Source organism: Emydura macquarii, unplaced genomic scaffold (assembly GCF_026122565.2).
Source record: "Emydura macquarii macquarii isolate MOO-44397 ecotype Brisbane River unplaced genomic scaffold, CSIRO-AGI_Emac_v2 contig_2768, whole genome shotgun sequence".
In the NCBI taxonomy this organism is placed as follows: Eukaryota; Metazoa; Chordata; order Testudines; family Chelidae; genus Emydura; species Emydura macquarii.
This window is the reverse complement of record NW_027132905.1, coordinates 39,859,845-40,436,560: the sequence shown is the minus strand read 5'-3', so window position 1 is coordinate 40,436,560 and position 576,716 is coordinate 39,859,845. Positions and strand designations below refer to the sequence as shown.

The window sequence follows — 576,716 nt, the reverse complement described above, 5'->3', positions numbered from 1 at the left end:
GGTGTGTCACTGTGTCTGTAATTTGTTTGTGGCATGGTATGTGTGTTTGTGTGTGGCATCAGGTTATATGTTTCTGGAAAACTGTATTGGTGTGTTCGGGAGATGTAGCTTTGTGTATAGATGGGTATGTGGCTTTTGTTTGTGTGTCAGGTTCTGTGTACGTTTTGGTATGTTTTGTAGAGTTGTGTGTGTTTTGACATTTCTGAGTGCGTCTGCCTGTACCATTGTTTGTGGATGGCTATGTGTATTTGTTGATATGTGTGTCAGACAATGTGTGTGCGTGTGTAGGTATGTTTGTGGAGTTGTGTGTGTACTGAAGTGTATTTGCTGTTTTAACTCTTCGATGGACATCCTCCAGTTCTGATATTGACTCAGTTTGTTCCCAGGTCCATGGGTCTTGCTCACTGTGGGTTTCATGAACAGAGATGATAAACTGCTGGCAGCTAAAAGCTCAGCACAAGGTCCAGGTTCATTCCTGGTGTAATCCTAATCTCTCTAAATCTCATGTAGAAACTCTGCTTTGGAGAAACCACTTATGACTGCATGCGTGGAAGTGAGAACAGGGGCTTTGGTGGGGTGGAGGTGGCCTACGCAGTGAGCTCCACTCACCGCAGGATGCAACCTCAGACTTGCTCCAGAGTCTGGAACTAGCTCTGTCCCGCAGTGGTTGGCCTACAGAACTTAAAGTCCAGTACCACTGCAGCCAATGGTGGTTCTCCTCACTCCCAATGTAGAGTGGTGTTGGATGTTAGCTCTGGAGCTGCATTCCTACTCAGACCAAGGCAACCTGCATGGCCACAGAACCACAACAGCTCCTGCAAACAATTGCCCATTGACCTCTTTGAGTTTTGTGAGCCCCAAAGCAGTGCTTTTCAGCTGGGATTTCCCAAGGAGCCTATGGGAGTTAGGTACCCAGCTCCCATTCAATAGGATCTGGGCCCATTATTTCTCCCCTGAGGCTTTCAGAAACGCCAGTCTTAAGCATTTCTTCCTTGGCTTGGAGATGGAAAATGGTTTATGCTTTGGCAGCCCTTTGACAGTGTTTGAGAGTCTCTGACTATTTGGAGGTTGCATAGATGTAACCATTGTGGGTTAGAATACCCCCACTCCCAGCACCTCCTGGGAGGTGACTGTAGGACTCATGCATTCGCACACCCAATCCATCCCACATTTTTGTTCTGTGTGCACTGGGAAGCAGCAGCCTTCTCCCCTGGCTGGGAAGCTCTGCTCAGAGATTCACATCTTCCTGACCTGTAGGCAGTGAGCTGAATTCAGAGTGACCCTTGAGAAGCACTTGTACAACGTAGCTCTCCCCAGCATGGCTATCCAGGCGCTGTACCAGTCAGGGATGCCTGCAGCTTGCCCAGTCTGCCAGGTACCGAGCTAGTGCACTTTATGATGTATGTGACAATCAGGTAAACACCTGATGGGCTACACGCCATAGCAACACTTTTGATTGGCTGGGTTAGAATTGCTGACAGCACTGAAGTCCAATCCACAGGGCAGAGGGTGGGACCTTTCCCATCAAGGGACAACAGCTCTAGAATTAACTCCCCTCCCCCCCGTCACATCTTTTGCATCCTTCAGGGCAAAGCTCAGGAAGAGCTGAGTCTCCCTTTAATTGGGGCTATGTTTTGTTCTGTAGGTTGCGTGTGCATGGTGGGGCGTGTAGGATAATGAAAGGCATATTGTTTCTTTTGCTCAGCTCCTGTTTGGGTTAGATACCATGGCACACTGCCTTGTATTTATAATTGTACTATGTACATTTCATTAAGGAACTGAGGCCCATGGGTGCCAATCAATGAAAAACCATCACTGCTGATAATAACATTAATTAAGCTTGCCCTGGGCTCACAATAACCCTGACAGATTTGTAGAACCTCTGAAGGAACCAGAAAGTCTCCTCACTCAGCAGGTTTATTCCAGCTCTGCTCATCCTATTTGGTCCTCTCCAGCCACTCCCTCTGCCTTACAGGAACTGATGAAAATCGCTTCCACATCTGTTCTGGTTCCCATTTCCACTTTCCTGAGCACCCTGCAACAAGCTCCCAGTTACTTGGAACTATAGTGAGTATACCCTAGTCATTGTAGTATGTAAGCATCTCACAATCACCATTGGGTTTTATCCTCACAACACCGTGAGATAGGGAAGTATTATCCCCACTTTATTGGTGGGGAATTGAGACACAGAGCAGGAGAAGTGATTCGCCCAAGTTCACAGAAGGTATCTGTGGCAGAAACAGGAACAGACCCCATATCTCCAGAATCACAGTCCACTGCCCTATCTGCTACACCAGTGTTTCTCAACCTTTTTGATACCAGAGATCGGCTTGCTGCCTTCCAAAACTGTGTCAGCGAGATCTCAGGGACCAGCGCCAGTCTACAGACCGGCCATTGAGAAACTCTGTGCTAGACCATCCTTCTTATCCTGCATCCCTTTTCATCTATAATTAGGCCTTTGCACCACAGCCACATCATGGTCTACGCACATCCATGCTATCCTATGTAAGCAAACTGCATAGGAAGGACTGTCTGAGCTTCCACTCCTGGATTTTCTTCTGAATTTGTGGGAGTAGAGGTACTTGCTTCCTTACAGAACTGGAATGCTACTTTACCTCCTAAACCCATGCAGGGCCTGAGATGTGCCATTTCTCCCACACACTTTGCAACTTTGACCCACAATTTTCTTCAATATGTTGCCCTCAATTCTGCATAGCAGAGGGGTGCTTGTTGCCCCTTGTCAATATTATGAGCTGCTCTTTTGCTAACCCATGTTCTCCTGCACCCTCCATCTCCAGAAATATCTAAACCACAGTTTAGGGAAGCCCTCAACTGTCCATCACTTTGTTCATTTGCAAAGACAGATGTGAAATAAGTTTTAGTCTCTCTGCTATTCTCATCTCATCTGTCTCTAATACCATCAGACCAAGAAGCATTGAGCTGTTCCTTCAGAATTTGTTCATTATTTGTTGCATGAGCTCTGTCTTCTTATTTAGGGTTATTTACATTGCAGTTTAGCACATTCCTCCATTTCATAACTAGCACAAACCTCAGAAAGTCCCAAATGTTTACACTTGAGAAACTTTTGGCTCATTATTCATCTAAACAATGAGTAAGTCGGTAGATGTGTGATCACAAAGGGGCAAAGACCAAGGAAGGAGAGGAATTGCTTATGAGGATACATGAAGATGTAACTGGGAGCAAACATAGCAATAGGGAAACAGGTTGAACATTGGGGAAAGTGGTGTAAAAGTGATCTCCAGGACAGTGGAAAAATTTCCCAAGAGACATGGTGGAAGCCCTACACTTGGACAACTAGGCACAAATTGCCAAAGGATAGAAAACCCATGTCCATGCATATGAGCTGAGGATTCTGAATGCAGTTTCTGGGACCAGGAAAAAGCACATACACAAAGCAAGTTAAGGTGTATGCCCAACCTGCCCGTTACACAGGCATATTCCCCAGTTTTGCACACAAGTCCAGCCATTCTTTCTTGCTTTTATTGTTTAGAATATATTTCATAGGAATCTTTCTCTTCAGTCAATAGGGTCCTTCATAATCTAAGCCTGGTAGAGGGATTTTGCTGGGGGAAAGGGATGTGTGATAGAGCAGCTGGCTGCAGCATATTCTTTGCATGGAGAGAGAGAGATGCGGTCAGTGGCTGATCAGAGCTGCATTTGGAAGGGTATTTGCCGTGCAGGGTCCCTTCTAAGCTGACAGCAGCAAAGCCTTGCCTCCTGCTTGCTCTCCTCCGGGGGGCCCATCAAATCCTGACATCTGCTGTTCCAGTGCACAGCTGTGCGGGGGACCAGGCGAGAACCATCCCGCTCGCCCAGCTGCCCTTCCATTCACTGTCACTCGGCAAGTAGCTATTTCACAGTCTTTATGGGAGACAATGGGACCTTTCAGGGATGAAATCAGATCCTTGACTCTGATAGGGAGGCAGCTGTGGGACACATGAAGACTTTTCCTTGCTGACTCTTCCTTGTCTCACAAGGCTCAGATTCAAAGGGTTGCACTGAAACATCCTCAGCCCGCCCCTCCTTCCCTCTCACAAGAGTCAGCGCTGCAGTGGATGTTCTAGAAAAGAAGGGAATATTTGGTCCCCTGATGGACAGAAAGATAATGGGTGTGGATAGCAATAGATTAGATTAGATATTTTGAAGGAAGAATCAAATGGAAGAGATTTGCAAAAACACAAATTACACCAAGCTAATACCTTCCATTTTTACTGCTCTTCTAATCCCAAAGGAAGGCAAAGTGCTTTACAATCTATATATATAGATAGAGGACTTCTCTCATCACTGAAATGCAGCCACCTCTGGCGTGGAAGGCAGCAGCTGCTTAACAGCACTCAATAACACTGCAGCAGTTTGGCACAAGGTCCCTAACAGCCTGCTAGGATATTGAGTTCATTACTGTCTGAGAGGGAAGAGTGCCACCTACTGAATCACAACCATTTTCCGTAGCAGCCTCAGTTTCCCTCTGAGACTCAGATTTCCCACCCAAGTACCAATCAAGCACAAACCTGCTTAGCTTTCTAACTATCCAAACAACAGGACAGTTGCAGTGCTGATGAGGAAATATGCAGGTACAGCACAGAAAGCACCGGTGGCTGCAGGCCTTGTCTCTGAGCATAGAGCAGAGGAAGGGAGGCACCTCTGTGTCAGTCAGGGCTGTGAGTCAGTCAAGAGGCTTTTCTTTTCAATATCCCCAAGAATCCATAGAATAGTCTTCAGAATGGAAAAAACATACATGCTGGTGCACATAATTCTACAGCTGGAATCATGCTTTAACTAGAGAGAGGCCAAGCTGGGGGACAAAGTCTGAATTCCCTCCATCTCTATCATGGGGCCAAACCAATCCCAAATGTCCCTGACCGATGTGGGAGTTTGGACTCTAGAGGACTCTTTTCCTTTCCAAGCCTTTAACCTGTTCTCCATTCTTCCCAAGCATGGGAGAGTATGGCATGTACGCAGTGTCATACTACAGATACTTTCTGTGAACATTCTCTCCCATCTGCTGACCTGTGGTGTGTTACAACCCTCCTGACTCCCAGGAATCTCTTCACCTTACCCAAACTCCCTCTGCCCTACATGCTACACTCTTTCCTTCCTTTCTCTTCTCTTCCTTCCCTCAGCATGCTGCTTCTTCCTTTTGTCCCTCCATTCAGCTAATCTGTGCCTAACTAAACCCCACTCAAAACAAAAGAGATAACCAGCAAAACTGAGGGTTTACATTCATGGCACTAACATGATCTTTGCAAACCATCCCATTGTCCATTCTACTTGTATGTTATATCCACTCCCTTTGTCTGTTGTGTCTATCTAAACTGTAAGTTCTTCAAGGCAGGGATTGTCTCTTACTCTGTGTTTGTACAGGGCCTAGTACAATGGGGCCCCAATCTTGGTTGGGGTCATTATGTGCTGCCATAAACAAACAAACAATTATAATAATACTAATATTAATATTGTAAGTAGCAGGAAGCTCAGATCCAGGAGCTGGGGAGAAGGCATCTTGCAAGCTGCAAATGGGATTTCTGAAGTTTATGTGGGTACAGAGGTAGGCAGGGGGACAAGCAGAGACTCCTCCCCAAACTACCCCGTGCAAAGATAACAGCCACCCCAAAAAATCATGACAGTAATTCATCCATAGAAACAGCACCAGTCCTTTTTCCTCATAATGATTCCATATACAAAAAGCAAAATATGCAGTTTCAGAGGGAAAAGACCTTTGCTTTAGACTAAGGAAAATAATTACACGAAAGAACAAACACAAAGTTTCCAGGAAAGAATATGGTGTGTGCATCTCATCTCTCTGCACAACTCTTAGACCATAACACACTGCTAAGCTCTGCCCAGAATTTTAAAGATGAGGACATGAAGAAAACAAAAGGCATGATAACTCCACAGCTACATACAACACATCTCTGAGCCTGGTGTTCCACCTTTAATTTTGGCTTTATTCTGCTATATTTTTAAGAGGACAGAAAGTCTTCAGTTAATGCCAGTGGCACCTTTATGAGTTGCTTGGTAAGTAGCATGCATCTCACAGTAGAGTGATGAACAAATAATAAGAATTTCAAACATGCAACATATGACAGATGCTTTCCTTATATGACACTTTTAAAGGTCTTGGATGCACTTCAGAGCAGCCGTTGATATGTTCTTCTTGTTTAGAATATTATCCTGCCCGTAACTAATAGGTTGTATTTCAAAGTTTATCCAGTGTAATGACAATCCTGAGCTGCATTTACTCATACTGGCTTCCTGTCTTTTACTACATCAAGTTCTGGCTCCTCACCCTCATCTTCAAGGCCTCACATCTCTGCTTTCTCCCAATCCTGCCTCCTAACTACTCTCTTTGGCCCGATATTGAGTTACTCTTCTCATGTGAACACTTCCACTGGCATCAACATAACTGCTCACTTGAGTAAACACAGCTCATGCTTGTAAGTACATGCAGGGCTTGTTTTTTGTTTTTCCCCAAGTCTCCATTTCATATCTCCCTTTTGTGCTTTTATGCTTAGGAGAGATTCCTACTTCTGCTTGTCTTTAAATCCCTCCTGAAAACCCACCTCTTTTATATTGTGTCACCCACCCTAGTAAAATATGTGTCATTGTTTACTGGTCGTGGCTACTTCACATAAAAGGATAAGTCTACAACTGCTACTGGGTGGGGGAGTTATTTCTTTAGCTCATGAGGGAGGTTCATGCCTTTAGCACTGCAGCTCCATGTTTGAAACTCCACTGATGACCCGAGCGAGGGACGCTTATGCAGGATCCCATCACTGATTTCCATCATGCCTATGTTGCCATCTCATCCTTACATACCTGATCTGTTATCCCACATATCATATTTCCACTGCAGAACTAGATACAAGATGGAAGGGGCATATCTCTGGAGGGCTTGCAAAGTGCCATGAAGACATCTATGAGACCCCATAAATATTCATCAGTGCTTAACAATTAATAATAATAATAATAATAATTAAGGGATTTATAATAATACATTCACATGAATATTTTGACATCCTCTCTTCTTCTCCTTAAGAACTTGATTAGCAATTCAACGTCTGGAAATTATTTATTTATTTATTTATTGATTGATGAGCAAAGGGCATCACAGACAGTTATTAAGTAGGTGAACCCTGTCCATACCTGGAGATAAGAAAGAACTCTGAGCACAAGATATTACTATCTAGGGAGAATGTAATTACGAGCAGGTTAAACTTTAATCCTTGAGTTTCCCCTTAATCCCAAAGGGTCAAGGACCCGATACAGGAAGGCATTTAAGCACGTGCTTAAGTTCCTCTTGGTTCAGGATAGCATTTAAATACATGCTTAATGTTCAGCACACACAAACACCACATGCTTAAAGTTAATCACATGCTTAAATGTTGTACTAAAGGAGGGATGCTATACTGAATTGCAGCCTATGTCCTGTGTGTAACAAGCTTTCAGTTTCTCTTTATTCTGTCACACTGAGCATTGCTCTGTTCTAACGCCGCCTTCCTCTGAACCCTTTGTGCTCCTTGCCTATGTTCACCGGCCTCCCAGTTAACGCCTCCCTTGCTGAGGCACACAAAGCTGGTGGTGTTCACACTGTGGCAACAGTGCTTGAATCCTGACTACTGACTCTGTTGCCTAGCACCATTGCTGGAAAACTAGCCCAGTGTTTTCTGGGGCAGACGCATCTGAACAGCGTGGTGCATCTTGGGCTCAGGGGGAGGTTCAGGCAACAAAAATCCAAGGCCATTTGGTGGACCCAGGCAAATGTGGGCTCCATTTAGCATATTCATCTTACGTATAACTCAAAAGGCCCCATCCAAAATCATTGACACCAATGGAAAGATTCCCATGGATTTCAATGGACTTTGGATCAGGGCTAAAGCACATCAAGATCCCTCAGACATGAGAGCTGTTGTATAAAGCCAACTTCCAGTCCTAGCAGATTGTTTAAAAGTGCATTTGGATACAGAAGAAACAGCTCAGATTGTGTCTGATAAGAGACAACACATATCTAAGAAAGAAGCTTTCTGGAAATCCAAAGCTAATGTGTGAGTGTGTAATAAATTGGGACCCTCAGGGAGGCAGGGTTCAACCAATAGGATTCTCTTTTATTATGATTGTTAAATAAATCATTGTCTGAAGGCAATGTTGCTGAGGAGCTCAGCGAATGAAGTTGCAGCTCATTTCTTTCATCCGGGCTCTGAACTGACGAGTGGACTGGGCTCTGTCCATCCAGTTCCTTCACTTACAAAGGCCCCACTCCCAATGCTCTCATTTTGCAGGAATCCGTTGGTGCATCTCCCGTCGCTAGCAGATTTGGCTGACATCTTCAAACATCTCCAGCAACGTGCTGGGGAGATGTTGCTGAAGTCTGAATGTTGTCAGCAGGCCTTCTCACCCTCCCCTTCCCCCAGATACCTCCCTAGCAATTGTCTGGATACTGGGAGGGGGCAACATTTATCTTTAGATAAGGAAACATCATTTAGCAATCCCCTATCTTTCAGTTTTATTGGGTGTGGGGTTTTCCTCTTGCCTTGGTTTCCAGACGGAGTCAGCTGTTTAGGCTGCATCTCTCTGTTTGAGTTCAATGCTGGGTGCCTAGAGTGCATACCATAGTGTTGCTGTACTCCCTGCACAGGGATTTTCATTCCATTGTTAGTGCATCATTGACGGGACGTGGCGATTCCAGGTCACATATGCTACTTGTCTGGCCCTCCTTGTCATAGGTGCAGAAAATGTAACTGGGGGGTAGGCTGGGGATGATGTATGGAGGCTGCTGGTGATTGGATTTTACAGCCACCCTGCTGCATGTGTCTCTCTCTTGCAATTCATCCCACTCTTTGTCATGCCAAGCCCAGATGTGTGCACTCTTTGCCCTTGTCTCTTCTTTGTAACCCTGCATGCTTTTGAGTAAGGAAGTGGATGCACAAGGGGCTTGAGATTTACTGCCATTCCCTATAGACTGTGCTAAGGGCTTCACTCAGCTTGCAGTGATCCCAGCTTCTAGCTGCACTGGTGGTGAACGATGACATACCTATGTCCATTGCAAAGGACTCACCACATGTTATGCATGTACCAACCAATGATGCTAACAGGAGTGTTCTGCCTATGGGAAATCCCTGCACCTTGAGATGAGAGTAGACCATCAACTGGGCAAGAATTTAGCAACTAAAATGAAATATGTCTTCTTTCTTTCTTTCTATTGCACTAATACCCACATTGTAACAGCAGTTAGGCCCAATGCTCTTGCTTCTTTTATGCTAAGCTCCATGTGTTACATTTAGAATGCTACATGCTGTAGTAAAACCTCTAAGAAGAAAAAAAATTCTACATACTCCATGGCTTCCCTATAGTGGCTGGGCACAGCAGGAAGGCCTTCAGAAACTCACTTCACTGTAAATAACTGACTTCGTATTTTACGCCTTTGTCTTCAGTTCCTGGTTTGGAACTAGCCCATAATGGTAATTTATCTTTGCTCTTCTTGTATGCTATTTCTTAAGCATCAGTGAGAGGGAAGCTGATGGAAATATGGTTGCTTGACTCGTAAGTGGAAGAAGAATTTGAGAGAGAGATGTAGGCAACTGGCAGGACCCAAGTCCTGCTGTGACATATACTCCAGGCAAACTGATTGTGGCAGATCCTCAGCTGATGTAAATGGTTACAGCTCCCTTGACTTGGAACTGGCCTCATTTATTCACAGATGTTGAGGCCAGAAAAGATCATCTTGTTTCCTGCAAAATATAGGCCATTTACACCCAGCTGAAGAACTGGCCCATTGACTTGAGTCAGGCTGCAAAAGATGTACATCTGGGTGAGATTTGGCCAGGGGAAGACTCTGTAGAGATGAGAAAGACCAAACCAAAGTCTTTTTCTAAGGATTCCAGTGGAGGGGAAGTTTCTGAGACTGAGATTCTTTCAACTCTGTAGCATGGAAACCAATTTCTTTATTTAAGGAAACTTGTTCTATTGCATTCTGAGTCATTTTCCATGGGAGAGAAAATTAGTTTCTTTAATCAAGTTCTAAAACTTTTTTCTAAACTCCAAACTTCCCAGGTTCAATCACCCCCATCCCTCTAAAATATTGTTTTTTGGGGCGCCAATGATCAGAGAAAAGAGATACTTCCAGGGAGCAGGTGATCACCCTTTACTTCCAGTTTGTCCCTTTCATGCCTGACTGCTGTGCTAATTAAACAAGACATTGGACAGGTTTAATACCTCATATTATTCCCCCCCGCCCTCAGCTTTTTGAAAAGTTTCCAAGAATATCAGGCAAGGAAATGAAATCTGCATCCCAAGGAAAAGATCCATTTCCAAACCATTAATCTTTTCTTATGACATGTTTTGGAATACCAATGTATCCAGAGGGGGGGTTGTTCAGCAGTATGTTGTGTTCATGTAACTGATCAGATTGGGGTTTTATTATAGTGGTACATATGTTAACAATAATTCAAACTTTTATTCACTCTATTTCACCACCACAGCTGCTCTTGGTTTTCCTTATGGCCCCACCCGGTGACACTTGGAACGCAAACAGATACATGTATATATTACAGAGAGCTGATGTATTTTAAATTGTTATCTGAGAATTGGGCTTCCTTTTTCATGCCACAGTACTGTAACAAATTTGCAATCACGTAGGAACTGCCAGATTGTCACAATGCTGCACATCATAGCTGCTCAGAACAGCAAGGCTAGAATGCAGATCTAGGCCTCTGCCACTTCCCAGAAGGACAATCTCTGTTAACTCTTAGCAGTATAGCATCTATGAGACAGAGTTAACTATTCACATTCCATCCAGCAGAAGATCTGCCCCACAAGCACAATAAAAATGGGCCTTTAAAAAACCTTTATTACCAAATGAATGAGGAAACACAGCACAAAAATATCAAGTCCAACAGTAAGCAAGGGTGGTTGAAAAAATTCAAAATTTTTCAATGCAACTAATTGAGTTGAAAATTTCCATTTCAGTTCTGTTTTCTGGTTTCTACATCCTCTCTCTTTTACCATGGTAATGGGAGCGGGGACAAGAGAGCAGGACAAACTGAAACACAATGAAAAATTTCTATTTGTTGCAATAAACGAGGACAGGGCTGTCATACTGAATGATCTGGATCATTTGGTAAACTGGCCTCAATCAAACAAAATGCATGTTAGTACAGACAAATGCAAAGTTATACATCTAGAAACAAGGAATGAAGGCCACACCTACAAAATTAGAGATTGTATCCTGGAAAGCAATGACTCTGAAAAGGATTTAGGGGTCACATTGGACAAACAACATAATAATGAACATAATGATGCTTGGTTCTGCCATAAGTGCAGAGGATTGGACTAGATGACCTGGCAAATTCCCTTCCAGTCTTATGATTCTATGAGCTCCCTGTGCGACGCTGTGGCAAAGAGGGCTAATGTGATCCTTGGATGGATAAACAGGAATGGTGAGCAGGAATAGGGAGATGATTTTACCTCTGTAGATGGCTTTGCTGAGATGATAGTGGAATACTGTACACATTTTAAAAAGGATGTCGAAAATTGGAGAGGGTGCAGAAAAGAGCCAGAAGAATGATTCAAGTGCCTCCATCTGTTCAGCTTAGCTAAAAGAAGATTGCAAGGTGATTTGATTATAGTGAATAACTTCCTGGGGAGAAACATTGCGTACTAAAGGGTTCTTTGATCTAGCAGAAAGAGGCAGAACAAGAACCAATGGCTGGAAGTTGAAGCCAAACAACTTCAAATTAGAAATAAAGCGCACATTTTTAACAGTGAGGGTGACTAATCCCAGGAACGAACTCCAAGGGAAGTGGAGGAGTCTCTAGCTCAGGATGTGTTCAGATCAAGACTGGGTACCTTTTTGGAAGATATGCTTTAATCAAACATAAGTTATTGGACTCAGTACTGGGGTAAATGGGTGAAATTTAATGTCCAGTGATATACAAAAGATCATACTAGATGATCTAATGGTCCCTTCTGGGCTTTGTTTCCTTCAAGAGGCCATATTTTATTTGAAAACAGTTTCAATTATGTTTTTTAACCAGTTCTGTTCAATACAGAGAGTTAGAATTACCCAAACAGGATCTACAAATGAAACCCAAGAAGGAGAATGTTGACAGTCACAACAGAACTACAATGACCGAGTTAGATTAGTAAGGGCTTCAATAGATATAATATAGAAAGCATAAGCCCTCCTCCTTCATAACATGAGCCAGTCTATAAGTAATGGGAGTAGAAAAGAACTTTCCCTGCAGACAAGTATTCCTATAATTTCCAATTGCAGGATTCTTCTTGTCCCTTCTTTGGAAGCAGCTGGTGCTGGCCACAGTTGGAGACAGGAGAGTGGACTAGACCCTGATCTGATCTGAATGGCAATCCTTCCATTACTAGATTGGAATAATACCCTCTGGGTGAAATTCAGCCCTGGAGTAAGTGGGTGAACTCCCATTGACTTCATTGGGATTGCTGCTGCTAATGCCACAGCTGGATCTGAATCCTTACCTCTAGGTGTGAGGGATGCACATGCCTTGTTTATGTGGTCCTGCATTTTTCAGCCATTCATAAGTTATGTGCTCAACCCTAGCTCTGGACAATAGCTGCCTTCCCCTCCAATCTATGCTTAAACAAGTGGGACACTGAAGTTCTGGTGATGGCCTTTTACAGAATCCTCTATCTGCTTTATTTGAGAACCTACAGCTCAGATTCCATTGCTGGCTGAGGACTTGGCTATGGCAAACCCCTTGGGATTTAACATTTGGCTGTTCTTTCACCCTCACTTGTGTGTACAGGCTCAAGTTCAAACTTCCTCCCAGTGCCATTTCCTCAACTGGCAACCGGGCTTTCCAAAGAGACATCAAAGGCAGAGCGCTTTTTCCCCTGCTCAACTGGAGGGAGAGTCTCAAAGGGCACTTGCTCTTTGGTTTAGAAAGAAAAAACAAAGTCCGTTTAAACATTGCTAAATGTCTCCTGTTGGCTCACATCCTTTCTGCATCCCCCCACCAATCCCATCATCTCCTCCTTGCTGGACACACTTCTTAGAATGACTGCAATTCTTTTGCTTTGCATCCACCTATTACCACCCCATCCATAATGTTAATGGCTCAGACGCTGGAATTCGGAAACCAGATGAGATGTCAGTTGTTGGGTTGTCTTTAGTGTTGTTCATGAGATAATGAGGCTGTGCTGAGCAACGTGTGTGTGATGGAGGGAGTGCTCGTGTAGAGTGAGCTTTTGTGCATGGGGCAGAGAATGTGGTGTCAGTCCCACAAGTCCCTGTGCAAGGCACAGCAGAGAACATGTACTCCAGCAAAAGTGCAAGTGGAGAGGCTAGGCATGCGTGGCAGTAATGTTAGACTTAGTACTGCATATTTAGTCTCAAACTCCACTGTCCTCCACTGCCATGTGCCTCATTCACAAGAGCATAGGGTGAAACAGGAGTGGAGTATGGATGGAGACGGGGGAGGGAGGGTCTCTACAGAGGAACAGCATTCAACAATCCTCAATGTGTAAATGAGGTACTCAGTGACTTGCTCCATGCTTTGACCTCACTCCTGCCTCCTGGTGGCCCTGCAGCAAGACAGGATCAGACTCAACCCGCTGGAGTTGAGTTAAGCTGGTCATATCTTGCAAAAATCCCTTTGTTTTTGCTTCTCTTGCACTGCTGAGCAAACGAGTGTCACTGGCCCTCTTATGCTAAGTGCACAGAGACAGGCAGCCATTCCTGCTTTCCATGTCCCATGTTCTCAAAGGTGTTCCAAATTGCTTGGCTGGCTGTGGTGGTGTCTCCATCTGCTTTGGCACCTGGTCTCTTGGGATGAAGAAAGTCCTTGGCCCTTTGCTCAGTTGGTTCCCTGTTTCCTATGGCAGAAGGTCCACTCCTTTGGGCTAACACCAGTGATAAGAAATGGCACATTATTGACACTTCCATCTTGCAACATCTCCTATGTCCCTTGTGCCAGTTTATGGTTGTCCCTGCAGGTGAAGGTATGGAGAGTCAGGGGGCTGCAGGAGGAAAACTCCTTCCCTAACCACACGGGACTGAGCATTTAAACAAAGACAAGTGAAAAAGCTACAGAAATGAAGTAGAATTTTCTGGGGCCTGTTTTTTCTTGACTGTTGTTTTGACTTGTGGGTGTGGTGGTCTCCTCTGGCAGACCCTGTCTGTGAGCTCACCAAGGGTGTTTATAGCACATACCATAGCACAGACTGCAGTCTCTGGGCAGCCCTTTCTATTTTCATTTCTGCAGTCACTTTTAAGCAGCAGTAATACCACTTGATGTCATATCTCCTTGGTCCACACTCCCACTTATTGGACTTGGCTCTCCTCTCTCATTGATTTCCATGAGGTTACTCCTGATTTGCCCAAGCATTAGCAAGATGAAATCCAGGCCTGTTCTTTGTGGTTATGGGTGTATTGCAGATCTTAGGGGGCACATAGGAAAACCATAAGCTTGGATGGCTGAAAATGTGGCTCTGGAGACTGGGTGCAATATTCATGCATCTGCCTTTTCTGGGCATGGATATCATTTCACTAGCATGCAGGATAAGCTATCAACATGACCTCATCATTGTGATTGGTCACACATTTTTGGGGGAGGGTTTTATATCTCATACTCTGAAGTCTCATCTCCTCTTCTCCCCTGGGAGGTGTCCTCTGTGACAGGCACAATGAGAACAGGAGGGGGCAAAAGAGAGGAAGCAAACACCTGGCCATCTTTTAAAGGCCCATTCACACTGACTTTGCAATGCTGCAACTGACACTCCAGCTGAGCTATGCACTCTTGCTGACTGCCTCTGCTAATAGCATTCATATTGTGTGTACTGACTGGCTGAAGTGAGTGGAATCAGGGATGCTCAGAATCTTAGACAACGCTTTGCACAACAAGACCTATTAAAGCACTTGACAAACATTAAACAATTTGTTAAGCTTTTTAGGGGAGAGTTTCTGAACCGAGCCCAACTGTTGCTGAAATCAGTGGATAGACTCTTGTTGACTTCAACAGCAGCTGGACAAGGATCATTATTTTCATTTTACAGAGAGAAAACTGATGCATAGAAAGTGAAGTGACAAGCCCAGGTTCACCAAGCAAGTCAGCAGCAGAGCCAGGAATAGAACCAATGTCTCTTAACACACATCCTCTGCTTTGGCCACAGAATCATCCAGTATTTCCCATCCATTCATTTCTCTGTACTTTAGAGATATATGATAAAAGCTTTGTGTTCCCCTCTCATATTTTGGAGCAAAGGGGACAAACCGACAAACAGTATTCCTTACACTTTCAGTCCTGGGCTGGGCTTGAAGGTGCTTCACTCCAGGAGACTCCTTAGAACCATTTCCACATCAGTTATTTTCCCCTCCATGTCCTACTGCATGGCTGGGATGTTATTTTCCATTTATGTTTCTTGACATACTCCTCACAGAACTGTATTGATATAAAACTTGGAAGGGGAAATGGGGCTTATTTTTAATTGCTTTCGAGGGACCCCAGTCAGATCTCCAAAGTGATGTCAGCACTGTGTTGTTGAAACGTTTATTCAGTGGTGTTTATATTACACAGAAGTAAATCATGCTCTTGCATTTGTACTGGATCTATATCCTGAGTGCTCACAAATATAAGGGAGGCTTGGGCCGAAGGCTGCATTCCCAGAATCATCGAGATTAGATTGTGCAATGGTCTTTTTTTTCCCCTAGTTGCCTGACACAGATCTCTTGTAATATTTTTCCTAGCTACAGAATGCATAGCTTTTCTAAACAGCTCTCTCCCCAGGCTGACAGAATGGGGCACTGGTTCTCTGATTTTAGTTCATGGCTTTAAAATGCTTCAGTCTCCCGTTCTTAATTGTGATCCCCTCACAGTGACTGAATCTGGGGCATATCAGCTGAAATATCTCAAAAATACATCTACCCACCTTCCTTTCATTGGTTTGTCATTCTTTTTCCTCATCACATTCAAGAATAAGATTATATTATTATTAATGCTTTGTATTACAGGAGCATATAGAGGCCCCAGCAGAGATCAGGGCCCTATTCTGTTAGGAGCTATACAAACACAGATTAAGAAATAGTACCTGTCCTGAAAAGTTTACAGCCTAAACAGACAAAGGGTGAGCGAAAGGGAGCATTATTAGCCCCGATTTACAGGTGGGAACTGAGGCACTTGGAGACAAAGTGACAACTTACCCAACATCACACGGAGTCTGTGACAGAGCAGGGACTTGAGCCCATTACTTCTGATTCTCAAGCCATGCACTCATCCACAAGCTCTTGTTAATGAAGATTTGCCACACTGATTGCTTATTGCAATATTGTTGTACTGTGCTGAAGGTGTGCATGGCACTTCACAGGGGAGGAGTGTGGCAGAGGCTTGCCCTGGACTTCTATGAAGTTACTAATCTCAGTTATACTTAGTACAATTATGGGGACCAGTATCCTGTATATAGCTGTGACCATTAATAGCTCATGCTTCAAACATGGGTGAAAAAACTACCTGACTCATTGTGGAATGGGAGGAAATCCCTTCCTGACCCTGGTGGTTATTACTATTTATTATTGAATACTTGTACTGCTGTAGTGCCCAGGAGCCCCCAGACAGGATCAGGACCCCACTGTGCAAGGTGCTGTACAAACACATACTCCCTGCCCCAGAATGCTGATTTACAGTCAAAAAAGCATGGGGATAAGTTGGCCCTCTCAAGCAGGACATTTGATGACTCCCTCTCTGATTTGCATAATGGTCTAGTGATTAGAAATTGTATTTATTTATTTGTTGTTTGTTAGAGGACTCGGTGTGGGGGAGGGGGTGGGGCAGCTGCCAGAATCACAGCCGAAGTGCCTGGTATCCTGTTTATTCATGGAGTAGGCAGCCTGCACGAGGAGTGACAGGGTAACTCAGGGAGTTACCATGGCTCATCACACCTTGTCCCGCGGCTGAAAAGAAGCACGAGGTTGCCGCCTTTGGCAGTAGTTTTTGTGAGGGTGGGTCACTGTTCACTAGGAACTGGACTGAGGCACTACCCTTCCTCCCTCCTTTCTTTCACACAGGCTGTCCCTAGTTACATTGAGGCAGCTTCACTGGCTTCAGCTAATGTGAAATTTACCCCTGGGTGTCCAAACAAAGGTTTGTACCTACCTAGCCTCCCTGCACTTTCTGTTCAGCCCTTTGTCAGTCTTCATCCCACACAAGTGATGGGCAGGAATCAGTGTGGAATAAGAAGGTGATGTCACTACAAAAACAAGGATAGACAGGATGGCCCAGTGATTAGAGGGGGGGGCTCACCTGTGACTTAGAAAACTTAGGGTCTGTTCCCAACTCTGCTACAGCCTCTGTGTGTGTCCTTGGGCAAATCACTTAGTCCCTCCGTGTCTCGATTCCCCCATCTGTACAATGGGGATAACATGGAGGTGGTGAAAACAAATGCATTTATATTTAAAGAAAAAATAGAGAGAGAGGTTGTGAGGGCTCAGATATTGCGGTGAGAGGGACTGTATACACACCTATGGAAGACGGATAGCAGACTGGGTGTAGAGCTTGACGAGGAGAAACAGAGATCAAGAGCTCCTCCTCAAATGTAAGCCATTGGCAGCAAGAAAAAAGGGGAAACTGAGACACTGCTGGGACAGTTGCACAGGATTTTGAATAAATATTCTCTTCCTTCTCATCTGCTTTTCTATCAAAGAACCACTTTAAAGCTCCTCCAAGTAGCTGGGGTTTGCTGCCTCCTCGACTAAAGCCAAAACGTGCCATTTACAGAGGGATGGGAATGCAAAAATAACAAGCACCAACATGAATATAAATGAACATTTCCACTCAGAACCCACTCTGCTGCTAAGAGTGGGGCTAGCCTCCATTTCACTTGACTTCATGTCGTCTGAGATTTTCTTTTAAATAGTTCTAATTTCAGGGACAATTTTAGTTGGGGGATTTGTTTAGCTTGCAGTGGCTCCCTTTGTCAGTGGAGCTGCCTTGTAAGTAATTAAGCTGTTGCTCAGCCTCAGTGTAATTGCTGCTGTCTGCTGACAAGACACTTCTGCCAACCAGATGTTTTTTATCTTGAAGAGCCTATCTGGTGTAACTATTTTTAATTAGTAAATAAAGAAGGAAAGGAAATACAGTTACATTTTTCCCTAGCAGCATCTCAGACCATCATTCATATATTCGCTGCCAAACTAGGTCCTAGATTATTGGTGCTACAGCTAAGCACAGTGATTGAAATTCACCCTTTCATGAAAGATCTCTGTACCACTTAAAGTCCCTTCTGTAATGGGGTGAATCTCACCATTTGTGAATATGGGATTTCTTGTAGATTCCCTGGATGGCATCTGTTCCTGGTTAGGAAGCAAAACCGACATACCTGGTGGATTAAACGGTTTGGTAGAAAGAGATTTGTCAGTGGTGGCAGTTATTTTTGGAAACTATAAACATCCAATATAATTAGAGCTGGTTAAATGTCAAATGGTTCAGAGGTTCAGTAGCCGATAAACACCCAGAGACCTGGATGTTTCTTAAACCTTCTTTGAACATCTTTCTTCTGGACATCTTATGACTTTCGGCTTCTCAAGTGAGATTTTCTGTACATCTTGCTTGCAGCTTGAGCTAGAAATGTAGAGGAATTATCCTCTTCCATGATATCTTAGTATTTCTGGTTCTGGTTCCAGACAGTTCCAATATCTTAGTATTTCTGCTTCTGGTCCCTGACAGTTCCAAGAAGTGCAGACTTCATACAAAATGTTAACTGAAACATTTTAAACCTTAAAGGAACAACCATCAGTTTGACATTTAGTGAGTGTCAAAATAGGAGGTAAAACTATGTCCCACCAAGGATGTATGTTATTTTACATACACATTTTCCTATTTTAAAAAAAATATTTTATCACCCCTATTGCTTTATGAAAGACTCACATAAACAAGAGGGGAAATTGATGAACTATACAGGGGGAATGATGAAGCCTGTTGTACTTGAAGTGCCATTAGATGCACAGACATACTGAAAAAAAGTACAAAGAACTTTTCTATCTACCTATCTGAGATCTTTCTATAGAGCCCATCACCATTGCATCTATGGATTTTTCCCACTAAGCTCTCACTTTTAGCCTCTGTGGTGTTACTTGGTACAACAACAGATAAAAAATAACTTAGGCACAGGATGATCATGTCCCTTCAAAAAAGATTTGGCTTTGATTCATCTCAGGGTTTGGCCAAGGTTGTAAGTCAGGTCTTATTTTATCCAAACTGCTTGACTGTCTCCCACCTCTAAGCATAGTCTCAGTACACACTGTGTATATCTGTCTGCCTTCCACCTTTCTCTCCCACCATGCACTCAAGTGCCATGCAAAAGCACCCATATTTTTGCTCCACAACATTTATCTGCAAATCCTGCTATTTCCATGAGATTTTGTCCATTAGATCCAGGTCAGAAATGGTGTCTTCTCCACCATTAAATATGATTACTTAAAAAAAATAGCACAATGACTGACCCCAAACAAAATGGTGGGTTTTTGTGACATGGCCCCTACTATTTCCTTTCCTCAACTTTGCTTCAAAGGCCACTGAAGTCAATGCAATGAATCATATTGACTTCACTGGGCTTTGGATCTGGCCCCAAAGGCACAGCACAGTTCTTTTCAAAGGCATCAGAGTTACAGTCTTTTCATCTATTCTTTCCTGTGTGCTCCATCAAACAAAGACCAAATGGATGAGCCGCTGTGGAGTGTGAAGCTGACATTGAACACTCCATCGAGCCTTGCCACCAACACTCTCACAAGACATTGCGCAGAGCGGAAGAATGTCAGGTACGCCTTGGTAACAACAAGAACAAAAATAGCACTTAGTGCTTCCATGGTGCTTTGTATCTCCAAAGTGCTGCACAAACATTATCTCTTAAAGCAGAAAAAATGGAGCTGAAATGCTCACCTGACGTTGAACATAGCACAGGCAGGGACTCCTAGTCAGTCAGGAGAGTAGGGGAAAAGCTTTCTGACTGTAGCTGGGGTGCTAGCACAGTGTTACAGTTTGGGGGTAATACTATATGTCGCTTGCTAAACACTGCAGGCTGGTTTCAGCATCAGTCCACCATCAGCGAATTAAGGACACTTCATTTACCATATCTAAAGGATGACAGGCCCATTTTTATGTTAATTCCAACATCAGGGATAGTTGCCATGGACATCATGCTAGTGAGTAATAGTCCAAGATTAGCAGAGCAAAGCTGAATACAATGTAGGGCATGTTTTAGCTGCCCCTTCTATTTCTCTCTGGGCTTCATAATGTCTTGTGCGACATCCCAGGTTAGATTTTCATGTACACCAGGTCCAAGGAGTTTGAACTTTAATATGCTCTGTTCATTAGTTATTACCAAACACACTAGATCTAGGAAATGGATGTGCTGCTTCATTCAATACCACCAGCATTTTAAAAATGGAGATTTGTAAAGAACCAAACACTCACTTTGTGTGGGAGTAGGTTACAAGATGGCAAAAGAGAGTGGTGAAATTCGACATGTCAATGGCCCATGGACTCAGGCTAGTGGGTGTGCAAACTTCACAGGGTTCAGGGGCCTGGTTTGAAAAAGCATCTAAAAGTTCAGGTACTTCCATGAACAACTTGGATCACAGTTTGGGTTGGAAATCTCATCAGAGCATTTTTCTTGTAGTATTTAAGCGCTTCGGCTTCTTGTCCTAAGCATGCCCAGGAGGTACACGCAAATGAAAACCAGCCAAACATCAAAACTTTTTCAAAGATCAAAACAGGTTCAGTTAGGCTTTAGTTTGAGTTTTGAAAGAAGATTCAGGTTGGTTATTTTATCTAAACTTCCTTGATATGGGGAATGATTTGAGAAAATTCTGACTTCTTGTAATTCAAAGCTGAGTGGAAGGTTTCCTCCTGATCTGGAGTTCTGAATTGCCATCGCATTGTTGCCCATGTTTGACTAGATCCTATGGCTGCAGCTGTTCCACAATAAAAGCTGCTGATGCTGAGCATGGGGTAGACATCAGAACTGAGAAATTCCCAGACTGACAGAAAGATTCATTTAAAAGGTTTAGATGGGTCAAGGGAACTTGGGAAGCCTGTCTCTTAAAGGGACTAACTCCGAGAGCTGTAGAAGAGAACAATGACACAATGGGAACAATGAGAAGAGCTTAGCCTACATTTTCAAAAGCAACTAGTGATTTTTGGTGCCCAGTTACAGACAGCATTCACCCTCTGAAATATCAGGCACCGTAAAGTGTTTCAAGTTGGGAATCCAAAAATGGAGGCACCCAAAATCACTAGTCACTTCCAAAAATGTAGACCCTTATTCTGGAGTTTGAAAGACGTATGAAAGGGAGAAATTATTTTACCAGATCTAAACACTGTTTGGAAACCATGAGTTCTAGATTAAGAACCAAACTTGGAACAGTTGAAGTTTGATAATCATTTGGCTCTGGCAGAAAGAATTCTGGGAACAACATCAAGTTTTCCTTTATTCTCTCACACAGCCTAGAAGGAGGGCAAAAGTCAGTTCAAACTAAAATCTTCCTCTTTGCAGAGTGCAGACTCCCCTTTTGTTAGCAAGAAACTTTTTAATTTTAAATGTTCCTGGGAAAACAATGGTTTAAATGAAGTGGGGAGCAGGGGGAATGTTCCATGGAAGGCAAAAAAAGGTTTAGTGAAACCCATAACTTGCAAAAAAGGCTCTAGAATTTGCATTAAATCCAAACCTCCAGTGAGATCGCCTGTTCCTCTTTTGTGGTAAAGAACAGCAACGGACTGAATAAAAGTTGCAGAGAGATCTTAAAAAATAAACAACAATCCAGGACATTTAAAAACCTTAGAAACAATGGTTGGTAAGTAAATAGGTTGCTAATGAAAACCAGAGCACGTATCGTCAGAGTTGTGCATGGGAACAATCCGAGGATGTTTTAAACATGATGGAACTTGTCCTCCCTCCTGAGAATGAAAGGTTAAAGATGTCGGCTACAGAGCAAGCAATGGCAGCAAAAGCGTTTTTCCATGTTTGAGCTCGTACAACATCAGGACAAGCAAGAGGAAGCAAGCCCCAGGCTGAGTGTATGGCAGATATTTTCTCAGCCTCTCCAAGTGCACCGGAAATGCTGGAAGGAGCTGGGGTTGGGCTGTGTGAGAAGGAATTATGGCAAGAGTCAGTGCTACTGTAGATTGTTGGGTTTGTTGTTTTTTTTTTTTTAATGCATCCACACACAAAAAAGAAATTAATATCTATGGCAGCTGAAGATGTGGATGTGAGGTTTTCATCCTGAAATAGTGAGGAAAAGGCTTACAGGAGATCTTTTTTGTCTTGTCTCTTTAAACTGTAAGCTTTTTGGGACATGGACCATCTCTTATTATGTATCTATTCATTGCCTAGGACAATGGGGCCCTGATCTTATTTAGAGTTGTTAGGTGCTGCTGTGATACAAATAATTAACAATAATTACCAACTCTTTCCAACAATGTTTATGCTGGGGCTTTGCTTTTCAGCTCTTATTCTCAGAGTGGGGAGTGATGCCAGTGGCGCTTTGAGGGATATTTAACCTGCCTGTTCTGTCTGTATGTATTTCCTGCATTATATTCGCCAAATGAAAATGGATCGAGCATTTGATTAGTGGCCGCACAGCTCCTTAAATCATCCTGAAGACAATAATCCTGTGAAGTGAGTAAATAAGAACTGATTTGACTCGAGCATTCCCATTTCTCTTCTGATGGCAGGCTGCTTATACTGCCCCAATCTACAGGTAGGGAAAGACTTCTGATTTATTTACAATTGCAGTATCATCTGAAGCTGCAGTTTCTAACCACAGGAGGATATCACCCCTATTGGTACTTCTGCCCTTTGTAATGATGACTATAGGCTGCTCTCCGCTGCTGGTTAGCCTAGACCTACACACCCAGGCTCTCGCTGAAATCAGTGTGTCTCCTGGTATGACTAAAAACTGCTTGTGTGAGGGCAGGCAGGATTGGTCCCTAATGAGCCTCACTTCTTGGCCTGCTTCTGTTCAAATCATAATGTGTACATCTACACTGCAATAAAAACCCAAGGCACCAAGTCACAGAGCCCAGGTCAATTGACTCGGGCTTTCAGGGCTAAAAATTGCAGTGTAACATTTGGGCTTGTACTGAAGCCCAGACTAAGACCCACCCTCTTCATGGCATTTCAGAGCCTGGGCTCCAGCCTGAGCCTGAATGTCTACACTGCAGTTTTTAGCCCTGCAGCTGTAGCCACGTGACCTGAGTTGGTTGACCCAGGCCAGCCACATCTGTGCCCACGGATCTTTTACTACAGTGTAGATAAACACAATGAGGCTCCAAACCCTAATCTCATGGGACATGGTGGCACAGCCCAACTGCCAATTGTGTGCACACAACCTTCGTGCACATGTGCTTTAGTGCACTAGCACCTGCCTACTGAGGTAAAATAACTGATGGCGGTTAAAGGTGGCAGCCAGAGAGCAAATACAAAGAGGATGGGAGTTCATGCAGAAACTCTAACCTATCCCGAATTAGACTGAAACTGCCTGGGCACTAGATGTAGAACACTCAGAAAACTGGCTCTAGAAGGAAACTGCAAACTTTACAGTTTAAAGCTCCATTTGGATCTGGCAATGGGCAAGTCCTGAGAGGGTGCCTGTTGCATGTTGGTTTAATAAAATATGTGGCTTTCCTAGAAGCAGGGCAAGACTATCTTTCAGATCAGACTCTCTATTGCTTGCACAGAACAGGCTTCCTCATAGTTAGAAAGATATGGGCTTCTAGCCAACACCCCTTCAGAAACCAAATGGTTAAATAAAAGGTGAAAATATTTCACAAAACTCAAAAACATTTTGCCAAATCCAAAACTTGTTTTAAAAAAAAGTTCTGGAGGTTTCACAAAAGCCAAAGTGCTCCCCAATGATGTAATGAAATGAACCATACACAAATCCCATGAGCTAACCTGGAGGACACTTGGCTGTTCAGGAAGAACTGTGACAGCACCAAGAGTCTTCTGTGGAAAAAGCATTTTGAAAGTATTATTGTGATATAACCACATGCTTCAGGGCAAAAGCCAGTTATCAGTGGGGCTTGGGAAGGAACTCTTCCCTGTAGTGGCATGGTATTGCCCAATTAATAATTGTGTGCAAGTGTGTGTGTGTGCTGTGTAGCAGCTAGTCACCACTGCAAGAAGCAGGATACCTGGCTAGAACGATCAATTGCTTCAGCAGGTTCCTATCTATATGGGGCTTGATCCCATATGTAATGCAGACAAAACTCATTGACATCAATGGGAATTATGCCTTCATTATGAGTCCAGTGCCCTGTTAACAGGTCTTGACGATACTGAGAAATCAACCCATGGAGAACTGTAAAAAGAAATAGTACGGCTGGGCTGCCTATGGGATCAGAACATCCAGGTCTCAATTGGGTATCCAGATCCCTTAAATAGCTTTGAAAAAATCTGCCTAACCCTTTAAGAAAAAAGCATGGTAATTTTCCAGGAGGCTGTGTAAATTCCTCAGCTCATGAGGATGATGGTCTAACATGGAGGAGTCTCAGTAAAGTCTGTACCGCATACTTGCACAAGCTTTGCCCAGTTAAAAAGGGAATTTCTGGTATAGTGTGAAGACAAAGGCCACCTAGCTGTTGGGAAAATACCATGAGCTTCAATCCCACCACAAAGCTGTATAGTCATCAAAGGTACCAAGGAGGACACTGTGGGTACTGTGATATTGTTCATGGATGACAGCAGAAAGTCTGCCATCCTAACATCAGTATTTTCTATATCTGGAACTGGTTTTATTCTGAGGGGTGAATGACTAGTGACCAGCTATTTGATGAAATCCGATAAAGAATCTATCTGTCTCTTGGCCAGATTCAGTTTCAGCAGATGTCTCTCCAACTGTAGCTAGTTGTAATTCTTTGGCCTGTTATGCAGCACATTAGATTAGATGATCATAGAGGTGCCTTCTGGCTTTAAGATCCATAAATGTAAACACAGAGGAATTTTAAGGAGCATCTGAGTGGATTTCCTGCAGCAGAAAACTGGACTGGTGAGTTGTTTACCTAACGTATAGAGGTGAAACTATGTCTGCACATAATGTCAGCTAATGGTGCTGTAAATACCAAAGGCTTTGATTCTATGCAGACATGTATAGAGTATGATATATGTCCTCCCCATAAGAAGGTGAACATACACTAAAGAATCTGGTCTAAACATATGAACTGAATTTGCTGACTAAGATACAAAGCAAACTCATCCAAAGCAATTGCACAATGACCTACAAAAAGCATGTAGTCTGTCTAATAACATTTGATGAGCTATCAAAAGCAGCCAATAGTTGCGAAAGCACAGAGATGAAAATTGCACTGAGAGCGGGCGAGATCATTAGAAACACTGAGGAAAGCAAGGTCTGTGCTACAAGAAAGAAGGGCTGAATCCATTATAAAACTGATGATAGTTTGTGGTCCCGAGAATGAATGCCAGCCAGCTTCTTCTTTTTTAGAGAGTACTTATAGCAAAGTAAAGAAGAATGGAAATTGAGAAATAATTTGCAACAATGACCTCTGGTAAATTCAGTCTCTTTTACAAGGGAGTTATCAAGGCAGATTTTAAGCTCCCTGGCAGTTTATCAGAAGTCTAAGGAAGATTAACTGAGTGAGTGAAAAACCACGCCAAGAAACTGAACACAGCTTTTCACAATTGAGGAAGGCCAAGGGGGGATTGAATCTTAAAAACATTTGGCAAGAAGTGTTAAGATAATTTCATTTTAGCTCCCAACAAAGGGCTCATTGAATCAAGAAGATTCAAAATTCCTTTCAGAAAGACACAGGTATTTCTTAAGCTTCTTGCTACATTTAGAGAGAGTGTTAAAACAGTACTGGTACCCAATGATAGTGCCAAGTAGAGTAGTACTACCTAGGAAGACTACCACATGTACTAGTACTACCAATGGGTACAAAAGTGCTAGGTAGCACAAAGTAGAGGGATGGTCTTGTAGAAGAGGCTTTGAACTAGAACTCAGAAGACCTGACTTCCATTCCCAGTTCTACCACAGACATCCTTTGTGACGTTGGACAAGACACTTAATGGATTTTCCAAAGTGCTAGTTATAAGATTAGACAGAAACCATGTAATGACTTGAAGAAACAGCTCAGACGAGTAGAGTGACCCATGTGTGCTTTAGCATCTCCCAGACAACAACCAACACATGGGCAACAATGTACACTTCCACTGGAGGCTGCTAGACAATCAAAATGCAGAACTACTGTCAGATGGTTCCTCAGTGAAGTGGCTCTTCTGACAACTAAGAGATTGTGATGGGGGGATATTCTCACAGCTCACTACTCCACCCTCCATTCTGCTGGGCTATGGGGTACAGGGTGTGTGTGCAGAGCAGTGCCCATCTCTAGCTGAGGAGGATGGCCTTGAAGATGGTAAGTGCTAAAGAAGACAACTGAGCACTGCCTGAGCCAGGCAGCAGCTAGGGAACAGCAGAAGGGGAAGTTGCCCTGGTAATTTATTCTTATATCTGTTTTGATTGATTTTTATGAGACAAATGAGGCGATGCCTCTTATTCCCCATCCCCAGAAAAAGGGTGATGGGAGTGGAGCAGCAGCACTTCCTGGCAGCCTCAGGTTTCTCAATAGCACAATCACAGAGCAAACTAATAGCTGGAGTGGAAGAGGGGGATTAGAGCAATGGAGAAAAGGGAGGTTTGGTAATGGAGTTTGAAAACAGATGAGCAATTGACGAGGTCTCACCTGCATTTAAGACCGCTCAACTGTGCACTTCAAATATGGTCACATTTTCTATACAAATGACACCCATTCTTCACCTATCTCAACTCTGGACAGTCTCTCTGTCATCCAAGGCATATCAAAGGAACAGCTAAGAATCTCAAAATGATATTACCAGACATACTCAGTGTTCTTCCTAATCTATATTCCACCTGCTTCATTTGTTGTCCCAGCCTTCTGATCAGGGCACAAAGTTGCAACAATATCACACCCTGGCAATAAAGATTTCCATATGTGGGAAAGGGAACACAATGGTTGATTACTCCACAAAGTCATATCACTAAGAGTTGCTAGAGCAGCTTCCACTTTGGAGCAGAAGGCCATCAATCACCTGCAACTGTATAAATGTCATGTCACAAATTTTGCTACAGGTTACCAACCTGCCCATTGTGAAGCTTTGGCACCTTCCTCTGAAGCATCTAGTATTAGTCAAAAAGAGGCTACTCGATTGAGGGACCTTGGGTCTGATCCAGACTGGCAATTCCTATGTCCTAATTCAGAGCAGTCATCCATTATTGCCCCTCCACTGAACTTCAGCACCACCCTCTGTTTGGTAGAAAGTACCTGGGTAGTTGTACAGATCCAACCTCAATCCCAAACTCCACCATTTTAGACCAAGCAGGCCAGTGTGTATGTTCCTTTTTGTAAAGGCAACAGCTCAGAATAAGACCAGATATTATTAGATTTTAGTTAAATCCTTAAGTATGTGCATTCAACAAGTTTCTCTTTGCAAAATAACTAGTTAACTACATTACCATAAGCCATGCCACCTTGCAGTGTACTTGATCCTGCCAGATCTCATAAGCTAAGCAGGCTTGGTGTGGGTCACTTCTTGGATGGAAGGCCACCAAAGAACACCCATGTGCTGCAGAAAAGGGTGTTAGTGATTAGGTAAGTGGTTTTCATTCTTTAACCAATGTCTCACCATGTTAGCCGGAAATGAGGTGTTACTGTTTGCATGCAACATAGAACAGAGCTCATGACCACGTGAGGTCAGTAAAGAGCCCGTGCATTAACAGTGGGATATAAATTCCTGTGTCCTGGTCAAACTCCAAACTGGACAACTACATTTTATCTCCCTACATTCCCCCTGTACATTCAATGGGATAGGGGACTCTTCACTTCCTCTGCTAAACATTTGAATGCAGTTCAAAAGCTGCTGCCTCTCATCCTGTTGATGGCTGATCCCTGTGCAGCTCTTGCATCCTTCCCAAGGGGGGTTGTGAGCCTTTCAGAAAATGCTTCAGATTAAAACTGCGATAGCCGTGCTAAATATCACTGCTCTATCCCCAGGGATACCTGTCAGTAGTCCACCAAGCTCAGTGCTAGAAATGAGTCTCAAATCAAAACCCTGCATCCCAACATGCGCCCAAGCTCTGGAGACATTCAGATCTGAACTTGGTGCCTCGGGCCCATCTCTCTGGATATGAATTTTTCTCTGGGGTGAGGGTGGGTGTAACCCAAATTTCAGAGAAACTTTATCCTGCTTTTGAAAGAAGAGGGGGGCTGGGGAAGTGAAGCTAAAACCTCTTTGACTCTTTTTGGCTCATTTCAAACTGCAGGAATTCCCCAGTCATGAAAATGTTCTGCTTCAGCTAAGGAAACAATGTCGATTTTTTTTAACTCCAGATGTTAACAATGTGGCGCTGAAAGCAATTTGGGGGAGGAGGGGAAGAAGGCACGGGAGGTGACCCCACCCTAAGCAGGAAGCGCACAGAGAGCCTGCACCCTCTCTGTGTTGGGCTACAGCCAAATGCTGAATGTCTCTCTCACACACTCACACTCCTTTCCCCTCGGGCAGTCATTAGTGCTTTCCCAGTTTAACCCCATCAATCCTTCATGTCCTTTCTCATTTGCGCTCTTAGATAATGTGTGAGGGAGGTGGAATTAAAGTCATGGGGGAAGAAGAAATGCTTTTCTGGCCAGAATGAGTGTACCCCTCTCCCACCCTCTTCAAATGTAAAGGGCCCTGCCTCTTGCTTTGGGTAATTCTTCTGGGCAAATCAGAGGCAGATGGACTAGCACAGAGAGGGTTAAAATAAATACATTCCTATAGGGGAGCAATGTGCGGATTTGGTGAAGATAAATGTCTAAGTTATTTACAGATCTGGTTAATGAGGATTCTTTGCAGCAGTCACACATAGCAGGAACGCACAGGCCCCTGCAGCCCTGAGGGGCAGGATGAGCTGCCAATGCTGACTGCAGAGAGTCCTTGGGGCTGGGTTTTTGTCTGGACTCTCCCTGAAAGGAGACGAGGCTCCATCAATCTGGTATTTGTTCTTTGCTGCCTTGTCAAACTCCCACTCCCTTCGCGTGGGTGTTCTGGGAAGAAAGGAAGGGGACAGAGAAAGACATGAAAGGGCTGCAGCCCAAGAGGACTTGCTCTGTATCCCGGGACTAGGAAACCTCCCTGTGTGGAAGGACAGCAGTAGCCATGGCTGAAAGCCTTCACTGTCAGTGCCTGGAAAGTGGACTGCTCCAGATGGGGGTGAGGGAGGAGAAGGATAGAAGAGGGAGAGTAAGGTTTAGGCTACTTGCCAGGATCATCATCCAGGCTAGAGCATGGCTTGATTGTGGTTGTGGTTGATGTGGGTATGATATGGAGTGGCCAGTCGCTGTGGGTGACACCAAGCTCTGTTATAACCAGGGTAAGAAACACATTGTAGCCTCAGCTTCGTCCTGAATGGGAGAAGAGTCTGAGAGAGGGGTATGCCAGGCCAGCTCAGCCTCACTTGCCTCTTTATACAATGCCTACTGTATCACCTAAGCACCATATCTTACCTGGGGAGCAAGGCACCCAGGCTGAGGTGGGCATGGGTGTCCGCAACAGAGAATCATTTTAAAGAGGGGAGTGTAGATCAGCTTGTACTTGTGATGGACACAGGAAATGCTCCTGGACTTTCTGAGAGGAAAGGAACTCTTTCTTCTTGCGGAAACCCAGCCTGGAGCCAAGCACCTAGAATTAGCTCTCTCCTGATCAATTTCTCGGCAGGAGTCCCTGTAAGAACCCTCCTTGAGCCTACCAGCCCAACTGAAACTCCCCTTTCTTTCCAGGTTTATGAAGACCACATCCCCTTAGCCTTTAGTATAGAAGTGTCTTTCAAAGCCTTTTAGGTTTGAGACTTTAATACTTTCAAAGTGTTGTTAAAATGCTTAAAAAGATCTTAAAACTGTTACTTTTTATGATTTTGAGTTATGCACACCTGGACCCGTGGAATGGCAAGCAGGGATGATTATGGCCTCACATCACTGGCTGCTCCACAGATGAGAGCAGGCGCCTGTGGATTTTGCAATTACTCAGCAGTCCTGAGATCTTTTCCGTGAATGAATGACAGACACAGGAAAAGCTGGGGTCATGAAGCCACAGCATACTGGCAGTTCCTGTTTCCTTTTCTCTGGAAGTTTAAAAGAGGCTTTTGAAATCAAGGTGAGGAGCAGGCAGTGCAGGATGAGCTGTAGCAGAAGGAGGGCTGAGGAGTGGAGACGGCACCCCCACGGAGTGGCACTGCTTAAAATCTAAAACACCAAGCTGGGCCTTAGCTACAGGGCCAGACACTGAATCTCCGGGAGGAAAAGAGTGCTTGGACCCAGCTTTTAGGCTCAGAAGCATTTCTCTTAAATCAAGATAATCCTGTCATGGATCCCAAATCCCTCATGTCTGTGTGTGGTCCCTCTGATTAGTAATAGACTTTTCCTTGGTTGTGTAATTATTTGGGGTGATACCTGTGCTCTAAGGTTTGTCACACAGAGTACCCTGGGAAGGGGATTATCATGCCCTAGAGGAACCACAATGAAATTAAATGAACCCCACTCTGCCCTGCCCTAACCTGCCCATAAAGTGAGCGAGTTTGAGGTTTCAGACTAAAATAATGAGATTTGTAGGATCATTTTGGCTAAGACACAAACCCAGCCCCTCCATCTGCTACAGAGACCTTCCACCTCTGAACCTTCTCACACAGCCTGTTTACTGCTAATGTCTGATCACCCAGGAGCTGCTTTTATGGGGTTTCAGCTCTTAGCTCCCGATTGACCACTCAGTCCCCCAACTGTTGTGGGAATGAGACTTGATCTGGCAACTAACTCCCTCTCTGCCAGGGACCCAGTCATGGTCTGAGCTAAGGGCATTGCATAGATTTTTGTGCTGACGTCCCATAACGGGGGTTTCTCGTGCTTCTGCTCTCTGCAAGCTACACAAGACCTACTCACACCTGCCTTTGAAAAGCCATGTTCTTTTGGCAGTAAAAAACAGGGTTACTTACCAGTAACTGTTGTTCTTCGAGATGGGTTGCTTATATCCATTCCAATATAGGTGAGTGCGCGCCCCGTGCACTGATTTCCGGAACTTTTTTCCCCTTAGCAAGCCCTGTAGGGTCAGCTCAGGCATCCCCTGGAGTACCGCGCTCATGCCGCAGTACATAGGTGCCGCCGACCCCGCGGGCCCTCAGTCCTTTCTTTCTGCCAACTCTGACAGCGGGGACGGAGGGTGGGTGTGGAATGGATATGAGCAACACATCTCGAAGAACAACAGTTACTGGTAAGTAACCCTGTTTTCGAGTGATTGCTCATATCCATTCCAACATAGGTGATTAAATAGCCATACCTTGGAGGTAGGAGTCAGCGTTGAGCTGCTCTCATCAGCATGACCCTGCCGAAGCCCGCATCCTCTCTCACCTGCTGTACGATGGCGTAGTGGGACATGAAGGGGTGGACCGAGGACCAGGTTGCTACTCTGCAGATGTCCTGTAGGGGCACTCTCTCCAGGAAGGCCACTGATGAGACCTGGACTCTGGTTGAGTGCGCTGTCACAGCTCCTGGTAGTGGCACCTTCGCCCGCTCGTAGCATGACCTGATGCAGGTGGTAATCCAGGTGGAGATGTGCTGGGTGGAGACAGGTGAGTCTTTCATCCGGTCTGCCACTGCCACGAACAGTTGTGTCGACTTCCGGAATGGCCTGGTCCGCTCGATGTAGTAGGCCAGGGCTTGTCTGACATCCAGCGAGTGCCATCTCCGCCCCTCCTCCAAACCGTGCGGTTTAGGAAAGAACATGGGGAGGAAGATATCCTGGTTATAATGGAACTGGGACACCACCTTGGGCAGGAAGGCCGGGTGGGGTCTCAGTCGCACCTTGTCTTTATAAAAGACAGTATAGGGGGGCGCCGAGGTCAAGGCCTTTATCTTGGAGACCCTTCTAGTCGATGTAATGGCCACTAGGAAGGATACCTTCCACGAGAGGACGAGCAGCAGGAATGTAGCCATGGGCTCGAAGAGGGGTCCTGTCAGCATGGCGAGGACCAGGTTCAGGTCCCAGGGAGGCACCAGGTCACGGACCTGTGGGTACAGCCTCTCCACCCCTTTAAGGAATCTAACGGACATGGGGTGTGAGAATAATGACCTCCCTTCCATCGGCTGGTGGAAGGCCAAGATGGCCACCAGGTGCACCTTTAGGGAGGTCAGTGCTAGACCCTGGAGCTTCAACTGGAGCAGGTACTCCAAGATTGCCTGTATGGGCGAGCAGCTCAGTGGGATTCCCGGGGACTCCGCCCAACAGGTAAACCGCTTCCACTTGGCTCGATACACCACCTGAGTGGAAGGTTTTCTGCTACCCAGCAGAACCTGTTGGATCTGCACCAAGCAGGATCTCTCTCCCTCCATCAGCGAGAGAGTCTCTATGCTGTCAGGTGGAGGGAGTCCAGGTCCGGGTGCAGCAGGCGACCCTGGTTCTGGGAGAGCAGGTCATGGCGCCTCAGGAGTGGCAGTGGCGGAGCGATGGACAGGTCCAGCAGCATGCTGAACCAGTGCTATCTCGGCCAAGCTGGGGTGATCAATATGATGCCCACTTTGTCTCTCTTGATCTTCAAGAGGACTTTGGGCAGTAGCGGAATGCGGGGAAACGCGTACATGAGGGTCCCCGTCCAGTCTAGAAGGAACGCGTCAGAAATAGAGCCCGGTTCGTGACCCCGGAGTGAGCAGAACCTCGGGCACTTCCTGTTCCAGGACGACGTGAACAGGTCCAGTTGGGGAACACTCCACGTGCGGAAGATGAAAGCTATCACCTCCGGGTGTAGTGACCAGTCATGCCAGGATAGAAACGACCTGCTGAGGCGGTCTGCCTCGTCGTTCCTGACCCCCGGAATGTGAGAGGCAGATATGTGGAAATCGTGCCTCACTGCAAAGTCCCAAAGCTGAATGGCCTCCTGGCAAAGAGCCGAGGATCGCGCTCCCCCATGCCTGTTCATATAGAACATGGCCGCCGTGTTGTCCGTGAGGACCTGCACCATTCTGCTGCTCAGAAATCTGAGGAAGACCCTGCAGGCCAAGTGGACTGTTCTGAGCTCCCGGATGTTGATGTGCAGGCACCTCTCGTCTGACGACCAGAGCCCCTGGGTGCTCAGGTCATTGCTGATGTGGGCCCCCCATCCCACATCTGAGGCGTCTGTAATCAAAGTTATGGAGGGTATCAAGTCTCCGTAGGGAACACCCTCAGTACCTCCCCCGGGTCCCTCCACCAATCCAAAGAAGTCAGTACCTGCATGGGGACTGTGACTACTCTGTTCAGCGAGTGCCTGGCTGGCGCATATACGGAGGCCAACCACACCTGGAGAGGCCTGAGTTTGAGGCGAGCCAGCTTCACCACATACATACAGGTTGCCATGTGTCCCAATAGCTGAAGGCAATGCCTGGCTGTCGTCGTGAGGGACCTGTGAAGGTTGTCGATTATGGCAGTCATCGCCTCGAAGTGAGGCTGTGGGAGGAAGGCTCTGGCCTGGGTGGCATCGAGGGTGGCTCCGATGAAGTCTATGCGCTGCACTGGGGTGAGAGTAGACTTCTGCTCATTGATGAGCAGCCCCAGTCTGGTGCATGTTGCGCAAGTGAGTTCCAGGCTGTTCCTCACATGGGCCCTGGACTTGTCCTGGATCAGCCAGTAGTCCAGGCAGGGGAAGATCTGGACCCCTCTGCGATGCAGGTGGGCCGCCACCACTGCCATACACTTTGTGAAGACCCTGGGGGCGGACGAGAGGCCGAAGGGGAGGGCCGAGAACTGGTAGTGGCAGCCAGCTACCAGAAACCGGAGGAACCTTCTGTGATAGAAATATGAAAATAAGTGTCCTTCAAGTCAAGGGCAGCGTACCAGTCCCCTGGATCTAGGGCGGGAATGATGGAGGCTAGGGAAACCATGCGGAACCTGAGGCGTCTGATAAATTTGTTCAGACGGTGGAGATCTGGTATGGGCCTCAGGCCCCCCTTGGACTTGGGAATGAGGAAGTAGCGTGAATAAAACCCCTTTCCCCTTTCCTGTGGAGGAACCTGTTCCACAGCCCTGTGCAGGAGGAGGGAGTTGACCTCCTCTATGAGGAGCTGCTCGTGAGATGAGTCCCTGGAGAGGGACGGGGCAGGGGGAGAGTCTGGGGGGAAGGCCGCAAGTTGGAGGGCATAGCCCTTGTGGAGTACACCGAGGACCCAACGGTCGGAAGTTATGTTTCGCTACTCAGTGTAACACGGCCGGAGTCTGTGGGCAAAGGATTGGGTGAGATCCAGGGGAACAGAAGAAATGCCACCCTTGTGCACACCGTCAAAACTGCTTTTTATTGTTCTGCCCTTTGGCTGGGCCGTATTGAGGGCCCGTTGAAGACCCCGAGCGGTCGCAGCAGTTAGGCACCTGGTATCTATCCCGGCCCCTCCTGGGTTGAGCGGGTCTGGGAGGCGGCCTCGGGGGAGGCTGAGGCTGTCGCTGGGTCTGTGGCCGAGACTGACGCCTCGAGGCCTGAGGGGTACAGAGCCCTAGAGATCTCAGTGTGGCCCTCGAATCCTTGGGGGCGTGGAGCTTGTCATGGTCCTGTCCGAAAAGAGTCCAGTGCCATCAAATGGGAAATCCTGGATGGCCTGCTGGACCTCTTGGGACAGTCCCGAGGACTGTAACCAGGAGCATCTTCTCATTACAATGGCCAAAGCCATGGCCCTGCTGGTGTTGTCCGCCGCGTCGCTGGCTGTTTGTAAGGCAGCCCCTGCCACAGTAGCACCCTCCTGGATCACTGTGGCAAAGTCCGCAGCCTGGTCCTGGGGCAACACCTGTGCAAACTGCTGCAGTGAGGACCAGGATTGAGATTATATCGGCCAAGGAGCGCCTGGTGATTCGCGATCCTCAGCTGCATTGCCGCAGTTGAATAGACCTTGCGGCCAAAAAGGTCTAATTTTTTACGGTCTTTATTCTTGGGGGTGTTGCCTTGGGCCCCCTGTCTATATCTCTGGTTGGCGGCCTCAACCACGAGCGTTCCCAGGGCTGGGTGGTTGAACAAATATTCAAACCCCTCCACGGGGATGTAATATTTTTTCTCGGCGCCTTTAGAGGTAGGGGCAACCGAGGCGGGGGTTTGCCAGAGGGCCTTAGCCAACTTCAAGACCCTCTCGTGCACAGGCAGGGCAACCCTCAATGGCCCTGCCGCCCCCGACACCCCGAAGAGGGGGTCCTCCTCCTCCGACAGCTCTTTGAGCTCCAAATTTAAATTGCTCGCCACCCTCTTGAGCAGTTCTTGGTGAGCTCAAAAATCGGGCAGCGGTGCCCTATGGTCCCTGGCGGTCACATCATCCAGGGACGAAGAGGAGGATTGCAGGAGGGGCCCCGTGGAGGGACCCTCCTCAGGGTCCGACTCCTGCTCGGAGGGAGGGCCCTTGTCCGGCTGGCTCGGAGGGGGTAGTGGTGGTTGGGCCACTGACGAGTGTACGGACACTGTGCCCTGGCCCATCTGGGCCCCTCAAGGACCCCAGTACGGCCACTGCCATGGGCCTTGTGGCCATGCCAGTGCCGGTATCGGTGCCGACTGGGACGCCTCTTGATGGTGGGCTCAGGACCCAAAGCCACTGGATCTCCGTTTGCGTCCCTTGGCTGGTGAACGGCCCTGAGAAGACGACGATGAGGATCGTCAGTGTCGATGCTTACGGTGCCAGCGGGGGATGAACTACTGTATGAGCTGGTCGACGACCGCCTCCTCCGCCTCGACCATTTGTGGCGGCGCTTCCCACCTCGGGACTGGGAGCGGTGCTGACGGTGCTGCTGCGGTGCCGACTCCGAAGAGCGCAACTGACTGCACAGTGCCATAGCTACCAGTGCTGAGGACTGCGGAGCCATCGTTGCCGATGCTGAGGGCTGCGGTGCCGGGAACCTCGTCGGGCTGCGTGCCGGAGATCTGGACCGGTGACGAGGTCGATGGGCGTCCTCGGGTGCCGGGGTCAGTGCTAGACTCGCCACCGGAGTGCGAGAGCTGGAGCTATGACCCGTGCGCAAGGCGGGACTGTAACGGCATCGCCTGGCATGTGGACCTCTTGACCACCCTCGGTGCCGCGGTGTTGAGGACCTCGACGACTCGGTGTTGGAGGTGGGGGGGAGCTCACACTCTCGACCCTCTGCGACTGTCTGGGGGAGACCTGGACTCCTGTCTCCACCACCCACCAGGGCCACCCAGCGCAGGTTTACCCCGAGACACCGGTCCCTGCACCCTCAGCTGAGGGGGGGGGACGGAGGTGTGGGCATGCCCATGAGGGCACATACCGCAGCAAACACCTCCAGAGTCGACAGCCCTTGCAGGGGCGCTCCCCCACCCCCAGGAGTCGGGGGAGGCTCCTTGCGAGGAAATACTGGTGCCAGAGTAATCTCCACGGCACGTGGCTGGGGCATCTCCTGACTCTCCCCAGGCCGGATGGGTTGTGCGGGGGAGTCCTGGCGCGTGACGTCCTTCCCCTTCTGGCGCTTCGGTAACGGGCCCAGGTGGGTCAATGTCGGTGCCGATGGGGCGCTCCACACCGAGGAGACGCTCAGTGCTGCAGGGGAACACGCTGGTTCCAAGTCTGGCCGAAGCGCAGATTCCATAAGGATGGCCTTCAAGCGCACGTCTCTTTCTTTTTGTGTGCAGGGCTTGAAGGCCTTACAGATTTTACATTTATCTTTTCTGTGCTGCCCTCCAAGGCAGCGGAGACAGCGATCGTGAGGATCACTCACAGGGAAAGCCTTCCCGCACGCGATGCAGGCTTTGAAGCCGGTTGAGCCAGGCATGGCCCAACCTGAAGCCCCTGAGGGCTACTATCTAACTACTCTAACTATTTAACTTCTTAACACTACTAAACTGCTATACTTAACAATAATGGTCTACTTAACAACAAACAGTCTATGCACAAAGGGGATGCTACTTGCTGAAGCAAGAGGCAGACGTTCCAGTAACCGTCACAGGTGGAAAGAAGGAACTGAGGGCCCGCGGGGCCGGTGGCGCCCTACGTACAGCATGAGCGCAGTACTCCAGGGGGCACCTGAGCCGACCCTACAGGGCTTGCTAAGGGGAAAAAAGTTCTGGAAATCAGTGCACGGGGTGCGCACTCACCTATATTGGAATGGATATGAGCAATCACTCAAAGATAGAACAGAGTATGTCCGCATTGCAACGTAAGCCGAGGATTAATAGAACTCAAGTGAGCAGATCCTGGGTTTGTTAACCTAGGGCTTGAGCATCTATGCTCATTTGTAATCCCTGGTTGGGAGCAGTTGAACCTGGAGCCCAGTCTGGGGCTCCAAGTCTACACTGCATTGTGTGGGCACAAGTCCAACCACCCATATCCCAGACTTCCTAACACCTTCCCAAAGTGTAGCCACTCTCGCTCTTTGTTCATGGTGCAGTGTGGGAAAACTTGACTCTTCCAGAGGACAAAGGAAGTCAGCCAATGGGACTGTGGGATACTTCTGGTGGAGACCTAGACGATGTGGAGTCCTAGATGACTGTGGAGTTGCATCTGCACTGCAAAGCTATAGAGCTAGAACCCTGGGTTCCAGCTTGACTCAGGCTTGGATTCTCCACCTCTGTGGAGCCCTTGAACCCTGGGTTAGCACGATTTGTGTGGGGATGGAAGGGGGTTAGGCTTGAGCCTGAGTTTGACCCTGGGTTTACACTGCAGAGTAGACACACACTCAGTCTCCTACACAAAAGGAGCTCACTTTTAAAAAATAATATTTGGAGATAAGTAGCTGTCCTGAACATCCCTCTGCTCCTGTCCTTGCGGGCAGGAGGACAATTCATTTGGAACTGTGTCTGTTTCACACCCTCTTTCCCACACAGACAGTAACAGTGAACCTTTGTACCACTTCCTGCAGCCCCCTCTAGCCTGCAAATCACTTTACAAACTATGGCACCCATCTTCCTCCCCCTGAAGTCATAGGCTCAAACTGCCACTGACTTTAATGAGAGCTGCATAAGGTCAAATGTACCCTGAGATCTCTGGGGGAGAGGCAGCTGCCAGGCAGACCAACATCACAGAAGTTTTGGGGTGGGGTTGGAGGGGATGGGAGGCGTGATTTTTGCCAAGGACATATGGACAAACCCCTTGCTCTCACAAAAGCAGCCCCAGGGGATCTTTAATGTCTGCACAGAGAGCTAAGACATGGGGCCAGAATCTTCAAAAGGGACCAGTGATTTTTGATGGCCAAACAGAGACACCTTTAAGGGGCCTAATTTCCACAGGGATGGTGCTAAGACAGCACTGTCTGTCAACAGCCCCTTTCAGGTGTCTCAGGTTGGACATCTCAAGAACTGAGACACCAAAACCATTACTCCATTTTGAAAATCTTTTCCTTGTTTTTAAGATGTTATTTTTAAGGCCCTGACCTGGTAAACTGCAAGTACCTGAAATAGCTGAGCTAAACCCTGTTGGGATTTTATTCTGTGGCTCTTCAGTTCTATGCTTAGACCATACTTAATCTCCTTCAGACACTGACTTGCTCTGTAGTACACACCCCCTTTAACCTGTGCTTACTCATTAGCATGGTTATTCCCCACAACCCTGCAGACATCTCAATCACAGGGCCCCAGAATTCTGCCTAAACAACACACTTTCCCTTCCACATGTGTAAGAGCATCTCCTTCACTCACTCACCTGTGAAATATGGTTTTGTAAACAGCGGCTATGGGAGAGAAGCAGCAACAGTGAATTGCAAGGATTGAGAATATCTGCAGTCTGCTCTCCTAGTATGTGCAGACTTCTAGGAATCAGCAATGTGCAATAATATAAACGTGCGGCTTAATGCAAGGGGAAGTACAGAGGATTCGATGCAGGGGAGCACTTGAACAAAGATTGGGTATTGACTGAAATACTTGCTACTCCAGAAAGCAGAAATATTCAGACAATCCCTATATGAGGAATGACATCATAAAGCATTAACTGTTTCTCTGGCACCTAAACAGCACACTATAATGCTTCACAGAGCTGCATTTCTCCAAATCTCAGCTGGGTTTGATAAGTCATGGAACAGGGCCCCATAGCATTTGCAGTGATAACTGTCATTCTATAAGATCCTCCATCCAAGAATCTCACCGTACTTTGCAAACATTAATAAACTCTCCCAAAAACCTGGGTGAGGTAAGTAGCATCAGTGTCATTCAACTCAGCTGACAGCAAGTAAGGTTTGTAAACTGAGGCACAAGGAGGTTAAATAACCTGCTCAAAGTCCTACAGCAGCAGAGCCAGGGTTAGAACTTGAGTCTCCTGATCTCAATGCTGGACTTACTCCCTCCCCACTGCAATGCCTGCTGCTCACACTGTCCGAAATTGACACTCATCCAAACAAGGCACAGAAAATAACATGTGACCTAGGCATCCAATCAAATCAATTTTCATGTCACATCTGGAATAATCCCAAAGAACTGCTTACAAATGAATCACAGATTAAGAATCTTTCCTAGAAACGATTCAGCAAGTTTCCAGTAAATCTGAGCTGTTTGCAAGTGATTTGCAGACAGGTGAAATGTAATGAATAAATAGTTAGCTGACAATTATTCACTCTGCCTTAGTTACCACAAACAGAAGGTATATGGTAGGTTTACAAAGGCAATGTTCCTAACAATGTCTATTGTTGTTATTATTGATATTTGCATTAGAGGAACATCAGTGGTTCAGTTAGGCCCAGTTATGTTATGTGCTGTGTAAACGTAAGACACATGGGAAAGCCTCCTTTCGAAAGATGTAAAGCCCTTTCACTAGAGTTATTCAGAACTAAGCTAGACAAACCACTGGAGAACGAACTGCAGAGAACAACTGTGAACTGGCAGGGGTGATGGACAAGATGACTTAATGGTCTTTTCCATGCCTATGATTATGATTCCATAACTCCAACTTGGAGAAAAGTAGACAGTTCCATCTGTAGACTCTTTTGTAGAGATGTTGACTCTGTTCCACCAGGGCTATGTTGTTCCTTTTGGATTTCTTGCTCTGGGGAGAATGTTCTCCATACGTGTAATGGAATGAAAAATCCAACAGGCCCATGTGTGTGTGTTGAGAGTTTGGTTTGGGGTTAAATTTGGGATGATAACATTTTTAAAAGGCTCTTAAGTGTGAATGAAGTAACAATGAAAGGAAGAACTTGCTTGGTCCTGCAAAGACAAGGGCTGGAGGGTGTAAAGAGAAAGGATGGCTTTTTAAATGGAATTTATGGCTCCTATGAAGCCACAACTAAGGGTTTTTTTTCTCGTATTTTTCTTAGTATTAAAAAATATTCCTTTCCAAAGTAGAGTTAGTTTCCAAAGATTTTTCAGAACTTTCAGCTGCAGGTGTCCTTTGTAATATATTTTTAAAGTGTTTTTAATATTAAAAATAATAAAAACTCTAATGGTGCTCTCTTGGCTATGGGAATCAGAACAGTTATGAAAGCGCAATAAAGCAGACCCTTTTCTCTGTGCTGCCAACAACTCCAGGAACATGTTTGCTAGAACTTTGACCTTTTACATACAAAACATTAAAACAACTGTAACCTGATACTATTAACTGGTATTAGATTCAAAGTTTGGGAAGCCAAATGGCTTTTTTTTTTATTATATATTTCTTGGTAATTACACACTAATGGGAACACTCTGAAGTTCTGAAAGAATATATTTCAGACTGGCTCACTGTTACCTCATTTTTCAGAACAGTTTCGCTAGCAAATGCCCTTGCCCTTAACTCTCTGCAGACAATGAAATGTAATAAGGGATGTAACATAGACACAACAATTCTTGCGGTGTGCACCCAGAGGAAATCTTTTCAATTTGTCCATAGCTCTTCTTCGGAGTAAATGTATTAGCAGGGCAGTGTTTGAGATGCTATGGGGAAGACTGCATTGTGCTTCTCAGGAATATCAGTAACGCAGACATAACATTCCCCTCCCCTCACTTTAGTATTAAGAAAAGGATGCTGGACTCAATCTTGACGTAGGGGAATCCTCAAGTGGCACAGAGCTATAACTAGCACTATCTGCTTTCCCCTCCCTGGTGTAGGCTTGTTGGGGGCAGAGTGAAAAGGCCAGGGGAATGGCCAGGGGCAGGAGAAAAGGGACGGAGTACACAGAACTTTTATCCAATCCTTAATCAGCACAGCAATCTCCTCTCCACCTGGCATAACTAAAGGCAGCCCTAGAACTGGGGGAGGTAGAAAGGTGGCTTAGAGCCCACTGTTTGAGGAGCTCAGATGATGGGTCTCCAGAGCTTTCCATCTCTGATTCACCTGTTTAAAAAAAGGCAAATACAGCCAAGACTGACTGGCTACCGATGAACGTTCAGTGGCTCATTGACTGTGACTTGGTGCACTGAGCCTACTTGAGAGATGTTCACGTAACAGTTGGCACTGACAGGGACTCTGACTAGCAATCTCAGCAGTGAAGGTAAGGACTGAACGAGCTCTGGAGACTTTCCCTTGGGGCACATCGGTAAAACAACCTGGGGGAAGCTTGCCCTGCGACTGCCCATAATGAACCTATCTGATGGATAACTGCAGATCAGCAATCTCAAGGACTGTCACTCCAGCTCTAAAGTGACAAACCTGATGCACAGCCCAGCACTAGTGAGCAACCCCACAATAACAGTCACATGCATGCAGGGCTGTGTTTGTGGAGAGGCCTAAGTATTTATATTTCATTTGTTTCCTGTGTTATCAGCTGATTTCTGATCATGTACTCAGCTATTGTTGGTCAACTTGGTTGGTATTTTGCTGAAGATCTGAACATGCACCCAAAGTTGGGTGCATTTGAAAAAAATGGAGAGAAGTAAACCAAGACAATCATTAAAAGAACACTCTGAGCACAATAATGGAAACAGAGCCCAGTCTTTCAGCACCCAAGGGAACATCTGATTGCCTTACTGACTTACACAGATCCTGTCCCTATAGCACCTAAGGGCACCACTATAGAAAATGGTGGGTAAAACTGTTTTGATAAACACTTTGGTTCCCATTCTGCTCTGAGCTACAACAGTGTCACAGCACACAGTGTACCAGAGCTGTTAATGAGGTCAGAATTTAGCCCATTCACACTATTCTCATAAGGATTTCATCTATCTGTCTGTCTCATCTATCCCACTTGATTGCACTCATCACTCTTATTGCCCTCAGTCAGAGCAGATTCCTGAATACATTTCAGGCCGGTGTGTCTGAATCATGCCTACCTGCAGCAGGGTCCCCAGTAATTGCATGGCTTTGGTTTCCTTACTTTTATATATAATTTCCATTTCGTAAGAGCAATGAGTTGGCCAAAGCAACATGTGGTTACTGCCCCTCTGGGGACGCAAAACTCTCTTTAGCCTTCTCATGCCACCCAAGCTCTGCTATAATCACCCAGAAATACACAGCCTCAGAGAAGGGCTTTTTGTTTGCATTCATGATTATGTTGAGCTATAGGAAATCTTTATGTATGTAACCCCCTCCTCTAGCAGTGTTGGAAAGGATTTCTTAGAACTATGAGCCAAATTCTGCTCAGTTACACCAGTTAATGGAGTTACCTTGGATTTAAATGAGAAGAGAACCTGGGACTGAGTACCTAGGAAACGCCACTAGCCTACATGTCAGATCCAGAATTTGTTCTACCAACCAGCATCAAAGAGTTAATTTAGAAAGTCCAGCTCTTGGACCAAAGGAAGAGAGAACCCTGCCATCTGTGTTTCCTAGCGAGCATGTGTTTCATAGCAGGAATTCAAGTAATATCGAGCACTGTATATCACTCCTGTTGCGGCTGCCTGTATTGCAATGTCACGCATTAAGTGGCAGGCTGTTTTCTTAACTTCTCTCAAATGTACAAGACAATGATTAGGCAAATGTTTCCGTAACAAATAGTTTGTAAAATTTCCTGCAGATGTGGTTCAGACATCGTTTGCAGAGAGGCAAATCTAAAATGCTCAAGAGTGACACAGGAAGATTTAGGTCCCAAAATATCTGCCTGGGGAGCAGTGTGCCTGCTGGGATTCTGGATGTTCATTTTTTAGGATGCCATGTGATTACAATGCAGGGAAACTCTAAGAGCCCTATCTGTGTGGCTGCCCTCTTGCTTTGACTTGCAAGGGAGCGTGCATTGCACGCAAAGTAAATCCTGCTTTTTCTGCTCATTTTGTTGATCTAATTCTTTTTAAGTGTAAATTTAATGCTGATGCAAAGGGCTGAATAGACAGTCCTTGAGAAAGAACTCCTCTGCTTAGATTCTACAACATTTAGAGCAGGGAATGTACAGACCTGATCTACAGCCCTCACTTTACTCACAAGAATAATCTCATTGAAGACAATGGAACAACTCATAAAGACTGCAGGATCAAGTCCAGTACATATCAAAAACCCTTTATAAATATGGGGGGATGTACTCAATTCTTAAACTTTATAGTACTTATTCACTTCCCCAGTTCTGAATGCCAGTTAACTCTTCACTGCTCTGTGTAGGCGAGATGCAAATCTTCCAGTAGAGACTGAGCTGGTCATGTAAACTGGCATATATTCTTTAACAACCTGAAGCACATATGTACCAAACAAATGTAATTGCTTGTAACTCCAGGCGATGCAGCAGTGCTCAGAGAGGACCTTTTGCCATTCTACTGTCTCCCAGAACAAAACAGGGAGAATATGTGATGTTTTACCAGTGCAAGTGGATTTGGAATTACACTGTTGTCCATACCTTTGGAAGGTAGTTAGACTTGCTTAGATCTTTGAATAAATCCCTTAATAACCCTTATGCCCAAGCTCCTACCAAAGAAGGTATAGGTAGGAGCCATGCACATTACCAAGGGCAACCAAATTGTAGAAGGCCAAGGAGGAGTTGGCACCATAATACTTTACACTTTTCCACTCAAGCATCTCAAAGAGCTTCACAAACATGAATGAATTAAACCTTACAACTCCCCACAAGAGGTAAGTATTCTTATGCCTATTTTATTGGTGAGCAAGCTAGATATGAGAGAGAGACAGAGACAGAGAGAGAGAGAGAGTTCTAGGTCACACAGCTTGTCTGTGGCAGAACTAGCAATAAATTTCAGGTGCTGTCATAGATTTGGATAAGCATCAGATTTCTGTGAGGGGAACCAAACACTGAATCCTATGTGCCCTTGCTTGCTGGGACTGGGCAGAGTTTAAGCCCTGATACTGGCTTTGGGCATTTAGACATGCCTTCCAGGCACAGACCTTGTGTCTGACACCTCTCTTGGCAGTGGGGACCTACAGCCTAATGGCCTACACTCTGAAGCTAATGTCATCTCTCACCCAAGCCTCCCAATCAGCTCCCGTAAGTTCTCCAGAATCCCGTATAGCCTTCTGGTTTAGTTTCCCACCTCAGGGGTAAATGACAGTGAAAGCCAACAAATGCATGGAGAGATTTTGCACAGACTTCTATACACCACTATTCTTTACTTAGGTAGATCAAGAAATATATAGCCCTATACAAATATAAACAGTCGTATAAGCATTTATCTGTCTCAGATTCCTCACCACGCTGGAAAGTGCTTTGGGAAGAGGCCTTTGGGAAGTCCAGGATCCTTCCCCTACAGCTAATGGCTTCTCTTCAGAATCACGCAGCCTTCTTTGGTCCGCTTTCTTTAACCTAACCTGGCCCCAAAATTAAACAGGACCCCCTGCCTGTCTCTTCCTGTCTCATGCCCAAAGCTTCCTGTCTGTCTCTGTGAGTCTCTCAAGTTTATATGTCCCACTACCAACATCTGGTTCTTTTGTTCGGCTTCTGGGAATTTTTCACTTCCTCTCCCTGCAGAGAAGTTGGAGGACCTAGTTTCTCCACTCAGACCTCTGTAGCATACCCGTTGTCCCAAGTGCGACCATTAAAGATCTAATGACCCACAAATACATCAGGTCTGGGAGACATGTACTTTAGTCCTGTCAGCAAATGGTGGATTCCATATTACACAGAGGCATTCCATTATACAACAAATGTATAATAACAACTTCATCTCATAATCAGAATCTGTAAGTTGTACATAACTAGAGTCCCCAAATTGTTACAGGTGTTTTGATTCTCAGTTCTGCTATCAAATACACCCCACTCCTTCCTGGCTTCAGACACAGTCAGGGACTTGCAGGGGAGGGGAGGCAAAAAGACATAATTTAGGTTCACACTATAATAAAGGGACTTAAGGTCAGGGGATTCACAGAAGTACCTGGTGGCAGCATTAACCTGAGAATGACCAAAGAGACAAATTCTTCCATTGCAGTCATCCAGCGATAGGTCTCCTGGGTCCATTTAATTTGCCATGTAATTAACAATCATATAACCCATCGTGGCCATGACCAGAGCCCACGTGAAGTCTGACCAGAGCATCTCTCACTTACGTTCTTGGCCAATGACATGACTATTTATAGTATTCATAACAAAACATGTACCTTACCATGGCAACCACAGCACCCGTGTGCTACCACAGAGACAAAAAGCTTTGCCTTATAGAAAAACATTAACTGATGTCAACTTGTGCTTCTGGAACAATTTGTTTTCCAGTTTCCAAGCACATTTTCTTCCTGATTGATCATTATGGTGCATTATTTATTCATTTTCTCTACATTGCACATTTGTCTCTTGTTTTTATTTTCCTTATAATAAGAAAAAAATAGGATTAGAGAAGCAGGGAGATAGCCTCCTAAATCAGATCTAGAAATGGTGCATAAGGTTGGATCAACTGGCTCCCCAAATGGAAACTATCTGTATGAGGAAGTTTACTGGGCAAGAGAGTTCCATTTTTACCAACTTTGGACCAGAACCTCAGCTGGTGTAAATAGGGCTAGCTCTACTGAAATCCACAGAGCTATTATTGAGCTCTTTGCATTCATCATTAGTTATTTTTCCACTTTGCACTTCCTTTTGTTGTTTGTTTCCATGTCCTAGAATTTAAAAGTCAAACTTGAGATAATGTTTCTTGCTATTTAGTTACCATCCAGCTCCATATTATTATGTCACTTTATTGGTCAAGTTACTGATTGAGATCTAAGATTTTGCTCTTTCTTTCCCTAACAGAATTAAAATATTAGGTCAAAAGAAGTCAAACTCATAGCATTTCTTAGCCCCATAATACCCCTAGATAAACCATGGAATGAACAATAGTCCTGCTGAAAAATGTTGAATTACTTTCATGGCTAGCACACAAGCCACAGACACCTGATTATTCTGAAATGCAGTTCCACTGCATATTAGTTAACAAGCAATATTGTACAATGAACATCAGAAATCACAATGAAGAGATAAATGCTGCCACATTCCAAAGAGGTAATGGGGGATAGTGTGGGAATTATTATCTCTGATTAAGTATTATTTAGATGTGTATTTAAAAATGGTGGTGTATTTAACACCCAGAAAACATTTAATCACACCCATACCCACCCACTCACCTTTCCATCTTCTTGAAGATGCTACCAGTTTCCTTCAATAAGATTTACTTTGCAAGCTGAATGAGTAATTTGTACAGACCAAAGTTATACAGGGACAGATTCTTCCCTCATTTATATCCTCTACAGTGAAATAAATAGCATTCCACAGGTCACTGCGGAATTTGACCCACTGTTAACATTCCTAGCACAGACTAAGCTTGAAAGGTTCTAGGGAGAAAACTAAACAAAAGAATCACACCACTATGTTTCCTGGCAAATGCAGTGTCTAAATATTCTGCAGAAACTCCTCATTGATGATGGAGTTGAGCCACAAGGAGATCTGGCAGGCCATGCTCTACGGCCAACTTTAACCTCTGTTAAGGCACTATCTGTCCTTTTTTAATAACTACCTGTTGGTGCACCCTTTCCTCCATCCCTCACCCCTATGTCAGGTTGCTGTGATTCAAACTCTGACCTGGGGTGAGGAATTTGGGTGAATAAAGACCTCTGCTAGTATAATGTGGTGATTGTGCACAAGCCCATGCTAGGAGAGTGGTAACAGCCTAACACTATTTTACAGAACACAGGCATGTTAAGGACTAGCTATCTAGGTTTTATTTCAAAGCTCCCCTATGCTTGGTGACCCATTGACTAATAATAATAATGTTTACTTTGAGACAGCACTGCCCATTCCAAATCACTTTACTACCTCTGGGTTAGATCAACATCAACTCATACTCTCCATTGTCTCAACGACATCAGTGGCCTTGCACAGGGTCTAAGTCAGTGTGGGTCTGTCTCCATCTGCAAACACAGAGATGGATCTAGATTTGGATCCAAAGTTTCCCACAGTTTGTTGATGTTTGGGTATGATGGTTTGGGTGTGATGTTTTGGTTCAGGCCCATCACTAAGAAAATGAAGATAACAATATTTACCTACCCAAAAGTTGGCATCTTGTTGCTTCATTAGCTAATGTCTGTAAAGTGCTTTGATGCTTAAAGATAAGAATGAAATATCATTGCTGAGCATCAATGTTGTAACATACTAGTTTCTGGACTGTAAGGAACAATCATGTGATCTGTACTTTGGTTCCAAGATACCCACAGAAATCATGCATTAACCCTCTAGGAAAAATACATCAGATCAGTAATTCTTAGCAAAATATTTCCTACTAACCATTCCATTTCTTCAATAATCTCTTGACAGTTCAACGCATTCTAATGGGGTTAAAGAGGCAACTCCTATGCCTGTCCTCCCACACTATCCTTATGGTTGCACACACCTAACAACTCACATGTTAAAAGTACCCGAGGAGTTAGGCACCCAAATTTAATGGGAGTCAGGAAATGAGCTCCTTTGGGCCTCTGAAAATCCCAGCCTACGTCATTACGTAATAAGCATAATCCACCTAGAATGTAATATCTTTGGAACAGAGACCATCTCTTTCTTTTAAGTCTGTGCAGGATTTGGAATAACGGGGACCTAGCCTCTAGGCGCTAATGCAATACTATAAATAACAATAATAATAATTGCACATAAAGCACAAAAGAAAATTGATTTTCACTAGATATAAGGGACTGAGAGAAAACTAGGAATAGTTAAATTTTGCTCTGTAAATCTACTCAAAATCTATAGATTTATGTGAAAAATAAACAACAACAGCACAGAGAGGAAGCTGTCATTTCCTGGCTTGGGTTCCACTCCCGTCTGCTCAGAGATTGTGCTGAAAGGCTTTTTGGGTCCTAAATTCATCTTGTTCAAAAGGGAAAACTGATGTTGACCCTATGTGATGACGACTTGTAGAAAATGTCTTGACTGTAGGGCTGAGAATTTGGCTCTATGCCTTACTTAATCTTTAACACCTCATCTTAATCCTTAACCCTTTATCGCTCTCCTCCTTTCCAGACTAAATAATTTGTGATCTCCAATTGTATAGCTATTGCCTGAATCAGCACAGGGTTAGCCCAAGATTAAGCCAGTGTAATTCCATTGACTGCGATGGACAAACATCATGCCATAAATCTAGGTTCACCCTGAGGTGAATCAGGCCTCTTGCTTTTAGAATTCTTCCTATTTATAGTTTGTCCCACATGACAGAGCATGACTATGTGTTATGTATTCCTGGTCTCCCCAGCGAGACTTATGAAGTAGGATGGGAAACCACAGTTGATGTGTCTGATAATGGAAAATGAACAGGAATGGCCATTAACTACAGGAAGCATTTATATTTGGGAAAAAAGAAAATCACATATCATATATGATAAAAGTAGAAAATTTTAAATCAGCCTCCCGTCAAAAGAAACCGATGTTGTCACATGCTGACCTTTACAAAGACAAGGGAACTGGATGTGCTCCTGCTGCTCAGAGCCTTTGGAAGTCAATACACATGGACTTTCATTGCAGGCTTTATAGGAGATTATTTCTGCCATTTCATTACAGCAGTTTCTGCAGTTACTAATTCAGTGGTATGGAAGTTTTAGAGCTGATGCAAAATGGCTGATTGTGGATTTGCTTAGAAAATAGACATTATATGCTACAGAACATGTTAAGTCTGATGGGATATTTCATGGAACTTAGTAAGGGTGTGGGAAATACTCCTAACAAATGCTCACCTTGCTAGCTGGGGTGTGGTTGGGGCAGTGGTTCATGCATGCCTCCTGGTTCTCCCTGCTTCTCCTCCCGCATTATGAGTGTATGGGGGAGGTGTAAGATACTGCTCCTTCTTCTTACATCCCTTTCTCCCCATCCCGGACTTACTAGAGATGTGGGAAATAGCAAAACTACTCACAATTCAAGGGCATCTTTATCAACATTTGCGTTAGGACCCTCTTCTCTTTTTCTGAATCCATATCTACTGCCAATAAAGGAAACACAGCCCAATGAAACACGGTGGAGGTGTAATTGTAATTTCTCAAGGCAGTATTTCAAAATAGTAGGCAGAATAGTTAGTTCCTGACTTTACTCAAGACTATAGACTGTTGTATCTCCCACAGCAGATTTCTGTAAGTGCAGAGCGACTAGCTTTGTTGGAAATGAACACCCATCCAGTATCTGGGATGGATTAGGCTGGACAGCATCCAGTTCAGTGCCAGATCTCTTTGCCATTTTGCTGGTTAACAGAGCACTCTTTGTGCTGAGAACTTAAAGTCAAGCCAACTTTTGCACTATTATTGAGGAAAAATGGAGACCAAAAAAAAAAAAAAATAGTGCTAGGAGAGGGAATGGTGAAGGGTAACACTTAAATAGCATGAAAGCATTTTTGGACATCTGTTTCATTTTTATGTGACCATTTTAATATTTTTCACTACTTGAACCATCCAAATATGATCACACTTCTCCCTCCTAGGTTTATAAGCTGAAATAATAATAAAAATGTCTGAACAAATGCAAGTTGTGTGTGTATGTAAAATATATAAGCCAGATCCTCGGCTGATGTAAATCAGTGTAGCTACACTAACTTTGTATAATAGTAGCTTATTAATGTGTACTAGGACCAAATCCTGGTTCCACTGAAATCAATACAAGTTTTGCCATTGACTTCAACAGAGCTATGCCAATTTACATCAGCTGAGAATCTGGCCCAATATACATGAAATTGTGGGCACATAGAATCATGAGGCTAGTTTCTCTACTAGAAAAATTTGGAATGTACATTTCCTTGGGAGACAACAAAAGAAAGCAAATTGCAGTAGTGATTGTGGGCATGGAAACTGCACCCTCTCTCCAAAACTTCCCAAAAGCCATTAAAAAGGAGCTAATTTTTAGTGAATATATCTTTAAATTAATTTTAGTAATATAAAAACACTCTTCATACTGAATATGCAGTACATATGGGTAGCAAACGGAACACTTTAAATAATCATTTATATTACTGCTTAGATGCCCCAGTTGATTATTGGAGCCTCATTCTGCTGGGCATTGTACAAACACAAAGAAAATGACAGTCACTGTCCCAAAAAGGCAAACTAAATAAACAACAAGGACAAAGGAAGAATTATCCCCATTTATAGAAGAAAGAAGATGAAGAGTGGCTGCAATATAAATATTAAATAATAATAATACTAATGAGACATGAGGTCAACTTTTAAAGTGCCTCCAAAATGTGTTCTCAGTTCCTGTTGGCAGACTTGTCTGTGTATTCAAAACCTCACTTTTGTCTGCACAAAACTGGTTGACATTTGTAATGAGAAATGTACGGCCTGGAAAGCAATGGTTTTACCTTATATATTGAATTAATTCAAACATCTGGGAGAACTTTAATATTGACTTCAATCGGATCCAGATTTGGCCCCAATATACATTAATAAGGTAAAAGACACTGGTACACAGTACAGTTCACAACCTTTGTGGCAGGAGGATTTACCTAACCTACCCGACAAAATAATACATTTGCCTTTTCTTTCAGAAAGAAAAATGCTGCTACTACAACCTGCAATTTATGAGCCAGCACCACCCACAAGTGCTTTACAGGAATCAATTCCCATCTCACCAGTTGTGGTCTGCTATTTTGCCAGCATTCTGGGGGCAGGAGGACCTTTAATCCTCTAAAAGCGCTGTAAAATAGGAAGGTCATTTATCTTAAAAACTTGCTGTATATCATTTGTAGTAGAGCCCTTCCATTCCCATCACTGCCTGCCAAAATGGCAGAGCTAAACAAAAGGAAAAGAGAAAAAGAATGCATATCTGTACATAAATAGATTGTATCTATTTGGATGCAAGTAGCATCGACAGAATAAGTGTTTGCATGATCGTGCCCTAAGACATCATTAGCCTGTCATCTAGGCACAGATTCTCAAAGGTATTTAGGCACCTATCTCCCCCTCAAGTCAAATGACAGTTTAGTACCTAAAGACCTTTGCAGATGTGGGCCCCAGCCTCTGCACCAAAGTCATTTAAAAACTGCCATTCTAATGTATCTTTACTAGTAGCATTCAACTTGTCAGAGCCCCCAGTGTTTTCTACTCCTGTTTCACACAAACATACGGTAATATTCCATCCTGCTTTTCAGCTGGTTTAAGGATCAGGAGAACTTGCTGTTTGTAAACACTTTGCATTTATTTTAAATTTCAAAGTAAAAAGTCTTCTTCTGATGTTAAAACCTGCAAAAATACCACACAAAAATAAATGCCCAAGCACAATAAAATCTTGTTTATGATCTCTGGCTTCTGCTGGTGCCACAAACAATGTCAAATTCACAATAATATGGCAGCCAGCAGGAGATTCAGAAATGCCACTTTTAATTAAAACCTTTATGTTCAGGTACTGTTGTCAATTGGTAAGTGCTTCTCGCCATGTGATCTCTCAGGATATTGCTCTGAATGAAGTGAGGGCAGCTTTTCAAGGAAACAAAACCAAAACTTGTTGCTAGAATTGTCTGTATTTTCACAATTTTCCAAAAATTAATGACCCGGGGGACCATATGCCTCCAAAAATTGCATAGAGCAAGGGCCATGGAAGATCCTTCTCTGGCCTACCTCACATGTTCTGTGTTGATGTTTATTAATGTATGACAGCATGCACAGCTTTCATAGCAAGGAACATCCCCAGGGAAACTGTACAAAATTTCACCACAGAGGATTTATCTTTACATTTGGATAATTTATCAGAGAGCAAAGCCATTCTACCGACATAGCTGTACGTATTCATTCTCTGTAATGATAACAGGCAATCCAACAAGTCTTAGTGGGAAAAGAAAAAGATGTGCAGTTTATAATCTCAAGGACTCCTGCTCCCCTTGCTTCACTGTAATTGGGATTGCAGTACAGTAGAGGGTGGGGGTAATTGTTTATCTGGGCTAGAATATTTGGAAATAAGACTTTTAAACTGATTACTTGAGAAAAACAGAGTCCTGATCTTCTAAAAGGCTTATACTGTATTGCTCACACTTTCACAGGGAACATGATCTCAAAGCCTGTAGATTTTTAAAGTTAGCTAACCCTGAATGAACCTATTGTTAAATTTGCTTTAGTGCACTGAAAGCATAAGATCGATTCCTAGTAGCGAGAGATGTCGTTAAATCAATAGCACATGTAGCTCATTATTCTGATGACTGACAAGAACTGAGAGTGGCCAGTTAACAAGGTTCACTGACATGGAGACCTAGCACACCAGGAATTTCTGCGCTAGAAAAGCATACTTCAAGGGAGGGGTGGAGATAAAAAACTGCTAAGTCTAGAGAAGCAGAAAGACTTATGATTGCAATGTTCGATTTATCTTCTGGTTGGGCCATGGCAGTAGATCATGTGTTTGATAAGGGATACTGCACGATTGCTTTTTGGTTAATGGTAAAGAACTTGTCAGCCAGTTAGCTGTGTGTGTATATGTATTTATATATAACAAAACAACAAAGGAGATGGTATGTAAATATTCTAGCTTTCTATGCTAGGCTAAGATAGTCATGAGAAAGTCAGGTTTAATGATTTAAGAGGTTTTTCTCACGAATTCAAAAAGAAGACCTGTAAGAGCACTCAGCAGCAGATTACCACAAAGGTAAAGTATAAAATCGTGAGTAAAAGGACTGAGTCAGGACTCCTGGCTTCCATTCCCAAGCCACCTCTAAGCCACTGTGTGGCTGTGGTCCTGTTACTGTTCCATGCCTCAGTTTCTCCATTTTTAAAATGGGAATAACAACACTTCCCTACTTTACCAGGATGTTTAGACACTTAGTTAATTAATGCTGTAAGATTCATAGATTTTAAAGGCCAGAAAGGACCATAACGATCACATAGTCTATCCCTCTGCATAAATACAGGTGAGAAAATTTCACCCACTGATTCCTGCATCACTCCCAGTGACTTCTGGCTGAGTTAGTGCCTTTCTCTTAGAATGACATCCAATCCTGATTTAGAGACTTGATGGATATGACTTCAAGAAATGTGTTGACTGAGATTCTTGGATGAAAAGTGCAAGAAACGTGTGAACTACTGTTACTAATACTAATTAGTAATACTACTCCAGCAAAATGATAGCAGTTATAACAAAGGAAGGAATAGAAAATAAGGTTGGTCTCATACAGTAAAAGGGAGTGAAGGAATTGAGTCATGCAGCTCTGAGGTGTTCTAAAGGAAAGGCTACAGAAAGCTATAGTGACCCCTTGCAGCATATATTTATTGTCTCCTCTGTGTTCCCAAGGTGATCATAGAAATGTCTATCCAACAGAGACTCCTCAGGTTGAGCACTGCCTACCTTGTTTTGAGTGCTTCAGAAGGCTCCTTTTGAAGGGTAATTGAAGTTTTACCATTGACTTCAATGGAAACGATTAAATATAATCTGGACTCAACGCTGTGCGCAGACTCTGAACCTATTCCTATGGATTAATTTTGTCTACCGAGTTTCAAATGTCATCAATCTCCACTGTGCACAGGAGGGCATTAAACTTAACAGTGAAAATCTATACATGATCCCTGGCTTATTCGTGAAGAGAAACAATGAAAGTCTTTTGGTCAGGAAATGTATGGATCTTCAAGTGTTTGAGAGACAAGGTGGATGAAGACCAGCTTCTGTTGGTGAAAGAGAAACGTTTGAGCTTATACAGAGTTCTTCTTTTGATCTGGGCACTCTATGCAGATAAGTAAACAGTTTCTCCTTTCAGTGCTCTCTCAACTCTGCAGTCAGTCAATGCACTCAATACAATGCTAAAAATCAGGTAAAATTTTAATCTCAATACATTTTTTTTAAAAACTAAGATGATTGAAAATGGGGAATTCTGAATCAACAAGTAGACATATCAAAGAAAATTTCCCATTTTCAGTTTTAACATATTTTCCTCCTGCTCTACTTTTTCCCTAACGTTTTCATTTTAGACGTTGGCATTTGGTGGTAAACCCTCGCCACTGATAAACCCTTGCCAGACAATAAATTTTTTTTTTCCAGGAGATGCTCCTGTTTACATTTTTTTAAACTCTCTTCTTTTTCTCTGATCCCCCTTTTCACTCAGAATTAAGTTATTTTCTCCTTGCATGGTTAACTTTCATGTGTCCTATGATTGCATCTTGAACCTTCCATCTAGTATGGCATTGTATATTGCATTTCCAACAGCAGCTGCCACTAAATGCAAATATGTTACAACTAGATCTACTCAACATTTCACCACCACCACCGCGTTCAGCTTCATTTCTGGATTATTCAACAAAGACTTTTTGGGAATAATTAACCCAGTTTTTATCCTCCTCAGCTGATGACAGGAACCAGTTTCAGGAGAGAAGATAGCAACGTGGTTGCCATCTTGTAGTGAGCAAGTGTTTTTAATGTGTATTTAATGAACAAGACTTTATGCACATAATATATTAGTAAACGTTGTTACAGAGGTGTTCATAGTAGCCATAAATGTAAACTTGCTATGTACATTTTCATCCATTAGCTGCCCAGCTGGTTCAACAGTTTTTATAGCATCATCATTATCTGATCAAACTGTTACACAAACTCCAGTTCATTTGAATGGAATTCTGTTAAAATACACGCAATTTATATATTGATGAAAAATATATTTGATTAAAATCTTTTACCTACTTCTCATAATACAATCAGAAATATCTATTTGTCTTCTAAAATGTTACCACACAGGACCCAGTGTGAAATGGATCTCTGATGGTCAACTTCTTTGCTTTGATTGGTCCACAACATTCAAACTTAAACCCCAGTCTGTCATTAAGAACTGCATGGGTGCGATTGAGGCTCAAGGGCTCAATCCAACTCACACTGTACTCAATGGTAAAACTACCACTGACTTTAGCGGATGCTGGATAAGGCCCCTGATTCTACACATTTTTGTTCCTTCTTTACTTGCTGGTGGCTTTCAGAGTTTCCTTTCTAATGTTCTTGATTTTGGTTTTCTCTGGCAAAACCCTCAAGAGTTTGAAAGCAGGTGGGAGAGTCTGGCCCAAGAATGGGGGCATGGTCACTTCATGGACCATAATCACATACTGGCCTGAAAAAGATAAGGGAAGGTTGGGAATTAAACATTTTAAATGAAGGGGGAAAAAACCACAGGGAACAGTGATAGAATTGTCTTTGTGTCTAAATTTTTCCATCATCACATTAATTCTCATGTATGAAAATTAGTGTACAATGTCCATGACAAATAGAAAGCAAAAATGAATACTTTTGTTTGTTTTCTATACTTTTAAGAGCATAAATATATATAAAAAAAGATTTCACCATTTACTGGCAAGTATGACTATCTGTGCTGAATTTCACGATACTGTAGATTAGTATATACAATAACATCCCAAAACAATATACAGTTAAAATAGCAAAAAAATGCCACTACCAAAACAAATGTAATTTAGGTGATGATTTATGATCCATATATAATTTATGATCATATTATGATATACAGTAATACTTTATATTTTTACAGAATCTCAAAGAGTGTACCAGACTAGGACTCTGGTCCTGTAAGCATTTGTGCACGTTATCTTTATACATATGAATAGTGCCATTGGATTCAATGAGACTACTCACATGTGTAAAATTAAGCACATGTGTAAAGCTGGAACAGGATCTGCATACATCTAGCTCCACTGAAAAGCAGACACCTCTGGGCAGAGTGTGCCAGTAACCTGGAGAACCTACCCACAGCACAAAGTGCAGTAATGAGAGAACTGGGATAGGAAGAGGGGAAATTTTGACCCAGGACAAGGTCTTTAGGATCTCTAATGTCTACAATGAGTAAACAAGACCCATGGCTGAAAGTTTCTTTAAAAAGAATAACACAAAGTAACTGCATGGAAGTCAATTTATCCACCTCCAAAGAATGAAAGGTTGAGTTGACCCTGTAATCAACAAGTATGATGTCTTTTGTGTATTATGAAAAGCAATACCTGGAAATCCATGAAAGTCAAACTAGATGTTATGTACTGAAAATAATTTAAAATGAGTATCGCTTTCTTTTACAGACTGTGGGACTAGAATGGTGACGCATTTGGGAAAGAAATGTTTGTCAGCTACTATGTATTTTGTTTGTCAGCTGGGAAGGAAAGGGACTCTCCATATACAGACTAATCAGGGTATGACCTTACAGTCCTTTCACATGCAAATCTCCCACTGATTTCAACGGAGATCCACACATGGAGCAAAACAATACAGAATTTTCAGGGCCAGTTACAGCAGCTGCTTCTGTGATGTAGACACTTATCTTCAGGCATTATGGCCACCAACTCATTTCACACAGGCCACTACCAACCTGGGCTGGATTCCAAATGACAATTTGGAGGTCGCACGCTCCATATCCTGTTACTAAGTCTCTGGGCCATGAAGTTGTGATAAGTAAAGATTTTTAAAGCACTGTATTTGTACAAGCAAACACATCCAGGATATCCAGGTTATATTCTAAAGAATGTCATATTCTGATTGACACTAAAGGCCCTCTCCTCTTTTCCCATCTGCAATGTGTATCTTCACTTCTCTCTTTTCTTCACTGTATGTGAAAGAGGCACTAGATAGCAGGAACCAAGTAAAGTGTATTTGTCCTGTGTCTTGTGGAAAATCTAGCTGGTCTATTTCTGCTCTGTTACATTCCTATGACCAACTAGAGGTTTGATTTTAAACATTTCTGTGCTACTTATAGTATGTGCCTGGAACTACTAGACCAACAAAGCTGGCAGTTGTTGCTAGTGGTGACCATGTATTCCAGTGAGGTAGACAGCAGTGCTGCCTGATTATCTAACTTTTTAACTTTAATTGCAATATTTTGGAACTCTAAATAAAAACGATAGTCTTATATTAAATCATTTCTCTAAAACATTAAGAAGGGGATCCATGACTCCATGGGTCCTTAAGAAGTCCAATAATTATTTTTGGATGTTGTAATCGAATATGGCATAGAGTCACTTAGTTAGAAATTAATTTCTTTACCCAGTTACCATGAGGTTTGCCTATAACTAGGAGTATCTGGGGGGTTGGTACAGCCATCCTTATCATTTTGTTTACTTCAAGTCCAAAATGTAGACTAACAACATTAGAGGGCCTAGGATAAACTGTTAATAGCTCTCTCTCTACCTCATCCTGCTGCTGCCTATACAACTACCAGATTCTCAGACACGAAAGTCAGACGAGGCTGTACAAGCCATTAAGGACTGTCAGTGTTTGCATGTTACAGTAATAGAATTATCCAGGATTAGTTAATATAATTAAAATGCATCAAAGGAGGCTTGCCTTTGATACTTTACTGTGCAAAAAATACACTTTAGAATGAAACCATGGATGCACGCAAGAAGCATACTGACGATAGGAGAAAGGAAGAAAAAATGCTTGACAGAGTTTGGAACATAATAATATTGAAGACCTACAGTTATAATTGCAATCATCTATTAATGATTAAAAATATTATTCTGAACTAACATTTGGGCTGAGTTTGGTAAGTTCTAGAGCTCATTGAAAGTGAAGGCCTGGCACGTACCTTGCAGAGATTCTGACCCAGGCCTTCACCCTTCACCCTGCCTGTGGTGGCTCCCTTCTCCTTGGATTTACCTTGGAGACGCCAGCATTTGCAAGACGTTGCTGCCCACTTTCTCAAAAGTACCAAGAAGTCTGATCCACATCACCGCTCATCCTCAGACAACTCCCCTGGATCCCCATTCACAGGCTCACTGAGAGCAATTCCGGGCCTCAGGGCAGAACAGTCAATGGCCCCCTAGAAAAGGATGGCTGAGGTCCAAGTGGGCTTCACCAGAACTTTTTACTTATTTATTATGTGCTATGCAGGTTCCCAGGCAGTGGAGGAGGTGGTATCTGTTACTCAGCTTCCCGGGTCCCTTGGACTCCCCAGAGAGATGACTGATGAACCCGGGTAGCTGAGTAGCAGATACCACCTCCTCGGCCTGCCCGGGAACCTGCATGGTGCATAATAAATAAGCTTGGCTCAGGGGAGGGGTGGAGAGCGCGAGGGGTGGGGGCCTCGGTGGAAAGCAGAGGTATGGAGGAAAGGAAGATACGTATCTATCCTCCCATCCACTCGGGCCCTTTTAAATTGCCAGGCTCCTGGGCAATTGCTCCTCCTTCTTCCCTCCCCCTACCCCTCCCCCCCCCATTGGTGGGCCTGCCTATTCATTTTAGGATACAATTCAATACTGCTTTTCTTTTCAGCATTCTCCATAGATTTTGCTCCTGCTTGCCTTAAAGACTCCACCTCTTTCTCTTTTGCCTCCGTAGTCCATCAGGTCATCTAGCACAACACCTCTTTGAGCCTTAAGACAACCACTCTTCTTTTAGTGAGACAGCCTAACTCTGGAGCTACTGCCATCTAGAACAACCTTCCCATATAACACTGCCTTATAGACACAATAGGCCTGAGTCTCATTTAGGGCCTTGAAGTGGGCTGAAATGTAATGCCACAGCAGTTTTAAGGGGCCTCAGTGTAAATGAGAATCAGGCCCAATCTATTTTCAAATCTTAACTGAAAACTTCTCTTTTATCACTTGCCTATATCTCTGAATTTCTCCCCCCTTCTGCTAGTATTTAACTTTGCATTATTTAACTTTTTTTTTTTTTTTTTTTTTTTTTTTACACATTTTGGGAGACACTTTGCATTAAAAACGCCATACAAAATGAAGTGCTGTGCTGTATAATTGGGATTAATAACAGTGATAAAATTGGTGTATGCTTTTAAAGCAGTCACCAAGGTACTGTGTAAACAGAGGGTAACTCCAGCTGCCATTTAAACAGTTGTTTTGGCTTAGATAAGGAACAAATAAAAGACTTTCAGGAAAGAAAGTTATTTGCCCCTTTTATTGCCTGCAAAATGCCTGGAGAGTTTCAAAGCAACAGGAACCATTATAAAAGTGAGTGGGAAATAAAATAAAAACGTTTTGTTGCCTTAGAAACAGTCCTATTCTCCTTACTTTTCCTTTGTGACATATTAGCCTTCTGTATGTTTTGGCACCAGAAAACTTATTAAAACTAGGTGTGTGTGTGTGTGTGTGTGTGTGTGTGTGTGTGTGTGTGGGGGGGGGGGGGGGGAGAGCTGGGGGAGAGCAGGGGGGTGGTTTGTTCCTTTTGCAGAGACTGGGAATTTTCTCTGCATATTGAAACTTATATCTATAGGAATGGGTTACACTGTAAAAAAGGAGCAAGAAAACAGAACTAAGCTTCTTAAATATTCAATTTAATTCTGTGTATTCTGTGTACAGCAATTAATCCTGAAAATTTCCTACCATGGGAGAGTGTAAAGACTCCAGTGGTGTTTTCTGGCTGCAGATGCAACAAGCTCCTATTGATATCCATGGAAATGGTGTGCTTGTCCATATCAAAAGCCAGAATATGACTCCAAATGTATTCTTGCAAAATAGAACAAAGCCTATTGGGACTGTGGACAATGAATTTTTCTCTGTCCAGGCAAATCTTTCTCTAGGGTATGAGAGCTGTAAAATAAGTTTAAATTGGTTTTTGGACCAGTAAGCAGACAAAACTTTATATGTATAACATATCCAAATAGACTGTGTACACAAAGTAATAGCATAATGCAATTTATTTAAACTGGTGAGAAAATGGCCAGACACTGTGAAAGAAATGGAATTTTGACTGAGATTAGATAACTGATTTTATAAATGCATGTTAATTTATTACTGCATTGTTCACAATGCAGTTTATGTAGTATTCTGTTTAAACAACACCAGGATTAAAATTGCTTGGTGCTTTATTAAACTGAATGTATTAACATGAAGGTTGTCTGAAAGCACAGCCAACAGACCTGGCATGGAAAGAAAATTGCAATAATAATGATTTTATATTTAGATAGTGACTTTTATAGTGAAGGATCTCAAAGCACTTTACAAACTATATAAAGGCCATACAAATCACAGCTGATATAAAGCCACTTTTGGTGTGAAGTACAGAACTGCACAATAATTTAGGACTAGAAGTGAAGGACACTGCATGAAATTGAAATTACAGGGGGAATTTAGGTAGGCAGGATGTTATTACTGAAGTTGGAATGTGGCCAGGACACCTGGGTTAACACCCTACTCTTGGAAGAAGTGCTGTGAGACTTTTACTAATCTAGACTAAAGCAACATTTAAAAACAAAAATGGGGCAACTGAGCACCTCAGCTATAGTTTTATTTGTCTCTTTTAGTGCTGCATCTTAGCTTGGAAAGAATTATATAGTCACAACACAGAAAGCTGGGAGAGATACCTTTTCAACCCAATCCCCAGAAAGAAGTATAAAATACAGCACAGCATCATGCAGCAACAGAACACAGCATTTAAAGTGTATTCTTCTAACACTCAGAACTACAGTGTGATCCTGCATCAAGTGCACACAGATTTCACATTACCTGGAACGAAACGTTCTTTGACACAAAATGTCAGGATGATTGTAGAAGGGGAGAGGCAGACCAGCTGAAAGTCTCTGGGTAAAGGGAAAATATAGGGGTGGTATCATGATAGGAGTCTTCTACTGACCACCAAATCAGGACAAGGAGGTGCTTGAGGCATTTTTGGAACAAACAATAAATATCCAACAGGGAGAAATTGGTTTAGAATATGAAGGTGGAAAACAATTTGGGTGAAAATGATCATGAAATGATAGTTTTCATGATTATAAGGAAAGGAAGGAGTGAGAGCAACAGAATAAGGACAATAGACCAAAAAAAAAAAAAAACCTAACAAACTTATAGAATGGGTAGCTAAGGTCCTATGGGAAGAAAATCTAAGGGATGAAGGAGTTCAGGAGAGCTGGCAAATTCTCAAAGAAACAATATTGAAGGCACAACTGCAAACTATCCCAATGTAAAGGAAAGATAGGAAGAATAGGAGCTCCTAGGGGATAACAAGGTTAAAAGAAATAGTCAGCATGAATATTTTAAGCCAGATCCAAATATACTGCTCCCTGCTGCCATGTCATGGAACTCAGAATCAGAGCCCAACATGCAGAGATATGGTTTCAAGGCAAAATACAAAAAGAAACAAACACACCAACATACCCTCTCCCTTGCCTTTTAATTCAGTGTGAAGTTCAGCTGTAAGGGTGAAGGCCCAACAGTCAAGCTTGACCCACCATATATTCAGGAGCACGAGCTCCTGATATTTTAGTTGCTTATGATGCTGGATCTGATTCCTTTGTAATGCATTTTTCTTATCCTTTCCCTTATAGAATAATTCACATTTAACACCAAAATGCGAGGCACTTAGGCATTTACGTTAATAAAGAGGGTTAAACTGTACCTAGCCCTGCACAGTCACACTGGGGAGCTGGAGAGCTCAGGAGACTTACTCCATATGCCAGTGTAGGCTCATAGGTGTCATGCTGAACACTGTCACAAGCGCTCCCTGACAGACAGAGTGGCTGGCTAGAGTGCCAGCAGCACTCCAGGGACCTCAAGAGGTGTGGCCAACTAGGCTGCACATGGTCAGGCCATACTTTAAGAGCCTGCTACTTGCTGTGGAGGAAGAATTCATCTTTGCTAGTTTCTTGAGAACCCATAAGAGCCGCTGCTAAATAAACTCCATCTTTCAGTGTCAGGGGAGACAGAATGACTTGAACCTGCGCTGACTGCTACAGCTCTACCCTCTTCTTCAACATTCTCATTGAAGGAAAAAACAGGATGTGGCCCTTTAACATGAATGTAGGGAAGGAAAGAAACTTGGGTATTCTTTTAATTTTGACAGTATATCTTATAAAGTACACAAATATTAAATATTCCCCTAAATGCAACAGCTCCACATTCAAATAATCTGCACCACAGCTTGTTTCTAAAATATATATTTTTTAAATTCACTGAGGATGTGATAGCCTTTGAAACATTGTACACATAACAAGTACTAACATTTTACATGTTGAAGGATTGCCCTAATGCATTAGAAAAGATCTCTCATGCACGGAACAATCTTTAAATATTTAAAATTATACCTGAAAGCATGTTTTGTGTCCTCTCAGGATCAAGTATAAAGCTGTGATCCCACAAAGATGTGCTTAACTTTATGCCCCCATTGACTACAATAGGGCTAGTCACAGTGCATAAAGTTAAGTATGTTCATAAGCTTTTATAGGATCATGGCTTAAGATTGCACCAGCATTGCCAGTTGTTTTTTGTTTATTTAAACACATTTGTGCCTTTAGCTAACATTCCTGCTAGAGCCACATTGTTTGAAATTCAGCTCTCATTAATTGAAACTAAGAGGCATAACAAAATTTCTGGGGAATTATTAGCGTGTGTTGGGGCCAGCCTCCTCCTTCTCATACACTGGTATTAGAATTGCATGCTATTTCCATGTGCATAACTATCAGGACAATGTTATTTTCAAAAATTGTCCTCTTTTTCTTGGTGTGGTATTAATTGTGAATGCATAACAGTGGGCACTGGACCACTAGAATACATTTTTCCATGGTTAAGGAAACCCTTAGATCCAATGTGATTTCTTCAAGATATTCCTTCCAATTTGCAAATTTCATTATTTCCCTTTTATTGCTTACATACACACATATTATATTCCTTTTACTCTCTCCTTTTTCAGCAAAAAAATTCTGCCCATAAAAGGTCTCAAATATGTTCTCAGTGCAGAGTCGGAGGAACAAAGCTGTGTACTTAGATGTACTCCAAGCACCAAGGCTGAGGGGAAAGGAATCCTCTACTCCAAGCCACATAACAATGTATCCACCATCCCTTCCTGTCCCCATCACTGTTCCAGAGTTCAGGAAGTCCCAGGAGATCACTGATCCAGAGTTTCCAAAAGGGACGCTATTCCCCTTTGCTAGGTTCTGCCATTCGGGCCCCACAGGATTGTACCAGTTCCAGTACTGTCATGTCCTCTGTGATCATGGGCAAAGAAGAGCAGGTTTAGCCCTATAAAATCATTAAAGTAAGAACTGTTTCTCCACAGACTTCCCCACAAACCTCAGTTCAAATGTACTGAAATCTAACAGCTATGTGATGGGGTGTTCACCCCACACTTGCCCGGAAAGAGTTAATATGGATTGAGAAGGGGGCTAATTAAACCTGCAGGTCATAGCTGAGGACAGTCAAGTGGCTACCATGAAGGAGCCCAGCTGATGAGGAATGAACTGGACTGGATTTATAATGGCAGAAAATCGGCAGTAGGGGAAGTGATGGGAAATGGGTTGCAGTGACTCCCAGGGAGAAGGGTTTGGGGCTACACAGAGAATTAGTCTGCAGTTGCTCCCTGGGGAATGGAGGCAAGCGCAAGATGGTAAGGAAAGGGCTCTGGGAAAGGCACCAAGATCCAGAAGGGAACAAACCTGATTGGAATCTAGAGTACAGGACAGGCCCGGATGCCTCTGCCAGCCACTGAGGGAGTGGCACTATGAAACAGTGAATTGGAAGACTGGCTAGGATTGCTGAAGGAAGACCTGGGAACCCTGGAAGAAGAAAACAGGGATAGTGACCTGGCCGAAGGGCCAAGTCACGAAGAGGAGGCTGCAGTATGAAGAGCAAGAGAGGGGCTGCAAACTTGGGAGAGATGGCATGCAACTGCTTGAGTGCGTGTCAACTGCACAAAGCTAATCCCCAGAACAGCCAGGAGGAGGTGTAATTCCAGCGGTGAGTGGTGCACCCCATCACAAGCCAAGATGCAATGTCAGAATTTGCAGACTATATGCAGAATCTTATGGTAGGTATTATTAAACCAATAGTTAAAATTTTGTCATGGGTATTTTTAGTAAAAGTCAGTCAGGGACAGGTCACAGGCAATAAACAAAAATTCACAGAAGCCCATGACCTGTCCTTGACTTTTACTAAAAATACCGGCCGGGGGGGAGGAGGGGAAACGCACTAACAGTCTGGGATACTGGCTGCTGTTCCAGCCCTGCTGCAACTCATGTGGCGGGGGCAAACCCGTGGCTGCTTCAGCCCCATCCCACTGCTGGGCAGCTGCTCAGTGGCATACCGAGGGATGGGGGAGCACGCTGACCCGACCCTTCCGCCCCCACACTGGGCACAAGGAGGGAGCCGCGGGGATTCCGGCCGCATAGGGGCCAGGTAGGCCCCACCACCGAGTGGGCCAGGAGCATCTTCCTGGCCCGTCGCTCCCGCTCACCATGAGAGAGGCTGGGTCAACACGGCCACCGGGGATGTCAGCGTGGGACAGCTCCGAGGAGGGCCTGGCCAGCGTCCCCTCAGGCCAGTGCATGGTAGTGTGGCCCCCTTGGTACACCACTGCCACTGCAACTACCACCCCCACAGTGGGGGGAGTGGAGGAGAGCAGGAAACAGACCCGCAGACACCCCCTACCCCGCTGCCACCGACGGGACCCAAGTTACACCATTGCAGCTGCTCTAGCCCTGCCACTCTGGCATGGGCTGAAGCCAAAGAAGTCACAGAGTTTCATTAAATCCATGACATCTGTGACCAAACTGTATTGTTACCAAAAGTTGTCTAATGTTTTAATTCTGTGACCTATTTAGGTAAAGATATCCCTATGGCATCACTCTACCCAGCACCCATATCTCTCGTGGCTTGGTTCTCAAGAATTTAATTCTGTGGAGCACTGGAAATGATATTGTGGGCCACAGTTTAAGAAGACGCACATTTTTAACAGTGAAGGTCGTTCACCAACTATTGGACAAGTTACCTAAGGTTGTGGTTGATTTTCCATCACTTGAAGTCTTTAAACCCAGCTTAAATAGAAGTTACAAGCTTGGTGAAATTCTCTGGCCTTTGATAGGCAGATGGTCAGATTTGATGATCATAATGGTCCCTTAAATAGAAGCTACAAGCTTGGTGAAATTCTCTGGCCTTTGATAGGCAGATGGTGAGATTTGATGATCATAATGGTCCCTTTTGGGCTTAAAAACCTATGAATTCATCAATCTATGAAAGTTTTTTTGTATACAAATCTTCCCCTCCTTTATTTCCCCTGCCATCTGTTCTAAAAAATACAATGACATTTAAATCAGGGGAAAAGGAATACAATATCAAATTTCTTGATCTGGAATTTGATTTCTCTAAAGGAACTAGCACTGCAAAGTAATACAGTAAAAAATGCCTTGCTACTTTTAAAAACCCACCTAAACATGGTGTAGGAAAATGCAGCAGGCAGTGCAGTCTGTAGTATCATGCTCCATTAGCTCCATCCATTTGAATGGAATTCTATATAGGATTTATATATGTTGGTGCAGGTTTTCTTGAAAACAATGTCAAGAAAGGTCATTTCTATGTTGTGGAGTTGTTTCTTGACAACAGCGAGGCACAAAGCCCTGGAATAAATACGTATACCCTGGATGTATAAAAAGTATGCATTTGCTATCTTAGCAATTTTTGTCTTTCAGATCTCTTTACATTTTACTGTTTATCCATTCTTGGAATGAAATTATTATTTTCACAATGCATCAGTTCAGAACATTCCATGGTAGACAGATCACTCTATAAGGATTAAGCCAGCTGCCTGGCACACCTTTCCTTATTCAAATAAGATTTTCTACCAGAGAAAAACAAGTTGGTTTTTTCTTTTCGCCATGTGATGTAATTGGTTTGATACTCAGACCTGTGCGTTGTCATGCTAAAATCTTTAAACAGCACAAGAAGCCTATTCTTGAGGTACTGTCAAATGATCCCTGAATAGACCGCACTAGGGGCTTTGTGGGGAAGGGCGCTCACAGTTGCTTTCAGCTGCAGCTTTCTGAAGAGTAATTCAAATCAGCTCTGGGAAAGTGTTCTGCACAAGTCTTAAAATAAAAGATACAGTATTTTTGTAATAAACCCCAAATCCAAGAAGATTGCTAATTATCAGTAGAGGACTGATCAAAACTTTCTTATAAACTAGAGCCTAAGACACTTGATTTTATTTTTACTTTAAAATATATCAATCGTTTATTTTAAGTTGTCTAATTAAAATTTTCTTTAGATTTTTACTAAAGAAAATCTGAAGCAATGAATTTTTATTTAAGCCCTGCTTCCTGAACATCTTACCAAGAGATCCTCTTTATTAGAAGTACTAGATCAACTTCTCCTCTCTACTACGTCAGTGTAATTGCAGAGTAGTTCCACTGCAGTCAACCGAGCAGAAAATTTGACCCATAGCAGCATTTAAACTACAAACAAGGGTGAGTATGATCAATGGGGGAATTTGGCTTAAAAATCAACTGCACAGCCTGGCCCAAAAGGTGTTGTTTCAATTACAGAATATCAGACACTTTCATTCATTCCATGTAACAAAGCAGTGGCATACCTTGGGTCTTTGGTGCCCAAGGGCCAAAACTGGTATTTGTGCCTCCCCCACCCAATCGGTGGCAGCAGCAGCTGCAGGGGGGTCTGTTTCCCACTTTTCCTCACCCCTCCACTGGGGGGGGCAGCCAGTGCGGCAGCAGTGGCGTACCGAGAGGGCTATCCCCACCGTGCACCAGCCTGCAGGGGCAGGAAGTGCCAGCTGGCTCCTTGGAGGAGGAGCCGCCCCCCGCTGACATTCCTGGCAGCTGTTCCACTCCCCGCTGGAGGGGCCAGGTCGGGAGTGACAGTGGTTAGGCAGATGCCCCCTGGCTGCCCAGCAGTGGGGACCTACCTGGCCCCTGAGTGGCTGGGATCCTCGCGGCTCTCTTCTTGCACCCAGCATGAGGGGCAGAGGAGTTGGACGCGGAGGGCTGGGTCAGTGCGGCCACCGGGGATGTGAGCAGGGGGAGGCAGTTCCTCTGGGGAGGGCCCAGCCGGCGCCCCCCCCCCAGGCTGGCATCCGGGAACATGGCCCCCTCCGACCCCCCCCTCAGTACACCACTGCAACAAAATCTTTTGTTTCTCTAGCTATGTCTTCACTACAGCATTAAGTTATCTACAGTAAAATTAACTCTTCTTGAGTTAGCCTAGCTTGAGTGACAGCGGCCACACTGTGAAATAACTTTTGAGCTGAAGAGCGTGACTGGATTACTGCTCAGTGATTGTGTCTGTAGCTGATGAGTTGCATGGTAGCCTATGCCTCTTGACAGGCCAGCCAATTCAAGACAAAAAAGCACCATACTTGAGGTAAGAGGTTTTGTTTGTTGAAAGGCCTTGAATTAGGGACAACACTTGAGTTATGACTTGAGTTAACTTTGCAGTAAAGAGAAATCCTCTATATTTGAAGGAACACTTTCTCCCATAGAAGCAGCATCAACAATACAACACCATGTACTATTTTTTAAATGGAGTGCTTGTATTAAAGTAGGGAATAAGTGGTATATGGAAATAAAATCATACAATTCACTTTAGGCACCTGGCAGTTTTGCCATGTGGGTTTCTAATTAATATATATAATGGTCAAACTTTAGATCTTCACTAATAAAAATGTATGGGAATCTAATTAACAGCCTATATTTGAGTTAATAGTGATAGTCTTTGTCATCTCTAGCTTCAATGACTGCAATGTACCCTTGAAGACCATTCAGAAACTTCTGTTAGTGCAGAATGCATCAACTGGCCTGCTTAGAGTAGCTAACTGCTGTAAGAATGGCATATGTGGACACCCTGGGCATTGTCCTACTTCCTCACTGGATACAATGCCCAGGGGAGAGCGAAGGGAACCTGGCTACGTAAGAGCCTGGATGAAATCCTAGTTTGACCTGTGTCAATGGCAAGGATTCCATCTATCCCTATGCAAACTTTTGTGGCAGCTTAGATTAGATCTTGCTGACAACCCCTGAGGTTGAAAGGTAGGGTATCCTCAATGGAGAGTCTTTGGCTGTGGAACTCACTCCACCTGGTGGTGCACCAGAGAGACCAAGTTATTTTGGTCTTGTGCATGGCTCATCTTTTTAACCAAACCTTTCTTTGACCAGATAAAACTATAAAGGCACTTTCTTCTTCTATTTGTTTTTCCTGCTTTTTGGGGTGGGAGTGGGCAGGTGGCTCATAAGGAGAGGGTTAGTTCTGCTGTAAACTGTGTGCAGTTATACATGAATATTTTCCTTCCATATGTGATGTTCCAGATGCCATAAAGATGGGCATGATATTTATTACTAAATTAAAGAAATAAGACAGTCTCAGTAGTTTTAGGGATATACCAGCAATGCTCAGGAGTCTACTTTAGAGCACTCAAGCTTTTATGCACAATATTTTTGTGGCCAGTCACATAGATTTCAGTGGAGCTATTCTTACAAGTAAAGTTAAGCACATGAAATAGTGTTTGCAGGATCAGTCTCAAAGAGCCCAGTCCTGGTGAGTGCCAAGTGCTCTGAACTCCTTTTGATATCAGACCAGGTCAGTGTGGGTCCCAAACTCAAACAGTGAGTTTCTCCAGACCAGCCTCCTGTACTGAAAGCAATTCCATTTGCTACTGATTTTTGAGCTTTAAAAACATCAGTGCAAAGAACAGGATAGCTGCACACAGACAAAAAAGGACTGTAATCAGGCCATAATGGTACAGACACAAATATTTTCAAACTATGAAGAAGTAAAGCTGAATGGAATTTATGAATGAATTATTGCAGCTCCCCAAGAAATCACTTCAAAACCACCATTAATAATATACCTTTCTTTACAAAGAATTATTCTCAGTTTATAAAGACAGGCCTTGTAACCTCCTTCATCTGTAATAGAGCCTGCAACAATTACAATAAGCTATTAAAGTATCTACAAATTAGGCTTCTTATGTGATTCTCTCTCTCTTTTCGATGGACATTTTTTGGGATCATAAATAACAGTAAAATTATCATAAAAGCTAATACTACTGTACTTAAAGAAAATTATGTAAAGGTTTATGAATTTTGCAGCCATTAATAGACATAAGTTAATGGGCCATACACTCTCCAGAATATGATACCTGATATTTTTCCACCAATGAAACTTCCATAGATGCAAAAACCTTCAGAGGTCACCAACTTTAAAAAATGAAAAGAAAAGTTATAGCTCTATAGTAATGAGTATAAAAATGAAATAGACACATGAAAGCAAATATTGCAAATGACAATGATCCATTGAGTAGACCAGTCAAATTAGGGTATGCAATCTGTCGTTTTAACAGAGTCAATAAAGTCAGAATTCGAATATGCAAGATCAATCAGATAAGTTTTGAAACAGCTATTCTTTTTGTGTATATTTTTTGTGCACAGAGGGACCATTATGATCATCAAGTCTGACATGGTGTAATTGAGCTAGAGGATAATTTAGACAGATATCCAATCCAGGTTTAAAGATTCCAGGTGATGGAGAATTACCACATCCCTTGGCAATCTGTTCCAATGGTTAATTACCTTCACTGTTAAAAATGCACATCTTTGATAACAGAACAGTAGTTAATAAAAATTGGTCTTCTATTTCATCACTGTTGAGTTCCTGTGCTCAACACAGGACTGCAAAAATATCTTCCTCTTTCAGCAGAAGAGTGAGAGTTCCATGATAACAGCAATATTTTTGGTAAACAATCACAAGAATAGCTTTTATAAATGGATACGATATCAAATACTTGATTTTTAAAATGAAAAATGTAACAATCTTTGGTGTATGAAAAAACTCTCTCTCACCCCTTCTAGTCCAGTAGGACATTTGATCAATCTCTTCCTTCAAATCAGGAGGTCATAATATGCTGCCTCCCCCATCCAGCCTTACCAACACACCTTGGACATGAAGGACCAACTCCATGGTGGGTGTAAATAGGCATAGCTCCATTGATTAAACTCAGCTACATTGATTTACATCAGCTGAGGATCTGGCCCCAAGAGGAGGACCTGAGATCATGAGATAGCAGAATACATTGCTTCTTCTACTTAGGCATGGTTGAAAGAGCAAGAATCTATTTAGTGCAGGTTTCTTGGTCTATTGCCATACCTCCACAAAAGTAAAGTAAGTTCCTACTGTGAGAGCTCTCTTCCATATGTGATTCTGTTTATCTTTTGGTGTCACTGAGAGTGTGAGGTTAAAAGGCTTCCATGAATTTGCTTATAACCAGATCCAAGATAAATCATAATTGTTATGGAGGACACCAAACAAACAGTGATTTAACAACAAGAGAATTATGATTCACTTCAGAGGAACCTAAAACTATTATCATTTTGTGATAGACAAGCTGTTGAAGAAATCCTATGTTTTGAAACAAAGGCCTACGAAATTAGGACTAGACTGTCACTTAATGGTCTTGAAAATGTAATAAAAACAATTGGTCATGATCATCATCATGATTTAGTTATTTTGATCCTGATATTACACTGCTACTCAGTTTCCAAAAGACTTCACTTGAGGGGTATGATAATGCAGACAGCTAGAAATCCTTACCTGGCAACACCCTAGAGTCCTTCATGGAATGCTGATCCTGTTTTGACTTGTACCTGCAGAACACAGGAAAAAAGCATAGCTATCACAACACTTCTACTGATAATGATACTCATAGAAATTAGAACTGGAGAACTACCATTACAAGATAAGACAGTACAGAACTGTCTTCTACAATATATTTTTTATTGCTTTATCCAATTTCTAACCTTTCTGTAGCATATCTCCTAGCAGCATGTAAAACAGACAGCCAGGTAACTCATCTTGAGTATCTTCACATATAATGTGATCAGAAAATCCATCAATCAAACTTACATTTCTGAATCATTTTTCAAGAAGACACTTCAAGACTTGGGAAAAATAAGAACATTAAAAGAAAGCAAAAGCCCTAGATTTAATACAATTAGCCTTGCATACTCTTTCTGGCCTGAGTATCATGGCAGTGTTGGATAGAGGAAATCAGAAGCAAAGGTGGGCTTTACAGGTCCAATCCTGCTCTCTTTGAAACAATTACCAAAACTTCCATTAACTTCAGTAATGAAGGATCAAACCCCATATGCTCATGTGCATGCTGATTTTCAGAATGCTTTTACCACTTTACAGCTATCTCATAGCAGAGCTAATACCAGATACACGTGAACCTTTCAGTTTGTATTTGTTGATACATTTAAGTTTTACTTTGTGCATTTTGCAGGTTAGCTTTAAAAATGGAGGATGAAGGCGTCTGAGCCTGATTCTCTACTCTCCCCCGAGGGTATAAATGGATACAACCATTTACACCCATGCAAAGTACCCAAATTGCATAGGTGTAAATGACTGCACAAGGTTCAAGGCAATGGAGAATCAGACCCACAGAGCCAGACACTCAATTTGTGCAAACAGGTGTAGCTCCATTGAAATCAATGGAGCTACATTGATTTACACCATCTAATGAGCTGGCTCATGTGTGCAAATGTATGTGGATCTTTATACCCCAATTCAGTACTGCAATTATGCACATGCTTAATTTTAAGCATACAGCCCCAGATTGAGGAAAGTATCCCTATTCAGGAAAGCACACAAGATAATGTTTAATGTTAAGCGGGTGTGTAAATCCTTGTAAGCTGGTGGCACCGTCCGTCCGGGGCATCACGACCCTTCCTCAGGCCCAGGCTCTGAGGAAGGCCATAGCATCTCCCTTTAGGGGGAATAAGCAGTGCCCATTCACAAGTCTTTAGTCGCAGCCGGGCAGGCTGACAAGCAGTCTGATGCCCCTGCTTAGCCCTCAGGCAGGGCAGGGAAGGCAGGCAAAGCAGTCTGATGCCCCCGGCCCGCAAGCTGGGCAGGGCTGGTTGGGTAGTCAGCAGCCCCTGGCCTTCCCACAGGTGGGGCTTGTACACTAGTCTGTGGCCCCCAGCCTTGCAGGCAGGCAGGGCCAGTAGAGCTCGGAATCGTCTGTCTGCAAATGCAGAGAATAGCACTCCCTCCCGGGGTGGTTAGGAAAGAAGGGAAGGGGGACGCAGACCCACCCGCTTCCACTGCGTCCCAGCCCAGGGCCCAAGCAGTGGCAAAGCAGTTTGCCACTGAATCAGCAGGGCTCCAGCCACAACACGCTGATGGGGTTTAGCCCCTGACTCAGCCACTTGCTAGCCGGCTGTCCCTGGGCCACTTCCTCCCCCGGTCCCTCGGTAGCTGTATGCCTCAGTTTCCCTCTGGGTCGCTGGGGCATACTGCGAGCGGCAGGCCCACAAGTCCCTCCCCATCGACCGGTGGCAGGTCCAGGAACTCCTCTGCATCATCAGCAGAGGGCAGCTCCTCCAGGTCCCAGGGGTTCCTCCAGTCCACAGGGTTCCCTCAGCTCCCGGGGTCCCCCAGCATCAGGCAGCTCCTCCAGGTCAGGGCTGGCCTCAGGGGGTATTTCCCACCCAGGAGTCTCCGGTGATTCGTTCCAGCTACTAGGGCCTGGCAGCTCCACCCAATCACTAGGGCTTGGCAGCCCTGTCCAATCGCTAGGGCCCGGCAATCTGGGCAGGTTTTGGATGCTCCGCTCGGTGGGCCAGGAGCTACAAACAGCATCGGGGTCGGGCCTAGGCTGCACCTCCAGGAAGACATGTCTGACTCCAGCAGCAGCTTCCTCCCTACTGAGCTTCTAGGCCGTCCTTTTATACTTCCCCTTCCTGCTTTGGCTCCGCCCCTCTGTTGCCAGGCAGTTTGGCCTGTAGGGCCCCGTTTTCCCCAGCAGGGGCGTCACGACCCTTCCTTGGGCCCAGGCTCTGAGGAAGGCCATAGCGCCTTTCTACAATCCTGTATTGAAGTCAATGAGACTATTCATGTACTTAAGTAAAGCATATAATTTCGTGCTTTATTAAATCAGAGCCCTAACAGGCAGTCTGTACATGGACATGCTACATGTTGAAAAGAGAACAAATTGGAGTAACATGATGAAAAGACTTAGAACTAGCAACTAATTTAGACCCTGATTCAGCAAAACACTTAAGCACATTTAAGTCACACTTAAGTCAATGGGACTTTTCCTTGCTGAATAGAGATGAACTTAAATATGTGCTTAAGTTAAAGAATCAGGGCCTTAGTTACTGACTTTCCTACCAACTGCAAAAGTTGGAGAGCAGTAACTAGAAGATTTGTAGCAAAGCACTGCAATAGTGAAGAAGACAAAAGTTTCATTAACTAACCTAAAAAGTACAGCTCTCCTCCAGGCTAAATTATGTAACCAGAAGTAGCACATTTAAATATGTGATTAATGTCAACTTCCAAACAAAGCTCTGAATCCACACCAGCTCAAGAATCCTCTAAAAACAAGCTGTCACCAAAAGCAAGATCCTCCAGAGAGACCTAAGATCTCTGCTTTGGAAATCTATCAATAGTTTATCAGTGTTAAATGTCAGAATATATGAAAGAAAGCGTGAATAAGGGGTCAGATTAACAATACAAAAATACCCCCATTTCTTTCTATTAGTCTGGACAATTTGTCTTTCTGCTTTTGGGGAACTCTTCAAATAACATATATTTTGGCAATGCTTATTCCTATAGCTAAAAGGAAATCTTTTATTTTTTTTGTCCATATTGCTCTTACATCATTTATATAGCAACAAAAATGCAAAGTAAAGTAAGACAATTCTTCAAAATATCAGCCTGACTAACAGGTCCTGCATGGATCACAAGTGTAATATATGACCCTGCAGCTACAAAACTATCTACCTTAAAATGCTAAATAGGTTATTCACATTCTAGGGAGTATACTATATTACTGTCTTTGTGCATAGGGAGTTATAAGCATTAAAATCCATCAACAATTATGGTTAACTCTGAAAAACTGTTTTTAGGTTATAGTTATGTTTATTTAATATTTTCTATATTTCTCGCTACTGTTTTTTCCAACACTAGTGACATTTGCATAAAAAGATCTTTGCTTCTTCAGAGTTTATGTGCTGCTAGTTCCCCACCAGAAGTCATTAAGGCCCTAGTTCAGCATTGCACTTAAGAATATGCATAACTTAAAGCATTTGAGTAATGCCATTCCTATTCAGCAAAGTACTTAAGTATGTGCTTAAGTCCCATTAAAGTCCATTAATCCCTTTGCAGTGAAGTAATATTAAATTCAGCAGGATGCTGGATTTGAAGGATCAAATGTATGTTCTGGCATGGCAAATCCTGTTGTTTATCATAATACAGTATCAAGCTACATACTGTAGCCTTGGGACTGATCTAGCATTATATAAGATAGTATTGGTGCCTTTAAAAAATTTCAACTCCAGATGCCACTGCTTCAGTGATTTCAGATGGTGAACTAGCTGTCATAAACAAGTTAAATTTGAAATTGTTCGTTATGTAGTAAGGTTATTCTACTGAAAATGATAACTAAAAAAATCTAGACATTGTACCTTTAAGATACTTAGCTATTCAAACTTTGTATGTACAATTTTCATGATAAAAAATTAAAGACAAAAGATGAAAACTGCTTTATTTTAAATGGAAAAAAGGCCCCAGATATATCCCAAGAGTCAAGTTAAAGATTCAGAAGTCAGGGCTAGGAGGGGAAAGGAAGATAAATAATTTAGCACTAAGAATAACTAAAGCCTGTCAGTCTGCCAACTTTAAGAGAAATAAAAGGGTTTACAAGAATCCTAAGAGTTTTTACAGAACCCCTAGGGCTTTGAAAAAATAAACCCTGTACAAGAAAAGAGTTCAAAAGTATTGTGCATAAGTAGATTTTAAAGGCACTGATTAAAATATGAAAACAATGATATGTATGGATTCCATTAGCTCAAAATTAGGCTGTTCCTTTGGTGTTTTATTTTCCCTGCTGTAATTGTATACTGCAGCATCAACATGATTGTCTCTTTAATAGATGCATCTGCTTGTGAGGGGCCAAGGAGAATGTGCTTATTTGGCCAAAATGCACTAGCCTATCATTTCAAGTGACATGTTAAAGCCTTTCTGGCATTACAATGTACTGGCATTCAGTAATACACACATCCTCACTCCGTTCAGGCAACCCATACTTTCATGTTCTAAAAGCAAAGAAACATCAATTACAGCTGCCTTTGAGTTGAATGAATAATTTTTATGTACTGCAGTGTCAATTTGCATGGTTTAATATACCACAACTATGGAAATAAAAACTTTAAGATGCCTCCTCCACTAGCTCTTCTGTTTGGGCAGCTCAGTGTGATTTTCTTCCACTTGAGAATGTTTTTTGACTCAGGCTAGTATGGCAATATCAATAAATATTGAGGTCCTTTGAACTGCATTAAAATACGAGTTAAATAAGAAAACCTACAGATACATGAAGATTTTTTTTTTAATTCTGCCATCTCAGGGCTGTATTTTTTTTCAAATCAAGATGCAACCTTGTACTTTGTTGCTCAGACAATGTTAAATGTAAAGACAGAGTTTCAGAGGAAAGTCAAGTTCATGTTTAAGCCATAAAACTCTTTTGAATTGAATTGATTATAGTGATCATTCTATCACTTTAATGTCATCTCAGCTGGCATGTATTAAAAAGACATGCATGTGACATAATACTGGAGCAGAGTGAAAGAGCCTGTTAGCAATAGAAACCTATTTCTTTAATTAGAACTGGATTATCATTCCCTCTTTGTTTGTTAGAACTTTAAAACTGTAGTAATGCATTGCATACAGCACGGTAAAAGTATTAGAAAGAGCCATCAAGTTTAGTTAAAAACAACTTCATAATTAATCATTCAGGCATGGGAGAACTGTACACATGAACAATGGACATAGGAGAGAATGGACAAATCTCTTGCAGCCCTCACTCATTCACTCACTGTTGAGGTTGAGAAGAGCTTCTCTAAGGGGAATGCTTTTTCTCTTTGTGGACTCTCCCATAAGCAAAAGCTTGGATAGAAGGGATGGGGTTATTTCTGCTTCAGGTCCAGTCCTATGTCTTGAGTTAGGTGATACAGAACTCTTTTTTCACTAAACTTGCACTCATTTTTAAATGAGTTCACTTTGGCCACACACACACACTCATTTGGTGTTAATTTTCCTACTGCAAGCAACTCAGTGGTACTAGCCCAAATGTTTGCTTAAAGTGAATGTCTGAGTCACATCTGGCAGGTATTTGCTGACCCTGAATTTTAAATTCAGCTATGCAAGAATTGGTGCTGAGAGTGCTTCTGCCTGAGAGAGCAGAAGCTAAGTTACATGATTTATCTGGCCATTCATAACTACCCATCACAATTCAAGCAGACAAGTGTTAACAATCAATCTACAGAAATTTAAATAATTTCAGAAAAATTTTATGAATGTTTCAACTAGCAAATACATGTAAGAATCACAATCTGCTCCCAGATTTTCCATGAACAGACAAAGAGGCAGAGTTTGTCTGATGCATTACTCATTGCAAACTGTGTCCCATCTAGCAGGATTCCCTGTTGGTGTGCAGAAACATAAAGGCAAAAGATTAAACCTGTGAAACCTCTTATAGGCAGGATGACGTCTTTGGAAAACACCAATAACAGAATCAATAGAATCTTTTCCCAAAGATGAGAACTAGTTGTACAGATAACCGGCCTAATTCTCATCTCACTTACACAGAGATAAACCAGGTGAAACTCCATGGATGTCAGTGGAGTCACTCCTCACAAATGCAAGTTTTCTTGGGAAACTTCTGAGGCCCATTCCTTTTGGAAACTGGACTCATTCGCTTCCATCACTTCTCCTGCAGAGAAGCAACCATATCACTAAATTCTGCAGAACTGCAGAGTGTATCAGCATAGTCCTATTCTATTAGTGTCATCAATTCACATTCTGAGAATCAAAAAAGGCTTTGATATGTGGATTTGAACATGTACAGAGCTGGGCAGTTATTTTAAGTTAATCTTCTATTCCTTTGCCTAAATTATCCCAAGATGACAATGTGATTCTGAATAGCTTTGTTTTTATTTCTTTTGAAATAGACACAGTTTGAATATTCTGGGTTAAATTTTGGTAAGCATTCTGCATGTACACATACAAATCACATCAACAAATGATAAGGTGGATTTTATGCATCTATCTCCCAAAATTGTTGTGAAAGTGTACTTCTTTGATGTCCAGCTGGAACTACTATTGGAAACTTGTCTAGCATCAGGGATTTCCCATTAAAGCCAGGTTGGTTTTCTCACCATTTGTTACTCCATGGTAATCCAACTAATGCTAAGACTGCTAAATTTGCTGTTCTTCTTAGAATATTTCAATTTCAGTGTAGAATCAACTTCAAATGAAATCATCAGCAGGTTTAAGTCCATCTTAAATACTTGTCCTCCAGTGCTTTAATATTACGGCCAATTGCCAAAATGTACATTATTTCTGCATTTGCATTTGCACAGTTATGTCATTGTATTTGCTATGTAATTTAATGGCAATATTTATATCTGAATAATAATTAAAAAACAGTAAAAGAGAGTGATAAGAAATCACCAACAGAAATTATAGTTAAATCTTCCTGCTGAATGGAGAGCTAGCTCTGTGACTTAAGAATATGTGTGGAAGGGAAGCAATTGTCTTTGCTGCTGTTACTAGGAAAAAAACATTTCAAAGTGTTGTGTAGTAGTTACTATGCATACACAATTATTTTTACTTGTTAATGACATATATATGCACTTCACTAAAAATGTATCCCTAAAATCTATTGGCAGCTTTTGACCCAGAAACTACTAACTGCTTTTTTTTTGTTTGTTTGTTTGGAAACCTCTGTGGGACTGCCTGGTTCAGTTTGAATTTATTTAGGACAAGCCTTCTTGGAGCCTAATAAGTGCTACAGATCAGGTTCTCAGTTTGTGACCATAGGCAGGTGTTTTTCTGATGCTTTTCAAACACACACTCGGTTCCCAAAGGGCTCTTCATCATTTCAACCTATCCTTTCGGTGTTTTAATTTCAAGCATGATCTTAATTATCACTGCTATGCAAAAAAAACCCAAAAAACTCTGCTGACTAGACAGGGCTGACTTTGGCCTGCTAAGGTGCTTTATCAGGAGAGATGTAAAACAGAATAATTTGAATACTGGCAGATTGTCAATACTTAACCATTTTCCAAATACTGTCTCCTGCTGAAAATGTCATGCAGCAAATACTGCAAAAGCTGCTATTAATTCATAAAGCAGTTATCCACTATGATATGGGAGCAAATTGAAAGGTGATAAAGATTCACTGTTAACTTTTGTTGGAACTGAATCTGAATGACAAACAAACAAGCAAGCTGACCACACATCTTGACTTATGCAGATAAGACTGCACAAATTGGTGCAGGCTATTGAGCTACATCACTACCCCAACACGTATCTTCATGCCTCCAGCTTCCACCCTGGACACATTACATGATCCATTGTCTACAGCCAAGCCTTAAGATACAATCGGATTTGCTCCGATCCCTCAGACAGAGACAAACACCTACAGGATCTCTATAAAACATTCTTAAAACTACAATACCCACCTGGAGAAGTGAAGAAACAAATTGACAGAGCCAGACGGGTACCCAGAAGTCACCTACTACAGGACAGACCCAACAAAGGAAACGACAGAACACCACTGGTCATCACCTACAGTCCCCAGTTAAAATCTCTCCAACACGTCATTAAAGATCTACAACCTATCCTAGCAGATGATCTTTCTCTCGCTCAGGCAGTGGGCAGCAGACCCATCCTGGTTTACAGACAGCCCCCCAACCTGAAGCAAATACTCACCAGCAACCATACACCCTACAAAAAATCCAATCCAGGAACCTATCCCTGCAACAAACCCCATTGCCAACTCTGCCCACACATCGACTCTAGTGACAGCATCACTGGTCCTAACCACATCAATCACACCATAAGGGGCTCATTCACCTGCACATCCACTAATGTTATATATGCCATCATGTGCCAGCAATGCCCCTCTGCCATGTACATTGGCCAAACTGGACTATCACTTCGCAAAAGGATAAATGGACACAAATCAGACATAAAAAATAATAACATCCATAAACCAGTCGGAGAACACTTCAATCTCCCAGGGCACTCTGTCACTGACCTGAAAGCTGCTGAACTTCTCCAAAAACACTTCAGAGAGACTTCAGAACAGACTTCAGAGAGAAACTGCTGAGTTAGAAGTTATCTGCAAACTTGACACATTCAAACTGGGTTTAAACAGGGATTTGGAATGGCTATCTCATTACAAGAAGTAATTTGCTCTGATGACCCATTCTCACTTCCTACTCAATGGTTGTCATTAAGCCTCAAGTACCCGGCTTCCCCATTGTTATCTATGCTCTTGGATATGTAAATGTTGCCTTCTATATATTTTCTCTGTTTCCTATTTTGCTGTATCATTTCTACCAACTGCATCTGAGGAAGTGAGCTGAGGCTCACGAAAGCTTATGCCTACTGAAATTAAAATTGTTAGTCTTTAAAGTGCTACAGAACTCAAGTTGTTTTTGCTGTATACAGACTAACATGACTACCGCTCTGAAATCACTACCCTTGTGGAACCTTTTGAAGGATGGAAACAATTTTACTCTCTTAGACAATTCATAATTTTAACATTAATTTTCCCTGGGTTTTTCATTGTAGATAACATATACTTTCAACTTCAGGAATGTAGAGAGTCAATATATTGCCAATTTCTTAGCTGAATCCACCATTTTTATTTGTATCTCTTAAAAAAATCCAGATTGAATGATTATTTATAACCATAGTTTGCTGCCTTCCTAGATTACTTAAATTCTTTGCTACAGTATGTAACCTTTAGGATGTACTTAAACTGCTGGCTACAAATAAACTCTAACAGTATCTCATCATCTATTAATAAAAATAACTTAATTGGACTGCTATTAGATATTTAATTGCTTTCACAAGGTTTGTACAGTACTTGCCTATAATGCTTTGAATAATATTGCCTTAACTCGTATGAGTAAACTATCAATTCCCTTACGACAACAGACAAAAATCTGCATTCCACTTTTAAATTTTCCCGTGGTGCAAATTAAATCTTTCAGGGGGCAGGTTTTTATTTTATTATGACCTCTCTCTCTCTGGCACTCCAAGTCATCACAGATGATGGCTACTGAAACATTTAGGATACATTTTCAACTTTGTGTGCAGGGAACAAGAGTTGTGCAAACAATTCCCTGCACACTGGTTTGAAAATGTAACCCTTAGACCTGTATAAATGCAGATTTGATTGGCTCGGACTATTCTCATAGTAGCTACGTTCCTGCTTTAACTAGACTCAATAGGCCAGATCCTCCGCTATTATCAATCAGCATGACTCCACTGACTTCAATAGGGCTATGCTGATTTACCTCAGCTGAAGATCTGGTCCAACTTGTGTATAGCTGCTTGCAAAGTGGAACCTTGGTGAATTCTCCATCACTGACCGTTTTTAAATCAAGATTGGATGTTTTTCAAAAAGATCTGCTCTAGGAATTATTTTGGAGAAGTTCTATGGCCTGCATTATACAAGAGATCAGACTAGACCAGTGTTTCTCAACCTTTTAAGTAGCAAGTACCTCCCTAACTTCTGAAAATTTTAATAAGTACCCCAACACTCAATTTTCCACTTTGAGAAATACAATCTTTTCCCCCTTTACTGCTGGATGACTGTATTTCTCGTAAAGCAGGAGAGTTCTGAGTTCTGCAATGCTGTGTGGTTGTGGCAGATCACAAAACCCCCTGCTGCTTCTCCCCTCCTTCCTCCTCCCCTTCCTCCATGTAGGGGCAAAGATCAATGCCAGCCAATCACTATGGCCTGATGGCACGGTCACGTGATGTTCCTCTTACACAGGTGGGAACTTGTGAGGTATGAGCAGACACTAGCAGCCCACCAGAGTGTATAGCAGCGCTTCCCATGGCCAATCCAAGGTGGGTGCAGGCCTGGGGCAAATCACACTGTGTGGGCCCATCTTAAGATTTTTATACTGGTAAAATCTGGGGCTGTCATAGTTGTTAATTTCACTGCTCAACCAGAGCAGTGAAATTGACAAGTAAGCCTACCGGTAAAGCCCAGGATATCCACCTGGCTTTCTGGGCATTGGGCTTTGAGCGAGGAGGGGAGCTGCCACCTGGGCAAGTTGCAGTCGGCTGCCGTCTGGCTGCCAGCCTGGGAGGTGCGTGACTGCCACCTACTCCAAGCTGGGGCGGAGGAGGCTTCCGCGCAGGCTAGGACCCAGGTATGTGGGCAGGCAGCTGCTGCCCGTCTTCAAACTGGGGCATGGGAAGCTGTCTCTCGGCTCAGAGCCAGGGCACGGGTGGCAGCCACCCAGCTGCGAGTCTAACTTGCAAGGCGCAGGAGGCTGCCACTGGGCTCCCACCTGGGAGCTGGGACCAGGTGGGACCAGGCAGCTGCTGCCCGGCTTCCCAAAAAGCCAGTGGCTGCTGCCCAAGCCTCCAGCTGCCGCCCAGTGTCCCAAAAAGCTGGCAGCTGCCACTTAGCTTCCCAGGACTGGGACAGCTGCCATCTACCTCCCAGCTGGGAGCTGGGACTGGGCGGGAAGCAGGCAGCTGCAACCTGGCTTCCCCAGAAGTCGGCGGCTGCCGCTCACCTCCCTTCACTGGATTTTTTGCTGCATACCCCCTGCATGTGTCTCGCGTACCCCTGGGAGTACGCGTACCACAGGTTGAGAAACTATGGACTAGAGGATCACAACAGTCCCTTCTGGCCTTAGAATCTGTGACTCTGTATGAACTGCAAATTAATTGATTGGTTAATTGATTATTGGTTGCGAAAAGGAATAAGCAGATATACAATACATTCAGATTCCAGAGGTTGGTTTTAATCTATAAAGTTGGGGACAGACAGCACTGAATTAGGAAACTGCAAGTGGATCCCCATGAATGCCATTTCATTCAGATAAAGTGGAAATTCAGGGCCAGCAAGTTTAGGGTTAATTCAAGACATGAGTCTTAATTTGTATGTTTTATTATTTAATTTCAGTGTATATGCCCAGAGCTGCATGCAGGTGCATTTACAAATAAACAAACAAAATCTAATATAAAGAATTCTAGGAAATGATTACGGTTTTACAGGTGCAACCTAATGAAATGACACAATATGCTTTAGAAACAGGAAAAATCTAGACTAATTCAGACTAGTTTGTTTAGTAATGTAGTTTGACACAGTCATTACAGGTGATCATGCAAAGGTCAGAGAAATCAGAGACGATGGATGATCTTGCATTAAAGGCACTGGTATAGGACACAGCAGATTTGGTTTAAATTCTTTGCTCTGCCATAGATTCCCTGTGTGACCTTGGGCAAGTCATTTATTCTCTCTCTGTGCCTCTGTTACCCATTTGTAAAATGTGGGTAATAATACCCTTTATCCCACCTTCAGCCTGTATTGTCTACTTAGACTGTCATCTCTACAGTGCAGGGAGTGGATCTTATTATGTGTATGTACAGGGCTTTGCACAGTTGTGCCCCAATCCTGGTTGCTACTGTAATACAAATAATAAGCACATAGAATGTAGAATCATTCCTGAGGATGTAGGAGATTGGACTCCTACATTTGATCAGACAGGATGATAGCCGATTTGAATTTGACAAGGAAAAGAGAAGGTGAATTACATGAAGAGTCTTGTATTTCTTAACATTTAACATTATAATCCAATAACCAAATTAGCTCGTTACATTCCCAGTTGAATATACTCTGCCCTCCCCACAATGCAGTCTGTACATTTTCAGTTCAAAATTATTCATTTTCCTTAGGAGAGCTTGGATCTCCATTAGCATGGATGGCATTTGAGAAGAAGTGGTCCCTTCAAGTTAGAGAAGATGTCACTGGGAAAATTAACTGCCTGAATCATACTTGACTTATGGATTAATATGGCACTATGTAACTCATTTTTAGACTCTCTAAAAGAGACATACCAGGAACTGAATTGCCTTCACTTCAGACTTTGGGCTAGATTCTCACCTCATTTATGGAGTGCCCCTGCAATGATGTCAATTTGGATCAAAATCTGACTTCACTTTGATGGCACAGGTAGGAGCACTATTCCTGTCCTGCTAAAGCACATCCCAAATACAGTCCCTGTAAGTGATTAATTTAGGTTTCTGTATCTAACCAAATGAAGTTATATCTGTCAATAGTATCCAACACAGGTCACACACACCCTTAGCCCATGTAGTATTCAGTATGTATTATATGAGCGTCATCTACATTTATGGCAATTCCTGACACTTTTCCACCCTGGTATAATGCTATAGATATCTGAGCCTCTTCTGCACCTCCTAGCTAGAATGTAATTACTGGTGGTTATGCATGCATTTGTTCCCAATTCTAAAGCTCTTGCCATCATATTCAAAATGCCCAGACTTGTCACCACCTGATTGCTGGGCAATATGTAAAGAATATGTAATATAAAACTTTCTTTCCACATTCAGCAAGCTCTATTGCTGCCCTGGGGAAGAATAAAAATGTGTGTGGATGACGAATATAACATGGTACATATTATGACACAACCACTTGATTCCCGTCAGTGGCAGTTATGGGCTAACCGGCTAAGTCAAAGGTACAAGATTGCAGAAAGATTTTAGAGCTACAGAGATAGCTGCACTTCAATGCTTGTAAGCTTTGAGATCCTAAATGGGTGAAAGGTACTAGCTATCAGAGTTGGGGGCCAAGTGAAACCAGAGTGGGGAAAGTAGGCCAGAGATCTTAGCAAGGGGGTATACTGTAACTATTAGAAATATAGCCCCTCTCTTTCAAAAGGCTATTTTGTGGGAGAAAATCAGGGTGGAATTTCCAAAAGACCTAAATCTGCTCTCAGCAAATCATTGATAAAAATGCCATTGATGTCAGTCGGAGCAGAGTTAAGCTAATGCTGAGCACTTTTGAAAATCCTGCTTTAAAAGATAAGCTAGAAGTACAAATAAAGTAACAAACAAAAGAAGACAGAACAACTGTAACACTGAACAATGCATCTACCGGCCTTCATTCTCCTTCACATAATCCTTTGGCAGGGAAAATCAGGACTTCTGACAGCATGTGAACACATTGCTACTAATGCCCAGAGTTGCAGCACTGCCAGCTCGAAAAGGTCAGGGGGAGAATCCTCCACTGTTGTGGTCCCTAAAAGGTGACCTGTTAGTGTCTGTAAAACTTCAGTCAGATTCCAAAAGTGGAAAGAGATTGTTCAAAAATGTAACCAACACTGTCTGATTTACATTTTAAACAATTGCCACTTTCTGAAGATCTTGAGGTACCTGAGAGAAGTGTTCAGACATAATAAGTGGAGTTAGGCATCCGTCTCCCATTGGGCACCTAACTCCCCTTAAAGCTGTTGAAAATCGCTCTCTAGCTAATAACTTCTTGTTTTTTTTGCCACAGAGAATTACATCACAGTAACCACAAACTTAATTGAAACAACCCTTGCTATCCAAATATTTACAACTTACTGTTTTATTCCCAACAATGTTCCCTTATGGATTAACTTTCTTGCACCTAATCTTCCCTGCTCTAACCACTAGACAAACTGCTGTACAGAAACAATGATTTGTTGGGGGAGGAGGGGAAATTAGATGCCTTGATGTATGCAATAATTCCAGAAGCTAGCATAGGATGATACTAATGCTATCTAATAATATCAGATCACAGATGTCTGGAACAGGCCATTCATTTTTAGGTGCTCTTTATCTGCAGCTGTGTGAATGTATAATGAATTCTTGCTACTGGCTCTCTGTTATAAGCCAATGACTATGCAGTCTACAACAGCGGTTCCTACAATTTTCTTTTTGGCAGAACCTGCTTAGAAGCTATGACCAAATTGCCAGGAGTAGAATACCCTTCAAAACAGTCTTCTTTGCTATACAGCCTGAGACACTACCACTGAAGAATCCTACCATGGTTCTGGGAATGTAACAGACAAGGGGAAAAGAATCCAGAAACCAATTCTCAAGAGAGGGCATCCATTCGATCTTTCTTAATAAATAATAATTCTTTGCATTTACCCAACACTTTCATTCAAGGATTCAAAGCATTTTACAGACATAGAAACTAAAACCATTGTAGAGTAGAAAAGCATGGTACTGTATGTTTTTTACGTGGAGTCCAGTAGAGGGTCAGGCCCAGTTCCTCAAAGGTGTTTAGGCACCTGTCACAGGGTTCTCTTCTCATCACAGGTGGTGCCTCCTACTGGCCACATCTGAGGCTACATCTGGGATCTGCCAGCCTGACACTCTTTTCTTGTGGTTCCTCGGTCCATCGTCTTGCTCTTTTGGTCTGTGGCCTCTCTCTTGCCTCCCCAGGAACCGCTGTACCTCATCCTCATGGCTTAGTCGTCCAGTCAAGTCACAAGAGTCCTCCCCTACCAGGGTATTATCACAGTCCTCCATGCCATCCCAGGCAGTCCCACTGCCTTCATCGAGCCACTCCCTCAGTGGCTAGAGCAAATGGACTCAGACAGTCTTCAAGTTCACTGCCCAGATTGCACCACTCATTCAGTGGCTGGTAGGGGAACCCAAGTCTGCCTTCTACCCTGGATTCCAGTCCAGGGGCCCTATCTCCAGCAGCTAACATCAGTAATAGCACAAACCTTCTGCCACTCCCCTGAACTACTTCATAACTTACCTATCCCAGGCTTGCATTCTACACCCTTCTAGCTAAACTCTTATCTCCTGGATTTACTAAAAACCCTTCCTCTTGGGTCCAAATCCCTTTCTCTCCCTCGTCCTCGGAAGAGTGACTGCAGCGCTCCTCCCTGCAGCCTCCTTTCTGCTATCAGCTCCCTGATTTTATAGAAGCCCCACCTGTTCCTGCAGAACTGAGCTTCCCTTAATCAGGGTTCTCCTCTCAGCCTAACTATTCCCCACCCCCCGCACCTCCCTGCTTGATAACTGGCCCATCTGGCCTATGTTAATCCCTTCAGGACAAGTGTGTGGAGCACATCTCATCACAGCACCCAACTTTCATTGATTTTAATGGGAGTTAGGTGCCTAACTACTTTTGAGGATCTGGACCTCAGTGACTGCTCAAGGTCACAGAGTCACTGGCAGACCCAGCAGTAGAACCCAGGAATACCAACTGCCAGGACTGGCTCTAACTATCAGACAGTCCTGACAATATCCTATTGCAATCCACTTCTGCTTGTCAGATACTTTGGTGATGAAGGTGGCATAAATAAAAAGAGATAGATGGATTCCCCAGAGGCAGTGATGCCACATACTGACTTTAACCACTTGTTATTGTCTCCAAGGCTAGAAATGTTAATGTTTAGTTATCACTGAGACAGGCACTATACAAAAACCTTAGTCAGACAAGACACACCTGTTCCTTTTTGATACAGACCCTACCATAGCGATCTACATCTCTGTAACTCCATGGCTAAATTGCCACTTGATGCTACCATTGATATACACGTGGAAATTTCCAGTAGTGAAAATGCTTTGTCTTGTCTCTTGAGTGGAGTGAGCCACCATGACAACACAACACTAGTGAGCCATGCTCTGCATTGGTTACCTGATCACTTCTGGATGCAATTCAAGATATTGGTTACAATATATTAAACCTTCAGTCTTGGGTTCTGTTATCTGAGAGTTTGCCTTCATCATGGCTCTGATCTGCTAAGCTGCTCTTGCTATTTGTTCCTTGGACTGCACTCTCCTGGATAGATGGCAGGGTGTTTTTGGTGGATGACCCAGTCCTCTGAAATCTGCTCCATATGGTAGTGTGTCAGAGCCAGAGTTTGGCAAGCCTTAAGGCACAGGGTGAGTCCTATCTGTTTGTTCAAGCTTTTAATTGACAATTAGATCATTTTAATAGCATGGCGTAGGGGGTTGTTATTGGGATTTACATTGTCGAGGCAGTGGTTGTTTCCACTGGTAAGAAGTATCCAGGTGGTGAGGCTAGAGGGGGCCATTACACATCTTATACAAGCACTGACTTTAAAAAAGTTATTGTCCAGCTGCAACACACAGTATCCCAGGGTTTCTATGAGAACCTTTGAATGATGCATCATACCTCTTCAGTCTTCTTTTTCCCTTTGAGCAACCAATTCCTTATTGCAGACATTTACTCATTCAGAAATGGCAGGATACACAGCAGAAGGTTACTGAGGTGTGGAGGGTGGAAAGAGGCTTATAAGGAGTTAACTGTGGTTCCCTCCCTCCCTCCTTCTTCCTCAGCCTTAGGAACCCCTCCATATGCTGTGTTCCATTTATTATTTCTGCATTGCATCAGAAGGGAAATATTCACACTGAGCCACAGGGATTAAAGACTGAAGCTCCAGAGAAGTCAGATCACATCCGTCATATCCAGCTGTTTCCAATTCCAACCCTTCACACCTGCTTTTATTTATTATTCCTTGCTTAGACAAGACAGGGCTCATTTTTCAATCTTTAAACCTTTTCTTAAGAGGAAGAAGAAGAAAAAGCAAAGAAAAAGAAATCAACCTATTTATTACTTTCTCTTTTGTCTCTCTGAGAAAGCCCACCAAGAAGAGATTAAAACAAACTACTGACATGGCAGGGCTCTGACCTAATGGGAAGCCACACAAATATTGAGGCTGGACAGCTCCCTAAAGCATGTCTCCAGCAAGGCGGGGACTTCATGACAGAGTAGAAACTGTATCAATTGCAAGGATTTACTGTTAGTGTGGATTCCTGGTGCAAGTTTTCTTATGTACATTTTCATTGGTTTGTCAAGTTTTCGCTTCAGATGTGCAAATAACCACAATGGATTTGGGAAGAGAGATCTCACTCTAGTTGAGATATTTCCTGGTACCTACAGGGCTGTCCACTTCTACTTATCCTCAGCTATCATTCCATGGTGCATGCTTGTATCTTGTTCACAATCCACTCCAACCACTCCCCTTCTCTCAGTCTGGAGCTCTGCCTCTCCTCAGGACTTGGACTGCCTCGCTGACCAAATAACTGTGCTAATTTATCAAACAATTATTGTTGACTGAAAACTTAGAATGGTGTTTTCAACAGCACCTAGGGGTATTAGACACCCAATTCACACTGAAAGTCAACAGGAGACATGGGGAGTGTCTATCTCGCTAAGTTGCTTTTGAAAATCTTACCCCCAATTAATGTTATCCTCCTTCATAAGCCGGATGGCATATGAGTAGAGCTTCTGTTTTGCAGCATTTATTTTTAGCAATTTTTGAGTTCTGTGTAGATGTCCAAAAAAAAAAAAAGATCTCAGAACTCTTTGATATGGTAATGAGATTTTAGTTACTTCCCAAAATTCTTATGTAAATAGGATGTACTTTAATTTTTATATTTTTTTATATATAAACCCAGAAGCTCAATAACAAGGATACAAAGCTTAAATTAACATTTAGTCATTATATATATATATATATATATGTATGTATATATATATGTATATATATAATTATATATAGCATTTGGAGCATCTGTTCCCTAGGGCATTTTAACGCAGTAATGTTTCAAACAGCACTACATTAAAGCACACTAGAGAATCTTTAGTGCATACCAGTAGGATCTACCTGGACCAATTAATGTGTAACACATTAGTGAGCTTTAGAAATCACACCCCAGTAGTCCATATTATGCTCCATGTAAACAAGCCCTTACGTAAAAGCCAGGGAGCAGGGACCTCACCTATATAAACAAAATGCACTATAAAAGGGGTAAAGCCAACATGAACTGAGTAACCATTTCTGGTGTTTTTCTGTTATTTATTGAATAAACTCCTGTTTTTATTTATTTATTTGTATCAGCGTGTTATCAGTGTTTATCAGTAAAAACATAAAATCAGAAGCCCTATATCTGTTCTATAACTGGACGGGCAGTGGTGGTCCAGGACTTACAGGTACACACAGAATTCAGAAATTTCCATTGTTTACTTCTCAAGACAAAACAAAAACACACTTAGTTTAATGTGAAAAGTTCCAGAGGGGTAGCCGTGTTAGTTTGTATACTTATGCCTGCAGAAATGTGTTAGTCTTTAAGGTGCTACAGGACTCTCGTTTGTTTGTGTTTTGTTTTTTTTTAGTTTAATGTGCTTTTCTCCCCTATTACTGTAAGATTTTCTTTCCACTCCCCCATCACAGAAGCAGGAGCTCCAGCCCTTGGAACTTGTGGGTCTGCTACAGGCTAGGTAATTTGTTTTGCCTTCTGGCCCCATGCTGTGCTGATAGTGCCTTCCCTACAGGGTGCCATTCCTGGAACTTGCCTTAAAAACTGTTTTAATTCCTGAGCAGATACCTGCTGGCTTGGAGGCTGTCCAGCACTGTCCATGACCTTCCATGGTACCACCTTTCTGCCCCCCTGGTGATGTATGAACATGGGCCCTATAAAAGGACACTCTATTCTACACGATCCTGGGAAGGGAGGGACAGGACAACTCATTCTCCTTTTTGAGCGGGTAAAAGTAGATCCATGCAGAGGTAAGAGGCAGGGTGTGGATATTAGACTCCATGTGATCTAGCCACTTTGTGGATGCTTTCCTCATGCGTCCATCGGATTGCTTTTCCCAGTTATACAAGTGCATGTTCAGGATAGACCATGATTCATGCAAAAAGACTGGTAGATAAAAATTGCTCTCTATCCACGTCAGTCTTTTTAATGGGCTGGCTCCTTCCTCTCTGTAAAAGAAGACTTTTTAAGAATGAAAATGATAACAGGTGAGATAGAAGATATAGCCTGTCTGTTTTTAAATCCTACTATAAATTGTTCATTCTAGAATTTCATCACACTGACATTTCCCTCTAGAAACAGCTTTTAATTAATTATGGTTGGTCTTACTCTTTATTTGCAAATAACTTCACGTGAGCCACAAATAACTTCAAATGTGAGCCACCTATGTACTCTGCCTTTTCTCTCATCATTGCAGCCACAGATCTGGACTTTGGGTGTGTCTACACCGCAGAGTGAAGTCGACTTGCTTAAAGTTGACTTTCACCCACCAATTTTTAGAAGTCGCTGGATCGTGTCCACACCACGCTCTTTGCGCTGGGCTTGTGCGTCCACACTTGCCACAACTGTTTTGGCAGTCAAAGCAGTGCACTGTGGGTAGCTATCTCACGGTGCAACTAGCTGCAGTGGCTGTTGGGATGAGATTCATCGTCCCATGATGCAACACTCCTTCCCCCTCCCTTCTTCCCCCAAACAAACAGGAAACTGATTTTCGCACCATTTGTTTATGCTGTGCGCTTGCCATTGCTGCGGAGACATGGAGCCAGCTCAACTCTGCACTATTATTGTGAGTGTCACAAATACATCTGGGCTTATCATGAAGTATTTTCAAAGAAGAGCGAGAACCCGAAGCACAGGCAACTGCTATACCACCGAGGCTGCCCTGCCACAAGCCACTGAGCAGAACAATTCCCAATTGCTGCAGGCCGTAACGCATCATCTGCAGTCCGTGGAGCACCGGTTCTGGTCCCGGGAAACAAGCACAGACTGGTGGGACCACACTGTTATGCAGCTGTGGGATGATGACCAGTGGCTGCAAAACTTTCGTATGTGAAAGGCCACTTTCCTTGAACTTTGCTCAGAGCTGGCCCCGTCCCTGAAGCATGTGAATACTCGCTTGAGACAAGCTGACGGTGGAGAAATGAGTGGCCATCGCTCTGTGGAAACTGGCAACCCAACTGTTACCGCTCGGTTGGGAATCACTTTGGAGTCGGAAAATCTACAGTGGGAGCTGCCATGATTCAAGTGTGCAAGGCCATTAACAGACTTCTGCTATGAAGGATAGTGACTTTGGGAAATGTGCAGGATATAGTGGATGGGTTTGCCGCAATGGGGTTCCCAAACTATGGGGGGGCCACTGATGGCACACACATCCCTATCTTAGCACCTGCCCACCTCTCGACCGAGTACATAAACCGCAAGGGGTACTTTTCCATGGTCCTGCAGGCCCTTGTGGATCACAGGGGTCGTTTTACAGATATCTATGTGGAGTGGTCTGGAAAGGTACATGACGCGCGCGTATTTTGGAACTCGGGGCTGTTCTCTAACATGCAGGTGGGCACTTTCTTCCCAGACCAAAAAATTCACATAGGGGGTGTAGAAATGCAAATAGTGATCCTGGGGGATCCTGCTTACCCCTTGCTCCCTTGGCTAATGAAGCCGTACACCGGGCACCTTGACAGCGACAAGGAGCGTTTTAATAACAGGCTAAGCAGTTGCAGAATGTTTATTGAATGTGTGTTTGGGCGTTTAAAGGCCAGATGGAGAATTCTCCTCCCTAGGCTGGACATGAGTGAAAAAGAACATCCCCTCAGTGATATCTGCGTGCTGTGTTCTTCATAATGTGTGTGAAGCGAAAGGGGAAAGGTTCCCCCAGGGTTGGGCTGTGGAGGCAGAAAGACTGGCCGCCAATTTTGAGCAGCCAGATGCCAGCAATACGCTGAGAGCTAACCCCGTAGCGCTTTGCATTAGAGAAGCATTGAAAACCAGGTTCTGCAATGAGATGCAGTAATGATTTGTGTTCCTGTATGTTATGTGCCTTTGCTTAAAATCCCCTCTACCATAGACGTCCGTATCCTCCAAATCCCTCCCAAGCAAGATATGATTTAATAAAGAAACGTGTTGAAACAATGCAAACTTTTATTTATGAATATTCAAGTTGGTGGGGGTAGGGGGCTAGTGTTCATTCACAGTCTCAAATGGTAGTGTGGTTGCTTGCAGGCCAGCTGTTAGCAGGGCCACCGCTGCTTTCTGCTCGCCTCCATCAGGGTGGAGTGCACCACATACTACAGCCTGGCCATTCTCCTCCAAGACTGCTTGGGGGTGGGAATGGGGGAGGGTAGCAAAGCCATAGGTTGAGGAGCGTTATGGAGGGGCTGCAGCGGGACTCTAGCCGGCTGCTGCTCCTCCTGAAGTTTCACAAGCCGCCGGAGCATGTCTGCTTGGTCCTGCATGATTCGCAGCATCTCATGCGTGGTACTGTGATCATGCTCCTGCATCGCTCTTCGACTCTCCCTGTCCATGTCCATGTTCTGGGACAAGGTCATCTGCCACGCTTGGAGCTCTGTCTCTGCGGCCCCGGAGGCATTCATGAGCTCGCCAAACATGTCGTCCCTTCTTTTATTTTTCCTCTTCCTAATCTGCGATAGTCTTTCCGCAGCAGTTCGAGCAGGCTGGGTCAAGGCCGAGGTGTCTACAGAACTAAAAGAAATGCACAACGTTGCCATTGTTAGCATATCCAGGGAAATGAAAGAAATGCAATAATGTATAAAAAACTCCCCTTGCTTACACAAGGGTAAGACAGACCCTCATTCTATTCCGCATATCCCAGAAGGGTCGGCTTGCTGTGCCGTTGCAGAGATGGTAAGCCAGGGGCACTTTACTCTGCTTTAGAGAGGATTAAAAAAGCTCATTCCAAATATCCTGTATGAGAGGGGTCTTGGGCATCACGGTTTAATTAAGATGACCATTTTATCACGAGGGGGCCACAGGGGATCTGGGGACAGTGGGGGGGGGAGGGGGGGTGTTAATAGTGTCCTCTGAAACCATAGCCAAAAAGTTAAAGTGACTTTATTGGGACAATACAATGGGGAATAAACATGCACCGTCTTCCCTAGGTGACCATGAGCAATATCAGTCTCCTGAGGATAACGCATGAGGAAAGGGAAGATTTGCTTGGTCCTTATGCCGCTATGCTGTGTTCTGCCATGATTTCGGCTCCCTTGATTGCAGCATGGCGTGGCAAAATATCCTATCGGGGAGGCAGGAACAAGGCCCAGAAACCTCTTGCAAAGGATAACAGATTACCTACATGAAAGTTTCCTTGAAATATCAACTGATGATTCTTGGAGTATATCTCTGCACATAAATAATCTGTTCTGGCAGTAACCACCCAAGACAGTATGCTAAACCTCTGAAATCCCCTTTCCTTCCCCCCGCCCCTTAAAAAAGAACATAACTGCTAATTTAAAAAAAAAACAACTCACCAGATGTGCCTTCCCCGGGATCATTAGTGCTGTCCTGCGTGCTGCTGGACTGCTCTGGGGTCAGGAATAGGTCCTGACTCTCTGGGAGAAGGGACACCCTGCTCTCCTGCGCCCTGCTCTCCTCATCCTCATCCATGGAGTCCTCATCATTGTCCCTGGAGTGGGATGGAATGGAGGTATCGATGCTGCATGGAGGCACCAGGGTGTGGTTCCTGCCGAGAATGGCATGCAGCTCCTCAGAGAAGCGGCATTTTTTGGGTGAGGAGCCAGAACGGCTGTTAGCTTCCTTGGCCTTTTGATATGCCTGCCGCAGCTCCTTGATCTTCACGCGGCACTGCTGCACGTCCCTGTTATGCCTCTTCTCCAACATGCCCTGGGATATCTTCCCGTAAATGTCCAAATTTCTTTTGCTGGCTCTGAGCTGAGTCATAACGGACTCCTCGCCCCTCAGCCCGATGAGATCTAAGACCTCTGGTCGACTCCATGCTGGAGCACGTTTGGGCCTTGCAGTAGCAAGGAGGAGTTCAGCTACAAGCTCCCTCCACGCTGGCCAGACAGGAAATGAAAATTGAAATTTTCCCAGGGCATGAGGAGAGGGGCCATTTCAGGTGAGCGTGACCACGTAACAACAGAGCGCGAATGTCCAGAGCGGTCACAATGGGGCATTGTGGGATACCTCCTGGAGGCCATGAACGTTGAATTATGTTTCGCTCTGTCTACACGGACGCAAAATCGAACCAATAAAATCGAATTAGGCGCTACACCACTTGCAGAGGTGGTTTTATTACATTGACTTTTGCTGCATGTTAAGTTGACGGGACTGCCATGCCAGTGTAGACGCAGGCTTTCAGAGATCGACGTAAGTGACATTATGTTGACCTCCGTCACCAGTGTGGACCAGGCCTTAGTTCATCACTGGACTTAGCTTGTCATGCTCATTAATCCATTACCAATCAGTTACTAAATCATTCTAAGTGTGAAGATTTCTGCTTTAGGGGAGAATAAAAAGCAGTGTAGCAATCTAATACACCTTGACCCTTTATTTATATTGCTTTAGTCTAAGTATTGTCTACCATATATCCTCAGGAAAAAAATCCCCAGACATATGTAGAAATCTCAAACTTTTTGTGGTTTTTCAGAAGAACAAGAACACAACAGATTGTCATCTGTAAAGAACAATTAGTGTTGTTTCATAAGTCAATAGATAGCACCCAATAGAAGGATCAGACATGTTTCATGTGATTTTTTTAAATTGTTAAGTGGGATAGAATGGAATGATTTGCAATGCACTTACACAAAAGATCCATCCCTTTTTCAGTTTAGGAATGCAACCTCATGGCTATAGTGTAACACTGTGGCCTCATCTACACTGATGGTGGTGTGTAGGGTATGTGTAGCTACACACTTCAGTGAAAAGCAGGCTCTGTTCACACAGAAGTGTGTACCTACTTGTGGCAGTGAAAGGTTCTGGCAGGGTGGAGGCAGTTCCCCACTGCCTCCCCTCTGCTATAGCCATTCCTTACTGCTGGAGACTCTCCCTCTGGTTGGGGAAGACTCTGGCAATGGGAAGACAGTGGGACATGACACTGCTATTTTTAGCAGTGTAGGCATATGGGCCCTGCTTGGGTGTGTAGAGAGAGCTGTGTAAGGCACATAACCACAGGGTTCAGGTGTTTTTTTATTCACCTATGCAGTGCCTCACCATCTACACTGCTATTTATATCCATGCCAGGGGTGTGTGTAGTGTACAAACTCTATATGCCACCATAAGTGTAGACATAGCTTGAGAGAGAGAGGTTGCCTCGGTTGTATACCTGGTCCTGCCAGTGACTTTCTGTGAGCCTGATCCAGAGTTGCTGAGCCACTGTAACTCTCATTGATGTCAATGGGAGTAGTGGGTGCTCAGCACCTCTCAAGATCAGGGCCCCATATGTCTTTTGGCAAGTAACTTCATCTCTTTGTGCCTCATTTTCCCTGTCTGCAAAACAGATACGAGAACTGACTACCTCAAAGGGGCAACGTGAAACTATGAAACTCAGTCAATGGTCATGAAAGATTGAGATTCTTACATGACAGATGTACCTATAGAAATGCAATGTACTAGCATTAGTAATAATAATAACAACAACAACAATAAAATAGGTTAAGGGCTGCTGTATGCATTTGATTCAAGAGGTGACTATTCCACTAAGGTTAATGGGACTGAACCCTGAGAAGAAAATACACCACACTGAGTTTAGAGCTGAAACTGTGCCCATGTAGTCTGGATGTGTGCACTAAGACACCCCTATATCAGCTGTACTATCCATATATTGAGATGGCTACCCTGTCTCTGTAAAAGAGTGACATACATTAACTAGATATACTATGAAGCAATTGCCCATGATACAATGTTAAAAAATAGATTGTATGGTTTGCAGTAGCATCAAGTGTCTATTCAAGTGTAAAAAAAATTAATTGACTCCATCTGTATTGGCCTAATGACTGATTAAATGACTAATCACGGAAGTCTTAATTAAAACCATTTTTCTGTACAGAAGAGGATGGGGGGGAGGTAGGTGCTCATTAATGTGTTACAATGTGTGTCAGATTCCGTTTGTGTCATTTACTAACAGCCGTCAAATGAGTAATTATGCACAAGGTCATTTTGTGTAAACTTTTTGCATACATCATCAGACTGATTGGATTAGGAGCTGGTGCTCCACTGGATTCTGCATGTGGCTGCATTTTTCCATCACAAAACAGGTAATTAAGGTTGCTGAGAATAAGCAATAAAAGAGGTTGACATTTCCTCCGCCTCCCGTATGCCCCCAACTCCACTCCCCCCTCCAAGCTAGCCAAAGATTCCTGCAGGACTTTCATGTATTGTTAGATAAAGCCCCTGGCCATGTTTACTAAATCAGGCCTGTCCTCAGCAGCTGACACAATTTAACATTATTCAGGAACTGACAGTGATCTCTGTCACATTATGAAATTCTATAATATATAAAGAATTTCTCTGCATGAATCAAATAACCAGGCTACCAAAAAAAAAAACAAAAAAAAAAACCAGAGTCCTTTTTAAGTAAAGGAAAATGGCAGTATAAAATTCAGAGATGATTTTACTGATTAGTCACTTGACTGCCCTGGTGCTTAGTGACCTTTGCTATGGAAAAATAACAAACTCCCTTTGCCTTGACAGCTGAGTCCAATCTATTTAAAACAATATATTAAAATAAGTAGTAGAATAAAAAAGGTACGTCCTGAGCATTAAATAAGCCAACTTTCCACTTGCATGTAACTCATGCCTATGATCTATGCTTTTTAATGAGAAGTGTTGCATATAAAATGCTACAGCTGTGGCAGTGCAAGGGAGGAGCCCAATGTAGAAACTGTAATATAGAAATACATTGTTTACTCTTAAAATGTGTGTGTATGTATAAATATGTATAAAGTAAGACAATTTGTTGACATTTTCAGGTAGTGATGTTACTGCTGCAGCAATGCAAGTACCCAATCCTGCAAACATTATTTATTCCCCTGAGTAGTCCTACTGAACTTGAGTGAGGACTACTCAGGGAAGCTAAAGTTGCAGGATGAGATTCTAATTCAAGACTCTAGAATAAAACTGGATTAAGACTTCTTCATAAATTACCACTTTAAAACAATCTGGTCTTCTGACCAATGATGGTGACGGAGAGAAATCTGCAGTGACATTCACTGTAGGCACATCCTCCTGTGAAAGTGTGGCATGTTGTTTTAAAGTATACCCAATTGATTCAAAACTATTGCTCAGAATATGGATAAAGAAATTACAGGTACCAAAAAAAAAAAAAAAGAAAAGAATCTTAGTCATGACTATGTAATTTCTGATTATACTTTTGGCTTGATTAAATGCTCTCCTGTCTAAACTTTTCAAAGTCATGTAGGTTAGATGAAATGTATATATAAAGCATTACAGTTTCTGAGTCATTTCAGAAATTTAGCTATAATTTAGCTCTAATCAAATCTCAAGCAAAAACAAATGTCAATTAGTTTTAATTAATTAGATTGTAAACTTTAGTCCAATTTGACCCAACATACCAAGTAACTGAAGAAAAATAAAATCAGTGACCACGTGCCCCTGCCAATGCTGAACACTGTTGTCACCTAAGAAAGAAAAGTTCATTTTAATAATAAATCAAGGGCTGGAATTTATTATAGGATATGTTGAGGGTTGAATTCAGCCCCAGTATAAGCAGGTATAACTCAGGGGATTAATTTGGCCTTCAATGCCCGAAACAATAACCAAACCCAAAGATGAACTATTCCCTAATCTTGCTAATAAATATGAAATTCCTTTTCATTAGGAGAAGAAAAACACTTGCATTTTTAAAAATACAAAATTCCCGTGAACTCCAAAAATAAGTAACCTATTAGTCAGAGAAGATCTTTCAAAACCTGAAGTGAAATTTTATTTTTAAAAAATGGAACAATTCAGCACAATCTGCTCTTCCCTTCTAATGCAAATGAAAAACTATTGCACAACTACTTAAATTACAGGGTGGTGTGTCATTCTTAATCTTCATAGAAATGTAGGAGTTCCTGTTTCAATCACTTCTATTGTTTGAAATATACCAGATGATAATGGAGGGGCTGCCACTGTGGGCAGAGATTGATTCTTATGTGAAGCTAATAAATGAGTTAATGTATGACTTGCTGGAGGTTAAGAAGAATTACTAGACAGTGGAGAAGATCAATGTATGAGACAGCTGCAAGTAGATTAGGTGACCTAATTCAGTGGTTCAACCTTTCTGAGTGAAAGCCCCACTGGTTAACACTAGGTAAAACATGCAGCCCCCACCCCTCACCAGCCATAAAAACATATAACCCCTATAAACAGCCGCCACTGCACATCCAGTATGGCCCAGCCTCTTTCCATTCCTCATAGACTGAGGGTAATGGAGGTGGGCCCTAGCTCCAGGCCCCCACCGGCTGAGGCTGCTCCTCTCTGCCAGGTGCCTGGCCAGTGCAGGGCTGAGGGGGAAGCTGCTGCTCCTCCACTCTGGCTGGTGCAGAGCTTGAGGCTGCTGTGCCCAGCGCAGAGCTCAAGGGGCTAAATGACCTCAATATTATTGAAGTCTCATGGACCCCTGTAATCTTTGGCACCCAGGTTGGGAACCATTGACCTAACTGTCTGAAATTCCAGCATAGTATCTTCTCCTAGATGCACTGATTATATAGGTTACTCGTTAGCTTTAATGGTTCAAAAAGAATTAAACCAAGTTAAAAGCACTAAGGGCCAAATTCATTCCTGGTGTAACTCCATTGAGCTCTTGATCATGGTAAGATTAGAACCTGTAGCATCCAATTTCTGATACTCTGCAGTAACTACAACTTCACTAACTTCTTCAGTTCTTGAACCAAAGTGATGAAACATGGTTAAATCTCTATCATAAATTTGACTGTGTATAGAGGAATTAGACCCAAAGGACAAGAATTAAGAGCAGAAAGAAAAATCTATACTAATATGTTGTTATAATGAGCAAATACTTAGCAATGAAGAGAACCTCTTAGCTGTGAAGTGACTGTGCACGTCCCACAATGAAAACAATTAAGAAGCGTGGTTCTGATTTAATCTGCTTGAGAACCTATTATCAACATGGTCATAGCTTGCATGGTTCCCATGTCCAGTGTGGACAAATGCACAAGCAGAAACTATGTCTTACTAACCCAGTTCTAACAAGACTAGTGTCTGTTTTTTTAACATGGTTGGGATCCAGAGAGGGACTTTCCCTCCCACTCTGGCTCCTCTCAAAGGCACAGCACAAGAGAGCGTTAAGCATAGATGCAAATGGTGTCACAACCATATTTAAAAACAACATTAGACATGATTATATCACACAGTGTGGACATGGGCAAAGAATTTCAGAATATATCACAAACCAATTAAGCATGTTTGCCGACAAGATGTCATAAAAATCTTTTAATTGCACTTCACACTTAATATGGCATAGATTTGATATTCCCAATTGTTTTATTTGGGGCTAAATAATACTCTCAGTTACATACATGCGCTGCCACTGAACTCAAAGGAAAACAATCTGCTTTCAAGCTTAGTTAAACCATGATAAATGCAACTGTGACTTTTAAATTTATGAAAAAACAACATGATAGTGTTTTTTTCACTGAAATTTTTAAAAAACAGGGAACTACAGAATTGCCTCTATTAACTGTATTTCCTGCAACACCCAGGTGTACACATATTTATGTGAAAAAAATGTTGAGTGTTGTTTTACAGATCTCAGCCTTTAAGTATATCTCAAGTTGAAACACAGCATAAAGCTTATATTGATTTATACTCCTCAACAAGTGCAATAGGACACTGCTTGGATTTTATAAGCACAGACACGGTCACAGTTAAAAGCATATTTCTCAAGCTCTCCTTCCAAGCTTGTACTTCATGCCTTATCCACAAATTCTCACAGTGACCTTATTTTTCATATTAAATGGCACATTCTAATTAACAGAACTGCAAGACCTGCATTAGTAGCTTTTTGAGGATCGCTGCCATATGCTAATCACGGTTTCACAAAATAAAATCCAAAGGTTCAATTCCAGATAAATGACAGGAACTATTTTCTATGTTTTATTTTCCATTTCTTTTGGAATAAATGTTAGGTTAATATGTAGAGAACACCTGGGGGCTGATTTTATGTAATTTGTCATCTCTTTTAGGTAGGGTCCTTCTTTCTGTTCTGCCTTTGTGCAGTACCCAGCATAATGGGGTCTTGGTCCAGTAGTTGGACTCCTAGATGTTATCACAGTAGAAATAAATAAAAGTAATAATAATTTTCAGAGATGCTGAACATCCACAGCTCCCATTGACTTCAGTTGCAATTGTAAGTGCTCAGCACTTTTGAAAATCAGGTTCATAATGTAAGAAAAGAAGAGAACTGGAAAAAGCATATTTAAAACTATTACCTGGTACTTCAATTTCCTTCTTTTGATCTTTAAATATTGATTTATTTACATTTGTTCTTACACCCATTTATTTATTGTCTTCTCATTCATCTCTCTAAATGTTTCTTTGGTGCCTTATTTTTCTGATGCATTTTCCTAGGGAAGGATGTTTCTAAGCTAAATTTGATTATTAGCAAGATACATACGTAGATTTCCCTCTTCTAGATAAGTAGGTGATAGGTCTTCTCATGTCTTTTATCTTCCAACATTGTCTAATTCTTCCATGCAGTTTTTGTCTAGGGTTGATATATTTTTCATTCAGCTACATTCCCATATACCCTTGATTTCTTTTTTCTGTCTGTTGTGTATTATCTCCATCATCGACATTTTCAGGCCCAAATTTTGATTCCTCTATCAACTCATGTAGCTCATTTATATTACCAGGAACCAGGACAATAGTTTATGCAAAACTGAAGTGTTTTGGCAGTCCCTCTGTTTATCATGATGTCTTTTTCTTTCCAAACCTCTCTCTGGAAGATATTCTGTAGCTAGACCATAAAAAGCTTGGGAGAGCTTTGGTCTCCAAATCTTTCTGCTTGTGTACGCATACAGTGTGATATACATATAAAAATACACAACACTGAATGTACAATAGTCTGAACCCTAATGTCCAACATCAGCCATCATCTGAGGTAGGTTTGTCATTATTACACTTTGGGCGTAAGGCTTTCTTTCAATTCAGTCTCTATAAAGATTTGGAAGCTTTTAAAAATAGTTTTTTGGGTACTCTCTAGGTATACAGGGTCTTCTTTTCTACCAGCTTAGAAGGAAAGGGAATCTCTCAGTGAATCTTCTTCTAGTACTGTCTCTTCCTCCTTGGAATACTAGTTTGATTAACCATGGAATGGAATGATGAAGAAAATGAGATAAGACATTACTAGTCTGTAATCTATCAGTCCAGATGTGCAAATCAGATAGGTATAAAGGAAAAGTTCCCACCTGAACATTGGATTTCTGAGATTCAGACACTTGTATTTTGAAAGCAGAGGTGGATGATATATGTCACTTTATGCCCAAAGATTTTGAAACTCTTTAAGCTTATCAATATACTGTACTCATGCAATGATATATTTTGTACTAGGACACAGAAATTGCCATACTGGCTCAGACCAGGTGTCCATCTAGTTTAAGGTCCTTTCTTTTATAGTGGCCAATACCAGATAATTCAGAGAAAGGTGAAGGTGGAGAGTGGACAGTTATAGAAAATAACCTGCCCACAGGATAATTTTCTTTTTAATGAGTGCCAGTGAATGAGTTGGCATATTTCCTGAATGTTCATTTTACATTTTTTTAAATCCTATCTAATGTAACTGAATGCTCTCAGCATCTGAATAAGGGTCTAATTCTTTTCTGAATCCTGATAAGGAAATGGCCGTATTTACATCCAGAGGCAACAGAATTCCACAGGTTAATTATAAATTATGTACAACAAGAACAACAAAAATCCTTTTATCATTTTCAAATTATTTGCCTTTAAATGTTATTGAATATTGCTTTGTTATTATGACAAAGGCTAAACAGGATTCCCTGCTTTATCTTCTCTGTACCACTCATTATTTTGCTTACCTCCATAATGTCCCCTCTTATTCCTAGCCTCTCTAAACAAAACAATCCCCCAGTCTTTTCAATATGTCTTCATATGGAAGTCTCTCCCAGCCTCTGATAGCTTTTGTTGCCCATGCTGCATTGCTTTGTGCACTCCAAGATTGTCCTCTTCAACCAGTTTGACAGGTCATGAAGAAGCATTTTGTTCAATATCTAGAGGCCTTTGCAAATCATAAAGAGGCTAATCCTGCAACTCTTAGTGATACTGAATTCAATGGAGCTGTTCATATGATTAAGAGTTACTAGCATGAGCGGAAAAAGCAAGACTGGGTTCTATGAATTACTTATTTTATGCTTTGCTATTACTCAGTAATAGAAAAAGGTAGGAGGATTCTGCGCAATGGCAGATTTTCCTAATGTCAAGATTTTAAAGAACTACATGTATATCAATAATAAACCCGTAAAGAGATAGTAAATGACTAGCAACTAACAGGAAGTTTATAGCTAATGTCACCTCCATCACAACCAAAACAGTAGAAAAAGGTGCACATGATATCTTAGTGTTGCAGATGACAACTTTACCATCTGCTCCAGAGGATGTCTCCTTAATCAGTTTGTTGGTAAGAAGAGATGCAAATTAGATATCTCCTATTCTTCTATTTGTTTTGTACAGAGAGCATAATTTCTGCATGAATGTCCAACTGTGTGCTCACCCTCTTTATGTCACAGCAACCTCATTTATCAGTCATTCTTCTCCATATGAAAAGATCTATAATGAGGAGTCTGTCATTGCCCAGCTCCTCTGAGTCAGGAGTTTTCATTTTCTCCTAATATTTGCTGTTTCTGTTGCAGTTTAATTTGCTGTTGTTGCATACCAAAGCATCTACACAGTCATATCCATGAACAGAATATGGAAAAGGCTTATTGTTTGCCTTCATGGCTGCAAGATTAGATGGCACTAAGAAACCAGATTCTTGATCTGTTACATTTTCAGAGGAACTCAGAGGAAAGTTTGATTCGCTATACTGAAATTATTGTGTCATTATTTCTGTGTAAGAAGTCATGGTATTTAAATATTGTTTTTACAGTTGGTCAGCTGGGTAAGAACATCTGTAATGTGAGGCTGCTGAAGGAAAAATAAAGTCCAGAGCATACTGCATTTTTTCTTTTAAATGAATATCTCCAAAAGACAATAAATTATCCATAAAATTGCTTTTGCTTGCACATGTGACAAAGGTAATATCCTGGTACTTCTTTCAAAAAAGCGATTTATAGAGGCTTAATGGTATGCAAAAGCCAGAAATAATAACTAAATTTCTTTCTTATTACACATCTAAGCAACAAGGAACATACCTATGGCTTTGTATTCTGAAGAAGACATTATTTCATGGAAGCAATTTCTACTAGAGTCTCTAGATTTCAACAAATATCTGAAGCAATTTACACATAGCAATGTACACTGAGCCAAAAGCTGATATGATGCCAGAATTCAATTGTACTGGTATGGATCACCTTGATCTAAGAAGGATGCAGGTCTCATGTGTTCTTTGTTAAGAGCCAGAATTTCAGTTATAGAAATTCTATCACATTTTCAACTTTTAACAATCTCTACATTACCTATTGATAATGCATAGTATACTATAGAGAATGGCTATACTCTCAGCACCAAGAGCGTAAGAGCGTTTCCTCTTTAATGTACCGATAAAGGTTACATTTATGTCTGAAAAACATAGGCTGAGATCTCCACTTTACATCTAAACAAAAACACACAAAAGATTAAAGTAGCTAAACTCTCCAAAGCTCTTCATAGCTTGTCTAGAGAATGTCTTCCAGAGTCAGAATGGGAAAGAAAAATACAATTATAATAAACAGAAGGCTGCCAGCTATGAGTGGCACAAACAGAAATAGGATCCCACAATGCCTGCCTGAGCAAACACATATTAAGACTGACACTTTCACCCTTTTGTCTTTTATGATTTTTCTGACATTCCTGGGCTTTCAGCCCTAAAATTCAAAACAGTTCCAAGCTCGTCAGAGGGGAAGAAGACCAATGGGGCAGAACACAGACTGGGGCATTCTGAGAAGAGATAATTCATTTTTCCTATTGGTTTGTCTGTGTGACAGTTACTTGGCAGAAAAATTGGTATTTCTCGGGGGGAGCGGGGAAGGTTTGTTTTTTTTCTGATTAAAGGCCTGTTTTACAATCATTAAATCTCAGCTCCGATGAGAGAAAAAAGTGCTTTTTGGGACTAAATATTGGGTCTTCTATAACAAGTGCCCACCCCCATGTGAGAGGTTATTGGCTGGACAAGCAGAAATGAGACACAGTGCCCTGAAGCTGGGGAGGCAAGGGTGTATTGGTTAGGCTAGGGGGACAAGGATGGCTGACTGGCTAGTGTGTCTGCCCATCAGGCAGGCACAAGATAAATTTATATTTAAACTCTGCTTGGGCTTTTCAAGGACCTGTTGGATCTTTAGCTGCCCTGTCCTCCCTCCACTTAGTTGTCACATAGGAGCTGTTTTTCAGGATGCTATGGGTCTGATTAATCACCTGTTTTGGGATTAGAAAGGAATTTTTTCTGTTAAACCAAACTTGCCTAAATTCAGTGGGTTTTTTCAACTTTCCTGCAGCCTCATGGAGGCCCAGTTGGATTGAAAGGAATAGGTCTTGAAAGTTTAATATTAGGAAAGGTAAGACAGTTAAACTCGTCACAACTTGTGGCTGGTATCCAGTGTGGATAAAGGCTAACAAGGCCATCTCCTGGACCTAGAGCTAACAGAGACCTGGGATTTCGGTGGTGGACCTTCAGCCTGTAGGAGAAGGGGAAATCTGAAGTCTTCGTGGACTGAGGTCATCCATTGGTAGCCTTAGTGGTGAGGTTTCAGAAATAAGTTGAGGCCTAGGGGTAGGTTGAGGAGGATCTTCACCAAGTTATACATGGTGGGACCCTGTAATCACAATACACTGGACCCCATTAAATGCCTGGTATGCAGGCGTAGGGGTGGGCAAACAGTGCCCCTATCCAGGGTTAATTTATTAAATTTCGGTCTGATGCTTAAAATTCATCCCTTGTATCTGTTGTTCATTTGCTGCTGTGTCCTCCTGATCAACAGCTTTTTCTCTAAACCATCTACAGAGTCAGCACAACGGGGCATTGAAATTGTAGGTAGCTTGAATGTTGTTATGGATGTTTCTATCACATAAAATTGGAAAAACTATTTCAAAAGTTACTTTTGGATACTGTATATATATTAAAACTGTGCAGTGATGAAACCAGTGCAGTGGGGTAACCACATGACTGGGAGTCAATGAGATTGCTTCATTTCCTCACCTTTTCCTCTAATACACTGATGTAGCTTTGTTGATTTTTCCTTATGGCAACACAGTTATTTTTGTTATGACAGTGATCAGCTAACATCAGGATTACATGTACTGTGTGATTCCCTAGCCAGTGAATCTACCATTTGCCCATCCCTTGCTACAGAAAATTTGCTCCAGAATCTAGATTTTCAGTTAAAATAAAATCTTTCTAGCCCTCATGGTTATAAAGATAACCTTGAAATTGTGAAAAAAGTGTAAATGAATGCACTGATTTCTGTCTGAACCAATAGCTCTGACGGAGAAAGGTATGAAGTGCCCCTTTTCTTACAAAGCTGACAAATTAAACATCAATTTTTGTAACTATTTCATTGCTGATCAAAGCAAGTAAGGCAGAAGAATGACAATCAAGTTAGGAAGATCTGCATAAGCAGAATCTCAGTTTGGAGTTTTATTTTGACATGACGAGAACATAGAGCTTGAAAGAGTACCTTTCCCCAATTCACCTCATGAGCCATGAGAAAAATATTATCTCTGCATGATCACCGCTGTCCAAATCAGCCCTGCAAAACTTTACTTGACATATAGTCCAAGGAGACTTTTTTTTTTTAATACAGATTTGTTTCCCATCCTAAATCATTTGCCCCCATTTCTAATCATCACCATGATAAAAAGTGGACAACATAGATTTTATGTCTGGACTGGTAAATATAAGAGCAATTTTAGAAGCATGGTCTAATCCTTCTTTATTTATGACATTTCAAGGAGAAAAGCTTAAAAGACTTGATTCTAAAAACAGATCTGAAGTTAAAACAAACATATACACGCACTTCCTGTGCAGATTCCTCTGTTATACGTGTGATTCAGTTAATGGTCAGATCCAAATCACTCTTATACAAGTGTATATGTCCAAAGTAAATTATAAAGACACTAGAAATGTATTGATGTAAAGTGTGAAAGGCAATATTATATGATAATTATGGCAGTGAGAAAACAGGGCCATTTCACAACATAGAGGTACCTGTTAGCATTTGCTTGCTGCAGGAAGGTAGCACTTCTTTAAGAGGAAAGCATCTTCCAGCTGAGCAGAAGGAATATTGATTCACACATACCTGCTGTCTACAATTTTCTCCTGTGAGACTGTCATCTTCTCAGCTTTCTCAGCAGATATCCTTACACTTGGCTTTTTGCCTCCTTTCTACAGCAGAAAAAGGAAAATATATTTCTGCACTGCTCAAGGGAACTGCCAAAAATGGAGTTGTAATTTATGATGTGCTAATGTTTTCCTCTGCGTTCATAACTGTAATTAACTACTAATGCAAAATCATCATCACTTGGATTTGGTGGCTTTTGATTTGCATATATGCTCCAAATTTTGACATACTTTCATATCACATATTTATTCCTGTAAGCAAAATTTGGCCCTCACTCCTATAAAATCAACATCCCTTACATTTCTCTTAGCCAAATGCTAGCAAGGGATATGACAGTTTATATAGCTCTGTATTTTTAAGAATCTAAGACAATTTGGATCATCTAGTCTGACCTCTTATCTCTTCCTGCATTTTGTAGGATGCTGCCTACTTCATTCCCACTAATGTTTTGTCTCACTGATATGACTGTTTGCAGCAATGGAGCCTCATTCACCTCCTTTGGTGTAGTCCTGGCCACAACAGTCCTAACTATTAAGAATCTTTCCCAGAACTTTTCTTTCTTTAGCTTCAAGTCATCATGTCCTACCATCTTTTAAAGGTATCTTATAAATCATAGCAGCCAAATGCTATCTCTGTGTGCAACCCCACAGATGTCATTTCACTTTTTTAAATTAAGGTCTTTCTTTCAGTTTCTCCATTAAAGTCATTATGGCTGATCAAATAATTTTGCCCTGGGTATTTGATTGGGCTGATAGTTTTAAATTATCAGTAGACTAGGAGGAATTATTTTCAAATTATTTTTGGAAGTCTTAAGAAAATTAACCATTGTTTCAAATATTTTTCCACATTCACACTGTGCTGTGTTACATAGCCTATTTGTACTGCAGTAGGTAACACTGAAATTGGCAAGGGTGAAAAGTTGATCAGTTTCACGTCTTTTTTTTTTAAATTTCTGATACATTGTTTTGGTCCCATTGTGCACTGATATATTGCAAAGCCTGGGAAATTATGATCAGGAGCATTACCCGAGTCAGATATTTGTTCTGTTTTAATTCTAGTACTTGTGACAGGAGAGATGTTATCTTGTATTTTTTATTGTCACAAGCATTATAGTGAGCAAATGAACATTACTATTATTTAAGTCCATTTTACAGCCAATTACATTTCAGGAACTGTCAGCATTAAATCTTTGTATGGCTCAAATGTAATCTAAAGATAGCTTTTTAATCAGTCAAATTTATTATTTTGATAGTTACCTATTCATACAAAATACTGTTTGCATTGAAAAAATGCTATATTTGATCTGTTTTCTACTCTAGTTTTCTACATGGAAGAGTGATCTTCCAGGTTCATGTCTGGTTATTCATTATTAATTATTATTATTATTATTTCTATCACGGCAGTGCCTAGAGGTCCTGGCTGAGATCAATGTCCCATTGTAAAAGGTAGCTCTTGCCCTGAAGAGCGTACAACCTAAATGGGCAAGACAGACAAAGGGAGAGAGAAAGAGATTTACCACTGTCCCTGGCAGAGATGAAACTGAATCCAGATTTCCTGAGACTCAGTTAAGCATTTTATTCACAAGACTATCCTCCTCAACCATAGTCCACAATTTTACATCATTAATATCCTGTCAATGCTATGGATTCTTTATTTTGGCTCTACAGCTGCTGCCTGAGCCAAGATCGCACATGAACACCTACAAAGACAAGTGTCTTTGCCCAGGCTTTAAACATGCAAAGCTGTATGTATTTTTAATTTTGTAGTAACCTGCATGAATTTCACACCAACAATGAGATCATGTGCAATTTCCTTTTTCCAAAAGAACAAGTAGGCAATAGTTACAGTAGGATTTTACAGAAAGTTATATGGGCTTTTGAGGGGATTTGCAAGTCATTTTTTTAAAATGAGAGCAAACAGTGGGTCACCATAATGGTCTCATGTTATCTCTTGTTCAGCATGTAGGCGATTATGTTCGCCATCTGGAAGATGTCATTGGAAATAATGTGCAGAATCAATCTCTCCCTGTATTTTGGAATAAATCATTACTAATTGCTTGTTTGTTTATACCAGAAAAATGTTGTGGGGCATCAGATTTCTGCAGGTCTCAGAATAACTCCTGGTTGCCCTCTTCTTGTGCAACTGATTAACAGGGGCTCCTGGAAGGACAAAGTTGCCGGGAAGTGAAACCCTAGCTAACAATGAACATTAATTACTCATGCCATACCAAATTTGACTTGCTCGTGGCCAGTTTTTTTTTTTTTTTTATGTGAGGGCAAAGCAATTATTTTTTCCCCATCAATATCACAATGGAAGTGCAGATCTGGTGTTTGGGCTTGTATAATTACCCAATGGTTTTGCAAGGATGAATTAGCAGTATTGATTTATGGAAGGAATTCAGACAGCTGATAGATAAAGTGCCCAGTTTGCTTGGGACAAATTAAAAATGTTTTATAATGAAGTCTTCTTACTTTGTTAAGTTCATCCAAAAGCATGAATGGTTGATAATTAGCTGGAGGAGGTGCAAGCATGATGTTTCTGAAAACAACACAGCCACGCTCCACTCTCTGACTGGCTGAAGGATGGGGACTGTCATCTTCAAATCCTGAAAAGTGACAAAGGAAACACAATTAAGAAACCAGCAACAAAATGCTGAGAATATTAACTGATAGTTGCTAACACTTCCCTATGTGCCTGATTCTGCCACTCTTACTCATGTTGAGCAATACTTTACTTCACAAGTAATGTCATCATTACTTAAAATAAGTAAGAGAGATAGAATTAAGTCCTGTTATATTTTTTGAAAAGTAATATACTGTAGATATTGTAGGAATTAAATGTACTGTGAAATATGCAACTGTTTGCCTTTCATGTAAGTGCCAAGAAAAGTATCAGACTTTGGTTTATTGGTATCTATACATTTAATACCATATTGAGGTCTAGTAATTCACTCAGCAGATGTGTCTTTATATTTGAGGGGAGGGGGAAATCCTCTTTGTGACCATCTGTAACTTATAGAGATCAAGAGAGAAGATGTTTTACATTGCTGATTTATGGCACTGCCTACCTCATTTGGAATTGGCTGAAATAGATATAGTAGGGCCAGTCTATTGGAAAGTGATTTGTTTGCTTAACCTAGTAGTTATACTCAGAAACAGCAAGTGTTTTCTGCATAATAAAAACAAGCCAAACATTTGCAAAAAGCTAATCTGGAATTGTATTTATACTCCCTTTATGAAGAGCGACAGCAGCAAATAAATAAATATATCCAAGGATGTTAAAACACTTTCCAAACCTTAATTAAGCCCCACAACACCCCTGAAAAACAGATAAATATTATTAGACCCCACTTACAGACATAAACTGACATACAGAGGAGTTACGTGACTAGAGTAAGGTCATGCAACTACTCCGCGGTATAGCTGGATATAGAAATCAAGGGTCAAACTCTCCATCCTACATGAGCTCTGCTCGGGTATAGCGAAGAAGAGGCTGTCAAGGAACTGGTTGTCCCCCTAACTTAACCACATGGTCCCCACATATCTTAGAGTAGCATGGGAGCAGCTGTAATTTATACAACTGGCATAAGGACCCTCTGGCCCCATGCCAGTGGAGGACGGAGTAGTGGAGGTCTGTTCCGTTATGCCGTGCCCCACCTTTATAATACCATCTTCTTCCCATTACACTGGTGACTGAGGAAGGACAGCTGAAGGATGGTGGAGCCATTTCCACCAGCAGAGAGTTCCCTATGTGGGGGGTTGTCTCTGCTGGCCATCTTGACTGATGCAGTGCAAAGTGGATTTAGCAGACCAGAGAATCCAGCCTCCTGTTCCCTAGTCTCCTGATCTAACTATTAGATAACGCTGACTTTCAGACAAATATACACCTTACACATTCCAACACTAACTGCATGACTACAATGTGCAAACTATAGCGAAGGGGTGCACCTTCCTCAGTATACACAGTATGTGAAGAATTCAATCTATTTAATTGTAGCTTCTGGAAAAGTATTTCTGTGAGGAATTTGGTGGTGCTATAGATTTGTCTCTACTAAGGCTGCTATAGGAAAAAACATCCACCACTTGGCAGAAAAGAAACACCGGGCTAGAAATAGGACGAAAGGGAAAGACAAGTGGTCATATGCAAACCATACATGTTACAGTATATTTACCCAAGAAGATCACAGTAGTTACACAGTACAGATTCAATTTTGCAAGGCACTGAGGGCCCTCAGCTCCAAGTGATTTCAACAGTACCTCCAGGAGTTGCTGAGCACCTTGCAGCATGGAGCTCTACATGAAAACTATGTCTGCCCCTAACAATTATTCTCTCTTCGAGTGATTGCTCATATCCATTCCATTATAGGTGTGTGTGCGCCCCATGCACAGATTCCCAGAACTCTTTTCCCTTAGCAGCCCCACAGGGTCGACTCAGGCGCTCCCTGGAGTGCCACACTCATGGCGTGGTATATAGGGCGCTGCCGACCCCGCGGGCCCTCAGTTCCTTCTTTCCGCCTGTGACGGTTGCTGGAACGTGTGCCTCTTGCATATCGCAAGTAGCCTCCCTTAGCATTTTAGTGCTTTTCTTTGTTTAGTTGATTGTGATATTTTACAACTCCTTAGTAGATAGTAAACAAGTGCCCTTCGGGGCTACATTAGAGCCATGTCTGGCTCCACTGGCTTCAAAGCCTGCACCATGTGTGCTAAAGTTTTCTCCATGAGTGATCCTCACGACTGCTGCCTCCGATGCCTCGGAGAGCAGCACAGACGAGAGAAATGTAAAATCTGCAAAGCCTTCAAGCCACACACCCAAAAAGAGCGGGATGCCCAGCTGAAGGCTATCCTGATGGAGTCCGCACTCCGGCCGGACTCTGAGCAATCGAGATCACCGGTGGCACTGAGCATCTCCTCGGTGCGGAGCACCCCAACGGCACTGACACCGGCACCGAAGCCAGTGGTGCCGAAGAAGAAGAAGCGGCCCGAGGCCGCACATATGGACTCCTCCCTGCGACTGGTACAGCAGAGAGCAACACAGGAGATGCCCCAGCCACATGCCGTGGAGGTTACTGCGGCATCGGCATCTCCTCGCAGGGAGCCTCCCCCGACTCCTCGGGGTGGGGGAGCGCCTCTGCAAGAGCCGTCGACACCAGAGGCTTTTGCAGCTGCACACGCCCTCATGGGCCTGCCCACGCCTCCATCCCCCACTTGGCCAAGGGTTCCGGGACCAGCGTCTCGGGGTGAACCTGCGATGGGTTGCCCCGGTGGGTGGAGGAGACAGGAGTCGAGAACTCCCCCCAGACGGTCAAGGAGGGTCGAGAGTGCAGGCTCCCCTCCTAGCTCAGACTCTGAGTTGTTGAGCTCCTCGACACCGCGGCACCGAGGGTGGTCGAGAGGCAAACGTGCCAGGCGGCGCCGATCCAGTTCTGCCTCGCGCAGGGATCATAGCTCCGGTTCCGATGCCTGATCCCCAACTCCGGTGCATAGCCTGGAATGGTCACCGTCTCCGACGCGGGCGAAGGTCGCTGCACCGCCTGCCTCGGCACCGCTTGCCTCGGCACCGCCTGCCCCGGCACCGCCACTTCCGGCACCGCCTGCCTCGGTACCGCGGAGTAGGCTACACTCTCGCTCCATCTCGAAGAGACATAGGTGGCACCACTCCCACTCCCGAGGTGGGAAACGTCACCGGAAAAGATCAAGGCGCAGGGGGAGTTCTACATCCCACTCCTCCAGCAGCTCGTCCCCCTGACGACATCAGAGACGTTGGCACCGGCGCTCCTCATTGTCATCTAGGGGCCGTTCAGCAACCTGGGGCCGCAAACGACAGTCTAGCGGCTCAGGATCCCAAATATGCCAGCCTCTGCAAGCACCGATGCAGGCAATGGCGTGGCCCCAAGGCTCCTGGCAGTGGCCGTACTGGGGGCCGTGGGGTACCCAGATGGGCCAGGGCACTGCGTCCATTCACTCTTTGATGGCCCAGCCAGCACTCCCGCCTCCGGCCCAACCGGACCAGGGTCACCCCTCTGATGAGGGTTCAGACCCCAAGGAGGGTCCCTCCACGGGGCCCCTCCCGCAGTCTTCCTCCTCCTCCCCAGATGAGGCGGCAACTAAGGACCGTAAGGCCCCCCTCTTTGATTTCAGGGCCTACCAGGACCTGCTAAAGCGGGTGGCGGACAACCTCAACATGGACCTCAAAGAGATGTCCGAGGAGGAAGACCCTCTCTTTGGGTCATCTGGCTTCGCGGGGCCATTGCGTGTTGCCCTCCCGGTGCACGAGAGGGTTATGAAACTCACTAAGGCCCTCTGGTAGACCCCCTCTTCCGTGGCTCCTACCTCCAAGGCCGTGCAGAGGAAATACTATGTCCCCAAGGAGGAGTTTGACTTCTTGTATACCCACCCTGCCTCGGGTACACTGGTTGTTGATGCTGTCAACCAGCGCGACTGACAGGGTGGCCAGGGCAGCACCCCAAAAGATAAGGACAGCAAGAGGCTGGACCTTTTTGGCCGTAAGGTTTACGCCACTGCGGCTATGTGTCGCCAACCACCAGGCACTCCTGGGGAGGTACAACCTCAACTTGTGGTCCTCACTACAAAGGTTCCAGTCGGGGCTGCCATCAGATCAGGCCGCAGACTTTGCCACTGTGACCCAGGAAGGGACGGCAGTGGCAAACGCAGCATTACAATCAGCCAGCGATGCAGCGGATGCCGCCAGCAGAGTGATGGCTTTGGCCATCGTCATGCGCCGCTGCTCCTGGCTGCAATCTTCAGGATTATCCCAGGAGGTTCAGCAAGCAATACAGGACCTCCCGTTTGAAGGGGAAGGACTCTTCTCTCAAAAGACAGATGAGAAGCTCCATGCCCTAAAAGATTCCCGGGCCACCCTTAGGTCCCTAGGGCTCTACACCCCACAGGCCATGAGATGTCAATCTCGACCTCAGGCCCAGAGGCAACCACCGCCGCCTCCCAAGCCAGGCCCCAGACCCGCTCAACCCAGGAGGGGTCGGGATCGCTTCAGGGCGCCCAATCGCCGTGACCGTCAGGGGTCCTCAGCAGGGCCCCAGCAAGGCCCAAGCAAGGGCAACAATGGGAATAAACGGTTTTGACGGTGCGCACGAGGGTGGCACTTCTTCATTGCCCCTGGATCTCTCTCGGCCCTTTACCCACAGGCTTCGGCCCTATTATGCCGAAATGGAAACTATCACCTTGGACCGTTGGGTCTTCAGCGTAGTCCTCAGGGGCTATGCCCTTCAGCTTACGGCCTTCCCCCCAGACTCTCCCCCTATTCAGTCCCTCTTCAGGGACCCCGCTCACGAGCAATTGCTCGTACAGGAGGTCAACTCTCTCCTCTCACTCAGAGCGGTCGAAGAAGTTCCTCCACAGGAACGGGGGAGGAGATTTTATTCACGATACTTCCTAATCCCCAAGGCCAAGGGGGGTCTGAGGCCCATATTAGACCTCTGTCGTCTGAACAGATTCATCAGACGCATCAGGTTTCACATGGTTTCCCTAGCCTCCATCATTCTCACCCTAGATCCAGGAGACTGGTATGCTGCCCTCGACCTCAAAGATGCGCATTTCCATATCTCTATCTTCCCCGGTCAAAGAAGGTTCCTCAGGTTCGTGGTAGCGGGCTCCCACTATCAATTCTCGGCCCTCCCATTTGGCCTTTCGTCAGCCCCCAGGGTCTTTACGAAGTGTAGGGCCGTGGTAGCAGCCTATCTCCGCCGCAAAGGAGTCCAGATCTTCCCATACCTGGACGACTGGCTGATCCGGGGCAGGTCCAGGGCTCATGTGAGGAACAGCCTAACACTCACCTGCGCGACATGCACCAGACTGGGGCTGCTCATCAACGAGCAGAAGTCCACGCTCACCCCGGTGCAGCACATAGATTTCATAGGGGCCACCCTAGATGCCACCCAGGCCAGAGCCTTTCTCCCACAGCCTCGGTTCGAGATCATGGCCGCCATAATTACCGAATTGCACAGGTCCCCCACGATGACAGCCAGGCACTGCCTGCAGCTGTTGGGACACATGACGGCATGCACATATGTAGTAAGGCTGACTCGCCTCAAACTCAGGCCTCTTCAAGGGTGGTTGGCCTCAGTGTATGTACCAGCCAGACATTCGTTGAACAGGGTGGTCACAGTTCCCACCCAGGTACTGTCCTCCCTAGACTGGTGGAGGAACCCGAGGGAGGTTCTGAAGGGTGTTCCCTTCAGAGACTTGGCTCCTTCAGTGACTCTCATAACAGATGCCTCAGATGTGGGATGGGGGGGTCCACATCAGCCAAGACTTGAGCACCCGGGGGCTCTGGTCACTGGACGAAAGAGCCCTCCATATCAATGTCAAGGAGCTGAGGGCAGTCCGCCTGGCCTGCAAGGTCTTCCTCAGGTTCCTGAAGGGCAAGATGATTCATGTCCTCACGGACAATACAGCGGCCATGTTCTATATGAACAGGCAGGGGGGAGCATGCTCCTTGGCTTTATTCCAGGAGGCTACGCAACTGTGGGAATTTGCTGTGAGGCACGACTTCCATGTCTCTGCCTCTCACCTCCCCGGGGTCAGGAATGATGTGGCGGACCGCCTCAGCAGGTCGTTCTTACCCTGCCACAATTGGTCACTGCACCAGGAGGTGGTAGATTCAATCTTCCAGAAGTGGGGAACTGGACTTGCTTTGACCTCGGAGCCCCCCTACACGGTCTTCTACAAAGATAAGGTCCAACTGAGACCCCACCCGGCTTTCCTGCCTAAGGTGGTGTCTTAGTTTCATTGTAACCAGGATATCTTCCTCCCCGTGTTTTTTCCTAAACTGCACGGTTCGGAGGAGGAGCGGAGATGGCACTCCCTGGATGTCAGATGAGCCCTGGCCTACTACATCGAGCGGACCAGGCCATTCCGGAAGTCAATACAACTGTTCGTGGCAGTGGCGGACTGGATGAAGGGCTCACCTGTCTCTACCCAGCGCATCTCTACCTGGATCACCGCCTGTATCAGGACCTGTTACGAGCGGGCGAAGGTGCTGCTTCCAGGAGCTGTGACAGCACACTCAACCAGAGCCCAGGCCTCATCTGCAGCCTTCCTGGGAAGAGTGCCCCTGCAGGACATCTGCAGAGCAGCGACCTGGTCATCGGTCCACACCTTCACGTCCCACTACGCCATCGTACAACAGGCGAGAGAGGACGCGGGCTTCGGCAGAGCCGTGCTGGTGAGGGCGGCTCAACACTGACTCCTACCCACCTCCAAGGTATGACTATTTAATCACCTATAATGGAATGGATATGAGCAATCACTCGGAGAGAGAAAACAGGATTACTTACCAGTAACTGTTGTTCTTCGAGATGTGTTGCTCATATCCATTCCACACCCACCCTCCGTTCCCGCTGTCGGAGTCGGCAGAAAGAAGGGACTGAGGGCCCGCAGGGTTGGCAGCGCCCTATATACTGCGCCATGAGCGCGGCACTCCAGGGGGCGCCTGAGCCGACCCTGCGGGGCTGCTAAGGGAAAAAAGTTCCAGGAATCTGTGCACGGGGCGCGCGCACACCTATAATGGAATGGATATGAGCAACACATCTCGAAGAACAAGAGTTACTGGTAAGTAACCCTGTTTTTCCGTTAGTTTTTTACCTTACTTTGTTAATGGCTGTAAATGATAGGTAGTTAACTGTTTAATGTTTTCACAATAGGTGATGCCTGGTTACCTAGTTTAGCATCTCTCTTAAGCTGTATGTAAAATAATGATCAACTTAGTCTGTATGGCTGCCTTCTAGAATGGCAACCTTCACAGTAACTGACTAGGAAAGGAATAACATAGTTGGTCAGAGCATCAACATGCAGAAAAATAAAAAAGAAAAAGTCCAGAAATTAAATGCTTCACTTTTGCGCTAAAATAAAAAAGTCAACAAAGCGTATGTGTTGAATTCACTATACTGGCATGGCAATGGTTACCATTCATAAGCTGACCTGAGACATGGAAAAATAGGAATTAAATTATCTCTGATCGTATTTTATCCAAGGTAGCACTACAAAAGTTAACATTTCCATGGATAACATATCTATGTCATATGTTAATTTTTAATGTGTGCAAGAATTCCTGATGCATTTCCTATGTATTCTAAATATTTTTACACACACGCACACACTTGTATAGTTCCCCTCTCCCCCCACAAGTAACTTCTAAACAATTTACATTTTAAAAAAAATCAAAGATATTTGATGAAAGCTTCTCCTTTTCTACCTTTATTCAACAGATTAGGTCCGATTCTAATCTTGCACTAGTGCAATTCTGCAGTTTAACTGCATCAAAGTCAATGAAGTTAAACTGATGGAAAATTTATGTGAGAGAAGCAGACACATTGGCCTAAATGTCCAAAGCTGAGTGATTAAAGTTAAGTTCCTAAATTTATATTTGGGCACCTAAATAAAAGTGTTCTGATTTCTAAAGGATTTGAGCATTCACAAGATCCAATTCATTGCAATGGGATTTCAAATTGGAAAATAAGGACACATATTTAGGTACGTAAATATGGATTTAAAAGTCTAATTGTAGGCACTCAGGTGTGGAAATTATGGTCACTGTCTTTTAAAGCATATAACCATGAAGTATAGAGCAGTTCTCCTCCTCAAACAAAAAAGAGCTGAACTGTACTGTAGTCATTTATACTTCCGTGAAGGCAAGAAAAGCAATAGCTAGAAAAGAGAACAGGGCAGGAGTGTCCCACCCCTGTTCTGACTATTGCCACTGTCCCCTGAAACCAGCAGACAGATTGCTCTGGGAGTCTTCAGTGGGTAGAATCCTGGAGGGGCATGGTGTCTAGGAGTGTGGGGGGGGGGGGAGGGGGGGGGGTGCCCTCACATCTTACTTCTCATCCTGGAAGGAATAATTTGCATGAGTAGGGGTATTCTGTGTGTAGGGTGGAGTAGAATAAGGTTGCATTTATCTTCTTTCCTGAACAAAGCTGAAAAATCAGAATTTGGCTCAACTTTTCTGGGAGAAGGGAAAAAGAGCAATTATTTTGTAGCTATAATCCTTTATCCTAGGAAGAAAATGTTAAAACAAGGTGCCTTTTAATTGCAAGTGATGTAGTTATCTCTGTGGTGCCTTAATTTTATCATTATATGACAGTATAAAAAGTTAAGGCTTTACTTCTGCAAGGACATTCTTTAACTAACATCTTTCTCTCCATTAGCTTTTGCTGTAGTAGCAGTATTTATATTCTGGGCAATGAATGGGAACCATATTGCTTACAGCATAATTTCAATTTCTTAATGCACTAATAGTTTCAATAAGGACTCTGTATCCACCAAATTTGACTGTCTTTTTTTATTGACAATGTGGTGCAATATATTTTTCAATAAAGTATCTAACGCTGAAAAAAGCACCCTTAATACTGCGTTTTAATGCAAGAACTGCTATAATATTTACTAGGGACAGGGAAACAAGCTTAAAAAAAATAACTGGTCTAGACCAAACTCACCCCTTTTATAGTGAAGGATCATGTGGGTGGAAGGGGTGCCAGTGATCTTTCAGGAAGGAAGTGGAGAAGGCCCAAATGTGTATAAACCTCCAAACTTCCGCATGCGTGTTTGAATCAAGCCTCATGAAGTTTACCAATAACTAATATTTATCCTTCATTATGCATTTCATGTTTCTGTATGTAAGTCATGCATTAAGGGCTGAGGAGGCACAGCCTTGCGCTGTGGGCAAGAACTAGGAGCCAGCAACTCCTAAATTCTAATCCTGGCTGAGACAAGGACTCGCTGAGTGACCTTGGGCAAGTCATTTCAACCTCTGTGCCTCAATTCCCCCATCTCTAAATCAGGGTAATAGTACTGATTTGCCTCACCAGGGATGTGAGGATTATTTAATTAATGTTGGCACAGAGAGAAAGTGCTTTTAAAAGAACTAAGTACAATATCTGTTAGAGCTTTAAAAAAAAAAAAAAAAGGCCTATTAAGTCATCGAACCCTAGTAAATAACTATGCCTTACCTAGGTGCTATGTGACTTCAACTGCTTCCTCATCTATAACTAAGTCCTCCCACTTCCCCTTCCTCCTTAGGCCCTTCTTACATCACTCTCAAGATGTGGCATTCCTCTCCTTGACTTGTTCCAGAGTCCCCTCAACCGCTGCAGAACCTCTAACATTTAGAGCAGTGGTTCTCAGCGTTTCCAGACGACTGTGCCCCTTTCAGGAGGTTGATTTGTCGTGCGTAACCCCAAGTTTCACCTCACTTAAAAACTACTTACTTACAAAATCAGATATAAAAAAATACAAGTGTCATAGCAAACTATTACTGAAAATTTGCTTACTTTTTAATATTTTTACCATATAATTATAAAATAAATCACAACCCTCAGGTTGAGAAACACTGATATAGTATATAGAGCAGTATAAACAAGTCACTGTCTGTATGAAATTTTAGTTTGTACTGACTTAGCTACTGCTTTTCATGCAGCCTGTTGTAAAACTAGGCAAATATCTAGATGAGTGGATGTACCCTGTGGAAGACCTCTGTGTACCCCTAGGGGTATGCATACCGCTGGTTAAGAACCACTGATTTAGACAACTTGTGTATTAAAATGGAGTCCATGCCCTAAAAATGTTTGAGAAGCTGTGATTGAAACAATATCGGAAAAATTGACTGGTCAAAGAAAGGTTCTTCAAGCTTATGATTTCAAACTGCCTGGCAGGATTCTACATGTTGGTCACCTCAGAAACCTTGTGGCTTTGTTTATTTATAGGCACCTCTATTCATATTTCTGTAATACCAGATTGCTGACAACACTACACAAAACAAGTATCAACAAGAGAGGAGATACTGCCATGAAGGATGCATTAGAAACACCACAGACAGACAGACTTCCTATTAAGATCTGCAAGTCCTAGTTTCACATCCTTAAGCAAAGCAAAGTGGAGCCAAAGCATCCAAACCATCGAGTTACTCCTTACATCCTCCCTTCTTGTCTATTTTAATTATGACAATTATGACTTGATCAGCAAGATAAAGGTCATCCTGTCACCTTAGGGGGGTGAGTGCCAGCAGAATGACTGGGTTCATAATGACCACAGAAGATAGTAGTACAGTTTGACCTCTCTGGGAGTGAGATGTCAATTAATTATCTTTTTACAACCAACTCAATTATAGCATACTAATCACCTGTGTAGGACATCAAGCTATAAGGTGTGGGGGAGAGAAGGGAGAGGAATCATGAGCAATAAGCAACCCTCACTTAGGACGACAAGGCAGTTATCGTAAAACTGCAGATGTGACACCTAATAATAGGGTATAAATAGTTATTAGCTGTTTATAGCAAAATCTAAATGTCGTAATAATTTCTTCATTTAAGTGAACTTTTATTTTTAAATAAAATGTTATTGGTCCTAGTGGTAATAGAAATGTCTCATTTAAAGGTGACCAGACACACTGCATTAGTCTTTAATGCCAGACTCAATTAACCAAGAAACTTCATTCATTAAAGAAGGGATTGGCCGGGGTGGGAGGGAAAGGGAGAGAAAAGTTGCACACAAGACAAATTGAGTAACAAGGAAGGATTTAGAAAAATTATAAAGTAATAAAGCTTTATAACAACTCTAGTTACAGAGAGGATCACCTCAATGTCACATTAGTCTCATGGAAAAAGATTCTCTACTGTATACTACAGGTTAGTCAGTACACCTGCTGTAATAATTTTCCCGTAAGTCAGAACATACATTAATGTGGATCACTCCTCTAAACACATGTACTCCGTGATTTACAACGTAAGGCCATCTGAAAAGTGGTATATGCAATTGTAAAAATTACATTTATGAGCCCCTTATCAACCACTGTTACTCAAGTTATGTCTGCAAAGTATGGGTATGCATGTACAAATAGGTAAATGCATGTGCAAAATACACAAGTAATACCACAAAAGTGCATATTTGTACATGTAAGTGTGGTTTGTGTGTACACATATTCTGTGCACAAGAAACAAAAGAAGTAGAACAAATTCAGTGCTGCCTCTCTTTACATTATACATGAAATAGAATGGTAAAATGATGTGAGTTTAACAGAATTCTTTTCACAAGAATATCTGTTAAATGAATCTCAGCGTCTTGTTTCATTTACTTCAACACAGATGTTGGAAAGAGAAAGGAAACATTCTGAAGTTTTCTAGTCCATCTTCCTACTTAGTGCAGGATTGTTCCTTACAATACAGTTTTTAGCCTAATGTATACAGGAGGTAAACACAATATTTATTTTTATGCCAGGCTTCAATATTTTCCATCATTACAAAGCAAACAACATGGTGTGAAATTTTCAAGAGTATGTAAATGACTTAGGAGCACTAGTCCCACTGAAAGCCACTGGTACCCTGTGCTTCTGAATCATTGCAGTGCTTTTGCAAATCCCACCCTTGGAGTACAGATGAATTTCTGGAAGCAGAAGTTGGGATATACTGATGTGTCAAAGACACTAATATCAGGTCCAGTCCTGCAGGGCACTGAATTCCTCCTAAAAGATGCCAAGTGCCTTCAACGCCTATCCATTTGAGGATGCTCAGCACCATGCAGGAAATGCTCAGTACTTTGCAAGAATCAGGCTCACAGGGGAGATCTTTGGCTCAAAGCAGTTAAAACAGGAATCTGTAGCATTGCAAAAGACAGAAGGCAATGTTGATCTTTTTTTCTATTCTTTAACACAGAGTACATTGTTTCTAAACAGAAGCTTCGTCATTGCACAGCACTCTTTAAAGGTATTCTGAAAGAAAGAGCACTGTTTGTTCCACCTGCACTCTCAAGTGCATCCTGCTAAAACCTGTATTATATTCTATATAGATTCTTATATCACAATAATCACCATAGTGTCTGAGCGCCTTGCAGTAATGCACTAAGCAACGTGACTAACATCTGTCACATATTTGTCAGAATATTCTATTACTTTAGAGATATTTTGCTTTTAAAGAGTTGTTTTTTAAAAACAAAACTGTACATTCTGTACTGTACCTAACCCAGAGTTACCAGCACTCTCTCTTTCCAAGATTATTTTGCACTTATGTTTTTCTACTATCATAACAGAAAGCTGCTGGTTTGCACTTGTCTTACAGAGAGAGTTCTGATATGGCAGAGATGCAAATGGAACATTCAACAAGAAAACATTTCTGTTGGTAAACCTCTTAATTCAGGTATACAGTCAGGCTCAACCTCTGAATCAGAGGTACTGCTTTGGGACCGTATCAAGAAAGTACAATGCTATGAACAAATATAGGCATCAGTTTTCTGACACCCCCACACTGCTTTCAGAAAACTAGGCAAATTGGATTTTATGGCACTTAACAGTACACAGTTCCATTTTACTACGGCAAATGGAACAAACTGTTGCTATGAGATACAAAGTTTAAAAATCATTTTTAGATCATGTTTCAGAATACCAAAACCTAAAGGGAACAACTGATTAACATTGTCTTCTCCGTGGAGACCTGATCTGTATGGTTGAGTACCCTGAATATCCATTGCAGTGAAGGGAAGTTAAGAATGATCAGCACCTTGTATGTGTGGCTCAGCACCTTTCAGGCAAGGCCAGGTAAGAAAAAGAGACCCTGTCCAGATTGATAGAGACAATACAAGCACTGAGGCAAAACACATATATCCATATCACTCACACATGGACATCATTTTCTCTAGGGTATGTTCTCTGCCAGTCATAGAGTAGGGGGAAAGATATTATGTTCTATTTAATTTCTTTCCCCCCTAAAATTCACTATCTTTGCCAGCAGCTTTCAACACAGGAATTTAGCTCTGACCCTGAACTCCACCATACAGCATGTTCCGTGAATATGCAAAGCACTAGAAAACTGTGGAACAATAAAACTGAACTTTTGCAGCATTCTAGTAGTAGGGAGGGCACTCTGTTCCTTACCGGTGTATGCTAAACATTTGGCACTAATCAATTTTTTAACAAAAGTGAAATATAAATAGTGACTATACTAGCTTTGGCCCTCATATCACAGTTTCAAAAACTTCTCCATCCCTTTTAGCCATATTTCAAAGGCCTTCTGCTAACAAATCAGTTGCTACGTATGGAATAGTATAATGGTGCCAGTAATACCTATTTTATGCCTTTGGGTTTAGATTAAGCTAGTGTTTCCATTACACACCTCAATTTCAGGGTCAGATAACTTGATTATTCCAATTGCACTGAATGGAAAACATGCCAGTGGAAATCCAAGGAGACAACATTGTAAGTGTTAAAGACAATGGCAAAACTGTGCCAGTGGAAGCCTCTGGAGACCATATTAGAAACTGAAAGCAATGGCCAAGGAGTAATTTAGTATTTTGCACACTGATCTGTAATATATGTTAAATACAAACATTCTGTTGAAGCCAGTGTTAAACAATGTCTGTAGCTATGCCTGGTTGCTAACATGTGGAATGCGAATATCATTTGGGTCAAACAATGGAAAATACATGTACAGTACACACATTCAAATAAGTTTAAACTATTAATTTTTTTAAACTTACTGTATATATTGCCAATGTTCTGAAATGGCAAGATCCCAAATACAATTCAACTATAGATTTCTTCTGGGACAGATAATTGTTTGATACCTAGTGACCAAGTTTGTTAGTGTAAGAGTTGAGAAATGACAAGTCTGTTTCTAGTTTAGTTTCCAGACAACAGTTTACATCAATCTAGTATGATGCCACCAGAATAAAATTTGCACCTGGCACAAAAGATCTTTAGTGGCTAATCACTGTCTGTTTTTTTCATTTGAAATGGCTCCATCTGGTATAAATTGCACAAGACTGGTATAGTTAGCTAGGACCATGCCTACTTTGCTAATAATGCTTTAACTGGTTTCACTTTGTTCATCATAAATCCTGTCTGGGAAGCTGTTGATATAGCCAAACTGGAATTCTATTAATTAAAATACATCTCTCTCTCTCTCTCTCTCTCACACACACACACATACACCTCTCTCTCTCTCACACACACACACACTCTAATTAGTGTGAATTTATCTCTTGGTACCGCTTAAAAAATACAGTTGATGTTAGAAAGCAGTGTTCAAATTGCCTATAATAAAAATGAGCCATACGGAACTAAGCTGCCAGATTTTCCATAAGGAAAACACACTGCATATTTCCAATAGCAAAACCCAAAATTCTCTAATGTAAAACACAGGCAACAGATTTAACAAATAGTTTGCTTTCGTTGCTGGCTCAAAAATATGAAATAATGAAGACAGAGATTTCAATCAACCGTTAAGTTATAAAATTATGTTCCATTTGAATTCTCCAAAACCAATATCAATTAACAAACAAAAAACCCCATGATATGTCAAAGCAAGGTTGTAATTTAATTTGACAAAAGCTAAGAAATTAAGAGCTAAAGCTGCTGCTCCATCCTTAATTCGTGGTTTTGAGTCCGAATTGTCTTGCAACAGAGCAAGGAGCATACTGAACACACTGTATGTGTTGTAATACCTATGAACAAAGGTTAGAGGGGAAAAATCTACCACTGACACAACTACAATCTCAGTAGAAATAAACAGGACAAGAAGGGCCTGATCCTGAGAGGCTGAGTCAGTGAGAGTTGCAGGTGTTCAGTACTGATCAGGATGAGGTCCAAAGACTGAATAGCTGTCATGACTGCACTGGAACTCTCTTAGCCAGAAGGATGTACATCAGGAACGATTTACAGTATTTTAAGGAGTTGGAACTTAGGTCTTATACATGAGAAAGTGGTACCAATTTATCTAAAATTTATCTAACCATTTAGTTAAATTAGTGTAACCCCCATGTGTGGACAAACTTACTCTGATTTAAGAGTGACGTGCATCAATTTAATTTAAAATGATGAGGAATCAACTTTAGCTACATGGATATAAGCTACTCTTAAATAGAAATAAACATCCACACATCAGAACTGCACCAATTTGATACAACTTTCTGAGAGGACAAGGCTTTGGTGCGCTGTGACAACTCTCTGAAATGTCACAACAGGAATTGAAAAAGGAGAGTCAAACAAAATCTTCCAGTGACCAAAGTGACCACTGACTGGAACAGGGGCCACACACACTTATGCACGACCTAGCATAGGAGCTTGTGTCCAATGGATTTGTGAACATTTATTTAGGGCCGAGAATGTTCTATTCCACTTCACTGCCACCAAATTTTGTTTTTCATAAAGTGCTTGAAAAATGGCAGCTTTCACCTCCAAACATGTGAAATAAATTTTTTTAAAAACAAGGCCACCAGCCCCAAATATGCCAGAGGTGGAGCTTTAGAAACCCTCGGTCTTCTGAAATTTCAGCAACTGCATCCAGCAGAACAGCTGCAGTGGGGCAAAGGCAGCCAGACTTCCCTCCCTTACCTCACCCCAAACCCACTGGAACCAGGCACTCTATCGCCACTCCCATACACCCACTCTCTAACATGCCCACCAGTACCAAGTCTTTTGATGGTGCAGCTTAGACACTCACAGATTCCTGTGGAAGCCTCAATAGCCAGAGCTAAGTAGCAGAGCAGTAGCAACACTTTTTGAACACAGTGTCCCCAGTCCAAGCTGGCTCTCACCGCACATCCCCACCTGGAACCTTGAACTCTTTGCTCCCTGCTGCTCATTGTACCTTTACTTAGATTGCGAGCTCCTCAGGTAGAGACCAAGCCCTGTTTAAATGGTGCTGAGAGAATAAAAAAATCACAAAGGAAATTTTGAATTTAAAAATTTTGATATTTTGCTAAAATTAAAAGAAAGAAGAAATCTTTTTTCAATGACAACAGGACCCAAAGACCTTATTTTTTATCAAAAAACAGTGCACCTGCTCCACAGTCAGCTGCCATCTCCCCCAGACATTGACTCCAATGCATCGGGAACCCATCTCATCTTTTTGAAAGGTGAATTTCACACACAGTAAAGCACTTTGTGAAAACAAGGATTTCATTGTGCAAGAGGTCAACAATCTATTAAAAAAATTAAAATCACTTATGAGAGATTATTACATTATTTTACAAAATATATTTCCCAGACTTAAATCTCAGAACACTATGATTTCAGGACAAAATGCTTATTAACCCCCCAGAATATGAATTCTTAATACAAATTCTGTCACAATCACACCTGAACTTGAGGTAGAAGATGCTGATACAATTAATAAAAAATAATACTTAGTTCTTATAGGGTCTGATCCAAGTTCTCAAAGTATTTTAAAGAGGAGTGTAATTATCATTATTCCCATTTTAGACCTGGGAAAACTGAAGCACAGGGAAGTGAAGTGATTTTCCCCATTTCACATAGAAGATCAGCAGCAGATCCAAGACTAAAACCCAGATCTCCTGACTTATTCACTAGACTGTGCTGCTGTGCAAGACATGATTTCATTTTCCAGAAACTATCAACTAGAAATTCCAGTACATTTGTAATAGGAATGAACCAATACATATATTTTTTTTAAATTACATAATTATTTCGAGCCCCTAGAAACTGTCAAACTGATCAGTGCTTTAAAGCCAAAATCCTCAAAACTGTCTGTCTTGCTGATGAGAAAGACAATTCTGGAATACAATTCCAGTTTGTTATTTTTTGTTTTTTAAATATAATATAAGGTTATCTTTAACTATGTTATTTTTTTTAATGTTCTCAAATCCAATTTGCAAGGAATTGTTTGAAACATATATGCTGCAGCCAGTCAGACAATAACAGTTCTGCAATTATCAGCACCTGCATTCCGATTCAATGGGTTTAAATTACTAAGGGGCTATGGCAGATACCCTACTGGCAACAATTAGCATAAAAATGTTCTACAGTTTAAAGCTGTGGGTGGGAATTACAAAAGCTTAACAGACTAAATATAAAAATCTTTTTGAATATAAAATCAATGTGCTTTGTTACTAAAATCTGGGTACTGTAATTTAACCAAAATAGGGTTTAGAGTATTTGGCAATCTTCCATATGTATGAGATAGACTTTTCTTCGAAGCAAAATGCAGGGCAGCCAATCTGAAAATTAAAAAAACAAAAAACAACTAAACAAAACCTAAACAACTAAAGGGTTTCATATCAACAAAATATTCCAACATGCTATTGTATAATGAATATGAAGGGAGGACTCTAGACAGAGACCTAATCACATCAACAAGTATCAACAATCTTTTCATTGACCATTCAAAGAGAGGGGTATTGTGGTCACAGCACTGAAAGCTAGAAATTTCTGGATTCAATTGAATTCTAATACTAAACTAACTTCTTCTGGGGCTTTCACCAAGTCACAATAGGACAAATTTTCAAAAGTGGCCTCTAATTCTGCATGCCTACATTTAAACACTCAAGGCCTAGTTTTTAAAAGTGTTGGACACCTACAGCTCTCAGTGACTTGAACTGGAATTATGTACAGAAGGATAGATACAAATGGGGAAGTTAAATTCTGATTATTAAAATGACTGAAGCAGAAAGAATCTTCAATTTCTGAAAACAGCCATAATAAGACAGACACGCCAGATGGCCATTATCAGGGACAGAGCATTTCACACGAGGCCCTGCCTCTTGGTCCAGTTCAGAATTATGGCAATGTTGTCATTTGGTTTGACAGGACATAGATTACTAGATGGTCCTGCAGGAACCTTGGTCCTAGATTAGTGAGGACTTTGTTTATCAATAAAAAAATCTTGATTCCTTTCAAAATGAGTAATTTCAACTGTCATTAACTAATATGCTCCTTCATGTGTCCCCCATGGTGTTTGTCACACACTGGTATACATCATCCTTCATCTCACCCATATTATAACATCAATTTCAAGATCTTGAGTTGTAGTCCTAATCCTTCTTGCTATGGAAGGCTGGATGGACTCCCATCAGAGATTCACTGATCATTCACTGGCCTAAGCAGTCACTGTTGGAGTAACCTGAAGAGCTTCATACCTGACTCCCCCACCTATAGTGCTACATGCCTGCTATCTCAGGGAACAAGAGACCAGGACAAGGAAGTGAGCCCAAGTCCATCACTATAAGACATGGTGCAGGGCATTATCAGAAGGCTAACTCAAACTTCTCCAAGATATATCAGGAAATTATGTATCATTATAAATTCTTACTCACTACATAGACATTATACATTGTTTTCAGGACAGAAATATTAGAAAAAGTGGGTATCTTAGGTATAAAAGTACCAGGATAAGTGAAAGTGGAGAAGAAATTTGTATTGGGAGATTCTAATTCCAAATTGATGCCTCATTAAACGGAGTTAATGGGGATGTGCTTGAGAAGCACCAAGACCCCTTTTATCACAATTAGTGCCACATCTCCAGCACTCCCTGTTAATCTAATAGAATCAGCATGTTCAAGACTAGCCCAGGGTTTTTAATTGCAAAATCGGCAAACACATTAATCATCACTTTATAGTCCTGTTGTGGTGGTGGAGAAATGAGATTACAGAAGTGTATCGGAGGTCACAGACAGAAGAACTCTCACAAGCTTATTTAGACTTTTAGTCAAACACGGAGAAAAGAAATATAGACACATCACATGTTACTGTAAGATGCTCCCTCCTCTTCCTGCTCCTCCTCCTTCCTTAATCCTTTTAGACACATGTGGGCCCAGGTCACTGATTTCTATATGCTTTCCAGATATAAACCTGTACAAGCAGGATTTCCCTTCCTCTTTAGACAGATGGTTTGCCTGCCACAAAGATTTCCCAACATTATAGTGTACTTATTTTTAACAAATGTTAAGATTCAGTAAACCACAGATGGAGAGTGACCTCATAACCTTAAAAATCTTAAGAGGGGAGTGGAATAAAGAATGAATGCAGAAAAGTGTTAACCCTCTGAATTCAAGAACTGCCATTTACCATTTGGGAACTAGCAATGATTTCTGGTTAACAGGCCAAATCTTGGTTACATTTAAGTCAATGAGCATTTTGATAATGTCTTAAATGGAACCAGAGTTGGCCCAAAATCAGCATAGCCTGACACCTGGTCACAAAGGGTTAGCATGCTTTGAACCTTGTGCACTCACATGGTCATGCAGCATTCTTCCATTCAACCACTGCATCTGCTGACTGATCAGACATTTTTCATAGACCCAAAGGCCATAGGCCAGATATGTTCTGCCTAACACAGATAGGTGTAAACCATGCCTGAGGATCTGGGTGCTAGAAAGGAGATTCATCTTGAAGCAGGACAAATAGTATTTCTATTCTCTACCCGATACATTTTTTATACTGGAGGAAGTGGGGGGCTGAATTGAACACCACCTATGTAAGGTGAATGACTAATCCTTAATTTTCAATGCCACTCAGCAATAGAGCAAGTAGTATATATTAAAATATATATTACAATAACATAATCCTTTTTGTGCTATGTTCTCTTGGCTGTGGGTCTGACTAACAAAAGAATGATGACATAGTATCTATACTGGTATAGAACAAAATTATCTCACTTGAAAAAATATAGTTGCATTTTATATTTGCCAACCCACAAACACAGGCTGCCTCTGAAACACTTTGGTAGCTACAATTTTGGGGTCTAATCCTATAAAGTCTGACTCAGCTGTTTGCTTGAAGAAAATTTACTCTGAAATCTCACTTGCTAAAGTAAGGTTTAGAGCATCTTGGCTTTGTTTTGTTCACCTTTCCCAGTCAGCAGGCAGGATTTTGTCAATTGAGTTTGTCATCTTTGGAATGCATTCCTTTTGGCCACCTGCTATAATATGAATCAGGGCGGCATCAGAGTGACACTCATTTATTTCATTTAGTGCCTTGCTTATGGGTCAGCTCTTTCAGGATACCAATTCTTCATGAAGAGTAGTGGTGGTAGTTTCTATTTTATTTATGCCTCCTATCATGAATAGCACATGTAATTTATGTGTTTTAATGTTTTACAATGAACACATCTATCTGCTAGGGAGATAGATACTGCAGCAAATAATAAAGTAAATAAAATCCAATATTAAAAGCATTCTGATATGTACATAACACAGCAGTAACATTTTTAAAAGAGGCAATAGGGCCTAGAAGAAATAACACTGGTCTGGGACTCAGGATACCTAGTTTCTATTCCTGGCTCTATTATTGGCCTGCTGGTGACATAGACAAGTCACTTCACCTCTCAGTGCCTCAGTTTCCCCATATGTATAATGAGACTGATACTTACCTCACTTGTAAAGTGTATTATTATTATAAAACAATTTTTATTCACTTTTATTCATAATTTCTTTTAGGCATGTACATATTTTCCTCTTACAGATTCTACTTTTTAATTTGCAAACATTATTTTACCAGTGCACTGAATGGACTCAAAATTAACATGTTGATTTTTCTTTATGCATTCCTCCAACAAAGCTTCTGATGCCAAAACTTCTTTACATTCACTTAAAACTCTGGGAATAAGAACATTGGTCTGGGAATAGCATTTATAATACTTTGTTCCAGCTGCTGCGCAGGCAGTTGAGAGAGCATTCAACATGTCTTTTGCAAGTCCCATCAAAATAAGCCTTTTATCATTATTTCTGAGTAGTAGATTTAAAAAAAAAAAAAAAAAGCATAGAAACTTGGAATGCAGAAGACTTTCCCCACCTATTATAAAATTAAGATAGGTCACTTTTGGGGCTTATAAACCTTGACAGTGTCATTTTAAGCAACATTAAAAGAAATTACAGTGGAAAAGGCAAATGCTGTATTGCTATTACCAGTGTTACTGCAAAATCTCATGAGATTAACAATGAAATATCACAATACCCATGCATTGCTCAAATGAATATAGCAGAGATATCTTGAGATAGTACAGTAAAAACCTCATGAGATACTGTGCAATGGCTGCGTAATTACACTCTACTCCTTGCACCTACAATTCAATCAACGGTGGTAAATGTATATCTTACTATTGATAGAACCCATTTACACCAGAACTGAATTTGGCCCTTAGGCCGCCTGGTTTTCAGGCGTAGGATAGTGAAAAACAACTGGGAAGATCAAGGATTCTTGGGAAGGTGCCACACGCAAAAATAATATTCATAACTATGTGGATTTCAATAGTTCCTCATCACCACAACCCTAATAAAGTTCTTTAAACAACTTTCAAGAAGTAAGGAGTATACAGAGGGTAAGATTATTGTAGACATCATGTATATTAGGTGTCTCATCTATTGCTATAGTAGGTTTTAGGTTTCCATATCTGCATCTTTTATTTACAAGAGGGAAGAGTCGAAAGCATAAAGTTTCCAACTGACATAGTGAGAAGAAAAATCTCTGGAGAAGAGAGAGATAGCAACAATCTCTAAATCCAGTAAAGTTAAAAGAATCTGTGACCTTTCCTGAAGTATAGAATCCCAAAAGACAGAACCTTTAGAAAGCCATAGTAACTATATACAAACTCTGTATAGAGCAACATCTAGTTTGCTTTACACATGCAGGGTGAAATCCTAACCCTACTGAAGTTAATGGGAGTTTTACTTTTGACTTCAATGTTTCCAAGATTTCACCCAGAAATTTTATTTCGCTGGATGTGCTGTGAGAGTAAGACAGGTGGGATTTGGTCCACAGCAGTCGGAAGAGAAAGGATGATAAAAAGAAAGTGCAGATATAGAAAAAACAAGATTTTTTGCTCAAAATGTATCAGATTCTACAGTGATAGAACCATACAAGAACCTAGACAGATAGAAGTATGATCAAAATGGCAATGGACACAGGTTGGCCAAAAATGGTGGTGATTGTTGGTTGAACAATATAGTTCAAGTTAAAACAAAGCTATAAATAAAAGCAACAAATGGGAGAGAAGTTAAAAATATGTTTGTAGGATGCAGAATTCTGAGCTTCTTCAGAGGAAGAGACACCTAAATATCAGCTTTCAAATAATCCAACTTCTTAAAAATTCTTTATTCATCATGACCCAGGGGAAATAGAGTATGGAGCTGAAAACCTTTGCAGCAGAATGTTTGTCTGTAGTGGAAATGAATAACAAGTCTTCAGAGAAACATTTGATGATCCTCAGGCAACCTACATTGATGATGTCAAGAGTTTTAGCAGTGGGGACTTCAATGGAGGAGTGGGATTGATGGAGAAGTGGGCTTTGATATTAGTTCTGAGGATCTGGCAGCAGGCATTAAAGAAAGTAGATTAAGAGCCAGATCATGCTAATGTAGAAGTCAAAGGTAAAACTCCTATTGACTTCAAATCTGAGTAGGATCAGACTCTCAGTGGTAATTTTAAAGTAGCGGATTCAGATCATTCTATTTTAAAGTAAAAAATCTTCAAGGCAGAAAAAGAAGGCTCCAATCATTCTTTTTATACCAGTGTTTAATCTAGCGTCTGTCTGGTCAGATGTCTAGACAGAGGACTCCCTACTGTGATTAGAGATGAGACACTGAAACAATGTCTATTTAAAACAAAACAAAACAAAACAAAACACAAACACTTCTCTGCTATTTTTTCTCATAATGGTCAAGGAATGAAAAAAGTATAGTCTCCTAATCGGGTTAGCAAAATTATAACTTGTTAAAAATCAGTCTTTAACATCAGTGAGAGAATGTGTTTATTTTGCTACATGTTTTTCAATGAAAACACTACAGAATGCATGTGACCTCATATATTTTCTTTTAAGATGTACTCTTTCTTGGAGATACTAATGGTGAGTCAGTTGTTATGGTAACTACATTTTTTTTTATTGAATCTCATGCAGAAAGTGTCTATGTGTCATCAGATACTTGTGTTGCAGTAAATTACGCATCCAGTTCTGTCAAAACATTCTCAGAATATATTTCTTTAGTAAATGTTTAGTCCACCCTTTTCTGGTTTACTTTATCAGTTTAGGAATTACTGTAGGGTAAAGGGAACTCCGTAAAGGGAACACATCAACACCCTCCCCCTAACCTGAACACACTGACATATCAAAAACTTCTACTAGTCAAACACAGTATTGAAAATTAGGTCAAGATGAAAGTATATTATGCTCCCCAGTTATTTCCTTAGTAGACAAACATATTCTTTACTGAATTACCATTGGTGAAACTTTTCTGGAACTATAAAGACTGCTACAAAAATGTATTTTAAATATAAAAAATATCTATATCATATTTTACAGATTTGATAGCAACATTTACTCTTTTCGGACTCAATTCCTCAAAGTTAAGCACATGCTCAAGTATTCTGGATCTTAGATACGGTGTGCTGCAAGGAAAAGTAACTTCTTGTTGTTGTTGTATTTGGATTTTGCTGATAAAGTAATATGGACTGGAAAGAATTCCAATTGTTTGAATTCCCACCTAAATCATTTGTTGGTTTTGTATTCTGCATGTGAGGTAACTTTTATTTTAGCAGCATTTGGACTCTCTTCTGTCTCCCTATTTTAAAAGATGGAGTATAAGCGATGGCTCAGTAGTTGATTTCTATGCTTTCTGTTTCCTATTTAAGCTCAATATATTACCACTTGGAGTGACATTCTGGTTAAATGAGAAGAGAATCCAAGAGTGTTATTAAAAAAATAACCACTCTCTTTTCTGTGACTCAACAGAGTGAAGATAGGATTGCACATTTAATGGACTTAGTATTTTACTTTAACAAACTTTAACAACAGGCATGAGTTAGAGGACAGAATAATTAAAACTGAACACTAGTGGCACAAAAACAATGAGAGAGAGAGAACTTGAACTTTTTAAAGCACCAATCTTCTAAACAATCAACCAATGATATGTTTGAATTGGCCTGAATATAAAAGCTCTATGCATTTCTAGTCCTGCTTTCAATTGAAAGCTTGTTGCTCAGTCTTATAAATTCCCCAAAATGTAAGACATGTAACACGATAAATAGAGTTATTCGCTCCAGAAACATGAGAAATATTTTAGCTGATGCAGCAGAAAATGTGATGCTCTAAATCAGAGGGATTAAGAGAAGCTGGACAACCAGCAAAATCAAGTTCTGTTATCAAGAAATCTCTTTTATATTGCACTTTGAAGTCTTGTAAAAACATCAAGAACACAAGAACTCCCTTAGCATGCATGCATCACTTCCATTAATGTTACATAAACTGAAATAAACAAACTAGTATTGCTGCTCTGATTCCATTTGGTAATTTATCTAATGCTATTTTAAACAGTCTTTATTAACTTTTCAAAAAGAGCCTTGGAAAATTATTCATATTTCAACATAAAACTGTTGTTGCGATGACTGATGTTATAAGAAAACAAAACTAAAAACCAAAAAGACTCATTTTTAAAAAACTAATTTACTTCTCTAACATCAGGAAACAGCTAGGAATGAATTGGTAAATCTGAGATATGTATAACTATAGTTACTAAGGAGACTCTCCAAAGGAATTACATCTAATCTATCTTCGCTAAGATTGGATCTCATTACCTTTTTGAAATATGGAAACATCCATATTGGAAATAAAAGGCTACATATGTATTACCAGTATACAACAGAACCTTTCAGAATTCTATTTCACTGACAGTTCATCAATAGTGGATAGAACTGCATGAATTTTCATTATTACATCCATACCCCAGACTGCGGTGCATGAAAGCCTCAAGGACCTTCATAATTTACTCATCAACAGAAGTTATTCCTGAGGCATTTTGAGAGCCAGCCAGCATTTCTCTCAAAACCAGAGATGAAACCTGCTGAAAAGAATGAGAGCATAATCAATGAAACAATGGCCAGGAAAAAGAATCTCCAGGGCTGAAAGTTGCAAACCTAATAATCAAATGAATCTTTAGGAGGCATTAATTCAAAATACAAAAGATGTGCTGTGACGCCATTTCTTACTACATCCTCAATGCCTGTCCATACAATAATGTTGTCTATTATACCTTATTTATTTTGGGTGAAATTCATTGATGCGCTGGGCCCTCTGCACTAGTTACGTCCCATATAGGGCTGCACAGGGAAATGCCTGCACACAAAGCAAAGAGTCTCCACATCATCCCCATATCATCATCATCCTCACACAGACTAGCACAAAAGCCACAATGTCACAGGCTAAAGAAGAGGCTATTGGTTTGTGTTTTGATGCATCCAGTGGCTCTCAAAATCCATGCAACTAGCATGGAGGAGCTGCAGCTGCTACTCCAGTCCACCGTAGCTATGGGAAAGGGTGGGTTTCACCTCCTCATCCCCTCCACGCTCCACCTGCATAAAGCCGGAATGATCAGTGTCTACGCTGGTGTAGTAACTCCCCTTTAAAGGGGACATGATAAAAAGTGCACAAAATGATGAAGATAGGGTGAATAGATTCTCTCTCATTCTATCTCATAAGACAAGAACAAAAAGACATTCAATGAAACTGAAGGGGGGCAAATTCAAAACTGATAAAAGGAAATACTGTTTCACAAAATGTGTAATTAGTCTGTGGACCTAACTGTCACAATGTATCACGGAGGCCAAGACCATAGCAGGATTTTAGAAAAGGAATCAGACATTTAGGGTATGTCTGTACTGCAAGTAAAACCCCTCAGTGGGCCCATAGCAGCGGACTCAGGCTCGTGAGGGTCAGGCTAAGGGCCTGTTCAATTCCAGTGTAGGCATTCCGCCTTGGGCTGGAGCCCGAGCTCTCGAACCCTTGTGCCTCATGGGGTCCTGGAGCCCAAACATCTACACTGAATTTAAAACAGCCCCTTAGACCAAGCCTTGCAAGCCCAAGTCATCTGTGAAGGGCCAGCCTCAGGTATTTAATTGCAGTGTAGACATACACTTACATGACTAACAAAAGTACAAAAAAACCCAAAATCAAACAACAACAACATAATCCACCAAGACTTTTGGAAGAGTTAAACCCCCTCATATTTCAGGGCATAAAGCAGCCACTCTAGGAGGCAGGAGGCAACATCCTTAGAGTCAGGTTATCCCTAGAACAGCTGATGCAGGCCACTTTTGGAGACTGGAGGCAGGATTGGACCACTGGTCTGCCCCAATCTGGCAACTCCTATATTCCATTATAATGAGTGGAACTCTATGCTAGCAGTGCTAATTAGAAATAGCTACTGTCAGGGCAGGACCTGGGATTATTATTATTATTACACACCTCCTGGGCACCCATCTTTTCAGTATGTGAATCCTCCCTTAGGTGAATTTCACTGTATGTTTCCCAGTCCATCCCCCTCTACCCCCTCTTTTTTTAATAAACAAAAGGTTGGTCATTGGAGCATTTTGGCACCAAATTTATTATTAATTAATAAATCAACAAATGCCGATTACTTATCTCTTTCATGCTTTTTTCTCTTTCTCTTTCCCCCTTGTCTTCAGTCCATTTTTATGTTCCTTTTATTCTGTTAATTTTGGTCTCTCTTCCCTGGATTCTCTCTCATATTTATTTTTCTATATTGTACAATAATTGTTCCATGTCCTAACACCACACTCCTCTTCAGTCTCACGCATTGTCCTGCCCTCCATTCTTTTCTCTTCTTCCCCATCTCCTCAATTTCTTCGCTCCTCTTCCTACTTTCTCCCCATTTTCTCACCCCATGACTGAATCTCTTCCCCTAATACCTCTCTCTTCTTTCCCTTCTGTCACATTAAACAACCCACTCACAAGTCAGTGAAATTACACCAAGGCCAAATGATCCCATTGTTTGTTTCTCCCTCTGCATACTCAGAAGATGGCACTGCATCGGGTCACATCCAGTAGGTGTTCTTCACAATCAGAAAAGTTAAAAATTCATTTTTCTTTTAAATGAAAGCCAAGATTCTGCAAATCCTGATAAGATCACCCAACACATGTTGGTACATTTATGTATGCTCAAGCCAGTTTCTCCCCAATTGTGATCCTCCACTTATGGTTAAAGAGGAATAGAAAAGTGAACTGTTAATTATGGGTAGGCAGCAGGCAGAAGGATTATACATTCATTAGACATAGTGAATGAAAAGGTTAGCTAAGCGAAAAGTCAAAAGTTTCTGTCCCCCACTAACATCTCTCTGCACTGTTCCAGATGGCATAAAGCCTGTCAGCATAGGAGAGTTCTGGGTAAGAAGAAGTTATTAGAGAGTAGCACCAAGAGTGTGCCATGCTCTGGAGATCCTCACTGGTATAAGAGCCATAAGAAGGGACCATTACAAACTGGCACACTTAAAGCAGCCCTTGGGCTGTTCCAACTTGAGCTGTGGCCCAAAAGAAGTCCCAGTCCCAGTCATCTTGAGGGGGTTGGGGTGCAAAGGTTGCTTACAGTCACATTTGTCTCCCCCACCTCAGGCATGATAAGCTCTGCTTCAGTGAAGCTGACCATTTAGCCCTCTCTCTATAAAAAGAAATTGGCAATCAGCTGAACTATATGCAAGACTTCCATCCATTCTAGCTGAAAAGAAAAGTCCTGTGTGTTCTGTTGGGAATGACTAAGAAGTTAAAAAATACAAGACTGTTACTATTCACACTTACAAAGATGACCAGGAATCAGTCATCCACCTGGTCCTCCTTTTTTTAGTAGCCAACAGTCTGGATTATGGTTGTATCAGTAAAGGTATTAGTTACAAATACTGTAGTGGGGATTTCAACTCCAGACTCTCTTTGCTTCAATGTACCATGAAAGGGAAAAAAATATTTTTATCTCTGACCTGAAAATTTACTAATCAAATGCCCTGGCTTGAGCCAGCAAAAGTGGGGCACATTTGTTTAATAACTCTAATCTTGTGGTGGTAACTTAACATTGGTCCATGTGTTAAATAAGGGTTCTTCTTCATTATCAATATTTGCTTTGTTCAGTTAAAACGCAAATGAAAAATGACAAAACAAAATTGCATGAACTGGTGATTTTGGAAAATTATGAGTGTCACACAAGCTGGGACTATCAAAATAAACCTCTTTGCATACTAAGATAGATGGTGTTTATTTTGTTTTTTCAACTACTCTTAACTACCACCAGCTTTGTTACTCCATTTACCATATTAAGATGCAAATCATGTATTTACAATGTATCAAGTTATATGGGAGGATTTAATATTACTGTTCACAATAAACTGCCGTGATTAAACTTTGATTCAACTCCCAAGCTTCAGCATTTGGCTTCCATGAATAATTCCAAGAATAATAGGGTGGTAAAGCAATACCAGCATGTTTATAAAGAAAGTGTTAGTTCAATCGTTACTCCCTGTCCTGTAGGAAAATGGAATAACAATCTAAGTAGTAAATATATATACAGGATGAACAGGCAACTACGACTCACTGTGCTATAATTCCTTCCAGAGGTAATGAGATGGACGAGAGGAAGGATGGTCCACTGGTTAGGGCATTAGCACAGAACTTAGGAGTGCAAGTCCCTGATCCACCACAGACTTCCTGTGTGGCTCTGTACAAATCAGGTAGCCTCTCTGTGCCTCAATCCCCAGTCTGTACAATGGAGATAATGGCACTGCCTACCTCACAGGGATATTGTGAGGATAAATATAGTAAAGACTGAAGCGATCAGACACCATGAGAAGGGGTTCCACATAAGTACCTTAAATAGAAGCCCTAAACCCCAAAAACCATACTGATGTCACCAGCAGACTTATTCAAATTATTGTCCTGTAATTCCAAATTTTCCTATTTTAATTTTATATATTTCATAGACCCAATATTTTAAAACAATGTCAACAAGCAACTTTCCCTCTCCCTTTCCTATGCATTTCCATCCCTCTCAAATTCTGCTGAAATGGCTCCCCTTGAAGTGCCTCCCTTGTGATGGTATGTGATGTGCCATCCACAAGAATGAGACCCTTTTCTTCCAATTGAGTGAATTGCATGACTCATACATGCATTCACATATGGAAAGACACAGCAGCGAATTGTATGTGATGCTTTTTACATGGGATAACTCATATTTTATTAACATGAGAGTTTGAGGTATGAAATGGTCAGGAAAGAACGGTTGCCAACTCTGGTGATTTTATCATGAGTTTTGAGGTATTTTATATTTTTCTTAAAGCCTTGATTATGTGAAAATCTCAGTTTTCACTTTCTAAAAAAGAGAACATTTGAGTCCTCTTAGTTACAACGTAAAGCTCGAAGATGTGCACCTGAATGCATCAAACCCAGAAGGCAAATAAAAAGATCCCAAATTTATTATTTTTGAAATCTCATCACTTTTGAGCACATGGGATTGAGAATACTGGACTGTGGTTCCATACCGTCAAAATACGCTCACAGGTTAAAGTTTATTGGCCAGTTCCCCAAGATTCATACACCAGACATTGCAAGCAACAAGGACAAAACTGAGAGGGGAAAAGAATAAAGATATATTTCTGCTTAAAAGGTGTTTATCTTAAACTGATTTCAGTTAATTAAAAAAAAAAATTCTTAAAGGTGCTAGAGGGTTTAGGATCCAACACCTCCATTCTTGTTGAAACTAGCACTTTCACTTTAATTCAAGACACTGCACCTGCTGCATCTGAAGTGGCAGCCTCTCGCAGAATGAAAATTGTTACTGGAGATGGAATGAACCAGCACCAATACCTCTGAATGTTGGTGGTGGGAGGGAGGGTCCAAATTCTGGATTCACATTTACATGTCACGATTTAGGCCCATCTTTCATTGTACCATAGTGAATGAACTTAGACTGTCTAAGTGACTCTTGAAGCTCCTTTGATCTAATGAATTGTAAACCAGTGTGTTTTGACTGATCAAAATAACTGAAGAAAGTAGTTTTGGAGGGAAGGTTGTTTTTTATAAAACAAATTAAATATTTCTGTGAAATTTATTCCATTTATTATAAGAAAGTCAATGGAAATCACTTCTGCTGTTAAAAATGCTTTGAGAGACACCTATTTGAATTACAAAAACAATTTCCTGTTTTTTTAATTGTTTTACTGCTGTGTAAAGATACCTTTTGTTTCTCAGTTAAATAAAAAGCTGAGCGGTTGACTAATCCATTATCTCTACTCACCATCCTTGTTGCTAGGGGCATCTCCTGTTCCATGCAGGGTGTCTGATCTGGATTCTGGCTCTATATCTCCCTTAGGGATTGGTAAATCAGCAAGTGCAAATCCAGATTTGCCAGATATAGGGACAACAGCTTTCAGTTCCTGGCTTCCAGACACAGCAACCATCAAAGGATAGCTAATACACTCAAATCCACTGTGAAAGAAAATAGAGTTGACATTTTATTTTGTTTGTGCTGATAGGTTTTAAGGTCTTAATAAAATAATCCAGATATAATATGGAAATCACCAGAAGGCCCATAAAATATGCAGTGTATGAAAGTTACAGCTGTGTATATATATTGTGATATATACAACATAACATACAGTGTTGAGATACTGGCTCTCCCATAATGTTAGTCTTTCTAATTTTGTCAACAAACAGTGTAGCCCTAAACCTTTGTACACTGAGTTTATTTGGGTTACTTATCTCATGTTTGTCAGGTCCTGGTGAACTGGTGCACAAAGTCACAATGATGACCTGTCCTGATAATCATCACAGAATGATTACAATTGAGCAGCTTGAAAGATAATTTTGACTATGGATTCCATTTCATGTGATAGAGTGCTGCCTCGATTAAGGATTTTTAAGTGTTTAGCTAGATAAAAAAATATTGAGTAATATTTTTGCTGATGGTCAGCCATTATCCTTGAAGAAGAAAAAGAGGAAAACGTTATTCTAAAAAATATGTTGAACAATATTTTGGCTGGGATTTTCAAGGGAGTAAGGGGTTCAACCCGCTTTAAATTTCAATTCTGACCAGTTAGAACAGTAGAATTATACTAGTTATGATAAGGTGTGAATTTAAACCAATCTAGTTATACTGGTATAATGTCACCTGTTTAAATGCACACCTTAGTTTAAACAGGTATAACTTTTCCACGTAGACAAGCTCTTAGGCTCCTAAATGCCATGTTTATTTTTGAAAATGGGGTTTAGGCTTTTAAGTCACTTACTCAATATCTTTTTCCTACTTAACTAGTAATATTTGTAGAATTTAATGGCTGGGAAAAAATGGCTTCTTTCAAAATACTATACCAAGAAGTACTTATAAATTAATTCAGATATAAAAGGGAAAAAAGACTACAGAAGAGTCTACTAATGGATTCCCACTCCCAATGTCAATGCAGATTGCTGTAACATAAGAGGGAATATAGTCAGAGTTTATTAAAAGAGTGTTAGCCTTATCTCCCAGGGCATGATCCAAAGACCACTGTAATTAATGGGATTCATTCTACAGATTTCAATGAGATTCCCAGTACCCTCTGGAAGTCATGGGCTTGGGAGGAAGAGGAGAAACTCACAGAAGGTAAATAGTGATGGCACAAGAAAATCCAAGAATCTGGCCTGAACTAGATGATAGATCAAGCACTGCAGTGGAAAGTCAGCACCGACATACAGGAAAAACACCAACGACTAAGCACTCTGCAAGAAATTTAGTCACTCTCTCAGCATATGTGCAATGTGCCCAGCCATTTGACGGCGTTATCATCAGCCAAGTGCATTTGAAATAAGTCAGTTTAGTCCCTGAAGCTTTTGTATTATTCAATGAAATAGATTCTTCCACACACTACGTACAAAGGGGTTTTGACTGGCTTCCTCTCAATTTCTTCAATTAACTTGAATAAGCTGGTAGAAGAACTTGCTGGAATTTGATGGTTTCTGACTCCAGCCCAGATCTCCAAAAGTCGACCATTCTCATCTTCCCATCAAAAGAGAAACAGGAAAAAGAAACAATTAAAATGTAATAATTGTGTAGTAAAATATTTATTGCAACTGCACCATATTATTTTACATGTTTATGCAATGTTTCAGAATAAACCACCTGGTAAAAGTACTCTCACCATATTTGTTGGCGAGGGTGGTAGTAGAACCTAATGTTCTGGCCAACAGAGCAGTGGTCAGTGATCTTTTAAAAAGAAAAATATATGATGAAGGAAGAGGATAATAGGTTGAAAAATTAAGACTTAAGTGTAAGAAAATCTCTAGGAAATCAGAATCTATTTGAGAGAATGATCCAGTGTTATTTTCTTGCTCATCTTTCATTGTAGCTATTTCAGTCATAATCTATTATCCTCTTCGATTTATACACCATTAACATTTCTTACTCGTTCACTTTAATTGTTAATCCTTAATATTGTTTAGTTGCACTCAAAACGGTGTGCCCTTTGATCTCTCAACTGTTGAGTTTGTTCTCTCAATATTGATGTTTCATTTTGTGATGTGTTTATAATAATTGCAATAAGGTTTTCTCCTAACAGAAAAAAATATATAGTCTGATAAAAACTAGGGCCAAATTCTCTGCTGGCTTAATTCCATAGAAGTTGAAGCAAAATGCAAGTCCGGGGCCAAGGAGGCAAAAATTATACTTCCTGTAGTTCAGCATCCAAATGAAGCAGATTGAGAGAGGTAATGATCAGAGGAACCCAAGCAGTTGCTGAATCCCTTGCAAAATTTCAAAGAAAAGTTAGCAAACATGCACAGTTCTGCAGAGGCCTTAGGTACTCAAAGTTTCCAACCCTGTGTAGCTGAAGCTTGCCAAGTGTCTTCTTTTATTATGCCTTGCCAACAACAGAGCTAACACAGTCATTTATATTTCAATTAGGAGAACACAACCTGAAAGCCAGCTTGTCTTCTCAGGAGGCTAGAACAGAGAATTTGTGCTCACCATTTCTAGTAAAGGCAAATATGGGGAACAAACATTTCAGTTTCCTTGAACATTTTCTACTCAAATTGTGAGGAAAAGAACAAAGACATACTTTAACCTTTCCAGAGGATGCATTTTAAATAACCTTCTCCGATTTGTATTTTTTTAAAAGATACAACGAAGCTGTCATATTTTCTGAAACACTCATCTAGGTACATTCATTTAGCTCACAATGCTGTGGATAGCCTTGACTTCCACAGAAATGATTTTAAACAGAAGGTTACAAAGACCAAGTGAGTTTTAACTGTCAACAGGAAGCTTTTCTTTTCTGAATACAGAATTTAAATGAATGCATTGATTGTGAAAGGGCATAGATTGAAAACACTGGAAAATGACGTCTTTTCTCTCTGTAAATAACAAGTAGTACAAACTTTATCCCTTCCAATTTATCCTAACACTGACCTGAAGAGAACCCTTCTAGGGTTGAGAGGAGAGTTTTGTCTCTATTCAATCAATTATCTTTCTGCTCAGATGGCCAACAAAGAGACCAGTTAGTGTTCACTAAACATGGGACTGAGACCATCAACTCATGTACACAGGCCACCAACAAGCTGTCAGATGGTATAATTTTTGGTCATTCATGACCTGGACTTAACTGTGAGAAACTGTATCCCATCATCAATCTCCTTAACATGGTAGTCCCATATTGTAAATGCTTCTAACTATAAGGATTTCCACTTTGAGATTTTGAAATAAGACTAGCAAATTATGTGCACATATAATATTAAGTATGGAATTCAGAAAGGAAGTAACATTCATAAATTTTTAGGGACTTCCTAGATTTTTTGATCAATCTATCAAACACTTCGTTTCTTGAAATGCTACCAACATGATAACATTCCTTATGTCACAGATTACTTATATATAATTGTTTTCTGAAAGTACGATGTGTGTAGATCTGTACTTTTGGGTCATGTGCAATGACTTCTGTTGCATGACATCAGAAGTGCAGCACACCCCAAAAGATTCTATAAATAATTTCCTTTGAGGTGGCAACCCCATACCTGAGTGTTATAATTATAATTATATAAAAAAGTGCAAAATTATAGGCATCATAAAATATCTTGAGCAAAAATTATCATAATTGTAAAGGGAAAATTTAATTTAATGCCAGATTTTGGTATTTTCATTCTCTATTTATAATTGTGAAACATTTTTATATGGCAAAAAATATCTGTAAACATGTTCTTACATTCAGAAACTTCTCCTTCTTCATTCTGTAGCTGGACATGAAGGGTAATAGTAGACCCTTGGATTACATCAATAACTTCTGGGCCCAAAATTACTATCTTCTTTGCTTGAGCTGCAACATTAAATATATTTGAGTTCTTCTCTTATTAACAAACTTAAAGTGTTCCCCCATCCTCTAAAGAGAACAAGGTTACTTACCAGTAACTGATGTTATTCGAGATGTGTTGCTCATGTCCATTCCACTGTAGGTGAGTGCATGCCACCGTGCATGGTTCCCGGAACTTTTTTCCCCTTAGCAGATCATGTAGGGCTGGCTCTGTTGCCCCCTGGAGTCCCGCGTGCATGCCTCGGTATATGAGGCACTGCTGGCCCTACGCCCCCTCAGTCCCTTCTTTCTGCCAACTCCGGCAGCGGGGACGGAGGGAGGGTTGTGGAATGGACATGAGCAACACATCTTGAAGAACATCAGTTACTGGTAAGTAACCTTGTTTTCTTCTTTGAGTGATTGCTCATGTCCATTCCACTATAGGTGATTAATAAGCCATACCTCTGGTGGTGGGCCGGAGTTACCGGTGAGCTGCCCTTAATACAGCTCTGCCAAATCCAGCATCCTCTCTCGTCTGCCGGACGATGGCGTAGTGGGCCGCAAAGGTATGAACCGACGACCAGGTGGCAGCTTTGCAGATGTCCTACAGGGGCACTCTCTCCAGGAAGGCTGTAGACGAGGCTTGAGCTCTGGTTGAGTGCACTGTGATGGTTCCCGGAAGCGGCACCCTTGCCTGCTCGTAGCAGAGCTTGATGCAAGATATGATCCATGAGGCGATGCGCTGGATGGAGACCGGTGATCCTTTCATCCGGTCTGCCACTCCGACGAAGAGCTGCATCGATTTCCGGAACAGCTTTGTCCTAGCGATGTAGTAGGCCAGGGCTCGTCTCACATCCAGCAAATGCCATCTCCTCTCCTCCTCCGAACCATGCAGTTTGGGAAAGAACATGGGGAGAAAAATATCTTGGTTACAGTGAAATTGGGAAACCACTTTGGGCAGGAAGGCTGGATGTCTCAACTGCACCCTATCCTTATAGAATACAGTATAAGGGGGCTCCGAGATCAAGGTCCTAATCTCGGAGAACCTCCTAGCTGAGGTAATGGCCACCAGGAAGGCTACCTTCCAAAAAAGCACGAGCAGGGGGCATGAAGCCATGGGTTCAAAGGGGGACCCCATGAGTCTTGAGAGGACCAGGTTGAGATCCCAGGGAGGCACCGGGTCGCGGACCTGCAGATAAAGCCTCTCCACCCCCTTGAGGAATCTGACTGACATGGGATGGGAGAACAGGGATCTCCCCTCTAGCGGCTGGTGGAAGGCCGAAATGGCTGCCAGGTGAACCCTCAGGGAGGCCAGCGCCAGACCCTGGAGCTTTAGCTGGAGCAGGTACTCCAGGATCGCCTGAATAGGAGAGAGGCTCGGAGGAATACCCTGGGACTCCGCCCAACAGGTAAACCGCCTCCACTTAGCCCGATACACGACCTGCCCAGCAGGACTTGTTGGACCTGCACCGAGGAGGCTCTCTCTCCCTCCGTCAGCTACAGAGCCTCCAGGCCGTGAGGTGCAGGGAGTCCAGGCCCGGGTGCAACAGGCGACCAGGGTCCTGGGAGAGAAGGTCGTGCTGTCTCGGGAGCTCCACGGGCGGGGCGATTGAAAGGTCCAGCAATGCTGTCTCAGCCAGGCCAGGGCGATGAGTATGACATCCACCCTGTCCCTCTTGATTTTCAACAGGACTTTGGGCAGGAGCGGAATGGGTGGAAACACGTACATGAGGGCTCCCGTCCAGTCAATGAGGAATGCGTTGGATATTGATCCGGCCTCGCGACCCTGGAGCGAGCAGAACCTCGGGCACTTTGTGTTCCAGGCCGATGCGAATAGGTCCAGTTGGGGAACACCCCAGTTCTGGAAGATCAAAGTCACGACCTCCGGGTGCAACAACCAGTCGTGGTGGGGTAGAAACAACTTGCTGAGGCGATCCGCCTCATCGTTCCTCACTCCCGGGAGGTGAGAGGTAATCAGATGGAAGTCATGCCTCACAGCGAAGTCCACAGGCAGGTGGATTCCTGGCAGAGGGCGGAGGAGCGCACTCCCCCCTGTCTGTTTATATAAAACATGGCTGCGATGTTGTCCATCAGCACCTATACCACCCTGCCTGTCAGGAATCGAAGGAACACCTTGCATGCTAGGCGAATGGCCCTGAGCTCCTTCACATTGATGTGCAGGTGCCTCTCCTCCCCCGCCCAGAGCCCCTGAGTGCCTAGGCTGGCACTGATGTGGGCTCCCCATCCCACATCCGAGGCATTGGAGATCAGGGTGACCGACAGGACCAGTTCCCTGAACGGGATGCCCTTCATCACTGCTCTGGGTGTCCGCCACCAGTTTAGGGGGGCTAGGACTGGCGGGGGAACTGTGACCACCCACTCCAAGGGGTGTCTGCTCGGCACATATGCCGAGGCCTACCACACCTAAAGCGGCCTGAGCCTCAGGCGAGCTAGCCTCACTATGTACGTGCAGGACGCCATGTGGCGCAACAGCCTTAGGCAGTGCCTGGCTGTTGTTGTGGGGCACCGGTGCAGTTGGGAGATGATAGAGGCCATTGCCCTGAACCGTGGTTGAGGAAGGAAGGCTCCGGCCTGGGAAGCATCCAGGGTGGTCCCAATGAATTCTATGTGCTACACCAGGGTTAGTGTGGACTTCTGCTCATTTATGAGCAGTCCCAGCCTGCTGCACATACAGTAAGTGAGGGTCACGCTCTCCTGCACATGAGACCTGGACCTGACCCTGATCAGCCAATCGTCCACATAAGGGAAGATTTGCCACCTCTTCATCTCAGGTGGGCAGCCGCTACTGCCATGCATTTGGTGAACACCCTGGGGGCCCACGAGAGGACAAAGGGTAGGGTCGTAAATTGGTAATGGGAACCAGCCATGGTGAAACAGAAGAAATGCCTGTGGCTGGGGAGGATAGACACATGGAAGTATGCGTCCTTCAGGTCGAGGGCGGCATAACAATCTCCTGGATCCAGGGAAGGGATAATGGAGGCTAGGGAGACCATGCGAAACCTGAGTCGTTTGATGTATTTGTTTAGATCATGCCGGTCTAATATGGGTCTTAGACCCCCCTTCGCCTTGGGGATAAGGAAGTAACTTGAATAAAACCCTTGCCCCCTTCTGCCTTGAGGGACCATTTCCACCGCTCCTAGGTTGAGGGGGGTGTCCACTTCCTGCAAGAGGAGTTGCTTGTGAGAGGGGTCCCTGAAGAGGTATGGGAGAGGGTTGTGGGGGAGGGGGGGTAGATGTAAATTGTAGGGCGTACCCCCAAAGGACTACCCCGAGGACCCAACAGTCCGATGTGATTCTTGCCCATTCTGCGTAGAAAGGCCTTAATCTGTCTAGGAAGGGGCGGGGCTGATCCAGGGAGGCGGTAGGGGCGCCGCCCTCGGGCGCACCATCAAAATTGCCCCTTTCGCTTGCCCAATCCCTTGGGGGGCCCCTGCTGGGAGGCTGAGGATGAGCTAGGGGGCTGATTTCACCTTCTAAACCCCCTATTTCTGTTCCTACCCCTGCAGGGCTGGAAGGGCCTAGGTGGGGGCCTTGGTTGCTGCTGCGCCTGGGGCCATGACTGCTGCCTGGAAGCCTGGAGCGTGTACAGGCCCAGGGAGCGAAGCGTGGCCCTGGAATCTTTAAGATCGTGCAGCTTCGCATCAGTCCAATCCAAAAACAGGCCCGACCCATCAAAGGAGAGATCCTGAATGGACTGCTGCACCTCCTGCGACAGCCCCGAGGACTGCAGCCACGAGCATTGTCTCATGGCAATGGCAGAGGCCATTGCCCTACTTGCCGAGTCCGCAGCATCACTGGACGTCTGTAGTGCTGCCCTAGCCACTGTGATTCCTTCGTCCAGGACAGTGGTGAAGTCTGCGTTCTGGTCTTGGGGCAGGGCCTCAGCGAACTGTCTGAGGGAGTCCCACAAGATAAAATTGTACCTGCCCAGTAGGGCCTGATGGTTGGCAATCCTGAACTGCAGGGCTGCCGTTGAATAAACCTTCCTCCCAAACAAGTCCAGCTTCTTATTGTCCTTGTATCTGGGAGTGGATCCTGGATGACCTTGTCTGTCCCGCTGGTTGGCCACATCTACTACTAGGGTTCCCGGGGCTAGGTGGGTGAACAGAAACTTGAACCCTCGACCAGGACATAATACTTCTTCTCGGCCCCCTTCAATGTAGGGGCGACCGAGACAGGGGTTTGCCACAGGGCTTTGGCAATTTTAAGGACCCTGTCATGGACGGGTAGAGCCACCCTTGCTGGGACCTCTGCCCCCAGCACGTTAAAGAGGGTTTCCTCATCCTCCACTAACTCTTTGACCTCCAGCTGCAAGTTAGAGGCCACCCTCTTAAGCAGCTCCTGGTGCGCCATGAAACCTCTCAGTAGCGCCATGTGGTCTCTGGAGGCTGCCTCCAGGAAGAGGAGGACTGCCAAGGTGTGACCTGTGGCTGTTCCCTCCCCGATGACTGGGTGCACCCGTGGAGGGTCCCTCCCCTGGGTCCGATTCCTCATCCGAGGAATGGTCTTTATGGGCTTTGTCCAGTGTGGGGGCACAGACTGAACCCCCAACGATGGGACGGACTGTGGCCCCGGTCCCATCTGGACGCCCCATGCGCCCCAATAAAGCTATTGCTGCGGCCATTGACCCTATGGCCAACCAGGGGCTGGCTGCGGCACCGGCTGAGGTGTCTCGTGGGGGTGTCGGCTGGCCTTACGAGTGTCCCAATGGCTGCCCCCCTTTCGGGACCCTGAGCCACTGGAGCGGTGATACCGAGCCCACCTCCGGCCCTTGGTGCCGCTCCGTGCTAGGGACCATCCTCTCGATGCCTCCAACATGGAGGACGATGAGGACTGCCTCCGTCTCCATGATTGGTGCCGGCGAGCAGAGGCGCGCTCTGAAGAGCTTGATGTCATCGAACGCCATCTCAGCACCGACGACTTTCGGTGCCGTTTGCCCTTCAGAGAACGGGAGCAGTGCCACTGGGAGCTTTGCAGTGCCGAACCAGACTCCGGTGACCGGGTTCTGCGTTCCCTTGAGGGCGACCGGGTTCTGCACCGCATCTGTGTGGGCGAACTCCTCAGTGCCGGGCTCCCCGACAGCGACCGGGTTCTGCGTCGCCTCATTGCGGGCAACCTCCTTGGTACTGGGGATTGAGAACTGGAACTGTCCCCATGCTGCGTGGCGGGCCTCGAGCGGTGCCGCCTTCTCTGCGCTGCCTCCAGTGTTGGGGACCGACTTCGGTGCTGAGGGGGGCACTGGCTCGAAGAGGTATACTCGGAACGACTGTTAGGGGAACATCCTTGCTCTACCCCCGATGGCCATCTGGCGGGAGACCTTTCCACCCCTGCCAGGGGTCTCCACTGCCCTACGGGGGACCCCAACGCGGGTTTGCCCTGGGACACCATCCTCTTCTCCCTCGACAGGGGGAAGGGGTGGAAGTGGCGTAGGCAAGGCCAGCAGGGCTCTTGCCACCTGAAAAGCCTCCGGTGTCGACGGCGTCGCAGGGGCACTCCCCTACTCCCAGGAGTCAAGGGAGGCTTCCTGCTCGGAGATGCTGGCACTGGAGAGGACTCGACTGGCCGTGGCCGATGCATCTCTGCACTCGACCATGCCCTTACTGGTGGCGCAGGGGAATGTCTGTGCTCCGTGTGCTGCCGCTTCTTCTTCCCCGGCGCCAGGGATGCCTCTTGGCGCCAAGTCGATGTCGGTGCCGGGGATGCGCTCTGTACCGAGGACACTCTCGGCGCCGAGGTGGATCGGGGCGGCTTGGAGGCCGGGTGGAGCGCTGCCTCCATTAGCATGGCTTTCAACCGAATTTCTCGGTCCTTTTGGGTCCTTGGTTTAAAAGCTCTGCAGATCTTACATTTTTCTCTTCTGTGCTCTTCCCCCAAGTACTTAAGGCAGTGGTCATGGGGGTCGCTGAGTGGGAAAGCCTTCCCGCAGGAGGCACATGGCTTAAAGCCAGGTGACCCAAGATGGCCCGGCCACCCTAAGCCCTTCAGGGGCTTCTAATCTATCTAAACTAACATTACTTAACAACTACTTAACTAACTAAGGTATTAAAAGTAACAAAGTTCAAACAATGGGGAATGATACTTGCAAAGAGCAAGGCTAGTTCCAGCAACCGTCATGGGACGAAAGAAGGAGCTGAGGGGGCATAGGGCCGGCAGTGCCTCATATACCGTGGCATGCGTGTGGGACTCCAAGGGGCAACAGAGACGGCCCTATGGGATCTGCTAAGGGGAAAAAAGTCCCAGGAACCATGCACGGTGGCGTGCACTCACCTATAGCGGAATGGACATGAGCAATCACTCAAAGAAGAACCATTGCTCTAGAAGAATCCTTTATGATTTTATCTCCCAAACTGATCGCTAAATTGCTGGTAGTAGACCTCAGGCATCAATAGCTTTATGAGTTACTTATACTTTCATTCTAGATCTCCTTCTCGTTGGTGGTTGGTAAGAGATGAGCCACTACTTAAGCAATTCCCTTTAGTGGACATAGGCCAAACAAGGTGTGCAGAAACAGGGGTGGTGTCCTAGGCCCGAGTCTAACTCCTATTGAAGTCAATGGGAGTCTCTCTTCATTTGTTTCAACAGGAAGTGGATCAGGTCCTTAGTGATTGGGGAGGGATGACTGGATTCCCAACAGCCACATCTTCAGATCCCGGGAGGGGGGTAATTTAGTCCTTCAAGCTTCAGAAAGAGATGCACCAAGTTCCATTAAATTTACTGTGTGTGATCATTTCAGATGAGAACTTTGAAATAATATCTTATCCTTGTGTCCTAAGTAAAAAATTCCCTTCCCCACCTTCACTGACGTATGCTTTGTACCATTGACTGCCTCCTTCCACCACAGAAATGGATGCATTTTAATAATGTCATCTGTATATCGTTTGTGAAGAACTTTGGGATTATGTTTAAGGTACAATTAGAAAGCAGATATATGATTTTTGCACTAGTGAACAAATATGTGTCAGTGGATCAGATTATCAATCTGAAAACTGGAATAACAATTGTCTAGGCTCTGTTTTGTTTATAATGCATGTTATGAGACTGTATTGTAAAGAACAACCCTCCACTAGGAGGGGAATAGGCTAGTTGACCTTTGTTGCTCTTTTCCAGCTCTGATTTTTAGGAGTGGATTAACCTTGGCAGTTTCAGATTCTTGGAAAAGTGAACAATATTAATGCGCATTTCACAGAATCAAGGAATTAAACCAATCCTTTTCCATTTTACATACATTCAGGATTACCCTGGCTGGAGGTATTAAAATGTATAACTACGTGAAAAGGCCATGTACACTATTTTTTCCTATCGAACCACACAATTAAAACTCTCATCCAAGCTTTTATCATCTTCGGTCTTGATTAATGCAACATCCTTCTCTCTGGCCCTGACAAATGCAACCTTGCCCTGCTCAGATATGTTCAGAATGGAGCTGCAAAGATCATTTTCCCATCCTGTTGCTTTGATCGTGTCACCCCTCTCTTCACATCATAACACTGGCACTCTCTTCTCTATCACATCAAATATAAGTTACTCTTCACTTTCAGTGTCCTTCATGGCCTATCCCCACTCTGCCTATCATCTCTCATTCACTACTAAGATGTCAACTCCTGCTTCTGATTGGCATAATGCCAGTCTCCATCATTCACTTGTTACATTTTCTAACAAGCACCTTTATGCTTTGTCCCATGTTGCTCCTCATGCTTGGGAGGCCCCGCATAAATATCTGCAAAACTAATTAATTATCCTCCTTCAGAATTCTCCTTAAAACTCTCCTTTTCCATGATGCCTACAAAAAACTTGACAACATTAGGCTGCTGGTGTGCTGAGACTACTGCTTATCATGCTGACCAATACTGTCTCATATTTTCCTTATACTTCTCCTTCTGGCTGGCTGTTACCCATGAGTTGTTTCTTATCTCATACATAGACTGTAAAGTCTTTGGGGCAGGGACAGTCTTTTTGTTCTGTATTTGTACAGCACCTAGGACAATGGGGTCCTGCTCCATGACTAGGGCTCATAAGCAGTATGGTAATACAAACAATAATAATAAATAAAAAACATAATAATAATTCTACAAATTACAGTAGCCCACTTATCCTCTTCCACAACCCATTTCAGATTTCTTTCATGCTGCCCCCCGGACCTGGAACACCCTCCCTGAAAAGCTCCATTAAACCTCTGAATTCTCCTCTTCAAATTCTTTCTCAAAATCCATTATTTGTATGATATCTACAACTAATAACAGAAGGCTTGAGGAGCAATCAAATATAGATGATATATATCTCTGAAAATGCTGAGAAGTCAAAGGCTGGATGAGTGATCAAAGGGCGTTCCAAGGTGGTGTAACTATGCTTCACACAAAAGATGATATCCTTTACCCTAGATCTTCTCCCCTTTCCGTTGCAAAATGAGCCATGGAGATAATGCTGAAATAATAATAATTTCTAGAGGCCTGACAGCATGAGCCATGTGCATCTCCTGTGCCATATCCAGTCCTCAGCTAGAAGAGGAGACTGGCCTGACTTATAGCCTCTGAAGGGAAAAATAGAGAAATTCTAGGGGTCTTCTCTTCCCAAACAACTCTTCTAATTTCATCTTCCATTTAGCTCTAACGTTCTAATAAGTTTTCAGAAAATATATCCTCTTACATACTGCAACAACCATTTTCAGTTTCGAAACCATGATACATTATGTCCTAAAAGCTATCAGAATTTATTGGAAATATGTACATGATCTTCTAGTATATTTTTATCTAGGGTGGTTTGTGAAACAGTACATAAAGAAGCTAAGAAATATGCTGAATAATGAACTGTGGAAGAAATTATTTTCAAGTTGTGACCTCTGCTTTTTGAGCAGGACAATTTAATACCTGTTTTTTTAAAGCTCCTATATTATTATTTTTGTGAATAAGATAATGGCCTTTAACTCCAAAAACAGATGTGTGATTTGCTTGAAAATGAAAACAGCAGATTATTCTTCAAAAAAAAATTCCAAAGTAACATTTTATACTTCATTGTGGTTCTACATTTAATTTGAATTAATAGCTCCCTCCACACACAAATATGCCACTTAAGCAGCTACCGCTTTTACTCTTATGAACTACATGTTCCAGGCAAACTGAGTGCACAGATGATGCTAACACTATAGCCAGATCATATTAATCAATAGAGAGACAACCAAAGCATTATGTTGAATTCTTGTTAATAACTGGATAGCATAATGAATGAACGTACCAGCAGGGTAGCCATTGATCCACAGTCCATCATAGATGACACCAGAACAATGATTTTTAGTCCCCTGTCCATTGAACACATCATTTCTCCACTGTCCCTTCAAACAGAAATACACATTGATTTCAAATTTGTAACACAGGCTACTTTATACGGAAGGGATTATTCCAGAGGGTTCTCAATAGCAGAGTGGGTGGCCCTCAAGATTCTTTTTAAATACCCTTCCAATAGTTGTATGAACACGTTGAATGGGGGACCACACAACAGTCAAGGATTATGTGGCACTCCACAGTACACTCTCTAAAGAAAAAGGAAAATCAAGTATTTCTTGCAGAAGGTTTGTTACATGGGGCACTATTATCAGAGGGGGCTTCTGTGAAGAAATTACATTGCGCTTAAATGCAGACAACGAGTTACCACTTGGCACATGCAGAATAATGCACCATTTCTATTATACAGATTGTGAAGAGTGACATACTGGGCCAAATTCAATCCCAAATGTTTCAATCACTTACACCACTGCTGAATTTGGCCAAAGATACATAATAATACCCACACAAAGAACATGGTGTATAAGAAACATTAAATGTGCAAAGTCAAGCACTCAAAAGTTAGGGAATGCCAGAATTAAAGTTGCTGTGCAATCTTAATTGGGTCCCTGGTGTGCATGCCTTATGATACAATCTTTAATTATGGGACCAGATATTATTTTTCCACAAGACCTCTGCCTGATTCAGCGACTGGAATTTTGAGATCCACAGCACAAAGCAGCAATATTAGGTTGTATCTTCTGTGTGAACCAGCACTAGAGGGGTATGAGAGACACCCTTTTCTAGTGGGTTTCTCAGCTATTTGCTGACAATAGAGGAATGGTGAGACAGTCTGGCAGAGGCAGGGGAGCAGTAACTCACACTTGCAACACAACAGACAAAAACAACCAAAAGTTCAAGTGTGGGAAGTGAAGTGATGTTTCTATAATATTTGCCAATAGCTATATGTAGTGTTAAAAAAGGGAAAGTATGTGTTTCAGGCTCTCTCTTGCTCTAGGACACTGATTCCTTAAGCTCCGCAGGGTGTTAGGAGCTGGAGAAAAAACACGTTTTAAAGTCTCGAGTGATCTCACTTCTGCTATGCTGTTTCACTGCAAATTAAAATTTATTTATGGTAGGTTGTTCAATTTCTGGCTCTGCTGTGTGATAAATGGAGGTTGCACAAAACAAAGTGCTACTATAACTCTAAATTTGTCTAAACCACCTTCAAATTCCAGATGGATTTAGAGGTTAGAATTCTTCCACTATCATAGCAACTAGTATCCAAATTAGAGAGCAAGAGTGAGCATGGGCAGTTAAAAACAGTTCTGTGGAAATGTGTCTCTGCAGCAACTCACTTTATTCTAGTTTTTCCATCATTATTTTAAAGCATTCCATGGAAATAATTTGAAAACTAATTGCTTCGGAGTATAATTGTTAGGAAGTATGGAGTGAAAGTTTCATGATGGACAGGGTGGAAGGCTCTTCTGTTGTCCCACCCTACTAGCAGGTGTTGAAACCCTTTAGGGCAATGCCAGTTTATTTTTGTTGACTTGTTGTGGCAGGTGCAGCTCGTTAACTCCATTCAGGACAGAGAGGTACGGTTTTTAGGTTTTAGGACAGAGAAATTTCAATGGGAAAACTAGAGGGACAGTCATTCTTGGAGAGAAAGCTTAAGTTTATATATTTGTTAATATTGGCTGAGTTATCAACAACTACATATGTCAGAACGTATGTTTGGACTAAATACAGTCTATGTATGTAAACTGTATGAATATCCTGTATAGAGCAAGATATATAGGCTTACTGTATACAAATGTAATTATCAGAGCTGTAGTTCTGGGCCAGATTCTGATTCCTTACTCACACTGAGTAAAAATTTATTTCACAAGTAAAATTTATTTTATGCAGTAAAGTACTATAGAGTTAGAATGTGACCCTTTGCTCTTACAGAACCAGTGCCTCTCTTTCTACAGTTAAAAGAAACAACTCAAAGAAAAGATATAGCATGCATTTAAAAATTGCTAAATATACCAAAAACCAAAAAATATATGTCTTTAGCATGACAACATTTAAAATGGTGCTCACACTTCTAAACACTCACTAATACGTATTATGAAAGATATCATGCAGAAGTTAATTCAATCCCAGCAGCGATACTGGGGAAAGCCAGTAATTTCAGCACTGCTGTTACTTTCAGGAGAGTTAAAGACCATGCTTAACAGAAAAGCAAGGGAACAAGTGGTCACTCAGTAATGACACAGGCCTGCGGGGATTTGGCAAAGATTTAGATTTAGTATTTAGCTTTCAGAGGGGAAAATTATTATTATTGCAATATAAATGTATAGAAGAACAAATCACTTTAATTGTAAAAAAGTGAGGGGGAGGGGATGAGACTGGAGGGAAGAGATAATACTATGCTTCTTCTGAAAAAATCCCATCATCTCAATCTGGGTTGGAACTACACTGCTGGTAGCGATGGTGGTAACTAGTGTACATACACTACCAACAGGCATTGCCATTTTCGCAATGGTGTCATCTACAGTTGCTCTGAGGAAGGTTGGATGACACAGTCATTAAAACATTATTCAGCAGCCACTCCACTCCACTCCACCTGCAGAGCTGAACTGGTGATAGCAATGGTGGGAAATCTGAAGTTTAAGAGGTTTCACAATAACTGGAAATCTAATTGGTATATTGTGATGTCCTGAAATAATAGGAGACTTATCTTACTTTACTACATGCAAGTGTGCCATCATGATGGGGTGTTCGTTCCACAGATGCTGGGAAAGGGTTACTATGAGAGCCCAAATAGCCTGCCTGCTCACATCTGGAGGGAGGGCCAGGCCAAATTAGAGACAGAGCCCAGCTGGGGGAGAACAGGCTTGTTTCCATGGAGAGCTGGGTGAGGCCAGTTGAGGAGAGGAAGTAGAGAGTTTCTTTCCTCTGTTAGTAAGTAACCTGAAAGAAGGCTAAGAAAGGTAGCAAAGCAGACACGCTACTCCAGGGGTAAGCAGGAAGCCTGGCAGGCCCATAACCTGTCTCAACCCTAAAGTGAGAGAAGGGTGTGTCAGCCCCTGCAGAGTGGAGCTGTTGAAGGCACAGGAGCTTGAGATAAGGCATGGGAGCAAACTGTAGTGAATGAGGCACATTTATGAGGAAGTAGTGGGCAGCTGAGCTCAGTTTGGTCAAAGTTTTCATTTTGCTCACACATTTCTTTTGGACTCTGGCAGAGGACTTTGTGGCCTAGAAAGGGGCATGACTTTGCAAAATGGTCTGGCTGGAGGGCTTGGACCCTCTTATGGCTGAAATAGACTAAAGGACAGTAGTGGGACACTGAGGCAAAACTTGATGCAGTTCAACAGCCATCCAGGAGGGGGGTGTTGGAGCAGCAACTTTGCCACAGCCATAGAGTTCTACTGTGTATGCCTCTTTTTCCAGCAGCTAGCAACATGCAAGATTTTAACACTTAAAAAAGACATTGAAAGTAGCAGGTTATGCTATCATTCTAATGATCCATCATCCTCATTCATAAAGGTGCCTGTCCATCTTCTACCAATTGCTCTCTGTTTGGTTCACTCCTTCTGCTATGTAATTAAGCCACCTCTTTCTTTGATTTGCCTTCAGCCTCTCCTTGGCACACTTCCTTGTATCATCCTCTCTTCCAGATGGCATAAGGATGGGGGATAAGTGTTGCTAAAAGTTGCTTAGCAATGCAACACATGCAAGGTTTGGAAATGCTGACGTTCATAGAGGCGCCATCCACACATCACGTGTTGATAAGGACAGCCAAGATCGTGAACAGCCGGAGCCACAGAGGGGCCCTCAGGAAAACAGCCACCAGTCAGCCAGCCAGCAAGAGAAGGGAGTAAGAAGTGGAGGAAAAGAAACAGCCACAAGTTTCCAGACATGTTGTTTGGTTTTTTTGTTTTTAGTAAAACTCACCATTCATTGCTCTCAATAGATAGCTGTTTTTTTTAAAACACACACACAATAAGGCACATATAGTAGGTACCATTTTTGGTACCATTCCATCAGCCTATCGAAACCAAAAAATAAACAGAATAGTTCCCAATTAAGAGTAAATGATCATCAGGGAGAGTATTTGTCAGTTAACTATCAACTGAAGAAGGGTCCTTATCCTACTCAGTCAGTAACCAGAATTACACTCTGATATTTTTATAATACTATCAAAGATTTTTTTTAAACTCCAAGTTGAATGTGTTCATGTAAAATCTATTTTAAATTAAAGTAACAAATATGTTTGATAAGTAGATAAGAATGTTTAGCACCTCTACAGAGTAACATTTTCACATCACTATGTTATAACATTAATTAATCCTCACAACATGCTTGTGAGAGAGGTATTACCCCCATTTTACAAATGGGGAAACTGAGACACAGAGAGGTTAAGAGATCTGCCCTACAGCACCACAACTCAGAAATAGCTAGCTCCTGTTCAACAAAACTTAATCAATAGTAGAATTACAAAAAACACTAATGCAATATACTAGGGGCAGTTGAATGTTATGCAACTTCCTCACTGATAGCACATTTTAATTAATGTACAGATTTTCTGTTTTGATTTAGGAATTTTTTTATTTTTATACTAATTCTTTTCTTCAGTGGTGGTGGCGGAAAGGTATCTGCTTATGAATAAGGAAAAGGTGTTTTCAATGAATCTCAAGAAACAAGTATTTAACTTTTTTTATTTCAGGAAGCAATTTCCAGTTAATTGATGGTGTTTCCATTTCTAAATGAGTAGCTATTATACTATTATTATGATTAATTTTGGTTACCTTAGTCTCATCTTGTATGCTACTGACAGTGTATTATTTCCATATGCTCTAATTTGATTGATAAAAGCCCAAACATCTCCATTATCAAGCTTCAATCCATTGATCAGACTTACTTTCATTTGTATTGGAGTTTTCTTATTTAGTAGGCTAATATTACTTCTGTCCTTCAAACAATGACTGAAGGATGCACTGCTTTAAAGGATGTCTTTTATTAGAAACCAGATACCCAATTGGTGTAAATCAGTGTAGCTACATTGAAGTATGTGGAGCTACAGCAATTTATACCAACTGAATATCTGGCCCTTTATGTTTAGATACTTCATGACTTACAGTACCTATCTTCCTCTTCTTGCAAGCTCTGTTTGGCAGAATGTCATAATTTATCCACAATTCCAAGACCTACACTCTTAGTGCTAATTGATTAATGGCAAAAAGTTTACAACTTTTTATTTTTCCCAGGTTTCAAATAACTGCACAACATCTTGGAAAATTCTTTAAGTTATCTTAGTCTAACTGCAATAGCCACAAGAGATGCATGACGCAAACACCATCACTCTGTATAAAAACAAAGGTGAAAAGGGTGACTGTAACAACTACAGGGGTATCTCGCTACTAAGTGTAGCAGGAAAAGCTTTCACAAAAGTCATGTTAGTGCGCTTACAACAGCTGGTGAATCGTGTCTACCTGGCATCCGCTGGCTCCCTTGACACCTTCCGGGAGCAGTGGGCACTGACCGGGGCTCTCTGCTTGGTGTCCCCTTCTGGTTCTCTTTGATTGACCCTGTGACCCTCACGCCCCTTCCTGGATTTTTCATTAGTTGTCCCCAGTAATTAGTTGTATTCCGGGCTCAGTGGCTCCTCCCCTTAGGCTGGGGTAAGGGCCCACTCCCTGGTTTACAAATAGGATCACAATGAAGATTCAGGGCTGGAAGATCAACTATAGACATATTTTCTCCATGTCTACTTCAATAAAAGTGCAGAGAGCAAAACCGACAATTTACATTGCCTTTGTGGACCTATCAAAAGCATTTGACACAGTCAGGAGAGCAGATCTATTTGCAATACTACAAGATAGGATGTCCATCAACCTTGTTAAGTCTTATACGTTCATTTCATGACAACATGAGAGCAAATGCCCAGTTTGACGGGTGAACTTCGGACAGCTTTATGACAAAAAGTGGAGTGACGCAAGAATGTGTTCTTCCCCTACACTCTTTGGAATCTTCTTCTCAGTACTCCTGAACTATGCATTTAAGGATATTAAAGATGGAGTGTATCTCCACAAAAGATCAGATGAGAAACTTTCAATCTCTCATGACTTAAGGCAAAGACTAAAGCAAAAAAGGTGCTAATCAAGGAACTTTTATTCACTGATGATGCTGCCCTTATAGCCCACGATGAAGACCTACTACAAAAAGTCATGGACCGCCTTCCAAGTGCTTGTCAGGCATTTGCTTTCACCATCAGCATTAAGAAAATGGTTGCATTAGGACAGGGGGTTCCACAAGATCCTTTAATCACCTTAAATGCAAACCAGCTAGAAGTAGTCCAAAAGTTCAGCTATTTAGGTTCTACAGTGACTACCAACCTCTCACTAGAACTAAATGTTCACATTGGAAAGGTTGCCACCACCTTTAGTAGACTAACTAAAAGAGCATGGAACAACTCAAAGCTTACCATCAAGACCAAAATGCTAGTGTACCAAGCTTGTGCCATCAGCACACTCATGGATGGTGGGGAAAAATGGACAACTTACGCTCATCAGGAGAAAAGGTTACAACAGTTTCCACTTACGTTGCTTACACTGTATACTTAACATCAAATGGCAAGATAAAGTCACCAACACAGAGGTTCTTCAAAGGGCATGACAACCCTGCTCAAGCAAAGATAACTGCGCTGATTGGGCCCTCTGAGCAGGTTGGAAGATGGACACATACCTAAGGACATGCTAGATAGGGAACTATCAGAGGGAACAAGAACAACAAGTTCCAAGCTTCGCTATAAAGACACATGCAAGCGAGATATGAAGGAACCTGGAATTGATCCTGACCAATGGGAAACCTTGGGAAGTAATTATAACAAGTGGCACCATTGTCTCCATCAGGGCATCAAAGTCCATGACAGGAGCTGGCTCCTACAACTTGAAGAGAAAAGAGCTTTTAGGAAGCAAGCAGCTCCCAACCAATACACATATATTTGCAATAACTGCCAAAGATTACGCAACTCTTGGATTGGACTATTTAGTCACACGAGACATTACAAACCATCTACATCATAGACTGCAATTTCCACTATATCCCGCAAACGGAAGGATGCCAATCATTAGTTTAACTTAGATGATAAAACTATTATGTCCATTTACCAAACAAGACATCAAGGCTTCAAGTTCATTTCACCCTTCCATGAAATAAAGCAAAATACATGATATTCCTTGTATTTAAAATCAATAAGCATGGGGTGCGCGGTAGAGGAATGTACTTCATTGACCTCTTCTCTACAAAAATACATGGGGTACATACATATTCCCCAACCAGCTATCAACATAGAAAACATTTTAGTGTACAAAACTCAATACTCTTTCCTGGCGTATTATCTTGAAAACATCTGCCATAAACCTATATCTTGAGTTTCCTTCTCAGTTGGCTGTTCTAGGGGTTTTTCCCTTCATGAACACCTGTCTCACACCCTGGCCCCTGTCTGGCTTCAAAAACTCCACTGTTTATCTTCCTGAGTTGGAACTAATGAGACCTACCTGGCTAGTCTGGCTGCTGGGTTAAGTAAGCAAAATAGCTCTGCTTCTCCCTATAAAATATCCTGTCACAATGCAAAATATTTACTGTAAGAGCTCATCCTAATGTGTTGTATGTTATATACAAATGTGAGTGAACTGAAGGAAGAGGGTGAGGAAAGAGCTTTGCTTTCATTACTAGTCTGTATTTTGACACGAATACTACTGGTTACACCCTCCTACTGTCTTCTTCTTGTGAATACTGCATCATACACATGCCTTTGATTGTAACATAGGTCATGGTGCATTAGATAGAAGTATTAGAGAGACCACATGGTTATATATTTGGAAAGTGTCTAGCACCTTGTTGGCAGCACCGGAATGCAAATAATAAATAATAATAAAGAATTATATTCATGAGTGGAACAATAGCCAGAGATACCAATAGCAATTTAAAATCTTTTTGATTTACTTGAAAAATAGATTGCTACTTTACCACTGCTGTCATTATCAATCTAGGTTGTTCTAATTGCACTCATCACTATGTTTCCTTAGTGTCAAACTGGGGATGAATTTTTACTGTGTCTATACATTCTCTGTTTTCCATTGGTATGTGGTATAAATCAGAACTACAGAAATCTGGTAATTTAAATATCAACCAATTACACTTAAAGAATCTGCATAATTACTGAGACTATTACTCTTCAAAACAGATAATGAAACTCAAATGGATCTTAAAGAAAAATTGCAGGTGAAAAAGCCCATAAGGCTAGCCACCTGTTTAGTGTAGTTAACAGGTGTATCAAACAGCAGGCCTTCCTCTGGGAAAGAAGACAAACTAAACTCAGCCAAAACACACAAAGAAGCAGCAATAGGGACAGAATGGAACACAGCATCTGCTTACTGGGACCTCTGCAACCACCAGAGAAGTAATCACAGATAGAAAACAGTTTTCATGTGGAAAAATAAATGTTTTAGTTCATTAATCCATGCAAACTTCATTTATATTTCATTATATTGTCTCCCAATCACATCCACTCATTCACATGTTCAAACTGAATTCATAACTTTATAGGTCAACGATGAGATTTTTTTATATCTAGAAGGTCTCAAAGCTCTAGTCCCATTATAGATTCCTCAATACTCCAGTTTAGTTCCCATGCTCTCACCTGTTGGCAACATTTCTCCCCCAGCGTGAAATTAGTTTTTATGGTTATGCAGATGATAACCTGAGTTATTTTGCCATTAACAGCTTCCTCCGTTAGCATAGTTTCAACTACTGCTTGTTCACCTGACGTTTAATCAAACTGATGGTGGAAATAAATATTTTTGAAAAATCCAAATATACTATCAGTGGATTGACCCAACCTACTTACTAATTTGTTTCCTTTCAAGGATTGACCTAAAAGGAAATCCAGCTGTCATGTTATTACAGATAAAAAACTCAGAGCACAGACACACCAAATGTAACATCAGTGCCATTATTCAATCTGTTCTTTGACATCTCAGAAATACTGCCATGTAGAAGTCCCTCCTTTTGCATACTAAAGGTTGAAATATTTGTCTATGCCCTTATTTCCCTAAATTGGTTATTTTATGACTGTGTTGATTTGGCTTCTTAGGTCCATTCTCCACTCAGCTTCTTCAAAATATTGTCCCAAAAAGGACCATAACATTTCAAAAGCAACCTAGAAAGCTGTGCCCACCACCTTGCACATGCTTTTTCATAAGTAAAGCTCTTGGGTGCAAATTAGTTAAAACCCTAGCTAACTTGTAACAAATAAAGCTTGTGTACAGAAGTGTTTTGAGTGCATAAAGACTAAACCAGGAAAATGTACATGCAAAAGCTTTCATGGGCAAAACAGAGGGTTGAGGTTCCCTGTGCTTGATACAGACAAGATTTGTTCTAGCATCATGACTGGTTTTGAATCTTTTTATTGCCTGTACACAATCTCTGATTAGGTTTTATAAATTGTATTGTTTACTTTTTACAATTCACATCTTGTTGAACTTAATCCACTCTTGTATTCTTAAGTGTGTATTCAGCATAGCAAGTGCTGAGCTGTTATTGGATCATGATAGTATCTTCAAACTGTTGGGGCACAGCCTGTCTTTAGCCATCTCAACAGTTTGAGAGTAAATTTGACCTCAAATTCTTCATTCCTTGCTTCCATCAGCAACGCAAAATAATTATCTTCAGATATTTTTGTATAAGCTTTCCTAAATTATGTTAACCATATTGTTGGCTGTTTTCTTCCTGGAAGGCATTGAAATACATTGTATAAGACGTGCTGAATACATAAATATGATGACTAATTAATCTAAGAATATTCAACCCCCATAATTTTTAATATAAATAACTACAACACAAACTCATTTTGCATTAATAACTGCATAACATATTAAACAGTGGAAAAATATTTGCTGTAGATTTTTTATACACCTTCAACAGAATCTGTCCTATGATAATTTTTTTAAGCAATTTAGATGAGATTTTCTTCACATGATGACTTTAATGTTCATTTCCAGTTTGCCTAGGCCAAAAAGGTTAGCTGTAATGTGGAATGAACAGGGTGGTGGGGTTAAAGCAAAGTAGAGGGGGGAAAATGAGAGAAACCTCAGGGTTTAACAAATGGCACTGTAAGATAGGCAAACAGAGGTTTCTAGCTGGACAGTTTCTATTAACTCTGCCAGTAGGTAAGGCATGCACCTGAGAGATAACAGCTCCCTGTTCAGATCCCTTCTCCCCTCAGGAGGGAGGGATGTGAACTGTGGGTCTCTCATATCCTGGGCACGTATTCTATTCCCAAACTAAATGTTATAAGGGAGCTGCTTCCCCTCATCCTCCATCTTTATCAGTTCGTGCACACAACTTAGATGACTGAGTGCCTATCTTCCCCCAGCTTCTGGATCACTAGCACAGCTAGGGGCCTTCATGAATCTTGGATTTAGGCATCTACTGTATCTCCATGAGGGGACGAGCTTAGCACACACCCCTATGGTCAGCAGGGTGGTCACCCACCCACTAGCTAGATTAGGTGGCTTACCACTTAGCATGCTGGCTTTGATGACTGCACTGTAAGGTGCACATCTCCACATTCATTGTATAGCAAATGTAGGTCCCTAATTTAGGCTTTGTGGATTGCAGTGTTGTTCCTGTGATTTTTCTAGGCACCTAAAAGTTAGGCATCATGATAGTCAGTTTTGCAATACCTAAATGCCAGAGGCAGATAGGCAGACAGGAACATGTTTATTTTGCGCTCTTGCACAGGAATGAGGCTTTAGGAACAGTGTGTGGAAAGAGATTCAACTTACACCCCTAGAAAGATTTGACCATCTGATTGAGCTGTAAGGTCTAGATCACAAGGATGACTTGGACAAGCTTGTGTACATAGTCTAGAAGACTGCTCAGCTCATTTCTAATGACAAGACATTATGTTATATATTAACAGTGGAAGAAGTTAAACCCTGACAGTAAACTTAACTAAGTTCCTTAGCTTTTATTGTTTTATACCACAATATTTATAAATGCTTTAAAGTAGTATGTGTTGGATGAATACTAATAGCAGTGTTGGGGTTTTTCTTTGTTTTCTGCACATATCATAAACTTGCCTAAGAGTAAATAAAAATGCTGACTAAATCAGAAAATTGCTAATATTTTATTAAAATTGTTAATATTTTAATAGGATTGTTAGATATTTTACCTATCGGAGTATCTTTGTTTTTGAGTACATATCTATTGTAAATTTAAGTACAATATTAAACATTCACAACCATGCAGGGGCAGTCCAGGATCTAATGCAAGCACATCCAAGTTTGGGGAGTTAAATAGATCATTCTGTAAACAAATGTTAGAGAGCCACCTAGTGGTGCAAAACAGTATATAACTACCTTCAGGTCATCAAAAGTGCCAAGCCACTTAAGTACTCCCTTCTTATAGCTGGGCAGCAGTGTTTCATCAGAACATGGACAGACCACATGCACCATTGCCAGTATGTTTCTGGTCCTGGGTACGTTTTTCATTAATAGTTTCCCTATCTAATTCAAACTCATGTGTGCTATCTCAGGAATGGCAAGTGGTACTTGTCCTATTGATTATATTCCAAAAATGATGTATATTCATAGAAATGATACAATTTTTTTTTTTTTTTAAACGCATACATGGAAATGGGGGTAGGAAGAAGCATTTTTGTGTGTCATTACTATTCACCTCAGAAACACACTTATTACTATGGTCTGAGTCAACAGTTCCCAACCTGGGAGACGGGACCCCTGGGGGGGCACCAAAGAGTATAGGGGGTCCATGAGGCTTCAGTAATATTTGAGGTCATTTAGCCCCCACCCCCCCCAAACTCCATGCCAGCCCGAGCAGAGGAGAAGACCCCGCTCAAGGAAGCAGCAGCCCTGAGCTCCACTCCGGCCAGAGAGGAGAAGCAGCGTCCCCAGCCCTGCACCAGCCAGGTGCCCAACCGGAGGGGTCCTGAAGCAGTTCGGCCAACCCGCCAGAGTCCATCTCCCTTACCCTCAGTCAATGAGGGACTGGAAGAGGTGAGGCCACACAGGGAGTGTGGTAGTGGCTGTGCCAGGTAAGGCTTCGCTTCTTACTCATGTAAGAGTAATTTATTATTATTTATGTAATATTATTATCATCATCATTATATGTGTTTATAGGGGTTATATGTGTTTATGGCCACTAAGGGGGCAGGGCGGCATGTGTTTCACCTAGTGTTGACTAGTGGGCTTTCACTCAAAAAGGTTAGGAACCACTGATCCAAGATTAGATCTCTAAAATCAGTTTCAAAAGAAGGTAGTTTGATGTTAAGGATTCAAAATCTGAAAATTCCTGAATTTAAGAAATTTTATTCCACTCTTTAGTGGAATAAAAGATACACTCCCACTATAAACACGGAAAAAGACTGGGATTAGGCTTCCATCTCTGGAGAGCAACTTCACCATAAAAGGGAGATGCAGAAACCACAAAATAAACATACTGTAGAGTACTGCCATTGCATTGTGATCTTTATAGCATGACAATGAACTTTTGCAATGCAATATCTTCAAGTACGCATGCAACATCACAATGAAAACATGTTCTTGGAACATCAGGACATTATACTGCAATTACTCTGCAGCTCTCTTCTTCCCCATTAGGCACAATCTTCTCCCAACTCTAAGTATGTGCTTAAATGCTTTGCTGAATCAGGACCTAGGAGAGGAGAAATGCTGGTGACTTCTCTCCAATTTTCCAGTACTCCCACACACACAGTTTCACATGTATCAGGCAGTGTTGGTGTGTGGTGGGGGGTGCTCCATTCATTCTGCCTGATATCAGGCAGCCCATGTGCAGCTACAATTAAACCATAAGCTCCTCCAGAATCTCATGCAGAGACAGAGTCAATATGACTCTAGAGCTATAGGTTGAGTATCAGTGGGATAGCGCATCCCCACTGTCTCTAAAACAGACATATGAAATCCCTTGCTTTACTAAAAAAAAGTCATATTTCCCTTCCTAAGACAAAGTCAGCTGAGTATCCACATCCTGATTTGCCCTGTTGCCTGAGTTGAATTTTTCTAAAATCTTACTATAATGGTACATCTGAGACATTTGATTAAATGTTTATTTCTATTTAGTCTTAATTCTTGTAGCTGTTTTCTCACATTAGCTTTCACTGTCTGAAAAGCTGAATTTTATAACTATACCAAATGTAAATTCATACAGGACTACACTTACAAGACTATAGACAGAGGCTATGTCTACACTATAAGCACTACAGCTGTGCCACTGCGGCACTGTAATGCAGACACTTGCTACAAAACCAGAAGGGTTTTTGCCAATCAAAATCTAGTAAATCCACACCCCCAAAAAACGGTTGCTCAGTTAAGAAGAATTTTTCTGTCGACCTAGCTGTGCCTACACTGGGGTTTAGGTCGGCTTAATTATGTCTCTATGTTAATTTTTCACATCCAACTGATATAGCTAAGTCAACCTAAGTTTTAGGTGTAGACCTGGCCTAAGTCTATAATTTTGTAACACACATACATGAGACAGTGAATACATCAAAACCTGCCACCATATTAAAAGTATAAGTATTTCTTCCCTGTGCTAGTCTTCCCTTCTCCCTGAAAAATGTTACCATTACCCTAAAAATACTTATAGAAGTTATAGGTAGAGCTATTTGAAGTTTAAAAAACTGAGAAAGAGAAATCTGTGGCAAAAACACCTTCTTCTAGGCTGGAAAGAGGAAAAATTAGTCATCCCCTAAAATTAACCCCACTAACAACGTGGAGAATGTGAGCATAGCAGACATGTTCATCGACAGATAGAAATTGTTCCTGCTGATTATTTAATTCCCTACATTAATACATGACTGGCATTTATGTACTTCCTGAACAATAAGATACAATGTGACCACAACAACACAGCCTGTTGTATCTGCACTTCCATTTTTGTCAAGCTTCTTCACAAAAGGTCATATGCTCAGTGGGACACTTTCTATTGACTGCAATGGGAGTTAGATCAGGCCCAAAGTCAATTGGGGGGGGGGGGGAGGGACGACTCAGAAGATGAAAACAGAGTTTGCTTTTTGACACTTGCTTTAGATACTTTAGACACTTTGCTTTTTGGGTTTAGACACTAAACATTATATAACTGAGCTGTAAAAAGAAGAGTGTTAGAAAGGGCCACAAACCAGTCCAAGCCGGAAAATTAGCCACATACTACTATATTATCTCCATTATACCCTAAGAAATGATACAGTAGAAGAGAATGTTACAGTAGGAGAGAAAAAATCATTTGACATTGTTTTTAAATATTTTTTATTTTAAATTAACAAAAACACTTTGAAGTCTAAGACACTGCTGGATCACAACCCTGTCTCTTCAGACACTGGCAGTGTAAACACAGTTTCAGAAAAGTGATTTTTTAAAAAACAAATTAAGCTCCTCCACCCCTCCACCCAACCCCCAGCCCCACCACACACAAAACGTCCCTGGTTCAGATTCTCAACAGGTCAAATTTAAAACTGGAGATTCTTTTTTACACCCCCTCCTCCCCCCAACATTCTATAATTGCAGTAAGAAGACTCTATGCCTGATTTACTGTATAATAATTCACAACTATATGATGTGATGGCACTTGGTCTTCAGCTTCCTGCCTGACAATGCACCTATTTGTGAGTTATAAAATAATTCACACCCTGCCATATCTTATTGCTCCATTTACAATGGAAAAAACCAGACCTTTTTTTGTTGGAATATTGACTTCATAAGCAACTGAACCTCTCTTATTATACAAAGAAGTGACCTGGTCATTGTCTAATCTTTTTTAATCAGCATTTGTTACCAGACTGTAATTTATATTATGGACAAATCCATCAGATTCTAGTAGAATGTCATGTATATACTGGTGGCAGAGACAGAAGAGAAGGGGCCTAGTATAAACTGCATCTGTTTACACCAGGGCCTGATTCTGTTCTCACCTACATTGGTAAAATAAGGAGTAATTCCACTAAAATCAGTGAGTCATACTAGTATAAAAGTGAGTGGGGAACTGGGCCCCATAGCTAAATTTGGTGCTAGATTTCATTCTTTATCCATCCTCTACCAAACTAATTTCTCCTTCTCTGGTTTAGCAGAAAGTGAAACATTTGACATGCAATTTACCAGGCCTTTGCAATTCATGCTACTCTGCATAGGGATAGATTTCACAGCATTGAAACCATTTGACCTTACCAATGTCATTTTTCAAATGAATCAAAGATGCTATGGAGTTCCTTAGTATGTTTTTTAAATCCCTGCAATGTGCCTACAGATGATTGGAGTATAAATACATAGGACCTGATTCTCCACTATCTTGCATAACCATTTACACAGCTACAAAGTCAGGGAAAAATATTACCAGGTGTATTTGAGTACAGTAGAATGACTTGGCAGCATTCAACACACACTTTGCGTGCCAGACAGTAGAGAAATAGGCCCATTCTACAGCAACACTGTAATAACACTGTTTGTGGGTGGCATCTTACAGTTGCTTAAGTGTCGCTACACTTTATTTTAACTTTTTTAATCTATTTTCTGTGAATATTCATATGCATGATTGCAGAGACAAAAATGTCACAATGTGTTTATATGAATTTTCACAACAAAAGTGAATTATTCATTTACTCATCCTGTTTATAAAGTTTTCAGGCATCTAATCACGCAGCAGAAGTAATATTGTCTTAAAGGACCAGCTATACAGAGCTAGAAAATACCTCTGTGTTACCTATTTTCTGTATTACTGCATCTGAAGAAGAGAGCTAAGTCTCTCAAAAGCTTATGTCTACAAATATTAAATTTGTTAGTCTTTAAAGTGCCACAGAACTCTCATTGTCAGAGCAAACAGTGATTTACAAATGGCGAATATGCCAAATAATGTCATAGGGAATAATTACCAAACTTATGGCCAAAGTATATTTACATAAAAACGGTAGAATAGTGTCAAATAACCTAAAAATTATATTCCACTAATGTAGAATTCATAAGAACACCAATACTGGGTCAGACCAATGTTCCATCTAGCCCAGTATCCTGGGCACCAATGCCAGGTGCTTCAAAAGGAATGAAACCATTCCCAGCCTCTGGCAAACAGCAATCCCTGCCTGGTCAGAAACAGGGGCTAAATTTGTCAAATGAACTGATTGCTGTGAATAGTATGCTCAGCTCTAGTCAGGGAGTTTCTCGACTATTTACCTGAACCACCTCCTTTGTACTTCCGTAATTATAGCACTACTGATTCTCATATGTTCTTTTTATATACCTCATATACAGTTCCATCAGCACAGTGCAGTACCCCATGACCTTGTCGCTGGTCCAGGACCCAGTCTCCTTCATACTTATCACCATTCCTGAAACAACCAACCAGGAGAAAATTCTTAATGGTTAACATGCTTTGTGACTTGGTAGATAACATATATTTGCTATCATGGAAAACCAGTCCTTGGGAACCTGCAGGATATGCAATTAAGAGTGAACAGCAGCAGCAGCAAAGCATGGTCACTGAGAAGTCAACATGATAGTAATCACAATCTTCAAGAGGCACTTCCTCTTGGAAGCAGGCAACCATCTGGAAATGCTTAATTCAGCCAGTTCACCACACTGGCCTTCAAACCTTTTCACCTGGGAGACAGATAATGGATGATACATAGTATGAGCTAATTCTATATGGGACCCTTCCCTTTATTGAGTCTGATCATGTAAGGTGCCATCTGAGACGTGCTCAAAAACATGGAGCTATTTGTGAGTCAGAGGCACAGCTCACTTTGGATAAGCCAACAGATAGAGTAGATCAACATGACAGGCTGTGGAAATGGCCTGTTAGCAGACTCTTACCATTCCTATTCACAGAAGCCCTCTGTAGTTCCCAACTGTGTAAGAATGATTGATCAGTTTCTACCATGCTGTCAAGCCCTTTCTGGTATTGTTATTCTTCTTTCATTGTATGCTTACTTATACATTGGTATGTGATCTGTGTGGGCTACTATCCATGCACAGCCAATATAAGGAGGCATGCTATGTTTCATATTAAACCAGAGTTTAGAGCTCAGCAAGAGAAAACACAGTGCAAATTATAAGCACAGGGCTTCATCCAAAACCCACTAGAGTCCAGGATAAGATTTCCACCTTGATTTCAGATATATCCAAAGCATACATTAATTTTGCTGAACTATCTTTTGACTCTACAGTCAATGGCACATGGAGTCTCTGCAACTAAAACTTCAGAGCTCAGAATTCCAGTCAAATAAAACCTTAACCTATCATTTGCTCTCCACACAGAAAGTCATTGATAGTCATGCTCAAGCATGGTTTTCGGTGAGGCTGACCTTTATTGTAAATATACTGCATTTAGATCATCGCATTAAAAAAAAAAAAAAAAAAAAAAAAAAAAAAAGCTTTTGAAAATAATCTAAAAACAAAAATGTTAATGAGTGGCAGATCCAGAGCTAATCATAGTTATTGACAGAGCTGTGTGTTACTGGCATAGCTGTACCACAGTGAAGTAATGATGATTCACAAGAAATTACAATAGCAGTGCTTACACTGTGATTATCAGCATTTCCTGTGTAAATTCATCTTTTTTAGGAGTTCATTACATCCCATCTTAGGCTACAGACTGAAATTCCACACATAAAAATCTTATCTTTAAGATACAGTAGTACTAATTAGTTCAAAAAAAGCTTTTTGACATTCTTACAATTTAAATATAGCTTTTGTATTTCACTCTGAAAACCTAAAACCCTTTATACACTGGCAAGGAAATAGATGTCATTTATTTCACTTATGAAAGTAGATTATGTCTTTTTAAAGAACTCTTTCAGAAAGAGTGTCAGTAGTGCATGTGGACTTGGTACATATATCCAACAGCTGAATACCACATACTATGGACCAAATTCAAACAAAATTTTGTCCCTCTTCCATGATGAGGAAGTCTACACAATGCTCAAAAGAGATGAAAAAAATCAACTTCCAAACCTTGTACAGGTTTTTCATGGTTTGGAACCTGCATGGATTTTTTTTTCTTAATTGGATCCAGAGAATCTCTATGTACAATATTCACTAACAAGACAGAGGGTAATGGCTCCAAAGGGATCAGACAAATGGCAGTGTACTTGAGATAATTTTGAAAGTTTAAAAATTTCCACAGAAGTTTTTCTTGTTTAGATTTAATAAAACAATCACAATACACATGGCATTAGGAATCTGTGGTTTAACACAAATGTAATAAAATTCAGAACTGAGGGTAAACATAATTGGAGAAGATATAATTACTTGTTCTAAAGATCCAAATCAAAGGATAATCTTTTATACATGCAAAATGGGAACTGCTAGATCTAGGCATAACAGGGTGAGTTTCACCTTAACTCACTTTCCCAATTTTTGCATGTTTAATCCAGCTCCTAAATGATATATTAACAAAAGCAACAGATTAATACAGCAAGATTAAAAAAAACGTACTTGAAAGTCATTTCTCCTCCTCCATGTTTCTTATTATTGTGAAAGGATCCTTGATAAGTTTGTCCATCCTTGTCAACCAGGAATCCATGTCCTAAATAATAATAAATAGAATATCTATAACAGAAACACCAAAAATCTCTAGAGGCAGGAAATACCCTTACATATCCCTGCAATAAAATCCATTCACTATATTAAAAAACCCACATTAATTTTTAAACTGCACAGAAAATATCTACTTCAAACTCAAGGCATAGCCAATAAAGGAGGTTTAGCCAAAAAAAAAAAAAAAAAATCAAACAGTTTGTCAGGGTAATAATCAAATCTTTCCAAACTTTGGTGGACTAGAAATCAGGTTGGATGTTGTTGTTTATTTCAGTGACAGTCACAATGTGCTAGGTGCTGTAAGAATTAAAGCCCAGTCTTACAGACAGAGATACACACACTTAACTTTATGCATTGCGAATACTCCCATTAAAATCATCAGAGCAACTCACAGTGTCTAAAGTCAAGTTTTTAAGTGATCCTGCCCCCAAAATTTGAACATTCTATGGATTCAGTCCTGCAAACAATTACACAGGTGAATAGCTTGACTTCAAGAAAAATAATTGCATGCATAAATGGGACTACTCACACATGTAGTTATTCATCTGCATGATCAGGCCTTTAGTTATCTCACAAATAGCACCACACACTTTGCAGGAAAGTCTATTTGGTTCTAGCTGAATAAATATAAGAATGAGCTTACTTCAAATATCCAGAGATTTGAGTTACAGTGAACATTTGGGAGAATGAGTGTAACAGACTCCAGCCAATTAAAGGGTAAATACAGTCAGTTCCAAATTCAGATCTAGTATAAGCAGGTGCAATTTAACTCAAATTAAGTCAATGGATTTGTACTTAATCTGAATCTGGCCACCAAAATGCAAGAGTCCTTGGTTTCATCAGTTGTAAATGAACTTTTTAAACTATGCTTGAGACACTCCTGGAGGTAGGTGAAGGGAAACAGACAGTGAAGGAAACAGACCCCAATTAGTAAATAAGGCCTATTTCAGCAAGGTACTTAAGCATGTTCCTAAAGTTAAGCACACATTTCACTGTATTCAACAGAACCACTTACATGCTTAAAGTTAGGCCTGTGCCTTGCTGAATCTATTATTATGTGTTTATATAAGGCCTGGCACAACAAGGCTCCATTCTTGGTTGGTTCCTAGACACTGCTGTAATAAACATGATTAATAATAAATAATAATAATTAGGACCTCAGTTACTTTAGAATGAATTTTAATCAAAGCTTCCTCTCAGACTGTAATGTACCTGCTCTCATTCCATAGGAGAACTCCCCATCATATTTCCCACCATCTTTGTATTGCATGACTCCATGTCCATGGAGCTCTCCAGACAGGAACTGACCTGAATAAGTGTTTCCTTGAAGCAAATATATGAAAGCAAAGTGGAAAAAAGAAATAATAGCTGTGTCAAATGTGATTTAAAATCTTTTTAAGTCTAATGCGTGCTAATAAAGAAAGATTCCTACTGTACCTTACTTACAGAGCAATGGTAGAAGGTATTTGAAAAGTCATAAAGTGAATAATTAATAACAGCTTTTTATTATCAGTATAGTCTAATGAAGAAAAAACCTGTTCATTAGGTCTTTATCTTAAAACTAATGAATTATAATCCATATTCCTTCAGGTCTTTAAAACTGAGGCATCTTAAAAAATGGCAGTGACTTGTTAAAAAAAATTAATAATATGTTCTTTTATGGTTAAAAAATGTATAAAAAAGTACTTTAATTTCATAGTAAAAGTAACAGCTTTTTGATGGCATGTAGTCATTCAAATCTCCTCTATGAAGCCTGGGAAATCAGTACTGTACAATGAATTTCCCTGTTCCTATACCATCTCAGACGGAGATATAACTGTATTTTTCTGCCAAGTATTTACCCAATTTATTCACAGAAGAAAAAGATTACATGGGCTCCACCCTATATATCCCCTACATTCCAGCCATCAGAAACTGCCGACCACAAAGGCTGGGGGTGGCAGGGAAGTGACTTACTCTCAGGCCAAAAAGGGAGCAGAGGTGAGGACTTATAATTTCTTCCCAGAATATCCCCTGCCGCAACATGATGCCCAACATTTAGGGCTGAATTTAAATAATTTTTCATGACCTGCTCTTTACCCAAGAGTTTCTCTCCATTCAAGAAAGGAAAAAAGGAGAGATGTGCTAGTTGAGGTACAGGTTCATTGACACATCCATGTGTGAGAACATGCACAAGATCTGCTCACTAATCACACCTTTATTTTCTTACAAGATCAGAGCCAAAGGAGTTTTATGCAGGTGTAGGGACCTGCCTGTGTGGAAGTCCTTCCAGGATTGTGATCCTTCCTGTCAAAGGTAAGAGACGTGCTTCTGGTTTACACCATTATCCGTCACCCACTATTAAATGCACACTGCTTGGACTCAATCAGAAGTCAACACAATTCAGTTTGAAACAGCCAACACATGAAAACTTGAAAAATAGGATTTACAATGGAAACCTGGAAAAACTCTTCTTGAAAGCAAAGCAAGGTGGCAACTTACAATAGAGATATATAGAAAAAAGTACATTTGAGACCTATCCATGTACAAAGATTAAATTACATTAAAAGAACATGGTATGTTCCAGGGAAAAGAGCTAACCTGTAGATGCCCAGTATCGCAATCCATTTCCCATCATTTCTCCATCTACAAACTCGCCTTCATAATAACTTCCATCCTTAAATAACAGCTTACCATGACCTAGGAAACAATGTTAGTTCAAATGCTTTCGGAGTGACAAAAAAAAAAATTATTATAGTCTCAGAGACATTACATCTAATGGTTTGAGCAGCACAGTGACAATCATGGCTTCTGAATTCTGTCTTCAGCAATTTGTGTGACTCAATGTGCAGCCCTGAGCAAGCTACTTCCCCATTGTCTTGATTTACCCATCTGCAAAAAGGACCACATTACATGGGTGTTGTGAGACTTATTTAATGCTTTTAAAGGATATTAATCTACTTCAGGCATTCCTAACTCTTATCAAAATAATGTCAAGGCACCTAGCCCCTGGATGAAGGGGACTGCAGCACTGCAGAGTATTGTATGTGTAGGGTGAAAAATCTAGGCCCCAGTGAAGTTAATGGGAAGTTTGCCGTTGACTTCACTAGGGCCAGGATTTGACCTCTAGGGCTTGTAAATTTTGGAAGACAAAGACTTTGTTTTCATGCTAGTCTGTAAGCACCTAATATAAGGTTGCAAATATACTAGATTCTCGTTATTTGCACAAAGACAAAAGAAAGAAAATTACTGGATTTTGTTTATTCATAAAATATAAATACAAGTTTTAGAGAGCATTCAAGTGACTCTTGTTTCCAGAGGATGAGAGGACACTGAGTTGAATTCTTAAACAATAATATTCTTAGTTCCTTATTGCTCACATATTTCTCGCAAGTTAAACACTGGATGAGTGTGTATGATGCACCCAGTTCAGAAAGAAGTGAAGATGCTTTCAGTGGTGCTGGAGCATGAGCAGGCATATAGGACACAGTGAGGAAGAAGAGAGGATAAACACCCATTCCAAGGATATAATGGACTACCAGAAGAGATCTATGGAGAGTGGGGTGATGTGGCAGTTTCTCTGTTACTGACTTGTGGCCTTTGGCTAAAATGCTCTATCCATCTAAAAGGATTTATAGATTTCTAAATTCTATATACCCCCAAAAATATCAAAAACAACAAGAGTCCTGTAGCACCTTAAAGACTAACAAATTTATGTGGGCTTTGCTCTGGATACAACTAACCTATTCAGGGGGAAAAAAAAAAAAAAAAAAAAAAAAGCCTTTTCTCTTGTCACAATTCTGGCTAAGCAAAGCCCTTTGTGGTAGATGTTCCATGTAGAGGTTCTCTCTTTTCCAGGGCTGACTCCCTGCCAGATTTATGATAACCAAGACCTGTGTAGTTGTGGACACATAACTTATTTTTTGCACTTAAGAACTAAAGACTGTGGTGCCTGAGAGTCACAGACATATGTCATGCATAGCTGGAAAATCTTAACAGTTGATTTGATTAAATATGTATTTTATTTTCTATAAGCTGGGGACCTTCCTATTTTTCCTTTTTTAAAACTCCTTTGTAATGGACAAAAACCTTCAAAATACTCCTAGAGGCTGATTAATGGCTCCTGTAAGTAATAAAAATAAATGAACAAACAATAGAGTTCCCCCCACTTTTCATCCCCCTGTCATATCAGTAAAGTGCTGTAAAGAGCTCAGTGAAGTTGTAAAAGATGGTCACATTCTTCTGGGTGAGGCACAGGCCTCCCACCAAGGAATGGGGCAGGATGAGATGTTTAGCCATACTTCATGTATCATAGCATCAGTCCTAACACAATATGAATCATAATTAGGCTCTGAAGGTAAAACGATTGGAAATCAAGATGACTAACTCCCAAATTTGGAAAAATGGAAGTGTTCATATTTTATTTGATGCATAGCTGTGTTCATCTGATTGGGTTTCTGTCTTTTGCGTGTGTGATGAGAGAAGGGAATTTCTCTGAACTCCTGAAAACAAGACATTTCCTCCTAGTGGGCTGTTAAACATGTAGGTGACTACAACTGTACCCTACCCCAAAATGTCATTGTTGTTTTTCCATTAGTTTCTGTACTTTTTTGCCATCCATGACACAGATTATGGTAATGTGGATCATTGCCACTGCTTCAGTCGCTTATCAGAATCATACATAATCTTACTTTAGCTTTAGTGTATAACAATGTTTCTATCGAAGTTTCACAAATTAAAAAAAGTTAGAGAAGTGGATTAAAAATTCCCTTAACTGTTAATAGAAAAAACTATTACCCTTACCATGTTTTCTTCCTTGTTTCCATTCTCCTTCGTATTGAAAAAAAGAATTAGGATAAACATACAGTCCATATCCTGAAAAACAACACAGATATTAGGTAACAAGATGAGATTTCTGGAACTATTTAGCTGCACTAAAAAAGTCTTATTTAAATGCTGAAAGAACTGATCATAGAAGTCAGTCATTTTCTGGAGATTTTTATACACATCTGCATAGAGGGTTTTTTTTATTCTGCACTATTAAACAATATTTACTCCAAAATAAAATAGGAATTTGTTTACTATTTACATACACATCTTATAAACATGAGCACCGAGATATTACATTGTTGAGCTCATTATAAATACTTTAGAGCATATCACCTAATCCATTTATGTCTAAAATATTATCTGGTATGCCATAACTTGTATAAATGGAGAATAAGCACACATAAAATGAAGCAATCTCTGCAAGGGTAAGACTTTTTGTTTGTTTGTTTAAAATAGCTTAAATACCAGAACAAAGATAAACTGCCTCTTAATTTTAGCAAGAAACAAGTTTTCCTATTTGTATTGTATCTTAAATCTGTACTTTCAAAGTTGTCACCTAGAAAAGCAGACCTAAGGGGATAGAACTGACCTTAGCACAGAAAATATGTTACTTTAAAAGTTTATTTTATTATCGTTTCTAGTTATCCCTTTCCTCGGTGGTTTAGTTCTCGTTTATCAACGAAGCTGTGCCCTTCTAGAAATCCAGTTTAAATGACAGAGGGCCAGGTGCTGAGCTCAGTTACAGCCCCTCTCCAACAGTCAACAGACCCCCTCTGGCTTTCCCCCATGGCCCAAACAGACACCCCGTGCCCAACTGCACCCCCCCTCCGGTGGCCAGAGCTTTCCCTCCACCCAGTGCTCAGACAGACAGCCAGCAACCTCACTAGTCAGAGCTCTCCTGCTCCCCCACACACCAACACCTCCTCCTAACCTGGCGCCCAGACAGACAACTTCCTCCCCCGCGCAGTGCCCAGACACACAGACCCTGCCCCGCAGACGAGGACCTTCTTCAGGGCGCGGACAGAACCCTCACCTTCCCGCCGCTGAGCCTTCATCTCCCCTAAGTAACAGCCAGGCCTGGAGTCCGCCATCTGCCCCGGCAGTAGCGACGCTAGACCTTCGCAACCCTATGCCTGCAGTCCATTGGCTCCCTGGTAGCTAGGGGGCGGGGCGGGGCGGGATTTTCCTTCCTCCCCCGCCCCCCACGAGTAATGGGTGGGTCGCTGCACGTATACCTCCCCCGCCTTCCTCGTCCATGCTGCCTGCTGGCGATACTTTCCACGCATGGATGAGAGGGGACATTTTCACTGCCCATTACTCTCCCCCCCCTCCGATTTGGGGGGAAGCACATTCCATTTCCCAGCTGAAAGGAGAAGTACTATAGCCTGCCTGGCTTTAGAACTATTACTGCTATTTGGTGTAAATAATACAGAACAGGTGGGCCTGGAAGCCCCAGTCAGGATCCAAGCCCAAAATAATGAAAAAATGGTCCCTGCCCCCAAAGACTTTACAATCTAAGGCCCAGATCCTGCAAGCTTGTGAACAGGTGGTATCTGTGCCTGGGCGAGGGGGTCTCTTAAACTTCAATGGCCTCCGTGCCGGCACAGGAGTCAGTGGCAGCATCAGGGTTTTGTCAAGCTCAGATACTGCAGTGATGAGATCCATAGAAGTACAAAGAAAGAACCATTATTCTTTAATATTTACATTAGCAGTATTAACTCCCAGCATTCAAAAATCATTAGTCAGAGCAGCAAAAAGTTTGGCTTAAAACTCATGAAAGGTTAAAAATAATATATTTTGGTTCTTTTTATTTGCCTTCTGGTTTTGGTGCCTTTAGGGATTAGATCTTCAAGTTTTTGTTTGTTTTGTTTTGAGGACTGGAAACCTATTTTTTTTTAATGCAAACTAAGATTGTCCTGTAGTTACATGACTCCCTCAACAAATCAGAACTCTAAAGCCTTGTCTACACTAGCACTTATGCAGGCAAAACTTTTGTTGCTCAGGGGTGTGAAAAAAAACACCCAGCTGAGTGACATAAGTTTTGCTGGCATAAGCACTAGTGTGGATAGCACTATGTTGGCAGGAGACACTCTTCCACTGACATAGCTACCACTGCTCATTTAGGTGCTTTTAGTATGTTGGCAGGAGAGAACTCTCCCACCGACATAACATGGCTACATAAGTGCTTATGCTGGCAAAACTTATATCACTTGGGTGGGGGGTGCTTTTTCACATTGCTGAGCGACAAAACTTTTGCTGGCATAAGTGCTAGTGTAGACAAGGCCTAAGCAAAATACCAAATATCACAAGACTTATGATAAAACTGCATCTCCTGTACTAATAGGATTGTTTAAACCAGTGAGGTTTGACTATTTTTAATGTAAATGTTAATACTAGGATCTTCATATTCTGATTCCTTCATTTGGTTTCAAACATGAAAAATGTTTTGTTTTTCCACAAGCTCTATGTGAAAGCATAATGCAAACCCTCACCCTGAATAGTGGCTGTTGTGGTTAGAAAAAGGAAATTTAAATCAGGCTTTCTCAAATCCATTTCTGGCTCTGCCATTAATTTATTATGTGGCCTAGGAGAAATCACGTTTACCTTTCCCCATCTGTATAATTATGATTTATTTGTTTTACAGTAGTAAACAGAGCCTCCAACAAGCCCCTTTGTGCTTTGGATAATGGATCTAATAATGCTTAGCTACTTCACACATGTATTGTGAGGATATAAACCTTGTAAAATGTTTTAAAATTCTTTGAAGAAAAGTGCTATACATGTTTAAAGATATAGTGGTGAACGTGATATAACTGTCTGGCAGAGCCATCCCTAGGGTACGGCGAATCAAGGCAACCACCCTGGGCCCCGCACTTTGGGAGGGCCCCACGCTTCAACATCATAAAAGTTGACAAGCCCGCCCTAAGAAAGAGCTGAAGTATGTCCAAAAACGTTACCAAACCAGCCCAATTTTTTTCACCACAACAAAGATGGCGGATCTTGCATATCCAGCCCCAGTCGGTTTTATAGTGGTTTTATTTCAAGCTCAGAAATGTAGCATACATTGTATTGCAATATTTCTGTTCAAAAGACAAATTCAGATAGACATTTTCATAAAAACTGTTAAAACTTCATAGCATAGTACCACTCTAAGAAGTGATTATATACACATTTTCATTTTCTTACTCAGGAGTTCTGCTCTCTGTATATATTGAGTCAGATCTACTCACTTTAGTGACAAAAAGTGAGTAATTTTGTCTCCTATGAGCCTTGAAAAGATAAAGCAGCTATGGGAGAGGAAGCTGAATTCTATTTAGGCTACTGCGTTACCCACAGAATTGTTAATTGCAGCCCTGCCCCTAAAACTTGTTCCATGCAGGTGGACCCTTACATTGCACAGAGCCAGCAGCAGGATCTAGGTCTAAAGTGCAACAGCAGTTCCAAATGTTTCCTCTGTTACAAATGTGAGGGAAAATTTTTGTCCTGCAGAATCCTTATTACTGATGATAACACATACAAAGAAATAATCAGTTTGATCTTTGGATCCTTGGTTGAGTTTACCAGTCTTGCAGTTCAAAAAAAACAACATCTTTTTATATTTATAAACTGTACAAATGTGATCTCAAATCGACAGGTGACAAACAGGGAAACCCTCCAAATGCCATATTTCAAGTCACATAAAAACTGCACTTTTAGGTAGCAAAACAGTATAGTGTTTGGAAGAATGGCACGTTGAAATAACTTGGTACCTATATTTACTTTACCCAGCATCTCAGATGCATGAAGGGCATGTCTCAGATCACAAAACTGATAGCATAGCATGTATGATTTAATCACCATCTTTTAACCTGAATGTTGCTCATCTACAAGCTATCCCCAGGAAACAGGGGCTGGGACTGACCCCGCTGGACTCAACCCACTTTTTGCTAATTCCATCTCATTCTAGTTCAGTGCCTCCTCCTCCTCCCAGCCGACAGCCACAGACACCCCACCCCGTAGGGCCTTCAAGCTCTCTAAACCTAACCCCAGAGCCCAATGCGTAAGTCCCCAAAACTAGAGGCTGTAACCCCAGTACCAACCACCCTGCAATCCCACCTACCAGTATCAGCCCCCATTACCCCAGCACTACTTCTGCAATCCCTGTACTACCAGCCTCCAACAGTAACCTTACTAGGCCTCTCCCGTCCCTGCTACCACCTCCATTCCTTTACTTGCCTCAGCCACGCCCACGCCCACGCCCACTCCCCCCCTCTCCTCCCGCTGTCCCGGAAGCGGAAGTAGTTGTCTCTGACCCGTCCTCCGCCATATTGAATGCTGCTGTGGTGGTGGGTGGGGGAGGGGAAGCGGAAGGAGATACCTGGCCCCGGCTGCAGCGGCGGCTCCGGCACCCGTGAGTAGCGCATTTCCCCCTTCCCCGGCCCGGATAGGTGGGAGCGGGGGTCGAGCAGGGTGGGGCCTAGTTCGGAGGCGCGGGCACTGGGCAATAGCTGGATGCGGCCTGGGTCCCGTAAGCCGGCTGCGGGGCCGGGGGATGCGGGGCTCGGTGAGGTGTCCCCCGGGGCGGGGATCCTCGCACAGAGCGCTGGGAGTCATAGCCGGGAGGGGTCGCGTTGGGCGACGTGGTTACCGGTAGTTAGACGGGCCGCGGGACAGAGCGGGGAGAGCGCTGGGCATACGGGCTGCTCTGGTCACAGCTCGGGGCCTCCTCCTCGAGCTCTGCTTCAAATGAGCATTCACGTCGGTTACATGCTATCGTTATGGACACCCCTCTCCCCTACTTTTCTTGTGTTGCCTCTTTTAAGCAACGTCAAGATTTAACTGGTCCTGAACACCCGTGGAAGTGTGTTTCCTTGAGGAAAGTGAGGGTGCAGGGCTGTCATAGAGCTGCTGCTGCCGCCGATTGGCTGAGGATGTGTTTCTGAAGGGCCAGGTGCAGGCAGTTGGTGCGTGAGGTAGGAGAGTAGGAACAAAATCTGTTGTAAAAGGAAAGCTCACACTTTGTGGAAAGCAGATGCAAGCTGTAATGCTTTAAGAAACTTGGGACCTGCTAGGCTGCCTTGTGCCTTTGGTTGTCCACTGGCCCTACGAGTAGAACCAGGCTACTGCTCATGAGCGTACCCATGAACGTACACTCTTCTACTAGCACAGGGAACTACATCCTTCTCCTTAGTTCTCATTATTTGCTTGTTTTGTTTTCTTTAGAGTCAGAACAATTCCTTAATGTTCAGAGAGTTCTCGGTTCTATTTATACTATACATGCTCTTGGAAGAGATGGATGAAACTTCTTCATTACAAATAAAATCAAAATAATGTTTCAGAATTCAGGGACAGTGCTTGCCTACTAAACTAGAAAGTGTAACTTATTATAGCTTGTGTTTGTAAAGTAAATATATTTTTCAGGCAGAACATTAATTTTATAGAGCCATATTTCATGTTGGTATTTCACTCTCTTTAAACCCCAAACTCTATTAAATTGCTCATTAGGCTAATTTCAGGCTGCCCCCTGGCAACTGATTTATGTATGGGGCTGGATTTTGATAACATCTCATTGTAAGGAACAGAGGAAGCTTATGTGTTGTCAAAACTGAGCCATATTTCCAATTCTCAGATATGAGATCAGAATTAGGTCTTAACCCTTTTCAAAGCAAATTTCACAAGACACACCCTTCTTGAGATATGGTAGTTTAAGGAGTAATTGTCTGTACATTTTGAAATGTAGCAGCTTGTATCTTTAATGATTGAACATTGTAGCACTTAAAAGGAATATTATGTTACCTATTACAAACCTATGCTATTTAAAATGCATCGAGAGAGGTTCATAAATAGCATAAAACAGGACAATATACTTACTTAGTTTTAAAACTATTAATGTGCTAAAAAAACCTCAGTGACATGGATAGGCATTCAGAGCTGTCCCTGGAATAATAAAAACATTTTTATCAAATGTTCCTCCAAGTACCTTTCTTTATGGAAATGTGGATAATTATTATCTAATCAGATGTGAAGTTTTTAACACCCGTATTGCAAAACAGAATGCAAAATAGGGCCCCAATTCTGCAAGCACTAGAATGTCTTTAACTTCATGCATGAGCGGTCCCATTGACTTCAAAGGACTACTACTAGTGTGTGTAACTGCATATGCAGGATTGGGATTTTAGATCCTGTTGCAGATCTGATTTTCCAATTCCCCATTTATGATTGTGTAGAATGCTTAATGAGAGCATTAAAGATACATAAATGAATATTGGTATCATTCATAGAAAGGAAACATTTTTTTGTTGGTGTAACATTTCAATCTTTGTAGCCGTTCTGGTTCTGCATTAGATTAGCTAGGTTTGAAAAAGTATCAAAACGGATAATAATAAGATAGTGGTCATGGAGGAAGTTCTTACAAATAGAAACATGTTGGATCTTTGAGTTACTGTAATACTTCCCCATCCTATGGAATTAACTGAAGAGAAACATTTATTTCCTGTCTTTGGCCCTTGATATCAAAAAGACACTTTTGTATTGTCAAATTCTAGGCGTCTTTCTTTGGAATATCTAGGATCAAGGTGGGACTAAAGTTCTGGATTTTCACTATTAATCTTCTAGCATCTGATATTGTGATAGGGACTACTTCCCATTATTGTTGTTCCCATGTAAAAGAGGATTAATACATAGCTTCCAGATTTTTACCATCCACTCAGAGAAACTTAGAGCTGTAACATTCCATAAATCTCCAGATTGTCATCAGTATTGAGAGCTTCCTTCCATGTATTTGTCACTATAATGCAGCATTTAATATAATTTAATCTTCTCTGGTTTACTGATACTTCACACATCTGTATTGCTTTAAGATCGTCAGATGAGAAACACTTTCTAAATGTTAATTACTGTAGAGCTGAAATTGCATCCATTGTCACATAGAGCAGCACAGTCCTGCCCACTGATGGGAATCCAGGAAGTAATGTGAGCTATTACCTTTGGTGATGTGGCATATCTGCAGGTGCTCAGATTCCATATTATTTTGTTTGTATTTTAAAGCAAACTGCAGAGCTTGTTTGTTTTTAACTCTAGGGAAAGGGAGAATCCTAAATCGGTAACAGAAGTATGTGCTTAAAAAGTATTGCATTTATTAACAATATTTTTCACCTGAGTTCTGGGTCCCATTTCTTACCATGTGAGAGAGAGTAAGGCAATATAGGCTCTTAAAGGTAAGCATTGTTGCACTGTTGCTGAGATGTTCATGTTGGCAAAGATATGACTGAAACATCAAATGCTTCAAATACTAAAGGAAAATGTTTCAGTTTAGGTGCTTATGATTCCAACTCTTGGATGGAACCCAGTGTGCAGAAGCCAGATTTGAATTAATCTAAATATGTAGTCACTTACTAATTTGGTGGGGAGGTCTTAAATAGGTTTCTTAAATTTTGGTTCTGCAGTTTACCTTTAAAGACTGAGGGTGGAGAAAGGGTAACATCATAGTACATCATCTCAGTGTTTTCAGATCATTACTCTGACTTCTGGCATATCAAGGTGAGACTATCCCTTAGAACTCTTGCCTCTGTTACTGTTGGTAATTTTTCCTAACAATGTGTTGGATCCTCTTCCTCTCTTTGCAAAATATATTTAACCCTTGCCTTTCTTAACACTTCCCCCTGAAATAGAATGAATGAATGAATGTCTTCTTAAAAATGTTTCATATAAGATACTTTTTTGTTTCAAACAAGATATCAAATCAACATGGTATGAAATCACACACCTGAATGCTAGTGCATGTACAGTACCTTTAAGCTTCACTATATTAAGTTCTCATTTTTAATATGATCTCTGTATAAATGTCTTGTTTCCACAGCAACAATGTCAGAAGGGGACAGTATTGGAGAGTCTGTTCATGGCAAACCTTCAGTGGTCTATAGATTTTTCACAAGACTTGGACAGGTTGGTTTTATGTGAGAGATCATGTTGGGAACTAGTGTCACTGGATTTATACAATTTTTTTTTAACGCATGACCTTCAGTTTCAGTATAAAGGAATCATTAAGTTACTGAGTATTGTAAAAAGCATTCCTTTTCCCTTAAAATGTCTGAGTTTGCTTTTTAGAAATAGATGGTCTCATAACCATGACAAATATATAATTTAATTAGTGTCTATCATTATTTGAATGTATAACAGTATGTATGAATATTTATTATTGCGTTAATGTCTTCAGCATGATAGTTGCTCTTAAATGAAGACAGTCCCAGAAAACTTAGTGTAACCATAATTAATTCAAGCAATTACTGTTTGCTGTTAAAAGTTAAAACTTGTTTTACTAAACCACAAGTATTTATGTAGATTAGACATGCTACAAATGTAGGCACAAATTTTAAAGTGACTTGTGATTTTGGATGTACCACCTGAGACACCTTAAAGAGGCCTGATTTTTTTCTTTTTCTGTTTTTTATTAGTGGTGGTCAGCACTTCTGAAAATTTGCTCCCTTTAAGATGTTCAAAGTTTAGGTATACACAATTGCTAGTGAGTTTCAGAAAACTTAGAACATAAGCTTTCCAATAGTCATAAAAAATCTTTTTTGTTCTCCTGGTAGCTTAGGCTCAAAATCCGGTTTTGAAAACAGAAAATGTAATATAACATTAATGGAAACTTATTTATGAAACTGAAAAAAAAAATCAGTCTGTCTAGTTACAACTTTAAACTGGTAGCCAGTATACTGGTACTTAAAAACCAGAAATTGAGTGACTAGAAATGAAATGGAAATGGAAATTTGTTAACAAAGCTTGACCAAACTGAATAAAATGTAATCAAGTAACCAGTCTAAATAGTTCTAAGTGAACTTGAGTTCTAAACATTTTTAAAATCTTTTAAACTATGATGTTTAACCAAAAAAAGTCCTTTAAAACTTGTGGGCTCTCTGATGCTCAGTGAAATTATTCTATAATAAACAATGTTTGTATATAAAACATTTTATATTTCATTCTAGATCTACCAATCCTGGCTAGACAAATCTACTCCGTATACAGCAGTGCGATGGGTTGTAACTCTGGGTCTGAGTTTTATCTACATGATTAGAGTTTATCTACTACAGGTAGGAAAACTAAATTTATTGCATTTGTCATATTGGTTAGAATAAGGCTGTAACTTCCAAAGGAATTTTTTTTTATTAGAGTTAGTTAAATGGATTATTCAAACATGCTAAGAAATATTTGACCCATATAATGCAAATAAGACTACTATAAGTTTACATTCATAGACATGGAACGAAATAATAACTTCAAGATGGAAAAAGTTTGGCAGAATAAACAGATTCCTAAACCAGCTACCTCTTTCAGCATCATGAAGGAGTGGTAGTCAAATACAGGTGTCACTTTTTTCGGCTACTCATTTTTTCCACAGGAAAAATAACCACACACTTTGGTATGCCATGTATGAAGTGAAAGTGCATTTTTTTCCCTCCAAGTAGTGGCAATAGTAATTTGAGCTGCTACATCATATTAATAAACTTCAGGCTGAAACTTAATCTTGAAAGGGATGGTTAAAGCTGGCTCTTTAGTTTTGTGGCAGGAGAAGGTGGGAAGCTCCACTGTCATGTTTTATATAATAAACTTCTTAAAACTCTGTTGTTCATGCTTTAGCTTCCTATTTAAAGCTCATTCCGGTGCCAACAATCCTCTCCTAGCACCAGACCTATACAAAATGTCTGCATTACCACTATCTTATCACCACTGCCAAGCTGCAGATTGCATCTCCACTAACCTATTCTTTGTTTCATGTCAACTCAAAATTCAATTAAGCGCTAGAACCAGTATTTCCAAAGCTGCCTATGTAAGGGTGCAATTCTTTTCATTACTCAGTAATGTTCAAAGAGTAGCATTCTCTGATTATTTCAGCAATGTCCCTATTTGAGTGCTTGACCCGTCTAAGAATTAAAACCTCAGCCTACAAATAATAGCAAAAACAATTGCAGGAGGCTGTTAAAATGAGTAACCGCATCATAACTGCATGAGCACTTGAATTTTTATGTGACTTGTCATTGGGTACTTTCCTTCCTGAAGGAACTTTCAGATGATCCAGTCTTGGTTTTCATATGTAAAATTTGACTGGTATTAGCTGTATATCCCATATGTATTAGTATTCCTCTCTTAGAGCCCAACTTGGAAGATATTTGAAACTGAATGTCCCAAACTCTTGAGTTTTATAGGAGTTTGGAAGCTCTAAGTATCTTGTAGAAGATGATCTGCACTAGTGCCCTCAACTCACATAGAGGTCAACAGGAGCTGATAGTGCTGAGCGCTCTGCAAGGTTATACTGTGTAAAGAATCATTCAAAGGCTTACATGTTCATGTGCCAATCTAAAGTATAAAATCCAATTTATTCTGGTATTGCTGTCTTTAGAAAAGTTGGAGTAGAATGAACCAAGAGTTGTGGCAATGTTATCTATATGTTAAAGAGGGTTTTTCCCCCCTCAAAGGAGGACAGGTTATTCAACCCTGACTTCCTCAGTCAAACAAGATGACACTCTGATATCCATGCATTGTGATATAATCCTTAAATATATTTAACAGAGTTGCATACAGTGTAGTTGTAGCCGTGTCAGTCCCAGGATGTTAGTGAGACAAGGTGGGTGAGGTAATATCTTTTATTGGACCAACTTTTGTTGGTGAGAAAGATAAGCTTTTGAGCCACAGAGTTCTTCTTTAGCTCTATGTGGCTCACCACTCTCCCAACAGAAGTTGGTCCAATAAAAGATATTACCACACTCACCTTGTCTCTTTAACAGCGTTGTCATACAAACTGACGACTATTTCTAGAAATAACTGTATGTGTTGTCAGAGAATTGTTAAACTATTGTTCTCGATGTAGTTCACATGCAGCAAGTAGCTGTTTTACTAGCACACTTTGCATGAACTCTCAAATAGAAGTCTCGGACAATTATATTTGATCTTATAACTTATAATCTTATATTTTAAGGGACTTTATTTTACTATATATCTTATATTCTTCTCAAATTCTTCTGGAGATGGTCTATATTGCAATTGTCCTATCCAGTTTAAGTCGCTGAAACAGATCCCTGCTATATTGTAACTTCCTTAATTCTTTATTTTAATTATGTCTTTCTCAATATTCCTCTCCTTAGACAAAATGCATTTATGCTTGCATCTTATCAAAAACTAGATTTTGCTTAAAGGGACACAGTTGGCTTAAAAAAATCATTTTAAAAATGGCAGATGTCCTTCTCCATTACTAAATACGTTAGATTCTTAAAACTGCCAGGACTACAGAAATCTTACTATCATTATTGAGGTTGTTTACTTTTTGTGCTTCTCTGAGCTTGGACAAATAAACTAAATGTGGTGTTTTGCTTACTAGTTCCTAGTTAATGCTTTTGTGTTTTTAGTCTTTATCATTGCTGGGGAAAGTCTCACTGCAACATACATCCCAAGCATCTTGTTTCAATTAAATAACATCATAAAACCTTTACTGTTGTTTTGCTTTATAAAATACTTAATTTACAAAATCTAAACTAAATTTGAAGCCTAACTAAACTTTCAGATTTTTCCAGCTCTGTTTATGTGTCCTTTTAATTAATTGTCATTATTTACACAGCTATAAGTGAAAGCAGCTAGATACACTGCATGGTAAATTTTTAGCTTACCCTTTTCGGGTAAGTAACACTGGATAAAAAGGGCAATTGAGTTATAGGAACCAACCAATTGCCAAACTGGATCAGATCAGCATGGGTGGTTTTTACCTATTCACACAGCCTAAATACTTGGGTTTTATGCAAGTGGAGTGGCTTTCACCCATTATATGTCAACTGTTCTAAAACCGAGTGCAGAAAACTTTTCACTTGCAAATAAGAAACCAAAAACAGGTTAAACGATTTGTGCTAGTCTTGATAAACAAATATTTGAAGCTGTTTATTGGGAAGTTTCCTGTCTGACTTTTTTTTCTTGTTTTCTTTTCTAGGGTTGGTACATTGTGACGTACGCTTTGGGAATCTACCACCTAAATCTCTTCATAGCTTTCTTGTCGCCAAAGGTAGATCCCTCTCTAATGGAAGACTCAGGTATAGTGGACATGACTCCCATTGCTATAATTTTGAACATAAACTATTTTCCAAATCACTTTACCAGTTTCATCTGTCTTCACATGAATGTATTAAATAATGTCTTCAGAGAAGAGTAGAAAATTCTCAACAGCGAGAACAGAGTCTGAGTTTAAAAGTTGTGCTGTTGTAATTATTTAAAAATTAACAGTGCAGGAAGGGTCTTTAATCTAAGGATCTCAAAGCATTTTACAGACATTAATCAATTGAGCCTTTGATAGATTATCCTTTTATTGAAGGTTCAGAAATAAAGGCACAGATGTCTTGACTGTACAGTCAATATTGATTTGAATTCAACTGGAAGCACACACACGCTTTTACATCTGTCAATATATTATTATTTTGTACTGGTCGTGCTAGGCTACCACATGACACATTCAAACAAACTAAAAGGTGTTAATATCACAGTTCAGGGAAGGGCTGGGGTGGTGTAATCAAGTTATACCATTTTTTTTCTGCTCATTTTGATGCAATTCAAAAGTTGTTTATCTAAGGTCTCAAAGCCAGTCTGTCAGATGAGACTAGAATCTGAGTCCTGACAACCTTCCACTTTAACTACATAACCACAAAAGCTTCTGTATCACTTTAATTATTTGTTACTGTCCAAAACCATAGGGTGTAAATTGAATGTTATATGAATACATTATAGATGAGAATAGTAGATTTTTCTCCTATAGTTTAATCCTTGATATTGCTTATAAATGGTGGCATATATAGATGTGTTAACCACTGTGTTCCCAAACAAATGCACAGTGGGGCTTTAACATGCCATCAGATTTTACCTTTCAGATAGTCTGTCTATGGTACCTGGTTTCAGATATTTTAAAATCATTTGCTCAGAGAGGAAAATATTTTTGAAGACTGAAACTAGGTTCCGTATTGCACTAATGCTCTGGACTTTTCTGGAGATCTAAGCTCAAATGTGGCATCACTCTCAAAACAAATATTTGATCAAGCATTAGAAACTTGTCCTTTTTTGATCAATTTTACCCAAATAGGAAACTTGAGCTCTTGCAAGGAGCTATTCTAATCTAGAGATAGGCTTTCTATATAATAATGACAGTAGGAAAGAACAGAATCTTTACTAGACTGATAGATTAAGGAATGATCTACCTTAAAAGATATATGGGGTTTTTTTTGCTTTTTTTTATCCAGATGATGGTCCTTCATTACCCACAAAACAAAATGAGGAATTTCGACCCTTCATTAGAAGGCTGCCAGAGTTTAAATTCTGGTGAGAAGATACATATGCCTGTTCTCTTAAAATTAAAAAGCATTTACATGAATGTGTCAAATAAGACGCTAACAGTGTGTGGAAGGGATTAATTATGTAATTTATTTTTAAGGCATTCTGCTACTAAAGGCATCCTTGTTGCAATGGTATGTACATTCTTTGAGGCTTTCAACGTTCCGGTATTCTGGCCCATCCTTGTGATGTACTTCATTATGCTATTCTGTATCACTATGAAGAGACAAATCAAGGTAACGTTGAGATTGGATTGAATCTTTTTGAATATAAAATATCACTGCTTAAGAGTGCCTTTTTATGTTGTCAGCCAAATGAGCACTAGTGGATATTTATCTGTATATATAGTCTGGCCAATATTTTAAACTTAAGTATCTAACCTTAGGCAATCTTCACCACAAGCTGTAATTGGAAATATAAATGCTCAATACTTCTGCAAATCAAATCAGTTTAGACACCTAGATTTCAAATTGTTAGCCCTTATCTTCATCCTTCAATGGATTCAGATTTATCAGGATAATATCATCTGGAGTAGTAATCTCTGTTTATATTGGATAACATACAGCATTCACCCATGGCATGTCTGCAATATAATGTGCAAAGCAGACTGTTGGGGGTCTCATATTGGTGACTGATGGTGTGAAAAACTTGGCATTTTTAAAAAAAGACAAACACAGCAAAGTAATTCAGGTTGACTTTGATACATTTCCTATAGTTTGTTGGCTTGAAAATGGAAATTAAAAATAAAGACTTTGCAAATGTCACATTCAAAATTTTGAAATAGTATATTTTAATTCAAGACTGCAAAGTGAAGACTAAGGGATTTAAGTTAATACGTTTCTGTTACTTAGTCCTTTCAAGATTAACCATTTTGTCTATACTATACTGTGTATAATTTTTTGTGAAATATACACCCAAGTTAGAGGTACAAACTCTCAAACAACCCCATTTAAAGTGTTCAGCATAGTAAATACTAATAAATAATACAGAAAAGGGTGCCATTTAAATCCTTTGTGTAGCTTGTGACTGAAAATGGCATCTTATGTTGTTGAAGCTATACAAATATTTTACACCTTATCAGTTGTAAATTAGTGAGTATACTAAAGAGCTTTGTGTATTGTGGCTTAAACTGCATATTATGGTGTTTTGATAGAAATATTAGATCTGTCAAACAGTTCTGTTTAGCAACTAAACTAATGTCTTTTTGTTTACAGCATATGGTAAAGTACAGGTATATACCCTTCACACATGGCAAGAGGAAATACAAAGGGAAGGAAGACATGGGAAAGACCTTCGCTAGCTAGAAGTTGAACTGAGCCTGTTGACTCACTCTATGTATAACTAAAAGAACGGTTTTGAGCCATTGTAACAATGCCTTTTTTCTTCATATAAAGTAATTGAGGGTGGTGACAAAGCAGTTGAATTTTCATTTTAAGAGGTTCTTTCTATATTTGTCTGAAATATCAGTTTCTTGAAGAAACTGGCATTCTAACCAAATTACATTGGGTTAATCTTTGATAACAAGTTGGAGAATCTTTGGTATCCCATTGATTTGGGATAATGTGTTGCTTTCAAGGTCCACTGCAGTCATTGTGGCATGCGGGAGGCTAATGGCTACAATTAGGTTTTTTACATAGTGTTCCTGCCCAGCATGACCCTGAAGTGCTGTGCACATATATAGAGGAAAATAATAAGGTGGCACACGTGATGCTGTTTTCTGCTTCATAATTGTGTGCTAAGTTCATACACAGGTCTGATAGGCCTTAATATATGCAGAATTTCAGCCCATTTGGAACATGCATGATATCAGTGGGGTAAAACCAAGTTAGTAAAGAGTAGGTAGGGTTTTTTAAAAAGAAATCCTAAATTCTGTTTTTTTACAGAAAGGAAATAAAAGATTTGAGGAGTTCAAAAGGAAACTCATTCATGCAGGTTCTAATGCCAGTTTCACCATTGTATCTCATGGCAGATGCAGAAATTGGGCTCTTTCATAATGACTCAAAACTTTGTTCTTAAACTATCATGATTTCTTTTGAGGGCCTGGATTTATAAATATATATATTTTAATTGTTATTAGTTGGAGAATATTTTGACTCATTTCTTTGATACTTAAGGTTTTTTTGATTAACTTAAGTTTGCTTCATGCAGCCCCTTGAGAGCACACCCAAACTGGCCATAGCAGACAAACTTTGTGGGTTTTAACACAGCTTTTCATTTTCTATGAAAAAATAGAAATAAATGACTTGCATGTAAACTTTTTGATGTGATACAGCTACAAACAATTTTATTAAGTGACTTTTTAATTCCAAACTTTATTAAAAGACAGTTGTCCCCCTTTCTTGTTTTAGTAGTCTTTATGTAAAATATATTGGGCTAATAATACTTATAGATCTACATCATTTTAAATGGTGGAACACCTATATTTTCCTCTTTTATTAAAGTAACACATTTACTTAGTTCTTAAGAGATCATTCAGTTGAATTATATTTCAGGTGCTAAAACAAAACAAGTCCTTTGAATGGACTACATCGTATAGCGACAGCTTCAATGGATGCTTGCTATGGAAAATGTACAAAGGAACCCTTGTTTGTTTGTGCAGAATGAGAAGCCAATATGAAGCCCCATACAACATTAATTAGATTCTGGCTGCCATAATATTGAAAAAGTCCCATGTTTTTTAACTAATATTGTGGAAACGAGTTTTTTATAAGTAAACTTTGTTCAACCTAAAGTTTCATGCAAATGTGATGAAAAGTACTATATAACCTTTAAGCCCTTATCAAAATACCAGTTATTAACAATGTCACGAAGAAAAACTAAAAGCATTGACTTTAAGAAGCTGCCTTACAACTTGCAGGCATAGTTTCTGTAGTTTCATTTCATTGTGCCTGCAAATTAGGGAGATATATAAAAATAGTAATTGTATTCATTTACCTACAGAATTATTGGAGGCACAAAATGAGCAGCTGGTTGACTCCCTTTCTAAATCAAGCCCTAAAGGTGAATTAGAAACTTGTCTATTTAAACTGTAAAAAAAAAAATATATATATATATATATATATATATATATATATATATATTATACTTGTAATTACAGATTTGAAATGTAGTTCCTTTGCTCAGCTGCTGTGTTTCCTCAGTGGCAGCTCATGCTCAATACCTTCTCCTCTGCTGTTGTAGGTAGCAGTAGCTTGCCCCTATGCATTGAGATTTTAACCATGTTCAAACAATAAGTATTCCACGTCCAGGCAGGGACAAGTCTGGAACATGGTTTCTTAAAAAAACAATAAAAAACCCACATCCTGTGTACAATGGTTGAGTGAACCATGCTAATCGGTTTAGGCAGGCATTTTGTAAAACCACATTTTAATGTTTTCTTAGTGTTAAATTCTATGCCTTCGTCAATTATGACTGAAGAAACCTAGATCTTGGCATCTGCACTAGAGTTATTCCTGTACCTGTCAACTGCCTTCTTTCTTGGCAGCATTATCCAAGTTCTACCATCAGCAGTAACTTGCTGCATGTTTCTGTGTGCAATTAAATGTGTTGACAATGATCTCTAAAGCTGTAGATGGCTTGAGTCCTGGCTCAGGCCACCTTTCTCCCTTTGCTGCATTGAGAGTTAAATTCAGGTGGGGTTTTCCTATAAAGCCTTTAATATGAAAGGTGAGAGGGTAGGGATGGGTATTCAGTGGATTTCACTTCCCTCACTTATCCAGCAGTTAAGTGTCTTGTTCTTCTGCATATATCAGTACCTATCTTTTCTTTCAGGCTTTCTGTGTATGTGAAGGGAAGGAACCTAAGTGTAGGCGAGTTTTTAGCAGGAGACTGTTCATGGTTCTTGCTACATGTTGCTTTTATGGCCAAGGCCTCTGCAGTAGTTATTTTAACAGAAGTGCTCTTAACTTAGTATGGATTCAAGATATAGTAAGATGTTTTCCAAGGCTTTTTTTAAGCTTTAGAACCTTCCGTGAAAAGATTTTAAATAGTTTGTTGTTCATGTCAAAGACAATGAATTCTGGATTTTTTCCCCCTTCAGATACCATGTACTTAGCATGGGGATAGCAATTTGGGTTGTAGCTGTAATACAAGAGCAGAAAGATTAATCACACATTTTTCCTTCCAAACACTAAGATTTTTGGATAACTGAATCACTAATGGTAATGGTATTTGGAAAGAAATGTTAAGCAGTGGTGCTCTTGTAAACATCCCTCTTCATTTGCACTCTAAAATGTGTAATCAGCAGAGTAGATCGTGCCTATTGCCAAAATGGAGGGGTTCCTGTTAGGAGTGTGATGTTTACTAAACTTGCATTTTGGACAGTGGGAGATACCACTGTAGTCTGTATATATAATGAATTAATATAAATTCTTAATTGTTACAGGAAGTGTCCATTGCTGAACGTGTTCTTAGAACTGTACATGCAGTGAGCTATTTTAAAATGTAGTGTATACAAAAGCAATCTGTATGCTACTGTATAACAAACTGTTTAACCAATCATTTAAATTGCTAGACTACTTTACATGTGACAATGAGGATCTGACAGTATTTTCCTGTAGCAGTGAGAAACACATTTGGTACATAAATTACCTGATTTTCAGCACTTTTTACTATGTGTTCCATTTACATCAGCAGTTACATATGCAAGGTGTACTCATGTTCTATGGGAATGAATTTACATTGAATCTGAGAAGGTTGTTTGGATTTAAGTCTTCCCACAGTGTTTGTAATTAACTGCAAGGGCAAAAAGCTAGAGAATGAGGATACTAAGACTTCTCATTGTTCAAAGTGAAATGCAGACAAACAGCATAAATAAGGCTACAGGACTTGCTCTAAGCAATTTTTCATAAGTGTTTAACATGACATGGTCAAGGTCTAAAAGTACAAGAGCAGGCAGAAAAGGTAGTGGACTAAAGTACTTCAAATTTATTTAGCAGGAATGAGAAGTGTCACGTGTGTATAGGTAGTGAAAACAGTTATAATAACTGAAGATTTAAGAACAAAATAAAGTCTTGTTCATGGACAAAGCCAAATTGTATTATAGCTTTGTTGGTTGATAAGGATGGATAAGTTTAGGATCTTGTCAGAAGAAACAGTGGCGGCTTGCTATAGCTATCGATAATGCCGCAGATAGATCAGTTTCTGAGGATGAAATCTCTCTCTGCATAATGGACACTCTGCCTACAAAAGAGAGAGATTGTTAGCAAATGTTAATGAACCACGTTAAAAAAACCAACAACTTAAACATGAGCACAACTGTTTAGATTCTTCCAGATAAATGAGCAGCCCTACCTAATTCTAAACACTAATCTTTCCTTCAGTCTAATTTCTAGTGCAAGGTTAACTGTATAAACCACTATCCCCTCTATTCAAATTAACTGCACCTAATTTAAATGACAATGTTTTACTAGCACTACCTTACTGAGCTTTATAATGCGTGGTTAATGAACAAGCTGTACACTACAGTGGCCCCTCAAGGTGAATCTTTACTAGGTGTGCAGACAATGAAACCCTCTTCAGATACTCACTGCCTCTAGGAAGAACACATGGTGGAGAACTTACTTGATTCAGGTAGTAAATGTTGCATTAAGTGAGAATCTTGAAAAACTGACTAGCATTGAATGCCCTCTGAGAAGTTAAACCAAGTCAAGTCATTGGTAAAGGTGGAAGATGTACACAATTCTTGGGGGGAGGGGGAGAGATAAACGAAGATTCTCTGGTATGTGGAAGGGAAGACCACCTAGATAAGGAATATATTAGGGGAGAGGCCAGTAGTTTACACTTTGCATGTTCTATAACAGCCCTAAATGATCAAGAAGTTTCACTCCGAGTGCTAGTTCCTTTCCCCCTTCACCAGTCAGCTGAGGTTACATGCATGTGTACTAGCACCTTCTGAGGCAGATTGCTCCTACACTGTTAAAACAGATTACTGGCCCTTTAAGATTAATTTTTGTGCCTTCTACAGAGCTGCACCCCAGAATCAATCTCTTCAGTGGGTGAAACAGGCCACCTTTGGGAATTCCATCAAAAGTACCGGTAGTTCAAAGGGGCTGCTATTGCAACACTACGGCTGATTTCAATGTGGAATACTACTCACTAAGATGTCAAGGGACTGATGCTAATCTATATTTTATAGAAAGCCTTGAAGACTTTCACTATTGTATCTTTCCCTGTAGATTTAAGAGGCTCACAACCTAGCCTCTAATTCTACACCTGCCATAAGGTATTTGGATATCTAGATCTTGGCATTTACAGTGGATTGAAGGTGCAAAATTTGAAGCCCTCTGAACAAGTTTTGGTGTTTGGTTTTCAGTCTTCATTTTGGACTCTAGCTGGATGATACTGAAATTGCCAGTAGGCTGTTAAGTGTGTACTTAAGTTGCAGGAAAAGAGTAGGTATATAGGAATATACACAGTCAGAGAAAGGCCTAATAAGGTTTGACAAGGCAACAAAACAGTCTTGTGTTCATGAAAAGGAGTGCATGAACAAACTGATTCATGATACCATGATTTCATACTGGACAAGTTGAGGGCTAAACTCTTATCTGCAGTTGGCTGGTACAACTCCTTTGGTATCTGAATGGCACTTCTTCTTAGTAGGGCTGAATTTGACCTTTTGAGTCAGAAGTGTTAGAATTTAGAGGCACTTCTTACATCATTCTTAACTCCAGATTATCCAAGGAAGATGAGTTCAGTCAAATACCTTGGCCTGAAAGGCACACTTTCATATGTGATCAGCTTAGTTGCAGCACTGCATTTTCCAATAGGTCTTATGCTCTGGCAGCATATTACTTTGTGGGTAGAGGGAGAAAACCCTATCTTATTAGAAAGGGTACAGTTAATTGGTTAGGAAACATCAGATGATTTGCTAGAGAGCTGTTTTCTCTTCTAGCCAGACAGCTGGGTTAATTGCTCTTCTAAAGGGCCCCCTCAGTGTGATATATAAACAAAGTTCCCTCCTCAGGATCTCACTTTTCTGAATGGTCACAAGCTCTCCTCTCATTTCAGTGAAAATGTGTAGTAAACTCTGATACCTATGTGGTATGGTTACATCATGCATTTATCTCTTGTAAACTCACTTCAGCACAAATACTCATGTCCTGAATCTCTTAAAAAGACAAGGAACCTTTAAACCATATGGCTTGGGTTTAAATCCATCAAAATCCATCAATGGTGGACAAAACCAAGGATAATATACAATCTGTTACCCATAAAAAGCCACTAAACAACTTTTCCAGTTTGGAATAGGGTTAAAGACAGACTAAGGCTAGCATGTAATAGTTAATTTATAAACTATTCTTCCAGCCTGGGAAAGATAGGCTTTAACTGACAAGCAGGGGGGTTAGACCCTTCTCCATGCAAATTAATAGCTGACACACTATATGAAGATAACAGTAAGGGCTGATCTACACCTAAAACATTGCTCAGCACTGAAATTTCACTGGTTGACTTAACTCCCTCCATGGACTCAGAAGAATTCTTCCATCAAGGTAGCTAGTGCCTCTCGAGGGTGCAACAATAGAAAAATCCCTTCTGTTGCTGTAGTAAGCATCTATGCTACAAGCATTACAGTGGCATAGCTGCAACTGTACCCTAACATCTGAGATAAGCTGCCCTCTGGATAAATACATATCCTGGCCCAATAAAAATACACATTGTTTAAGCTATTATGGACTTAGATGTATTAACTTTGTCAGCTTGCAAGCCCTTACAAACTTCATTCTCCTTTACAAATGTTTTGGTAAGACATTTTTAATTTGTAAATACCAACTAGGATTCATTTACCAGAAGCTTTGCTTTTCAGGAAGAAGCTTATTACCATCCCATGAAAGAAGCCACAGCATGGAAAATTAAGCTATAGCAAAATGCAACGACTTTTTAATGCCATTAGAAGCATGATAAAGGGAACAAAACTTTATGGCCCACATCATGCCTGGACTTTTCTAGGGCACAGGCTGACACTTGTACTTATATAATATGGTGGTTTAATGTGGACAAATGCTCACTAGGCTCTAGGAGAATATTCAGTTTATTTTCTTGGTTCACTTAAATCAGGGTTGGAACTCGAGTCTCCAGATGTAATGCACTAATCCCATACTTTATGGAAGTTCACAACTTCCATGAAGTTGAATAGCATTTCTGAGATTGGCTCACCAGAGTGGGGCTGTAAACAACACAGTTGGGTCCTGTTTCCCTCATTATTGTAATGCAAAGAAACATTTGTTTACTGCTCTTGTCAGCAGGTCACATTAGCAACCACAGGTCCATCCAAAACATGGATGGGGCTTTTGAGTCTCCTAATGAGCAGGGGAAGGCTATTTTACTAGTGAGCCTGGAAATTATTATAGAATAATCATGCCATAGTTCTTCCATATTTTCAAACAAACTCTCTCCCACTTACTTTGGTGTTACACCATTCTGTGATGCATTCCCAACAGAACAGGTGGCCACAGGGAGTGGCTGTTGCATGCCTGCGTTCTTCCAAGCACAGTGTGCATCGGGAACTGCGTATAACGGGTTTTTCCTCGGTCTGATTTCTGATTGAATATTTTAGTTACATTTTAGTCAGTTTAACAGCCTGAATAAATACAAAACCCTTACTGATATAATGTATGGAAACAGATCCATTTATGCTCAAGAGTTATATATAGTCCCCTCATTCAGAACATTTCAGAAATGTCAGTGATACTTCAGTCTGTCAGTATGAGGTCTGGCTGAGGAACACAGCCTGAGATGTCTAAGACAACCTGGACCACAATTTATGCTTGCTTCTAGTGAAAGGTACAAGGTACAGCAGAATGCGAGTACTATTGTCAATGCAACATTCTTATCTGAATGTGAAGTTTCGATAATTGCTATTTCCCAGTCTATTTTTAAGTTATCTGCTAAAAGAGAACATTTGAAGTTTGAGAAAAGTGACAGAACTGCAATTTTAGAAACACCCCCCCTTTTTTTTTGTGTGTTAAATGTTACAGCAGCCCCCAATATAGTCCAAACACTGCACAGGTAAGTGAGTGCAGAAAAAGACACATGACACAGGATGCTAATGGTTGCCCTACATGAGTCCACGGCCTGACACTAAGGGTCACATAGACAGTCCAGTGAGGTGGAAGGATTGATACATGACAGGCAGCAGTACAACTTTCTGCATTGCAAGTATACCTCAACCCTGCCCTGAAAAGCCCACCTCTGATGGGAGGAGAGAGTAGTTCAGTCATCATAGTCCATTTAATCCCCAGTTTCAGCAGAGATTTTCAACAAAGTGGACAATTAAAGCCAATTGTGATGCTGGGGGTATCTGTGGGTACATCAACGCTGTATTTTAAAATCTGCAACAGCAACTCTGAGACTGCCTCTACAACCTCAGGCTCACACTGCAGCACTAAGAACAGCTGTGTAGACATTCACGGATGGACTAGAATTCGGCCTCTGGAGCAAAAGGGGCGGGGCTTCATCCATACTGCTGTTCTTTGTCCTGTAGCTCAGGACTCAGACTCTCTGCTATGGGTTTTAAAATGCAGTGTAGACCTGCTCTCATACGTTTTGCCAGTAGGGGGAGGACAGAGACCAACAACTTATTTTATTAACATTAAGTTACAATGTTGCAAACTTCTTGGGACAGAGGCAGTCTGTCCTATATGTTTGCACAGGACACGAAGTCCTGGTGATGACTGGGGCTCTAGGTCCTTTCACATACACATAAGAGTTTATAAAATGACAAGGAAAAAACTTTACTTGATATCCAACAAGGAAGTCTGGTGAATATTAAAGGTTGAAACTACAGGTAAAAGGAGTAATAAAATGGTTAAATATTTCTAACATGCAGTAAAGTAATAAAGATATAGTAGCCAGATGTATTCAATTACACTATTCCTTAGCACTAGAAGATGTATACCGGTTCTCTACATAGTGTCCAAAGAAGTCAGAGGACCCACCCTACCCTATATCACCTACCCTATATTATTTAAGCTACATTGGTGCTTAGCTGAGATTGGAGCTCCATCACAGAATTTCCCATTAGTTATAGATAAGAAATTCCCACACAATTATTCTTGCTTCCACCCCCTTCCCAGCAAGTTAGGAACATCATACTTTGGATATGAGAGGTTGCGGTGCAGTTTCCACTCCTGCCTTGCCCTCTGCCTTTGGTGGAAGCTGTATATCTGAACAGCAACTGTTAGTACAAGATGGAGCAGTGAAACTATCCCAAGAAGCTTGTAACTTGATCGAATGCTCTGGTCATCTCCAGGCAATCCTGGAACACGAAGCTGCAAAATTCAGACAGGAAAAGAAAAGCAGAATTACCATCCAAATGGTCATGTTTTCATTAATGAGCCTCACCGTTGGTCTGCTAGTGCCTCAGTTTTGACCACCCCTTCCCATAACCTTCCTAAATGCAACACAGTTTTACATTAAACAGAACCACTAGCTTGAAAAAGGCAGTTACAAATGAGAACTTAATGAAGACTGTACATATTCAGATTTTCCATGCAATACAGTCATACCAATTAATTACCAATGCTTCCACACATACTAGTAGTGAATACATGTGCCCCAAATATATTTTTGGCTAGTCACTTGTTTTCTAGAATTACACTAGGACCTGAACTGATCTCTAATGAATCTGGATTTGTTAGCAGTGACCAGTTTAAAAAAAAAAAAAAAAAAAAAAAAAAAAAAAAGGGTGGGGTGGGGTGGGGGGAGACATGACCTTCTCTCATGAATTATTGAAAAACTCTAAAACTATTAGGCACTGCCTAATTTACTGATCACCACAGGCCAAATTTTACATCCCTTTTACATGCAATACTGTTGCTGAAGCCAAAATACTATGTTACATTAAGAAAAGTGTCTTCAACCAGCAAATTCTTCAACGTACATAAGATATTCCAGTGATCCTTTTAGAGATGTGATAGAAGATGCCATTTATATAAAATATTGCCAAATGCAGCCTACGAAACAGGGAGATGCATTGCTTGAGGACATACACAGTTTGTAAAAGGGTTTTCTTCTGCTGTTCTGTCAGTCTGCCAACCTGTTTCCGCACCCAACTTCGTACCAAAGTCCTGCCACATAAACCAGGTATTTGATTGCTCTGCAAGGTTCTAGATCCATCAGTTACTGTCTGCATCTCATGTTCCAGATGGACTAATCCTTTGTCCAACAAGTAAGGCACAACAGTATGAAAAGAGATCAAAATGGCTCGTCGAAGCAGAGAAGGAATTCGCCTCTTGGAAGAATCAACTTGGACAATATTAACATATTCTTCACCAAGAGTTTGATAACCTGAAAGATAACATGCATAAGAGTGTAAGATGGGTAAAGGCGGCATTATTATTTCCATTGTTGACATGCCCTGTTAAAACAGATGCCATGTTCAGGAGTCCCAAAAGTGGTTAAATTTCAGTGCCAAATGATGTGATCATTATTTTTAAACTGTATATCTTTTATGGGTCAAAATCTTCAGTTACTCAAGCTTACTACCATTATGCATACTTTCTTCATGGCACAGGTCCTGTTTTCAGGAAGCACTCTTCCAGTAGTGCTGGTGGGAGCAAGATGGTAAATGACAGATTGTTGCACATGGATATTAAATAAATGCCATATCTTAAACAAACCAAATGTTGACTATTTTATTTAGATTTAACAATAAGACAATAACAAGGACCTCCACTAATTACATTTACAATAACAATGACAGTAACCGAGCAGCATTAAATATTCATAAGCAGCTAATTTATTTGTTGGCTGAGTTAATCAAAGGAACATTAGAGTCCCTCTTCTCCATACCAGAACCAGACCCTCAACCTTCTCCCTCCCCCCCCCCCATTTAGTAAATGACTAAACTTTATGAACACTACCTGACAAAGTGGTGAGGCTGAAGTACACTACATCAGAAAGAAGTTCAATTTCTTTCTTCCATTCCAACCATTTCTTAGTACCTAAAAGGCCAGATTAATAACAGTGTTTTAAATGCAAACAAGATTTCTTTTAGAAACACCTCCCAGCAGCGATTCCCGCCCAAACTTTGCATCCCTGTGCATCAAAAAGACTACTCCATTTTCATTATCCAAACTAGGAGAAATGGCAAAAGGTGAGGAGGGCTGTGTTGCCAAATCTCATTATTTTATCATGAGTCTTGCAATATTTGGAATCCTATTTACAGTCTCAGCTTTGCTGTATGACAATCATAGCATTACTGAGAATTTCAGCTCTCTTTTTAAAATAAATTAAGTTTCAAGACCCAACCGTCACAGAGAGATGCTAGAAGATGTGAACCCTAAAGGCTCGAAAAATGAGAATGCAAATTAAAAAAGGCCAAATTTATCACTTTAAAGAACTGCAGGCTCTTTTAGCCAATCACATTATTTTGGGGGAGCCTGGCTCATGGATTTTGAACTTCTTGGGGCTGGCAACACTGAAAGGTAGTAGATGAGGAAGGAATTTGTTTTGTTTTCAGGTTTAATATATGAATGACTGGGCAATAACACAATACAGTGTTTTCCTCTTAAATGAGCAAAATTCCACTTTCCAGTTTTTTGTTTTTAATTTGTAAAGCAAGAGTAAAGAGCTCATCAGCCTCTCACAGTGACCTCTAGGGCAAGGGGGAGCCAGGGACTAGCCAGGGTTTCTAGGCATAAAACTTCAAAGGGTGACAATAAACTTGCCTGGGGTAGGGGAAAAAAACAGCATATATAGCTCAGGAACTGCATTATGCACAGGGAGTAGGCCCCCTCCCCTCAAACCACGCAAGCCCCCCCACTCCTTGCCCCCTCCCCCCAGCCCACGCGAGCCCTCCCTTCTCTGCCCCCTCCCCCCAGCCCACGCGAGCTCCCCCTCCCCGCCTCTTTCCCCCAGTCTTTGAGATCCACACGGGATCCTAGCCCCTCACCCGCCAGCCCGTGCAGCGCTGCCCCAGCCCCGCTCCGCAGTCCGCTCCGGTACAGCTCATCCTTCTGCCCGGATCGCACCAGGTGCGCCGGCCCGGCCGGAGCCAGCGGCATCGCCGCCACCTGGCGGGGAGGAAAATGTTCTGTCTCGTGCACCGTACCCTGTGCGTAGCGTCACGAAGACAATTTGGGCCACTAGCACCTACGTAATATCGCTTAAGTTCTCCCAGGAGCCAGACGCAGGATTTGTGCGTCATCACAGCTCCTCCGAGGTGGGCGGGGCGAGAGCCACTTAAAGGGGCAGAGCAGGTATTACTCAGTGCCACAACAACCAATACCTGCGCTCAGTACCCATAATCCCTTGCGGTGCCCCTTGGCAGCTCCATGGCAGTGCCCTGGGGCATGTTGTCATGGCGATGTCCCCGGCATTGCCCACCATGCCCATCCTCTGGGCCCTGGCGCAGAGGCACTGCGGCAGCTGCACGGTGCACACTGTTCAGGATGGGCCTATGGTAAGAAGGCAGCAAGGCCTAATGGGTGAAGCGCTGGACGGGGACTTGGGAGACCTAGCGTCTATTCCTGGCTCTGCCACTGGCCTGCTGGGTGACCTTGGACAAGTCCCTTCCCCTCCCCATGCCTCAGATTCCCCTTTGGTAAAATGGGGATGATGGTATTGACCTCCTTTGTCAAACACTCAGCAACTGATTGATGGAAAGTGCTATAGAAGAGCTAGAAATTATTATTATATTAACATGTGATGTCTGGATCATTCCTGCAGGAGGCAGTTTTGCCATGGTAGTGGCCCAGAGATGCCAACTTTAAGTGTCTATAAATCATGAGTTAGCCTCCCTCCCCCTAAAAAAAGCATGAGATTTGTTTAAATAATACACTTTGGGTTCTTTTTCCATGTCCTCCAGTTTCTGAGCCTCTGGGAGGTGCTTGATTCAGGTTTTCAGGCTTTTCTCAGCAACCATGAGTAAGGCTATGAATTTGACATGGAAATTTTTAGTAAATTTCATGGCAGAGGTGTGGGAAAAATAATAAATTACAGAAGGGGAGGGAGAGAAAGTATGCCCACCTTGTACTCACCCTATAGTGGCAACTTTTGCCCTGGTTCCCCATTCTGGGTGTTGCACTGTTTGGTGCGTGGTTGCAGCCCCACTCAAATCTGGTGTCTGCTACAGTGTCTCAATCTACAGAGGGGTGGATGAGCCAAACCTAAGTGGGGCTGCAACCAGGTGCCAGGTTTTAACAGTTGGAGATGGGAGACAGGACCAGCCCTGAGGGATAGGAGCTGCTGACGTAGAGCAAGTGTGAGGTGGGCTCATCATAGACTTTATTCAAATGTATAGAGAGCCCTGTGTGGATACAAAAATGTGGATCTGCTTCTGATCCACATCCGCAAGACTCAATTTACATCTAACTGGCCATCCACAGTCTCTCTTTTATGGCATATGCATCCATATGCACCCGCAGCTCTGGGCCTCCCAATCAACTGTTTGGAGGCCAGCTCTTCTGCAGATGCTGTTGCTGATCAGCTGTTTGGGGTCCAGCACTCCAGCCAGCTGCCAAACAGCTGATTGGCAGGGCCCCATGGAACAGCTGATGAGCAGCTGGTAGGGGGAGCCCCGACGAACAGCTGATCAGTGGCCCATGGAGGGGGGCACTGAACAGCTGATCGGTGTCCTGTAGGGGGTGAGAGGGGCTAACCAGCTGATTGGCGGCCCGTGGATAGTGGGGGGCACCAAACAGCTGATTGCAGCAGCCCACCCCAGAGGCCACTGCCAAAAAGCTGATGGGTGGCCAGCCCCTGGGGCCCCCACTGAACAGCTGATCAGTGGCTAGCCCCCACCTCCGGATCTCAAAGGCAGGGAAGCAGCCTCAAAGGTTATAAACTGCAGACAGCTGCTTCCCTGCCTTTGAGATCCATATCGGATCCACTATCCACAAAAAATGGTCCACAGATATCCGCAGATAAAAAACGGGTATCTGCGGATTTGCAGGGCTCTACAAATATATGATTACTGTGAACACTGACCTTGGAGCCTTAACTGTGTGAACAAACTTTCCTGTGCCCAAGCCTCACTCATTGTGTATTTAACTTTATATTTCTCTCTGTTTTGTGATGAAGAATTTTGCATGAATTTCAATAAGTCACTTCAAGCCTTCCTTGATGATGTGTATTTTAAGTCTCACTCATTCCGACTATTGAGGCTTGATAGCTCTGCACGCACCCTGGACAATGCTGCACATCTTCAGAATAGCAGTCAGGGCAATGCTGGCTATTAGCTCCCCATTTCACCAGGACTTGATTTATTGACAAATTTAAGGAAGGAAAAAAAAAAACAATTAAAAAACTGGGAGCTAGTTGTCTGAGGCTGGTTACTTCTTCTGGTAGGCAAAGGATCCATCAGGAAAGCTCATTTCAGGACTTATTCACATGGATTGTTCTTCCACCGCTGTCTACTGCTGCTCCACCCAATATTACTGTATTAAATGTTCAAGAAGCTAGAAGAAATGTACAAAGATCCTGATCTCTGAAGTGCTGGTGTACTATGCTTCAGAAGCTGGTTCTGTGTTTCCACTTTAAAGACTAATTCCAGTGTGGCCTAAAGTGATCCAGCCTTTACAGAATATAATGTTTCTCTCTGACCAGGCTTCAGGAGTGTTTGTCTTCACTAAACGTGCATCTGCCACAGTGCAGTGCTTGAACCATTTCTCTGTGTGGATGATTAATTGGTGAAAGACAGAAATATGAGTGAATATCAACGTTACAATATTAAAATCACCAGCTTTGCTGATATATTACCCTCCAAATCACACATAATTCCTGGTTTACTTACTGTGGGGACTTGAATAACTGTGTTCTGCTAGACAGAGTCCAGTAAATCATGGTCACTATGATTTATTGCACTGTGCAGAGAAAATGTTACAACAAAAAGCCAGCCAACTTCATGTTACACATTTAGAGGCTGATGGCAGTGTGGACAGTGTGATGTTTCTACAATGTGCACCTTACAATCAAAGTCCTTTTTCGCAAAGAAAACAAAATAGCAATATTTATTCTCTGAAAAACTCATACACTACAATTATACATCTTGAAACCTGATATAGCCCTATTATTTACTAAACTGAGTTTGTGCTTTTCTTCTGAACACATTTTAAAATTTATTAAAATGAGATTATTAACTATATAGAAATTCCACTTTAAGATTCTATATTTATTCCTTCTCAGTGGTTCCACGTCCATTATGAATGCATAATTTGCCAGTTGCAATTCAGGTTGTAGTGAAACCTACTATAATACTTGCTTATTGAAATTCAAGGGTTTTTTGGGACATTGCAAATAACAGCTCCAGCACACACAAGCAGGACTCAAATTTCCTACCAACCCCTCACCCTGATCAAATACAACACTGTAATATCAAAACAAGACAACAATTTGGCACTAAGATATAGTACCACTTATTGGTGGAGGCACCATCCATGCTAATCACTACACTACACCATGGCTACAGTACACAACAGTGGTGGAGACATGTAGGGTATATGTAGCTTCATGCCACAGTGAAAACCAAGTTGCGACCATGCTGTGGTGTGTAACTACATGTCAGTGAAAGGCTCTGGCATTGAGAAGGCAACAGGGAAAGGCTCTGGCAGCTGCCCACTGCCCATTGTTCTCCACCCCCCGCCAGAGTCTTTCCACACTGCTGGAACCTTTCCCTGAAGCAGAGAAAGACTCCAGCAGTGAGGAGATAGTGGGACTCTACACTGCTAAAAAACAGAAGGGTAGATATGGGAGGCACTGCTTGTGTGGAGGATTCTGCTAAGCATTGCCTCACTGTCCACGCTGCTGTTTATACCCATGCTAGGGGGACATGCAGTGTAAATACTGTACATTCTGCTATACGGAGTGTGCAGTGTAGATGTACTCTTAGAGTGAAGGTAGTCTGGGAAAAAATCATTTACTTAAAATAATAATAATAATTAACATCTTATCTTTACATAGCATCTTTCATCCTGAAGAATCTCAAAGCACTTTACAAACTGAGGCCTTGTCTACACTTCAAACACTATAGCTGTGCTGCTGTAGTGCATCAGCGTAGACACTACCTGCACCGACAGGAGGGGTTCTCCCATTGACACAGGCAATCCACCTCTCTGAGAGGCAGTAGTTACCCTGATGGAAGAATTCTTCCATTGATCTAGCACTGTCTGTGTGCGGACTTAGGTCAGCTTAACTACGTTGCTCAGGGGTGTGGATTTTTCTCACCTTTGAGCGATGTAGCTGGATCAACCTAATTTTCTAGTGTAGACCAGCACTCAGGCTCCTTCCAGCAAATACATATGGATTTGACTTTACATTGAATAGTCCCATTGAACTCAATGGAAGTACTTGTGTGTAAAGTTAAGTGCTTGTGTGTTTACAGGACTGAGACTTTAACAAACAAACACAAAAGGTGCACACTGATCACATTTTTCACTGATGAAATGCAGATGCCTTTGGCATAGAAGGTAGTAGCTATTTAACAGCTGACTGTTACAGTATCTAACTGGCCTAAACTGCTGTGTAGTAGATCTCACTGAATTTATATGGGGAATTTTAGGAAGCAGAATGTAATTACCGAGATTGGAATTCTGCTAAGACACTGGAGCTAACTCCCTAACTCTTACAGAAAGTGCCATATTCACATTTTCAGATGAATGTTTCAAAAGGTGCATCTGAAAATCTCTTATGATGGCTATTTTGTTACTGACTTGTTGGAAGGTGGGTTCCAAAGCTGCAGTCTGTGCACCCCTGGTTGGTCATGTTGTCCTGGCTTGTTCTGCTTCTCTCCAACTGCTAAATCTCATTGAAAGATGGCTAAAAGTATTTTAAATAGAAGGTTGAGTGGGGCAGTGCCTCTTGTAAAATACCTAGCGCTATGGAACCTCAGTTCTGATGAGGGCTTCAGTGTGCTACCCCAGACAAATTATAAGTAATAGTACTTTTCTAATATTCCTTTTCCATGTCAGTAATTGATGTAGTTGCAACAGGGATTTTATGTGATTATGTGTGGGAGGGTATGTGGCTCACTCAGGGATAGATGTGTGGGGAAAAAGCCAGGAAACAATCTCACCATGAAGGTAAGGTGCACATTAAGACAAAGTTTGAGAACCCCTTCTCTGGAAGAACAGTAGGTGGGGCAGTTGCCTTAAATAATGTTGGTCAGTATTTTGCAAATAACAGTGTTGGCTTCCTCTCTTCACTCGCTCGCCTCCTGTGCCAGAATAGATCCTTACTGAAGGCAAGAACCACTAAGAACTTATTATCTCAGCCTTTGCATTCTTGGAACATCACTGCAGTATTGCTAACCCCAAACATTAACAAAAAATTGTGCACCCCAAAAATCCTGAGTGGTTTAAAAACTATGATATTTTTAAAATAATACATTTGGAATTCTTTTTATTTATGTTCTGGCTTCTGAATTTTTAGGCTGCACTCACGTCACATTTTCACATTTTTTTCTGCAACCACAAAGATTAGAAACTTAGTTTTTAAAAAATGAAAGCTGAGATTCCCAGACAATTTCTTGATACCAACAGCCATTTTAAAAAGAAAACCACCAAATATTGCGAGACTCATAATAAAACCATGAGACTTGGCAACACTGACACCATAATAATAATTGCTAATATTTTAAACACTTGACAAACAATGCTCCAAATTCATCCCTGGTGTAATTCTAGTGTGATGAATTTGGCCCATCATAACATCTCAGAGGTGTTTGGTATGTGCATTGTCAATACTTTCCTCCAGCAACCAAATGGTTAATTATGCCTTGACTCAGTTACACATGGGTCAATTAGAATACTGGGAGTCTAATGGGCCAAGAGACAGACACACAAGGATAGGTTGTTGGAACTAACATCCTAGTCTTCAGTTGGGAATGACTGAAGCTGGAGAATATGCTATAATGAAAAGCTGCTAGAGAAAGGGTCTGGAGGTTAGTTGGAGTGCTGTGCTTCACTCTCCTAGTTCCTTTTTGGGCCTTAAAAAGTATGTGCCATTTATTAAAGAAATCTGAGTGAATGCTTAGTGATGTTTGTAAAAGTAGGTGGGTATCATTCACTCTCAGTTTTACAGGTGGGGAGGCTGAAGTGCTATAGTAATACAAATACTTAATGAAACGATTTCCCCAAAGAATCAGTGGGAAAGCTGGAATTATGGTCTACTAATTCCTGGCTCCCAGTCATTTGATCAGACCTCTCAGAGATACATCATTCCCAGATTCTATAAAACTGAGAACTACAGGCTGCTGAAGGGCATCTTTTCAGCGCTTACTCAGAAATTTACTTTGCTTGTGAATTGGAACTGAGCTCACATAATATTAAGTGTTGTTGGTGGGTTTTCGCTTTTCATCAGTGAACTTAATTCTTTTTAAATATAGTACTAAAAAGAATAGAGGGACAGAAAGAAAATTATGTAATAGCTGCATGAAGGCTGACATTTCTTACATTCTATTATGTATTCATTAATTCAGTTCATAAGGGACCATAGTCTATCACAGCTGTCTGTAAAGTGGCTAGCACTTAGCTGGTGTTATATAAAAATAATTATTTTACATTTTATCTTATTATAGTGCCTAAAAGTCCCAATCAGGATTATGCAGAGTGCTTCAGGTTTCATGTGTGTGTATGTTTGGTGTGTTCTCTGCATCAATGGTTCCACTTTAAGGATGAACTCTATTCATGTTTGTTTCACTAATTGTGAAAATGTATGTTAACTGTACCTAAGGCCCCTTAGTGCTCAGAGCCACTAAGGATCTGATCCTGCAAAGACTTACATGGGTGCTTAACTTTATGTGACTGATCCTGTCAAGTTCAGTGGATTTAATCAAGTTAAATTAATTTGTAAGCCTTTGAAGAATCAGGGCCCTTCCTAACCTGGTTGGTACTTTACCAGATATAAAGACTCCATTCATAGTAATGTGAATCACCCATGTCTGAAGGGCAATTCCAGCACTTCTTTTTTTAATGTGAGTTTATAACTCAGAATAGCTCCTTCATTAGGTCCAGATAGCTGCCATGTGTGCTCTTAAGAAACAATGATCTCTGGATCAGTTACAAATTTGAACATCAGCTTGTGCCTTCTGTAAGGTCGCTGTGGTGCACTTACTGTAGGAGTGAGCCTGAGCTAATTTTTTTATTTCATATCAGAGTCTTATAAAGTCCTGTTTTTTACCTGGTTAAAATCAGGTGACAGTTAGCAAGTTAAACTGAGTTTCAGTTTTGGGTTTGAGGATCCTGTTTCACAGTCTTCCATAATCAATATTGTCTTGTAGATTACACTGGCAGTTAACAGGGAGAAAAAGGAACAGAGCAGCAGATCTTAAAAAGCAAGTGAAGACTGTTATCTGGGAATTTGTGGGTCACTTAGAAGTGGGCTTGTGAAAGCACATAGAAAAATATACTGTATGCAACTTTTCCTGCACTGGATGTTGCAAGAGGCTAATGCAGGGCTGTAGCTCTTTTGCCATCTCTGATTTTTATTGGACCTATTCTTCTTTGTTGATTTCCAGCACTGTGGACCGTTAGACAGATGCTAGGTTCCACCCTAGAAGAGGTTGTATTTGTGTGGGTGAAGTCCCTTGTGTCTATAATGATACCTAAATGTTATAGTGCTTTTCATCAGTAGATCTCAAAGTGCTTTACAATGGAGGTCAAAATTATTATCCCCACTTTACAGATGGGGAAAACTGAGGCACAGAGAGGCAAAGTAACTTGCCCAAGGTCACCCAGCAGACCATTGGCAGAGCCAGGAATAGCACCTATGACTATTGAATTCCAGCCCAGTGGTCAAATAGGCTAGATCTTGCTGCTGTTGCAGGACTGGGCTATAGTTTATAGTTGTAAAGCATTTGGAATTCTTGCTGTATAAATGTAAGACAATGATATTATAAAAGAATGTGAAGATCTGACTAATGACAGTTTTATTTTAATATAACAAACCCCTGTGCACTGAAAGGAAAACAGGATTAATCCATATCTGTATCACAGGGGGCTTGTTTACTCTCAGCAGTTAACATTTGTACAGAACTCTGAAGAGATGAAGATGGGTTGCTAGGTGTCTGGTTTTTGACAGGGTAGTCTGGTTGAAAGGGGGATCTGACTGTGTCCGGTCAGATCTACTGACTGGACACCCAAAGTCCAGTTGCTGTGTGTGGGGAAGGCACCGAGTCATTGCCGGTGCTAGCCCCGACTCAGCTGGAGTCTCCTTCTACCTGTGTAAGGTGGCTCGTGGCTACAGCCTGTAGCTCCCAGCCAGGGCCCAAGCATAATTTTTTCGGGCCCAGTACAAACTTGTAACACGGCCCCGTCCTACACACGTACCACAATCCCTCATCCCGTAAATACAATCTCATGAGCCATGAAAAATGTTTGAATTCTGAAATTACTGTTACATATTCTGCATTTCTGAAAAATGCTCCCCCCTTGCTATTTTTGTTTAACATAACACCCAGCCTGAGATTCCTACAGGTTAGCTGACTATTTTATAACTTTTGGGTCATTATAAAGGTATTATATCCTGTCAGTGTCTTGATGGTTTTATTCTAATGGACCAACTGGACTGCAAATATTTTATAATTAGGCCAATTAACTTTAAAGATTTATTTTTCTGGCCTTTTTCATTGCAAAATCATGAATTAGCCCCCCAGAGTTAATTTCTCTTGCAAGTTCACACTCAATAGACAAGATAGCTAGGTGGCATAACTATTCTTGCCTCATTGTAGAATGCCTGCAGTTTTTGATGAGTGCTAGCTTGCTGAAACTTCTTTCAACTTCTGCCACAGTCACTGCCAGTGTGCAAAAAATCCGTAGGGCTATGCACACTTCACTGACAATTAGTTGCAGATGTTTTTTGTAAATCTTGTTTGATAAGATAAGTGGGGGTAGTTCATATTCTTTTCCAAAGTAGACTTGAAGATTTTTTTCAGGTGCAACATTTCACAAGGAAAATTCTCAGAAACATCTGTAGGAAACTTGTGAAGTAGACATTTAGATGCTTCTTCCAGTTCCCCAGGCTCTAGTGTCACATATTTTAGGACTGAACGGAATGTCAAACAAATGTTATTGGTTGCTTTGAATCTGTGCTCTAATTCACAGATGACATTGTCCGAAGTTGGACAGTAGATACATAGATACAGGTAAATAAGTTTCTATAAATATCTTCAGACATGATCTACAATTTAGCCTCAATTTTTTTTCATGGTAATGGGGGTTGCAGCCTGGGCTGGGCCCCTGAGGGCTTCCAGGCCCCAATAAAGTTTACCCTTTTTCCCCTCCATATGGGGGCCCTGCTCCCAGCCCCAGCTCTGCAGGCGACTCCCTCCCAATCAGCAGGGGCAGTAGGAGAGGGGAAGAACAGCGATCTATGGGGGAAGGGAGGAAGAGAAGCAAATGGGGGCAGGGCCTTGGGGAAAGAGGCAGGACCCGGGCAGGGCGGGGGAAGTTCCAGCACTCCTGCTGGAGTGTCGGTTTTTAAATATTACAAAGTTGGCAACCCTAGATGAAGTGCTGTGTGAGGGCAAAGTACTGTTATTTTGTTAAAAATAAAGGATGACAATATTCTAGAGCTGCCTAGGGGGCAGCATTAACTTGTAATGTACTTTCCTATATTACCTTTAAAAATGAACAATTGCTATAATAAATAGCCCATCATTTGAAATGCACACAACTTCTGAGTGCTTCCTACACAAAAGCATATTGGGAAATATAACCAGGTGTAGCTTTTATTTTGCATCAACAGTTTAAATATGGGCAGGTTTGGGGTTTATTTTTAACAGCAATTTTTCCATTCCCTCATCTGTTCCTCTCTTAAGATCTCATCTTCTCGTGTGCATAAGAGAATAAGAATGTGAATATTTTACAGCTTTTAACACATAAAGAAGGTGCAATTGTTATGGCGGAATCTGGAGATTTCTTCCTAGAAATCATAGATCTGAGCCGTACATAGGAACTGAGATCTCTTTAACTTAGAGCCAGATTGTGAACCCCTTATCCCATTGGTGAGCAGTTATTTACATGAGTAGCCCCTTAACTTCAGTGGGGGCTACTCATGCAAGTAACTCCACCCTATTGGGAGTAGGGGGTTAATGACCCGACCCTTAGTTCATAAACCCAGTAAAAATTTACTAACGAACTTGTGGACACTCAGGTTGAAATATTAAGTGCTCAAGTTTCAGAGAATACTTAAGTTAAGGCAAATGTGCATGCAGGAATAGTTGTTTGTAGGACAGGGCCACTATTTAAGATGTGATGTGGGGAGGTAACTGAATGATCCTCTTGAAGCCCTCTAGATACCCAGTTAATAAAAGAACATATTCTTGTGGGCTGCCTCCTGATCTCACCTGCCTGTTTATCTCTGCCTCATTGTGTCGCGGGCTGTCCTTGCTATCACAGTAGCCCCGACTCTCTCAGCTCTTGTGAGCAGGCTAGCGAAGGAATGGAAAAGCAGAGTTTCTGTCTGCCTCCCTGAGGGCAAATGACAGGCTGCAGGGGTCAGTTAAAACTCCAGCTTGTTTTCCTCTCTGCTTATTTATTTCTCATCACTGCTCTTTTCTTCTCTAGGAGAACTGTGGGAGTGCAACTGTGCAGCTGCCTGTCTTTTGTAAAGCTGGCCTTTGCAACAGAAAGGTCTGTCCGTGTCAACTTACATACTAGTTTGTAGGTATGGTTTCATAGCCCTGATCGGCAGGGATTTACAGTTATGCACAACAACCTCATGCCTAGGGGTGCCTAAACAGTGGCAGATTACTGCATGGACCAATGGGGCCTGTGCCCAGGGGCCCCAGCCAATATGGGGGCCCCGCACGAGCTCCAGACCTCTGGCCCCATGGCCCTGCTCCTATTTCTTTTCTTCTTAAGGCCCTGCCGCCTGGCCAGGCTGGAAGCCAGAGTCCTGGGTTGAGCATTTTCTCCTCGCCTGGAGCTGGCTGATCTGGTCACCCCAGCCTCTCTTCCTCCTCCCCATTGCAGAGCTGGTCCGGCCAACCCCTCTCTCTCCCCCATCGCCCTCCCGTGCAGAAAACATTAAGGTCAGCAGTAGGCAGGAGGGGTGCTGAAGATGCTGTGCCTATGGGCACATAAGGTGTAAATCCGGCTCTGATGGTGGGGCAAATAGTTTGGAATGTGATGTCTGATCTGACTGACTTATCAATTGTATTTATCTCGCCCTCCTTTGGAAAAGTAATCACTTTGAAACAGCAAAGTCACTGTAATACAGTGGGTGAGCAAGTAAGTCTCTTTTGGTGGCAATGTGAATGAATGGCACAAGTTAGTTCTGATTCTAAAGTTATACAGGATGTGGTTTTGGTGTTCTGTCTGCAGCTCACTGACATCCATTCACATCAATCCATATTTGCAAAGGTTGTTGTCTTTCTTCTGATTCATATTTTGTATGCTGTGCAAGCTGATATTGGAGCAAATTCGGCTCTCGGGTGCCCCATGTATCCCTATTGAACTTACTGAGTTTGTATGGGTGCAGCTGAGAGCAGAATTTGGACCAATGTGTGTTTGCAGCGCTGACAGAGTCTGGGGATGTACACAATAGGAAAATATAATTGGCCAAATTCCGATCATCTCTGTGAGTGGGCTCATGCCCCCCAAAAAAACAGAGTGAAGGGTGACTGCGAGGCATAAATCTTGCACTCTGAACCCTACATAGGAAATTGGCTGGATGTGGTCTGGGGATATTGCCTGCATGTTTCAGGATCAGATGCCCGTGACTTGCCTATCTAATGTGTCTCATAAATTCCTTCCCCAGGCAGGATTACACTGTGCGCTGGAAGATGTAGAATGGAGAGGTTTGGCTGATCTGAATATGGGCCAATGTTAGTGCTGCTTATGTGTGTCTAGTCAAGCATATATCTAGCATACTGTGTTGGGAATTGCAGTGAGAAGAAGGCTGAAGTTGGAGTGAGATACATATACTGTCTTTACAAAAGATATTGAAGCATGTTGCTTTTTCTTAGTTGTTCACAGAGCAGTTTCCCCTATTGCACTAGAAGAAATAATGTAGTATAGCACATGAGACTTAGTGCATTGCAAACATCACCTGCTAATCTGCTCAAAAGCAGCATAGCAATTCTGAATATTAGATAATTTAAATTGCCACAGCAGATCATAGACGTGGCCCATCATATATCTCCTCTCCAGCAGTGAAGACTGTCTGATGCTGCAGTGGAAGGAGTAAACCCTTGAATGCACCTGGCTAATTGTTCTGTACTATATGTCATGGGGGGAACAGTTCCTTACTGTCCTGTGAGGTGATCATTTTATGCCCTGAAATATACGAGTGATTTTTAACCCCTCCCTTTGCACTTACCCTGTAACTGCAAATATTGACCAGAAAACTATTCAGACCCTCTTAAAATTCTGCCACAGTATAGGACTCAAATAGTATAGGACTCAAGACTCAGAAAAGACTGAAAATCTTTGCAGATCTGATCGCTGTTAAAATCTAGCATCCTGTTCCCACTGTTGCCTACAACAGACATGATAAGGGATTTACTCCACTGCCAACTGTACAAGGAAGTCCGAACTGTAAAACAAATGCAGTATACGCTAATGATTAACTTGGTCTCCTATGTGTTGCCTGAGTGTGCGTTATTAAATATGGTTTTATCTCCATGGGCTTGTTAGTGTGGAAGAGGCTTGGCGTGCAACATTCAAACATGGCAATAAACAGATGTTTCAGTTTCCAACCTGAAGAACAGGTTCCCTGATATAAAAGGGGCTTAACGTCTGTCCAAGACAGTTACCACCCTCTGCTTCCCTTTGCCTCCTCCCACTCTGAACTTGTTACCCTGGAGCTGAACTGTTTGAACAAGGACTGTAAGAGTTGCTTTGTGATCAGTGAGCTGAGAGCCCTTACCATGTAAAACGCAGGGGAGGAGCCTTTAGCTTCAGATTGTGCTGAACATTTTTTTTTTTTTTTGTAATACATATAAGACTCCGGATACACAATGCAAAGAGGCTGGAACCGAAGTGACTCTGCACAGTCCAGAGACAAGAGATAAAGGTGTGTTCTTTATTTATTTCTCTCTCCTGTGCCCTCTTCCCAAAGCCTAGATTCTTTTCTTTGTACTTCTAATGCTTCTTCAGCCCTCTGGTGTGAGAGGTTATTCAAAACTTTTTAACAAGCTGCAGCAGGAATATCGATAGCTTTATGGCTGCAAGAGAACTCACTAGTTCTGTTGGCCTCTGCTGTTACCTAAGGGAAGTAGCATGGAAAAGCATCCAGTTTGGATGTAACTGTATTTTTCTATATGATTTTTCTGGCTAGGAAAATGTGTTAAGCTTTGGAGTGTGGTCAGCCCTAGACTTCAAACTTTTCTAACCACACAGGAAGAAAGGAGACTGCACTTGTGCATAGACCAAAATAATATCAGCAGGTGTGTGTTTTTTTTTAGAAAATTGGACAGCTTTTTCCAACAAGGAGATTTGGTGCACTCATTTCTCCAAAATGACAGTTCGGAGCACTGAGCTCATGCAAAGATTGTGAGTCCAATGGGAGGTGGACTTGGACAAGAAAAGTTGATTATTAAGATATGTAGTATAAGTAGCAGTTAGATAAAAGCAAGCAAACAAACCAATCTGCCTCTGTGACTGAGCAGTAAGTGAAATTTAACTTGTAAATAAGTGCCAGCATCATTTCTTGTCCTTTGCCTTTGAACAGCCTCTCTTATAACATGGTGAAGGAATTCCCAGTTACATTTCAATGCCAAGAATGCAGATAGGATGTTGGAGACATGACAAAGGCAGGAATGAGCAAACTCCAATGTACTGTGTGTATTGGAGATGGCCTCAAGCTGCAAAGTTTGGATGGGGATCTTGAGCATGTCCGAAGTTGTATAGCGTTCAGCTCTGGAGTCTTGCTTTGACCCATTGTAGAGAGGGGGAGCTGTGCAGATCTGGATTTGGATTCACTGCAAAGGCGGGGGATGTTAAACTCCCAGGTATTTGTTTGGGGTCATCTCGAGTATTTAGCTTAAAGTTAGGGTTAATTCCATGTAATTGTTAGACAAACTTTGACCACTTTCTCTTCATTTAACAGAGAGAGTCTCTGCTGAGATAGGTGGTGGGGGGAGTGTTGGCTGGGTACAATTCCTGTTTTTATTATTGTTGTTTGTGTATGGGAGTGAGGAATGGTTGGGGACTGTTTGATCAGATAAAGGGCAAGAATTTTATCCATTATGAGAGGAGGTCAGTGGCTGCAAACGAAGTATGCTGATTATCTAAACACAAGACAGGCTGAACAGAATGACAATTCACATTCCCGCCAGAGCTGCATTCTAGTAGTGACCTCAATACCAGTGTGCGGAGAGCAGAACATCTGCCTGTGCATAAATGTCTCCTCTCTCCTAACTCGCTTCACAGATCTTTGCTAGAGTGTGTGTGTGTGTGCTCGTACTTGCTTGATTGTGCTACCAGGGCCTACCAGTTACCGTGGGCCTGTGCAATGCAGTGCAGGAGAGAAGGATCAGATTCTATGAGAATTTGAGACTTTAGCCCAACTACGTGTGGGCTTTTGTGCTTTATTTAATGAACCAGTAGGTTCACCAGACCCTCTTACCCTGCTGTCAAACACACGTTTGCACGATCGTGAAACAGAGAGTCTGTCATAGCTGAAGCTGAAATCATTAAGTGGCTGCCCCCTGCTCACAGATTGTGTGAGAGAAGGATCAGCTGCTGTCATGTATTGAAATTCTTTGGCTTATTTATGCAGGAGGTCAGCTTAAATGATCAGAACAGCCCCTTATGGCCCAATCTGTCCTGTTCACTAGAAAAGGATTTTAAGTGAGTTTTGTGCTAGTGAGAGGTGTTACATTGGTGGCCCCGGAGGGTAATGTGCAGTGGCAGTAGAAGCTTGCCTCTATGTTGCTGTCAATGTGCCTCACTCGTGCCCTGCAGGAACTACTGATCTGATCCATTCAGTCCTTGGTATCTCTGCTGATCCTGATAATAAGAGTTTGTGGTAAAGGGGGCTGTTATGATGCAGACACCTGCTAGTAGGAACTGGATTGAGACCCATCAAACTAATTTCACACAGGCCACCAAGCAGCCTTCAGTCATTCCTAGTTTTGGGTCACCTGTGTGATGAGTTTGAAACCAAGACTGAAGCTATCTGATCTGCTACTAAGCTCCTGAGCCATTAAATCTGCCCCTACCACTTGGAAAGACTTCTGCCTTCCTCTGAAGCATTGTTCTGGCTCCCTTGTACCAAAAGTCTGGTCTGGTCATTCCAGACTCACAGACTGCGTGAGAGGGCAGCTGAGTGAGCACTGCTGCTGAGAGCCCTTTCCACAACCCAGGCTTGTTGATAGCAGTCACAAATCAGCAAAAGCCAGTGGCAAACAACTTCCCTCTCCCTGCCCCCCCACTGCTGCTTTCTTTTTCTCCAGACATGTATCTTTTCCTGGACTTCCTGAAACTGATCCGCCTCTGATCTGTTGTAAAGACTTCTCAACATTTTCCCCAGACTTGCCCTTCTCAGGTTTGTCAGGTCAGACCTAACATGGTGTGTGTGAATTTCTATCTCAAGCAAACCAGTGAAAACACTGTCTGCCAGCTGCTTCCGCTGTATCCCTTTCAAATTGTTTTAAAGCTACCTAGTACTTTTCAAAGAGTTTATTTTTCTGAGTGCAGAACAACAGGACAGATGAAAGGCTGGAGAGCTTTTATAAAAGGGCCTTTTCTTCTTGCTAAGGATACATGAAATACTGAAGAATACATGAGATACTGTATGTACATTCCTTTGTCAGGTTCTGCTTTATCTCTTTCAGAAGGCCACAGAGGCGCTCCTCTGCCAGCTTAGCAAGAGATAATTAAAGTTGCCTTGATTAAGGTATTCACTTGATTTAAATTGAAATTTGCAAAGCACTCGACTTCTAAGTACAATCCAAGGGAACCATCCTGTCTGCAAATGCCATTGGAATCTGGTTATGGATGCAAATAAGATAGTTAATAAACCAGATTGGAGCAAATGGTTGAAGTAGTATTATCTGGGTGGGTTAAGTAGGAAGTGGATTAACAGCCCTTCCATAAAGATATTCTTCTTGAGTTTTCTGAGATTGCGAGACGCTTACTACAGTTTGTTGGGTGCCTAACAAGGAGTGTGATATGTCCGACTAATGAATATAGAGATAGGGTGAATAGGAAAACTCTACCAAAAGACTCTTGGATTGGTATTAAATCACTTCCAGACTGGCACCATCAGCAGTTCAGTTCTCTATTTTATTGTGTTGTCCAAAAATGACACATAGGACATTCAGAGTGAGCCCAATTGATTTGCAACCTCTTTGCTGCTGAGAGAGATGGCAGAGTATTCAGCTGTGGAGGTGCAAGGGAGATTATGTCATGTGATATAATTAATAACTGGTGTGGGCCAGAGTCTCTTCTCAGCTACACCGGTGTAAATCTGGAGCTAATTCAGTGGAGTTATTCTTGATTGTACACAGGGTGGCAGAGGGCAGAGTCTAGGCCTGCCTACTTAATCTAGTTGATGACAAAGGCCAGATTGTACACACCTTTACACTTGCACTGCTCTCTTGAATGACGTGGGGCTGCCTGGTGTCAGAGTGTCTCACTGGGATCTGTACAGCTTTCCTGTCATAAACTAGGAACCTTGTTCTCTATTGTCCTGCACCCAGTATCAGGCCACGGGTGGGCGTAAAAGGTTTCCATTCTGATTTGGAAACATTCCACCTCCACTTTGTAGTGGGGTGAATCAGGATCTGGAGACTCAGTCCTTAGGATTGCAGGGCATGGTGGTGTCGACAGCAGTGTATATGGGCAACCCTGGAGCGTCAACCTCAGATTTGAGGCCGTGTGAGAAGACAGATGTACTTGGGCTCCAGGCAGCCACCAGTAAGTGATGATGTGCTTATCACCAGGGCTCCTTAGAGGGTTTGGTAGGAGGTACTGCGGTCTTGATTGGGGGAGGGGAAGTGCTGGCTCCCCAAGCTCTTTCAAGAGAGTGTGTGGGAAGGTGTTTGTGGCAAACTCCACCAGGAGGTTGTGGATACGTGAGGGGAGGGAGAGGCTAGCTGAGTGTGCTACCCAAAAGCTACAGTCTAGCTCCCCTATATGACAGGTGGTCTGCTCCTTTAAGGCCCAGGAGGCTGGCACCAGCCAGCTCTGTTCAATTAGCTTCACCTGGGCAGGGTGTGAGTCTCGAAGAAAGCCCAGTGGGGGAGGGGTGTGGATTGACTGTTCCTTCCTGAGGGCTGGTTGAGGATGAGACCTAGGGGAGAGTAGGTCATCTCCCAACAGCCACACCTGCTTTGTCCTCAAGTCTTTCAGTGGGTAGAGGGTCACTTTTGGGAAAGGTCTGGGGAAGGAGCCTAGAGTCAGGGCCCAAGCATAATTTTTTCGGGCCCAGTACAAACTTGTAACACAGGCCCCCTCCCACACACATACCACAGTCACTCAACCCATACATACAATCTCATGAGCCATAAAATGTTTTTCCTCGTGGTAGTGGGGGTTGCAGCCTGGGCTAAGTCCCACCAGGGCGTCTGGATCCTGGTAAAGTGTACCCTTTCTCCCCCATGTGGGGGCTCTGCCTAGGGCTAGAGGCCAGGGTTTGCTGGTACTATTGTGGACTCCTGAGGTTAATGGGGAATGAAGGGGATTTTTCACAAACCCTCGTAAGAGGGAACAGGGAGAGAACCCCTGCTGAAGAAAACCAAGGATGTGGAGAGTTGATGTTTCCTACCAATGTGGGTGAGTGGTGGGGTGAAGGCCTGGTAAAGTGCTGCTGTCCCATCAAGGAGAAAGAACAAGCTTGGAGAGAACCCAGGAGAGACATGAAACTTCTATTAAGTTCAGGGAAGGGAGATATTGGTGCTCGTTGCTTTGTTCTGAAGGAAGACTGTGGCGTGAAGAAGAGTCGAGTGTGACAAAAGGTGGCAGAGCCCAAGGTATCTTGAGTTACAGTATGGGACTTCAGATTATGCCTTTGAGAGTCATAATAATAAATTATCTGGTGACAAGGGGTCCTTAGCCCAAGAGAGGGTTTGTAGTAAAGTTTATGAGTGACCCTCAGAGGGGATGAAACTGAGGCTGGGCATCTGTGGGGTGCCTTCCTGCAGTGAGGAGCCCCCCTGAGGAGGGCCTGGTGTGTAATTTCTCACCCAACCGTTTTGTAGCATACCCTGCCTTCTCAGGGTCTGTATTCTGGTCTGTAAACTCTTTCGGATAGGTGCTCTCTCCCTAGTGTATAGAGAATGTTGTGAGAATAGTAAAATATGCTTAAGGCTGGTCTGTGAGTGCGACTGTGTCTGTCATGAGGGAAAACTCAGTAAATCTGTGTGTTTCTTGGGTGTAAAATGTGATATTTTCTTAATCTCAAAGCCTCTTTCTTTGTACAGTTTAAACCGCAGTTCCCTGTGTCTAATGGGGGGAACACTGGGACAGAATGGGTGGCTGTGTGCAATTGTAGTAGAGGACTGGAATCAGAGGGAACATATTTCCTTTTTCTTTATAGCTTTAAGAGTTCCATTATGTATTCAACCCAAATATAATTGATTTTTTTTAATAGCGAAAGGTGCCTGGGTTACTGTAGCTGGAGGGCAACAGTTATTTACACAGTTATGTCGGCTCTGTTTTTCTGTTTGCTTTATTATGCAGTCAGAAATGCATATTTATCAAGACAACCCCTGCCTCACCTGGTGATAGCAATGAGGCTACTGCCTGCAGGTGATAGCAGGAAGAACTGTGCTGACATGTCTGTCATGCAGTCGGCATGCAGGCAAAAACTCCATTGACTTTACTGGAGTGCAGGAGATTGTGCAATATTACACAAGGGAAAAGTTATGCTCTTGCTTGTTTAAGATTTTTCTTTGTGTCTAAGTACATGTGTGTGTTTTATTTATAAATAAAAATCCTATCCTTTCTTTATTTCTTTCAAAATACCTCATCTGGGGCCTACAAATCAAGGGTGGATATCTACTTACAGACTTAAAATATTTGTGTGTGTGAACTGCTACCGTAAACAGGTTGGGCTGTGAATTATGGGAAGGGTCTAGATTCATTCCATCCTAAACATCTGTTTCTATTTTCTTGTGTGATGAAAATGGAAATATTAATTGCATGTGATTGATGCCAAAGCTTCACAGCACTCTGTAGCCTGTCTCAGTCATTGCTGCCTTTATCCATCTCCATCATCATCACTGCCCTCCTCTGTCTTGGAAGGCAGAGCATCTAAAGGATTCATAGGATATGCCTGTACATGTAAGAAGTTTTGCATCTGCTGTAGGATGCATTGCCATTTTTTTAATAAATTAATAGCTTATTCCTGACTAGTTATGGAGCAGAAGGAATCTCATTCTGTTATTTTAGATACAAGAAATATTACTGCTATTTAGAACTGTATCTCTTCAAAGCACTTTACTAATCAAACCTAATCCTCACAATAAGCAGTGTGAGGCAGGTCAGTATTATTATTCCCATTTGTCAGATATGGAAATTGAGTCACAGAGACTGTGACTTGCCCAAGGCAATAGATGGAGTCACTATCAGAGCCATGATTAGAACTTGGAAGTGCCTGGTTACCAGGTTTGTGTTTGGGCCAGTAGACACATCCTTCTAATAATCCTAAAGCCTTGACAGCATCTACCTATGGCATGAACCATTTGGTTTCTTACCTGCTAACATGTGCATTTCATATTCCCTTAGCCATAAATGGTGCCTAGGTTGGTAGCTGAAGCAAGTTAGGTGTGGTCTAGTGTATGGACCACAAGACTCAGGAGACTGATTTCTAAACCAGCTCCACTTGTAACTTACCAAGTGGCCTTGTACAAGCTACTATGCCTCTCCGAGACTTGGTTACCCTGCTAGTAAAATGGGGGGCAATAATTCTTTACGCCTTCTCTGTAAAGTGCCCTCAGATCTGTGGAGAAAAAAGCAATGTAACTGCAAAACTGGTTTATTATTAATTGGCTCCTTAGTGTGGGAAGAACCTGTAATATTTGCTCTAAACAGATTGTACCAGATGTCTCTCTGGCTTACTTCATGAAATCATTTTGATGGGTGTTTATAAATCTGTAAGTAATGTTTACTGATTTATATTACTTTTATGTATTTTCCTGGAATATGGAATAGCATTCCGATTGTATTTACTGTCATCTTTTTGATTTACTAAGATTTTGCTTGAGCTTGTTATCCATCATGGTAAAAGGCGAATAAATAAATATCAAAACTATTTGCCATAAATACAGCTTCTGTAGAATGCAATGGCAGAGAGGACTTTATGAAAGAAACAGCTTTAAAACTGCCTGTTGCAGCATTTGCCTCCCCCAAGTGCTCAAAAATCATGAGTCAGATTCCCTGGAAATTTAGACTGCCTTAAAGGTGACATCCCCTTTTGCCACATAATCTCTGCAAGCCAAAAAAGGGGAAATGAATCCTTTTAAAAAAGAACAAACCACCCTGTACCAAGTAGAATTTGGCGTTAGAAGTGCCGGAGACTCCATGAAATCCATTATGGACTCTGCTGTTGCTACTGAGTTTATGTGGCAGGCACTCAGAAACTACACTGATGGCAGCAGAATAAAATCCTAAAACAGATTTTAAAATTATTTTTTAAATTGTGTTTTTTATCTGAGGTCACACTTTCAAGCTTTTCTCTGCAACCAGGAGGGTTAGAAACTTCTTAAAATGAAAGCTGAGATTCTCACCTAGTAATTTGTCTCCAGAAACTGGGTCTTTAAATAAAAACACCACATGCCATAAGACTTGTAATAAAATCATGAGAGTTGCAACACTGCCTTAGCTGAAAAATCCATGAAGTGACATTGCAAACTAGGGAACAATGGAAGGTATTAACCCTGCTCACTGTGTCAAACAAAAGATTTGGAAGGATCATCTGAGCTGATGCTAGAGAATCCCTTTTAAAAACCTTGTCTAAACACAGGAGCTGCACCAATTTAAGAACTGATCTGCACACAAACACGCACTGACATAATTAACGCAGTGCAATTCCGCCATGGACATAATTATGTTAGTTTAAACTTGGTTTCTAGCTTGTGTTTGTAAATTTATTGATACAAACCAAACAGCTATTAGTAAGGTGTAAATCATTATGAGAGTCAACAAAATGGTTTGATATAATTAAATCAGTTTTTAAAATGCATCTTTAGTTAGATTATGTCTACACTACAATTTACTTCACTCAGGGGTATGAATAATCCACACGCCTGAGTGACTGTAGATTATACCAACCTAAGCACCGGTGTAGGCAGCCCTATGTTGGCGAGAGAAGCTCTATGTTGGCAGGACATAGCTTCTGCCTCTTGCGAAGGCAGGAGTTATTAAGCCGACAGGAGAACTCTCTCCCATTGGCTTAGAGCATCTTCACCAGAAGTGCTACAGTGGCACAGCTGCATCAGTGCAGCTGCACCGCTGTAAATGTAGTGGAGACATAATCTTAAACTGATGCAGGTTTGTGTGTGTGTGGACCAGGTCTAAGATACATGCAAGACCTAGTGTATGTTGGGGATCTGGGACATTTCTTTCAGTGTGAAATTCCTCCCCAGGTCCGGGGACCAGCACATGGCCTAGGTGCTAATTAATTCTCACTTATGGTTTGAAGTGGGGCAGAGGAGTCTTCTGCTAGCTCTCTGCACAGACTTGGTGAATTTCACACTTAGTGCAGAATGTCTTGTTTTTAAAGATTGCATCATTGTGGAAAGTGGCTATATAAAGAATCATGTTGTGACTGAAGACATTGTCTCTTACCAAATGTCTCTCTATTTTTATCATTGATTCACTACATGGGTTTTTTAAATATTTAATTTAAATTCCAATTATATCCCTATCACTCAGTCAAAAATATCTTGTTTTAAAAGAAAATGATGGAAGTCTGGAAGCTTATTGTTATGGGATAATGCTGTAATTGTGTGCCATAGATAGATGGAGGACTGTTTGTTCCTTCTTCTATACTCAAGCCAGACATAATAATAAAACAAAAGCTATTTGGGGAGGGAAAAACTTCTCTCCTCTATTTAAAAAACTGGATTATCTGATTTGAAATCATTTGGATTCCAGTGATGAAAAATAATCAGGATACAATGCACTGATTTAAAATTCCTTTAATTCACCGTTTAGATAATTCCAGGCAAACATAATCTTGTCTGACATTGTTATTGTAAAGCATTATAATTCGGATCGGGCAAGGCTTGTATGTGTGTTTTTTTTCTTTTTTGTAATGAACTCCTTTGCCATTTGATAAATTGAGAAAGGACTATATTATTTTGGAATGAGTGAAGAGTATGTCCTGAAGAGCAAATGTGCTATTTAAACAACTGACAAATATTTTTAGGAGAACTGTATTTGCCAAAAAGAAAGGGGGGCGGCAGCAGAGTAGAATTAAAAATTAAAAGTACCTTCACTGGAAGAATGGACGATTACTGAATCTATAGAATCAAACAAATTAGCGATAGGAAAGATTCACACTGGGCTAAGCTCATCCATCTTGTCCTCAGCGTCACCTACACCTGGGTCTGACTCCTTTGGTGATCTAGCCAATGCAGAATTGTCCCCATAGTGTAAGGGCAATGAATTTCTCTTTAATTCCATCCCATTATCCCTAACTATGAGCTGAGCTTTGCTCAAATTGAAACTATTGGGATCAGACCCTCCTGTATATCGCTTGTAGGACTATAAACAGTCCCTTGGGGCCTGGGTCCCGTAATAGGGTACGGGACAAGGCACAGAAGGCTTAAGGCAGTAATAGTTACCATCCAATGGTAGTTCAGAGGCCTTTGTGATGCATATGCAGTGCCTCGGTCCACTTCTTGATGGACAGCTGTCCCCAGTACTAACCAAATGCAGTGCACAGTGGCCCCCTTGTTGTTGATCTCAGCCTAAAGGCCAAGGTTTGCAGCCAATCAGTGGGATGTTCTAGTATTTGTCAGGTTACCACTGGGAACGTAGGCTCTAGCTGTGCAGAGAATTTCCAAATCTTTTGTTCACTGTGTAACCAATTTTGCCTTTGGGGTGGGAGGCATTTGCCCCTAGCACACTTAGCACTCAGTAAACTCTTTGGCTGTCATGCTTTCAGTCTGGAGCTGTGTAGATGACAGAGGATGGATAACTGGAATGCTGCAGGCTCTGACACAAACAGTTACTCAAGCTAAGACAAATCTCTCTGTCTCTCTCATCCTCCCTTTCTGTTGTTTTCCTATACCCTGCTATTTGGCAGATTGTGTGTGTGCTGTCAATGGTAATTTCAGAGGAGACACCCAAATGACTAGGCAGGCAGGACTAACATTCCGATAGGGTCTGGAATGTGGGTTTACACTGTGCAGCAAGATGCTCATGAGCTCACTAAAGGACAGTGACAGCTGGGGTCAAGGCCCACATGTATTTGTGTTTTCAAAGGTGAACTGCACAGCAGCTGTGCAAAATGTTCACTGATGTGAGGCAATGGAGCTTAGGGGGTAGATCACTGGACTAGGACTTGGGAGACCTAGATTCTATTACCAGCTCTGCCACTGGCTGGCAAGAGACTTCACCTCTCTGTGCCTCAGTTTTCCCATCTGTGAAATGGTAGTTATGATACTGTGCTCCTGTGTAAAGCATTATGCGATCTACTGATGAAAAGTGCTATAGTAGAGCTAGGTATTTATTTATGTATTTATTATACAGTCTCAAACCAAGGGAAACTGGCCAACTGTCGCTAACACAAAATTCAGACCCAGTTGGTCAAACCCTATGGTCAAACCTGGGCCTGGTTTCTAGGCCCAGAACTTTGGTTTGGCACTGTAAAACTCCCCAGACTTGTGGTTTCCCATTGACATGAAACCCAGATGCTGTGGCTGAGTTGAGTGAGCTTTTTGCTCCATCTGAATTTGAAATTCAAAATACAACTCATGGTATATGCCTCATGCACAATTCCAGTGTGGATCTGAACTTCCCCGGAGTGTGAGGCTTCCTGGATTGGGGCTAGCGCTAGTGATGGACTACATTGACTCTGATCCTTGTCCTGGGCTCAAGGAGCTACCTCTTTGTGTGCCCAAGTGAGGGATGGGAACAGCAACAGCCTCTGCATTTCCTCCATGTACTAGGGAGCACATATTGCCACAAAAGGGGTTGAGGCAAGGTAAGCATGGCCCTGCCCCCCTCTGCAGCTGCCTGTGGAGCCAACTGGGTGCACTGGGACAGCATTTTGCACCAACCAAAGGACTATCCTGAATCTCAATCTCTGCCTGAGCTTCCCAGGCGTGTGCTGCTCTGCACCACACCTGACGGGAGGCCTGTGGCTTAAATCCTGTTCTGCCATTGGATTGAACTGGTTCCTGAGGCTTCATCTGGCTTCCCCTCAGACTCCCATGGGACACTGAGTGCCCTGGGGATTAGCATGGAAACAAGGTGGGGAAAGGAAATTGTCATGCTTGTTTACGGTCCAGTAGAGAAGTCGAGGGCTCTGGAGAGTGGGCTCCCTTTGCTTCAGGCCTATGTTACTGAGGGGCATTGTGAGGAAACCTGCACTGCCACTGCTCACGGTGACCCTGTTTGATATTGAGAGCTTGGCTCCCATGGTGGTCAGTCCAGGACCAGTCACCCTCCAATATTGGAAAGGAACACTGTTTATTACACCTGTGATTCCAGACTTCCCAGCATCTTCTTTTACCATAGCACAACTAGCTGAGGGAAGGTGGTGCCCAGATCCAGTATTGTGAGGTTTCTTTTCTTGTACTCATGTTTCATTATATCAAAATTAAATTTAGGATTTTTAAGAAACAAACAAACACTTTCTCAGATTCCCATTTTTTGAAACCTGTAGCTGACAGAATTGTAACAAACAAACAGCACTCTTGTGTGATATTCCTCTGCTTTCAGTGGAACAGAATCACAAATAAATGTCAGTATTATTGCGGTAACAATTCCTTTGTTCTTTACAATCCCCCCCAGTGATACATAAGTGCTGCGTTTTCATATTATCTACATTCACAACAGTCCCTGTTTTCTATAAATATATTATAAAAACTTGGCCATTAGCGCCAGAATGTTTAATCAAAGCTTCTTTTGATCCTTCAGTTGAAAGGAGAATTTAAGCAGGGAGGAATACAGTAGATTTGTTACAACTTCTACAAATGGGAACTATCGCCTCACTTTGCCTTTGATGAATTTGGCTGTTTATATTCCCTTGTGAGTTTCCTGGGCCTGATTCAAAGACCACTGAGGTCAAAACTCCAGTGACTTCAGTTGGCTTTGGATCAGGTCCCTTCACATAATACAAGAACCCGGGGTCACCCAATGAAATTAATAGGCAGCAGGTTTAAAACAAACATAAGAAAGTACTTTTTCACTCAATGCACAGTTAACCTGCGGAACTTGTTGCTAGGGGATGTTTTGAAGGCCAAAATCATAAATGGGTTAAAAAAAGAAATTACGTAAGTTCATGGAGGATGGGTCCATTAATAGCTATTAGCCAAGATAGTCAGGGATTCAACTCCTATGTTGCTGGAGTCCCTAAACCTCAGACTGCCAGAAGCTGAGACTGGATAATGGGATGGGTCACTTGATAATTGCCCTGTTCTGTTTATTCCCTCTGAAGCATCCCAGCACTGGGATGTTGGAAGACAGGTTACTGGGCTATATGGAACATTGGTCTGACCTGGTATGGCTGTTCTTGTGTTCTTAAACTTGTGGGAAAGGGGGGTGTGTGTATGTGTGCACATGCACATCTGTTTTTACTATAGTTTTGGAGAATGGGTCATAATAAGATTTTGTTTTTTTAGTTCTGCACCCTCTCGTATTAATGTTGATAATTTTTAATAATTCACTTTGCCTTTGACTTTTGCGCAAGATATGTCTGTCTCATTGCATCTGGTTAGATTCCCAGAAGCTTCTAGGCATGGATTGCCAGAGCAATACAGATGTAGAATAATAATAGCTCTATCATTAATACTGGGGACACAGTCTCACTTCAGCCTTTCACCAGTAAGTCAGCAATTCAAACCAGCTCATATTGATAGCAGACAGGTGTCCAGATTGCAAACCCCATCACCAGACGGGCAGCAATTGGCACTCTCAGTAGAGCGGTCAAAGACTGAACAGGTCATAGAAACTAAACTTGCTTGTTCAGTTGAGAAGTGGCTCTACTCTGTCAGGATGTGGTCATGTTGGTGGGGCAAACTGGGGAGTCCTCGTCAGAGCAAATGGGAGGGATGGAATCTCCAGAGACTGTCAGTGTAGCGCATTTTCTGGCTACTAAAGTGACACGTTTTCAAAAATGCCAACAAAAAGCTCCTTCTTAATGCTCAGAGGTGTTTTCTGACACAAGGACTAAAGTGGTAAACAGCTGATCAAATTTTCTGATTGCTGATGTTGTGGATTTCAGATAATGGCTTTCCTCACAGATGTGTGGCTAACCCTTTACTTAGTGCTTTGTCTTGGCTGAGCCAATTGACTCATTTCTGGGTTTCCCATGTTGTGGTTTGTGGCTAAGCAAGCAGACATCTATTCTTTAGCTTTCAATGAGTGCAATAGACACTCCATAGATTTCTCACATTAATAAAACATTGTTAATCTATCCCTGGTAATGAACCACTTCTAAGAAGAGGGATTCCAGTTATTGTCCCTTAATCTTTCCCCAGACCTTTGTGTGGCTTTTGAGGATGTGCAATGAGTTCACAATTCCAACACACAAAACTCATTTGAGGCAGAACTAAATGGGTTGCTGGGGAAAACTGGACCCTCTGATTGCTAGGTGGAATTGCTCACTGATAGAGTAAAAGATGTCAGTTTGATCAGCACCTCAGGGGAGCACACAATGGTAGGTGGGAGAGATAACAAGGGAACGATAGAGACCAGGAAGCAAATGTTTCATGTGCATTTTGATGCTGTTACTCAGAATTATCTTCCCAGAAATTGCCTTGTCAGATCTTTTAACACACAATTTTTGTGCCTGATTCAAAAATCTCCTATTCTGTTGTGTAATCAAATGATGGGAACCTCTATAAAGTAACAACAGTGCACTCAGGAAGTTGAATGTGTAAAAGGGATGGACAGAAGAGAGTGAAATGTGAGGTTGCATCTTGCTAAGTGATATGAAATGGGTAGGAGACTGGTGCTGTTGCTTCCACTAGTGGAGAAAGGCTTGCTTCATGGTCATGGAAGTTTATCACTTCAGAATATCTAAGTGGTGGACTGAATAATATCATGATTGGGTTTTGCTCCCTGGGAAGAGCACTCTTCTTTGTTCCCTACAGTTTCTGTATCCATTGTCCTGCTCCTCCTCTTAGACAGGCCCCCACATCCTCTCTCTGGAGAGCGGATCCGCTGTTCTGATGTGTCAGACTTGTCTCCTGGTGCTGTTTATTGTGTCTTTAGAGACCAAAAGCACCCTCCTCCCCACTCTGGCTTGGAGAAGGGCTCCTCTCCCCTTGTGGCTGTAATTAGACACCCGCGGCTGGCCTGTGCCAGCTGACTTGGGCTCATGGGGCTTGAGCTAAGAGGCTGTTAAACTGCGGTGTAGGCATTCAGGCTCGGGCCGGAGCCTGGGCTGTGAGACCCTCCCACCTTGCAACTCGAGCCCAGTGAGCCTGAATCAGCTGGCATGGGCCAGCCATGGATTTTTAATTGCAGTACAGAAATACCCTTAGAGAGCAAACTCTTGATCCTAGTGGGATTCTTTATGGCAGGGAGTGGGGATGGCCCAGCTATGAAAATCCTAATTAAACATGTTATCTGTGTCTTCCCCTCTTAAGAGCGAGTCGTTCCCTGGACTCATGGAGAAGAGCTCTCAGATGGTGAGAGGGTTGGCAAGGCAGAATGCAGGAAGCGCTCAAAGGGCTCAGATAGTTTCTTCGGGCGATAAACTATGAAACTATCAGATCTTCTAGTCTGACCTCTGCACATCATAGGCCACTAAATTTCACCCAGGTACCCCCTGTGTTGAGCCCAGTGACATTAGATAGACCCAAGGCCTTTCAGTCCTCAGGAGGCTGAATGGTTGTGTGCTACAGGCAAAGAATAGGAGAGCCTGAGGTGCCACCATTGCCTGGGGCGCCTGCAGTGGCAGGAAATTGAGTGGGTCAGACATGCCCAGGTAATCATAGCAGGAGAGCCATAACCCATGCTACAGAGGAAAGGAGAGACCCCCTGCAAGGTCTGTGCCAATGTGATTTCAGGCCAGGAAAACTCCCTCTCTGTCCCAAATGTGACTCTCAGTATAACCCTGAGCAAGCTATAATAAGGATTTACAACCTGCTGCCTCCAGCTTGCGTGGCATCTGGGGGTGAGCCATCCACCTGCAGTGGCGACAGCGTTTAAACATGAAGAGCATGAGTGAGCTGAGAAACGGGGTAACAGCCAACCTCCAGCTACTCTAACAAAACAGCAGGGCTTTTAACATAGTATTCTGGGTGAATTTACCTATTGTATGTAACCCACATGAGAGTCACACCTACAGCTCTCACAATGCTTTTGACAGCAACGCCTCCATCCTAACAGAGCTCTCTGGGCACCGCCAAGCAAGGAGCTGCTGTGCTGACAGAAATAGCCTATGGCAGTGGAAAAAGACAGGCAAGGGAGGGAGAGTGCACACACACACTCACACAATGACTCCATCTGCAACTTCTCTCTGCACTGTTTGTCCTGAAGGTACCTATGGGACATGCTGCCTGCATTGCAAACCATGAGGGCTGCGCATTCAGCTGATTCATTCGTGCTCTTCGCAGTAACAGTGGAAATGTAAATCAGCTGTCAGTTTGTGAGACAGCAATATTTGGCCTTAACTACACTGTAAAGAGATTATAGCTGAGATGTTCAAAGGCTGTAAGGGAGCCAGGCATAGAGCACCATTAAATTCCAGTGTGATTTGGACCCTGGATTCACTTGAACCCTTCTGAATAATCTCAGCCCACACATTCAAGCCACAAGACAGCCCAGGGAGTCAAGAGGAGCAGGTCTGGGACACCCCTCCCTACCCCCTCAAGGTTTAACAGACTCATCTTCACACCATCTGCTGTCTTCCATTTAAGTCTCTTCAGGTGGCATTGTAGCAGTCAGTATTTCAGGATGGACCCAACCCTCTTTTCATGCCCTCTTCTGCTGGACTTATTGCAGGAAGGTCACAGGAAGGTATTTTTATCTCACTAACATCTCCAGTTTTGAAGTGTCTTGTGATTCACCTTTACTTTGACTTTCCTGCAAGCCTTATGCAGTTTTTACACATTAAAGCAATGCTTTGCATATCTATAGCTCCTCTTCATTTGGGATCTGGAAGCTCTCTATGAACTCTCATTAAGCCTCACAGCAATGCCCATTGTGAAGTATTATTGTACCCATTTTATAGGTGGGCAAACACATGCATAGATTTACCCAAGGATATTTAGTAAATTAATGGAGCTGTAGTGCAGTTAATGACAGTAGTCCTGCCATTAGTCTTGCATCCCAGTCCTATGATTTTTAACTCCTAGACTGTTCTCCTTGTAGCTGTTCTGAAGGCTAGGGGTCATATACTCTTACACTAAAATTATGTGCTGCTATAAACTATATTGATAGATCTCTACCTCTGAGATCCTCCTATGGAAAATGCAAATCACAGATGTGCAAGCCATATTCACTCTCCCACTCTCAGATGACAGATTATTGTCTGAAACTGGCTCCTGCAAATTACCTGTTGACTCTGACTGTGCATTCCAGCTATGTCCCATTACCAGCCCTGTTTCATGCCTTCCCCCAGGAAATAAAGCCATTCTCTTCCCTTGCACATGAAAACTGAGGTGAATCAAACACTGTGGTTTCCTGTCTCTTAACTCACTCAGTGAATCACTTTCTAAGGCTATGTCTGCACTACCACATATGTTGGCAATATTTATGTTATTCAGGGATGTGAATATTCCACTCCCCCTGAGTGACATAAGTTACACCACCATAAGTGCTAGAGTGCACAGCGCCATGTTGGTGGGAGAGCTTCTCCAGCTGACATAGCTTATGTTGCTTGCAGGGGTGGGATTTTTTTATGTCGATGGGAGAGCTCTTTCAATCATAGCTAGCGGAAGTGTGTTTCCTGGAGCTGAAAATCACACCTTCAGCTCAAAGTGTAGACATATCTGAAATTTCTTGTTTCAGATCTTTACTTGCACCCAGGGTGATCTTTGCAAGCTCTTTGGGGCTGGCCCTGTTTTTATGTTTGTACAGTGCATAGTGCATGGGAGTCTCCAGGTGCGACTGTAATACAAATAATAAGTATCCTAAATAACCAGTTGAACTGCTCAGAGCATGGATGTGGTCAAGAACCTCCGAGAACTCTTGGTACTTGCTTTGTTTTAACCGCCTGTTATTTTTCAATCTCAGGTTCTAATTCAACACTTTAACTTAATACTAGCCATCTTTCCACTGCCCACTATTGTTGGACATCGCTTGGGCCACCACTTTGTGTGTTTGATACTCACCACAGGTTATAGGTATTCAAAGCTGGTCTTGTCAATCTGTAGGCCATATGTGACCCATCATGTCTAAAGTTTTATCTCTTCTCAATTCTCCATACGTAGGCCAGATAAGCACTGATCAAAGTGCTTCAGGTATACAAGTATCCATTCCATTCAGACTATCAGACTGTCTGTGCTGGGAAGTGCAGTCATTATCAGTGTTGTTAAACCTCTGATTGCTCTTTAGATCTATTCATGTGTATCAAAGAGGTCTTTAATTTGATTTAATTGAGTTTTCAAATTGCCTAGATCTGACTGTACATATATTTCTGCTGTAGAATTTGTCTCCCTAGTATACGGCCAAATGATACAACTAATGGATAATTACAATTATTATGTGCCAGAAGATTACTGGAACAGCACAGGCAAAAAAGGTCTTGTCTTATATTCAGGTTGGGTGGTGATTATTATTATTATTATTTTTGCATCAATTAAGGAGATGTAAAATAGACAAAATTTTTAAAAAGTGATAGCACTTAGCAAAATGTTTATTATTTTCTCTCTGTTCCTCATTCCCCTTACATATTGGGTCTGATCCTAGCCAGTGCTGAGCAGCTTCAGAGGCATGCTGAGTGCTCTTAACCTCTGTTGACTTCAGTGAGAGTAAAGGATTCTTCCAGGAATGCTGGAATAAGCTGTTGCTCTATATCCAAGAGACTAATGGCTACTGTAATGGGCTGGTGGATGGCATCGGAATGGCTCAACTGCATGTCATGTGCCTCCTTCTGCTAATGGAGTTTCTCCTTTAGATGAAGTAGTAGGTGGACAGAGGCTGCTAAACAGATTTCAGTAATATTGAAGAGTGTGAATATTATCCAAATATGGTGCCCTGAATACAAATGGCATCAGAACCTAGTGCCTGCTCACCCTATCCTAATGTAACTGCTAATCCTTTGTGGAGTGTAAACCTCAGTTTTCATGCAGAGGTCACCTCCTGAAGAGCCATCCCATGCCTCTGAGTGATGGCTGGAATAAGAACTTGTTAGGGAGTGCCTCCAATCCTAAACCTTCTGGGAAAAAAGAATTGCTGGGTCTTCTCAGGACTGAACCTGAACCAATGGCCTCTCTATGCTCTGATTCCTGAGTTCGCACAAGGAATTGCTTAATTCCTATTCACCCATACAGGCTGGATAACAATGTTGATTGATTTTCTTTCCTTTGTTCTGGGGGCTCCTTTGTGACTTTTGTTATAGGATCATTTTGCTCTCTAGGCTTCAGTGTTAGCTAGTGAACAGCAGCATTTATTTAAAAAAAAAAAAAAAAAAAAAAAAGAAAGGGAAAAGGAAAGAGAAAGAAAGAAATCAAATAAGAGAGGGTTAAAATGACCCTCCCAAAACACATCAGGGCAAAGGGGAAACTTATTGGGTTGCTTCTCTCTCCTCTCCTTCCATCTTTCCTGGGTTTGTGTGTTCAGGGACCTATCTTCTGATATGTCTATAAAGCACATGACACATTTTAGGGTACTATACGCTTTTAGGGCCAGATTTGTGTCTTTCAAGTATGTCTGGAGCATGTAGCTGCAGTTCTGCAGGAGGAGCTGAGCTAGGACATAATCCCTTGAACCACAATTCCCTCTTCCTCTCCCTGGCGTGCAGCCTGCACTGTCACTGAAGGGCATCGATTGGCATTGGTGGAATCTAGATTTAGATTGGTAGAATCAATATCTGAATTTTTTTCTCGGATATAGTCACAGATGGGCTCTCATATCTGACATCAAACTATTAGAATCCTTAGAAGAGTAAAAGCGTTTCCCATGGAATCTTGCAAATTTCATATTGTACTATTCAGAATGAAGCCTGAAACTTCCAAGTGCCTCATGAGAGAAACTGTCAGCCAGCATCTTGTTTGTTGCCAACCAATTCCCTGTGCGTTCTATGCACAATCTTCTAATACACTTCTGATTCCCCCCACCTCCCCATTACTGAGAAATGCTGGTGCTTTGGCAATTGTGCAGTGTGTTGCTTTGCCATGTCAATTTCAGGCTTAAGGTGTCTGTGAGCTGGTTATCAGCAAATAGAGGCCTAAACACTAGGAGGCCTGCTGGTAGCTCTTGGTAAGTAAGAAAACAGATCACATGATGCAAATGTAGCTGGCTTCTGCATATTCGCTTCCCTGGGTTCATCTTCCAAAAACTGCTGTAATGTTAAATTTAGATTTGTAAAGCAGATGCTAAAATACATGTTATATAAGCTTATTGGTATAATTGGACTCTTCAAGCCTGGACTGAATAATCTTTAGGCTTAATAACCCATGTTTAATTATTTGAGGAAAGAATGTGTAATTACATCATTCACCAAAAATGCAGGGCTACTCCTGCATTGCATACATGCCCTTTCAGCTCTAGTTGTAAGAAAGACCTGCCTAGATTTAGAAGGTTTTCTCCAGAGGTACACTGGATCAACCGTGTTTAGATTTTAATCGAAAGACCTGGCTGTTAGAGCAATGCTCCAATAAGGTCCTTTGACATTGTTTGCTTATTTTATTTTTTAACCAAATCATGTTGCCACCTGGTTCAGTGTGATGCCAGTTTATTATGTGCATGCTCTGTCCACATGGAAATGGAATGCTACATCATGCCCAAAGGTGTGGGTTTACCCACTTGTCCCATAGTTCTAAAACAGCCTGCTTCCCTTTTGGAGTTGCCGTGGATGTGAAACAACTTGCCTGGACTAGTAAATAGCTCCATTGGAATTGCCCAACACATGATTTTGCATTTTTTAAAGTGAACGAGCAAGTCATGGGGAATAGCAGCTGATGTTAAAAACAAACCCCAAATTTCACTTGCTAATGCTTCTAAGTATCTCGTTGGTATCATTTTTTGATCTCCCTTCCTTTTGATCTGCTTTTTGATCAGATTCAAATTAACCTGGTGTCTTGTTTTGTGAATTTTGCATGTGCCATGTACCATAGCTATTGTATTATTTACTCTGAGAAGGAAATCAAAGCTGATCTGTGTGCCATTAGACACTATGCTGTAGTAAACACCAAAACATGTCCTTTTTCAAGTGAGATTTAAAATTCTTTATTTGCAGTGTTCAAAACAATGGCAAAGGTGATTAGTAATGGGATACACAGCCTTTCATCTCCTGGGTTTATGTATCCTTCCATGAGGATTCCATTCCTGTTGTCTTCCCCGGAAATGTTGGGTGTGACGCGATGGTAGGATATAGCCCTGAGCCTGGGTCACTACTACAAATCCTGGTACTGTGGGTCTCACCAAACCTCTGCAGGTTGTTAATCTCTGCAGGTTGCTTGGTGGCTTGTGTCAATGACCTTGTGGTCTCATGAGAGTTGCTAGTGTGCAAGAGCCCTTGTCATTAAAAACTATCGGTGACTATGATTCAGGCAAGCATTCCTATGCAAGAAAGTCATTTAAACATGTGCTTAACTCCCATGAAAGCCAGTGGGCCTTAAGCACATACTTAAAGTTAAGCACAAGTTTAATGATTTCCTGATCTGGGGGACCACACTTTGTGTTGTTTGTGTTCTGGATCAGAAAGCTCTGAGAATGGGCCCAGAGACTTAACATTTCTCTTCATTTTAGTTGCAGCTCCATCAATCCATGCTAGTAGAGGATGGTGTGGGGGAACACTCTAATTGTGACAATCCTGTTCGTTCCTACTCTGACTGTCATGAGCCCTCAAGTACCCGGCTTTCGTCCACCTCCCCCATTGTTCTCTATGCACTTGTATATCTATGTTTCCTATTTACTGTATCATTCTACCTCTGCATCTGACGAAGTGAGCTGAGTCTCATAAAAGCTTATGCCTACAAAAATTAAATGTGTTAGTCTTTAAAGTGCCACAGAACTCTTGTTGTTTTTGCTGTTCGTTCTAGGGATTCAAACTATTAATTAAACACTCGTGTCTTGCAGTAGTACTCACAGGCCAACCAAAGATGGTCCCATTGTTCGAGGCACTGTACAAATGCAATAAATAGCAGTCCCTGTCCCAAACATTGTATATCTAAAATACAGGACATGAGGAGGCTGAGACAGACAAGCAGGCTGCCATCGGGGAAGATGGGGTAACTAAAATATTAGGGTGTGTACAATTCTTAGCCTGTCAGGATGAAGAGATGAACTGAAGACTTCACTTCCCAGCTGATGTCAATTTGTCACCTTTGCCAACAGGTGTTTTTTTACATAGTTAGTTACCAGGCATTTGTGCAAATACTTATTGATTTAGTAAAACAGAAAGTTGGTCACTATTTAAAAAAAACACTTCCTTTTAGGCAGTGTGGGATAGAGGATAGGGCACCAGGCTGGAACTTGGAAGATTGGGTTCTATTTCTGGATATGCTACTGACCTGCTGGGTGACTTGCTCTGTGCCTCAGTTTCCCCTTATATAAAATGGGGACAATGGATACTGACATCCTTGCTTTGCACTCTACTGATGAAAAGCACTAAATCAGAAATAGACGACGGTAGTGTATCTTGCATGGTATGTCAAAGGCACTGCATTGTAGGGAACATGTTTCATGTGTATGTAACTTTAGCTTCATGTCAGTGAAGTTTGCGTAGCCTAGCACTGGGAGAATGTGAATGGCTCCAGACTAATGACAGTGAATTTTCTTTAAGGTAAATCCCCAGGAATCTAACTGTGAACACCTTCTTCTGGCAAAACTCTTTAGGCAAATTTGCTGTGACTACAGGTGGGAAAGTTCAAACCAGAACTGAGCTGAGCTACTACCTTCTGCAATAGCACTGGCGTCTTGTGTCCATACGGCGATTAAAAATACTGTGTGGGTGTAAAGTACTCAGTTTATCCCTGGAGCAGACACAGCAGGAACAGCTCAGCACAAGCTTCACCTCACACCATCCTATTCATGTGTCTCAACTCTGACCATGAGGGACCGTTTCTTGGGGCATTGTTCAAAGTCCATTCAGTCACCGTTTCTGCTGAGGTTCCCAATGAGGTGGGCAATTGTGGTGGTGGTTTTGTGATATGGACACCAGTGGCCAGACCATCAGCTAGTGTAAATGGGCACTACCCCATTGACTCCACTGACACTTCAGCTGTTTACACTAGCAAAGGGTCTGGCCCCTGGATCTTAACCACCAAAGAAATTCACCATTTGCATTCTGTTAAACTGTCTGCACAGATTAATTGTCCATCCTTCCATTGGGATCCAATGGCTCAGTCATGGCTGCCTGGGGAAGATGGGGACAAAGCTGTGCTCTGTGTTCAGAGATGGCCATTCAGCTTTGCTACAACTCCAGCAGGTTTACTGAGGCTGACAAAGCCCGGGAGAGAACCTGGGCCTGGCCTCAAGAACGTGGGCCCAATTCATGACTGTGGGACTGGAATGTGAAACATGCAGCTTTTGCATGAAACCAGGAGACACTTTGGGGATTTTGACTGAGCTATGCTTTGAGGCTTTGGATATTTTGTTCTGAATTGAAGGCAAATTTCAGGGAATGAGAACCACACCTGTTTTAAGCCAAGAAAACGTACTAGCGAACCCCTTAGGAGGGGCATCCACGGGGCCAGATCCTCCGCTGGTGTAAAGCATTGTAGCACAATTGGCAAGAAGACAACTGACACCAGCGGAGGATCTGGCCCACTGAACTTTACCTTTGTCTGAAGGAGACACTGCTTGGTGTGTAATTAGTCACGGTGATTGTACTTCCTGGAAGGGAAGTGGAACCGGGAGGCCACTTGAACAGATTCTAAAGCAAACAGCTAGGAGTGTTTGGCAAAGCAATTGCCACCTAATTCAGCTCTCTGAAGAGTGGATGGACAGATCCTGAGTCACTTTTAAGCATTTCCTTCTCTCCCTGGGATTCATCCAGGAAGCCACAGTTCCTTTCGTTAAACATGCAGTGTACACATGAGTGTACAACCTTCAGTGTGGAACAGGCATGAAGGATAAGTTACTTACATGATTGAAGACACCAGCTAAACTCTCCTGCTCAGAGGCCAGGCCTGTTTTTCAGCTCAGGTCCTCATTGTGCAGATGCATAGAGCAATGTGCCAGCATTGCTGCAGCAGAGCAATTAAACGCTCTTCTGGCTTCTGCAACTCAGGCTTTCATGTTTTTCTCTCTGACTCCTACACATCTTGGCTGACCTATGGAGGCACCTTTTGACCAATCTCTCAGTTCTTCCCCAAAGATCTAAGAAAGCTCTGAGGCCTCTCTCTTTTCTCACCCATATCGTTTAAGTCAGGAGCCACCTCCACTGGCTGTAAATGAGAGCTCATGCATCTTTCTTGTTATGGGCCAGCAACTTCTCCTGTGTCCCAGGTTTTATCTATCCTCACTGGATAATTGCCCACACAGTCCACTGTGGCAGGCTCAGCAAGTCTCTGAAGATGTCCACCGGGCAGGGTGTAAAAATTAGACAAGAAGTAATAAGGTGCCACTTCCCAAAACATGAGAGAGGCATGAGGTGTAAGAGCAACATAAAGAAAGATTCTGACACAGGATCGTATCCTCAGGCCTTTGTTGAGGCACACTCCCAGTGCAAACTCACTGACTTCAGTGGGAGATTGCCTGGCTAAGGGCTTAAGGGTTTGGCCTATAGTAAATATTGCTAACATAACCTAAGAGCAGCTTCGTTTCACTGTACAGTATTCACATACCTTAGCGATGTCTCAGTTCTGGATAAGGTGATGGTACTAAGAGTTCTCAGCAACTGTTAGCTTTTGCAGGAACTTTGTTGTCCCTGTGTAAGCATGGCATCCTTTACTCATTTTGGGTCTTTGTCACAGCAAGGGTCTGATACTGACAGGGTGATTAGTCAGCGTGAGATAAGCATCACATGTACTGTAATTCCTAGATCTACGCTGAAAGTGGGGTGACAGCCTCAAATGTGGAGTCTGACTTTTTAAAAACCAGATGCACGATTGCTTGCCTACTGTCTGTACTCCGTTACAGGAACTGCAACATACAAATAGCCAGTTGTGCTCACAGATGTCGTCTGTCCATTTGCACTCTCAATTATTTTCCTGTGTGTAACAGCTAACGTACAGTTCCGTAAGAAGGTTTCTGATCTTTTGTACATTATATTATTACTATTTGTATTTCTGTAGCACTTAGGAGCTCCAGTTGTGGACCAGGACCCTGCTGTTCAAACAGAAAACAAAAAGGCTGTCCCTGCTCCAAAGATCTTACAATTTAACTATAGGACAAAAGATAGCAGGTGGATACAGAGGGGGGAGCACAAAGAAATAAGGCACTGGAGTGCGTTTATTACATGGGGCTATGTATTTTGATGATCCATTTGCAGAATGCATGGTAGCTTGAACCAAAAGTGGCTTCAGATTTTCCTTCCTCTACTAGAAAGTGTGTGTCTGCCTGTGTGACAGACAGATCAGGCACTGCTTTCTCCCATGACTCCCACACTGAAAGGCAGACACAATGCTGTTCTTTCTTTGACTAGCTCTTCCCCAGCTGCTTAGGATTCTGGAGCGCTCTAGAAATGCTGTTGCGGAGGACTGGTTGTGGGAGGTGGAGCAGTGGCTGTGCGTCAAAGTCTCTTGTGCTCTTATGTTTGCTCTAAGACATTGTTAGGGATGGTGTTTGGAGACAAGCCGAAGCTTGCAGAGATTTCCTTTCCCTGGGTATATGCAAAGCAAAGGGCAATATATCGTAACATTTAAAAAAAGAGATGGAAACTTGACATGCATGAAGGAGAGTCCGGGCGTCTATTAAGTGAGGTGACCGATGCTGGTGTTCTGGATCCTTTAGTGGAGGAGTGGTGATCATGGCTGGATGGATAATCCTAGAGACTGAAGTCTTCCAACCACTAAACAGATGCGGCCTAGGCAGTGGCAGTGCAAGTTTCCCACACTAGCTTGTTAAACTGTCTTGGCACTGAGCAGGATGAGATTGACTCGAGGGATGGGGGTGGAATTCGGTCTCCATAACCCATTCAGTTTTCCACCTCTCTGGTGGAAATGCCAACAAGGAGGCCTGTCAGTGGCCTCTGAAGCTGGGTGTTGCCATGTGGAAGCTGACATCTGTGGATGGGAACGAAAACCACGCACCCATTTAAAGTATATATATATATTTTTTTTTGGTATTATAGTAGTGTTTAGAAGCAGCTGTTGGGGATCAGTACCCTATTATGCAAACACCCACCAGAAAGATGGCCCATACCCCAAAGAGTGTACAGACTGCTCTGGGTCACTGCCCAGCTGGGTAGCCTACAGCTTAATACCAATTCCTTCAGAGATATGCTCTGACACAGTATCTCTGGGGCGGATACTGTCCTGATCCCACTTCCCCTTGCCCCATATGGTATTTAGTGGAAGCACTGAGAAAGGAACGGCTGCAGCCTTCTCCATGTGAGAGCATCTAGACAGATGATAAATATTTAAAAGTTTTTAACTAGCTGCACTGGAACTGAACCCAGTAGTTCTGATGTTGCCAGCGCTGTCCCAACAGGGGACCCTCACGCCCCAGTGAGAGTTGACTTTGGGTGGGAGGCGGATGATGCAAATGAATCTGGCCAACAAGGAGTCCCGCCTCCTCTCTGCTGGCTCCACAGAAGGGGAATGACTGATGGGGTGTTGGGGAGAGTTTGCAGTATAAGGACACTGCTGGGCTGGGAAAGGTGTGGGCATGGCTAAAACATGCCTTGTGGTGGAGAAGGATCAGGAGTGATTGTATTGAACATAAAGGATATGGAACACTTCTCTTCAGCAAGGCTTCTGGATGCAGACAGACTCTGTGACTCTTTCAGCTTCTCTCGCTTGTGGGCTGACTGCAGTCTGTGCTACCTAATGTCACCGCACAGGGTCTCTGCAAGTCCTGGCCTGGGATCAGCGGGGTGGGTGGGGTGGGTGGGAGGAGACTGCAGGGATTGTAGGGGGTGGCAATGATAGTCTTGGCACCTCGTAGAGCCACATTGTGCTTGCACACACCCATGCCAGCATATTGGGATCTCTCCTCCATCCTGAGAGAAGCAACCCCACAACCAAAGGATGCCCTGGCTCCTGGTGAGATCCCATCCCATCTGGGTATAAAAATGCTATGGTTTCAGTGGCATTAACATTTTCCACTTCTTAAATATTGCTAAGCCCTGATGTTCCATATGTGAAGGAACTGTGCATTCAGCCCATTGTCTGGGGATTAGCTTGCTGGCTGATGCGTTCCTTCCTCCAAGGTACTGGGACATGATAGAGGGGGGAGAAAAGGCTTGCAGCTTTGGAATACGGAGAGGAAACTGTTCCTGTTGCAGTTGGATGAGGAAGGCCCCTCTCACTTTGAATTGGCACATGCTGGAAAAGGGACAAGTTTGAACTAGATTTTTGTTTTGCTACAATCAAAATACCTTAATGTTCCCGCCTCCCCTCTTGGAAATTCTGTACTGATGCCTCATTGCCATCTCTGTCCTAAAGTTCACTTCAAATTAGATCTCTGTTTTTACAGCAAAACCTGTCAGGACAAGGTTCCAGGGCTTAACTTGTAATTAAAAGCTGGAAGAGACTCCCATGGAGTCCAACAGTTAGTGTTTAAACAAGAATCACAGTTTTCTTCCGCAGCCTTTTCTGATCATTGCGTCAGAGCCGACTTTCTAATCCTTTTAAGAGGAAGGAGGCCAGGGGAAATGTGTGTGGAGCGGAAAGCCACATCTCCTGCAGCCCATGGGAGAAGGACGGCTGGTTAGAAGGGAGGGGGCAATGCAGGTATGGAGATGAGGTGACAGCAGGTGAGAGAGAAGGAAAATGAAGATATGAAAGTTAAGGCGGGGATGGTGAACAAACAAACATCCTAACAAAAGCTGCTTCTAGCTATTTGTGTCCATTAGGGACATGATGTATTCTCGGATTTCTCCTGAAACATGATTTGCATTTGAAATGTATGTAATAAACTGTAACCACAGCAAAATGCATCTGATATTTGCTTGAGAACCTGTAGCTGGCAGAACTGATCTCTCCCAGTTTGCACTCTGACACTCTTAAATGATATGAATTGAATGACATACCAGAGTGCAATGGGGTCTACTCTCCCACCTGTGCAGGATGCGAGTTACTTTGGCCTTCCACTAGCATAACGGATCACAATCTGCTCAATGTGTGTAAGCAGGAGCAGAGTTTGGCCCACTGTGGATAATCCAGCATGGGGCTATTGTAAGCTTTGCTCTTCATGACAGAATAGTTAAGGTTATTTCGATTATTTGAAAAAAAAATCTTGTCTTCCGTAGGTGTGTAATGTGCAGTACATACTGGGAAGAGACGCCAAATTCCAACTCCTGTCACTCTCTGAACACCTGGAATGCAAAGGCCAAGGGATTCACTACATCAAGGCAGAAGATAGTGGTAATTCCTCGTTTTAGCAGCAACACCTGAACGTCTATCCTCCAACACGTATTGCAGCAATCAACAGGACTGAGACAGGACAGACTTCTGGACCTGGACAGGCTAGCTTAGAATTCGAGAGAGGAGACTCTACATGGATTCCATAGGAACCTGGGAATATTTTCTAAATGGAAGGGGAAAGCTCCTTACCTCCTGAAGATTATTTTTATCATTGGAACTGAATCCTTTGTGCCAATATGACATTTTCCATTTTCCAGCCTGACAATTGAAATAACGCTGCGTGGGTTGGTGTGGATGTTCTGAAGAGGCACTTTGAGAGGCTACAATGGCTCTGGCATCTCCAAATGTCATGCTAGGGGCCCTAGGGCAACTAGAAGAACCACCACTTGATGATAACCATCACCATTTCTTGTCTGCAAACATCATCGCAGTAGGTAAGTGAAAGCTAATTAGCCCCTGGTTTTGTTGTTTTGGGGCATTTAAAACTTCTTTTCTTGTATTTTTTCTTTTGGAAGCTATGGTCTTACATGGGCATCTAGTTTTTTTGATTACAGGCTGCACTAGGGCATCGTACTATGGCTGGCTTACAAACCATTGGGGCAGACTCTGTGATCTGCCCCACTCCCTTTGCAACACTGAGACAGTGCAGAGGGAATGTGTTGGGATCTGAAGCCACAGTGGCCAGCATGTGATCTGCTCCTGCAGTCCCCAGCTGGTATGTGGTCCCTAGGAGACCATGAACCATTGGTACAGCCCAGGACTCAGCAGAGAAGCTTGCCTTTTAAGTTTCACTGAATACTAAATGTTCCGAAAGGCTTTTGTGACCAGTCTTAGTGGCATATAAAATGCAATAGAACAATCAGTCAATATCTGTCTGTCTTGCTCACACATTCCTCACTCACATGCTCACTCACACACTTTGGACAAGCTTCTTGCCCTTTTCCACACCTCCTCCTATTGTAAAGGTCGGTAAATTAAAATGTGCACTTTCCAGCATCTTTCACCTGGGCAGTTCAGAGCACTTAACGAATAAAACCTCTGATCCCTGCCTGAGGTAGGGAAGAGGGACAGAGGGATCATGTCATGCAGCAGCTGTTTGATAGATATCTGTTCTATGGTTTAGAATACATCACTATCATCTCTAAGATTGCAGCAATGCTGTGCAACTGTTCAGCGCAGGAACTGAAAAAGGATGCAGAATCCAGTTAAAGCTACAGAGACTTTGGTGAGGCAGAATGTAACTATCTGTACTGGAATTTGCCCAGAAGCCTGGGGTTAGCTCCTGACTCTTACAAAGAGATACACAAGATCTTTAGTGACCATGAGTTGAAAGGCCTTTGTTTGACAAGATGACACCCTAGCAACACAATAATGCTGGGCCAATTCTGATTTGGAGAGAAGAATGTCCACTTACAGAGTCACTAACGCCACTTCCCATGGCATCTCTTCATTCATCTGAGGTGCCCTGTCCAGCTACTGACTCAATCCAGCCCAGTTTACCTTGGGAGAGCTAGGAGAAGCACTGTCTCTAGTGGCATGGGTACACTGTAACTGGTTTACTTAGCCAAGAAAGTTCAAATTGCCTGAATCTTTGTGTCAGCACAGTGCACAGCAACCTCATGCTAACTAATACATGGAGAGGTTGAGTCGCTTGCCCAAAGTTGCACATTGTGTCTGTGTTTCAGACAGTGTTAATACCCAATTTTTGTTTGTCTTGCAGTGTGTTTTGCTAGACCCTGGTCTATAACTCCTCCTAAATGCCTATGTCACTGGCTATCGTTTAAGGGGGTTGAAATTGGATCTATGTTTATATATATTTCTTTGCATAAAAGAGCTGCTTGCTTTGTCAGTGTTCTTAAATGCATCCCATAGAATGCATAATTGTGGGGTAATTGTGTTCTGAATCTGTGATACATAGTACCATAAGATTATTGTGATTGTAGAGATAGATTAATGTAGCAGTAAATGCAGCTTTCAAATGCTTCCCAAGCCATGCTATGCCTAATAATCTCTTTATGCAGGCAATCACATTTAGGCCTCAATAGACTGTCTTAATGTTTTTAAGATGCACTTGAATAAATGGGAACCTAAACTGTGGTCACCAGGGCTTTAATGAAGTGTTAACCAACAAGACAAACTGGGCACCCCCTCTTGTTGGAGTCTTATAATGAGAATCCATGTGTGATATCATTTCTTAATGAACCAAAATCGGCAAGCCAAGCATTAAAAAGTGGCATGTGCCTAAATTCACAGAGAGGTTAGGAAGGCAGAATAAAAGTACCCTACGTACTTACCAGTCTTCAAACAGCACTGGACTGTGTGGGGCAGGGAGGCCCTGAAACCAGCTGTGATCCACCATATCCAGTTCATGAATGGCTTAAGAGGGATGTACTTTTGGAACAAAAATTGGTCTTTATGGGAAATGAGGTCACTTATATTTACAACAGGCCCCAGATAGGGCAGTTTGGCCTCTGATTTGCTAAATGATTCAGCATAAACCCAAAAGGTCTGATTTTCAAAGGGAGGACAGTGGGCATTCCTGGAGAAATGCACATGTGCCCTTGTATCCACAGAATGCATGAGTGTTCCCAATGTGCCTTCAAAACCTTGTGTGCTCTCATGCTCCCAGAAAAATATATGATGCATTGAGTGTACTTGCAGGAAGGTGTGTGCGTGTGCATGCGCCTATTATTGCAGACACAAGAATGCAAATGCCATCTGATGTGGCCACAAAACCAATGCATTTACACATGCAAATAAGCACTTTCCAATACAAAATCTGGCAACTGTACACATAGGCATCTAAATATCTGGTTTGCTCATTCAAATGCAGGTTGTAGCAAGCAATGGGAACATGTCTTTCATCCTTCCCTTCCCCGTCCCCTACTGTGATAATTTGTCCTGAAGTGTAAACCTGACTAATAATGGCTAACAATCTTCCGAGGGAAAAGCTAAACAGTCTCTGTTAAGTTTCACCATCTGAATCTCTCACGTTGTATGTTAACAGTGGTGCCCCTGACAAATGAGTTAATTAATTGGAATATTCTCACTGGATAGGGGGCAACTTGGTGGCTTGTTCCCTTTGCTAATTAGGGTGAAATCAGTTCATATTATATGTAAAAGTGAAGCTGGCAGGAGAGTTAATTACAGGTAGGGAGTTGATTTCTCCCCACATGAGAGACAAGAAATTTAAGGCCAAATCATAACAGTCCTTTGAGGCAACCATTAGAAGTTCAGTGGAATGTGCATCTTTCTTGTGCAGGGCAAGTAACAGGAAATTGACGAAACATGAGTACTCTTGAAATCGTTACAGGGATGAGACCTGCTGATCAAGTCAATGGGCCAGAATCTTAGATGGCCTAGCTCCATTCCATGTTGGGATCGGGGCTTGAGATAGTGTACGAACAGAAAATGATGGAATGGTCCAAACAGCATGTGTTGAATTCTACTAGACACCTAAATCATTGAGTTGTCCTACAAAAAATACTCATTAGAAACCACTGGGCATCCCCTTAAAATGGCTAAATTTAAAATTGTCAGTAAATGTAGGAGGAGCTAATGCAATTTGTTGTGTGTGTGCATGGTATGGGATTCTCCCAATGTGTATGAAGTTTTGAGAAAAAAATATGGTGTTTCGTGCAGGCAGTATGGTGATGCCGGAATGAATTATGTTAGAGATCTCGGAGACTTGTCAATTATAAATAAAATGGGGAAACAACTTCTACTTTGGGCAAACTTGATGCAGCTGAAAGGGATAAGATGGGAAACACTGAGAACTTTGAATGCTACCAAATGGTATGTTGTTTTAACAGATCTGACTGGCCTTGGAAAGCATAACTTTGCAACTGAATAATTAGCAGGAGTTCAATCTTTTTTAAAGACATGGATGATTAGTGTAATTGTTTATTTGCTCTTTCTCTTCTTTAGTGGACTGTAGCATAGAAGCCAGTCTTAGAAAAAAAATCTAAATATGTGAATGATCAGCAAGACCGTATCTTGTGGGTTAGTGTCCATACCATTGCATCACATTTAACTGTGGAAAATATAAAATTGTTAAAACACACTAGCAAACAGCCTGCAAAGCTGGTGAGTGAACATAATAGGTGAACTGGGGACCTGATGCAGTGAGTTAGTACACTGATTGCTCTTTAGCTCCAGAGACCATAGCAATGTGTAGTTCCACTTCATCAGCAAGGCTAAGTAACTGGCTTTGCAAATTCTTTCCATCCTTTAGTTCGCATTTCAGTGTTTTTTGTCCATGTCCTGGGGTTTCTGCTTTTGTGGGTCTTGTGCACTCTGATCAGTTGAGTCCCTCATGAGAGAAGAAATGAGGCCAATTCTAGTAATTGTTACAAGAGGAGCATTAACCTTCAATTTACCACGGGCCAAATCCTAGCTCACTTATTTACTGAATGCTGAACTCCCACTGACTCAGGGGACTCCATAGAAATTGGCTTTGCTTTGAGCAATTGAAAAGCCTGGGAATGTAGTTTACCATTGAAAAGAGACAAGCAAAAGGGGACATGACAAAATAATGAATGGAATAGACAAGATAGATCAAAAGCTTCTGTTTTCCCTGTCATACCACAAAAGCAAGGTGACAGTGAATGAAATTGAGACATTGGCCTCCAGAGGAGCCAGTCTGAAATAGTTTATACAGGGCAAAATGCAAAGAATGGGGCAGGCAAAGCCCTAAATACTGGTGGTCTTTCTTCTATAAGACATACCAAGCCAGCAACAAACAGCTTCTGCTCACCTCACTGGTAATTCAGAAGACAAAACACAGTTTCCTTAAAAACTATCCAGCCCTTTACCTAGCACCCAGACAACCAAGTCAAATATGATGGGGATTACTGAAAATCTTTATCCATAATATGTAAAAAATTTCTACCAATCCCAAAGGATCGGACACATTACCAAAGAGGTCAATGAATCTGCTCCCTCAAACTCTGCTCAACAGCTGATGTTCTAAGTTGTGTCTGTGGTATCGGAAGCTTGTTGGGGTAGGGACCACGTCTTCCTCCATACATGAGGACAGCATTCAAGAAGCAGCAACAGTGAACAATCATCATTCTTAGGGTAAATACAGCAGCTCTCAACTCAAATGTTGGAATACCTCCGCATCAAGGGGCCTGAATATCAGCAGGTGTAGACCAGGGTTTCTTCATTGACTTATGGGAAGATTTTCCAAAACACCTAAGGAATTCAGGAGCGCAAATCCCAATCATCTCCAGTCAATGCTCCTAAATAATGTAGCAGCTTTTGAAAGTCTTCCCTAAGTCCCTGATTTACACCAGCCAACAATCTGACTCAGGATGTTTTGCTTTTAAAAATTACTCATTAGGTTTCACTTGCTCTTCATACTGTCCTCACTTCTGGATTATGAGGGGATGATTATCGAAACTCTCACAGGTTTCCACCATGCAGTGTTCCTGCTGGAACTTACTCTTTAAAAATTAGAGAAGAAAATTATTTAAGTGAATACTGATGGCTGAAAGATGCCTTTTGATAGCCATGGAAATTGCATTACCACAAGCCATAAAAAGGGACCTTTCATAAGTGATGGCAGCTATGCGGGTTCTTGTCTTTAGTTAGGCTAAGTATTCCCCCCAGTACAGCTGGACACCATCTAAACATGCTTATATCTGATCACCATCTAAATATGCTTCTTGGTTTCACAGGGAGCAGCAATTTATAAAATATTCGGCATCATTTAATAATCTGTTGTATAATTTGTTCCGTGTAATGCAAGATAATCATCTGGCCACATAAAAGAACCCCAGATTGTTCCAGCAGTGCTTTTTACTTTTTTCAAAATAAATGATAATACAGACTCTTAATTGTATGAAGAGTGAGAGGAAATGGACTGTTTCAAAACTTCCTGCAGAAGCAATTAGAGTTTTAAGTTATCATGTGAAGACATGCACGCTTTCAGCAGTGTTTGTCGTCCTGGTCTGTCCTTAGGCCTATTGTTCCCATTTCTAGAAGGTAAGATATGATTATAATTTGCGGTGCACAATAAGATTCAGGCCCCAATCCTGCAAGTTGTTCCATGTGGGCAGATCCCTGCATCAGTGCAGAGTCCCAATGGCTTAAACAGAGGAAGTACTTGCAGGATCCCAGCCTAAGTGTAGTCCCTTATGAAAAAATCCTGTCGAATTCAATGAAGAATGGTAACTCTTCTGTGGGATATATTAGACTGTCTCGCAGCAATACAGCTATAGATACAAATAGTGATATTATTCTCTATTCAACTCTCTTTGCACTGGATTACTTCCTATAGAAAGGATATTTATTAAATTTTGTAGAACCCATTAAATGTCTGCTCTAGCTGTATCTGTTTTATCCAGTTTATCCAGTTCAGCAAAGCTCTTAAGCATGTGTTCCAATTAAGCATGTGCTTAATGCTTGACTGAAGAGGGATGGACTGAAGCATGTGCTTAAATACGCTAATGAACTTTAATTCCATAGGACATTTCCATAAGGTTTGTCAGTTTATTGTTTGATGCGTTCTGTGTTCAGAATACTGAGTGTATTATCCAAAGTCCATAGAAGTCAACTGGACTTCCTTAAATGCAGACCTTGCAGGGTTAGGGATACTTGGTGAAATTTACTCCCATGTAGGGGGGGTCAACACAAAGGTAAGGCAACGCTTAAGCCCTAACAATGGCATTGAAGTGGATTTAAATGGTGCACAGGCCCCGAGCTGACCCTCTGATCTCTCTGGACTCTTACATCTTAAGCCACTATGATTTTATAGTATCAGTGAAAAAAGAGAAATATTCAAACTCTAAATATGTTACTCCTTTTTTAAAGAAAGAAAAAGAGAGAAAGCAAGAGGACAGAAGAAAAGAAATGCAAAGTATTGTGTTGGTGCATGAATGAGTGACACATATTAAGATATGATGAGAGATAGCAAATGTAGACTGTATGCATCTATAGATTGGGAAAAGCTGGGAAATGTATATAAAAGTATTAATTAAAAGTAAATCTTACTAATGAAGCCATTGCACTAAAAGTTTTTTTGTTTGTTTGTTTTTGTTTTTTGGCCATCAGCATTTGTAGTAATAACCATTTCTTATTCACGCTGAAATCCAGAGTGATTGATAGATATCCTATACTGAGGTGTGGTTCCCAAGGGGAGCTTATATTTAGCTCCATTAGCATTTACATGGACACCTCACTTCAGAATTCTGACAGTAGATGTGTGTACATACACACACTCTCTCTCTCTCGACTGGATGTCTTAAAAATCTGGCACTATTTTATAAATAAGATTATGTAGCAGTTGTAGAATGTGTTGCATGTTGAGAGCACTGCGCAGACATTTAGGACTTGATCCTTCAAACACTTAAGGAAAGGTACCTGCATGCTTATGTGAGCAGTCCCATTAACTTCAATGGTACTCTTTTCATGAGGAAAGGTATTCACGCACTTAAGATTTTGCAAGATTGAGGCTTGACTAGCTATTCAGTCCCTTACAGCATTGTTGTGAGGTTGCTGGGTAAATAGTAGTATCTCCATTTTATAGATGGTGAGCCTGAGGCATGAAAGGGGGAGGTGGCTTGCCCAAAGCTAAAGAATAAGTTGGTGGTAGAGCCAGGAGTAGATAGCAGGATCTCTTGACTCCCAGTTTTGTGATGATTCCTGGGCACAGCAGGGAGCTAAGGGTTGTAAAAATTATATGCGTGGCCCTCCAGCCGAAAAGGTTGGAAACTACTGATCTACCTAATATGCTCCATCATTTCCCTCTGCTGAATGGAATGTCCTTTCCACGCCAGCTGGAGTGGATGTAATTGTCTCTCCCTAGTGGCTGCAGCGAACAAAAGTGACCCCATATACTATCATGGTAGAGTTAAGATTATTATTTATATATTCCAGAGGTCTAGCATCACTTCCCAAATGTAAATATCTGTCATATTATTAGTTCTAGATTTTCAAAATTTAGGTTTATATTACAAGCATAAAGTGCTGTCTGTTGCACTTATTGAGTATGTCCTTAATGGAATCCAGTAAGTTGTACTAACCTTTTAAAAAATCGAATGCTTATTTCTTGATCTGAGAACACACGGTATTCTGGGTCTGTACAGAAAATCCTGTTCCCCCTGAGATCTATAACAGTTTTTAGCTTCTGAAATAAAATGGTTTTGGAGCAGAGCTGCACAGCTGCTGACAGAACTGATTATTATTATTTATTCATTTTAGGATTTCTGTCCATTTTTATATTCTATTCACCCTAAGTTTTGTGATGTTTCAGACCTCTCTCTCTCTCGTTTGCAAACCACACTGACAATGATAGTTTTCTTTTTCTCTCTTGTAAATTAGGTTTGCAAGGGATTTGAAAAAGAGATAATGGAATCACAGAAATTTAGAGATGAAAAAGATGCATTAGATCATCTAGTCCGTTCCCCTGCTCTCAGCAGCACAGGATTAAGAAGAGCAATTCTGCTTGCCGCTACATTATATAAACTATCTTGCAGGAGGATATTTTTATTTTTAGGATAGATTATATTTTTGGAGCCTCTCAAACAATAAGTACTCTTTATATGTAGAAACATTACAGATGGCTGTACTTAAGTGTGTTTTTATTGGGGGTGTGTGTGTGTGTGTGTGTGTGGATAAAGCGTGTAAAGGGATGCCATGAAAAATAACTGGTAGGAGCCAACAATATGTTTATAGTCTCTGTGCAGCTCTTGCAACATTCCAGGGAAAGTGGGCCTGATCCCAAACAAAAGCTGGCCTTCTGCAAAGGAATCCTTCTGCAGCCCTGCTTATGAGCTTACTTGCACCCACTAGAGTGTTTTGTTTTTATTCCTAAATTGCTTTTGTGGCTCAGACTGATCATTGTGTAGCAGTCACCATCCTATTGCACCCTTTGCTCATTTCAGCCTTTGCATTACAATAAGTGCAAAGCAAAGCAATCCTCATTGCACTGATGATGTTGCTGTTGGACCATTGCCTCTGCTAATGACCAAAGAACGAAGGCAAAAAACTCTCTCAGAATGCAACAGGCCACTTGTTCCATCTGGCATATGGTGAGGGGGGATGACTTCTAGAACCCTGTGTTGATTGATCAGTTCATACTCTGAAATATGAGGTTCCATCTGGCTCAGGTAGGTGAGCATATGCACAAGAAATGGGTTGAAGGAAAAGAGGTACAAGATGAGGTCCCTAGCTGATGTAAATCAGCGTAGCTCCATTGATGCTAGCCAGAATATCACCAGATGCTCCTGCATCTTGATTCATCGCTCTCAGTGGGGCTTGAAACCTCTGTGTTATCTGTGATTTCCCCCTCTCCTCCCACTTTTGTCAATTAAAAACAGTAACTGCTTCTCAGAGCTGTTGTGTCCTAAGGGAGGGAAAATGCCCCTTTTCTGTGTGGGTCATGACTAACTGGTTGATCAAACGTATTACTAAGATCCTGGATATGTGGCTGCTATTGATCAGTTTGCTTGCTAATGGCTAGGTGTCCTCAACACAGCAGCATTATTAGCAAAGTCAACATCAAGACGGATGTGGCAAGTTCAATAATCCTCTATTTCTGAAATACGCTGTGACATGTCCAGGCCTACTTTGCCATTTAGATATGATGAAAGATTGCTATGCACAGACATGCAAATCCCCATTCACTTTGAGTAACCATGCTCCAGGCTTTGGGGGGAGGTTCTGGTAAGACAGCCTTGGCTATGAGAAGATAGCGCACTGCTTGTCCATATGGGTCATACCAGTGGTATAGCAGGGTTTTGCATCCAGGGCTACGTGAAGCACGACTGCATGAATGAAAGGCTGTTTGAATTGACATCAGCTTTCTGAATGCAATGTTAATTGAAGCTGGATCATCGTGAACTCCCTCTGTGTCAGGAGTGAGATTTGAAACTAATGCTAGGATGTACTAGTGACGTGTGTAGTGGGGAGGGTACTTGCTTAGGCTTTCTTATGTAAGAAAATATAAAATGACACATCTCTTTATTGTTAACGTTTTTCTAGGGTGTTTCAATGTAGTTTCAACCAGTTTATTGTGATGCTAATGTGTAGTCATTGGACACCGTAGAATCCATAAGGCCAAATCTTGAAGTCTTTATTCAGTCATTACTCAGAAAAAAATCACTGGCTTAAATAAGAATTTTATCTTAACAGAGACTGACTGAAAATGGAGTAAAGACCTTAGTCTAGTGGATAAAGTGTTAGTCAGCAAGCCCTAGGTTCTGTTCCCAGTTCTGTCTGCTGCGTGACCCTAGGCAAGTCACTTTGCCTTTCTCTCCCAATCCTTTGTCTTGTCTATTTAGATTGTTAACAGGTACTGTCTCTCAATGTGAGTTAGCACAGTGCATAGCGCCCCAATCCTGGTAGGGGCCTCTACCCATGACTGAAATATAAATAATTATAAAAATAAAGATAGCAGGACTTGACCCAAAGAATGTAGAGAGGTTCCCCTCTTGGGTGGAGTTGTCAAGGACTGAATCAATTTTTATCAGCCACTTGTGAACCAACCTGCAGGCTCTCGTTAGTGAACCCCAACAGGAACTGAGCCCTGTGGGGGTTGCATAGCTAGGAGTATGATCAGATTTGAGTAAGTGCTATGGGGAGTCTGTTGGAAAAACGCTCCCCTCACACAAAGATATTTTGTTACATAGATCCATTGGTGTATTCCCAAGAAAAACAGCCATATGTCTTTTGCAATGAAGACTGTGGAATAAGTGAAGAGTCTGTTTCAAAAGGCAAAGGTTGATTTACCCAAATCATTATGTATCCTAGGTAACGTGCAGTTTGGTTTAGAACTACCTAATCTAATTCTATGCATGAGATGAGGTGCTAAGAATGGAAAAAAGATGCAATTAATTTTTGTCAAGATTAAGAATAAAAATCAGAGAGAGGCACAGAGGTGATTTAAAATAAGTGTGAATCAGTCCTGACCTACCAGAGGCAGTGTGGTCTTGTGAACTGAATCTCCGACTGGGAGCCAGGAACGCCCAAATTCTAACCCCACCATCTTGGGTGAGTCACTTCCCCTCTCTGTGCTTCAGTTCCCCTCTCTGTAAAATGGGGATGATAATACTTGACCTTCATCACACCCAGATAGTGTTTGTGGAGCGCTCTGCAGATGGAAAGGGTTGCTTAGAGGGAAAGGCAAATATCATGCCAGGAGGATTCTTTAGCATATGTTAGTCAAATTATAGACTTGGGAAGATCTTCCCCATGCATAGTGGGCCAAGCCTGAGGTCAGGTTTGGTTCAGGCAAAGTCTTAATCACTCAATGGGCTGAGCAAAACCTGAGGAAGAAGGTCAGGATTTGGGTCTAAACAAATACAACAGTTAACTAGGGTCAGCATGCAGGGGAAGGGGTGCAGATACAAGTTCATAGTCACTCATAAGCATTGAAGAACACATTAGAAATTAGGAACAAGTGATGGCATGTTTCATTCCCTAGCTTACCCATTGTCAAAGCTTCCATCAGATATCAAAGCTGGTTCTCCACCTGCCCCCCACTTTCCAAGCAAAGCAAATGTTATAATACCCAGCTGTTGCTTAGCTCTTTTGGCCCATAGACTTCAAAGCACTTTACAAAGGCGATGTCTTTATCTTCATTTTATGGATAATGAAACTGAGGCTCAGAGGGAAGTGACTTATCCAAGGCTAGAGTTGTAAGAATTCTCAGGTGTTCAGAGTCCCACAAATCAATGCATTACAGTCTCAGTTCCTGACCTGGAATAACCAGGGGGCCCTGCAAATTGCAAATAATAGTGCAATTGAATTAGTTTTCTTGCAGTTCGTAGTGTAGGAAAATCTTTCCTCTGAAATTCTTTTTAAATACCTTTCCCTGATGTGGGATACAAAATATATGAGACCCCTAACAGGAGTAAGTTCTGGCTGCAAAATCATCTGAGACGTCACACTTTACATTGTTTTATCTCCGACTGTGAAAATGGCCTATTAAATGGTGCCAAAGTGTTTATAAATTGGGCCTCTTATTTAAAGTGGTATGTAATTTTTATTGAGTAATATGTGTAACCATCCTGCCCTAGGGGGCAGAGGGAGGAGAATGAAGGGGCAAGGTTATAACCCCTTCGGGGTCACTTACTTTGCATTGCAAGTGGCAGTACTTGCTATAAAGTCAACGCTAGAGGGCAAGGGTGTTCTTTGTAATTTCCATGCTCAGTAAAACAGAGGGCAGAGAGTTACAATCCATGTATTGGAGGAGGTACCAGGAAGATGTCGGGTTTATATTTCATTCTTGGCTTTTGTCAGAGTTGGCTGAATCTCTAAAGGGTGTGATGTTCAGCCCAGAGAATTCAGATGGAATTGCATGGCCCAGAAATGGCATGAGAGTAGATTTTTAGACTCTTTGGGGATTTCATCTTCCAGTTCCAGATGAAAATGGCAAATTCAGAGAAATTTTAACCACAAAATGTTTACAGAAATTCTTCAGGCTTGGTTCTTTCTTTATTAGCACTAGTTCTCCCTCCCTTGATTTATTTGTTTTAATTTTATTATGGATAAAATTGGATGTAATGGGGAGAAAATCTCTGGGACCTAAACATGTGCTTAAGTGCGTGGCTGAATCGAGACCTAAGTGGTGCCCAATTCCTATGGCTGAGTCTACAGATGGTGATGCACAAAGAGAGAAACAGTTACTTTGCAGTTTGTGGAGGGGAAATATTAAAAGTAGAAGCACAAGTCCTCAGCATAGATTGTTGAAATTGATGTTGGCCCTATATTCACAGCTCACTACTCTAAGCAAATTTCTCATTTGTGACTCTTTGCAGACTCGTTTGCATTTGGCTTGCCATGGTTTAGTGATAAAACCATATGTGCCCCACACAATTTTAATGTCTTTTCTGATGCAACCAGATCAGCCATTGCTTCCTAAAATCGAGTTTTGATATGTCTGCTTGCCCTAGTAGCTCTGCTGATGGCCCTTGCAAGATTCATTCCTTTTAACTGCTTTTGCTAATCAAGCATTTTTTTTGGCTTCTAGATGTATTTAAGTTTATGTCAGAAGGAAATGCTACAGTGCAATACAGGCAGCTGACTCGTGATGGGAAGGATGGTCTTCTGGTTCAAGCAAAGAAACTTGGTTCCCTGCCTGGGCTGTGTCACTGACTCTCATATCCTTTCAGTGCTACTTGCCTCAAGTTCTCCATCTGTAATGTGAGAGTTGAGGCTTAACTTTTAAGAAATTATCAAGATCACTTGGAGATCATGGAAGGGAAGATACTATGGAAATGCAAGTATCTCTTAGTTATTTAGAGCTGGTGAAAAAATTCAAAATTTGAACATTTTAATCCTAAAAATAGAAAATTTAATGAAAACTTCTTGCAAGAAAATGACCCATTTTTCTACCAGCTCTAAAAGTCATGAGCCTGGATCCAAGTGTTTGTGCACATGTGTGAAACAGACACGCACACATGCATATTAACTGTAATAAATAATTATTAAATTTTAATACTTTTGCTTAATTGCAACTAATTTCTTCAGCTAAAGCCTCCATACTAGTTTTCAAGGTGATTTAACCATATGGAAAGTTTGAGGTGGTACTAACAAGCCTTTTTTTAACTAGAGGGATGGTAGTTTTCTCCCCAGTCATGGGGAAAATCTGTCTAGAGCACAGACATGACTGATAAAAAGAAGGAGGCTACTTGCATACCTTACCATGGTGAAAAGTTCCAGAGGGGTAGCCGTGTTAGTCTGTATACAGCAAAAACAACAAGAGTTCTGTAGCACTTTAAAGACTAACAAATTTACCTTACCATGTTTCCCACATTAGTTCCATCTCTCCTGTATAGATTAGACTTTGTTCAATCAGCAGTTGTTATAAAATAGAATGAAATCTGTCTGAGAATTTATGCTGGAGAATCAATTTTTTCTGTGAAGTTAAAAAACAAAACAAAACAAAAAAAACAATCCAGCAATGCTACACACATAAATATAGCCATATGGCACTGTTATGGGAGAAATCTGTGTCTTAGTCAAATTTTGGGTGCTGTCATTTTAAATCCTTATGTTGCCCTGGCTACTTTTGGGTTTGAAAAGCAAATCAAGACATGGTGGGTGGATGGGATTGCTCTCCTTTCTATTGTCCAGGATTTACCTGTTCTGCGGCGAAGGAGAGTTGTCAACCCCTTATATCTGCACAGAACTCACTGAAAGACACAAGATGCTACCCTAAAGCTACATGAGTACCTTGGCACCACAAGGGGCTCACTTGAAAAGTTTCAGGCTTGGAAAGAGCCCTAGCCATTAACACTGTCTCCTCAGGTGACGTCTGCCCCTTTTTATGCTACAGAGGCAACCTGCTTCATGCCGCTTCATGTTTTGGAAGAGAAGAGATGCATAGGTTGAAGGATGCATCATGCTTTAAAATTTCCCCTTGACACTCGGGGTATTTCATTCACTCTGTGCTTTAATATCAGTAATGGGCTCATTAGTAGATATTTTTATAGCTCGCTGCCACACATACATATGCGTTTGACAGTGTCAGGCATTCATAGTGAAGGGACGGCTGAAAAATGCTCCTGAAAATGAAAAATTTGCCACAGTTATAACACACAGTGGGGAATATAAAGTTTTTCTCTGGTTATACAGGAGACACACATTATATGCGCAGGGCAATTTCAGGGCTCCCGTAGGCATTGTCAGCAGAGTGGTGTGAAGTTGATCACTTTCACTTCACAGGGATTTGTGCCCCTCTGAATTTTGTGTTTGAACAAAAACCTAAAGCTCGGTTGAAACTATGGAGTTTAAATGGGACTCAACTTCCTTGAAACTGGGCCCTGGTTTGTTTTGTTTGCTAGATTGTCAGCTGCTGTAAATCCATGTAGCACTATTGAAGTGCTGGTTCAATTTTTGCTGGTTGAGGATCTGACCTGGTATGCTTAAACCAGTGCACGTGGAATCAGAAGCATGCTCCTAGAGTTTCTTTTGCTATATTGATATTTTTGCAGGATTGTTAGAATTTGGCTAACACCTGAAACTCTTTTCTTGTATTCCTGCAGTGTCCAGCAGGATTGTTCATGATAGGTTTCCATGCCTGGTATTTTAAATGGACCCCTGAGGCTCTGAATCAATACCAGCATATAGCCCCGGTGCTGTTAAAGTTAACGTATTGCCATTGCATGGTGCAATAAAAAGCAATGGAAGAAGCTTTCTCTGGCCTCTTGGAGGGAGGGTATATAAACAGGGAATACAGCTCTTCCTTATGTTCTCTTTCCACAAGTCTATTTTTAAAATCAATGCTTCACTTGCAGTAAAGTTCCAGGTGGTAGATCCCATAATCACTGCTCTGCCTCAATAGGGGCAGTGATCTCTGCCAGGGCATGTCCAAGGACTTCCTCAGAGGTCACCTGTCTGGGGGATGTTTGGACATCAGACTTTCCCTGGGCTGATCTATTTCTCTCTTGCTTTCCCCTTTGTTCAGGCCAGGCACACACAGATGGTCTGAGAGGGGACTTGCACTATCTCCACTGAGTGAGCAGCAGAGTCAGGAATAGCGAAGAGGAGTCCTGATTCCCAGCTCCTTGTCTATCTGTAACAGAGAGCTGCTCTAGCAGTTATATGGATGTGGGTGGGGTGCATCCTTCCAAGCGAAATTATTCACACATGACATAGACTGGGCCATGACAAAGGACCATTCACAAAGCCCTCTGGGACTGAGATAAAGAAAGCAACACTCCTGTAGAGACATAATTTAGTCAGACTTTGATTCTCTAGTGAAGGAAAATCCCATATTTAACTGAGTAAAGGCCTTTTTAATTCCCATGGTGTCCTGGGTTCTTTGCTGAAGTCACTGCAATGCCTGTGCTAAATGTCTAATTAATTCTCTGCACAATACAGTGATTTGTAGCTGCATTTTAATTCCCTTTCTTTCTGGTGTCTGTATGCCTTCCCTAAAACCCTCATGATGATGGTGAGATTTCTTACTGCTGTGTGGTGACACCTACTGGGTCGGATTGGGTATCCAGGCTCCCCCTTCTGGAGCTCTGACCCAGTGGGCCACTTTCTACTTTGGGAGATGCTTCTGTTTTTTAGACCCAGTGTAACCTTATGTCCCATCCACTTAGGGGATAGATAGAAAAATAAGCCCTCACTGGGTTCCAACTACTTTGTGGGAGAGCAGAAGGTGTAATTGACTTCTGCCCTGACATCCTTAATCACTGAGCTAAATTAAACACATTTGCTGCAGGCTTAAAATATAGCGATTTATTTATAGACCTTCCTATGGCACTCATCAACATAGCGTCCCAGAACTACAGAAACCTGAATGGATTTCTTCTCCCAGCACTTCGGTGGGAGAAGTGGTGTCATCCTCAATTATTATAGATGATGAAACTGAGGCACAGATCTCATGACTTGCCCAAGGTTACGTAGGGAGTCTCTGACAGAATCGGGAATGAAACCGAGATCACCAGACCCCAGTACCCAAAGAGCATCCTTTCCTTTCTCCTTCTTCTGGATGTCTGCTGCATACAGTAATTGTGTTTCTCACCTGCATTGGGAAGCAGAGTGTTAAAAAATCTGCTTGAAAAGCACTGTTAAATGTAGATTCATGTGTCATGGGCCTTAAAGTGCTGACAAGGTAAAATTACATCAACCTTTCAGCTGAAATCCACCTGTCGTATTGCTACCTATTCCCACAGAATTCAAGCTAGGCCTTGGCTTCTCCTAACAGAATGATGATTATTATTCCTAGCTATTATTCTATCTGCTTGTTCTAGCATTTAAATTATCACCTGTAGTAATGTTTACAGTTCACGTTTGATAAACAGATGTAGCAATCCCTTTAAAACGCACAATTTCTTGTTACTCGCTGAATATTGGGGCTGTAAATGCCATTTTCAAATAGCAGGGAGTTTTTTTTTCTTCTTTTGCTCTGAAGGTTACAGATTATTTATGTTTTTGTTGTACTGAGATTCTGAAGGTTGCTGGCATTTGAAAAGCATTTCGCAAAATATGAGTATCCGCATGCCATTTAAAATGAAGGTGCAGTGTAACTATAACCCAGATGCAGACGCTATCTGATCTCTCCCCTCCGAGCTGGTCTTGTGGAGGGGATAAGCCACTAGAATATGTGTATGGGGTTTTGCTGCTGAGAGTAAAAGCAAAAGCCATTTTAAAGACCTTGTTTAACAGACTGTCTAATCCTGATGAGTCCTGCTCACTTCCAGATTGTGATGGAGTTGCCAACACCACAGCAGTTAGGTGCACTGCCTCCAGAGGTGCATGGCTAGTGGTCGGAGCATAACGGGGTCAGGAATGCCTCAGTTTTAATCCTGGCTCTGGCACTGATCTCTTGGGTGAGTCATTTCACCTTTTCATGGTTGTGTTCTGAGGATCAGACCCTAAAGCTAGCTTGTGCCCCTCCTCAAGCCTCAAATTCAAGCTTTTGCTTGAAGCTGCCTGAAGACAGCAGTGGTGGAGGTCTCTAGCATAAGGAAATCCTGAACTGGGCCAGCACCATGCCAGTCCTCCTCCCCCCTCCCCTGTATAGGGAGAGTTCCAGGATGGGGAAGGGGCATGCCAAGGCAGAAGGGGGCAAAGCCAGAGTGTGAGGTATTCTGGTGAGGCTGGCTGGCAGAGTGCCTGCTTGGGTGCTGCACTGAGGGTCATTGTGACCCCCAGCGTTCCTCAGCATCCGAGCAGCAGGAGGGTGGAGCCACTGTTTGCTCCCTCCTCATGGGTGCTGACCGCTGCTTAGGCAGATGTGGGAATCTACCCCTCAGAGTTACACAGGTATGTCGGGGGGGAAATGCAATCTACAACCACGCAGAAATAGACCCCATGGCTGCATGTGGTGGCTGGCCTTTCCCACAGGCCACATACTACAGCAGAACTCTGTGATCTGCACTGGCTGCCAGTCGATTCCAGGTGGGCTTTAACCCACAAAGGCCCTCCATGGTTTGGTTTGAATCCCATCTGCCGGAGAGATGTTTTTCTCTCTCATGGCACTACAGTAGTTGTGATTCACTGAGTCCTAAGGGATCTGGGGCTCTGGAATTCGCTTTCCATCTTGTTTTGCCAGAACCTGCTTCTGGTGGCCTGCAATACGTGTCACAAGAGCCACCAGTTATCTCAGGTAATTCCTAGAGAAGAGGACTGGTGTGTATGGGGAGTAAGAAGTTATAGGGGAGATGATGTTGGAGGCCATAATGAGTCTCTAGGCTGTGCAGTTAGGTTCTGTACTGAGGCTTGTGCTGTGGAGAGGTGTAGGCCAGGACTGGGAATGTTTTCTGGAGCTGCTGTTTGTGAGGTACGTTTATTACAAATTTTTAATCACTGAGCTTTTAAAACTGTAATGCGCTTGGTGCTTGTGACAGTGGGATAAAAGTTCAGGCAAATTACCACGGCATCAGTCAGTACCTGTATGTGCAGTTACCTGGTTTGTGTTCACCAAGGTTTTGCTCCTTTGCAAGTGTTGTAGCTGTCCACAACAGTTCATGAGAAATAACTCACCTATCCATGATTTCTGTAATTGTTAGTTGTAAGAACAATGAGAACAAAATTAACAAACGTTCTGCTTTTCAGGTGGTCATTCATTACTGTAAGACAGTTTGAATGGGACACTGGACGGGGCTGGTTCTGTTCTTGATCTACCACTGCCTGCTGTGGGACCATGGACAAAAATCCTTTCTGCTCCTTGTGCCTCTGTTTCTCATCTCATCTCATGTCTATTTAGATTGTAAGCTGTATGTTTGTAGCGCTCCTGTCACAGCAGGGCCCAGATCTTTCTTGGGGCCTCTAGCTGTTTCTATAACAAAAAAACATGATTAGTTAGCAAAGTAGGTTAGTATTGTGTTCCCAGTTCATGCGTCTATCCATACTTGTCTTCTTAAAGGATCAAAAATGGAGAGAGGATGGTAGAGTAATAATAGATATTTAGTCATTTGCAGTGTTTATATATCAAATACTCTTAAGCAGTTATCTGGAAAGGGATTTTTTGTTCATATAATACATTGAAATGCTAGTGATCTCTGAAGAACATGGGATCAGATTCTTACAACACTTGCTGTGCTGAGTTAATGTAATTGAGCAATACATTAATATCTGAATACAAGCTGTAATTTATTTGGCATACTATGAAATCTGCAGTATATTTAGGAATTAACTGTGATATTAATCAGGCTCTGACAGGCTTTTGTGCAAGTTGGGAGGAAAATGCACCTCCCATTAAGCTTCCTTGCAGCTGTTAAAGTGTTGAAATTAGTGACAGGTGAGCCTCCTGAGTGCAGAGATATCAGCCTGAGGCAGTCATGAGTGCTCCATCCATTGGCCAGAAAACCTGGGAGCATTGGTTCCTCCTCCTGCGCCCACTTCAGATTCCCTTGTCCGGGTACACTCCTGTCCCTAGCTAAGGAGAGGGAGCTGGGGCTCTCTGCATGCTGGGGAGACAGGGTGTGGTATTGTAATGATAGGAGTCACTAGATGGCACTGCTAGTCTTACAAGTTCTGTTTAGCAAGCAAGCAGTATATAGTCTTTGAAGAAATGCTGTACTGTTGTTAGTTTTGTGATGGAGACACTTTATGAGGTTCTGTTGCAAACAGCGAGGGAGACTGCTCTCTGCCTTAATGTCTCTCGCAAGTGTCAGTTCTTGGGCGAGAGTTGCTTCCTAGGAACCAGGCCTTGGTGTTATGGGCTTTGCTTTGATCTCTGAAAGGGGGGAGTGCCTGCTTGCTATTTGTATTCAAAGATAGGTGTATACAATATAAATAAACAAGTTGCACTAAAAAAAATCCAGACTTCTGTCTCGCTGATTTCTTTTTCCCCCAATGAAAACCAACCTTCAAGGCCCCGCTTCTGCTATTGCTCAGCAGAGGGGCAACATTGTTGTAGCTTAGTATTTGCATTGTGGTAGCACTGAGACATTTTTTTTATGCTAAGCACTGTGTTCACTTAAAACAGTCCCTCCTCCAAAGAGCTTCAGCCTAAGTATACAGGGAGAGAGAGCAGGAGGCTACAAACAAGCAGATACCGGGATGCAAGACAGAGATGCAGAGGAGCAATCTAACAAGCTGCAGTCCTAGTACACAGCTGCCTAGCCATTGTTGACTATTCTGGACACATAACAGCATGGCTGAGTTTTAAAGAGCAATTTGAAAGAGGATAATATAATGGCTTTGCAGATGTTCACAGATAGTTCCTCCCCTGGCTAAGCTGTATATTGGTGGTCTGTATTGCAGGTTCATTGTGGCAGATATATGTCTCTGCCCATCAATGGTGCTATACAAGGAATAAGTAATGCTAACATGGCTCTCTTGTTGCTATCTGCCTCTCAGGCTTGTAGCCTTGCTGGAGCAGCACTCCTGAATTGCAGGCAGAGCAGATAATGAAGATTTAATGAAGTATGTTGTCTTTGTTTCTTCCCAGTGTTACATCTGAGAACAGGACGTTTTTCAGAGTAGTTGCTTGTGAGAGGGGGAGGGGAAAGCATCCTAAAATTAGACTGTTGTGAATTTCACATTTACTGTTAGCTTAGTGATTTCATGCCATCTTTTATTTTGTTTTTACATCTGGACTTTGAAAGAGTAGGTAATAAAGCTCATGCTACTTTAGTGTCATTTGCACTGGGAGAAATATTTCCAGAGCTATTGTATCTGACAGTTCTCATGGGTTACTGCACATATCAACTTTTCTCTGGTCATTTAAATATATTGTCCATTGTCAGGACAGAGTAAAGGATACAGCAGGAAGGCACATTTCTCTATGTCTGATTCTTAGGAACTGATGAAATAATAAGGAAAAATGTTCAGACAAACTTAAAATAAGTGCAATATGTTTTGTAAGAAAAGGAGAATGAATAAGCCAATTTCTGATTGGCTGAAGCACTGGTGAAATAGTTTCTCTCTGAGCCAATCAGAAATTTTCTAATAAACGTGACCTGTGTGACTTCTGCTTCATTGTCCCTGTTAACATAAGGTTGCTGGAATAAAATCTGGCCAGGACATTCACTTGTTTGGTTGTCTGTCAGCCACATCCCTGGCTTAGCCTCCGCATTTGTCTAAGAGAGAAAATACCATTACCCATGATAAAGTTTTACTCCACTGATATTATTGCTAAGGAGTTGTTAACATCTGATCATTAAATGTGAATAAATCAATCACATCGTCTAGCAAAAAAAAATCCAATACTAGTAAGTACTGTAAATAAAAGTCGACTCTCTCTCCCTTATGGACATTTTGTTACACATGAGTTATTTGTATCTGCTGATAGTTCTGGTGAATTTAGTCCTTTAAAAGTCACTGAATTCAGATACAACCAAGCTATTCTTAGCAAATCTGCCTTGCAACATGGACTCTTGTCTGGCTTCTAATTTGCATTTAAAGTTTGGTAAATGGCTTTTAAAGATGCAAGCCATCCCTCTCTGTGGGTCGTGATAATGGGAACACTGCCAAGATCTAGATCCACTCACCTGCCAAAATATAAATATCATTTATCTGTGTTCATATCAAATCTTGTTTATCAGGCAGGTCTAAAGGTAAACAATTAATTGTGGGTTTAACAAAAGGATTTTCCTTTTTCTGGTTTTCCTCCAGAGCAGATCACAGTGATTTGCAGTTACAATTAACTGACTAATGAACTGGTCCATATGTGTGTGCATGTGCGTGATTGCCCTTTGCTGGGTGGAATCGGAATTTCTAAACTGTGTCCTAAACCCTATACAGCAAATAGATAAAGAAGATTCTAGTTTAAATCAAGTGGTATGAAACTATGATGTTAGAGAAGAAAGATCTGAGTTGTATCTATGCTGTCACCGTGAAACAACAATTGCTTTAATATGGATCCTTCATTTGGAAGAGGCTCTGCATGGAATAACAGCTGCGAATGGTGCATAAAATTGAGGTGAAGGGAATTTTTTGGTTATGTTTGACTGTCGCTTTAATTTACTCCTGGTTCTGCGTGCGGCAGAGTCCCAGTGTCAGTCTGGTACAATACCTGTGTGCCCAGCATGGTTGCAGTGTCAAGGACTGGTCTGTTCTATTTTAGAAATCCTCCATCCAGTGATCAGAGTGAGTGTTGGGATCACATGCCTGCAGTGATCAAGAGACTACATCAAGCCCAAATTTTCCTAAACAACTGGATACAAACATCGGGTCTCACTGGTGCCGCTCAGGCTCAAAAGGAGTGTGACACTTGAGTAAACCCGCTCATGTGGCATGCAGAGGGGACGTGCTGCAGGATGGAGGTTCTGGCTTCAGCCGAGGGATGCAGGGTTTAGTTCCAGCTGCCCCAGTTCTTTGGGATGGATTTAGCAGTAGTCTGTTGGCTATACAGCACATGGATTTGTAACAGTCCCACTAGGTCTGGCGTGAAGTGTATTTGGTGTAGGTGGATGATAGGAAGGGGGTGTGTGTCTTTCTATTTGCAAGCCATTGTTTGTATTGTGTCTGCTCTTTGGTGCTCAGGGATTTAAAAACCAGAAGCACCAAGTTCACCCTGTTGATTGAATGAGTACTCTCTTCTTGGAAGGAGAGAAGAATGGTGAATCCCAACATTATGCTGCTCTGCAAGGGCTAAGGTAGGACGGTAGTGTGCTGGGGACTTCAGGGTTATGAGATGCTGAAATGTTTTGTTACATAAACTCCAAATAGCCCTTCTGGTCTGGAGCATCACCTCGAATAGATTAGCACCAACAAGAATAGCAAAGTGGGATAGGGAGAAGGCAGACCGCTGCAGGAGAACAATGGCAAGCTGGGGCTTTGGCGTAGCTGCTGGCCCTGAGAGGTATTGCTGCTGTTCCATGTGATGAAGGGGTTTCTGCTGGTAAATCAGATGATTGTTGTTTTCTCTGTACTTCGGCTTCTGGGAGGGTGCCTGATCCAGGTCCGCTGAGATAAGGGCTGGCAGAGCAGCACCAGTGCCTGGCATCAGCCAGAGGAGACGTTTAGCTGGGCGGTTGGAGGGCTCATACAAAAAATACCAGGAACTAGCTCATTGCCTGTTGGCTTATAATAGCCAAAGTGAAGCTCGCCATTCTGCAAACCTGCACTTATTATTGATATCCCTAATTAATTTAATTGCTTGTTATACAGCCCTTCTCTGGAGTGGCAGATGCAGCTCCAGTCCCTCATGCAGCTGCTACTGGGGTGCCTCAGCACAGATTTTTCTTTCTTGGCCACAACAAATAAACTCTGAACCAGTTCTGTTTACTTTTTTTTTTTAATGTTAATAATCTTCCTCAAAATTCTGATTTAGAGTTAGGGATCCACTTCTTTGGAAAGAAAGACAAGGCTGCGGCCGTTGCAGCTTGTGCCCCTTGAGGATCCTTTGGCAGTTCTTGCAAGAACTAGGGGTGTTCCTCTTCAGTCTCTTGACCAAATTCCAGCTGAGCATTGCATCCTGCCTCCCTAAATTTCCCCTGCCCTTACAATTCCTCCCCCACTTCCAGTTCCAAAGCTCCCATTGGGATGTGCAGGGTCAGGCCCTAATTTGTCTATTACCATCTGCAAAAATTAAAAGAATCTTGGGAGCCTTCTCTGCCTGTGATGTGGGTGAATGAATGAATGAAGTGGTTTCCCATTTAGCTATGTATACTTAAAGGCAGAGACTAATATAGTACACGGGGGGGAGCAACACTCAATGTAGCCCGATTTTCAAAAGCGCTCAACAACCTGCAGCTGTTTTTGGGCTAGATGTCTCTGAATATCTCACCAAACACAACAAATCCTCAAAGCTTAGGACCTAGCTACCCGAGACATCTCTCTTCCCCAATGGGAACAGTAGAGGCACTCAGGCTAAAGTCTTGTAGATATTAATGAGACAGTCTGCTGGCAGGGCAATTTCTGGGAGGACCACGTGATTGTGGAATTCATGCTGTCTCCTTTGGTACAGCCTAGCCTGCATCTGAAGACCTTAGGGCATGTTGCAAACAAGTCGTCTTTTTTTTTCTCCCCAGACTTGTGAAAATGAGGGAGGTGGAGAAAAAATGTGACTGTAATCTATAAGTAATTGATGGACAAAGAAGGGATTTGAGTATCTAAGTTGTTTTCTGGTGGTCAGTTATCTGAAATTTCACTGCTGCACTTAAAATGTATTGAAGCTATTTCAAAGACATCTACAATGTATGGAACAGGTGCTTGTTTTAGTTAGTTTTGCTGTAAATCTGAATTCATAAAAGGAGTCTTGTGGTAACACGTGCTACTTGGGTAACTGCTGGCATAGATCTGTATGCATTATTATAGCTCCAGCCTGCAATAGTAGACATCTCCTGGAAGTCATTCTGTGTGATTTGAATGAATGATGTTGGGACAAGAAACATTTTTTCATGTAGATGCCATTTCAAGAGAGAATATATTTTTATATTGTTGTGTTTAATCCAGCAGGCGGTCCCCAGAGCGAAATGGTCATTCCAAACAATCTGTTTCTCTTGACCCATTTTCCTTGTGCAGCTCTCCATAAAAATGTGCAGCTGAAAAGGGTTACCCAGGGATGGGGATTTAAAAAAAAAAAAAGTTCAGTCCCTGCACTGAGAGACAGACCTCTAGTAAATGTAGAGTATTCCCATGAAAACACTGGATTTAGAAGGCTCCCACTGTCCTGGATGACTGCACTGAACTGAGCAAGGGGAAATGCCAGTGATGGTGTCTTCTGAGACATTTTGTGAAGTGTATCTGCGTTGTAGAAGCCTATAAGTAAGGGAGTGCGGTCTGGTAGTTCAGACAGGTGTGTAAGAGTGAGATTAATGGAGCAAAATCCTACTTTCAGTTATGCCGGTGTAAATCTGGAGTAATGCCATTGAAATTTTTCTACTCTGTTAGCTTCATTTGGAAAATGTTTTAACACCTTTGGATGAAAGGGGCTATGAAAATGCGAAGTATAGCATCTGTCTGTCTGTCTGTCTGGTCTGTCTATCCTGTATCACGTCCTTGCCTTTTTTTTTTTTTTTTAATTACTAATCATATCTGACTATCCAGAATCAAGTGTTAAGAAATTGCTTTTTCTAAAGGTAGTGAGTTCGTTTCTTGGGGAATACTTTATAATGTAACACTTTTGGCTGTTACTATAAAACGTTTAAACAATTAATTTTTAGCTGGTGATGAGCATGAAGAACAAACCACTAAGTCAATGGCATTTATGCTCCTAAGCCACTTAGGCAGTATTGAAAAAAGGCCAGGCTAAGTAGATTTGTTATGGCAATTCTGCCGGTGTCGTATTGTCCTAAAAAGCAATGGAGGGGGATGGACTGGACATCTTAGTGGAAGAAGTGCTACTTAAATAACTGCCATTTAAAAAAAAGGAAAGAAAAGAAAGGGGGACGAGAGGGAGATTCTCTATTGTCTTATAAGAATTGATTCTTAGGCACTACAGATCATATCACCAAGAAATAGGCATCAGTCTGTGAAGGGTTAATCATTCTAGCAAAAAGTAATTTAGATAAAACCCTGCCCCCTTCCTCTACTCTAGTGTTGTCTACAGCAAAGGAACATGTACCATCAAGAGAGGGGAGAAAAGGGAAACTGACAGTGATTCCTCAGTGGCTGAGCTAATAAATGGGATGAAATTTAAACTACCTTCTCATACAAACCGAGAGAGAGAGAGAGAGACACACACACACACACACACACATTACAGCAAAAGAGGGAGAGAATGCTGGGAGTATTTATATTCTAATCTAGGCAACTGGAAAAAAAAGTCTTATCTCTAGAAGACAATGGATTTAGGAAGCCTACCGCAGAAACACAGTAGGTGGATTTATTCTTTCTACGGTATATTTTTGAATTTTTAGCCAGAGGGTAGATTGTACTTCTGCTTGCAAAATATGGCACAATTGTTCTCTTTAGCCTTACTCAGGTTAATAGTAGAGGGATTTTTACCTCCTTTTTATTTCTATTCTGCACAGATTCTCATCTAGTTGAAAGAAAACCTGTTACTTTTGGGGATGTAAAGGTTTTTTGTTTTTGTTTTTAATTTTATCAGTACAGTAGTTGCTTCAGAAGCTCCTCTTTCTCTAACTAGACATGTTTTTATTAATTATAGCAATGGTATACAGATTAAAAGAAAAGTCTCTGCTAAATAAATGAAACTCCTTTCCAGCGCTCAGAAACCAAATATATGCAGCTGCAACAAAACCTTGGTGGCAAAGTGATGTAGTGAGCTAAAATTTTCTGTCAAATTTCAGCTGCTCCAGAGGAGTTTCAGCAGCTGTAGAGACAGCATCTAAGCATGTCTTGCAAACTTTACCCACGGAGGAAGCGAAGGTTTGATTCTAAGTAGAAACCAAGTAAGGTGATGGCTTTCAGAAAGAGTCTTGTACTGCATTCCCAAGGGGTTATGAATTGGTTCACATTTTGTTTGATAACTGCATTATCATGATCATTGCCACTCGGTAAACACAAAGCTGTCTGCATTCCAAGTGTGGCAGTCGCTCAGCTGTGACTGCATTCTTTCTGTGGTTATGCACTAGTTTTGCTCGGGTAGATGATGCTGATAGCTTTTAACTATGCAGCCACTCTTATCTTTAGTTATAGTGCATACTTCACTTAACCATTAAATAGACATCTTCAGTGAGATTTCTTCTCCAGTACCGTGCGTGCGTGTGCGCCAGCTGCATGTTATATGACACAGGGCATTATCCAGGAGACAGCATTTTTCACATCTGTGCATTTGTTTAAGATAAGTCACTCAAATCTTTGGTGCTGGTTGTAAAATGTCAGGCATGCTGTGTGATAAGCCATCTTGGGTAGATAATTAGTGAAGTAAATGACTGACAGGTAAATTGCAGCCACCAGATGGAATACATCTGACTGGTAACAGCACCTGTAGGCATTAAGGCACATTGTAATGCCAGCTCTTAACAAAATGCAAAGTAGGGAAATTAGAGTACCCAAGACTGTTTGAAATGTACACTGACTCACACAGGACATAGTGATATCTTACAGTTCTCTCCATAGACAAAAAGACATATGTGATCTTAATGATATCCTCGCAATGAAGCACTTCTCATATCTTACTTCTCCCTTCAGGCTTCTGATTTTAGTGATTTTTTGCTCCATTTTTCTGATGTGTTTTGGACCCGGTGATACTGAGATGTCTAATCTCTCTCAATAAAAATACTGATAGGCTTCCCCTGGCCCTTTTTAAATAGGGATCACTCCTAACTTGTAGACACCAGCTCAGTTTAGATACTTAGGCAGAGATTAGGGGAGGAAATAGCTTCTGCTGTATGGGTGCCATGTTGCAGCCAGTGGATACCACAGTAAATGTGGGGCTAGATCTCCCGCGGGTTTGTCCTCAATGGGACTATGCCAGTTTAGTCCAGTTAATAATCTATCTCATGGTCATTAGTCTCTGGGTTAAATTCTGATATCATGTATGTTGGTGTAAATCCGGAGTAACTCAATGGATTCCACTGAGTGAGTGAGCTGCTGTTATTTTACACAGTAAAAGTTATTAAACTGTACTTGATAGCATCGAGGTATGAGGGACCTGGATTTCCCACATAAATCAGAACCAATGAGTTAATGATAGAATCATAGGAATTAGAGATGGAGAGAGCTCCAATATTAGGTTAGCTACTCCAGCTCTGACAAGATTTCCCCTGGCTCTCTATTCTCCAGTACTTAGTTTGAAGTGTAATATGCACAGTAATATTCTTGTAATGTTCTGAATTTCTTACTATCATTGCATTCCTCTCCAGACGGGGAACACTGATATTAGAGCTGGGAAAATAGTTTTCAGTGAATAGTTTATTTGAGTTGACCTGAAACTCCCCTTTCCATCACCCCCCCCCCCTCCGTTTTTTGGTTCAGCCATCAAACTGCAAAATCAATTATTTGGCCAGCTGTAGCTGCTATAGAAAAGGGTGGCTTCAAATGAGCCTCACCCTCTTACCCTCTGATTGCCTCAGACCTTAAAATGGGTAAAAGCAGATATATTAAAAGAAAAAGCCAAACCCTTCTGGCATGCCTTGGAGGGCTCCTGGAACCCCCAGTTTGAAACTGGCAGGGTTGGACTCAGTTCTTTGTCCTTTGGTTGTAAGGTAGATGGGTACCATGCTGCTCACTAAGTGCCAGTGCTTTCTCATTTTTTTTCATGAGGTCCCATCTACTCAGTGTGGATATTACAGATCCCCAAACACTTTATAGAAGAGCAGGAGAGTGCACTTATAGCTTGGAAAAATCTCGTCCTTTTCACATGTGACTCTAAATCCAGAGGCTATCCTCCAGCCTACTGGTGCATGTATTTCAGTTACATTGCATACTAGGGGTCTGAGTCTGCTCTTGGTCACACCAGTATAATCCAGAGTAACTCCATTGAAATCCATGGTATTTACATCAGTGTAACTGCGGGAAGAATCAAGATTGCAGACCTCTGTAATTGAAGAGCTGATTGTGCTACCTTTGTGTTGAATAGGCAGGCCCTCTTTCCACGAGCAATCCCATTGCAGAGGAAGGTATACCTCAGGGTGAGTAAGGGGACAGAATCAGGCACAGGAAGACCTACTGGAATTCAGATTATTACTTTGAGTCCTGGCTGAAAAATTCAGAGTAAAAACTCTCCTGAAGTCTACGGTGGTGGGATTCAGCAGTGCAGTCTGACTGGGTTCCTTAAGGAGATGGGCATGAGTCGTGAAGTGGGGATCCAGCTCCTAACTCCAAGGTGTTGTTTGGGCCTGGTGTGGTTTGAGGGGAAGGCTGGCTTTGTAGCTAAAATGCTGGGCTGGGACTTCGGGTATGTCTACACTGCAGTTAAAAACCCGTGACTGGCCTAGCTGACTCGAGCTGGTGGGGCTCGGGTTAAGGGGCTGTTTAACTGTGGTATAGATGTTTGGGTTGTGGCTGGAGCCCGGGTTCTAGCACCCTGCGAGGTGGGAGGGTCCCAGAGCTTGGGCTGCAGCCTGAGCCTGAATGTCTACACTGCAACTAAGCAGCCCATTAGCCTGAGCCCAAGTCACCTGGTATGGGCCAGCCGCGGGGGTCTAACTGCAGTGTCGATATACCCTTAGAAGATCTAGATTTAATTCTTTGTCACTCTGTGTGAACTCTGGAAGATCAGTCTCCTGGGGCCTCAGGTCCCTCTTTGTGAAATGGGGATAAGAATCCTTCCTTTCTGTCATCCTTTGGTTGTCTTGTCTGCTTAGATTGTAGGATATTTGGGGCAGGGACATTTACTATATGTCTGTACGGTGCCCAACACACTGGGACCCTGATCTCAGGTGGAGCCTTCTGGTGCTACTGTAATACAAAAATAAAATGGTTTGAGTCCATCTCTCAGTATTGCCAGCCCCAAATATTAAAAAATCACGAGTCGGGCCTGGGCTGAATTCAGGGCTGTGCTAGGTGCTGTTCAGGTTTTTAGTGATTGTCCCTGCTCCAAAGAGCCTACAATCTAAACAGATGATCAGATTATAAATATATAAATTACTTGATAAAATATTTTGAGATATTTTTCTTAATCTTCTGGTTTTTAGCCTTTTGAGTATGCTGGGGACACATTTTATACTGTTATCCATGAGAGCTAGGAACCTACTTTCTCTCCCCAGTGAAAGCTGAGATTCTCATGTATTCACAGGACTCCAGCAGCTGGAGCTTAAGCAAAAGAGCAGTGATCAAAAGACTCATGATAAAATTGCAAGAGCTGGCAACACTGATCTATATTCCTTCCTTCTTTCAGGAAACAGGACTGTTGTGGGTAAATCTGTTTCCTTTTGCCCCTTGCCACTAACAAGTCCCTGAAACGGAAGCTCGGTAACTGCCATGCTGTTGAATAAACGCTTTGTCTCACAGAGCATCTGCCAAGTAATCAATGGTTCCCTCTTCTGCCCTCTGCTTGTCACTCTTCGACCATCTCTCCTGCTCAGCAGAATGGCAGCATCCCCAGAACACCATGCAGGGAAAGGTTCTCTGGGGGACAATGGGATGCTATGAAAGGGCTATTAAATTCATTTTTTCTTTCTTTGCTTGCTCTGCAGATTCTTCAGGATCGATCATGTACTGTAATTAAATTGTTCTGAGAGTCACTTCTGCTGCTCTGTACCCAGAGCTGGTTTATGATTTTTGTCTCCCTTTTGATCCTGAGAAACCTGCTGTCTGTGATGTTTGGAGAAACATTTCTTGGGATGGATAGTGTGTACTAGCTCAAGGTATATAGGTAGGCAGGAAGGCCAAGTTAGATAGTGCTCCTGGCTGTCCATCAGACAGTACCTATACTGAGACCAAGAAGACACTTCTTTTCCTTTCCTCAGCTCTGGTTAGGTCACAGCTGGTGTTCTGCATACAGAACTAAGCGCTGCGCTATAGGAGAGACAGAGAGAAACTCAAGGAGCTCAGAGACCTGGATAAAGATGAGAGAGGATTCAAAAGGAAGGTGCTATGAGAAAAGGGGGCTAGGGAGGATAGTATTATGGCTAGAACACAGGGTTGAGCATCTCCCTTTCCACCACTGCTTCTGGCTAGAAGCGTGACCTAGTGTAATGCACTTAATCTCTCTGTGTCTCAGTTTCCCCCTTCTGCAATTTCATTTTGGTATAGTATTCTCGTCAGCATCTGAACTGTCCTGTAGTGTAGCTGTGTGCTAATAACCAGCTGCCATATTTTACCTGAGAGGTGGCTGAATTTCAGTGGCAGGTGAAGTGATTCTTGCATACAAGGTAAATATTTATTTTTAACTGTGCTTTGTGATCTTTCGATATGATAGATGCGATATAAAAAGTAAAATCTAACCACCCTACAAATATCTCAATATGCTTTTGTCACCTTAACACGCACTAGCACAGAAGCTGCAGTGAGTGGTGCTAACTGATTTTAAAATGTTGACTTGACTCACGTCAAAGGTAACAGAATGTTACCTTGAGCATGATGAAAAGGTGAAATATGAAAACATATTTTCAGTTTGAAGAAACAAGTATGTTTTAAGTGTGTTTTTTTGGTAAAATATAAGAACAGATCCATTCCTGATGCAACAGTGACTGCAGTGGAGCTACACCAAATATGTATTTGGCCCATAATATTTAACAGTATTTTTTAAATTATCCTGTCATTAGTTTGAAATGTTTTGGCTTCTCAGGGTGCTGATCTAATAACTTGCAGTGTGTTTTTATTTCCTGACCAGAATCCATGGTGCCCCAGTGTTCCTACCTATTTTAACACCCGTGCAGCAAACCTAGCATTTGTTTCTAGCGACAGTAGATTCTGCAATATCAAATAATTTCTGCTCCACTTTGTCTTTGCAGTGGAGAAGCAAATGTGATGTCTCCTGCCCTCAGCACCTGACCGATTGATGCTTATGTTTTCTGAAGGAGGCTGCAGACAATGTAATACGCTCAGAGGTTTAGTGCATGACTTGAAAACATTGCCATGCACAGGGCTAGCCTCTCAGCGCCTTGCAAGCCAGATGACTACAATAAGGAGCTTTCTGTCCTTGTGTTAGAGATGCAGAAATAGGGTTATAAAGAAGTTTCTCTCTGCATTGATTGTCATGCTCAGTAACTGGCCACTTACAATAATAGTTGTAATTAGATTTTAATTTTTAATGTTTCAAACAGATTAAGAGCTATGGCTCAGTTTATATATTTTCAGTTACCATTTGTGCAATAATGGTAACTGTGAGCTGTTTGTTGTTAAAATCAGCAATATGCCACCCCAAGGAATGGAATACACTGAAAAATAAACAGACTTCGGCAATCACCTCAAAGAAAGTAGCTTAGGTTGGCACAGTTTGAGGCGTGTAAGAATTATAATTCATGCAATGTATTGTATCCCTGAAGAGCAGCGCCCGCCTTCACAATGAAATAATTAGAGGCATCTTTCCAGCCCCTCTGATGCGTGGAGGTTCTATAGACATGCCATTGTGAGACTTGTCTGATTCACCTGCTCTTGTCCATGGCCAGATTGTATGGCCTGATTCAAAGCTCATTGAAGTCAATAGGAATCTTTCTTTTGACATCAAGGTGTTCTGGGTCAGGCCTTTAAAGTCAATCTCTGATGTTTCACATGAGGCTGGCAAAGGAATGCCGTAGTTGTCTGTAGTAGGGATTCCTTAGCTGGATGTATGTACAAGCCAAAGGTCAATTCTTTATCTTCCAATCTCCCTTCAAGAAATGGTGGTCACTGCTCCTCTTGAATAGAGAACTGGAGCACAAAGGATTCAGGAGAATTGGGAAGAGCAGTTGGTCTGCGCTGATGTCTTGATTTCATGAGAATGCTGAAATAATGGCACTTATCAGGCCAGATTCTGCCCTTCCTTACACTACTGTAAACAAGGAGTGACTCCATGAAAGCCAATGGAGCTGGTGTAAAAGAGAAGAAACTCCACTGATTCCATGGGCACCATACTGGTGTAAGTGAGAAGAATCAGCACAACTGAGTCTATTTTTACAGTGCCCAAGGGTGGATTAAGGAAGGATCTTTGAATCCTTGGGATCTAGGGAGCTATAATAGGGGAGGGTATAGATGGAGGAGGTGGGTTGCAGCACAGCTCTAACCACTATCTGCTGATGGGCAGGACCCAGAGAGGAGATGAGATGCCTTCCTCCTCTCACCCATTTGTGCATGTCATGCAGTGATCTGGGTGAAAGTGGGTCAGGCAGTGGCTGGGAGTCATACATGCAGCCCACTTGTGGCAAAAGAATCTTTTACTATGAACCGAAAAGGCTGGGATTTAGGGAAGTTGAAAGGGCAGTGTTTTTTGCGGGGAGAGCCAAAGCTTTGGTACATCTTAATCCACCTCGGGTGATACTGCAGCCAGTCTGTGGCCACTTGCTGCACAACATGGTTACTGGTTGAGTATACAGGGGGATAGAGCTGTCAGTGTACTGCTCCAGAGGCACAAGCCCCAACCTGAGCTATAGAAGAATCTCCATTAGCTATGCATACAGTATAGAGCCCAAGACATACAGCTGAGCATGTAGAGGGCAATGGAGACAAAGTCTTTCTTGTAAGAGTCCTCGTGGGAAAGGCCCTAGGGGATCATGAGTCTTTGCCTGCATCCTTAAATGTGGTCCAATGAATAGGGTCCAGGACTGGGAGTCAGGAAACCTAGCTTTTATTTCTAGCTCTGCCATTGGCCTTTCATGTGACCTTGCATTGATTTTAACCAAATTGGTTTCTAAATCATTTTAACAAAATCAGTGCAACTTCCTTGTTAAGCTAAATCAGTGCTGGTCATGCTTTTATTGAAAACGATATCAGATATGATTCAAGAATGTCCTTAAAATTGGGTTGCACCAATATATTATTAGGAAAGTTTTCTTGTACTTCTCTGTCTGTATCCATCTGTTGTCTTTTGTCTTACACTTGGATTATAACCTCTTTGGAGGCTGAACCATCTTTTTGGTCTCTTTGTACAGCATCTAGCAGTGGCGTACTGAGGGGTGGTTTGGGAGGCACTAGCCTGTGGAGGGGGGAGGGAGGGAGGGAGATGTGCCGGGCTGGCCTTTCACAATGCGCAGGGGATGGGCGGGCGGGGGAGGGGGGCACACAGAAAGCTCTGAAGGACGGTAGCCAGCCCTCGGAGCCTCCTGCGCCCCCTGCCCCCTGCTCATCGTGAAGGGCTGGCCACCCTCCCCCCCCTTGCTGAGGCCAGGGAGTGAGGCGCCCCGCCTGAGCCGGTGCAGGGCTGTGGGGCTGGAGCGAGAGAGGAGGGTGCTGCACGGCGGGTAAGTGTGGGGGGCGGATGGCTGCTGCAATGAGTTGCAGAAAGTCCCCCAAGCAGGAGGAGGTAAGCGGCGTGTCCCCTCCAAAGGTACAGACCCCCCCCTCCCAGGAGTAGCTGGGGGAGCCGGGGACCCTTCCTGCCCTGCGCAGGGGGATGCTTGAGGCCTGGGGGAGTGGGGGAGGAATGCAAATGCATGCTTGGCCCCCCGGGCACTGGAGACCCACGGTACACCACTGGCATCTAGCACGATGAGATGCGGTCTATGACTAGGGTTCCCAGGCACAGTGGTAATACTACTACTACTACTAATAATAATTAATAACAAATCTAGGTTACCAGAACTGCTAGATAAACAACCAACTTCCCAAAAATCAGAAACTCTTTCTGCCCTCCACAACTGGTTTTATTAAAAACAGGTGAGAAATTGACGTACTTAATTCTGTGTCCCTGATTCCTCAAATCTGCCTTTCCAGGATTAAGGAAGATTTAATTCCTTTTTTTATGCCTCAATTTATTATAATATATATGGGGGAGGGACGGGGACAGGGACGACAGAGAGCTCTGTAGCTCATTGGTCGCTCCCATGGATTTAAAATAAAATTCTCCAGGCATATTTATGATTTTTATCCTATTGTACACATTTCTTTATGGTTTGAGACTGATGGGAATCAAAGGCTCTGAATATTCAGAGATGTCTGCATTGGCTGCTAGGAATCTGTAAAAATATACAGGTCATGGGAAGTCTTTTATGTTCTGTTCTTGCAAAGCAGAATCTGACTAGCCTTTGAAAGTGATGGTTCAATCAGTGTTCAGAAATCTCAGTGTGAACCCCATGCGCGTGCACAAAGCAATCAATCCTGGGCTAACTTTATGGCAAAGAAATTCATAGCTGAGATGACTTAAGAAATGACTTGTCACAGAGGGGCCAGAGCCAGGGCTGCTGTTTCAGTATCTGATGGGGGTTGCATCCCTAACAAGAGGAGGTCATCACTAGAAGAAGCTTGAGGTTGGGTGGAGGGGACTTCCTCCTTTTTGTCTTCGTTTCACTGCTTCCTCCTCCTTTTGTTCCTCGTATCAGAATTATTCTTAGGCCTGTTTTATACTAGGCAAGCCACGATCTCACTGGTTGGTCACTAGTAAATTGAGAGCATGTGGGGATCAGTTTCTGTCCTCACGCTGTCTGAGTCTTGCAGTATAATGAAAACACATTTCACATTTTCCCTAATGCTTTTCAAATGCTGGCAAATATTAGCACCGTTCATTGGAGGGTCTTAAAGCACATTGAAAATACCTGTTAAGTCTCACATGACCTTCACCAAGAAGTGAGTAGGTGTAAGCTGTGTGGGGCAGGGGATGTCTCCTTGTTCTGTTTGTACACCCAACACACTAGGTTACTGGCTCATGATTGGGTCTGCTAAGCGCTACAAATACTTAATAGTAATCATTACGGTAGCCTGGTGATTGGTGACTTTCCAAAAACCTGACTAGATTTTGCATTGGGCATTGGGAGACAGGTTAAATCACTTGCCCAAAGTCCATACTGTGAATCACCAGCTGAGCTGCGTAAAGGAACTCCTGAGTCCCTTGCCTGGTACGCCCGTTCTGACAGTCAGTAAGGTAAACCAAAGCAAGAATAACCAGAGGTCATTAGCTATATTGTCCTGACCTCTTTTTAATGGTCTGTTAGTGAGCAAATAGCTATTATCCAACAGCTATTAACTGTTAGCACCCATATCCTCTCTGGCCATTGGGACAGGCATTATTCACAGTCTCAGCCCAGATGCATTGTTTCTTGGAGAGCACACTAAACAGAAGAATGAAACACATGGTGTCTCTCACTCACCTACTGCCCTGGGGAAGTTCTGGTAGCAAAAATATGTGACCTGCCCGCCTCCAAGCTCCTGTGTTCCAAGCTACCTACAGCTCAAGGTCATCCCTTTAATCAGGAACTAGCCATTTTTTCTCTTTGGATTATTTACAACTGCTTAGGTGTTGAGTTTGATGTGATATTAGATCTGCTGAAAATAGTCAGGAAGTGATTAGGCCATCAGGGTAACCAAGTGAAAAATAGAGACACCAAGTAGCTGTCATGAATGGCGTTCACCAGAAGTGGAGGAGTGGATTTGCACTCAGAAGCTTGGGGGCTGGGAGGGGTGGCAGGATTTATTATAGGGCGATGCTTAAATGATTTGCTTGGATCATTCAAGTGAGCCCTTTGGAGAATGGACAGAGACACACACCCACACATATACCAACCTTAAAAATACCTCCAGCTCCTTTCCTTTCACCTATTTCTTTCACTGAAAAAAGTAAGTAATGTAGGGCTTGTGAAAGCTGCCAGATTGAGAGCCGTGAAGATGAGCTGCGATGCAATTTAGGCCACATTGGCAGTGTGAACTTCTCCAAAATTTCCTGACAACGTGCCTCAACTCTACTGACGTGGAGCTGTCTGTGTAGGGGAAAAGATTTGGGCTAGCAAAAATAAACTTTCAGTCCACAGCCTCTCTGCTGGAACTGTGAGCCTGGGTGTCAGTTGGTGCCAGCTAGTCTCAATTAATTTCCTATCAATTTACAGGCTGCCCTGCAGCCACCAAATGGAAACAGCTTTCCATCACTACTAGTTTGAGACCCATTTAGAACCAGTGAAGGTTTGATTTCACTCAACCCTGGCCCTTCTACACAGTCATGTGGCCGGCAGTCTGGAAAGCACCTTGTGTTTGTAATATTCTAGCATTTGGATTTTTAGCTGTGTAGTCCCTGACCAGTATAAATGGAGATGTAAAGAGAGCAGTGGCTAAACCATAGAAGAGCCTGTTCTGAAAAGTCTTAAAATAAATAACCTGTTCTGATTCCGACTTGCTAGCAAAATATACTGTCCATGAAGAAAAATAGTTGAAAACCATTTCCAACTCTACTTATCTGCTAAGAACTGAGATGAGGAGAACAGGAGGCTTTTTCTCTGCAACAGCTGCAGTACTACATTTACTCGTAGTATTTTAAAAATTAATATTAATGTGAAGCCAGGGTGGATTGATTTAAATCATGATTTGAATCTCCAAGAGAAAATCATTGATTTAAATCAAGTTTCCTACTAATTCTTCTCCGCATATTTCTTAAACAATGGTGCAAATCTGATCACTAAAACATGTTAATTTACAACTCAATACAGCATTTTACAACATCTAGGAGCGTGTACTTTGTGTAATTTTTTTAGATAACTTGATTTTTATTAATTTAGGAAATAGTACATAATATTAATTACCTGTGTCAAGCTGCAGATGCAGCAGCAGTACATTAGGAATGGTAAGAACTAGATCACACACACAGACAAAATAGCACTTATATTTTATTTCACATTTGTAGTTGCAGCAGTCTCCTGAGTTGCCGGCTGATGACGGTCCTTAAACTCTTCTTTTTTTTTCTTTTTTTTTTAAATTTTCAAATGTTATTAACTCTTACAGACAAGTCATCACAACACTAAATGTACGCTGTCCTTAAAACTTCTCCAGCTAGCTCTCATCTTCCCCTCTCCCACTGTCATTTTTATTCATAAATTGAAACAGAAATACAAGTTTTCCTGCTTTTTCAACTCCCAGTCAATGTCTTAGCTTTGAGTGAATAATACCAAACGATGAAAATATTCTCTCTGTGCCTGCAGAGGAAGCTACTACTGTGAAAAGTTGGCTTAGCAACTGAAGGAACTCTGTTTCATGGTTCCTGGCTAATGATTTCACCAGTTCAGGGGCGTGACTTTGTTCAAAACATCATCAGTAAACAAGTACTTAACACTTTTCCTTTTTTACCCAGGGAAGGAATTTCTTCAAAATATTCCCAGATAGGGTCTCTCTTACGCCCAGAAGCCATGTCAGTTTTTCTGTGGCAAAAGTGTGGGGGAATATAGGAAGCTATGTGTGTACTGAATAATATCTTCTCTTTTTCTTTCCAGTCCACTCCACTGTGCCTTTCTACTCTGCCTCCATCCTTTGTGTCTCTGTGGCTATGTTCACACTGCAGCGCTAATTCGAATGAGCTTAAATCGACTTTCAGCAGCCTATTTAAAGAAATAGAAGCGGACTGTTCTCACTATGCTATTTGAGCTGGTCTCTTGCATTCACACATTCCAGCCTTAATTCGAATTAGAAAGCAATGCAATCTGGGTAGCTATCCCACAGTGCAACTACCGACGGAGGCTGTGGCATTGTCCCAGGATGCATCGCTGCTTCCCCCACTCTTTCCCCCTCCTAAACAAACAGGAAAAGGATTTTTGAGCCGGGTTTTTTGCTCCCTGATTTCGCCATTGCTTTTTGCAGTTTAGCATGGGCTATTTGAGAAAAAGAGCAAGAAGGTGAAGCAGCCGCGGCTGCCCTGCTTCAGAACAATTTCCAATTGATGCAGGCAATGAATGAGTGATGCATTAGTGATTTCTGTCCCTGTATGTTGCTAGCCTTTTCTCATGCACCCCCCTCTGTATTTTGCTTGCCTTTTCTCATCCCCCCCAGCACCCACCCCCCCATATGTTGCTTGCCTTTTCTCATGCACACCCCCCCGTATGTTGCTTGCCTTTTCTCATGCACCCCTCCTCCCCCCGGTTTGTTGCTTGCCAGATCTATGCCTGGCAAATCCCTCATGAATAAGATTTTCTTTAATAAAGAAACATTTTGAAAAGATGCAAAATTTTATTTTTGAACAGTTATGTTTTGGGTGAAGGGGTGGGGGGAAGGGTTCCTTCACTCTCTCCAGGAGTAGGGTAGGGTGTTTAGTTTCTTCCTTTTCCTAATCTGAGACAGTCTGTTTGCGGCACTGACTAATGGTTGGGCCACTGGCGAGGTGTCTTCAGAATGAAAAATAATAACAAGATAGCCACAGCCAAACTGGTGAAGAACAATATACATATGTAAGATTTTGAACTAATGGTGCTTGGATACAATTTAGACACAGTTTTTAAAGTTAGGAAGAACGTATCTATTGATCAATTTCAGCAATGATGGTGTGACACAATGTTGCCTCTAGTTTGTGTATTGAAGAGTAAGAAGAGACACATGTTTCAGTTGTCATAATTATGATTTTATACAATGTAGCAAGTGACTTTCTAATGCAGACCATATGGAGGGCTGGGGGGTAATCGGCTGGCATCACAAACACACAGAGACAGGATCGGGTTTTTTTGTGGTGTGTGTGTGGGGGTAGATTTCTCTGCCTGCAGTCCAAAGAAAAACGGAGATCTATTGGGAACTGATTGGGGTGGGGGAAGGCGGGGGGAGGAGGAGGTTGATTTCTCAGCTTGCATTCCAAACACACACAGATAGGAAAAACGGGGGTTGTGGGGGAGTTGGATTTGTCTTCTTGCATTCAACACACACACAGACAGGATTGGGATGGGGGTGTGGGGGAGTTGCTTTCTCTGTTTGCATTCAACACACACACAGACAGGATCGGGGTGGGGTGGGCGTGTGGGGGTTGCTTTCTCTGGTTGCATTCCACAGATAGAAAAACGGGGGTTGTGGGGGTGTTGGATTTCTCTGCTTGCATTCAACACACACACAGAGACTGGAACTGAAGAAAGAGAACTCACCAGATGTCCCTTCCCCAGCATGCCTTTCCCCTCCCAAACAAACAGGAAAATCAAACCTTCCCAGGGCTTGAGGGGAGGGGACTTTACCTGCTATTGTGACCACAGAGCACCAAGATTGATTGGCCAGAGAGGTGAAAATGGAGCATAATGGGATACATTCTGGAGGTTAATTAATTCAAATTAAGCTCCATTACGTTCACACAAACACTAATTCGAATTTACAAAGTCAATTTAGGCGGTATGCCACTTGCAAAGATGGTCTTATTAAATCAATTTTAATGGCACCTTAAGTCGACTTATCAGTGGTGACAGTGTGAACATCGGAATACTTAAATCGATATGGGGACTTTAAATCAACATAAGTCCACAGTGTGAACCAGCTCTGTCTTTGAGACAGTGTCTTAACTAACTCCTCTGCCTTGCTTGGCCCAGCTCCACCACCACATAAGCACAGAACAACAACAATCCTATGGAGCCTCTGTCTCTCTTTGCACATGTGACTTTAGTTAGCTGAGAAACTGAAACAGAAACTGAAAGCCCAGAACTTTCAAGAAGCAAGAGCTGGTAGTTAGGCTGGACAGACTAGGGCTATTAATTCATTTTTATGAGATTGTAAGTGTAGGTTTAGCATGTTTGTGATGAGATTTAATTGTAACTGTTATTTTTTAAACAAGAGAGTTTAGTTTTTGATGATTTTTTAAAAAATCAAAAAAATCCGATTTTTTTTATTTAAAAAAAAAAAAAAAAGATTGATTTTTATCCACCCTGATGTGAAGTCCCTGAAGAAGTAGCTCACTCAGGTGGGGACTGCTTGCATTCTCTCTGATAAATAGCCTACTATTGGTCCACGCATGAATCAAAGGTGGGACCAGGCGTATATGCTGAATCCAAGGAATATATATGATCCACTGGGCAGGCTTGAGGCCTGATAAATTACAGATTTTCAGACGTGCCCAGCATTGGCCTAACTCTGCCTCCATTGAAGTTTGAGAACTTTATCACTGACTTCAGTGGTTGTAGTTAGACCAGTGCTGTGTGCTTTCGAAAAATCTCACCATATGTATATGTACAGTGTGAGTCTGGAAGTGAACTACTTCAATGGAGCTGGCTTCACAGAAAATGATGTACTACAGATGTATGCTCAGCCATAGTGACATTTGCCGTGAATTTATCAGCTTATGTGAGCTACGTGTGATCAGACGGGGCCAGGACTTCAAATGAAGCACTTAGTTTTTCTGTCACTCAGTCAAGTGCTGTCATAATGAGAATAGCATTGTCAGATCCCATGTTTGTGTGTCAGTGGCTTTCAGACAGTGTTTGCTTTGTATACAACCCAAATGATTATTTTTATAATTGCTGTTGCTGTAAACTCCACCTAAGATATGAAAACCCAGTTGGGTTCTGTAGTGTGTAGGAACTGGGCTGAAATGCTTATTTAGATGATACCTGAATGCAGCAAGGAGATAGACTCAGTATGGTGCCCCACAAACCGTATTGCTCCCCCTCAACTGTTACGTTCACTGGGTAGATTTCTGGCACCTTTGATACTGCAATTGCTGCCAACAAGGGCTGAGTGGCAAATATTGTTAAAAACAGAACTCAGTCATACAGTCAGGCTGAGAGTGTGTTGTTAGATTACAAGCTTCTGGAGGTCATGCAGTGTTAGTTAGCAAGTGACTCCCCAAAAGAAAAGGACAAAACGAGCTGGGTAATAGAACTCTATGCGCACTGATCAGCAGTGACAATCATAATGATAAGTAGCCATGATGATGACAGATACCAAAGCAGTACTTATCATTAGCTATCTTTCCTATACACCTTTTATGGTGGCTTTAATAAATGGATCATCCAACTTTAATAAGAATTTAAGTCTATTAATAACACATACCATCGCTGCTAACAGCTGCAATGGGCAATGCAAAGGGGTTTTCATGAAGAGCATTAGAGTCAGTAAACATAGCCTTAAGTCTCATTTTAATCAAACATACACTTCCCTTTTATCTGCCGGGGGAAAAAAAACGTCAAAGAGAAAACATTGCTGTAAGTTAATTGCCCTTGGCAGCAGGAAATTAGTTCAAAGGTGCTCAGTTTGGATCAAGGGGATAGGGGGGATCAGGAAAAGATTATGTAAATGTAATTGGCCCTTTGATGGTTGTAAATTTATGTGGTTTTTATACGACCAATTAAATGCTTTAGGAAAAGAGGGTTTGTTTCTTCATGCTATTTGCTGGTCTAATTCATTCCATCAGAACTGCCCAGTGTCCAGTGCACAATGGACATGAGTGGAGGTTGTGGGACTGTATGGTGTGCAGGAGGGATTGGTGATGGGGGGGACACACTTGTCGCTGGTTCAATTCTGGAGCAGGTTTGGCGTGGACAAAAGGGTTGCTGTCTGGCGTTTGTTTCAAGGCCTGTATTTAATAAATTTGTGGGTACAGTGCGTGTTGTGGATGCCAGCAATGCCATTGACATTGACAGCTGGGATGTCATGGACTGAAAGGCCCTGGATATTGAATCACTCTCTCTGTTGGGATTATTTCTCTGGGCACATTGGTGAGGAAGCCCACGCTGTATCTGTTTGACTTCAAAGATGCCAATGTGGCATGTTTCAGAAGCACAATGGGCTCATTTCTCTGCCTCTGTGACTTCATTGCCTTTAATGGAGTTCTGCTTGCAGTGAAGTTGGCCCACTGTGCTTCTGAAACCCCATTGCCTTTGATGGAGTATTGTCAGCAGAGAATTTGGCCCTTAATTATTAAAAGTTTTTGTGAGGAGGGGGAAGGGAAAGGAAAGTGAAGTGGCCAGGTTTTTATTGTTGGGTTTTGTATGGACAGTGGCAATTTATCAACAATCATCTTCAAAAATTCAGAACATTATTTGATGCATTGTTTCTGTCAGTAATGGGCTATGCAACAAAATCAATACCCTCTTACATTTACAGTTTAAAATGTTTATGGTAGGCAAATTTCCTTCATCTCAGCCCTTTAAATTTAGTGTATCTCTGCCATGTCAATGGTATACGCAGAGCAGGTTGTCAGCTGTATTCACTTGAGATGACCCGTCATTTGGGGCGCTGGAGATCCTGATTTCTAGTGTGAGTACATTCCTCTTTGCTAGTTAGCTACTGATAAAGTCACTAGAAAAATGTCCTTTGGTTCAAGAAGTGAAATTGATCACAACAGGATCTGGAATCCAGCATCTGTTGCTGAGGCATAATGTGTCTGTGATGTTTATGGAAAAAACCAGAAATAGCCACAGTTTATTCCGAGCTTTGTACCCAACACTGGCTCATACACTTCTGAACATAAAATGTTCTCTTCTATCAGGTGTGTCTCAAGTTTGATGTGTCAATAATAGAGACAGAGATAAGTCAAACCCGTTAGGTATTGGGTTTTTTTTTGTTTGTTTCCCATTTTGATCAGCCATATCTTCACCTTAAGCGCACTCCCTCCTCCACACACACTTTTTTTTTGCATGTGCAAAAGCAGGGTTTTGCTTGCAGAGTGCATTTTAGGAGGCTGCTTTTGAAAATGTGGCTTCATGTGTGTGAGATCAGTAATCTGTTAGTGTAGACTGACATGAACTTGTGAAACATTGCTGAAGGAAGAACATGGGTTACATGGTTCATCATGTGCTATCTCACCTCCACAGAGAGGACTATCCTGGAAGCTTCAAGGGAAGGGGAACCCCTGTACTATGATGAACCTGGTAAATTATGCAGTGGCGTTCCTTGGGGAAAGCTGGGAATTCTTTCCTGGCTCTTGTGGTGATTAGTTTATTTCCTGAAACATACAAAGTTGTTACTCTTCTCTTGACATGTTAAACCACAAATGTTATATTGGTAACAAAATTATTCTGCTAAAATCCAGCCACAGCATTTGACTCTGACCTGCTGCAACAATTAATATTTGTTGGATGTCTGTGACTTACTCACAAGGCTTGGTATGAAGTCAGCTGTTCACATCAATGCTGGCATCTTGTTTTTAATGTACTGAGTTCCTTTCCTTCATAATGATGTGTTGTTTAGATATAATTTTCCAACATTTCAAAGGCTCTAGGTCATAGTCACCCCTTCACTGTGTCATCACTGAAGTCATAACACTATTGAAGTCAGTGGAATGATACCAGGAATGTATTTGGCCTATTGCATTTAAAAATAAAATAAACACTTAGCTGGGATTTTGCTGCATGCCATATATTTGATTTCAGAATTTTCAAGTGAAAGCCTGTTGTTCATCATAGATTTTGGTTCATGTTTGGGAATATTTATATCAGTCTTTAACACCTTTTATGTTTTCCATAAGACTTTTTTTGACTCTCCATGAAAGTTGAGAAATTTAAAAAAAGAAAGTTTTAAACCTTCAGAAGAATCCTCCTGAACTACAGAAGAACAAATAGTTCCAGACCTAGACCATAATATTCCCACACTGTATATTTAGGTAGGTATAACAGCATGAGCAAGATAACTCATTTTGACAATTCAATCTGCAACATTTCTTATGTGCAATACTGAAAGGAGATGTTTTTAATATTTCACCCAGAAGTTACAGCTAAAAAACAGTTGGGATGAAAACGAAAGTTGGTTAAAATAGAATTAATCTAAAATCTCAAGAAACAATTTCTTGAGTATTTTCACTTATAGCTACTGTGAATTTGGAAGGTGGTGGTGGTGGAAATTGATGAAAGGAGTGGTTTTATGTTCTACCTGTGTAGTGGTGATTAAAGTCCATATGCCTATTTCAACACAATTTTCCTCTGCTTTGCTCTTTCCTAAATAGTGCAGGAGGAAGTGTGCAGTGCACATTAGGTATCTCTAATTTGTTTTTGTTTTTTGCCCAGCATTTGTATCAAGCCTATTTTAAACCTTGCATTGATGTACATCACTCAAGCAGCACACTTAGTATCTCATTATATTGTAATGAAAAGCTCCATATTTATGAATAATTTTACACAGATAAGTGTGGTTTGTATTTTCCATCATTAATAAAATTTCATCAGGAAAAAAGAGACAAATGATTGCCTGTGACTGTGGCATTGCGATATCTTGTGGGACACTTTTTGTGTTTTGCTTGCATGAAAACATAAAAGAAACATTTTGTTAATTAAAAAAAAAGCCTGGTCATGGTGCATTTCTAAAGAATGTGGGATCACTTGTACATGCCTTACGGCTTCCATGGGAGCTTCACTGGCAAATACTGTTCTGTATTCTGTTGGCTCAGTGAGCAATAGTGTATTGAGTTGTCATCAAGCGCATAATGTTAATTTCTTGTAATTTCAGGGATGTGACATCTGTCACTCTTTTCTAACAGAGTAGAAGGGAGAACTCGAAAGATGTGATATCAATTGTGTTGCCCATCCACTAAGCAGTTGCTTTTTCTGCTTTTGCTATATCTTACAAGTACATTTTGCTTTCAAGTTCTCCTGACATGAGTTTGACTCATCACTAAAAGTAACATGACACTGGGAATCTAGCAAAGTTTTTTGGCATGATGATTTACAAGCTGGTTAGTGTTAGCTCTTGGCATTTCATGGTCTTGCTACTGACTTCAGGTTGCACATTGGGACTAGAACTTCCTATATAAGTGGACAGGGTAGCATTTTGTGAGTGCCATCATAATACAGGTAATAACAACAGATCAATATAAAATCCCATGGTATGTGAAATGTATGCAGGTAGAATCTGAGAGCTGAGGAAGTGAACAGAGCACCTGGAAATCTGTTATGAGCATAGATTAGTCTGGAAAACTTGGACTGGAAAGCCTACAGAAACTGGCTTTCTTAGGAGATGTTTAGTGCTTCCTGCTTCCAGGCATACCGCTGGAGATACCTGTGGAGCAGCTTTTTTGGCATTATTTGAGCCTTTAGAATTCTTGACTTGTCCAATATCTGGAAGTGGAGGCAGGAATGAAATAATAAAATGTCAGGAAAAGTTAATTATTCTTTGCATTAGCTTAAAAACCCCAACTAGTCTGTACATTTGCAGAGTACTAGACAGCCCCTGCCATATATCCTCTAAATAAACAAGAAAAACGGATGGGATGGGAGAAAGGAAGAATTATTATCCTTGTTTTATAGATGGGGAACTGAGGCCCGGAGAGAGTAAGTGGCTCACCCAATGTCACACAAGGAGTCTGTGTCAGAGAAGGGAATAGACTCTGGATCCCCTGAGTTGCAGCTCAGGCACTTACTCACAACATCATCCCTCATTTCTAAGCAAACCTTTACTAATTTTTATAAAAAGTTTGAGATCTTGTTCTGGTTCTAAAACTAAGTGAAGGTTTAGAGAGGTTTCCATCTTTGCTGAATGGTGTGCCCGGCCCCATTTTCTACAGTCTAAATCAGAACAAGAGGAGGATCAGAACTGAAATCTCCACATCAGAACACCCTTGGACTTTGGAGATATTTGGATCTAGAGTTGAAGTTTTTTAAGTATCGTGCGCTAAATATACCTGGACAGAAGCTGCAAAGAATTATCCACAGGAAAGTCATAGGTATCATCTGCTGCACTTCAGTAAGAACAAAAAAGTGGCACAGAAGATGACCTCCAGCAGTTTCCAGATGTCTCCATTCTGCACTTCCTCCGTATAATGAGCTCTCCAGTTCTGTTAGAAAGTTTACTCCATATAAATAGGCTTATACGAAGAACTAAACGTTTGGATTCACTTGCTTTTTTCCCATTTTAAAAAATTAAAATACTGCAAAGAATTAGCCTAAATCATGCTAATCAGCAACTTGTATTTATATGGGGTTTTTTCACCATAAAGGATCTCAGAGTTCTTCACAGACCTCATGCACAGAAATCACGACTCCCAGAACTAACCTATGTCCATATCTGTGATGGTGGATGATAGATGTTTAATACCTCAGAACAATTTAGGAAAGGAAGTGAGGAGCACCATACCTAAATGAAACTGCAGAGGGGATCATAATACCAGTTAGACAGAAGATAATAATATAACTTCCAGGAGGACCAAAGCCAAAATCCCCAATCCAGCACAGCATTGAAGCATGTGCTTAACTTTAAGTGTGAGAGTGGTCCCACTGAAATCTCGTGAAACTTTAAAACTTGTATTTGTCAATCCAAATTAAACAGACTCATAAATTCAGATGTGACTATGAATAGCCATGCAGTGTTTTAATGGTAATATTCCCTAACTGAGTTTGCTTAGATGCAAAATAAAACTAAAAGTTACTATAAATTAGACTGGATTTATTTATTGGGCTAAATAATTCAGGGAGGTTTTTGGTGACGGCATGTACTTTCACTGAAATTCTATCACCTAGGAAGGCTGTATGTGACATTTCGCACTCTTCTATATACATAATTTACACTGCCTCCTAAATATGCAAATATGCAATAGCACTGTTATGCCCATGTAGCCCCAAAACCGCCATTTTCATTATGTATTAATATTTTACTCTTCTTTTCGGAGATCCTGCATATTTTTCCATAAATAACACTGAATTTAATTTTCAACTGAGATTTCTGTTGTCAGTGTTCTGTAGAGGGTTTCTAAAGGGAATTGTGAGCAATAGTTGCATAATGACACACCTTACAACTTGTAAATAAACATTTGAGGCTATTCCTATTGCTTTGTTACAAGCTGGAGATCAGTTATAAATTAATGTCAGATTGTGCTAATCACTTAATAAAAAGTACATGCCCCAAAATAACAGTTCACTGAGAATTTTTTTTAAGCTAGAAATGTATATTTTTAAAGACTTTGAGAGCTTAGCTCCCGGATCCCATATTAAAAGATATATTCCAGTAATGAGAGAGTGAGACTTTGGCATCATTTGGATATGTATCAAGACAGCAAATTGATTGAAATTGAATTGAGATTGTATAAGTGTTCTGGAGAGCTCTTAAGCTGTTAGCATATTTAACAGCAAGGGATCAAATATCTAGACTTTAAAATATTAGTGTGTTTATTAATTGGCTTGATTTCACTCTAGGACAGTGGTTCCCAACCTTTTCTCTGCTGAGTCACACCTTAATGCGTTTAATTATTTTGAGGCACACCACCATATAGTTGCCAAATGAACTCTTGAATATTCATGAGCCAATCCAGAACTCTTCAAGTAGTTTTTTCAAAAAATTTTGTGACACACCTGCGCAGGCCTGATGGCATCCCAGTGTGCTGGAGCGCACTGCTTGGGAAACACTGCTGTCATAGATTTTAAGTACTTTGTTCCTTTGATCTATTTGAATCTTTGCTCTGTACAGCCCTGCTTTCTGAGGCCCCATTTATTTCTGCCACCCTTCTTATGATTTCAGTGCAATTGCTTGCGCAGGAAGGTACAATTTAGCATGAGTAAGAAGGACAGAATGTGGCTCTGTATGTTTGAGCAAGCACCCTATCATAGCCTCCCGTATTATGGACTTAGTTAAAATACCTTTGGATAAGGTTTACTATTCGGGCTGTGAGAAAATTTTCTGTCTACACTTTGGGTAGATGGAAAATTGGGTTCATGAGTAAATGAAAATTTTCACAGAAAACATGGGTTTTTCATCAGAGAAGCACCAAAATATTGTGAGTGAGACTGTTCTCGGAGTACAGGGCTGGTCATTAAGTGTGTAGTTGCCAATGGTGGAAAATGTTTTTGGTGCCCCTCTGAATAGGCAAGCAAAACAACTACTCTGATTTGGCTCCATTGGGAGCTGGGGCCCCGGGTGACTGCCCTGGTTGCCTGCCCTTAAGGCTGGCCCTGTCAGCGTATGTCCTGCCCATTTAGAAGTAGAAATACTAGAAATCTCCTGACAGAGCTTGTTCATTTAAGTTTACCAGCCTCTTGTCCCTGTCCTACTCCTCATGGGAGTGAAATTTTGACCCCATTGCAGTCAATGGCTAAGAGGTTAGCCATGACTTCAGTAGGAGTAGGATTAGGCACTAACTTTGTAGATACTGGGATAGTTTGAGAAACATCCAAGCTTTGGTATGTTTACACAAGCCTTTTAAAGTTCACCCAGTACTACATTTAGTCCTTGAGTGAGATTCATTGCCCTCCCTCTCTCTGACTCTCTCTTCCTTGACATCTCTGGAGGAAACCTATAATTCATCTCTGAACTTTTAAAAAATCACATGGTCTGGAAAACTGGTAGAAACCAGTGTAAAAACTGAAATCCTTTGTACGTGCAAAAATGCATTTAAAATATGCGGTAGCTGCACCTGTCTTTCAGGGCAGTGCCAGTTATGGAAAGGTAGCTAAGTAACATATGTTTTGTGATCCTACTGAGGATTATTTTATTAAAGTATTTCCAATTGGGTTACAACGTGTCATTTCTTAAGCTGCCATGAGACATGCCCCTTCAATTGGGGCATTCAAGAACATGGGTGCTGGAACAATTTGTATAGTGGTGTTGCTGAGAGCCATTGATCCAAACTGTAAACCCTGCTGTATGTGTTGGAAACCACTTGAAGCCAGATGGTGCAGTAGCACCCCCTCATCTGTCATTCCAGCACCTATGTTCATGAAAAACAATGATCCCAGTAGCCTGATGAGATACATGTATTCTGAATATGCCAAAATCTAAAATGTGGTTTTAATATCTGTGATGAACCGTTTCATTTTGTACAATTACAAAGTACCTCAGTGTGGTGCTAAATAAACCTCTGGGCTCCTATTAGAGAACATGACATCAGAGCTTTTGATATTGGAAAAATCTCATTTCTAGCATGTGGTTTCATCTGACATAAATGGAAATCAGTGGAAGATTTTTACAATTAGATTGGTTGATGGAGATTCGCATCCTTACTAACCTTGAAGGACTGTTGTTTGGGGTAGATAATCATAAAATAAATAACCTCTAATTTTTTGTGCTGCACTTTTCATATTAAGGGATCTCAAAGCCCTTTCCAAAGATATACTCACAACACTATTGAAATGGGGAAGGGGTAAACAGGAAATTGGTACAAAGCTGTGAGGGGCCGGGGAAACCTTGGCCAGGACGTGGGAGAAACACATCCTTATGTGAAGTGCTATGCGATATTCATTGCCTGGGTACAGCACAGAAACACAGTTTATAAGGTGTCATATGCTTGGATAATCTGCTGCCTGGATAAATTTACAGTTATCTACTTTGACTAGAGTTATATGTCTAGCTTTTCTCCTCCTCTGTTAGATTGAATAGGCTACCTGCTGAGAGATGTATTGCAATATGCTTTTTAATATTGAAGGACAAGGTTGGAATGGATTTAGACTTCCCCGAGTTTGGAAATCAATATATGAAACAAATGGATGCAACAGTGAAAGAAACAGATGGGCAGTGTCTTGGCTTTGTGGGATATGGCTCGCAGCTTGGGGTCACCCCTGTCCTCCAGGATAGGGGAGTGTCCTGCTATGGCCATGCAAGATAGAGCAGCAAACTCCTTCGCTGGAGAAACTTCTGATACTGACCAGCTTGTGGATAAGACTTACAAGCAGTTAATAATGAAGCCTGAGGGAGACCTGATGGGAGTGACCTGGGGTCAGTGGGGAGGTCGGGGAGAGAGAAGCAAGAGGTTGGAACTTGGATGAATAATACTGTGCATTTCTTCAGCAGAGCAAATTCCAGAGTCTGAGTCTCTTCCTCTACTCCTTGACACCTTTGAATCTAGGCACTGTGGAAACTCAGGATCTCCACCAAAGGGCCTCATTGTACTTCACAGACATTATCTCAAAATTTGCCTGTGTGCATTATTATTTCCATTTTATGCATGTGGTAAACAGAGGCAAAGAGAGCGGTCACGTGGTGAGTCAGGGTAGTGGAACTGGACCCTTCCTGACTCCACACCTCTTGACTGTACATGCCTGACCGAAGTACGTGGTAAATCGAAGGAGACACTTCAGTTAGCTGAGGCTTTTATATTTTTTCTTTATACTGTTAAATATGCAGGTTCTAATTGTAGCTTATGCCTGGTTCATTGGTTCCTTTAGGTGAACCACCCCATTATCAGCCAATCTTCTGCTGAGTGAGAGCCATGGCTGCTTGAAATTTTTCTAGTGAGTTACTTTCTTTTAAATGAGCAGCATCACTTATGGGAACCTGAATACAAGAAATTAAATGCCAGTGGGTTCTGTTCCCAACCTTCTTTGTATTATAGCTTCAGCAACCACCCCATTGTCCCGTGTTTTAAACACAAAGCTAATGCTGAGGCTAATGCATTTGATTTCTCTCTTGTGCCACTGGAACCTTGTAGAGCTGGAATCCACCTCGTCTTTGAGGGAGGCAGCTCCGCTCTTGTGCAGAGCAGCCCCAGAATTTTTCACATGCAGTGCACAGCTGGACCACTCTCACTTTAGCTTAGCATGGGATCTACACAGGCAAAACCTCCTCATGTCTAACTCCTCTGGGCTCGCTGCCAGCTCCCCCATGTGTGTACTCCCAGCAGCTTCCCATACTTGTTACATGTCTTGAGGCTGTCACTGAGACCTGCAGGCAGAGCAGAGCAGAAAGGTCACAGGCTTCTGAAAGCAAGGTAAGGCTGTGCAGGCCCCCAGGGGGAAGCCCTGGTCCAAGAGCCAGCCCCACATCAGTGGTGAGGAGGGGCAGTGCTGGCCCCCTACTGCCCACTCATGCGGCTCTGTGGCCCTCTGTCATGATGGGGACGAGAGGTGTGGTGGGGCCAGATTCGAGTGAGTGGTTTTGTGAGCTGGTGCACGGAAGTCACAGTGGATCAGCGCCTCTCAGGTTTGGCCCCGCAGCCCCTTCATGATTGGGGGGGGGGGGGGGTGAACTGCAGGGATAAACGTGAGTAGTGCTGTGACACCTGTTCGCCGGGTGACAATGCCACTCACTTAGGTCTGGCCCCGTCGTTTCCCTTACTCATCCTTCCATCCCCTGGCATGACAGAGGGCCAGTGAGGCCAAACCTGAGCGAACAGAGGGGCAGTCAGAGCTGGGAACAGAACCCAGGCCTCTCTGGGTCTGTCTACACTGCAGTTAGACACCCACAGCTGGCCCGTGACAGCTGACTTGGGCTCACAGGATTGCCTAATTGCAGTGTAGACTATCAAGCTCCTGCCCAAGCCTGGAAATCTACACTGCAACTAGACAGCCCCACTGCCTGAGCCCTGCCAGCCCAAGTCAGCTGGCACAGGCCAGCCACTGGTTTTTGATTGTAATGTAGATGTACCCTTGGAGTCCTAGACCAATGAAATGTCCACTAGAGAACACTGCCTCTGTCTTATCGCTCTGATCATTAATTGTATTTTATCTACAGTTCCTGTAATAAAATTTATTTTAGCTATCTCCTCTACTTCCTATCTATTAATCTTCGGGGTGGTGGTGATCAAGCACCTTTCATCATAGTATCTAGTGTTGGAAAAACGTATTCATTGCAAACATTTCATCTGGTGCATTAGGCTCTTTGTCTGTATTTACAAATGACCCAGGAACAGACTTTGATTTCATATAAATTTGCTTGTTCAGCAAGTATAACAACAATAATATTGTAAGTTAACAGCTTTCCAAATGCTGCTCCACTTGGCTTATATACTTGTTTGCATTTAACCTTCTCCCTTTATTTGTTTATATTTTCATTTGAAATAAGTTTGATGGTTGTGGTTGAACAACTGTTTAAATGTATCCAGATTCTTTGCACCACAAATGTTCCCTGTTCGATTTTTGTTTTGTTTTTTGGCATGGATCTTTGTGTCCCTTAACATATGCAAATTTTGGCTGCTGCTAATCTCTTTTCTTTGTGGCCTGGTGGTAATTGACTTTATAGGGCTTGATTCAAAGGCCAGTGTAAAAACTCTTATTGACTTTTTAGTGGGCTTTGGATTGAGCTTTTGATATTACACCTTTCAAAAATCACCTAATCAGAGTTCACGATAATTATCCCCCTTGCATACTGACTGTCTGTCTATCTAATCCTGCTTTCTGGTGCCTTATGAGAAAGTCCTGTACAATTTTATAGACAAATTTCAGTAGTTTTTTTTTAGCCATGCTATAGGATTTAAAATGCTATCCCTGCTATAAAGACATTGACATTCTCTGTAGTGGAGCTGTGCTGATTTACACCAGTTGTGGATCTGGCCCTGTAGATATTTAGACTGTTGTAATTTCTATCATTAAGTGTCTACAGATTTGTAGCAGGGATGTCAATCCAGCATTGCGTCTTGCAGCTGCCTCAGTTTCCCTTCTTCCCCAGTTAATGACACTTCATCCTGCTGGTATTTTCACAAGAACCCTCCCTTATGGGAGTCTGATTTATTAACATCAGTCTTCCACCCTGCTGGGTCACAGTCCTAGCTGTAAGGATCTCAGCGGGAGCAGCCTTTCTCCCTAGCAGGCTTGCTTTCCTTCCAGCCTTCCTAACTGGCTCCTGCTCCCCAGGCATTCTACCTGGAAGCTCTGGAGGATCCACTCCACTGTGTAGGATCCCCTAATTCACTTTGACTTAGCCCACTGGCTCCATATAAACTGTAACTTTCTAAGACATAGAAATCCTGCATCTGTTCCATCACCTGTACTAAATGAGGCACAGGTAAGGCTGAGCCCACCTCCCTTGAAGGACCGGCCTTGGAACAGAGATGCCTGGATGTGCATGCCCCCTAGGACCAGTGCCCTCTTACGAGGACCATGTCCTATTAAGTGATACAGGATTCTTCTGTAAGGGATATCGATCCTGACCTGTGGCAGCTGAGCACTCTTAGGGTTCTAGCTACCACCTGGAAGGAATCTAGCCACTGAGCCAGCTGAGGAAATCACATACAGGAGTGTCTGGATAATCAGCATGTTGCACAGGAACCCAAGGCAGCAGGAATTGATGTAATTTCATCTTTGACTTAAATGTAACAGCCTAACACAAGCTAGACCTCTTTATTGCGCTGAAAACATTTCAGATTAACTGGTTATCGTGTTGGAGCCATTGTTCAGAAAGCCACCTGCCGCTTAGGCTTCTGTCAGTGCCAGAATAATAGAATGAAGCACTTTTACTCCCTCCCGGGGAGCCTAGAAGGAAAGACTGAATGACATTCATCTGTCTTCCCACTAAGATTCGCCTGCTATGTTTACTCTGTAAGATGCAAAGGAGGACTTAGTACTGCTTTACAACATTGTGCTCTTGGGAAAGTCAGCTCTTCCAAGCTAAGCAGGCTTGGGCTGGGTCAGGAGTGGATATCTTATCCAGCTATATCTGGCCCACATAGTGTAGTCATAGTTCCTCACTTAGATAAGGTGGCTAAATACTATTATGATAAGCACCATAGGAATAATTATAAATAAATAAATGCAGTGTAGGTTTACCCACCCATGTAGCAGTTGATGTGATGTGATTTAATGACATTTACCATATCTGACTAGTAAGAATGTCCAGATGTTCAGCTACGGTGATGAAGGCCATATAAGTACATTCATTGATAGCAGGAATGCTTCATGGTCACAAACTCTGCTTCTGTGACTGCAGCCAATGATTTAATTATTGAATCACTTGTATGCTGAGCTGTGATAAATGGGAGATCTGGGAAATACTCAGAATGGATGGAAAGATCAATGAAATCAGTGTGCCCGTTGGAAAGCCAAGAAGGAAGTATCCATAGATTAAAGTGTCCACATATTAAATAGCATGTAGATCATGACTGAAACTAGTAAAAATCTGGAAATGCTATAATAAAACCCAAAATTCTATAGTCAACTGAGGATTCGCACTAGCACTTAAACATTTAAGAATTTTACAGAAACTGGTCTGCTCCCTGCCTGAGGAATAACTGAAATATGTGAATACATATAACTGTTGCAGGGAATAATTATCCAGATTTTTAGTCGTCATGGAACCTTTGTCAAGGAAAATTTCAGCAGAGAAATCTGTCATTTAAATACATCCTTCCTGCTACAATCACCAGATGGTCATGTTCTGTTTCCAAAAGCCTTCCACTCACTGCTCATACCATCTCAGAAAGCCTAGTTCTGATATCAGATTCAAAATAGCCTCTCATTTCTGGTTTCACCATTCACCCATGGAGCATCCTGCGAAAGTATGGCGACGACTTTTTTCTGGCTTCATTGGAGGGAACTCACCACTGTGTCGTATCCCATGTAGCCACAATATTTAATAAAAGGGAACAAAGTCGATCAGCCCAAGCAACATTAAATAATTTATCTTACATGTAACAAGAATATTCTCCTAGAGCTGAGGAGTGCCACAGGTGCTCAAACTGTTGTGGAAAAGGATGATGATAATGGTGAGTGTAACCGATGGATTTACAGGTGGTTCTACCAGATTGATAAATAGGATTAAGCTTTATTGTTGCCCTGGGGTGAGATTTAAATTGGTGCTCCCAGGCTCTACCCACTTTCTGGCAGAAGGAAGAAAGATTTGTTCCCCCATTGGATCTTGGTGAAGAATTCAGCAAGCAAACAAATATTTAAGTATACATAATAGCACATTGGACATGGTGTCTGGTGCATCAGAGAGCATCTGATGAGCTATCTCGAAATATGCAACTGAGCCAAAGCAAAACAGAAGGAGACCTTTCTATGGAAAATCATCTGTGTCCCCCCCTTTTCTTACTTTCTTGACCATCCATCCATTGTCCCATTTGGTTGATAGGTAATCATGTCATTGCCTAACATGCTTTCATTGGATTTTCAAGGATTATGCCTTGGAGATGTTTTATGTTGTTTGTGGAGATAGAGCCTAATGCATTACAAAGAGGCTCATGCCTAACAAATAACAAATAAGATGGTGTTCTGCAGAACCGTATACAGTAACTGTATGCAGATTCTTTTCCCTGAAGCAAAAGTGGAATCTGTGCGTAATAGAAACTAAATTCACATGCACACGTGTGTTTACAAACTCATGAGTCTTGATCCTGGACTGCTGAAGTTAATGCAAAGTTTGCTAATGGCTTCCGTGGGAGCAGGATTAGGACCATACTGAGCTAGATAAACATTATCTAGATGTGGCCTCTCCTTAATTTGGCCCCTTTGCTTGTAACCTTCCCCTACTTTTTTTTCTGTTTGCCTGCTTCTCTTTTGAGATAGTCTTCTCTTTGGGGCAGGAACATTGTGGATGTTACTGGAAAGTATTTGTTAAAATAACCCTGCTGCTGTTTCAGGGACAAGAGTATCGGCACAATGCAAATGACTGATTCTGTTGGACCCTTTCATGAGAGTCAAGAGTCTGGTGCAGGATACCAAAGCCTTTGATTCTTGTATGATTCCCCAAAGGTTCCCTTCTTTGGGTGCCATCTTTTCCCAATATATTTCTCCCCATATCTTTTTGAGTAGGTCACTTTCATGTTGTGCTCCTGCTGTCCAGCCATTCATGTTCATAAAATTTAGCGTTAGCCTTTATTTAAAAAAAAAATTCAGCTGGGGTCAGACCTGATAGTAAAGCTTTGATGCTTGCTGCTGTAGCACACCATTCAAAGTTCAGTCCCCCACAGCTCCCTTGACTCACTCAAGTCTCTTTGTTTATTCATATATTATTTAGCTAGCAATTTGGGTAGCAGATACATATGGGCAGCATTCATAATTTATCACTGAGGATGAGCACACAGTGGCCTGTGGACAGGGAGTGAGGACAAAATCAACTCAGGTGGTTGGTTTTTCATTAAAGAAAGACTCGGATTTCTTCACACTCCAGGGCGGTTTACTACTTCTGACGCATTCTCGCAGCTTCCATGGACAAAAAGGGCAGTCCCTGCTGGTGCTCGGAGGGCTGGGTGTGCTTCCTGTAGTGATGGGCCACAGCAGTTCAAAGGATTGCCAAACACAGTCAATCTGTGTAAAACAATGGGGTGGAGTAGTACAAGCTACTCTCTAGAATACAGCATTCTCAATAAGATGATTGGGGCAGGGGGAATGGGGCTTTTCTTATAGCAGGGAAAAAAGATGGAAGAATCTTACTAGTACAGTGAAACCTATGTGGAGACCTATTTGCAACAGGTTCCCCTGTCTTATGAAACCAATTGAAGCATCCCCGCGGGACCTTTAGTACAATCTTAATAATACTTAGAACATGTAAAGATCTAATCCAGTGTCAATTGAAGTAAATGGAAGGCCTTCCATTGACTCCTTTGGGTTTTGGTTCAGGCCCACACAACGCTTCCCACCTGAAAGCATGTGAAGAGACATCTTTTACCACGAAGCTGGTTTTTGCTGGTGCCCTTCAGTGATGGTTCAAGGTAGGTTTCATTGTATTTAAAAGGCTGCTAATAATCTTGCATACTAGAGGTGATTGGAGGAACTTCCATCAGAATACATGGTTCGGTCAAAATCAAAATGCTTCACAAAAGCGTGCTGATTTCACCAGAATTTAATTTTGGAAGAAAGCCAGGAAAAAAAGTTCTGACTTAGAATGAAGTGTTTTGAGCTTTTGTTCTGGAACAACTTTTCATTTTGGAATTTTGTGTTGCATTATAATACACATTTTTTGTAAAAGTTGAAATTGAAATGAAACAATTTTGTCAAAATGAAACATTTGGTCAACCCAAAACCAATGTTTTCTCAGAATCTTCCTTTGTGGAGAGCGTCAACATTTGTCAGTTTTTTGCTCTGATTTGGAGCAAAGCCAAATTTCAGAATCTCAGAATTACAGAATGGAACTTCTGTCCTTATCACAGCTCTTCTGCTACATCCCTGCAACACTCTCTGCTGAGGCTTATTAGTCTTTGGAGAAGAGGCAAGAGAGGGAACTTACACAAGAGGCTGGGGACTGCAGTTCCCAACAAAAGGCAAATTTGTGCCAGGAGTGGGATCAGTGAAGTAGCTGGAGAACTTTCAAACCAAGTAATGTGGAGGTCTTGTTTGAACCCATCCATCTTTTGGCCTCTATCTCTGCTAATCCGTAATTTCCTTGGAGTAGGGTATGCATCTTCTCACGAGAGATGAGCCTGAATGAAGACTTCAGTCTGAACACCCAGAGTTGGGGATGTGATTTGAGATTCAAACCGGGATGCAGATCCCAGTTCCATCTTGGTCGTGGAGTCCATCTCCAAACATCGCATATACTCTGTGGGTTCCGAGTCCAGATTTTGCGGCTCAGCCCTATCTCAGCTCCTTCTATGTTTGTACAGGGTAAAGCCTACTGCTACAATAAACAAACAAAAAATTACCTTGTTCTCCTTTTTGCATGGTAACCATTTGAGGCCTACCCAGGACTGGGGCAGAGACATCTGCCTCTTGGAGATTCAGGAGAGGGGACTGGAGGCAAAGGAATATTAAGCTGCACAACAGCAGTTTCACTTGCTTTAATTATTCATACCCTCCATACAGGGTGCCAGAGAGATTAGCAACTGTGGGGAATCTGACCACAAACAAAACTTTTAAGTGCTTCCTCCCCACTTAAAAAGTCTGATGTGTGATGGGGGCGGGGTGCAGAGAGTGATGAAAAGGTCCTCCCCCAAAAGTATGATTTTTTGGAAAGTGCTCTCCCCAGAGCATTTGGAAGGAGTCAAGCGGGGTATGTGTGTGCATAGAGGGGGGCAGGGGTGTTCCATGTCAGCACTAATTATTTAGTAGCTATATTAGTGCTGTTAATCTATGGGGAGCCCAATGACATGCTTTTCCAGGCACTAGGCGGGCTGGGGCATCCTCACCAGGACCTGAGCATATGCATAATTAAATATTACCTCTTCCTTGCTGCTGGATGGAGAGAGGGAACAAGCCACATGTGACAGATCGTGTCACTTAATGCAGAGCTGGAAGGCGTTTAGATGCTGTGGAGATGGGGATGGTCATAAGAACCTGTATGGAACAGAACTGGATCTCAGCAAAGGCATTTGTCAAGGCTTCAAGCCCCGACCCTGTTAAATGGTCCATGTGGGCAGACCTCTGCAGCATGTGGAGCCCTGGTAGCTTCTGTTTGGTTCCATGTTGTGTAAAAACCTGTTTGTGCAGTTAGGCTGGCAGGATTGTGGCCTTTGATTGTTGACTCCTCTGCCTCATGTTGTAAGCTCCTCTGGGCTGGGGCCATGTCTTCCTTAGTATGTGTGTAATGCCCAGCAACAGCCTGATCCTGATTGGAGCCTTTAGGTGCTACCTCAGTAAAAATAATAGCAAGGTGTGCAGTCCCTCCCATTGGCAGGACAGACTGGTCTCATCTCTGAGTAGAAGTGTCAGGATGCTTACTTAGTCCTTCTTTTGATGCTACTTTTATGCTGGGTTTGTTCACAGGCCTAAAGTCGAATTTCCATTTGTTGTTTCTAGTGTTGAGGCTCTTTTCTCTCTTTTGGCCTCTAATTGCTATACAGCAACATAACTGATAATAACGTAGCAGGTCTGTAGCCAGTATATTATGTATAGTGGTCCTTGTTCTAGACTTGGGTGGGCAGAACATGGTAAAATCTTTCCTTTTCTGTGTTATGGCATATGGAATCACAGCCCATTTTAAACAGGGGCGTTTATTTAATAAATCAACTACCGACACAAAGAAACAGGATTCCACACAGCTTGAGCTCCAGTTTTGTCTGCCTTGTTTGCCCTCTTCGGAACTCTGTGTACAGGGACAGCTAGTGGCTGAATAATATACTGCAAGCAAGCGTATTAGTAGAGCTGATTGGAAATTATTTTATGAAAGCTTTTCATCAAAAATGGCAATTAGTCAAAACTGAAAGTTTTTGTGGGAAAGGGTCAATTTTGACAAAAGTTGTGCCAGGAAGGCGTTTCAGGTCCAGGATGGAAATCTTTGGTCAAAATGAGACAGAGCACCACCCCCAATAGGCCAGTGTTTTGGCACTCATCAGTTCTTCCCGATTTGGAGTAGGGACTCGAATGTGGGTCTCCCATATCCCAGGTGAGTGCCTTGAGCACTGGACTATAGAGTCAATGTCTCTCTCTCTTGCCAAATGTTTATTTAATTATTTATACAAAATCAGACAGCTGCAGTAGGAAAGATTTAGAAAGAGAGACTGACTCAATAGATTGGTGGTTAGAGCATTTAGCTGGGAGACCTGAATCAGGGAGAGCAGGACCTTGAATATGGGTGTCTCACATCCTGGCTGAGTGCCACTAGGGTGGGGTCTCTTCTCAGGAGACATTCTGAAAGGCCTCAGTTTTGTCCCAGTGTGGAACAAAATCAAACGGCAAAACCTAAAAACTTTTAACAAAATGGAATTCTTGTTTTGTGCTCAGCCCAAATCGTTACCTTCTGGGCTCCAAACTGAATTGGAGTGCAGTGAAGATGGACTCTTCCCGCTCTCCCCTCAGGAATTCAGGTCACCTTTAGCAAAGCTGTCATCCAGATCTTTCAACATGCAGGTCTTTTGCTTGGCAGCTTGGCACGCTATTGACTGAGCCATCCGGCTGCCTCCTTATGCCACCAAAGCTGTAGGAAACCTGACAGAAACACTGTGCAGTGCTTTGATTCATAACACCTCAGGTCCCATCGGGTGCATCTTGCAAGCTGTTCCAGCTAACCTTCCAATGATGAAAGGACTCCTGGATACTGGGTACATCAAAGGGCTTCCAGTCAGTAGATAATTAACTTTGTGCTTCCTTGGTGCTGTGGCACCCTACCTCTTCTTGGCACTCTGGATCTGTTACTGCCTCCTTGGATCTGTCTCGGAATAATGCTCAGCATGAGAGAGGGAAACTGCAACCTCCTTTCAGCAACAGATGACTCCCACTTCAGGTTTTAAATAGCTTATTGCACTATTTCACTTTGGGGGTGGGGCATAGAAAATTTTCTCCTAAGAGCCAAGTGAACCTCCCTGTCATGATGACATAGTCTGTGTGTGCTCCAGCCAGCACTGTTGCTGGAAAGTATTGATTTCATAAAACAAAAATCTGCATTTTATTGCTGGAAGCTTCCAAAGTACAAAAATCCATCAGGAAAAAAACACTTTAGATAAAGTGTCTTCAAGGCAAGTAATCAGCCTTCCCAAAGAGATACTGATTAATTGCCTTCACATCCCTCTCTGGAAGCCAAAAACAAACATGAATCTGAAGAATAATCTTCCACTTCTCTCCCCAAAAGCTGTGTTATTTTTATTACTGTTGGTTACTTATCTTTTTGAGCACTCCAACGTGCTCAGGATGCTTTCCACAGAGTGACGGCTGGAGGCTTATGGGAAATAGTCAAGGGAATCTCAGTAAGAGACTCTAGGCTTGTCTGCACAGTGCTTTTTTCAGTAGCGGGGGGGATGTACATTTTAGTCTGCACTACTGTGCCTTGCACTTGTGTGGACCATTCTGGCATGCACTAGAAGTTCCCTCGTGCATGTCAGTGTAGTTCTGCCATTAGTGCCCTCTGGTGTGGACTAACTTAATGTATCAACAAGGCCTGGCATTTTGGCTAAATTTCCTCTGGGTACTAGGATGAAACCTTTGAGCTGGATAGACAGCTGCGCTGAGCTGAGGGGGACTGTAAAGGAGCTGTCTGGGGCTCCCCAGTCTTGGATTTTGATTTGAATAGACTATAGGTACAAATAGTTCAGGGCTGCTCTAAACTGTACCAGCTGGGTAACCCCCAGGGGCTGCTTCATCAGCTGGGGATTGAAAGGTAGCCGTGCTCCGGCCACACTCTGTATGCCAGAGAACCTGCTGTCGGAATAAGCATGCTCTGTTCCACCTTAGCACAATTTCCAGCTGGCTGGATCTTCTGGGCTTTATTGAACCTGCTTGCACTGATGGACTGGCGCAAAGGGGCTGTGTCATGGGGAGAATCTTGCTCTTCAAGTTCTTCAGATTGAACACAGCTTTTTTTCATGTACTGGCCTTTCCCATCAGAGAAGTATAACGATGCCTCAAAGTTCAACATGGCTGGGCAGCAGAGATCTGAGGGCTTGGTACAGAATTTGGGTCCAGCGAGCGCAGAAATAGTAAAGCAGAACAAATCTATTGAAATGCATTCATGCAGTTTACTGTGGCACGTACTGCAGTGGGTTGGTCTGTTGCCCACTGTACCTGAATCCTGTGCTGTCAACCCTGGATTTCTGCAGCAGAGCATGCCGGATTGTGTGGCACTATGAAATGTATGTTCAATTTCATGTTCCGGCAACAGTAGCATGTTGCTGAACTGAATATGAAAAGAAATAATACAATTAGTAGCATCTTCCCGCTTGTATAACAGCATGGACACCTACATGTGAATGCCCTGAAGGGAAACTGCATGAGCAGAATGGTCTCTGGGTGCAGTTTCAGAGACTGCTTGGAAAATTTGCCTCCTGATCTGAACCACTGAGTTCCACTGCAGGGAAACAGCGTCAGGAAAAGATTTTTCTGCCTTGCACCTTTCCTGTCTAAATGATCTACTGCTCACTTGCTCTGTACACCTAGAGACCCTGTGTTCCGTTGAATAAAGCTCTTTGTATGGTAAGCACCCTTCTTTAGCAAATGCATCGTGGACATATCCAGCCACAGTGAATACAGCTCTATCTATGTTATTTTCAACTCGAGTGTCACTGGACATGTTTGGAATTTCTGCAGAGATGGTGAATGGGTTTTCACTGCAAACAAGGTTGACAGTGGAATACAATAATGTGCATTCTCACTGAAATAATTTAATATATTCACTCAGTGGCACATATTGTATAGTTAAGGACAAAGATGCTTTCATATCTTTGACAGTATATCATGAATGGGGATAAGAAAGCCAATGATTTCCTAATAGAATATTATTGATTCCTTTGGAGCCATGAATGACTTTTTAAAGACAGTGCTGCACGCTAATAACAAGATGAAAATGAAAACCAATCTCTTATTATGATTCAGTCAACAGTATATGCCCTTCTAAAGACCTGTTACTAGGTCAGCTTTTCCTAGGTGTATAGATAACACCAAGTCCAGATTAACTAAATTTTACTGCCCTTGTAGTAATCTTGATAAAAGTTATGTAGGAAGATGATCAGCATTTAAGTTCCTCAGCATAGCTGTCTGTACTGGAAGCGTTGGGCATTTTCAGTGGTTTGGCCAGTTAGCCCATGGCTTTGCAATGTCTCTTCTTGTGACAGTCGGATGGGCAGTCACTTTACGTTTGGGAGCATAAAGAAGAGACTGTCGCATTCTAACCAGGCTGAGCAGCTCGTTCTTTTGAAGTTCTGCTGTTAAACTGTAAAACCCCCTTGTTCTCATTTTGGAGAAGAGATGGGGCTGATTACGTCTTATGAATCTATAATATGTTAGGGACAGTGAGCAACCAAGCGCAGTTGATCATCGGATCCTTTGTATTAAGAGGTCCATGGAAAGCTTTTGCAGGTAATATAAGGTCCAGGTAATATAAAAATTGGCTACCACATTTTCTGTCTCATTGACAAACTCATACCATTGCTTAAATCACCTACACATCATATCAAGGTCTATATTTTGGGTGGAACAGTGTATTTGTGCATCCAGAAATACTCTGTGATGGAACTGATTGCATAACATGGATTTCACACAGTCTTTTAGTACTGAGCATGAACAAATTTAGGGAGATACTCTACATTGCACCAAGGAACAAATTCTATCCTCTGTTACACCTGCGTAACCCCGCTGCAGTCAGTGGAGTTGTACCGGTATAGCAAAGGACAAGCCTAGGTCTATTTTTCTCCTCTACAGTGTAGAATGGTAATTCGGAGATGCATCTTTTCCAAAGGGGAAGAGATTCTGACATACAAAATGAATTTATAACTAAGAGATTGAAACTAAATTTGCTCCTAGAAAATAGAATGTGTTCACCTGTGATTAAGGAAAGTTTTTTCCTTTTATTAGTTGCAAGCTGTTTTATTTATTTATATCTTTGTTAGTTGTCTGTTGCTCGGTCAATCAGTTTCTTAAAGAATTCTGGGAGGAGAAAGGAAGGTGGAGATCATGGGTATCTTTTCTCCTGGGTTGGGATCAGGAAGGATCTTAGAAAGTGGGGTGGGATGGAAATCATTGGGAGCTAACTATTTTGGGGAGATGCTTCAAGGAGAGCCAGAGTGGATGTGGAACCTATTGTGGGAGATGAATTTTGGCTGATCCCTTGTGCAGAGAATAGAAGTATCAGTAACCAAATAGCAGACTGAGAGAATAGCAAAATAGTAAGGGCCAGACATTTGGCTGGTGTAAATTGGTGTAACTCCATTAGAGTCAGTGACCCTAGATTTATCAGATAGGGTAATAGATCTCGGCCCATTTACACCATCTTAGGATCTTGTTCTATGTATTCTGGAAAGAGCATTTACCTCTCTGTGTCCAGCCAGCTTTCTACAGCCACCCAGCAAGGGATCTGCAAAGCTCTGTACTAGGTAATAGATCGAGACCACTCACTCATTTCATAAAGATCACCAAACAGCCATTGGTGGTAACAACTTCTTAGTTGCTGCTGACCTGGGCTGCTTAGTTTTAAATCAGTGATCTAGGTTTGAAAGACCATGATCCATTAAGAAACCCTCTAAGCAATCCAGTCTTCCAGGTCAGTGCCATGTTGCCAGACAAGTGCAGTGTATCTAACGCTAAACTTCAGTTGACATTTAAGTGTTGTTGGCAGGCTCATTTCATTACAAGGCCCCAGGAACGTTAAACTTCTCAGCATGTCAGATGTTATCCTGATGAAGAATAATCTGATGGCTTGTTCTTACTGTGGAGTAGGGGCAGTAATTGGCAAATGCAGATTTTTGTCCGTTTGTCACTCAGAGAAGCTCTGTGATTTAAAAAACCTCATTGTCCTAATAAGCCCTTCGGCAGCATTGAGATTGCTGTCTTCTTCCATTTCAATTCCCTGTTAGGTACAGTGACGCATAGCACATTCTGGAACTTTATACACAGCACTGAGAAATGGAGTAGCCTATTGCTAAATTATGGATGGAAGAAAGAGTATAGGGAGTTATTGACATGAATATTGGGCATAATCCTGTAGTGCTTACTCAGGCATAATTACCGATGATGCTAGCAGGCCAAATTCTTCTCTGGTTTCTCCTATTGACTTCATTGGACTTACACCTGGAGTGGATTTTGCCCAGTAGGAGCTTTGCCATGTAAGGAAAATAGAATTGGACCCCAAATCATTGATGTAAAAAAAAAGGTGTGCGGGGAATTGGAGATGTCCTAAGATAAAATATCCACACTTTACGCACAGGAAAAATATACTACCATGGTGTACTACACAATAGAATGGTCTGAAATAGATTTGCTCTCCCAGTGTTCAACTCCTTAACACAGATTTCCAGTGTAACAAAGAATCCCTAGTAGGAAGTCCTCAGTCTGAAGAGAGCTCCCCAAGCAGACGAGGTTTGATTCCCACTCACTCGTATCGCTGTTATACTGGTGTAACTTAGTTTATGTTAATGGCTGGGGTAATGCCATAGACAGTCAGGCTCGCCAAGAACCATTCTTGGGCACATTTAGTAGAAGATCCACCTCCATTAAGTAGCCAGTTTTGAGGATCCCTTTGTGGCATGCCCAAGCCCTCTCTGGGATGGCAATAAATAGCCACTCCCTTGACAATTTCCATATGTAATCTGCTTAGTGCTCAAAATGAGGTTTTTCTGTCTGCTAGCCAGGTCTGGTATCTGAAAAACCAAGCCATGCTCTCCCCGCTTAGTACATGAGGAAGAAAAGCCTCTGGAAAAATGACTTGGCAAGTTCCTCATGCCCTACAGAGCAGTGTGGAGACACAATTTGGAAGAGAAGCGTGGACTCCCTGCAGAGGAGCCAATGTGGGACAACAGAGGGAGGGCGAAAGAGAAAAATCAAGGATGCCAAGCCTTTGCACCAGCCATCTCTCCCCCTTCCCTGCCAAATGTAATTTGACTAGAACCTGACCCCCCAAGTGGTGGAGCCAGAGCTTTGCTGGTGAATGGAAGGGCAGAACAGCATCTGCTTCATGCTCTTGTGGCAGTTCCACCAACTCTGCTGTGCTGACAAGAGGAGAAAGTTGTTTTTGTCGCTGCCCTGCGCAGATGTGACTCAGGAGAGGCATAGGAAGGAGCGTATCTCTCCATTACACCTCATTGGCTATGTCGCTCACCTCAGGCCCACATTTCCCACCGTCCCTCACAAACCTGCTGTTGCCTCAGGGTTTATTTCCATGCCTTTGAGGGCTTCCACTGAAAGGCTGAATCTTGCGGCTGGTGTTATGGAAAAGCTTATGGCATGTCACTCCCAGCTTCATCCTCTGCTAATGTATCTGCAACGTCACTGGGGGTCTTTGTCACATATTTCAAAGATCAGTATATCACATTTCAATCGTGGTGGGTTGGGAGCTGTGCATAGAACTGAGATCTGCACCAGGAAGGGGCAGCTTGGGCAGAATTGCTTTTTGGCCATTACCAGATTTTCCAGAGGGACTTCGGGTTTTATTCACATAGTTCTGAGACCATGTAAGCAATAGAACAAGAGTTGAGTTTATTTTTCATTAGATTCAAAATTCCATTTTACTATAAATGAGCAATGGAACATGTGCAGATCCTGGAATTGAATCTGCAGTTAGAAATGCTGTCTACATCAGAGTATCTGATCTGCCAGTCATATTTCTAAGGCACCTGTCATTGCTGTTTTATGTGCCACAGAGCTCTGATTGTGTGTAGGAATCTATCTTAGGTACTTATGGCCACATTTCCATCAGATCTCAGCACCTCACAGTCTTTACTGGATTTATCCTCATATCACCCTGATGAGGTAGGAAAGTGCTAGTCCCCTTTTTACACATGGGGAACTGAGGCATGGAGAGACCAAGTGACTTGCCTGAGGTCACCCGGGTAGTCCTAGGCAAAGCAGGTAACTGAGCCTAGTTCTCCCAGTTTCCAGGCTAGCACCATCTGCACTAGAACATCCTTCCTCTTCCAAATAATGTAGGTAGAAATATTCCTACACAGTCACAAGGAATTCACTGGGGCACATTTTCAGATGCACATCCCAGATGCCAATGTGTTTTTGGGTGCAAAAGCACCCTGGGGTTGTCAGCTTGCCTGTTTGTACAACTGTACACTTCATTTTTACCCGGGGACCTACATTTCAAAATTTGGCCTTTTGAGAATTGTTCAGACTGGAAGGGATCTGAGAGGTGAAGACATTTCTCAGAAAGGTCTGCCGGAGCTTCCTTCATCCCCCCTCTCACCAATGGTAACTTTTTCAAACCTGACTGACACAGCAAGATGGGCCAAATTCTGCTCTTGGCTGTAAGGCTGGAGAAACTTTGCTGATTTAGATTTGCACTGGTGTAACTGAGAACAGCATTCAGTTATCTCTGTTTAACCAAGGGTTACCATCTCAGCAGCTGAATTCTTTCCCATTTTGCAGGATACTCATTTGTAGGTGTTAAGAGGATGCAGATAAGGCTTTCTCCAGGATGCCAAGATAATTATGTGCAGAGCTCTTTGGGATTATCTTTCTGTTCTGTGTTTTGTACAGCATCAAGCACAATGGTGTCCTGGTCCATGACGGGGATTCCTTGGACGGTACTACATCATCACAAAGAATTAATAGTAATGCATGACTTGACTGGACAAAAGCTCACTCTGGCATTTGGAAGGGGCCTGAAATGTAAAGTCAGATTCCACAGAGAGCATGAGGTCAGAACAGCAATGAAACCATGTTGCAGACAACAGATGCTTGATAGATCACTAGATAAGACCAGGGGTGCAATGCTGGTTCCACTGACAATGGTAAATGACTTTAGTGGGGCCAGGCTTTCATCCTGGGACTAAAAACATGGCCCTTCCTTTAAAAAAAAAAAAAAAAAAAAAAAATCTGATAACTGATAACAGTGGCATCCTCTCTGTGGCCGAGCCATTAGAGGTCAGCATCACATGCAAGTGTCCAGGCACACACAGACAATGTAGGATCCAGCCAGAAACGTCACCCATTTACTGTAACTAATGACTGGTGGGTTGTGACCATTTTTCATTGCTCAGAAGCACAGCAGTGTAAGTTCTCTAAGATAAAGGGTCTGCGATAGGGTGCAGGGGCACTGCCAGGTCCCCAGCACACACGGGGCTGATTCTTGCATTCCCTTCTCCTTCTTTTTGCACAGGCATTCAGAAGAAAGGTTGGTGGGGACCTGGATTAGAACTTCTGGGGGTGATGAAGAGCAGTTCAGGGCAGGCTCTGCTCAGCTGGAGAAGTTTTTGTTGGCTGTTCTTAGTGCTTGTGTTACCTGGTTCTGATTTGGATTTCTAACGATTCACCCCTGCTGGACAGATCTCTTTTCCTGGTGCCGTGTTGCTGCTCAGCTGTCCTTCTCCCCACAGCCTTACACCATCTTCCAAAAGCAAAAAGAAAATTGTTTCTCTGACCCTCTGGCTACCTGCAGCATCTGCTTTCTTTTGAGTGTCACAAGCAGAGGTTTGCAACAGACAGGTTAAAATACTTAACAGACTCACTGTGAAAGGTTATCAAAGTTCCTAATTCAACCAAAAGGCCTGCAAGCTACACAGGCAAACTCTGTGTGTGTGGTCTGTTAGTCTAGAAACAGCTAGAGCTCTCATCACTGCTTCCGAGCTGGAATTCCCAGAGCTTTCTTCAGTGAAGGAGCGACTGCCACCACATTGGGTTCAGACCAGAGCAGCTCAGCAGGGGCCCCACAGATAACTGTGACAGCCTTGCTCCCATTACTCACTTCCTTAGGCTACAAACCCTTTTCCCTTTCCTTCACGCTGGAGTTCAGAGCATCTTCACTCTTACAAGGGAAACAGAAAGAAAAAATACCGACTGGGAGAGAAGAATTTTGGTTTAAAAACAATGAGCATTGAAAGTGAGAATAGACGTACGTATCACAGGCACATTTTCATACTTGGGTCCTCGTATTGAGGCAGCCTAATACAGGGGCCTGATTTTCAGAGGTGCCGAGGACACACAGATCCCCACTAAAATCCATGGGAGCTGCAGGTTTTCAGCACCCCTGAAAAGGCCTCTCTTATTTTGGTTTGTAGACATGAATTTAGGCTGGGGTTTTCAGAAGCACATGAGTAACTTTGGAGCACAAATTATCTTGGCTTTTAATGGGGCTTGTGCTCCTAAGTCACTTCGATGCTTTTGCTCACTGCATGCATTCAAGCTTGAAAAGTTTGACCTATGTGTGTACAGAGAGGGGCCCAAGAGGCTGGTCATGATATATTTGGCCTTTCATGTTTGCTTCACAGGTCAAATCCAGCTTAGATTGGTGGTAACCGAAAGCTGTTCAGTGTTTTACATGAAATAAACTGGTGCTTCCAGGGACTGTCCTTGATGGACAAAAATCTCCAAATCACAAAAGCCACAATCAACATTGGCATGAATCACTGCACTTATTGGCAGTGGGAGCAGAAGAGACAAGAGCCGAATGGGCCATGAATGTCAACCCTCCCTGTTATTGCTGCAGCTGGTCCCTTCACATTAAGATTAAGGAATGTTGCTGGTAGACTCAGAGAAGCTTGCTCTGCGAATGTCGGTGATGGACTGGTTCTATAGCCAAAGAGAGACATGCACTCTCCCGGATTGTCAGCCTGGCCAAGCTCCATTGGGCCATTTATACCAGCTGAGAATCTGACCTACTGTATTTAAGAAAAGATGATTTTATTCAAACCATTTTAAAATGGCCTATTATTTAAAAAATAAAATGAATTTGAGTTGTAGTAAAACTGAGACACTGAGCCATGCATTTACTTTTAATGCAGTATAAAAATGAAATAATTGATGAAAATGATACAATATTAATTGTTTCTGTATGATGACATATGCATAAAACACAAGTGATACTAACCTATCTATCCACAGTGAGAAGAATTTTGATTTAAAACCATGAGGGTTAAAGTGAGACTATATCTAAGGGATATGTCTCCTGTCCCTATATTATCTGAGCACTTCACTATCTTTAATGTATTTATCCTCACAACACGCCACCATCCTCCCAGTGCAGCAGGCCAGTGCTATTATACCCATTGTTCTGATGGGGAACTGAGGCACAGAGAGGCTAAGTGACTTGTCCAGGCTCACACAAATGTTTATAGTAGAGCAGGAATTGAACCAGAGCCCAGGCGAGTGTTCTAACCACTGAACTATCCTTCTACTGTTGCATATGGGCCTGATTCTGGTACTCTTACACCTACTGAGCATGCTACTTTATCAATGGTCCCATTGGTTTTAATGGTATCACTCAGAGTAAGGAACTATTAAGTACAAATATGTGTGGCACAATTTAGTTTTATGAGAGGCAGCCTGGTCTGGTGAATGTGGTACTAATTCTTGTTCTGCCACTGATTTACTATATGACCTTGGGAATGTTACCCTGTCTTTGACTCAATTTCTACATCTGTAAAATGGGGGTAGTTCAGTGTTGTCAACTCATGTGATATATGATGTCTTTCTTAAAGCTACAGTTCCTGGAGTCATGATTATGTGAGAAACTCAGCTTCCTTTTTTAAGTATGTCTCTAGCCCTTATGGATGCAGAGGAAAGCGTGAAAACATGAACCCTAAAGACGCAAAAGTCAGAAGCTAAGGAAGAAGAATGTACAATGTCATTTAAAGTCAACCTCATAATTTTGGGGGACTGACTCATGATTTTTGAACACTTGGGGTTGGCAGTACTGATGGTTATACTTAGGCTTGCAAAGCGTTTTGTGGTCTAAGGATGGGAAAATGCTGTATAAATATTAAATACTAGGGATTTAGAACAAAATTTGCCTCCATTGTATGAGAACTACTATGTTGCTTTTATGATTATATTTTTACGTGCACCCAATATGCTGCATCATGAAATTGTTATTTTATACTTAAAGTAATTTACCCCTCAACAGAATTGTAACCTGTCTTGTCTCCTATGTCTTAACGATCTTGCAGGGTGAGTGGTAAAGACTGATAAGGTATTTGGTCATGTATTTTGCAAGAAAGTTTTAGAATGCAGCTTTGTCAGGGCTGGTTGCTCCTTGAGAATTCAGCAGCTGGTGCGTTATGGATGTTATTTTCAGCTCAGTGCGATTTGAGAATTATTATATTTTCAATTTGTAAGGCAGTTCCAATGGTTGGGTGATAAATCAAGTTGAACGTTGTTGAAGGGTGTTATTATTTGGTGAGGTTTTGCATTAGATAAAAACAGTGTGGTGTGATAGTGTTAATAAGCATCAGACCTGGCAATTTTATTGAAACATTCTAATTATGCCCCAAAGGCCAGGTTTAGTGCAATAAAATATTATCAATATGAATTTCATGTCACCTTGTAATGGCTTCTTGTTTTGTGTAATTTATATATGAAATTAAAACTAAGGTATTTCAGATCTTCGTTCACGTACTAATTAATTTCAAACACTCACACGAAGTAGCTGGAGGAATGGAAATAAAAGAAATGTGATCCAATGACAGAAGGTCCTGACCAATAGCATGGAGGCTTATGCACATGATAATGTGGAAAATGAGGCCACAGCTGAAATGTGTTCTAGCTAATTAAGGGATAATTGGGAAAAAAATGTTTCATTTGCTGCCAAAAAATAGTGTGTGGTTGTTGAAAAGTATATCCATCCATCCATCCTTCTTTTTTGTCCCCGTATCCATCTCCCCTTCCTATTGTATCTATCGTCTAATGCATGTTTGATTCTGTATGCCCTAGGGCTGCTTATAACATCCGTTTATCTTCCTTTTGTTCTTGCAAATTAAGCAGGGATAGATAGTGAATAAGAGAGTGGCTGACTGACTGTAGCCTGCTAAGCTTTCAGAATCCCTGTTCTAGCCCTATTCTACCCCTGCCCTGAATACCAAAATGAGACATGGGCAAAGAAAGGCTTAGCTGGGGATTTTAACCTAGTCTGTTGCTTTTGGGTGTCAACTGTTATGAAGAATAAAATCCTAACGACTTTACACTTAGACTGTTTTGATAGATGTCATCTTCCCTTTCCAATCTATATTCCTCTCTTCTCCTCTCCTCCTCCTGGAGGTTCCCAGGATCAGCAGAGCAGTCCAAAACTCAAGAAAAAATACAAGAGAAATCCCTTGAGAAGAGAGAAGCTTTGGTTTGGGGGCCCTTCACTGTAGTGTGTGTGCTCTCTCTCTCTCTCTTTTGCTCTCTCAGACAGGCCCTTTATACTTTATATTATTATTAATGATCACGTAAGGTGGAGTTTCAAAAGCACTGAGCATAGACTTAACTTTACTCTCAATTAAATCTGTGGTCAGTGGTTAGGCAGTGAATAGTGCTTTTGGAAACCCTACCCAGGAATATTATGATCAGCAAGGACCTTGAAATGTTGCAGAATAAAATAAACCATGACAGAATTTGTGAACATCTATGCCATTGGCCTCATCCAAGCTACTTGTTCAGTGCATCACTTATGTAAGTAACATCAACTGCTCTGATGGAGAGATGCAAACTAAGAACCTTTAAAAGAGTTGCTCGCGTGTGAAGTTCCATTCCAAATCAGGATGGATATGGCCTTATATGCTTCAGGATGAACTTGCAGTAATACACATCAAAGAGTTTATTATACTTGTTTCCTGCTCCAGCTGCTGCTCGGGATTTTCTGCTCCATCCTTCTTTCCTTAATGGCAGTGCTTGTGATATTCTAAGAGATTGTTGGATTCATGTATTTTTATGGTTAAACTCAACCACCTCTGTCTGTAATGCAGCGGTCACAAGGCTGTTTTCCATCCAATTTTAGGTTGCTTTTCAAAATATATCTTGGACAGAAAACTAATTTTCTAGAGTCTGGCTAACCTGCAGCACAGCTTCCCTGTGAGATTATTTAGCCCATGTTAAGAGAGGGAGCTGCCACACTAGAATTAGGGCTGGTTGGAAATTTTCCATCACATTTTTTTTCCAATGGAAACTGGAGGTTTTGATAAAATGAAAATGTTTACTGGAAGTGTCTGCTTTCCCTGAAATGTTCTAGCTTTCATTGGAAACTGAACACTGAACCTTTTCAGCTGAAAACAAAACTTTTAAAAAAATTTTCAGCACTTTCTACCCAATTTTTTTTTCAGATTTTGGCCAAATTTTGGAGCGGGGTTCAGTTTCTGAAATAAAATAAGATGTAATTGATAAAAAGTCAGACTTTTCCACAGAAAATTTTGACCAAAACAAAAATTTTCCACAGGGTGGGGAAAAAATTCTGACCAGCTATATAGAATATTAAGTTTGTGTGTTTTTAAAATACCAAATTATTCAATGGAAAAAGATGGTGAATTTAGCACTGTGTGAAAAGAGTCCAAGTGACAGTCCTGTTGACTGACAGTCTCTCTTCATCCGCCTGACTGGCACAGCATGCGTCAGCCACAGGGCACGCTTTTCCCAACTGTTCCGCCCCTTTGCCTCAACCCTGCCCAGGAAGGACACCACCTGTGGTTCGTTCTCTGTGCTCGTTTAGCCCTTGGTGTGTCTGCTTCAACCGTCGACAGAGTTACCAGCTAGAACTGTGTGGTGGTTTTTGTGTGTTGACACTAGGCCATTGGGAACTGGGCTGGGACCCACCGAACTAATTTCACACATGCCCTCAAACAGCCATGAAATGGTTGCAGTGTTTTGGGACAACTAATGAAATAATGAGTCACATTCAGTCCTGCCCTAAACAGGCGCAACTCCTGCTGAAACCAAAGAAGCATCACCCTCTTACCCTAAGGGCCAAATTCATCCTGGGTGTACATTTACACTGCAGTCAGGCTTGTAGACATACTCAAGCCAGCTTTAATGTAGCTCACTCGAATAACAATAGGAGGGAAGCCGCTGCATCGTGCACTAGCTGCTTGAATACAGAGCCAGGGTCTTGAGCGGAGTTGTATGGCAGGAGCTGCCATGGCTTTGCTGCTGTTACGTTTCAAGTTAGCTAGATCAAAGCTAGCTTGGGCGTGTCTACGCGTGCTGCAGTCACACCCCTGGGTGCAGAGCAGACATCCCCTCAGAGTGGGGTTCTGGTTTGGTGCAGCTCAGGTTTACTCCTCCTTGTGCTGTGAAAAGAGACCCATTATACAATGAAACCTTGCAGCCTCCCTTGTTGTCTAGTGACCGGTGGAGCCCTTGATTGCTGCATGTGATAGGATTCATCTTCTGCCTGGCTTGAGACTTTGCCTGCATCAGGACCCGTAAAACACAGAGACTGAGCTGGCACATCTCAAAATCCCTGGAATTCCCAGCTCTGAAACAGAGAAGAACATGAGGGTTACCAGCCGTCTGTTCATTTGCCCTGAGATGACCAGAAAGACACAAGAACTTATGTACTTGACTGGAATGAATAGGGCTGCTGGCTTTCCTCAGGCTGGGTCAATAAGTCAGGCTGGTAATGCCTCCAACAGCACTTCAGATGCTGAGCTCTTTAAATGTTTAATTCCTTAAATCATGGGACATCTCATTCTCCAAACCCTGCTAGTTTCAAACAGCATGAGCCTCCTTCAATATTTAGAGCAAAAGGAAGTGTGAAAACGCATGTCATTAGCAGGCTCTCTCTGTCACCAGGATGCTCTTTCACATCAAGGCTCTACGGCAAAGAAGGCAGCAGAGCTGCACCCGGGAGGAATTTTGTCCTTTCAAAAGGCTCAGTTCATCCAAGTGGGGTGATGGCAGCAAGGAAATTCCTCTTGCCCCAAATCTAAACCTCTGTGCCCTCGTGTAAGCATCCAGAGTCAGGATGTGGTGGATAATTGCAGGCCTGCACTGGGGGCTGTTCAGAATGGCGCTACCCAGGGTGCTTCCAGGAAGGATTGGAGAGATCATGGGCATAATGCAGATGAGGGGCAGACCCAACAAACCAGTACAAAGCACAGATTGCCTTGGTTGGGTGCAGCTAGCAATACTCCAGCCTCCCATCAGAGCTAGCTTTGATCACAGAAAGTCTTAAGTGACCTGCCAAGGGTCACACAGGATATCTGTGAGAGCAGGGAATTGAACTTAGTCTTCCTAATCCCAGGCTAACATCCGAGCTAACACCTGGAACTTGTCGGCCTTTAAGACCTTTCAGCTGTAAAACTCCATTGAACTTTATTGGGAAACTTTTGCATTTGTGGGCCAGTGCTGCCAGGTGCCCAGTGCCTCCTCCAATATGGCAAGTGCCCTCGAGTGCCATTGTATTTAATCCAAGTTGAGGGCACTCAGTACCTTTCTGATAAGATCCTTGCTGCAGGGTGGAGGCTACAGGCTGAGTTGGCTGCCCCAATCACGAAACATTGTGATTAACAAGAGACTATGTGATCAGAATTTCCTGTGCCCAGGCAAAGCCACATCTCAGACACCGTGCCGTATGAGTAGCTGCCTTTGGCAAAGGACAGACTTTGCTTGCTAAGGCTACCTGAAGGGCATCCTTCTCAATAATAATAATAATAATAATCATTAATAATAAAGCAAACAAACGCTCAAGCCCTCATCGGTGGAAGATTGCAGCTGAAGATAAATGACAGGATTGGAGAAGTTTTACAGGAGAACAAATAATACCCTTTTCCTGTCATTCAGTGCAATGGAGTGCCAGACCTTAGTGGCGCTTGTCTGTTGTGCTGCTGGACAAAGTCATGCATATTTCTAAATCAGTGATGCCCTAGAGGAAAATAAAGAGAGACATTATCTCTCACTATTCTGTCCCTTCACTGGTGCTGGAGTGTGTTAAAGATAATTTCCATTGGCCTGGGTGATAGAGTGGAGTGTACAAAAAGGAATAAATGTCTGCTTCAATCTGCATGCGAGGGGAGTTTCTAAGGAGCTTCAGACTTGAAGGCAGAGGGGATGCATAGCCTTTTGCTGATAGGTTGCTGGGTCAAATCAAACCCTGTGGCTAAGTCCCAAGAGATAACTTCGCTGGCCTTACAGTGGCTCAGTGCTTCTCAGGATTGGGTCCCTGACTGCTGTCATCGGAAGGCAGTTTATGCAAAATGAGTTGGTAGTCACAGTCTAGTTCTTGGTGAACAAGTGTCCACATCAAACCTGGGACTAACCTCTGGCGGTCTAAGTAGAGAAGCCAAGGACTGTCAGCCACAGTTTGAACTTGCCTTTTGCTCCTAGCAGAATATCCTTCCTGGGAAGCTTAAACAGCTGCTGCCTCATGTGCAGACTGAATTCTTCAGGGGCTGTCAGTCCAGCGCTATTCCCCTGCAGAATACTTAGGCATGAGATCAGAGTCCTAGACACTCAGAAATAGGTACATCATACTGTGCTGTCCAGCTGTGATCAGAAATCTCTCTCATGAAGGATTGTAGTTGGGTCTGTCATTAATATAGTTGTGAAGTTTTGTAATCTGTAATTTACCATTCCATCCAGGGGAACATTGCTCTTCATTTGAGTTTGTTCAGCAACACAGTTTATCTTGCTGTTCTGGTAGAGCTTGTTTCCATCTTTAAAGGTCACATTTCTGTGTCTTGTTTTCAAAGAGAAAAAAATCCTATTTCTTGCCCTAATTTAACCAAAATGCCACAACATTGTGACTATTGTCTTGAAAATTAGTTATCTTTTTTGTTTTGTTTTGCGAAACTAGGTTTCCATGATAATATAACAAGGGTCAAAATGTTGTTTTTTAAATTCAGTTTTCATTGAAAGAGATTCTTTTTAAAATTACAAACGTATCTATATCTGTGTAATTCTGTTTTGTGGTTAGCAATAGTACAGTACTGTGCACATCTCACGTTAGGGGCTGTGTCCTGTGTTAACACAAATTGTGCATTTGTAACCATCACTAAGGCCTCGTCTACACTACTAACTTAGGTTGACGTGGCTTGCAGCAGGGCTGCATGAAGGACATTGCACTGTTCCTCGGGGCGGCCCCTGTCTCAGCTCTGGAAATAATGCAGGATAAGGCGCAAGTTGTCTGTAATGCTCACAACAAGAGTGCACAGCTGAGCAGGTTCCATGCTTCTCAGGCTCTGGTATCTGTGCAGCTAAGACAGCCTTTTGAAAAGTGCGAAAAAGTATGAGTTGTTTGCCGTTGAAATCAGGGGAGGGAGGAAGGGAAGGAAGAAATTGCATAGTGGGTGATCAAAGCCATGTTCCCATTTTCCCCCCCCCCGGGCAACAATTTTTTGGTCCTATGAGGCATTGCAAGCCCTTCCCGAAACCCACTGTGGCAAGTTGCACTGTGGGATAGCAACCCACGGTGCACTGCTCTCTGCGTTGGTGCAAGCGCTGCTAGTGAGGACGCATTCCACCGACACAATGAGCCTGGTGTGGAGACGCCCAACCCACTTAATTATTTCTGGCTGGATGTCGACTTAAATTAACTTGACTTAACTTTGTCGTGTAGACATGCCCTAAGAAAGGGCAGGTGTTTGTCTGCCTCTAGTGGTTGGTTAGGACATTGAAGTCTCATACTGCCTCTAGTACACTTCATCCATAGCCCAGTTTTAGAAGCTCATGCTTGTATCTGTAAAAGTCCCAGATGCAAACCCACCTGTTGGCCAAAGCAGCATTGGTTCAATGTTCCTTTCTACATCAGCACTAAATGGTTGCAGTGAAAATGTCCTGTTACGTGATGAACAAGACCAGCACCTCTACGCATTCAAAATTTAGGAGACCTGCAGCACGCTGAAAAGAAAGACAGATGTGACACACAAGTGGTGGATGCCACCCAAGTGCAAAGCCTTTATGATCCCTGACATTAATGCAGCTGTAGAACTCGCACTGGGCATCAACCCCCTTTTTGCTTGATTATCGCCAGTGGATCTTTGCACAACCTTGATGTGATATGGATTCTCTTGAAACTGGTTGTTTGGTTTCCACACCCTGACAACACACTGGTGCAGATGCAGGCAAGGATGGGGTTGTCTTCCATAGGGGCCTGAGCTTGAGGGGTGCTGGGCATCTGCAGCTGTCTCTGGAATATATATCACTAAATATTGAATTAAGTACTGTGTTCCCTGAGAGCGGAACTTCAAAAGAGCAAAGTGAACATCCTACTGGTTCCTTCTGCTTGCTTCTAACACATTCCTGTAAATAGCCCAAGAGATGGGCTGATGCGCACCTGCCTATCAGAGGGGATTCTACAAATGGGTTGGCAACAAAATATCAGGATTTTGTTTTGTTCGTGTATACATTGTGAAAGCAATTATTATTACTATTTTATTTATAGTAGCCGCCACGATGAGCTTGGTGCTTTCCAAACACCCAAGAAGGTTAGAGTTCTTTCTTCCAGGAGCTCACAACCTGAGGACAGACAAACAGAGGTTAAGGGGAAAACCATAGACCCAATAGACAATTGACAGTCCTCTCAACTCACTGTAGGTAGCAGAAGAGGGGTCTGTAAGAGAGACCTAAGTGGGGACAGGGTAGGGGCATCGTGGATGAGCTCATAGATGTTGTACCATGCACAAGAGGCCATGTGAAGGAAGGCACACGGGTGATATGGGGTGCAGGTTGGGCTAGTAAATGGGCATGTTATTTAATACAAAGGGACTTTGCATCATTGGGAAATGATCTGTGATTGACAACTGGTAGCAGAGAGAGAGAAGGGGAGGGGTGGAGAGAGGGATCCATTGTAAGGGCAAGACACAGCCCCAGATTTTAGTTGCACGTGACAGAATCTCCTTTCTCAAACATCCCTCTTTTCTCTCAGACAAATTCAGTTCTTACAATTTCCATAAGGCTTCACGGAGGCAGAAGATGCTAATTTTAGAAACACGTGGCAGCATGTCTTTGATTCCCCCTTGTTCGCTGCAAAAATCTATATCAAAACAAATGGTGCAGCATATAGCATAAAGAGTGTAGCTGGGATCAGTCAGGTCATCTGCCTCATGCCAATGGCATCTTCAGAGAAGCTTAAGACAAAACCCAGGAGACTTTACACAAACCACCCCCCACCCCCGCCCCTGAGTCCAGAGTTCACAGGAGCAAGATAGAAACATAGGAGTAATAACTGAGCTGACAGCATTTAAAGGTGCAGTAACTAGGACTAGTCACCCACTCTCGGTGACCTGTTTAATTCTGCATCAGAACCAGAGAGAGCTTGAATCCCAGCATTTGTGTGCAAGCTGGCATGAAGCAAGAGTGCCCCGAAGTAAAGAGACTGGCCCTAATTTTAAAAGGGACTTGTGACTGGGTGTTTGGAGTCTGAGCACCACCTCCTCGAAAAATCAGGTCTTTTGAAGAGTATCTGTGAGCTCCAAATTTAATATTTTATTTCTAGGATGCCAGAAGTGTGCTAAGGCACTTCACTGACCGGGGCAAGACAAGAGGTTTCTGCCCTAGAGTGTATAATCTGGGCTGATCTAGATGGAGATCTGTTAGTGAGCAGGGGCCAGCTGATCCCCCCTCTCTTGTTTACCCAGTAATCCCGGTTCAAGCAGGCATTGTTAGAAGTGGTTATATGTGTTGTCTGTTACCACGCATACATTTCCATACTATGCAGGAGACAGAGTCAGCTCAGCTTGATGGAGCATTCCTTCCTCATCTAGTCTCTCCCACTTTCTGACTATATCAGTGCTAGCCACACCATCGGGCTCAGGTTGATTACACAGTGCCGTGTGCTTGTGCTAGCCTTATCTCTCATGGCTAAAGTATTACTGTTGTGAGAAATGCCCGTGTCCTAAGCAGCACAGCAGAGAAAGTTCACATAATTGATAGGTGGCTAAATGGATCTTGTGGTGCTCTTTCTTCCCACTGTGTCCAGGTGACTGGTAAATGTCCAGCAGTGGACTGAGCCATAGTCTTGTGCCAGCAGCACTGTTGCTTTCTATGGCCAGCCAAATCCTATCTATCTATCATTGTGCAAATGAGCAATACGTAATGAAGTTACTGGGCATCAAGTTTGCTTCTGGTGCAATTAAGTGGTCACAACAGTGTCACGTGTTCACCCCTTAGTGAAGGACCTGTCATGCCTGAAGGAAGGAAAAGTGAATTTTGTGTAAATTATCCCAACACTGTGCTCTGTGCTGGGTGCTGGCTCCCTACTGCTGCTGCCTTGAATTGGTGCATGGCAGTGAGCTGTGACTGAATAAGAGAGAAGAACCCAGACTAAATTTGGGAGCTGAACACTCCTGAACCTGGGTGACATTTAGATCCAGATCCAAGCTTTGCAAGTGGTTGTGAATGGGCCAAACCAAACCTCCAGTCCCAGGTCCCTCCTTTCCAAAATGTAACGAAGTCTGGGCTGGGATCCAGACTTGTGACTTGTGCCCATCTCTGGTAAATAATGCTCTGCTTTATGGAGCATGCATTCTGGGTGGCTATCAGATGCTGTGATACACAAACATGGTATCAATGCAAAGGCTTTTCTAGAACTCTGACCACATCTCCCAAAGGACTGTCCTGGCATACACCGACTGGTTCCATATAAAACCTGGGAAGGCTTCTTCTTGGAGGTCTGTTCTGGTTAGTCTAAAGTCCTGGTCAGGAGCATGGAAGGGAGCTTACCAGGATATTGCACCCACTCATCCCAAGTAAAGCACTGGCTCCTATTACCCCCATTAGATTAGAATTGCAGTTGTCAGCCTTCTTTATACTGTATTGGCGCATTCAGCCACTTTCAATCAGTCATCCAGATGTGCTCCAGGGTCCTTTGTTTAGGTTCCTACCATACTTCAGAAGAGGAGCTGTGGGAACCAAGAGAATGGTGTGTCTCCCCCGAGCTGACTGTAAAGTATCCAGCCAATCTCCTTCAGAAGAAGAGTGAGGACATGGCATAGGAGAGAGGCTTGAATTCAAGACAATGTCTGATGAGAGTTGAGCCCACGAGGCTTGCCTGTATTTTGTGATGTGGGTGTGGACAGTGGGGTCTTTGCTTTGGAATTGTCCTCTCCTCACTGTTGTGTCTAAGATCTCAGAGCAGCTGGCTCTACCCGAGATTCAATGAAACTCAGGTGAGCTCTGCTGCTTCCCTTATGTGGCAATTTGCCCACATTCCCCTCCCCCCCATTGCTCCTCCCTTCCACACTGAATATACCCATCAGCTTCAAATCCTTCATGCTTGGCTGGCAAAAATTGGAGCCATGTAGAAGGTGACATTTCCCTGGGCTGAGAGGTGGAAGCTGTCAGATTTAAATTTCTCCTTGGAAGGAGGCAAGAAACAAGCAAAGACCCTGGGATTTCTGTGGGCTGAGTGATCACTCCTTGAATGCTCTGCCACCCAGGCTGTGAACCCAGAAACTACAATAACTCTGCTCCATAAACAGTGGAGATGGAAGAGAGACCACATTTTTACACTGAATCTGATTTATAATACAGCCCACCTGATCTTTAACACTATTTTCTCTTGGATATACATGCACTGCCGTCTCTGGAAGAACTACACCCCTTTCAAGTGGGAGACAAATATACCTTCATAATAATAATACTCAGGGCTTTACACCTGTAGATCTCAAAGTGCTTTATAAATAAGATTTGTATCATTATCCCCATTCTATAGATGGGGAAACTGAGGCACAGAGAAGGAGGAAGTGATTTGGCCAAGGTCACACAGCAGACCAATGGCAGAACTAGGATTAGAACCCAATGCAGTACCCTATCCTACTTTTACCATTCTGCCTCGTGCACTGAGTATGCAAATGCACATGATTTAACACTCTGGGCTTCAGAGTTTACAGCCTAGACAGATGTAGACACATTTTAAACTCACGTTTTGGGGCAGAGACTTTTTTTTTCTAATAGTTGGGGTATAGCACCTAGTATAACAGGGCCTTAATCTCTGACTGGTGTTTCTAGGCACTACCCCAATGCAAATAAATAATGTTAATGTCACAGACTGGCTGGCATCACTGGGACTACTCGGATGAGTAAAGTTACTCATGTAAAGGTATGCAGGATTTCACCCTAAGAGTAGAAACAAATGCATTATACATCTAGTGATGTCACCATCTCATGAAGATGCTGTATCCCCCACAATATTTATGAATGCTTTCTCTTGCCCCTTCCCTTGGGAAATTGTTCCTCAGCATCACTTGGGGATGATTTTCCTGATCTTCAATCTAAATTTTAGCATAATTAGGAAAAAGCCCATGAAAATGTGGCAGATTGGTAGGTTAATATATCACTTCTCCGGAGAATGATAAGAGTGATGGGACAAAGCAGTGACTATCTATAAAACATCGTAACATAAAAGATGACTGTATTTGGGACATGAATAGTCACTAGTTACCAAGGACTGCTCTTCTGTTCTTCTACCCTGCCCTGTCCCTAAGCACCTGAGGAGCTGAAACGACATTGTGTTCACACTGAGGGCCTGAGCAGCGAGTTCTTGGGGCCATGTGTGAATCCAGAGTAACACCACTGAAGTCAGGGAGGTTACTATGCCAGCAGCAAATTATGATTCTCCTGGTGCGGGTTCAGCTACGTTAGCCAGATCACTGTGGAGGCTGGAGCCAATGCCCTTACCCGCACCTGCTCCAGCACATGAGGAACCGTGTTGGACCCTATGGCCAGCTAGCCATGCAGGTCTGTAGGTGGTGGCCTTACTTCTCCATATGGCTGTGTAATCCAAGCCACATTCTGGCTTCTAGGTCTGCCTGGGGTGTTCTGTCTATGGTTTATACAAGTCTCTGCCCACATAGGGAAACATTTCAAGTCTCTCTCTTTACAGGGCCCTGGCTCTGCTAGGAAACTAAATGAGCTAGGCAGTTACAGTCTGCTGCTCAGTGCATAGCAGCTCACATCCCATCGAAATCTTCTGTGCAGAGACTTGGCTCCACTGGCAGCCTTTGTGCTTCAGCTTAGAAAAAGAAGCCCGAGACAGAAGAGGAATGGGGAGCATCAGTTTTCTCTCCCTGGAGATGCATGTGCTCAATTCGGGGGCCAGCTGTACGGTGAGTGCAGTTTGAAGGAACTTGAAGGCTGTTGGATTCAGCACCGATCTAGTGGGAGAACAGCCATTGTCAGTGTCTTTTCATTTGGCTCACTCTCTGTAGTATTAGAGCATGCTGAGCCATGTCAGGCAAAATTTTAATATCCTAGTAGGACACAGGGCAACTAAGTGACACAAACGTCCAAAGATGATGGATTCTCAGTTGTTCTTTGAATCATACTCTGCTGCTTAAAGTGACCCAATCCACAGCAGTTTGAGCTATGCAAGAGACTTGCAACATAAACTAATAACAGGAGTTAAAACTGCTGCTGCAGCAGCATGTGAGCTGCAGGATGGAAACAGGTTAGGAAAGAGAAAAGATTAAAGCAAATGTTTCTGGCTATGCAGGGCCTCCCTGGAGCCATAAGAGAAAAGATGATGAGAGCAGTTTATTACTATTGGAGGGAAGAGAAGCTGAGGTACTCATGTAGAAAGAATAATAGTAAAGAAAACAGGAACCATGATTGTATATGAAAGAATGGCTGGTTAAAAGATGTGTGGACACAGAAAGGAGATTAAAGGGGGAAAATGTCCAAGGATTATATAGGGTAAAATGGAAGAAACTTAATAGAAATGGACTTTGGATCTGCCCGGACCTGAATGCTGGGAAAGATCCAGGCTTTGCCCTCACCCATTTCTGCATCGAGCCCAATGTAAAAGTTTGATCTCATGAGGGTGAGTGCTATTGATTGAAATGGAAGTTGAGGGTGCTTAGCACTTCACAGGATTGGGCCCTTATTCCACAGAAAAAGACAACTCCACATTCTGGGAAATACGCCCATCTGGATCACGCCAGCTCTAATTCTAATGAGGGTTCAAGTGAAAAATGGAAACTTTAGGCCCTCATCCTGCTTATGCATGTGCTTAAGTTTAAAAGCAGTCATATTAACTCAGTGGGGCCACTCTCTTATACAACTCTGGCACATGCTTCAGTGCTTTGCTGGAGTTGAACTCCAGTTTCCTCTCAATTCCTGTTCCCACCCTAAAAAGTGAAGAGATCTTGACATGAGAGTGTCCAGGTATGGGAGGAGAGAGGGCACGTGCTGCTCTGTATAGCTATCTGGAAGCTTTTAGTGTAGGACTGTGCTGTAAGGGAGGCATGACCATCTCACAGGTACACATAATCATACAAGCTTTAATCTAGCTAGCATGGGGAACACTCTTAGGCCACGTGGCCTCCTGCATGTATGTGGTCCAGCATGCAAGGCTGCGACTCAGACCTCTCTAGTTATGGCTGGCGTCGGTTTACCGACCCCACAGGGACAGTCTGGACAGAGTGGTCTCTCTCCCAACACAGGTGGTGGGGTCCCTCCAGTGGTGGCTCGACCTCCGACGTGTATGAAGGGGTCCCTTTTGCCAGGCCACAGCATCGTTGGTGCTGGTTACAGAAGTGTCAGCCTTGCGGTGGGGAGTGCCCCTTGGCAAACTGAGGACTCAAGGTCTTTGGTCCTCAGAGGAGCTGTTGCTCCACATAAATGTCAGGGAGCTATGGGCGGTCCGGTTGACATGCCAGGCATTCCAGTCTCAGCTGACAGGGAAGGAGGTGCCAGTGTTGATGGACAACACCACGGCGATGTTTTATATGAACAGACAGGGGGGAGCACACCCCTCTCCCCTGTGCCAGGAAGCCATCAAACTTTGGAACTTATACATTGCCCACTCCATCCACTTGGAGGTGGCCTACCTGCCCGGCTCCCAGAACAAACTGAGCACTTGGCGGCTATTTCTGCTTTCCACCTGGGAAAAGGGGGCCATTCAATATTTGCGAAACCTATGGTGTCCCATTTCCTCAAGGGCTTAGAGGGACTTTATCCTATGATACGTTGCCCAATCCTGGCATGGTGCTCAGTAAGTTCATGGGCCACCATTCGAACCCTTAGCTTTGTGTTCCTTATTATACCTCTTATGGAAGGTAGCCTTCCTTGTCGCTATTACCTCGGCAAGGAGAATGTCTGAACTCAAGGCACTGACCTCAGAGCCCCCTTATACAGTTTTTCATAAGGATAAGATATACTTGCGCCCGCACCTGGCTTTCCTGCCCAAAGTGGTCTCTCATTTTCACACAAGTCAAGATATTTTCCTGCCGGTGTTCTTTCCAAAACCACATGCCAGTAGCAGAGAACACAGTCTTCACTCCCTGTATGTCAGATGGGCATTGGCGTTTTATATACAGCGGACAAGATCTTTCCATAAATCAGCTCTTCATCGCCATAGCAGATAGGATGAAGGGACTCCCAGTATCCTCTCAGAGGATCTTGTCATGGATTTCCTTGTGTCTAAAGACTTGTTACGACCTAGCCAAGTGCTAGCCCCGGCTCTAAGAGCTCACTTCATGAGAGCTCAGGCCTTGTTAGCAGCGTTCCTGGCACACATTCCCATGCAGGAAATCTGTAGGGCTGCAACCTGGTCTTCTAGTCACATGTTAACTTCACATTACACCATTACCCAGCATGCCAGGGATGATGCAGCTTTTGGCAGAGCAGTGCTTCAGTCAGCAATCTCATGAGCTCCGATCCCGCATCCGTTGGTCTGCTTGTGAATCACCTGCTTGGAGTCGACATGAGCAAGCACTCGAAGAAGAAAAAACATTTACGTACCTTCCGTAACTGTTCTTTGAGATGTGTTGCTCATGTCCATTCCAAGACCCACCTGCCTACCCTGCTTGTCGGAGCCAATTGACAAGAAAGAACTGGGCGCGTACACACCTGTTTGGAATGGACATGAGCAACACATCTCAAAGAACAACAGTTATGGAAGGTAGTAACTGTTTTTTATTTATACATTTCTTTAGGACTTGGGATGCAACAGCTGTATGCAGTGACCTTGGCAATGCCTGACCTGAATGGAGCTAACGCGAGGATAGGATCATAGCAAATGAAGACTGTAAGAAGTTGAGAGTCAGGCATAGTTTTCTTACTTAGCAAACATATTTTGAATGCACACAGTCATGCAAGAGAAAGGTCTAACTTTGGCAAGTTTTCATGTGCCTGTACGGTAAAGCAATCCCAACCCTTTATGAAATTCTAGTTGTTCTGCAACTCTTGTAAAAAGATAGGAGTATTCACCAAATTTCAAGCAGCTTCATCTGGACTGTTCATTGCTCACAGAGCAGCCTGGGAAAGGGGGCTCATCAGAATTCTAGAAGAGCCTTCCATGTAGCCACACAAAGGAACAGAACTTGGGTACTTGTGCTCTGCCCACATTCCTTTGCAGATGCATGCACTCTCTCTCTCTCAAATCCTTCTATAGCAGGTCCTTCCCTCTCCCTCACTATGAAACTCAGAGGTTGTGGGGAGTTGTCTTCCACAGATGCCTTGCCTGTTCCATGGATGATAACATTAGTATGGAAAGCCCATATTTACCTATTGTGATGACCAGAACAAATTCATTCAAAGCTCAGCTCAACCCTAGCCAGCCAGTGCTTCTCAAGCAGCCTGCAAGCACCGGTATCTCATTTTTTATTTAATCTCTAGGATTTATATGACAATTATTTTCAGTGTAGCACAGAAAAAGTTCCTAAATCTTTAAATGCATGTAATGCTTGATAATATATATTTTGTCATCTCCTTTCATGGAGATCCAATACAGCAGACGGAGCCTGTTCTGCATAGATCTTTATATTAGCAGAGACAGTGCTTTCATATTTCCTGGTATCAGTTGGTTCTGCAATGTTTTAAACATTTCTGTCCTCTTTTTAGAGATTGTGGCTTCATTTGTCCAGCACCTTCCAAATGATAATGATCTTCAATGAATCAGCATCTTAGTCTGGTGGAACCTTATCCTGCTTCAGGCTGAGATTTTGACAGGCATCTAAGGGAGTTAGGCCCAAATTTTTCAGGCATCGCTGTGCTCAGCATTGCAACACCTAGCTAATTCAGGAGCTTGAATCTCATTTTCCAGGGGGATTTAGGGACTCGTAAATTTAGGCTCCTGAATTATTTAGGCATTGCCGCACTGAGGATAGCAATGACTAAAATACCTTTAGAAATCTCACCTTCAGGTCCAGCTCCCGTTGAAGGAACCTCAACAGTGATATCCGAACTCCATTGAATTGCCATGGGATTTGGGTATCCCTCCCCTTAGGCACCTCTGACAATCCAAGCCAAACTGCATATTGATTTCTTTTTAATCTTTATTTGTTAGACATGAATGTCCATTCAATTTTGATCCTTGACACTAGGCACTCCTTGGCAATTCTCTCTCTCTGCCTATGGTGCTTATCTGTGGCACCTGCACAATCATGGCTACCACAGCATTGCAAACAGTCTTTGATGTATCTATCCTAACAACCCCTGTGAGGTAGGGCAAGTTGTTAACACCACTGTACAGAAGAGGAACTGAGGCACAAAGAGAATAAATGAATTGCTCCAAATTGCACCACTGGTGGTGGAACAGGAAATTGCATCTGGGTCTCCTGAGTCCCAGGCTAGTGGCCCAGTGGTTAGTGCATCCTTAAAAGAAGTCACCATTTGTGGTGGCGTAGACTATCCTGAATGCCTTGGAAGAATGGTGATTGATAAATAAAAATGTTACTGTAGAGAGTCTTGTGGCTAAAACAGAGGGCTGGAAGGGCTCCTGATTGCTGCTTACTCCTGACTTTGCCAAGGGCATCCTGGAGAACCCCAATTTGTTGGTTGTATTAACAATAGCACTTGGAGGTTCCATCTGAGATCAGGGCCCCATTGTGGTAGGTGCTGTATGTACACACAGTAAAAGATGGTTCTTCTCTCAAATTGTTTACCAATACCTAGAGAAGGTATCCACAGGACAAGAGGGGAAAGAAACAAAGGCAAAGAGAGGGAAAGTGACGTGCACAGCAGCTCAGTGGCAGAGCCAGTTATAGAAACTAGATTTGTGTCCTATCCTCTGAACCACACTGCTTCTTGTAAGCCTCTCACTTCACCTCTCTGTGCCGCACTCCTCCCATCTGTAAAATAAAGATAACGATACCTACATCATCAGGAAATTTGATGAGGTGCTTTGAGATCCTCCAGTGGAAGGTATTATGAAAGAGTGAAATATTATTACATAAACCCGGTAGAGGCAAATCCTAAAACATCCTGGGTTTGGGCTTGGTTCAGATGCTTCTTCAAGCCATCTGAACCTCTTAGGTTTGTAGAAGGGGGCTGTGAAGCTCTTGTGTGGTTACCAACACGTCTGTCCTGGCCTTAAATGTTGGGAATAACTAGAAACTGGAACTCCTAAAGATGTATCCAAATGCTGGAGAACCTTCTGAGCTGATATTGCAGACCATGTGAGTGGGAATCTCTGTCTGTCTCTTCCTATATAAGCTATCTTATCTGTTAACGTATACCCAACACACCACCATGGCATCTGCAGCCCCACGTAGGGTGAAGCGCAACAATAGTTTAAGTGCACACAGTAATGCTACTTAGCAAATTAGGGCATCTTCCATGCACTGCCCTATCTTACTGGAATCACTCGGGAGTGTGGGGGGAGGTATTTAGGGAAGCTGATATTTATCTGGGGGAAGGGGCGGTAGAGGTCCAAGAACGCTCTCAGCTTTGACCAAACCCTGCTCACAATGAATCTGGACCCTTTCCATACTGTCAGATGTCGCAGATGTCTACCATCCCTTTCTATCTTGGGCCGTTCTTTGCATGTTCTCTGTGTTGTTCAGTTCCATATGTTTTCCTTCTCTGAGTAGAGTCTGACAGAGAGATTATTTCAGTTGGACTTTTGTGTTGTGTATTCTTCTAGCTGCCCAATGGCATGCCTGCTATTGAAATCAGGGCTAAAACTCCCAGACTTCAACAGAAGCAGGGTTAGGCCAACACACAGTGCTTTTGGAAACCCTTCCCTGGGGCTCTATTTTTTTGAGAATCAGCCTGGGAAATTCAGTGATGAAGACTGGGGTTTGTGAAGATAGGAGATTGCCTCTCCACTACTCAGCCGGCTGTAGGAGAAGCACGGATTTCCCCTTCCACCTTTAAAGCCTAGCCACGCCCCAACCAAAAACCGCACCATTGTTTTGAGAGAAGAGAGAACAAATCTGACCAGGAGCAAGCGTGGAGGGAGATTTTAGCTGCATCGTCAAGTTTTCAATCCGACAAAGTGACTTTTTCCCCCAAGCGATTTCTTAAAAGAAACTTTACTCACGGTGCTTCTTAAATACTTTTTTCTTTCAAAAATAGAAACTACTGAAGCATTTGCCCCTGAGAGCTAAATGAAGGTGAATCTCTCTCTCTCTGTGTTTCTTACACAGCTGATAATATTAACTCTCTGCCTGCTGAAAATCATGTCTAGTGTTTTTAGCCTATAGCTTTGTAAAGTCATTTAGGCTTCTCAATCACAGCCATTCAGAAGGTCCCCAGCCCTCAGGCATCCCAAGAACTGACCTCTGGAGGCTTTGCTCAACATGTGCCCTTGATGAGAAATTACAAAGCATCTCACGAAGAACTGATTGGAAAATGCCAATTATCTGATGTGGGCAATTTGATTGTTCTTTAAATTTCCTGTAAAATTTTCCAATTTTTCCATTATTTTTTCATTAAAAACATTTTTTTAACTTAAAAAAAAAAGTTTGTGGTTTTCTGTTTCTGGTTTTGATTAAAATGATTTTTTTTGTGTTAAAACTTCCATATGTTGAAAAAATGTTTTGATGAAAAAACTCTGACCAGTTCTACTCCCAGGTCATTAATAATCAGAGGGGTGTATGAATGTGAGTGAGATTACTAGTTAAGGTAAAATAGATGGCTCAAACTTTTACTAGTAATTCCAACCAAGCCTGAAGACTTTTTGAAGCTAGAAAAAGTTTAACTTTTTTTTTCCAACTCTGTTTTTTTTTTTGGTCTTTTGATCCATTAATTAATGTTTACAAAGTGCTTGGGAGTCTAAGATTTCTATAGAATCTCTCTTCAGATTGAGTTGTGTTGATTTCAAAATAAAAATGATGAGCAAAAATCCATATGATCTGTGACAAAGAGGTGAATAATTTAGACTGTTGTAATCAAATCCCAGATATCAAGATGTTGGGAGGCAGATATTTCAAGCTCATTCATATGCCAGGCATTGGAGTAAGAAAGGCCTTGAAGTTTGAATATACTCAGAGTTAATATACTCAGTCATGATATTATCATGATATATGTTTTTCTTAAAGCTTCATCTCCTAGGGTAATGTGAAAATAAGAGAACCTTGGCTTTATTTTTTTTTAAAGGAAGTTTCTAGCTCTAGAGAAAAGCTTGGAAACACAGCTTGAGTGCATCCTAAATGCTGGAAACCCAGAGGGTAAATAAAAGGAATCCAAAATGTATTTTTTAATCTCATGATTTTTAAATCAATCTCATGATTTTGGGGGGCTTGACCCATGATTTTTGAATGTTTGGGGTTGGCAATGGTAGACTATACTATTCTAGCATTGAAACATATCTTGTAGTCAAAAGCTTAAAGGAACACCAGTAGTTTGAATTTGGCTCAATCTTTAGGCTCTGTAAAATCAAGTCTGTGATTTTTAAATTGATCATATCTCTTTAATATTATACTCCTTGTTATCCTGATTATCCATAATTAGCACAGGTCTGATCTGTGCTGTAGGAATTGTTTATTCCCTCAAAACACCTTTAAACCATCTCTCTTCATTACAAAGAGAATAATGGCTAAGTAAGCTAATTAGGAAGCTTTGAGGTTTTTGTTTTTCTTTCCTTTGTGGTTTTGAAAATGCACATTTTGTTGTTGAAAGTTCCTTATCCCCAATTTTAGTGCAGCCTCCTGGCGGTGATTTTGAATGGCAATTTAGTAGGTACTGATTACAATCTCTCATGCACCTTTCATCATTGTTACTTCAATGTGACTTCAATGGAGACACTCCTGATTTACTCCAGTGCAAATGAGAACAGAATCAGAACTTAGTTTGTGACTTTTCTTTTTGAAGTGGTTAGGTGTAAGGAATTGAATCAGCTCCCACTTACATTGAAATCTGGACTATCTCCCCTGATATCCATAGCAAACCTGTGTGAGATCAGAATCAGATCCAAGGCCTGTGTTATGGAACATAAATACATCCTGATTTGTGGTCTAAGTACATAGCAACTCTTTGGATTATACTTGAGAGTCACCATGTAAGTGCATATGTGGTCTGAGAGATTGTCTGTCAGTTGTTGTATGTTCAAACCTAATTCCTCTTTGACAGTAGTTGCCTAAAAACAGAAATAACCAAATCCTGTACCATGGTATTTACTATGGCTGCTTTTATTCTCTGTTCGAATCACCTACATAACTCACAATAATTAGCTACTGTTTGCAGAGAGCCAGGAAATGCAGAGATTTAGGCAGCATGGCAGAAGTGAGCCTAGAATTTAAGATCTCTTGACTTCAGGTCTTTGCACAGTCCACTAGGCTAATGGGCCAGCACAATGGCTAAGCTGCAGGAGGCGCAGAAGGAGAGGCCCTTTTAAGTAAAACTGATTGAAATTTTTCATTTGAAAGGTTTTTTCAGTGAGAATTTTTTTTTTTTTTTGTGAAAATGGACATTTCCAATTTCAATGACATTTTTCAGAGTTTTGTTGAAAAACCAAAAATACAAAACCCTCAAATATTTTATTTTTTATTATCAAATCCCAAAACACTTTTCAGATAAAATATTCTGTTTGACAAAAATCTGAGAAAAATTCCATTCACCTGCGCTTTTGTTCCCCATGAAAAATTTTATTTCCCAATCAGATCTTCTTCTAAGACCCTGGGTTTCAAAAACATTTGGAAATGTGTCTATTCTCTTGGGAGCCACCCTAGGAACTACCCAGTTTATTCTGCATTTAATTTAGCAATGCACCGTGCATTGTTAGGGTCTAAAATAAAACCACTAGCACGTGCTCAGTCAAAACCAATTTTTTCTGACCCTAGGCCATTCACTGCTCCATAAGGAGTGCATTTTCCATGCCAAGTTGTACTCCTCAAGCCTGAGATGTTTAATAAGAGGTCACAAAGAATTGTTTTATAATGGGAAAGCTCTTCTCTAATTAAAAAATGGTTGGACTCGGTTTTGCCCAAACTTTTCAAAACCAAGCTTGGAAAACGTTGGCCCAAAAAGTGAATGTTTCACAGCATTATGGGCCATCTGAAAATAGGGCTTTATAATGGAAACCATTTTGCAACCGTTTCAACTGCAGCCTAATTTTCAAAGGTGCTGAGTAGATGTGGTCAGAAATTGCCCATTTAAACTGTTTTCTGATAAAAATTACATTTTGAAGGAAAAGTATCTGATTTCCTTAGAAAATTTTGACTCTTTGTTAACTAAACTGTTTGTAAAACTAAAATTTGGGGGGATTTTTTTTTTTTTTTTAATGAAATGTTTAAATTTTCTGTGGGGGAAAAACCCTTTTATCCAAGCAGCTCTAGGGCAGAATACCCGAAGTTCCCACTATCTTCACTTGGTTGCAGGTGCTTGGCACTGCTGATAATCAGTCCCTTAGTGGTCACTGCTCTTCATTCTGTAGCAATCACAGTCACTACGAGCAGTAAGTCAAGATGCCCTCGAAGGATATTTGTGCTGTGTAAAATAAGGCATTACCAGTTATTTCAGAGCAGTTGCATTACTCAAAGCATTTTTGGTTTCCCAGGAGACCCACAACATTGAGTTTTAAAATGTAAACATTGCTAATGAGGGTACATATGCCTCTTCTGATTAGGAAGGACTTTTTCCCTTCCCCTAGAGTTGGAAATGAAATGCACCGAAATGTTCATTACGTTCAGAACACAGGGAAAACAAATCTGCTTAAATCTTACACACATCATAGTTTTAAACTCCCTCCAGTGTTTGGAAAGGGTAACAGAGCATGAATGCCTCCATCCACTCAGTGCTGACGCAAAACTGCATTTCTCTGTCTCTTTCTCTCCTCAGCCCATTTGGAGTGAGGACATTGAGCACTGTGCAAATGCTGCATGCACCCAAACATGTATTCTGTTCCACAGGTAACTTGGGCTGGAAACAACACTGCTGCATATTCAGCAAGTGTTTGTAGTCCAGCTACTGAAGGACCCAAAGTGTGTACATATTAACCTTTCACAAGACACTGCAGATATCTGGCAGACACTTATCTGGGTAGCAAGAACATCCAATTATGTTAGTAACGATAAATGCCATTTGTGTAAACTTTCCTGCTGTAGGCTACAAGACATCCATTAACTGATGTAGGCAGGAGGAAAATTCCTCAATACGCAGGTTATTCCATAATTGTCCGCTATGGGATTTGGTTGCACAAGCATCCGGTCCTGAGCGCTGTCAGAGAGAGGATAGCAGGCTAAGTGAACAAACCACTGGTCTGATCTAGCATAGCGATGCCTGGGTTGCAGAGCTGGGTCACAGGTGTGACTGTGGATGAGGCAGGCATTAGGATGCTGCAGAGAGTACTCTTAGCTCTGAGCACATGTCACTGCTGACCTCCTTCCTCAACAGCATACACACGTGCCAAGACATGGCTGTATTGACTGTTTGATGCTATTACAGCTGTCTGCAGTTTTGTTTTGTTTTTGAAAAATAAAAACAATAGTCTATTCTGTGACTGCTCTGCTCCTGTCTTTGGTTTTAAAAATACAGGATCTCTGTTATGCAGCCTAGATACAATATACCAGGAGGTATGTTATTGCTTTTCTTGAAGGCCTGTTTTGTTTGGTTCCAGCAGCAGCGATATTGTTTTGGCTGTGAGGGTTTTCCACCCTCCCCATGGTGCTGTAGTAGCAAACATGGGAAGGGGAACTGGGAGCAATGTTTACTTTATCCCTTCCTCCAGGATCACCAGAGGAGGCTAGGATAGAGAAACAAACTGCTGCAGGTTCTTTCCAAGTAAGTCGTTGGAGTTTTATATTTCTTAAAGAAAAATAAAAGGAGGGACACAGGCGTTTAAGGTCACTTGACGTTAAACACCTGTGAACGGCTGTCACAAATACCATGCCTCTCTGTCTGTCTGTCTTACAGTAGCCCCTGGGGGGCCCAACCAACATCAGACCTCTACTGTGCTCAGTGCTGTACATACAGAGAGAGAAAGACAGGCCTTACAAATCTAAATAGACAAGATAGGCAATGGGTAGAACGGGAAACAGTGGCCCAGAGAGGGGAAGTGACTTACCTGAGGTCTCACGGCGGGCCAGTTGCTGAGCCAGGAATAGAGGCCAATTCCCAGTCCAGTGCTCTGCTCACTAGACCACACTGATTCCCTCATCAGGGAAGCATCCAAGACTTGCATTGCTGCCCACCAGCTGCTTCCCGTGCTACAGGCCTGTCTGCTTGCCATTTGATACAGTTTGTTCAAGTGCTAACAAAGGCCACAAAGATAAGAACCGCACAGCTAGCAGGAGACGCCATGAATTCTGGTTTTGCTTTTTGTGATTGTCTGGTTAAATGTGTGATTGGGAAAGCAGATTTGGTTTCCTTTCATAGAGCAATGTCTTCACTACTTACTGTGCTGCTCCTGGTGCTCAGTCTTTGCCAGATCCGGCTGTAAGTCAGAACGAGATGCATGTAATGTAAAGTTACTGGATTACAGGATTTCAGCCCCCAAACTGGAGAAATGTGATTGTCACAAGGCAGTTTTACCTTGTGGTTTTTGGTGCAGTTTTGAAACCTAAAACTTATCCAACCTCCATTAGTGTAGCTTCTCCCAACGCCCTGCGAGATAGGGAAGTGCTGTCATCCCCATTGCACAGCTGGGGAACCAGAACGTAGAGACTGAGTGACATGCCCAAGGTCACATGTGAAGGCTGCAGCTGAGCAGGGAATTGAACCATGTTTTCGGAGTCCCCTAACCACTTCATCTCTTACCATTACCCTTCACCTCTTAGTATTAGCCACAGCTTTACTCTTCGTTTCTTACTGTTGCCCTTCACCTCTCAGTATTTACTCACAATTAAATAAAGAGTTCACATGAACCTTTGCAAAGCAAAGCTGCTAAGGCTACATTTCTGAGCATGAGACAATTGAAACCACACCCCCCTACCCTGCCGACATCCCCCAAAAAGATAGTCCTAATGATTTCTAACTCAAATACCAGTGGCATCAGAATCTCACTGGCTGCAAGGAAGAGGAGCGTCTTCCCTCTAAGGACATACCCCCCAGCATTTCATTAGGGTGCTAGATTTTGTTCAGAACCATTAGAATCTAAGGTGCTGCTGCCCTTGCACTGCTGCCTGGCAGTGGGCTTTGTAGTAAGGAGCATCCTGAAGTTAATACTTCTCTTCCTTGCAAAATGAGATCTGGTTCCCTGCCCTCCCCACCAGTTAAATATAGACATTTGAAATATCACAGTGCAGGTTTGTAGTCCAAATCCAATTCCTTGCTGTAAACACAGGTGTGCCTACGGTCTTGGACACATAAAGGCAGGTGGGTGTTTGCCTGTGAACAGCAAGCAGGGTTTCTGCAGTCGTACAGTACTTATTGTATTTTCAAAAGCAGCCATGGCTGGAGGCAGAGGTGTCTCAGGTATTTGCATACTCATAGTCCTTCCTGTGGTTCCCTGTCATTGATTTTTTCACTGTGAGGAACAGACCAACTATAATCTGCTGTAGATGGATATTTAATGATGCCCCTCTGGGAGCATTTGCTGTCTCCAGAGAAATATCAAGCCGCATTTAACTTGTTATCTGTAAAGCTGAGTGGATGTGGGGGTGGGTGGGTGTTAGGGGTACAGTGAGAAGAGCAAACTGAGGTTTTTACATATTTCTCTTTCACATCCTTAAAGGAAGTAGCACACAACCCAGCACAAAGTAGACCATGCCTGGATCTGTCTGTGTGAAGCTGTGATTAGAACAGTTGAAGCCTTTCCTTTGTCTTCTGTAAACTTTGCCAGAAATCTCTAGAGGTGATCCAGTGCTTAAACACCTGTATGAACATCTTGCTATCACAGCCCAATTCCTAGTTGTTAGTATTAAAATTGTTGGGAAACTTGCTTATAAAACAACATGGTTTCCAGTAGTGAAGTGAACTCATGGCATATGTACCACCACGGTCACAAAATAAAGGAGCTTTCCACTCTCTTCATAACCAGAACTGAGCAAAACTCAGTAGTTTGGGTTCATTGGGATTTGTGTGATCTTCTCTTGGGTTCAGTTTCAGTGTTTGTGAACTTGCAAGTTGGCGGGACTGGGAGTGGAGGGTTTTTCTTTTCTTTTCTTTTCCATCAGTCTTGTTTAATCTAGATTAATTTGGAAGATTGGATATGTAGTGGATGTAGAACAGTGGGCCCACTCCTGCTCCCACTGAAGTCTGTGAGAGTTTTGCCTTTGACTCCACTGAGATAAGTATCAGGCTCTATCTTAGTAGTTCATTCTGGGTACGTCTATACAGTAAAACAAAAACCAACAAAAATCTGGGTGGCAGCAAATCTCAGTGCCTGGGTCAACTGACTTATGCTGCAGGGCTAAAACAGTAGTGTTGATGTTCAGGTTAGGCTGGAGTCTGGGCTCTGAGATATCCCACTTGCCGGGTTTCAGAGTCCAGGCTCCAACCTGAACCAGAACCTCTACACTGCTTTATTTAGCGCCATGGCATGAGCCCAAATCAGTTGACCTGGGCTCTGAGACTTGTTTTCGTTGGGGGGGGGGGGGGAGGAGGAAGAGGAGGTGTGGGTGTGTGTGTGTGTGTGTGTGTGTTTTGCAGTGTAGACATCTCCTTTTTTGCCAGAAGCCTTTTGTGCTTTATTCCCTGTGCTGCAGAGGTTCAGCTACTCTGTGCAGGTTCTAATCATGAATGTGCGCAGGTGGTGATGAGCACAGTATGAGACGCAGATGGGAGGCAACAGAGAGAGATTAGGCAGATTATTTTCTCTCGGCCAAACATCACTTTTCTCTTTAGGAGGTTCCACCCTTTTAGCATCCCATATTGTATCTCTTCTCCCTTCTCTGTCTCAGCACCTGCTTTCTCTCCACCCCTGCTGCCTTTTATTTATAATGTTTCTTACCCCTGCTCTGACCACCACAGCCAGCCCAGCAGTGGGGTCCTGGCCACCCGCTGGAGACCAAAGACTTGTTTATCATATTGGCCTTATTTCTCCAGCAAAACTGGTCAAAAAGCCAGGATTTTGCTAACAACCTAAAATTCACTGGGGGAGCTGCCCTGCAGCCCACAAAAGTACCCAGAAGCTTTAGAGATTCGTCGTTATGTCATGTCAGTTTAAAGAGGAAAATGCACTGGAAGCAGCATGCATGATGGGCAGCATTTTGTTCAGCGTCGGCTGATGAGAAGGGGAAGTGGCAGGCCGTAAGCTGAGAGCAGAGGAATGGAATGCTGATGAGTAGGGGGGGAAAACACACCCCACTTTTAGTGCAGTGCATTAGAGGTCTGGAAACATATGGGCCATCCCTGTTTCAGAAGAAGCCCACAGAAGAACTACAAATATGAGCTCAGGCCTTGGATGGAAAGACATGATTGATAATTAGACTAAGAGCCAAACGGTGGCCTAAAGCTGCTGCAGTCATTTAGGGGTGGTATGGAGGAGCATTGCTTCAGCAGGGATCCCTAGGGATGTTGGAGCAGAATCTCATCTCTGCCATTTGGGTTTAAATCCTGGCTACCTCTAACACAGTCAGTGGATCATCTTTGGGTTTATTCTCGCAAAACTGAGAGCAGAATGTGGCCTGTGGTGCCTAGCTCAGGCTCAGTATTCATGAGGGTACTCCCTGCATGACCTTAGCTGAATCAATTCAGACTTGATCCAGAGCCCACTGAAGTCACTGGAAAGACTCCGACTGGCTTCAAAGAACTTTTAGATCAGGTGTCTAGTCTTTCAGGGCCTTTGTTATCCCATCTGCAAAATGGGGATTGTAACCCATCCCTGCTTCATTCTTGTCTGTGACATCATGGTGACGGGCCCATTCAAGTGCTTGAGATTAGACTTGGGCCCACTGATGCCATGGGGGAGAGCATGGTAGAGCATCCCATGAAAGCCTGCTGGGCGTGATCCCGAACACTGGTTGAGGTCCCCAGGCTAATGAGGAGGAACTTGGGGTCATCGCCTCCACTCTACACTCCCTCCCTGTTCCTCAGGACAGCAAGGGAAACATTTTTTGTTTTATCTAAGGCTAGAGCCCTGCACCGTGTTTGTGGAGAAGCTAGGCTAGTGTAATGAAAGCACACAGGGGCATGGCATCTGCATTGTCACCAAGAATTTAGCAGCAGAAGCAGTGTAAGGTATTTTAATTACTCTGGAGTCTATTAAATGAAGCTTGTATCGGTAATAGATTTCTGCATTGAAAGAGATGGTTTTTCTACAACAGGGCTTAGGAGACAGCTTTGGTGAATGAAAAAGCTGCAGCCAATAGTCTGTAAAGGGCTTTTGAAGACTGTTAAATTCTTTTGAATAAAAATGTGTGAGTTTTTAACAAGGCTGAGAAGAGCATGCCCGTTAACCCGTGTGCTGCTGGTATCTCTGGCAATAGCACCTGGCTTGCAGCGGTCATCCACTGACATTGAGATCAATAGGCTCATTGGATGTGCCAGTTATACAGCATCTCTGCAAATGGGCATCCCTGGAATGTCTGACAGCACGGAGCTGCCTTCCACTTCACAGTACCTACAACATGGCAAAGCAGTTCAAATAGCTCTTCTCTTTGGCACCTGAATTGCTGCTGCTTCTCTTTTATGGGCACTTACAACACTTAAAAATATCAGCTGTGTGCAGACCTGACAGTTATTCATTTAACAGCGAGACTGTGGATCACTGAGCTTATGCTGATTTGTGATTTGAGCTCAGTGTCTCATATAGATCATGTACTTTGCATCACAGGATTATTGTGGATTGCTGCTCTCAGTGATCCTTTGGCTGTGGGGATCCAAACTTACCTTCCAGAAGCCAGTGTGCAATGTGTGCCCGCTATACTGACCCGGGGGGTTGTTCACCCATCAGGCTCAGGTTAGAAGTGGTTCGCTTAACATTTTCTGCTGGCTTCAGTTATAGTATGTCTCATTTTGGGGGAGTGTGGTAGATCCAATGATAATTTGACTGACCTGTTGCAGCACTAAAAAGTCTAACAGAATGCCTGCCACCCTTGCAGAATGGTGTGCCTTGATGACCCCTCTTCCCTTTTAGGGATAGCTCATGATTTCATGGACCTGCTTGTAGTGATCACTTGGAGGTACAGATCACAAGAAGTCATGTCCTTCTTACTGAATCCGCAACACAGTAAAACAACAGATTCTCTTCAGATGGTGGGATGGAGAAATTCCTGGGTGTACTTAGGTTCCCAGGAAGGCAATCTGGGGCCCAGGACACACCCCTTATCAAGCCTCCCTTGGGCCAGTGCTGAGATTCCCTCTTTCTGGGTGGCAGCAGGGTTCAGTCTTAAAATGAATAAGGCAGGTGACACTTTTTGGAGCTATTTTTTCAGTCTGTCTGCACGCTCAAGCAGGCATCAGTCGCACTTGGTTTATATTATCAGGCTTTTATTTTCTTTGCCTCTATTAGAGCTAGAAACTTAAAAAAACACCAAAAAACAAAAACAAAAACAAAAAAACCCCCCAAAAACCCAAGATTCTGATCTCATCACTTGACTCCAGGAGCAGGGCAGTAGGCCTGATCGTACGGTACCTATGTCTTAATCCACCTGTGTGTGTACTGTAATCCTTCCAAACTAAAGTGTTTCTTGCACGCAGCTGACAGTGCTTGGATAGTACATCTTCATAGCCTCCACCAAACAGCAAGTGACCTCTGACAGATTTGTAAAATTCAGCTAAGCCACCCATGCATTCCTCTTACATTGCAAGCGGCAGAATCAAGAGGTTTTCACGTGGGTTGCCACACTTGTGGTGAATACTATCAAACCCAAGTTAAAAAGCTGCAATAATTTTAGTAGATTCCATTAGTGATTCATATAAATGGCAGCTGCCAGAGCAGTGGTGTTGATGTAGGTATTGCATATGTGCCATTCTTACTGTACACTCTCTATTCATTTTCTTTTTACGTTTTAAAAATCCCTATTAAACTTCTTGTTGTGACAGCGTTTCCGCTGTAGGGGGCGCTCTAAAAAGCCCTGCAACCCATAGGCATGTGAGTAGCCATTGCTTATGCAAACATTGACTTTACGGAGTAAGGACAACTGTGAGTGAGAATGGCAGGAGTGCCCTTATTGAGGGGTGAGCCTTAAAAGGTGTGGCCTCTGTGATCGGCTTGGGTGAACAGTCTATTGCTATCTGAGCCCCTCGGCCCTGCAAAAGTGGTAATCTCATAAGAACAGGCTTTTCGCCCCATCCACACACCAGATGTACAGTTCAAAACCAGACAAGTCCCTCTTTCCCAATATGGTGACAACTTTTAAAAGATTCAGTCATGTTTAGTTCCAGACATAAACAAAGTTTCAGAACATCTTATCCATCCAAGTGTTTTGTCCATCTTCAGCGACTACCATTCATTTTGAGAGTCATGGATTAAGTTTCATATCCTGATAGCATCTCAGAACCTGTCTGTTTCACTGGACATCCAGTGGCCAGGTAATAATAATAATAATCCCTAGCTCTTATATAGCACTTTTCATCTTTTGTGCTCAACACACTTTACAAAGGAGCTCAGTCTCATTATCCCCATTTAAAAGATGGGGGAAATTGAGGGATAGAGAGGGGAAGTGATTTGCCCAAAGTCACCCTTCAGGCCACTGGCAAAGCAGGGACTAGAACCCAGGTTTCCTGAGTCTCAGGCCAGTGGTCTATCCACTAGGTAGCACAGCCTCCAGAGACTTGTGTTTTAGTCACCACTCTGCCACTGACTCAGTGCATAATCTTGGGTAACTGACTTGACCTTTCCATGGCTGAGATTCCCCATCTCTGCAATGGAAATTTTGATACTTGTCCACCTCTGTGAAAAGGCCTGAGATTTATGGATGGTCATTGTCATGCATTAGTATTTTATGAATAACCTGGAAGCTTTCCAAAGCTCTAATAACATTCTCTAAATGTCATCGCTTGCCAGCACCGTTCAAAAATCAATTTCCAGCTGCTATCAGCTACGGGGTAGGACACAGCATTTGCTGCTAATATGAAAATATTGTTGGCACTTTTCTGTCCCCTTCCCCTTTGTGGACTGAGCTGATAATGCAATTGAATGTAAATCTGGTCTGGTTGCTCCTGCTCTCTGGGCTGTTACCTTCTGCTTCGTTGGAGCAACGAGTAATGTATTTGTATTGGAGATGGAGTGTGTAGGAGACAAGGTATGTAGGAGAGTTAGGAATATAAACAATAGAGGAGTCAGCTTCCTAAACTGTAGAGCGTTGTCCCAAGTGCGCACACGGGCACACACAAAATATCTGCTCCCCCTAGGGTTAGTTGGATGTCTGGCAGACTCTGAGATCCACTATGTTTTCTTTTATACAGAGTGCCGGCCTTTCTGTGGTGAGAAAATTCATTCAGAACTAAACTCTGGCCCACTATCTCATTTCACATAGGCCTCTGAACAGCTCTCTCACAGCAGTGGTGTTTGGTGACAAGCAGTGAGGCCTGGACTGAGCCCGTGAGCTACAGGAGAGAGGGTTCCATGTCCCAGCACCTTCCCGCATTGAGTTCACTTGGTAGGAATGTTGATGAGAGCTAGCTCAGTGATCTGACAGCAATGAAGGATCTGAATTTCCAAACATGTCAGCATTAGAGGATGGATAAATAACGAACAGGAATCTAATAAAGTGTGTTCATGGAGACTGTGAAAAATATCTCCTTGTTATCCCATGAATGAGTTTGCCTTCTAGGGGACCAGTGATGCACTCTCATAAGTCCCTTTCAGGCTATGTGCATCGAGCAAACACACTGTGTTGTGCAGAAAGCACACTGTATATACTGGCGTGTCTTGTAGTGCCCTTCTTCCAAGATCATCAGTGCAAGTAGACTCTAGGAACTTCAGCACCTTCGTCACTTGAGCTAAAGGGGCAACTTCATTTACTAATTGGTATCAGCAGTTTCTTATCCTGCATGTAGATCAGCCACAAGATTGAGACATGACACATTTAGTTAGAATGTTCTGTTCTGATGGGCTCCAGCTCTGATTTGATACATGCAGGAGCTACCTTCATGAGCTGGAAAGAAATAATTCATTCATTTCTCTTATTAATAGGACCCAGACAAAGAAAACTTCAGGGGTGGGGGAAGCTGAGGGAGGGGTTAAGCAGAGTTGATATATTCTTAGTGATCACTTCCAGGATTAACACTGTTATGAAACTGTTGCTCACTAATTTCTAGGATTAGAGGATCCTTTCTACATTGAATAAATCCAGGAAATTAAAATGCTCCAGAAAACTGTGAGAGAAACTGATCTGCCCATTTCACTCCTCCACTAACATCTGGAGTCTGGTCCGGCTTCAGACTGGATCTTATCCACATTTTGTACACGGTGTGCACTGTGTGACTGTACTCATGGGAGTCCACAGAGTCTGACATCTACCATGTGACAGGTTATAAACTTTTGTAACCCAGAGAGGGACTGGAAAAAATCTCTCACCAGCCCTTCTGTATGCAACATCTTTAGTGTAGGCTGAATCTACCACAGGCTTGCATTGTATCCTGTTACAATTTTGTAGTGTTTTGGCTTTTGCTGGAGCATAACACATTATACATCATTTTGAATCCAGATGTTGCCTGTCAAATCAAGGAAATCAGAAACCCCCTGTGAGCATTAAGTTTAGCTGTTGTACTACCCCAATTAATCATTAATTAACCATTAATGTAGTAATTAACCATTAATTGGTAGGTATTTAATTTAATGAATGATATAAATATACAACAGCAATAATTATTAATACTTAACACATTCTGTACAAATGATGCCCTTTACAGTGTTGCCAACCCCAATGGCTCAAAAATAATGAGATTTAAAAAATATATAACTTACTTTGTGTTCTTTTTATTTATCTCCAGTTTTTTGAGCCTTTAGGGTGAACTTCATTTGTGTTTTCAAGGTTTTCTGTGCAACCAGGAGGCTGGAACCATACTTTTTTTTTAGGGAAAGCTGAGATTCACATATCGTATGACTCCAGGAGCTGGGGCTTTAAGAAAAAGACAAGTATTGCAATATTTGCAATGCAATCTCAAAAGCTGGCAGCACTGCTTTCATCCCAGAAATTTCCAAAGCAACATCACTTAAAGGTTCAGCACTTGACAAGCCTTCCAACACTGCTGTGAGATAGGGAAGGATTATTAGCCCTCTGTTACAGGAAATGCACAGAGTTAAAAGACTTGCCCAAGGTCCTATAGGAAGTCTGTGGCAGAGCTGTAAACATAGCACAGACCTTTCACTTGCCACAAGACAAGCCTTCCCTTACTTCAGATGGTACCTCAAAGTAGAAACAACCCAGTGCATCTCTTGTGGACTTTCTTGACTAGTACATGCATGCGTACACAGAAGTAGAGCAGAGCTGTGAAAATTCTGCTGCTGGATATCTCCCTTCCTTGGTGTAAACTGGAACAATAACACAGGCAGGCATCTGGGCAGGATTCAATAAATAATGCTATTTTAATAGGCATTTCTATCTTGGTTATAAAGTAAAATCATGGCTTTGGACTACATTCATCTCTGGCATAAGCAGGCTTCATTCCACTGCCTTCACTGGAGTTGTGGTGGCTTACGCCAGGCTGGTTCTGGCTCTCTGTGTCAGTAAAACAATAGCTTGCAGAAGTGAAATGGCAAGAAGCTATTCATTTTCTAGTCAGTATTTCCATTATTTATAAAAGCCTATCACAGCCAGGCAATATCAGTGACATTTAGAAGCATTAAATCAATGCACCCATTGAAATATTATTTTGTATGGGTACAAATTAGTGAAAGTTCTGAGGACAGAATTGCTACAAATGGAGAGAGGGAAAGTGAATGCATCGTCTGTCCAACAGGTTCCCCAAAGCATATTGAAAGTAAAACGATTCTCTGTCAGTGACAATTTTAAAATCAAGATTGGATGTTTTTCTCAAAGATCTACTCTAGGAATTATTTGGGGGAAGTTCTCTGGCCTGTGTTATACAGGAGCTCAGACTAGATCATCACAATGGTCCCTTGTGACCTTGATATCTATTTATCTATGAATCTATGGATACTTTTAAGCTACTCATAGGAAGGTGCATGTTTTCCCCTGCTGTACACCTTTGTATTGTCCTTCACACCCATGCAAAATGGTGTGAAAACACTATCTAAGCATTTCAGGACAGTGGAGCAGGCCATTGGATTATTACTGGTTGACTCCTACTTCTGATATTCAGCTGTATTCCTGAACTAAAAGATTTTGTATCTCTGAAATGACCTGTACTCTAGCTTATTTTGGCCCAAGGTTTCTGTATTGCTATACATCTGACAGGAAAGTTATAGGGCCTGATTAGAACAGTTGGAAATTTTCCAATGCTGCGTTTTTCCATTGGAAGATGTTGTTTCACCAAAATCAAAATGTTTTGTGGAAAGATATGGATTTTGATGACATTTTCTTTAGATAACGTTGAAATGGAACAACCTTTTTGAAATCGAATGTTTCATTTTTCTGTTTCAAAACAGCTTTTCGGTTCACATTTTTTTCATTTCATATAATATTTTTAAAAAGTCAAATGGGAACAAAACATTAAAATTTTGTCAAAACAAGTGTTTTGATCAGATCAAAAACAATTTTATTTCAGAATTTTGTTCTCAGGAAATTTCAAACATTTTTGGTTTTGTTCCAATTCAGAATAAAAACAAATTTTGGAATGTCAGAATTTTCTATGGAAAAGAAATTCCAAGTTTCAAGCAGCTCCCGGCCTGATACTGATCTCGCCTACAGTATACCATTTATATCAACACAAAACCATTGATTTCAGTAGAATTATTCTTCATGTACATTAACGTCAATGACAGCACAATCTTTACCACAATGTGAGGTAATGTTAGGAAACATAGACATTGACACACTAGATCAGACCCTAAGTCCACTTGGTCCAATATCCTGTTTCCAATGCACCAGCACCAACGCTTCAGAAGAATGTGTAAGAACACTGCAGAAAGTATGTATGGGATAATCTGCCCTCACATTAGGTCTCACCTCATCTCTGGTAGTTAGAGATTGGCTTCAACCCCAAAGCATGAGGTTTAATATGCCTTCCCAAATGTTTGTTAGCAATAATTATAACAACTTTGAATATTCTTGTTATCCATGATATTTTGCTTAAATGACCTAGCATTCAGAGGTGCTGAGCCCATACCTCTCCAGTTTGAAGCCTCTGAAAATAAGACGATGTGTGCTTAAGAGGTGACCTATCAAATCTGAGGTCTGATAGTAGCCTGAGTTGCAAAATTCTGTTCTGGATGTGGGTTGAGATTCTGACTTTGCTGCCAAGTTCAGGACATGGGTGCACCAGTGTTTAATTCAAAAGAATTTCTCATCAGTACACCAAAAGCACCTGAGAGATGGCTGTGGCCCTTCCATAGGCTACTTTTGGAAAAGGAGCAGGGCAGAGCAGTTCTGCAAATAGCCCAACTTTTTGTATTTGTTAGTGAAAAGAGCTAGGAGTTCTAACTAGTTCTGAGGCATTGCTTTCAGCAGGACGGCAAGCACAGCGGAGCCTCTGGTCCTTGCTGTAAGTGTCTGTAGGCGCTTTTTTCATGCCCCTGGCCTCTGATCAATATTTCCACTACACTGTGTTTGTGTCCCAAAATCTGCTGTGTTTGTGGCATTTTATGGCTTTCTTTTTCCTCTCCACATCCATCCAGTTTAATAGATAATCTAGTTAGTCTCATGGGCAAACTTGCTGTGGAATTTAGGTCACATTGATGCAAATTAAATAAATAAATTAGCTTTGAAGAGATATGAAAGTCTGGATATCAGGACAGGAAAAACAAACTGCCAGTGGTCTGAGTTGGGGGCTGCCTTCCCCTCCTGCTGTTCTATCTTTCCTACCATGGCCCCAGTTCACCATCGTGCCACCTTATTTGGGCTCATCTTGAATTGAGTGAAAGACAGATATCTTCCCTTGATCTTTTCTCTTCCCCGTTGTTATTGACACCCTCCAAATTAAGCAGACTGTAAAAAAGTCTGCAGAAATGCCTCAACGTGATGGCCACATATCCATATATCCCTCAGCAAATTTAAGAGGAGTGTGAATCTGAAATCTCAACTCTTGTTCTTGATGGTCTGTCCATGATAAATATGAATAAAAAGAAGAAGCAGAGATTCACAAGATTCACAAGCAGAGATTATCTTGTTTATTGGTGGTGGTAGCTCCTGACCAAGATTGTGAAGAGTGTGAGCCTAAAGTTAGTCTCCTCAGTCCATATTTAGGTCATTGCTTCATTTTTAAATGTCCTGAGTAGCCACTGAGATCTGCTGTGCTCAGCACTACTGAAAATCAGGATGCTTATTTAGCAGACTAAAGATAGACTTAGACTTGTGAGCCATTTAAACACCTTTGAAAATTTTACCTGAATTATATTTTCAAAAGAAACTTCAGCATTTAGGAGCCTAAATATCACTGAAAGTAAATGGGACTGTGACAAAAATCACTGGATCACCAGTACCAGTTAAATCACTCTGGAGTATACCTGAAGTGCAAAGCTGGGACTGGGAATGGGCATGGCTAATTAACTCATTAGCCCAGGAAGTAGAAAAGGCACAAGGAGGAGGGAGAGAGTGTATGGCAGGCTTTTCAGAGTTAGCACCAGGAGAGATCTCTTGGGGAAGATATCTTCTCTCTCTCTCTCTCCTTCCTGGATGAGGGAGCTAAGTATCCTGTGCTATTGTAAACAGAACCGCACAAGTCTCTCAAGATGGTGGGAAGGAACACTATGAATACATTGCATGAGGCATTTGTTCAGAAGGAGGTCTCTGAGCGGTTCCTGGCTTGAAAAGACACGGGAACAGGATGACGCTCTGTTACAGCAACTTAGGCTCCTAAATGCCTGAGTCACTTTTAAAAAATGGGACTTGAATGCTGAGTCATCTACGGTTTTTAAAGGTATTTAGGTGCCTAACTGTGTCCTGGATCCACAGGATCGGTGCTATGCTCCCAGCTTTGGAACTGTGTCTTGTGCCAGGCCCCCAAGGGGTCTCACTCTTCCCTCAGGTCAGGCCAGCCCACGCAGCCTCACTGCCTCCTTAGACTGAACCTCTGTGGCTGCAGCACTGTCGCTTCACACTGTGAGCTCTGCTCCGCCAGTCCAACTGGGAGAGACTTGTCCACTCCTCGGGGGTTCATGCATCTTGCCAAGCATTTGCCGTACACACAGGCAGCGTTGGCAAAACAGTGGGGGTTTATCAGCCAACCGGAACACAGCATAGAAAGTTCTTACAGTGCAGAGAAATGAAGGTTAAAGCCTCGCCTGCTCTGGTCAGCCCAGAGACCCAGACAAGCTGTAGTGAACCCTATGTTCAGGCTCTGTGTGTGTCTCTGATCTCCTTAGTCAGTTCCCAGCTGAGAGAGCCACACTCCTTCCTGCAGCCAACTCTTGGCCCACACCTCACACCTTCCCAGTCCTTTGTTCTTGAGCTGGGGGATGTTTGCTCAGCTTCCTACTGAGACGTGAGGAAATCCATTTCTCTCTGGGTCCTTGGTTACTAGGTGTCAACATCCTGGTGACTGGATTTGCCATTGTCTTCTTGGGTTCTCCACTGATAGGATTGGCCTCAGCCAGTCCTTTTCCAATGACCTTTCAAGCTCAGACAGCTAATCGACTTTCATACCTATGTCTCTTAGGACTGGTCTACATTAGAGAGTTTTGTCAACTGAAGTCAGGCGTACACACTACAATCAACCCCCTGCCGACAAAATGGCCCTGCTTTTTTTAACAAAATAAAACCACCTTGATGAGAGGTGTAGGGCTTTTGTCTGATTAGTTAGGACGATGCAGTATCAATGTAGACACTGCATCCCCTTATGTCAGTGGTGGGACTGTCATAAGGAGGAGTCTGTGAGAGGAGACTGCCAAAATATAGTGAGGGAAGAGGCTGTCATCTTACTGTCAGACTATCTACTGGTCATCTGCAGCATACAATGATGTTCATTTGTGAAAAGCCATATGCTATGATTGTCTCTATAAAATTAACATGACCCAAGGGGGAAAGGAGCAAACATGAGAGAAAGCATCAGTGGAAGATAATGGATACACATTGTTCCATTGGCTTTATTATAAGTGGCATAAAGTGGTGTTTGGGCAAGACAAGGGGGTCATATAGTCCCATACTCCATTGTATTAATTCATCTTGTACCTCAGTGCCTACCGCTCAGAATGGTTTGAATTAGGAAGGATTTGCACCCCTCCACCCCACAAACAACACTGTTCTGCTGCCAGTGTCTGGAACAATTCACTGCCAAAAGCTGTGTGTTATAAGTTGTGCCTTTGCTTTTTGAGTGTCTCATTGCTCTGGAGGCAGCAGCCGATTGTAAAAGTGGGGAGGGGGATGGGGCTGGGGGACTTGAGGGGGGACTTAGAAAATACACTTGCAGCAAATCTGCAGGAGTGGAGGTGTTTAGGGAGATGGCAATTTGTCTGCCTAAAGCCACAGAGGGAGTGGGGGGGTAAAGATGATGTGACCTACTTCTATGAAATGTATGCAGCAGACAGGAAAGCACAGGAGGTTTGTAGGTTGGCTGTTTCAGTGGCCAGTACACACGGGAGCTGGTGATAATTGTACATAGGGAGACAATGCCAATTCCTAGGCTTCAGAACCGGAGCTCCAGCCCAGGCTGCAATGTCTACACAGCTATTTTTAGCACCATAGCACAAGCCCTGTGGACCTGAGTCGGTCAACCTGGGCTCTGAGAGTGCTACAGGCTGCTGCTCACTGTGTAGACATGCCCATGGGAACCCGTGACAGAGCCAGGTCCTGAACCCAAATCTGCTGAGTCCAAAGGCAGTGCCTTAATTACAAGATTATCATTCCTGCACTCAAGTCTTTCTGTAGTCATTGGACTTGTGGATAGCTTTAGTTTCACTCCTTGTCCATGTCTGATAAAAGCAAAAGGCCATGAACAATGGGGCAGTACCAAATGGTCTTATTTTATTTGTACAAACAAGGCATGAGACAGTGCAAATGAACTCCAGACATCATAATGTTATTTGAAGCACATTTAATCTCAGGGTAACATCACAGCATTTTAACTCTGTCTTAGCTGAAAATGGCAAAGATAGTGGCTCGCAAGTGCAGTAATGGATTTGACAAGAACTTCCAAGGAAATTGTTATTTTGGGTGAACAGATTGTTTGGATATGCTTTTACTGTTATTTTTATATCACGGATAATTTCATTGCAAGAAACACAACTATGCTGTTCTCCATGTAGCTGGGCTTTTAGCTTCCATACTGTTTCTCTGCAGAAAGCCCATGAAAATTATTGGCCAGAGCTAGTGGTTAGTGCTCAGTTGCTTTTAACATACTATGTAACAATTGTCCAGTCTGAAACCCAGAAGTGAATAAAATGTCTGTAATGTTGTGGATACGGACTGCGTCGAATCAGCTACACGGTAGCATCTCATGGCTACACATAACAGCCCCTGCATCTCCATCTTTGAGAAAATCAGTGGCAAAAGTGGGAAGAGACAGCTGCACAAGGCAGCATGCTCTCTGCCTTAAAGCAGCAGAATTGACAGTGCTGTTTGGGTTAATTATCCTCCTTGTGGGAGCATGGCTGATACGTGGAGACCAATGAGAACGTGGTGAGTGAGCCTGCCATCTTGCCAGCATTGGGGAGAAACATGGGAGATCAGAAGCAATTATGGATTTAGGTGCATAAAACTGCAATCTGCGGCAAGTGGGTGGTTTCTGTAACTTTGGCTGTGATTTGGGGGCCCAGCCCCCTGTTCTTTGGACTGTGCCCTGCTGTACCAAAGCACAAATACAGCCTGTTTCCTCAGACAGCAAAGTTGTGGATATTTCCATGCAAGTTCCTTGGAAAGAACAGAATCCATGGGAAAAAAACCGATCACCAATTACATAGAATTAGCAGCTGAGATTCTTAATAGTCATAAAAGAATCAGGCCATTTTATAAGTCATTGGCTGTAGTGTTTACTAATTGATATTAATTAAACATGAACATCTTCATTTGCGAAGAAGTGAATTGACTTCTCTTCACTCTTTTCCTTTTATTAAGTAATTAAGTATTAAGTAATTAAATTGTGTGGTTGTTTCCCAAAATGTATTTATTAATTTTAGATTAGCAGGAGTAAAGAGTCAAGTAGTAGGTTTTTTTAAAAATAAACAGTAATGGTAAAATAATTCTTTTCCCATCAATGTCCCTTAAAGATGAGGCTCTCAAAACATATTCAAAATAATTAATTTCCACCTTCTTCTGGGCAGTAGGTTAGTGTTTGTAATCTCATTCGTCAGGTAGTGAGGCAGGTGGAGGTGAAACCAGTGAGTCAGGAACAGAACACAAGGCTCCTGACACTGTTTCTGCCCTGCTCTAAGTACTAGCCCACACTTCTTCCTGGAAGTAGGAGTTGAACATGGGAATCCTGACTCCCAGTCCTGTGTGCTACTGGTAGACCATGCTGCCCTCTCTCCAAGGAATTTTTGTGGCTGCATTTTCATGACACGTGCCTGAGTTCTGCATGCCCCTTAACATAATTATCTGATGAGCAAATGCTTTACAGCACTTGCACCTTGGAACAGCAATTTGCAAATGTCCTCAGCTCATCTCCTGTACTTTCTAAGTGGCAGGAGCAGCAGTGGGTGATATCTGAGGCAGAATTTGGTTGGTGCAATGAATCATATTTTGTCCTGGCAGGTTATTGGGAATTGTTTCCCCAGAGGTTTCAGAAATGTAATAGAAGCTACACACTGTAGAATACCTCCTGATTTTATTTACAAAAAAATATTTAAAAATTCATCATTAAATTTTAGGTGCAAGTTTCTTGAATTTCCCAAAGTCTGAGGGATAAAGTAGATGATCTGATAGCTGCGAAGGCTTATGTCATTGTAGTGCAAATGAGAGCGGTGGGGATTCAGCGTACTCTTCTAGTGCTCCTTTCTGTGAAGAAGTAAGGAGCTCCATGGTAATAGCGGCTTCCACAGGTGCAGAGGAACCAAACCCATGCAGCCAGCTGATGAGGGAGGGGGCCATGCTGATTCCAGCCTCTGCTCCCCATTTCCATTCAATCCTGCATAAGCCCCTAAAGGGAAGCTTGAGCTGTGATTGGGCAATGGATCCAGATAGTTCTCCTAGATCTACAGGGCAAGTAGAAAATAGTTATTGAAGCCACGTGGGTGGTGTCGTCCATCCTTTCCCTTCTGAGCAGGGCTCTTGGGCAGCTGGCAGGCAGGAGAAGTGGGAGCAGAGTGGAGGTGAGGACTCCTCAGGCAGAGGCCTCTGTGCATACCCAGGAAGTTGTAGGTGAGGGGCTGAAAACCTGGATTTTCCCATGAAGGGCAAACCATGAAGGACCCCAAATACCAGATCAAAGAGGAGACTGAGAGTCAAGGCATGTCCATGTAGGGCAGGACACAGGCCTTAATCCCTCCGGGCCGTGTCCCCTCACCTGTCTAGTGGGTCTAATGCGACGTACCCACCTCACAAGCAGGTTGTGAAGCCAAACTTATTAGAACCTGAGATGCTCATGAAGCTCATCAGAAGCATGTGGACAGTGACACAGTTGCCAGGTACTTGTGTAATGCCCTCGCCTCCCCACCGGCAGTCTGTGCTCCATTCCAGATGTCTCATGGAACCACAGCTTGGCTCAGTTACACACACTGCTCAGTTGCGCTGGGCATCTCTGTGCATCAAGAGTTCAGATTTGGCAACGGGTGGGAAATCTCTCAGCCATTGGGTAGAGCAGAGGTTGGGGCTGGAGTCCCCTAAGTTGTCTGTGCTTGTGTTCTGAGCTCTGATCTTCCGTTGGCAAAGCTTTCTGGTAGAAGGGAACCATCTGCCACTTTCACGAGCTAATAACCAAGGGTTATGCTGTGGCTATTATAGCTGCAGTGACATTGATCCCTTCCCTGTATGACTTGTCCTTACCCCTCCCATCTTTAGTTCTTGTCCCCACTTCTTCTGCTATCCGTTGTCCTAAATAACCTCAGAGCTTATGCATCAGGGGTGTAGTCTGCCTGCCAGACTGCTGTCAGAAGTCACCACTCCTGCATGAGCAAGTGGGCCCGGTGGGTGACTGTGCGTAAAGTGCACACAGACGTGGGGCTCAAGTACAAAACCAAGGGTCTACTCTTGAATACTGGCCCCTGTTGTGTGAAGTGCCTCAGCAGATAGCAATGACAATTTGCAGATAGGCCAGTAGAGGGTGCCGCATGTTAGAAACAGTTTCCGTACCTTTCCTTTTTCTCTTGTTAGGAGGTGAGGGGTGGACATAGGCAGATTTCTCTGCTACCCCCAGCTAAGTGGTTCAAATCCTGCCTCAGCATATTAGCACTGGTGCTCTGGGAGAGCTGGCTTCCAAGGAGAAGGAAAGCCTTGTGCATTCTTTTATTCCAAACAGGGTTTCTGTATTTAAACATCATTAATTCATTTGAATAATCAATAATTGCATTGAAAATCCCCTCCCTGCCTTTGTTTGCTGTGTAACTAGCTGCTGCTGTCCGTGATCATCCTTTGTCTCAGTGACACATGCACAGCTTCCGGGTGAGAGAGAGTTTTTGCTAGCAGTGCTGGCAGCATTCTAGCTTCTGTGCAGGAGGGGTGGATGAGGACAGAGTGGTTTGTCAGACTGTGGAGGTGTTAAACTCGTAACAGGTTAGGTGGGCTGCCTTGCATTTGGGCATGTGAGGGACTTAGACATTTCTGCCTCTTGGTTCAGGATAGATTCCTTGGGCGGTTTCTGGGTAGGACATCTTGAAGGAGAAGAACGTTTCCTTCCCTTTGGTGAGCTCTGTACCAGGTGGATACTAATGCTTGTCATTTTTAGAGGGTTGGATTTCCAGTTAAGATGAATGGCACCTGTACATGCTTATGTGAAGGCAGAATTTGGTTCATATAACGCCTTCTACCAGAGGCTCCCACAGTGCTTTGCTTGTACCAGCGCAGTACATTTAGCCTCACATTGGAAGGAAACTCACTATCATTATCCACATTTTCACACACAGAGTTTTAAGTGACTTATCTAGGGTCTAAAGGACAGTCAGTGGCAGAGCTGGGAATGGAACCCAGGAGTCCTGAATCTCGGTCCCTTTTTTCAGCCACTAGTCCACACTGCCTCTGATGTGCCTTAAGGGTTTCCTCCTGGATAGAGCGATCAGCTAGGGGTGGAGCTCTGAAGTTTTAAACCACCTTCGTCTTTCTGCTGTGACCTCTTTCCTACCTGCATCCCAAGCAAACCTTTTTAGAAATGGCCTGATCCAAAGCCTACTGAAGTCCATGGAAAGACTCACATTGATGTCAGTGGGTGGCCTGAAATGCATTGCTCAGCTGCCCCCTTCCACTCCAGAGCTGATTCAGGACACCATTGTAGAGCCATTCTGAAGGGGTGGGGCAGGCACATAGAGAAGACCAGGTGGCCTTGTGTCAATAGGATGCAGATGTCTGGAGGGCATTTCAGACAGAATGTGGGAAGGAGAGAGACAGAGACGGCAGGACGTGTCTTATGTAGTCATTCATGATCAATGAGGTGCTGCAGTTCCTTGCAAAGTGACTAGATGGCAAGTGACCACGAACCACAGGGGTAATTAACCAGGGAGAGCATGGCAGAGAAAGCAGCCTGCTATGGCTGCACTGGAGTTAGAACAAGCCAGTGTTACTCTGCTGCCATCTGCCTTCACTCTGGGAACTCACTTGATCAGACAGGAGAAAGGCAGAGAGAGGGACGGGGAGAAAGGTGAGAGAAACCAAGGACTATATGAGAGCGAGGGACAGGTTCTGGAGGAGATGGCAAGTTTGAGTGATTTGCGGATGCCACCAGAGCCTTGTGGTGATAAACCCACAGTTTATATATGCTCAGTTCAGCTGCAGTTTACTACTCCAGACACTCAGATCCCAGTCCTTCTCAGATCAGAAGCTCCAATATTTGGCCCCCCGGCTAATAAGGTCACGTCCCTCTTGCTGTTTATCCACATATCTTTTTTTAGGTTGGTTTTTATGTCCCCTACTTGTTTCTCTTTGTTCTTCCCATGCAACAGCAGAACCAGGAAATAGTGCAGCAAAGCCAGGGGAAATACCTTATTTAAAAGCAAATACATTTCAGGGGTTTTACATGGAATATCATCTGCTGCTATGCTATATCACAGAGCACATTGGTGTGGCAGGTTCAAGGCTGCGAATGTGTACATTTATTGGTAGCCTGTGAAATTACTTTCAGGTGGGTAAATAGATGACCCCGTGGGGGATGCTGCAGGTTGCTGGGCTAAGGGCTGGGGTAGTTTCACAGCTTTTCCCAAACAATTGGTAGTGAAATCCATTTTTTGGAACTTCTCCATTCGTCACATGTTTTGTTGCTGCTCAGTGTTTTGCTTATGTATTTTGTGCTATTTTTTTTAGCTGCCCTCTGCTTTTTCCCCTCTGAAGTACACACGTAACTATGGGAACAAAAGCATCGATGGTGAGGGGGGACTTTGTGACACCCACATGTGCCAAACCAAGTCAGTTTATAAAAGGATTTTGAAGTAATGCCATGAATTGTGAAGTCTGGGATGGGACTCAGCAGCTTTCTGTGGGAGCTAGGTGTCCAACTCCCTTAAACTATCTTGAAAATCCCACTCAGAGTGGATACAGCATTCTCCACTTTCTGTCCTAACCTGTGGTGGTGTTGCTGTGCTCTATCAAACAGCTGCCACGTTTCGCCCCAGAGGTGGCAGTATGGCTGATTGGGAAATGATTTTTGCCTATTTGTGGCAGGAGAGATGTGCAGTCTAGGGTCCTGAGCATGGTCCTGATGGCAGAAACTCCTGATAGACTGGAGGTCATGCCAGCTTGCAGTGTGCTTTGGGAGCGTTTGGGGTGGAAAATGCCAATGGCATGTAGGGGATTAGATAGGCAACTGCATATATAACCCACTGGTGTTTCACATGTCCCTGATTCACAGAGGATTTGAGTCTGTTATAGCGCTGCCTAGCAAGAGTTGCGCATCCTTTTAGGTCTGGAGGGACCCCAGTTCAACCTTTGGTGTGTGGAGCTGTCAAATAAGTGGCTCTAAAGATAAAAGCTTGAGCTGCTAGAGCTGAAGAGCCAAGGCTCCCTGGCTGCAAGCTGTAGCAGACTCTCATCCTGTGTTCATCAGGCACAGAAGTAACTTGTAACATGCACTCACCAGTGGGTTACAGTCGTAATGGTGAATATCAGAATGGGTGTTGAGGCCACTAAGATGTAGAGAATCACTGTGGTTGCAAACAAAGGAGAAGCTGTGCACCAAGTATGGAGCCATGTGTTTCAGGATTCGCTTACAGAGTGTACAAGTGTCCGGCCAGTACAAGGTCAGTGAATTCTTCCCTGTCTCTGGTGTTTGTTCTGACAGCAGCTGCCTTTAGCGCTAGCTCCCCGCCTCTCTCCCCTTGTGCTGTGATGCCCAGTCGCTCTTGGAGAAGATGAAGTGCCCTGCTTGGCTGGTTTGAAAGATCGAAAGAATGATGGAAATTGAAATACCTGCATCTGTCTCTGCCACCACCTGGGCTGTGTCCCTTTGTTGCCTGACATCTCTCCCTGCATGGAGCCATCGGAGAGCAGAGGAGGCAATGCGTCACAGGGCCTGGCATCTGGGCAGAGTGAGGTGGGATGAAGTCAGTGTGCCCAGAGCAATGTGGTTGTGTGGGGTGATCTGTGTGCCCTGAGAGCAGGAGTGACACTCTGTTCTGCAGCACCAGGGGTTGTGTTATATCATTTAGTCACACTGCGCGTCAGTTATCCCAACCCCTCACCATGTGCATCACAGGGTCGGGGAGAAACACCTGCTTCTGCAGCGTAAATCTAGTCCCAGCTCAGGACTCAGGGTGAGTGGAGATTTTTGGAGGTGATGTCTCAGAGCACGGCAGATGCAGTGTTGGGAGAAGGAGATGAGACCTCCCCATGCTCACTCAGCTGACATTAGGATGAGCTATTGGTCTGTTCTGCTCCATCTTTACTGGGCAGGCTGAGCTGCTCTCCAGCATCTTAGAGCAGTACCCTGGGTCCCCAGCCATGCGGTAGGTAGGCAGAGATGGAGACAGGGAAAGCAGCACCATGAGAACAAGATCCCAGCTAGCAGTCTCTGGGGCGTGGTGATGGCAGGACATGTGCTCATACCAGCAAGGGACAAGGTCTCAAAAGCTCCCCAGAGTCAGCCGTTTCTTCAAATGAGTCTGCATAGCTGCAGGTGTAGAAATCTCCTGAGATGAAGCTTTCTAGCTAGATTTCCAGGGCTCCCTGAATTCATCAGAGACAGAAACACTGCAGGGAGTAGTGACAGATTACAGCTCTCTGTTGTCCAAACTCAACGCTAATCCCTTGCCCCTGGGTAGGTACTTGCTGCACAAGAATCAGGAAGTAAAACCAATTGGCCACATTGTCTCCTAGAAACCTGAGGTACTGGGGTCAAGCTCAGTAAACGCTTCAAGTACACAGAAATACGCTAGATGTGGTGTCTGGTGAACTGAAGAGCATCCTATGGTCATACTGAAACATGGGGCCAAGTCACATCATCACTAGCAGGATGATGAAAATCAGCTCTTTATCCCATCTCTCTGTCCCTGTCCAGCCCAGATCTATCTGTGGTACTGGCTGGGACAGCTTCTATCCCAATGTTTGCCCTTGTCTAGTGCCTCCTACTGGAGGATCTCAGTGTTTCAGTATACTTCTGCTGGCAGATAAGCTATTTCAGCTAGTTTGTGTCCTACATGGCAGATAAAAACTATTTCAGCTCCTAGAATGTGTCCTACATGTATTATCAAAGCAGACTTAACGGTCATGGACCTAGACAATTTTCCTTGCTCTCTCTTCAATGGAGGATGCAGCCGCAGATCTCTCTGTGGTGCTAGAACTGATAGGTCTTGAGATGATGGAACCGCTATGATTCACCCCATGGCCATCGCAGCTGCTGAGCAAGATCTCATGGAATCATAAATTCCTGTGTGGATCATTCCCCCTGCAAACTGACAGCAGTGTACTCAAAAGGCTCACATCTGGGAAAAGGGGTCTTTTCACTGGGAAGCCATAGGGGGAAGGTTCGGAATGATGTGCACAAGGGCAATCTGAGGAAAGGTCTGCTTTATTCTATTCTATATAGGTTCTTACGCTTATCAATTCAGCATCAGAGCACCTTCCAGCAGTGCATTAGGTAACATGACTAACACCTGTCACGTGCTGTTTGTTCAGTCACTGGAGTGGAGCCCTCCATAGTGCTTCAGCATCCCCAGCCTGCTTCTCGCAACGGAACAAATGATTCTTGTCTCTTTGTATCCCGCTGCTGTTAAGGTGACTGTTGTTTAGTGAGCAGTCAAAGTGAGAACCAAGACCCCTGTAAGTAACAATTGAAGTTGCCACAATCAATCGTTGATCATCATTTTTAATTGAATATAGTTAATGTCGTCCTGCAAGGAAAAATAAATAAAGGGTGATAACGACACAGCTGTAAAGTCATAATACAGAGTCAGGCAATGCAGCTGAAGTTAGCCTTGTTTCAAAAAGGCTGCAGAGGTGGAAAGCTATCCCCTGCAGGCAGGTGACCAAAGGTAAATTGACATCAGGAGGCAGCGTGTCACATTGTGTGATGCTGACAGCACCTTCTCTGCACTGTGGGATAGATTCCACATCTGCCAGCATGCCAGGGCTTGCTATTTTTGTCAGGTCATTTTGTGTAAAGATACTGCTTCCGGCTCTAAGGGACAGAGATTTATTTCCTCCTAAAGAAAATAAAATACAAACTTTCTGCGCCATACTGCGATACCTGTTGGGTGGATTTATTATTCTGGGATCTTTAAAGACCAGATTGTGACTGGGAATTGGAAGGAGCACCCCACACCTCTGTACAATGCATGAGAGCTCCCCATATTGAAGGTCTGGGCACGGGAGAGAGGGAAGAGCAGCCGTGCACCCAATTCTCCCCACATGAGCCTTGGTTCTACCCCCCTTCACCTGGTCGGAGGAGCTGAGCTGTCAGATAATCCTGCTTCCCCTCTGCAGCAAGGGGGGAAGTAATTGGATCTCTCAGCGTTATATAATTCCTTCCCAGATTCCCGCTTGTGCTACATAGCAAGGCACTGCTCAGTACTCAGAGCTTTGAGCAAAGGCAGTGGAGTGGATTCTGTTTGCTCCTTCTAGGAGCAAAGGAGGCTTTTAAGCCTTCTCACAAACTAATATCCTCAATGGGCTAATCTACAGCCCATGCCCTCTTCTAGCCCTGTTCCATCACGCCACTATTCCAGGGTGGCTACCTAAGGCAGCACACACCAGCCCTATGCTGTGCCGCTGCTGGGGTAATTCCCCCAAAGCCCATTATGTCTCCTTTATGGGACAGTCCCTATATACTGCCAGATTGGCATGTGGGACCTGGACTGTCGGCCAGAATTTGGTCTTGTCTAGCCCTAAGGGAGCAGTTATTCATGTCTGACCAAATACTTCCCATCCTTGCACTGCAATATTTTTCTCCACAAAGAGCTCCCGAGTACTATTTGTTGTGAGCGTGGCAAGATTTGGCCCTTATTTTGTGGACTATATTTTTTCCTGCACAGGTTACTTATCTTCCGCTGGGGATGGGTCTCTAAAGAAAGGTGGAATACTGAAAATTAAACTCCCCCATGAGCCCCACAAGGTTATTTTTCCAGATGACATGGTTTATTTTCCCATCCGTTTTGTAAACCACTCAGTCATCAAGCAGCCAAATGATGATTAATTGATGGCATTTTACCCTCAAAGACAAGATACAGCTAAAATATCCAGAAAGAACATTGACAGCATCAGAATTTTAAGCAAATTAATATAAAATATAGCATGCCATTTCTAAATGAGATGCCTTAATCACAGGGACTGGCATAAAAGACATAATCTCTCTCTTTATTTCACTTCAGTTGCTCTGGACTGGCAGGATTTGAGGAATTATTTAATCTATTTTTGCAGATGTTTGTTTATTTTTTGTATTCTGTGCAGACATGTAGGCAAAATGTCACGTCATATGATGGAGTGGATCTTGGCATGACATCCATTTGGCATCATCACACAGTAGAAAATTTCTTTCTCTCCCTCTCTCTCCCACCCTCCTCCCCCTGCCAGAAGTGAATCAGGTGCCTGCTTTTTAAATCTATCCTCTGTAGAACTCCACTGTATTTGAGGCATTCTTTCACTAGATCCATCTATGACCCATTAGGGTCTTGGCTATGTTGTTTATGGACCATAAGTTGCCCTTATTTCTAGCCACAAATATATTTAATGGTCAGAAAATCATCCAGCTCTTTCAGATCATGAAGTTCGTCTTATGGGAGTAGGCAAAGCTTTATTCTAATTGAATCTAAGACAAAAGACAAGGCTCCCGACTGCTATAGGGACCTGACTTTCCAAGTTGTTCCTTGAAAGGTCATCAGCTATTCTTGCCATGTAAAAATAACTCTTAGGTCCCATAAAAGGCTAAAGAAAAGAAAGGAGTCAAGAAAGAAAGAAAGAGAATCATACAGATAATGAAAACCTCAGATTTCTTCAGAGCTATATAAGAGAAACATTAAAACAATAAGTCAGATGTATTAATCTATGATCCTGTCTTTATGAACAAGACCTCAAGGCTCGCAACCTGGATTGTAGAGCAGATCTGAGCCCACGGGCAAGCCAGTCTTAATCCTCTGTTGTTTGTTCTTTGCTACTTAGTCATTCAAGGAAGTGTCCACCCACCTACCTCAAGAGAGGCACTCATCTAAATGTATCTCCTCTCATGTAATCTTTTCCCTTCCAGATCTGTTGAGGTGGGAGGGAAGGCTTTTTGTCTCACAAGATCTGGCCTATAATTCTCTTACCAAGTGCCTGTGTAACCAAACAGCCTGAAGTGGGTCTGAGATCTGTAGGCTCAGAAACTGGTTCCCCCAGTGAGGAGAGAGGGAATACATCCCCATAAAACAAAATGAGAACGCACAAGCTAAAGATCTGCAGGATGTGCACAAGAGATTGCTGCTTATTAAAAAGGCAAGTGTAATGGTGATATGATCAGCAAGACTGCCAGGGCAGTGCAGATAGTGTGACTTGAAAGATCTATACTTTTAATCAAAATGGAGAACAATCTTTCCACCTCTGCATGTTGGATCCCCTTGCATTGGCCTGCCACCTGCAGAGATCTAGATTTAGTCCCAGGGTTTGCCAGGCTTACTTAGGTAACACTGGTAGGATGCTTTGAAATCTGCAGCTGAGAGGTGCTAGACAGTTTCAAAGTATGACTGTTACAAACTGGTTTTCAGGAAATGCTTTGGACCTGATTTTCCATTGTCACCCACCTTGTGTTGTCATTTATACTGGTGCAAAACACTACACAGTTGCTGCATCTAACCTCACTTTGCACAAGTGTAAATGACAATAGCAGGTTTCAGGCAAGTGGGGAGGATCAGTCCCTTTGAATTTGTTAGTAAAAGACATTAAGGGAGATGGAGAAGGTCCATGTGATGAATTCTGAATGTGTCATAGTTTACTGGAAGCTTGAACATTATTTGCATGGCACCCGTTTGCATGACAGCCATTAAGTGCTTAAGAAGGCAGAGATTTAATTATTTCTCTGCTTTATAATCTCTTATTAAAATTTCTGCAAGGTATTAGGAGCCTCATCTGAACGGTTGCTTTGTTGTGGTGTAGATCATTTGTTTGTGTCAGGCTGTGTCTCCTCTGATTGCTTTCTCAATCTCTTTTTGCTTAGTTTGTTCCCAAGGACATCGTTTGAGACTGTACATCTAGAATTTAATTTCTGATACATCAGTGGGACTCCAGTGAAAAACTGAAGGAGGTTTTTTAATGACTCATTTGCACTCCCTCTAGTGCTGCAGGGCAGCACAATATAGTAAGGCCAGGGTGAATAGTTTGAGGTGGAAGGAGGAAACCATGCTTATCAGAGGACTTAACGCCATCTAAGCAACCAGAGCAGAACTGCACTCCGACATGCTACTCTGAAATCTAGAGATCTTTCCTAGATGTTACACTTTGGTTTGCAGTTAGATGTCTTGTGCCATATTGCTAGAAACACTGTAAGACCTGCTTTGCCTGTGTGGTTTTCGTATAGCTGGATCCAGCTGGCTGGAATCTGGAGTTCCACAACCATGGAAAATAAAGCGAAGCATATGTTAACCAAACTCTTCTGAGCTCCCAGGAAGGGTCTGGGTTTGGCCTGGTTTTTGAGTGAAGATCCAGGTTGTTTTTTGCCCATTCCTGGTAAAAGTTGAGGGCCAGACTCTGCTAACCTTATGCTGAATAGCCCCTTACTCGAGAGGAGCATGCTACTCACTGTCTGCAAGTGTGGCAGAATTAGTCTTTTACTAAACTGAACAGCTGTGGCTCAAGAAACAGAGGGAGGAGATGAATGCGTAGTGGCCACAGGATACCATTTGCAGAGTGCTGTTTGTGACAGCTGGGGATGTTGGAAGTTGGAGTCTCTCCCACTCTGATCTTTACTTGGTTAGAGTCTCTAACAGATTCCTACCCTCTTTTTAGGACGGGAGGAGTTCCCTTCAGGGGAATGCTCCTTTCCCTCCCTCCATTTGTGGCCTTTCATTTCCATGCCACATCTCACAGGCTCTTCAGATCAAAGCTCTCTTTTGCGCAGTCATTACAGTGATTACATTCAGTGGCTGATTGTGGGCACTGAGCCTTTCACAGGATCAGGCCCTTGGGGCTCAATCCCACATTACTGAAGTCAATGGGAGTTTTGCATTTGGTGTCAGTAGAAAGCAGGATCAGGCCCTCAATGGGTTATAGACAAGTGTAACTCCATTTTAACTTCAGCCACTGCCAGAATGCAGCTGCCTAAGGGGTGGAGGGCAGCTGGCTTGCATGCAACTGCTGTGCACCACTCTGCAGAACTGTGAGGGTAAGGGTAGACTTAACAAGTGTCATTCAGACAAAGGCTGATTCTTCCCAAAAGTGCTCTAGCAGCTTTAATGCTAATAATTGTTTCCCTCAAGACAACATAACAAATAGTCTTACACAAGAGGGATCCAATGCAAAGTCAAAGGAAAACACAACAAGCATAGGAAAAACTCTTTTGTAAGTTTGCCTATGTCTAGCCAAATAAAGAAACTCAGCCATGGGGCTGCTAGCAAAATAAAGCAGTATATTTACACAGAAATATTTTTGTACACATTCAAAATCAGATCGAAACTCCATCAGATTTGTGCTGCAAGAAATTAGAATCTTCATTTATATTAATTAAGATCAGACTCATTAATAACTTCATTAAATTGACCATCATGAATGTATGATTCTGTGATTCTATCATTTGAAGTTGGCTTTCTTGGAAGCTTTGAAAATAGAATAAAATAGTGATCATATTAAACCTCCTCGAAATCTGGAAGCTTCACAGGATGAACATTGCTGCCCCGGAGCTTGTTTTATCAAAATCTTGCTTCAAGGATCTCAGTCTCATTCTATGGGTTTGAGTTTCCTTTGTGAGTTCTGGGAACATTAACATGTCACGTGCCACACAGCTGATTTGTGTTAGCTGGTTGCAGTGTTGGCCTCAGGATTTTAAAGAGACAAGGTGGGTTCAATAAAAGATAATACCTCCCCCACCTTGTCTCTCATGTTAGCTGCTTTAGTTAACTAACCCAGGTTATGAGGGACATAGACATCTGAGCTGCATGGAACCCATCTTCTTTTCTTCAGAAGGATGAAGGGGTTACCTGGACTTCCAGACAGCATAATGCTGCCATACATCATGGTTAAATAACAAAATCACCCCTGTTCTAGCCTTACCCTTGATGGAGATCAGCATCTGCTAATAGCAGCTCATTTACCAGCCTAGCAGGACATGCGAAGGGTAGGTGAGATGTGTTCTGCTCTTCTATTGCTGTGTGGAGAATTCTGGAGGAATGTCCCTTGTGATCTTTAGATCTCTGGTGAACCAATGGGAGAGCAAACCCCATAATTGCTCAGGTACTAATTCCATCCCTTTAAAAGCTTTGCAAGGCATTCTGTGTAGGGATCTATTCTATTGTTCTGCATTTCTGCTGCTGTGGTTTTTTCCCATATGCAAGTCACTTGCATGCAAACAGGTACAGTTTGAGCATTTCACCTGCTGCTGCTGCTGCGTATTCCTCCACTTAGTTTCACAAAGAGAGGATTATAACTTGCTATTATTTATATGGCACCCTGGATGTGCAGCATGTGTACAATAGGTGAGGCATGCCAGGCAATTGACAGGCTCCTGCTCCCATTATAAAAAGCCCCACAGCTACAATAGGAAACCAAACTAATGCTGAATGGTGTGAGCGCATGATGTCCCAGAGGACTCCGGCAATAAATGCTCCTATGGCAATAGGTTGCTGTGGAGATAGTTGCAATGTCTCAGAGGGCATGGTGGCTTTAGGAGAAGAGTAAGCACAGAGATCCAGTTTTCATGAAGCTATGCTTGAGCCAAGTCCCGAAGTCCTTACACAGGCAATGATACCAACGGGAGTGCTGTATGGGTGAGGACTGAGCAGCACATTGGAATTGCCATATCGGATTAGACAGACTGATGGGCTGTCTTGTCTCCTGTCTCAGCCAGTGGCGATAACTAGACCCTTCAGTGAGGCGTGCCTGAGACAGATGAGATAGAATGAAACGCAAAGCCATCAGACTGTAACAATGGGGAGTAATATGAACGCTTTTCTTGCCATTCCTCTAGTTAGACAAGGCTGACTATAGTCATCACTCCCTAGCTTCTTTCAACCCCCAGAGCCCCACAGCACTTCGCACACTTTCCTATGTCCACCACTGCAATGCAGCCACCTCAGAAACGGAACACCACAGCAGCGTAACAACATCCCACAGCCATTCAGGGAAGGAATGGCCTGATCCTGCAAGGAAATGAGTATGCCTTGTCGGTGAGATGCTAAGAACCTGCAGTTCTGCAGGTGAATCATCCTTTGTCTCACTCACTGAAGTCAATGGATGCTGAATTCTCAGCCCTTCTCAGGAGCGGGGTGAAAAGGAACTCTGTGCCTGTTGAAATCTACAGGGAGTGAAGAGACCTGGGTTCAGCTTCTGGCTCTTCTGTGGATTTCCTGTGTGACTCTGGGCAAGTCACTTCACCCCCCTGTGCCTCAGTTCCCCTCTGTAAAATAGGGATACTCACACTTCCTTTGTCTGCCTTGCCTATTTTGATTGTGTGCTCTTTGAAACAGGAACTGTCTCATTCTATGTATATGTAGAGCACCTAACACAATGGGGCCTCACTCTGGGTTGGGACTACTAAACTCTCACGTGCTCTAAATTTGTGAGGCAGAATATATTTATTCCAGTTACAAGTTATCTTGGACGCCGAAGTTTATGCCCATCTTGTTGTGAATTGCACTTTGGGACACAGAAAATGGAGCACCAAGCATTTGCATCATTCACTGGCTAGTATCCATCAATTCTGAGTTAATATTTCCTGGCAAATTTAAAAAGGAGAGAAACGCGGGTGGTTTGCCAAAAAAAAAAAAATTAAAATATAAAATAAAGGAGACAAAAGTCCAAAGATGACAGCTTGCGTGTCTTTCTGAGTAACTCTACACTTGCAGTCTGAAAGCTAGCAGAGTAGGAGAGAGGATCTTAACAGGCTGTAGGGTACAGAGCTGGTGCATGGGAGGTGTTAAAGCATAAAACACCAGAGGAAGTAATGAAGACCGAAGCAATGCTAAGATAAAAAAATGAACTGATGTCCTACTGGTGAGAAGTGAAATTGACAGCTGCCTACGGAATGAAACAAGTCCTAGGGGAATGTGACTGTCCGCTGTTACCTGTTTATTTATTTCCTAACATCTACCATTCTGTCCCCTGGCACTTTCCTGAGAGAACCAAGCAAAACAGGCTTCCATATCCCAGTTGAGAGTGGGGAGCAAAGAGTTAATACCCGATTATCCCAGGTGGCTGAACATTTGAGTTGCAGTGAAAGGCTGGTAAAATTCATGTAACTGTGCTGGTTTCTACCTGTCAACGGCTCCTGACCTACTATAGAGGGTGTAAAATGAGCATGCACAATCCAGAGGAAGAAGAAAGCATTCTTAGGAACTTTCTGATGTTGCATTAAAGGCCAATGTGCATTATTATTATTATTTTAGAAGATGCTTTTAAAGGCTCAGTGATGAGCTTTGCTTTGGGCTTCATTGCTTCCTCTGGTGTTTCTTTCACTTGAGTCTTGCTGGAATATGGACGATGCAAGCACCATTCGATGCCTCAGCCAAGATAAAGGTAAGTGAAGATTTTTTGTTAATCTCCTTTTTGAAGATTTGGTTACGCTGAGAAGGAATGCTTAGTTCAGCCCACATTCTGAGTTGATGATTATGTTTTAGTCAAACTGAGATGTCTTGTGCAAAGGTGTAGCAGTTTCTCGACTGAGCCTTTGCAGTACTTGGCTCTTCCTGATGTTACCAACAAACCTTAATAAATGTACACATGCACACGTATGTGTGTGTCCAGGGTCTGCTTCTTACTGATGAGCAAAGAGGAGGCACAAGTTGTATATATCTCCCTTTTCTCTTGTCTAGGTAGCTGGCTCTCACTGTAAAGAAGAGATTTCCATATTTATCCTCAGACCTTTTGATACCCACAGCAGAAGAGAGAAAAAAGGCTCCCAGAACTATTGCGAGTCAGCTGTTCGTTCTTCAAAGAATATGTGTGATTAGTTTTTAATTTTATACAGTTTCTTTTAAATCTACCAGTCTAGAGTCCTGTGAAATACACTGGGCCATACTCACCCCTGGTGGACCCCCACCAGGGATGAATTTGGTCCTCTCTGTGAATTGCCTCCAGCTGGTTTAATGATACTGCATACACTACCAGTCATTTGAATTTGGAGGTCGTACCCTCAGCTCCTGAGGACACCTGAAGAAATTATAATAATAGGAGCAGAAACTTGTGCAGTCCCTTGGCAGATCTACACATAAAATGCTGCAGCGGTGCCACTGTAGCACATCGGTGAAGATGCTACTATGCTGAGGGGGAGGGTTTCTCCTGCCAGTGTAATTTATCCACCTTCCCGAGAGGTGGTAGCTATATCGATAGGAGAATTCTTCCGTCGACATAGCACTGTTACACTGAGGTTAGGTCAGTTTAACTGTGTTGCACAGGCACGTGGATTTTTCACACTTCTGAGCAACATAGTTATACTGACCTAATTTCCCAGTGCAGACCTGGCCCCTCTCTCTCTCCCTCTCTTTTTTTGAAGCTGTATTATTGTTATTGACTTCTTTGGAAAGAGTCCAGTAACAGCAACCTTTAGTTGCTGAAACATTACCTTAATGGATTCAAATACCTAACTGCTTGTCTCTACGTATTTTATAGCACTGTATTTTATGCCTGGTAGCTATGTAGTTTTATAATAGTTTTGCAGGAAGTAAAGCGGTGTGATTATTCTATGGCTTCTCTGTGTGCACTGGGTGGTATGTCGTTTATCACCTTCCTGTCTGTTGGAATGCACACAGTGAGCAAGATTCCTTAGAAAGTGTGTTTCAAATTAATAGAACATTGAGTCACTGTTCTATGACTGTCTTGCCACACCAGAGCAGGGACATACTCACCGGACTTACATCCCTTTCACACCACTAAAGTTGGGTCCTGGCTGGAAAATTCAGATCCAGATTCAAACTTCCTCAAAGTTAGAAAGGCAGACAGGTGTGGCTGGACCAGTTCAGTCATTCATCACTGAAACAACTGATGCTTCGGCAACCCAAGGATGTGAATTTGAAAATTAAAGCAAACTGGATTTTAAAAGCCTTGCTATACAGCAGCATTTCAGTATCATTTCAGTTGTTTAGAATAACAAGGGAAGTCTGGGGAACGTCACCTATGACTTGACATGTTATCAGTGAAGTTCAAAGTCTAGACTCAGGTGGCTTGAATGCCCAACAAAATTCCTGAAGGCCATCTAAGCTGTGACCGCTGTATATCCCAGGGGGTTTGCAAAGACTTAAACAAAGTGATAAAAGTATTTTTGATTCAACTTGTTAACGGGGGGACATGCTTTAATGATGGCATCAACTTTACTTGCTAGAAGTGACAACTCTGAGTGTGTTACAAGAGTATAGAAATACTGTCAGTGCTTTGATTTAGCTTTTTAATATGATCAACTTGGTGGCAATCAGCTTGCTAAACTAAAACTGTGAGAAAATTTCATTGTTTAAGCAAAGTATTCAAAATCAGCCTCACTCAGTGTAAGAGTTAATTTTGTGAACAGCAATAGAGACAGTGCTTGTGATTATCTTATGGGGATGCAGGATGAGAGACACCAAGGACTGGGAGCATAAAAGGTGTAATCCTGCAAGGTGCTAAGAAGATCTGGGTAGGAAATCGTTGCCCCATTCTACAAGAATTTTCAAGATTTAAAAAATTCCTATCCCAAATTGTGACAAAAAGTCCATCCAGAAAATCAGAAATAATTTTTGGATTGTATCAATTGATACATTTCATTTAGAGTATTTTGGAAAGTTTCAAATTTCAATCTTTTTTTTTTAATTTGATAAATGAACTTAAATTTCTAAGTGAAAAGCCTTTTTGAACCAAAACCCAGAACTTTTCATTTTAAAAGTGTAGAAACGGACATTTCAATAATTCTGCAACTTTTTCCCCAAATTTGTTCTGAAACGGGAAATTCGTCAGAAGTTTCAGTTTTGACTAATCAGCATTTTCCAACGACAAAATGTCATGTTCGAAGTTTCCCAACCACTGCTAGCATTGAGTGCCTCCACGAAGACACTGAGTGACCTCAATTCCTGGTGACCTGACCAGAGCTTGACAGCGCTCAGCATGTTTCAGGATTGAGCCTAATCTTTCCTCTCTGGGGTCAGCCATACTGTTCTGGTTCAGCCATACTGTTCTGGTTCAGTATGGTTCAGTGTGCACACCACACCTAGGAAATGGCCCTGAAGGAGCAGTGATGCAGTGGAAGCACACCATACCACCTGCAGCACCTTCGCCTTTTAGTTGTTACCCTGGACTCCTGGTACTGCTTGTTAGTCTGTCTGGGAACAAACGACTCAGGGCACATCAGAGTGGTGAGTTCTCAGACTTCAATCTCCCAGGACAGCAGTCAGTCGCAGTTACTTATTTAAGTTCCATTGTTTCATCCCCAGCATTGTCCAATTCTGGTTTGTGGCTATTCACCAAGTCTGTGTTTCTGCCAATGGAGGTCATTCTAAGCCAGTGATAGGAAGCATCATGGAAGCAAAGGGTGCTGAGGCAAGAGGAAAGAACAAAGGTATCATGAGCCTCCGCTGTAAGGCTAGCAGCAAGTCATTCCATTGTGTTTCTTTTGTACAGGGCAGGTGTTTCCTGGCTATCACTTTGTGTTAATTGAGAACTTGATTTGTCTCTGACTTACCCCAGTGTAAAGCAGGAGTGACTGCACTGAAGCCAGTGGAGTTATATCAGCGTATGTGAGAGCAGAACCAGCCCCTGTGGGGTTTGGAGTTTTGGTGGAATGTTTTGTATCCCTATTAAAAAATTTACAGCATGGTAGTGATGAAAGGTGCCAGCTCAGCAGCGCTCGAGGTCAAAGTCTGTGAGTGCCCCACAAGTTGGTAAGAAACCGAGAGCTTTTCCCTGCAGAGACACCAATGTATTGTTTAAAAAAAACCCAGCTGACTCCCAACCTCTCAGAAATTGCTCAGGACAGAAGGGAGATAGGAAACAAACATCAGAGGGGGCAGGGTTGAGCTCTTATGCAATTAAGCACAATGTCTGGAGAAGGGGCTTTACGGTCTTAGGCATTTCTTTTCCATTTGGCATTGGTAAGAATCCCCACAGCCCTGATATGCAGCACCCTGAGAGTCAGAGCAAGAGGTTTGGTTGGGAAATCATATACATTCCCATTAGATGTGACCATGGAATCCAGCTGGAATTGCAGCTGTGAACAAACTCTGTAATTTGGGAAACACCAATATTCTGCTCTTGAGTCAAATTGAGGTAAATCTGAGTAACTTCACTGAAGTGAATGGAGCAGCTCTGGATTTACACTGTCTTAACTGAGAGCAGAATTAGGCCCCCAGTATATAATGGGCTGGGAGCATCTTTTATGGGCATGTGAATGAGCATCTTTTATGGGCATTGTAGTTGCTCCTATTAGTTAGATGTCTTTGCTGCTGCCTGACTGTCATCTCACTACTCGGTCCTGGCTGTTAGTTTAGTTAGTGTCAGGTGCAAAATACCTGTTATGTTGCTCAATGTCTGTTCCTATCAATCTTTTTAACTGTTGTACTGAAGTAGCTGAATAGCACTTTGAATAGCTTTGAAATAGCACTCCAAGATCAGTTTCTGTTTTGAAGCGTTTTACTTACTACACACCTCACAAGAGCAACGTATTTCTGTTTGCATTACTCCCAGATATGGAACCTGACAACAAGCTTTACTGATGTGAAATAGGGACAGGCCAAAGAGCTGGTGTTTGTCTGAGACTGGGATTCAGGGTTTGACACTGAACGAGGGCTTAGATGTGATGGTGATGAGCTGCTGCAAGGTTGCAGCTGCCTTTGTGAGATTTTTGCCATCTTGGGCTGAATCCTGATCTGATGTGGAAAACAGACTCCTTCCTGGCTTGGATTCTCAGCCAAAAGCATTGGGGCAGGATTGGATTCATGGAATTAAATCTGAAACAACCCCAGTGATTTGGGTCCTGTTTCTAGTAGGAGAGAAATACATAACTGTTCTCTACCATTATGGGTAAAATTATCCTCTCTGGTGGATCTGCATCACATACTCCACTCAGTCATATATATAGAGCTTCCATTTTCATCCGGCTATGGTGCTTGATGCAATATATTTGTCTTCCAGCAGAGAAAGATATAGAGGAAGAAGAATGATCTACCGGGTAGAGCACTCATCTGGGTCTTGGCACACCTGGATTCAATTCTCAGCATGGCTACAGACTACCTGTGTGACTTAGGGCAAGTCATTTAGTTTAGCCTGAGCTCCAGTTTCCCATCTGTAAAATGGGATGTCACCTGATCAGTGATTACACTGACAAGATTATTTATTGCAGTGCAACATGCACTTCTCACACGTGACAGGGTTCTTTTTCAGTTATTTAGAGTTAATGGAGAAGATGGAATTTGGTGAAACATCCACAGAAACTTTGAACTTTAGTTTATATGGATAAATATAACTGAAGTAATAGAAAAATTAATATACATAAATACAGTAGAATGGTTTATAAATCAATCTATCTAGGCCTCCTCACCATAATAATTGTGCAGCTCCCAGTCATTAATGGGTTTTGTCATCTCAAAATTCCACTGTGTGGTAGGGAGGCATCATTCCCTGTTGACCAATGACCCCTGACCTGATCTTGTAGGGTTTATAGTTTTCGGTAAAATATAATTTCTTTGTTAAGCATACTTAATGGAAGGCATTAAAGCTGTGACAGCAAGTAAGAGAACAAATAATTGGGTTATTAGGTTAGTGTGAGGCCTTGTGGGAGTAGTCATGCTAAGGCTGAATTTTAGCTAAAAGCTGGTAGGCCCAAGAATATAACCCTAGGTCACAAATTCTGCACTCTCATTTCAAGAGACAAACAAGTAACAACAAAAAGTACAGCATGCCACAGAATTCTGCAATCAGATAGTTCAGGAGGGGCATCAGCAATCTGGCTACTAGGCAGTAATTAGGTTAGACTATAATAACGTATAGGAATTATTCAGAAACATATGATATAGTTAATCAATATTCAAAAGTGAAATCACAAGTGATCATAACAAGATTAATACCTGCCCCTTATCCATGGACATCATTAGTTCATTGGGTCCCCGAGATGGTGTAAACCAAATCAGGACCTCCCTTCTGATGGGCTCCACTTACTTTTCCTACTATCTTTGTTTCCACTGGGCTCCATAAAGTTGTAGTATGCACAATGCAAGATTATAAATATGAACAATGAAAAAGAGAGTGGGGATCCGGATCTGGGGATGGGGGGGGAGAAGAGGTACTGAGAATGTTTGGGCAAGGAAACTGGGAGCAGGCGGTAGACTGGGACTGGAAGGGGCGAGACTGTGAGAAGGAGTCTGAAGGGATGTGACTAGGACTTGCTGGTCAAGAAGACTGTGATGGGGATGAGAAACCTGAGGAGGAGAGACTGGGACTGGGACAAGGAGCTACGGGTAAGGAAGAGACAGGACTGGGATGGGGACAGATTGCAGGAGATACGGCAGAAGGGGTCAAGCTGGTGGGGACTAGGCAGAAGAGTCTGTGCCCACTAGAGAATACTCCCCCTGGGCCTGGAATGGAACTTAAGATCCCGGAGTTTCACCACTGCTGTAAAACCCATGGGCAAATTGTCTTGTCTCCCTCTAATGCTGGTCCACATGGACAACCTATTACTGCTATCAGGGATTGTCTACACTTACCTCTGAGATTCAGTGGCAGTTGACAGGAGTTACGCAAGCTATGCAAAAAACGTGTGTAACCCCCGTCAACTTCTCTGCTTCTGTTCTGCGCGCTGTCTTCACTGTACTGTGCCGACGGGACCGCGTTCCTGTCAACGCAGCGCTACGCCACTTGAGAAGGTGGACTTAATACGTCGATTTATGGATTGACTGAGCGGGTCTTCACTGACCGCTCAGTCGATCCAGAGAAATCAATCTGACGGTGGCGAATTTGCCACCATCAGTGAAGACATAGCCTCTATTACTCCATTAACTCAAGTGACAGAGCTCTGTGTAGTGGATCTAAAGGTTTCTACCATGGTGACCTACATGCACAAACAAGCCATGTTAAAAGAACATAATTAAGGCCGCAAAGTTAAGCACTCAGTAGTTAGGAAATGCCAGAATTAAGATCATATGGGCAAACTAAATTCACACCTCTTGTATGCATGCATTATAATAGTCTTTAATTACACGATCGCATACTATTTTGTCCACAAGACCCTGCCTAAGTCAGTGCACAGGATGGACCTGCTCTGGGAATGAATCAGGGTTCTCTAATAGAGGAGGCTGTTGTGTGCAGGACTCCAGTTTAATGTACTGCAAAGTTGGAAGACATGCCATGTATGAGGTGGGGACTGCAGAAAGAGAAAGGACAGTCTGATAGTTAAAGCAGCTGACTGGAGAACAAGATTCTATCCTTGTCTCTATTGCAATGTTCCTATATGATGCTGGGCAAGTTACTTAAACCAGACTTTTCGCAGGTGGCCACTAACTGTGTTCCTCCTTTTCTGGGTGTCTGACCTCTGGTCTGATTGCAGAAGTGCTGAGCACTCTCAGCTGCTAGTGAAGGCAGTGGGAGCTGTGCTTTGAACAAATAAAATGTTATATAATGGTAAGTACTCTGAAAAAGCAGGTCCTCCTGGGTGTCTCTAATTGGGCACCTAAAATCACTCTCTGTGCCTCTGTAAAATGGAGATAATAGCACTCCTTTCCTTCACAGGTGTGTTGGGAAGGTAAGTTAATGTGTGTGAAGCACTGAGACATTATAGTGCTGAGTGCCATAGAAAAACCATTGAGGAGGTTTGCAACTCTGCCTTCTTAGCAGGGTTTAAACAGTGTGCGGCAAATGAGGCTAAAGGACCCACTTTGAACAAAAAGGAGAAAACAAAATATTGAACAGGTGCTCCTTAAGTGAACACCATTCATTCTGTGCACTGACTGAGGCAGGGGTCCTGTGGAAAAAATAGTGCATGATCATGTAATGAAAGACTGTATTGTAATTCACATGCATAAGAGAGCTGAATTAAGATTACACAGATAACCTTATTTCTAACATTCCCTAATTTTACAGGGTTTGACTTTGCAACCTTAATATTCTTTTAACATAATTGTTTTATGCATAATGTCTATGGAAGATAGCTACTATCGGTCTCAAATTTGTAGAACTGTTAAAAAGGAGAAAGCACAAGTTAATACCAAAAGCACAACAATATGACGTTTCTCATTTAATGAAGTCCCTAAATTGCATATAAGGAATAATTCCCAGAATCTTGACCCTTTGTGAACCTCTGGGAGATAATTTAATGTAAAGCTACATTTCTACATGCATTAGCTGTACTTATTTGCTCTCCACTCCCACCTTTAAACATATTATCAGTGTATTTATTGCTTCAACAAAGCTGACTTTTCTTATTAATAATGCATATGTTGAATCAAACAGTTTGCCAGGCTATGGATCAGGGAGATGAAATGCAATTTTGAAAGATTATCAATGCTGCAATATGGAGGAATGAACTAGGGAAAAAGAATACTTCATTCATAAAACAACAAAGTGTGTGTGTGGGGGGCGAGGGGGGATAGGGGCAGGCATTGAGGGAAACAGTGTTGAGAAAAAGGGAAAGGAGCTCTCTGAATACATTACACTGCAGGTATTAAAGAACAACATAATCAAGCCAGATTACCTGGGTGAAATTCATCCCCATTCAGAAGGACTGCATGTGGATAATGCACCACATCATTTTCCACTTAAATCTGCAAAATAGGTTTTAAGTGGTGCCTAAGACTTGTGCTTGTTGTGCACTGGGGTAATTTGAGAATTAGGACCACTGTATAATTGAGATCAGAATCTGGTCTTTGGACCATATCTGGATTTCACTGGTTTTGCAATAGCTAGAGCTCATGAACCAAAGTTAGTAAAAATATCCAGCTGAAATAAGCCTCCTTTTGTGCTATATTTCTGTTTTTTCTTTTCTTTTTTTTGTTGTGAGCAAATTGGACTTTGTTTGTAAAGGACAGTGAACTATAGCTATAACCATAGTAGAAATCAAATACAAATGGATGCTGCACATTCAAGATTTTTACCCTTTATAGGGGAGTCTGATTTTTAAAGATGATTGGCAGCAAAACTTCAGTCTTTGTCACACAGCATTCCATGAGGTGAGCAAATAGCCTGCAAAGAATCATGTCTTCAGATTTAGCATCTTTTTATCTTCACAGGTGGCAGTTTTCTCAAATGTATTTCTCTGTCAAATTTAATCAACAAATATCTTTTCAGATTTTGTTCTCCAGGGATTGGTCAGGGATACTTTACATTCCAGCTGGGTTGCTTAATTTTGATTGGCCAGATAAGTCTTAGTGTACTACTCCCTGATTGGATGAGCAGGCAAGCACTCCCAGCACAGATTCTCTTAGGTATAAATTCCATGTTTGGTTTCTGGGAATGTTTGCAGATGTAAACTTGAAATTTGCTTTCTGACAACTGTTATTGCTTGAACATTTATGGTAAACACACACAAAATGGGTATGAGCATCGCAAAGTGAATTCTTGTCAAAAGGGATATTTGCCTTATTCTTTCCCAGATCTTTCTGTGATCAAGACTGCCTTAGCTGGGGAGATCATTGCGTGCCTGCCTGTTTCACTGCACAGCAGATGTTCATTTCACATAAGCTGGTGGATTGGATGAAGGAAGAATCTGACATTCAGGGCATAACTGTCTTTTCTCACATTGGTTTGTTTAGTTTGGCCCAGTTAAATAGAGGTCTTTAGCTCTGGAAGGAAAGGAAATGCTAAATATCTTGCTTTTGAGAGGAGGAATGTACTGTCACTCATAATATGCAGTAGCTGATGGGAAACTTTGTCTAGCTTTAGGACTGTAAATCAGGATTTCTCAATGGAGAAATTTTATAGTCCTCGGAGTAAATCAAGAGCAGTCATCATCTTTAGTAGGAGAAGAAAGAATAGGAGAGAACCTTGTTGCTATGACATATACCCGATTTCCTTTCAGGAGCGTTAAACCCTCTAGCTATTCTCATCAGACCTCTTAAACTGTAACTGGATTAATTGAATAATGCAACTCTTAGCTTTTTACATTTAAAAGGATTTTTAGACCCCATTAGGCCATGCAAATCCTTTATGTTTAGCATGTTCCCTGAGACAGAGTGGTGGGGAATAGGGATAAAAACTTTCCCAGGATACTAGCATTGTGAGCTTTATCTTCCTTTTGGACAAATTTCTTCTGAGATTAGGTCACATCATGGCCTTTGAGCTAAGCTCAGGGATCTGATTCTGATCTCACTCCTCTTTATAACAAGGGAGTGACTCCATATTTACTGGTGTAAGTGACAGGAAAATGCAATGATGAGGATGGGTGAACCTCAAAGAATGTGGAGGTTTGTTTCAAATCTAAGAGTCTGAGTGATTGCCCAGATTTCTCTGGATCTCTTTAGTCTTGAATTCAGGTTAGAACTCCCATGAGAGGATCCCAAGGCTCTCAGGAGATTTCTGGTAACTACAAGTTACAATTCAGTTGGAAGTATTGCAAAAATAACCTCTTTCGTAAGAGGCTAGCATTTCCACTTCCTCTGCCAGCCCAGTCAACAAGTACAATGGCCACACACAGATTTTTCAAAGTTTACTGAACTTTTTAAAACATCAGGACGGGTTAGGTTCATGTTTTGGGGAAGGATCAAGATCCATTTTGATTGTGTCCCACCCAATCTTCCCATTGCTAATTAACAGCTCTCAGGTTTTCCTGTTAAATGAGGGAAAGGATCCATGTCCAGGGAAATCAGATGGTAAAGCAAGTCCACATATGAGAGTCGGAGTCATTTCATGTTGTGGGTGGAGTTTTCAACATTCAGCCAACAGCTTGAGCTATAAAACAGAGATGGCAGGAGAATGTTCTGTCGGGACCCTGGACATTGTGTTCCAAATTGCACACAGATCTGATAAAGGACGTCTGCTCAGCTTACCGCCTCCTATTTCAAGGGAGTGCTCAGTTGCTGCTTAGAAGTTAAACAATTCAGCCATCAGCTCACTTGCTGGTTTCCTTATTTCCATTCGTATATTTGAGCTTGCAGAGATCTCTTTGAAAGTCTTTCTATTTTCTGTAAGCTGCTGTCGGAGTAATTGTGGGAGAGTAAAGTTTACCTTCGGTTCCGGTCTTCGCATTGATTCTCTGGTTACAAGTTTCAGAGCTTGCTGTTTCTCAACCATTCAAACCGGTTTCAAATTAAACATCAAATAACATTTTGCCAAGGTCCTGAGTTACCACAATTTCCATTGGCATCAATGGAAGATGAGGGCTCTCAGCACCTTTCATGTTTCTGATAATTACAACTTGCTTGTCGTGGTGTTCTCAGCTCAGAGACCATGATGATGGCGTGCTATGTGTGCTCCCTCCATCTGTTGTATCCACCTGTTGCCTGCAGTTTTACACTTAGATTGTAAGCTCTTCAAGGCAGAGACTCTCTCTGTTATTTGCTTGTATAGTACCAAGCACCATGGGATTGGAGCCCCTAGGCAATACCATGCTACATATCCACACAGCTAAAACACTTGTCCACCATCTCATTATTTTGCATCTTGACTGCTGCAACATCCTTCTGCCTGGCCTTGACAAATGCATTCTTGCCCTGCTCTGGTCCTTTCAGGATGCTTCTGCAAAGACCATATTCATAGCTCATTGCATTAACTGTATTGCCCCTCTCTTGACATCTGTACACTGGCTCCCTCTTCTCAATCATTTCAAACACAAACTACATGTCTTCCCTTTCAAGGCCCTTTGAGGTATATCCTCATCCCACCTACCATCTCTCATATTCTACTGAGTTGTTGACCCCTGCCTCCAGTGATGCCAGCCTCCAGCACCCACTTGTTATATTTTCAAACCAGCATCTTTGTGCTTTCTCCTGTGCTCCCCCTCATGCTTTAGGAGGAGCTCCCCCACAAACATCCCCAGAGCTACCACCTTTTCCTCTTTCAAATCCCTCCTTAAAACTCTCTCTTACTGTGATGCCTGCAAAAAAATTGATAATGGTTAGTAACTGGTGCACTGAAACCACTGTCTGTCGTACTGCTCAGCATTACCCCATTGTTTCCTTGTGCTCCGGCTGCCTGTCTATCCACCTGTTTGTCTTTTGTCTTAGATTTAGATTGTAAGTTCTCTGGGGGCAGGAACCATGTTTTGTTTTGTGTTTCTACCTTGCTTAGCACAACGAGGTCTTGGTCTATGGCTGGGGCTCTTAGGGTATGTCTATACGGCAAGTCTGAGAGCCCAGGTCTACAGAATCAGGCTTGTGTGGCTCGTGCTGCAGCACTAACAATACCTGTGTAGTCATCTGGGCTCGGATCGGTGCTTGGGGTCTGAAGCTCCAAGGGGAGGAGTGGGCTGCAGGGTCTGAGAGCCCATCTGAGCCTGAAGGATTACCCAGCTCTTTTTAGTGCCCTAGAGTGAGCCCTGCAATTCTAAATCTGTAGACCTGGGCTCTGAGACTCTCTGCCGTTGGTTTCTGGTTGCCATCTAGACTTACCCTTAGGTGCTACTGCAGTGGAAATAAATAAATACCGGAACAGAGATACAGCTAGATGGAATTCAACATGGGGGGGGGGAGACTTGTACCTTTACAAGTTAAGTTTTGGCTGGGGAATAATATAGAATGAAATTGTGTTTTGTGCTTTGCTCCCATTTGAAACCAAGCTCAGGGCTGTATTAGTAGGGGGGAAAACTCTCTTAGCACTGAGCTTTTCCTTTTCTAGTGACAGCTTCACAGAGCCTTCAGTATCCTGCAGGCAATCAAGGGAAATCTCCGCACAGATTCCACATTGCTTCCTGCAGTGCATTGACTGCACGCCTCCTCTGAATTTTTGACCAATCTTCTTCACAAGGCACCATGCAGACAGCTCTCCTGTGGAGTCTCAGTTCTCTCCGAACTATCAGGATGAATGAATGAGTAGTATAGATAAAATGAAAACCAGTTTGGACCTTCATCAAAAACTCAGACTAAGCCTGAACAGATAATTGATGTTAAGGACACTTTTTTAGGCTTTTGCCTCTGCATTCCTGGGTTCTGGCTAGTATTGGAAGTGTAGGTAGAAATGAGAAATGCTATTTTCACATATTTCTGCCGCAGATAGAAACAGGAAAGTGCAGAAAATTTAAGGTTCCAGGAGTAGACCTGGGCAAAAATTTTTGGCTGAAGCTTTTTTTCAGGGAAAAACGCAGATTTGGTGACACCAGGGCATTTCACAAACTGTTCTGGGCTGCCAAATTGTTAAAATTAAAAAAGAAAAGGAAAACAAAAAATTCTGACCAAATGGAAATGTTTTATTTGTGATATTTTTGGTTCAAAATTACTTTTCGTTTCAGAATTTCCTTTTGGTTCTTGGGGTTTTTTTTGGTGTTTTGTTTTGTTTTTTGTTAAAACAAAATTAATCAAAAATGCTTTAAATTATCATAATTGAAATGAGACATTACATTTTAACTGAAACAATTATTTTCTTCAATTTTTTGATTTGCCAAAAGTTTTGAAAGATTTTGATTTTGGCTCAATCCAAAACTCTTTTTGAAAGGTTTGTTTGTTTGTTTTTGAATTTCCAGCAAACTGAAGACTCCATTGTTCACACAGCTCTGCCCATGAGACTTATAGGTCTGAAAGTTCAGAGAAGCATCCAGACCTCTGGGTACTGACCCGAACCAGATCTCTGACCCTTTTGAAGTTCACTGCTCAAGGCTTCCCATGTTACATATGATTGAGCTGGCAGGGACCCCTTTGATAACCTACCATTTCCTGCTTGATTTACAGGATTGAATCAGACGATCTGTGAAGTCCTGTCCAACTGCATTACCAAGGAGTCTATGACTTATTCACCATAGCTACATCTATCTGGCTCACAGGATTGATTTGTATTGATGAAGAGCAAACTGCTGGCTGTCCTAGTGGGGGTTTCTATGCAACACATAGGCTTTGAGAGTTTATTTCTGTGTCTAAATATCCTGGGCTGAACCTTTGCTTACTCTAGTTGGTTTACACCAGGATGCTCATCAGTACTGAATTTGGCTGTGCTACTCTTGTCATTTCTTTATTATTTCACTATTTTTATTTGTTGTGGGTGGCAGGGAGTTGTTTTGCAAAATGAATGTTGATAATTTGCTCTTGGCTTTGCAGAGCTTTGTGCTAATAAAAAAAAAAAAAAAGAATCAGTAGTAAATTAAAAACCCAACAGGACTGAACAGGAAAATGTTGTATGAGCAATAACTCCATTTCTAGTTATTGCAATGGGATGACAATCCCTAGGTTAGCCCCCTTCTGAAATCCTTGGGAGGCAGCTTGGTGTAGTCAGGAGATGAGATTAGTTCAAATCCTGTCTTTGCCATTAATTTGCCATGTTATCTTAAACAAGTCACTTTGCCTCTCTGGGCCTGTTTCCCATCTTGCCCTTACTTGTCTTGTCTATTTAGTCTGCAAGCTGCTTTGGTCAGGGACTGTCTAATTATTTGTATATGCAGCACCTAATGCAATGGACCCTGATCTCAGTTGAGTCTCAGTGCTATGGTAATACAAGTACATGATGATAATAAGTGTGCTGAGTACCGTGAGAGCATTGGAACTACTCATGTGCACATGTGTAAGTGCTTTGCTGGATAGAGGACAGACTGCTCAGGACCTTATGTGATTGAGCCCTAAGATAGTTAATCAAATCTCCGGGGTCAGGAAAGAATTTGTTGTTTTCCAGTTATAACATACCAATGTGCATAAGTGGGGAGTGCTTTTGGTTTCCTTGGAAGCCATCAATCACAGGTCAGATGCAGAAAACAGACTTGATCCAATCTGATAAGGCAAATCCTACTAACGTTCCTGCTGAACAGAAAGACACTGTTGCCTGTGGTTTCTAAGCAGATGTATCCAGTGCTGATGAAAGGTCCTGGGTCAACAGCCCTAAAAACCCAGGGGATGGCTACATTGCAGTTGGAGGGCTGATTGCACGTCAGGGAGGCATACCCACACTAGCTTTAGTCTAGCTATTGTAGCCAAAAATAGCAGTGAAGACGTGGTGGCATGAACCCTGGTGCAGGCTAGCAACGTGAGCGCATACCCAGGGTTCCAGGCAGGGGTGAGCCCTGCTGGGTGTTAGTGGAGAGCCATGTCTTAGTCTAGGCATGTGAAATGGCTGAGTGCCCCTTGCACGATCAGTGCCAGCTCTTGAAATAAAACCCGGTAGTTCTGATACCTTCTCTTCTGCTCTAACCATTAGGGGACACAGTGTGAAAACCATCTGATGGGACTTCAGAGGTCTTGACTTTTAATGGGGGGGCATTTTGAATGCCAAGGAAAGACTTTGGAAGACACTGATACAGGCCTCTCTGTCCGCCATCAGATGGGCTTTAAATCAAGAGTGAGTAATACAATCAATGCGGCCCATTGAGCCTGTATTTCATAGCCTGGTGAATGAACACAGTGGAGGAGGGATGAGCACAGAGTCCCAGAGAAAGCCAGTGTAACTGATTCTTATGACAGAACCCCGTAGAGGGTTATTAATATGAGGAATCAGGCAGTGCATAAAGCTGTGAAATGGGCTATTTATAGAGTCGGTTTAGTCTTGATGGGCCTGTCGAACATGATTAATGTGAACAAGAATGCTGGTCATGCTGAACCTGGCAACGTGCTGCAGATCTACCAAGAAGAGATTTATAAAATAAAGGAATTTTTAATCATAGACAAAAATGACAGAGTTTAAAGCAAGTTACCACTCTAGTTACATCAAATGCAAATAAACCTGAAAAGGTTTAACAGGTACTTAAGAGTCTTCATTCAGACTCAAGGCTCTGTCTAGGGAATCCACTCACACACACAGGTGCACCCTTGAGATGGGACATGCCCTATACTACTTAGAGTATGGGCTTCTGTTCCTGGCTTTGCAATTGACTACCCATGTGACCCTGGGCACATCACTTAATCCGTCCATTCCTCAGTTTCCCCATTTGTGACATTAGGATGATACCTTCACTTTGGGGTATTTTATGAAGCTTAATTCATATTTGTAAACTATGTTCAGGTGCTTGAAGGAAAAGTAACTAAATAATATTATTTTCAGTAGAGCTGGGGAAGTGCATATTTGCACAATTCATGCCAGAAGTGTCCCACCATGGATCTACATCTACTTTGGAAGAGGATTAAGCGAATTTAGAATAAGGCACTCTTATTCCAGAATAACAGCATTCACACATGGATTTAATCAGGAATAGTTAATCTGCTTTAAATTCATACCCTACCTTATTCTGGATTAATTTCCATGTACAGACAAGCCCTAGGTACATGACAAGAGATAACAGTCAGGCAATGAAGCCCAAGGTAACAGTGAAATGACTGTTTAGTGTCAGACATCAGTCACAGCATGCCAGATGCCCAGTTATTGTCGAGCATTGGTTGATTCACCACTGCATTACACCAGTTTGACATCAGTGTGGGGCGACGGGGGGCATGTGTGTGTTGGTCCTTTAATAAATCAGCAACTAGCAGTAGTTGTTCCCTTTAAATATGCCACGCTCAGCACTTTTGTTGCTCTTGGTTTCAAAGGGGTTTTGATTTTGAAATAATTGGTGCTTTTGGAGGCAGGATTGCAGCTCAGGAATACCAAGATTTCAGCATCTTCTGGTTGAATGATCAGCTTGTTACAGGTTAATATTATGGGGTGTCTTGATTCTTTGCATGGTTACAGCTTTGATTTTCAGAGATAATTTCTTTACAAGGATTTTATTATCACTATTGTTGCTGTTTGTATTTATTTTACTCTGAGTTGATTAAAGCAGGGCGAAAGGAGCTGGAGTTTGCTCCCCAGTTCAAGTGATTCCCATGGCTTTAAATTAAGTTGGCTTACCCGAGAATGATTTATAGAATACAATCTCCCTTATCAGACATTTCTTCTGCTTTGCTCTTTGCAAAGGTCTTTTGAAAGGCTTGCAGTGAGCAGTCAAAAAATCAAGGTGATTATTTTTGAAGGCTAGGTTGCCACACAGAATCAGTGCACAACTGTTCTCTCTTTCCTCTTCCCCCTTGGCATCTTATCAACTGATGTTTCGTTAGTACCTAAGAAAACACATGCACACACACACTGTACTGTGCTTGTGGCCTGAAGTTCAAAGAGATTTGCACATTTGGTTCCGTCGTTTTGCATAAATAAATAATGTTTCAGAGAGAATTTCCTGCCAGTGTCTGATTGGCGGCTGTGGAAACAGAGATCCGATCCAACGTTTGCCCCTATCAGTGTGCAGCAGGCTTGTTCTAGAGGGAACAGACGGGAAAGAAGAGTTCAAGTCTCCCTGCGATGTACTGTCCTTGTCCTCTCTGCTGAGGCAGTCCCACGGGGGGCAAGTTAGTGCCCATTCTCCTGGTGGGTTTCAGCATGTGGACTTACGTTATTGGTACAGACGTGACTCGGTCCATGGAAGCAGCTGAATGGCCTCTGGATGGCATGAATGTACAGGGCCAAATTCAGAGAGCCATAAATGATGGTGTAAGGACACACTGGTAAGTGGATGTAAGGTAGTCCATGTGTCATGGAAGGGGGTATAAGATACACAAAGGAAGGCCCTTCTTCTGCTTGAACTTTTACATTCTCCTCTTAGTTCCTTGGCCTGCTACACTTCATTCTTTCCCCCTTTGACATGTAAGTGGTAGCAGTTTAGACACTATTTGACCCGTCACCAACATAGAATTTAGCACCACTTTGCACATCACCTCTGATTTTGCCCCAGCCTCACTGCTCGCCTGGGCCAGGCTGGAACCAATCAAACATGGCATATCATATCCCATTTGCACTGCCAATCTTCTCAGCCATTCAACAGACCCCCAGGTTCATAGCAGACAAACCCATCAGGGCATAAAAATGTCACTGGAAGTAAAAGCCAACCAACAAGCCCTTATCTGAACAGCATTAATAAAAGAAACATGGATAAAATCTGCCTTTCCCTGAGTTGTCACTACAGTGGTGGGCACAAGTTGGCCAAGGCCCGTGCAAAGTTTTTGATAAAGCTGCTTTGCCATAAACTGAAACGCTGGGAATAGTTTGTATTCACCATCCAGCTGCAGAATGTCTCTGGCATCCCAAGAGAACCCATTCTTTCCCCACTTCAGCTAATTGTCCGCGAGAGCCACCTGTAAAAGCAAATAACAAAGGTGGCCTGGAGCTCTCCATCCCTGGCAGAATAATCTTGCCTGTATTTGGATCTAAAGGAATCCAATTTGGGAAGCAGGAGATAGATTGGGAAACAGCTCATAGATTGGCTGAGTTTTATTTGCAACTCATCTCATTAGCCAGCCTGTTTTCCAGGTAGGCAGCGGCAGCCATCTCTCCAAGAGGCCTCATGCCTTTTGTGAGCTGTGCAATGCAATACCAGGAAATGAGCATTGGAGTTAGTGTCTGAGCATAAATGTAAGTGCGCGGTCTGCCTGCGGATGGCATGCATTGGTGTGTGGGAGAAAGCCGTTCCTACTAGGAAAGAGCTGCACCAGGGTCCACGAGTGCGCTCAGCTTCCCCAACATCAGTGAGAGCTGAAGATGCTCGGGACCTCACAGGATTGGCCTGAAAGGTTCAGCTGATGGGATGTCAGAAGAGTTCTGCTCCTTAGGAGATTTCCTCCAGGAATCTTTCCACACACCGGCTCCTCTGTGTGCCAAATCCCAGCGGGATGGGTGTTCTCACCCAATTCATTGTTTGTGCCTCCCAATTCCTTCCTTCATCCTTCCTCTCCTAGCTGGTGGCCAGAGTTGCAGGAGGCTGCTCTGGATCCTGTGTTGGCAGAGATGTGCGAGCTGGCTGATGGGAGTGCCGGGGGACCTGGGTGCTCAGGATTACCTTTCTGCCGACTCCTCCTCCTCCTCTCAGTGCATTCTGTGGTCTATTCTTACACTCTCACCTCCACCCAGCACTAGGATTCTGATCCTGGTGGAGCCTTTGCTATTAACTTCGCTAGGAGTGGGAGCAGGCCTGTTGTTCTCTGGGAGAAGAGACTTCAGGATGTCATCGAAATAGCTGTCACTAACGGCGAAGGAGATGAGCTGAGTTGCTCTCCACCAATTCCATATGCTCCATCTCAGAAGCACTAAGAGTACAGGAAGTTTGTCCCCTCTCCCAGCTCAATTGTACAGGAAGAAAGAGTGGGGCGGGGGAGGTTATTGGGGTGCACAGAACCTTTGATCTCTAGTAATTGGTGGTAGGCCAGCCCAGGTCGGGTCCCATGTGACAGGCGTTCCCCTACTATGGCCATTTGGTGGTCTCTGTGGAATGAGTTAGAGCGTCTCCCTTTAGTTACAAGTTGACATGTCTCTATCATGAGACCCTCATTAAAATTGTGCCCCTTTGACAGTTGTATCATAGAGGCAAAGGAATGAATGGAACTGGGACTCTCCTGTCCCCTCTGGTCACCGTCTTGGGAGTGCAGTGGGTGGAAGCTGGCACTGCATTGCCTGCTCCCTTTTTCTCCCTTCTGAGGATAAACAGAGGAGCCTCCGTTTTCTAGGGCCACAAACAGAGCCCCCCGTCGCCAGCAGAAACACATCGGAAATGGGGCTTAGCAGATGAGTGTGCCTTGTCCACCTCAACTGTCTTGTATTCCCCTTCCTCCTCCCCAGTAGACCCACACTCATTGCTGAGTATGCTGATGTCCCTCAGCATTCTACTGTCCAGGATCCAATTTTCTTAATGGAAGTGTAGAAATAAAAGCAGCAGCCAGCCTCATGTTGGAAAGAGCTTCCGATTTCCATGGCCCTGGCATGTCTGAATATTTTGCAGGTAACTTTTAACAAGGAAACAAAGCAGCACATCTCCTCTGCTGTCCTCCCCGTCTTGCTTTTGTTTGTTTCTTAGCAATTTTCCCAGTTGCCAGTTTGAGTGATTTAAGGAAAATGCTTTCTCAGGTTGTGGATCTGACTCGGGAGCCACCGAATGCACCATGCAGTACATGCCATTCACGTGTTTGCTTGTGAAGAACGGGAGATAAGTTTGCAGGTACCAAAGTCTGCATTCTTCCCTGCATTACCCACTGTGGGGAGCCACTTGCTTTTCACCTCACAGCTCTCCTGTAACAATGAGAAAGTTTTAACATAAGTCCCCTCACTCTTGGGAGACCCGGACTGGATCCATTGGGCCTATCTCTGTCTCTCTAGGCTGGCAGAAGATGCAGCAACCGTGGAAACAACACGTTCATCTCCTAGAGAGGAGGCTGCAATGAGAGAGAGCTCCCTGCCCTGGAAGAGTGTGCAGGGTGCAGTGAGAGAGCGAGCATCCCCTGCCCTGGGAAAGGATGCAGGCTACAATGAGAGAAACGCTCCATGCCTGCAGAGAGCATGAGAACTGTAATTAGCGTTGGCATGTGCAAATCTAATGATGCCATGTGATGGGGAGATCTGTGTGCCTGCCACCGGATGGGCTCGAACAGCACCACTGTGCTTAAGGAAGTTCAGCAATGCTGTAAAATCTGGATCTCTGCTAAGTTTTATTCCCAAGGAGCCCACTTCCACAGTTCAGCCAGCAAGCTGACTCTCTCCAAGCTGCAACCAGCTGCCTATCTTCTGCTCCCACAGCCCAGAGGGGAAAGTCCGCCTGACAGCTAAGTTTCAAACTGAATGGGGTTATCAGGAGACCTCGCAAAAAAATAGAAACATGTTTCCCTTAAGACCCCAGAAGCAATTGTTACCCTAACTATTGCATCCAAGCCTCATCAATATTCTGCAGTGAGCTGTATTGACTTTCAGCCAATGAGATAGTGGGGGGACTTGAACTGGTGAATGTCAGATGCAGTGGGCAAGTGTTTTTACTTGCTATTGGTTTGAGCCACAGCAGACAGAACCAAAATTTGCCTCTTCTACCCGGCACATATAGCTATACAATTTTGTCAATGTTTCCCCTTTGGGAATACAATAGCTGATTGCTGCTAAAGGCTGGATAAAGTACAGTCATATTCTTCATCTAAATTATTACAAAAAGATCTATGATCAATTCCCAAGAGCCGCAGACTCTGGCTTCTCAAAAGTGTAATATTTTTGACATAAGAAATAAATGAGAACTTGCTGGGTAGCCATGTTTTTCAAAAGTGTTTGAATAAAGTGGTAAAAAATGTTCCTCTTCTTGGGCTCTGGGGGGACCTCCATGTAATGCTCCCAGATGCTTGTTTGGACATTTATACACAACGTGAAACCACCACGCAATTCAACCTAGATGCTCATCAGCTCAGGAGAGCTGGAACCTGGAAAAGCAAGGAGATTGCAAGTGAGGTTGGAGGTGTGTTGGCAGGGCCATGAGGAAGGCCAGTCCTAGGCATTTCCTGAGTCTAATCTCATGCTTTTGGGGTCCAGTGCTCCCAGCATCATCTTCCTTATAACTTCCCTTGCCTTCTGCTCCACCATGGTGCCTCATCACCCTAAAACAATCTTTTCCTGCCTCACTCCTCGACCCCTATCCCAGTCCAGCACCCCAATACAGCTATTGCATCCCACTCTGGTCCTGGAGTAAAGCATATCATGAAGCCCCTCTGGGTTGCCATAGCCTCCCAAACACCCACATCAGGCTGTGCAGGCTGTAGACATCCTCCTGAGGCTGCTGCAGATTCTACTTGGCACAGGACTGCCCTAATCTTGGGGAGGACCGTAAGTCCAGTGTGGACAGCAGCCATGGAGGACTGAAGTGCATTTGCAGACCTGGGAACCCAGCAGAGCAGTGGTGTTTAAAGTAGAAGAACTGAGCTGTGCTAGGAGTGCTATCTGGAGAAAGCTATCAGAATGCCTGACTGCACCATGTCTGGTTTTAGCTACTGCTATCAATCTTTCATTTTTATGAGCATTAGATTCACCCAATTAAAAATATACAGCATATATAAAAGCCATCAATTGTGCTTGAATGGCCTATAACACAACCAGGTTCCAAAGCGATAAATCTAAAATGTTATGGTTGCCAAGAGTGCAGAAAACTAGAACCATGAACTGTCCGTTACATTCAGTAAAAAAACCTATGAAGCCATGAGAGGTAAACACATATTCTGCATCTGAAGAAATGCATCTGACACAGACATCTGCCCTCCCCCAAACGGAATCTCAGGCCATTGATAATCATCCAAACCAGGTCAGCAATTATCAAGCATTATTTTATCTGAAAGATGTTTTGTGGCTGGAGTGACATGAGCTGGCTGTTCCATGTGGACTAGTTTCCACATGGCAATTGTCTTCCTTGGTGGCATACGCAGCAAGTGAGGCCCAGGGGAGAATGCATCTGGAGAATGAAATGACCAACTCTAGGGGTGGTCCTTTGATAGCAGGCTGAAGTACAGAGGCTGGGCCTAGTTGGTTGGGTAGCTTGCTCTGTCACTATACCAGTTCTATGGCAAAAGTCTTCAGCTTTGCTCCCTCCCTAGAGCTGGTCAAAGAATGTCACTTAGTTTTGTCAGGAAATTTTGAAAAGTGTCCTTTTTTTTTTCCTTTAAAATTTTCTGTGCAATTTTCATTTTTCCAAAAGCCATTTTCGGGTTTTGTTTTGTTTTTGTTTTTTTTTAAAAAGGGGGATGGTGTTGATAAAAATTATCAGTTTTTGAAAACCAAACATTTTTACCAAAAAGTGCAGAGGGGTTTTATTTTGGTTATAAAACCAGAAAATTTTAGTGAAAAATGTTCATTTTGCTAAAAGAATGGTTTTGCAAGAAAAATGTCAATCAGTGTACTATTCACGATCATAAATTCACTTAAAATGAATGCACACAATCAGTTTTTAGGGGCCTGAGGTCTCACAGTGGGTTAATAGTTTTATTTCAGAATATCACTTACTGCATTAATTAAATTTAGTGTTTCTCATGAGGCTAATAGAAAAATTCTATCCCCAGAAGGAGACAAATATCTCCATATGCAGATATGCGCATTTCACCTCACTTTTTAGAAGAGAGATCAGTACCTCTGTACTGGTTTGATGAGTAGTTAGCTCGTTAAATAAAAACATTAATATTCATGGCTCTGAAGGCTAACCTGAAGGAAAACACACACCCCTCAAAATCTGATGCGACATAAATCCACAAAAGGAAGGAAGTCAGAGCTAAGATTGGTTAAAAACTTGATCCTTTACTTCCTGAGCCACCTGGATATGACTTGGGTTTGTAGCTGATTATTTTAATGGTTCTTGCCACTGTCTCACTGTGATAGGTAAGGTCTCATATGTTTGATCAGGTATGGCAGTTCCGTTCTTTGATGGAAAACACGTGCTCTATCTATCCCTGACTCTAACTGTGACTTTAGGAACAGATTTCCTGCAACTCCCTGCAGATTGGCATCAGAACAAGGATGAATTCTGTACATGCATTAGCTTAGCAACATGCATTTAATTACATGCATTAGAGTAGGAACAAGAGTAAATTCTTTACATGTATCCATAGTATCTGTGAGAAAAGGTCACCATGTGGGACCGTTCAGTTGTTTGCCATGACTGTGTATGTACAGGAGCACACGCTATTGCAGAGTCAGAATGTGAAATCCATTCAGGTTGGTTTTATTATTCATAGAGTGACCATAAGGCCTTTTTTTGGCCAGGACAGTCCCCTTTTTAAGCCCTGGCCCGGGTGTCCTGATTTTTTTTGGCAAAACTGGGCATTTGACAAATGCCCAGTTTTGCCAAAAAAGGTGGGGGAGAGATGCAAAGAAATGTTCCGGGGGAGCAAGTGGCAATACCAGCCTTACGTGCCAGGACTTGGGCTAGCAGTGATGCTAGGCAGCTCGGGCCAGCCCCACGTGTGGGAGCGGGCTTGGGTGAGTGGCTTGGGCAAGCTTCACGCGGGGATGGGGAAAAGGTGGAGGGGTCTCGAGTGAACCCGGCATGGTGTCCCGTTTTCCCTTTAGGAACTATGGTCACCCTAATTATTCATCATACGGAGTTCTGGTAAAAGATGTGCACAACAGAGCCCTACGCTGCTCATGACCTGCATGCGCCTCTCCCAGAGCCATCTGGGTAGAATGAGGGCAGGTCACGGCCCTCGCTAGGCTGAAAGCATTCAAGTTAGTTAACATTGCCACACTCCTGTCCTGTCCCGCTCATCATGGTCACAAGTGTCGGTGAGCTTGGTCGGCTCGTTCTTTTCTCCAATTGCCAAAGTGCCCCCTTCCCCTCCCTCTCCGGGTTGGTCCCACTCTGCCTGCCTCATGGGCTGTGCTCACAGAGGACCCACAGAGGAGATGTGGAAGGTCAGGCCTGAGAAGCAATTTGACAACAAACTTCTTAATGAAAAATTATTCCTTCTAGTTTCTTAGCTATTTAATGATGGGCAAAACTTTGTGGGCCCAGCAAGTGTCCATGGCACAGAGAGGAGCAAGCTGGCTGGGGGGTACGGTTTTGGCCCAGGTTCAGTTCCTGGCTCTGCCACAGATTCCCTGGGAGACCTTGGACAAGTCACTTGATCTCTCTCTGAGCTTTAGTTCCCTGTTTGCATAATGGGGATAATGATATTCCCTGCCCCTTTTGGCTGTCTGGGCTATTTGAGGGTGAGCTATATGGGAGAGGGACTGTGTCTCTGTAAAGCAGCTACCAGTGCCTTGATCTCAGCAGTGGCCTCCAGGTGCTCTGGTAGCGCCCGTCATATGCAGCATGTGCCACTGGCACTGCTTGGTATCTTTGCTGGCAGTCTCAGCAGAGAGGCCAAGGGTTTATTGACAGTTCAAGCCACATGAAGATAAGCCAGTGGAAAGAATGAGGTTGGCAGGAGGACGGTGTGTGGGAAAGCCAGTGATGTACTTGTTGCATGGTTGAAAAGAGGATTTAATTGTCCAGGGCTCTCACCCTAGCACCTTTAACAAGGAGCGAAGTGATGTTTATATCACAAGAAAGCTGTTCATTTCAATAAAAGTGATTAAAAAAATTAATAAGTGACCTTTCCATCTATGGAAAGCTTTTACATCAAATTTCAGGCTGGACAAAGGTTTAAGACTTTACAAATCTCTGAAAATAAAAAGTTTTCTATTGGGAACATGAACAAACTCTCAAGCAGGTGCTAATACAATACTGTAATAAATAAATAGATACTGCAATACATCATTTTCCTCCAGATACTCTCTTAGTATAAGTTGCCAGTTAAAAGTCTGTATCAGAAATAATGTTTTAGCAAACCCAAGGGATGATCCACTGCTATGCATTATGCATTACTCACCTTTAAGAAATGCTGGTTAATTACAGAGGACAAGTTGGATCCTCAGCTAGTATAATAAATTGGCGTGACTGTAACGAAGCAGTGCTGATTTACACCACACGAGGATCTGGATATCTGTTCTCTCAGATTTGGGATTTGAGCTGGATTGTGTTTTTTTTAAACTGAAAATGGTGCATTCCAACTCAAGCTGGTCCTCCATCTTCATTAACCCACAAAGGACTGTAAAAATTGGATATGACCTTTTAGGGCAGCTAGCTCAATTCAAGCTGTTCCAAGAGAATGTATTATTCAGGACACAGAGAAGATGGTTTAAAACAAATAGCAGAGAAACCAGCTGCACCCAAAAGAGAATTTTCCCTTTTAGGGCTCGATCTTGACCTCACGTAAATCAATGTCAGACTTCAGAGAGAGCCTTTTCCACCAGTGTGTTAGCTGCCCCCTGCTGTTAGGACTCTGGACACAAGATTCTATCTGTCCAACACTGTAACGCACATGTGAATATTGAGCACATGCTGACATTCTTTGCTGAGTAGGGATGAACTCTCCTGAGTCTTAGTCAGGTGCATTAACCACAAGACCATCCCTCCTTCCCATCCTGTCAATAGAAACAAACTTTGTTAGCAGGAAGGCAGATCACTCCCCCCAGGTGCAGATCTAAAGGAGCAGGTGAGGCTGACAGGAGTAAGGGAGAGCATCTGCATGTCTGTAGTGTTGCATAATGCAGCCAAACTCTTGTGGTTTTCCTTTTCTACAGGAATATTTTCATTTCTTTCTATTAAAGGTCCAAAGCTAAATTAGAAGTCAGGGAGGGAATTCGCATTGATCTTGTGCTTCGTGCAGAAGACAGATTGGCTGGCTGTGCCAATTGTTGCTGGAGTTTTGGGAGCATCCTGCTTTGTGCTGACAGCTCTGTCCTGAGACACATGTTGCATTTTTGTTTATGTCTGTCTCTGCAATTTAACAGATGGTTCTGGTCCAAACATTTCAAAAGAGCTGTATCAAGAGGATGCAGTTCCCAGCAGAGCAAGTACCTCAGCTGGAAACAAAAAATGCGAATCAGGTTCAGCAATATGGCTCAAACAGACACAATAGCTACAGATCCATCCTGTATATACGGGCTTGTATGGATAGCACAGATACTTACATTTGCTTTGATGGTGCTCTTTTTAATCCTGTATGAATCACTCTACTCATTGTAAGTCCCCTGAAAACATGTTGGAAGTTTAACTGTCAGAGCACTTCTCCTTGATGTCTGTGTGTAGTTAGATTTGGATGGTTTACCCTTCATAATTGCTAGGAGATGAACATTCACCAAGGAGAGGTTGTGCTGGGGTGGGTGTGGGTGTGAGTTCAGTGGAATATTTAGGATCTGAGTTTCAGAACTCCTGGATTTTATTCCTACCTACCTCTGCACTCCAGGACAAGTAACTGCTGGAATTTACAGAAGAACCTAAAGGATTAAGCTGCCCATCTCCCATTGAAAATCAATTTGATTCTTTGAAAATTCCAATCTAGTCTCCATATTCAAATTGGGGTACCTCAGTGTACCACTTAAATCCACAGCCAGGCACCAAAATAAATGGGCTGGTTTTTAGAAGTGCAGTCAGCATCCTCATCTTCCATTGCTTTATTTGTGGCCTAAATATGGATGTAGGTGCCTAAAATTAGGCATCAAAATTTGAACTAACCCTTCTTGTGCCTTAGTTTTGCCCTCTATAAAAGTGGTAGGAAAATACTCAGCTACTGCATGTTCCTTTCTTTACTTACATTGGAGTTGGTTAAATGAAAGATGCTACAGAAAAGTGTTGTAACCTGTGTCTGTTGTGTCACAGTGAACCAAGCTATTTCCCACAAGTGGTGAAAATGGCTTTGCACCAAACTAACTAAATAAAATAAAATAAAGTGCAAGTTCCCAGTTCCCCCCCAAAACCAGCTGAACACCAAAATTCACTCGGCACAGCAGCTTCCTGAAAAACGACCTCATTCCTTTATAAAGTACCCACTTGCATTCTGTCTCACTTGGTCCTTAACTAGCAGACAGAGATCTGCAATGCCTCGTGGAGTCAGGCATGCTGCCGAGATGCTCCAGTGAATCTGTAATCTGCACTGACGAGGTTGAGATGAAGCTGAGGTGGCTGTGTCCTGCCAGAGGCCACGGCAGTCTCTGAACCCCGAGTGATACTGTGGTTAAAGGAAAATTGCTTTCCCTCTCGTCCTGAAGATTGGAGCCATCTAGCGGTGCTCAGATTTAATCATAACTCCCTGAGTTGGATTGCGGTGGTCAGGGTGTTTCTCAATTCTTGATTTTTATCAAGGGGATAAAATAGATAGTTTTGTGGAGATGGAAAACTGAGGCCTGGATTTTAGTACTTTGTGAACCGTACAGTTGCTTATCTAGGCTGCGGAGTGAAGCAATGTGCTCTGTTCATCAGAACTGAAGCTTCAGCACAGCATTTAGGGCCTGACCCAAAGGCCTTCGAAATGATCAGAGTCTTTCCATTAACTTCAGTGGGTGTTGGATGGGCCCTTTAGAGCAGGATTCTATGAAGTGCTGAGCACCCCCAGCTCCCATTTAAATAAACGTGTGCTCAGCACCTGACAGAATCTGGTCTTCAGTTAAGATGCCCTATAAGTCTGAAACATCAATGGACCCATCCCCAGGATCCGGAAGAGGTGTAAACATGTTCCTTTCATGTAAGCATAGGCTTTCCTGGATGGTGCATTTTTGGCTGTCCTTTTGGGAATGAATTCATTGATTATCATTAATCATATTAAAGACTGTGTATGTTACTGGCACTTTCCAGCCAAGGGCTGCAAAGCATTTTAAATGAAACCTTACAGCATAGTGATGTAGAGAAGCATTATTATTCCCATTTTACAGATGGGGAAACTGAGGCACAGAGCAGCAAAATGAGTTGCTCAAAGTCACAGAGCAGTTAGTGTGAGAGCTGGGATTTGAAGCCAAGAGTCCTTTTTCCTGGCTCCCTGTTTTATCAGACCTTGATGCCTAGCCATAATTACTTCGCATTGATGGATTAACAAAGAATCTTTTCCTAGGAGTAATAATTAGATCTTTGTGCACCTGGGGGCCTTTCTGTCTTGCATCTGAAATGTTTGTACAATGCTATTCTGTGATTTTATCCCCCAAAGTCCCTGCTCACTGCCAAACTTCAGTAATTTGCACATCCCATTTCCAAGATGGGTTAAAGCAAAGAAAGACAATGCAGAGAGCAGTTTGTGATCATCTCCAGCTAACAAGGCATACACACGTATAACAGACTTGCTGGCAAGGAAGCAATTTGCATAAAGAGATCCAGCCTACAGGCATTAACTGACAGTAAAAGCATGACAAACAATATCCCATGGTGAACCTTTCATCACAAGTCTCTGACTCACCTCACTTCTCACTGAAATGCAGCCACCTGTGGGGTGGAACTGAGCTGGTGCATTGCACTTTGGAGCTTCCTTGGCTTTTGTGTAGCCACTTTTACCTTTGCTACGTGAGTGTAGAGTTGATGTAAGGTGCTACTAGAGGGGTAAACGAGTTAAGACTTCTCGTTTGGTAGCACTTTACATGACAACATAAGGTACAAGGCAGGAGAGAGTCCGGTCACTGATGTTCAGCAGCACGCGGCAATGCTACACGGCAGCTTACGAGTGGACAGCAAAAGGAACACTGAATTCAGTTGAAGCTGCAGAGGAAGCTAAGTAGGCAGAACGCAGTACAGTTTGGGATATGCGCAGGACTAACAGCCCCACTCTTGTTCAAAGCGTCATGGGTTCTTTAATGGACACACGTGGTCAGGAAGGTTTCATTTGCTAACACCGTGCTGGGCCTCGAGTTCAATGCTGAGTTATAGAGAAGAACAATACCTACCTAAACCACTACACCACTGCTCGGGCACTCTGGACTTGCCTGTCCAAGTGCTGGTCCAGCCCAACTCTGCGTAATATTCAACACCTGAGTTGAACACAGGCCAATGCTGTGGACCATGGAGCACAAACCAAGGTAGATTCCTCGTAGCAAAGCACGCAACCCTAATCTGATGTTTCTTGACACTGGGAGGGTCATCTCCTGCTGGAGATGTTGTTTGGATTATGCATCGTCTAATGGCTACCTTTGTACAAGGTGGCACTGAGGCCCTGTTAAGAATTGACACACGTTTTTAAATTGCCTGAATGACAAGTGTTCAGCATGCACCTGGGAGTGGACATACCTAAGAGCCAATCTGAATATCAGATGTGAGCATTTAACAGGACAGGCTGTCCCTATAAAAATGCTACAGCAGCAGTCCACACAGACTGGTTTTGGTGCCTGAAGGCATCATGTCATCACCAGTGGCAGCCCAGCTCTGAGCTGCTTTTGAAAATCCCAAAATAGTTTCTGCAAATGCATGAAGTGAATTTATGATGCCCGTGGTTCAGGATTTGTGCTCCCTGCAGGGGAAAGAGGGCAGTATTAGAAGAGTATCAGCTGCCCCCCAATGCCTCTTGTTAGAGAGACTTCCAGTGCTCTTGGCAAAAATATTTCCACAGTGAACATCTCTGGAGAATGCTGGTCTTGGTTTCCCTTGGCTGCACGGTAGAGTTCTATTGCTCAGCATATACTTTGTGCTGAACTGGCCAAGGGAAACCACAGCACTGGCAGGAAGAATTCCTCGCTGGTCCATGATTATGTCTGATGGGAACGGCTCTTGAGTAAGGACTGAATAAAAACTGGCAAAGGACTTAAACATAATTAACACTCCAGGTCGGAGTTTTCTAAAGAGCCCAAGTGATTTAGGAGCACAAGTCCCATTGGCTTTCAGTGCGAATTGTGTTCCCAAATCACTTTGGCTCTCTTGAAAATCCCACCTTATATTTACAGAAATGGTAGTTTTCCTGACAGGCTTGGGCTTAAATGCCAGAGAAAGCCAAGAGGCCAAGGATGGATGAGGTGATGGAGGCGGAACTCCTCTCTTGGCCCTAGGACAGCAGGGGGGACTGTGCTGCTCTAGGCATGATTAAAAGGACTTTATTGACAAAGGGTCAATTCCTTCCCCTCTTACTCACTGAATTCAATGGCAATGAGCAGGGCAAGCAGGATTTAGCCTACTTCTTCTCTCAGTGAATGGGAAAGCCCATGGGGCCACTCCTGTTTTTGGTTACACGGGTGTAAAACAGGAGTAACTCCGTTGGACTCAAGGGAGAGACACTGGTGTGAGAGAAGAATCAGGCCCCTTGACTTCAGAGGGAGCAGGACTGGTTCCTAAGCCATTGCTCAAGACTGCGGAGCAAGTAACAGGCAGAGCCAGGATCAGAACTCGGGTCCTGGTGGTCTGTATCATGCTCCGTCCGCTAGATCACACTGTCTCTCAGCACTGTATGTGCTATACTTACAGGGAATACCTACAAGGCTTTAATTCAGCCAGCAAGACAGGCATGTAATTAACGCGTTCGCCAGCTGAGAACCTATGTGCTAAGACAGCTTGAATTTCTGTTGGTCAGTGACAGAAAATCAGCGCTGCCGCAAGCACATCAGCTAAGAAAGAAGATGCCACTGCAATGAGGGGAGCACCAGCAGTTTGAAATCCCATTTTTCTTTCTGTTGCCCTGAATTCTGCATGTCTCCCTTCTGCTCAGAACAAACAGCACCGTTAGGGCGTTATAAACCATCCCCTGGAGTGAGATGATACGATTCCTGCTCTAGCCTGTTACTGGCAGCATCATGAGTGATCGCCCATGTAAATGCAAATGCAGAATGCAAATCCGAGCCTGACGTAACATTACAGACAGACGAGGAACAATTAAAGCATGTGTCGGCTGAGTATATTAATAACGAGTCGGAGTGAAGCTGCGACTACCCTGCCCCCTAAACCAGGCAGAGGGAAATGTGCACCATCAGCCACAGTCCCTCGTAGTTGCCCGTAAGGATGGGCAAAACTAGAGTTGGTTTTGGTAGAATGAATCCAGAGGCGTGTCAGAACTCTATCCCATTTTGCCCAACCCACTGCAGTTTGAACAATTCAGATCAGCGGTTCTGGCTGACACTGCCTGATAGCAAGGTTGTGCAATAGAGGGCAAGACCCTGGTGAAGTCCATTGTGGTGGAAAAGAGACAGGACGTGAATGTAAAGAATAGAAAGGGGGGGGATCTTTACTGAGGATCCTGGACACAGACAGGAGCCTGCAGTTCCTAGATGAATTAAACACAAAGCATGTATACGCATCATTACGGAGAGAGTTGTAGGCCCTGAACATGGGGGTTTCTGGCAAGTTGCTCTCAGGGCCCAGAGTAGCATGTGGATCACCTGCAGGGAGAGTTTGGCCCAAATCTTGAGAGATATTTAGGTGCCTAAACTCCCATTGAAATCAATTAGAGTTAGACACCTAAATACCTTTCAGGATCTGGGCCTTTGGCACTCCAACCAGCCAGGCATCTCTCCACAGACAGCCTCCTACATCTGTGTGAACGTCTCTACGATGGCTCACGGAGATTGCATCCAGTCCAGGGCATAATTTCTTGTGACTTCTTCTCAGGGCATCTGGACCTGTACCCCCATGTACACCAGCCTTGTTTACAGACCCTATGTTATACTCCAGCTCCATTGCGCATTTCAGTGTGATGCCCACTTTGCTGCCCTGGTGGATAGGCAAATGATCAACTTGACACTCTAGGGAAGCACGTTAATCTCAGGAACCTCAGCGGGGTTTGTTACGGAATCCCTGCTAGCTCCCTGCAGCAGCCGGCAGCATTACCACATCCATGCCAGGGGTACAAGGCACAGAATGGGGGAGTGGGAGCTGTGTGTAACAGCCATGTAAATGGAGCAGAGAGGACTAAGGAATCTGGTGAGGATCCTAGAAAGAGAAGTTGAGGAAAACAAGTAGGTCGTTAGTGTGGGATTCCCTAGTTCCAGAAAATGGGAATGAGTCAGCGGAGGGAAAAGACTTGGTTCTTTGTCTGACCCACACAAGCACAGTCTGAGTCACATCCCCCTCTGCCGGCTGGTCTACTAGAGGATAACAGCCTATTACAGTTACCAGCTAGAGGAGTTACTCTTTTAACTACTACTACCTCTAGTGGTAGAAGTTCACATTTTTTGCAAAGTCAGTCGGTCCTGGTTCCAACCCTGCTGATGACCTAAGTGGGAGAGGAGATCATTTTATTTGCACTTCTGTAGTTTCTTTGCAGACATGTTTTCATTCATTATACAATCCCACCCATTACTCTCAGTCCCTCTGCTGCTGGAAAAAAAGGAGTGTCCCTGCATGCTGGTTAGTGCTGTGCCATGAGGGAGATGCAGGTTTGATCCCAGATTGGCAGAGATTCGGAGAGCTGGAGGTCTGCACGTTCAGAAACTAGTGTTACTGGTCTAATCTGCAAGCTGGATATAGGCCCAGTCCACACAGAGCCCATATCCTTTGCTGCTCAGAAGTCCGGGGGGGGGAGGGAGGAGCTAGCCTAACAGCCTTTAGGGGCTGCAGTGGGTCTCTTGCTGGCAGCTCAGGAAAGTCAGTGCATTCAGCCCCTACAGGGAATAGTGGGGATCTCAGTGCTGTTCTTAGACTGGTTCTACACATCGTTTGACTGGGGGTTTTTTAATCCACTTAAAAATCCATTAAGTGACTTACTTTTTGCAAGTAGCTGCCATACTTTTGTGTTTCCCTGGTATTCTCCATGGTCTCTCCTCCTATTTCTGCAAAGTCTCAAGCTATCTGTCAAACACCAGTTAAAAGCAAAGAGCCACAGATGCTTTATATAAACCACTAACCAAAGGAGCCCAAATAGCCTCATTACAGTACTGGAGCTGGGAAGTCCCAGTTCATGGGCTGTTAGACTTGCAGCATGAAGCTTCCTAACACTGCATCTAGACCTTCGGGGGGGGACTTAAAGCTATTAGCCCTGAGAGTGTCTGCTTGAGATGGCTGACTCCTGGATGATACAAGAGCTAGGGAGCACATGCAGGGAGGGTGGAGAGTGGGCCCCTTCTACAGCAAACACTGTCCCATCACCTCCATGTTTCAAGGAGCTGCTTGCCTCCTCTGGCATGGGGGAAAGAAGTAAAAAGGCTGAGTTTTCACACCCTGCCATAGACAGTAGGTCAAATTTGTCCCGGAAGTTTGGAGCTTCCACTCTTAGTATCTCAATCTTCTGGTGATTCAAAATCTGTATTCCTTTTTGATGAGGCATAAAAAAAAGGCCTGAAAGGAACAATTGTTACAGGTGGACTAAAGCTGCAGCTTTAGCAGCATGTGGGGGATTCCCTTTTCCTTTAAGGTAATGCAGCTGCAAATCTCCCAGGGGTGTTGCTAGGGATTATTGCCCCAACAGCTACCTCTGGGAATGGCCACTTAAGCAGCCAGCAGGTTTGTTCCCCCACTAAGCTGACTCCACATGCATGAAGATTCAGGGAGCCATTCTCCCAGTGAGGTGAGCAGAGCTTGTGAATTCAAACAGACTTGCAGTAGTGCGATGGACAAGTGCACTGTGGAAGAGGGCTTTGCTTGCTATCTTTAAATTTGTCTTGTTCTGACTTTGTTCCACGTTTTTAGAAGTGTTTTGGTGTGAGGTTAGTGGTTCAGTAACAGTGATGGATTGTTTTTCTTCTGATTTAAATCTCCCTTTCCAAGTTTGTTTCTCATGTCAATGAACAGATGGTAAAGTGCTGGGAGATCTTTGGATGTAAAGAGTTTAAGATCTTACCTCGGTGATGGTGTAGGTGTCTTATTATACTGCTGAGAGGTTGGCAAACAAGGTGACCTTAGAGCAGGATTTATGGTCCCTGTTACGGGGGAGAGGGGGAAGGATAGTCTGTCTTGTCATTTCTCTTGCAAACATATGAACTTGCACTTTTAAATTTTTCATGCAAGATAGCTAATACACTTTTTAAAAAACTGTTTCACTAAAGAGATCTTGAAAACTCAACTTTTTCTACCAAATAGCTTCAGAATTCTTAGTGGAGTTCATTAGTAGTTCTCTCTTTTTAGATCCTTGGAGGCAGAAAGCTATATAAATATTGCAAGACTGATATATGTTTTAAATGGAAAAGGAAAATGCTGCTTGTAGTAGGAACAGAATTTAATTAAGGCATTTAAAAATGTCTAGCTCTGTTTCTCCCCACTGTTTGTTTGTTTGGTTGGTTTTGGTTTTGGTTTTTTGTTTAATGCCTTAGGGAAAAATGCATAGCAGACCTGTAATATTAATTAGTAAAACATGACAAAACCTTAGCATATATTTATAAGAAACAACCTTTCCCTGGGCGAGAGGAGCTTTTTGGAGAATTAAAAAGCCGAGCCTAAATACTCACGTAAGATAGATGAGGGATTTTTATATATTTGTGTGTGGAGTATTTTGGAAGCCATGAAGGAAGTAAGTCTACTGTGATTATTAGATGGATGTATTGATAATAGATCTCGATCCTGCAAATGTGTGAATAAAGTTACACATGGGGCTCAAGTGACTGCAGGATCAGGATGCCTTAAAAGTGTATGTTAATAACCAGTATTTGACATTAAGGGAAAGTTTTGTTTGGAGGTTTTTAATAAGCGTGCACACTAAGCTTTATTTTTTTCTGACTACTTAAAGCAAATAAACCTGGATCTCATTTCATTTTTGTTGGTTATATGTGATTAGCTGTGTGCATTTGGAAGGAGCAGCCCTGAATAACAAATACATTGTGTTATTTTCTTTCCTGCTGTTGAATGACTGCTTTTAACTTTATTTCATGAATCTGAAGAAAACCCTTGCCAGAGAGGAACTACTAAAGTTGCCTGCTCTTTTTCCAGAATTAGACAGCATAGGCCCTATCCTGCAACAAGCTCCACCAGGACAGGCTCCTGCACTTGCATGGAGCCCCACTGAAGTCAATGGGACTGAAGGGAGGCCCTAATTTGTGTATGTGCAAATGGCTATGGTACCAGTAAATGGCACTCAGGTATATTTGGTGTAGTTCCTAAGATCTATAGGCCCAATGAAGCTTGTTCTTGTGTGCACTGCAATTGGTTTTCTTTGTGTAGTTCACTACATCCGTTCTTAGGCACAAAGATCTGCTTACATGGCTCATTGTAAGATTGGGACCTTAGGTCCTATAATTTTCTTAGGCTCGGCTTTGCAGGCAGCTTGCTGTCTGACAACACCATCCTTGCCTTGACTATGCAGGCTAAAGCTTGAAATGATCTGCCTGGTGATATGGAATGGGCCTCTGTTTTTCTTCCACTTCCTTGCTAGAAAGAATAGGAGCTTCCTGAAAAGAACTCCTACTCTCTGCCCACTTCTGCTTATTTCACTGGGATTTTCAGAGGAGCCTAAGAGAGCTAGATGCCCAAAGCTCAATGACTCGAACTCTCATGGGCTCTCTCACTACAGAATAGACATGAGTACTTTCACTATTTATTAAAAAAAAGCTCCGATCAGCCCTGAGGGGGCACTTACACGCCCGTTCCCAATTTGTGTGTCTCTGATGTTCCAAATACCAAATCTTCACAGAACCATTTGCAGTAGGACACCACCCCAGCTAGCCTCTTCCCCGACCCCCTTCCAGCAAACACTTGGAGCATGAAAGCCAATATAGTTAAGCCCTAGAGGGCAGGTTCCAAAATAAGGACCCGTCCTGAAAAACTGCTTTATAATCAAATGGCTGCAGACTGAATGAGATGTAAAACAAGATGGGAAATGCTTAAAATTGATAGGTGAGCATAAATAAAGTCCACGGGCCCTGAAAAGGAACTTCCTAATGTGGTGCCGGAGTTGTCATGAGGATAAGAAAGAAGGAATTCTCCTAGCTGCGGGGCAGCAGTGCCACCTGGGGACTGGACCCTGAGTGTATGTTCGTAGAACAATGCTCTCTGCTTTTGAGTGAGCCTGCTGAAGCCATGTCACGGTGGCCATGACAGGTGCGGAGCCAACGGCATCACAATCTAAAACGCCAGCCTAGTCCTTGTGTAATTGCTTTATGCCCAAGCCCATAAAACAGTGAAACCAAGCCAAAAAGGAAACCTCAAACCCCAGATTGGCCTGACCCTTTGTGATGGCACATGGGTTGGGACCCCCTGTTAGTTTAATTCTTTGGCAAAATTTCAGGCTGACAACCCCCTCTCCCCCGGTAAGCATTGTCTCGTTGTGGGCAGAGCCCCTGTGAGTTGGGCTGCTGTGGTAGGTGCAGGGTTTCTTAGGCTCCAATACCTGTGCATCTCCTCTCAATGAACTCCCATAGCAGTGAAGACAGCTGTTTCCGTCTGTCTGTCCATCCACACACCCCTTCATCCTTCTCTTTAAGGTGGGTTTTCTTTACAATTCCCCCACAAATAGCAGGGACTACACTAGAAATCTGTATAAAGATCTACCTGTCTGAGGTAGAGCACTAGGGGAAAAACCCTCTCCCCCACCCCCCAAAGCTTACTGAACCTATGCAGAGAGAAGGCAACATTCCCTTCTTCTGATACAAAAATTGTTGCACCTGCAGGAGGAATCCCACAGGGAAAAGTCCTGTAGGGCCATGCAGTACACTGGAGCTTGAGCCAGGCTGCTGCTAGCTCTGCATATAGGGCCTTGTGGTTTTGAAGTCTAATTCTTGTACACTACCGTCCGTTCTTTAATACTTGAAAGGCTGAGAAATCTTTCTCTGCTGATTTGGTCCACTGTTTTCGGCTGGCAAGCTGATTCCTCACATCTGTCTTCACACCAAGTTGCCAAAAGGAATGTAGCTTTATATATGGGGGCTGTGTGTCAGTAGGAAGGCATGTGCCTCGCTTTGGGGGCTCCTGCTGTGGCAGAGATACCTCAGAGTGTACATCTCAGCAAAGGGTCTCTCTTTCTGGAGTAGCTTTCTTTTTAAAGATGCTTATGAGTTGGCTGCCAAGAGTAAGTTTCATGGAGTCTCTGTCTGGGGAGCAGTGGTGACAGGTTATCAGACCCAAAGAGAAGGGAAAGGATGATGTTAGGCACTTTCTCCCCTGTGAAAGAGGAGGCTAAAAGAGGTAGGCTTAGTTAGCTAGAAGTGTTGCTCACAACCGCATCCCTATCTCCTTCCCATTTATTTTGTGATAGAAAAATCCTTCACAAAAGACACGAGTTATGTTCTGGTGTTTCTCTTAATACACCTGCAGGTGAAGTCTCACTAGGATCTATAAAACAATTGCTGGCCTCAATTTTACAGCTGAATAAGGAGGGCAAAATGCATGTGTTCTTGAGAACTCATGAGATCTTGCACTGGTAACCATATCAATCTCCTTTCTCATTCCTGACTTTAATAGGCTTCTTCGGGCTAGTAGAGAATATTCTTATTAGCTGACCTACTTACTGGACAATTATAGGTTAATTCTTTCTAATCTTCTTTAGCAATTAAGTGGGTCAAGGGGTTAGCAGGTATGTTGGTGTGTGCAGGAGGCTGTCTGTTTTATCTGAGTTGCTAAAGAGAAGCAGATAATACAGATCTAAAAATCTCAGTACTTGGGTTTGATGTCTTTAAGAAGATCTGTATAGGCTTCTTTGATATCGTAGCTCAGGCACACATCCAGAGATGTCAGAACTCACTTTTAACTCTTCTGACCATATTCTGTTCCTTTCCTCTTTGTCAAATTGCCACTGATATCAATGGAAATGGAGCCAGTAGAATAATAGCCTTTAAGAATGAAGCTGGCAGCCTTCATTCTGTTAGGCAAATGAATGTTCGGATTTTATTGCACACATCTGCACTCCACAAAGGTTAAAAGGGAAGATGACATATGTTGGGGTGCATTCAGATGACTTGCAACTAAAAGCTTCCCATTCAGATTCCAGCCAAGTGAGAGATGTAGGTGCACGCCTGACAACAGCCAGCCAGCCTTATTTCTTCCCTTCTGTGCTAACGAGTGCTGGCTCTGACACATCACTCTTTGAGGATTACAGTAATTGGAGTGTCAGTTTTCAAAGCCCAGAGTCTGAGTAGGCAATAAAGACACGCACCATACGACTGTGGAATGACTTATTTATTTTGTACTAGTGCCCCAAATATTTGGAAAATGCCTCCACTAGAGTGGGGCTGGAAATCATTTTTCCTGTCCTATGAGAATTTTTTTCCCCATAGCAAATCAAGCTGAAAAGTCAAAACCTCAGTTTCCCTAGATTATCAATTCATTGACCAGATTACAAATTTCCATCAAAACATTTCATATCAGTGGTGACCTTTTTATTATATATAAAATCATTTTAATATTTTTACTTTGGTATAAATTCACTGTCACTTCAAAACAGTCATTTTGAATTAAAAAAACAACCACCCCCAAACTTTTCATTTAAAAACATTGAAACAGGAGGTTTTGACAACTTCAGAACCTGTTTTCAAAAATTGATTTTAATCAGAGATTTGGCGAAACCAGCCCTATCCCGCAAACAGTTTCAGTTTTGAAAAACTGCCATTTTCTGATTAGAGGGAGAAATGTTTCATGGGAAAATTCCTGACCTCTCACCCTTTGCTTCTGTGTTGGCAACAGGACTGTATTTAGCCTTCTCTCCCCATTAGAATAATTCTTACCCTCCCCCCAAATTTGCCTGTGCATTCAACTGGCTATGTTTATTCCATGCTGCTGCCCAGCGGCTAGAACAACACGGGTTTACAAAGCACCTTTCATGGTCCTAAGCATGTTACAAAAATGTCCCATTGAAGTCAGTGGTTAATTAATACTGGTTATGTGCTGATTAAGGAAAGGCAGCAGCTCTTATCATTTACATGTATAGCGCTTTAAGCATTAGTCTGGGACACCAAAACCTATGCCAGTGAGTGAGGGAATATGAGATGTGACGTGGGTTGTGTTCCCCACTCACTTTTTATCCTTGGAGGGACAGGGGATATAAAGGGCAGTTAAATGCAGTGGGATCTTTAACTGGAGAGGCAAAAGGATATGTGGGTTAAGTCTTGCTTGCAGGACCAGATCATATGAAAGAGAAGGGAAATGTACTTTGTTAATATGCATATTAATGAAGGAGTTATGTTCTGTAAGATGGCTGTATGAGTAATATATAAGCAACTGTAGCACTAGAGCAACGGGAGCACTTAGACTTGGTTTATCTCTGTTCATGGGGGAGGGGAGGATATAGGGTGCCATGAACCCTCTATCCTCTTTGCTCTATGCTTTCTGTGCTTGCACAATATCCTGCCTTCCAGTGGAAGGGAAATGCTGAAGTATCCCCTCCAAGGTAGTTGCCAAGCCATTTGAAAATATCAGACTGCATAGCACTGCAGAAATAAAGTGGACCTTGTCAGCTAATCCCACCCCCAACAGAAAAGACGTCAAAAGCAGGAGTGCCATTCATATCTGGCTGCTAGTGCATGAACCTCAAACCCCTCCAGTTCAGCTAGAGATCCTCCTGGAGTAAGGAGTGCTCTTCCCAATCCAATCTGCCCATAACCACGCCCCCATTACTGCCAATTGGGCCATTGGATCACTGGCTGTTGAAAGTCTTGGATGACTGACTGCAGCTGTATCCTCACTACCAATCAGCTTCCTTTAGATTCAGATTATTTAACACCTCACCAAGTTTTTTTTGCTGTACCACAGAGGATAATTACTCCCGGATTGGTAGATGATCAGGTGAAGCTGGGAGGGTGCTGTTTGCTCCCATGGTGCATTGCCTGTTTCCTGGCACCAATCACTTGCTTATTTGAAAGTTCTAGGAGAGTTCCTCCTCTTCCAACTTAAGAAGTAGCGACATCCTCCCAACCAGATACATGCTGCACTGCTCTGTAATGGGAAAAGAACGGACTATGGTTAGCTAACTCAACCTATGCCCCATCTACTGGCCTATGTAACTTAAATGAGGCATGTGATGGGCACACTGACTTAATGAGTCATCCAGCACCTCTCTGACTCAAACCTCTGTTACACTGTTGGGATTCCCACCAAGACCTTTTCCATTTGGCTTATCCAGAAGACCTCATGTAGTTCTGGGAGACCCCTTCATCCAGATCTCAGAGATCCAAAAAACTCTGTTCAGCTCTAGCTTGTTACTTCATTAGCTATGTAACATCTCTCTCTGCCCATGCTGGCTAGGCTCAGACACAGGGAGTTTAGGTACAGGGCACTAACACAATTCCAATTATTGTCACACACCGCAAAGTTTATATACATCTTTCCTGGCTACTATCATTTATAGTTCTTCCATGTAAAGACCAATTCCTTTGCAGATAGCATACAAATCAGTTGCTTTGCAAATTGCGTGCTGCAAGCTTATCAGTTCAGGGGGTTTCTGCCTACTTTGTTTTGTTAATTTCTGCCTCCCTTATTTACTATAAACATAGGCACAATATTTGCTCCATCTTGTTCTGCTGTTACTTGTCCAGGCATGTCTTGTCTCAACTCCAGCCTGCTCATGTCAGCTAAGCCAGCACTACATCCTAAGGTACCTTAGGCACCTGCCCATCTTGTCAGAGAAAGCTCCTGTCACCAGCGAGTTCATAAAGATTATTTAAACCTTACTTCTAGAGAAGACAGCTGCTCACTAATGCCATTCCTCAGCACTGGCTAAATCCTCTCTAAACCCCTTCCTTAACTGAAGTCTCTTGATAATGTGACCAAATAGTCCATCTCCAATAGGAAGGATTTATCCTAAGTGGAGTGGTTAAAGCAAGATCACACCCTGTATATGTGGTGAAATAGTGTGTGCCTGCCATTGCCCTCTTCTGAATGTAATTGGAAGTGCTCAGCTGAGTGTCACATGCCCTATTTTGCGAGAAGCTAGCTTGTGATCCTGGAGCAGGTTGGTTGGAGATCTGTCACTATGGATGGCTGAGTGGCCCCAGTGTGCAGCCCAGTGTCAACTGTGTCTGTTATGGAAAAATCACTAGCCCAGGCACAAAATCTGCTTACCTGGCCTGTACCATTATAAGAAAACTACTCCATGAAATTGCCTCAACTGTCCAAAACCACAGTATTCACCCAAATGAGAATGGTTAAGTAGAATTTTGCAAGGCTCAGCTCACTACCTACTTATCTATTTTTAATATATAAAAACTTCTTCCTTTTTTGTAAAATTGGAATTTCCCTGTGCTTCTGCCAAAGCTAGGATGTGCAGAGCTGCTAGCAGAAATGCCATTCAAGAGGATAGTTATTCATAACATTTCCAACTTTGGCTGAAATCAGGAAGCACTGAAAATTTCCAAAATTATGGCTGCTCATTTGAAGCGACCCCCTGGAAGTTTTCCCCATCATTAATCCCAATGCTGAAGTTGTCTTAGGCTGCAGAACGCCCAGTGGAGTGTGTCATACTACAGCTGTAACAGTGCTTCCAGCAGGACTGCTTGCCATTTAAGTTTCTGCAAACTAAAGAGGTGTATTGTGTGATATAACTGAGCCATTTAGGTCAGCGCTGACTCTGTGAGAAGTTGCTGGGCTTTGGCTTAGTTCATCCTGGGTTGAAAACTGGGTGAATGTATATGAAACTGTAAATAACAATATCCCCACCTGCCATGGGGAAGATATGAGGCTTCAATCTTGAGCATGGATTGATTAGAGTGCTTTGCTTAGGGCTGCTGCCCATCTGGTGTCATAGTTTGTAGTAGGATATTGCTCTGATCGTGTCCATGCTGAAGTTCATTGAAAAACACACAACCACTCTAAATGATCGAGTTCAGGAAAAGACAGCTTATAAACAGTCAATGTAATGCTGTGACCCAGTTGGTCCTGTGAAAATGCCTCCTAGGCCTGTGAATTCATGAATCTGGGCATGCAGGAAATTCCATCATGGTTCTGTATGTGTCTTCAGATATCTGTGGGTACTTTCCCCCCGGGAGCTGACACAGCTGTGTGAAAGTGACAGCTCCAGGGAATTTTTAATCTGAGATAACTATTCAGTATCAAGATGTGGGAATAACGCACATCTGTTTACTTAAGTGCATGACTGTAGTTGCTTTGCCCAAAAAGTAACCAAACCTACAAATGTAACCAATTAAAAGCTTTGATTCCCTGATGGCATTTCTTTTTCCTTTATCTACTCCCTCCCATGGCGACAGCTGCAGCAGACAGTCTTTGTTCCTGAGTGACCGAATGGCTAACTCAGTGATGGGTTTGTCACAGGCCCATGTAGTGACTTCCTTGAAGTCTCTTTTTGAGAGAATTAGGACTCTCAAAGAAAAGAATAAATTTTAAAAAACTCCCCTCATGTTCATTATTGCTGGTGATTCCTTCTGGCTCTGTAGTTCCTGGAGTATCTCAGTTTGTGCTGGCTAGTGTAACCAAATGGGGTTTTCCCAACTCCTGGCCTGGATCTGCAGTCATGGCGTACACTTATGTTTGCATTACACTCCTTTACTCCCCTTTCTGTGAGACAAAAGGGTACTGGAATGGGGATGTGGGACTCTGCACAGTGGAGTCACTTCCCCTATGATTTCCAGTGTAACCAGCCTGACAGAAGAGATTAAAACTAGGAGAGGCTGATCTACTTTGCTCTCTCGGAGGCACTTCCTCGCATTACCAGAATGGGAAGAGAGTTTCTCGTGGGAAAAGGAGGAAGTGAAAACCCTGCATTTAGAAAGCTTGAGCCCCTCATGAGTGTCATGACTTTGGTCATGCTGTCCTATGCTCCTGGCATGGCTATTTCTGCTGTGAGAGGACCGTCAAAATGGACATAATTTTGTGGTGTGGACCTGTACCTGGATTTCTGCCTCTCAGCCTTAGTTAGTGCAGATACTTTTCTAAATAGTTTCTAACTGGTGATGGGGTTCTAACTGGGGTTCTTTTTAAATGCTTTTCCTCCTTAGGGTTTCAAAATCTCTCGTGTATCTTGGCTAAGTTACCATCTCTCATATTTATTCATTTGAAATGTTACTGCTTTGAAACTCCTGCATTTAACTTCCTAGTTTTCTGATAGCACATTTCACATGTTACTACTTCTTTTTATGGGTGATGCCATCACTTGTAAACAGTTCCTCCCTGGTCTTGTTTAGATTTACACAATTTCTTTCATAATTGGGGTTCCCACCCAGATGTTAATGGCTTCAGTTTCCAATGCTCTTCCCTGGCTCATGGGGTCTATATTGACTTTCTGAAGAGCTTTTAATTTTTGTGTGTTTAGTGAGACTTCTTTTCTCTTAGGTTTTTAATGAATTCTAGTCATCATCTAAATCACTGGTTCTGATTCACTCTTCTTTCCCCAACACTATTCAGACTGAGTGTGGTGGTTTTCTGCATTTGAAACCTTCAAATGCCTAACGTGCCTACAGTAAACAGGGTGCCTAAAGTAAAAAATGTGAAAAAGTAAATAATCTAAATTGGCACTACTTGATATTGGGGTGACATTGGGGCTGAAGTACTGTGTCATGTGTTTAATAGTATTATGGTCACTGAAAGAATGCCTGAATCTTGGAGAGAAAGTATACTAGTACCAATAAATAAAGGAAAAGGAGATATACTGGAATGTAAGAACTACTGTGGAATCAAGCTTTTACCTCACACATTTAAGATATGGGAGAGAGTGATAGACAAAAGGCTACGAAATGAAGTGGAAATTGATCAGTGTCAGTTTGGATTTATGCCAGGCCGAAGCACAACGGATGCTATCTTTGCACTAAGAATGACAGTGGAGAAGCACCGAGAAGGACAAAGGGATTTGAGAATGATGTTTATAGATATCGAAAAGGCCTATGACCAGGTGCCAAGAGAGGAAGTGTGGAGATGTATTTCTTAGGAACCCCTCACTTTCTTGCACATCAGGTTGATTCAAGATATGTATTCTGAAACCAAGACTTCGGTAAGATGCTTAGCCGGAAGAGGGAAGAACTTTGAGGTAAAAGTGGGACTGCACCAAGGATCTGCCTTGAGTCCATTCCTATTTCTTATAGTAATGGATGTGGTTACCGAAGGTGTGAGAAAGGATCCCCTGTGGACTAGGCTGAATGTGAATGAAATGAGGATGTTGCGATGGATTTGTGGTGTAACAAAGAAGGATAAGATAAGGAATGAGTACATTTGAGGGACTCTGAAAGCGATAGAGGTAGCAACAAAGTTGAAGGAGAAGAGACTGAGATGGTATGGACATGTAATGCGAAGAGGCGAGGACCATGTGACAAGAAAAGTGTTGGAAATGGAGCCCCCGGACCACGGAAGAGAGGAAGGCCAAAGACCCATTGGAAGGATGTGCTGAAGAGAGACATGGAAAGTGTTGGACTTAAGATAGAAGATACACAAGATCGTATCGGATGGAGAAGGACCATAATGAACCTTTTTGGCGACCTTGCTTAGTGCGGGAAAAGCTGTAAGAAGAAGAAGAAGGCACTACTTGATATTGGGGTTTGGGCCTAATTTTCCTTCTCAATTAGTTTGGCTTCATTCTATTGACTTAATTTGAGTTAATCTTGATTTAAATCAGTATGAATGAGATTAGAAGGTGGCCCTATGCATATTCTGTGTTGAAATTCGGATGGGGTGAGCTGGTAGGACTGCAAAATGGCTCTGGAAAGCTCCATACTTTCGTTTCCAGAGGGAGGTCTTTGTTATGTCCTGATCTATGATTGATTTAAATAGACTGGGCCATGGAGACCTGCATTCGTTCAAATTCTGTCTCAGATTTTCCATGTGACCTTGGGTAAATCATTTAGGGCCTGATCCAACTCCCACTGAAGTCTCTGGCAGCGTTTGCCATTGACTTCAATAGCTTGGGGAATCATGTCATGTACCCACTCACCCTCAGGAATCTCCATTCCTTGTCCTTTCCTTACACAATCCTGCCTTATGTACTGTATCTTCTAAGAGATGCTCATCACTCTATTAGGAAACTACCCTATCCTTGACTCTTAAACTCAGTGACTTCTCTAGCAAGACTTCCCAACCTCACAGCATTGCTCTTGAAGCCTTTAGAGTTCTGCTACTAGCTACACCACAGGGCCAAGCTGGACACTTCCATTAAAAAAAGAAACAAACTGTTCATGGCATGAAAAGCCTCTGGTGCCTGCTGGGAATAATGGGAAGTCTGTAAAACTGCCGTGGAAACAAGGCTTTAATCTGTGTGTTGCGTCACGCGAGGAAGATTTTTCTAAGGATCTCAAGTGAGGCAAGAATAGAAACCCTTTTCAATAGGCTTACATCCTAAGTACTTCAGCTCAATATGCTGTATGAGGAGTTGGAAGAGGGATTTGTCACATTTAACCCTTTTTGATTTCTGATCTCCTGCTTGCATGGTTGCCCAGTGCCTGTCCTGGGTGATTGGTGGATGGAGGGTTTTTTTGTTTTGTTTTGTTTTGGTTTTTTTAAATGTTTCTTTTTTTTGTTGTCTGTGTGATCCTCTTTATAAGTGACCTGAAGGACCACCTGATTGTCAGCTACAATGATTAAATTGATGGAAAGCTTCCTCTAAGCTTATTTTACAAATCTATCTTTAGTTTGTATATGAAGATGGCTTTTTCCACATCCCACTGCCATTGGGTTCAAAACCACTGGCATTTCTCAGTTCTGAGCTCTGAAAATATCAAACCAAAGACCTGAAGGCTTCTGTTCAAGAGCCTGCTTGTAGGAAAGGAATTCTAACTCAGGATTGCTGTCAACTTAATATCTTGGGTAATCCTGCTATAGCCACTTCGTTCCACCTCCCTCCCACCCGATCCCCAGACTGATATTGCATGAATGGTTAGTGCTTTAATCTAGCGTGTCCTGGCTGCAGATGCTGCCTTGTAGAAGCAGCGCTGCTCCTAGTGCATGGCAAGGATTTAGCAATCCAGGCCACCTGCAGCATTGCCAGCCGTTTCTTCTCCCCGCAGTTTCAAACTTGCCACGATAATGGTGCCTGGGAATGAAGGTGCTCTCTAGAATGTTGCTTGGTGAGACACCCTTTCTTTTTCTCGGGACAGGAGGCAGGAGGAGATGGGCAAATACTAAATCTTAACTCAGTACAACACACACATTCTGTACACGGCGTGCATAGACATTTCAGATGGCTTTGCACAAAGACTAGCTAAAGATGAGTCCAGACACTGCATGCCCAGCTAGTAGAGGTATCTGGCTGGTGAGTCTTGCCCCCATTCTCAGGGTTTAACTGATCACCATATTTGGACCCGGGGAGGAATCTTCCTCTAAGGCAGGCTGGTGAAGGCTCTGGGGGTTTTTTGCCTTTCTCTGTATCTGTAGCATGGGGCACGGTTCACTTGCTGATGGATTCTCTGTACCTTAAAGTCTTTAAACCATGATTTGAGGACTTTAATAACTCAGTCACAGGGCAGGGGTCTATTACAGGAGTGGGTGGGTGAGGTTCTGTGGCGTTCATTGTTCAGGAGGTCAGACTAGATGATCATATTGGTCCTTTCTGACCTTAGAGTCTATAAATAACAGTGTAGAGGGTGAGGCATGGTTTAGGTGAGAAGAGTGCCCTATATGCCTGAATCAGTGCCCTATATGTCTCAGCTGTTTTCCCTCTACAACTTTCTACATGCCCAAGCAACCCATCCCTGTCTACACTGCTGTTTTTAGCAGCATAGCATCCTGCTGCAGAGCCTTTCACTGCTATCTCCCACCCTGCCTTTTACTGCATCGTGTAACCCTACACATTGCTGCAAGTGTAGAGGAGGTCTTAGATATCTTACTACACTGATGGAGGTACTCTGTATGCAGCTGAACACTTCAGTCTTTAATATATGTAAGGCAGGGCAATGCTATTATCCCCACTGTACAGATGGGGGGGGGGGGGGGGAGAGGGGAACCTGAGTGGCTGAAGGATTTGCCCAACATCACCCAGGAAGTTTCTGGTGGGGTAGAGAACTGAACTCAGGTCTCCCAAGTCCTAGACTAGTTCCCTGACCACTGGGCCATCCTTCCACGCAAAAAGGATTTAAATATCTATAGAACAAGACTGCTTGGGTCCCTGCATCTTTGTCTCCCATGTAGCAGGTTTTCATCTGTAGATCTCAGCGCACTTTGCAAAGGAAGTCAACATTCCTCCAGTGGGGAGACTAAGACCCAGCAGGTGGGAGGAGAGTGACTTGCCTAAGGTCACACACTAGGTCAGTGGCAGAGCCAGCTGTAGAACCAAGGTCTCCTGACCCTAGTCTGGTGTGGTATCTGCTACCTCCCTCATGAGAAATGACATGAGACAGTGGGCAGGATATTGCTAGAGTGCTTTGCCCCTTGTGACTGAGCAGCAGACAGCTGCAAGGTGTTTGTGGCAAGATCACATGCCTGTACCTCTGCTCTTCGCCCTCCGTCCAGTCCTGATCAGCGATCTCCCCATTGTGCTGTGCCGATTCTACTGGAGTCAGGGGGTGCCTTTCTGCTAAGGACAAATTTCCAAGATGGGTGAAGCTGGGTGACCCCCATCCCATCCTAACTTGTGATCCTGACCTGGGATGTGAACTCTGGACTTGAAGCAAAAAGACCATCCCGTTTTGAGAGTCACTTCTTTCTACTTTTAGTTATCCTGCAGCTCCACTGAGCTGTGAAATGGGGAGTGGGGGATATTTTAACTAGTGCTACTTAATATGCACATACAGTAGCCAAGGCGAAGGTCTTTCTAGGCCCCAGAAAGTGGATCTGTTCTTAAACAGAACTGCCAGTTTTCACTTTTTTCTCCTCTTCCCCTGCCACAGCAGCTGTAAGATGCATATTACACTCCCCATCTGTGCCAGGAGTGGCAGGAGTGAACTGGCTGTGTGTCCATGACTTACCGTAGGCACGAAAGTTTTGACACCATTGCAGAAGGTGACTGCAGCTACTCTGAAGGGTTAGGGTGCTATTTCTATTGAGTGGCTCCCACAGGATGAGAAATGGCAGCTTTATGATTTAAAATAACGTTTTTCCCCAATTTTGAGCGTTGCATGTTTCCAGACACTCAGAATGTGCTTTCCACTCCCAGCGAGCCAGGTATGTGCTGTGCAGGGTGGGTGGCTGGTGTCCTGAGCAGCGTCTTTGTGAGGCTGTCTGTTCATCAGGGCTTGACACTCTTGAATGCGCTGTGCAGTTGGAGAGAGGCTGCCAATTTAGACTGGAGGAAACATAATCTGAGGTTTGTTTGTTGATCCCCCCCCCCCCTTCTTATTTTTCTATGACTGTAGCACGTGTCCCCTAAAAGCCATGACTGGATAGGGCAGAAGCTGCAGCTTTGGGATTAATGCGTATGGAGGATTTAGGATTACAGAGAGACATGTGTTGCTGTGTTTGGATTGTGTGTGGTTCCTCCTGGCTGGAGAGAAATAGTTTTCCTCTTCTAAACATGCTAGTTAGAATATTCAAAAGGCCCTTCTGAGCCTTGGAAGGGAGGAAGGTTTGAAGCAAGGCTTTGAAAGAGCTACGTGAGAAGGAAATGTGAGCGTTCCTCTTTAAACAGATATGGCAAGAGAATGAAGAACTCGGACACCTGGATGGACTTGCAGCACAGGGCAAAGGTGTTTGTGGGGGGGGGAAGATGTTCTGTACCACGTCCTTTGTGTTTATTCTGACAGACATTATTGTTCATGGGTGTAGGAGATAGAAGCTAATCCTCACAGGAGCAAGACTTCAAGTGCTTTATGAATCCAGTGTGTGTGAGGGATAAAATCACAGTTGAAAGGGGGAACTGTCGTGCAGAGTCCTGACAGCTGAGTGTCGGTGTAAAGGCATACTAGACTCCCAACAGCGGATGACTTTTGGAAGGGAAATAAAAATACGCTTTAGAGGTCTTTCTGTGCACCTTGAATGTGTTCTTCTGAATGCTGCCTTACTTCATGGGACTGTTGGAGCCTTGTGTCTCCTCTTTAAAATAGCAAACTTGGAAAAACTCCTTAAATGAGAGATTAAAAATCCCAAACCCCTCACATTTTGCAGCAGGCGGGAAGAATCTAAATTAAACCAGGAAATTGCTGTGTAACAAAACAGCTTGAAGAAGAAACACCGGACTCTTTACTTCAGTGATCGGCTTGAAGTTTTTTTCAAACTTTTTTTTTTTTTTAATGCTATTGTACTGGAAATTGCAAACACAGAACGTTGGCCTTTGCTGGGGTTGGAGAGTTGCCTGGAACCCTTGCCTACAATTCAGAAGCTCCCTTTGTTTCCAGCATGGACACCTCCAAATCTCCCTTGCTCCAGAATAAGTTTTCTATCGCCCGTTTGGCTGAGGGGTTTTTCTGGATTGGGGGCAGCATCGTGGCTACGCCGAAATGGAAAATGGGCCAGATTGGTAAGACCGGGAATGTCAGAGTCCCTGATCCTTAATTGCACAAGACAATAGCGTCTTAAAGGCTTTCACATTCACGTCTTATTTAATGACAGCTTTGGCTAGCTGTAGCTGGGGTGGAGAGGAGGACGCTGACACACATTTGCAGAGCATGCCGTCCCAGTGTTCTTTTATCTTTGCATTGTTTTATGAGTTCCTGGCATGTCTCTCTTTTTTGTGAAAGACTCAAGAACTTCTGTATTATATTTTACTCTTGACTTCACTTTCACTTCTCTGTGACAATCTGAATAAAACGTGTACATCTTAACAGAAATGGACTTCGAAAATCCCTATTTTATTTTTGCCAGAGATTTTCTGCCCCCTTCCCCTCCCCCCCCAACCAAAAAAAAAAAAAAAAAAGTAAAAAAAAAGTAAAGTAATTTTGGTTAACTAGGCAGATTTGGTGTTTGCAGCCAGAGTTTGTGCTATGAACTATTCCTTGTGGCTCATCGCTTTTCACACTCTGTCCATCTTCAGCAAACTGAATGATTCACCCTCGTAGATTTGAAGGAGCCTTGTTTAGAATGTGCTGTGTTGCCTTTTCCCAGATTCAGATCCCTGTGTGGATTTTTAGTTGTAAGTGCTGATGAGCCTGGGCACAATCCTTTGACCTTGGGTTTGAAATTCTTCACTAGCTGAAAGAGGTGAGAGCACTTTGTTCTTTAGGGAATAAAAAGGAGACGCCTGGCTAGAAATGGTATCATAAAAGTCTGTATGGTCTAGTGTAGTGTAGTAATGTGATGGAACAAACAGATCCTCCTGTTACATTGGTGCATTGTCACTTGATAACAGTGGGCTTGCCCAGGTGTAACTGAGACTCTGCAGAAAGGGGGTTTGCCTACAGAGCACTCTGTCACCTGCACTGTTCAAAGATATGGGCTTGCTTGAAAACTGCTCAGTGCTGCTCCTGCACGGGGCAGAAGCGTCGTCATGAGTTGAGCACCGCTGCTTCAGCAGTGCCCCTGCCTCTAGGTGGCTGACTGCATGTTCCAGCCCAGAGGAGCAACTGCAGAATCGAGATTGCCCACAAAATAAGCTTTTTAATTTTCACAGGGTTTACAGTGTCTCTTCTCCCATTAACCTCTCTTCATTAATGATTGTGCTCTTTACTAATGGATGCAATCCAAAACACTCTGCTTGGTGTAGTACCATTTACCCAAACATCGCCCAACCGTCCACTTGCAGGTTTAAAGTTACCAACTCAGTTTCCCTCTCCCTGATGTTTTAAGGACTGTCGGACAAGGGGAGCAGATGTGGGGTTCAGCTGAGATTTGAAATGAGAGTTGAGTCAATGAAGGCAAGAACGTCTGAGGAGAAGGCTCTTGCACCAAGAGTGATGGGACGATGTGAAGGAATAAAGGAGACCTGTTTATCCAGCATTGAGGGAGCAGGGATGCAGGGGTAGAGGGAGAAGCCGAAGAAGTCTGAGGAGGGCAATTTTTGAGCTGGGTCCTCAAAGTGTGGGAATTGCTATAAATGCAGCCCTCTGTGCCTGGTGCAGCGATGACATAAGTGGGAATCCTTGGTTGAGCCACTGACTGTACCAGTCACTGCAACACAATAGCCTGCTCTCTAGTCTTTGTCTGAAACTGAATCAGCCTAGTGAACAGCCCGTGCATTGTGTGAAAAGAGATCCCCTCTCTGGCTTCACGCTGCAAAGAAAAGCATTTGCCCAAGATATATCCTCCATTTCCATTTGCATACAAAGCCTCAAACGCTCTAGATTACAGGGGTTATTTAAGACAACTCCTCAGGCAGCGTATTGAGCAACGGACATAGCTATGAATGCCCCTCCCTCCTCATGGGGGGTGTCTGCTTCTGGTGGCAAAAGCCACTCTCTATAGCCAGTAGCAGATCTTCAGGTTTCTGTAGCAACAGAACTCAGGGATGAATTTCTGCAGGGTAAAAGTGAGTGGAATGCAAGGCACTTTACATGAGCGCTGAAAGGTGAGTTGCAGTGGAAAGGCCTACTTCCCAGGAATTTATTGTGCTGCTAGTGGGCTGGCTGTTTAAAATGTCTTCCAGTTCTGTGCCCCTTCAGTAGAACAGAACTCTGCCGAGACCACCGGTGTCTAAATTGTATGTGGGCCTCCTTCCTCCTCCCCCAGTGTAAATGGAGACTAACGTTGCCAAGGAAAATGAGACTGCAGCCATGTAAAGCCTGCGTGAGCCTGTGAATGCATTGGTCTTGTTCACTGACCTCTCAGTACTGCCAACAAAATTTCCTAGAACGGTGCTCCTTAAAACTGTACCAATTCTCAGCCAAAGCTCTGGATGACTTGTGCAGTGACTGGGGAGGAGTAGGATACTCCTTGGTTTGGTTTGTGGCTTTAAAGGAACAGGTTGACCTATGATGCATGTCCGTTGGACTATGCAGGGCTGCTCTGGGCTAGGAAGTGTATCGTGCTTGGAGATTCCCTGAAAGGGAAATCAGACTCTCATTTTGAGCTCTCTGCCTCTGCCAACCCTACCCACCCCTGCAGTGTACAGATGAGCAGTTGTCGTGCAGGATACAGTAAAGATGCCCATTGTAGGTTTCCAAGTCAGACTCTATTAACAAAACTGGGCTGAGAAGCTCACGAAGTTGTGAGATGCTGGGCTTCTAACCTTCCTAGGGACTGGATGTGCTAGCAAAGCTGTATGGTGCAACCTGGAACCAGGCCGAGCTCTATTATTTACTCCTTCTCATAACACAAGAACTAGGGGTCACCAAATGAAATTAATAGGCAGCAGGTTTAAAATTAACGAAAGGAAGTATTTCTTCACACAACGCACAGACAACCTGTGGAACTCCTGGCCAGAGGATGTTGTGAAGGCCAAGATTGTAACAGGGTTCAAAAAGGAACTAGATAAGTTGATGGAGGATAGTCCATCAATGTCTATTAGCCAGGATGGGCAGAGATTGCTGTTTGCCAGAAGCTGGGAGGGGGCAATGGAATGAATCACTTGATTACCCGTTCTGTTCATTCCCTCTGAAGCACCTGGCATTGGCCAATGTTGGAAGACAGAATATTGAGCTAGATGGACCATTGGCCTGCCTCAGTATGGCTGTTCTTATGACAAAGCTGAGCCCAGGTGCAAAGATGCCCAACTTCTCCCTCCCCTTTGCTCCCTTGCGTCACCAGCAGTATAGATGCACCATCTCCCCAAGTCCATTCTGAAGGAAGGTTAATTCCACTGGAACAACTCCTGAGAAAATGAGAGCAGAGCTTGTGTCAAGTCAGAGTCCCGGAACTAGGGTCATCTTTTTTTGCTCGGGTTTCTCCATCTGTAAAATGGGGCCACATTCCTGCATCACAGGAGTATTGTGAAGCCGAATTAGCGTTTGCAGGAAGGTGCTGCCAGGGTGTTAGTGAAAGGGCAGAAATGAACAATTAAGGAACGTAGATGAGCTGTGAGTGAATAGGAATATTTATCCACCTTCTCATGACTGTTCCTTTACATTCTTTTAAATTCTTAAAATTTGTCTACCTGTAACTTTCCTTGGTATAAATACTACCAATGGAGCTCCTTTCTGCATAGCTGCCACGTCTCCTCTAGGGGAAGGAGCTCTAGAGCTTAGGAGGCGTCTGAGAAAAGCTAGGGGTGCGTGCGTGTGAGTTTTGGGCTCCCCACCCTACTCCTGGAAATTCCTCTGCTCTCTCTAGCATGTCATTTCATCCCCTGCCCCTGCAAACCTCCCAAAGGCTGCCTTCTTTCCACCTTTAGTAGGAATTTAGTTTTCCCTTACTCTGTTTCCCCTAAAGCATGAATGAGACACTTTCTTGTTCTCCCCTCCTCCTGTCTCTAAAATTCAGACACAAAGCAAGCAAGACCTAGAAAGCCTCTAGGTGGTCTGGCTGATCAATTCCCAGGCCGGCTGCAGTGGTGTGTCAGTATGAACTCTTGGTTTTGTGTGCCAACAGTAATTGCATTTGTGCGGTGAACCATCAAATGAGTACTGCAGTATTTCAAATCAGATAGAATTGCCAGCAGAATGGATATGGAGGTACCATGCACTCTGAGTGTGATTGGTCAAGAGTCTCTCTGAAAGAATGAGTGACCTTTTCAGGAAGAGCTATTGCTTGGTACATTTTTTAAATAATAAAAGCTGGGGTGATACCCAGCCCAGTAAACATATATCCACAGTTTCCATAATCACATGAAGGCAACACAACTCCTGCATTGCATGCATTTATCTGAACTTTTATTTTGTGAATTGACTTTCTTTGCTGCTTGTTTCATCTTTATGGCAATAGGCTCCCTTACTTTATATGTAGATACTTCCCGTTTCTGTTCTCTTCACTGCTGTAAAATTAAGGTTTATATTTATTACATTCTGGGAGCAAATGGGGAATCGCCCTGAAGTAATGTAGTGTGATGCTCTAGTGAATCCCTGTGCCATACAGTGCATGTCTGCTTCAGGGCAAGTTCATTGTGACCACATGGACTCTAACTGTTTTGCTAATGCATGCTCTGATTAAGGTCTGGGGACTGGCTTTTAAGTATAATTTATACAAGGGATAAAACAAACCAAAAAACCTTTAAAAACAACCAAAAAACCTCCCACGCAAATATACTTCTTTAAAGTGAATAAAATAGCCAAAAGTGTTGAGGCTTAAAGTTTAAATGCTCTAGTAATATTGGTAATTTGCTAACAAAAAACAATCTATTATGGGCAATCTTCTTGGCCCAAGAAAGTGATTTGAAGTTGTCAGATTTTTGAGCCCGGAGGTTTTAGGCACATCTGGGATGTCCTCTTCATGTGGTACTTGTCTGTAGACAGCCTGGTAAATTGTCTCTATGGGACTGTTCTTTTAAGATGGGCCTGAATCATCAAATTCACACCTGCCAGCTTGTGTTGTTTGAATCAAGTGAGGTGTGTTTGATCCATCTTTCATTCTAGTGCATTCAGATTGATGCTTGATTTTTAATCCTTCCTTGCGGTAATACAACTCCAAGCACCATACCATAGTGGGTTAGTGTTGTTGTTATCCCCATTTTCTGATGGAGTGGGGGCAGTGGAAACAAGGCACCAAAGAGTTAAGTGACTTGCTAAGGTCATGTAGGAAGTCAGTGGTAGAGGCCAGGGTAGAATCTATGTCTTCTGCCTCCCATTCCATGCTAGCCACTGAACCATGCTGTGAAGATATGGTGGAATAACTTCAAGGCTCTAATGCATGGTTAATCATGCTAAGTTTCTTGATACCTTGCAATAATTACTTTTACTTGGCACTTCTATAGGCACCTCCTAACTGCTATTCATTAGATTACAGAAGAGCAGCCTTTGACACACGCACCTATCTCTTCCACTTGACTATCATTCTTGGTGCTTCGACCCTCTTCTCATAAAACACTTTGAAATAAAATATACCCTGTCACATAAACTGTTAATTCTGCCAATAACTGGGGCAAAGTGCTGCACTCCCTGTTTATGCCCCGCAGTAAAGCCTTTGGTTTTTAGCGTCCTCTCTAGCCCCCATCAGCACAGTATCAAAGTGTGGCTGGGGGAATGGGCTGTCTTCTGTATTCCCCAAATAGAGCGTTTTTGAGTTCTTGGAAAGAAGGAAAAGAGCTGCTTTTCTTCTGAAGCCTCTAGCAACACATTTGAGGATCGCTGACTCTTGAGTTAATCCATAGAAGCGAGGAGAAGAAAAGCTGATAATCCATTTTGGCTTTCCAGAGTATTAATGGTCTAACCTAATCGAGCCTAACTTTTTTTTTTTTTCTTGAATCTTGGTTTCTCTTGCAACACTGCTTCTTTGAGTCAAAGTCGAAACATGGCCATTGGGCAAAACTCTTATTACTGGAGCTTGTGCACCAATCCAGCCAGCTGGGGGAGTAGATATTCAAATACACAGGAGCAGTTAAGCTCCAGCTCACATTGATTTCAATAGCAGTTAGGTGCCTAATGCCTACCTGCCTTTTGTGCCTCTGAAAATCTGTTCTGTGAATGACAAATAAGTGTTGCATAACTACAATACAGAAAGAGATGCCTCTGACACTGGCTGGTCAGTGTGTGACATGGATATATGTGTCTTTATTTCTGCATTGGATGCAGCATTTGAAGATTTTTCTTAACCTGGAAAAAAAATCATAATTTTGTTCCATTGCTTATCAAACAGGCAGAAAGGAATCTCCAAAACAAAATTGCTGATAAATTTGCATTAAGCTTATTCCAAACTCATTTTTTGTATTTATGTATTCTTTCCTTTCAAACCACACCAAATTATTTCTCATTTCTTCTTTACAAGCTTTGCTTCGAAGTGCCATGCATGCTGGAGTACGCTGGTGTGCTACCAGATAAGTTAAGGGCTGCAACTCAGTCTTGCTTCTCAACTTCCATGCATTTTATGCGAGAAACTTCTAACAGCTTAATGTTTTCTTCTGATCTGGCTCTAAATTATGGGAGTGAGTGTAGCTAAGGCATGCCACCATGTGGGAATAGTTTTAGTTTTGCAAACTTAGGGGTGGTTCTGTTCAACTCCACTTGTCACTGTGGTTCTGATGTGGTTTCTCTTCCCCCCCGAACCTGCAGATGTCTGAGAGGGATGAAACATTTCCTAAGCTTTAATTACATATATTAAATAGTATTCGACTGCTAGCCACTTTAGGCTCCAATCTTGCAAATACCTAAGCAACATGAGGTGTTTTATTGGGACTGCTCACATGCTAAAAGTTTACTGATTTGTGTGTTTGTGGGATCTGGGTTCTAGACTTTAAGTGCTTTTGGGATAAAGACTGTCTTCTCTCTGGGCCTTGTGCAGTATCGGACACTCAGTCAACATTTAATGTTTTCACCCTAAATATAAAGTGTTCCATTAACTCATATTTTTCAAATCCACATTAAAACAGACATGGGATTCTGATTTTTGTGACTGCTTTTTCTTGTACTGCTGCCTTTGTTTTCTATCTATATAGGTGCTCATTGCTGTAATATCTGAGTGCCTTTCAATATAGTACCAAGCAGCATGACTAAGATCTTCCCATATTTGTTATGGTTTGGATTTAAAAAAAATACATCTTACACACATTTCTCTCTGTTTTCTGTTAGAGAAGGCAGGTCAAAGAAATAATCCGGCACTGACTGGAAGGATGGAGAGGTTTGGATCCTTAGTTCCCGGGGGCGTTCACGCTACGGTTTTGGGCCAGCTCTGAGAAAGCTCTGTCCCCTGCACAGATGAGCTTTATTTACTGGTGTGGTAGAAAGTTCCAATGTGCTCTAGGAATGGAACTATCGACCACAATCTTCATCTTGGAGCTTTAGTTGATCTTTTAGATGCTCAATGGCCTGAGCCCAGGGCACCTTGAAGATAAGGACCCAGACCTTGAACTTGATGAATCAATATTCTCTGAGCAGCCAGCCTGTGCTGCCTTTTGCTATCAGACTGTCACTGCTGTAAGCAGGCCAAATTTAATTATCCTCTCTTGAATACATAGTTCAGCAGCAGATGAGTGTGCTTTATTATCCGCTAGAGTTCAGAGCTCGTACCTGTAACCAGAACATTCAAAGAAATGCAACTGCATCTTTAGCTTCAATTTTTTTTAAAAGTACTAACCCTGAAGCTGGCACATTAGAAACTCACCCCATCACAGACTTAGCAACAGCTTTACATTGCTGTTTTTATTAACCAATCTGCCTCATTTTCATCTACTAACTTACCTTAACACTGGGCTCGAATGGCCCATTTAAAATGAAATGAGCCTGAGAAATATTGGCATCTCTATCACAGCAGTGCAAAGAGTGCTGCATGTTGGGATTTTAAAAAAATCTTACAGAAGTCTATGATGCATAATGAAAATGAGTGTAGTGGCAGCATCAACACTGTGGTGTGATGCAAACAATTATCAAGCTCTCGTAATAATCACTCGTGCATCAAACTGACTCCTGGCTTATGTGGCTCAGTTCCTAAAGATGGGATGCAGGAGGTGGCAACAGAGCAAAGTTAGTTAGTTGCTTCTTCTAAGAACAGAACATTTAGGGAGGTGGTGAGAACTGGTTTGGAACGTTTGCTCAGCGGTGCGTCTCCCTGGCTATTGTATAAGGCACTTAGCATTTCACAGACAGTAACTGCAGACTATTTTATAAGAATTTAGCCTCTGAGTTGGCTTCATCTTAGCAGCCGGCTCTTTCTAATAAATAAATAAATCGAATCCAGCGTGTGATTCTAATAACCTTTGTGCTGTTAATTTTTAATGCCTCCCCTCTATAGCGAACACCAGTTTCGTTCTAAAGCAATTTGTATGCTAAGGACTTTTGTGAATTATTTATGGGGCTCCAGAATATTTGCAATATTCTAAGTGGCCAAGTTGGGTAATTAAATTTTTTCCCCCGTTAGTTAATTGGGCTCTGGGTGAAGCAGGATGCAAACTCAGCCATTTCACAGGAAGCAAATTTATTTCAAACAGCAGATGCTGCTGCCCAAACCTTCAGAATTTGCAGTGAGTAATGGGGGTGGGGAAATGAAGTTAACTTCACCTAAGAGGCAGTTGGAAGTTTAAAGGTCAGCTCTTCAGCTGGCATAAATCCGTGTCGCTCCACTGACAGTAACAGTTATGCCTATTTTACATCTGCTGATGATTGGCCCCTAAAGGTGACATTCACGCCTACACAGAGAGCCAGCAGGAAGCCTAAGCATCATAAAAGTCCAACTTAAGCACTCAAAATTGGTCTTAAGTCCTTGTGTTGACCTCCTGCGCTGGAGTGGATTCCACCTTAAATGTGTAGGTGGAGATTTTCAAAGGCATGGATGGGAGCTCATAGATGTTAAAGGCCAGAGGGGAACTTGAGATAATTTAATCTGACTTCCTGCCCTACAGAGGCCAGAGAACCTCACCCTTTGACTTCCAGGAGGAGTTGGATGCCTAACTGCCCTCTGTGCCGTTCACAATTTGCTGCATAAAGGTAACTTTAGAATCAAAAGGTGAGACACGGTGGTCTTTTGTCTAACTTGGGCTTTATTTTTCTCTGCAGTGGAAAGATGTATGAGCTCCATGCAAGCTGGTACCCAGATGATCAAACTCCGAGGCAGTTCCAAAGGGCTAGTCCGTTTCTATTACCTAGATGAGCACAAGTCGTGTATTCGCTGGAGACCATCTCGAAAGAATGAGAAAGCCAAAAGTGAGTGCTGGCCACAGGGCCTTTCTGTGGAGAAAGAGGTTTGCATTTGCCCTGAGGAGTTGGTGTGAAGGTTTGGTAACATGGAAGGCGACCAAGGCAAATGCTGTGGCTGGACTGGAAGGACTGTGCCTGACTTGTATGAATGTTAATAGAAATTCTGCTAACTGAGGGTTAAAATAACCCGACAGACGTGGAGATGCGCTCCAGGCAAACTATGTGGGAATAACCCCAGATTGAGAGGTGTCTGCAATTGGAGGTTGGGTCTTCTCTAAAGACATCCATGGGCGAAGGAAGGGATATTCCCCTCCCCCTCACCCCTCTCCTATGCAGCACAGCTAGCTAGCTGTAGTTATGGGTGAGGCACATTCCTCTGAAGCATCTGCTACTACTGGTCATTGCTGGAGGTAGGATCCAAGGTCACATGGACAGTTGTCTGATGGGTTGAGGCAGCTCCTGTAGGATTTATCCTGCACTAGAAAGGTGGAGATTACTGGTTGCAAATAAAGACCCCATTCATGCAACCAGGTCTTTATGGACAAACCCCATTAGAGTCAGTCAGGATACATTTAGACATAGGTATCTGCCCTCACAGGTCCAGCTGCATATTCTGGCCCAAGGGGCTGCTCTTTTTCTGCATTCAGCTGCATGTCATACTGTATTATGGTCATGCAAAATCGGGGCTCCATTGTGCCAGATGCTGGAGGAAAAGGTAGTGAGAGGCTGTCCCTGCCACAAGTAGCTTGCAATTGAAATAGACAAGAAGGATGAAGGGTGGGAGGGGAAGCAGAGGGGACTTGCCCAAGGTCTTCCAGCTGGCAGCGCCGAGTCAGAAATGGAGCCCAGGACTCCTGAGACCTGGATTGGGTGGGGAGGGTATTTCTGTTCTCCGACCTGGGCCGTCGTGTACCAAACAGCTTAATATTTTCCCTGAGAGAGTGTGTGTGTGTATTTTATGTATCTTTTCACCAGATGGTGGCTGATCCACTCCAATGAAAGTATAAATGATTGAGAAGCAATGATTACTTCACAGACACAAGTTGTAACCTGCAGAAAAACAGGGCTTCAATTATTTGTTTAACAAGAGCTGCTTAATGAGACGTGTGAAACTGTGCTGGCAAGGAAACTCTGCTGGAGAGGTATCTGACAATCATCACGCCGGGGGAGGAGCATGGAGACTGAAAACTTGGGGATCAAATTTAACCTTACTGTTTCCCCTTTCAAAACTAAAAAAGGAATGTAAATGTGGGCACAATCAGCCTCTCCCTGTCTGGTTTTCATGTAAAGATGCACAAAGAAGGCACCTAATTTAAGAGAGATGCTTGCCTAATGATTAAGGCACTGGACTAGGACTTGGAAGATCTAAGTTTGATTTCTGGCTCAGCAACAGACTTGCTTTGTGACCTCTGATAAGTCACTTAATCTCTCTGTGCCTCACTTTCCCATCTGTGAAATGGGAATAATAATCCTTCCTTTGTCTGTTTTAGCCTAGATTTTGTAAAATGATTGCACACAAATAGACTGCTCTGGGATATTAAAGGCTGTGATTGGTGTTGACAATGTCCTTGGAGTGAGTGTGCTATCGGCAGATAGCTCATGAACCGGATGTTAAGTCTTTCTGCATTTCCACTTTGACATTTGCTTTACCTAATGCTATTTGAGTTCTGTGTGTGTGTGTCTGTGTGTGTTCCATCCCCCCTTACTGATTAACAGTAAGCCCCGAGGGCAGTGATGTAACAAAGAAGAAAGCACTGAATTTGTGCTTAGTTTAATTTCAAATGAAGAAAAGCTGCCTAAGACTAGAGTCTATGTTGGATTTTAAATGTTCTCCTTATGTCAGCTTGATCTAAACTGCTTTCCTCTTAGAAACATTTAATGGTGCAGTTTGGATTTTTGCCCTGCTACAATGCTTTTCCTTTTTAAATCTTTTAAACTTCTGGCATGTGTAGATCTGTGTAATATATACTCTCTAGCTGCACAGTACACATACCATAGCAAGCAGATGTCTACTCCTAGGGAGAGTCACGCTTCTTGTAATCTCAGGAGGACACTGTAATCTGCAAAATTACATTCTGTACTGGGGTTTATTTTATTGTTAAAATTTCTCTTCTTGTTACCTAGGATCTTTAGAAGGGAAACAAATTTTTCAAATAATGATAGGCTGCGTGGGCTCTGAGTGTATGTGGATACTGTACACTGTTTCACTAAACCAAAGGGCATTCTATAGCATTTTAAGACTTGTGTACTCAAGGGGAGGAGGAATGGGGGTTGACAAATGTTACCAATATCTGGGTAATTTACTCCCAAACCTAAATGTAGGAAGAAAGCTGGTAGCTAGAGATGTAAATGATCAGTTGAAATCAAGTCCTGCAAAGGCAAGAATTAGTTCCTGAGTAAATGACAGTAGGATATAGGAAAGACAGTGGGGGTCAGTAGCTAATCTGAGAGTCCGGGAACCTGGGTTCTGATCCTGACTCTGCCACTTAGCTATTGTGTGACCTTGGGCAACTTACTTCACCTCTCTGTTTTGCCTACTTTCGTCTTGTCTATTTAGATCATAAGCTCCTCAGGGCAGAGACCATCTTGCTGTGTATGTGCAATGCCTAGCACAATGGATCTCAGTTGAGTGCTCTAAGCACTATCTTAATATAGATATTATACAGTTATCATGTTTAATCTTAGCCAAGAACAGGAAGGTTGACAACAGAGTAGGACGTGCCTCTTCTGTTGCTGCTTGCGTCCCTTGTTGGCTGAGCTAGCAAAGGCCTTGCTTAAATCCAACTCAATGGCACATCTCTGTCTATCTGTAATATCAGTGAGACAAGGTGGGTGAGAGAGTATCTTTTATTGGACCAGCTTCTGTTGGTAGACTGATACTGGTACCTGATGTGAGCTCTAGTCTGGACTGAGTTTGGGCGTTGTGTATCCTTTGCATAATGAGAGGCTTAGGTAAACACAGATCTAATTTCAACATATTGGCTGTTCCTAGAGCTGCGTTTCCTTTCTATAGCCCTCTTCTTCCAACACTGAGCTTCTTGGCCAAGTTCAGCAGCTGATGGTGCTTCATAAGTGACCCAGCAGTAAAAGAGGATGGCATGGAGGGAATAACATCAAGGATAAAACAGCTGAACAAAAATTGCTTTTGCGTAAAAGACATTGGGACTTTCACTTGCCCATCACTAACAGCAAGGGGACAGGAAGAGGAAGGAGCCAGTTATCCTGAGGATGGGGCTGGCTGCTATGCTGCATTATTTTTCACAGCTACCTCAGAAAGTAGACTTTACAACCCCAGGCCAAATCTTTCCTGTTGCCATGGTGTAATTCTGTAGTTATATGGATTTACACTAGTGTAATCAACAGTAAATATTGCCCCTAAATTGGATGGTGATCTCCTTCGTGAGAGGCTGTCTTTTAAGAGCTGTATGGACACAATGGGGTTCAGCACTAGGGCTTTGAGGCTCTATGGTAATATTACCCCTGATAAATAAGAAGAGTTGGAGACCTGTTCCTTGTAGATTATGATAGATGGAACCCCGCTAGGCCAGGTACGGGCATTGCATGGAAAGCAAACTTATTTGCAGATCTCAAGTTCAGGAAAACTGTCACGCAGAAAGGCGCAGCTCAGCCAGACCCCCCCAAGAGAAAAGAATGTGGTATTAGTGGGGACCTCCTCCTACAAACACTCCTGAGCGTACTTGTAGCAGAAAATGCCATGTGCTGTTGGCACGGATGCAGGCAGGAGAGAGTCTGTGCTTGCATTTCTCAGTTTGAGGAAACTAGTTGTAAAAAGCAACCATTCCAGTGGGAATTATAGGCTAAGACTCATAAGAAATATCAGCTCTTAAGGTGAAGCTTGTTTCTCTGAATTTTGAAAAGAGTTTTACCCAAGGAGCATGTCTCTCCAGTATTGGAACCGTAGGATACTGTACACAACTACTGCACAAAATCCATTGACATTGAAAGTAATTTTGGTGGTGATGAGGGGCTAATTAATGCACAATGACACTACACCTCAAGAGAGGAAATGGGGCCCAAGCTGATACCTCCAGATCTGACCACTGGGGAAGCCTGCACCCAAACTTCTGTAGCTTGGGTTTAACTCTGTTAAGGACAGAAATGGAGAAATCCTGAGTACCGTGGAAACAGCAAAAAGGAAACCAAGTAGCAAGACTGGCTAAATTTGGTTGAACCTGCGTAAATAACATGCAGCTGCATTCCATGAGAGACAGTAGTAAATGCTGTGTGTATTTAAAAAGCCTGTCCATGGGCTAGTTAGGGCATGGGAGGCTGACTGGCTGCATGCGCCTCTGACTCTTTCACGGCCTGTGTGTAGGCTGTCTCCACAATGGATCATGTGTAGGGAAACATCTGTAAAGTGCAAAATGTTTGATTTTGTTTCTAGCTGGAGGAAATGGAAAACCAAATATATTTACAAAGAATAGTGGAAAAGAGTTGCGAGCAGTTGAATGGCAGTTCACACAGGTTACAAAAGCTTAAAGGAAAGACACAAAAGTGCTAGAAACTAAAATGTGTGTCATAAAATCCAGGTGTGTTAATCTGCAGATTGCTTCATGCCCCTTCATCTTCTCAGTCTGAAATAAGATCTGCCTGCTTCTCTAGGTTCATTTTGTTACATATCCTTTTTCCTTGTTTTATTTTTCCAGTGACAAAGCGCTCTTGTTTAAGTCCTTGGCCAAGTGGTAATGTTCAGCAATGAGGATAAAGGGGGTAATTTGTTTTTCCAGGACAGAAAGAAATAGACCCTTCCCCCCTAAGAGTCTGGTTACACAACTAACACTAATGATCTTCCTCTGACCATCTCTAATGAGCCACCTGCCTCTCTTGTTCTTCTAGTCTCCATTGACTCCATCCAGGAGGTGTGTGAGGGGAAGCAGTCGGAGATCTTCCAGCGCTATGCCGATGGCAGCTTCGACCCCAACTGCTGCTTCAGCATCTACTATGGAGACCACATGGAGTCTCTTGATCTGGTGTCCTCCAGCGGGGAGGAGGCACGCACCTGGATCACGGGGCTCAAGTACCTGATGGCAGGGATCAGCGATGAAGACAGCCTGTCAAAACGGCAGAGGACCAGAGACCAATATCCTTCTATGCTGGGGGGAAGGGTGTTTAACAGGGAGGGGTGTATCACTCCTAATGGAATTTGCGGAGCTGTCCTTAGTGCTTATTTCATTGTCAGCAAGTGCCAGGCCCAGGGTTGCACAATGGCTCCTATCTCCCGCTCCTTGTTCCCAGAGGGCCATAGCTGAGTGTGGGGTGTAGCATTCCATGCTCTGTTCTGAACGGAGGAAATCCCTCCCACTTTTGTGCTCTGCCATTGGGACCCCCTCCTCCAGCCCAGCTCACACACCCACTCTCCTGTTTTCTGTCTCTCACCTAGGTGCATCCTGAAAAAGCCACAGGGATATTTTCAAAGACACAAATTAGGTGCACGACTCCCATTGACATTCAGTGGGAGATGGGCTTCTAGCTGCCCAATGTGTCTTTGACAATACACTTAACCCTGAAAATAGGTGGCAAATGAGTGAGAGAGGCTGGGGGTGGACATAGCGGGTGCTCTGTCTATCACCAGTTGTCATCCTGCAAGAAACTCTCAACAGCTGACACTTTGCATGTCAAAAGTCCTCCCAAGAGGATTGGAGGCCAATGCTAGGTGAAAGATGAAGGGAGAATGGAATTTTAAAAAATGAAGGGCCACATTCCACCTTCAGTTAGTCTCTGTGCAGCCGTATCCATCTCCGCAGGCTGCACAAGGCAGAATTCACCTCTACATTTAGAACTTAAAGCCATCTCTCATTTGTGTGAGGTAGATAGCCTGTGCTGTCTGTCAGGCCAAGGGGCTGCTGCTGAGGTTATTTGCACGAGGAGGATTTTAATCGGCATCATTTAAGCTCACGTGCAGACAAACCAAAATCCTCCCCCCCACACACACTTTAACATCAGTATTTGCAGAATAGACACTTGCTACTGTGTTGGAGTGGGGTTTTCACCACTGGAGTAAATGCGCCATCTTGAGAGGTGGTAGCTAGGGCATCAGAAGAATCTGCACCGTGTCTATACTGGGGCTTAGAGAAATTTACCTACATCTCTCAGGGACGTGAATTAGTCCATGTAAGTTTTAGGTGGAGACCAGTCCCAAATAATGTTCAGTAGGGCCACTTGGTGCTCCCTTGTCTGTCTTAACTTCAATTAAATGTGGTTGAAGCAAACCTTTGATGAGGCCGATAAGAATGGCGATGGCAGTTTGAGTATTAACGAGGTGCTCCAACTGATGCACAAACTGAATGTGAACCTCCCCCGACAGAAAGTCAAGCAAATGTTTAAGGTAAGAAGTGAGCATTCTCATTTCTAAGGGAAGAAGGACTGAGCTGCAGAGTGCTGATGTGCACCATGACAGGAGAGAGTGTAAATGCTTCGCTGGCTGATTCCTTTTCACTGCTTCAATGGATGCTGCATTGTGCATTTCAACAAGTTGGAGAGAACTCTGGAAACAAAGGTGTCATGAGTATATTCTTAGCTTCAAAGGAAAAAGATGCTTCTACTGAGTTGTATGGTGTAAGGACAAGCACGGCCTATCTGTCTCTGTGAGTTTCCATGCCCCACCCTCCCATGCTCAGGGCCAGATTCCAGTCTTGCACTGCACCAGGCCTTCCTTTAACTCCAGAAGTAAGGATTTTGTTGGGACCACTCATGGAGTAGGTGAGACCCTTTCTTTCACAGAGTATCAAAATTTGACCAATATTGTTATAAACTTGGTCTTCTATGGCAATTGGTTGTCCTTGATCATTTCCAGCCATGGAGTGAAATGAGCATTCTTCCACCTGCAATGGACTGGTCCTTTGGTGATGTTGACTAGGTGGACTGTGCTTGCAAACCATGAGCTTTATCCAAAAATCAGCTGCTGCCTCTCACCAAGTAGTTGGTTCCCAGGACTATTGCTTTACAAATACCTGGGATGCCTTTCTGAAGTTTGAAAGGAAGAAATTATTCTTAAGGGGCCCTGCGGGACGGAAATGCAGATACAAAATTAAAGATCCTGTTGAGAAACACCTTTAATAGCAGAACCTGGATTTTGGTCCAATGAGTTTAAAAGCTACCCATTCTAAGGGGCTCAGGTTTCATTGACCTGACCTGTAGCCAAATCCCCATTTCACTAACCTAATTGCCCTAATTTTTAATGGTCTAGCAAAGTGCTGTTGCTAACTGGGTTGAGATGACTCATGCATGATGCCAGGTGCTGTTGGCTAGCAGAGAAGTCATTGCATTGTTGTGGGCAGCCCCTTGGGGTGATTACTGTGTGTGATAGTGGGGTTGTGACTTCACCTTCCTTCTGTCACTCCCTTTCATCCCTCTTAACTATCACTCTTATTCCTTAAATTTGGCCTAGAAGTAGGTCACACGAGTTGTTGAACATTATCTCCCTCTCCACTCCAGGGATCTCTCTTGGCATTTCTTCCTCTCTTCAAAGTGCTCTGGCTATTCTTTCAAATGATGTCTTAATCCTCCTGCCAAATCTCAGTTGAGTAATTATGACTGCCACACTCCCTTTCGCACAGCACTCTGTGAGATGCATTGCTTCTAGTGGGTAAATTATGGGATGCCAGGTACCGTGCCCAACTTTTCTCTTCCTGAATGCTGGGTGCTTAGCTCATAGTCAGTGGAGAAGGAGAAGATCTGTGGGTTTGGAGTTGATCTCTGTTTAAGTGTCCACTTCAGTTGGGCTAAAATGCCCTTGTAGATGTTCTGGCTAAGTGAAGCAGTGAGTGAGGTGGAGGAATTGATTGGCTGCGGGGAGTGGAAGTGTATGCATGAGAGAGAAAAAATGTGGTTGGCTTGATATAGCAGGTAACTGGGTGTCCAAATACTCGCTATTTTTATCCTGCTGTTGAAAATATGCCCTTAAGCTTCCAGGCAGTAAACCCAGAAACCCATCAACGGGACCCTCTTTTTGTATATGCAAGATGGGGAGAGAAGAGGCTGGTCTTCTTAGATGAGTAGTGGTCCATGGTTTGATTAGTGTATCCCTGGGAGTATTTAGAGGTCTTTCAGGGGGTACATCAACTCATCAAGATCAGTGTTTCTCAACCTGGGGGTTGTAGCCCCAGGTGGGATCACAGGACGGATTTAGGGGGTCGTAAGTGCAGAGCCAGTATTAGAGGATGGCAAGCAGGGCAACTGCCTAGGGCCCCACACCACAGGGGGCCCTACAAAGCTAAGTTACATGCTTCAGCCCCGCTGCCGGAGGCTCAGGCTTCAGACACAGCTCACAAGTAAAAAACTGGCTCCATTATCACGCTGAAATGTAAGTACAATATTTATATTCCAATCAACTTATTTTATAATTATGTGGTGAAAATGAGAGTAAGCAATTTCTCAGTAATAGTGTGCTGTGACACTTTTGTATTTTTATGTCTGATTTTGTAAGTAAGTAGTTTTTAAGTGAGGTGAAACTTGGGGTACACAAAACAGGGGTACAGTAGTCTGGAAAGGTTGAGACGGACTGGCATGACAGATGGCTGCTGGAAGAACAAAAGCAGTCAGGAAACTTGAATATAGTAAAATCTTTTTTCACTGGAATGAGATGTTGCTGACCTCTGTGTCTCGCATGTTTTTTTTTAAATTTACTCTGCTGGTAAAATGCAGAAGATTCCTCCAAAACTTCCCTGCTCAAGGAAGGACATTTGTAAGGAGTGCGTGTGCAGGTCCTCAGCTGGTGTAATTGTCTTAGCCCCATTGACGTCAGCTGAAGATCTGTCCCCTGAAGTCTTCATACTGGAGAACTTAAAAGTCATCTCTCCCATTTATGCAGCAGCTTTGTAAAAAGTAGTTTCTTAATCTGCTTTGATGGTACACTTCTCTGCAGAGGAGTGTAAAATCTGGTTCTTTTATATCCAAAGACATTCACCTGGGAAAAAAAATTTTAAGTGCACTCAATATTGGATAACTTTGTTAAATTGGTTTACCGGGTTCCTGTTGGAACAGTCATACATCAAAGATAATATTACTAGATATGACTGAAACATGTAGCTGTATGACTATTGCAGAGAAATCTTTCTTGACCTACATGTTGATCTGAAGTCTGGTCATCAACTTGGTCTTCTCTGATCACACCCACTATAATAATCTGTTTTTGTTGGAGTGTTGTATCAAGCATTCAAATACTCACATCTGTCAGGTTGACATGGCTATAACAACACTGCATATGTGTCTTTTGCAATGCAGATCGCTACCCCTTTGCAGTTAGTTCTGCTGTTGTCCTTGACCCAGTTTATTGTCTAATTAAATAGAAGAGGATTAAAGATACATCTCTGCCTTCACACCAGTGATCAAAAAGCTGATTTGTGCACTGGACCCTGATGGGAATTGAGCCAGTGTGTTGTTGTAAAGTAAGTAAACAACTGCAGCCGTTGCAGTATACCATGTGCCTTAGGAACCTGCCAGCAGTAGCAGAATTGTAAAGAGGTGGCCTTGCTGTTGATGTGTTGGAACTGGAGAGAAGGATCATTTTAAAAAATCTAAAGGCTGGGGTATCAAAGGAGTTGCAGGGAGTTAAGCTGTCGGAGACATTCCATGGGATAGAACAATAGGGCTTGAAGGGACCGCAAAGGTCATCTAGTCTAACCCCCACCTGCCAAGGTACAGAATTTTGGGCTCCTTTGAAATCCAGCCTAAATCCATCAATCTTAGATGCTCACATGGACCGCGTTCCAGTCATATCTGAGCACCTCAGTCTTCAATGTTGTTACTCTCCCGACACCCCTGTGGGTAGGGCAGTGCTATTATTTTCATTTTACAGATAGGGAAACTGAGGCAGAGAGAGGCTGAGTCAGTTGCCCAGGAGCACACAGGAGGTCTGTGGTGGAGCAGAGAATTGAACCCAGGTCACCCAAGTTCTTGATTAGTGCCCTAACCACTGGACTGTCCTTCCTCTCTTACCACTTGTCCAGGGAATATCTTCAGCTCCTGTACAGACCCACTGAAACGGGGTTAAGACTCAGTGGCTAAAGATTTCTCTGCAAGTCTATCCCTTCATCTTCCCAAAGTTTTTCTGTCTAGCCTTCTGGACTCTCTGCCCTGGTTTTGGTACAATAGGCCTGGAGTGAATCTGCCTTGACACATTGAGCCTCTCCTCTCACTCTGTAGCTAGACAAACAACCAGTCTTGGAGTCCTTGCCAGTGTTAAACTGTCTTTGATCTTTATATGTAATCATCTGGGTAAATACCATTCCAAGGCTGCAGCCAAGTGAAATGCAGTTGAGGTACAGTATGGTTTGAACTGTTATCAGGTTCCTCTGAAATCTTAGCATGGTGGTGACTGTGTCATGAGACTTTCCCTGACTGAGCTGTGATGCTTTGCATCTCAGTGGGAAGGAGCCCAAAAATTCTCTTCCAGTAGCCATTCAGGAGCAGGCAGTATCACTCTCTGTAGTCCACTGTTCCCTGTTATGTTGTCTGGGGACTTCTGTAACTGGGACTTCTGGGTTCTGCTCCCAACTCTACCGCTGACCCACTGCATAACCGTAGGCAAGCTCCTTAACCTCCATGCGGGTGAAAGTCACCCCTGTGCAGAAGGCTGGCACTGCTTAAATCCTATTTGCAGGGCTCATATGGTGCATAAGTTCAGTGTCTGTGCTGTGCACTGAGATGCTTGAATGACAGGCACTAGGCAATTGGGTTCACTTCGTAACAACAACAATTAGTTGTAACGTTGTCCTAGAGCGGGAGCCGAGTCATAGAATCATAGAATCATAGAATATTAGAAAAGTCCTAGTCCAACCCCCTGCTCAAAGCAGGACTAACCTCAGCTTATCATCCCAACCAGGGCTTTGTCAAGCCTCAGCGCAGGTAACCCATTCCAATGTATTTTTTCCTAATGTCCAACCTAGACCTCCCCCCTGCAACTGTTCATTGTCATGGATCACTCTTACTGCCCCATCCTGAGCTGCTTGTGTTGTGGTTACTCACTGGAGCCTTTATAGCAACCTTATTAGAATATGGGACTTTTGGCAGTGGGATAGCTGCTGGTCCTACCCAGCAGAAATAGTCAATCATCCGTTTTACCGGGAGCCGGAACAAAAACATCGCCCCCAACTAGATTCCCTCAGTACCTGTATGCGGTTCTGGATTCCTCTCCTTCAGATCCCCAGCTGTTCTTCTAGCTCTCTCACCACCCCCTGCTTGTGCCACAGGGAAGGGAAGGCAAAGTGAACCCTTTGCTTACTGGGAAACTGCTTTATCCTTGCATCCTGCCACAAGCAGCTTTTGTGGACAGACCTTATGGTCTATGACTTTGGGTTTTACCTTGAGTTTGATAGGAAAATTAGGTGTGTGTGCACACACGTATGTGCACGGCGGGAAGAGGATGGCACTTTGGAATGATCTGGCTTGATCCTGGGAAGGGAAGAGAAGGCATTTGAATTCCCTCCCCTGCCTCATGACAGTGGTAGAAGATTTATTCTGGTGCCTCCAGGCACAAAATATTTTTAGCCTGCAACCTTTTCTGCTGCGTTTTCTTCATCCTGCTGACAGCTGATGCTGACGCCTGCCCTGCTGTCTCTTGTGACCTGTGTAGACTCCTCTGTGGATATACAATGGTAGGGTTTGCTCAGCTGAAGCATGGAAAACTGAATGGGTCTGTGGCTTGCAGCAACCCAGGGGCAGGGGGAAGGAGGGAGAAGTTATTGCAGAGCCTGAGAAATCTCTAGCAACTGCAAAATACAGATTATCCTGGCATATATGTGGGGGCATATAGTGTATCTATAACTTTTGGTGCCCTGTGGGTATAAAAATTGCTGCCCTGATAACAGCTTACAGTGAGATGGAAAAACCAGAGCAGGAGCTGATAATAGTGATGTCTTTCAACCATAAACCTCACACATCCAACAAACTTGTCTGTGTTACTGAAGAAAGTCTTTGATGAATAAAATATGTAGGATTTTAAAACTCTGTGCTGAGGTTTTTTTGTTTTCAAAGTGCCCTGGAGAACAAAGGCTCTTCCCTCCCATGGCAGTGGGAAGATAATCCTCAGACATCTATCACTATGCCCTCAGACTGGCAGTACTATAATCTGCTGATACCTGTATTACTAGATCCTATGCACCATCTACTTCTGCTCCACTAAGAATCTGCTCCTTTCATCAGTGGGGCTGGACTATAATGAGGCTTTTCAATGGGGTGGGGCAGATGGTGTCTCTGTACAGGCAGAACATTTTAATAAGCTTCTTTGCAATGCCAGTGAATGCCAGGCTCACATATGCAGCACTGTGGAAAATGAAATGTAAAAACTCATTAAAGTTAGTGGATTAAAGGGAGTCGCTTTCTAAGGTAAATCATTCGGATTGACGGGAGCCAAAGGGTAGAGTCTGGTAAATCCTCTGTGACCAGAGTATGGGTTTCTATTAGTAACAAGCTAGACTCTTGTCTTAATAGTTTCAGATGAATGGCAATAATTATATATGCCCGGCACTTTAGAAATCCTGTTAATGGAGAAAAAACTGGATGTGCCTTTTCCATATGAAAGTGTATAAATGAGAGAGCAGCCTGGTCTGAATCGTGGATATAATTGGTATTCTGTTATATAAAACTCCTGATATTAAGCAACTCTGAATTGCCTAATCAAAGCAGAAATCTCTGCCTTGGTTAATGGAAGAGCTGCACAGAATGTTGCTAAAACTAACACTGTACATCATACATGGGGTTTGAAGGCGATCACCCTTGGGTTTAATTTTTCTAATTAATATCCTTTCACCGACTCAGCTGAATGCCTGTTTTTATTAAAGTGATTTATTTTAATTCTACATGGTACTTTATTTTTAAAGGAGATGAATGTTGTGAGTTTTCCCCCTATTCATTCATGGGAGGTGGGGGATAGAAGAAAGTGCAATTTTATTATTAGTGAGGTTTTACTCACAACTACATTCAGATGTGTCTGACTGGGCTCCTTTAATAAGTGTAGGGTCTCTGAACTGATTGACCTGTTTTACTTTGGCTCCTAATTCTATTAACCATTTCAGAGCCTACACAAAATTTAGTTTCAGTGTAGTTGGTAAAGTGTCAAGCTGCTAAATAAAAATCAACCATCCAGGGCAACCAAGAGTTAGAAAGGGTCTGTGGATTCCTTGGGGAACTGAGAATAGATTAGGAAGCTGATAATGTGTTGCTGATAACGTATTGAGAGTATCTCTGTAGATAAATGCTTGGTTCCTTGGGTAAATCAGGGATTTTAAGTTTTGCCGTGTTTTTGGAGAACTAGCTGTGTGTGGGTATTTAACACTGGGACTCCTAAATGGAGTTTGTGCTGTTAGTTCAGTGCTGCTGTCCATGGTCCTGTTACGTTATGTTCCCTGAGACATTTCCCACCTAACTGATAAAACTGCAGCCTTTCAGTCTCTGATCTGTAATGCGTTTAGGCTTGTCTATAACAAAGATGTACAAAGCAGCCTGCTGACAACTCAATTGCTGGAACACAAAGTGGGGGATGTGGGAGGAGCTCATTTTACATGCCATCCTGCATTGCTCTCTTAGCTTAGATAAGTCACATTTTTTTCTTACCATTTGGCCTTGTGAAGACTTCTTGCACATTTGTTGTTTACTGAGGAATTCCCACACCCATCAAAGCATTAAAACAGGTCTGCGGGATCTTCAGTCCTGAAACGATGCGAGATACACATCATGGCTTGATAATGCAGCAGCTTAGTTCCAAAGGACCATGTCTCAAAGGGGTGGTTAAGCTCTAAGTATGGTACAACTAATCAAATGAGCACAGGTGTCTGACACTGGGAAAGAATATATGCAGTGTTGTAGCTGTGTCAGTCCCAGGATGTTAGAAAGACAAGGTGTGGGAGGAAATATCTTTTATTGGACTAACTTCTGTTGATTCTCCATCTGCACTGAAAGGTGTGTTCATAAAAATGGGACCAAGTGAGTATAATGATGGGAAGTACTGATTCAAAGCTGATTTCATTAGGCACAAATCCTAAAAGATCAGCACATGTGGAATCTGGCTGTATATTGAATTATTCTGTCTGTCATCTGCCAGACTCTGCCGGTTGCGTTTTCTCATAGTCTGAAATGGAGGCGGCTGGAGTTGTCGTACCCATAAAGGTTACAACCACACTGCAGTTCAAGATGTGTGTAGACATACCCAAGCATGCTTGTATCTAGCTAGATAAAAGGCTAGCTCAAGTAACAAGAGCAATGAAACCAGAGCAACACAGGTGGCTCTGAGGGCTAGCCCCACCCACCCTGTCTTGGGCCACATAAGCAGCAGTTTTACTGCTGTTGTTACTTGAGGTGGCTGTCATCTACACGTGCTGTAGTCACACTTCCTGATTGCAGGGTAGGCTTACTATCAGTAGCTCAACATGCCCACACTTGTCTGCCTGATAGAATTTGAAGATGCTGGACTAGCTGTGTCCTAAACCATCTATGCAGACCCTTCTTCATTTGAATGTTTGGTGAAGTCTGACCTGGCTGCTGTGTCTTTGGTGGGAGACGTTGATTGGACTCGGATCTTCCATAAGAGTGTTTTTCTGGGGGCCATGTTCCACAAACAAAATTCAGATCTGAGTTTGACTTTTGAACATTCTTAAATTTTTGCTGGGTTCTAGTCTGAATTTTTTGGTTCAGGCTGGTGTCGAAGTATTTTGCCTTCCTAAATTTCTCAGAGTTCATCTCTGGCTGATAGGAGTCCTGATTTTTACAATAACTACAGCAGAAATGTGCGGTGGCTGACTTAGATCAGCGGTACTACAAACCTATTCAGCAGCTGTCTTATCTTTCCTTTGGCATCTTCTGTATGTATGGAGACTTCAGAGCCCATTCCTAAGCATCAACCAGATACAATCAAATCATGTGTTTGTCAGACAAAGTGACTGAGCCCTAAGGCCTTCAAGGGGCTCTTTATCCTTATGATTTACTGGTTGTTTTTTTTTCCTTCCTTCTCTCTCTCTAACAGCTGCTCAACTTTAATTGAATCTTTAGTCTTGGTGGGCTGGATTCTAGGCTGAAGCACTGAGCTTCATTCAGATTATTCTCGCTGTTCAGGACATTTTCTGTGTGTTCTGGATGGATGGCTTTTTTTCATTATACCCCAGAGTTGTCCTAGTCCACTGTATTGACTTTACTCTGCCTTATCTGGTGGAATTTACAACCCTGTTCATTAAAAAGAGCTCCTTTTGCATGTTTCATGTTGCCTCCATTGTACGAAGTATTTTCCCCTCCCTCAGAGACTGCTCAGAATTCATTGTAGAGAGGTGATTCCCTGAAGGAAGGGTGGTCCGTTGGTTTTTAATAATCTTTTTAAAGCGTTGCCATTGGTATCGCTCAGCCCAGATTTGACTGGTCTTTTTCATTAGGCACAAAACCTTATGCTTTGCATCAGCTGTTCTTTCTTTTGAGACACTTTTTTTGAGACAGACACTGAGATCTCCCCTCCTCTCAGTCTGTGTGGTTGAGGGGTCTTCTTACAGCTAGCTCCCATAAACTGACATGCAGATTAATGGCCTTATTTAAACAGGACACTTTTGTGGGTTGGGCCGTGGAGGGGGAGGAGGGGAATATTGGTGCAATATGCACCTGCAACATTTCTCCCTCTGCTTTCTTTGGGCTTGCAGTTTGTTGCAGGTAGAAATCTGAGTACTTAAATGACAGATACCTGACTGCAGTCACAATTTAGATGCATAGCCCCCTGAATGGCTGGACTTGTATGTTGTGGTTTCAAAAATGCAGGTGCAATTTTTGCCATTGCATGTTTTGTCTACCAAAAAATATTACCCTTTAAAAATCTGACCTCATGCAAATTGCCCCTCCCAATCTCCCTTCCCCCCAAAAAAAGATCAATAGGAAAATCATTGAGACTCTTGCCTGGGGCACAGAGCTGGGGTGTGTTGGGTTCTGATCATGGTTGTTCCGCTGACTCCATAGGTATCCGTAGGACTCACTTGGCCCGTCTGTAGAATGGCTGGCTGTAATTTATCCACCTAACATTTTCTTATCAGACTTAATGTTTGTAAAGTGCTTTGAGGCTGCTGAGTGAAAGGAGCACTAGAGGTGCATTGTTAATGGCGGTCCAAATGCCAAACCTTTTGTCTGTATGTCTAATTCTCCACACTTATCCTATGGTGTTCCCCTCTAGTTTTAGGCTACATTAGTCCAAAAGGCTTGGGCTCCCTTTAACAGAGAGCAAGAGAACTGCAATAAAGAAAAGGCCCCAGAGTGACAATACTCCTTGATACTTACTGGTAACAGAAATGGAGCTGATCTATATTCCAGAGAACATCAGAAAGCATTATCGCACAGGAGTTCTGTGTCGTTAGTGCCAAAGAACACTAATGGAGCATGAGGCCTACATGATGGCAAATTGAAAATGGAATCAGATTTCTGTACTCAAAGCAGTTATTGAAGTAAAACAACTCTTAATAAACTGGTGATGCAGTTAAGATATAATGTGAAATTGCTAATCCAAATTGATTTTTTTTTTTTTTTGTATTTTATTGTATTATCAAAGCTGAATTCCAACAGTATTCATTCTGATATAATGGCGTTTGCTGACATGGGATCATATTTGCATTTCATCCAGCTTTAAAGCCCCTGTGAAGAATCCTACTGTTGATGGGTCATAAAGGGAAAAAAGTACTTGTCCCATTTGAAACATGAGGGATAATGTAATGGGGAGAATTGGGTCATTTTCTGTGGTGTGTTTTGTTTTGTGATTTACTGGTTAGTTTGTGTCAAAGGATATTTTCTCACTCCTGTCTCTCTGTGTATTTCTGATCAATGAATAACTACTTTGTAATTAGTGTTTTCACAAAGTAGACCGAGGGAGAAACATGCAGCATGAGCATGCACTTTCCGGAGATGTTGTATATGGCTCCCTGTCTCAACAGATTGTGGGCTGGATCCTATAGTTCAGTGGGTCTCAATCTTTCCAGACTATTGCACCGCTTCCAGGAGTCCGATTTGTCTTACATACGCCAAGTTTCACCTCACTTAAAAACTACTTGCTTACAAAATCAGACATAAAAATACCAATGTCATAGCACACTAGTACTGAAAAATTGCTCACTTTCTCATTTTGTCTGTATGAAATTTTAGTTTGAATTGACTTCACTAGTGCTTTTTATGTAGCCTGTTGTAAAAGTAGGCCAATGTCTAGATGAGTTGATATACCCCCTGGAAGATCTCTGCGTACCCCCCAAGGGTTTGTGTACCCCTGGTTGAGAACCACAGCTATAGCTATAGAGAAATTGAGTGGTCTTGTGGATAAACACTGGCCTAGGATGCAGGAGACTGGGGGGGGTCTAGTCTTAGCTCTGCAGTATTCTTTCTTTGTGCCTTATTTCCCCTCAGTAAAATGGCAAAAATATTTGCTGTTCCATCTTTTGTCTTGCCTCTTTAGACTATAAACTGTCTGGGCACGGATGGTCTCTCTTGCCATATGTTTGTACAGCACCTAGCATGATGGGTCCATGACCTCTTCTGGGAACTTTAGGCAGGCACCACTGTATTACAGTATGTACCTCAGTGGCCTCCAGTTGCAGACACATGCACACAATTGGTGGTGCTGTAAAGATCCTCAGGTCTCAATGATAAGCTTCTGTGCTGGGCCCCATTGCTGCCCTGCCGCTCATGAGACTGGTCTGGAGCAGCTCCATTTCAGCTGTGGTCCAGATCACATGTAATTGGACGGAAGATCTTGTGCCTGCTAGGCTGGTGCAATTGGCCAAAGAGTGGGGAACTGTTCAGATGCTGCTCAGATTAGGCTGGATGCCGAGAGCAGTGTTTTATTTATTACTGCTTTATTTCCTCCATAGGACCCTATTAAATTAACGTGCCTGTAAAGGCTCACTCGTGCCCTAGGAATTCACAGGTGGGCTCCTGAATCATGGTGTTTGTTTCTAGTGACCTTCACAGGAGATCACAAGTGGCCCCTTTCTCCTGGACACATGCATGTCCTCTCCCCGGTCCTCAATTACATAGGGCCCTGCCTCATTGCCATAGATGGGAGAACCCTCCACAGGTGGGGGACCAAGTGGACAGGGCCGCCTCTGGGAAAGTGAGCTCTGCACTATGCATGTGTCTGAGAATCATAGAATATTAGAGTTGGAAGGGATCTCAAGAGGTCATCTAGGTCATCTAGTCCAACCCCCTGGACTGAAGGGGTGGGGGTGGGGTGGTTGCAAGCCATTCATGCTACCAGTTTCAGCCTGGTGAACCAAATCTTCCTGAGCAGTGCATTGCAAGGCGAGACTGCATTCAGGCTAAAAACCAGTGTTTTGTAAAACATGGGCTTTTGTGTGTGGGTTTGTTTTGTTTTGTTTTCATGTTGGTTTCTTTTAAAATATCCTCAGTTGTGATTATCTTGCTGGGAACAAGGGCACCTTATCGCCACCTTGCTGTTGTGTATTGCAGGAGGCTGATACGGACGATAACCAGGGCACACTGGACTTTGATGAGTTCTGCGCCTTCTACAAGATGATGTCGACGCGGCGCGATCTGTACCTGCTCATGCTCTCCTACAGCAACCATAAGGACTATCTAGATGCAGATGACCTGAAGCGCTTCCTTGAGATCGAGCAAAAGGTAGACTGGCACAATGCAGAACCCTGGTTTCGCTCCCTTCGAAAGCTGCAATGTTCCAACTTTCCATTTAAAGGTTACCTTTTGTATGTTTCGCTTGTAGCTTCTTCCCAATGTGGATTGCCTCCCTTGAAATCTTATCAAATCTTGACATTTGCTGGGATAATGAGGTCACCTGCAAAAGTCTTGGAGCTTATCCAAACCTGTGCACAGAAACTTACATAATATTGAGTGGCAATAGGCTTTATCCCAGCTGAGATCTTAGTTTTGATGTCATAAAATGGAAAGAGGACTCAGGCAAGCTAGTGCTTTCTCTTTATATACAGCGTCGTTGACAGGTTTGAATAATCGGCCTACTCACGTAGGGAACATTGCAGTTTTAATTTCTCCAAACTGAGAGAGCAAAGATGGGCTAGCCATCTAATTTATCATGGAAGATGGATTGTGTTTTTACTCCTGTGGAGCTCACATGTTGATTACTTAATGATCACAATTTGCATGCCCCTAATCTCAAAATTGGATGTCATTGTACATAGCAGGTTCTGTATGCACTGGACAGCTTGTGGGTTGAGAGTTCCAAGTGGTGCTTTTTTTTTTTTAATTTAATTAATTTTTTTTAAAAGCATGAATAACTGAGTGCTTTTACTATTCACAGCAGAGCTTGGCATGATTCTTGGTGGCAGGGGGAATGATCCAAGCAAGATTTAATGCTTGCCCTGTGTTCGAGTTAAGGCCTCTTCCTAATACTAATTTAGTGCCTGTAAAAGGGATGGACAAATAGAACTGTCTGGAACGAGGCAGGAGATGGGCGAGTGTTTGCAGTTATCAGTCTCCCAGAACTAGAGACTTCTGGTCAGGCCAGTTTCCATGTGGTCTAGAAATACACGTTACTGCCCACCTCAGGCCACTGAATTCAGCTTCGCTGTTTTCAGTGTCTTTTTTAATAAAAATTCCGTTTTCACTCTGTTGACTGTAATATTGAATGAGCAATTGTCACTGCAGGAACACTTTTTGCAATATCACACCTGCCCGCTGCTTTGATGGGCACTGCATCACGAGCTGGTTTCACACTGGCTTCTACTCGACTAGTCTGTTACTACTGAAACAATAAATGGCTAGCTTTATAATTAAGCATTACTGTAAAGCTCTGATCAGCCTCCTTGGTTATGACTCTGCCATGCTTACATCTGTGGTTGGGATGAATGATTAATTGTTTTTAAAATGGAGAGCATTTCTGAAATGCAGTTGGAAAATTGAGTAGCTAGCTACGTATGGCTGACTCCAATCAGGAGGCATGTGGTCACTCAGACAATTGGATGACCTAGACAAAAGCCACTGAATTTTCAATATGCTGGTGATACCACTTCAGGCTTGGTGTAGAGGTTTCCTGTTCCTTCTGCTGTAATTTCCCTTCATCCCCGACTCATTCTTTTAGAAAAATCCTGTAGCTGTCTGGTTAGATAGAGACATTTGACTCTTTCCAGTATGAGAGACGAGTGTGTGTGAGATAATATCTTTTATTGGGCCAACATTTGTTGGTGAGAGAGAGAAGTTTTTGAGCTTACACAGAGCTCTTCTTCCAGTTTGGGAAAGGTACTTCCAGCATCACAGCTAAATACAAGGTGGAACAGATTGTTTAACATAAGTAGTTAAGGTACATTTCAAGGGACCATTCAAGGTGAAGTGGCCAGTTAACACCTTCCCAGTATTAGGCAGCCTGATCCAGCAGTGGTGTTTTTTCCTCTATCTCTGACTTGCTGCATAGCCTTGGACAAATTACTTAATGGGGGGTGGGCGTGCTTCCCACAGCTATTGAGAGGATTAGCTGCTGATTTGGACAGCGCTTTGAAGATGGAAAGGACTAATTATTTGGTCCTTCTCTTTTCACTATAGTGGGTATTACAAGCCACCCATTGTACTGTCAGTTCATCTGATTTGCAACAGATGAAGAGTTTATGGTCCAACAGAATAGGTGGCTCTCTATTATAAGAGTTTTATTCACAGCCCATAGCTATTGGCAAGTATTACACCTAATGCTGTTCATAAAATCAGACATTTCACAGGTCTTCAGAGACTTTAATTCCTAGGTTTATAAACTTTACTAGTCAAATATTGAATTTCACCTTGATGCCCTCTCAGTAGTTATTTAAGGCTGTCAGTTAAATAGCAGCAAACTAATCTCCATGCACTTTATTTAGAGTAGCTGCTACATACAATAGAATTAATTATTTGTTCCTTGTAGGCAAGGGCTAAATGGGAAGGTTTGCATTCTTTATGCATATCAGTCACTGCTACAGATTAAAGATGCTGGCATGGCTCTTTCCTGGCAGCTCTTCTAGGCTTTTGTGAAAAGGAAACAAATTGAGGTGTACCGTGTTTTTATTTTCTCATGGCTAAAGCTAAGTAGCTTCTTCTCTGTACATATATGTGCACAAATGTACTCCCTTTAGTGGGAACATCCACCTGCCAGCTAAGTGATCATCTTGGTTATTGGTGGCTTCAGTAGGTTGATTGTTTGTTTTAAAATAAGCCCTGAATGATCAAAAATACAAATATTAAGTGAAAGGTAAAATCACGTCTCTCTTAGCAGCCATAAGAACTGAACAAAAGGTGCCCCCCAGCATGTACCAATGGCTGTGGCAAATAGCTGGCAGACCTTGCCAGATGTGCCAGTTAAACAGACTTTGTGACCCACTCATCTGTGACTTAGTGTAAATGTGCCTTACTGTACCTGTGCCTTCCACTTGTTCCTATTATCAAGCTCTGAGTGGCTTCTAATGCACAGATGTCTAAAACCTTCAGACTGCAGGGGATGATACTCTTGTTGGCTGGTCTGTTCCGGGAAAGATAAAGCCTATTGCAATGAAGAGGCTGGTGGTTGTTTCAAGTTTGTGTTGGTAATGGTGGAGAGATTTAGTGAGCTAGAATGCCAGTAGCCATGGGGACAGGTATATCAGCCCAGGACCCTGTAATGAAAGACCATAATGCAATGCTTATGTGAAAGGGGAGAGGGAAGGTGGGATGCCAGAAGCTGAAGGAAACATGCTCGTGGGTCAGTATAGCCCCAAAGGAAGACTAGTTTCATGGCTCTTCGCTAAAATCAAACCAGAGAGCCAAGAAGTTCATAGCATTTGTTTCGATAAAGGAGAGAGGGATTCCAATGGAATATTTTAAATATTTTGTTAAGGCTGAGAATGTAATGAAGTTCTTCTGTTTCTCTCTCTCCCCACATGGACATCTCAGTAGAGAGGAAGCATTTCAACTGCCCATTACTCCCATTCCCCCCCACCCAATATAAAACTCATTTTCTCCTGTACTTCTACCCCAAACCCTCCTCTGTTAGGACAAGGCTGGGGTGTTTCTGGTCTTGGGTGGCATAGAGAGGTAGAAAACTGGTAGCTCAGTCAGGACCCTTTTTCTCCCCAGAATTGTAGCAGTGGATGTTGCAGAAAGAAAAAAATATGATAAGCAGCAACACTGAAATCATCATGAGAACTCCTAGGCGAGGTGATCTCTGTCCATCTGCTTCTGCTTTTCATACTCTAATAGTCTCATGAGCCACCTGCAAATTAAATAAATTAATACCCATCCCCTTTGTGCCTGTTGTCTCTCTAATTGAGTTAGCCTGTGTTTCTGTTTCACTGGGCCTATTGATCCTCTTCATGCTGAGAGAGGAAAATTAACTCCAGCCACAGGACTCAATCAGCTCAGCTAATCACTGGCACTGCGAGCAAAAAGCTTTCTGGTTTTCCGTCCCCGGATGGCACTGCCCTCTTTCATGCAATACTTATAGAGCGAGCAGGTGTTGCCATCGTAGGTTTGAATCTTGTCAAAAACAGAAGAAAAGCATGCAGCAGCACCGCTGACCTACAGTGGGGAAAAGCCTTGCTGTGGAATTAGGACTTAGAAATCTCATGAAAACCAGCTTTCTGATGAGATCCTGCCGTTGCTGGTCATGGCTAAAACCAAATGCTTTTGGTGGGGAGACTGATGAGGGATTTTTTCCTGCTTAATCTGTTGTGTTTTGAACCTGGCCAAGAGAAGGCTACAGTCCAGTGTTGAGTGCTCACCCTTGGGCAAAGCCCAAACCACTACCATGATTAGTGCCTTTGTTGGCAGTCTCAGCAGGGAGGGCAAGGATGGAATGATCTGAGCATTGGTCTCAAGTCCCCTTGAAAGCGGTTCCTCCTGGGCAGGGTTGAGACAGTTGTTTGTACATGTCCAGAGAAGCTCGCACTTCTGCTGCCCATGCTGCAGCTCTTCCGTGGCTAGATGGAGGACTCTGCTCCAGACGTCTTTCATGAGATGTTTATTCATCATCCCTCTTGTTTATGCTATATTTTGGTTTTATACTTGTAATTCTGAAGGATTGTGCTTGGCTTTTTTTATCGTAGCCTCTCTTTGGGACAGGGAACATATCGTCATGTGGGTGTCTGTGTACAGCACCTAGCACAGTGAAGCCCTGATGCTGATATGTAGCACTTCTGATGACAGGGATAGTCAGTAATTGGCCACCCAGCTCTGTTTACATAATGCAGTGCTGTATAATTCCTTTTTAAATAAACTGAGCTAACCATGAATGGCCTAACTTTTAATTGCCAACGTCTCACAACTTGCAGAATTTTCTCTCTGCACACATCCTGAGGACCAGAATAAAATCCTACTTTTGATCAAAATAACGGACATCCTAGAAATGCTTCCAATAATGCCCCATCCTTCTGATGCCTTGCAAATTATTGTAATTCATTCTTCTCTCCACTGGCTCAGGAGTTCTGTTTTGTTGCATTCCTCTAAAGTAAAACCCTTTTGACAACATACATTAATCCCACAGCAGAAAGACCCTATTGGGCCATAGCGAAACATGTGCTATTTGGATGCCCTATGGGCTTAAAAACACTAAACAAAATTGACCTACAAAGCAGAAATCGGGCTCTGTGTTTTATTGTGTGCAATCAGGCAGCTGCCAATGAGACAATAATTTTTCACTAAGCAGCCTGATTCTTATCTGACCTGACACTGAATGGGGATTTCAGTGGGCAGCTGAAAAATCCTAGTGCTGGGTCAGAAAATACAGCCAGTTCTCAAACTAGGTAGAGAGAAGAGAACTAGGGGAGTCATGGATGATTATTTAGTCAACAAGATGTTCTCCACTTCATTTTTGTTGTTTCCTTTCTAGATGACTAATGTGACCAAGGAGTACTGCCTGGAAATTATCAATCAGTTTGAACCGTGTCTGGAGAACAAGCAGCAGGGGGCTCTGGGGATTGACGGTAAGTTAGTTCTTGCTGCTATTGTGGAAAATGCCAAATGGAGGCTAAATGCTAGTTTGAATTTGACTCTCGTTTGGGTACTATGGGGTGTCACCTTGCAAAGGGGATTCTTTGTCTGTGCTTTTCTGTTATTGTTATTGACGTGGGTTGGGATTTTCAAACGAGCCTGAGGGACTTAGACACCCAGAGGAATGAGGCTCCTGTCTTTGTCAGTCATTGGTGGTTGGATGCCTGTCTATCATTTGTGCCCTTGAACGGCCCCACCCCCCCACTCCAAAAAACCATAAATGTTAGAATGTTAATAAAACCAGTGTTCTGAGCATGTGTAGAAACTTACAATGGGGGTGGTAAATAGTGTCACTTCTGGAAGCACGCTCTCGGCAGGCCTGATGCTGCTGGGCTGTCACTGTGAACGACAGGTGCGACACTGAACAAGACTGTAATGGTGAGCAGGCAGCATGTGTTGCTTCAGGGGGAATTAATTTGTATAGTAACCTCTTTATCAAGAGTGGTCCCATTGATTGCAAGGGCAAACGAGCGCTAGTCAGGCCCTGGAAATGCTGTGAGTAGTAGCTTGCATGGGAAGGATGTTGGGCTATGTTTAAAAATAAAAATAAAAAGTACAAATTTGTATCTGCTTCTGTGGCTGTGATGAACTAGTGCAGAATGGCCAAGTATATATTGGTACAGTCTGTTCTTCTACCTGAATGGATGGGGTAGTTTCTAATACCTGGAGTCACCTGTTTGTTTTCAATGAAGGATGGTCCCTGTATAATGGATTCAGGTCTCTCCTGCTCTAGGGACTCCCTTGTGTCCTCTTCTACACTAGCATAAAGGAGCACAGCAGGGAAAACCCTCCATTCTGAATGAGTTGTGTTTACACCCACTTCGCCTGGGTGTGATAACGGAGAATCAGGTCCATCATCTTGGCTTCTATGTGACTGGACATTAGGCTGATTTTATCAGAGACTTATAGATGTGAAACAAGCAGGGACCTTTGTGATCATCTAATATGATCTCCTGCATAATGCAGTAATTCCTGCATTGAGTCTGGGTGAGTGATGTCACCTGACTTGACCCTTCTTATGTTTTAACACAACTTCTCTTCCTTTGTACCACAAACTCAAAGTGGTGTAAGCAATAACTGCCAAGCAATCCGTTGCTGTGCACAAAAACCAGATACATTGCATTGCATGTTAGGTCCTAAAGTGTTGCTTATGGATAAGTCAAGTCTATGAGCAACAGTACTTACACATAATAGACAAAGCAGACTGCGGGGTCACCTTGACAAGAGGCACACAACTACATTACTCACAGCTGGTTGCGCTGCTGTGAGAGATTTTGGATTGCAGTTGTTACTCTACCATGAAATTGAAGTATAAGCTAGGCGCAAATCACTGGGTCCTTATTTGAGAAGTTATTGCAGAGGGACTCGGCATGATTTCTTTGTCTTTCTTTTTAGTGTCTGATGGGTAGAAGAGATGCTCTTGTGCATAAGGCACAAAATAAGGAGCCAATTTGGGTTCTCCTCTTAGCTCTGTGCCAGACATCCTATGTAACCTTGGGTTTAGATCAATCTGTATCAGTTTTCCCATCTGCAAATGGGAGTAATAACTCCGGCCTATATTCTTCCCATGAGGCTGTAAAGCTTCACTTCACTAATATTTTATAAGGCACTTTGAGATCCTGGCATTCTTTATTGTTGTTGTGATTTGAAAATAAAAAAACAAGTGCTTTGGGTAGTGGAAGAAGTTTATGACAAAACATGCTCTATTTCTCCGCAACTTCTTATTGATAATTAGTTGCAGTTCTAAGCTTCCTACCTGGTATTGACAGAACATTTGGTCTATCGAAAACTGCTGAGGGAGTTAGTTTGGTAAATGTCTTGTCTGGACTGCATATCTAGAAACAAGTCTGCCCCTGTTTTGAAATGTGTAGAAGACTGACAAGTAGCATGTATCCAAGGCAGGGCTCTTGATTGCAGGCACAGCAATTATTGCAATTCCTTCTGCTGTTCTACACATCTAATTTACCCTTGTTTTATCCTGTGACCTGATTTTTAGAGACTGTGCATGCCTAATCAAATATTTAATATATGGGGAGGGGGTCTGGGAACACACCATCCTCAGCAAAATCTAGCAATAGCCGGGCCTGAGACTAATGTGTGAGCTCCAGGAGTTCTTTTTCATTAGGGTGAAGAAGGGATGGAGGGGGACAAATCCCCTCGCTTTTGCTCAGAAGGTGTCTGAAGGGGTCTGTGTAGGGCTGTTGTTTCTCAAACATTCTCCTTCTTACTCCACTACCTTTTTAAATTGGCATCTTCTTCAGTGAGAAGTTCCTTCTTTTGGCATGTCGAGTCAGCCCATGTCCTCTAAATGTTTTTTTCCCATAGAGGATTGTATAATCTTATCATAACCTCCTTAGACTACAGAATGTTGCTGCTTCATTTATGTATTCTAGTATAGAGTTGTTCTTATCACGGCTTTCAGCGTTATCTAGACCAGTGGTTCTCAGCCAGGAGTATGTGTACCCCTGAGGGTACGCAGAGGTCTTCCAGGGTGTGCATCAACTCATCTAGATATTTGCCTAGTTTTACAACAGGCTATATGAAAAGCACTAGCAAAGTCAGTACAAATTAAAATTTCATACAGATAATGACTTGTTTATACTTCTGTATGTACTATACACTGAAATGTAAGTACAATATTTATATTTCAATTGATTTATTTTATAATTATATGATAAAAATGAGAATGTAAGCAATTTTTCAGTACTAGTGTGCTGTGACACCTTTGTATTTTTATGTCTGATTTTGTAAGCAAGTAGTTTTTAAGTGAAGTGAAACTTGGGGATACGCAAGACAAATCAGACTCCTGAAAGGAGTACAGTTGTCTGGAAAGATTGAGAGCCACTGATCTAGACATTGCCCTCTATAAAGGGAAGCTGTAATAGGGCTAGCCAGAGAGGCTGGATTGTAACAGCACTGAAGACAGGAGTCCTCTGTTTACCCCCAGAACCAGTATGGCCACACACAATGAAGTGCAAGTTCCCTGCCAATGACTTGGAAGGCCCATTCGCTCCTTGGTGTGTCTGTTCAGATTGCCAAGTAGGAGTCTAATTTGTGTCTGTCCTTAGTAGCAGTGGTGTCTTGTCAGGTCATTGTGGCACCTGACTGCTAGGAACTGAACTAAGATGATCCTAATTTAATAGAGACCCACAAACACTCCTCACCTTTTGCTGCTGCTGAGCAAAATAAAGCAGTGCGTGTGACAGGAGGCTTTCCTGAGAATGGAAACAAGCTCTTGAGGTCTTTGTTTCACACTGCCAGCAGCATCTCGAGGCATTCATTTTTCTTCATTCTAGAGCTGACAGACACAGTTAGTGTTAGCTAATTATGGCAATTTCAGCATTAAACTTCAGCAAGTTCATGAAACAAGCAACAGGGCCAGTTCACAGGGTGCCCTATTAACAATATGCAGAACAACTCCTTTGGCAGACAAATGTATCTTCAAGAATGAGGGAATGATTATTTTGCTGAGAGCAGTTGCTACTATTTTTGCTAGTGTGCAATGCATCCTATTGATTTTTCATCCTAGCTGATCTTATTTGGGTAGCCTCCTGCTTTTACTCAAGCTATGGTAATGGTTTGCTGGAGGAGGTGTTCTGATCATGATATATTCAATTCTCTTGCAAGCTGGCCTAAAGCTGCAGTGTCTTACTGTTGGCTACAGGAGTAAGTGAGCCTGCTGATTTGAAAGTGACTCCCTGATTGCATTCAACACAGGCTATCAAATAGGGTGAAATCCTGTTATAAATAGTTGGTGGAAGTGGGGTGGCTGGTGCTATTATTGGGCCTGATTGCTTATTTCTGTTTGAGACATGTTTGATGGAAAGAACCGTGCAGACATTATGTTCCCTCCCCTTTGCTTAAATGGCTGAGAACCTTTTGGAAGATAGCCTTTAGATACAGTAGCTGGGTGAATTACCTATGCAATTTGTTGGTATTTTTGCAGTTCCAGTAAAGATGCTGTTTTTTAAAAGAAAAATCTGAGGCATGTATGCGAACCAAGCACATAATGATTTAAACTAGGCCAGTCCCTGGCCAGCCAGGCATATTTACCTTTTTATCGATGAAGATTGGGCGGCAGGTTATCTGCCCAGGTCCACAACTGAGCAATTAAATGTAATCATAATTAGTGAACAGTTGTTTCTCTTTCAACATGTACTAACCCAGTTACCCTTATGGAAAAGTCCCTGTTGTGTTTAATAGGAATTAAGCCAATTGGGTTCCATAGAAATTACTTAACATATAGAATGTATATCGATAATGAGAACCTTTTCTGTAGATGGTGATTGAATTCGCTGTAGCAGGAAGAGAATTCTCTGTTAGATTCTATAGGCTGGCTGGAAAGCCTATAGAATGGTTATTCTTTTCCATTATGTTCTACAGAACTCTGCCATAAGACTAGGATGCCCTAGCTTGGTTTTTGAACCTTCCTGGTACTTCCTATAGAATTGTATGGAGAGGGAGGGCAAAAGCTGAATGCAACTGAGAGTCTCTGCTGAGTTTTATTACATTTTTGCAAGTCTTTGTGAGATCTTGCACACTTTGTTTTGAAGGTGAAACTTTGGCATATAAGATGGGATATGCAGGGAAAAATAAAATCCCTGTGGAGACAACAAAAAACGGAGTTTTGTCCATGGTAGAAATTCAGTTTTCTCATTTGTTGCCTCTGTTTTTACTAGCAATGAGGTGTCTGAACTAAAATGACAGTTTTGCACTTTTATACATATGTGTTTTGTTTGCTTCGGGTCTGACTTTTTTCTAGGTAGGCAGGATTGGCTGGTTTTGCATGCCACAGTGTAAGGGTGAAATCGGAGGTGAAACCCTGTTGGGATTGAGGTCCCTCTATAGAGCTGTGTAGGAAACTCTGACTCAGCACAGCACTTAGTGCACGCTCATGGGATCACTCGCCTGCTTAAAGTTAAGCTTGTGTTTAAGTGCTGTGCTTTGATTCAGGGCCTGCCCTAGCAGGGAGTGCATTAGGGCTAGGTTGAGGTTTTCCAGAGTTGTCTCAGGGTGGATTATTCAGCACTTAACTACCAAAGTTATGGTTGCAGCCTTTGCATAGTAGCTCAGTTTAATAAGCATATTTAATCAACACTCAAAATCAGAATTTAAAGTTAGTGAGAAGCATCATAAAAGAGATGTTGTGGTTTGGGTTTTTTTGTTTGCAGCAATTTATCCCCAAGTTAATTTTCTCTGCAGCTTGAAGGCCAATATTGGGAGGCTGATTCAGCAGAGTTTCTCTGTGTTTTCATTTCCTAGGTAGTTCTCTGACTTTGTGGCCGACTGATGTATTGTTTCATCAGAAGTTAGCATGCATTTAGGAGGTGACGGCATCTTTATATAGGCACCACTTTGCTTATGGACTAATGAGAGAGATGTCAGGGGAATGATTCATGACAAAGCCGAAATCCCAGGGAATAAAGTTATCATTGTTGTGGACAGCTGTTAAGACCCTGTTTCAAATGGGGAACTTGCAGAGTTTCAGTGAGGGTGAACAAACAAGGTGGGACACTGGGATGGAAGTTATGGTTTTTAATAATCACCTGTCTTTTGAAGGCTGCACTTCCTAAAGCTGCTCCTCCAGTCCTTCTTTCTTCCCTCCCTCCCAGTTCTGAAAAGGAACATAACAAAGGTGACCTGATGGACCATTGTGCAGAGTCCTTCAAAGTGAGGAGTCTGCATGATCATCAACGATTCCATCTTTTTGGGCAATTCTGTGCATAGTCCAGATAACGAGTGGCATGGTGCCAAATCCCCAGTATTTTGGGGACCTGCGAGTTAGATAAAGATACAGACAATGTGGTGCTGGTCTCTCTCTCGTCAGCATGCACCTCTGGAAATGTGCTGGCCCATTAAAGTTCGGGATTAATACTCTGCAGGAGCCAGGCATGCTGCCCCCATACTGAAGGGTGGACCAAGAACCAGTGCACAGCCATACCAGATGGGCTGGGGGCTGGGGCTTTCTCAGGCAGGCGCTCAAGGGAGTTGGAGGAAAGAGAGGAATCCTTTCCCGTTGTCCCTGGCTATGGCAGGACAGCTGAGCCTGTTTGCATGGATTGCAGTGAGTAACCTCTGCAGCTGTTGTTCCTCCCTTTGCATGGAGGAAAATGGCCAGTGCATCTATGTAATCATGGATCGACCACCCCTAAACCTTCAGACTCCAGACGCTGTGATGCAGGGGGACCAGAACTCTGTAGCATGCAGGATGTCAGCAGCCCTGAGAGAGGAGTTCTCAAATCCTGCCTCTCTTTTTGCAGTGAATCCACACTGTCTGGCCCTAACCTTGCCCCCTAATTTAGCAAATCCAATCTCCTATGACCCTTACTCCTAACCTGCAATCCTCTCTCAATATCTAATTCCTGACTGGGGGACCTCTGAATGTGCCAAGTCATGGTATGTCTTTGTTGTGTCCCCAAGGGACTGGGACAAGACTGCTGTCCGCCAAACTCACTTCACTGATAAGCAAAGGTCTCCAGAGGCTTCCATCTGCTGGTCCACTCAACCCTTGGACCTCCTCTGTTTAACAAAATAGTCCAACCCAGGCAGTAAACAAACTCTGCAGCCTTCTATGGTGCAGAAGGCAACCAAGAGAGATTCCAGATTCCCAGACCCCTTTTCCCTTTAAAAGTGCTTCCCCAAAACCAATGACCAGATTTCAGCCATGTGACAGTTTTGAGTTCTGCCTTTGCTGGGCTCTTGTTTTGTTTAGTTTTTTAACTGCAGACATTCAAGGTGACTGTAAAGAGAGGTATAAAGACTGGTTGCTAGGAAGCTTACAGCAACAAAATAGACAAATCTGTCACAGCCTAAATAGAGACGCAAAGTCAAACAGCAGCCCTGTTGGGAAGATTAGAATATATCTAGACCAAGCGCATCAGACAGCTGGAAAGATACAGAAGCTGCAAAGTAGACGTAAAAGGAATATTAGGACAGGCTGATGGACTTGTTTGTTGTGTCTGGACCTGTATTTAAGAGCAATTAGTAGTAGACTTACTAGTAGACTTAGTTGCTCTCCCTACTCTGGACTGTAAGCTCTTCAGAGCTAGGACCATGCCCTCTGACTTGTTTGGACAATACCTAGCACATTGTAGGTGCTACTGGAACACACACAAATAATACCTCCGGGCAAAACTGTATTTAGAATTCTCAGTCTTAATCTTGACCTAAATCAGTCACTTAAACACAAGTTACTAAATGCCTCAATTTTTTCTCGCTGTCACAATAGAAGTGATTTTAGTAGAGCTTTCTCTGGGCTGATATATTTTCATGCTATTTCAGATCTGCAAAGCTGGGCTAGCTACATAATAAAATACCGTTTGTTCTTGCACCAAAATAATGATTTAAAATTGTTATATTAAATTGAGCAAATTTTATTTTGAATATCTTTAAAATGTTTGCATGATACATTTAGCATTTCTTATTGCTGTACTTACACGTTTTATGGGTTACATGTCTGTAAAATAGATATGTATCCTCAAACCATCCACTCTCCCATCCTACATATCAAGATAGAAGTCATGATATTGTAGCTAGTACCAGTTTCTTATCACTTGCAGTATGAGAAAGCGGAGAAACTGGAGATGATCTGTCCGCTCTGATGGTGGAAATGTTTTTACAGGAGTGCACCACCATACCAAAGGATTTTGATCTAACTTTGTTTAGTTCAAGTGAGGAATGGGTCAGTAATTTATCACATTTCCGCTTATCATAAACCAGGAAAGAAATATTTGTGTATTGGTTTTTCATTTCTATTCTCTGGTAAGTTAAGACGACTTTTTAGCTTGCGCCCTAACTATAGTAACTTACCATCAAACTGAATGATGAAGAAATGTTAGGGAAAGTAAACACCGTGGCAGTAAAGTGTCTTTGAGAGGCCCCTTTTCAGGGACCTGGGGGAATCTTCCGATCAGTTCAGTCCACCCTGACCAGTTGACAAAATGAGACTGCCTATAGAGTCCCAAAGAACATTCATCAAATGGCACAAAGCAGTAAAAGGCCAGGTGTATGGAAAACAAATATATTGTATGAAAAAGTGGAATTAGACTCTGGAACTCACCACTCTTGAAGCCAAGACTTTAACAAGATTTGAAATGTATGTGGCTAATAATATTCAGAGTTATCCTAATTAATTTATAATAAATTTTGGAAGGGATATTTAACCTCCAAACTCTAATTATTGGAGACCAGGATAAGACCTAACGTAGGGGACAGATTACTCCACATTTGGTATTGCATGGGCTCTTTGCACCTTCCTCGGATGGTACATCCAGTACTGGCCACACCTGAAGGCAGGACCTTGGGTTTTGTCTAGTTTGGCAATTCCTATATATGTGGAAGACTGCAAGAGCGACAAAGCGTTACCCTTCTGGAAGTGCAGAGGGATCTATGAGTGAGGCCATTTTGAGCTGTTGTTCGAATCCCACTGAGGGGAGTATAAAACATTTATAGGAACTGCCAAAGTGGATCAAATGGATCTGAGGATCAGGAATCCATCTTGTTTAGTATTCTGTCTCCAACTGTGGCCAGCACCAGATGCTCAAAAGAATGTGCAAGAAACCCTGCAGTGGATAGTGATGGGATCACTGCCCCTGGGGAAAGTTTCCCATTAACCCACAATAGGATTCATGCCCTGAAGTAGGGGGGTTTATATTCTTTCCAAAACTCATGTTAAAATCTTTGCTATTCTAACTCTGAACGATCTGGTGATCCATATAAATGTTCATTCCTTTATTAAATCTTACTAGGCTGCTGGCCTCAAAATGGAGCATTTAAAAGCCCATTCAGTAGGGTTACAGGAGAGAGGGAAGGCCTAGGAACTCTGCCTAACAATGTGTCTACATCTTAGTTCCTTTCCCGTAGGATCCAGCATTGTCTCTGGTGACCTTCTGGAATAACAGTGGACATTTGAAATAAACACAGTGGGAGCAGAAAAGCATGAATAACCTTTTAATTTACACATCATAAATGCAAATATGCTTGCTTTCCAAGTGTGTGCATTTGTCTCATTGCTTTTACAGACCCATATGCCCAGTAATTCCTACCAGAGCGCTGTTGCTTTGCAAAGGAAAGCAAGGGGTTCTGAAAGGCATCGTGTTGGAAAAGAACTGGAACATGGCTTACGCTTCATGTTGTGATGGACGCTAACTCTGCTATGCAGTAGCTTTGAGCTGGAAGTTCATTGTGGGTACAAACCTGCATAGTTAGCAACACCATGCATCTCGGTCTTGCTTCTATAATTCCCATTCAGATACCAACATAACAAGGAGTTCGCTTAAACTGGGGAAGGCTTTCCCCAGATCAGGGATTGAAACCACTTGGTGTTGCCATTTAGGGGTCAGTGGCATGGTGGATGTAGAAATGGGGTCTGCATGGAGGTGAAGTTACTAGGCTGCCAAAATGGTCAGTGACCGAGGTTTAGACTGTATAACTCTAAAGGACTTCTACAGCTGTATGGCTGCTTCTCTCTGCTATTGGCCTTGCTGGTTTAGAGCCATGAAGTTAGGTGATCTTGGCCTCCAAGTTTCTCTGCTTGCTGTTTCTTGAGTATCAATGAGCCGTTTAGGCATGGAAAAGTTAGTCCAAAACAGCCATCCTGTAAAAGGAAAACTCACGGGAATTGATGTTCAGACTGCTTCATAGCAGTCGGGATGCAGAGGTGTGTGTGTCAGATTAGCGTGTGTTGGGAAAGAGGAAGAGTGTAGATAAGGGAGCTATTTATACTCAGTTTATACTGAGCAATCTGTGATTCACATTCTGTTAACTCTGAACTCTGATGCTGGCTTATCTGTGTTTTCCCCACAGGCTTCACCAATTACACACGGAGCCCATCGGGGGACATATTCAACCCAGAACACTACCAGGTGAAACAGGACATGACCCAGCCGTTGAGCCACTACTTCATCACCTCTTCCCATAACACCTACCTCATGGGGGATCAGCTGATGTCTCAGTCTAGGGTGGACATGTATGCCTGGGTGCTGCAGTCCGGCTGCCGCTGCGTGGAAGGTAAAGAAAGACGGGAATAACTGTGAGGGAATCAGGAGGCTCCATAGTTTGCGTGTCTCAATTTTTAGGGAAATAATCATGATTTTTCTGCAGAAAGCAGCAAAGTAGGTGGGCTGGGGCTTATGTGCATTTCCCATAGAAGCAATTGCAAAACAAGGCTGCTCTGACAGTAGTATTTATGGCCTCCTGGCTGGTATGCTTTCCATGACATAGGAATAAGGAAAATTCTAGAGGGCAGCTTTGTTTATACTTATAAAAATTATGGATCCATCTCTTTAAGGGAAAAGGCTATTTCCCCATAGATATTTTACGGTACTTCTCCATTAGCTGTGTAGGGCCTATGATGTATGGTTGAACCATTCTAACAGTAGAAGGCATTGGTGCACATAAACACTAGCCAGGGATTTGCAACTGCATTGGTAAGTGAGAGAGAGAGAGAGAGAGAGTCTGGGTATGGAAAAGGGGATCACACTATGAAAAATATTGTAACAACCCTTGCACTCTGCCATGGGTCTGTTATTTGTTCCTGGGGAATCAATCGTGGAATCTGTTAGCTTAAAGTATCCTCCAGGTACCCCTGTTGTTCCTGTCTCCAAGGTCTTGGTGACTATATAGAGGGTCACCATCTCCAGAAGGTAAGTATTACAGCCCGCTCAGATCGAGGCCTGGAAGTATGCCTGTAGGCAAGTGTAAGGCTGGGGAAAATTCACAGGAGGGGCAGAGGTGCTTAGATCTTGGCATTGCTGCTACGCTGAGGGGCTCTGCTGAGAATCTGCTCCCTGCTGTCTGTTGTAATGCTGAACCCGAATGGGATTTTTATTCTTTAATCTTTTCCCCAAGAAGATATTCCTCTGCACTCACAAAAGAGCATCTCTTTCGCTTGGGACTTTCTTAACTGAAGGGATCTGGGTCATCTGTTCATGACAGAATTTCATAGCAATTGAGTGCCTGCAGAGGAAACCACTTAGCGACCTATAGGGGGAGAGACAGACTGGGAGTGGCCAAGCTTGCACTCAGCCATGAGGCTATGTAGGGCAGGTGCTGGGGCTGCATCACAATGGGGAGCTGCAGATTCTCAGCTCCTTTGGCAGAGGCGTGGCCCTGAGGCATCCTGGCAGGATGAAGCTATCTAACGGGTGGTTATGCTGCTCGGCAAGATGCGCCTAATGCCAGGAAAATCTCTGGCTCTCCTATTCGTGGGTGTGAGTCTGTCTGTCCAAATTATCTATCATCTATGATTCTAAGATCCAACGATAAATGGGACATTTGTTTCTCTTCTACAGTTGATTGCTGGGACGGGCCAGATGGCGAGCCAATTGTCCACCATGGCTACACCCTCACTTCCAAGATACTCTTCAAAGACGTGATTGAAACCATAAACAAATATGCCTTCATCAAGAATGAGTACGTACCCAGCCTGCTGACAGCTCCTTTGTATCCCCTGACTGCATGATCCTAGCGTTGTAAATTGGAATCCCTGCTGCAAAGGCAGTGTCCAAAGCTGACTCAGTACTGCATGAGCCAGACAAGTCTGCTGTGTTTGCCCCTTCCTGCAGTGAATAACTAGTGTACGGGAGGAGTAATAAAGCAGCGATGGTTGTTGGCCTGATTATTGTCCTGTTCTGTTCATTCTCTCTGAAGCTTCTTGCACTGGCCACTGTCAGAAGGGAGGATACTGGGCTAGATGAACCATTGGCCTGAAAATTTAATTAGACCATGTAGGGCTTTCCATATTCTCCTCTCTAGAAGCCAGAGACTCAAACATGTTTTGACAATGAGAGTACTCACTTATTGGGAAAGAAATGACAGCTCATCCATGTGGCTTTTCAATGTACGTGCCGGTGATACTAGGGTCACTGTCTGGCAGTTGGCTCCAGCCCAAAAAACAGATGGGGGAAGCAAAGGGCTAGAGAGGCAGTAACTTGGATCGAGGTAACGCAACCCATTCAAGGGAAATGGGATTTGTCTGAATTCAGTGTCTTTCAGGAGACCAGAGAATCACCGAAGGCGAAAAGAGCGGGGAAGATGTTTTGTACAGCTGACTGTACACATAACCTGCACTTGCAATGGGAGAAGCTAGGATGCTTTGTTTGGATTTCCTCTGCATGTTTATTTTGTTGAGATGAAAGGGCAGGGTGGCTGGCCTCGTGTCGCCGTAAAGGATGCTGTGAAAGGCAGGGGACCAGTGCCTATGGGATATATCTGGTTTTTCCCTTCCTGTGAATCTTTGTCGGATGAAGCAGTGTGCCTGCTGAAGAATGCTAGTGTCGGGGGTGTGGCCGTTAAGCTTCCCCTGTTGCACAGCTGCTGTCTGAGTTATCTCTATAGCGTGTGTTTGCGATGAATGGCTATTGCATCTCTAGTAACCTTAGTAGCCAGAGCCTGTTACCCTGGTGTTGAAAATCTATTCCTGAGTCCTATGTGTTTGCCTGGTCTGAAGTTTTCTACAAAGCAGCGTATCTGACGAGAGAGTGAGCAAAGTGTGAGAGGGCCCAAGGCTTTCATGCAGTTCCAGAGCTGTGTGGCTTAAAAGAAAAGATAATGCTGCACTGGCAACTTGTCAGTGAAGAATATCTGTGTGCCCAATCTCTCGCCCATCTTTCTTCTCTGCCTGAGAGACACAACATTGTGCAGTGGCACTCAGAGCCCATACACCACTGTCACTCCAGCCACAGCCATGCTTGGCCTTTTCTCCACATTTATAGTTTTGGGAATGTGGAATTGTGTGTGTGTGTGTGGGGGGGGGGGGGGGGGGGGGGGGGGGGGGATAAGCATAGCAGCTTGTTGCACAACTGGCGTCTAAGAACCGAAGAAATTCCCTAAACCAGGGGTCGGCAATCTTTTGGACGTGGTGTGCCACATCTTCCCACCTTCCTCCCCCACCCCTCTCCTACGTGCCGTGAGCCCAGCACCCTAGCCAGAAGCCACTCCCAGCCCCAACCAGCACCGTGCGGCAGCCATTCCCCCGCCCCCTCTCAGCGCTGGGCCCACGTGACATCACATGGGAGAGGGGCAGGGCCAGGCGGGGGGAGCGACTGCCATGTGGCGCTGCTTTGGGCTGGGAGTGGCTCCTAGCCGGGGCGCTGCTGGGTCCATGTGGGAGAGGGGCAGGACTGGAGGAGGGGAGCGGCGAGTGCCACTCAAAATGATTGCATGTGCCACCTTTGGCACGCATGCCGCAGGTGTGCCGACCCCTGCCCTAAACCATCTGCTTGGGCGGAGCAAATTTGTTACATAGATTTGTGCTTCTCCAGAGCAGCTTATGCAAAAAAGCCCTAGTAAGTTATGGCCACTGTGGGCAGCGGCCACTTGCTATTGACAAAAGTTGCACCATGTGGTGGAGTGGTATAAATAGTTCAGTGGATTCCTACATGAATATATCAGGGCAGTTTCTAATGAGGGTGTGTGGGAGTGGTGGGAAGGCTTGCACCTCAGGCTGCAATGTGTACAGTGCTATGTTTCCTCCCCAGCACGTTCTTTGTGGTGTTCAGCTTGTAGGGAGTGGATATTTCCAGCGATGTCCCATGCTACCAGCTACAAATCTTCCTATATTTTGACTGGAGGGCGTGATGTGCCTCAGTGCAGAGAGCATTAGGGGAGGAGGTTCCAGCTGATAGTATCCCTTACTCTGTACTGTTTAGAGTGGGCCTGGGGATGATGATGATGCCATTTGGCAACAGCTTTGGAGGTTTCAAAACTTGCCGTTCTGCATTAGAACGGGAGCCAGACTTTTCTACCAAGCCTGCAAAAACATCAGAACGTCCATTTGCTGATCGAAGCCTGAGCTTGTTGATTCAGGCAGATAGTTTTGTGTTCGCATCTCTCTGTCTCTCTCTAGCCTGGTGGTTAGGCCTGGGATGCGAGACACCTGGCATAAGTCTTTGCTCTCCCTGATTCAGAGCCGAGTTGTGCATCCCACATCTGTCTGATTCAGAGCAAGCAAGGACTTGATCGTTGGTCTCTAACCTTCTAGGTCAGTGCCCTAACCATTAGGTTAGAGTGTGAGACAGAATCTCTGGCTCTTTCCCGCCCTCTCAAAGACCTTCCTGTCAAAAGAGGCATCTCTCCAAAATGTTTTGGCTTTGTCTAATGTCAATAGTGCTGTCCAGATCTAGCAGGGATGTTAAGGCTCTAATAGTCTGATCCAGAGCTCACTCCAGTTGACGTCATTGAGTGTTGGTCCAGGTCCCTAAGTGTGCCCTGAAGCCAGCCAGCCATCTTTAATAGACTGACGCTGTTACTGACATCTCAGTCACAGCAACGTTACTGTATGAGCTGGTGACTTGAAAATCCCAGCTGTCTGCAAGGGGATTTGGGACACCAAGGAACAGAAGGCAAGAAAGTTAGCTTCCAAAATGTATTTTCGTGCCTTTAAAATGCTGGTAACTCCTACTGCCATTAAGGAAAGATGCCTCTTCTGGGGGCAAATGGAATCCTGTTACCATTCATTATTATTTTTTTTATTTATTTTTTAGTAAGGACCGACAGTTGGCTTACCAGAGAAAAACAGAGGCTTTGGGACTCGCGGGTCTTTTCCTCCCCAGTGCAAATCTCCTAGGATATCACAGGCTGGTGCAAATCAAACTAAGAAGCAAGCTTTTGGCAAAAGCTCTGAACTCAAATTAGCTATTAGTATGGGGGGTTTGTCCTGTGTCGTTTTTTCCAAGTTGAAATGTAATTTCTCCTTCCAGTGTGGGGCTTTGAAGGGCCAGGTGACATTGCAGACCCCTGTATCCCACCATCAGCGTTTCTTTCAGAAATCACACTTTTAAAAAAAAAATCCCATTGCGTGTTGTTTTCTGCACTCATCCCGGAGTTGTGTCACCTGTAAGCTAAACAGGAATCCATCTGGCTTTGGTTTATATATAGTGCCAATCACCTTGGTTTCAAAACTCTGTGAATCCTCCTTGATGAGTTCCAAAGAGTGCAATGTGATTTCTCAGCCTCAGCCGGAAGGACCCGAAAATAGATGCTGAAAATGAAATGTAATGCTGGAAATGGATTGGCTTCTGAGATGTGTCCTTCATGGGATGCTGTCTAGGTTGTTCGACCTTGATCATGAACTTGTTTTGGCAGAATCCCACCTTTATGTGTGACTGAGTTTCTTTTATGTGATCTTTACTTAACAATAATCTAGAGCTAAGCTTCAAACTGCTGTCCCGGTGATCAAGAGCTGTTGTTGGTGTTCCACACAGCTCTGATGCTGTTCCCTTTTGGGTGCAGTGTTACCTGCCGGAGCAGTCTGGAATTGATCTTTTCAAATGCCAAACCTTTTGGCTGTATTTTTCCAGTATGGAAGAAAAATGGGATCATTCTAGATCTGGTCCAAAGCCCATTGAAGTCTATAGAAACACTCTCACTGACTTCAGTGAGCTTTGGATGAAGTCATCTGTTAGCAGAAGCATGCATCCCTAAGAACATCCAAATGAATGGTGTCAAAAAATAGTTAGTGTCTGATGGCTCTGGTTTGACCCCTTCCCATTTATATAGTGAGGTGGCTGATTATAAAACCTGTGGATGTCTGTGCTTGGATAAATTCGGTGGTATTTCATACTGCATTTCTCTAGCTGCCATCGTTTTTATGGGACTTTCCATCTCACAGTTTATCGCCTCTGAATACTCTGTCTTCAGAAGAGCAGTTTATTTCTATTTTTTAAATGGGTTCGGCAACTTGCCGTGATCATGAATAAAATGAGGCACCATTAGGATCTGGCTGTGTATTTGTCAACAAGCTGCTTACGACTCTGTAGCTATTGCACAGTTGTTAGATGATGAAAGATGCGATGAGTAAGGTGAGGCTGTTAGACACCAGATGAATGGTAACCATTTACTAGAACAGCCCTATAGGGGCAGGAATGAGAGACTCTGCCCATTTTGTTTGATTTGCTTTGTGTAAAATACTGACAGAAAATAACTTTGGATTTAAAAAAATGAAATGAAATGATTGTTTGGTGCAAACCTAAAAAACAAGAAAAACCATTTGTACCACAGTATACAATGACTAGCAGAATGTTCAGGTGAATAGGATGCTGGATTGGCACTCAGAAAAGCTTGGGGAAGTCACTTCTCTGCTCACCACCTCAGTTTCCCAATACAGGATAATGAGGCTGACTTTCCTTTGTTAAGCACCGGTAGCTCAATGGAGGAAAAGCTCTAGACGATTATTAAGCATAACACTTTATATAGTGCTTTTATTCTTCCAAATCCAGGAACATACAATCTCCACAGAACTCTTCGTGAGACGCAGGTAGGCAAATGTCATCCCCAGACACGGAAATCAAGATACGCAGAGAGGTTTCAATTAGTTTTGGGTCCATAACAGGGCACTACCTCTGTACCCTGACTGACTGAGCCAATCCCATGAGAGTGTCAATAACCGTCCCTTGTCAGAATGAATTGCTGTATTGGTCAGGCTCAAATAGTTCTTTCTCCATCAGCTCTATAAAAAGCTAAGTGTGCAGATGATTTTTCTTGATTGTTTCTTTTCCAGATATCCTGTTGTTTTATCCATTGAGAACCACTGCAGCGTCCTCCAGCAGAAAAAGATGGCTCAGTATCTTACTGAAATCCTAGGAGACAAGCTGGACCTGTCTTCAGTGTGCAATGAAGATTCCACCAAACTCCCTTCCCCAGAAAGTCTTAAAGGAAAGATATTAGTAAAGGTAAAAGACCAGCTCGCATTAGTTTTGTAGCTCTCTTCTTTGGTGGTTTTTAAGCTCTTTTAAGCACTTTCACTTAAATCAGATTCTTAGAGGTGCTCTCAAGGCGCAGAACTTGGATCCAGATTTCAAATTGCTCAAAATTCCATCTGGGATTTTGGTTCCTCTCTATAACGAGCAGCCATTATTCACATTTGGGTCTGGGTTCGGATTCTGAACCACCCCTTTGGGTGTGGATTCCAGGACTAGGTCAGCACCTTGCAGGGGTATTTCCAATACTAGGGAGAACTGAAAAATGGCACAGATGCCCCAAGAGGCTGGGAACATCTTCTGGTGCTCTGATATTGGCCCCACCTTCAGAGGATGGTTGTGTCCATAAGTGGAATGGATTTACTACCAGTTGACTGGGGAGAGACTCCAAAGCTGACATTTCTTATGTCGGTGGCTAGGGCAGCTCCGTGGGCACTGTGTTTGGAATGCGCTTTGAAAACAGCTGTCAGCTGAGGCTCAACCGACAGCATTTTTGCAACCAAACTGTGTGGGAAGGACCTGCCAACTGTACAAAGAGTATGAAAAACATCCATCACATAATCTCAAGTGGTACTGAAGAGCAGATCTGGCTGAAGATAATTTCCCCTGACATTACAGCTACAATCAGATATTGCTTAAAATTTTTGTAAACTTTTTGTTGAATCGTTTTTATTCAGTTTTCAAAACTGAAATTTCAACAAAAAATGTCAGCAGAAAATTGAAATTTGGAAGATTTCAACCAGCTCTACTTATAACACAACTTTTCTTATATATAAGGCTTATAAAAACCCAGACGATGATCCAGATGAAACACAGTGAATGGGGATAGTAAGAATAAGGACTTGAATGTGCTTGTCAGACCATCCCTTCACATTCTCCCCATCACCTTATATCAGCGAATAACGGACAGGGCAGCAGGCACTTCTTGCATCCCCTGCTGCATTTGCTATTGTGTGGTGGTGATCAGAATGTAATGAGCATCAACCGCTCAACTCAATGGGGAAGTTCTGGTTTTAACCAAAATGAAGGTAAATGTGTCTGGCCAGCTTTCACTGTAAGCTTGGTGCTTTCTGTGTTCATTTTACATTTGCTCAAAACATAGCAGTTTCTTGCTTAGATATTAAGTTGCTCTCCTGTGAATTGGAAAATGTCACCTGTATGTACATGTTTGTGTTTTATATTAGCAAACATTTTTCAGGCCATTAGTTTGTGATGTTGACTCTGGTGTTGGGGTATCTTTTGGTGGGGCGGGGTGTGGAGTAAATAAGAGAAGACAGGGTTCTGTGATTTATAAACCTAGTTCACTGCAGCTGCACATGCTGTAAATTATTTTAACAAGTTGTAAGAGCATTTTCTTGCACCAGGACTTTGGTTGATGTCTTTTTCTGCTTCCTTGGGGGTGGAACACTTAAATGCTGTTAATACCAATGACCCATGAGAGGGATCTGTTCCTAACTGGCATGAACGGCACCCTCGCTGGCGTGATAAAAGAGCTGTTCTATAATCTTTCCAGTTCAGAACCTGTTAAATAAAAAGAAATGAAGCTGTTGCAGGGGAGCCTGAGTTATCTATTGGCTCAGTAATATATGCACTCACATCAAACCTCAGTGAAACGTTTTCCATGTAAAAAGTTTAGTTACCTGCAAAGCTGTTCTGGCTCGTTTTGGAAATGTCCTCAACTTTTAGGTCTATTGCATGTGCTTTCAAACAGTCCAGACTCCCGATGAAAGGGAAGGGTGCTAGCTTGGCAGATCTTGTGGCTTTATTGGAGCACCAGGCGTCAAACTTCTGTCCTTTGATCACAGTAGCCTAAGGAGTAACTGGGTGCCTCTCACAGGAAGCCGTGTGTGGGGGAAGGGGGGAGTATCTCTCTTTGGTGAGCCCTTTCTTGCTGAAGAGGAGCTCTGAGTGCATTAGCCCTCCCCTAAGAAAACACAGTTTGCTCCTGATCTGGTCTGCTAGAGGTGGTCCATGTGTATGTGGAGGGATGTGATGCAGACTGAAGGAGAGTCCTTGCTTGTTCTTGAGTGGATCACTTGACAACCTGAACTTAACTGAACCCATGATATATGGACTCCACAGACCTTTGAAAACCTGCCTGGACTCCCAGCCCTTCTGACGTCTCCAGTTGCACATTATCACTTTCCCCTCATCATATCAAGAGATGCATGTTGACCTGCCCTGTCATAGAATCGTAGAAGATTAGGGTTGGAAGGGACCTCAGGAGTTCATCTAGTCCAACCCCTGCTCAGAGCTGTCTAATTCCTTTCATTTTCTAGGGCAAGAAACTTCCAGCCAACATTAGCGATGATGCAGAAGAAGGGGAAGTGTCTGATGAAGACAGTGCTGATGAGATTGATGATGACTGCAAACTAATGAATGGAGATGTAAGTAAAATGGCCATTGTATTCAAATATTATGTTGACCTGTTCCAATGAAATGAATGCTGAAGCCTTTGGCTTAGGTCTTCTGGAATGTGGAAGTAGGTTCAGTCACATATGGCTCTCAAAATTTGTGAGATTTCTTTTCCTTTTTTAAGGCGTGTGCCTGTGTCTGTGAAATAAAACTGACATGAGGATGACAAATCTGTTTCATGGCAACTTTCAAGGCTTCAAAAGTTGATAGATCTGCACTGGGATTTGGGGGAAAAAAACAACCTTTCAAATGTTTAAACAGAAATGGAATTATCTAAATGTCCATTTTGGAATCAAAACCTGAGGTTTTCAAGCCAGGCAGAGGCACCTCAGTGAGTGGGTGGGTGGCCTCATGGTGATAGTTCTGGCCTAAGACGTGGGAGACCCCCCTTCACATCCCTGCTACACCTGATACAAGCAGAGTTGTTCATCCCAGATGACTCTGATTCAGGCAAAGCAGGGACTTGAACCTGACTTGCCCATGCTATAGAGTTGAGCCTGTCTCTCTCTCTGACTTTGTCAAAAACATTTTGACACAATCTGCATCTTTGGCTATGAAAAAACCACACATTTTGGTGAAATTTACTTTGTCAAAAATGTTCTGACCAGCTCTGGTAACAAATATTACATATATGTATGGACCTGGTTTCTTTTCCTTTCTTTCCGGCAGAGGTGATGAGCATGTACAGCTCCAGTCACCTTTATCTGGAGCTGGGGACGCTCAATTCTTCTGAAAATCAGGCCCATGGCAGTGGGGTCTGTGTGTGTATGTGAGAGAGACACACATACAATGCATGTATATGATCTGATTTTCAAAAATGTTGCAAAACTTCATCTCCCATTGAAGTCTTTTGAGAGCTGCAAGTGTAAGAACCTCTGAAAAATCAGGTTAATAAATATTCATTACATGTGTTGTGGAGTGTATATAATAAATGTAACAAAGATACCCTGTGGATGGGGGGGGGGAAAATGGAAGGGAAGGGGGCTGTGTGTTTGTGTGTGTATTTCATTGACTCTTTAACTTGACACTCTGTGTCAGAAAATAGAGTGCAAAAAAAAAAAAAAAAAAAAGAACTGCAGCTGCTTAATCAATGGTAAATCACAGTGGGTAACAGCAGTCCAGATGCTTTTTTCTAACTTTCCTTTGTGTGTTTAAGATAAAAATGTCTCCTTACAGATTCTGTGGTACGTTGGTGGGTTGTATAGTGGGGTATTCTTCCAAAAAAATTGAACCCACTTTCAATGCTTCCTACCCCTTCTCAAACTGGACCTTCTCTGCAGAATATTTTCCTCAGCTCTGTGGTCCTTTTATTAAGCACTCTGACTTACTGAATGCTGTACATAGTTGGCTTTAACTGTACAAATGTGTTAAAAGGAAAGAAGCTGTTCATTTCTGCTTGCTTCAGCCTGAAAACACCTTATTCATTCATCCCTTTTTAGAAGTAAAATTCTTCTGACACTTAATCTTCTGGCATGCAGTGAGTATGGCATTGCAGCTTATGGAAACTTAATATAAAAGAGGCAGCAGAAATGTTTAATAACATTAAACCAGATTGCTTTGGACGTGTGTCACATTTGCAGTCCTTTATTTTGTCCCTTAGACTATTTCCTCCTCTCATATTATGGGTGCAATTGTTTTGTTTAAGGACTCGAAGAGAAACTTCTCCTTAGATCTCTGCTAGCATGCAAGGGGCAGAGAACCTTGAAATACCTCTTAAGGAGGAGAATTGGTTTTGTCTGGTTATTCTGTAACACTCTTAATTTTTTGCCCTTAATTCTGAGATCTATGATGTTTTGACACTTTGCTCCTATGGTTTTTGTCTCTCTCTCTCTCTGCCTGGCATTACATCCATTCAAAGTGGAAGGTACTGTACACCCAGGGTGATGGTAGAGGTTAGCTGCCAGGCTTCATGCTTTGTGGGATCAGTCCTGTTACCAAGGAAGGAATATGTGAATCAGAGAAGAAAAATTTGTTTAAGGGTATTGAGGTGAAGGGCAAACCAAATTATACTACAAGTCTCACATTCACATGAACTACAATCTGATCTGCCTGCCTTTGTGGTTGTGTAAACGGAGCAGCTAGAGATGGGCAAATAAGATAAAATAAGAACCAATGGGACACTCCACGTCTTCAGACTTCAGCTAAAACTGAGCCTTTTTACTGCCATAGGTCAGGTTCATGCACCTTTGTTGTTGTTCTCCTTCATGCTTGGTATTTTCCTACATGCCTTTGTCTTCATACCCTGAACTCACCAGGGAGAGCCATGTATCAGAAAGCAATAAGGGAGCCATTTTCACATCCATGCTAGAACCAGGAAGTTTCTCAAGAGCCTGTTCTCGGAGGCTTTCAAACATCATTAATTAGACTGTTCAGGTAAACACTCAAGCTTCCGGATGCTTGGTCAAAAGGAAACTTTTGTGGCTCTCCCATTGCTAGCATCAAACCTTTTCTCAGGTTCCCTTTGACACAGCTCTCATGTGAGATTTTATTTAAAAGAAAGAAGACAAAATTAGTTTTCCTCTCTCAAATGGGATGGAGAGAGATGGAGGCTAGTAAGAGAGTCATCCTTCCTTATAAAGAGACCCTGCTTTCCCTGCTACGTATTCTAGCTGGGCACATTATCCATAAAGCCTCGTTAGGTACTGCCTTGCTTACATCTTTGTCTTCATTAACTAACAATTTATTTTAGTCTGACTTTTACCGACATCTGGGATTCCGGATTTGCTAGACCTGGCTCGCTTTAGAGTGAAGCTTTGAAAAGCATGGGTAAATGACAGCTTGTTTCCTGATGAAATTAATCAGGACATTCTAAGGCCCGTTAAGCAAACACAAGCTGTGAGGGTTTTTTGTTGTTTGTTTTTGGTTTTTTTTAAACCTTCTAAAGATCTGAAGTTGTGAGTTGCCCCATGTAAACTGCATGGATAGAAAAGAGAACTCTGTGTTTCCATCTCTATCGTCCCCCACCCCCACCCCTCACCCCAATCATTCAACAGCCTGCCTGGAAGACAGAAGCAGAAACATGCAATAAGTATTTACCTTTTAACTATGAAGGTCCTGATTCTCCAGCTGCTCCCGTTCCAATTGAATCCTACATCCGCTGTGGCTGCAGACACAAGCTCTTATGTAGCAAATTGTTGATGGTTTTGAGCTCTTTACATTCCATCAGACTTGATGTGCAATAGAAATGCTGTGTGTTATTTAGCCTTTGTGGGTATGAAAAAATTGAACTGCCTTGAGAATGGTGAAGCGCAGTCACTAGAGTGAAATGGATCAGACTGTTTTTATAAATGAATATTACAAAATGGAGCCTGCACTAGTGAAGTGTCCAAGGAGTCACCTCAATACCAGCTATTTCCAGGTAGCACATCAATGGCTTGGTAACAAAGCACGTGTCACGTGGGCAGCCTTTCTGACAATCTGGTTTGGTTCCATTCAACCAGAGGTTGTTTTATTTTTATGTATGTATTTATGTATTTATTTATTTTGCAAAATGTTTAAATTTCATTCCATTATGGCTTCAGGTTATCTATTTACACTTCATAACTCATCTCCAGGTTAGGACTTCACATGCATACATATCTGCTGTGAAGCCAAACACTGGACACTCATTGCAGATAACTGACAATGTTACTGTGTTTCACAGTGTACAAAGTAAAAGGCCGTTGGGCTATTGGCATGGGCTGCAGTAGTTAATAATAGTCCATTAGAACAAAGCCTCAGTCCATTTTCTTTTGCCTCATTTTCTTTTTTCCCCTTTAATGGACCATTTTAGTTTGCTTTACCTCTAGTTGGAATAATGAACATTTCACACCCCTGTGCCCTCATTTGATGACCGTATTTCATTGATAGGCTTCCACCAATCGGAAGCGAGTAGAGAATATAGCAAAGAAGAAACTTGACTCGCTGATAAAGGAATCAAAAATCCGTGACTGTGAAGATCCAAATAATTTTACAGTCGCCACTCTGCCACCATCTGGGAAACTCAGCCAAAAGTCGGACATCAAGAAGGTGAAAATCTTTTGTTTTTCTCCACCCATAACAGAGTTGGCCTTTTCATTTTGTTTCTCTTTCTTCTCTGATGTACAGTAGTATAAGGAATATTCAGAATAAGAAAGGCTGGATGCTTAAAAGTAGCTTCTAAATACATATTCAGACTCCCAAATTGAACTGACTTGGCTTACTGAGGTGCTGAGCACCTGCAATTCTCATGACACCCGTGATTTGTGCATGCTGCATTTCTCTTTATTAAATCAGGTTTCTTCTATTTGAGAGCCCAGATGTGGATTTAGAAGCTTAACTTTAGGCCCTCAAGTTTAAAAACTTTGGCCCAAAACTTCAAAGGCCACTGAATGACAGAGCTCACATTTGTTGCCCCCCGTTCTTCAGAGCGCTATTCTAGGCTATGAGCAGCTTGGTTTTGGGGGGAAGAAGAGGAAGGACAGTGAGATGAGACCTATGACTGTTTTTGTTTATGCTTAACTGTGATCCCTGTACCTTTTTTGGCTTGTTTTGTGAGTCTGGTTCTTTCCTTTTACAAACCCGGTTTTTAGCCTTAAGAAGGTGTGTTGTTGTAATAACTAGGATTACTTTTGATTTGGATGAATTCCAGTGTGTGTTGGCCTTATAAATCATGAAAATTTTTAGAAAACAGCATTTGTTCATTAAGAATGCTGACTGCATGGGAGTCCTGACTGCCTATCTGAACGTTCATTTTGCTGATATAGAGTTCTGTGGTGCTTTCTGCGTAGAGAAGTCCATGGGAAGGCTAATACAATCCCAGCTGTTGACTCCACATCCCACTGAAATCCCCTTTTTCCTCTCTGAGTGTGCACTGCAGTGGCTGCTGTATTCATGGGAAATATCCTTGCTGGCAGTGTAACAAATGTGTGCCTCATGTTAAAGATGCTGTGTTGAACTTCACCATATGCAGTAGCTAAATATAGGCTAGAGCCACTCTCTGTGTACACAAAGACATCTATCTCATCAGAGGAATTTAAAGAACCGACAGCCGAAGCCTGCTCTCATTTGAAAGCCATGGCAAAACTCCAGTTCTAGTTCAACTTCAATGAGGGGGAATAATAAACCATATTTATTAACAGTTGGACACCACCTCCACTCTAAAAACTGTGGCAAATGGAAAATAAGGCCAAACATACCCCTTTAAAAAATTAGTTGGTGCTGATCTTGAAGCTATTGGGGTCAGGAATGGGAAAGAACCCCAAACATTGAAAAATCAGGTGTTTTAAAATAAATTTGAGTTTCTTTTTATTTGCCTTCTGGTTCTGAGCCCTTCGGATTCACTTTATTCAGCTTCTCTCTGCGCTCATGAGTTTTAAAAACTTTTTATTAATGAAGGCGGAGTTTCTTGTCTCATCATGTGACTCCATGATCTGGGCCTGTAGAAAAAAGCACCAAAATATTGCCAGAATTTCAAATAACATCTCTGGAGTTCACAACACCTACGAGTTCTAGAGAGCCAACTTTCTTGGGAGATGTCTATTCATTTTTGTTCTGCAGTCAGAGCCCAAATTCTGGTGCCCTTGATCATGCAATTAAGTTGCATGGAAATCGCTGCAATTTACTCCTCTGATTGACCCTAACTTGATTAACTATAAAGGTGCTTGGGAAATGGGGAGAAGTAAAAATTTTGGGGAATCTCTTTTTCTGATTAGCTCCAGTTAATGCCATGGAAATAGCCTGGCTAGTAGGAGAGAGTCAACAGGTTAGGCCTGTATTATTTCCATCTTGCATATCCTTCCATACACCCATGAAGGAGCTATTTGCAGTAGACTGAGGGTTTGTTATAAATGGCAAATATCATTCCCAAAGCAAGCTGTGTCTGTCTGTCTATCCCACACCCCCTTGGTTTCTTGGCTTGTAAGTGTAAAGCAACACTGTATATAAACCAGCAGGAAGCTTCCAGAAAATAGGAGGTGATTGGGAAGTAAGTAGGTAGCAGGGCAGGAAAATACAGGCCTGGGGAAATGTGGCCTGGGGATCTGGAGGACTATCAAAACCGAAGCTCTGCAATCTAGGCTTCAGCTGCATCCATGCTGCAAAGTAGTCAGGTCTGAGCTGCCTTTACCCGGGCTCTAAGCTATATCTCCACCTGAGCAAGTGAGCTTGGTTTTATGGTTTTTGTGTGTGGACAGTCGAGGGGGTTGGGCTAAAACCAAGCTGAGAGCCCGGGGGTAAGCCTGCAGTGCAGCCATACCTTGTGAGGCACACCTGGCTGAGCTGCCAAATGCAGGGGGTGTGGAGGTGGCTGGTTTTATTAGCATGAGCCGTATTAGTAGTGGAACCATGCCGGGATCCACTGGGCTGTATTTTTAGTGTAACAGAATGCTTTTGTTTGTAAATAGGGACACCCACATGTTGCTTAGTCTTACAGAGCAGCTGGTGCTGCCCAAAGAACTCTGAAAACCTTCTAGTTAAGGCAGCTCGGTGCTTGTCCTACTCTGGTTCCTGGGTGGTGGCTCTGCTTTGACGCACGGGAGTGTTGTATTGCAAAGAGCCCCTTTTGTTTCTTAACAGGCTCTGTCTGTTGACTGCTAGGATGGTAACACTTTGCCTTCCCTAGTGCTTTCCAGCCACAGATCTCAAAGCACTTTGCAACCGTTAACAAATAAATCTTCACAGCCCACCCATGAGGCTGGTAAATCCCATCTCCAGTTTGCAGCTAGGGAAACTGAGTCACGATGCTGACTTGTTCATAGAAAAGCCTGGGGCAGAGCCTGAAGCAGAAAGCCAGATCTCCTGGCTCCTCAGCCCTGTGCTTCAACCAATAGGCAGAGAAGACTGCTCTGCATGAGGCTGCCCTGTTCGCTGCTATGGAGAAGGCTGCAATTTCACACGGAAGAACTGTGAGTCGTTTGGAGCAACAAGGAGCTGGGTTACGTGGGATTCCTAGGCAGTAATGGCCCTGTGTGCATGCTGGTCTCCTAAGGAATAAAAATTGAGGGATGTTAAATTCCAGGGAGTGATATTTCGATCCTGATTTCCTATATTTTGCTTCCCGATCAAGATCTCTGCTTCTGAAGACTTCATCAATCTGGCTGCTGGTGCTCTGTCTAAAGGAGAGTTAGGTCCAAACCTGGACCCCACCGGGCAAGCTGGGTTTTGCAGTGGAACCTGCAGTTGGAGTTGGTTTCTATCATTCTGTGGCAGCACAGCTGGTCGCTGTGGGAATGATTGCGGCAACAGTATTCTTATGTCCCAAGCAGAAGAATCTTTGGTCTCGTCCTAGTTCTCCTCCTGCACCCATCACAGAACTGCCATAGAGCAGGCAGTCCTTGTTTGAGAGGCCAGGACTAAAATAGCAGGGATCTGGTTGCTCACGATCGATTGGGGCAAGAAGAGCTGCAAGTCGACTGTGTTGGAACACGGGACTGGGAAAGCTGAGGGAAAGCAGGTGGAGTTCCTAGACCTACATAGGGAAGCATGCACAGTGCCTGTCCCTTCTGCATGTCACTCTGTGCATCCATAGCTCCCTTTCAGTAGCCCTCTCTTGTTTGTAATGTAAAAGGTGTGGCAACGTGCATAAAGTTCCAGAGGGGTGGCCATGTTAGTCTGTATACAGCAAAAGCAACGAGAGTCCTGGAGCACTTTAAAGACTAAGAAATTTAATTTCTGCAGACATAAGCTTTCGTGGGCTGCAGCCCACGGCGAATCTGGCATCTGATGAAGTGGGTTGCAGCCCATGAAAGCTTATGCCTGCAGAAATTAAATTTCTTAGTCTTTAAAGTGCTACAGGACTCTCATTTTTGCATAAAGAAAGCACTCTGAGGGTTTATGATCAGTATCTGCCTGAAATCCTGTTTTGTTTCAGGTGGTTCCAAGCTGAGCCACGCACTGATTTTTTCCAAGGGGCAATGGAGTACATTTCAGCAGACGCAGCACCTGTTCTTCCAGGAACCCAGTCTGACCAGGATTTAGTTTGCAAATCCATGTTTTATTCTTTGGAAGGCTTCCTATGACGGTGGTGTCAAGCGCATAATCACGGTTAAGCCTGAATGATGGGGGGGAAGTCAGTTTTGCTGCGTGGTGCTAATTTAGCTTGGAGCATTAATAGCACTCGCTGGCTTTCCCCTTAATCATGATAAATATTTGTCAGTCCACGTGCACCATCACCATTTAGCATGCACCATCGGATCGCAAAGCCTTTCATTTTCCTGTAATAAACCATTAATATCACTTTTCAGCAGGCTCTCCTGGAGAGACAGCACTCGCCACTGCACCAGGGAAGATGTTTCCCTCGGGACAGAAGAGGAAAGGGGAGAGAGAACTATAGAGTTAATTTCATTCAAAAACTATTATTGGAAACTTGTGTTCAATGCTAGGAGGTGGAAAACTGCTCAGAGCCATTTCTGGGAGGGGTCGGGAGAAAGAGGCAGGCTGGGTTGAGTTTTGTTAAAGGGTTAGTATCTGTAAATGGCAACATGCATGGCAAGTTGCTCCATCCGTCCAATCTTGCTTTATAAAAAGGATATAAATAAAACGTTGCTGGGTTGTCTCATTAAAGAAGAAAGATGGGGAAAGAGCACTGGGTGGGAGCTAACAGCCTGGCCTGGAGCTGGCGAGTAATAGAAAAAAATGGTATGCACCAGTAAATGCCATGCTACACTCAGGGTCTGGCTTATGGAAAATAGATAGGTGGGTGGGTGAGCTCTTGGAGGCTGTAGCTATAGTTTTTATGGATGAGGCTGTTGTGAGCAATCTCTGCCACTTTGCTGATGGCTGGAGATTTGCTTCTAAAAGGACCGGGGAAGAAAAAAAGTTCTTATGTTTGTGTGCTGGTCAGAGCTGTGTTTGTGATGCTATTGCAGTGGGGAGATGTAATGCTTCTAATGCAGTGGTTTTCAACCTTTTTTTTTTTTCCATTTGTGAACCCCTTTAGAAGTTTTAGACATAGTCTGGAGACCCCAGGTTGAAAGCCATTGTTCTAAGGTGATAGAACAGAGCTGTCCAGATTTGAAAAACAGAGAGTTAGCCCTTTTCTTTGCTGGGGGGAAGGACAGCATTGTGGTTAAGGCACAGGAGTTGGACTCTGAAGATTTGGGTTCAGTTCCCACCTCTTCTACAGACTCCCCATGTGACCTTCAGCAAAGTTACTTATGCTGGGATTTTCTAAGGTGCTTAAAGTAGAAAATCCTGCCTAAAAAAGAAATTTGTGCCTCGGTTTTCCCCTTCTGTAGAATGGAGATAAGAACAATTATTTCTTTCATCCTTTGTCTTGTCTATTGAGATTGCAAGCTGTTTGAAGCAGAGACTCTCTTGCTATGTGTTTTTTGTGCAGCTCCTAACACAATGTGATCCTGATCTTGATTGGAACTCGCAGGTGTTATTGTAATGGTAATAATAATAAACATAGCCTCTTTCTTCATTCTCACCATCACCAAAACCACAATGCATCTCCTGGCTCTCTTTGGATGGTAATTTGGGGGTGAGAAGGCAGGGAGAGAGGATGGAATCAATTAATCTTTTGCCTAAGGAGGCCCTGATGTCCATCTTGAAACAAGTCCATGTCATTTTATCTGTATCACATAACGGTAACTGTACCAAATGGTACAAAGCAGTGTAGTAATACAGCATTAGAATGGGGGCTCATCTCCTAAAGAATCCTACTGGAAGGATCTATTTATGGAAGGCACAGTGGACAAATTAATTCATTGCTTTTTGCACTGCTTCAGTCCTATATATAAAGAGGGGAGGAGAGGGTCGTCTCTATCTTGAAGGACAGCTGCTCTCAGTGGCCTTGTTCCAGCAAATAATTCAGTCTTGGGGTGAGGCGAAGTGCTGGGAACAGTGCAGAAGGGCTCAGCCTGCAGAGGTACAGCAGCAGTCATTTAAACATTCAAGCGCTTAGAGGCCTCTGTACCGATTTGCCAAATGGGATCATGTATTATATAATGCTAAATAACAATTGCCTGTCAGCAAGGAACTGCATTCCAGCAGGAGGCATTTCCACTGTAAATATTTTGGATATGTAACTTTGCAGGTGGCAGTGCTGCGATGTTCTGCTGCTGAAGCTTCACATCAAATCATTGCAAACCTCTTCTTCCGCTTTCTTGGCAGCAGAAAATAAAACTGTTCAGACATGGAGTAATGGCTTTCTGTACCCCTGGGATGGAACATTTAATCCGCTCTATCTCCAATTTTCATTGGATTAGGGGTTGAATACGAGCTTGCATGCTCAGTACATCGGTGTCCAGAAAACTCTGTTATTTGCAGTGGAGTAAGTAAGGGGAGCGAGGTGCCCCAAGCTATGGAGCTGGGATCTGAATTTTGGTTGCCCTAGAGTGCCTGTAGGCTTCCTATTTACGCGGGAGAGGGCCCACGATGCAGGCCTGGGAAGCAGAGCTGGTTGGAAATTCTGACGGAATGGTGTTCCGCCTGAGAACAGCACTTCATCAAAATGGAACCGTTTCATGGTGACGGTTTGATTTCCACAAAGTTGTGACCGAACCCAGCAGGATCTCAGTGGCACCGTGCCTGGATTCCTGCCAGCTCGCTTGCCTGGCTGCTCGGCAGCCCACCTGGTGGGATGCCAGAGAGCTGGGAGCTTGGAAACCCTGCTCCCAGGATCACAGCTCCTCAGCAGCCTGCCAGGCAGATGACCCCAGAGCCAGAGCTCCAATCCCGTTCATGGAGAACATCTATTGGGTTTGTCCTGAATCAGAACAAACTCAAATATCAAAATCCTCCACCAAAGCGAATAACTGATCTTTGCCCAGCTCAGATGAGAAGCTTTGGAAAGGGAAGTAAAAGGCTGACGGTATGAAGTGGTGACGAAGGGAGACATTCCATCATCCTGCCCGTTGGTATAATTTATCTATTGCTGCAGCAACTGAACATCAGGTGGAAATTGGTATTGAATTGACTGTGTCAACCTGAGGCCACTAGCACTGACAAAGCTAAAGCATAATCCCTCATAGTGATTAGGTGATACTGCTAAAGCTGAGCCTCTTCTCTTACTCCAGGAAGTTATTGTTCCTGTCCTGAGACTTTACAATCCAAATAGACAGGACAGAGGAAGGGAGGATTATTATCCCCATTTACAGATGGGGAAACTGAGGCAAAAAGGGATCAAGTGATTTTCCCCATGGTCACAACAGAGTGTTTGTGATAGACCTAGGAAATGGGTTCAGCTGCATGAGCGGCAGTCCAGGACCGTAACCCCAAGACCACCCTTCCTCTCTGGGATCCTTCTGATAGAAGGGAGCATGTCAGAGACCCCATTCTGACACCTCTCCACCTGTAACGCCTCTCCATTCCAGATTTAATCTTCATACTGGGGCTCCTTGTCTCAGAGGAAGACATTTCTAACTTTCTTAAATCCAATTCATGAATGAAGGGAAGGAAATAATATATTTCCTCTCACATCTCTGTCCAAGAGCTTACCTGTGAAGTGGCTTGTTTCATCTGGTATAGGAAACATTGCCATTTTGGTCTAGATACCCTCGAGGACATGAAAAGCAGGATCCTTACACCCTGTTGACTTCATGGCTTCATCATGCTGACCTTTTGTTTCACGTTTTTCGCCCCTATTCATCAGAGGCACTTATCTTACAATAGGATCTGTATGGAATGCTAATTTAGCTCCTTTCTCTTAAGGTCACTGGTGTATTTCTGTGCCTCTGTATTTGGCTTCCATGTAATTTCTCTATTGAAGTTTCATTTGTGGCAATTTGGATGCTACAGGCTGGAATCAAGCTCCCTGGGCTATTCTGTGGGACCCAAGCACACTCTGATGAGCTATCCCATTGGGAACAAATAGAGGAGGAACTTGCACAGAAGCTGGCAGGAACTGGCAAAAAGCAAAAATTCTCCATTGAGGGATGGGCAAGGCTGTTCAGATTAACTTGAGTCAACCATTCACCTGAAACATGCGCTTTAGTGACCTCTCCCTGTCACTGTTTCTCCACCGTGCTCTACTTCTGCCCTTTCTAGTGCCACTTGGAAATGGAAGTGATGAAACACAGAGAGGCAAGAAGAGCCAGAATTGCTATGGAAGAGGCTGTTCCGGTGAATGTTCTATTCTGACGGAGGTCCATAGTTGGAATAGTATTGTAAAGGCGAGAGTGTGTTTCCAAAATCAGAAGAGTATTGTGGCAAGGTGTGAAGTTGGGAAGCTCGTGGGCCTCAAGTGTGTGTTGTGGCAGTGAAATTCTACAAGCTAGCTCAAAGCACTGTGTGGGCAGGGTATTTCCTCTCCCATCCGTTTTAACCTTGCTGCTTCTCCATGGTGTTGAATGTCCTCTGGTTCTTGTATTGTGGTGGAGGGAAAATAGAAGCGCCATCTCTACCTTTTCTGCCATTCATTCTCACAGAGGACTCTCTCTCTCATGTCCCAAGAGGACCAAACACTGGGATAAAACATCCAAATATTGTGGGGGCTTCGTTCAGAGCTGCACTTGAGCTCGGAACCTGTAGGGTTTGCCGGTTGCCCGGCAGTTGTGATAATCCGTCAATAAGCCGTTGTGTGAGAGGACCTCCTAGTCCCTCAGGGCTATCCTACTCTTTCCTGACTGGTTCTTTTTGTCAAAAACAAGAAAATTACTTCACTGAGATTGTGAAGGTTCAAGGGGAACAAACAGCTGCCAACTTGGGTTTGAAAGTTTTGCCTTGACGTTAAGTTGTTAGAGGATTTGAAAACATTTGACAGACCCTATTTGTAACCTCTAATGCTTTCTGACTGAGCAGTGAGAGCAAGCTTGGGGTGGTTGCTTCCTGTCCCCCACCTTTGGGTGTAGGGCTGGGCTCTCAGATTCTGTGACTCAGATTCTCAGATTCTGTGGACTGTGAACTCCTCACAATTTCCAAGACCTCTTCCCATGGCATGCAAAAATTCTCCTGATCTGGGAAACATCACAGTTTGCAGGAGCAGAGAGCCTAGATGATATTCTTATAGACTGGTTAATTGTGGCTAGAGCTGGGTGAACTTTTTCTTTTTTTTTGTCCAAAACCTTTTTTGGCAAAAATGCAGCTAAGATGCCACTGAAATGTTTAGTGAATTCATGCCGATTCTACCAAATCATTTCGGTCAAAAAAAATCCTGAAAAAAAAAAAGTCAAAAATCATCAAAATGTTTCATTTCAACATTTTCTAAACAAAATGTTTCAATTTTTGGGTTCAAAACAAGTTCTTCTTTCAACGTTTCTTTTAAAATATCAAAAATATCTAAAAACGGTTGAAATCAAAATTAAATGTTCTGGTTTTGTCAAAACATTCTTTGATCCAAAATGATTTTTCAATTTGCTGAAAATGTTGCTTTTGGTTCAATCCTATGCTATTTTTTTAAAAATGTTTTTTGAATTGCCAGTGAACCAAAAACTGTGCTTCATCCTATTCTATTTGTGTTAGCACATAAGAACTCCACACAGAGCAGAGATAATTAACGATAGCTTGGTCTCTAGAATTTTCTGTCGCTTTTGCTTCCAGACTGGACCCCATGTTCCTGGCTAAGTCAGATTGCTATTGCTTTGTCAGCTGTCTGCAGTTGTATAACATGGTTAAACAGCCTGTCTCCGTGTGTTCAATGTACATGAGCATTTATTTTAACATCTACACCTGCTCTGACAGATTGTCAGGAATCAACTATTTATAAATAATGCAGTTTTGTAATATGCTTTTGTAAGTTATTAAAGAAATCTTAATAAATATTTTATAACTAAAAATAGCTATTTTTTTAAAAGTGCTTTTTAATTTTAAGGAAAACCAGTTAAGTAGTTCAAACCCCAAATTTGCCCATTTATGTAGGATAAATGTCCTCTCTGTTCTAAAAAAATGCAATATCTGTGAATTGAAGGGATGTGATAACTTGTATTCCTTTTTAGAGAGGAATGATTCTTGAAAGATAATGTGGGTCAGACCTGAGAGAGGTAATTGGATACCTTCTTTCTTTATTTGCAGTGTTTGTTGTAAGCGAGTTGATCCCAGGACATGGGAGAGACAAGGTGGATGAGGTATATATTTTATTGGACCAGCTTCAGTTGGTGAAAGAGGCAAACTGTCAAGCTACATGGTGGTGTTAATAGGCCACTTCATCTCCAACTTCCCTTGAAATATGTGTGAACTACTTATGCTAAACAATCCATCTTGAATTTAGCTGTGACACTCAGATTACCTTTCCCAGACCTGAAGAAGAGCTCTGTGTAGCTCCAAAGCGTGTCTTTCACCAGCAGAAGTTGGTCCAATAAAAGATATTACCTCAACCACCCTAGACTTTCTTTCTTTGACATTTATTTTTTAAAATTACGGTCCACTCCCACACCTATTCCTTAACACTATCAATGACCGTTCAGTAGGTAGCATGCCTTTCTGTGTGTAGGACTGTTGCCCTCTAGAGGCGCAAAGCTGGAAAACTATGATGTCTTGCATTGAGGGTGAGGATCGTCTGAGCCTCTCTTAGGGAATTGTCCTGTAGATTTTAATAGAAAATAGCCATTCTATGGGTTTTTTGAAGCCTCCTAAAAATTCTTTCCATGCTATTGAACTCTCAGGCATACATTTGAAATTTTATATTCATTTTTATAGTTGTTACTGGATTAATCCATATTAAATTCTATAGGATTTTTCCATAAGAGTTGGAGTAGAGATTTTGATTTCTTCAGTTGGCTTGCAGGACAACTCAGCTTTCTTTGTATTGTCTAGTGACATTGATCTCCTCTCCAGTCTGGAAACCTGATTAGTTGGCATTGTGTTGGATTGAAAGAGTTTGCTGACCATAGCAGATGGCTCCAATGCATAACGGCTTTACGTTTTAACTGGTATATACCAATTTCCACTAGTGAAATAAATTTGCAGCCAAACCAGCAAATGCTGGTTAAATCAAAAGACACCTGAGAATAGTTCCGGCCTGTCACCGTCTTTCATCTTGTGCTCACCTTGACCCTCTACTTTTTGCTGTCGTAATCATTGCTATGATAGAGGGACCCCTGAACAGTGAAGCTACATGTGTCAGGAGCAGCAAAATATGTGCTGGAAATATGGCAGTATGAAGCAAAGACAAGGCTATCATGTGGGGCTCCCACACTGCTGCTTAATATAGTGGCATCCCATCAAATTTCAGTTATGTGACATAACATGTAAGGACCAACAGGAATGTCCCTAAGGCCATATCCTCTCTATTTCAGCCTCAGGATATTAATGTCCCCTATCTTCATTGGCCAAAGATATGCCAGCAACCCTACTTACACTATTTAGCTGTACTTTTACCTATTTGTGCTATTTTGGTTTCTTTTCGTCTGCACCCAGAGATAGGACAGAGTCTGCTTTCGGGTTATTATAAATCAAGAATAACTCCACTGGAGTCATTTCACTTTTCCAACACTCCCAAGATTTGCTTCTGGCTGTGAATATTAAAGAAAGTAGAAAGGAAAAGCATGTTTCCCTCTGCTGTAACATTTTGTCATGGATCTTTGTTGGTACTTTGCTTATGTAAAAACTGTTTATGAAGAAAAATGTCTCTCTCGTTGCTGTCCATTTAGAGGTCTCTCTCTTGTTTAATGTTAAGATATTTTTATTAGTAATTTTTATGGTGCATGCTTGAAACAGGAGGATAATCTGTCATTGCACATGAATAATGGAGTGTGGCAGTCTTTGGAAATGCAAATTGGGACTATGGAGGGAAAGGTGTTTAGCAGTCTACTTTGTTGGATTTTATTAGCTTTCTGTAAAATTGTTTATTAATGACTTCGGCTTCCATAGCTGAATGCACACAGTTAATGATGATGCCAGGTGAGCAGCATTGTGAGAGACATAGGGCTTTTTTTCTGGCTCCAGCACAGAGCAAGCCGAGCGTGAAATATACACAGGTGACTTTTTTTTCTTTTGAGCAAACAGAATTGTTTTCCGTTATAGAATACAGTGCATTTAAAAATTCGGGCTTTTTTGTGTAAGAAAAACATGTCTCTTCTGTGCTTCCATATTTTAATTTTCTAATTGCTGTTATTTATAAAAATGCACTCGGCCCACGGACCAAAATGCATGAACTTGAAGCACTGCCAGTTCAGAGCTTTTATAATTAGCCACAAAGGGCTTAGGGAAGGTTGTTACATGCAAATTAGAAATGTTCTAGGTTACTTAGCAAGCATCTTGGAACTTAAGCTAGGCGTAAAAACAGAACTCTGCTTCTCAAGACTCTCTAGTGCAGCGGTTCTCAAACCGTGGGTCACGATCCCATTTTAATGTGGTTGTCAGGGCCGGAATTAGACTTGCTGGGACCTGGGGTGAGGGCGATAGCAAATCGGGACATCCTGTCACGCTACCCAGTGCTGAAGCTGAAGCCTGAGCCCCGCTGCCGGAAGCTGGGGGGCTATGGCTTCAGTCCCCATGCCCAGGCTGGCGGGGGAGGGCCATGTTGTAATTTTTGTTATCAGAAGGGGGTCGTGGTGCAATGAAGTTTGAGAATTGCTGCTCTAGTGCCTGAGTTAAGTTTGTACGTACATTTCAACCAAACTTGTTTGTTTTTGTAATTCTTTGTGGTCCCTTCCAGACCTGAACTACATAGTAATAGACTTGGCGAGTCGCTGTAGGAACTCTCTAGGCACAGGACAGGCTGTGTTGAGCCAGTCAGAGAGACAGAGAACCCCATGGGCTTGTCTATATCCAGTGGCCTCAAAGAAGAATCCCCCTTCAGAGTCAATAGAAGGTTCTTTTCTCTTCCTTACTGTGAGGTACCCTAGCATTTCACACCCTAGTAATAATGCAGCCACTCAAACAATAAGCAGGATGGATTGGCCTGATCCTGTTAATCCTATAGAGTAGACAGCTCAGCAGTTGTGAGAGAAGTAAATCCCATCAGTGCTGCCTTGCAAAACTGTGACTGCAAAACAATCAAATACTGATGCATGAAACATGGTTTGTCGACCAAGTTTTGCCACCATGGACAATGTAAAAAAAGTACCAGAGACTGGTGCTCAGGCACCTTATGTGATTTTTGTCTATTCTGCAAATGCCCATGGACTGTGACTATGCCAGCAGAAAAGAGTAGTTAATAAGATCATGCTGCTTGCTTCAAAAGTCTTGCATTGAACGGGTAGGGGAGATGCTGCCGTCAGTCTGAGTTATGTTGATGTCTTAGGGTGGATTTTTCAAACGTCTTCTGGGTGTGTGGTTCTCTGCAGCACTGCTGTCCTGTCTGCTGTCCTCTCATAGTCTCTCTCTCGTTGCTGTAGAACAAACTTGAGGATGATATAGAATCTGGGGAAGACTCCAGCACCAACAAACGGTACAGCCGATCACTGATGGGCAGCTTTTCCAAACGCAAGGTTTGTCTCTCACCAGATAACTGGCACTGGGTAGCAGAAGACGCACTGGCTTCCAGACATGGTTCCCTGTGTGTCTGAGAGAGCGAAAAATAGGAAGATATAATATACACCATCTGACAGAGCCCCACCCCCATGTTTTCCACTGACCCAGCAGACAGGACCATCAGTTGCCTTTAGTTCATGTCAGATGCCAACACATATAAGAGATCCAACCTGAAAAGCAATAAAGTTAATTCAAACTCTTGTAGAACAGCTTATTGCAAAGTGATTTAGAGTAACAATGTAATAAGATAATCCTTTTATCACGCCCTCTCTGATCATAGTAGTACCAATAATAATTCCCCTATAGACAGCACCTTTCATGCTAGCATATCTAGTCCCATTGTGAAAGGCTCTAACCCCAGGCTGCCTCCTCCGTGTGTGATCAGTTCTGACATAGTGCAGTCTCTTGTAAGAGGTTGCCATTTCTCATTTGCTCTAGGAAACGTGTTCCTTGAAACAATGAAGCAGAATTCCCTGGGGCAGACTGGTCAGATGCTCAGATCTGACTAGTCTGGTGGGCATGGCATTGAAAACTAGCTGGCAATTGTAGTGGATCAACTTCTGTGCCGAGATTTTCAACTATGACTCAAACTCTGGGTGCCCAATTTGAGGGGCCTGTTCTTCAGATAATGGGTGCTCAACGCTTTCTCAAAATCTGGGTCCCTTGAAAGTCCCTTAAATTGGGCACTCATAAATCACTAGTCACTTCTGAAAATCTAGGTCCAGAATTATTTGCCACCACATGCGATTGCACTGCCAAAATGACTCTCTGGCATGTGAATTATTAACCCCAGGCAAACTGATCCATGCGCTGACAAAGGCTTCCCCAAACTTTCATCGCCCTTTTCCTTTTCTAGCACCCATTTAGAACTTTGTAGACATCTGTTCAGTTGCTTCCCTGCAAACAACTTTTCAGAACAAATCCCGGGAGGTTTGCTCCACTCTGCTTATAACACGCAGGCACACGTGACTATATCTGTCTTTATTTTTCATACACACCACCCCTTACTGTTTACTTGATGCCCAAGTGAAACATTAGGCTCTTCTGAACAATGATGTCTGTTTTGTACCATGGTTTTGTTTCCTTTATGCAGAAAAAAGGAAGCAAATTGAAAAAGGCATCCAGCCAGGAAGAAGGTGAAGATGACCTAGACTGTCAAGGAAACTTAGCCAGGGGCTCAGTATATTACAGCAGGTTGGTAACAAGGGATCCTGGCAACTTAGTCCTCTATAGAGGTGTGTATACAAATGTAGCAAGTTTGGGACCTGGTTTATACTGTTGGCTATAATCTGTCATGCTATAATGGCTATAATCTGCCATGGCTACTATAGCCATGTAATGGGAAGCCCATGTAAGGGTAGACCCAAAATCTTTGTGACTCAATCACTGGATTAGTCTCCTGACGTGGCTCTTCCAAATTAGTCAGTGGACACTAGACATGCTGTCAGACCTGTCTTGAAGTTCCGCTACTTCACCCAGATGTATCATGAAGATCTTTTAAGTTGGTGTTGTATTTTAGTCACGTGGTCCCCATTCTTGTAGCAGAGAGGATTCATGATGAGCGCACCAAGCCCATAGCTGTTTAATTTGTTAAATGAGATTGCATCAAATAGTCTAAGTTGCTGCTTTGATTCTGCGTACCCCCTTCTTTTTATGATATTATGTGATGGGTTCCAGACGCTGGACACAAGAGGTCAGATGAAGATCCGGTTGGGATGCTTGGAAAGGTTCAGTGGGGCTCCCAGGAAAGCCGAATGGAGTAAAATCATATTCGCTGGAGATGGAAAAGACCTGTTAAAGGGCAAGTCCACAGTCCAGCCTCCTGTCTAGCAGCATAGAGTACCTGCAACATAGCAGATCTTAAAGTATAACTCTTAGCCAGAGGTTCAAGTCTTTTCTTTGCCATTAATATACAAGATGAGACTCTTTAGCACAAATTTTTAAAGCTATTTAGGCATGGTTGTGCTCAGCATTGCAATGTCTAAGTCTCATCTTCCAAAGGGATTTAGGTTCTCAGGAGCCAAAAGTCCATTGACAGTCAATGGGATTTAGGCTCCTACGTGCCTAAATCCCTTTGGAAGATGAGACTTCAGCATCACAAAACTGATTGCAGCAACGCCTAAATAGCTTTAAAAATCTAGGCCTTTTTTCTATGTACTTCCAGAGCTAGTTTAACCAGAAGCCTGTATTTTTACAGTGAGCATTCATGTGCTGTCCCTACAACTATTGAAGCATTCCTTTTTGGAAGAGATTCCTCCCTGTATTTCTTTGCCCTGCCTGTTATTTAAAAAGCTAAAATTTTGTAACAAAAGATTGTCTCTTGATCAGTTTATGGGAGCCAGTTTGTTTTATCCACCCAGGATGAGCAGACAGAAGAAAACAATGAAGCTTTCCAGGGCTCTGTCTGACCTGGTGAAGTACACAAAGTCTGTTGGGATCCATGATGTTGAAACTGAAAGTAGGTGTCAGAACATAAACCTCCCATATCAGCTTTCAAGCTTTATGCACAGACATTAATTTTTAGTAGCCACTTAGTTCAACCTAACATCGATTATAAATGCTTTATTCCAAGAAGAATTTGACAGTAGAGCTACTTGAAATAAATCAGAAATTTCAAAGTGGCCAGTCATCATTTATTATGACTTTGAGTCTGCATAAGAACAGCTATACTAGGTCAGACCAATGGTCCATCTAGCCCAATATCCTGTCTTCTGACAGTGGCCAACACCAGGTGTTTCAGAGGGAATGACCAAAACAGGTAATCGTCAAGTGATCCATCCGTCACCCATTCCCAGCTTCAGGGAGATAGAGGCTAAGAACACTTCAGAGCATGGTTTTGCATTCCTGCCCACCCTGGCTAATAGCCAGTGATGGACCTATTCTCCATGAACTTATCTAGTTCTTTTTTTAACCGTGTTATAGTCTTGGCCTTCACAACATCCTCTGACAGAGTTCCAGAGGCTGACAGTGCACTGTATTAAGAAATACTTTCTTTTGTTTTTTTTTAATCCTGCTTCTGTTATTTTCATTTGGTGACCCCTAGTTCTTGTGTTATGAGAAGGCGTAAATAACACATCCTTATTTGCTTTCTCCACACCAGTCAAGATTTTAGAGACCTCTATCATCTCCCTCTAGTCGTCTCTTTTCCAAGCTGAAAAGCCATCCCCCTCTAACCTTTTTCCTTGTAGTCTCTTCCAGTTGGCAGGTCTCATCTTTCAGCGAGACAAAGGCCCACCAGATACTCCAGCAAAAGCCGGCACAATATCTGCGTTTCAACCAACACCAGTTGTCCCGCATCTACCCATCTTCCTATCGTGTGGACTCTAGCAATTACAATCCTCAGCCCTTCTGGAATGCAGGCTGCCAGATGGGTAAGCAAAAAGGATGTGTGTTTGATTTTTTATTTCTTTTTTTTTAACTAGGTGGAAATCTAGTGCATGAATGGGGTTCCAGAATCTTTCTTTGAAAGATAGGCTGAACAAAATCCCCCACTGAACACTCCTGGGTTACCTGGTCATCTAACTCTCCTGACATCTGGGTCTTTGTTACCTGGGATATTGTCTGTGTCTCTAATACGGTAGGATGCCTTGAATATGCATGTGCCTCAGTGGCAACTGGTGGCTGAGGCATGGAAAGTAATGTCCTCCTGCTCACATACAAGAAAACCTACAGATGGGAGGAAAGACTGTAAGCCTCTTCTTGGGAGTCTCTTTATCTGGAGCTGTGACATCTTGGGTTTAGGAGGAGAAGAGAGTCCCTGTTCCAACATCTCTGGCTCTCTATCACCAGAGAACAAAGTTCAAAACACACATAGGTTTTCTCTTCTCTGAATGCTCTCAACAGTGTGACTTACTGTTGTTGCCTCCCTCTTTGCAACAGTTGCATTAAACTATCAGTCAGAGGGGAGGATGCTGCAGCTGAACCGGGCCAAGTTCAGTGCCAACGGGAATTGTGGCTATGTCCTCAAACCGAAGTGCATGTGTCAAGGTAAGGAAAAGCTGGCCAGTGGAGACTGCAGAGGGAGAGAAGGGGTCCTTCCTAGGGGTGGAAATGGTACTTCATGAGGGAAAGATGTGTGGCTCTGCTATGCATTGTGGGATATGCCAGCAAGCCAAGGGAATGGAAGCAGCAAGAGTTCTGTAAAAATGTCAGTAACTCGTTACGTTTGGGTGTGAATTTTCCAGTGGCTTCCAAAGTTGCGCTTGTAGCATGGGAGAGTACACGTACAGCAGTTGGTGCTTTCTGCCAGCTTTAGGAAGCCCTTTGAATGTACAGGGATGGATGACTTTTTCCCAATACTTTTACCATAGACTTATTCTTTAATACATCTTGGAAGTAAAGACTGCGTGTACTGTCAGATGGACTGTATGTAACTATAAGCACATGATATGTCATCTAATATAGTCATGGATAAATTAAAGTTAAATGAGGCCCATAGCTCCCCCACACTAAAAAGACTCATCCTCTCTACAGTTTCCATTCCTTAGGCTCCCTGGAAGCAGCTGTGATCAGCTGGAGTTGTGAAGGCTCCCCCACTGCATGGAGTTTGGATTGTATTGCTCCAGGGATGGTACCTTAGGCTATGTCTACACTTCTGGTGGCACAGCCGGCAGTGCAGGATCGATTTTGCAGGTTCGATTGAGCGGCACTAAAGACTCGCTCAATTGAACCCAGAAGTTGACTCCGTAAATCCACCCTGGCAAGCAGCGTAGCGCTGCGTCGATGGGAGGGCATTTTCCATTGGCGCAGCACAGTGGAGACACCGTGATAAGTAGACACTAGGAAGTCGACAAGAGATACCCAACTTACTGTATGTAGCTTGCGTATCTCAACTGCTGCCGAAATCCGTGGCCAGTGTAGACCAGGTCTCAGTTTGCATGACTGCAGCAAGGAACTTACGTATCTGCCACTACAGAGTAACCACTGCTAAGACCAACTGTCCTGGGGGGATGCTCAGGCAATATTCTGTATAACTTTACACTCCCCTTCATCCTGCACCTCATTATAACTCTTTGTTGAAGCACAGGCCAGAGTTCTGTCTTTTCAGGACTTTTCAGAAAGCATTAAACTGATTGTATGATTGGGTGATTGTATGTAAAACCCTGGTAAATGGATGGTAATAATTGCCGATCAATTTCAAAGAGAGCGCAGCATAGATTTTCCTAGTAAAACAAACCGTTTGGGCACACAAAGCACATTGCAAATAGCATAAAATATTGTCAATAGTGAAATACTATTAACTTTTAAACAAAAGCTGTTAGACAGTAAAGCTACTAGTGTTCCTTATACAGACCTTTCCCCTTTTTGTTTTTGCTACAAACCTTCAACTATAAGATTTCAACATAACATTTGCTGTACTTTAGCACACACATGAAAACATTTCCCCTCTGATCTTCTCTCAGTGGTGACTCTTCAGTCTTTATGGCATGACCATGGTATGTAGTGGGTATCCCCTGGACTCTGCAGAGCTTAGGTAATGGCAGCATCTCAGTCCTTTCAAATACTTCAGAACCCTGTCTGCAAACCATCAGTGTGGGGTCTCCACAGGTAGCAGCATTCCAGAACTCAGATTAATAGCTGACTGGTCCTCACAGTTGCTCCTGAAACAAAAGTTTGTAGCTTGTATCCAAAATGATACAGGGATTGGGATCAGTATATAAAATATCCATTTCCTGGATTGATATAAGGCTTTCACTCTAAGGCACCATCTTCTCCCCATCAACACAACCAAGTCAGGCAAGAATTCACAAACCCCCACTGTGCTAAGTGCTGCCCCATTCTTTCTCTTTAACAAGATAGAATCCAAGTTTAGAGCATCCACTGACAGATAAATGTAAGTTCCACAGGCTCTATAGGGGTGACAAATTGCTCTCCTTCTAGGTCCATAAAATACAGTGTGGGGAATCCAACATTATCCTAATGACGGGACTCCTTAGTAAATAAAGCTAGATTAGCATTGGCTGGTATCCAAAGTGGTACAGAGATTGGGACCCAGACCTCACAGGAGACACATCTCTTGGTCTTGCATCAAGCAGCTGCCTGTGGGTTTATGAAATCATTTGTCAAGATAATCATTAGATTTTGTGATGTGGTTTTCAGAAGCCCTTAAGTGATGTAGGAGACACAAGTCCTATCAAAAGTCAGTGGGACCTGGGTTCCTATGTCACGGAGTATCTGTCTACACTGCAGTTAAAAACCTGTGGCTGGCTTGTGCCAGCTGACACTGTCTCAGGGGGCTTGGGCTTAAGGGGCTGTTTAGTTGCAGTGTAGACATTCTGGCTTGTGCTGGAGCCCAGGTTCTAGGACCCTGCGGGATGGGATGGTCCCAGGGTTTGGGCTGCAGCCTGCCGGAATGTCTACACTGCAATTAAACAACCTTTTAGCCCGAATCTGAGTCAGCTGGCATGGTTCAGCCATGAGTATCTAATTGCAGTGTTGACATACCCTTAGATGCTTGAAAATTATACCCTTTGTCAATTAGATTTTGGAATTTTAGGGGAGGACGGCTTTGTTCGGTTTGTTTGTCTTAACATCTTAAGTCTTAACAACACTGTGGTGTTTGTTACCATTTCCTACGGAAATGCCCTGGCAACCTTATCTACTTGCAAAAGCAGATATGCAAAAACTGTACAACGATTGCCGTTACATGCACTCAGAAGTTACGAGTGCACTTTTATTGTCTCTTTTTATTAAATCAATTACACTAATGTGCTTGTGTTTAGAACAACTCTTAAGCAGAGCCTAGGATGTGTGGAATATTTTATAGTAGTGCATAGGTCTGCGCAGGTATAGTCCTTTTTTAGGCCTTACATTATAAAGATGCTTTTTAGTGCACAGAGCTCCTCTGTATGGGATGGGTAATGAATATCTCCCTGGAAGGCACCACACTGTAAAGGATGTGTGTGTTTGTTTCAGGCCCTGTTGAAGCAGATTTGTCCCTGAAAAAGATGAAACCCTCCTGTTTACTTTGTTGATTTCTCATTTAATTCGTCACTTTCTCTCTCTGTCTGAAACCCTTTATCTAGTACCCTGCATATTTCTGATAACATGGCCTTGAGCAAAGTATTTTAATACTGTCTTAGTGTTTGGGTTGTCATGTAAACAACTCTCACTGTTCTTCAGTGGTTTGGTATCTGCCCCACCCTGGACTTTTAAGTAACTTGAATTTACTATTCCGTCTCCTGTACTGCAATGTCCCATCTCCTCCCACTGCTCTACAGCCGTACAGTCCATTACTATCTTATGCTTGATCTCGTCTTCAAAATGCTCTTTTAACTTCAGATTACTGCCAAATGATGGCTTCTTTCTGTTCTAGTAAAGGTCAAGAATGACACAGTAAAGCACTTTCTAGCGTCCTAAGTCGAGGGTTTCAGTATGTTATGAATTATTTCATCTCAGCGAAGTTTCAGTGTTTCTGTTGTAAAAGCAATTGGTGATGTTCCAAAGCCATAAAATTCAGGGGTGGATTTTGAAATCCACCCCACAAAGTTACGGGATGTTCAGATCCAGGTTTTGGTTTGGCCCCACTCTCAGTGCCACCAGTTCAATAACCTGCTGTCTGGCGATTAATTTGGCAACATGTGGCACTTGTGACTAAAGATCGTTCCAATTGCCTTTGCAAGCAATCACTCTTCCTTTGCGCTCGCTGTGCTGGAAAGTTTAGAGACTGCTGTGCCAGTGTGTTGCCAGCTTGTAAAGATTTTAACAGCTATGGTATGTGCTTGTATCTATAAGTGCTTGAGGGGACTAGCTGGGGCTCCTTCCTAAGTATAGTTTATAACAACTGGTTGTAGAGTGAAATAAGCAGGGAGAAGTGGGAAGAAGAGCTCAAAGAAAATGTCACCATGTGTCTTTCCGTAACATAGCACCTGGTTCTCCTTCATGTTCTGCGGGTTCTCATCCCCGTAGGTGTCTTTAACCCAAACTCCGAAGACCCACTCCCCAGTCAGTTGAAGAAGCAGTTGGTGTTGAGGATAATCAGCGGGCAACAGCTACCGAAGCCACGGGACTCCATGCTGGGAGACAGAGGAGAGGTAGGAAATGAGGGATGGCGTGCTCCTATTGGAGAGTGTCTGTCTGTCTGGGAGCTGGTCTGGACCAGGTTTTAACTTTTTTTTGCATTTGTTTCTGTGGGAAACACTGAGCTGCCCTTTGAATATATTATGCAGCTCATTAGCTTCCAAGAGCACCTGGCGCATCTCCTCCCTTCTAAGCATTGTGGAGCTAGTCCATTTTGCTTCTTCTCATTACGATGCCAGTCTAGGATGTGAGGGGAAAGCCAAGATACTCAATCTCTGTGGCAGGTTCCTATTCACTGCCGTGCTCTTAAACTCCCAAGCAGAATCAGCAAAACCCAGAATCTGTCCTTAAAAGTGCACAAAACTGCTGAGCTCATCAACCAAGACAAATGAAGCTACTTGAGGGTCCTTCCTTTCCTCTGCCTGTGTGAATGCTACTCCCAGTCTCTCCCTCCCCAGCACAGCACATTTGTGCCTTCTCTTCCCGCCCCCTCTTTGGTTTGGCTTATATTAGGTGTGTTTTGTGGTGGTTTGTTTTGTTCTTTGAAAGCCTCTGTCAACTCATCAGCCAGCCTGAAAGGAGCCAGAATTGTAGCCTCTTGACAGCTTTGGGGCTTTTTATTTCCTCTGCTGTTACGTAGTGAATGCTTGTGGAGCATGGCCAGTGTGACTTTAGTAAACACTAGTCTTTAGGAAATGCTCAGACCAAGCAACTAGCGCCGAGTAAAACCTTCCCTTCGAGCCTTTTGCCCATTAGACCTGGAACCGAACCTCCCTGAGTGGTTCTAAAATGCTTGGATTGGGCACAAATGCTTTGAAATACTCATTCCCGGAACATTAGGGCACTAAACCGGAGTCATCAAACATCCATGGAAAGCGACCGTAAAAGGGTCCCACATAAAAGGCCATAGTGAATCTGTCTAAGCTTTCAAACAGCCTCTTTCCTTCATCATTCACACCTTTTTAATGTTGAGAGGTGAGGGTGAGGAATGTCTGGTATAATCCAAAGCAGGATGGTGTGTGGTTGAGTCACTGGATTGGCACCTTAGAGATACAGATTCCAGTCCTAGTTTTTCCACAAACTCTCTGTGTGACCTTGGGCAAGTCACTCAATCTCTCTGGGCCATGGGTAGGTCCCCATCTGTGAAACTGAGATAATAAATTCTTCCTCTTTCCCACCTTTGGTCTGTCTTGTCTATTTAGATTGAAAGCTCTTTGGGATAGGGACTGTCTGCATCTGTACAGCATCTAGCAGAATGGGGCCTTGCTGTCAGGTGAGGCCTCCATTGCCTCCATAATGCAAATGCTATTTATTGGTGGGGTGGCAGGAGCAGCACATCTAACACAGTCGTTTCAAGTAACTAATCTTGAAAGATTAATGAGCCATGGGCGCCACATAGAAAATAATGAATCAATATCTTTCTTCCACTCCCCCCCCCCTTTTTTTTTTGGCTGTGCACAGGTTGTCTTCTCCTCAGAGAGAATATTCGTCCCCTCTCTCTCCTGCCTGCTTATTCTCCCCACCCACAAGTGAGGCAGTCCTCGGTTTGTGGCACCACAATTAGATTGTCTGGAGAGGTTTGTGGTGTGACAAGCAGAGGGTGGTGACAAGTGGGTCCTTTTGACAGGAATAGTTCCCTGATAATGGTTTCAAAACAAAACAGAGAAAGGGTTGAGGGTGGGGAAAAGCAGAAAATAATTGAGCTGTGGTTGTCCTAAAATTCTGGATTCTAACACACATGATGGTCAGTATATCTGGTAGAAATTTGGGAATTCCACCCCATGGAAGACTATTATAATCATTCAAAATTGGTTTTTGTCCCAAATCAGGATGAAAAATCTATCTTGGAATTTTTCCACAAAATGAAATATTTAACTTTTTTTTTTTTTTTTTAGAATTGAATAGAAAAGTCAAAACAATAGAGTTGAAAGAAATGTTTGGATAATTTTCTGTGAAAATTTTGATGAAATTGATACATTCCCATTCAGTGTTTAGATTTCACATTTAGAATTGGCATTTTTACACAATGCATTGTCCTTAAATATAACAGGGCTTCACAGTTTTTAATGAAACGTTAACAATTTTAAAATTCCAGTTTGGCACTAATGTTACTATCCCCGGTTCCACACCCGGTGTAATTTGATGGGGACAATGGCTTTGTTTATGTTACTCTGTACAACCTCAACTGCCTTTTTGAGCAAGATTCCCATTGTGGAGGAGATTTGCAAAAGCACCCATGGGTATGGCTCCACTGCAGTTAGACACCCGCAGCTGGCTCATGTCAGCTGATCCAGGTTCGTGGAGCTGTCGAACTGCAGTGTACACATCTTGCAGTGTTCTAGAGTCTGGGGCTCCAGCGTGAGCCCGGAAGTGTACACTGCCGTTAAACAGCCCCACGAGCCTGGATCAGCTGTGGGTTTTTAATTGCACCATAAACATAGCTTAGTTGACTTAAAAATACCATTGAAAGCCACTGGGTTCTGTGCCCTAACGTTACTTAGGCCTGGTCTACGTTAAAAAGTTTGGTCGACTTAGCTACATTGCTCTGGGGTGTGAAAAATGCACACCCCTGTGCACCATAGTTAAGACCACATAATTCCCCGGTGTAGAAAATTCCAGGTTGATGAAAGAATTCTTCCGTCAACCTAGCTACCGCCTCTCGGAAAGGTAGATTAACTACAATGATGGGAGAGTCCCTCCCATTGGCGTAGGTAGTATCTACAATGAAATGCTGCAGCTGTGCTGCTGTAGCACTTCAAGTATAGACAAGCCCTTAGCTGCTTTTGGAAACTCCACCCTTTTATTTTTCTGACGTTGTGGTAGGACCTAGAGGCCCCATTCAATAAGCAGGGCTGCATTGTGCTACATATGATGGAGAGGCCCTGCCTCAAAGCCTTTTGCAGAATAAAGCTATGTGAACAAGGTCATTTGTACTGAAAATTCAGCTGTCTTGCAAGCAGTAAGGAAAGACGATAAGACCCTTGAGTTTTAATTTAGTGACAAAGCATCTTATCTGTTCATAGTCTGTACTGAACATTTGTTTTCTGCTGAACACCAAAAAGCTAGCATGCAAACATTACTCAGTTTGGCCACTCTCTCTGTTTTTCTTTGTGTCATCCCAATTTAGCTGGTCCCAAATTTGAGATGATTCCTTATAGTTTTTTTCAGTTTCTTGGACAGCAATTACCTGAAAGGCTCTTCTCCCTGCTGAGACTGTATCAACTGGTTGTGCAGGCTCTGTATTCAGTGAGCAGCATATTTTGGCTGAAAGCAGTAGCAAGCTTTCCTAGATCTAAATGAGTTACAATCCCTCTTCTCCCACTATTGTTGTTTTAGTTCTTAGAGATCCGAACTGAGATCAGGGCTCCATTGTTTTAGGCAGTTATAAACACCCAGCAAGAGACATGCCTTGTCATGAAGAGTTTACAGTCTAAACAGATAGCAAGAGGGGGAAAGGAGACACAGGGAGAAGAAGTGATTTGCCCAAGGTCAGAGACTGGAACAGAACCCATATGTCCTGAGTCTTGGTCTATTGTTTTATCTATTGGACGAGGCTGCTTCTCTAGATACCCAGATCTTCCACGGCCAGATGTTCCCTGAACTCCCTCAGTTTATGTTGTCTCGCAAGTTGCCTCTTTCCAACTTCTTTGCAATGGTGACCACCCTGAAAAAATTCTTAAAGCTTCTACTTAGATGTCCATTGAGATTAAAGATATTCAAATAGACATGACTGTTAAAATGGGTGTTACAGCTAACAGCAATTTGAATCAATGGGAAAGTGTTCACAAGTTAGTATAGACTGATGATGCTGATTAAGGTTAGTATGTTTTATAGTGTGATGTAGTCCTACATCTTTTAGCAGCTTAGTGACAAGTTACTCATATACCCATGGCTCTTGCATCTGCAATAGTGTGTGACGCCTGTGTGGTGAAGATAAGGATATTACTTGATTTCTATCTTTTCATTTTTAAACATATTCTTTCCTTTCTCTTTTCCAGATTATAGATCCATTTGTAGAAGTAGAGATCATAGGGTTACCAGTGGATTGCTATAAAGAGCAAACCAGAGTAGTTGACGACAATGGTAAGACCATGGTTTTTTTTATTTCCCCCCTGCCATTTAGTACCCACTTGATCCTGAAGTTTCATCCCATGGAGGCAAAACGGGCCAAACTTGGGGCCCATTGCTGCAAAGCACTTAGGCACATGCTTAAGTGTTGTTAACTTCAGTGGTGCTTACACGCGGTGTTGTGTTTTGCTGAGTCAGGGTCCAAGGCAGCAAGTGTCGTGTAACTAGGATCTTGATGCTATGAGATCAGACACACAGATCCATCTGTGTATTTATATCTCACTCCTCTTCATTAGAGAAGGGCAGTGGTTGGGACAGAAGACTGGAAGCTAGCAACTTCTCAGGCCCATCGATTCCCAGTTCTGCCACCTGGTCGACCTTCAGAAAAGAGAGACATTTTTATGAGAGAAATTAAAATCCTGCATCTCTTACACCATCAGAGCTCCCACTGATATGAGTGGGAGTTCTGAATGTGCAAGGCATACAGAATCAAAGCCTTTATGCTCGTCTGAAGTGTAGGAATTACAGTGTAGACAGCCTGCCTGTTCATTGCCTCACCTTAGCAAGAACTAAATGGGATTCAGTCCCATGGCTGGAGCTCATACGTGCTACTGCAATTTAATATTAAAAGCTGATTCTCCAATTCCCAGGTTTCAATCCAATGTGGGAGGAGACGCTGGTGTTTACTGTACACATGGCAGAGATTGCGCTGGTTCGGTTTTTGGTGTGGGATCATGATCCAATTGGGCGGGATTTCATTGGACAGAGGACAATAGCTTTTACCAGTATGATGCCAGGTAAGGCAGTGCGCTCTGTCTTGGTGACATGCAGAATTGATTGGCTGAGGCCTTTTTCTATGAAATTCCTATATTGTGACAACTAAAATATCCCCCTGGGCAGATTTACCATGTGTGCATATAAATATGCATCTGCATTGGGAAGTTGTCGTGGGCTGGTGGCTAGAGCAGGAGACTGGGAAGTCATGACTCCTGGATTCTCTACGCAGGTCTGCCACTAACTCGCCGTATGACCACAACCAAGTTGCTTAACCTCCTTGGGCCAGATTTTCAAAAGTGCTCAGTGTCCAGAAGGTCCCATTAAGAACAAATTCTAGCTACTTATTTAGATACCTGTATGGAAGCTGGTGTTGCGCTTTTTGAAAATATGGTCCTTGGTGCTTTAGTTTCCCCACTTGTAAAATGGGGTGATGACACTTGCCTCTATCACAGGCATGTTATGCAGTTTAATTAGTGAATGTCTTAAGATGCTCAGATTTAAAAGTGCTATTGGGTAGAAGTGCAAAGAGTCAGGAGGGAACTAAGAAAGCACTATAGCTAAGCATGCTGGACTGGAAAGACTACAGTAAATGATCTATTTCTCTCGGTCCCGTTGTGCTGCAACTTTTTATCCCCCCTCAAATGTATTATTATTATTTGGCAGCTATTGGCTTTTGACAGCATAAATAAGATATGGTGACTTTTGTAGACTGTGGGGCTAACTTCAAAAGCCTTCCTGAAAGAAGCTGGAGTCTCATTTGGTCTTATGTTTGCTGGCATCTCATCAGTGGCCACAATTATTGTCGGTGCTAGTTGAAAGTAAAGCAGTCGCTAGTTGGGCTGCTGGTGAGATCCAGGAACTTGTTTTGTGCTTTTATTTTTGTTGTTGTTTTTGGTTTTGGGTTTTTTCAGTCTGTTTCCTGCTTTTTCTGCAACCTTATTTCACATGAAAGCACTCTGTATGTATAGCTTTTTTCTTTATCCTTCAAAGCAGAGGAAACAAAGGTTTATTTGCAGGGATGGAGGGGAACCCTACAACCCCTATCTGGGTAACGAAATTTTGATTGTAACGTCTGCTGCAGAATTAATAATGGTTCCAAGCCTGTAAGGGACAAGCTGATCAATTATAAATTGAAGAATTGACAATAGCAATAGTGGAAAGTGGAAAAAATAGGGTGACTTTTTTTTTTCTCTAATAAGAAACAGACGGGAAAAGATCATTTGTACATGGTGTAGCTGTCACACAAATCAAGTGTGGCAAGCCTGCACAGTGATTGGCCATGGCTGGGAGAAAGCTTGTTAAAATGTTTTTCCTCTGGGTAGAAATGGAAAGTCTGTAGTGATAGGAGGCTCTCACCTCCTCTCTGTCAGCTCTGCTCGCTCTGTGTTTCAGGCTATCGGCACGTGTACCTGGAGGGCATAGAAGAGGCGTCCATCTTTGTGCATGTAGCTATTAATGACATCTGTGGTAAGGTGAGTGACTGCAGTGGCCTGCGTTTGTTATTGCGCTGGCAAGGTTTGTACCATGCAGGGAGGGGGGCAGCCCAGGGGTGGAATCCAAAATGCTGCAGCTCTGTGGTTTTTATAGTAGCCTGAGATCATTTTAAACATCCGTGTAGCATAAGCAGGTGGCATAACCAGATAAGGAACATTTCCCCCATTTCACGGACAATAGATTCCTATCTAGATACCCCCTTAAAATGCTTTGGTTCTGGGGCATTCCTCCCTGCCTTCCCACTCCATATTGCTCCCAATGAAGGGCCAAATCTTGACTCAGTTTTTACGCACTCCTTACTTCTTTTGGACAAAACGTGGCTAGGAACTCTGAGGTAATGCAGAAGTGACTGTACTGAAATGGCAGAATTCAGCCCATTGGCATCCATGGCGAGTTTGCCTGAATAAGGTCTTGGGGATTTGGCCAAAGTGTTCTGCTGCCGGATGCGGCAGCACAAACTGGGGACAGCCTGCTTGTTCGCTGAGCAGGTTCTCTCTCTGCACCACCACACCTCTCCCCAGGCAGCTGGGCATGTCTTCCAGCCCTTGTGGGGGAAACAGAAGGAAATGGCGCATTTAGACCATATAACAATCTGTTGGGCTGTCTGTACATAACATAACACATCCTTTGGTGGTTTCTGAACACACACACACCCCCTTTGTAACATGGACACAAACACTCTGTCATGCAAAACGAAGGATCCAGCCACCCCCTAATGCATTACGTCATTTGTGGACAGCTCCTAAAGGTCCAAAGGGGACAGCAGCACTGTGATGAGTGATAGCATTTTATAGGCAGGGGTGGCCCTCCGCACGTGTGTGTGCATGCATATGGTGGGTCTAATATATTTGGTGCTGGGTTGGAGCTCCTAAATTAAAAGTGCAGCCCTGAATTGTTGGGTGCTTTCTGGCTGCAGAGTGTATGCCGTGAGTGCTCTGTCGCCCTGACGCTTTTGCATTTTAAACGTAGCGCTGAAGAGTTGCCAGCTTGGAGACTTGATCCCTGCTGCTGCCCTTTTGTTTTTGGGTGTGTCTTTGACACTTGTTGAGTTGAGAAGTGTGCAGAGGAAGGTGGCACCTCTCTCCTGGTTGTGGTGCTCACTGCTCACTCTCCACCTGCCGTTCACCTGTCCAGCCTCTGTCTTGCTTCACATGCAGTCAAAATACACCTGCCTTAATGACGTTTCAATTTCATATGAATAGTTCCCAGGTTGAAAGTACAGCCCGAGCTTCAAGCTTCCCCCATAGCTGAGTTTGAGACTCTTTTCACTGCAGCCCATAGCATTTAGTTACACATCTCCCATTACTTTTTTTAATGATAGATGTGTGGCTAAATCCCTGCAGCGTTTTGAAAAACTCAGCGGTTTGAATAAGGTCATAAAAGAGGAGCAGCAGGCTGCAATGTCAGCATTCTGACAGCAGGAGACAGTATTGAACAGGCTGGGAATCCTCTTCTCTAGTGTTGCTCATTTTAGGATAATTTTTTTTTAGTAGTGTAGTTTTTTTAGGTGAATCCTAAAATGGGAACGAGTTGGGATAACTCACGGGAAAGCTGCATTTGGGAGCATAGAGAGAGGGGATTTCTGGAAGGGATGTCACACTGGTCATTTTAGTTAGTGCCTCTAAAAGGAGAAGAATGTCCAGCTGTGTTGCTGCCCAGGTATCTAATGCCTGAACTGACACATTTCTGGCAGATACGGCTCCCTTGTGACTTTGCTGGGAGCCTGGTCTGCAGCGTCTGACCCAGGAGGTCATTTTTCTTGTGAGAGGAGCAGGAGACATTAAAGCTTTGGGTGAGAGGGAAGTGGCTGGTGCTGGTCTGGGAAAGGCTGAGAGTAGCTGGATGAAGAGCAGTAACGTGGTCAGTGTTAGATGTTCCAGCCTATAAATGGCTTGGAAAAGTCCAGGTCATTAGAACGGTCCAGTTAATGCCAGTCTTCAGGAACAGGAAAACAAACGGCAGGCTGAGAATAGTTATTACAAGACTGATTCTGCCTGAACTATGCTGCTACATCCCTGAAATCGAAGCAGTTGCCCAGGTGTAAATCAGACCTGCTTTGGCCTTCTATAATTCTGTGGGAGAAGGATGTGGTTTGGCCCAGTGACCTCCTTTCAGGCATGTGCTCCCTGGCCCTGATTCAAGCTGCATCATTAGGTTTTACCCCACAAACCTCTATTGGATTCTGGGGTCGCTGTGTGTAGGCTGATTGCCTCTTTCCTGGCCCCTTTTGTCCCATCATGCACTGGGAAGGCCAGATGTTCAGGGCCCCCCAGGCCAGTGGCTGGTGTGTGCTGAACTGGGCAATGAAGGTGAAGCAAAGCATCTCAGGACAGTACCCATTGCCCTATCCTGCAGTTCCCTAACGGTACCTCTCTGCTCCACTAACCCAGCTATCGAGCTGACTGTCCCGCCACCCCGACCCTCCCAGGGTTGACTCTCCTGAAGGCAGGTCATGGGAAGAGAATTGATAGAATTTACCAAAGCAAAACTTTTCCTAAATCTAAGTTCTCCTCCCTGCCCCAGTCATAATGCTACAGAACAAGCGCAGTCTTCCCTCCCTCCTGAGGATGTGTGTGTTCGTGCTGTTACAGCTACTGTGTGCTAGAGGGATGGTGCGATGTGATGCCCTCCATCAGAGGACACTTGGTCTGTCTACTCTGCAGTTAGACACCCTTGGCTGGTCCAGGCCAGCTGACTCGGGCTAAGGGGCTGTTTAATCGCAGTATAGACATTCGGGCTCAGGCCGGAGCCCGGGCTCTAGGATCCTCCAAAGTAGGAGGGTCCCAGAACTCAGGCTGCAGCCTATCTAGCAATTAAACAGCCCCTAGCCCCGACCCCCTGAACCCAAGTCAGTGGGCATGGGCCAGCTGAGGGTTTTCAATTGCAGGGCAGGCATATGAGGTCTGGTTGTGAGATCTGTTTGCATAGGCAGTTCCATAAATGTGCGTCGGCTGTGGAAAATAAAGCCAATCCAGACTTTTGTCCCAAATCCAAACCTGTTGAGCTCCCCTGTTTATACACGCACACATTTCAGGTTTGAAACCATTTAATTTGTTTTATGAATTTTCACCGGCCTCCCCAGTTCTCAGTTCCAGCTGGGATGGGAAGCCGAAGAAGCAAAATAATACCTGGAGAGCTGGGCCTGGTGCTATTTCTGACCCCGCCCGAGCTAGGAAACCTTCGGAACCTCCAGAGAATGTCTGCTGGGTCCCATGAGATCCTACAGTATCTCCAGTTGTGCTCAGATGCTTTGCTGAACTGGAGATGCCCCTAGCCTTGGAGACTGTATCACTGATGGACCAACTCACAGTTACCAGCCACCATAAAACTGTTTTGTTGTGTTTGCTTTGGGCCTCTGTTTTTGGAGCAGTGCTCAGCATGCTCCACTTTGCCCATATTTGACCTGCCCTCTTCCATCCCTCCACCCCCACAACCAAACCAACCAGGAAGGAACAGCTACCATTGTAACCCTTGCTGTAAACCCTTGCCATAGACAAAGGAGAGAAAAAAGCCAAACGATTACCAGTGCTGCACATCATAGTACCCAGGGGATTCTTTAATTCCAGAGAGCTTGATCTATTAAGCAGCTTCTACAGCTTACATCCTGTACGTCCCAAACTCTACATAGCACTTAATTACTGCAAACTCCAGAATGGGGGCGGATTGTCTTTTTTTTAAGCTAGAGGTGGGTGCAGGGTGGAGACCTCCTATTCTATTTGACAGATCTCTTTGGGACTTTTATCAGTGGCCCCAGGGGATTGGAGAGGGGACACAGAGAGAGGGAATGTTGTATCAAGGGACTATTCAGCTTTCATTACTTGCTGACTTTCCTCCATCTGGATCGGAGCTGCTTCACATCTGGCCCCTTCTGCTACAAAATTAAAAAGGAGATGGGCTAGCCATCTGAAGATGCCAAGAATGAAAACAAACTTGTGGCTAAGGGTGCAGGATAAGAAAGAAGAGACTGTAAAATAACAATAGGCTCTGGCTTTTGTATCTATACCTACGAAGGTGAAAGGCCTTATGTAGCCTTACTATTCCCCTGAGCCATCCAACTTCCCAGAACCATCTAAGACTCTCTTCTCTCATTAAGTGAAATCCTGGTCCCATTGAAGTCAATGGGGCTTTGCCAGGAACCTCTGGGGGCCCAGGGTTGCACCTTTTGTTTTTAAATGCATGGCCATTCTCAATCTTGGAAGTCAATTAAATTTAGAAGGGACATATTCAACACTTTTTCCTCTTTCTTTTTTAAAAAAAAATTCTTGAATGTGCTGGGGTTTTTTATGTGGTCCTAATTAAAGGCAGGGCAAAGTGACAGGAGATTCTAATTAGGGCAGCAAGAAATAACAAAATAAACAATAAAGACTTTGTTTCAGTTCAGAGAAGTCCAAGGGGAAGCCAGGGAGCATCTGATGCCAGCCACTGATGGTCTGAGGGTAAAACTATTTCAAGTGTTGCCTGGCAACTGCCACAAGGGAAAGGGAAGGAAAGCACCCACCTGCCCAGCCACGTGCTGGGATCAGAGGGGATGAAAGGGGGAGCAGTAAGAAGATGAAGGCATTTAATTTCCAATTAAATTTTTTTCTAAGGTGCCCGCTTCCTTCTAGTCCATACTGAGCTATAGCAATTGGGTGAGCATTTCGCTGCTGGTGGACAGGCATGTGGTCTCTGGTTTTGTATCCATTTACCTTATTAAATTCTTAGATGCAGAGAAGTTGCGTCTCTTTCAGTCCTGGTCATCTACAGGTCAAGTTCTACTGTGACTTCTCAGTGCACCCTCTTGTGTAACGGCGAGAAGAAGGCGACCTCGTAAATCATAGTCCTCCCTAATCTTTGTGAATGTTTCCTGTGAGGAGTCCTGAGCTCCCTCTCATGGGGCTGTTCCTTGGTTTAACTGCTCCTAAGAAGTTTTTTCATCTGTCTAAATTTGCCCTTCTCTAGTTGAAGGCAGGAGCTCCCTTTTAATAAATCCTTGATTAGTCTCACATAATTTGCTTTTCTTGATTTCTCCATTTTCCCCTGGACTAACTTGCTGATAGATCATTTTAATTTGCAGCAAGGTGACACATCTGTTTAAACCTTTACAGCAACTTTTGGGTTGTTGGATTTTTCTCAGAATGCTGTCTTACACAAGTCGTTATCCTTAAGCACATCAAAGGCGCCCTGTTGCATCTTGCTGTTTCATCCCTGTCTTTATTGCTTAGCTTCCAATCTACTGAGCTGATTTGTTTTCTGATTTCTTTATTTCCTTTTCATGCTCTCAATATATTAAACCCCCCTTGTTGCTTCTCATTACCACTGCAGATTCTTTAGCTTCGCTGGCGTTAATATGCTAATGCTGAGCTCTAACTTCATGAAGGCACAGCTTTTTAACGAGCTGGTGGACACTTCCAATCACATACTCTACAAAATAGGAGGCAAAACAGCCCCTGCCCTAGGTCTCCGCCTCGCACAACACCTGCTCACCCTAGTCTCTTTGAACCACGTTCTGCCACCCTCATGTTAGGTAGTACCTGGACATGTAAGTAGACTCATTGCAATGAACAGAACTGCAGATGGGGGTAAGTTCCGACTCAATTAGAGCGAAAATGGCTGTATCTGACCCACAGTCTGCTTCTGGCGTGCTCCCCAGGTGATTATAAAGACTGTCATCAACAAGGCAACTGTAGCCTCCATCTGAGCCCCTAGACCTCTTGTTAGCTTGGACCTTTTGGTTATTTGCTTGGATCAACTTCTGTTGTCGCTTTGCTAAAGTTTAGAATCTCCTGAATTTCAGCCTCTTAGCAATGTTGCTCTAGTTTCTGTGGTTTTGTCTGGTTCTCAAATTGCTAAATCAGTTCCTATTTTGTTTAGATTTAGGGCCAGATCATGAGATGGTGTAAAGCTATGCTTTTATTGGAGCTATGCCCAGTTTACACCAGCTGGGGAATTGGCTCACTGATATCAGTGAAGCTATTCTGTTTTATACCAGCTGAGGAATGAATCTTTAAACTGAAAGGATGTTGGCTCCAGTTTTTCAAAAAGGGTTCAGCTCCGCTCCATGTTTCTGTCTGGGTATAAGTGCTAAAAGACTTTACAGGCATTAAAATTTGCTGGTGTTAGACATGCTATAAAATGTCCCCATATTTCTATGCAAGAGCAAAATGGGAGGGTGCTTCTGCAAATCAAGCTCATTGTGTCTAACGTTGCTTATAAATAAATAAAAAATAAATGTTGCTTGTAAATAGAGATGGTTGGCAAATCTGTGAGTTGTTTTATTATTATTATTTTCAACCAAAAAGGGGGAACATTCTTAGTAAAAAAAAAAAACATTAAACCCCTTGTTCCCCCTGCCCCAGCCACCATTTTCCAGCCAACTTCACATGAAAATATTTTTTTCTTCATTTGAGAGAGAACCCTGGGTTGATCATTGGTAGGAACCTGTGTATATGTCTTGATCATGTTAATTTGGGTGGTTCTGTGCAGTGTTTATCTTATTGGAACAAACAAATTTTCAAAAACAATTATCAATCAGTAGAGATGGGTCAAAATCAGACCATATATCCAACTCTTTCCCCATACACATAGGTCAATAGCATGTCACATCTCAAAACAACCATAATCAATCCCTGGTTTTGCCCGTCCGTCCTTATTAATTTATTTGCTCCAGTGCAAATGTTGTTGTTCACTAGCATTCCCCTAACTTCGATATTGCAGCTTCTTTGATAACTCTCAGTTGCAAAAATAGGCTGCCCCAATGCCTCTAGTTAACCTACAACCTCTTTATGGATTGTTCTGTCTCCTAGCGATGATCTTCTGTTGCTGTCTCTTCTGTAGTCTATTCATGTATTGTGGAATTTCTCATGTTTTTCTAGATGTGCATATCTCTTAGATCCTCCCTCAATGTTGTTTTGTGTCTTACTTGCCTTTACTCTGTCTGTTTGTGATTTCAGTGGACTTCTCTATGTCAAAAAAAATCTACTTTTAGAAGCAGAGCATTTTTAGGAGCCTTGAAGGTACCCCCTCCTGACTCAGGAAGGTGTAGTCAGCACCACCACACACTTGCATGCCTCTAATCAGTGAACTCATTAGCATTGGTGTTTCCTTATTAGCATTTTGAAGCTATTCAACTCATAACATGGATTGTGACGTTTTACTTGGTCAGTTTTGTCGGGTCATTGATCAGCTAGAGAGCTCACCATTTATGAAGCAGATCCAGGATAAAAATCTTTCTTTTTTCCCCCTCCCTCTCTCTCTCACTTGCTGTTTCATGTCTCACATCCTAATATCTTTTTTTTTTAAAGCTATATTTCAAATCACTTCCTTCAGCTGTCTATGATATCATTTAATATAATATGCTTATGTTTTGGGAAAGTCAACTGTAAGGACAAAAGGGTCTGGTGCTGATTTCTATACGTCTGCTTTGAAGAAGGAAATGCCCACCACTCTTTGCAAAAGCTGGAATTGGAGCTGAAAGCAGATATTCTGGATCTTCTTCTAAATGACTCTTGTTTTTATCTTTTTTTTAAACCAAATTTGCACTGGATTTGGGATCTTGAATCAGTAATTTGATTCAAGCATTAATGGCTAATCTAACAAAAATGCACCAAATAAGCTAGAATGATACCTGGGGCCCTTCACTGCACATCACCCATTCCATCAGTGGGTTTCTTTTGTTTTAATTGGGGTTATTTGTGTATGTGTGTGTTTGGAGATTTTTCTGAATTTTGCAAGTATTTTGTAATGGGTCTGGTTATCATTTTATAATAGTAAATCAGTGCACTTGCCAACTTGTCTCAATTGGATTCTGCTTGGAAATATTTTGGCTGGTATAATATATTTCCCGATCTGGTTATTAGCAGACGTGGTTGCTCAACAACAAATGTTAAACCTAGCTTTGAATTTCTCCAGTGAAGGTGAGTCCACAACCTACCTTAACAGCTTGTTCTATTGCCCTAAATGTCACAGAGAGCTTATTGTTTGCAATGTTGTTAGAGCTGTGTTGGTCTCAGGATATTAGAGAGACAAGGTAGGTGAAGTAATATCTTTTATTGGACCAACTTCTGTTGGTGAAAGAGGCAAGCTTTGGAGCTATACAGTGCTCTTGAGGTTTCTTTTGCCCACACAGAGCTTATTGATATTTGACCTCAGTTTTCTCTGCCCTATACTGTCCTTGCACTGTCCTTATTGGCTTGTGGGAATAATTGGTCCCTGTCCTCTTTCTTTAAACAGTTACGTTTCTTCCTGATCATTTCTTCTTCACCCTGAAACATGCTTATTCTTGCCATGTATAAGGCTGATCCAAAACCCACTGAAGTCCAAAGAGAGACTCCCGTTGACTTCAGTAGTTTTGGATAAGGTGCATAAACTATGATTTTATGGGCTCGGTTCATAGGATGCTCTGGCTGCCCCAGTGTCTCAGAGCAGCTTTATACTCAGCCTCGCTGGCTAGTTGAACTAAATATGCAGCTGCTTTCTAGCTGTGAAGCCAGGCAGAGCAGGTTAAGCCGCACTGGTGATCTGACCCTGTGTTCTGGGGCAGGAAAGTAAATCATTTAAAATTCAATTGGACACTACTACATTTACAAATGGCATTGCAGAAATGTGACCTCATCTGTGACATCACAGGGCAAAGGATCCAAAGTGACTGCAAGTGAACTTCTAGGTGGCAACAATACTGATCAGATCAGTTGCAAACTCTATCTCATAGCTGATAAATTTCAAGCCCTGGCTTGTGGGACCTCTGATAAGAACATGTGTACTCCACTTGGCGCTCCAAATAGAGGGCAGAAATTACTCTGCTACCACAGAGGAATCTGATCAAACTGCAAACGTAATAGAATTCAGGGAGGGATAAACTGGGTAGAGGGGAAATTCCTAAACAGAAACAAGTTATATGCAAGATGCTCCAAGCACATAATCAAAAGAGCCCTTTATTGTGCATGAACTTTTTACTTAAAAAGTTGGCAAGTACACCTGGAATGTTACAGGAATGCTGAAACACTGTAAAATTCACTGAATTGTAAATCAACTGGGGGAGGGTGTGGGGAATTGTCTGTATTTAACACTTGGATAAACAGTGAAATGTATTTATTATGGTTGTGACTGGCTTTGCTTGTTTATAATGTGTTTCTACAGTTTGAAAATGTGCATAAGGGACATTGGAGGATAAGGTTGTATGGTAGGAATTGATTAAAACTCAATCAGATGGGTGAGGGAGGAGAGGAATCCATCTGAGAGATGGGACCATTTCTGTTGCTGATCCCTGGATCCCTTTTTTCCTGTGTGCTATTATTATTGCACTCATGTTAGTCTGCTTGGTGCTATAGAACAAAATGTGGCTCTTTATGTCCATATTGGATTTCCCTATAGTTACTAAAATATTTAAAGATTAATTTGAATGACAGGGTTATTTTTGTTGTTGTTTTTTTTAACGAGGAATGTGTTAGGTTTTTTTAATTGATGGGGCGTTGTCTGGTTAAAGTATCAGCTTAAAAATTGGAACCTCACATGTGTTACAGAGAGTGCCTTGGAGGATTAAAATTGGAATTTTTAAAAAAAATACATTTTTAACTTGACCCCATTGCTGCTGTTTGTGTTTTCAGCTATTGCGTGTCAATCATTCTGGACCATTCAGTTCTGCTTTGGACCCTGACCCTTGCACATCGTGTGCTCAGTTACTCCTGTGCAAAGTGTTAGGCTGTAGTGTAAACACAGCCTATATTGGTGAAACTTATGTGGAAAGAGTCCCTAGGGGCTGCATGTGTCGATTTGTGAGCCTATACGCTGCACTGCACTTTTTAAAGTCAGAGTCTCCCTGGACATTTCAGTGGACCTTTCTCTTATCCCACTGATGTCGGCAGAGTCCTCACCTCACTTAAGACTGTCCCAAGCCTCTGTCCTTTCAGTCTCATCCTGGGCCACCTCTTCCTTGGCTATGCCCTAGGCCATTCCCCTTTGCCAGCTGCCACCAGGAAAGGCACAAAGTCTCAGAGGAGAGAGAGCTGTGTCACCCTGCAGAGCAGTACTGCATGCCCTGGCACAGGGCTTCCCCCCAGCTAGCTCAAGAATGGCACCTGAATGTCCTGGAGCTGCTCCCAAATGCAGGTGCCCATCACAGGAAGGGTGCCATCTTGCTGTCTCTGTCACAATATTAAAGAAGTGTGAGGGCGGATGGCTAAAATGTTTTATAGCCTTTCAAATGAGGAGTGAGACAGAGTTCAAGCACCTTTCAGAATTACGGTGCTTATTTTTTCCCTATAGTTACTAAAAATATTTAAAGATCAATTTGAATGACAGGGTTATTTTTGGTTTTGTTATTTTTCATGAGGAACGTGTTGGGTTTAATATGTTAAAACATATTAAAAATGTGCATTACAGCAACTTTGAATGTCTCTGATTACCCTGATAAGCCAGTTTCTTGAGTCCCACAATGATGGCACTCAACAAACGGACAACAACGTTACACGTATAATGTTCATAGAAACTTCTTGTGGAAGTGATAGTTATGATATTAGGGTCTGATCCAGCTTCTATTTCAGTCCAGGGGAGTCTTCCACTGACTTCAGTGTGAGTTGGATGAGGACCTTAAAAAAATATTGGGTATCGTGAGTTATTCTCTAGCTAAAGCCCTTTAAGAGTATACTGCTGTATTTATCTAAGGCAGCCCATTAATCAACTCCCGGACTCTCCAATGTAAAGCTTCCTAGAGATGGGTGCAGGTAGGTTTGGCAAGATAAAGATATCAGCCGTGCGTATCCAGGGAACAGCTTGCTGTTCTTTTTTGGAGTGTTTTATGTAGCTGGCTTATATGAGCACCACATTCATTTCCCCTCCAACCAGGTCATATACCTGTAACTGGCTACAGAACAGCAGGAAGGGGGGAAATATGTTCTTTTAAATTTGGTGTTCCTACTATTAAATTATTTTTAATCATTAAAACACTTTCAGGGTTTGTTTAAATGGCTAATTTATGTTTAATTTTAAGAAGTGTTATTGTTTTTAAAGGAAAGCAGTAACTTTACAATGAATGTGTAAGCCTCTGCTTATTCCTGGACCCGAATGATGAGTTGATTGCCTCTTCTCCACCCACAGCCAAAGGTTCTGCTCTATATCATCATAGTGAGCATGTGGGTGTGAATCATTTACACTTGCAGATCTCATTGGAAGGCTGCCCCACAATCTGTGTCATGGAGATAGCAAAGCAATAACTACTATTTTGAAAAAGTTCCTTGAAATTCTTCCTTCAGAGCCCTAAGGCTGTACATTTCTAGGTACCCCAAAGCTTGCTGCTTTCCATAGGCATTAGGGCACTCTGCACCTTTCAGAATGAATGTCCTTATTTTGTGTTTTTCACCCCAATATCTTGTCCCCGTGGATTTCTTTGTAAGTAGATGTGTAGCACTAATACAAGGATTATTACTACAAGAATAAAACTAAAGGAAGGGTCATTAATACAGGGATAAAGTTGGTTGGAAAAATGTAAAACAACATTTCAGTGAAAAACAGTGATGAAATTCTGCAAAAGTGTTTGCCTTTCTCCCCTCCCCGCCATTTTCCAACCAGCTCTGGTGCTGGACAGTGACATTTTGGCAGGAATCGGGGGACGGGGGCACTCCTTTGCACTTTACTGCACCTAAGTACTTGTGCGCCAGGGCAGAGATGCACATCTTCTATTACGGGGGTTTCTTTTATTTTCCAGGTCAAGCAAGCTCTGGGCTTAAAAGGTCTGTTTCTCAGAAACCCAAAACAAGCCTCTCTAGACAGTCATGCTGCTGGTCAGCTCCATCGCAAACACTCCTTTAGCAGCCACATCTTACGGCGGACGGCCAGCGCCCCTACCAAGAGCCAGAAGAAGAACAAGAAGGGCTTTCCTGAGATTGCTATCGACACCAAAGACAACAGCTCTGAAGGGGCCAGTGAAGACCGTGAACTGGAAGACTCTTCACAGCCTCGCTTTGACAAAGAGCTGGAAAGCTCCTCTCCATCGCTGGCTCCCAGAGACAGTGCCAATGGAGAGGTACATGGCAAAGGGTTAAAAGGTAAGGCCCATAGTTCTGGTAAAGGTAAACGCCAAACCCGTACGCCCGGGGGTGCGACTTTCAGTGAGCCCACACGGAGGTCTGACAGGGTCCGTCTTCAGGAGCACCAGAATGAGAAACAGAGCGTCTTTGCACGCTGCGCCATCAATGGCTCTGGTAGGATCGGAATGGCAACCAATTGCATGAAATGCATGATTGGTTCCAAGGAGAGCCCAGATCTAGAATGCAAGTGGAGTGACCATGCTACCAGGCCTATCGCGAAAGACATGCTGCACCACGATCAGTATAGCAGTATAACGGGAGAGGAGAGGTTAGAACTAAAAAATTGGGGTATAATAGAGCAACCCAGGCCTCAGTCAGATTTGCAGACATGCAGCAGCTTCGGACCTGTGAATGATCAACCAAGGAGCACTCAGTCCTGTGTGACTCCAGGGAAGAAAAATGGTGAAACTAAATGTCACGGGATGAAAGCTCATCCCCGGCAGAGGTGGCAGTGCCAGTCAGGTGGCAAATATGGAAGCACTGTCAACTTGGTGACAGCCAGCAATGGCTCGATATCCTCCAACTCCAGCAGCCTAGAGAGCCTTGGAAGTCCAGAATTCCCCAAGCGCTGGTCTGAGAATTCCCGAAGGCAAGTGGGCACCCTTCAGAGGGAAATGAATGCCTTGTTCGTTCAAAAATTGGAGGAAATTCGAAGTAAATCCCCTATATTCTTTACTGGTAAGACCAGATTTTCTTCACCCCATTTGCCTTAGATCACCTCATTGCCTTGGCTTCCTCATAGCTCCTCCCCTTAGAAGCTCCCACATTTTTATTTTGCCATCATAGCTCATTTTTTTCAATGAAAGAAAAACATTTCTGCATAAATGTTTGTTTTGTTCCCTAGCTGTGTCTGATCTAGATTGGTTCTTTCCATGCCTAGTGAACCATCTGCAGTAGCAAACCCATCAGTAGTCCATGAATGTGGAGTGGAGCTTTTAATCATGAATAGAGTATGATACTAAGTAAATTTTGAGACCCCCCCAACCAGAGCATCGCTTAGAGATTGAATGGGGAAAACAAAACTCCTCTCCACCCTGACTATTGTCATCCTCATTATCGTTTTTATCTATATTGCGCCACAATCGGATATGGACTCAGTTGTGCTAAGTGCTGTATAAACACACAATTAAAGACAGTCCCTGCCCCAAGAAGATTACAATCTAGATAGTCTCTATTTCAGCTACTAGTTATGGGCTGAATGCAGGAATTACTGGGTGAGGTTCTCTGGCCTGGGCTATGCAGGAGATCAGACTAGAGGAACATAATTGTCCCTTCTGGTCTTAAACCCTATGACTCTATAAGCTCCCAATCATGCAAACATTTAGGCACATGATTAACTTTAAGCATGTGATTTCAGTGAAGCTGACACACATGTTTTAAAGTGAAGTACTGACATATTTGCAAGGTGGGAGTCTACCATGGACATCCTCTTTCATTCTCTTAAAGAACACTGTCAAGAATTAAAATGATCATGTTTCTTTAAAAAAATATTGCTCATCTCGCTAATGACATCATAGATTATTAAAACTGAAAGTTGTTTCCCTCCCCCCCACACACATACCGTACTGTTCCCTGCCTTTGCCATCTGCCATCTTAAGGTTGTACATCTGGGATCTGTAAAGCAGCTAAGAGAGTTAGACACCCAGGGTAAAATTTCAGAAGCACTTAAGTAATTTAAGTGCTTTTGAATATATTACCGCCAACTCCCTTAAAATCAGTGCCGTTTTGTGCCTCATTATTTCAGCCTCCTTTGAGAACCCCGACTGAAGCCTAAAGAGGTTCTGGAGGTGAAGCCAAGACAGTTTTGCCCTCAGAGGACTGGGCTACTGCTTGTATCTTTTTAATTTTGTTGTAAACGATCTGCTCAGAACATCTGGATTGTGTTTTATCAGCAAGTCCCATGGTATGAAATTATACCCAAAACTGCAGAACCCTTCATGTGGCTAGATTTTTTTTCCCCCTAAGATCGAAGATTTGCAACATATGGAACCATTTACCCTTGTTTGTGCCAGCATCCCCACCCAGCCTTCTAAGTCACTAAAGAAATATTAAGATAGGCTCGAAATTTGATTAAATCCATCTGACTTCTCAAATGTAGAATCACAAACCTTTAAAATGATGAAAAAGGGATTTGGATTGCACGTTGATGAGCTAGTGACCAAAAATTAGGGTTGCATAAACTGCAAGCATTCTCCATCCACATGCTATTCCAGTGCACCGTGCAAAGACAATAGGCAGCCGGTACAGATCGGCTAAGATAACGACCCTTCAAAAATAAACACCGTGCTGATGAAAAGTGCCCGAAGGATGGGACAGGAAGCAGACGCCCTCTGCTTGGTCACAAAATAGAGAGAGCACTGGCAGCATCAGCGCGAGCCTTGGCTGATTTGCCATGCTAATGTGTCTCTGTCCACACTAACGGGACAGGCTTCATGGGGGAGAGGAGCGTTAATGTCTCATGGAATGTTCTGCCTTCATCACTGCCGAGTGCCCACAGTGATATTGGTCAGAACCACTGGTGGGGATTTTTTCACGTGGACACTTGCCTTAAAGAAACTAGACTGAGACACACACATACCCCAACACACTCCCTACTCGTGGCATATCGGTCACTGAACAGCGATCTAATGCTCCCAGGCACTGAGGTAGGTTGAAGCTCAGCCCCCACACTGGGCAGTGCCCGAGTCGACAGTTCCCGTGCAGGGCCTCTAGGAAAGGGATGTGTAGAAGAGGAGAATTCTTTCCTTCCTCCAGCCTGATGGCTTGGCATGGAGTCAGAGTGCAGTCACTAACACGGTTTGAGGGCTATGAAAGCACTGAGGTTCCTTGCCTGCCCTTAGTCAGTGTAGGAAACATACTCATTTGGGCCTGATGCAGGAACACTGACATTAGTGGGAGTTTTGCCATTAATTTCAATGGGGCAGATTTGGGCCTTTTCTTCCATTTGAGAGGAAAAGGGCTGAAGAAGGGAGAAAGTAGAAGCTACTTAACAGTCCTCACAGAAACCAGCCAGGCTGACTTTGGGCAGGGCATCTCCTTTCATGCAGTTAGACCATTAGACTGATCCCATGATTGAACCTGATCACCCAGGAGCTGTGGCTGGAGATGTTCCCCATTCACCTGAAGAATCCCATCCGGATGACAGCAGGGACCTGCCCCTAGGCCTGTCTGAGACATCTATCCTTGTTGCTGATTCTCCTTGCTGCATGCATGCCCTGCTGTGTGATACATTTTCTCTGTGTGTGTCTGTAGTGCAGCTTTAGGTGGAGTAATATTATGCTCACTCCTAGATAACCAGCATCTGCTGGAAAGCTCATTTGTGACCAGTTTGTAGTGCTACTTTTATAGCAACTTCAGAATGTCAAGTAAGGCAAAAATCACAGGGGAGTTCAGATTTATGTCACGTGTTCCCAAAACTTCCTTGAACAATTACAGATTTTCCAATTTCTTTAAACAAAAACCCTTGGTCTGGGTCCATTTTATGCAATCCATCGTGTGCTCTGGTTGGTCAAAAATTCTTAGGATCCTACAAGAAATGTGTTGTTATCTGTGTCTATTTCCCTCACCCTCCCCACTAATTGATCCTTTTATCTGCTCCCACCTTCCCTAAATTAACTGGATTTTTTTTTCCCTCTGCTCTGTCCTGTTGCACATGCTCACTCTGTCTCTGTAGTTAAGAACTGAAAGGACAAGCAAGTTAAAGGTAACTGTTTATTGAGTGTCACTGATGCCAACACTCTGTTGCCTGTGCTCCTTTTTAATTTCCATGCATCTTATAATTACCTCCTCCTTGTATTCCTAAACCTTCTGCCAAGCTTTGTTCTGTGGCTTTGCTAGTTCTTGGAGCATGTCTGCATTTTGATCAGGGGGCAGTCTCTCTCTCTCTCTCTCTCTCTCTCTCTCTCTCTCTCTCTCTCTCTTTTTTGGCATGAGTGTTTTGTATCTTAGGATATACAGTATAAAGAATACAACCTGAGCATCTGTGTTTTCAGGCAACTGGCTACTCAAGTAATCCCTCAAGAGTGGACTGCCAACTTTTGTTTTCATCAGCATGCCTTTGTGTGTGACCTTTGAAAAATAAATGACAAATTCATTTGGAAAAATAAGGTTATGCCGCTAATAGTTACAAAATGGGCAAATTGCTTAAATTTTTTTTTAAAAATCACTGCAATTTTCATCTCTCCTTCCCCTGTACCACCTTCTTCTTGAGATATAGTGGATGCCAGTCACACCACCAGCTGGTCAAGAAGCGATCTTCTGACTTTTGTTTCATGCTGGCCATTCTCAGTGCTGCAAATGATAGAGCAGTTCAGACTTTCTGTACAGACGAGGGACAGGATCAGAGTTGTAGGCATCAATATAAAGACAGGCATAAGTGGCTCTTCTTTGGATATGTGTAATTGGTGAAGTAACATGGTACAGATATGGTCAGAAGTGACTAGTAATTTTTGCATGTCTCAATTGGATGCTCAGTGCTTTCTGAAGATTGCATGTCTTCAGTTGGGCACCCAACATCACAATGAGTTACTTTTGAAAATCCTGGCCAACATTTCCAACAAATGACTGTTTTCGTAGCAAAGGGATATTCTATAAAATATACATTTGTAAGTGAATTAGCACTGTTGATAATTGATTAACTTTTGCATCTCCCATGTATTTTTCTTTCTCTCCCTCCCGTTAGATGTCTATCAATCCTCAATGCAGAGGTCAGTCACTTCTTTATGCAGCCTAGAAACTGTCACAGAAGAGCCCATCATTGCCAACAAAAAACAACATGCTGGTTCTTGCATCCCTCTGCCCATTACCCCCACCAGTGATTCTGAACAAGGGTCTGTATCTACTCATTCCATTGAATCTAGATTGGCAGGAAGTAACTCAAGAGACCAGCCAGAGAAAGCTCTTCTTGCTCATGAACCACAAGCATGCTTGGCTTCAGAAGACCAAGTGCTCACACAGGGACCTCTGGAAGATGTGGATGATTGGGAAAAGACCCATGGTAGTGGTGAAAACCAGTCCAGTTTGGCAGTGTATCCTCAACAAACCTGGGGGATGTTGGCGCCGAGTGATGCTTCCATCCATTCCACTGAAAACTGCCAGAAGCAAAAAGACCATGTAGATCAACTGTTACCAGATGTGAACGGCACTGCTGAATCCTTAAACCAGAAGGATGGTGCCATGGCCAACCCACCACGACCAAACCTCCTGAATAACAGCACACAGCCGAGTTTGCTTCCAGATGCTTTCCAGAGAATCCAGCCTGCCCAGGCTCTGGCTGCTTCCGTTTCTCTGACTAGCTCTTACGTGTTAATGAGGAGGTCGAAGAGCGAAGGGCACAAGAATTCTGACTATTCAGCCTTAATGAAAAGTCCAAGTAGCCTGTCCCCGGCAGCAGAAGTATACTCTGATGCCACTGTTAATGACCGAATCTGGAGCAAGCTAGATTCTAACAGTCACCGGGACAGCATGTCTTCCTCCTCCAGCATGTCATCCAATGACACTGTGATAGACCTCTCTTTGCCCAACCTAGCTCGCAAAAGCCTTCCAGATCTAGGTATGCATCATGAAAACATTGAGACCATTGCTGTGAGAAAGGGCATGCGCCCCCGGTCTGCTACAACATCTGGTAACGAAATGCTAGCAGTGACCAAGAGTAAATCCAATCCCAACCTGAGGTTCAGCCAGACGTCCGTTGATGAGCTTCACCCCAGGCCTCTGGCCAGGGATCCTCAAGATGCATTGTCCTCCATCCCAAGGAGGCATACCTGGAGCCGGCTCTACATGGAAAGTCTCAAACAGTCGTCTCTCAAGTCCAAAGCCCAGGACAAAGCTGGGACTAGCCAGGCAAAATCCAAGAGCCTTGGGGATCTCACCTCAGATGACATCACATGCACTTTCGAAAGCAAGTACCGGAGTATCAGCAGGAGCTTTGTCACTAGGTCGATGCGAGAGCAGCGCCGCTCCTCAGGCGTAAGGACTTCGGCCAAGCCCCAGGATGAGCTGACGGAGCAGCTGAAGAAGCTGACAGCCTTTCAGCAGGAAAATGACATCACCTCCCCCACTAGCCTCGAGCCAGTTGAATCCGAGGAGGAAGAGGAGGGCTTGCTCCTCCGCAGGTCGTCCTCTCGCAGCCAGAGCAGGGTGCGGTACATTGCCAACCGGGCCAAACAAGCCCAGGAGAGGCAGCGGCTGCAAAGCCTGGGTCAGATCAACGGGAATCCCATTGAGGAGCGGGGAAACCCAGAGGGAGCCTGCTGCATTGCAAAAGGGGTTTGTACGGATTCAGCTTCCCCCAGTCTGTTTACATCCCAGCTAAAAAACCAAACGGATTTCAACCAGGACACTGAGGTCTTCTTCATGCTAAAACTCTAATGCTGGGAAGCGCTGAACAAGGTCGATATTTACATTCCTGTCCAAGCAAAACTTGGAAACCCAAGAGGCATGAAATGCCCCCACACCAGATAACATTTCTTGGCCCCATTGAAGACAAAGCAACCAAAGAGAGTGGCTGTGAAGACATGGATGACAGTGTGTTGGACATCCAAAATTAGGGCAAGCCCAGTGGAGTCAATGGCTTGCAGATACGTCTTTAAGGGCCTGGAGTTTTGAGGTGGCTTATTTTGTTTTTTGTTTTGTTTTTGCAGCCTCTCATCTGGCCTTTTTTTCTATCTGGCCACCAATTTGCACCTGCCGTAATCTGTGCCCTCACGTCGCGTGGCTTCCCCTGTCTGCCTGGTTGCTTCCACCTGCCAGGTAAACCCTGACGTGACAATAGTGGTGCTATAACTGCTTGCTCCCGCAAACTGCAGATCCACAAAGGGAGGCATGGCTTTAAAATCTGGCCCCTGCTGTTTTTTTGAAGAGGCCGAAACACTCTGAAGGTGTCTTTTCTACCAGATAGTCAGAACCATAGTGTAACTGTTTTCTGTGTTAATAATCTAGCCAGTGGAGTCCACCACGCAGCTTGGTCTGTTCTGGTGAAAGTCCCCATTGCCTTGTCCTTTTAACTGAGGAAGAGAAATCTCATCATGTTCAGAAACCGTGCTTTTCTAACCAACTCTGTCTAGATATACAAACTGTGTCCAATTATTGTTTCAGAACCTATTTTTGAGGAAGGAAGAGGGTGCTAGAAAACAGACAGGAAATGTCTTCTATGGACTTTGTTTAGTTCAGCAATAGCTAAAACGAATGCTACTTTTCCTTTGAAAAGAGAATTGACCCTTATAGGTGAGATTTTAACCATGCTGCTGTACATAGCACCTTCAGGATGAATTTTTCTTTTTCTGTTCTGCACTGCCATGCAAGATTTTTGATCATATGTTTTAAAAAGATATATATATATATATATACACACACACATATATATATAAAAAGTTAGATGAACATATTTAGAATTAAAACCAACCTAAACAGAATAATTTTTTCATTTTTTAACCTTTTTTATTTTTAGTTTATTTTTGTCAGGTTATCATTTGTTGTTTATGAGACCAAATGTACATTTTATTGGTGGGGGAGGAGAATGTTTGTCGAGATGTGTTTTTTAAAGTGGAACTGAAGTTTTAATTTTATTTTCAGCCTTCCTAGTCCCTTTTATTGAGGGTATTTTTGTTTTTGGTTGTAACAATTCCTCTCTGTATATTTCAAAATCTATTTGTAGAACCGCCTGACACTACTCAAATAAAAGCATTTAACCTTTTTCAGTTTCTGGACAGTTTAGCTGCTGCTAAAGAAGAGAAGTTCCCAGGGTTTCCTTATGCTCCCTATATATTTTTGTTATGGAAATGTTTTGTTTTGTTTTGCTCACTTCCTTGGTACATGCCATTTAGATACCACCCATTTTAGGGTACCACACAGCTTAGTACATCAGTTCCACTGAAATGCAGCCCACTTTGGTTGGAGAGTGGCCTCTGATTGTGTCACAATATCTTGCACCACCATTATTTGAGGGGGTTGGCTTGGAGAAGGACAGTGGTGGCTCTAGATTAAAATCCCAGGTGGCCCTGCATCTTCCCCGTCTATGAAGGCCTGATCCGAGGACCTAATATGAAGCCCACTGAAGTCAATGGAGGACTCTCACTGAATCAGCTTTGGCTGATTCTCGTAGCGTTCCTCCATGGCTGCCAAGCTGTTCAGTGAAGTCTCTGTTGCTGCTTTTGAGCCCCCTGCTAGAATGTGCAAGACACAGTCCTAGGTGCCAGAGCAGGTGCGGCCTTATGGGTTATTCATTTGTCAGAGCTGTTCCATTACAGCGTCAGCAAAAGCCAGGCACGTTTAGTAGAATGGGGAGGGGGAAGGTAAATTTGGACTGTGTTCTCTGTTGGGCAATGTCCCGGTGGTACAACTTCTGTGGGGGAGGTTAAGCTTGACTGAAGACATGGTAGCAAAGTCTTTGCTCTTACGCCAAGGGCCCTGGGTCCTTACTGTCTGTGTAGGTTTCCTCCAAAAGTGCCACCCCCACACATGCCGTAAGGTGCATGTTACTCAGTTCATGCTACTCCATTCACAATCTACAATGGAAGGACAATCAACCTGCTTTGTGTTGCAGGGTGTCTGATACTCAATGGAGTCAGTCGGACCCACGGAGGGTAGGGGTCAGTTTGGCTACAAGCATTTCAGACCTGGATTTTGGATCATAAGACATCTTGTCAGACTGTAGCTAGTGATTTGATCCCAAGGCATAGAGGGAAGGCTGAGGGGGGGTTAACGTCTTTGACAGAGCTTTCAAAGTGACATTGAAATGTTATCATAAAGCAAAGTCAAACATCCTTAAATTGCCCCCTCCCTCCAGATTCAAGTTTGTCTCTCCAACTGCCAATCTGGACAAAAGCTTTGCTGGGCTCCAGGGGCACAGGGACTATGGTAACTCGTATTGAAGTGACCCAATGGTGTCTTTTGAGTCTCTGAGGAATAAGGCAGATCCATAAAGCAGAATGCACGGCTTGCCAGGACTCGTCCCTCATTGTCACCGATACAAAGCTGCTTTCATTAATATTCACAAGGCACCAAGTCAGACTCAAACGCCATTTATCATGGTGCTGAAAAGCTGCACTTATTTTTTTATACTTAAAACTAGAAATCCATAGTGCAGAGTGTGTCGGTTTAAGAATGTTAATAGTTTATTTTAAACTCCCCGGCTGGGCTCAGGTAAGGAGTGCGGAAAGGTGTTTAAAACACATGTTAATTTTTTTGGGGGAGGGTTAGGTTTTAATCCAGTTTCATAATCTGAGTCTCTGTATTCAACTAATTAAGTACCTTTTTATTTAACTAACACATCAGATGCAAGCCAAAACCATGAAGCACTTCTAACCATTTGACTTTTTTGCCTGCTTATTGATTTAACACCCTCTGGTTCATTTGGATTTTTTCACTTGCTTATAGGTCTATAGCAACTGCCTTCTAAATTCGTTTGGACAATTCGCCTTGTTGCAGTACACCCCAGAGCCAGTGAATGCTGCTGCACAGAAAACGTTCAGTGATGTGTCCAAGTATCTCTTCTAGTGGAATTTTCTTTCATGGTGTCTACAGAAGTTTAAAAAGCTGCCTTGATTTCTCTTCTGGCGTTTAATCTTGTTGGCTACCACACTGGTTTCTCTACGTCCTTTTCTACATTATTGCTCTCTTGGTTGGATGCTGCTGTTCAGAGCTGATCTGCAGGTGGCAGTCAGGGAGGGTGCTGGCACCTGTCATGTTGCCTAAAAAATTGTGAGACAGGTGGGGGATATTTTCCGAGGTACAAGTGGAAGCCAGATCCCCAAACCCCACTGACTTTCCTTGGGAGTTGGCAGGCGCCTAATTGCGCTATACGCCTTTGAAAAATCTCCCCTCCATCCATACACCTGCAGACACAACGAAAAGACAGGCCTGCACAAAGGAGGCTAAAATCTAAGTTTTACAGAAAGGGTGGATATCACAAATAGAACGCTCATTAACCATGAGATGATGATGATTGTAATAAGCAGCAGTCACAGCACACCAGCTGCCTTGCCTGTACCATTCACTCCCTGATATCTTCAGTAATCAATAAGAATCCTGGATGATCAGTATCTGCAAACATTCCCCTTACTATGACAGGTGAAGTGGTTCTACAGCACTCTCTGGCCTCAGTGATCCATAGGGGAGATATTAGACGCTATCCCCATTATACCGGTAGCTCTATTTAACAGCCGGAAGCCCTGGCAGATACTGAATGTATCTCATTTTGCTGGGCCCCATTTAGATTATGGGGCAGCAGAATGGCAGCCTGCCATCAGGTGTGGAATAAGCATGTGCCAGAGATGGAATGGCCACAGGAGTTCAAAGGGGGAATAAGTAGCAAGGGCCGGTGAAGTCAGAATCCTTCCATAACTGAAAGGCCAGCGAGAGAACACAGCAGTCCTGCTCTGAGATGGGATTCCTACAATAGCATCGTGTTGGTTCAGTGCTTTTCACTTACTTCCAGCTGAAACCTCCTTGGTTTACAAGTTAAATAAATAAATAAAGACAGTCGCCAATCCTGCAACCTCTGCATGTGATCAGAGGTGGAGTTCATGCCGGCTCAGGCATCATCATCACTCATTAAGACCCCGCAGGTCAAATTCCATCCTCCATTACAAACGGGCAAACCTCATTGTCATCTAATTCTTCCCCAAGTCAGACCCAGGCCAGTCCAGTGATATCAGAGCATTGGCACAGGTATCCCTGAATACAGAACTTGGCCTTGCAGATGGAACTCTGTTAGCAATTTTGTTGTTACGGAGGCACAAGCTGGAATAACAATACAGATCAGATGGGCCCACAATAAATAAAACTACTCAGAGGGCACAGAGAGAGAAAGCAACACAGGTAAGGAAGTTGAAATAAACTGTGAGGACATTGCACTGGTGAGAGTTGTCAGCTAGTGTTATACATAATAACTCAGTGAAGCTCATATAATCAACGGGCTGGCTCACCTCTCAGTGACCCTGGCATCCTACAGGCAGAGAAGAAAATAAACATAGTGTTGCGCATCCATTGCTTTTTATTTCCTGCTCTTTCTGAGCTTCCTGTTTTCTTGCTTTCCATCTCCATTTGTATTTGCTTTTCTCCTCTGCAAGTTTGCTGCCACAAGTGCAGGGATCGCACACTAGGAGACCTATCTTCCCTCCTTTCCCAAACTCTATGCATCCTCCATCATTATTATTATTTGAACTTTCCAAAATGCATTACAAACCCAGTGTGAGAATGGAATGGTCAGAAAAGACCAGGCGCCAACACGTTGCGCTTCCATACAGCACCTTTCAGCTAAGAGTCTCAAACTGCCACAGATGGGTCTGAACCAAAAGTCAAGTTCCAAACACTTTCTCCTCTGATATGGAACTGAACCTGGATACAAGCTTGGAGGCTGGCCCCTATGTAAACGTACAGCTGGACTACCCTTCACGTCCCAAATCAGATCACCTCTTGACTTGGCGGAAGTTGGGTCTGTGTTTTGTGAGTTGGATCTGTTTCTAGTCTATGCCTTAACTAGGCTGTGTAGTATCCTAGGGATGTATTCTTACTCCAGTCCTGCAGTGGGGAACGGAGGCCTTGAGCAGCTATCTGTCTTCCAGCAAAGAAAACAGGGTCTGCACCACCTGTTGTTGCTGTGATGCAAAGGGAAAGGGGAGTGAGGTAATGGCGTTTCTAGGGTCTTCTTGATGTCCTATAGACTTTCCTATGCAAGCAAGCATCTTGCAACGGATTTTTTCCTCAGCACTGTGATATCCCTCCACCCCCTTTAGAACAAAAGATTTCATCCTTCTAAATGCCAAAAAAAGAAACTCTTTGGCTTGGAGTCCAGGCTCCTGGACATTTGTACCACACACAGCAATTGGGTCTTCTTCAGAGCAAGGCTTTTGAATACTGACACCTTTATGTCCCTCCTTCTAGCTCCTTTTGGTAAGGTATGCCAGGGACCCATCACTACAGCTTGCTGGAAAAGCCATGGAGCTTGTGTGGACACAGCGAGAATTTTCCCTTGCCCTCAATTCTTCCCATGGGGCTTTGCTCAGCTGCCTGGTATGCTGCCCAATTCATTAAGCCCCTGTGATTAAGAGAGCAGCATTTTCCAATTTACAAGCTATTTACCCCACAGGGTTTGAATAAGGATTTTCAGTCCAAACCCCTCCAGGAGCTTAGTGTTTGGCAGGTTGATGGCCGACTCTTGATTGTATCTTTAAAAACGGTGCCAAAGCACAAACGTGGGCAACAGCCTCTGATTGGAATTATTAGCTGATTATTCCCCATTTGCCACCAGCTGTGAAGAATCATATATATATAATTTACATCTTCTTACAGCCTGGAAAATGTTCACAAGTACCAGCATGAAGCCCCAATTGCTTGGATTCTTGCTTGGCTCCTGGGAGGGGGAAATAGCCAAATCTCTGGGGCAGAGAGTGGAAAAACAAATGGGCAACGATCTTAGCCTGAGTGTGAAGCTTCAGAAAAAAGGTGTTCATGGCAACCACAGGCACTGGTGAATGACCTTGTAGGGGAGCCAGGAGGAGAGAGATCCATGGCTGACGCAGCTTTATGGGCTCTTCTGGCCCTTGCGCTGCAGTCATAAGAATGAAGAAATTTGACATCTGCTTTCCCTGCTCCCACTTACTTCTCATTACTTGTGCACTCTGTTCAATTTAGGGCTGGATCCAAAGTCCATCAAAGGTGATAGAAAGACTCTCATTGATTTCAGTGGGCTTTGGATCAGGCCCTTGGATTGACGGGTCTGTTACATCAGGTGCCACCAAATGGTGCTGTTACACACAATCTTCAGAGAATTCTTTCTTTGGGTGCAAGCAAGTTCTGACTCTTGGGAAGAAATGCTGGTTGATGTTAGTGGTTATGCAAAGGTGCGTGTAGAGGCAGCTTAGAAGGACCTAGAGCTGGGCGAGTGGCAGCAGGAAAGTTTACTCTCTGCCTTGGGCTCCAAGTAGAATCAGTGCTGGAGGCAGAGTTGCACTCTAGAAATGATGGGGGGCCAAGATTCCTGGTGCCCCTTCTGTTTTTTGACTCATTTCAGGGCTGTTGTATGTGTGTAACTAAAGCCAGGTATATGTAACGTACACATAGCCCTCATGGCACTGATTTATCATCTACTGAGAAGCTGACCTGCAAGGCCTTGGACATCCAGTACCTCCCAATAGAGGGGCGACCCTGGTGTCAGAACAGGATCCTGGTGTCAGAAGAAGGGGCAGCAGCTCCCTGGAGCAGGAACTGTACTTCCTAACCTAGTTCTGGAGTCTTCAAACTTCAACTGCCTTCCCAGGTGAGAGTTGCACTGAGTTCCTATGAAAGGGAGGCTCCATTCCTGCAAGTGGGTAGCAATTTAAAGTTTGTTACCAGGCACAGCAGAGTCACTACGTAGCTAGCACTGCACTTCAGGAAGGCTCTTTCTGAAGTGGAAATTAGCAAACGAGACGCGGTGGGGGCAGGATTTCATACAAATCTCTGTGTGGTCAGCTATTTTATAGCGTGTTTCAAAACACTTCAGTGAGTACACCAACAAACTCTCTTTTTGGAGGATGTTGATCACTTTTGTCAGTTTTTATATATAATTACATAAAAATACAATAAAATCTTTAATAAAAACAATTTCATTCCTCGCTAAAACAGTTGACTATTGAGGGAAGACGTCAGTTAAAAAAATGAGTTTTAATAGAATGTACAGTGGCCTGTTTAACTCTGAGAAAGAAATTATTGTTGTTTTGCTAGAAATCAGCTAGCCTTCCATGTGCAGTGATCCCTTCAGCGACTGTTTTGTTTGTCACTTTCCACTTTGTGCGGTGAATTTCCTTCTCCTAAGCCTTAACTCCTGTCACTGTAAACAGAAATGTGAGCCAAATTGGGAAAGTATCACGACTGCTTAATTGTTTAGCAACTATCTTTATTTTCCCTATATATAGCTCATTATATGTGTATGTATAAATGAGACAACAGAAACCCAGAGCTGTGAACATCCTAAATTGAATAACCGCATGATCATATCTCTGTAACATTTAGCTACCTGACCCCTATCCTCTGGCTTCTTGTGTCATATCTGTTGTTGGTTTGTAAGCTCCTCCAGGCAGGGACCATGTCTTTCTTCAGTGAAGTGCCTAAGTTGTTTTATGCTACTCTAGAATAAAAGAGAAAACAAAAACCTGTACTGGACTGAACTTGATGGAAAAGCTAGGTTATTGTCCTGCCTGTCCTAAGCATCTGGAGGGCAGGGATGGCAGCCCCAAGAGTCAGGGTGTGGGGTAGCATAGCAGGACCCTGGCCCAGAGACTAAAGCTAGTGCCAAGTGTATGGAATTTGCCTTAAGTGCTGCAGTGTTTCACCAGCCAGGGAGAAGTGAGGGAAAGCCCCCTGCCCCAAACAACCTGTCCCCTAGTGCTAAACGTTCAGGATCTTCTCAGCCAGTGAATGTACTTTCTGACCTCCCAAGAATCCAGCCTAGGTTTATCCCAGGGCCTGCTGTGTCTAAGTTCTGTGCAGCCTTCCAAAGTGGCAGGATGGGGTCAATAACATGTCTGGCTTTTTCGCTTGGTACCAAGGCTTCAGCTATTAACAAGGGCCTCCCAGCAGCCTGACGTGCAGCAAGGAGCACCCGGCCAACCAGCCCAGCCCATAGATGTAGCGACTTCATCTCGACGCTCAGGCTCTCCAACCCTCTGAGCACTGGCCCGTCAGGAAAGGCTTGAGGGACTGAGTGATAAGATGAGCCCCTGTCGTCTGCGGAGCTTACTGTTTCTGTAACCGCCAGCTTCTCCCCCCATCCTGCTGAGTGCCGTGGCGCAAACACGTAGGAAAAGACCCTGGCTGCCCCGAGGAACTTGTCTAATGAGACAAGCCAGTCAATGCGCAGGAGGGTAAACTGAGGCAGGGAGCGGGGAAGTGCCTTGTCAAGACTCACTCAGCAGGCCTGTGACAAAGCCAGACTAGAACCCATGTCAGCTGAGTCCTAGCCCAGCACCTTCCCCACTGGGCCACACTGCCTCTTGGCCTCTGCTGTGCTAGATGCATCGTGGTGTGGGGGTGAGCCCCTCCCTCTTTCCCTGTGGCAAGGGGCTCCTGCTGAGTGCTTGGAAGAATCGCCAGCACTCTCCCTGCTGGAGTCCCCTTAGCCTGGCTCCTCCTACCCAAGTCCGACTCTTTATCTAGGGGAAGGGGCGAGCGAGCATGTGTCTGGTTTATCCAAGCTCGGAGTCGCTTCTGCTGCAGTCCCCCTGGCAGACAAACCAGCCTAGGCGAGGCAAAGGGAGTCGCTGTAAGTGAGATGCTACCTTCCATTGCTCCTCTTCTTGCTTAGCGTGTGTAACAGGCTGTTTCCTAATCAATGTCTGTTCAGATTCTTCCGCTGGGCTCCTCCGTCTGCTAGCTGGATGTGGCAGCGGATGTGGTAATTGGCAGGAAATCTGCCAGCAATGGAGCTGGTAACATGGGCAGCTTTTACGTTTGTTAACATTTTGTAGAAGGAGAAAACCCCTGAAGATTGAGCTGCAGCTCTGCTTTTCTACCCTCCTGCTTCTCATGAAGTGACTAACCCTTCCCCTGGGCCGATGGCGAAGTACATGGTACAATAATGCTAACTGCAAGCAGCAGCTGCCCTAGAGCTGGTAACTCTAGCCCTCACTATAGCTTTTGGTAGATTGGGATGCCCTGGAGCCATTTGGGACTTTCCTTCCCATTGTACCTGAGCTTCCTAGGAGCAAGTCACACTAGTGGAGCATGGCAAATGTTTGCCTGGCCTTCCCGGGTTTTATTCCGGAGTGTAAGTATCTGGAATCTGTTCCTACATCCGCGGATTGCCAGCCAGCGTTTTACCAGGCTGTTTGCGCTACGGATGGACAGGTGATTCACTGCCAATGCAAATCCAGTATATTCCTTGAGGAGAGGAGTGTGTGGAATTGCCAAGTGACTAGAAAGAAATCTAGGACTTTACTGTGTGTGCTGTGTTGGAAAAGGCTGAGGAGTGCAATTTGCAGTGTAACCCAGGTGGAGACTGTTTTCCTTTATGTGCAGTGGTGGCTGATTTACCGATTCTGATTGGTTCATGGGGTGTTCTGACAGCTCATCAGTCTCCACCATGCCTTGATTTTCCAGAAACTCACCTGTGAACCCCAAACTAAATTCTGGTCCCTTCCTTTGGGATTTTAACAACAAAATCCCACTTCTGAAGTCTCTTCATTAAGAAGGGCAGCTGTAAAGTTTAATCCCAAACGGCTGCTTTTGCACCAGCTTTGATTTCTTTCAGCTCCTCTTGTGCTCTTTGGAGGGGAGGATGAAAACCTAGAGAGAATCCGCTAGGGAAACAACCACATCTTTGTATTGTCGAGAGCTTGTGCAGGATCCCAGGCTCTTGGGGTGAGTTCCATTGGGGCTGCGAGGAAGAAGTGAAAAATTAAATAGAAGCATTTAAAAGAGGCAGTTTGGGAAGCACAGATGCTGCAAAAGCCACTGTGGGAGCTTAGTCAGCTGCTAGCACTTGGCAGGACGGGATTTGTTGTTTGATCCCTGGGTCTCTTTCCCCCTCCTCTCTTCCTCTGAGTTCTAGCTGCTAGGGAGTAGCTGGGGCAGCTGTGAGTCTCTCCAGCACCAACTTGCTGTGACCTCCTGTTCTGCCAAGCTGAAAGTTTCTCCAGACCGGATCCGGAGGGCTGCTAAGTGCCTCAGTTAATGGGAACTGAAGCCACAAGGCATCTCACTGGGTCAAGTCCTCTCTCTACATCTTACTTGTGTGACCAGGAGTCCTGAGCTCTGCGTTCAAACTGCTGCCGCCGGCCTGGTTTTCCAGCCGGAAAAACAGGTGAGATTTTTAGAGCAAGGCAAATTCAAGAGACGTGACCTTTCCGTGGGCTAAGGAGTTGAACTAGGGATAGGTGAACCCTGTGGTGCAGGGGGCACAAGAGGGTCAGGAACTGTTCTGGGGGGCTGTGCAGGCTGAGTTCATTCAGCCAGTGCTGTGGGGGTGTTGAGAGCGATTCAACTTCGGGGAAAATCTATTTTTCTCCCCCAAAGAGGAGGTCTGGGCTGTGTGTTAGAGACAGGGAATTCCTTCTACCCTCTCCAGCAAGATCTAAGGCGATAGGGGGGAGTTGTGCCCTGGTAACTCATCAGGATGGGCATGGCCTGGGAAAGGAATGTTAAGATTTTTAAATGGCTCGTCATTTGGACGGCAGGGGGGCTGGATTCTGAGCACCCTGCGTGAGGCACTGCAAAGGTCCTGATCCCCAGAGGGCAGGGAATCTGTCCCTGTCTGCAGATCGCACCGTTTTAAAATGCAACAAATTGAGCACCCAAAATAACAAGTTCCTTCTTAGAGTCTTGGCCTTAGCTAGCTGCTGTGCCCCGTTTTCTATGACTGGAGACCAGGGGTCCCTCTCCTTATGGTGTCTCTCAACCAGCTATTTCTGCTCAAACCACTAAGGGAGTGAGTCATTTCCAAGATTATAGCACCTTCCCCTCTCTCCTGTATCATCTCCTCGTGTGAGCTCCCCGGGCAGGGACTGATTTTGTGGTTTTGTGCTATGGCGATAGAGGAAATGGAGCATGTTGCTGTGGTGTGTGAGACTTGGCATAATATGGTCCCATTGCACCTGTCATTGCAGTTACAGCAGGTTGCAAATTTTTCATCAAATTTTTCCAATGACAGAGTCACTTTTCAAACTATGAGATCTTGGGTTAAAAAATCTTTCAGAACATTCTAACATTTTGAAATGAAATATGTTTATTTTGCATGGAATCAAAATAAAAATGTTTAATTGTGTCCCTACCCCTTTCGTTCCTTTTTTCCTAAGTAAGGGGGGGGGGATGCAGAGGTTGAGACCAAGATAAAGGAGACCCCAAAATGTTTTAAATTTTGTTCGATGTGAAATGAAAATGTTTCACTTCAAAGCATTTAGGTGAAAAAGCTAGGAAAAGTTTTGCATGAAGCTAACATTTCTAATATTGATTTCCTCCCCCCAAAAGCAAAGCCCTCCCCCCCCCTTTTTTTTAAATCCTGCCCTAATTGCAACACAGGCTGTGGCAGAAACGAGCAAGATTTCAGTGCTTGGCCTGAGTCCAATGGCTCTGTGCTCACTCTCCTTTCTTCTCCCTGCCAGCACAGGCAGACTAAGGAGGAGCGCTGCTTCCCCATTAGCACCTCATTATCACAAACATCTGCAGCCACTTCCCTTCAGCCCTTGCACACCCTCTGTGACAGAGGAGGAAAAGTAGGCCTTCCATTTTCCCCTCTCCCTCTGGTGCAGGAACGCTGCCTCGAGAAAACCTTGCTTGTGGCATGGCCTTCCCCTTTGGCTGCAGTGACCCCTCCATGACAGGCGTATTGGTTATGTCTGGGTCCCGTAAGCTGCCCTCTTTTCACCTGGAGACCTCCCTGTGAATCATGGCTTTTTAAAAATACGATGCGGAAAAATCCAAGACACCATGACATTTGTCCAGCCCTAATGAACTGTGAAACTGACTTTAACTACCTGCCTTTCGTCTCTAGCAGGGGCTCTCTCTGGGCATCAGCTGCTTCCATCCCAATGGAGAAAGCTCTGCGCTTGGCTTTATGTGTGATTACAGGCCTGCTGCTCCTGGGGGAATTGCGCCTGACAGGTGAGAGCGAAGGCTGCACCAGAAGTGCTAGGGGCCATCCAGCCACGTTCTTGTGCTTCCTCGGGGTGCAGTCCCCTGTGTAGCTCCCTCATTGATTTGGGGGATAGGGAACTCTCCCTTGTGTACTCCGGTCTATCCAAGGCTTTAGCCTGGTTACAGGGACACAACTGGGTCCCGTCTACACTGCAACTTGCAACCATGCTGTCACCAAGTTAGGAGACACGTGACTGAGTCTCCAGACCCAGTTTTGGTTGTGGAGTGGATGAGAGGGGCCAGGAGGCAAACTAAGGATGGAGAGAACTAGGAAGTGAGACTCGCCCGTCAATGAGGTGTCTGGAGCTAAACTCTCCTGAGAACCAGCATTCCTCACTTTAGCCTGCCCCTGGCCAGTGGTGTTTTTCATGGAACTTGCTAGCGTTGTGGAGGGAAAGTGTTAAACTGGAGGCAATTGTTCTGGCAGGCCTCGCCGGCATGGTGTGTCCCTGAGGGAACGCAGGGGCCCCAGGGAGGTGTCTGAGGGGTTAATGAGAACAGCCCTGCTGGGTTTGTGGATAAAAGCGAAGGTTGCGCCCCCCAAGCCAGCCGCAGGGCTTGGCCCAGTGAGGAATGGGGAGGATCACCCCTCCACCCCCTCTCCTCTGCGCCAATGGTTGTGGCGGGCAGGAAGCTGACAAAATCGTTTCCTCCATCGTGCAGCGATGGGGGCTGATGGCTCAGCCAGGCTATTCAGCTGCTCAGGTTCCTTCCACTTCCTAGGATCTCCCAACTCTCTTGCTTCTGTAACAATCTCTAGGGCAAGCCGGCTACAAAAGCAGGGAAGGGGGGGAAATCGGGTCAAGCCCCATATTCTGAATCGTGGGGCAGGGTCTTTCACTGCCTGTGCAGAGTGGAACCTGGCGTAAGGTCTCCTGTGGAAGGCCCCTGGTGCTGTGTGGCATCTCAACCAGTTGGGAAGGGCGGATGGGGCTCAGGTCTGTTGCTGAGGAAGCTGAGGTGGCCTCTTGCCCCTGTGAAAGACTTGAGTGGAGGGGGAAGCTGGGGGTGGATGAAGGCTCTGCTGGCTGTGCTGATTGTTCCTGAAGTGAATGGTCAGTGCCCATCGCAGCCCCCTGGTTCTCCCCTGCCTGGCAGTTGAACACAAGGCCCACGGTGCCCGTGGGGGCTGAACGCTTTGCCTCCGCAGGGCCTTCCCCGATACTGCCCCTTCCCACCTCTCTGACATACCCTGGAGACAGGTGTGGTGTCAAGAAGCTCCCCCACTTTGTGGGGCGTGAAATTGGAACCCATGTCTCATTCTGTGGCTAGAGCCTGTGGCTCGGGGGCGCTAAATGGCTGTGGTGTTTTGGCCCTGAGGCAGAGTCTGTTGCCATTGAAGGGGCAAGGATGGAGCCCTTCAGCCCTCCACAGCAGAGGCTGCTCCACATCTGGGTGGCTCGCATCTCCCCTGTTTTTCTCTGGTTTTCTCTACCCCCTTTATTTTCCACTGTGTGTTTTGAATTCTCACCAAGGGCCGGCCATGGATTTGAGTGCTGTGCAAATGTCGCTGCCTCAGCCTTTGAGCGAGGGCTATTTCGCTCGCTTATTTACAGTCCTTTCACGTGGGGAGAGCTGGCAGCAGCTCCAGCAGTGAGGCTTTAGACGGCGCCATCCACCGCCACTACAGGGGAGCTGAATACTTCAAAACAGATGCTTGTTTTCTTCCAAGAGTTCCAAGCAACTCTTCAAAGAGGAGCCCAAAGGAGCTCTTGCTGGCTCTAACTTCTGAAAGGCAACAAGAGAGCGGAGCTCCTTTGAGGAGGCTTCCAGCTTCCCTGGAGAACTGCAGCGGCAAAGGATAAAGCAAGGTTTGTTCTAAATAAGCTAGAGTTCAGCCCGAAAACAGAAGAGGCAGAATTGATTAACCTCTTTTAAATGAAAGAGCCCAGCAACTTCCATTTGCAAGTGCTCTGAGTTCTTCTGCTCAGGGTTTTGCTTTGCAGACTAGTAGGTTGGTATGTCTTTGATCCCAAAATATATGTTTGTATTTTCCCATGGAAAACTGATTCTATGCAGCTAGTACACAATGCTCTGGACTTTTCACTCTTTTAATCCAGCACTTCCAAGCACTTTAATTTAGTCCCTGCAGTCCCGGGGAGGGAGGTGAGCATGATCCTGAGTTTTGCAGAGGGGGAAGCTGAACCTCCAGTGTAAGTGGCCTTGTTTAAGGTCATGTGGTAGAACTGGGAAAGGAACCCCGCAGTCCTGATCTAACCACTAATAATAGCGTCTAACTTTTATACAGCGCTGGTCAGCAGCAGATCTCAAAGCACTGTGCAAAGGAGTCAGGGTCGTTATCCCCATTTCACAGATGGGGAAACTGAGGCACAGGGCAGGGAAATGACTTGCCCACTGTCACCCAACGGGCCAGGGGCAGAGCCAAGAATGGAACTTAGGTCTCCTGAGTCTCTGCCCAGACTCTGCCCATGCACTAGACACAACTCCTGCCGTGGTGATTGGCCACGTCAGGGGGATGGAAGTGGGACGTGGTGGGGACGGATTCCTGTCTGCCATCCCGGGGACTGCATGGCCAGGTGCCTTCTGCTGCCATTGTCCTAGAGAACTGGAGAGTGTGGGAGCCTGGCTCTGATGGCTGTTTGGTTTTTGGTTTTTCCTTCAGATAAAACCCCTCTCTTACAGAATGTCATAGGGAAGATGATTAAAAAATGCTAGGGAAAGTGACCCCACTGCCATCCGCTCACTCAGCCCTCTCCAGGGAATTCAGGGGCGTGCAATCACCCAGTGTCCATCCGACACGCTGGGAAGCAGAGCCACAACATCTGGGCTCTATTTAGGGCCTGCTGTACCAATGGTGGCACATGGCCACATATATCTGTATGTATTTGCTGCCCACTAAGAGTGCGATGGGAACAAGGGAGTGCCCAGAATAACCCCTAAAGCCAAACTCTGAGCCTGATCCAAAGCCCGTTTGAAGTCAAGGAGAGTCCTGGACCCCTGTGAAACGTGATTACTTCCCTTGAAAAGCAGAGTCTCAGTAGCATATAACCCCCGCCAAAACGTCTTGTTTCTATTTTCAGGGGCTACCGAGAGTGGAAACACTGTCAGTAAGGTACGTCTGAGTTTGTTAGTACACAGCTGCGAAGAAGTGAATTGTTGGCATTACTGTTTTCAGTGCATAACATTAGATCGGGAAGAATTAATTTTTTTAAATTAATTTTCAGGGCTTGTGTGTGTGTGCGTGCGTGCGTGCGTGCGTGCGTGCGTGCGTGCATGCGTGTGCGTTTAAACTGATTTAAATTTTTTGCAGTCTCAGAACAACCCAGACAAGCCTCAAGGAAAACACCATATTGAGCTATTATAATTTCAGGACGATAGAGGCTGAGCTTCAGAGAGAAACTCCTCACTGATAATCTTAAGAAACTCTTGGTAGTCTGTTTTTCAGCATAATGGAAAGCCGCATTTGTAGCTAGACACACGCATGCCCAAAATACTTGTTCTGAGCCCTCAAGTTGTGTTTTAACTGCCGATAATTTCAATTAACAATAATTCAGAGGAAAGGGGAGACAGTGCCTCGGCTTTTCGCATGAAAGAAGAAATAGGCAATTAAAGGACATTTATTAATTAAATCTAATCCTTCCAAGCCAGCTTAGAAATAAAACGCAGGTATGCCTGCAGCTGGGGTAGGCATTGCCCTGCTAGCTTTAATTTAGCTAATGCAGCCCAGATTGGCAATGAAGACACGACCATGTGGTCTGCCTGAGCCTGCCTGGAACCCCAGGTATACTCACATTCCTAGGCCGCACCAGGGGCCATGCTGTCATGTCTGCACTGCCATTTGAGCCATGCCAGCTAGATTCAAGCTAGTGTGGATAGGTCTAGCTGACCTTCAATCACACCTGTGACGGCAGTGTGGACATGTCCTGTACCTCTTTCTATTCAGTGGTGTCTAGAGGCCCAACACAAGCTCTGGACCCCATTGTGCATGGTGCTGTATGCACAGATAAGGGGAAAGAGTGAGAACATTGGCGCAGAGCAGGGAAGTAGTTTACCCAAGATCTCACAGCAGGTCGGGGCAGGGAACAGAACCCAGCTCTCCTACAGAACATACAATCCTCTGTGGTAGTGAGTCTGAGTCGGGCTTGCAGGACTCATACTAGGGGGCTAACCATAGCCGTGTAGACATTCCCGCTCTGGCTGGAGGCAGCGCTGAAGTCCAGCAAGGGGGGTGGGTTTTGGAGCCCAGGCTCCAGCTGGAGCAGGAACATCTACATGGCTATTTTTAGCTCTGTAGCATGAGCCTTGCAAATCCATGTCAGTTGCTGTGGGGTTTTGCTGTAAAGACATACCCCGGAGTCCCATTCTAGCACTCTATCCACTAGACCATGCTGCTTCTGATAGATGGGTAAGTAGACTGACTGACTGATTCATTCACTGGATTGCTGATAAAAAATACTTTGAACTTCTTGAAGGGTTACTTATTTCCTCCCCTATCAATTGAGGCTCTTCCTACTGGGTAAGTTTTTGTCTCTTCCTCTCGTTTGGTGTTTTTAAATGGAGCTGAAAAGAATGCCGCTCGTTTGACTTTGACAGCGCTTTGTGCTATAGTGGCTGTGTCCCCGTTGCTTCCAGAACAGCGGCTCTTAGTTAATTGCTGACAGATGGCACCAAACTTAGGGCCTGATCCTGAGAGATGCCCAGCTCCTTCCATTCCAGGGGCACTCAACACCCTGGGAGGTCAGACCCCCTTTTTCTGTTGTATCTCCTGCAAAAACAGAAGCTATTGAATTATCTTTTGGCCACAAAGGGATAGATGTAAACATTTTTTATAGAACCTGGAATGTTTTCAGGCAAAGCTCAGAAGAATTTTTTTAAAGTAGATCAGTCTCTGGTCTTAAAACCTTGACACGGTGGCCATGCGAGGTTTGTGGAGATAGGAAAACTATTTCCAGTTCAGTGCTCCGTGCAGAACTGAATCTGTGCTTTCCTTGCCTCTCCCTTATCTACTGTTCCCTGCCGTTCTGTGCCTCCTGCAAGCCTGCTCTAATGAGGCCTTAATTGGCTTCCAGCTGCTTTGCCTGCAATGTAAATTGCTGGGTTTTGAAGGCATGTGTCTACGCCGTGTAGCCCAAGAAGCGAGACACCATTTCATGTGATTTTTGTTTGGGGAAAATATGTTGGCAACACAAGATAAAGTAAACGGCTGTGATTTATTAATTACCATCAGGGGGATGAGTGACAGGCGAAGGAGTCAAAAGAAGGGGTGAGACGTATCATTGCAAATGCTGGGCCCACTCTGCAGCGGGTGAAAACCTGTGTAGCTTCGTTGCCCATTGTGTTAACTTACACCGGCTGAGAATCTGGCCCTTTAAGTCTAGACATTTAGTGCTGGCATCAGCATGAAGTCGGCTGCCCTGAACATGGGCCCTTGCTGTCTGGACTTCAGGGGCGCTGCAGTCAGGAGTCCGGGGCCTGCGCTCCGGCAGACCCATGGGGCAAGCGTCTTGCTGCAAAACATAATATGGTGGAGGTGGCTCTGACGCTGCAAGGCGTTCAGTACCTGCCTGCCCCAGCAGGGAGGGCACAGAGGACCTTGGGGGCATCTTTGGGTGTTTTGTGTGTGAATCAGGTAAGCCCCGGTGGTGGGTCTGCGCCCGCCATAAGAAGAGCCGTTTAACACATGCCGGTGAAATGTTTGCCCTGGAGTCCTGGGGCAGAAAGCAGTCGTGAGCCTGCTTTGCTGGGTCGAGCCCTTCCGCCCATCTTCAGACTGAGTGCCTCTGAAGAAGGAGCCTCACTTTCAGCTAGCCTTGGTATCGCTGTGTGCCTCAGTTTCCCTTTCTGTCATGTGACTATCATGATCTTAAACTGCCACATTTTGTGGGGGTGGGGGTGCTGTGCATGGCTGTGTTGATAAGAGTCTAGCTTTGGCATAGTGCTTTTCACTGGTAGTTTTCAAAGTGCTTTACCAAGGAGATTGGTATTGCTATCTCCATTTTACAAATGGGGAAACTGAGGCGCAGAGTGGGGATGTGTCTTATTCAAGCTCACCCTGCAGGCTAGTGGCAGAGCTGAGTCCAGTCTAGGGCTTTATCCGCTGTGTCATGCTGGCTCCTGTTGTAACGTGTGAAAGGGCAGAGAGGGCATCAAGCTCGGTGGGACTCACTTGTTGCTGTCAGGAACGTGCCTGAATCCCAGCGTCCAACATTCGCAATGTCAAACACGCGCTGCATGGGTGGAAGGTGGAATTTGGAGCTGTCCTGTCACTCCTGATGGCACCTGCCATTTGCTTTCCCGCAGCTTGAAAGCAAACTCGCTAATTCCGTGGCACCGTTTTGAGGGTAAGGGCCTTGGGATGGGGACTGTCTCTTTGGTGTATGTTTGTACAGTGCCTAGCACAACAGGGTCCGACCCAGGCTCCTAAGCGCAAACTCAATATGAATTATAAATCCCAGTGGGTCAGGCTGAGCAGGCGCCCTTCACAGCGGAGATCCAGCTGCTCACCACAAATGCTTTGAACTCCAGGGCGGCGATTCGGAAGGACAAGAAGGAACGGATCCTCAGACGCTGACTGTCACGATGATCCTGGTAAGGCTAAGCTAGTGGCTGGCCTAGCAGACTCTGTGTCCCACCCCTCGGTTCGCACGTGGCCTTTTCTGTCTTTGAGACCAAACTCCCCTCCTCTGTCTGTCTACAGTGAGTATTTCCAGGGCGCTCAGGTACCAGCTAGGACAGGCTAGAGGCAAGGGTGAGGTTTCCAGGACATAACAGGCCCAATTCAGTAGGAGGGCTGGACGAATGCTGCTTTCCAGCGCATTCTATCTTGAGAGCCAGCCCGCTCCCGGCTAGACACGGCCAATGCCTGTGGAGTACAGCGCGGTGGAAGTCAGCAGTGCCCAGACTTGTTGCTCATCACTGTCGGGAGAGTCAAAAGCAAGAAATAGACCCTATGAAAAGCAAATAAAAAGGCAGCACTGCTTTAAGAATGGGGGAGTCCCGTATAGGGGCTGGTGAATGACTCCTAGTGCCACGTGAACGAGTGACTGCTAGCATCTCAGCAGTGAGCTGGGGTGCGGGGGAGGCTCCCAGGGGAGCAGATTTCACCACTGCTAAATCCTGGATTCTACTGTCTGGTCTTGCATCTGCAGGTGGCCAGCTCATAGAGCTTTGACTGGCCAAAGCATCTGCCAGTCCGGGGGCCAGTCCTTTGCCAGGCAGAGGCTGCTGGAACAGGGATCTGTAGTTGGTGGCGGTGGAACAGTCTAATTTCCAACATCCCCCCTGTTTGTGTGCAGCAAGACCCCTACGCGATGGCGAGAGGCACAGAGCTGGAGGGGTACTGCCTCGATCTTCTGGACGCCCTCGCAAAGATGCTGCACTTCAAGTACAAGGTGACGATGGTGAAAGACGGCCGCTACGGGTCTCTCTCCTCCAGTGGGAACTGGACCGGGATGGTCGGCGAGATCATCAGACAGGTGATGCTCCTCGTGAGGGTGAAATTCCCACAGGTGTGGGGGTGGAAAGAACCGGGTTAGCAACTCGTTTGCTTAATTAAAATCTTGCTGGCTGTGACAGCCCCTCCTCCTCCCCCCCCCGCAAGGGGTTCTTGTTGGTCCCAGGGAGCTGTCACCCTGCCCGCTTCACCTCAGCACTAACAATCAAAGTGCCTAGCACATCTGCTTTCACGCAGCACTTGGCAAGCGTTTGGTATGGAAGCCTCCCTGTGAGCTGGGTCAATAACGTTATCCCCGTTATCTAACAGATGGGGAAACTGAGGCCCTGAGTGGGGACGTGACTGTGCATAAGGCCACGGAGGGAACTGGGAGTAGAAAGTGGTCGCTCCAGGCTCGCTGTGTTGTGCTCAGACCACTAGGCTGTGCTGCCTCTTGCACTGCTGAGAGACACCAAATTGCAACCATGAGCAGCCGCAATTCTCCATTCACTTTTAATGTGCCTAAGATAAAGGCTTTAAAGGGAACTGTCTTAAAACCCAACTGGTGGTTGAAATACACCCGAGAGGCTGCCCTTGCTAGCCAACATATTGTGGTCAGCCACCTTGGAGGCTGGGACGAATTCCCTTGCCAACCGTCAGAGACACGGTGGATGAGGTCTTCGTTTTTATTGGACCAACTTCTGTTGGTTGAAGAGAGAAGCTTTCGAGCTACACAGAGCTCTTCTGCAGGTCGAGTTCTGCGTAGCTCGAAAGCTTGTGTCTTCAACCAACAGACGTCGGTCCAGTAAAAGATATGACCTCAGCTGCCTCGTCTCTCTGATGTCCTGGGAACACCACAGGTTGCTTCTAAAACTCTCTCTCGTAGCAAGTTCTCGTAGCAGTTGCTCAACAAGGGTGTGTTTAGTGTATCGCTCCTATTTGTCACATTCCACTGATGTCTGGATACGTGGCATGGTTGTTCCAGAGATAAAGGGCCAGACCAAGGGTATGTAGCGCTAGGTAGGTTTCTGAGACGGAGGGAGGGAAAAGCAGGCCTCTTGAGGTGAATCCAACTAAGTGAATTCCAATAACTAAGTAAGGGCATATTTGAATGGTGCCTTGTTCTGTCCTATGCTGCCACCTGGTGGCAAATTGCAAGTTAGTGCCTTCGCCGCCTGAGTGCAACTCAGTGCAACTCTGCCTGCAACCCTGTATGCGTCATTGCAGCTCTCCAAATCCTGGCTCCGGCTCATGCATGTAAATGCTGCAGCCAGGAGGAGCGAGAAGCAAAACTGTCACTTCCTGGTCCTTCCGCGCCCGGGGAGTTTGCTAGAATGGCAAACAGGAGGCTGTGAAGTGGGACAGCGATGGGTCCCAGTGTGGACACCTGCCCAGTGGGAACCCCCCTCCCCCCACTTGTGTCCCAGAAGTTGCTGAGATGTCATGGCTTGCCCTGCAGGAAGCAGACCTCGCTGTGGCTCCCCTGACGATCACGTCAACGAGGGAAGAGGTGGTTTCCTTCACCATGCCGTTCCTGGCCACGGGGATCGGGATCCTGCTCCGGAAGGACGCTGCCTCCCAGGGTTCCTCTCTCTTCTGCTTCCTCACTCCCTTCAGTAAGGAGACCTGGACTGGCCTGATAGTTGCTTACCTGTTAACCTGCCTCTGCCTGTTTCTTGCAGCCAGGTAAAAATGCATCTGCTGTTCTGTACAATGTGTTGGGCCTTCTCTGGGACCCATTGCTTTCCCCAGCCACCGAGCAGATCGTTACTCCTAGTCAAAGCACCAGGTTGCCTTTGCTCCCGCACAGCTGCTGGACTAAAAATGCAGAACCTAAAGCGTCCCTTTAAGGCCCACAGAACTTGAGAGATCACAGCAAAATCAGGGTCCCTTCCCCTTTAGATAGGCACAGCGCACGACATCTCTGACACCGTAAGAAGCTCTGGATGGCCCATTTAAACACATGAATGTCATCCACATGCTTTCCCCTTCATCGGTTATTTTCTCTCCCCTTAAACCTGACCAGGTTTGTGTCTAAGGCTCAACTCTCCTGCTGTGTGCCATCTCCAGGGGCTTCGCTCACACAGGCGTGTATGGGAGAAAGTCTCTCTCCTCCCCTGCCCAGGCCGAGCAGGGATAGCCAGGCCTAGTGGGGGAGGACAAACTTCACTCCTCACTTCTGAACAGGCTGCTGCTGCTTTGCATTCCTGGTGTTTCCCCGCTGGGTCCACGTAATCACAGATCCACTGGCTTTGCCCCCCGGGTCCCTGTCTGTCACAAAGGGCAGAGACCCGTTGACATGGCTGGTCCCCCGGCGCTCCCTGCACAGCGCGGCTCTGCTTCTTCAGTAGAGTTGAGGATGCGCACGGGCCCGCTCTCCCTGCCGTTAGCGCAGTAGCCAGAGGCCTTGGTGGTCATATGGGCCGATCCTTCTCCTGCCCCATCCACTGGGAACTGCCTCGTTGGATCTGCTCTTCTTCCTTCAGGCCGAGCAGCATTTGGCCTGGGCATGGCCTGGGGCAGCGAAGTACCCCCAGTGCCAATGTGTGTGCTTTGTAGCCTAATATGGGCCGGGCATTCCCTGCCCCTGCTAGCCCCTGGGTTTCTGGGTGACGCAGCAGTCCCCAAGCCTTCGCTGCGGCAATGCACTCCAGGCAGAGGGCAGCCTCTGCCGGTCTCCTCTGAGGTTGTGCCCCGTGTGCTGCAGCAGCAGTGCAGTCAGTGTGTCCCCCGGATTGGAGGCGTGGGGGGCACAAGACGCCAGCCCGCTGAAGGGCTATGGTCTGCCTTTCCCTAGACTGAGTCCCTGCGAATGGAAGGAACCCAAGAGTGAGGAGAACCGCTTCACCTTTCTGAATAGCCTCTGGTTTGGAGCAGGAGCTCTTGCTCTGCAAGGTAGGCCCTGCCGTGGGTGTGGCCAGCTAAAGTTGCGGCTGTCAGGTGGCCGACGGCACGCTTCGGCCCACGCCCACTGCTGTTTAAAGGCTTTGTGTGCGGCTGGTGTGCTGTGCTGCGCTGCATGGCCTGCCCTGGCGGTCTGACTTTTATGGAGAGGGTGTGCCCCTGGGACCTGCCATCGACAGGACATTAATTGTGTACAGACAGCTCCATCTTCATCGCTTTGCTGAGTGCCCGGGGGGGGGGGGCAGGGGCAGTCTGGCTTTCGTGTAAGGTTGTTTTAAGGGCACGAACCCTGTGTTGATGAAGTCAGAGGGAGCCGACTCTATCCTTTGTTTTGGGCCGTCGGTGTGCTTTCCATGCAGCGGGGTGGGTGAATCTGGCTGGGGCCATGACGCTTTCCAGGGCTCGGGCACAAGCAGGAGGCTGCTGCGTGCTGGTGTCTAGCGCTGCAGGGGACGTTTGTCAGGTGGGTTGTATATTTATATAAAGAGAAACATGCAGTTTTTCAAGTGGGTGGGAGGTGGGGGCGTTTAAGCTCATGTGTCCCTGAAATACCTTTGTTCGCACACAGTCTTAGCTGCCCTCCTTGTCCTTTCTGGGAGCGTGTCAAGTGGCTGCCTTGGCTCTCTGCAGGTGCAGCGCCTCACCCTAAAGCGCTCTCCGGGAGAATAATTGCTGCCGTCTGGTGGGTGTTCACCATAACGCTGCTGGCTGCCTACGTTGCCAGTTTCGCCGCCTTGCTGCGCACTGGGAATGAGCCGCTCTCCATCCGGACCTTTGAAGATCTCGTGAAGCAGAGAGAGCTTGAGTTTGGGACTCTGGAAAGCTCCTCCACGTTTCAGTTCTTCAAGGTGCTGACCCTCTAGTTGATGGTACGAGCTGTGGTGTGCTGAGAGTCAGACTCTGCACAGACAGCTTCACCAGCCATGCTTTTACTAGCTTTTATGCTTGCCTAGCCAACTTCCTGGCCAGGTTAGGTGTGTTCCCACTTCAATTCTTGTGGACATTGAACTCTGAAAGTGATACATTCCTGGCCTGGCTTTACCTTTTATTTGAAACCCGTGTATTTACTGAGAGCCTGGATAACTTGCCAGCCCAAGATGGAGCAATGGCTCCTCTCAGTACAGAGATTCAGAGGGAGACAGTTTAAACTATCTATCTTCTCCAGAAGGCTATTTTGCACTGGGTACACGTTGATCTTGTCCTGCAGCTCCTTTGATCGCTTGGAGGTTTGACGCTTTTCTTTGTTCTCTGCAGAATTCCAGGAATCCTGTCCATCAGATGATCTACGAGTACATGGACAAGAGGAGAGACTATGTTTTAGTCAAAAGCTACCACGAGGCAGTTCAGCGTGTGCTGGAATCAAATTACGCCTTCATTGGGGAATCCATAACCCAGGATCTTGCCGTAGCCAGGCACTGCAATTTGATTCGGGCCCCCGAGGTCGTTGGAGCAAGGGGATTTGGCATTGCTGCAGCCAAGGGTGAGATGTTGTCTGCTGCTTTGTTTCCACCACTCCAGTTCCTTTCAGCTCACTTGCCCCAACAGTGCCACAGAGCTAAGAACCCCTGATTTATAGATCCACCTCAGTGCCCTTCTGCCAAGGCACTTGGGACATAGGACAACTTCAATGGGCCAGGTCCAAAAAACATAACCAGCCTCTCCTGTGCCATGAGACTCTGAGGGTACATTGGTGTCCCGGAGCAACATCAATATGCAACTTATTAATTCTGCTGATGCCGTTGGGCTCGCAAGAGTATTGCTCGCTGACACAGACGCCTCATTCTTTAGAGGCTAGAGCAGTGGTTCTCAACCTGTTTACCACCGCAGGCCACATATGCAGCGCTCTGTGTTACGTGGGCCGCATCCACACAGTGTACGTACTACCTGTGTGGCCCTGAGCATGTCACATGGGCTGCAGCTGTGTGCTGATTGGGCTGCAGGTTGAGACCCACTGGGCTAAAGAATCCTCTGCCAATCAGTGATTGGTTAATTTTTTTCCATTGCCCCAATGTCACAGAATAGCAGCCGATGCATTGAGGACTAAAGAAATAAAGTTTGCTGCCACCTCCTGGGAATGCTTTGATGATTGTTCTCTTGAATGGCTGTTCTGCTTGTATTTTTTTACATTGCCTTTCCCTGTATCTTTTTAATTTTATGTTTTTAGGCATCCTGGCATAAGACCAGGGTAGCTGTTCAACAGATCAGCAGCTCCTGCTGCTTGCTCCTCATTTGGAAGCCATGCCATTCTGAGGACTGTTTTTAAAAGGCAAAGATATAACATTGTCTGTCATTGCGATCCCATCTTCCCTCTCAAAGGGCTTCAAAAATTACACATACCCGGACTGCAGCTGCCCCGAGGCAGTGAGCGGCAACCAACGGGCCACGTGCTGCTTATTTATGGCTTGTGCCTAGGCTGCTATTGTTAAGTTGGGCACGTATCCTATAATGCTCCAGTTCATTTCGCTCTGCTACCCTCCAGGATCACCGTGGGCCAGTAAACTCTCCACTGCCATCCTGAAACTGGGTGAATCAGGCATCCTTGATTACCTGCATCACAAGTGGTGGGAGACCAGCTGTTTTCATAAGGGTCAAGATGCATGGAGTCCTCTGAAACCCCAAGCCATGGGTGGCCTCTTCCTGGTTCTTGCAGTCGGCCTCACGCTGGGAGTGATTGTGGCTTTGGTCGAGTTGGCAAACAAGAGCAGACATGCTGCTGAACAAGAGAAGGTTAGTGGCGCCGAGACCCCTCCTGACCTTTGCACCTCATCGTGCTCATGCAATAGCCCTAGAACCCCCTCATGCAGCCCCACTTATATAACTGGTGAGTCAGAGACATGTCAGTGACCCCATCTAGTGGCCCACATTTGACACAGGTTGTGTCTGCAGCACAACTGGAGATGTAAGGTCCATTTCAGATGGCAGACCTAGGATCTGAGTTACGTGCCTAGGGTCTCAGATGGGATTGTACTATACTGTTTTTTTTAGTGTGCTGTCCCACTCAAAGCCAGTGTGGATACAGCTACACATGCTGGAAATGATGACGCCTCTAGCTGCAGTGTAGATGTACTCTTAGAAACAGCCTTTCCCCCAGCCTTTTCTTCTTCTTAGGAATCTTTGCACAAAACTAAGATCTCCATTATAGCAAGAACTCCTTTTTCCTCACTTAGTGATGAACCATAACATTTCTAAAGCAGTGATACAGGATGCTGTGACTGGGGGGTTATGAATTCAATTAGGGAATAAACTAGAGGAGGTAGGAAAAAAAGCTTTTAGATTTTTCTTTCTTTAAACGATAGTAAACAGTTAGTATCCATGTACCTTCAACCTTGCTGGGTGTGGATAGACACATAGGACAAGTGTATGTCCATATGGACGTCAATTGAATTGCTCAAGTTACGCTCCTGCAAAACTAGTGCAAATTGGAAGCCTTGTCAGTACACCCACTTGATTTGCTACTTCTGTCCTGTTTCCTTAGCAATGATAAATGTGTTCTAAAGTACCAATAGTTCCTCACAAATGCTTTGACAAGTAAGAGAATGTATGCAAAGAAAATTCAGGACAGCTCTTGCAGTTCCTGTACTTGGATCTGAGCCTTGTGATTCTCAGTTGATTGCTTAGTTACAACCAAGGTGCTGTGTATATTAAAAGGGACTTTTGTGTGTCATGGGAAACACCTTTTCCTCCACCCCTTTCATATCTTTCAGAAATCTTGCTGCTCTGTTATCCTAGAGGAGATGAGTCATCGGTTCAGAATAAGAGAAGGTGCAAGAGAGAATCCAGAAAAGGTTAAACCATAAGCTTTTTAGGGAGAAGTCTCAATGTTAATCAGTTTCTTTCCTACTCTATGTATTCAATAGTAGCTGTTTCTGTGAATGTGTTTTCTGTAATGGAACTCTATCTCTGTAGGCCTAGAGTGCAGTCTCCCTATAACTAGGAAAAGTCAATCTCTAGCATGATTGAACAGGATAGAGAACTAAATAGCTCAGAGGACTGACTCCAGCTCCTAGCCCCTCTAGTGCACTAAATCTAGCCTAGCACAGAGGACTGAAGATATCAGCATCTGATGGTTAGTTTGTGGCCTACATGAAGCAGCTAAAGCACATAAGTTGAAGATTGAACAAACGTGGAGAACGAGCACCTCATTCATACAAGGTTCAGTCTACACTGGACTCAGAGGTGTGATTCTAGCAGCTTGGGCTGCACAGCCCTGCCCCAGAGGCTGGGTATGTATTGAAGCAACTAGCTCATGTTGCCAGAGGTTCACTACTGTTGTTGGTCGAGCTAGCTAGACCAACACTAGCTTGGGTATGTGTCACAGTCACACCTGCCTGCAGTGTAGGCCTACCCTTAGCATATGGTGACACTGCAGTCATGGGTGTGAATAGCAGCTTGAATAGACAAACCCATGCTAACTACTCTGACTAGCCTGCTAACATGAGTGCTAGGAAGGATTTAACAAGCAGAAGAGACGAAGATAAGTGTTCGTTCATTTGCTGATTCTGGCTTTAGGGTACAGGATCATCAAATGGAAGTAGAGTACAGGTGGTGGTTCTTTAAGGCCTTGTTCCAGACCTGGCGTAACATAAATAGCTGTATGGGTGACAAATGGAGCTTGGTGTGGTTCAGTCCTAAAATGAGAGATGATAGCTGGTTTTCCTTAACACAGTTAGATGGGATCCAGAAGACCACATGAGCCAAGAATGGAAGTGGATAAGCTTCAGGACTGTAACGTCACACTGCAGCAGATAGTTATTGCGGCTGAGATTTATCCATCTGCTACCCTAACTGACAATCAGGTCAGTTACTGTTCTAGGCTCCTACCTATCTTAACTAACATTACTTAGAGCTTGCTAGGGATAAGTCTCTTCTACCTTAACTAGAACAAAATTAGAAAGGTCTGAAGTGTTACATGAACTAAAATATTCAAATGCAAAGTCAAACGCTTTCAGCACTTTAAAAACTCTATTTGGTATGTGTCCAGTCACTCCTGGAATAGTAAGCAGAGATATATAAAAAAAGTTTTCATTGACATTTAAATATATTTCTATATGAATGTCTCACAGAACAAAAAAATAAAGTCTTTCCATCACAAATACTGCAGCATTAAAATAAACTTACCAAAATAAACAGTGAGTGATATACATATATATTTTGAGTGTATATTTTTTATATAATGAATAATATTGTTGCTTTAAGTCACAAAGCACAATATAAATATGGAATTTCATGTGAACTCATTTTCCCTGTTGTAATAAAAATACATTCTTTACAGTTAAAGTAAAACTAGTGCAAGTCCATTCCTGCTGCTCTGCCACTCATTCAGTCCTCCACAGCCCATCACTTGCATGGCACTTCATACTTAAAGATGACACTGAAGATTTTCCCACCCAGCCGATCAGCCAACCATGAGTTTTTGATGACCGCAAGTTTGAGGCTCTCGCACTTCAGAGCTGCATAGTAGTTTGTATGGATAGCACGGCCCATCCCTTCAATTATAACCAAGTCAGTCTTCCGCTCCCTGACCAGCAGGGCCAGGCCTTTGTCCAGGCGGCTGTAACGAGATGCAGATAGAAAATGTAAGTGTCCAAACAGCTCTGCGAGTAATGTAGTAAGGCCTGAATACACCTACATTGGTTGGCCTAGTTCCATTGTTCAGGGCTATGAAAAATTTGTTGTGATGTACATGTTGTGATGTATTTTACCTAAAAAATTATTCAGTATCTGACTATTCTGAGCCAAAGCTTTTAATGTTTAATCCACTTGAGGGTGAAATTAGATGTGTTTGCTGCAGCACGAGAGAATTAAGATATCAGACAGATAGCAGGGATTGATCAACATCACCCCAGCTTATCTGCAGGTTTCAGCAAGTATAATAGATTTTACAGAAATGCTTTCTATTACAAGAGAGTGCGTTAGGGGGGTTATGGTACTGAAGTACAGCACATGCGCCAAAGGCAGAGAATTTACAATACATAGTTCATCCATCTGTAAACATACCTGAGATCTAAACATGGGGAACTGGAACCTGTTTGTACCAATAGCAGCCTCTCTTCCTTCAATGCAGATCTTTAGAAGAAACAAAAACAGAACCCCATATTATTTCTTACACTCCCATGTACACACAGAAGGCCTGAAGGCTAGAACCCTGGTGAAAGCCAGGCCCACAATTCAGCCAGATACACATTAGTGTGAAACAATGCAAGATTTAACTCCCTCCTGCACACCTGAGCCGAGCCCAGCTCAAGCTCACTCCATTGAGGCAGAGGGGGCAACCTAGGCACTAGGGCTGAATTGTGAGACTCCCCAGACATGCGGCTGCAATGTACCGTGCCACCAATGTGCTCAGTGTCTGTTGCTGCTGATTCTGTTTCTCAATCTTATGTACATATTTAGACTGAGTAGAAAGGGTGTGCACTCAGTCATCCTTTTCCAGAATTTCACCCTAAACGCACTGAAAGGTTATGAGATGGTTGCTTGGACAGTGGGGATATTTCACTCATGCAATTCTAGGAGGAGTTTGTACACCATGTTAATAGGCATTTTCTCTTGTTTCATAATTCAAAACAGTTAACATCTGTAAGGATTTGAGGGGCACCATGCAACGAATCCCCAAGAACAGTTAAAATATTTCTTTGTTTTATCACCTTATAGTCTGAAAGTTTTGATTTCTCATTTATTGTTGCAGAGTACTCAGTTTTGAATTTCCACTTAGTTTTCATTGTTTCATATGAGGTCTTCCCCCTTTATTTGAGGTTCTCATGCATTAGCCAAATGAGGTTGAGCATGAGCTCCAAACATTACAGGGGGCTTCTCTTTTCATTGACATTTAAGACGTATCGGGTCTGTGTCGTATTTTCTACACCTTCAGCACTTATAATATTTCCTTTTAAGAAAATGACTGGGGAGAGGACAAATCAAACTGCAGAATCGAGTTTAGGTATTTATAAATGCTGTCAGCCTTTTTTCTTGACACATTTCGGAAAAAAAAGGAAAAAGACACTTACTGTATAATGGTATCCATTGCTGCTATCCGCTCAGTGACAATCAAGGATTCGCTGTAAGTAACATCGTTTAGTGCAGGGCCAGAGTTACAAGCCAATATAACCTGTAGCAGAGAGAGCAGAAGATATCCCCTTTTATCTAAAATACTCACACATTCAGCATCAAAGTGGGTGGAGGTGGGAAAATGTCCAGTTGAAGTCTCAATTTCAAAAGCTGATCAAGGTCATTTCATATTCTACAGCTGCTGCTAATTGTCCCTGCCAAATTTTGTGGTTTTACAATGACATTTTCCTATTTTTGCTTTACCTCCCCATTTACGGCACGGAACATCACGACCGGCAACAGCCTGCACACGTGTTCCCATCTTCTAATTTTATAGATTAAATGTTTTATACAGGTAGAAGCATGACTAATTTGACTGTATCCCTTTAAAATCTGATACACGCACTTGCTTAAGCAAAGTTTGTTCCACTACTGTCTACTGCTAAAACAACATTTTGGATTGGCATTGCCAATTTCACCAAAGTTATTACTTTTACCAAGACTTCCTAAACTTTTTCTCAGGTGGCCCTAGCTTCACTTAAAAGGATTAAGGACCTCAAACCTAAAAGCCATTTATTACTCAATTTACCCATTAATTTACCTGTCAACCTCTCAAAGTCCCTGTCACTACCCCCACAACTCCCTTATCGGTAGTCAAACGCACAGTTAGACTAAACCCAACCCAACATTTAGTATATTAATAAGTGTCAGATTTTTACTGCCTTTAGTAACTCCTTAAATGTTTTTACTTGAATTGTGCCAAAGAGTATTTTTAGATTAAACCCCCACCCACACTCCTCCAAAAATGCCTCAGTTTCTCCTGCAGTAGGTTATTATTATTAGACCCATTTTGCAGCACAGGAGATAGAAGTTGTGATTTTATTAAGTCAGAGCTGGAAGCCAGGAGTCCTGACTCCTAATTCCCTTGTCCTAACCACTTGGCCACATTCCTCCCATTTTGGTATATTAAGATCTTTGGTATAAAGAAGTGCTTTAGCAGATGTTGGTGTGAAGTATCACTAAATCTGTCACTATTACTGAACTCTTCAGACCATCTAAACACCACAAAGCACCCGTAATCCAGAGATCTCAAACTCACCTCTGTACCTCTAGAGAGTAGCTCTCTGACAAAGGGGAAGACTCCTAAAATGATGTCTATTCCACTGTTATCTGCGAAAATTAAGGCACATTTATGAGGGGGGCCCTCCTGAAAGAGAAAACCAGTGCATTCAGGGTTGAGTTGCCAGTTCTCGTAATGCAGTGACTAATTTGTGTTAACTATTTACAAAGATTCAGATCAAAACCCAGACTCCTAGTATCCAGGAATTAATTGCATCATTGCCAAATCTCTGCCTGCCTGGGTCATCATTACTGTCTGGGTCATCCTGCTGGTGAAGAGGGCTATATTGACAGCCCTGGAAACAGAAGCCCTATCCACACTACAAGGAGAGCAAGATTTCCCCAGCCTAGTCCTGCCAATGAGGTTTAAAGCAGCCTTGAACTACACTATTCCCTTAGGTGTAGCATCTTCAAATTCCAAGATCAATTAATCCTAGGCCTGCCAACTAAAAAAATGAACTGTGGCAGTTTGTCACATCAATACCAACTGAGGCTTCAGAACAGCCAGAGGTGTAACTTCTCCATTATCACCACTGATCTGGGCTGGATTAGTACTAGGCAACTAAAATGAAAGGTTTATTTCCTATTCCCATTCCTCTTTAATTCACTCCAATTCGGATGCTATGAAACTTTAAAACCAGCCTTACAGCATTGCAATTCATGCTGCTCAAAATATTTTCCTTAGCTCCTGAAGCGAAAAAGGTTTAGCACCTCTACAAAACTTCAATTAGGGCTTAAGTTGTAGAAGGCAGGTAATGTTTTCCAGTGTAATAACCATGACCACCAAATGCAAATTTGATCAGTAATTACTAAGGTTTTGTTTTGTTTTTTTTAAACGATGAAAATTTATACCTGAGACATTGGTTGCATTTATGGAACTCAAAAACTGATCAGAGCAATTTTTATGACTGTTGCATAAATCTAAGTAAATTACTCATAGTTAAAGTCACAATGGACCAAAACCATACCTTCAGTCGTTGTAGCCACTCACTGTAGGAATCTTCTAGCCAGGGTCGCTCTGTACAATGGACAAAAATCAGCAGGTTAGTATTTTTCTCACAGCAATCTTTGTAAGTAAATAAGTATGCAGCCTCTTTATATCACATTAGGAAAAGGCAGGTCAGGTTTATTTTATATTACACACGCACACGCACACACGCATTTGAGCTCTGCATGATGCTCTAATATTAAATTTGTATGTTCAAAGAATTCTTCGGCTCTTAACTGTGAAAGCAGGTCCGTTACAGTTTTCCTGAAGTAGCACTTTATAAAAATGCTGGACAAGTCATAAGAGGTTAGAGTCAGTGTCACCAGTGACACAATATTACCCATTAGGATAAAAATAATGACCACTTTATATTTGGTGTTGCTAAGCAGGAGGTCTATTTAGAATAGCAAGCATGGACAAGACAGTTGACATTCAGGGGACGTGTTCATTGGAGCCTTTTTGCTCCCGGGGGGGGAGGGGGGGAGGAGGAGGAGGGAATCTTGTGTTCCGGACTGAGATGAAATGGGGCCCTGACATCTTTGGAATTCAGATAGCAGCAATTCAATGAAGTACTACAGCATAGTCATCTGGAATAAAGACTAGACACTACTGATTTCATGTGACTTTCCTTGGTAGCAGAACTCTCTCCCACTAGACACTTTCTTGCCTACCTCTCTTCTTGTATCCACACACAGGTAAGATGCCATAGAATGATTCTCTATACCTTGCAATTTTTCCTTGGCTTCTTCAAATCCAAATTGTGGCTCAGAGTCCAGAACGCTGCATCATAAGAGAGAGATGAATAGGAGAGCATAAACAAGTTTATCCCACATAGATGCACTGTCCAAACAGCTCTGCAGCTGAACAAACATACTGTACCAGATGGGGATTTTATAGCATCAGTTTTAGGGTGACTGGGCAGAGACCCACTGGCTGAACAATAAGTGCTTTGTATTTTTAAAAATGAGAGATTCAGCAATATTAGACAAAAAAAAGAGTTCTTATCCTGAAAGGAAAAAGCTGCCAGAATTATATTCAAATGGGCAGACTTGAACAAGAAATTCTAGGCAAAAACTGTATCATCTATATTCTCATGTAAACATAGTTATAATTTATATGTAATCATGACACAAACTGCAAGACAAGCTTTGAAGATTCTGTAGAGCAAGTGGTAATTTGCAATGTTTAGTTTGAAAACAGCAGTAAAATTGGTATTGAGCATTTTGTCATACTTTTAAACAAAGCCATTTTAAAGTTAGAAAAAACTGGTTGAAAACATATTACAACTTCCCCTCAGCTAGACATTTAAAGCAAAAAACCAAACAACAGTTAAGTGGTGGTGTGGGTGATGTGATGATGATTCAGGAATATGTGCTGGCCTGGTTTAATTTCAAGTGATCAGCAGTGAAATGTTGCAAAGCTCTGCTTGGTTTTTCCACCACCTGTGATCCCTTTCCCATTCCTATTAGATACTGTGGACACTGCAAATCAATTCCCATCAAGATCAAATTCCTTGAGCCAGTTGTGAATGATATTAACTTGGATGGCTTCCCTTAATTCTCTCCTCTGAGGGAAGGGAACATGCACTGATGAACAGGTGTGTGACCAGATCAATATTAGTAATTACAGTTGATCATTTTAGAAACAAATTCTGTGAAGTACTAGGCTAAATGTGACTGGCCATGGAAGCATTCACAGAATATAAATCTAATTAGAGTACTTCACAAAGAATGGTTTCTGGAGGGAGATATACCAGCATATCAAACTTATACAGAAAGCCAAAGAGCCAAATCATCATGGTAGATGCACAATTTCAGAGGAGAGTTTCATATGTGCATCTCCCAGTAGTCAGGTTCCCTAAGCTTAAAGCAGCTAACTGCTCAAAGGGACGCTTTAAACTAGAGCTTCCTTTTGCTACAAAAGCATCTCCCACTTAAAAAAAAAAAAAAGTTTTGGTTGTCAGAAGCTTGGGGTAGGGAGAGAATGGATTTCAGACAGCCTAAAACTTTAAAGAATACATTTCAGCAAGATCCTATTGGCATTGATCAGGGTTAGTCTTCAAAAAAAAAAATATATATATATAAATAAAAAAAATTTAAAAAAAAGGGGGTGGGGTATAGCAGTGGTTAGGGAGAAGGAGAAAGGAATTATAGTTAATGACAACCAAATCTCTTAACAAAAAGCACAGGTGGGCAGGCACACACTCTCCACCGTTCACAATATGTACAGCGTATATATACTGCTCTCTGCCAATCAGCCCCATAGGAACACATTCTTGGGACTACGAGTATTGGAAAATCAAAAATACTGAGAGTGCTGGTATTCAGGAATTCATTTGTGTGGAAGAGTAAGAAAAATTTTCCAGATAAAGATTTAGCCTGAGCAAAGTATTGGTAGATTCCCATTATATCCAAACCCGTTCAGCCATCCCTAATTACAAGCCACTGAAATGAACATGGATACTAGGACAGCACAGACTAGTAGTGGGAAGTACACATTCATCTTTCAGGAACGTAAACACCAAGCTAAGTGAACACATACCCAAAGCAGTGCTAAAGATGTCTGCTACAAGCAAAATGGGCAAACTTTCAAATGTGAACCTCTGTAGTATTAATACTTCATTCAAACATTCATAGTGACACAGGTGCCAGTGTTAAGTGTTGGTAGCAGTGAATTTCCTGCACCACCACAAGTCTTGCAAATAAACAGCCAGCATTTGAAGACGGTGAAATACAAACTATTCAATTAAAATTGGATTGGTGCACTTGAATTTGTTAAAAAAAAGATGGGATATTTAATGTCTTAAAATTGTGTTTTTAAAATATTTAGCACCTACTCTGAGACTGCTTTTGCTCCCCAGTCAAAGACATTCCCCGCAAGAAGTCCTTTCACCAGAGCAAACTGCCTCTCCTCCCAGCCTAATGAATCCAAAGATTCGATTACGCTTGGAAAACATTTTAACGCTATGCCATTTTCTTTCTGCTTTACCTGTAAGAAAGATATGAGACATTGGATTTATAGATGAAAAATTCTTACCCATCATCGGTTGCCTCAGTCCCAAGACCACCTCCAAGCATTCTCCTCTAGGTTCATGGCCTCTAATGGACCAACAAGTTACTGTTATCAGCATGCTTAGTATGAACAAGTAAAAGTAAAATATCTCCTGGGCTGCTAGTAACTGCATTAATGCTAGGAAAAGAGCAAAAACTGCTATTTCTTTTCAAGACAGTGATGGGGCAATGGATCTTGGTGAGCAGGAAGAAGCAGTATCAAGTGAACCATCAACAAAAAAACCCCTCCCAACTCTAAGCAAAGACATCCCCATGATAATCAGCCTGGCATGCATCCCCCTTATATTTACTATAAACGTAGCAGTAAAAAACCCCAGTGATAATGATTAGCTTATATAATGTGTGTTTTGCGAGCCTAACAGAATATTTGACCTTAAAGGGTAAAAGGTGTTCAGGGACTAGGGCAATAAGGGTATATCTTCACTGACGGTGGCAAATTTGCCGCCGTCAGATCGATCTATCCGGATCGATTGAGCAGTCAGTGAAGACCTGCTCAACTGATCCAGAAGTCGACGCATTAAAACCACCCCCTCAAGGGCCTAGCGCTGCATCGATGGGAACGCATTTCCCGTTGGCACAGCACAGTGAAGACGCCGCATAGAAGAGGAGTTATGAAGTCGATGGAAGTTACGCAAGCTACTCTATGTAGCTTGCGTAACTCCCATCAACTGCCCCCGAATTTCAAGGTAAGCGTAGACCTGGCCTAAGGTTTTCTTTGCTTTAGATTGTAACAAGAATTTTCAGTGCCTAGCAATCACTGATTGCTTTTCATGACCCCTGGGGGTAGTGACCCGCCAGCTGAGAAACTATGCCTTAAACTATCCAGTTCCCATGTCTCCCCCCCCAACCCCAACCCATCAAGTTTGAGAGTATACAAAAATATCTTCAACTTACATTTTTGTCCACCCTGTGAGGCAAGAAGGACTTACCTTTGAATAGGGGTCTGGAAAGTTGAATTCATTTAGACAATGTTCCCTTGTATCCAACAAACTTCTAACTGTTAAGGTGCCATAGGCACTGAAAGAAAGAGTGAGAAAATGGATCAGCTGCTTCAGAGAGTGGAAGAAGAACTGTTTCTCTCCCTATGACCACCATCTTCAGAATCTGATTCTGTAAACTGACCCAGATGTAGAACAGATGGATCACGTGATGATTCCCAGTTCTATTCATTCCCTCTGAAGCATCTGACATTAGCCACTGTTGGAAGACAGGATACTGGGCTAGATGGACCATTGGTCTGACCCAGTATGGCCATTCTTATGTTCTTATTTTACTATACCTTATGTTCACTACATCAGTCACTATTGTATCTGAGCACCTGCAACAGGGTAGACTATTACACACAGGCTTCTTTTATTCAAGTGAGAAAAGTCCTATTTTAAAGTAGCAAGGATAGTGACGTTTTGACCAAGACACCGGCCCTTAAACTATTGTATTACTACTTCTAGGATAGTTGTAGTATATATACCATCAAGTTGTACTGTGCTATAAAAATTAAGTTTCTTTGTTAAGTTCTAGTAATTGTGGTCAAATCAATATGGTTAACTGAGAGCATCCAGAGCACAGAAGCCTCTTATGCCAGGAAGGTACGACAGTAAAAAGGCTACCACACAAGATTATCCATTGCAGTTTTTGCAAGCACAACTAACTAGAAGGAGAGACAGTAATGATCAACTGGATGTCTGAATCTAGAGGTCCTTAACCTCATTTTTCATACAACACCTCTTAAAGTATCAATCCGTAGACTAAACTCAATTATTAAATTGTCAGATCATCAAAACTGCAGGCTTTACTTATGGAATACAATGGAATATTGATTCCTACCCTAAGAGACAGTCATCATTTGGATTACTTAGTAGGATGTAGAACTATTTTGTTTCCTAGTAATGAGTGTGGGCACCCTATATAAAAACACTCAATTTCTTCCCATATGCATCTGTAATGGGTGGCCTGCCCCTTTAAGGATCAGGAGCCCCAAGGCTAGCCAACCTGTTCAGTTAGCCCCACCCTACCACACCTGTGCAGGATGTAGGACTTAAAAAGGGAGGAAGCCCAGCCACTGGAGGCTGGCTGTAGAACAGCTACTCAGTGGGGTTGTAGCTGGAGAGCTGAACCACAACAGCAGAGCTAATGCCTGTGGTGGGTCAGTGGAAAAAGGGGCCAAGCTCCAGGAAGGCAGTCCTTGGGCTCAAGAGGAGCCAGACAGGGATGAGAGGCTCCAACCTGGACAGAGTTTAAGGATGCTTCATTTAAGCTTTGTTTGTTGCTTTGAGAGAAGCCCTGGGACCTGCTACCGGTGACAGAAGAGTGCTGTGTGATTTGGAAGGCCTTTGCTGCTGGCCTATAGAGGTGCCAGGTGAAGGGATGTTGAAGAGGCAAATTAAGAGAAGCCCAATGAGGGCCTGACGAGTTACAGCTGATTTGGATTCCCTAGAAGGGGACTGAACTCTTCTTAAGTAGGAGCTGGCTAGAGGGCCAAGTCACTCAGTCTGACCAGCCATCAGGAGGAGGCAGCAACCGAGCGGAAGGCCCAGCAACGCTGCATCCACACATGAGGGCACCCGTTGGTGAGTCACATCTATATGCATGGGCTCGCTCTGGGGGAGTAACCTATAAAAGCATTTTACAGTCATTTTAACTTTCTATTTCTTATGCACACTTACAGAAATGTAACATGTAGGGAACAATGAATTACAAAACAGCAGGCCAGGCTACTTGCAGTTGCTAACATATGCATATTAAACACACATTTACTAAATCACATCTAAGGTAATTGTGCTCACTGGAAAAAGCCCACACTTACAAAGGCTGCTGTCTGAGTGTCTGAAGCTTATTCCAATACTTCTGTCGGAACTTTTCTGCTCTCTCAGCTGCATCAATAGAGTCTGGCTGACTGGCTATAGCACGTTTCACTACCTGGCAGAGAAATAAGGAGGCTGGATTGGAGATGCCAAATGCCTTTTGCCCTCACATGGCAGGTAATGCAAGAGTCTAAATGGCTGAAGTTCAGGCCTGGAAACATTTGTTCCATCTTCTGTTATGTTCAGTGCCCCATGCCAACCCCAAAGAAATTTAGACTTCAGATGCTTTCCCTAGATTCAAGTCTTAAGTTGAAGGATATGTATTCAGAGGAAATATGCATCTAAAAATAAGTGCTTATTGCTTGAATAATATTTATAGAAAGGTGCATTCCAGATAATCCCAAAAACTAGAAACATCTAATACAGGATTCTACGAGTCTACTACAATAAATTCATATCTGCTCTTTAGCTAACATGCTGTTTAGTTAACTTTTTATATTCAAGAAGTTTCTAGGATGGGTTTGCTTACTATGGATTTAATAATTCATGAGTAAGGTTAAAATTCTGTCATTGATTTAGTTTAAAAAAAAAAAAAAATCAGGGACCAGTCATGGGCAATAAACAAAGAACAACAGAAGCCCACAACCTCTCATTGACTTTTACTAAAAGTACTTGGGGGGGGGAGGATATAATAGGCAGAGCACTGCTGGAGGCTGACTTGCAGCAGTGGCCCCAGCCTCGCTGCTGCTCTAGCCTCAACAGGGCTGACCCAACCCCAACTGGAGCTCTGTCAGGTTGCTGCTCTGGTGGCCCTGAGGCTAACGGATGGCAGCTACTCCAGCCGCCCTGCTGCTCCAGTGGCCCTGGGGCTAACAGCTATTCCAGCCCTGCCTTGGAAGAAGTCATGGAGGTCCCGGAATCTGTGACTGAATCGTATCTTTATTCATGAGTGACTCAAACACGGAATCAGTTAAGAGCATAAAATGTGATGTGAATCATTTAAGTTAGGCCAAATTGTATTAGTTTGACTCACGTCAGTAGTTCCACTGCAGTCTGTGGGACTACTTAAAAGACCAGCAGGATTTGGCCCTTTAGGCATCATCATCTTTGTCTTCCCTTTCCCCACCCAAAAAAAACAAACAGGGAGAATACAATAAAAATGCTTTGGAAACAGCTTTAAAAAAAAGTTACAAGAAAAATTAACTATACTGATGTAGAAGTGTCCAGAGGACCGCCACCAATGCACCTATAAGATTTGCAAGAGCACCTGTTTTCATGGGAGGGGGAAGGCTGCATTCACACAAAATGTAACCATGTGCTCAATTTAATAGTCTGAGCCCATTTGAGTCAGCCCACAGAAAATCTATTTACCAATTCATGAAACGATTTAGATACACATTACTGCATTGCGACTCTTACCCCATCCAAAGCCTCCTCGAAGCAAGTGAGCCAATATTTCCTGGCCATGGCATCATCCGTGAGGTCAACAGTGTCAGGGATGTATGTGGATGGGTCCTTTAGCAAGGGCAGGTTAACAAGCGGTCGCTCCAACCGATCCATTTCGAACATGTCAAACTGGGAAGTAATGGGAAAAATAAAAGGTATTAGTCTTCTGAATTAAACTAACTCTAAACAGGCCTGTCCAGAACTATTTGTAAAGGGACTAGCCCACAGAAGTTACAGCTTAGTGGACAGCTGTTTTGGAGTGTGTATCGAGTATGGGTAAAGAATGTTTTCACAACTGTCAAAGCTTTGCCTTGACATCTTAGGAGTTTTTCCATTTAAAAAAAAAAAAAAAACCAAGCTTCTGGCAATCCACCTATTCTTTTTCCTCTCCCCCCAAATCTCTTAGTACAACAAGAGGGGTGATCATTCTGAAGGAATACTCAAGCACACAGCCTTCACGTCATTAAAAAGGTGATTATCTTCCCCCCCCCCCCCTTCCCCCCGCCATTCCAGTTTACATATTCTTGTTCTCTGCCCGTTCCCCAGAGCCCTGAAACTTATAGAAAAACATTTAGGGTCAAATGTTAACAGGCAACACACAAGCAGTTAATTCTATATCTACAAATATTCTGTTAACTAGTTTTTAAATATGCAAGTGCATAGATTTTGCAAATGAAACTGCATATTTTCACACAGTTACCTGTTCTCACCTACATATATGTACAAATTAGGCACTTATTTTTTAAAGTTTTGCCCTGTCAGATAAGAGCGAGGAAGCTTAGAAATTGAGCACTCACTCAAGTATTCCAGGGGTTTTGCAGAAAGCATTGAGCATGAATCTTAGTGTATATGCCACTCCTTATCCAGGTACAGCAATAATCAACAAAAAGTTGGCATTGTTATACCTGGAACAGCATCTGATTGTTACACAAACATCGTGTATGTGACTTCTTAGGCTTTAAATATTCTAAGATGTTATCCGAGAGTGTAAATCATACAAGTATTTTTTTTTAAACTTCAAAATTAACATTGACTGCAACTTGTTTACTAAAGAATTCTATCAATGTTTAGCTGGAGTGACAGGAAGAGCACACCACATAGAAACAGGTTTTCCACTTGTTGAGACTCAAGATCAAGCTTATGGGTCATACTGAAGGACATTACTAACATCTGAAATAATTCGGTGTACTCTTCATACTGCTTTAGGCATTAGCAGTAACAACGGCTACAAAATAAACGGAAAACGCTGGTTTTTGCATGTTGAATTGAACTGATTCATTTGGTTTTAAAAAGGTTATTTGTAAATGTTGGGCTCAGTTTTCAACATATAGATTACCAACTGCACATGCAAAATTGCAAGCACAACTCTTCACCTAATTTACAACTCCAACAACTCTGAATCTAAGTGGCCATCTGTGCACACAGATTTGCATGTGCAGTCTTATTAATGGTGATGACAAGGTTGACACCCAGTTGAATAGCTAACTTTCTTGGAGGGTCGGAGAAATCAGACTACAAATTACTTGCTTACATGGAATCATGAACTGTTATTTAAGATGGGGAGGGAGTGTGGAGAGAAGAGTTAGAAGTTTGTTACTTTTATTACAGTCCTGAAGTCCCATGAAGATTCCAAACGATCTCTCAGGGAAGGCAGCTTCTGGTCCTAGAAAGAGAGTAACTTACCGTGCCACTCCTTGCACGTTGCATGGGGGAGAGATCAGGGGAAGTGCTCATAAGGCCAGAACTCCCAGCATAATTCTCTCCCCAACTGTACTGGTTGGGATCTGGAGGAACAAAGATAGAGAGGCCATAAACTGAATGTAAGACCATCTAAACCATGAGCAATTTTAATGTCTGTGTTTGTGTAGGTTTTAAATGAAGACTAGTGCAAGAGAAAATAGCCATGGAAATGTTTTTAAAAAGTATAGAAAGTTACTAAACTATCCAGTTAATTAGTAATTTGGGGCTTTTTAGTTACTGAATTGGGGGAGGGGCAACAAACCCTAAGTTTCAGAAATGATCACATCACTTTTTAATTAGTAAACTTTATAAAAAAAGGGGATGCTGTCAAGAGTGACTTCCTACAATTCTCTTCAAGCTATTTTTATTTCCAAATCAAATGAATTCATCTGTAGAGATAAAGCTCTTAAGAATGCATTACAACCAATTAGTTTAACAAATTCTTTGAAGTTATTTCTAGGAAGAATTGGTTCTTTTGATAAATAGAAAAAATGCACTAGTCAGGGTGTGGGATATATAGCTACAGAAGAAGCATGACTTGTATAGCAGGGGATTCCTAATTATTCTTCCCAGATTTACAGAACCGCCACCAATTTGCATAGCTTCTCTCTCTGTAAAATGGGTATGAAAGTTTCCTGCTTCACAGGAACATTGAGGCTTAATAATCTTTGGAAATACAGAGATCCTCAGATAAGTGAGAAGTTTTATTAACCCCAATCTGTCTGGTTCTGTTCCCACGCTAACACAAAGAAAGTGGCTTGTTCATACAGCAACCACAAATAGTGCTAACTAATCAGAGTGCAGCAAAATAGGACTTGGTACTTGGCAAAAGCAACCTGTAACTGAAGAATGCTAGGAGCAGACATATGCTCTCTAACAACTGAGGCATTTTCATGGGCAGAAGAATGCAAGTTCACAATTCTGTTATTTTTATACTAACATACTGGCCATATTCAGAAAGTGTCCTCGCTGGAGAGATTACCAGAAGCCTGGCTTTTCCCTCTGCCTTTAGCGAGGAGGTTGCTTTTGGCACAGTCGCCAGGGAGGGAAAACTAGCTAAATCCTCCATGCCCCTCAAAGTGGAGCAAGGAAATGGAGTAAATTCAGATCTCCTTGCCAGTAAAAAAGAATGTGTTCAAAGTAAATCTGTGCTGTTAAATGGCAAATATATTTGCTTAACCAATAATTTACATGCAGCTTCTTGAAAGAAGCTTGGATTGTTATGGACATTTCAGAACACTGCATATACAGAACATAGTGATGCTGTACTTACTGTCTTGTTCAGCTCCTTTTAAAAATGCCCCAATGGCTCCCAGGTAGCCTTCATGTCTCAGGAACAATGCCTGAACCTCTCCCTGCCACAATATGAAACATTGTATTTGGATGGCCCCTGATTGCTAACATGCACTTTGTCACTAATTTACAATTAAGCACAACACAGGTAAACGAGCTAGAATATTTTATTGTATCCATGTTACATTCCAACACACTTCAATAATTTGAGTGGTGCAGCAGGAGGGATGTTTGAAACATGTCTTCAGCATGTGCTACTTACATCTACCATCCCATGACTAAGGAAGCTAGGGAAGATGCAAGGAGGAATATGCAGTTTGTTTTAAGACTGAATAGCCATGGAAGTGTGAAGAAGCCTGTGGTTCAGTACAGAAAGCTACTGCAACTTGCCATGGATATTCAACTCCTGTTGCCTGAAAGTGCTGTAAATGTCAGGGTATTTGGCACATTCATTCATGTTTGGCAGTGTGTGTCTCAAATGTTCCAAGCCATTACACTCACTCACTTGCTTTCCTCTCCTTCACTCACTAGTGTGTCACACTGGCTCTCAAGATCCAAGAACACACTCGAATGTCCATGCAAAAGCTGAGACATCTGCACACGCATGCACTCCTTGTTAAACCAGTCAGGGAGATATTCCACCCCAGAAAGCTTTCAACCCCAGAAAGCAAGACCAAGCTCAATACACCTCATTAACATCCCTGCATTGTATCTATTGTCCCTTTAGCAACCAAATCCCCTCACCTGCCTAGACAATAAGAAATTTTATAGAGACCAGAGGAGAGAGAAGGGGCAAAAAATCTCCTCCACTGTAGAGGAACTCACAAAAGAATGTGAACATTTGCTTGGGGTACAACAAAAGACCAGCAATGACTTCACAACTCACTTAGTCTAGTTAAGGAGGAAACTTTAGCAGTTTTCCAAAGCTTGCAGTTTATCCATAAAAAAGAATTGTGGGGGTATGACAGAGGGAGATCAGTGAGAAATTGAAAAAAAGGTCTAGAGACCCTGCCCTAGAGGGTTGAGTTGAGTGAAAATACTAAGCTTTGATGCCTAGGGGATCCAAATACTATTAAGTTTATAAAGCAACCAGAGAGATGGATTGCCAGACTGAGGACTAGTCTACAACAGATCAAATATCAACTCTTGGGATTTAAACTTCACACACCCCGTTAGTGTTCACAAAACTCTGGAGGGGGGTGGGGGGGGGGGAATCTATGTAAAGGGCAAAATTACATGTTGAAGTGACTTCAGATAGTGATTTTTAGGAGAAATGGCAGTTTGTATTTTTAAAGTTTATTAGTTGCAGGTTTTAGCATAGAAGAACAATTCCACACTGAATTTGACAAGGGAATGTGAAATTAGCAAAAGGAATTGAATAATCATGGTAGTATGCAAGGAAGATGGAAAGGATCAATGCTGAGTAGCTACAAGGCAACAGACAATTAGAAAACACACAAAACTACTCTGCATAACTGTTTACAGCTGATCTTTATTGCTGTATTTGACCTTTAGTAAAGGATGGCTCCACTCAGTGGCCATTCATGATTAATCATCATGTGTTACAGACTCACTGCATTACTTTGATCATGCTTTTAACTTGGTACATTTGAAAATAACTATGTTGAGGTCTTGCAGCAAATTGGGAAAGGTACCCAAACTTGTGATAGCGTTCCTGAGAGCTTAATTTTTATTACCTTGGAGAAGAAGTTAATACTGTAGGTGATTGTGCGCATAGTGACTGGGTGACCCCGAATAAAGAATCCTCCAAAGTAAATTTTGTGTAGGTTATGGAGTTTAGCATACAGGCAGGCAAGCTGTCCAATGTCATTGCTGATCATATGCAGTAAACTCTTTGCCATATCATCTTTAGAAAATTCTAAAGGAAAGAAAAAAAACACATTAAAGATGGTTGAACCAAGCCCAAGTGGACATTTTTAGGCAGACTAAGGGTGACATTCATCCCTAGGGTAGCTCCCCTGGCTTCTTTGGACTAGAATAGTGATGTTTGGCTTCAGGGGAAGGAAGTTGAGACCTATCACACACTGCTCATTCCCTGCTTGCAAGGGGATTAACACAGCTAATAGAGCTGGTCAGAAATTCTTCAGCAAAATGTTTATCAGAAAATACTGACCAGTTGAAATAAGTTTTGTGGGAAAGGGTCCGTTTCAATGAATTTGATACAAACTGATAGTTTCAAAGCTATCCGTGTTTTTTTAGAAGTTTTTTTTACATGAAAAATTCTGTTTTTCTGATTCAAAAGAACTTTTTCTAAATTTAAGATTATAGTAGTTTTTAAAAGTGGTCAAAACAGAAATGTTTCCCATGACCCCAAACCGACTTTTTTTAGATTTTCGGTTTGAGTATCTTTTCATTCTGATTTCAAAATCAGATTTTTACAGCATGGGGAAAAACGGTTTCCTGCCCAGCTTGAATAGCTAGTTTTATGGAACTAGGACACTTTTTTTGTTTGAAAGTGTATCTGAAACCTCCAGGAGAGAGAGCTAAACTGACAGCCAAAAACTTTACTTTTCTATGGAGGTTTAGTTCAAAGCACTCTACAAATTATATACGCAGCACCACACACGTATGATGAAAGGAAACGTCAAGAGAGCTGGTAGTTGCCATGCTATCCTTAAGTAGAGTGACCTGGAATCTTTAACTTCCTTGCAGGGAAATAGCACCACCTGAAAGACCCATAGACCGTAAACTGCCTGAACTCAATTGATCAGCTTCAAAAGGCTTGAGTGCCAAGCTAAGCTTTCTGTGACTTCTAGATTTCATGGAGTCTAGATGTTTCAAACTACAAAGCCATATATGCAGCATGTCCTAGGACAGTTTAACATGTGGGACCTTCCCCAAGCCAAACAACAGCCTCATATAGCTCTGGTCAAAAATCAGTTAATGTTTTGGTTAACCCAAGATCAGCATTCTCTGTCCTTCCCTAAAATCTACCCTATCCCATCACTACCAGCTTGGCAAGCTGAACACCAAAAGTCTTGTGATACTAGAACGCACTGTATAAATAGACTTCGAAGCTAGATCCATTTGGAACTGGACTCTATTGATATGCTAGTTCCCCAATGCTGAAGAGGTCAGATATAGAACAGATTGTTTATCATCAGTTCTGCACTTAAAGCACAAGGGACAGATTTCACAGGTGTTTACAGCAAAACAGGAAAGGAGAAGTTTAACCTAGCCTACTCTTGTGGAGACCGATATCTGCCTCAAGTCTTCAGAGGGGCAGAAACGACATGGACGCATCATTACTCTACTAACTAGAAAAAAATTCTGAAGAAGCAGGCCACTACAGACACTGTTCCTTATAAAGTCCCCTATGCCCTTCCCCTCCTAAAAAAAAACCAAAAAAAAAAAAAACAGGGAAATGGGTACTGAAGATGTTACTAACTACATTCTCATCCTTTACTATTTGAAAGTGCCACTAAAATAGTCACACAATTAGCATGCTAGAGTGAAACCCCCCAGGGTAATAAGCAAAGTATAGGATTATCTCTGCAGCAAATCCTGAGTAGACTTTTTTCCGGTATTGGTACCTTTATCTCCTGTGGCAGATTTCCCAAAGCTGCTGGCTATCAGATTTCCACTTAGCCCCAGTGTCTGGTAGGCCCCACCATACACATCTTTCACCAACATGTCGACATTTGTATGCTGTCCCTTTGAAGCAAGCTGCAGCAATTCATCAAATTTCTGAGGAAGAGAAGCAAAGAGTGTTTACTCTAGGTTTTCTGGATGGCCAGCTAATCTTGTCTGAATCTCAAAATTCTGCAGAACTCTTAGGAATAGCAGTCATTCCAAAAAAAAAAAAAAAAAACAACAAAAAAAACCCCCCACACCAAATAGGTTCCTTATACTTCAGCTTAGGGACTGACTATCCAGCTTGCTTTGAGAGCACAGCTTCATAAACGGTCATATTGCGACAGTTCAGCACAAACACTCCTCTCAGAATCAGGCCTCAATATGACCATATGCAAGTAACTGGCTGAAAGAGTTTCCCCCAGACGACTGGAAATGAGGAATGTGTGAATGCCCTCCAAGATTATTGCTTGCAACCCCTTAGAGTATTGCTGCTCTCTGGCAGAGAGCCTCTGTCCTAGACTAGCACAGTGTGAAATAAGACAAACATGCCATTTTCCACCCACCCAAACAACCCCAATGAATGGCTCAGACTTCAAATAGGATTGCACAGACCTATATAAATAGAATGTGACCCGGTATCCTTAGGTACTTTGGATTCTATAATGTTTCAAGAAGCAGATTAGCAAAAACCTTAGGTCAGTATCCTCCACCTCACCCTGATTATGTTAATATATTCTTAAGTAAACTGTACCCCAGATCATAAAAGCTATTCTGGATCAACCTCTTAATACTCAGCCTTCTTTCTCATTCCCTCCCTTTTTACTAGAGACTCTTGGTGTAACCTAGCAACCCTTCAGATATCAGCACGAATAGAATTCCAGCCAGAGCCTGCCACACAGGCAGTATACTTATCGCCTACTCAGAATGGGAGGCCACGTGGGTTTAGTTACTAGGATGAAGTGGGATTACATCTCAGAGAAGCATTTTAATTTAAAAATTAAAAAAAAAAAAAAAAAAGCCGTCTGTCCAACTACAAAGAGCTACTAAAGGAAGCATCAAGTAAAATAAATCCTTTCCTTTTGGGTTCCCCCACTGCTTATAGTTCAGCTAGGAGTTCTGTTAGAAGGAGGAACTGTGTGTCTAGACAAGTCCAGTAAGAGAGGAATTCTTGAAAAGGCTCCCAGACTAATAAATGTAGCAGATTAAACATGCAAATATGGACTCTTCCCTTTGACATTCTCCTGACAGATTCATGAGATGTAACTATTTACAAATACCTAAATAAGTCACATCGATCTTTGGCGACAAAAAAAACCACATGGCTTAAATGGTATTGAATTAAATGCAGTAGCACCAGATCCAGCTGTGATCTAGCAAGTAGCCTTCAATTATCTGAACATACAACCCCCCTAAAATGCAACAGGAACTGAACTACCCCTCTAACCTCAAATATATTGCAACATTCAAGCTCTCTACTTTGCTGCTCTTCAGGACTTTAGACTCAAACTCAACCTGGAAATCAGATCTCAAGGCTTGGGCAGCTTATTCATGTTGGAACAGAGGGCACAAAAAAAAAAAAAAAGTAATGGAGCAGACTGTACTCCAGACTATACAGAATCAGGGAAAAGACCGTTACAGAATAAGAGGGAATTGTACACTACTCCCCCTGCCAATCCTAGAATCTGAAAAAATAATCCTCCATCCCAGACACTGTCAGCCTTTTGCCAACTTGATAGGTGTTTCATTATTGCTTTGTCCCTTGTGTTTCTAAGGGGACTTTTTTGGTTTATTGCTTTGATATATATACAGTAGCATCACAAAGGATGTCAGCACAGATCAAGATCCCAGATTTGTTATTAAATAACAGCAGCAGACAGCAGGGAAAAAGAGCATTATTAATAGAGAACATAAAAATAAACTGCATAGTGCAGAAATACCTTTTTTTGAAATTGCCATCTGTGTAGGAACAGTGGTTCTTAAAAGTGCCAGGTTGGCAAAATCTGCTAGAGAACTATTATTAACGAAGATACAGCTAGACTTTGGGCCTCAGATTCCATAAAGAAAATGTGACTTCAAAACAAATTGGATTTTTTTCCCTTTTCTAAAGAGGAACACAACACAACTGAAAGTCTCTCAGTAGCACCCCTGTATTTCCCCATTCTACTTAAAGTGCAGCCATCAATAATACCTTTGTTTTTGTGAGTAAAGCTCCAAGACCCCAGAAGGTGCCCCCTCCGATTGAACTGCCTCCAATCCATTCAAATTTGTCCTCTGTTTCCACCTATCATTAAAAACGAATTTATCACACAATCATGGATATAAGTATGAATTAATGAACTACACACTTAAATAGATAACAGCATATGGACTCCAGCGTATGGACAGATGCACAAACAGTCTGAATAAATGCTGTCAATAGGGTAGCTTAATGATCTAAATATCAGGTGTGAAACACACGGACTCCCTGGAAGTACATGATCCAATCCCATTAGGGTCCATTCAGCCCCTTTATCTTTAGATGCAGTGTAGCAAATATGTATGAAATTCAGTTTATAGTCTTCAGGATGACTCCTCAAAAATCCTCCTTTTTGCTTTATGAACAAACCAATATCTCACAGCATCTGTTATAGGATTAGGGGTTTTGCCAAAGAGCGCTGGCCAAAATTCCCTCTTCTCTCCACACACTCAGTGTGGCAGCTGTCCACTTTGCTGCCACTCTCCAACAGAGGTGGTAGCATTTCAATGGCAAAATTCTGTTTATATATAGAACTTGTAGAGTCCTTATCTTTGGATTGTAAGAACTGGGTATGTCTACACTGCAATGCAATACCCACCGCTGGCCTATGTTAGCTGACTAAGGCTCATGGGACTGGCTGCAGGGCTATAAAACTGCAGTGTAGATGTTTGGGCTCTAGCCTGAGTCAGATAACATGGGCCAGCTACAGGTATTGTATTGCAGTGTAGACGTACCCACTGTGTCGAACATCTGTTGAGATCACAGCACAATCTTAATTGAGGCCTTTGGGTACTACCACAATAGTTACCAAAATACAATAAGTTCTCTGTAAGCAGAGATTCCTTGCTTATGTTACATATCCAAGTTATACTTTGAAATCCTACACTGCTCCTGTAGTCTCCACTGGTATTTGACCCAATGGTTACCATATGATTTTTTTCTTTAATCCAGAACACTTAGGGATTCTCGCTACAGAACTACGGACATGCTTTTACAGAAAGAGTTGCTTTAATGGAGTGACCATGATCTTAACCACTACAGATGTGCATGGGATGGTTACTTGATTTAATTAAGAGGACATTTAACTATGACAACACAACCCTTGTAACATAGCAGAGCATTGGAAATTGTTTGTCACTAACACGGTGCTTTTTATTATAACCAGTCCTCTAAAACCTCTGAAACAGGCAAGCTGCCACTCCATGCCCACTTCATATACTGAGAAGGTCAGGCGAAGAAGAGGCAGGCATTCTTATTCTGCTCAGAGCATGCATCTCTAATGGCTAAAGGTTTGTCTATATTAGAAATGCTACAGCTGCACTGCTATAATGCTTCAGTATAAACACTATCTACACTGAGGGAAAGGGGTTTCGTGTCAAAGGTAATCCACCTCACAACCCAGAGACAGATGTAATTTCCCAGTGTGGACTAGCCACAAGCTTTTATCCACAAATGACCGCCAGAATGGTTTTGTCATCTGCAGCTATTACACTAGCCTCTAAGCACAGCATTATCCAGTTAAAAGGGGACAGGTAGTAGTCCAGTGGAAAAGCACATAGAATGTATAAAATAGAAGTCAACATTTTTGTGATTTTGTGGGGTTTTTTGTTTAAAACTAGAAAGCAATCCAGACAGACAGATACACACAACTGGCTTACTTACCTTCACTATAGAAACCCCAGAGCCAATATTGACTAGCAAATAAGGGAAAATATTTGGATGATTTGTCTGAAATCGGAATTCAGTATCTGAATCTTTCTGGTATGCAAACACCTCATGGGGTATATTTTTTAGCACAAAGTTACACCCTTTAATTAGGCAAGTCATTACATCTTCTTTATCCACCCTGAAGAGGAAAAACACACACACTTATAAACAGAATAATCCTAAAGATCATATGCCCTTTAAAAATTCTTATCACAGAAATGCAACAACAACAAGTAAACCGCAGCACATAGCAGGAAAAAAACACTCACCATTTTAATGGCTTAGCATTTTGGACACAGACTAAGTAGATTTGTTATGTACAGAAAAATATTGACATGAGAAAAATGCAACAGTTACAAGCTAAAGATTCCAGGGCTTTGTAATTCCCATTATTAAAGAGCTGATAGCTTTTATACAGTGCTTCAAATTTTTAATCCGTGACAGATATTCCATGGATAGGAATGATAGGCTTCTATAGGAACTCTCCTGAAAATGAATCCAAAACACTTTACAAACTGAGAGAATCACTTGCCCCCTACTGAAATGCAGCCACCTCTGAGACAGAGTCAAACGCTTTAACATCAGAGGCACACTACATAGCAGTTTAGGACACAAAGAGAAGATTACCATATGCAGCAAAAACTGTAGGGAAAATTCAGTGGAAACAGGCTATAGTAACAATGCTGGAGTGTAGCCAGGACCCTGAGGCTAATACCCTTATTGGGTCAAACTGAGATCTTTAGTGACCTCGGTTATTTGTCATCTGAAAGATGGCACAGCACACCCTAGCAACATGCTGGGGAAATTCAGTACCAATTCAGAGGGAGATGCACCTCCTACTGAATTTACAATCACTGTCATCTAGTTGTTTCTTGATGGAACTCATTCAAGCCCAGCCTTGTTATGCTTATGAGGTCCTAGAAGATTACAGTACAAGCAAGGCTGCAGTCTAACATTTATTAGTGACAGCATTTTATCTTTCAAAGAGTTGTTCTCCCATAATGAGTTTCAACCAGTTTCCACTTACTTCAGTCCCAGCTTCTTCTCAATAAGGTCTTTGAATTTGTAGGCACCACCTCCTGTGGCTTTGAGCACTTTAGTTTCTGTGTTGACAAGATGATCTTTAATGAAATCTAAGCAGGTTTCAATGTAAATGTTCTCAAATTTAATGAAGTGCAGTCGAGCTGTGATCTCCTCTTGAACTGTGATTTCATATGGAGATTCATGTTCTATGTCCTAAAAAATTCAGAGTAAGTATTTCTTTTGGCTTCACTTGGCAGGATATTTTCCTGAGAATTACTCAGTAAGCTCTTGAATATTTCCATTTGTATTTTCTTTGAATGCAACTACCTTATGGCTACCAAAGCCAATCCACTAACACCCTCTGTTCTTCACATAATATAATTTTAATACATATTAATATCCAGAGAGAAGCCACCAGCCTGTCCATTCCTCTATATTTTCACAGGCATACATAGAGTCTACCAGACAGAGCTTGTGTTTAGGATGGACTCCCTCCCTCATCTTCAAGATAAGCCATCTTATATTTAGTATATAAGATAGTATGCAACATCAGGGTCACATCAGCTGCATAGAGTCAAGCATTCCTTAATACCCAAATCCATGAAGAATATGTAGGAACCTTGGCTCTCATCTATCAAACCAATGCCAGAGTGAAACATCTGGTCCAACCAAAATGGCAGTCCTGAAGACTTTTAATTCTAAGAATCAAGTAACTGCTGCATCCTAGCCATAACCATCCAACAGTATTTATTATTAGCATAGCATGTCAAATGAGTGTCAAACTATACCATGGCCAAAGGATCCCCCCCGCAAATGTTGCAGCAAGGTGTTGAATTGTAGTGCTCTCCTCCTGCTTTGGAGCAGGAACTTGAAATTTGAGTCAGGGATGGGCCTCTTGACATCCTTGTGAAAATATGTCCAAGTTATCAACCCTTCTGGTGAGGAGGGAAGGGGAACCCAACAAGGCAGGGTCATGGGGACAGCATAATATGTGATCACATAATTCAATACTATTATAATGCACATCCACAAGATGACTAAGTTAAGGTTGCCTCTGCAACCTCAAATCTGGCATTTCCTAACTTTTGAGTGCTTGACTTTGCAGACTTAGAGCTGGTTCACACTTACCGCGCAATTCGGTGGCAGTCCACGGGAATTACGCAAACTACGCAGAGTAGTTTGCGTAACTGACATTGACTGCTCTGCTTCCCTTCTGCGCGCTGTTCTCACTGTGCTGAGCCATGAGTGCTTGACTTTGCAGCCTTAACTTTTTTAACAGCTTTTGTGTGTGTGTGTGTGTGCACACGTGCGTGCGCGCAAGCCTGGAATTAGTGCTGTAATAAGCTTCCACAGTGAAATACAAATGTCAGTTGACAAATCTGGGCCAAATGGTTGTTTCACCTGAAATACTGAATCAAACTCTATAGGTAGGAACAAAAACAAGGGTGTCACACTTTTCTAAACTGAAATGCATGTACCTACAAGTGCTTAGGTACACACTCAGAACTTCTCTCATTACATGCTGTAATGTGGGCCAACAGTAATTGCTAAGTTAGATCTCAGGTAGGATAACTGCCCTGGAATTCCCTTCTTGACCCCCATCTGCCCGACTTCCACCCTCCACACCAAGTCCCTTCTCAAAACCCACTTCAAAGTGACTTTTCAACTTAGACATGTTAGGTTTGTTTTTCATTTCAGATACGTGCACTACTCACGTGAGCACACAGCCTTATTTTTATTATCTACAATTCTGCCTGTGCTAAGCCTCCCATTCTGTTTAACACCTCTTAATTTAGGGTCCAAACTTGTAAACCCTTACTAGAGTGCTTCAGATCAATGGGACTCAGAGTAGGAACCATCAAGGGTTTGCAGGATTGGATCTTGCCATGACCTTGCTCAGTGTAAGGGCTGTGCGCTGAAGCAACATGTACATTTATAGTGCTATATAATAGATATTCATATTCCTGGTACCATCTGAAAATTGATATTATGGAAAACTGCCCTGTTTCAAATTCTTTTGTTTGTTTGTTTTCTCATGCCTGCACATTAGAGGTTTGGGATTTGCTATATAAGGCAATTCTTACCTTTCCGGAATGATCAAAAGATCTCACTCTTGCTACTTTATGCTGCACAGTTGAATAATACGCCAACTTGGTTAATGACCCACCTGTTATCAAAAACAAGATATCCTGCATTTCAGGTTCAGGCATCAGACAGGATTTAGATACTTATATGCAGAAGTTATCTAGCACACTTAAGAACGGTTTGGCTGTAAGTAGAGCTAATAAGGCTAAGCACTCTATTCAGTGAGCCAAAGGACTGTTTGGGACTGTCTGGGCATAGCTAGATCCAGATGTATTGCTTGAAGGTAGAAGCTCTCAGGCTCAACTGATGCTGGGGTGGGTGAAGATGAACAGAGGTCAGAGGAAGCACGAATTCACTTCCTAGTTATCTCACGGTACGTATGTAAACAGATCACTTGCTTGAGTAAGGGTTATTCAGGCAATTAAGGGTTTGCAGGATTGGAATTTTAATCCCTGCCCCACAAGGTAAATACACCATTTTACAGATAGCTAAACTAAGGTAGGCGAGGTACACAAGGCCATGAGGGGAGAGCATCCCAGGGCAGGATTATAACTCAATCCTGTCTATGCTCAGACCATTCCTGGCTAACAAAAACTAAGGAGAGAGAGGGATGGGAAGGGAAAGTCACATCCACTGCTTATCTTTGGTAAACTTGTTTAAGAAATGCCTAAAATCCTATGTGTTTTAACAGACTTAAATAAGTTTGCCATGTTTGTTGTACATGACACATTGCTCAATCAAAGAAGTTGCATTTGAAACACTTAAGTAAACATTAAGTAATTTTCAAGGACAGACTGCAAAAAGTCTCTGCTGCAATTAAAATAAAGGAATTTAAATGCTAAATGACACTGCTGAGGGATTATTCTTTGCTTCAAAGCTGAACAACATCCTAAAAAAACAAGCTGCATGGAGCACTAAAGGCAACAAAAAATACAGACACCTTGTATAGCAGATGGCTATTTTTAGGGGACCAAAACTTAAAGTCCTTACACAGGCAAAAAACTCACTAATTTTCAGGTAGGCTCAAGTAGAAACTGAATAAAGATCTCAGTATTTGGCCCTGAAGCTTCCCTCAAATGTGCCAGACAGTGGAGGTCACAAACTTTGGGTGACCACAACACCAACATACTCAGACTGGGCATCCCAGTCTTTCCTTCAAAGCATCAGCTTGCATGCCTGAAGATCCTAAATGCCAGATTCTCCCCTCAGGTACACCAGTGCAAACCATGTCACTCCACTGAAGTCAACTGACTTAAACTGGTGTAAGACTAGTGTAAGAGCAGTAGGTGGAGAATCTGTCCCCAAAGCTCAGATTTCTAGAGATATTTAGGCATTGCTCTGTACAGCTTGGCAAAGTCTAAGTCATTCTTGAAAATGGGACTTAGCCTTGCAACACTGAGTGATTCAACCTTTTAAACATCTGGGCCTGATGACCAGCTGACAAGACAGACTCACTAAGGATATATTAGAAGCTGAAACAATTATGCATAACACATGAGCAGTAAATGTTGCAGAAACTTGCCTTATCCAAGGTTTTCCCCTTCCAAAGTTCATCTCACTCTAGCCCTCATCTATGAAATTGCATATTTTAAATAAGCAAATTCTGTCTATCTAGGATCATACAGCGCTCATCAGCCTAGTAACTTAGTGCCTTCCAGCAGTGCATTAAGCAACATGACTATCTAATAAGTTTAAAATCTTCTTTCAACAAAAACTGCTACCAAACACCCACTGTTTAGAAGGCTAACATTTACTTTTCTAGCCCAGGATGCACAAATCCTTGATGAACAGTGGCTTGACAATCCAGGATGTCTTATCTACTTAGCCAGAGAATAAGTACAGCATGGACAGTGACTGTACTTCACTTGAAATGCCTTGCCAGCATGCCTCAACCCTTCTCTAAAGGGGTGGCAATCACCTCTAATAATGACAGGGTAGTTACGTATACATATTCATGCAGTCCTTGGCCTCTGTTTTGAGAGTGCAATACCACAAACACATTTCACTTAGGCAAAAAACAGTTCTGCTGATGCTGTTGGTGGCCTTCAGTCAAGTCTAGATTTGACCCTAAAAGGAAAACTCCTTACTCCCAAGAAATAAAACCCCTTAGCACAGTCAGGCCCTTTGCTTGAGGTAATGAAATCAAGCTTTCAAAGTGAACGTGATCATTTTAAGGTTGTTGCACATCAAGATTTATGACTTTGCTAGACAGAGAGTAGAGGAGGACTGAAGGGAGAGAGAAGGGGAAAAAAAAAAGCCAGCTTTCAAACTAACAGGTATCCAAGCCATTTTTATGAACAAAGCTTATAGAATTGCACTAAAGGCCAACATAATTATAAAGAAATGTTCTTAGAATCAATCTAAGTATTTTATAAATGCCAAAATAATTCTACTTCTTGTTGTAGAGTAATGACAATTTCTTAAGGCATGACATTCTGGTCAATAAGTGCTTGTTGCTTTGCATTACACAAATACTTTGACAGAGAGCACATTAAAATGTTTTCAATATAAATGAAACCTATTTTTCTTGCTTTAGTTGATTCAGTTTCCAGTATTTAGTGAGGTTGTCATCCAGAGTATGGGAAACATCTTCATATAAGTGAAAGTAGTGCTTTCAAAAAAAAAAAAAAAAGTTTCAACTCAATTGGTAAATTTCAAACAATGTATAGACTTCAGTTCACCTTTAAGGCTTCTTGGTTATCTAAAAGTACACATTCCTGCAATGAGCAAAGAATCTTCTTGCTATTCTATTTCGCCAGTTCTATCCCATACAGGGATTACCCACTCTGACAACCCCACCCACGAACCAAACAAACAACCCACAGCAGAAAGCTACTAGAACTGTTGAACGGATACAAACATATTTAGAATGAGCTATTGAAAAAGGTTCAGAGCCCATTTTTCCTACCATCACATACAAACAAACCCTTACCAACTGTCTTGTTTTAAACTCTAACTGGAATTCACATTTCTGAATGCCTTTTCTCAACAGCCTGATTGCTAAAGAAGGGGATATTGGTAAATTGATTGGTTATTTTCAAAATCGATCAGCATTGGCTATGCCCCAAGAACACCAGCATCACCAAGAACATACAGAGAACCAAAATCTGAGCAGTGACTAAAAATAAATTTTTAAAACCCATTAGCCACCGCTGTGCTAGCACATTGGTTTCCTTCGTAATTTTCTTTTAGCTTCTCTGGCTGTTGGACAAGTGTTTATCTATAGGAGCCAATGCTCAAAAGCCTCTGGGCAAGTTGAGAGGAAAACTATTTTAACCACAAGTAGAAAATATGATTTAAAAGGCAACATGAGAACTCCTTTCCTCACCATCATACACCTACATACAAAGAAACACATCTTGAACTTTGCTTCACTGATTCCTGGACTGCAGACATCTCACTGGTAAATTCAGTGTCATGCTTCTGCAAACTAACATTTGCAGCACTAAACATTTGTAAGCTAGACAAACAAGGAAAGGTTTTTAAAAAGTTGTACCAAGGAGAGAGTGATTTCCAGATAGATTACGCAGCATATGATGATCAATTCCACTTGACCAAAGATGAGTCTATGGTAACAAAAGCAGCAAAACATACTAACCCCCAGATCTTCTGAAGTCCCATTCTGATGCATCAGCTGAAATATTTTTCTATTGATAAGAAAATAATTTTGCCTTTCTACTGGTTTTGAACTTCAAAACAGAAATTCAGAGACCAGTACAAGCTTGATGGATCTCTGCTGAGATACTTACCTTCCCAATGTCTAAAAAAAAGGAAAATACAAGAGATAGGAATGCCCTGAAATGAAAATGGTGGTTTGTAAAGCACTTTGATATCCCCAGATGAAAGGCACTACCGAAGTACAAAGTTATTGCTTGATATCTACCTTCCACTGCAATTCTCTATCTAGCTAAATTGCTTTTTAGCTTTATTTTCCCAGTTTATAAAGACTTAAAAACCTGTGTTGGACACCTGCTGTGCCTGGCGTTTATAGCTAATCCACTGCTCTAATTCCACTGTGACCCACTGAAAGGGAACACTAATTTTTTGTTTACTGAATGTGGGTTACAATTAAAAAAAACAAACTGTCCATTTCAGAGGAATTAAAGGGTGATCAGATGCTAATACAACTGTCTCCCTTCCCTTCCATCCTGACATACAAATCATGTGATTAGTCTGCTGTTCTATACAAGTCAAAGGCCTATAGACTGCAGATCATGAATTGAAACTAACTGCAAATCTAATGGGGGGCAAACTGTTGCTTAATAAAGAACCCAAAACAAATCCACTGATTCACAGCAGTTGGAGAATAGGAAGAAATGGCCCAATTCCTCTCCCCTGCACTTCTATGAAAGCAGCAGGAGTGGTCCCTACATGCAGGAAGTTGACCTTGAGCTGCTTCACTTGCACCTAGCAGAGTATCTTGCCTTCCTCTGTGCCAGTCATGCAGTGATCACGGGCTGGAGAGGCAGATGGGATAGATTTTCCCCAACTTTTCTTCAGCCTCTGTTCCCTGGCAGTAAATGTTCAAGTGTCCCAACATGGAACATAGTAGTTTCATCTTCCAATTTGTTTATCTATGCTTTAAGTTTTCATTTTTGATTATATTGGGACATGCTGTGCACCTTGGTCCAGGATGTCAAAGCCTTTATGTAAATTCCCGTTGGGGTTTCACAAGTGTATACTGATACTTTCCCAGAGGAAAAAGCCCTTCTCCCAGGGTGGGAAATGCATATACATCCAGCAGTCAGCTGTCAATAGTGATAGGCTATCAGCCTGCTATCAATTCAGAAATAAAGCTTGCACCATCTCCCCCATAGTCTCTATATTCTCCCCAAGGAAAGTGGGAGGGCGAGAAAGCAGGAGGAAAAAATCAGAAAGAAATACATAGCTATGTCCTCTCTCTCCTGAATATTTGGGGGGAGGGGGGTGAATGAGGGGAAGACACAGACACAGTGGCCTTACCCTCTGAAGCTGTTGTCTTCATGGATGTCTACACTGCAGTGTTAAGGTTAGGGTTGGTAGAACTCAAGTTAGCAGCCTCTGGGGTTGTTAACCTAGGGTTTGAGTGTCTACACTCAACTCCAGGTTAGGAAGCGTTGAAGACTGCACCCCAATGTGGGGCTCCAACATCTACACTGCCTATTTTCCCTTATTTGTTAGTCAATATTGGCTCTGGGGTTTCTATAGTGAAGGTAAGCCAGTAGAGTGTGTGTGTTTCCTTCCTGGGTCCAGAGTTCAACCACTCCTATCCCAGGCTTCCTAGCACCCTCTCAAAATGTGACTGATCTAGCCCTTTGTTTGTGATGCAGCATGGGAAAACAGCTGTTCACCAAACTTAACTGTCCAGAGGACAAAAAGTCAGCCCATGGGACTGTGGCATACTTTGGTGGACTCAGAGCACAAGTCCCATGAGGCTGCATCTATGCTGCCAAGCAACATGGCTTGAAGCCTGGCTCCCAGACCCAGGTTAGTGTGATGGATGTAGATGGGAAGGAGGAGGGGGCGTTAGGTTTGAGCCTGAGTTCAAGCCCTGGGCTTACACTGCAATGTAGACATACCCAGAGAGTCATGCTGGGGCTAGGGTTTGAACAGACCCTACAACCAAGCTAAGGACTGACTGACTGCCTGCCCCACCTCTCCCTTCACTAGGATGGAGCTTCCCCCCCAAAGAGGTGCACCCCACTCCCCTCCGAGGTACCCCCTCACCTAGGCTGCTGTCCTCCTGCCACCCATAGGGCTCTGCCCCCGTTAATCTCCTCCGCCGTCCCTGAACGGGGTCCCTCTCAACGGGGTCCCCCAATAGGGCAGCCCCGGCCTGAGAGCAGCCTGTTTACCCTCCCGGCCCGGCCCGGCAGCAGCAGCAGGCGACATGCTGGGAGTCGTAGTCCTACTGCCCGCTCTCCGCCTCACCAAGGGCGGCCCCCTCGGACTACAATTCCTGTCATGTCTCGCTCCGCCAACGCGCCGCGGGGTACGCCGGGAGCCGTAGTCCGCCTCCCGCTCCAGCTCCTCAGCGCCGCCTCCAACGGGACTGCATTTCCCAGCCTGCCCTGCACGCCACGGGCTGCCTGTCCCGGCGGTTTCCCTGAACGGACAGAGCCGCCGCCCGTCCTCGATCGCTGCCGCCCCCGGGGAACCCGTCCAGTTACCGATGTCTATGGCGAAGCACTTGGCGTTCTCCAGGTTGCGGAAGATCTCGTCTGGCGGGAGAGTGATGCTCTTGTCCAGACTGCTAGCGCCGCCGCTGCTGGTACCTCGCCCGCCCCGCTCCGCCATTTTGAACGCACCCACCCATGCCTAATCGACATGCAAATATATGCGCATATATTTACATATTAATCGGGGGGGGGGTGTCGCTTATATTATGCAAAGGAGACGTCAGTCTGAGGCTCCTTCAAGCCCTGCAGCTTTCTTCCCTTTTGCCCAGGGGAGTGTGAGAGGGTGGCTCTTGGCCCCATTTTATTTGCAACTCACAAAATTGGGGGGCGGAACTGGACTCCATAGTTTTTTACCTCACAAGGTTATTGGTAGGTTGGATCTTGATCCCAAATCCTCTGCAACCCACTAAGTCACAGGGGATGAGATCTAAGACCCATAAATCTACAGTATACAAAGTTTCAGGTGTGTGAGGACCTGGATTTGTTTTTATTTGCACCTCAGAGTTACTGGGGGGTTTGCATCTGTTCCCATTTCATTTTCACCCCACAGAGTAACTGAGGTGTTGGTGGGGGTGGGTTTGGAGATTGGCGTTCCATTTCATCTGAAATCCCAACATTACTGAGGAAAAAGGCACATTGATACAAATAATCTCT

At 43.0% G+C, this 576,716-nt stretch overlaps 6 protein-coding genes and 1 long non-coding RNA gene across 17 annotated transcripts; 4 read left to right on the top strand and 3 right to left on the bottom strand.

The window, feature by feature from the left end:
- Positions 1–53,480: 53,480 nt before the first annotated feature.
- Positions 53,481–176,542, bottom strand: MORN1 (MORN repeat containing 1). 4 transcript variants are annotated; one of them, XM_067566746.1, is made up of 15 exons: positions 176,434–176,542; positions 175,374–175,445; positions 173,172–173,270; positions 171,804–171,914; positions 170,490–170,580; positions 168,295–168,382; positions 151,946–152,042; positions 142,613–142,723; positions 140,292–140,415; positions 138,679–138,869; positions 108,334–108,467; positions 105,821–105,906; positions 70,515–70,567; positions 69,067–69,124; positions 55,209–55,312 (listed from the first exon to the last, which is right to left on the bottom strand). In XM_067566746.1, exons 1-14 carry the CDS (start codon positions 176,489–176,491, stop codon positions 69,111–69,113), a joined length of 1,329 nt encoding a protein of 442 aa, XP_067422847.1. In that variant the 5' UTR covers positions 176,492–176,542; the 3' UTR covers positions 55,209–55,312; positions 69,067–69,110. The 4 variants fall into 4 exon arrangements, with proteins under 4 accessions (XP_067422846.1, XP_067422847.1, XP_067422849.1 ...); XM_067566745.1 differs by lacking the exon at positions 69,067–69,124 and having other exon boundaries at positions 53,481–55,312; XM_067566748.1 differs by lacking the exons at positions 69,067–69,124; positions 105,821–105,906 and having other exon boundaries at positions 55,216–55,312.
- Positions 176,543–179,720: 3,178 nt separating this feature from the next.
- RER1 (retention in endoplasmic reticulum sorting receptor 1) lies at positions 179,721–191,748 on the top strand. 2 transcript variants are annotated; one of them, XM_067567158.1, is made up of 8 exons: positions 179,750–179,790; positions 180,203–180,352; positions 183,238–183,323; positions 184,364–184,468; positions 187,351–187,450; positions 188,645–188,723; positions 188,836–188,971; positions 189,950–191,748. In XM_067567158.1, the coding sequence occupies exons 3-8, from the start codon at positions 183,243–183,245 to the stop codon at positions 190,037–190,039; spliced, it is 591 nt and encodes a 196-aa protein (XP_067423259.1). In that variant the 5' UTR covers positions 179,750–179,790; positions 180,203–180,352; positions 183,238–183,242; the 3' UTR covers positions 190,040–191,748. The 2 variants fall into 2 exon arrangements, with proteins under 2 accessions (XP_067423260.1, XP_067423259.1); XM_067567159.1 differs by lacking the exon at positions 180,203–180,352 and having other exon boundaries at positions 179,721–179,790.
- Positions 191,749–192,976: 1,228 nt separating this feature from the next.
- PEX10 (peroxisomal biogenesis factor 10) lies at positions 192,977–201,825 on the bottom strand. 2 transcript variants are annotated; one of them, XM_067567157.1, is made up of 6 exons: positions 201,628–201,825; positions 200,597–200,677; positions 199,615–200,021; positions 198,828–199,003; positions 197,137–197,272; positions 192,977–193,916 (listed from the first exon to the last, which is right to left on the bottom strand). In XM_067567157.1, exons 1-6 carry the CDS (start codon positions 201,737–201,739, stop codon positions 193,848–193,850), a joined length of 981 nt encoding a protein of 326 aa, XP_067423258.1. In that variant the 5' UTR covers positions 201,740–201,825; the 3' UTR covers positions 192,977–193,847. The 2 variants fall into 2 exon arrangements, 1 of the variants encoding a protein (XP_067423258.1); XR_010923479.1 differs by lacking the exon at positions 192,977–193,916 and adding an exon at positions 197,923–198,033 and having other exon boundaries at positions 197,209–197,272.
- Positions 201,826–242,306: 40,481 nt separating this feature from the next.
- PLCH2 (phospholipase C eta 2) lies at positions 242,307–518,541 on the top strand. Of its 3 annotated transcripts, none has more exons than XM_067567156.1 (22): positions 242,307–242,816; positions 423,926–424,072; positions 428,924–429,167; positions 430,283–430,412; positions 442,499–442,669; positions 447,843–447,936; positions 457,808–458,011; positions 459,295–459,415; positions 464,502–464,673; positions 466,980–467,087; positions 470,965–471,123; positions 484,293–484,385; positions 485,522–485,622; positions 486,789–486,886; positions 487,617–487,799; positions 488,308–488,415; positions 492,337–492,461; positions 496,446–496,530; positions 497,166–497,312; positions 498,685–498,764; positions 510,467–510,806; positions 515,530–518,541. In XM_067567156.1, the coding sequence occupies exons 1-22, from the start codon at positions 242,708–242,710 to the stop codon at positions 517,215–517,217; spliced, it is 4,707 nt and encodes a 1,568-aa protein (XP_067423257.1). In that variant the 5' UTR covers positions 242,307–242,707; the 3' UTR covers positions 517,218–518,541. The 3 variants fall into 3 exon arrangements, 2 of the variants coding, with proteins under 2 accessions (XP_067423257.1, XP_067423256.1); XM_067567155.1 differs by lacking the exon at positions 242,307–242,816 and adding an exon at positions 414,207–414,936 and having other exon boundaries at positions 510,467–511,526; XR_010923478.1 differs by lacking the exons at positions 423,926–424,072; positions 428,924–429,167; positions 430,283–430,412; ... (16 more) ...; positions 510,467–510,806; positions 515,530–518,541 and adding an exon at positions 249,199–249,385.
- Positions 518,542–525,992: 7,451 nt separating this feature from the next.
- Positions 525,993–544,899, top strand: LOC137165740 (probable glutamate receptor). 3 transcript variants are annotated; one of them, XM_067567149.1, is made up of 11 exons: positions 525,993–526,089; positions 529,318–529,424; positions 532,499–532,530; positions 535,944–536,006; positions 536,714–536,893; positions 538,310–538,536; positions 539,648–539,745; positions 540,385–540,602; positions 541,009–541,234; positions 542,234–542,481; positions 543,459–544,899. In XM_067567149.1, exons 2-11 carry the CDS (start codon positions 529,352–529,354, stop codon positions 543,549–543,551), a joined length of 1,458 nt encoding a protein of 485 aa, XP_067423250.1. In that variant the 5' UTR covers positions 525,993–526,089; positions 529,318–529,351; the 3' UTR covers positions 543,552–544,899. The 3 variants fall into 3 exon arrangements, with proteins under 3 accessions (XP_067423250.1, XP_067423249.1, XP_067423251.1); XM_067567148.1 differs by having other exon boundaries at positions 525,997–526,089; positions 529,315–529,424; XM_067567150.1 differs by lacking the exon at positions 525,993–526,089 and adding an exon at positions 527,317–527,628 and having other exon boundaries at positions 529,315–529,424.
- Positions 544,900–545,040: 141 nt separating this feature from the next.
- PANK4 (pantothenate kinase 4 (inactive)) lies at positions 545,041–576,195 on the bottom strand. Of its 2 annotated transcripts, XM_067567146.1 has the most exons (19): positions 576,054–576,195; positions 569,904–569,986; positions 567,824–568,032; positions 566,752–566,935; positions 565,042–565,134; positions 562,811–562,964; positions 560,954–561,135; positions 559,237–559,318; positions 557,907–558,007; positions 556,197–556,352; positions 554,780–554,892; positions 552,906–552,993; positions 551,742–551,893; positions 549,630–549,685; positions 548,886–548,935; positions 547,898–548,005; positions 546,759–546,859; positions 545,752–545,820; positions 545,041–545,305 (listed from the first exon to the last, which is right to left on the bottom strand). In XM_067567146.1, exons 1-19 carry the CDS (start codon positions 576,178–576,180, stop codon positions 545,092–545,094), a joined length of 2,322 nt encoding a protein of 773 aa, XP_067423247.1. In that variant the 5' UTR covers positions 576,181–576,195; the 3' UTR covers positions 545,041–545,091. The 2 variants fall into 2 exon arrangements, 1 of the variants encoding a protein (XP_067423247.1); XR_010923476.1 differs by lacking the exons at positions 545,041–545,305; positions 545,752–545,820 and having other exon boundaries at positions 547,898–547,968; positions 576,054–576,185.
- On the top strand, positions 554,057–557,483 carry LOC137165741 (uncharacterized). The gene is made up of 3 exons (XR_010923477.1): positions 554,057–554,543; positions 556,630–556,694; positions 557,295–557,483. It is a non-coding gene; the product is annotated as an uncharacterized lncRNA (long non-coding RNA).
- Positions 576,196–576,716: the final 521 nt, after the last annotated feature.

Coding starts and splice junctions, on each gene's coding strand:
- LOC137165740 (XM_067567149.1), top strand. CDS start 529,352: ATGGAGAAAGCTCTGCGCTTGGCTTTATGTGTGATTACAGGCCTGCTG. Junction 532,531..535,943: donor GTGGAAACACTGTCAGTAAG/GTACGTCTGAGT, acceptor TTTGAACTCCAG/GGCGGCGATTCGGAAGGACA. Junction 536,894..538,309: donor TCGGCGAGATCATCAGACAG/GTGATGCTCCTC, acceptor CTTGCCCTGCAG/GAAGCAGACCTCGCTGTGGC.
- MORN1 (XM_067566745.1), bottom strand. CDS start 176,491: ATGGCGGACTCCAGGCCTGGCTGTTACTTAGGGGAGATGAAGGCTCAG. Junction 140,416..142,612: donor AGAAGGAGAAGTTTCTGAAT/GTAAGAACATGT, acceptor TTTGATGGGAAG/ATGAGAATGGTCGACTTTTG. Junction 105,907..108,333: donor TTTTGGATGAACTTAACAAA/GTAAGAAGACTT, acceptor TTTCTGCTGTAG/AAAGGAGGCAAAAAGCCAAG.
- PEX10 (XM_067567157.1), bottom strand. CDS start 201,739: ATGCCGCTGGCTCCGGCCGGGCCGGCGCACCTGGTGCGATCCGGGCAG. Junction 200,678..201,627: donor AGCGCTGCACGGGCTGGCGG/GTGAGGGGCTAG, acceptor CTGGCCTTTTAG/GTACTAAGAAATGGTTGGAA. Junction 200,022..200,596: donor CAGCCTCACCACTTTGTCAG/GTAGTGTTCATA, acceptor GTTATCTTTCAG/GTTATCAAACTCTTGGTGAA.
- PANK4 (XM_067567146.1), bottom strand. CDS start 576,180: ATGGCGGAGCGGGGCGGGCGAGGTACCAGCAGCGGCGGCGCTAGCAGT. Junction 554,893..556,196: donor TCGAGGAGGCTTTGGATGGG/GTAAGAGTCGCA, acceptor TTTCTCTGCCAG/GTAGTGAAACGTGCTATAGC. Junction 546,860..547,897: donor TACTCTCTAGAGGTACAGAG/GTGAGTTTGAGA, acceptor TCTCTGCTACAG/GTTATATTGGCTTGTAACTC.
- PLCH2 (XM_067567155.1), top strand. CDS start 414,816: ATGGACACCTCCAAATCTCCCTTGCTCCAGAATAAGTTTTCTATCGCC. Junction 459,416..464,501: donor TATGCCTTCATCAAGAATGA/GTACGTACCCAG, acceptor TTTCTTTTCCAG/ATATCCTGTTGTTTTATCCA. Junction 486,887..487,616: donor CCATGATGTTGAAACTGAAA/GTAGGTGTCAGA, acceptor TTTTCCTTGTAG/TCTCTTCCAGTTGGCAGGTC.
- RER1 (XM_067567159.1), top strand. CDS start 183,243: ATGTCAGAAGGGGACAGTATTGGAGAGTCTGTTCATGGCAAACCTTCA. Junction 187,451..188,644: donor CTCTCTAATGGAAGACTCAG/GTATAGTGGACA, acceptor TTTTTTATCCAG/ATGATGGTCCTTCATTACCC. Junction 188,724..188,835: donor CTGCCAGAGTTTAAATTCTG/GTGAGAAGATAC, acceptor TTTATTTTTAAG/GCATTCTGCTACTAAAGGCA.